Below are 575,341 nucleotides of genomic sequence, written 5' to 3'. Positions count from 1 at the left end.
TATTGGTATGCTAAAATCATTATGGGCACTATATGGAGGTCATCACACAAGGGTCATTTCTGACAGGAAAAAGAAAACAACAGCAACAAAAAAAGAAAACAAAAACAGAGCCGAAACTATCTAATAACATCATAAAACAAGATTTGTTTTGTTTTTATAAGGGTAGTGAAGCACTACAACAGGTAGCCCAGAGAGGTAATGGATGCCCCATCCTTGGAGACAATCGAGGTCAGGCTGGATGGGCTCTGGATGAGGTTACCTTTGAAGTTCCCTTCCTACTCAAATGATTCTATAAACACGAGTGTATTAACAGCCTTCCAGTTAACCCTACAGGCCACAAGCATCAGCTTGTAGAGCTTTGTATGGCTACACAGACGGAAGCAAGAGGCTTTGTCTTACAACTCCATTTCCTTGCATAGTCCCACTTACACGAAATTCCTCCCATCTTGGTGCAATCAGGATCACAGCCAGGCCTCCCTCACTCCTCTACTGACACCATTCTCAGGAAACCAAAAAGGAACAGTTGGCAGCCCAAAAACAGACTGCAGAAGGAGATACTGGAAATATCTCTATAAGCCAGAAGGCACTCACAGAGCACTCACTTCCAGTTACCTCTGGAGCAGCCACCAGCTTGGCAAGTGCAAGAGAGAACAGGAAACACTGAAGGCTATTGAAAGATATAAAACAGCACTTAATTACATTAGAGACACCATAACTGTGGCTGTTGGAAAACAACTTGTAAAGATGGCCATTACAGGGAGAGTCTGGAGGAAAAATAACTTTTTCTTCCACTTGGTGCTTGCCAGAAATCAAGCTGCCACAAAACTACCTTGAGCTCAATACTTTGGGAAGGCCTTTCAAGATCACTGGTAAGGAGAAAAAAATAATAATTAAAAAAAAATTCTCAGCAGAAAAAGAAACATCTAAAGACGTCAGTAATTATCTCTAATCTACAGTCTGACATGGGAAAGGGTGTGAGCCATCATCACTAGGCCACAGAGAGCTCCCAGACACCAGCATGTAATCACCATTTTCCATTTCAGAACAGAGTTCAGCTTGATCACAACTATTTCTGTAACTATTCTCCTTTTTGAGCTAATACCTGAACTGATGTGGTTACAAAAATAGAGGGAAAATGTCTAATCTGTATAACAAAGTGTGTCAGCACCAGCTGAATCATACAAAACTACGAGTCCAGGCTCAGTGTCACTTATGACAGTCTCTCTTCCCATTCAAATAAGTAAAATTCATATCCACAAACTATAATCAAGTAATTTACACATCAGCTAATTCTTTATGCTTTGTGCTATAAAAAGAAAGAAAGCAAACCTATTTTATCCCACACGTTACTTATTTTGGTTAAGCGACACAAAAAAACCAAACATACCTACAATTTAAAATGTCAGCAAGGAAAATATTTTAAGCATAATATTTTATCATATAGCATTACATGGGCTGTTGACCTTGGTGCAAATGATTAACGGTATTCTGCATGTACAAAATAAGGAATTTCAGGGAGAGATCTGTTTACCAGCTGTTCTTCTTTGTCAACAACAACAAAAAGAGACCATACCATTTCTAGGATAGCGTTAATGGCAGTGGATGGGAAGAAGTCAGACCATCCTTAAAGACCTTAACCCAACTAAAGCATCTTCCCTATTAAAAAAAGAAAAAAAAAGGAATGTACTAAGAGAGAGGAGCTGATGTCGATTTTGCCAGCGAGATGAGATGTGCTGCTTGTGAAAAAAGAAAGTATAGAAACATAAAAATGGCAGCCAAAGACGGAACAGATGGTAAAAGGAAGGAGAATGATTTGTACAAACCATGTCTCATCAAAGGGGTTGTAGGAAGGAACCTCGAGTGTGTAGAGCTGAACAAGTTAAAGAGAAACTACAGATTGCTGCAGATGCTGCAGTAACGTGGTCAAACAGCAGCAGAGCTGCTCTTCTGCTGCAGAAGCAGCTGTGGCTTCACAGTGTTTGTACCACAAGTTGCCTTTCTGCATTACTATCAAGCTGCCATCAAATCAAACCTGGTAAATTGGTATCTTCTGTACAGTAATAATTTGTCTCATACTTCAACACAAATCTAGGACAGTTTCATGAGATAATTATTTACAGTCTATTGGCTCCTAAACAATGCAATTAATTAACTGAGAGTTCAACTTTTCCTTAATAACCTGAAGTTGCAGAATGAAGAGCCCCATACTTACAGTAAGTGAGCAAAATGTCCTACACTAAAAGGCACAAAAACAGCAACAGAGGACAAAGGCCATTAACAATCACTTATTTGTCCTGATTCAAGGACTGCTCCGTCATGTTTGTTCTGCTGCCTGGTCCAGCATACACAGCTTTGCTGACCAAAAAATGCCTTTTCTTACCAAAGGTTTGCAAATACTCACATTAGAATTTAATAGCAAGGCCACTTTTGTGGGGCTTTTTTCTGCCACTATCAGTTTATCAGTAACAGAGAATTTACCAAAATAAGGTATTATTAAAAATCCAGCTCTTTCAGCAGAACATTTCCAGGCTAGGTGGCATTCTTTGTTCAGTCCCAGACTCGATTGTACTAAGGCTGCCTAAATCAGAAATGTCAAGAATGTAAAAAAATACAATAAAATACTGGAAAATCTTCTATTGTGGAAGAAGTTATTCCATTTCATTTATGCTCTCAAGTGGCAGAAATCATGCAGTTGCAAGTGCATTAGTATCAGAATTGCTGCAGTTTTATAGGGCTTTTCCCTAGCTGTGTCAGTAAGGAATTATGAGTGTAAGAACAGACCGTTGCAATGCTAACACAAGAGGCAAACCCTACATATCAGCTCCATAACACACATCAGCACCTTTCAGCAGAGGATCATGGACAGCAGAGGTTTGCAGACTACTTTGATACAGTATGAATTCTTGCACCAGTGCCGAGCTGAAGAGACCCAACAAGCTAAACTGAAGTCAGAAAGCTTAGTCTGTGTTGCCTTCAGCAGATGTTCTATCAGCTACCATTGAGACTAAATCAGGTCTATATTACAGCATCTGTTAACAGAGGCCTTAACTGGTTTTAGAAGAAGCAGGACTGCAGTAATAAATCTGATCTCTTGAAGCCTGTGTTGGAAGTTGTACCCTTCTGTCAGCAGGTTCACTGTATGATGTATTGTGGAGATTTGGCTGCAAAGACACTGTAGCCTGCAGTTAATGAGCTGTTCAAAGGAGCTGTGAAATTGTCAACTTAATTAAGCCAAGTTTAGTTAACAGTCATCTTTCACATACTTTGTCTGAAGAAGCGGGCTTTCAAAGCGCCCGGCTATGCGCTGCTGTGAAGTGCTGCATACTTTTCTGAACTGAGAAATTAAAAGCTCATATGATGAGAGAGAGTGCTATTTAAGAAAGCATCTTAAGAAAGCCCCCCGGTCATTCCAGCATGTCTAGGAGCTACATCTTTTTTTTTTTCTTTTTTTCTATTTTTAGAGAATTAAGATGCATAATCACTTGAGAACAGTCTGCAATGGTGTCTTAAGATAGATCTGACCTTTAGAAAGACACTTATGATTTGGAAAGAGGAAGAAGATCCTCCTGAGGAAACCCTGCGAAGATCTGAGCTTTCAGCACTGTGTGCTGCAGATGGATGTGCTGATGTGACAGCCATGGTCCCACAGGTCCATCCTACCGATATGAAGGCAGAAAATCTCAGAGGGCATCGGGAAAGGCACCCGTACACCCTAAAACTACCTCCTTGCTATTGTTCATGGCTTTGGGCAAAGTACTTAAGGATGTGTCACTATCTTTCCTGCACCTTAACCAGGTTACCACATGCTAAATGCTCTGTCCAAACTGGTTTTGAAAACAAGACCTAAGGATATATGAATTTAGGCTTTTGCTTTCTATTTAAACCAACTGCAAACTAATTGGCAAACATCTCGTATGCACATATTCCCCCAGACAGTCTGCTGACATCTGTTCTAGGACAAAAATATCTGTAGTAACCAAACAGAGTTATAGCAATCAATTAATCAGAGTTTAAGAACTTGTGTTTAAACAAACCATTAGCACTGGCCTCAGCTTATTCCTCTGTCAGAGGTCAAGGTTTCCCAAACATTATTCAGACTCCGAAGGATATAAGAACATTTTGCAGCTCCCAGCAACAGCAGAGGTGCAGTGCTGGCAGCCATGAGCCCTTTCTCACCCTGTCAATCTTCTGCCATGTTTTTCTTTCTCCATGATTTGTTTTGTTGGTTTACATTCAAATCACTAAACTATTTCAGTGCAAACTGTGGAGAACCCTCTACTAGAAGCATCTCATAGGGATTCCACCTGCTAGACTGGGACCTCTCTGCTGATGAAAAACACCAAGCCCTTCACCCACACCCACCTCCCTGCAAAAGGATGGGGGCTGAAAAAAAAGGTCAGAGATACATTAGATCTCTTTGTGACCATCACAAAACGGCATGAAGCTCACAGTAGTCAAGCATTTAAAGATCCCCAGCTAATATCTCACATGCATATTTACTCTTATTGGTACGGAGCTACAGAAAAGGAAGAACCTAAAGTAGTCGAGCTGTTTGTCCATAGCCAGGGAAGCACCGCTTTGTTTTCAGATACAATCAACAGAATGCACCTCCTTGGTACATTTCTCTTGAAATGGAATAGCACTGGCATGGGGAATCCTAACAAGTGGATGCAACTGGGCACTTCTGTGATCAGTCAGCCAGAATGCCAGCCAGCTGGGGAAAAATGCAAGGGGCCACTGACCACAAGTGTCAAGTTTCCTGAGAGGAATGATAGCTCTTCTTTGCAGGTCATCCATGAGGAAAGGGCAAGAGACCACATGCACTCATTGCAGCCTTAAGTCCGACAGCCTTAGCAGAAGAGAGTTTGTATTACCCAAAAGGCACAAGACAGCCTTGTAAGAGCTCTTTAGGAATCGGAACAGCCAAGATTAAGTTAGGAGAAAACTTCAGTGCTGTTTAATCTCTGATAATAAGCTTCTTTCAGTTTAATTGGCAAAATAAGAGAGAGTATTTTCAGCACTCTCTTTTGACAGCCCAGCTATGAACCTCAGTGCTCACACTGACTCAGGCTAACTGTGGGATCAGAAGAGCTGTTTGATCCCTACATCAACCACCAGCACAGCTTGGTCCCTCTCCCACTCTAGCTTTGAGGTTTTGCACTAATTAAAAAATAAAATAATCAAACACTGTAACATATAAACACTGACAGCAAAACTCTGTTTTTCAGTAAAATGCGATTATCTGATCCATCGCTGTTTAGCTCTGGGAACCAAAATGTCCACCCAGATTCAACAACCTGTCCTTCAGAAGCAAGCATTGCCTTTTCCCCTCCCAGCAAAGCCCAGTGTAAGGGGGATAGGTCAGCTTCCTCACTGAGCAGCTGCATTCATTTCATGAGTTTTTATTATTGTTATCAAGGATCACAAAAATCTAAGCTTTCCCAATCACCTAGAAGCTGGTTCTTGCAGCTCCTGGGGGCTTCTGCAGGGCACTGTGTAAAGGTTATCGAGCTGCTCTTTGGAGGAGGGGCTGCAACCAACAGCACTACCACTGAACTTGACTCAATTGTTGTCATAACAGACGTCACAGAGTGGCATTAAACAGCAAGGAAGGATCCCAACATTTCCAGCGCTGAGGACACACGATAACACAGCTGAGTGGCAGCATACGCAGAACAGCCCTTTTGTCTGAAATTCTGCAGAGAGCCGATCAAAAAAAGGCAAAAGGCAAAAAGAAAACAAACAATAAACAAATTTAAAGTTTCAGGGAAATCAATGGCAGCATTGATTCTGAGTTCCCAGGACTTATTTTTCCTCCCAGTATAATTGTTAACAAAACAAAAGCTGTTTGGGTTTGCAAAGCCCTCTTTGCCTGAGTTTGTAAATGTTTCATCCCTCTAAAATACCAATGCAACCCCCCCATTTTTCTTTTTACCATCTGCAGGAGACTCTGCTTTATGCACAACAAGCACCTTGCCTTTCTGGTCCTGAAGGTTCTCTTCAAAAGGCAATCTCATATTTTGGTTACAGTTCATTCCATTTGCTTTCTTTTAAATGCTTCCATCTGCTCTTGGTCCCTGCAACAGTATTTGCAGATTTGCAAATACACAGGAGTTCCACACTGGCAGTGTATCAGTGGTAAGCATGCACTGCCATGGCACAATGGCCTCTGGAAGTCATTCTGCCATTTAAAACTTCCACTCAAGAGTACACATTTTTAATTGCATTTATCAGCTTAGCAACAAAGTCTTAAGGAGATAAAACTAAAATACAAGTGCCATGCAACATGCCAGAGTTGTTAGAAAGGAGAAGTAAACCAGCACATCCAGGCTCAGTTCAGAAGAGGAACATCAAAAACTCTTCTCGTTTTTGTAACTTTAAATAGGTTCTTGCATCTTTCCCCAGAGCACATTCTGCTGACTGTGGGCAGAGCAAAGCACTGCATTACATGGACGTGGTTTGATCTGAGAGCAGCTCCTCTGTTCCTGGGTACATGGTGGCCTTGATCCTGCGTGACACGCAATTAAGATCAAGCATGCAAGCAGAAACATACAACAACTCGTCCACAGAGACACACGACAACCGCCGGCAGCCTACTTCTGCCTTCAGCTCCGTATCTCTAGCCTTGGCTGCAGCAGAGTTCCCAGAGCAACCATCTGCAACCAGAAAACACCCTGCAAACAACACGTCCCAGCATACTTCAGACAGAACTGGATAATGACAGCTACAAACATACAGAAAAATACATCTTTCTGAACACCTAGAAATCCCATTTTAACTTTGACAGCCAGCACTCTGAAGATCAGCAATAGACTCACAGACTTGCTTTATGACCTGGAACCACAGCAATTTATATTCTTTACATCACTACTGCATGATAACAGCCCTCACTGCTACACAAAGCTGTGAGAAAAAAAATGTTTCACTTCTATCCTATTACTCCCATCATTAAGCAGTTAATAGTATCTGTTATTGGTAGCTTTTCTGCATTACTGCCAGATGAAGCAATCATAAAACATGGTACCCAACCATAAGGGCACATACCCTGGTTGCACTTCAGAATCCAGTTTTATTTATGGACCAGAGACCAAATTCTGGTTGTTCTAAAGCTGTAACTTTCCCATTAGCCTCAGTACAGGCAAGAAATTGCCTAGCAGAGCTATACCAACACCCTTCTGGAATGACAGAAAACAACTCTGCCCTTAATGCAAGTATTATTGCCACTATTTTTATTTCCAAATCTCATACCCAACATGGAGCTATTTTCTACAACAGTGGAAGATGAACAGAGCTGTCCAAGCCCTGCCGCAGGTTACACCTCCTGAGCCCACAGAGCTTAATGGGGCTGAAGGACTGTAATTTCAGCCTGAATTGCACCCACCAATAAACCTCTTTGCTATGTGAAAATAATTCTGCTCTTTATTTTGACAAACAAAGCACACATATCTCACCAGCAGTCCTGATACCATCCACATTTGACATGGCAGAGCTTCTTTAAATGCTGCTACCTAGGGACCCCTGGATCCTCCTCCTGGCCCTGGGACATTTATTACTAAATCACAGCAAGTGAGACAGAGTGACTTTATCAGTCTGTAAATCTGCAGGAGTACACAGGGTAAGTCACTTCTGCTTCAACATAGCAGAGTAAAAGGTGCGGTTGTTCTCAACCATTTGAGGAATTTCTCACCAAACTTTTATTAAAAAAAAAAAAAGAAAGAAAGAAAGAAGGAAAAAAATCTTAAAAACTGAACCAGCAGACAGAGTACCCCAAAGATAAAGGAATAGACAGCTGCAAACTCAGCCTGCTCAGCTGGACACAGATCCTGACCCACCTGCCTATTGCACAGCACACACGCAGTTCAAAGCTTGGGACTAAAACTGCTGCTGCAAAGGCAGAGTTCTACGCTCCTCTTCAAAGCAGCTGTGATATCAGCACGAGTGTCTGATGGAGCAAATCACAGAATACAGAACGATCGTGGTCAGTGCAGATCAAAGGGCTTTTGCTGTGCTTTAAGTAAACTATACGCACACCTCTTCAAGCTTGATCTGTGTAAAGAAGGTTTACTTACTGAAGCTATTTGTCTGGCCAGTTTGTATCAGACATAACAGAACCTCAAGCTTAAAGACAAAAAAAAAAAAGCCTGATGGTAAATGTGTAACTTGTGTTTCAGTGGCAAGTAACGTGGGGCCTCAAAGTTTCCACTGCATCCCAGTAGGAAGCTAAAGGTCGCTCTGAGAGTTAAAAACAATGGGAAGCAGAGGATGTCATTCTTTCATATTAGCCCAGTGATTCTGTGTTTTCTTTGTATGGATTTACTTAGGAAACAGGAGATCTAACAAGGATTTCGAGGCTACCATTTTTCCCTGCACAAAGCTGCAGTCAGAAACCTGTTTGTGGAGCTATGCGGGTTTGCTTCACATAGAAAAACACTTCTTGCTTGAAAAGGTCTGATCTTTCCAAGTACATACAACACCCAGAGTTTTCTGTGCAACTTCCAAAGCTTAAACTAATTCTGCTTCCGGAAAAAGGAGTGAATCCTCATTTCTAATACAGAAACAACTCAAATCTGCTCGACATTACTTAGCAAATGGATTCATTTCTATTCTGACCAAAAAAGTAAAACCAATAATGCATTTCAACACATTTCCACGTCAGAAAAGTAGGTTTCAGCCCTCATCCTTTCCATTGAAAGAAAACCACACACGCAGGTACTGCTTTATAGAATGTGAAGCTTTTTACATTATGTACAGTGACACACATATAGATTTTACAAGGAAGAGGAGAAAAGGGCCTGGGAGTTTGATCTGAGGCCAACAATTCAGCCCAGAGTAAAGGGGGATGGTCTGGAAGAAATTACAAGTTAAATCCTGCACTATTTAGTCCCACAGTGCATTTGTCAGCGTTGTTTATTCCATTCTGACCTTAACAGAGATTTTAAGAAGGATGGTAAAAGCAGCTGGATGCCAAAATCTCCAACAAATGGGGGCTTTGACATCCCTTTCTCCATGTCCTTGAAAGCTTAAAATCTGACTTTGAGCAATCAAGCTATTTAGCACGACATGCACGTTAAAGCTATTCAATTTGCATGTTGTCATCCCATGCCCATTTAAATTATGGTTAAGTGAAGATACCCAATTATTTCACCCGATGGGCTGACAGCAATGAGTACAATGTCACAGGGCCGAGCAAGCTCGTACTGAAACGCTGGTGAATTAATGAGCCTAACACCTACACCACTGAATGCAATTCACACCAAGCACTGCACTATGGACGTAAAATCACATTTCATGTGTAATCTTGAAAACACCTCTACAAGGATTTAACTCCAGCGGCTGGTAAAGCTGTTTGCAATGTGGTACACTGTATCTATACTCACAACCCAAGTGGAACACAGTGCTAAATTGTTCTCCTAGGTGTGCAGGTGCGTGTAGGGTCCCCTGACACTGACACAACCCTGTCTTGTGCAAAGCTTCCATTGAAACAGCTTCACCCTGAGGGCAAGCTGCTCATTATCAGATTTGCTTTTCTTTCACTTTTTTGTTGCAAGCTAATAAGAGCTTTAATTGTCCATATCCCTAAATACGTATTTCCTCTTTGAGGACTTATCTGAAAGTCAGTCAGCATTTTAGCTGCTCAAAAAAGTGGAATGACTTCAGTGCCTGGCTGGCATGTTAAATGTAAAGCGATGCTGGTCCCTTGCAGAGCACATTTCACACCACATCTAATACTGGGTATGTGGGAAGGGATGGAGAACTGCTAATTGCACCACCTCCCGCTCTTCTGCCTGTCTTACAAGTACATCCAACATGCTCATTTCTCACTGTGGATGAACTTTGCTTTCATGTCAGCTCTACAAAAGGTGCAAGACAGCAAGACAAATATTTAGAACCATAGAAATAAAGATGTGTTTTTAATACTTCATCTACCAACACATTTGGGTGGCAGACAACTTAAAGCTGTTAAAGCCAGGTAAGGGATGTACCAAGGGCAGAGAAAAGGCAGTGCTTTGTGACTAGCAAGGATTTATAGCCGAAGGGAGACTCAGCAGAGCTTCCACCATCAGTAAGCACTGCAAAAACACAGGCTCATCTCAGTCACACAGGAAAGGACCCTCAGATGCAGCAGCAGGCTTTGCTGCTGGTTTGCATGACCAAGAGATGTGGTAAAAATGGTTTAAAAATCAAAAGCACATCTTTGGTTACTTTCACAGAGGTGAGATACACGCTGTGAGTGATTTCCAGTTCTTTTCCAGTTGACATTACAAACAACAGGAAATTAAAAGGTGAAGATTAAAAAAATAATAATAACCCAGTCATGACTATGGAAAGTTCACATCGCTCCATCACTTCACATCATTTACAAATTCAACCTCCCCATTCCCTGGAAAAAAGAAGGGTTCATGCCTTGCAATAAAAGCACTGTGACCATCGGCCTGGGAGCGCGGAGCCGTGGGGCTGAGCACAGCCAGTGTATGGCAGCGTGGGAAGGATCCTCACGGCGGAGCAAGGATCTCTGCATGGGAGGGCTGACGTCAGTGGAAGTGGGAGGGAGACGGCGCTGGGAGGTTTGTCGGGGAAATGGTTGAGGACAGCTTGAGTGGGAACAGGGAGGGATCGGGAGGGTCGGATGGCCTCGCTGAGAGCAGGGACGGAGCGTGTGGGAGTTTCAAAGGAGGGAGAGCTGATAGGCTGCAAGGGGAAGGAATCTCCAGACAGGCAGGAAAAGAACAGACGGCTGAACAGACAAAATAGCGCGCTGTTAAACGCTGGAGTGAGATCCATTTCAGCATTGAAAGTACAAGTCAGCATTCGTCCTCCTGAGCGCAGAATTACACAACCACTGCTTTGCGGTGACCCTGAAACTCACAGACAGTTCCACAGGTTTGGAATTAAGAAAACTTGGTGCTGTGGCACCGTGGGTGTAACCGGGTGCCCCACATCAGCTGAGCAATCTAAAGGCCATGGCAGATCTAGTCCTGCTGGCTGACAGCAACTGTTAACTTACAGTAAAGGAAGTACGGATTTACTCTCTGACCCCCCTGCACTCAAACACATGCAGTTCTGTGTTAAATATACGTGACAGGGAGAGTTAGACAGGACAAGAAGAAGGAAATCACATACTCAAAAGAATGGGGAGCAAAATAAATGTGCTGCATGCACTGCAGCGTGCATCCCTGCACTATGGAAGAGTGACACTGACACGTGTTGTTGGGACAGCACAGGCTTACAGACAGCCAAGCCAGTGTTAAACACATGCCCATGAGGTTCTTACACCGTGCCAGCCCTTACCTGCGCTATATGTCAACAGAGCTATTGCTTGGAAAGCATTTAAGCAGATTTGTGTCCAGCTAAGCACCCTTAATACAAACTCAGCTTCACAGAAGTCTGAAGAAGCAAATCATAGTGATAACTACAAAAAGGCTGTCACAATTTTGAAACCGCAATCTAGAGCTTGGAAAAATAAAAATTAAATTAAAAATTAAATAAAAATAGTCAGTCAGTCAACCTCTCCTCTGCAACAGTGCAGTTACTGTGTAAGTCCTGCTCATCTTCCACTGGGGAAAGCACAGAGTTCAAGCTGTGCAGTCTGCATTGAAAACTGAGGGAAGGGTTTCAGGGCTGGTTCACCATTCAGATACAGGAGCTGCTTCCAAGCTGCTCATAAATTTTCAAATGAAAGCCACATACGAAATTACTAATTAAAGAGGGACGTGCAGGCACCAGGACCAAGCATTTTATTACAAGGGCTTCTCCATGCATCACACACTATTGCCACATTCATCTACACGGGGAGTAGCTATTGCAGCATTGATCTCCGCTCACGGCGCGACCAGGAGTTTACTGCACGTTTACTACAGATAAATTTAGGCTTCTCCTTATTAGAAAACAGCAGGCAAGTTTTGAGCCACAGGTTGTAAATCAATGCAAATCACACAACACTCACAACACACACCCTGACAAACAATCTGCCGCTATCTGAACAGCGCAAAGATTTAATAAGACATAACCATAATGCCAGAATAAGGCTGGGGGTTAATTAGTGATATAAATAAGGCCATTTTACAATCAGTGTGGGTTATTTCTTCTTTTGACACTGCCTGACTAGAAAATACGTGCACTGTTGCTACCAAACCAATGCAGTAGAAGTCACTGTATTATCTATTACTCTTATTGAAATAAAATTAACGCTGTTGTCAGCTGAAGTGACAACAAGAGATTCACACACTGACCAAGTTTTGTTCATGTAGCACTTCCTTGGCTTTAATTTGAGCATAGCAATACACGAGCAAGAAAGAAATCAATTGAAGTGCCCTGAAACAACGGGAGAAAGCATTCAGGCAGGTTAGTGGCCATTCACACAAATGCTGATTACACCCCCAAGGCACAAAAGGAATTCAGCATCTGCTGTTGGGATGAGGGTACCCCAGGTGCCATTACACACTATGTGCTCTGTGCAGCAGCGCCCAGATTCCCTCAGTTCCTTCTCAAACCAAAAATTCCTTTAACTCCAGAAGTGCCCAGCGCTGCCCTATGACCCTCCTGGCTTCAAACAACAGCACTGCATTGTGAAAGCCGCTGTCAAACGTAGCTCTCTGCAGCACGACTTCTGCAATAACATGGTTATACTCTGGCACAGCGCACACACACACGGCAAACCCATTAATCCAATTGTGATATACACACTTAGTGATAGAAGCAGCAGATGAAGTACGGTGCTGCCTTGTATCTCCAAAGAGAAGGCTTTGACACGTAAAAACCACGCAGAGAGGAGGTTTCAATCAGATTTTGTACTCGACCGACCACAAACAGAATTCCATTCTCACTTCTCTAAACCCAAGCAACGTGCTCAGAGCGATGACAAGGGCAGAAAACCACCGAGTAATGAAAATCAGAATAGCTGCACAAGGAGTCCCAGTTGAACACACAGCACCTGGCTGGGGTATCTAAACCAAGTAACAAGAGTTGTTACAAAGTGCCTGCAATCAAACAACAAGATTCCTACACAACTAAGACCTCTTCCCATGCGCAGGCTTCCACAAGATGATCTTGGAGTCATTCACTCCCCCTCCCCCCAGCGAGCATGAAAACAAATTCAAGCAATACAAAGTTTAAGAACAACCACGATGAAAACTAAAGCTGGCAAAGCGGTGGTCAGGGCTCTGAGTAGAGCTGCCCCGCTGTGTGCCATATAAGCACAAGCACTGTGTGTGAGCAGAGCCGTCCCGCTCCGCTTCCTGCACGGCCATACACAAAACCTGAGGTTCCTCTGACACGGCCGACCTTCGTGTTGAGGCTGAGGCACCATTCATCCCTCCTGTAACTCACTGCACACAACGCCTTCCCATTTCCCACAGCACTTTTAAAACTTCTATGAACCAAACTTAGGAAATCTGAAGGAAAATGACTGAAGAAAATCAGCCACAACACAGAGGAAAACTGCTTCTGGTCAGTACTCCTCCTGAGCATGTAAAAGTCCTGAGAAAGCTACAAATCATTGGTCTTTGTGTGTGCAAAGCACTTGACATTGTGTGAGCTCCTGCTGCACCTCCAGCCCCTATCTCCTATTGACAGTGTGCGTATCTCGGTGCTTATCACAGCAGCCCAGGGCAGATCAGCCATGTTATACAACATCCCTGGGGTGCTACGCTTTCCTTTGACGTCTGCAACAACTTACTTTGGAGAAACAGAGACGGCTCCCTCCAAGAAGAGAAAATATGGAATATTCATAACAGGCAGCATTAGGAATGAAAGTACAACACATAAAGCAACGGTGCACCAATGGAACAGAGGCAGGCGAGCAAGCACCGCACACACTAAAACAGAGCCATGAAATCAAAATGCAATTATTTCCTTTTCAGTAAGCGCCTGCTGATTTCTTACAGGGCTGATGTTGCATCTCTACAGGAACACGCTAAGTACACGCACTAAAAGGTTTGCTAAATAAAGAGATAAATCAGAATTAAGAGAAACACGCTATTCGCAGCAACAGACAAGGTCAACAAGTTGTCGGTGTAAAGAGCACCCGGCACACAACCTGAACACCCCCCCCCCGCCCAGCAGCCCACCCCAGCATCGAGGTGAGCCCCAGGCCTGGTGGCTGCACCCACAGCATCCACCCCACGGCCCAGAACAGCACTAGAGCCGTTCTGTGGGGCTGATGAGTTTTAAGCAAATGCTGACAGCTCCAGCAGGACGAGCTGCCCCGCAATGCGTGACTTCAGTGGGAGAAACTGGCGCTCGTGGTCCGCACCCCTTTACCTTAACACTGGATCTGCTGGTCTGGGTCTCTGCCTCCATGCTCTGGCTGTTCTCCCTCTTGTCTTTCTTAGAGGAATTAGTCCTCACTTTATAAGTGGATGTGTTGGAGGATTTAATGAATAATCCCGGGACGGGGTTGCCTTGCTGCTGCTGAGACATGGTGGTGTTGGTCTGGTGAGGGGAATGGCACTCCTCAGACTCTTTGCTACTGTGATAGACCACTCTGCTGTCAGAGATGTGGATGCTTGGAGCACAGCCCATGCTTTGTGGCCACCTGGGGAACACTTCTCAATTGTATATATACGAGATATATATATACGCGTATCTCTCTCTCTCTCTCCTTCCCGTTGGTACGTTCCCCCCGCCTGGCTTTGCTAACGGGCCGAGTCCCTCGGCTCGGTTCCCCGCCGGGGCGCTGCCATCGGTCCCTCCGCACCGCCGGGCTCGGCTCTGCGCTCCTCGGCCCCGGGCGCGGCTCCGCGGTGACGGCGGCCCGGCAGCGGGCGGGGGGGGCGGTCAGCAGCGGGCCGTCATGGTGTCACAGGTTGTTAGGGATTTTCCTGAGCCATCTGAAAGCTCGGCTGCACTTTCCTTCTGGGGATGAGGAAAAAAATAAAAACAACAAAAAAAAAAAGGGGGGGAAAAAAAAAGAAAAAGAAGGAAGGGGGTCGATGAGGGAGGTCACAAAAACGCGAGCCCCAACCGCACGCACAGCCCGGCGTCTCGTCGGCACCGCACCGTTCCTCCCTGTCAGTCCGGAGCTCGGCGCATTTTCCAGCTGGGTTCGCACGGCGTTACCGATTAACCCGGAGGGGGGTTGGGGGGGTAAAGCCGCTCCCCACCGCGTCTTCAGAGCCGACAGCGCCGCGTCCGCAGGGTCCCGCTGGGCGACCGGAACGATCACCGAGAGCACGGCACGGGGACACGGCGCACACAGCGCACACAGCAGCCGCAGCCACAGCCGCCCCGGCGCCCCGCGCGCCCCTCACGTTGCGCCGGTGACATTCGCGGTGTCCGCGGGCAAAGCGCCGCTTCCCACCCGCCGCGGCGGCATCCGGAGCTCAGCGCCCTGCGGCCGGGCCGGGGCGGCGGGGGCGGCATCAAAGGGCTTCCTCCATGTTGGGGAGAAGGCGTGGGGCGGCGGGAGGCGAGAAACGATTCAAAATGAAATAACGAAAAAAAAAAAAAAAAAATCAAGAAAAAAAAAATAGCGCTAAGTAGCACGGAGCGATCCTAGCGTCCCATCGTCACGGCAAACGCTGCGGCGGCGACAGCCCTAATTCCCGTGGCCGCGGTGCCGGTCCCTCGCAGCGGGCACTGCCTGCTCCGGCTCCGCGCCCGCCCTCGGTTGTAGCGATGCGGCGCTGCCCCCCGACACCCGCCCGTCCCTCCCCACCCCTCCCCGCTGCTGACAGCGGCGGAGCCAATAACAGCAGCCGGCAGCTCTGACCTCCGGCCCGCGCTGGCGTCAATGCAAACGAGCCGCTCCCCGCCAATGGAGCCCCGCGCTGCGGCCCCGCCCGAGGGAGCGAACTTTAAACCGCCGCGTGCGGGAGCCACGCACGGCCCGCAGCGATGGGGCCATGGGCACCGCCATTCAAACACCGATAAACCCCTATTGGGGCCATCAGCCACCAGCGTGAGCTCCTGTCCTCAGCCCTAAAGCATCTGGCTGCAGAACTGCGCTGCGCTTTATTCCTGGTGGCACTGGGAGCCACAGACAGCGTGACTTTATTCAGTGCTCCGCATTCAGCTCGCAGTGCTGACACCTACAGTTGAGCCTGCTCCTCGTGGAACAGATCGGTCTGATCTGCAGCTACACAAAGAGCTGCAGTTCACATTCAACTACTACCCAGTACTACACAGAGAGCTGCATTTCACATTCAACTGCTACTCAGTTCATCCAAATAACAAACAAATACCGGAGGGAGAAAGCTTTGTTCAACATTCCATAGCAGCAGCATGGCAAAACAAAGTGCCCATGCAGATACAGTGCACTCAATCTCTCCGTTCTCTTCCACTCTTCCTACTCTCACCACAGGCAGGTTATTGCTGATTGCACTGATTAAGCCTAACTTCAAAGAGCTAAAACTAAATATACATTTGCAAGTTTGTCTAAGGAGAATTCAAGCAGCTTCAGATGAGAGGATGAGATGAGCACAGAACGCCTGGAGCTGTGAAACAGACAGAAGAGATGGAAATATCCGAACCATCACCAGCAGTGGCCATTTCTCACCGCACTACAGAAGTGCTGTGTGCAGGTACAGGGCCTGGCACAAGGTTATTTACCGAAGGGCAGCTCAGGAAATGGTGGGCCCAGCTAATTCAGCAAATTAAATAGTATAAAAGAGTAGAGGAAAAACAGGAGCGTAGACGCTGGCAGATTAGGGCCATGGGGGGGAAGTGCAAGGTCAGATCAGTCAGTGAGTGAGAGGTCAGAAGAAGAGTAGCCCTAGGAGGCAGCTGGGAGACGAGAAAGGTTATTTATGGAGAATACAGTTGAATTTCATTCCAGATTGCAGAATGAGAACGAAGGCTAAGAAAGAGCTTGCAATGATTGTTATCAGCTGGGTCTGGACAAGTGGGAGCTGGGGAAGATCAAAGTATTTGGAAAGCAAATGCAGAAGCTTAAAATTCAAAAGGGATTGAAAATTACAGTATTCAGCCACTTCCTTGTACATCTTAAAGACAAATTAGATTGGATCTTGCATTTCTCGACAGAACACCACGCTGCCTTCTAGACCTGGGAGAGACGCTGCACCCCACGTCTGATATCCCTGCTGATGTCTGAACAGAAGCACTTTCCCTTGATGCATTAGCAGCAGGCACCCATTTCACATAGTCCTTGACCATTCCAAGTTACACATTTGCAAGAGCTTGTGCACAAGCACTACAGCAATTCACCCCTGTCCAGTTACACAAAAACCACATGTGATGGCTCAGAGAACAGGTTTGGTACCAAAATGCAGCGCTGAAAATAACTCAATGCCAAAGACCCTGGCAGGCAAAATTATGCAGAAGAAACAATGGACTAATACCTGCATGAACAACAAGGATGGTGTGCTTTGGAAAACAAAAGCAAAAAAGAAATAAATGTGGTGGTAGAGCAAGCGTGTCTATGAGCACAAGGGAACAATCTCGACACAGGATTGCTCCATGTTGTTTCAATTCCTCTCCCCAAGTCAGCTGTATGTTCCAAGTGTGTCTCCTGGCCTTCTCCAAATGAGGCAATCCTGTCTGTCCCTGGGCCAGCAAAGGAGGAGGAGAAACTGGGGAAAAATGTGCCAGGCCACAAAATAACTGAGTGGTCCCTACATTTACTACTGACATGCAAACTGCAGCAGAGCTCATCTCTTCATTCTAGACATCCCAAGTCATTCTAGAAGACAAAACAGGGTCCCTGCTCTGTCTTAGCCACAGGTAGCATTATATCCCTTGAGAAAGGCAGAGTACTTGAGCTTGCTTGTGAATAAGGAACAAACATCCCCAAGCTGGGCATTTTCAGGTGATGGGAGACAAGTGTAAAATTCATCCTGAGCTGGGTCATCCTCAGCTCCTAGCAAATACAGAAATGCATACAGTGGGTTTGTTTCCCTCACCACTTCCCTGGTGTCCCGGCATTGTTGCAAAATAAAGATTGCAGAATACAGACAATTGTCTGTAGCATTTGGAAATCAGAGTCCTCAGGAAATTCTAGGTCAGCAACTTTTTAAACTCTAACACATTTGAATCCACAGCTCACATACACAAAGCAGCTACAAACTTCATCTGCCGTCCTTTCACAAAACTCTGTCTGCTATTGCAGCTATAACACCTACATCCCACTGCTCAGGGATCTGCAGGACAGACAGTGTATTGGAGAGGAAAAAAATGTACCCCCCTTTTTCTATCTTCATACCTAGTCTCCTCCAGCACAACTTTATGTTGTCTTTTGAAAGCTGTCTTCAGATCACCCAAGAGCAGCATCATAAAGACAGGGCACAGGGCTTCCATTGCTGGCTGATTCTCAGCAGGTTTATTTGTAGCCTAGCTTCAGCAGGGCAGGACATATGCAGGGAAAATGGTGAGAGCACAGTCTCTGAATCTCCACTGCCCCCAGGGAAGAAGAACATGGATCTGGGTGCAGCTGAGGCTGATGCCACAGCACCGTTGATTTCCCTAGGCACTGCAGGTATATAGATCCTTCAGCTGATAAGGCCTAAAAGCCTCAGTTTTCCTCTCCCACCCAATCCCCTCCTCCCAGATATCCAGGTCTTCACCACCTAAACCTTCTCTTTCTGGTTCCTCAGCCCAGGCAGCACATCCCTGTGGGATTCAGGGTGCCCCGCTATAACACCAGCCCCAGAGCTCAGTGGCAGAGAGCTGCTCCACCAGCTGCTGCTCAGGTGGCCTCCAACAGTTCCCACTGCCTGGCAGTGCTTTGTCAGCCAAAAATCTGTGGGGAAGGGAGGAACAAAGCACTGCTATACCCACCCACTCCCCTATAATTATCCTGTGCCTCACAAATGGGATTATCTATCTGGATACACAGCACCATGATGCCAGTTGTGACCATAGAGAAAGCTGTTCCTTTCTTGGAGAATTTTGCCTTTTCTCTTCCTAAACATTTTTAAGTTAACTCTCATTTGTTTAGTATGCATCCCTTGCAGATTATGATTTACTAAGCTAGGGATGAGAACTGGTCTTTCTCCTAGAAAACTGTCCCCAATTCTTCTATTCTGCAGGCCTGTCTGCCTGTTACCCCTCTGCTTTCCCAGAGTATTGGGCCAATCCCAGTCAGCCAGCATCTGACCAAGCCCAGCAGCGACCCCAGCCTTAGAACTCTTCCAACTTGTAAACCGGGTCCTGATGGTATAAACCACTATAACACACTGTTGCCTGTCTGGATCCAGCAAGTGGCAGTAAATCAGGAAAGGAAACAAGTAACATGGTGTAATGCCTTAACATGATAGAAAACTCAGCAGTAATAGAGGAGTAGTAAAGTTTCGGGCTACAGCAAATGAGGATAAGCCCAAATGCAGTAGCCATGAACACAAAAACTGAGGAAAAAGAAATCTGTTTACCCTTGGAAAACCTCAGGTAAGCAGGGAACTCCAGACAGAAATCCTCATCTCCCCTGCCAACCCTTAAAGGAGGTCTGGGAAGGGGTGGATCCTGTCTGCACCCCTTCCAGTCACTCAGATGCATTACATTGCATGTACCTAAGCTCCCCTGGTTTGGCTATGCCTTCCCACCAGGTGCTCAATCACTGCTTCAGGCTGTGGCTTAGCATTTCTTCTATACATGCAGCAGTGCACCAGTTTTATTTGGTCACCAAAGCCATGAGAACCAGCTGTTAGCATCAGCAAGCCCATCTCAGCAGCAAACCAGGCCCAATTCCTGCAGGAAGAGGTGCTCAAGAAAGGCTTTCAAAGCCAGACAGAAGCCTTTCTTCCTTCCCCCATACACAGTTGTAATTATATAAACATATACAGTTGTAATCATACAAAGGTAAAGTAGATGGATAGCCAGAGGTTATATAGGAAAGACTCACCGATGTTGAGGCTCATGGTCAAGATGCTCACCAATGTTAAGGCTCACTGTAGAAACTCCACACAGGAGCAATCTCCAGAAAGATGCTGCCTTAGTGGTGGTCAGCCCTTAAATGGGATCTAGGAGAGGTGGAGTCAAGGTCCACCCCTTCCAGGAGCACAGCTGAATTACCTTCACCTGTGCTCCTGCAGCTGACCTGTCATTTGCCTCAGATGGTTGATCAGAGGTTCAGGCTGCGATCAACAGTTTCCCATACACTCCACATCCCCTCTGCAGCAGACATCAAGAGTCTGGATCCCAGGACAGGTGTTCCTTCCTATCCAGCAGCTCCTTTCTTACTTGCTTTTCATTAACCAAGAGGTGCTAAGGATCAGTAGTGCCTCCCACCCCCAACTCCCTTGCTGTGCCAGCATCCTTCCCAGAGACACATGGGGTACAAATGTCAGAGAGAACAACAAAACACAGAGGTAGAAACATATCCCTGCATCGTGGCAGCAGCAGGAGCTGAAAAACTCTCTTTAAAAGAAAAATAATAATCACTCTAAGACAGGCTGTACACCTGCAAAGTAGATGGCTTTCTTTGATTGCTGAATTTATTATTTAAGGAACAGATCCATTACCTGTGGTTATATTAAGCAGTAATTTATTACACATTCCACCACAAAAAATAAAAATGAAAAGAAAAATCCCACATAGTGGCAGTGACACGATGCTAGATCATTCAAACATCTGAAAAATTCATTCCATAGGACAGAGGACTGGATCTAATCTGAATATTTAACTATTGTTAGCTGCATTCTCAAGTATATTTCCTTTCCTTGGGCCAAACCAGTACCTTTAAACATGCTCAGCTCTATCTATCTGCACAGTCCATCTCCCTTGATCCTGGGTCTCTCTGTGTAGCAAGGCAGTATAATTTACTTGTGAGAAGCTGAGCCCTCAGTTAACAACAAGACACATACCGTACCATCAGATAGATAACCCAGATGAGTTGTGCAATTTATTATTCTCGTCAAATGTACCCTCCTTCTTCCAGGAATGTCTGACATCCAGTTCCTACGCTGCAATCAGACTCTGTGAGTAGTTTCATTCATGATTCATACAGTTTTTTCCAACTGTATTTGTGTTTTTCTAAGCTCTCATCAGGAAAGTTACGCTCCGTGCGGCTTTTCTGCATGCGGCTCTGCGTGCAGACAGCTGTAAGGAGGAATGCACAAGAACCTGACCTCTGCGGTGCCAGGGCACACTGCTCGTAGATCATGAGCCTTGTAAACTCCGTTTTACAGCTGTCTGCACATGCGGCAGAGCAGCGGGAAGAGCAACACCACAAGAATTGCAAGAGGAGATGACAACTTAAAGGAGAGATAAGGCGAAACCACACTGAGAGCAGGTGGAGAAACCAGACAGCGCAAGTTTTCTGGGGATAGCTATTAAAAATGGAAAAAGCAAAGAGAAACCCAACTCGCTCAAGATGTGTGGGGGGAGATAAATCTTCTGAGTTTTTGAAGAAGGGAAGGCAGCCTTTGTAGGTTCACTCACCACAGCCCTAACAAACAAATCTTACCACACAGACACCATCCCTCCTCACACTTCCCCCAGGGCTGGCCGCAGTGCTGCTGTCACGGAAGGATCTGTCACATTAAGCAGAGCAGCCTTTGGCAGTTTGCATGAGTTACGGTCAGAGCCGCACAGCTGGGTGCTGCAGAGCACAGCAGGCTCTGGAACACAGTCACAATCATGAGCACTATAAAAAAAATCACCAAAATGGGTTGAAAGCAGAAGAATGGCTTTAAGACGTGTCCTTTACCCTCATGAGAGGATTCCAGATTGCTGGGGAGGGCGTTATCTGACAAATTCATTGCCGATGAGGAAGGCACATCTCACGGTTTCTGTTCACCTTGGCAATCCCTCCTTGGTATGTACTCACACTGTCCATGTGAGTAGGTTCCTCATGCTCAGTCTAGAGGCTTTTAATCTCCCCTCGTTGTTGAGGGGAGATTCCTATCCCAGGATGCCTCCAGGGCATGGTTTTCTACTCCCTATCCCCTTGTAGGAAAAATGCTCACACCACAGCCACAGATATCTCCATACCTCTCACCCCAAGTGTTAACCAAACCTTTCCTCAGACCGGAGCTGGTTTACACTTCTGGATTCAGAGGAAACTAGTGGGCTTATCAGCTTCACAAATAATTGAAATGAACCAGTCATTACCACAAGCATAGCACTCTGGACAAAACAATGGAAGACTGACACATCTCTGTACACTTTTAAGTTCATTAGACAAGCATCAGAGTAATTCGAGTGAATACACAAGGAGCTTCCCTCTTACCCAGCCAGTATAAACACCTACAAATCACATCTTCCTTTTGAAAAGCGCTAAAGGAACAACCAGGTCTTATAAAAAAAAAAAAATAGAAGAGAGCTCTAAGCCTGATCTAAAACAGCAACCCTATAAAAACAAAGTTAGTAACTGCCCATGTCACAGAGTGGCACAGGAACAGTTATCTGGCCTTATGGGAGAGGGGTAAAGCAAAGGCATACATACTACAGATGTTGTTTACTAAAACACTGGAAATAACCTCACTACAAAAACTTTTTTTCAAGCACAGCCATGCTTGATTTCAGCAAGAACAGCAAATCCCAGCAAAGTCTGTTTTCCAGAGAGATACAGTTATTCAAGAAAAATATTACTTGAATTGGCAGTTCAGCTTATCCACAGTAGGTGAGCATACATACAGTCTTGGGGGCAAACCTCAACAATTCATCTCTCTTTTATTTAGGGGTGATTTCTAGGAACCTCTGGGAGAGGGACACCAGGAAACACTGGCCTTCACTTGCAGGTATTCCCCTAAAACATCATAATTCTACAGCAAATTAGCCCTGACTCATTCCTGCCACTGAGCAAGCAAGATACCATTCACCTCTCCTCCAAATGCCACCTGGGGAGACACGGGAGACCTCTTAAAGCCACATAAAGTATATTTAGCATGGAGGCAGGAGCCCTGTCCCCATTTTACTCCTACCTTGAACCACCAGCAGAGAGAAAACACAGGACCAAACCCTCAGTTTCTAAGCAATGTTTCTCTTTTGATTTTTTAAACCACTTGCTCATTTACCAAAAACAGCTGGAGGCATCTCACAGCTGAAGCTGTGCTTCCAGCTGGGAGGTATTGCACTGATTATGTAACAGATGATCAAAAAGAAAAATAAATTAAATTAGAAAAAGGAATACGGCAAATTCCATTCCTCATAGCATTCCCATTCAAGTTTTATTAACATCATAAGTTAAAAAAAAAAAAAACAGGAAAAAGCATACAGGGAATATTTTGAAGCATTATCATAGGAGAATGTAGGTGTACATGTTAAGTTTAATGCATCGACTGCTTTCATGGGGATGCTGTTTTTACAAAACAAACCAGAAAAATGCAAACTTCTCCCAACTGGTCGTGCAAGTTGTTGCACTTTTAAGAATAGAAAAAAAGAGGTGCTAACCTATAGCTCTATTTAGGGATAGGCATCTCTACACAAATTACCTGCAACATTAGACACTCAGATAAAAATCACTGACACACAGGTTTAGATAAGTGGGAGCAGATCCCTTGTTTGCATTTGCTTTCTAAAACACACTGTTTATTTTTTCTTTGCTGGCGAGCTGCGCTGGCTGTTCCTTAAGGTGTGGGAGACACAAACACAGCCCCACCAGAAGGTGATTCTGGGGTACGAGGGAGAATTTGCATGGCTGCTGACTTCCTGCTGGTGATGAAGTTCAGTTTTAGTACCCAGAACCTCGCTTACAGGTCACCTTCACAGCAATGACGTGGCACTTTGGCAACCAAATGATTTTAAACCAGACTTGCTTTCCCTTCTTTGGCTGTTCACTGAAGTTCTGTGTTTTCATTAGTAAAGACAATCCCATTACAACAGCCACCGTCACTTTTGCTCAATGGCTTTAGCTTCAGTTACTTGTACATTAACACAATGCGGCAACTATCACTAGTTCTAAAGATCTTTATTTGAAGAAGTGTCTGAAACTTGCTCCATTTTCAGAGGTATTTGCATTAATGTTTTCACAGTGTCAGAATATTGAGGAAAAGCAGACTGAAAAGTTGAAAGTTGCCCTACATAATTACTCCCAGACCCTTTTTCTTGTGGAGAAGCTGCTTGGGTGGTGGCTGAAGCAGCAGAGGGGGATGCTTTGCTCCCTCTCACTGTGCACCCTTTTCTTGCATCCAAAGCTTCTCCTCCTTGCCCCTATATGGCCTTCAAACTCAGTAACTAAATACTGACCTAGTTGAGGAATATATATAATTTCCCAAATGATGAGGGTTACAGTTTTTGTCTCTTTTTAGGGTTTCTACATTTTATCCTTTTCTTTCCCCTCCAACTTTTCTCACCATTTCCTCGCACGGCAACAATTTATATTATTTTAATACAGTAGCCTATTGGTAACACCAGCACATTAATAAGCACACTTTGCCATCTGAGGGTCCCTGTGCTCACACAGGGTTGTGCTGGCCACACCTGGGCTCCCCCAGGCTGCCCTGAGACTCTGGGCTTGAAGCACATCAGCCTTCCCTGCTTCCAGCTGGATTTTCTCAATTTGCTCTGCTTGCTCCCACGCAATGAACATAACGTGCAAAGAACTGAAGCAGAGATGAAGACTGTAAAAAATTGTAAGAGGAAGAGAAAGCAAATTACACACGGACCTTGCTAGACAGAGGCTGAGGCAGGGATACAAATCCTTTATAGCGCTGCAAGCTTCAGACAAAACCTGAAGCCCCAGGCCAGTGCTCTACCAGCCTACAAACTACAGACGCTTTTCACCGTATTCTCGTCAGTTTAAAGACATCCCACATTTACCTTTTACATACACATTTTGAGAAAAGAAACAATGTCATCACACTAAATTCACCCTGGTGGTCATTAAATAAGGTACTCAGTGGCCCCTGCGTTGTGGAAATAAGAGCTAGCTGCCACTTTACACCCTTCTTAGAGCAGCCTGGAATTACCCAACTCATCCTTCACTTGAGGAGAATGTGAACTTATGATAAAAAGTTTGCTTTTGTTGCTCTGCCAAGTGCTAGGCCCAGAACTGGGAGGATTAACAACAGGAACGGGATTTAGCCAGCCTTGTTTGCAGTTCGGCTCCCTCGCAAGGTACAGCCTGACCTGAGGTGACTGTGGCTAAAAGGAACAATTATGGAGCTCAGCAATGGAAAAAGGAAAAAAAAAAAAAAAAAAAAAAAAGTAAAACAAAAACAGACAGACAGGAGCCATATAACTAAAAGAATTTAAAGTGCTCAACTCAATTATGCACATTAGAATACACTACATCCAAGCTTTATTAACCGCTTCAGTGAAAAAAGAGCCTCAGAAGAGATTACAGAAACCTTGGATTTCTTCTACAAGTGCTGCCGCGTTGCTTTCTTTTCTCTCTTGAGCTGCAAATGAAAATAAACTCTTGTTGATCTCTAGTTCTACAGCTGTATCACAGGCAAACTTGAATACATCAGAAATATTGGCTGATCTACGACTCTAATTCCTTACAGAAGGGAAAACACAAATTGAGTCACTTGCCCCAAATCACCCAGGAAGTATCTGCCATGGCCTGGAAGAAAGGCTGTAATCTGACTTCCTTCATGACAGAATCCCTCTCTTGAAATTTCAGTTTTCTGGGCAATTGCATATTCAAAATAGTTAATATAGTCAAGTAAAAAAAAAAAAAAATCTATGTTTTTAAAGCACTTTTGGCACAACCCACAGCATAACGCTGCCTCTCCTGCAGTCAGCACACCTCAGTCAAGACCAGCAAGAGATTGCTCAGTGTCAACCACAAGCTCAAACTGTCCAGTGCTCATCTAAGAGGCTTTTAAAACACAACTTGCTGATATTTAAGACTGTGCTTCTCTGATGCTCAGTATATAATGAAAGTTCTAGCCAGGTTCAATGAAGTGAGATGGCACTTAGCATAGCAGGTTTACCCCTGGAAAGGAAAGTCTCCTGGCTTTGTTATAGATAGGAGCTCCTGCAGGAAGTTTGTGAGTTGGACAGACAAGTGCAGTGGGCTCTCTCAGCATCTGACTTGAATATGGGCAATGACAGGTCACCTGATACCTGCAGCTGTTCAAGGAAACACTTCTCATCTTCCATTTTCTCAACTCTGCTGGTTTTAAGGACTTCTAAGTTCTTGTTTGAGCATGGATCCGTTGGCATTTTCTGCATTTGCAGTTGTCCTGCTCAGGAAGAACTTAAAGAGGAACACTAGCAAGATGAGCAGAAGGCCCAGAAGTGTGCTGGCATGCTTGATCTGAGCCTGTTTAATGACAAAGCTGCCAAATGACAGCTGGGGTGCTGCTTCCCCTTCCCAGAGCCCAGCAGATCTGCAGGGCGCAGTCCAGCACTCAGTCATTGTGGGATGGCGGTGGGTGGCACCCACAGCCACAAAGCCCTCCAGTCCTACCCAGTTCCAGCTATTTAGGCCTCCTTTAAGGTGTGTTTCCTGAGTGCTTATTTGCATGGGTGTAAAATCGAGCTCAGCTACCCAGAGTGAAGGGACCCTGACAGGGAGCTGTCAGCCCTGCCCTGTCTGAGCACCCAGTGTTTTAGGGGAATGTGTTGGAACATGAAAACTGCTCCTTGCACTGGTATAACAGGTTACTGAGTGAAATTCTCAGCAGAGACAATAGATTCATGTAACCACAAAGTTTAACACATTTCTTAGAAGATTTAGTGTTGCCTAACACACCAGGCCACAGCGCACAGCAGCCATGGCTGGGAGCGGCCTTCAGCCACACGTTGCCCAGCACAGCTCATCCTCCTGCCTGCACCCTCCATCAGGCTGTGAATACTGAGACCCAGTCCAGCTCTGACGCCAGCAGGAGACACAAAGCTCCCACATAAAGTGAGGAAAGAGTCGGGATTAAAAAGAAGGAACAAAAGAGTTTGTAAAAAGACTCAACTGGTAACAACGCAGCCTGCACCGTGCCACCTCTGGCCCTTTACCACGTAGAAGAAGTACAAAGCTGGATCCAAATTCACAATTAAAAGGAAACCACGCTATCTGGACAGGGCATCTCTTCTGTAGAGCACTTACAGTTAACCTTTGGAAACCACAATAGTGTATCACTGAAGCAAAAAGTACAGTGAAGTCCTACAGAGCATTCTCAAGAGCCAGCCATGCCCTCCGGCAGTACACTGGCTACAGGGAAGGGTTCAGGCCTCAGGCAGTGAGTGGGCATTGGTCAGACATTGTACTGGCTGTTTTATTAAATGTAAATTGTACCTTAAGCAAAAAAGGAAATCTTGTGAGATGACGTCAGGATGTCCATTGGGAAGCAAGCAGTGATGGAGTGACCAATGATAGTGCAGTTTTAGGGCGTTAGTGAACAGGAGAGGCAATGGAACAGTCTGTGAGCTCAGGATGTCTCTGCAAAAAGTTCAAGTTCTTTTTTACTGGCAATAGTCTGATGCTTGTCTGAGCAGTGCTTACTCCAGAGCACGTCTCATTAGGTCAGCTCTGGCCATAACATGTAGTTGCCACTTGCATGGAAATCAAAACAGAAGTCAACGAACAAATTAATTCACTCAGAGTTTAAAAATCCCTTCTTCCCATCCATCCCTCTGCCCATGGCTCCTAAATAAACAGTAGGAAGGTGTTCAGTTCCTCCTCATCTCTGACTTCAAGCACATACATAGTGTTCCCTCTCCAGATGGTTATCTTTGATGTAAAGCCACTGCGTGCTGGCTACAGACTCTATCTCAATCCATTATAAACACTCCTTGTATAACATGCACCTTGCTTTAGCATGTAAAACATTTGGTTCCCAAAAACATGATAGGATGGCTAGAGTAACCACTAACCAGACATGCTGGAATGCCTGGAAGTGTCCAAGATTAGTCATTTGGCAGCGATCCTGGGGAAATGCAGTTTTACATATCCCACTCTGGACAGTAAGGTTTAGTGCTTGGGGCCTGCATGCAGACCTGACCCCACTCCTCTGTGGAGCACAGCTATATATATATGTATATATAATATACATGTGTGACATGAACACTGATCAGAATTCTGGTGGGTGTTTGGCCATTATACAAGAGATCTTGTATAATGTTGGAGAAATTTCATTCTAATTTGAGGGCAACAAACCAAGGTTACTTAAGAGCAGCAGACATGCTTGCCAGCCACACATCAATGCAGAGCAAAGCTGTATTTGGGTGTTACAGAGCTGGCAGGACCAAGAAGTGGCAACACTCAGTCACATTTGATGCAGAACTTGCATGGATGCATTTTATAAGGCTTTTATTCCGTGCTTTTAACTAGAAGTCAGGAAGTGGCACACTAACCAGACCACGGACATGGGCATCATGCTGTGCCGAGCTGCTGTGGCCTCAGCACTTCTGCTCAGAGCTGCAGAAAGTAAAGCAGCAAAAACATGCAGAAACTGGCAGCTGTCTTCATGTTTTTCGCTTATTAAGCCGCAGAAATGAAGCCAAGTAACTCGGCACTCAGGACTGCACAGATGATACTGCTCCTTCAGTATATGACATTCATGTAGCATTCCAATCAGAAAAGAAACCAGCACAAGCAAGTGGATGAATGGAAAAAGGAATTACTTCAAGTTGATTAAAAGAAGGTATTTAGTTATGCATAGAAACAATAAAAATTTTTTAAAAAGAGGAAAATAGGTGAACAAAATAGGTTGAAGCAATTGGAAACAGCTGATATCTGATGAAAAGAAAGATAATTTCTGAGGTAAGAAATGTAAAAGCCTTATATATTTTAGAAGGCCAAATTATGCATGACTTCTTAATGCTTTAAATGGTGCCAGGTTATCCAGAATCCACTCCAGAATGGTTTTTGGAATGGTTGATTCTATAACTAAGCCAAAACCTTCAGCCAACTCTGGAAAATCTTTAGAGTCAGACTAACATTTTGTGAGCTCATGTCCATGTTGGAAAATTACTCCAGCTGTAAGCATGAGGGAACGGTTTTGCAAAGGAACCCCTGAGCCTGAGTCTGGTTTTATGATTTGCAATAAGAAAAGGCAGAACAGGAAACTAAAATAAACCTTGATAGAAAAAAAAAAAAAAAAAGAAGTGCTGACTTGCATTTGCTGACAGAACCATTACTGTCCTTCCATTTCACAAAGAGCGAGCACGTTTCATGCAGCGCTGGAAGCAAGAGCAGGGCTGTGCTTTATTTGAGCTGTACATTAGCAGTCAGCATAGGACAGTTCCTCATTCATGCACACCGCTCCTTATGACAACGTGCGTGACAAGACCTATTTTACCGCTCCAGTCGGTGTCCAAACCACACCAATCATAATTAAAAATCCTTACCAAAGCTCACAGAACACGGGACAGGGACAGTCATGGGCACCAGATAATTATTTTCCTAATTCTGAGGGCTTTTTTTTAGGCTTTAATGAAACTTCTGGGCACATCCAAGGCTGAAAGCAGAGTCATCCTAGTCATTCATTCATGTTTCTGGTCACCAGCTGCTCTTTATGTGCTCTGAATGTTGCCCCTTCACCCTTTAATTCTCCCAAAAGAAGTTAATGGATAAATAGCAGATCCTATTTTGTCCCTTTAGTAAATCATTGGCAGACATCAATGAGCATTTTGATTCACATGAGCACAGGTATGAAGCCAACCAGACAGTGTGTGCTTATTTTTCATAACAAGTACAGATGCCTTCCTTCCACAAGTGTCCAACACTTTTTTAAGTTTACTTAAGTTAACTTAAGTTCTTAAGTTTAAGTGTTACAAGAAAGAAGTGCACTATAATAAACAAACACGAGGTCAGACTGTCTTGGCTATATCAAACCAAATGGAAGACGAAAAGAGGGACTATGTGAAATCCATGACATCTGGGAAACACTTTGTATACACAGTCCAAAAATGGTGTACATTGCCAACCTGGCAAAGGGGACACAAATATTCCTAACAGAAGCCTAAAAAACCAGACAAATCAATATGTATTAAATCCACCCCAACATACCATCTGTGGGCTCCAGACCCATTCGGAATTTAAGTCAAATTTGGGAAATGACACAAAGAGAAACTCAAAACAGAACTGTTTATAGCACATTCAAATGCACTTTGAGAAGAGGGGTTGGCATTGGTGATTTCCAGAGGTGCCTTCCAGCATCAACTCTTGTGTGATTCTGTTAAGTGTTTTGCTTTGGTATTTTCTAAATTAAATGGCTTGGGTTTGATTTTTTAATTTTTTTTTTTTTTTTTCCAGAATGAAATGGAACCAAAATGAAGAGCTTATAAAGCAGCATCAGGCGCTTCAGTACTGAGCAAAACATGGTGCATTTTTTTCTTTTCTTCCCAAACCTCTAAATTTTCTCCAAAGAAACTTCTGCTTTTGGTTTCATTTGACCTGTTTATTTTTCATATTCAGGGTGGGGTGTTCAAATAGCAAACCAGAACCACTCCACATTCATCCAGCTCTGGTCCCAACCCCTATTTTCATATTTCATTGGTGGAAAAATTGCAAAGATTATCGACCCTTTCACATGTACCCCAGTTTCTTCAGGGATTAAAGTGCAGAGCAGGCATCTCTACAGCCAACAGTAGCAAACACTAACACGACAACTGCCAACACTGTGAGTTTCCATGGCTTCAGTGCCTCAGAGACCTCCTTTTTAATCCACATGCTCCTCCTCTACAACAGCACCTCGTCATCATCCCTCTGAGGTTGGAGAAAGTGCAACAATTCCCATGCACTCATTTCCCAAAAGATTTTGTTCCAAGGGAAATAAAACAGGCGTTTCTGCACTTTCATTCTCTCCCCACCCCTCTTGTTTCCCCTCATGTATTTACTCTCCCTGTGTGGTCACTTACAGAAGAGAAACAATTTGGTTATGGAGTGGAGACCAGCAGCATAGGGAGCACCGCTTTACAGTCAGCAGCCACCAGGGCCAAGCTGGTGCCCCCAGGGTAAAGCACAGCAGTATTTTCCTATAAACATTGAAGGCACTTGCATTTAAGCTTTGTGCTTGGGCAAGTCTATAAGCAATGGCCTACCAAACATCACATCAGCAAATCACTTATAGCAGAGCCTGACAAGTCTGTGTGGGGTAGGTGATGTTTTGGCCAACTGTGTGTCTGTGGCCAGCAATGACTGGAGAGCTGCTCCCAAAGCAGACACTATCAGTGCCCCTGTGCATGGGCCAATCCCATAACACTCTCCCCCTTGACACACTGCAGGTCTTGGTCCCCATATTTACCTTCTGAGAGGAGGGAAAGGGAATTAGTTGTCCCTTTCAAGCCAAACTGTATCATCCAACTCTCCCCATCTTCCCTTCGCTACAGTTGGGAACAAAAATGAAATGGGATGTGAGCTGCGAGTTTCAGAGTAGGTAACTTTTACCTCTCACTCCAAATGAAAACTGACATGAAATACTCTTTCCTTTGAAAATGTATTACGTACATTTCTATTCAAAAGACAGCCTGAATTTGAATTCGGTAGTAAAAAGGTTGCTAAGTGAGCATCCTCTGAAATGGCCAAAATGTCTTTCAAGGGATGCTATCGCTATCTGCTGTTTCACTGCTTTAACTCAAAAATCTCAGACCTCTGCTGCAAACATGAAGGAGCATCAATACAGCAAGATGGGAGGTTTGGATTGGTAAAAATGGGGGAACATGCAAGGAACAAGAAAAATGCCAGCCTAGGGGAGCAGAAACAATGCTCGCTGTATTAGCATTTGTTTGCTCACAGCAACACTTAAGTGCAAAGAAAACCAAATCTCCATCATAATCTCACATTTTTTTCACTAGGATCCTGCATATTAATTCCTATTGATTGACACACGGAACAGCACATTTTGATCGTCTTGTTAGTCAAGTATTCTTGAGGCAATACATGACGCAGTTAAAATCAGCCACGCTAAGTCCTTGTGTACACAAGGAAGCTATTATTAAGGAAAGCCAATGATGAAACTACTTTTAGCCAGAAGTAACAGGAGATTGAGAGCCATGTACACCTTGGAAAATTTCACTTCATTTGTATCATTTTTCATGACTTTCTGCCTGGCATGACATGGTGCTGTCCCCTGAGCCGTGACCGGTTTGACTTGAAAGTTAAGATTTTGCAAGCAGGACTAGTGAAAGCCCCTGAGGCACTGAGTGTGCAAGGAACTTGATACCTTCCCTTCTGGGGAGCATCTCCTTTATACAGCCTGTCTTGGTCTTTTAAACCTCTCACCATCAGCTAAAGCTCCTGATTTTCAGAAGAGCCAATTGGTCCTGGCTCCTATTGAGCAGGGATACAAACACTGCGATACAGGGAAATCAGAGCAGTATCACCAGCTTGTGTCTCTCCCATTTACAAACATGGCTCAGCCTCATAGGGGCCATAACTAAATCTTTATTAAGCCCTTGGATGAGTTTTACTGCAAAACAAAGCTACAAATGAGCATGCAGAATTACATCAGGACAATAGCCTAAAACTTAACAATCGCTTCCTGTCATTGTCTAAGGCAGCCCGCAGAACAGAGAATCACCTCATGATAAATGCTTGCTGGTCATTTACCATCATTAATCTATACTGTCAGAATAAATTAGCTGTAGAGGAGCTTGTTAATTACAGTGCAGATGACACTCTAGCTTTAATTATCATGACTTCAAAGTAAACAGTCTCAGATTATCTACGTCAGCTGCTCTAAGTTTGCTGGAGGAAAGCGCCAGTAAACTGATAGTGCTGCTGTCCAGTTTGCAGGTCTGCAGTTACAAGGCTGGAATTATATCATTACTTCTCCAAATTGCTCTCTATTTCTATCCATATTAGTCAGGTCTATGGGCCACTTTTTCCATTGCCCATGATATGCCTTAAATTAGGGGGTGACCAATTTTGTCAATGTGTAGCAACCTAGCTTTATTTATAAAACACTTCAGATTAAACAGCAAAAGCACCCAGTGTCCCGTTCTACCTTTTCATTTTGCATTTAACAGCTACTTATTCATTTTACTTACCAACTAGAGCTATGTTTTTATAGCTTGCGGTTCCCAATTCAATATTATTTTATGCCACTTTCTGGAGGGCTGGGATTATGGAATAAACCTAAGCATCCAGAGAGTTTGCAAGGCGCTGGGGAGAGCAGCCAGCAGCATAGCACAGGCTTGCCTAGTCCATCAGATACGTGCAGCCCTTTCAGGCACAGAGCTGTGCCTGGGGACACCTCGCATATGAGGAGTTCCCTAGGGAGCCCCAGGCTCACGTGGCCTCTGGGAGCTGGGCGTCACGCTGCTCTTATCTGCCGCTGCACGTTGCAAAGCAACGCCCTACGTGTTCCTCCAGACCAGTGTGCAAAATGCAATGCCCAGGAAGATACAAGGAGCCTGTGAAATGTCCTGGTTTGCTCTCATGAGGAGAGAGCAAACCAAGGAAATCAGGAATTAGAAAAATAAACCAATAAAGCAAAATTAAGGTGCGGAAGTTAATCACTCAGTAGATGGGAAATTCAAGGCAATGGTACTCATGGCAACTACTATTTGTCCACAGTGTATGGAACATTAACCTTAACTCCATATGCGGAAACAGAAAACAAAAAACATGGGACATGTCCAGTATAAATGCATATTTCATGCAGCAGGTGCACTTCTGTGGAAGCGATAATCACATTTCCTGACTGCAAACCAGGTGAGGTCATACACAAGCAACTCTTCTGAGTTCCAGGCTAACATCACCAGGCAGAGCTCCCAGCTCAGCCTGGGCCTGGCAGCTTCAAGGACTTGTTTGGCCACAGCATCCAGTCTAAGTTCCTGGCTGACATTCAGATTTTGTTTAGAAAGTTGCCATCTGTTGATTTAGGGAATGTTGTGATTTTTCTTTCAGTTCTTTGGGCCAACAAGAATTCAGCATTTATTAAATGTTTTCCTTTTAAGCAACTAAAGCAACATCCACAGTCCAACAAGGCAGAGGTCCAAGCCATGCTGGGTGATCAGACTTGCCCGGGGGTCAGCACTGTGTCCTCTGGGCTACCTGCAGCTCAGACACGTGGCCGTGTTCTGCCTGTGCCACTCCTCACTGATGCCTCAGAAAACCTCAAAGTCAGCTCCAAAGTGGACACTGATGGCCCTGCACCAGGCTAGGTCATCACAAGCTATATAAATTCTTCCAAATACCCACCAAGGGCTACATGTAAGTGCCAGAGCCAGATTGTGTTGTTATATGAGCACCCTTTGTATGAAATCCTGCTGCATAAACAGAGAAGATGTCCAACAGCTGCACCGCTCATCCCTCTGAGACACAGGGACTGTCCTCTCGGGGGTTTGTCATTGCTAGTGCAAACCCCAAGCCAGATCCAGGCAAGCTGGGTTGAAATCACTGACCTAATTACATAGGGCTGTTAGTAACCTTGGGCTCTTACAATCATAGAATCATAGAATTATAGAATGACTTGTGTTCCAGCTCCCTGCAGTAGGTAGGGTCGCCAACCACCAGTTCACTTCTCAGTGTGTTCATCTTAAATGAGCTGTTCCTCACAGGGAATAAATCAATACTTGATATTGCACAGCAAGAAACAGCTGAACAGGACAAATCTTGGAAGAGGGCTGCATATATTTTCACAGAATTTATGGTACAAAATACGTCAATGATCAGGAATTAAACTGGACAGACAGCACTGGAATGTCTGTGTACCAACATGAGTTAAAGATGGTCTGATCGCTAATAACAAATCCACCTCCGAAGGATTTCCATTTCTGAATCTCTGACTTGCAGTTAATGGAAAGGAAATAAATGAGTTCATGAAAGCGTTACTGTCACCTTTCTACTCTAACAGCTTACAGTGATGACTTTCCCACCCATACTTATTGCTAATCAAGATCAGAACTACGAGAGGAGAAAGAATCATTTCTGCCAAAGCTCGCACTAAGTCAAAACGATTTTTCCTAATTCAGTGAAAACAACAGCCCAGGCAGACTTATTTGCAGCCTGTTAATGGCTTCAGGCCTCCTTTTTCCAGGAGTTAGCTCCTATTTTTTACAGCTGCTCAGGTTTCCCAAGCACCTCTTCCTCACAGCAGCATGTACAGCCTGAGCTGCAACAGAGCAGCGAAGCCGAAGCGCGCAGCAAGCGCTGCTGAGTTTGTGTTTGAGGAGTTTCCTCAAAAGCAGCACAAGGTGTTTTGCCAGCTAATCTTTCCAGCCTGCAGCTACAGAGCAAAGCACGGCTGTGGACCTGTGTCAAAGGTACATTTGTTAACACATTTTCCCTGGAGTGCTAATTAACATTTACATCAAGTACTAGGAGAGCGAAAAAGCTTCAGCACAAACACACTGCAGGGAAATGCAAGGGGAAAATTCTCTCTCTCCCCCCAGACGCAGTGTGCTGTTTGCCCTTCAAGAGCTGGTGAAAATCCAGTTTGTTTTGTAATCTTCTGTTCTCTAAAATCAGATATTCTTGCAAGTTAATAACTAACCAGCTTCTTTTTATTTAAGAACCCCACAAGCGCATTTAAAATTCTATGAAAGCAGGGCCCTGTTGGCACTGGTGCGAGCCAGCCTGCATGCACGTCTCCTCCTGAGTCACAGCATAGCCATTGTCCCTCCTAATTATGGAAAATAACGATATTTTATGTTTTTATAGTAAACAAATCAACGAACATCAACACACTTTCACTTGCATCTTGAAATGAGACCGAATCCTCTTGAGCTGAACACGAAGGCAGGGAACACGAGCAAATGTTTGTAGCTGGATCCTCAATTACACATTTAGCGATGCCGACAAAGAGGCTCTAATGAGTAACATTTGTACCAACAATAACATACACACCAAGTTATTTGCAAACGCAGATTTGCACTTAGGAAAAAAGAAGTGAAGGCAGTTGCTGAACAGCTGGTTAGTGAGCTGTTCTCAATATTATTTCTTGGTAATTGTTGGGAAGAATGTGCTGTCACATTGCTGCAGTTTTGTTTTGTTAGTTATGTATCTTAAGACCACAATAAAGATTGAAAAAATAAGATTGAATTGAATTAGATTGAAAAAAAAATCCTACTGTTTTTTTTCCCAGAGAAAAAAATAAATAAATAAAAATAAAAATAATTTTCAGTTTTTAAAGCAAAACTAGAAAATTCCAGATCAGCAGAGGGAAAATCCCATTGTATGAGCCATGGTACCATAATATGTAAAACTTAACAAGTTGTTTGAATATTTAGGCCATGAGAGAGTGCAAATGATTATATGGCATATTCTATCATTCCACAGCCGTGCATCCTGCCCAGGCTCCCCTGAACTCGATCTAGAGCTCTGCCAATTATTGAAGCAATGCATGCCTGCAGATAGGTAGAAATATGACTGAGCAAGGGGCACAGCTGCACAGTACTTCCACAAATCATTTTAACTCTCCACCTCCACAAGAGTCAGGATCTGAGATGGGTAACACCACCAAAGCGCAGCCATTTTGGTTGCAAGCTGCTCTGGAGCTTTGTGAACGTATTTTGTTATCATTGTCCACTTGCCAAATACTCAAGGGGAACAATTTTCACCCTCAGTGTTCAAAAACTTCTGTTGTTTCATCTCTTTTTGGTTTGGTTGGTTGGATGCTTTTTTGGAGCATTACTTGCTTGTGCCCATTAGCTGGATGTTTGTCTTTTAAATCAGAAAATAAAAATAACAGAGGATGCAACAGCAATGGATATTTTTGTTGGAGATACTCAGGTGAAGGGTGCTGAGCACTGGTACCAACAGCAGTCAGGAGAATGATGCCCAGCGGGACGAGGTGATTGTTTCAATCAGCTCTTGCAACCAAACGTACTGTCATTAGATACACACATTTCTGTATTCACTGAGAATATTTTTAACGAGTAGCAAAAAAAGGTATTTTGCAGGTTCCCAGTTCTCTCTTAATTTCCAGTAACTCCAATCAAGAAAAAGCAGTTTTGAGCTAAAATCTGAACTGGCACATTCCTGACACGATCCCAAAGAAGCTTTCTCCAAAGCAAGAAAGTCTGCGCTGAAATCCTGGCCTCAGCACCAGAAATAGCAAAACTTCAACCAACCCCCTCCAAAACTGGAAAAAATAAGAAAAAAAAATAGTTTTGAGGGGTACAACAAGATGGAGGTCGAATGCCCAGTTCCCAATTCACTAATCTTTTAATCTCATGTAACAGGATGAGATTAATACAAACATGCTAACCTGTCCAAATTGGAAGTCTTTCAGATTTCAGGCACAGGAAACAACAAGGATTTTTCAGGCAGGATGTCAGAGTTGTCCTGTGGTTATATGTGAGCTGAGGACAATGTTGTTACATGAGATCAAATTACAAACACAAGCAAACAGAAAACAATCTCTGAACGTCACTGCCCAAGATTTGACAAGAGGCACAGCTGACCTGTTAGGAAGGGTAAATGATCTCCAGCAAACTCAAGGAGAATATTAGGAGTTTGCTGCTACACACTGCATTCCACACAGTTTAACTGTCCATTTCTTTGCCCAAGTTAACGCCTGTCTTACCTTATGCTTGCTGTGGCTTACTAGATATGTTTGACCTGCAGTTCATAAAGCAGTGGCTTTGCTAGCGTAAGAAGTCACCTATGGATTTTCCAGGAACCTAGAAAACTGTTCTGATACTCTCCACAGCACAGTGGTTGATGACGGTAGCTAACCCAAAACATTACCATTCCAGTTCTATTTCTAATGCTTAGCACAGCCCGGCTGTAAGGAATTTCTGAACTTGTTTACAATGGCTGATGTAGGATTTACAGGCATTCTGGCCCAAAGGCAATCATCTACCAAAGTCACCTGGAAACAGCAGAAAGATATAATACTTTCTGTAACTGGAAAAAAAAAAGAAGCCCTCACCTTGCTCCGAGGACCATTTGAGACAGGTCTGGTTTCCAAAATATCTACTCCTTCGTTTTCTTCCATGTCTGCTTATTTGAAAAACTTTGGTTTCCAAAAGAAAACATTAAATCACCCTCCAGGCAAAACCAAAGCAAGTCAATGAGGCTCTAGCATTCCAGTCTGTCAGATCCCAGCAGTAAACCACACACGAGCTGTGTGGCCATTTGCCTAATCCGAGGTTTCAGATCCTGGTTCCTTGCTGGATGACAGCAGCACAGAGTTTGGCCTTTCTGATAAGCTCTGCAGCTTCTCTACTCAGGTATTGATCTCCCTTGGGTCTTCTTTGTGGATCCAGGTTTTCCACATGACAAATGGCAAAATCAGATTATCAGGTTCTGTCTTTCCAGGTAGTGGAAGAGAGCTGACACTGAAGCTCTGATCATCTCAGGAGAAAGGTGAGAATGGAGTGCAGCGGTTTGGCCACACCTCTGCGCGGCAGAGTTGGCCTAGGCCATAAAATCACAGGCAAGGTCACCCAGCAACCAACGTTCCACGTCACTGCAGCAATAAAGCCAACTTACATTCAACTTATTGCTGGGGTAGATAAATATTGTTATTAGATGAAAGAAATCCAGGGGAGACCGCAGGGAAGCTGGCTGTTCCTAACTCAGCACGAGCAGCCCTGGGGGTCCCACAGCCTGGTGCATTGGCCCAACCATGTGCAGGAGAGACAACACAAGCTCCCACACAGGTGCCTGCCACACACTCAGCTTAAAACAGCTTCCTTCTCAAAAGTCTTCATAAAAGAAGGACACATTTACCAAATAGTCTCAAGTTCTCTGCCAGAGTCGATAAAAATCAGGCTGCTTGATAAGGCTGAGGCAGGTTTTTCTCTTTTGAGGAAGATTCCTCAAGCAAATGGATCATTTATCTCAGGTATCGTGTACCTAAAGGAGCACACTCAATTTAGAAAGACATCCCTCTTCAAATACTTTGTGCACGTCTTAGAGGGGGGCTGCAATAAGTACAAATAAAAGCAGGTAACAGCCCTCTTTGTTCTGTTTGCACTGCGTATCAGGCAGTGCAGTTGCAGATATTTGGTGCCCTACAATTTCGAAACTGACTGTGATCTCTGGCATCTATTCCAAGACGCACGTGGCTTCGAGCTCAGTGCAGCTGCTTGACTTGCTCAGGAAAGGCTGTCCCTGGAATAATCCCCAAAACAGAGGAGTCCAGGGCACTGGACTGGCCACTTTTTCTTCTGTCTAATGCATGACTTTCTTCCTTGCTGAGCAGTTCTTTATGATTGTCTATGTGGTAGCAGTCCATCTATTTATTTTCTAATGGTGACTACAGAGAAAGATTAACTTAAGTTCTGTCAAAGCAGAAAACCTTTTAATCAATTGATCACACTGGCAGTGTGTACCTCTAGTTGTTAGAGGTACTGGGATCAGATGTTTAAAACTGTTTTTGCCATCGAAGCACAAAGTGCAGAAGTGATTTACTCAAGACCACATCCTAGATTCATGCACTCATCTTTTTGCTAATCAAATAATTAAATTTGGCTTCATGAGGCATTTCTCAGCAGTTTAATTAAACTTGGTCTTTAAGGAGGTTTGAGATTACATTTTACAAAATGGTAACTGACTAAAAGCATCTATTGAGGTTAGGGCATGAATAGAAACACTGTAGTGCATGTCTAGCTGCACGCCAGGTGTGTGCATTATTGATTACACGACTGTTTCAGAGAAATGAAGTCAAATATGACAAACAAAATAGGGCAGAAGTGTAAGGACACAGATGTCTCTTGTGGGGCAAGACAGCAAAGGATGAAAGCGTGAATTCTGAAGCCAGTCACCTGGTGTGTGCCCCAGATTCCCCACCTGTGCTGCGAGACTAGCAATACTCACACTCCTATCTCACAGGAACAGCATGCTGTGCACTGAGGATGTTCACTCCTTATCCTACTGTTTGCCCACACATGTCTGAGGAAAGCAAAGCTGACATCTCCCATGGGTGACAAATGTGTAACATCATCCCAGCCTTCTCCCAGTGATCAACACGAGTCTGTGTTCCTCAAGGCGCTGAGTCTCTGACAACAAGTTTTGCCCATTTTAAAATAATTCAAGGGTCGCAGGAACTCACAATCCCCACTAGCAGCGGATCAGCCAAATTACTCCCTGCCCAGCTGGAAGATTCTGCTGCACACAGGTTGGAGTTATGCCAGTCTTTGCCCAATTATTCACAAGGGCTCTTTATGACAGCAGCTTCAAGGACTCTCTGTTTTCTGCCATTCCTTTGAGTCTCTTGGGCAAAAATCTCTGATCACTAATTGCCTGCTGGATTTTGAGGGAGGAGGCAAAAAAACCCGAATGAAAAATAAAATTTCTTTATATTTTGGTTTTATTTTTCTTTCCCTTTTTCTCTTCACAGGTCACCCATTTCATGACATATTAGCTATGTCCCAGAGTAGAGGCAAACTAGGCTTCCAAAACTTGTTTGCATTAACTAACAAGCAAAAGATCTGTATCTAATTATCCACGTAGGTGTCCGTGCTATGCCTCCTGCTTTGATGATATCCCATAGCAGTAATTGTCAGAGTTTTTCTGGTTTTGAATTGGCCATTTCCTAATTTAAAACAGAGCAATTAAAGGAAACACTTTCCCCACGCAGAGTATAACATACAATAAACTTTCCTATGGTTGCTGTGGAGAAACAAACTCAACAAGGTTTTCAGCTTGAACCTTCAGTGTAAACCAGACATCTGTTCCAAGCTGTGTCAGATCACAGGAAGGAGAGCCCACAGCTTGGTTTTCTATGGACTAATTTAGGACATCAGGACTCTCCCCATGGATTAGTCACTAACCTCTTGGGCAACGACAAGCCAGACACATTTGTCTGTGTAGCTCAGTGGTTTTCCCCTGTAAAGCAACAGTGATGTCTCTTCCCTGCATCAGAAGGTGACTTGAGGCTGGAGGAAAAAAGACTTTTCAGGCCATTTGTAACTGTGAAGTCCTGACTGTCAAGTTGAACCAGGAAAGTGAAGAAGGGGAAAAAGAAAATGAGAAATGCAGATGGGTCTAAAGATGGGTCTTGAAGTACAGTGCAGGAGTGGAGATCAGGAAGTGAGAGCTGTAATTGCATCTGGGTATCTGTTTCCTTTTTTATTTCAGGAGAGCCCACGGTATGATGCAGTTTTTCTCTCTGCCTCAGAAAACAGGCAGGAATAACATTTACCTCTGCATGAGAAGAGTTGTTAAATTGAAGGGCTGTAGAGACAAAACAACTCTTTGAGTTTCTAATGTGGAAGCAAGGAGAAATCCTCATGAACACGTCTGAAACATATTTCTTTTGGATCAGCAGCAAAAGCTATAAACTATTTCTCATTTTGTTTCCTAAGGAAATTGCACTGTATTACTTGTGGGCTCTGCCTGAGTTTCTTGGGAAAAGAGCCAAACTCTGCAGAGAGGAGAAGTTGAGTTTGTGAAAATGGGTGGTCTGAGGGGAGGGATCCTGCAAATGCCCTGCTGAACAAGAAGCTCCCAGCCGACATCAAGCCATCAGGAAGGCTAATGTGGGAAACTAAAAGGAAGCTGCCAATGCTACAGAGGTGTATGTGTGACACCAAGCTGCCCCAAACCTGGCAGTGCTGGGCTCTTACTGACAACCCAGCACTGTTCAGATCTCACCAGGCTGGGTGCTGGGCTGAACTCACAGTAGACACGAGCATAAAACTCAGACCACAAGTCTTGCAAACTCTGACCTGAGCCCTGATGAGGCAGACCATTGCAGGGGCTGCCCTGCCTGTGAGTAACAAGCTGCTGTCACAAGAAACATGTCATATTAGGTTAATTGACATCCTACTGTAACTTCAATGCTATCAGTCAACACTAAACAAAGGTCTAAACTTTTTTGCTTCTGAGGCAAGCTGAAAGACAGGGATCAGGGCTGCTGCTGGATTCTTGGTTCAGTGCAATAAACCTGCTCGTTCCAGATTAAAGAGGTTTGTGAGCTGAAATCAGAAGTTGAGTTATCACAGCAATGACTGTATCTTGAAGATTATTGCAAAGGCTTTAGGTTTTGATATTTGCTAGACCTATCTTGAGCATTTGGCTGTTATAAATCTCCTCTCATTTAGGAAAGAAATCTCATTTTGCATCATATTGTGCTCATCTTTCAGCAGAAGCAGGGACAAGATCTGAGTTTGCTGGTGTTTACTGACAGCTGTGGTGCAGTACAGCCCGTCTCCAGCCATCATAATGAGGAAAATAAACTACAATTGTGAAATCATTGCCTAACAACTGATAAGCACAGCCACTGCAGTCCTCTACCCAGCCTCTTCTTAGCTAGTCTCCCAATTACCACATTGCTGGATATATAGAAAAGAGAACAGCAGTACATTAAAGTTCATGCCATGCACATATTAGACCAATTATTTATTGTCTTGCCTGATTTCCACTTTCATGGTGGTCAAGAAATGCAGTCTTTGCAATTCAGGATTTTTGGGATTTTTTGTGATTATATTCACCAGCCTTCTGACAGTCCCTGAGCTTTCCCAAGGACTCTGTAAGTAGGATTACAGGGAAGAAGCTGGAGATCTATTCCTTCAAAACAAAGCCACAACAGGTACATTGAAGTCCCCTTCTCACTCCTGCTTTCAAAAATTCCCTATGGCACCACAAACACCTTGCAACTGGACACGTCAGCTCCTGATGCCAGCCATCCCAGCTCACCACAAGGCCAAAGAAATCTGGTTCAGTCCTTCTTGCCCATAAAGGAAGGCTGAATGCGTATAAATCCTCAGTCTTTAAAATTCCTGAGCTTTGGGAAGCCCACAAACCCAGAACAAGTCACAATTAACAAGTCACAGTTACCACTACTATATTGAGAAATGCAGTGATTATTTGCTCCCACAGTTATTTACCCTGTGGTAAATAACATATGCCTGCGTATGAAGTATTAGATACATACTGTCTTCACAAGTTGTCAAGTAATGGTACCTTTAACGTGAGATAAGGAAAATACTGTATCTTCCCATTCTACAAGGATGTGACAACTTAATGGCTATCAAAGTGCTTACTAGTCAACTGGAGGGAAAGAAAAACTAACAGCTCTGGTATAACTTTTACGTGAACTGTGCTACAGAGCCTGGGTCAATGAACTCCAGCTCCCTTGCACACAGTTCCGTATTACAGCTAGCCAGGGCCAAGCAAGCCACCTAACAGTTATTTCAGGGCTTTGCTGACTCAGAAGTAATACAGAAAGAAGAATAAAGAAGATAGATTGCATTTTAATTTAAATCTGCTGTTCAAAAGGACATTGCTGATGTACTTCTAAAATGAGATTTCAAATCTGCATTAGAAATAATTTGCAATTCCCAACGCAACTGCTGCTTCTGTAGAAAGCTGAATTGTACTTTGTCCTAATGACTTGGTATTTGTTAAGGATCATATCAATAGCTTAACTCCTGGTTCTTCTAAAAACATTATTTGTTTCTAAAAGTGAGCAGTATATTGTGAATAACAGAAGGCAATATTCTGAGTAGTGATCTGAGGGAACAGGAACTCCTGAAATAAACCATGTTGCCACAGAAATCTCACCAGTTCCAGAGCTGAATAGGATACCGACATTTTGTCTTAATTTCCTATAGACAGAGAGGGATAACTGAACCTGAAGGAGATGCCTTAAAGAATAGGTATTGGTCCTATAAATTTATGGCTTTTGGGCCACGTCTTTAAAATCAGTGGTTACGCTGATACCTTTTTGTAGCTCTCAGCACTTGCAAAGGAGCTGCCAGAAGGCAGAATGAACTTTCATTTGTAATTAAATGTAGTTTCTGATGCTCTGCAAAGCTAAACAATTCCGCTGACTCCTAAGGAGACAGCTGACTGCATCCTAGCAATCCTCAGCAATCACTGTCACATATATAGAAACGTTATTTCTGATGCTGACCAATAGTACTTTGTGTGTGGCCAAACAAAGGATACCTCAGAAAGTGTTTTACTTGTAGGTATTTTCACTTACTTTGAGCAAAATATCGACAGGAACGAGAATAAACAAAAAATGTTCTGCACCGTCCCCTAGAGTAGGCTGGAGAAAAGTTATGGGCATCACAGCAGCTCCCTCTACAGTTGTCACTGGCAAGAGCAATACCTAAATCAAACGTGGTGCTTTGTGTCAGGATGTGAGTTTACCTAGGGGTGACCCCCGAGGTTTCCATGCAGGGCACAGGGTGGCATAACGGGCTCTGACTGCTGGCAGCACTGCACTCATCACATCACACCAACTGAGCAGTGGAAGCCTGCATAGATCTACAAGTGGGAATTAATCCCACTATTCTGCGCAAACTACCAAACAGGTTTTCAAGCTTATTGCAGGACTGTGATTTTGGGAAGGGGGTTTAATGCGGCATTCCCTTTCCTGCATCTCCCTTAATTCACTGGAATAAAGTTTACTTTGTAAAAGCTTGCCAGGCCTTCATGTTCTCTCTCACAGTCAATGCCAAAGGTTATCTAATGGTGAGCTCTGTTTAGGCTACATGCCTCAGTGAACATTGCCAACAACACAGAGCTTACCATTAGGGCAGAATATCAACACCATCTTGTGGACAAAAGGAGACATAGGTGACAAATCAATCAGTATTAACAAATGTTTAAGCTGCAATTACTTAATATATCTGTGATGTGTTAAAAGCCATTATAGCACAGTAGGACACCTCTCAAGCAATGGGAATAAAGAGCAGTGCACAGATAGATTATTTTGCGATTGTGCAGTGAAAGAGAAATGAGAATTCTGCCACAAGTTTCAAATAATGTTGAGATGCAACTTGAGAAGTAACTACTGACAGTCGTAGCAAAATAGGCACATAAATCCAGGTCTGTAGACTGGCTAAAAATTCATCTGTCACTGTGATGGACATAAATGAAAAAGACCGAGGCAGAATTTTGTATATAAAACAGAGGTGGTGGGAGGCCTACTTTACTTCAGATGGGTACTACTTAAAAACCACTTACTGCTGTCCCAAAATCACGGAGCAGTTGTAGAGCTGCCAACAGCTGCATAATAGTACCTCCAGCTGAGATCCAAAACTCCATGTAGGCATGCCATGGAACTTCAAATAAAAAGTCCTACTTCAAAATGGGTCTGCTCTAAGGCTGTAAGACAGGTATTTTTCACATCAGAAAGCAGAGTAAATCACATCTCCTGTGCAGGAACACAAAATAGTATCAACAATATAGTTATCACAGAAACACAGGTAAGTCAGTGAGATCCCTAAACTATCATCCGTGTAGATGACAGAAAATCAGGGTAGCTGACTTCTGTCTCTGCCAGTTCTACCTCCTGATTATCCCTGACATGTATAACCACTTTGAAGCTATCTGGTCTGGGTCTCAGTCAAGCAATATTTCCACTTCTGTTGTCATGCAAGACATGAAGTGAACAGGGAGATGGTATAAAGTGTTACAGCACATACATTGGATTTGCTAGACTATTTTTTTTTAGAGATCCCTTACATGTCATACTACCAAGCTTATGAAAATACCACTCTACTAAGAAACCATTTGGAGAATTCTGTTTCTCATTCTACATCTAGCTTCATTAAGACATGAATTATGACCATTTGCTGTAACTAATGAATGAGCCACTAACTTGGGATACCATTCATTATCATAAAGCTATTTCCTGCCTGCTCATTAAAGCTTTGAGAATACTTTAGCAGAAGAAAAGCAGCAGCACACACACTTGAGAAGTGATAAATACCTGAGGCTGAGGGGCATCCTGACAGTTTCAGCAGAGCTAAACACAGTGGGTTCTCAGCCTAGCATGAATGAAGAGCCCCTGCCACTCTGCATGGCTGGAACAGGGAATTCAGTTCTGGCAAGATATTTGACTAGCAGAAGCATTTGTGGATCCAGAAATCTTAATTCCACCAGCACCACATAAAATCAGCATTTATTTTCCCTAGCAGGTCTAATTTCTTATTAAAAGAAAAAAAAAAAAAAAAAAAATATGTAATCAAACAGATATCAGCCTGCACCTCTTAAGCACCAAAATAGCCATTGCAGTGCTGTCCAAGCTTTGCAGTTTTTGCTATTAATCAGATTAGATACCAGATAATAGAACCAAAATATGGTATTTTAAAGTGAACAGCAGAAACAATCAGAAGGAATCAAAAACAAGACACAAGCACATTCTGCTGACACAGACTGAAGAAGCTGACTGGACAGAACCATTCTTTCCCTTCTGTCCACTAAGAAGGGCAAAGAGAGCAGAAAGCACTACTGAAAACTATGTTATCAGCATTTAGCATTCCCAGCCACAAACTATAGATATATGGCAGGAACGTATTTCCACAACCCCTCTGGTTTGGCAATGGTACTTCAAGGATTATATCTTATCTTAAAAAATAAAATTAAATTACAAAGGGAACCTTTATTGCAGCCATTGTCTCAGATACACACAGCTTCTCATAATCAATGAGCCTTTAGCAGCTGTGTTTCAGAAGCAAACCCAGAGCCCCTGCCTAGGGAGTGGTGTGAAAGTCCGTGCAGTTGAGCTGAACCAGTCTGACCTACCCTGGAAATCTCTCTCTGTAGAACAGGCAAATGATTTATTACCTTTCCTTCTAGCTGCCCTCCAGATGTTTTCTGCTTACTCCTTTTCAGAAGAAAAAGGGCAACACAAACAGAGAATGCAAAAACATTTATTAGGATAAAAAGTACATATTCAGTAATCAATACTTGAATTTTTGTACCTGCTAATGTTGAAGGACATTGTTAAGAGTGTTGGAGCTTTGAGCTGGGAGATGTTGTGTCTTTTTGTCTGTTTTCTTTTTGCTTTCATTTTTTTTCTAATTTTTTTTTTCTTTTCCATTTTTAAGTTATGTAAACAATTCACAGTAAAACCCGTAAATGCAGACTAGCTATCATTTATATACTTTAAAAAGTTAAATAAGAGAACCTATTTCAGCAATACAAAAAGTAATATAAAAATGTGTTCAGATGCATGACAAATGCGTTAGAAGAAAATGCAGAAGGACATCACAAGTAAATAAAAATATTGTTTTAAAGTTAGATCATACTAGAAATTCTCTGTATGGTCCAACAAGAAAAGCATTATGAAATCATCTGGTTCTATAAGAAATCTGTACAGTTGTGCCTGTTTTAACTGCATGAAACACTAACATTAGAATAATAAACTGATTAAAAGGAATAAGAAATGTTAATTCAAGTTTAACATTCCAAGCTGCCTACTTCATAGAGTACTAGACAGAGGTAGATGTCCAATGTTGGTGACCAAGCTCATCAAGCAAGAGCCTTTAGCTGTCTTGTCAAGTCTTTACATTGAAAGCCAAGGTGAAAAGGCTTCACAGATAAAAGATGTCTTTCAAAAAGCCAGCCAGAAAGCCTGTATTGCTGATGGAAGTAGTTCCAATTACGTTGCTTAAAGTGAAGAGTACTTAAGAACAAATCATTCCCTAGACCACTGTAAGGACACTACTGATAAAGCACTAGAACAAATTAATTTCACTTCTGTTAAACTGGTTGCATGAACTCATTCCCTATGCTTATACTTGAAGCTAAACCATTGCTTCCTAAATGGTTCATGGCTTGTGACTAGTCAAAATAAGATTGCAGGGTACCACGGCGGCGGATATCACATGTCCAGCAATGGAAACCACCTCCCAGTGAATTGGCATGGCGAATATTCACTTTAATTGTAGAAATGCCTGCAAGAAACATACATTGAATACCTTTAAATGAAAATCTCAAATTCATACAGTAAGCTTTGATCAGGACATCAATTAATACTTTATCAGATCATACGGCTAGATGCAAGTACAGAAGGTATTTCCTACTCATTTGTTAAGAATTTATTTCCCTGAATTCTAGGCAGAGAACAAGCTGGGAACATAGTCTATTCATTAATTCCAGCCATGCCCCTGGGAATATACAGTACCCAGAGCACAGCTGGTATTTGATGTGTTATGACATGTCAGTCATAAAAAGAAAAAATATTTTTTTCAGTATGTGAAAAATTTGCTGAAATCTGCTATGATATACAACCAGGGCATGTTAATCTACATTTCTTTTAAGTGTTTATGGTTCAGTCACTGAAGGTGCTCTTTCAAGTGCCTTTCAAGAAAAGCAGAATTCAAAGTGCAGATCTCCAAGTCCTTCCTTCTCTGAGAGGGAAAAAAGAGGCTGCTGCAGTTAATACCTATGTTAAGGTAAGTTTCCTCCCTCTTCTTTTCAGATCTGATTTTTTTTTCAGCTGTGGCACAGCTTATATGAAGTCCTGACAGATGGACTAGGATCAGAAAACTTTTGCGGTCTGAAGTTTGTCATTTTGCTTCTTGGTATTTTTTGTGAACTCAAGAGAAGCTCAGCAGAATCCACCATCTCAGTTAGGAATATGTTAATTCCCAGCAGACTGATCTCAGTCCTGTGAACTTGCTGACTGCAGGATTTTACATAGAATCCACATGGAGTAAAGTTCAAGTGTGAAGGATGTGTCACAACTGGTGTTAATAGCCTCATTTTCTAAGTGAATTAAAGCACTTGTACATCTTCTGCTCCTTGCTCATTGCATGGTTTGCCCCTGTGAGCACTCTCAGATTTGAGAGAAGCTTCAATGAAGTGCATTCATCTGTGAACACACCAGCCCTCCTTCTAGCTTCGATCTTTCACCTTTAGTTCATTCACTCCCCTTTAAAGGAGTCTTATGCTACTGAGGATTATCATCTCTTACTCTCCAATATAATTTCTCACTCTCCCTAATTTTTCTTATCTAACCAGTCATTCTAACCCATTAACACTTGCATGACCATGAACTTAACATGCAGCAAGTGTCATATGGTTCTAGCATTGAGCAAAAGCAGTTGCTTAGGAGGAAGGCAGTTTATGAGCTGTAAGTATACATCTACGTCCTTCCCTCCAAATGTGATGGGAACAATTAAATTAGCTGCATGAGTGCAACAAACTAGGTTTATTTTATTTGTCTTTCCAAGGAGCTAAGCATAAGACTCAGATTTTATATTCAATTACAGTTCTCCTGCCACTGCATATCATATTTTTCCCTGTAATGAGGTTACGTCTCACAGGAGTGAAAGTCTCCATAAGTGATCAGAAGTATCTGGTTTAAGCAGTCTTAGTTTGAAGTACAAAAAGTTTGGAACTAGAAGAGAAATCTGAAGCATTTTGGCTGCTTCACTCAGCAGTGTGTACATGCAATCTCTCCAGCACAGAATTTGACTTCCAAATCAAACAGACAGTTTTATATTAAAAAAGCTAATTCAAAAGCATGCTACTCATAATTTAAATTAGTATTCATACCTTCATTGCCGCAAGCCATAGGGGACACAAGGTGTAAGAAGCTTGAATTCGTATGACTTAAGTACTCAGGAGATAAAATCACTAAATGATTCTTATTCAGTAATCCAATTGTTTGAATACTTTCTCCAATGCTGTCTGCTTTGCTACTACAAGGCCTCCATTCATCCTGATGCACATAGCTGAACTCAAGATCATTTAACTTTAAAAGTATGCTAGAATAATTAGAATAAATTAAGACATACCCAAATTTTCAAACATCTTCTGAATTGAAATCTCATTGGCATCGACCATCACACGCTTCTCATCAAGCATTAGGACATTCATGGAAAGCCATTTAGAAGACATCCACAGTGGGTGATCTAAAGAAAAGAGAATGAACCTTCTACAGTAACCGTAGAATTTGTTCCATAAGAACACTCTTAAGAATACTCTGCAAATTCTTAAAAAAAATGAAAGTATGAATATACCATCTGGGATGAGTGGCACTGGTGGGCGAACCACTGTCCAGCCTGCTTTCTTGAAGAGCTCAATCTGAAAGACAAATTTAGGCAGATTCTAAACAGGTCTCATAAAGTATCACATTATGTCCTCCACTTCTTTTCATTTTCTAGTATTTTCCTTAATGCAATCTAGATATACAAAGATACATTACAGACAAAGGTGATATGTGCAATTCAGAGCCTGTCAGGTTAAAATGATACTTGTAAGAGTATTATATTAGTATTATGCTTGCTATTGTTAGTACTATTACTTCTTACATGACTACAGGAATCACTGGTATGAGTTGAAGTGCCATTAATAAAGACAGAATCAGCAAAAATATCACTTGAAATTACTTCTGCATTATGCTTCCTAAGACACTTAGTATGCATTTTATTTAACAAAAGAAAAGAAGTACAGGCATTGTATGGAATCATATGATTCTCTAAGGATTAAAAAAATTAGTAAAAATAAGAAGAGGATAATTTGGCTAAAATAGAATTGATTTTTCAACTGCATTGCCTGAATTCTTGGAAGAGCTCCTGGTTATATGGGTATATGATTAACCACGAGAGGGAGCTCTGATTCCAAAAACTCAGTAAGCAACTCAGTTAATGATGGAGAGGCTTCTGAAATGAGAATTAGAACAAGAAGAATAAGTTTTAAATATAAAACACTTGATACCTTCTCTTTTGCTACAATCTTACCTGATGGCAGGGACGGTCTGGGTTGGACAACACAAGACCAGGTCCAATGATATTAAATGTGGCATCAATGTGCATAGGGTTTGGATCCTTAAAGGAAATTATATGCACTCGGTAGTCAGGTGCAAGATGTCTCCTCATCCATTCAATGCCCATATAATTTGTAACCTAAAAACAGAACTAAGTTTCACTAGCTAGAATATGAACAGCATCCAAGCATGGTTTTTGTAAGGTTTTATTTAAATAAATATTCAACACCAAAATATTAATGTGGAAGTTTGGTGGCCCTGCCGGGCAGGGGGGTTGGTGCTTCATGATCCTTGAGGTCCCTTCCAACCCAGGCCATTCTGTGATTCTGCGATCAGAAGTTTGTGCCTCTAGCTAGCTCCTAACAGCTAAGAGGCACTCTATAAAATAACTTACTTTGCCAAAACTACTATTTTAATGTTGGTCAGGAATTTAAAGAATATAAAAATATAAATGCCAGTCATTAAGATAGGCAACAAAACTGCTGGAAGAAACCTTTGTTTACCTGACTCCTTTGTACAAAGATATCTCTTCCAGCTCTAATGAAATCAGCAGCATCAAAACATGGCTCAAATTCAGTAGTTACAAACTTTCCCTGAGCAGCAAGTTTATGTCTGTCTTCAACAGTGCGGATAGGATAATCCTGGTTATAAAAAGAGAACAACTTTAGGCTGATGTTGGTAGGAGAAAGTTTTTTTCTTAATCTATTTGACACTTAAAGAGTATTTTGAAATGAAGAAAATACATTTAGGCCAGTAACTAGCACATTCCTTTAAGTTAGTTTAGTTTTCTTGCTTCTAAATGAGAAGAAAAAAAGACCTTAATTATGGAAGCTTAAATAAGAGGTTTCAAGCACATACAAGAATAGCTGATGATAAATCAGTTATACTAAGAAGTAAGTATTTCCTTAGAGCCTCTGTTTCTACAGTAAACTGGCTTCTGGATTCAAAGTATTCATTACTAGTGGAGTTTAACTATCAGTCCAACAAATCATTGCACAGTGACAAAAATACTGATATGCAAGCTCTTTCCTAACAGAGGAGGACTTTGTACTTTATCCATGTTTTAGAGTGGAGCAGTACTTCAACTTAGAAGGTAGATCTCCAGAAAGTTAAATACATTTTAGAATCATATAATGGAATTAAAAACAAATTAGGTGGAAAAGAGCATTAAAAAGCTACTAGATAAGTAAGAATGCATTGGGATAGGCTTTGGATGTTTCCTAATACTGAACAATTATTCTAAGGTAATTTCATTTAACAAAGACTACCGTGCATCATTGGGAAGTGTCACTGTACCAAAAAAGTTTTAATGATTCCACAAGCAATTTTACTGCATTTACTGTAGATGCTTTTGTCAAGACCCTAAAGTATTTGGGGACCTATAGAAAACTACCAAAATTGTCTGAGTCAAAGTAAACCATTACAGAGGAGAAAAAGCAGTAAAAAACTCACTTAAATATTTAGAAGGTAAATAGCCAGTTTAAATCCTCCACTAGTTCTTCATTTAACTTCCAAAACTTCATGCAAAACAAGACTTATGAGGTCTTTTTGGTGAAAAACATGCACAGTCTGACTTTGCTGATACACTCAGAAAATACAGACACCCTCGGAGAACCTTAATTCTATAAAGCAATCTTCGTAATGACCTTCCAGCAATGCTACATTTCAGTCAGCAATCAAAACAACTCTAAGAAGACCTGAATTAAACAGGCACAGCTTCCTGCTTCCTATTACCCAGGCATACATTCAGTTCCACCTGGAAAGGCCATAATTTGCATACATGGATAAGCTCCCTATTTCTCTCCCATCCCTTCCAATTTTGTGAAACAGACATTGAAACTAACAAGTTCTGAAGCAAAATGAGAATAATACCTGATCATAGAGCTCATCTGCCATTGTGGGTTTGGGGGCAGTTGTCCACTTAGCACCACTGTTGAAGTAATCTTTAATTATTCGTCTGTATGCTCTGTACTCAAAGAAACGAGCACGCCAAGCCATAGGCGCTTCAATGATTTCATTTCCTACCACCAGTAGGATGTCTCTTGGCATGGCAGCATACATACCTAAAAGGAAAAACTCCATTCATTGATGAGACAAATACACCTTCTTCATTTCTTTCAAGTTACTCACTTTTCACACTGATTTTCACCATTACTGCTCTCTGAAGGACTTTAAATAGTACCTTCACAGAACCAGAAAACCAGATCATAAAGAAGACCTTACTGACATTCTTCAGGTTTAATTACTATTTTGTTTTGTTTTCTTAATCAAAATACTTGCTACAAATTCTCACAGTACTTTGCTCCAAGGCCTCACTCATAACAAGTTTATAGATAGAAGGGGGTCATCTACAATCTAACAGGCATCTATGGATTACTCAGTTCAATAAAAAAGAGGTAGCTGGTTTTCCAAGTTGACTGCATTTCTTTATATTGCATCCTTTTTAACAATGATAGCACAGAATAGGAATTTGATGCAATGCAGAAATAGGCCCAACAGAGTTTTTAAATAAGAAAAAACAAATGAAAAACCAAAAAACAAAAGCCAACAACCATCAACAGCTTTGTTATTATATAGTGCAGCATTGTAACATGTCAGCAAAGCGGGTGTCAGAATCTCCAACTACAGAGATTGTCTAAGTCATAGCTACACGGAGGCACTATGACCTTATCTAGCACTGGTTCATACTCCTGCTTGAAACAGGAAATAAGACGAGGTGTCTGAACAGCCTATAACGCCTTCAACAAAGGAATAACATTTACCCGTAGATTCAAAATCAGGAGTTTTGTACTTCACAGACCAGTCAATTGGATCAGGCCTCTTGACAATTACACCTTCCTTTGTCAAAATATTGCACATCTCTTCAATTTCAGCAATAGCTTTTTTCACGTGGTCTTTGGGGAAGCTTTCGCCTCCAAATTTCTGATAGAATCCCCAGTACTTTTCATATGTATTGGCCTAAAGCAAAAGGACAAGTGACAAGGAATAAGCAGCAGTTATTTTTGTAAAAGTGGAATAGATACACAATATACAGATCTTCACATTTAGAGTTACTTGTTATTTCACCAGTGCTAATTGCTTTGTATAAAGTTACCACCATCACATCCCAGTGCATCTTACATTCAGGTCTAGCAATGATTCTAGGAGCTGGTAAGAGTTGTTACTGTCCTGTTGATCCTTCTAGAATATGGCAAGGGTGGTGCAGGGAGAGGAAGGGAGAAGCCTCAAGACTTCAGATAAATGCTACCAATTATTCCTTCTTGAGAATTCCTGCCCTAATAGTACACCACTGTACTTTTGTGCTTACTTCTGCTATTAATAGTTACCACTGGCAAGGTTTTGCTCAGATGCTTTATGATGTGCATGTGTCCAGTTACTAGATAATGTGTAAGTGCAGGTGTCAGACTAGTTGTGAATGGCTGATGTCTTCACAAATACTTACACACAGTGTAACAGAGTTCAGTTTCAGCTGTACATGCTGAGAAGACTCACTCAACTAGCAGACAGTTTTAGCACTGCTGACAGACAGTACATGTGGCACAGTGCCCAAATAAAGTGTCTTTTCATGAACAGCAGAAAACAAAATAAAATAAATCAGTTGAGGAAAGGGAAGAAGTATACATTTCATTCCCGTTTGCAAACGTAGTGCTTTGACTTTGAGATGGGATTTTCAGGGTATTATATTTCCTGGTATTATTGGCTATAGATGGATCAGTAGCTTATGCTCCTTGTTTCTACTGATGGAAATACTATCACAGATAACATAGTAAATTCCTTCTTTACAAGCCTTCTCCCCTCTCCAGTCACAGCCCTACAGACAGTCTCAATATTAGCAAATCACTGACGAAAATCATGACAGACTACAGAAACATCTTCTATTTACACTTCAGTTACTATTTACTAGGTAGTGCTGCCATGTGGCCATGAAGGATCTGGGCCTCATTACACCAGACCTGTACAAACACACCACAGAGAGGTAGCAGAAGTGCACACAGCTACAGTCACCTTGTCACAGCCTCACCCTGCTACTGTCATAGCAGCGCCATCAGGAATTCTAAAGCAGCTCGGATGGTTCTCTGCTAACACTAACTCAGACAGACAGAGGAGCAAGTGCAAACAGAGCCCTTTTGGAATGACAACAGAAAGGATCAGAAGTAGTAAATAAAAGAGCCAGGACCTCCTTCTATCAGTTCTGCTCATTCAGCCAGAGTGAGGGACAGCAACAGGATGCAGGAGGACCTGCCCTCTGTAACACAAGGCATCTCCTGCCACTGCAGCCCCAACTGCCTTCCCAAAAGCAGCAGAGACAAGGCAGAGATGAATCCCCAACCCTGAGTATTGCTGATACAGCAATTCATCTGAAGGTATTTCTAACAATCCAAGCTATGCACCGTGTTCTCTACTACTGGGAATTTACCCTTAAACTAGAGATGTAAGAAAGACCTAAAAAAAGTCAGTCTTATAGATATTCTTAACACTTATATACAGGCAAAAAGCCTCAGTATGGCCATCCTGCTCCTGCATTACTGGAACAACTTCTCATCCTTCTTGTGTGAGTTTATTCCATCCCTATCCAACCCCAGCTGAGGTCTTGGGTAATTTGATCACCACGGGGTTGCCAGCTGTGCATACACCACATGCAGATCACATGAACCCCATAGCATTCCTATGGAATCCTGTTCTGTTAAGGAGATAAGTTTGTCCTGAGGAGTAAAGCGAGATATTTTCAGAGCCACCCATGATGTATTTTAATCTCATTAATTTCTTAGAGGTACAGCTCCTCTTTTTCAAACCTGAAAAAAGACACCTGAGGTACACTAATCCAATGGTGTAATCTTAAAATGAAGGCAGTCAGAGTAACACAGCAGTAACGCCCCTCTTATCCTATACCTTCTGAATAGCTGAGGAAAAAACTATACATCTGGGATGTCTCTTCTGTATTAACTCAGGGTTAAGATTTCAGGCCCCTCGGATCATATACTTGCAACTTCTTTCAGTCTGTCCAAAAAGTACTGCAGACAGGAAACAGGAAAGAGCTTTAAATAATCTCCTCAGTGCACATTATGAGCTATAGCCTGAAAGCATCCAAGAAACTGTAGTAGCCTTTGAGTGGAAAAAACAATAAAAACACAAATTCATTTCCAGAAAGAAATGTAAGAATGGATTATACTTAAGAAATGGGAGAATCACTCCCTATAGTTGATTTACATTTTAAACCCTTATAGTGGGGAAACAATATTACCACTGATCTCTGGACCTACCTTAAGGTAAGCTTTCACTTGAGATATTATGACCCAGCTCTCATATAATAATGCCTCTTCATCAAAAATGCATTATTCACAAAACATACTGATAAAATATTGCAAAGGACAAAGTCATAAGGCTCAACCATTTGGCTTAATATCAACTGCTTCAGAAGAACACAAGTGAATGACAAGACTTCTAATGAATGTGCTAATTCAAACAAGGGCATCTTCCTAATTAATGGTTAGCTTTGTAGTTAAGACTTTCCATGGTTTTCCAATAGTGTATTTACCTCTACATAACCTACATACTCCATTTCAAGCTCCCAAAAGAATACGCAATAAATTAACTGCAAAATTCATTCACATCTCCTCTTTATGCCGAGCATTTCATTTCTACATCACAGCAAAAAGACTCCTCGTACTTTTGATACACACAAGTGAGCTGAATGCAGCTGTAATTCCTTATATTCTGCAAATGTGTATACAATTTTCATACACAACTTAGAAGTACCCCCAAAGAAAGCATTTACCAAAGTGTTTTATAATTTGAGATGTGCTTTTTGAAGTATTTCAGGTACCTTAGTTCTCCTTTTTTAATCTGCCTGTTTTTAATGTTGCTTTTTAAAACCCTCATTCATACTTGGCAGAAGTCGTTTGAACTGCCATCAAAGGAAAGTTGTAGAGAAAAAGATTCTTATTTACCTCCCATTCCTGGCTGTTGTGTTACACTGTAGCAACATGCACAGACCTCCCCTACCATTCAGACAGGTGGCCGAGATTTGAACAACATCTGAATCTATTAATATCTTTCACTACTGGCAAAGTAGGATTATTCAACTATGCCCACAAGGAAGAATTACTGTCTCAGCTTTTACAGTACAATTAAGATTAGAAAACAGAGAAAATTAGAATAACATACATTTCATCAAGCACACTCTATTGCTAATACCTGTTGTGGCCAATGCATTCCTCAGATCTGACATCTTAAATAAAGAACAGCTAAATTAAAGCTTTCTTTAACCTCCCATAGCAGGCCTTCAAATTGCAGAGTTAATTGCATACTCTGGCACTCCTCATTGATCTTTTTGTTGCACATAACAAAAAGTGAAGTTCTGCATTCATTAAAACCTGGCTAACTGTGACATTTCAGCAAGGTAGACAATTGAAAGTATATTTTTTCTGACATTAATGCACTACTTGAGAACAGAATTTCACCCAAATGTGATGTTACTCCACATAACAAAGAGAGACATTAGGGGTTTGGGTCTTTTTGCATACGCTTTCTGTCCATTCACTATGGTATTTTATATAGAAATATATAAATGTACATACATGCATTTTACATTATAATGCCATTATATATAAGCTAAACTCATTAGCTTATTTTTCCGAGGCTGCTAGAATTTCTCTGGGCTGTCTGAAATAGGATTCTGGAGATTGGTAAGCAAGCTTCAGCTTCCAAGGTGTAAATAGAAGCCATAAAGAAGTCAGTAGCAGATTTTCATTGAGCTCACTGGGGCCAATATATCTTCTCAAGTATCCCAGCGTACGTCAGAGGAGCACTCCTCTAACTGGCAATCAGAACCACCGAGCTGCAGTAATTCATTCATATTCCTGCCGACACTTCTGCTCAGAATCATCATTCAGGTTTTAAATGATAATTTACTAAGGGGAAAGAGACTGGAGGATGGCAAGTCTTTTCCACTAGTACATCCAGCACTTCCTCTACATTGCCATTTCCAGGACCTCAAATATCTTTTTAGTATTATCTCATCTTTGCCAAGAAGGTGTGGGTCCTGGCAGGGGACATGGAGGTGAACATTAGAGTCATTGTGTTCCTGCTTCCCTTTTTATACTGAGATCTTCAGCCAATTTTGTAAATACATTCTCAACATTTTATTAAGACCCCTTCAGCAGATGTGTTGTGCCATTTCACTGGGACAGCCATGCACTGTATGTCCTGATTACCCCCAGGAATGCAGGTAAAACCACACATTCAGCACCTTAAAGTCCAGGTAAAGCTCACAAATAAGAGTCTGGAGGAAGCCCAGAATTTGATTGCTCCTTTTAAGCTAGAGAATGAGAGCTTCTGCTCTCATTCATTTAAATTCTACTATTCTGTGTAAAGCTTCTCTCAGACATGCTGAAATGCAACATTGAGAGAACAAAGAAGCATGGATTGAATCATTGCTACAGTTTTATACATGAAAGAAGAATCCGAAGAAAGGGTGAGAATATACTTCTATACAGAACACGGGAGTTCCAGCAAAAGCTATTTAAACAGAACAGTCCTGTTTGCCTGCAGCTACAGACCTGTCGTTCTCGTTAGAATATGACACTCTCCCTCCTCAAGTAGTAATTCTAAATAGTTCCAAGCCCCAGTTCACCAATGGGGTGGCAGGGCTGATGTAGGTTAATCCTGAATATGGCAAGGTGCAGTTTGGCAGCACGAACAAGAACCATATCCCTCAACAATGCAATGATGGTGTATAACCCCACGGATGTAAATCACCACCCTGAGAGGGGAATTCTCCTAAGCAAAAATCACACCTTATGCACTGCAAAGCTTAAGCTGTATATATAGAACATGCATTACTTCCCACTTAAAGCTGCTTTTTTCCTTTTTTACCTTAACTTCCACGGAGAAAGGAGGAACACAGGCGTTTTCAGCTCTTCCCACGATGACCTCTTCCAGGGGGTCCCACTCGTTGTAGGAGCAGACAGGGCACTCCTTGGTTGCGGGGCTGTGGGCCTTGTCCTCAGCAGTACAGCGGTTCTGGGATGCCGCCGCCGCCTGGGTGCTCTGCAAAGATCGCTGCACCCATCCCGTGAAGGCCCTTCCGAGCTTAAAACAGAAACAAAGATCACGTTTTCCTCACAGAAGCCAACATGCAACAGCTCAGTCCGCGCCGAGCTCCTCGCGCTGCGATCCTAAAGCGACGAGCATCGTTCGGAGCATCGGCAGTAACACAGTTTATTAGAAGCGCTCTGATTCATGGCATACTCATTGCTTAAAGGACAACGTGCCTGTTACAGCGCACTCAGGCGAACAGCGCTGACAGCGGTGAGCGGTGCCACCGAGCCCGGCGCTGCCGAACCGGGGGTCTCCGCCCCCCTCCCACTCTCCCTCTATGAGGAGCCCCGGACGCGCTGAGCCCCGACTTTCCCTCCCAGCACCAACCCTTGAGCCGATGAAATGCGCCGCTTCGGCTCCCCGGCTCCCCCCGCGCAAACACCGAACACGCAACATCTCGGCGGACCCCGACAGCCCCGCGCCGCCCGGCCCGAGCCCTTATAGCGGCCGGCCACGCTCCTCCCTCCAGCCCAGCGCTGGGGGGCGAGGCCATTTTCCCCCTCGTGGGGCTGTCCGCGTGAGTCCCCAAACAGCGAGCGCTGCCTGCCCGTACATGGGGCTCGTCGCAGATACTGAGTTATTGAGGGCGGATTTCCGTGAAATCCCGAATAACTGCAAACCCTGGCTTCCTCCAATGCACACTAGTCATCCTAAAGTGGAGACCCACCATTGTTGGCTCCTGGGAGACTCTACATTCTCCTGATGTTGCCTTACAAAGGTTGTGGGGTTTTTTCGTTTTGCTTTTGTTGCTTGAAGTAGATATAGCAAAAATTATTTTATCCTTATTTTATTATTTAAAGTAATAAAAACCTTCCTTCCAACCCGATTACTTTTTGCCTTTCCCACCCATGCAGTGCCATGTGCTCAGCTTTGCTCAACCCCCCTCAGTTCATTGCTCAGTGCTGGGACGCAGGGATGCCCATGAATAGACATGATACTCCACATTACTTCTATATATAAGACCACAAGCAGTGCTAATGATACTGACATGTATATAGATGGCAAAAGGTAAACATCATTAGCACTAATGTATATTAAAATGTAAACTATGATCTTAGAATATAACACATTAACAACAGCTTTTACCAGAAATAAGGTAGATACAGGAGTAAGCAAGTTTTATGCTACCAGGTAATTAACAGACAAATTCTACAGGAGAAATAGGACGGTATAATTCATGAATTTACATACTTCTTGGAGAAAAGTTAGTTATTGTAGCTGCTCCAACATCTGGAATGCTTGTCCCGTTTCATCTGACAGTGGAACTTTTGGATGACTCGCTCATCTTTGTTAGGACTCATTTGTAATATAGTTGTCTCAAACTATATGTCCTTGTATTGAATATTTCCTTGTATAAAAAAGTTCATTCCTCATTGTTTCAGAAGACAGTTTCCTTTTACCATGTATTTAATTTTATTTATTTATTTATTGACAAAAGTTTATTCTAAGTATGCTCAAACGCTTGTTATTTCACTCAGTTAATTTTGCTAAGGTCAGTCTACTCACATTGACCTTCTGAAAGAATTAATGATTGGCTTGAGGCTAAATCCAAAGGTCTCGCTTCTTTTCCTGTCCTTCTCAACTTATCAGCTAGTTTGGGACCTTTGGATCATTCTTTCTCAACTCAGTTTACATAGTTTTTATGTGGTTTTTCTGACTCTGCACAATACTTCTTTTCCAACTTACTATATTTACGTGGGTCGTTCTGAAAGTAATGCCTCCTATTTACATCCATGGAAACTACAACAAATACAAAGAGCACAATAACATTGTTTCGTAGAGCAAATTCTCAGCTACAAAACACTCTTTTTTAACAATCACCACCATGAGCCATGTGTTTTCACCACTGATGAACAAGAACCTGCACGCTGTGCTCATAAAAACCTGCATCAGCAGAGGTGACCCACTGTAATAGGTAGTAGTCTCGTGCGGGTTGGAAGGGACCTTAGAGATCATCGAGTCCAACCCCCAGATCATCGAATCCGACACTGTAACTGTCAGCACTGCTGAAATGCACCATCCACCACCTCACTGTGCTCACATCCACTCTTTGGTCTCCATTAACATTCACCAAGCATCAATGAATGTCAATAGGAGCCATTTTTTTTCTCAATCAGACACCATTCTGTCAGACTGCGCCCCTGCTGCCATCTGTCAGAAAACAACAAAATGTAATGGAATACTGGTGGGAAGGTTCAACCTCTACTGCCATACCACCACCATCTGCCTCTGACATTGTGGGCCAACATCATAAAATAGGAGGCATTTACTTTATAGGGTCCCTAAGATTGTTGCCACTACCATTACAGCAGGTTTGTGCTGAGTACCCCACCATTTCTTTATTTTCCTGCTGGACTGCATTTTTTCTGCTCATAGTGAAAAACATTCTCACATCTCAAAAGTCTGTTCCTTCCTATCTGAGGTGCAGTTCTTCCCGGACATAAGCCAACCTTCATTTAAGTACAATCAAAGCAGAAATCCTTTCCTTCTCCTAACTAGTACATATATATTGTCTGACCTTAGACCCTTTATTCATGCTTCACAGCATTTTCCTTCCAGCCTTCACAGAGGCCAGGCCATTGGACCACCAGTTTGCCCACACAGAGAGCCTTGATATCTGTAATGCTACCTGTGCACCCATCACCTAAAATGCAATTAGTTATCAATAAATCTCACTTGTCTCCTCAAAGTAATCACTCACATTTCTCTGCATACTTTTTTTCTCTAATACAAATAGGAATTCATAAAACTCACGTTTGTGATGTTTGAATCTGTCATTCTTCACTGTCCACACTTTCGCATCAACATGAGAGTCCTCTGATGTTTTGTATGCCAGGAAGTTCTTTATATCTTCTTCCCCTTCTAAAAGGAGGCTTGATCTACCCATTTAAGTTTTCACAGTGATGTAAGTCCTAGAGCACAACAGAAACAATTATTCAAATAATTATTCAAGTAAAGTTGGATAAATTCATTCAAATAGAAGAAAGCTGCTAGAATTTACATTAATTCAAGGATACCGCTTGCTAAATTCCATCAGAACTCACCCATGAGAAGTTGGCACTGCAGATCTTATCTGTTTGCTTGCAGGAGCAACACAGAAGAACCCAACACACTTCTTAGAAAGCAAGTTCCAAAATTCCTGAAATTCAGAAATCTGAAAGAGATGCATGAAAAATAGTAAAATTGCATATTATGCGTTATTGTTTCTCTTTTGAGCTCTTATTTATTTTCTTGTCAACTCTATATGGTCTCACACAACATCCTCTAAATTGGGGAGACATGGATTTGATGGAAGGACTATCCCCTGGGTGAGGCACTGGCTGTGTGGCTGCATGCAGAGAGCTGCTGTGAATGGCTCAGCGTCTAGGCAGAGACTGGTGGTGAGCGGTATCCCTCAGGAAAACCTGGAACAGGTCTAGAGGAGGCCAGAAAGAGGATCAGATATAGGCTGAAAGCTCTAGAGAGACCTCATTGCAGCCTTCCAGTACATAAAGGACACTAAAATAAGAAAGATGTAGTGATAGGACAAGGAGTAGTGGTTTTAAACTGAAAGAGGTTAGATTTAGATTAGATATAAGGAAGAACTTCCTTGCTATAATGATGGTGAGGTACTGAACCAGCTTGTGCAGAGAAGACATGGATGCACCATCCATGGAAGTTGCCTGGGCTTTGCGCAACCTGATCCAGTTTAAGATGTCCTTGCTCATGGTAAAGGGCTTGAACTAGATGGTTTTTGATGTTCCTTCCTACTCAGACCATTCTTAAGTTCTATATATGCACACATCCAATCCATAATCATGAAACCTGTGATCTTAGGAAAGAAGACTGAGATTTCTTTGTCTTAAAGAAATGAAATTTGAAAAATGCTCTCCTACATGAAAATGGGTGAGTTATGTAGATGTGTTATGTAAGAAACGTAAGTAGTAACAAAACAAACTTCTGTAAGATTCCCAGCTCACTGCCATGATTCAGTTAGTGCATTTTTTATTTATGCAAACATACCTCATATCTCTTTCCACTAAAATGTCTATTAAATGATAGTGCAGAATACAACTAAATCAAAACAGTACAGTACATGTAGCAGAGGCACATATATGTGAAGGACAGGACAGGGGCCAACAAGGAGCTAGAAGTTGCAATTAAATAGTAAATAATGACAGAGCTCCAGTGAGATAACCATTAGTCAATTCTTTTGCTTAAAGTTAGTCCAAAAGAAGTTTTGAAATTTAAGCAAATAAAATAGTCCTTGTTCACCAAATCCATCTGAGTTCAGGAAGATAGGACTTTCTACTGTCCTACTGCCAACCTGCAGATCATGCTATACCATAGAAATGCTGGACTTTATAATCAATTTCTTCTCCTAAAAGAGCTTGCAAAACGCATGTTCTGATTAACTACACCGTATGTGCTTATAAACATGAGTACAAACATACATATAAATATCTGTTTTAATTTTAGATGCCATGTTTCTATTATAGAAAGGTGACAGAGCTGAAGAAAGTTCTGTGAATGCAAGGGACTTAGTGATCGTAATCCATGACATTTTACACTGTCCTTTCTAGAGACAGCGCACTGCTGACTACTGTAGAATGCAGAAGGTTCATGCAGCAAAAGGCACATCTCTTGGTTGGATTGATTTCATTCAGACCGGTATTGCCATGCATACAGTAACACGATCTGCCAGCATATTTCAGGATCAGTACTGTGACAATACTTTCTGTCAGGGCTGCCAACTGAACTTCACGGCTCTCCCACATGTGAAATCTCTTGAATCTCAAATAGGAGCCTTTGGCAAACTCTTATTTGCATCAGCATGTAAAATTTGAAGGCTGTTTCACGTTTTTTTTCTTGACGTTAATAACAGAAATTTGCTGTGCACCTAAAATAACAACTGCAGGTGTTCTTTTTTCCCCTTTCACTCCTCCTAGAGTTAAAATTGCAGCAATGACAAATGCACCTGAATGGTACCAAAATTCCAGCTCCTTTAACCACTGCACCAACGGCAATGAAGAAAACTGCTGACCTCCTTCTGCAAAGGAGGTTTGAGTGATTTTTCTGTCGATACTTTATATTTGTTCCATTTGTTTGTTATTTCTTGGAAGAGACAGAAAACATGGGCTTTCCAACAACCTCATCCACTCAAGCTTCAAGGAGAGAAGAGCTCAAAGCACCAAATTTCTTAGACTTCTATATACTTTAGGGAGAACGCTGCAAAAGCAGCTTTCTTTCTCCTTGCCTTTTCCACACACAAGCACAGAATGTCTTGCAGAGACTCCCTGAAAAAAGTAGTAAGTCACAGAACCTCAGCTACTCCATGCAGCTTCTTGAGTTTCTAACATTCCCTTTGACAGATGAGCAATTACTCAAGTATTATTTTACAGTGTATGCATGCAGTTTATTCCTGTGAAAGAGGCTGGAGAACTCTTGAACTACACAAGATCACAGATCTTTTCCATTCAGTTTGCTATAGTTCAGCAAATAAGGTTGTGAGAATAAAGCTGCTTCTTTCCTCATCCCTTTTTCAAAGGGAACAGAGTTGTTTGATAAGCATGTTCTATCACTTGATGCTCTTTTTGGCAGCATCTGTGACTAATGCTTATGTTTTAATTCCTTTTAAAAGTCTGTCTAGTATAAGCTTGTCCTGACGGTAGGATGGTAATAAATTATAAGATAGGATTTGAACAGTTATTTCACAAATTCGCTGCAGTTTTTACACTGAATCTGATTCAAGCCTAAAGTCAGTGGTTCAAAAATAACACTTGCTCTGGATATATGCATGTCATCTACTTTTCCATCATAAATGAAAAGGAAAAAATAGCAAAAGTGAAATTTTATGAGAAAGAGTAACTCGAAATTCTCCTGAGGTTGTGGCTCATCTAAGCTGTATGTTTAATCCTTATCGTTTCATCTCCTCAAAAGAAAACTGAGCAAGATTCCCTCTGGAGTCTCTGTATTAGGAGATATGGGATCAGTCCTGGGTTTTGATGTCTCTCTTCCCTGACCTTGAAAACCACATCTGTTCTGCTGAATTCCAACCATCTCTACCCAAGGAGGATGGGGATGGGCTCAGAGACAAGAATCTAGCTACTAACCAGCACCAGGAATCTCTCCTATGTCATTGCAGAATATTACAGTTTGATTCCTAGAATTTCACACCAGTTGCTTTTAACACCTCTGCAACAGAAAGATGATTTTCACTATGACTCAGAGAACTTCACTTCAAATTCCTTCAGCCTGTTGTGTTTGAACAGAGAGCTACAGCTGAGCTGGCACCTCAATAGAAAGTAGTTTAAGGTTACAACTTTCAAATCTTAGAAGCAAACATGGCATTGTAAGGAGATTTTGCAGGAAATTTCCTTGCAAAACAAGTTTCCAGCTGAAAACACCTATTCCTTTTCAACAAGAAAATTTCATTAAGAGGTTTTAGATCCAATATATGCAGGTAGAACACAAAAAAGGATCTCTTTTCTTTCTACTACTTCTAGCTCCAGTTTTCTATACAGGCCACTGGGAAAGCAGATACTGACTGCCCGCTGTGAGTGCTGCATGTGTACTACAAACCTTCCAGCTTCACAGGAAAATAATTTTAATTTCCAACAAGAGCTGCTGGAAGCTGTTGAAGACCAGGTTCCCTCTCAAGATACTATACATGCTCCTAAGCAATGGGCTGAACAGCAAAGCCATGACAAATAGCAAAGCCATAATATGCAGGATGGAATAGCTGAGATCCATAGTTATCAACTGTATATATAATAATAGCAGTGTCATTTCATACTATTCAACATAGCTCCCATCTCCTTTGGAGTGGAATACACCTCCTGCATATCTGCACAATTAAATATCTGTAAGTATATATAAGTAATATATATATGTCATAAGTACGACATATAAATCTGGACTATCTATCTAGCTTTGTTTAATGAGTTGTGCTATATTTATTCACAGCAAGGTTGCACCTCTTTTACCTTTAAAAGCAATTTCCTCATCAAGAAGGAACATACAAGAACTTGTGATAGAGTGCAGCAAAGTAAAAGCTCCCTGCAACATACAGATTTCTTGTTTTTTTAATTTTTATTTTCCTTCTTTTTTTTATTCCTGGGAAGGTAAAACAGGCAGGGCAACCTAACAGGTTTCTAAGAAATTCCAGTATGACAGGAGAGGTTAACTCACTTCCAAGAGTTTTGTGGAGGTTGCTGATTGCAAAATGTTTCAGTGAACAGAGGTGTCAGATCAGCTGCAGAGCTGGCTGCCCAGTCAGCTCACATAGGTGACTGACCAGAAATCCTGATGAATTACAAATTTGTGAGCATCATCTCTCAGAAGTGGGGAAAGATCTGGAAAAGAATACCAATAAGCTGCTGATGTTAGCACAGTTTAAGTGGTGCCATAGCATTTATTTTACTGACCCTTATCTCATGAATCTCTGCCAGACTGGGAGGCCAAAAATGGAATGGCTTGAACTTTGCCACTAGTAGGTTCACTGATTTAACTCTAGCCTAAAATGAACTTGGTTATGAATACCAAGAAGTGATTTTTCCTGGTTAATAGACATCTTGCAACTCATGCAGAATAGGAAAACAAACAGAGAATTTCAGAGCTCAAGATGCTGCTTATTGTTCCTTACTCCACCCTTTTCATAGTTCCTGCTACTAATAAAACCCTTGATGAGTCAATTCTATCCAATGAGTCAGCGGAGAACTCACTCAGAAAAATATATTCTGCTGGTTTAGTGAGCTGGATTGGTCACTGATGTGCCAAAAGAGCACCAGAGCTGGAGCAAAAGAGGCAGTGGAGCTAAGAGACCTGATAGGGATGAGAGGGAAACAAAATCAGCCCTTTTTCTTGCACCAGTGAATTAGCTCAGGTCAGCTTACCTCTTCAAATTAAAATGACCTTACAGAAACACTGCATTAATACTGCAAATAAATCCTTAATAGCAACTGCATTCACTGTGAACAACAAAATGAGTCAGAAAGGCATTTCAAACTGGAAACTGAAGGTACAAGATTTCAGTTTAGCAATCCTGAAGATTATCCAGTTATGGCTTTCCATAGGAAAAGCCAGATGAAGCAGGCAAGAACAGAAAACATTCTGATTGATCAGTGACACAGATTAATTCAAACCACAAGTCATCCACTCTGAACCCCAATGTTCTGCCCTTGATTAGTGAGTAGATAAGAGGTGTTTTGTGGTTTGGTTCCTGTCGCTTGAGATAGCTAGAATGGACTGTGCTGTCTTGTACTGTTACAGTGAGATCTCCTACCAAACCATTGAGAAATAGAAAACAGAAAAGAGAGGAGGCTGTATGAACAGAAAAGAAAATGCAGCCTGGAGCATTCTGTGGTTAGGGAGTACAAGGATTACTCCGCTTTCCTATGATTCCTGCTCACTTGTTTTCCCCTTCACAAGCAGTACAGTGAGCTCGAATCCCAGTGTAATACGAACTTGCAGTTACTTGTTACCCTCTAGTGACATCTTGTGGATAAAAACAAGCTGCCCTTGTCTACCGCTTGGCAACGCCACGGGTGCCTGCACCTGTGGATAGAAGCCTCTTCCTGAGTCCAAGGAGCTCTGTAGCATCCTATACATTTTAGCTTTTCCTTATTTTTTCTTTCCCTTACTGCTCCATGGCTAGTGCAATCGACTACTACAGCAACAAGCCCTGTGCAAAGAACTGAAAATAAAGGTAAGCATAAAAAAATCAAATGGGAGAGGTGAGCGCAGAAACCTCAAGGAGAAGGGCAGCATGTAAATTCCTTGAACTGCATTTTCTATTAATAAACAGGTACTGTTTTCTAAAGTTTAAAGTAAGCAAGTGTTAAACAGTGGGGGTTTGCCAGCTTAAGTCAAGGGGAACCTACGCATTGCTTGTTATGGTGGTCACAGAAAGCAAATAACAACCACCTAATCACAGCTCACTGTGTCCCACAAGTATTAAACAACTAACCCTCTCAGTATTCCTGCACATCACTGGCAGAGGCTAGAAGCAATAACTTAGCTCAGAATCAAGTTTGGACACTAAGAAAAGTAAAAGGTTACTAACATGTTGTTAAAATATTAACTGATTTTGGAAGCTTAATTTTGGAACCTCCATTTTCAAATACTTAAGCATATTTTATCAGCAACATAAAAATAACTTAAACAGTTTAATAAATATAATATGTCACCTGCCGAGGTTTGATGTATATTAATCTAGCTAGAAAACCTGGTGTGATACTCACTGTTTTCAGTCAATGTGCTCAGTTCCTGCAGCCAACCTAGGAAATACAACATTAGAACTTCTCAAAGGCTCTCCAGACCACAGATTATGATTCCCTGCTAGAGTTGTAGAACCAATGCTAGAGCCCACATACAAAAGCCAAAGGCATAATGGAATGAGAGATCATCGCATAGGAAATCTCATCTTCAGAAAGCCTGCTGCAGCATGACAGCACGGCATTGCTAGAACCTCTTCTGAGGAGGTGGCTCAAATTAGTTACAGTTGTTTTGAGAGAGAAAAAAAACCACCACCCCTTTACTCATAGCAATGGCAGTGTGGTTCTAATGTGAAATTCCACATAATACTGTTTCCACGTAGTTGCTTTACACAAGCGCTCTAGTGCTTGTCCTTCTCAAATGATCTATAGAAACATAACAGAAATAACCATACGGCTACTCACAGGTATGCCACATGCTCAGATCTGATCTACTTGCATTATCTAAATACCCAGGAATTTGTCAGAACACCAAAACATTCCTGTTTTTTTGGTGTCCTCAGCCACTAGAAGGGGAGGGAAGAATCCCTCCTAGTCTGTAGCCAAGTAACAGATCTGAAGTACTGAGCTCTGCAGCATCAAATTAATTGTTCACTTGGCAATAAACTGGGTCTTACTCCTTTCTGCCGTCTTTCTGCATGGATATGTCTTCCAGCAGAACAAATAAGAGCAGATTTTCCACGTTGCACTGTGAAGTAAATCAACATCGACACACAGTTAAGCGCTGCTGCAGGTACTTCTGAATACTGAGACTTGTTTTTCCAAAGTTGTTCTGAAGATTTCCAAAATATCTGCTATCTATTATTCCCATGCTCGACTTTGAAAACTGTTTGGCATCTACAGCGCTGAAGCCTGAAGAAGTAAAATCTCATCACTCAGATGTCTCATTGAAGGTTTGTTTTCTAAAACGACTCGCTTGTTAAAAGCATCACCACCCAAGAAACAGTTTCCTCTTTCCTAAGCTGCCTGCTCTACAGTAAGGGTGCTTCCATGCTCCACTGCACTGCTGCTGTCATCCTCAAAATCTCCAGTCTCCACAGGACTAATTTTGACCTTGACCTGTCCAGTCCTGTTCTTCACTCTAAGTGAGTAGGTACTCCCTTTCCTCAATTAGATTCTCAAATGGAACATGCTGGGACAATTCTGAGTTAGTCAGATGGAGACAGACACATGTACATCATTTTAGGTCAATTCCATTCTTGTTTTCTTGAAACGTGGTTACATAAAGCCTCCTGTGTACTATTAGCTGATTAGTGCAGATATTGCTGCTTTTAAACTCAAGAGTTGAAAAAATTGCACTAATGTACAGTAAATGTCTGGTTACATCATCCTCTTTTCACAATGCAGAAGGGATGCTGGCACTGCCTGCATACACCAAGCCTCACAGCAATCTACAGAGTTGAAGGCAAGGTATTATAAAAGAAAATAAAAAGAATAGAGCAAAGCGAAAGGAATTTTAACACCCTATTAAAGCCAACATATTTTGTCAATATGTTTCTAGTTTACCAATTATCAGTCCTGGCAAAGGGTGGTTTATAAAGCATAAGTTAGCATTTTCTTTACCACAGTCTACAAACCAGAGTTTCATGTTATATGTCTACAAGGTTTATTTGACATTTTAATCTATAAATACACACGGTTTTGCACCAATAAAAGCACAGGAATTTTCTCAGAGGTCATTACCACAACGTACATATTGAAGAAAATTACACGTAGTATTGCATATGAATAAGCAAACTTTGGTTCTCTTTCTACCTAGAGAGCTCTTAAGCACCAAATCTCTTTTACTTGTTAAACAATGGCTTGCAGGGGACAACAAGGCAGCTGAAGACCACACTGAATGCTACACTCTGGAAAGCTTGGGACACTGTAAAACTTAATTAATTTCTTGAAGGCACTTTTTTTGAGCATCATCACCTCTTCGGGCAGCCTGGAAAGAATTCTGGCATTTGCATGAGGCTCCTTCTTGTCAGGGTCTGTTGCTGTAGGATTACATTGCTCAAGAAGATCAGTCATTGGCACGCTGTTGCAGCTAAGTGAACGTGATGTCTTTTTCTTGCCTTGAACAGACAAATAACTGAATAAGAAAGAGGTTAACTTATGTTTGGTAACATCTTGCACATCGTCTGGAAAACAATCATCTAGATCCCCTTGACCTTTCACTTGCTGACTGATCACACATGTACCAGGACTCACTGCTAACTTCTTAGGCTGGCCTACTATTTTTCTGGAAGGTACTTTGTATTTTCCTTCTTCTAGACAGAGCTGAGAAGCATGATTAATAACACTAGAACTAGGTTCAGATACTGTATTAGGGATTTTTGCCTCATCACCAGAGTTGATGTGGTGCAATTCATTATGCTGGCTAACAATTTGGGCTGCAGTGTGTTGAATGATGTTCCAGTCTTGCAGAATATCTTCCCTGGTTGTGAACTGAGATGTTACAGTAAAGCGGATGATGAACTTGTCATGAATGGTTGCTGGAATAAGGAAGAGTTTGCCAGAACTGCTCAGTTCTTTCAGGAGTTTTTCTGTCAGACAGTTGGGACCCTGTTTTAAATATGGATAGGAAAAAAAACAAACAACACACAACTGTTAAAATTTCCAGTGACATCCAAATATCTGCAAGACTGTCAGCATTACAAATCTTACATGAAAGCTTATTCACAGTTCTCAATGTCTATGGAGATACCAGTTGTAGTCAAATTATTCCAAAAGGACACGCAAATGTCCCAGCTTTTACCTTTAAACGAAACACAACCAGTCCAAGATGTCTCTTGGCAGGAATTTCAAACAGTGGATCACTTCTCACCAAAGATTCAAAGAATTTGGCTGTTTCAGTTCCCTGTGGTTGGGGGGGAGGGAGAAGGGAAAAAAGTGCAGTTATACGCTGGTTTATCACAAACCCACTGAAAGACACTACTGCGTTGTTAAAAGAAACTACCATCCTCCCTAAGAGGTACCATTCCATTTACAAGTATGGTAGCAAAGCTGACAACAAAGCTAGGAATGGTTAATGCTGTCTCTACTTGCCCATATCCCTGATAGTGATCAGGAGTACCCGGGCTAGATATAGGAATTCAAAGAAAGTTAGAAATTTGAATGTTTCTTTTATCAGACTAAAATCCTGTTGCAGCAACCATTTAATCACAATAGGATCTCTTGTATTTACGTGCCATCAAAGACTTAATCCCATGAAGTTTCATAGCAATGTGTTCAGTCACCCATTCCATCCTGCCTCCCAAACAGCTACCACTTCAGTTCAAAGAAAGACTCTACAAACTTACTCAGTGTTGTGCATTGGTTTATCAAGTTGCTTCACTGCCTATTGCTTCCAAGAAGGGTACAGGAAATGTTTTGCCAACACAGTCAATCTTTACGTATTACTTAAGGGTAAAATTAGCACACATGGTGAATTTCTGTTACTCATCTGCGTGACTGAATTTAAGAAACTCAGCTACTGGTAAATGAAACATAACACACTTATGCTTGCACAGTCAATGCACATACATGTCGAACATGAGCTTGAAGCTTTTTCACCCCAAATGAACGAATCACAAACCACAGCTTCAAAGAACGAAATCGACGACTCAGTGGAATTTGCCAGTGCTGTGAAAACACAACAGCGTATCAATAAGGGCAAAAGCAACAGAAGGACCATCCCCTTACCAAACATGGTCAGCTGCTTCAGACCTGTGCTCAACTCAGAAATCTTTACTGACAATTAATTTAATGTTACTGAAACACAGGTAAGCCTAGGAATTAGCCATCAGGGAAATCCTATGTCTGCCTTTTTCAATTATTTGCAACAGTAAGATTTTGACTATTCCCTTTCATCTAGAAGTGAGGTGTTAATCTTTGGACATGCTCAGAATTTTTAGTTAATTTCCAGCATGTGGCAATTAACAACTTGTTTGCACTCAAAGAGCATTATTAACTTGAGATGTGATCCGTCTATTTACAATTCAGGATTGAGTGTTCACTTCACTTTCTGTAATTTGCATATTTAAATACAATCTTCCCAAGTCAACAGCAAGAATTCATGCAGGAGAAAATTCCTGCAGAGAAAATATCACCTACTGTATGGAAAAGAGTGACACAAGTGTACTTCTAAGGAGCTACACAATAATGTGCAAGGTCCTGTTTTACCACAAGAGAGACTCATTGACTTATTTTTTCCACTCTCTATACACAACTCCTAGTGAAAAGCACCATTGATTCCAAGAAAACAGTCATCTTTTCAGGACTTGGGTGAGATCACAGCAGAAACAATTGGCAGTAGAGTATCCCTTTGGTTAACTGTACCGAAATCTGCTTTAAGATGGATCTAAAGCAAAATGCCTCAGTTCTCTTATCTCAGTACATTTTAATCAGAGGAGAAATGTAATTCCTTATACAGCTGTTTCAGAGCCTGGTGTTTACATTGCTTACTCCTCTTCCTATTTTGTCACATAGCAGAAATCTAAGAAAACCACTCAAAATGCCATCAGTGGGAATTATGCAAACAATAGAGTGCACCAAAATGATCCTTCTAACTAAAAAGGCTAGGCTAGATCCCCACCTGTGTAAAAAATGTGCACTTCAATCTCTATAAATCTCCAAAAGCTTTATTAATTAATCTACTCATGACCTCCAAATGACTTTTTTAATGTTTTTAAGTAGTAAGACCACCTTAAAAATAACTCCGGAGGAATTTCTCAGTCAGCATTTGACCATTCTATAGGCAATTTAAAACATCAACTCAAATAAAAACTTACCATGAAATCAACAGCAGCTCCTGAATTGGGATGTCTGAGGTAGACGGGGTTAACACTGAAGGTTTGATGTAGCTTGTATTTATCTTTAACCCTATCAATTGCAGAATGAACTATATTTAGCAAAGAAAGAAAGAAAGAAAGGGAAAAAAAATGTGCAGAGAAATACTTTACTTATTATCTTTTTGGTGTTGTTTCTGTTTTGCCTTTACTCACCAAAATCCTGTGCAGTCAAAATGAACCATCATCCATTTAGAAGGGTTAAAAGCGAAGGAATCTGCATACTCAATTCCATCCAAGAACAATCGAAATTCGGGACACAGAAATGCTGTTCCTGCATATGCAGCATCAATATGAAGCCAGAGTCCCTCAGCAACACCTGTTGGAATTGAAATTGCTGTTACACAAGGGATACAATGAATCAAAGTACCTCCTCAATTAAACCACTACTTTCCTCTCTTCAAATCAGGCATACCATTGTGCAGGTGGTGGACAGGTTGACAAGAAAATAAAATGTAAGACAAGAAATTGAAAATCTAATTTTAATTTAAGGCTGTGGAACCAGAACCACAAAACAAAGGAAAACACTGAATTCTGATTCTCATTACATGTACGTCAACTGATGTAGAGTTGGATCTACAACAGAATTCTTAGAAATAAGGGGATAAATGACTCTTACATATTGGTCCCAGCTCTGAGAGATTGTCGAATGCACAGACACCAGTTGTACCCAAAGTTGCACAAACCTGAAATGAAATAAGACTGTTCAGATGGCATTTTTTTAAATAAATGGATGCAGCACTTTGAAACTTGAAAGGCTATCAGTATAGTTAAAAGGAAACCAACATGTTTTGTTTCAGTAAAACGTAAATTCTCCTACACATTTTCACCTTCAATGAAGGCATTTTAACACAGCAAAGTTATACTTAAGATATTTCTTACATTGACATTAAGAATAAAATAGTACATTGATACTCTTAATCAGAAAACAGAACATACAAAGACGGGCACTAGGCCTTTCTTTCTGTCTTCTGCTATGGCTTCCTTCAAAGTTTCACCTCTAAGGGAAAAGTTCTCATCCACAGGCAGAAATTTTATCTTCACAAGTGAAATCAAGCCAGCCTTTTCTACAGAAGAATGAGCCTTAAAAAAAACAACAAAAAACAGAACAGTAAGAAAGCAAATTCTGAGCCTGAACAAATGTAATAAATTATGGAATTATAAAAGAAATTGGTTGCAATGAAGCCATAGATAAGGTAATTGTTGTAATCCAGCAACTAAAAGAAAAACCGCATTGTAATTTCAAGAAACATATATAATTAATTTATTCAGGCACTGGTCTCTAAAATCCAGTAATACCATACTTCTCTTGTAAGGGTCATTTACCAAAACTCAAATCTTAAAGGACTCGCTAGAAATGGATCAGTCTCAGCATTTGCATTCCTCACTGTTGTAAGACAACCTTGAAATATGCCTTGTGCTAGGCTGGCATAGATTTAAACATCTCACAAGAAAAAGCCCTTTTAGTTATATGAAGGGCAAGCCAGCATGAGTGCAACTCCCACTGCTGTCTTCCACAGGGGAATGTGATTGTTCAGATTAGGAGCCAAAGGACAGAACAGGTTTGCAAACAGAATCACATCATTCTGTAGGCATTTCTCCAAGAACAAGCTTGCAGGCCTAGAGTGCAGACAACAACAACATCAGCAACACTGAAGCCTTGAGTGTGCCTGTCTCCAAATGGCAAGAGGCTGAGAAGAAACAAGAGCTTGAAGTAACATGATATCAGCACATAGCTATAGGTATGAAGGAAGGTTTTGCAGGAAACAGGAAAGACATGCAGAAATCAGTCATCTGAGAAAAGTCCTTTTTAGACTTCTGGAATATTGCAAAATCTCATCTCACATCTATTTCATTTCCCCCTCTGAAGAAAAGGGTTTTAGAGTGACTTGTTCATACTCGTATTTTAGTTTCTATACAGTAATGTGAGTTCACATTGTCATCTGATGGTCTGCCTGAGACTGAGGCCAAGTTATTCTCTTTGTAATTTGCAACCTACTTGATCAGATGCGTAAGCAATGAGTCGAGAATTGAGTGAGGACTCATCAGCGTCTGGCTCAGAAAGCTTCATCTCCAGAATTTTGTTTTTCCGTGCTGCCAGGAGTGCAACCAAGGTTGATTCACTCACGGTGCTCTGCAAAGACATTGCTCATTTACTGCAACATTTCCCTACTTCATTACTATTTTGCCAGTGATTTAGCAAAGCCATTCAAGTGCCCAGTTACCGACCCGGTCTCTTGGTTCTCCTACCAATTTTCTCAGACACAGTGGAAAGTCACTAGCTGATGTGCAGCTCTCAGGCCAAGAACACAAAGCAAAGCCTTTTCATTGCCATGTATTTTTCATGTACGGTACTGAGGTGAGCAAATAAATCTGTTCTTCTACAGATTAAATTTAGTATCTACTATAAATAATACAAGCCTAAAGAAAGCTGCTGTAAAGACAGAGCCTTAGCACTGATTCCAGGTAGTACTTGCTGAGAACATTTGAAAGAAGGTGAGGTTCAGGCCTTGGATCTTGGGGCTTTCAGAGACACAGAGTCAATGTGAGATAAAGGAAAAAGAATTTATGTGTATGAGGACTGCTGGGAGGACAGTGGTAAGCCTTCCCCTTTAATTACGTAGCAATAACTTCAGTGAAGCAACAGACAACCAAATCTGATTATCTCATTTATCTTTAGGTCTGTTCACAAGAATACCTGTTCCTAGTCCATAACATATTAAGGGTTAAAAGCAATACTAATTCCTATTCCATTATCATCCAAATATAAATGTACAATCTGGGAAAGAAATGTCAATATTGGACTTGTTTCCATTTAGACTTCATTGATTTTGCCTCAAAGAAAATGATCACTGAGAAGGAAATTACTTGAGTGAAACCAGAAATGTTGATGGGACTAACTCTGATCTCCTTTACCTGCAATACTCCTCCACCCATGCTATCAGGATGGTGATGCAGGAATTTATCTGGAAGGCCCAGCATTTTAGCCAGCCAGTCCATCACATTCATTTCCAGTTCCGTACAGGCAGGACTGGAGGCCTAGAAAAATCAAACAAGAACAAGGCTGTAAACTCACTCAGCAAACACAGTAGGAGTTTAAGCCTTAGAGAGTACACCACATACTGCATTTTAATTCATAGCTGTTAGTATTTAATTGCCTTGGGAGAAATCTCACCTTGATGCAACAAAGACACAGATTACAAGCTTGGTAACATTGGATATATAAATAGCTAACCCTGTAAAACTATGACTCCTACCCAGCAGCGCACAATGCTATTTTAATAAAAATGATGATGTTGTTTGGGGACCTCAGTGTCAAGATTGCAGCAAGCTATTTGAGGCCAAAATGCAGAATTGCAGTTCACCACCACTGCTCACAGTCCCAGAGCAGAAAAAGTCTCTGATCCTTTTTCCAGTTAAGGTGGGTTTCTGAAGAGCAGCAAAAGACTGAAATAGTACTGCAGTATCAAGCCTTCTGCTTATGAAAGAACCAGTTTATGTGAGTTTACACTACAAAGGTAACAAACAAAGAGAATTACAAACTAAATAGAGAACCTGGAAATTGACACTTCTGTGTATGAGACGAGCTAATCTGATACAAGCACACAGAGACTGTAACCCCCCATTTCTTACAGGCTTATGGGTTTCTACTGCTTTCTTATCATGGAGATATATTTAAGTGGGACACCAAATACTCAGACATTAGGGGACAGACCACCAAACATTCTATTTTGGAAGGAAAAGAATAGAAAACGCACTTTCTCAAATGAGCAGAACTGGAATGAAGCCCAGCCTAGCTTGCAGTAAGGGGTGCTGGCTGCAATACTGCCTGCAGTGCTTCTGCAACAGTCTTAGTACTGAGACTAAATCACCAGGGAACAATGCTTAATGTGAGATATGCAAATAATTAGAAAACAGACCTTTCTAGTGGTGTATTTTGTTCATTCAACTCTTAATACTAGGCAATATTTGCTTTTATATATGCTTTATTCCTACAAGAGACATTTTTCAGTCACAGAAATAGCTTACATTGTTCTATGGTAAAAATTTATACTGACTTAAAGAACCATAAGTAATGACTGTGATCTGTATAATATACACAGGAGAAGAATTTCTAAAGTAACAAAACAATAAGAGTAATTTACCCAGGTGAATCCCAAGCAGTTGATTGCATCAGCCAGCATATCTCCAAGGAGTGAGGGCCAAGAAGTAAGAGCTGGGAAGTAGGCATGCATGTGTGGACTTTGCCAATGGACCACCTAGAATGAATTTATCTGGAAGTCAATTCTGAAAACGTGAGAAAATTCTGCACAAGATGTAGTGATTAGTGTCTGTTTTGTGATGGGAAAGCATCATAGCAGCATAATATGTGCAATTACAGAATTGCTAGCAGAAAGCTACAAAGATTGTATCAACAGGAGTGCAGCATTATCAAATGATAAAACTGTGTCGTTATTAGATAAATTCCAAATTATAGCAAAAGTGTTTATCTGGATTTAACAGGCAGACAAAGATTGTGAACAGGAAAGAACTGAACAAAATTGCACAACAGAGTCCGAAAAATTTACCCTGATATGGGGAATCCTCACAACCAGGTTTAGAAACAACCAGAGCTTGTTTTTAGCTATATGCCACAGCTTTATAGCCTTCCTCAGTACTCCTGAAAGAGCTCACACCCTGATCACCAATGTAAGCATGCATCCAAAAACTAATCCTGCAGAACTTGTGCATTCCCAGGTTTTGGGTGTTTACCCCAATTAGTAATGACTTTTTATTTCTTACCCCAGGCATAATGATCTTCTCTATATCTCCAAAGATGTCGTCCCAGCTATCTGGGTCCATTGGGGCAGAATCCGGCAGCTGAGCTCTCATGTAACCTGGCTGTACATCAGGAGTCACTCGTCTCTCTCTCACACTGCTCAGGTACTGGCAAATGTAATCCACCATCTCTTTCCCTGGAAGAAGCAAGCCAGTGCTTTGAGTTTACGATTGTAGGAAAATCAAACTGCAGCATTAGCACATCACGCAATCTGTCAGCAGCATTGGACACAGCCTAGACTGTTGCCAGATAATGGCTAGAGAGAAGTTTGCATTAAAAATTCCATGCTACCCCATCTATTAACAGCTTTAAAATGGATACAGGATTTACACAAAAGGAAAAAAAAAGACATTCTGCTCAACATTTGGTTCAGACCAGTCCTCTGAATCATCACTTCACACCACATGGTCCACTAATGGAAAAAAAATTATTGTCAGCATTCTGACAATAAATTCATTACCTTACCTATCTAAGAACAATAAATTCATTACCTTACCTATCTAAGAAAATAGAGCCATATTCCACAGTATGACTCTCAATTCAATGTATTACGAACTAGTCCCATGAATTAGTGCTCCTGTTTACCAGGGAACATGCACATGGCACCCCACACACAGGAGCTGAATGACCTCTAGAAGGTTTCAGATGATTCAGAGCAAACATTCTTCATTAGGAGAAACAGCAGGTAACAACCAGGAGACCTGAAATAATCTCTGGTTCTGTGACCAGATAATCTAGGGAAAGCTACTCAAACTTTATGCCTTGTCTATATTATTAGTCCCAACTAATAAGGTTGGGACACAGCTTTTGAAACAGACTTCATGGAGACTGAGCAGATTCACAAGGTTGTCATCGCTTAATAGTTTAAATGTCCTTTTAAGATAAGATCACAATGCAAATACAGACTGATTACAGATGGGATAGATTTTCCTCAGATAAAATGAAAACATAGAGAAATGCAGTTCTCTCAACATACCATTCTTCCCTGTTATTATAGCATAATCCCTTTAGCATCCTCTGAAAACAACTACACAGCTCCAGTTATGAGGTAACCTCCCCCAGCGCTGGGACCAAAGATTGCTCCCCATCTCCAGAACTGTTCAGTGTCAGTAAGGGAAGAGCCATTGTGCATAACCCCTTCACACAAGTTTATTTAGAATCATGGCTACGGGGCATTCCCACAGTATTTCAAATGCAAGATCAAAAAGTCCAAGTCTTCCACTGACTAAATCTGTTAATTCAAACTCAGTCCTGGGACACACCATCATCTCCAGATGTAAAGCCCCAAAGACATGGGCAGTTAAACAGTCCACAGCCCACCCTCATTGCTGGGTACTACTCACAGCCCTACAACAGCTCTTTCTCAGAGGCAAATGCTACCCATTTCCATGAGCAGAGGATTACTCACCTCTCCGTCTGTACTCCTCAGGTTCCATGCCGATTCCTCCCAGGAGCACCTCTTCACCTCTTGCTTGGCCTGCAACCTCTCAGGGAGTTGTGGGCAGACTGGTCTGGTGCCCTGCTAGCTGCTCACCCTTTATAGCTCTCTTTATCTCAGACTTGCGTACAAGGTTTAACGCAGGCAGGTTATTGGTGTTTATCAAACTCCTCCCAACGGAGGGCTTTTACAGTCTCTTGTACATCCTCATTTATGGTCTTTTGATGTATAAGTTAGTACATCTGTGAGACCAGCTGCCTCGAATCCATTTCTTTCTTGTTTTGCAAGCACCTTTCAGAAGACATGCAGTAATCCATCGTGGACATAAGACACATTAAAATCAGAATCATGCAAGAGAAGGAGCTTTCAAAAACAAATAAAAGCAGCTGTATTTCTTCTGCAGGGTGAAATCAGCACTAGCAGTAGTCATTGTAACAAAAGTACCAGCACATAAACTAGACACTGCACTTCCGAGCAAGCAAGGATTTAATCAATTAGTTAATTAATTAATCTATAAGTGAGTTCTCCCCAAGAATAGAACATCTCCACAACTCTTCATCTCATCACACTGACCCTGTTGGAAGAAACAGCATTACAAACACTACCAGCTCTAGACCTGTGATACAAAGCAGTGATTCTTCATGGAAATTCTGCCCTTGCAGATCAGATTAGGTTATTCAGTGTAGTTATACTCCTCCACTGATACCACTCTAGAGTGCTAAGCTGGGAAATCACAGCTTTGCACATCGTGCTTGCTTTTCTCACGTTTGGTATGCACAAGCACTGGGACTTGGCCTTGTATTTCCAGAATTCCTTCAAGTCCTCTATCTATATTGTTCTCAGTTTGAACAAATAGCCAGAGTTCCCCTTGCTCCAGTTTCACTTAGGAACTGAAAACACATCCTGACCTGTATTTGGCAGCAGTCTTTGACACTTCGATGTGGAGCACTAACCATCTTCAGCAGAAGCAACTGACTTGCTCTACACTGATATATCAGGCAGCCCTGGGAAAAGAGAGAAGTAGGACTTAAACATCTTAACAGCCTAAAAGACTGAGCTCTAGAAAGAGAAATAATTACACAGGCTAATATACTCATTTTTGCTACTCCCCAGGCTTCCACTTGTGGCTGCCCACTGCTGGGGACAAAGTGCCAGCTGGACAGACCCTTGGTCTGATACACCGCAGCAGTTCCCCCATTCACATCATACAGAAAGGAAGCAGCCCTCAATGCAGCTCAATTCAGCCTGAACTCTTTCATGATTCTAAAAAGCTGCTACATCTTCCTTTCTGTAGAACAGTGTAAAAACCTTCCTGAGTTCATGCTGCGATTAGATATTGGAGAAAGAACTGTTTCAGAGATAAAAACAGATGCTGATACACACATCAGATTAATATACTGAAATTAAAAAAAGAAGATAAAAGCACTGAAAGAAGTGCAAGAAGAGCACACAGAAACATACCGTATGCATCATCACTTGTTTTATCTCTCATTCCTCAGGAAACATCACAAAAAATATTCACAAGGCACTCCCAACACTTCATATGAATTTCAGAACCTCTCTCGTCCGTACTGTAACTGCTTTCATAAAGGAGAACAAAGGCGGTTGGAAAGGGTTGGCAGGATCAAGCCAAAAGAGCCCAGTGATCAAAAACTGTGACTGTAGGTCATCATGAGTAACAAATATGTTATTTTCAACAGGAAGCAAGTCTGATCAAAGAAAGCTGGCAGCCAATTACCATTATGATTTCAATTCGGAACAGCAAATAAGGACCAATACTTTGAACAGTGTTTTCAGAGCTGAACTACACAATAAATACTCTGTGTGACATATATCCTACGTCTTTTGCTCAAGCTGACAGTTTGACCAGGTTGTCTTTTCATTCAATAAGGAAGAGAATAAACAGGACCTGTTTGGAACCATAATAAGACAGGCAATAATGGATCACAGGTAGGGTAAATATTACTGGAGATAAATCTGGTTTTGTTTTAGCTACCCTGCACCTGGAAGGATTTTGTTACAGACCACGAGGAATAGAATATTTGCCCACAGGAAGCAGAACGAATAGAAAAGGTTCATTTCATTGTGTGCTGCAAAGGTCAGTGCTGTCAAAACCGTGGGAAATTCTCCACGCGGACGCAAACATTACCACTATCACCACCATCACCACCCAGGCTGATGCTGAAATTCTTATCATTATTCAGAGTTCAGAGAGATTAAACTGCACTGAAATCTGTGGGATGTGAGGACTCAAACGTTAAATTCATCACGGAATAATTCAGTTGGAGAAACACCTAACCAGCACTTTTAACCTGATTAACTTGTCCCTGCATTCCCTAGTGACGTCAGAGCTAGTTCTTGAGAAAACCCTAAAACACGATTATTTCCAATTAGTCACTGCTTGCATCAAGTCGTAACACCAAACTGAGTACAATCACATTCTTGGAAAGCAATCCTACTAAAAACCACCAGCACAAATTTTCAATCTCTACCATCTCTTGACTATTTTGAGATCAAATTTTCCAAACCAGACCCAATTTTCCAGATTCTTACCCATGTTAGGGTTGTTTGTTTTTTTTCAGAGCTGCCAATTCTACAAACTCAATCCCAAGTGTGAAGGGGGAAGATTCACTTTGTATTCTATAAAGCCATTCTATTCCCACTCTTCCCTCCTATCTCTGAGGATGGATGTTTTAAGACTAACACCAGGATGCAACATACTGGTTTTGACCTTCCAGCACACATACAAAACAACAGAAATAGAATTGATTCCCCACTACACATATGTGGAAAAGATATTTAATTGTAAAATAGAAAAAGTAGGCCAGAGTACAGTTTTAAGGGTAATCGTCCTGTATACAGTATAGGTAAACTAGACTTTTTGCTTAACTTTATATAAACAATTCCATAAAAGCAGTGGAACATGGAACAACAAAGCAAAGCACAAAGAGTTTTATCTTACAAAAAAAAAAAAAAAAAAAAAAAAAAAAAGGAACCTGCACAGTAGTTTAAAATTTAATGTAACACAGCACTGAACAATCTTAAGGCAGCTCAGTCTAAGCATAGGACCAGAAGCCAGGAACTCCTGAGGTCTACCACAGATTCTTGTGGTCTTGGACCAATTGTTTAATACTCCCTGTGTTGCGCTTATACCAGTTATAAAACTGAGACAATAACACTCACTTACCTGCCTCGGGCAGTACAGTAAGGGCTCTTTAAAAGATTTTATGATGCTCTGAAGATGTAATGTGCTATATAAATCCTAAGTGTAACATATCACTGCACAGACACACACAGACACAGTATCACAGTGAAGAACAATGATGCCGGTAAGGAGCAGCATCACTAAAACATAAAAAATTACTTGTCCAATTGCATAATTAAAATGCAAAAGTCTGTCTAGAATAAAAAGGTATCACTGAAATGACTTCAAGGCTATCGGGAGAAAACAGATGAATAAAAATACTCTAAAATAACAAGCTGTGTTCCAGTGGAGACATTCTTTTCTATTCATTTCCAAACTTTAAAACGTTTGTCTCAGAAAACTGCAAGACACACAAATTGATGCTGCAACGCCTCCACCATCAAACTTTAAATCGTCTCTTATGAAAATTAAGATTTTGGTTTTGTTTTGTTTTTTAATTACAAATTACATTCTTCAAGAAACGTATCTTCCACAATAAAACCAGCTGCTAGCTTACTTCCAATGACCTACAGGCTAAACGTTGTTCTCATAATTTGCCCTCATCTCTGCTGAAAAATACCTATGCGAGTTGTACGTGTAGAAATTATAAAAACATGCAGCATATGTACAAACCAAAAAGTTTAAAAAATATTAGCTTCATATACATGTAAATCTACTTGGATATATCTGAAATTAAATATAAAAATTTCACCGCCTAAAAAAAACCCAAACAAACAAACCCAAAAAATGGTTTTCAGAGAATCTGAGACAACTTCTTAAAGCTGTACAAAGATTTCCACCTGGAAATGTCTTATTCAGAGAAGTTGTTACCTCGTAGAAATAACTTTTAATTCCTTTTGTCACATAATTCATTTTCAAGTTGTCAGATGAATCAACATCACCCTTAAAACTGTTCTGTTTTTCAGAAGTTAGATTCATATTAAAATCAAAAATTTCACAAAAACATTGGCTTCGTGCTTCTGGATCCCTTCAAAAAGATTTATCAACTCATTTTGAAACTGTAAAAAAAACAACTATTTACAGTATTTCATTTTAAATACTTTTCACAATTTCTAAATTCAGAGTTTTTATGTTACAAGAAACTCATCAGAGCTCACGGCTTAAGTCCAGTTATCGACTCGTAGCATCTTCTCTATCATGTAATCCTGTGTCTGCACCTATACAGAGAACAGTTCAAGATTGTACTGCAGGTTTTTGAAAGTAACAGGCTATGCAGTAAGTTCTTTTTTATTAAACAGCTTCTTTATTAGTCTGGAGGCGGTTCATTGCCTCTAACTTCTGCCGATAGGCCTCTGCTTCTTGTTCTTTCTTCAGAAGCTGCTGACGGTATTTTTGTGCTTCTCTGTTTGCCTCATCCAGCTGCTTCTGAAGAGTTTCTCTTTCCTATTAGAAACAGAACCAGCAACACTTTGTCAAATATGTATCGAATGCAGGTAAAATGGCAAATACTTGTTCTTTACATGCAGCTCAAGTACTAGGGCCATCATGTAGAAATTGTTTGGGTCTTACCGGGGCAAATCTATACTAATGCTTCTGAGTAAATTAGACAGGAATCACGACAGCAGATAATTCCCCTCAGTAAGGTCTGAAGTCTAAATAAGGCAAACCCAAATCTCTTTCACTGCAAAGACACCAAGCCAGCCTTCATAGAAAAATGATAAAAGTACATAAGTGGACGGACAGCGATAGCAATCAAACATTATTAATGTTTTCCCCATCATTCAATTCCCTGTGACTTTTTTTTTTTTTTTAAGTTAACTTCTAATAGGATTGGGATTCAAACCAATATGCCTCTTCCTGTTAAGCATTCTGTTCTGCATAGGTTTTTCTCGTCAGATAGTTCAAAAAAACTGTTCCCTAACAGCAGTGTGTGCCAGAAAGCAACATCTGCTCACTAACCAGAATTTAAGACCAGGTTTCTAAATGAAGTGATTTGAAGTGACTGATACCACACTACCCAGAGGTATAACAGCAACCCCAAGGACACTACATTATTGCAAATTAAGAGGCAATTAGCTAGATAAACTTTTTGAACACAAGAGTAACTTATTCGAGGATAGCTATAAAATAGTTTCCAATAAAATACACATAAAATAAAACATCACTTCTTATGAGGCTGCCTTAGAAACTAAGGAGAATGTATTTCTGCCTCCTCTGACACACCTATTTTGTTTGATCCTGTACTGAGCCTAATTGAATAAAGCTATTTGCTTGGAAAAATAGTTTTGTTTTGATCTTCAACCACATACTATTTCATTAAAGCGCACCATGTTTTATGAGTAAGGTAGTACTTGATCTCCCTTCCTTCCTTCCACTACAGCTCTCAGTAGCCACAGAGGGGAGGCTGACAGAGAAGCAATCTCCCTCTCAGAAAAACAAAGCTGTAAAAAATTGAGACCAAGTGAAAGTAAGTTGCTTTTTTAACATAGCATCACATTCCCATTGAATACCTGGAATAGTTTTAGTTTTACCCCTCCACCCCCAGAACAGCATCTCTATTCTTCACGTCTTCGATGAACTCACGTATTTTCATGATCAGAGCCTGAAAACAGAAAATACTCTGCCTCCCTTCTACTTGCTACTGCTCTCAGTACTTGTCATAGCCATTTAGCAGTCACATGCAGTGCTGAGTGTGCTTAAATACAATAACACAGGTGATCTGATCACTGCTAGCAGCAGCATCTGTATAGCAAAAACAACAGGTGAAGGACAGATGTTATTAACAGGTTGATAAAGACTAGCTACAATACAGAACAGATGAAACTGTAAATGAAAACTGATTCTACATAAGGCTTTAAGAGCTAAAGGAAGCTAACATTGATGGGTTTGCTTCACTGGGAGCATGCACTAATAAAATGACAGCTAATTTGATCTTGTTGCTTATTTGAAAAGGAATTTCAGTCTCCACCTCTGCAAATCAGGATTCTGCTTTTTAATCGGCATTAGGAATGGGCAACTACTGTAGCAGCCGGACTGACCTGTGCCAAATATTAATGCAAAATTAGTGGTAGAGTCTGCATGTCACAAAGGATCTGAAATACACCAGGGATGTTCCAACACCAGTCTGGCCTGAACATACTGCTATTTCTATAACTTATTGTGTAACTTAAACAGAACCAATATGACTTACATAAAGCAGCCATGTAGGTATCAAGCTGAGGGCAAAGGAGTTCAGACAGCTCTCAGAAGAGCAGCCAGAACAGGTATCCCACTATGCTTGGGAAGCAGGTTTTCCCACTTCAGGGCACCCATGTGCCAACCTGAGCTTTATCTGTCTCACAAATGTCTACACAATTAAATGTCCTACTGTCAAGGAGCAAAGCTGCAGAAAAACGAGAACTAGCAGCAGTTCACCTGCCAAGGCTCTGTGATCCATTACAAAACAAAGGCGCTGCCATTACTATGGAGCACACACAAACTGCAAACACTTGGGGATGGAGACCAAAACCCAGAATAAGTCTTCTGAGTTATCTCCACATAAGAGAGGAACAGAGCCAGGTACTCACAAGGAGTACAGCCACACTAAGCGTGATAGCATGGCCAAGGGCAGGATAAAAATAAATAATATTGGTGGCAGAGGTAAAACCGGTATCTTCCAGGCATATTGGCAACTCACAGCATATTGGCTAGCCCAAGAACTAATAGGTGTAGTTCTTAAACAGGTTTAGTGTTAATATAAATAGAATAAGCTGAGGAACTGGGGCCAAACGTACCAACTGAGCAGTGAAAGAAACCAGTACTTCTGGATGAGCAATGTACACCTGCTGCAGACAGATCAGTGAAAATTAGTTCCTCAACTCTGACATTTAAAACTGGAGGCTATAATTGGGCACTCAACTTCAGCAAATTCAGAAAACGTTCTTTGGGTGCTCTTCAGAACATCCTAAGAAATGTTTTAATTCCCTAAAGTCCGTTACAACTATAGAGAAACCAATTCAGGTTTCTCTGAATTGACTGAAAAGTCAGAGAAGTCTGAGTACTCTTAATGGATCTTCTGTTTTACATGGGAATTTTCTTTACTATGTACAACTTTCCTTAACAGTCCTCATATTGAAGAGGGGGCAGCTGTAATTCAAATACTTAAATAACAAATAATAGCCAAGCTAAGCAAGGAAATGAAGGGATAAGAATTCATTAATACAACTCATCTACAATTATGACTTATTTTAGTCTAATTGTCCTGACTGTTTCTAAAGCATGTCACCTTTCCAACATGCAAAAAGACAGACAGTAAAATTCAAGAATGAAAATAAAATTCACTGTATGTTAATGAATTATGTGTGAAAATGAAAAACAGTATCTGCATGACAGGGATCATTTGTTGCTACCATCACATAGCTTCAAGAGACTGCTATACCTCTTGAAATGAGCTGCAGTGGTTGAATTCAACAGACCCAAATAGTCAGAAATCACCACTATCAGGATGGAATGTTTGTCACCTTGCATGAGTGGGAGGGAGTTCAACTTAAAAGGCTATCAAACTACAATTAACTGTTCATAAATTATCAATGCAAAACATTGGAAGACAGCACTCTTTGCCTTGAATCAAGTCTTTGTAATGAAATAAGAGGAATGAATCACCAACAAGGCAAAGAAGCTAATCTTCATTATAATAGAGGTTTTTCACATCAAAAATCTTTTTCTTATGGGGCAGAGTTCTGCTCTCTCCAAATTCAAGCATACACTTTTATGTTAGCCTGTCAAGCAAACTGATTTCATGTGCACACCTTTAATGCCCCAGTTACCAAAGACAGGACGCACCACAAGTGTGGAGCACACTGAGGCTCCTGAAACCAGCTGGCCTCCAGCAAGAGGCAAAGGTCTGCACATGAATTCAATTGTCCAATCAAGGATTAAATCAGTATTCAAAACTTGCTCTTAAAAGTAACAGATAAAGTTCATCATTTTAACCAACTACTTTTAAGATTCCAGAAATGTTTTCCAAACATGTAATTGAAGCTGGAGTCCTCTTAGGGGATTATTTGTATTGTTTTAGTAACTACCTTTAGCTAGGATCAGGTCAATTGATTATTAATCAATCTGGATTTTTTTTCCTTTAGCTACTGATTATTATTTACTAACTGTAATTTCCTGTAAGAATAATTCAAGCCGATGTTTAAAAACGTGAACAAAAGAAAAGTTTTTATTGTAATAATCATACATTTTTTTAAAAAATGCAGCAAGAAAATGTTAAGTGTTGTGATAATATGTAATGACCACAAAGCTGCAAAAGCCAAAGGTATTTGATATGACAACTTAGGGACAGACAAATTCAGTGATGGAAAGAGGCAATTGCTGTTATTAGACAAGGACAAGGCATAGGGCATACTGAACAATAAACAGTACTCAATTAGGCACAAAGTGTTATTCAATAATACGAACAAAGTCAAAATACAACTTTTGATAAATGGAAATATCATGGAGTTGACAAAATGAGAACTCACAGCCTTATCAAGGCTGACAGTAATGTCCTTAATCTTTTGAGCAAAACTAGCCAGCACAGTTAGAAGTAACAGAAGGAGGAATGAGATGGTTGACTTACTTGGCTTAAAATATATTTAGAAAAAATAAAGCTACAGATTTAAATTAAAAAGGTTCATCTGTCATATAAGAAAAGCTCTTTTAATATCAATTGGTCTTCCGGGTTGTATTTTCAAAAAACTTTATAATGCAGAGACATATAATAGTAACAGCTCCAGAATTGAGAGGGAAAAAAAAAAAAAAAAGAGATAAAAACTGACAAACACAGAATCTCATTGTTTCATATTTCCATTAACAGTTATCTTGAATGGAAAGGAAACATTGCTAAGACTGTGATCTCACAATCAGGACAAACACATGGTCATAAAAGACAGATGAGGGGACACCATTCTCATTCACTGCTATGGAAAGAATTGAGTTATGTGATAACATTATCAGCATCTAGTTTTAAAAACTAGCTAGTGATCTTAGAGAGGGGAATAAAACTAACAAAAACTTAAACAAATAACATTTGTATGCACACAACCAGATGAAGCAAACAGCATGCCTATGTACTTTTTACAACATCTTTGTAACAGATAAATTCCAGTAACAGAGGAAACTGAACAAGTTAATGTATCACACTCTCAATTCTGCTTTAACACAGAAACTTAACTCTAAAACAACACCAGAAAGCCAACCACATATGTAGAGCTGAACACTCTGGTTAACATACATCATGTAATAGAGTCCTTACTTCTATTTCTGCAGACTCCACACGATTTTCAACAATCTCAATGCACTGTCTCTTGACTGGTGGTTCTTCACTTATCACTGTTTCTTCAGCAATATCTGTTGCTGGAACTGTTAATACTAAAAACATATTTATATATTGAAATGCACTCGTCTTCAAGCAGTAGTTACACAAAATAAAACTCATATAGTTACATAACCTTATAAACAGCAGTAAAATGCAGTCTTTCCCTTAAGAAAATACGGCTCTACAAAAGTGGCGTTGCAGAGGCCAGCACAGAGAAAAATTATTAAAGCCTTAGCCATTTGTATAATGCTATCTGACAAGCAGGTGTATTTATTCAACAAGATAGTGGACCAAAACTTTTGTCTTTCAGTGTACAGCTTTTCATGCTCCACAATGGGAATCTTCATGAATAAACCAGAGAGGGAAGTATTTGTATCTAAAAGGCACTGGCAGAGCATCTTGAAAAGAAACCACCAAAAGACACACATCACAGAACAAGACTTAGCATACTAGAAGCTTTCACAAAGTACATGTGGTCCAAAAGGAAGAGACAATCTGTGTAATTCTGGTTTCAGTGCTCTGAGACTACTCTTCCAGAACATCAAACTTTCTGAAGATGAAACCAGTAGTTATCACTTTTCCCTTAGATGCATCATTTCTCACCCATAGTTTAGTAATCCTTCTACTTTATCCTAATGCTGAGTCTCAGCTGACCTGTAGCAGCTCACTGAACTGCCATAGTTCATGTGCCTGAGCCTTTTACAGTTCAAGAATTCAAAAACGTATCTGGATCGGTAGCAATACAATATTTTCCAAGCTACTTGCATTTAACAATTCATTACTGTAACTGAAATGGTTTCTCAAGCTCAAAAGGCACAAGCTTCTACTCACCTTGCTGCCCATCTGGCATGGTCACAATTATTGGCTGCCCTATTCCACTGGTTGGAATTGAATGCAGATTACCAAGCTGAATGCCATCTGTAACTATAGTAATAACTTGCTGACCTCCAGAACTGACAACTTGCTGAATAGCACCATCCACGGATTCTGCAGTCACCACTTCTTCTGTTGCCACAACTATCAACAAAAACACAAGGAATTAAGTTTCATTGTTTCAAATGCATTTTAGCCAAGAAAGAATTCTTCCATGTCTTTATAAATTTGATCTTCCTCAGTTTAATGCAATACAACATATACATATTCTACATATTATGTTAATGAAAAACTTTCACCACATGCATACAATGCACTCATATTTTGCAATATACATGCAATTTTGTCCTGTTTTACCTCGTATAATCAGTTTTCATTTAGAACATTCCTAATAGATTCACCCCACTCAAATGTGACTATTAGGGTTCTGCATTAGCATGGCAGCAAGAGGATGAAAACCACAACCATTCCTCAACAAGTACCTTACCAAGTTTACCTCAGGACTAAGCCCTGACTTATGTGCCTATCACAGTGGTTTTCAAGCCAGTAACATGCTAAGTTACTGTACATGTTCCTCAACCACAAACATGACTTTAATGACAATACAAAGCACAAAACACAACTAAATGCAAAGTTCTGCATAGCTGACACTTTTACACCTTAGAAGGAGAAGGAAAACACTAAGAAAATAAAATAAACATTGTACGTGTACAACTTAATAGGTAAAAGTAAAAAGAAAAAAATCCCAGCTCATTGAATACTCATGATTCGGTAACAAATATATAGTAGTTACTTCTCATTGCTCTTTTATGTTACATGTATAAATCAAATTGAGTTAAGACAATGACTGCATCCAGAACTACAGCATGCACTACACATACTGTAATCAGGGCCCCACACTAGCACTCCTATTTTTTTAAAACAAGATACTGAGACAAAGGGCAAGATGACTGGTACTGCAATCAAAGAATTTCAAACACATAACTCCGTAATTCACTTCCAATTTGTGAGGGTAAAAGCAAAGCCTTTGATTCAAATAACAGACATTAGAGAGCTTCCTATCTACAGAGATCCAATTAAAACCCTACAGACCATATTGCGATGCTCCAGATGAGAGAAGGTAGATAAAATTCTGAAGCTTTCATCTTTTAAATTATAATATAACACACTCAGAAGTCACTGTGTAGTCCAAATGACTGCAGTCATTGCCTTCTGAAGATCATTATGTAAAGAGATTACTGCCCTATAGCCCTGCTTACATATTCACAGAGTGCTTATTCAGTAAATCAAAACAGTAAGCCCTGCATGAATAAGTGGTATTGTATTGAACTTCATTTGGCTTCCAAGTAAGGATGCAGCAGTAAGAGACTACTGTTAAAAAAAATAAAAATAAAAAAGAAACCAAGTTGCAAGAGCCAATACTGCTGGGGCAAAAAGCCCTGATCTTTCAGCTTCAGAATCAACACTGTGCTTTCAATACAGAAGGAAACATTACCAGGACTTCTGTAGGAGACTTAGGAATAAAAACCTTCAAAATTTTGTCTGAAAAATAGTTACTGATGTAAAAGAAAAATAATCCCATAAATACAGTCCTAATGTTTTCCTTGCTCTCTTTCTATATCAACATACCTAGAATCACGATTTGATACTCTTTCATATGATGAAAAATACTGGCATGACCTCCAATGCATGCAGCCAGAAACACACACCTCATCCCAACACCAAATACACATGTTAAAACAGATTTCTCTGAATTCCCCTTCCATCTCAAAGGTCTGTATATAATGAACCATTTATTAGCATGTAACATCCATAACCTTATATGTACTTCACAAGTAGAAGTTAAAACAAGCATTCTACTCAGCTCCAGTCGGAAGCATTCTACTTTCTTTAATTTTATAAAAACCAATGTGTTTTTAAGCCACAAGGAACTAGAGGAAGAGATCAGAGTAAAGTTAACCTGAAAAGGGGAGTAAAGTCTAGAAAGAAACAGAACAGAAGGCAGAGCCCAAGTGCTCCAAATATATACAGTCTCATATAAAGGAGGCTAAATAAAAGGCTAAACGAAAGCCAAGCAAGAATTCTCTCAGCTAATTTTTTTTCATGTTAAGGTCACTAAATATTCCTGTCCCTATCAGAGGAAATGTTAAGAGAAGTGCTGATTAAGTACATAGAAAGAACATCGGGGCTATCTCTCGTAACTTAACAGAAAAAAGCATTCGCAGAAAACATTCTCACATCAAATGCAACTAGACCGCTGCATTCACAAAGATGTGAATTAAGTCTCTTGAATCACACTTGCTTTCAGCAAGAATGAATGCTAGTAACATTAGGCCCACAAACACCCAACACGGTCAGAAATCTCACTAAGAAGTAATTGTTCACATGTATCTACCAACCTTTCAAGTGAAAGAAAAGGAAAGCTTTTGTTCACACTGAACAAAGAAATAAGATTATATTCTCATTTCTGCATGAACTGTATCTCAGAAGACACCAATTATTTACTTCAGTTTTGTTTATTAAATGAAGTTAAACTACACGGCTTTCTCACCTGGCGTTTCTGAAGAATTAGACAGTGGGGCTGACGCTTCTGCTAAAGCCGCTAATGTGGCTAATACTGACGTTGATGAATTCCCAAACTGGACAGCAGACACTCCTGTCTCATCTAGCAGGAGGAAAACAAAAGTTTGTTGAAAAAAAAAAAAGCTATCCACAAAGCACCTTTTATATTTGTATTGTACTGAAGGTATTAATACACACAGCTCTTAGTAACATTCTGCTAAGCCAAAGTGCTATTCTGTAAGCAAGTTTCTCAAGCAAATACAGCTTCTGATAATTTACTGTATGAAGACTTATTTTCAGTACTAAGATGCTTTGAAACACATAAGAAACACTGAAAAAGAATACATTAGTACTCTATTTGTACCATTATTGTTCCTCAAGTCTTTTCACTAAACGTAAAATTCCTTCACTAAATGTAGCTATCCTATAGGCAACTAAATACCCATTCCACCTGATGTATTTGCAGTAGATACCAGACCTGTTAAGTTCACCACCCCTCCAGGTCCAATGATGAATTGTGGCGTTGCTGCATGTATTGTCACAGTATCTGGACTCTCCGGATTCGTATTGATTTGGTTCTGCATTGCAATCTAGGAGACAAGGGTAATAACATCACTCCAGCTGTGGAGATAAGTTATTTACTTTGCAAGAACTAGAACTACTGTGCATGCCACCCATGCAGGGTGGATCTCGCTAGCTATATTTGTTCAATATACACGCAGTGTCACACCTTATGCTCTGTTAAGTGAATAAGAAAGTTTTTTCTGTCTTAAAGCTAAAAAAAGTCCACTGAAGTGAGAAAGAATAATGGCATGCTGCCATCTCTCCTCTTCATTTATCATACACACAGAGGACCATGTAAAGACAAAGGCTTTCTGAAGATGCATAAGGTCAATATCTAAAACAGAGGCCAGAAGAACTAAGACTACAGCAATACCAATATGCCACCAAAACCAAACCAAAACAACAACAAAAGGCTCAGCAGCTTCAAATTGCCAGCAATTGTAGATGGCAAATCATCTTTCCATCTTACTTTGAATTGTTTTGGCTTTTATTTATTATATCCCTTTTGCAACAAAGAGTAAGCTGAAGGGACAGACCAGAAGTATAGGTATACAGTTCAAAATGCAGAGGAGCAACAGATTTATACAGCGGCTTAATAATATCCTTTTTTGCTTTTCTAATATTTTTCTCAATAATTCAGCACTTGATTTGCCTTTGTGACCACTACTGAAAAGTTACAGCTCGTAATTCCAGGCAGTTACCTATCCCAATCCCAAACGTTTCACCAGCAATTCAATCCCAGTTTTCCTAATCCAGGAAAAACTACCATCTCTTCTCTCCACTCTTGATTTCCAGCTCCAACAGGAAATGTTGTAATTTACTCATGAAACCAACTAAATAATAAGGTACAGTGAAACCTTCCTGCTATGGCAATGCATTAAATTTTTCATCTGCGAAGATACCACACACTAAGAAAGTGAAGAAAACTTCTTGACTTTACAGGTGGTAAAATACTCGTCAGCCAACAGTTTATCAACTGCAATCTCATTTCCAACTAAAAACTAGACCAAAGTCCAGCATTATTAGTTAATATAATCGATGCATGCTTGCTATAGAAGCTTAGCTGATCACACATCTGAACAAGTACTTTGCTCTAAGTGCCTTCAGCATCATGAACCAAGAGTTACCTGTAATATTTCTGCAAGGTCTTCATTTCCATTGTCTATTGCAATGTCCAATGCAGTTTTGCAAAATTTACTCTGAGCGTGAACATCTGCTCCATACTTTATTAAGAGTTCTACAACTTCTTGGTGGTTATGTTCAGTAGCCCAGTGAAGTGCAGTCATCTTGAGCATGTCCTTAGCATTGACATCAGCACCATGCTACAAACAAGAATATTGCATGAACTGTGTCATTAGAAGTACATGAATTAAATAACACCGCTTGTGGAATGAAGCCCAAAACCATCTTTCCAGTAGTAATGTCCTGTTACCTTATTCTAATAGATTTCTTAAAAGGACTTCAATCTACGTACCACAGATTATTTATCTCAAAGGATTCCTAAAACATAACACCTCTTGGTTCTAAAAGCTTTTACTTACTCAAAGCCAAATTAGGAAGGAGTCTTTTTTGGAACATCGATAAATAATGTGTCTGAAATCATGCTGATTATAATACCAAAATAAATCACAACTGAGTAGAGAAACAAAGCACCCAACACATATGGTATAAATATTCACATCATTTAGATATTAGGTTCTGTGACTGAAAGAAAACTGTACATATTTTATCATAAGCCATTGTAAAATCCCTAGCTTCAGCAGTCTTTACCTTAAGTAAGACTTCTACTATGCTGGCATGGCCTTCTGAAGCTGCCATATGTAACGGCGTCCTGTCCACTTTTGTTCTGGCATCCCGACTTACACCCGCTCGCAGCAGCACCTCTGTCGTGGAGTAGTGTCCATACTGTGCTGCCAGATGAAGTGGAGATGTTCCCAACTGTAATTTAACGGGAAATAAAAAAAACAAAAAGCAGACCCTGAACAGACAGCAATATGAAGAACCTATTTTTCTGTAGCTAACAAATGTTAGGCCACCATTTCAAATTATTTTCCTTTCCTGACATCAGAAAAGGAAGCTGTTGTGGTTTTCATGAAGTATAAAGAGGAAAAACAAAAATGTTTAAGATAGTTTTCCATAATCAGAACACACTAAAAACAGATCACTGGAAGCAACTTTGAGTTACATGATGGATTTATTTTTATTCCCGTTTTTTTCAGCTGTGAAGTTTCAAGAGACCTAACCCCACTTTTAGTGCTGGTCAACATGTCACACCACACCAAGCCAACACCAGGAGGGACTTCTGGAAGTCATTAACTCCAATCTCCTGTTCAAAACAGGTTAAACTTTACAGTTGGGTGACTAAATAGATTAAGGCTTCCAAGGGATTGCAAATACCCTAAAATTTGAAGTACCTGACTTAGACTCTCTACACAATCTAATCAAAGCAGACACACCTCTAAAACACAACCTAGAGAACATGTTCAAGGTAGCTAGGACTGCTCTCTTAATTCAGTACTCTTACTGCATTAAATATGTAAACACAGTAACTGCTGCCTTCTCCCATTAACCATTCTGAAGTTCACCTGAATAGGCATCAGAAGGAACCCATTCACATACTGTTAAAAAAAATTAGTAGGAGGTTAAATCACAGAAAGAAATTTAACTTTGAATTAGACACCAGACGATGCTACCGCAAAATTTCCCTAAGAGAACTGATGAAACACTGCAAAAGTTTCCATTACCCAATCTGTGGTAAAAGGTGCTCCATTGGCCATCAGAATGCGAACCTCATCATCTTGTCCCGCTCGCGCAGCTTCTAGAAGTTTCTTTCCCAAATCTACTAGTGACATCTAGTTAAGGACATAAAGGAATAGAAAGAAAAAAAAACATACTTAACATTAGGACTATTTTAAGTATGCAGGTACTGCTGTTGTTTTTAACAACTGGATCTTTAAGAAAACTTGAAATTTTAAATATTGGCAACAAGCTTTCTTGACTGCAAGAAGCAGACTGATTTTAGAGTTACTCCTGCCAAACGTAAGTGACACTGGGGGGGAAGATTTCAGGATTACAATCCCGTAACTGCAGCACCTTCCTTGTTACAGCAAACTTAAGTTAAACTGAACTGGGCACACATTTCTAATAGTAAAAAGTGGTTTGGAAGCTCTCACCTGATACTGCAGCCTTCTGCTGCTTTGTCCAGCTTTCAAGTGGTACTGTCAGAGCTGCCGTGCCACATGTCCAAAGACATTACAATCACTTATCCAGAAATACCTGTATATACATTAGAAGTACCACTATGCAAAGACACCTCAATAAATACAAAACACAGCCCCTTTCTGACATCTTGTCCATCATTATCACTTCATTTTGTTCACCATGAAATAACGCCTGGATTCCTATCTAGGGCCTGAAGCCATAGACATGTTTCTGCTCTATCTGCACCAGACGGAAATGTGTGCCTGAAAACCAATGTTACTGCCTTCATCAGCTGCCTACAGTTACTGAAAGAACATTCAAGCACAGTTTCTGAACATGCTCTGAGACATGAGCTGGAAAACCTTTGCATCGTCTTTAGGTCACCTTTTTTAACAACATTCAAGTGAAAGTTCTATATAATGCAGAGCATACAGAAGTATGCATTGACAAGAGACACCTAGCTATGTTCCTATTGCACTGAAGACTTAAATCCACTCCATTTCATGCTTGCTATTAAATATGTTCAGTAAGAAAATTTAGAACTAAATCCTAAGTCATGCTACTAACAAAAATACATTACTAAGTTTGTGGCCTGGTATCTATGTTTTCCACTGCCAGGATGGCAAAAACAGCATCACACACAGCAATTACTTCCCAGTCCCAAGCAAGAGTTAACCCGTGTGACTAACAACAGCAAAGCCGTGCTGCCTATTTCCTATGCAAACTAAGAGTACACAGTTCAGAAAGAAATCTCAATAGGGTCATTTTTTAATCTCTTTCCTTAAACCGATGCTTCTGTCACAAAGCCAATGTGTTAAGAAAGTCATCTGCACCTGGGTCAGCTGGCAGAAGCTGCATGGTATGTTGCTCAATAAGCTGAAAGCTACAGATTTAAAAGAAACTAGAAAGCAGGAAGGGGGGAAACATACAAATGCAGATCCTCAACATGTCAGCACAGCCACAGGGAGAAGCAGAAGTTGCTGCTGGCATCAGAGCATGATAACATCCCATCTGTGCCCGCACACAGAATCCTGTCCAGTCAGACAAGGGTAGAGGAGCAGGAGGGCAGCAAGGACAGCACAAACTCTGACAGTGGGCAGGAAGGCAAGGAGCATGGTCAGATGCAGAGGAAAAAACAGCAGCTTACTCCCCTCCAAGGAAAGAAAAAGCAAAAGAGAAAGAAGAATAAGAGAAAGATTTCCTGTTCCTGTTTCACAGGGATGCTGTGGGGTAACAGTATGAAACAACAGCACAGAAGGCATTTGTCAAGTGCAGCAGTGAAGTCAATGAGCACAGTCCTCCCTTTATCCAGCACCCTTCTTAGGAAAGGGGGCTGCATTTCATAAGGAAAAAGAACACACACACGCACACATTTTCTGGTGACCTAATACCACACAGAAGCTAGCTAGAGCTTAACCCAAAACATTTAAGTTAGGAACTCATTCAGAAACACTATTCTTTTCCTGTACTTAATTTCACTTTTAAAAAACAGCAGGAAAGAAAGAAATAGTGAAGTTTAGGAATTACAGGTGGAGACCAAAGAGACCTCACCCTCGCCCCCCCTCCTTGAACCCAGCAAGCAGAGCACCCACATAGTGCAGGGCTCAGCATGGAGGACAAGCCCCTGCCAGCACTCAGGCCTCATCCATTAACCAGTATGCTCTTTAGTTGCTATAAAGTGTTTGTATCTCAAACAAGCACAAAGCATCACACAAGCTCCTGTATTTTTCAAGATACAGAGCTTTAACTTCAGTTACAAGGACACAAGCACATTTAGCAGGGAAGCTTCACATCTTGCAGGGCCCTTAGAAGCACACGTGGGCCACCTGGTGGATGAGCTACAGAGCCAGCAGCACTGCACTGCTGAACTCGGTACAAATCACCTTTATGCCAACACTGCACTACAACAGGGAATGCTGCTGCCTTTCCAACACAACACCTGCATGTGTTCAGACATTTCCTAACAACATATAGGAGCATTCAGCCCAAAGCTGACTTCTACCCGGCAGACCCCCAGGGATCAGGCAGCAAACCCTCAAGTCAACACACCCCACTCTTTCCCCAGTGCTTTCTCACCGCTGGCATCGTTGCTTACCAAGAAGGATTTGCAGAATCAGAATCCCTTTCTGCCAGAAAAACCCTTCAGCTGCCCAATTGCTGCCCTTCCCTCACCCTGAGATCATTTTGTGACACTGCAATAGCACAGTGACACTATCAAAAGCAAACTTCTCTATACAGTTCATTAAAATACACTAAAAATCGAACTGACACATCTCAACATGAAACGGGTTCTGCAATGCCATCAGACAGGTGCCACCACATTTTAGTACCGTTTTAGATTCAAGTTGTATGTTATCTGAAAGGGAATGGCCTCTCAGAGGGGTACACAGCACCGCCTGCAGGTACAGCACCAATCTGCAGGCGGAGGGATTGGTTTTAAGTTTGACTTAAAGCACCACAGCATCTTTGGGCCTGGTATGCCCAGGAGACCACATCTGGCCCTTACTCTGCTTCTAGCACTGCAGCAGCACACCCACATTTATCAAAGCCAGCGGGCACAAAGCAGAGCTGCTGCAGAACAGCTGTGGACAGGGGGACTGTGCAGCTGCCAGCACAGTGCTACCAAAGCATGTTCCTACAGGAGACGCAGGTGTGCCAGAACAGCATCAACTGCAGCGGTGTGAACTGAGCATGAGATAACCATCTGTAACCGTTTCCAAGAACCCCAGAACAATCAAAGTCCTAGAATACACGAGGAAAGAGGTTCCCCTGCTTCAGTGACAGAGCAGAACTGCAGGGGAAGTCAGTCCAAACGTCCCAGAAAGCCCATCCCCATCAGCACGGCTCTTTTGAAATGGTAGGGGGGAAAAAGACACCCACACCCGCACCCCATCCCCAGGCCCAGCCTTCAGAAATGCTGTTAGCACAGATTTCAATAAAACATGGTGTCACACCAAATTGAGAACAGCAATTTCTAGTTTATTTACCACCCCTACTACAGCAATATTTACTACACCTACCCCACCACAGCAATACACGTATTATGAGTACGGCGTTTAAACAGTCAGTGCTAACTGTTTAAATCCTTAATCAAGAACTTCATTTTGATCACTAATAGAGTTAACAGGACTGATTTATTTTTTCTCCTTTAAATCCAAGCAGAATACTTGAACCCTGAACAACTCTTCAAACACAACTTCTTCTTTCAATTGCAGTTTTGTAACTCCTACGGGAACTGAAAGGCCTGCACTAAACCTACACTCATGTCCATACGGTGACGTCTCTTCACAGGGTCAATAGGATTCTACCTTGTGTGATACCATTTAACTGCGGTTCTGATGACCCTTGTGGGACAAACCCAAATGGTTTTGTAGTGGTTCCTAACAGAATCATACCCCTCCAAATGCATCTGGGCAGAGACTCCACGTCACAGCCCAGATCTCAATATAAATACCACAGGCTTCAAGTGCTCACACTTATAGATAACAAAAGTTATACTGATATAGTAACAGCAAACTGTTGTAATTTTGGCACCTTTAGCTTTTCTCTGGATTGTGCTGCGCTCAGAACCAAATTCTCACTCATTTACTTAAACAGAATGATCACTTTTATGTAGGATGACATAAGCACCAGAGGGAAAAAACAAACAAAGAGCCCATCAGGAAAACTAACACTGGGCTGCATAGCTTATGGGTGAGGCAACCACACCTGCCTTTACACAGGTCAGTATCCCGTTAGGTGCGTGCATTAAGTGTAAGCAGCACCAATCACCAACATAACTGCACAAAATAGCATGAATAGTAAATAAAACTCGCCATTAAAAAAGGAGAGCGGATTTGTCTGCAAAGGTAACATCGAAGAAGTAACATTATGCAACAAGGGCGAACCACTGGCGCACAGCTCGGGTTGGCACTGCAACTGCAGAGCTCACACAGGTTTGGCACCAAGTAACAGAAGGTGTCATGCAGCAGAACTGACTGACATGAGGAACCCCAGGGTTTGTGTGCAGCCTTGGAACAATAACACAAACACAACCTGAGAACCTCTCTCAGATTAAATGAAACTGGAAATATACCCTGGAAATGAGTCACCAGCCTCTTTAATTAAAGTAGCGTTTTATTAGGAGGTATTTCAGCAATTTCTTGCACACGGGCTGAGAAAAGCCCCAGAAAACACTGCTTTCAGGAACGAACTTTGGTCAGGAGGAAGAACACCGTAGCACACACTGGCTGTTAATTCTGCCATGTGTACTGAGCCCTACTCACTGCACGTTTCTGTGTCCTTACAGTATATGCGCCTCGTCCAAAGGGCTTCAGTCTCACCAGTGTTTACAAAACTCAGACAGCTCAAAGGCACGGTGCTAGGGAACCCACAGGGCGCTGCAATCGATACGAGTTACTATATCCAAACGCAGCAGAACTCTGGAGGATTTCAGCAACACCCGACCGGCCTCACAAACCGCCCTGGCTGCGAGTCGGGAAAAACGGCACCGCGTCCCGAGCTGACACCCAGCTCCGTGTCCACACAGCTCCGTGTCTGCGCTCCACCACAGCTGTGACGAGCAGCACAAAGCGAGGGTGACAGACCGCGGGCAGCGCCGAGCGGAGCCGCTCCCCCCCGCCGGGGCCGCTTCCCCTCAAGGCGGCGTTGGCGCCAAGCCGGGCCCGGCGGGGCCCCGCGCTGACAGAACCGCGCCCCGGCCGTGCATGGAGGCCCCACGCGGGGCAGTGGGACGGGCCGGCCCCGCTCTGCTGTCCCGCGGGACAGGCCCCGCCGCGGTCGCCCCGTTCCCCGTCTCCTCTCCTCTCTCCCTCCCGCCGCGCGGCGGCCCCCGACCCCGACGCTGCCCCGGCCCCGCAGGCCGCGCCCGCCGCCCGCCCAGGCCTCCACCGCGGCCCAGGCCCCGCCGCCACGGCCCGCGCCCCTCGCGCGGCGGGGTCCCCGGAAGGCCGGCCAGCACGCCCGCTCTCCCCAACAGGAAATCCTGGCTGGGCTGGGCGCTGCGGAGGGAGCCGAGGCGCCGGGTTCCGGGGGAAGTGGAATTATTTTTTACCAGCGAAGAGATCAACTTCCACATCCGGTAACAGGGCCCTATACAAAGGCGCAGACTGACCTGGAAAAGCTTGGCCGGCCGAGGGGGGTGGGGGAGAGACGGGGCGCGGGGATGAGGCCTTACCGTGCCGCCGGGCCCGGCCGCCGCGACGAGGAGCAGGGGAGCGGGAAGCCGCCGCTCATCGGCGCCCAAAAGCCCCACACAAAAGTCCCCGCTGCGCCCGGCGGATGGACACGGCGGCGGACGGAGGGGAGGGGCGCGGCCCGGCCGCCCCGCCAGAGCGAGCCCCGAGCCCCGGCCTGAAGCGGAGCGGGGCGGCACAGCACGGCGATGGGAGGGACGAGCGGCACTTACCATGGGGAGCGGGATTTCGCTTATTACACTAAAATCCGCGGCCGGAGGGGGCTCGGCGGAGGGATACGGCCTCGCTGCCGCCTGACGCGCATGCGCGGAGGCGCGGGGAAAAGGCGGGGGAAGCGCGGGCTGGAGGGGCCGCCATGTTCCGGCCGCTTCCCGCCCGTAGGGGCTGGGCCCGGCCGGGGCCGCACTGAGGAACCATGACATGGGGGGGGGCGGGGCCACCACACGGAGCTGCTCGGCCCGGGGCTCTACCTGCCCTGAGGCCGAATGGCCTCCGTTCCTTTACCACCATAGGAGTTCCATTATCACCATATGAGTTCCATTATCATGGATGGCCACAACGTAGTGAAGAACAAGGTTATATTTTGGTTAGAGTTCACCAAAATGACATTTAAGCATGGCATTAATATCCGTGCTGGCAGCTCAGAGCACAGCTCACATCTGTGAGGTGCATGATTCGTTCTGCTTGATGTCGCCCAGGTGTATGGCAGAGTAACTTGAGGCGTTTGTCTGAATAGCTGGATATGTTGTATTAAAAAGCATATTGATTCCTATGGCTGAAATGCTATTGTTATTTATTCACTGTTGCTACACAGAAAGATGTGCTGGTAGGAAAGCACCTTTTAACCTCAGGAAGCTCATTATAACGCAATGGAGATAACAGCATATTTTATCGGGTGTTCCAATAGCGTGCACTAACTGTACAGGCACATCCTCCCCTTCCTCTATATGGCCAGGTACCTACATGTTATAGAGGGCTGCTCCTAAAGTAATGCCTCCTATTTTATGATATCCCACAATGGCAGAGGTGGATGTTGGTGGTACAACTAGAGGTTGAACCTTCCCACCAATATTCCATTACACTTTGTTGTCATGCGACAGATGGCAGCAGAGCGGCGTTGTGACAAGGAGCACATCAGCACAGTGAGGCAGTGGTGGTACATTTTGGCCATGGTCACAGTGGGTCATCTCAGCTGGTGCACATTGTTACAAGTGCTGCATGCAGGCTGTTGTTCAGTGCTGGTGATAACACACACACACCTTGTGGTGGTGACTGTCATGAAAAATAGTGTTTTGCAGCTGAGAATTTGCTCTGTGAAACTCTTACTGTGCTCTTTGTTGCAGTTTCCATGGCAATAAATATGAGGCACTTTGTAAAAGAGAAGCAACCAAACGTCCCTTTGGACAAAATGGCCTGAACCCAAAGGACGCTGACAGGACAAGGGGGATGGTTTTAAGCTCAGGGAGGGAAGGTTTAGACTGGACGTCAGGGTGAAGTTCTTCATAGTGGTGAGGTGCTGGGACACACTGCCCAGTGAGGTGGATGCTTCATCCCTGGGGGTGTTCAGGACCAGGCAGGATGGAGCCCTGGGCAGCCCGGCCTGGTACCAGATCTGGAGACATGGCCCTGCCTGTGGGAGAGGTTGATGTGGAACATAACGATCCTTGGGGTCCCTTCTAACCCAAGCCATTCTGTGATTCTATGACAGCAGCCAGTGTGGACTCAGCATCACCTTCCCCATCCTCTCCACCGTCACGGTGGTTTCAGAGCCGCCTGACTTTCCTATAGGAGACGATCTGTCTTCTGCAGGCTTCATTCTGCAGAGGACTGCAGCACAGGACGGTGCTTGGGCCGCCGCTGCTGCTTTTCCCCTGCGAACAAGCCCAGCCTCCAGCCCGCATTGTGCCCTCCCCGCTCCTATTCCACTCGCACAGCGACCCGCCCGTCCGTCCGCCCTCAGCCGCCTCTGGGCGGCCCGTTCTGGCAGCGCGGTTCCAGGCGGGGAGGAAGGGCCGGGGCACCGCGCGCCTCACGGCCCCGATAGGACGGCGGAGAGTGCCCGCCTCCGAGCGGGAGCGAGGCCCGACGGGGAGGGACGGAGAGGAGGAGGGAACATCGCCGCCGAGTTCCGCCTCAGCAGCCATGGACGCGTAGCGTCTCCTCGGCAGCCGCGTTCGGACATGGGCCTGCCCCGGGCCGGCGGGCTGACACGGCGCGTCCCCGCGGCGGTGAGTATGGGGCCGGGCTACGCGCCCTTCTCCGGGAGGGACGGGCGCCCTTGGAGGGGATCGGAGCCCGCCGAGCCGTGCGGAACGGGAGGGCCGGCCTTCAGGGAGCGAAGGGTGCGGGGCCGGGCCGAGCGGACAGCGGCGGGCGGGGAGCGGCGGGGGCCGCAGCGCTCAGCCCCGCCGTGACCTTGGGCGGCCGCAGCCCCCGGCCGAGCCGTGAAGGGCCGGGGCGGCTGGACGGAACGGACGGAGAGGAGCTGCCGGGGCGGGGCGGCGTCACGGGTCGCTGCGGGCCGGGCCGAGGTGCGGGATGAGCCGCTGCGGGCGCCTCCGTCACCGCCCTGGGACCGGCTGCTTGTAGGCCGGAATCCTGTATCTAAGGGCGTAAAGATGCGTCTGTTTTTACTCAGGTTAAAGACCTTTAAAGCTGAATATATAAAACCAAACTTTTTTTGGTTTTTAGTGAACTTCATAGCATCTTCTTCCCCTCCTCTGTCCATTAATGCCACTTAAACACCGAACATACTGAAAAACCCTTTCGATTTCCCAAAAGGAGCTGTTCCTTTGCACTGCTGTGCTGCCAGGCCACAAGCACAGTGTGACACCCTGCTGGGTGGCACAGCCCAGGGACAGCAGTTGTGCTGGGTGTGAGCACCAGGCCCTGTGTCTGCTCTGCACACTACATTGCAGAGCTCCTGTGGGAGCGCAGGAGTCCACATGAAAGTTCAAGACCTCACAGAGAGCACCAGCACTTCTCTCAGACCACAGCGCTGTGCGCTGCCTGCAGTGGAACTGCTCCTGCGCGTCGCTCTTGCTGTTGTCATTCCACTTAAAGCTTACTCACATCCGTAGTAAAGCAGGCATGGTAATTAGAGGTAGAAAAACCTGTTACCAAGAGGTACGCTGCCCCTGCCCATGTAAAAATACTCATTTTAAGTATTTCTCTACATACCCAAACATGATTGCCATTATATTTTTGGGATGTTGGCCTTGATTTTAGCTTTCCTGAGAGTGAGCAAGGGACCCGAACTAGTACTTCAGCTGGGAACAGAAGCACGGAGGTATATGAAGGGTTCACTGATTCTTCAGCACTGCTGTTGTATTGATGCAGTGACTGTAAGTGTGGAGGGCAATGGAAGGCAAAAGCGAGACTAGTCAATATGTGCTAGCTCAGCAGGAGCGTATTCTGATAAAACTAATGCAGTTCAGATAAGTCCTGTTCACTGCAACTCTTGGAGTGGGATCACCTACACCAAGCTCTGGTTCAATCTCCATTTGTTTCACTGCTGTTGACTATTCCTAGACACCTTTCTGTTTGCAGTTATTTTGCTGGACAAACCATAGGGACCAGGTCAGCTGGGAATCTGGTATCTATGAACACCAAGGCTGTGTTTTTGCATAAAGGAGCTGATTAGAATTCTGAAATCCTAAATTCTTTGCAAACATAAAATATCAGGTCAGTGAAAAGTTCTTAAATGGAAGTGGATCATTGGTAAAAAGCAGCAGCGTTTGACTTCAGAACAATAGTTCTTAGGGGGGAATTGATGATAGAATGATAAAAAGATAAGAACTGCAGTGGGTAAAAGGAATAGCTAATAATAGTAAAAGGGAAAACTAATGGAAGGTATGTCTACAATCCTATATATTCTATACAACACAATAAAAGTGCACTCGTGTCCATGTGCAAGAATGTCCACTTTTTGTTTCCTCTTTGCTTCTGTAGCAGAAGAGAGGATGACCAACAAAAGTGTGTTACTCCTTGTCTGCATATATGTGTACTAATCCATGTATTTGTAATGCCTGACCACAGATCAGTTTCCATCCACCATCTACCAGTTGGGTAGCGATGCCTCAAGCCCCCACTGGAATGGAGTCAGGCCAAGGATCAGCTGAATACCCAGCATCATCTCTGAGTTTTACTCATTGTGTTCTAGCAGCACTGTGCCCAAAATGCAGTGGTAAAACAGCAGATAGTTTCTGCTAAAAAGCCGTTAAGAGCTCATCTCCTCCTTTCCTTGGCTTACAGGGAGATACTGCCTGGTTGTTACCGTATGTCATGATTTTAATAGATGTTGCGATTGAAAAGAAGCCTACTGTAATCAGAAATGCTGTTCCACTGGTTGTGTTCATTGTTTTTCTCAGCGTTGAATAATGGAGAAGAGACCCAGATATGCTCCCCAAAACAGCTGGTTGTTATTTTCCTATAGCTACTTTTTTTCTTAAGAATAACACCAGCTTTGGTTTGGATCGGTGGCACTGTAAGTGGTGGCCTTTGTTGGTCGCAAGCACTGTCTGTCTCAGAGGTGTGTTCATTCAGGTTCTATTGTCAGGGTCCTCAGCAACTTGAGCAGAATTGAAAAGTTTATCTTTGTCAATCTCCATCAGCACACAGACTGGTAACTGCTTTGAATAATAATATAACGAGAACATGAAGGTACAAGCACACCTTGAACTGCAGGAGAAGCCTGAGGAGTTTTATGGGTCCTCCTGAACAGCCAGCCCTGATAGCAGTCAGTTAAGGAACTAACTTTTCTTCCACATACAAAAATGAATTAGAAGCTGTAATAAAAAAACCTTATATTAACATCTGATACATGCTGCATGTAATTCCATTAAGTAGGCTGCTGAGAACTTGATTCCCTCCTCCCCCACCCTCCTCAAAAGTATTATTTCTAATCCATCCTAAACTCATTTTACTGCAGCGTGATGTATGGGTTACAGTGCTCTGGGAGGTCAAAGAGTAATAATACCTCATTCATCAGCTGCCACGAGGAGCTGCTCATCTTCTGAAAAAGGTGTAAAAGTTTCTCTAGATAAGGAAATAAAAGTCAATTCAGCATTGTGTTTGGCAATTTAAAAACCTTTAGTTTTAACTCTAGTTAATAAGATTGGGAAAATACGGACAGTCAGTTTTTGTTCTCAGCCAGAGCTCAGGTTTATCTTCTATCCATTCATTCTGTGTTTGTAGGAATGAGGTTCCAGAAGAGCTGCATTATCAACGTGTGTCAGCAATGCTGGCAATTTTGCAGGCACCTTCTGCTTTTCATTAAGTGACTCTCATCTTCCGCATCGTCTTGTTTTTTCCTCATACACAGTAACATTAAGCTCACATCTTTTTCAGATTTATTTAGTTGTGTTCTGACAGAACTCAGCCAAATTTTGCCACTTAAGATTAAGAAAATACCAATTGCATAACAGCAAACGTTGAAGATATATTTAGAAAGGACTTAGAGCTTCAAAGAAAAAGTCTATTTGCAGTTCAAGGTTGACAGTTAAATATGTGTTTTGAAGGTAGGATTAGAAGTGCAGCACTAAGATCTTAGCACAAGTGAAGCCTTTCCTTGTAAGTCTGCTAGATTATTTAAAAAACAAGTACGTCTTTGCTTTAGACAAAAAACGTGTCTAGATTGGGAACGTCCTTTAGTTAGCAGCTGGATGATGGATTGGGCTGCCCAGGGAGGTGGTAGAGTCTCCTTCTACGGAGACATTCAAGCCCTGTTTGGGCACCGACCTGTGTGACCTGTTGCAGGGAACCTGCTTTAATGAGGGGTTGGACTCCATGATCTCTTTAGGTACCTTCCAGTCCATGCAGTTCTGTGATTTCTATAAGAAATTCTGGTTTTAAAGCAGTAATGTAGGTTAAATGCCAAAGACATAGGTGCCAACACTACAGTATTAGAGTAACACGTCACCAGGTTATAGTGGACCAGACCAACCACTGGAGCTGCAAGTGATTACCTATGCCTAATTTACATAACTGTGTGAGTTCCAGTTTGTTTTATATTCCTGTTGATTCATGTAACACGAGCTAGATTAGGCAATAACCACATACAGATCACTGTAGTAACTGTATTAAAATACTGAAGCATAATTGGGCTTTCTTTTTTTTTTCCCCTAGAAAACTACTGGTAGAAGCTTGTAAGAAGTTGTACCATCCTAGAAGGGAAATAAATAACAACATTAACATGCCTGCTGTGGCATCTGTACCTAAGGAGCTGTATCTCTGTACTTCACTGAAAGATCTCAACAAGAAGACAGAAATAAAACCTGAAAAGACCAGTACAAAGAGGTATCTACATTTTAAGTGTTCTGGAATTAACTATACAAAATACATCTCCCAGTAGCACATAGCGAATAGAATTTTGATACCTGCGCAAATTAGATTGTTTCCTTATGTATTAAGCAAAATGCTTTTTAAAAGTACCTCTTCCTGCTCTTTCAGTACGGAAGACTTTAAGTGAAGCGTGTGAACAGATTAGCAAAGAGAAACATCATTTGGAGGAGTACGATTCTAATTCATGTTTAGTGAAGGCTTTGTATTATGGTGGTAAAAACCAAACAATGTGTGGGCAGAGGCTGTGAACACTTAAAATGCTATCTTGCAATTAAATTAGGGACAAGCCAATAATCACGTGCTTTACACCTTTACACCTCTTCTTTGATTTCAGTTATGTGCAGAGCGCCCTTAAGATTTTCAAAGCTGCAGAAGAAAGCAGATTGGACCGGGATGAAGAAAGAGCTTACATCCTGTACATGAAATATGTGGCAGTTTATAACTTTATTAAAAAGAGGCCTGATTTTAAGCAGCAACAGGTATAAAAGCCTTCTGACTAACCTTCTCTGCATTAGTGAAAGTGCTAGAAGTACAGAAAATCACACTAATGCACTTTCAAAGGGTTACACTGATATTAAATAAATTGCTTCACATACACTCTCCTATTCACATTCTCCTTCGTATTTTTGACAAGTTTCTTCTTAATTACTTTTACAGTTTGCTCTTATCAATTACACATAAGATGCATAAATAGATGCGTGAATACTTTTCATGGAAAGCTAATCCTCTCATCTTTTGCATTCCAACATCCTTTGGGACAGTACTAAGGACTTTGGGGGATTGTGGAGTGTTTCTTTTATTCATTTCAAGCCTCCTTCACTGAAAATGCATAAATGTGCATTTTTGCTTTTACTTCTGCAACTAGAGCCTGCTTTTACTGAGCAGAACTGCCTTGTTGGCATTAGTGCTATAGAATTTTAATTACAAACTCATGTTTGAGAGGAAAACATTTGACTCAAAACAGTACTTTTTGTTGGCATTATCATCCTTATAATACAGTATTTCTATAGAGCAGCTGTTCTTGATACACACAGAAGTGGGCATCATTAAGCTGTGCTGTTAATATGTGGGCTGACGCTTGTCATTCTAGGATTATTTCCATTCCATTCTCGGGCCTACAAATTTAAAAAAAGCTATTGAAGAAGCTGAAAGACTCTCAGAAAGCCTTAAACTCAGGTATGTGAATACTGTGGATGATACTTGATAAACCTGAAACCTATGCATGCAGTTTTCCTCCTCCTCCTCCCTCTTTTCATCACAGTCATGTGGGACCAAAAACTGATGAATGTTACTGGTATTTACATATGCTTAAAGCCTTCCTAATATGGTTTGGTTTGTACTAAGAGAACACATTTCTAGTGACATTTTTCCCCTGCAATTCTTTGGCTAGTTGCTACACCTTTTCTTTACCACTTGTGTACATATCTATGGAAACACAGGTTTACCACTATATAAATGAGTGAGTTCTAGGCCTTTGTGCTGTAAGCCATGAAATTCTGACAGTATGTTGTAAGATGGACTCAATCCTACATGGTAGTACAGTTTGTTGTGCTTCCAGCTGTAGTTACTGTTCACATCCTCAGCTGCTGGCTGTCTTTGCCCCTTCTCTGCCTCTTAACCTCTCCCCCATCAGCCACTGCTTCCCCACATCAATGTGAAAGCTTACCCACCCTATGCCTTTTGAAGGGCTTAATTTAAAAGGTCAGTTGAAAAAGAACAATGAAATAAGATTATAGCTATACGGACATAAAGACTTTCCAAAGAAGTCTGATGTTATATTTGAAACAGACTTCAACTGTTCCCTATTTTTCATTGGGCCTTGCAATTCACTGAAAGCACTGACTCTCTGATAAAAGTTATGAAAACCTACACAATAAATCTCTAAATTGTCATTTGGAGCTTTTTTTTTTTTTATGAAATTGAATTTTGAAAGTTGACACAATGAATAACTTCCAATTACTGTAACTTAAATCGTGTTTGTTTAAAGGGAGGATAGGTGAAACAGGAAACCACTTTGCAGCTACACTGAACCGTAGGAATTATTTGTATAATTTCTCTTCCAGGCCATAGGCCAGCAAATAATTGAACTGTTAGTTGTGAACTCAAAGGGGAGCTGCTGACACACTGTATAGTCTTAGAATTACTTCTATGAAGGAGCTGCTGTGTACCTCAGGGTACATGGGAAGCTGATCGGTAAATACACCATATGGACTGAACTCAGCAAAAGCTTTAAATATTCTTTAGTTCCATTAGCTTCCACGGCTAACAAGCTCTGTTCTTGATTTGGCAAAGTCACTGTAAATTAGAAGTCTGTTTAAGAAATAAAATTAGGCTTGCAGCCTGCTTCCTATTAGTGGCCAATTAGCAGAACAGAGTTTGAGGCAGAATTTGATGTCATGATCTAGTTTATTAACGCAGTGTTTAATATGAAATAAAGCTGCATAGTAGTTGTCATTTGAATCCTTATTAGTCATCATCTAATTAGAATGAGCAGTTACTGATATGATTCAGTTCTCAAGCCCTACTGTTTGGCTCAGTCATCAACACTGTTAGTTCCAAACACTTATTGCTTTGTAGAGCACTATTAAGCCTCATCATTTCAATTGTGTTAAATATAATATAATGCCCTTTAACAGCATTGTGAGTGTAACAGCCTGAAGTTGATCTAAAAGCTGTAGTACAGAGGCCACTGGTTTACACTTCTGTGATTGTCCTTACAAAAGCAAGTGGCTGGGAGGTTAACTTTCAAGGCTGAAAGGAACATCTACATGCAGGACTTCGGTCTGCAGAAAAATGTGTATGTGATTCTTGCATAGAAGTAAATGTAGACCTAAAATTTGAACAGCAGGGAAACTGGTGAGGGCACAACAGAACTATAACATCAGCTTACACCCTGAAGATGACCACTGCTGTACAGGTAGTTCTGATCCAACTTCCCAAAAAAAGGAAGTTCAGAGAACTGAGATAACTGTCTAACTATTATCTGCACTGTTGCAAAACCACATAAAATAGCTTGGATGACTGTCACAGTATATGGAAGTTTACTTGCAAGTGACCCATTTGTACTCTTGCTTCCATGAAATAAAGAATCTATTGCAACTAGTGACAGCAGTTTAAAGAAAAAGAATTGTAAGCCTTAAGAGTAATGGCTGTGGAATAGGAGAAGAAAATCATCCCAAAAGCAGGAGAAACAATACAAGCAGTCATGGATGAAAATGGGGGTTTGCTGCAAGGAGTGGGTGCTGGGGAGTATTTCACCCAAGTCCACCCCACACCAGGACTTGCTATTGCTGGTAGTAATTAACTACTGCCAGCTTATTATGTAATATTGGAGGGGGGGCGGGGAAGAAGATACACAACACTTATGTTTCCACAGATATGAGGAAGCTGAAGTACGGAAAAAACTTGAAGAGAGGGACAGACAGGAGCTGCAGAAAAAGCAAGAACCAAAAGACGACGGAAAGAGTTCAGCCAAAACCTCATCAGAAAGTACAGTGGATTGCAAAGGAAAAAGCCAAAGGGTAATTGAAGATATCTGCAAGCTCTCTATTTCAGTTATAGTTTTAATCTACTGTTTGATATTTATTAGCCATCTCCAGCTCAGAATCGTACTGAATCGTGTTTTGGTGTGGGTTGTTTTTGTTTAATTAATTTATACTCCCTACTACCTTTCCAAAGAAAACTCAAAAAGTTGAGTTCTAGTAACCTCAAAGTCTTTAAGACAGTCTTGTAAAGAAGCTTTCTTTTCCTAGACTGCTTCCTGTGGCATAGTTTGGCCAGCTTCCCTCCAGTTGTATGAGAATCAGTGTCTGCTGGCCACCTTGGTTCTCAGGATTAGTTCCTGATTTAACTTACTGTTTTTTCCCTTCTGTACAACACAGATTAATGGTGAAACGAAGCATTCACTGGAAAGAAAGGATCAGGCTGAGAGTTTTAGTGGTAAGAGATAATAACATTTACACAGGTGTGATAAAAGTCTCTACATACCTATGTACCTATTGCTTCTGCTGCTGCAGTTCTTTAAGGTTATTTCACTGTCAGAATATTTGGATAAAATTTTGCTATCCTGTATTTCAGTAATAACAGCTTAGTGACAAAGCTCTGTATTTACATCCTCATGACTTTTCTTGAACTTAGAAAGTGGACCTGAGGTTTGTTTTGTTGTTGTTTTTTAATTTAATAACTAAATTCATAGATAACAAAAATGTCTTTTCAACTGATAAGAAAAAAAAAAATCTAAGCAAGGCTGAGGAGTGACAACTTTTTCAGTTAAATAAGAAATTCCTCCTGCCCATCCCGGTCCTGTAATAAATGTGAAAGTGTTCCTTCTCAGCAGAGAACTCTAGAGAACATCTGCAGTATGTAGCTCATGAGTGCTTACCTATAAGAGTTAAAAGAGTCCATGACAAATTAAACTCATTTATCATCAAGCATCCAGTATTGTCAATTTCAGCAGGTTAGCTGTTAATCACTGCAGTAGCAGGAGCAAAAGAATCAATCTGCTTTGCACTCTCAGCTCCATGGCTTTGTGGGAAGAACGTGTATTAACGTATTGTGTACTTTTCTGTTCTATGTCATCGGTTTGCAGTCTTGATTACTCCAGAATCAATGATACTTTTTTGTAGCTTTTAGTATCTAACAGTTTTTATATTTCTAGGAGCAGTCACAGCCGAGAAACTGTTTGCAATGATGACAGACAAAAGCATTGAATTGATTATAATGGATGCTCGAAGCTTGAAGGACTACCAGGAGTCCTGTATTCCAAGATCTGTCAGCGTCCCAGAAGAAGCTATCAGTGCTGGGTATGGAATAATGTTAAATGATAATGAAACATTTCATTTCCCTGAAATGGTGTTTCTTGCTTTCTCTTAAAACAAAAAAAAACCTAACTCTGCATTAGAAAGATCATAGGCTTTTACAGCTCCGACACTTTAGTTTCAGAGTCCCCAATACATACAAATTGTTGAAATACATCCAGACTGTTCTTGCATGTACCAACTTAAATCCAGAGAGCATGTAATTTATCCAGACTCATAAATGTATATGGTTCTATGTATTGTTGGATGAAGTGTTGCCATCTCCCATTTCAATGCATATTGATACATTTCAGAGTTACTGCTAGCTGGATTGAAGCTAGACTCCCAGAGGATTCTAAAGATCCATGGAAGAAGAGAGGACACTTTGATTATGTTGTACTGCTGGACTGGTTTAGTTCTGCAGAAGACTTAGAGCTAGGAACAACTCTTCGGAGCCTGAAAGATGCACTTTTTAAGGTTGGCAAGTTTCATATTTTGTATTATTTCATCTCATAAATAAGACATTCCAGGTAAACATCTTGGTTCAGTTTTCCAAGACTGCTTATTTTGATAGCAGAAGTATAGACTGAGGCTTTGCTTCCCCCTGCTTCTGCTGTAGTAGTAGAAAGAATTCATTAAACAGACAAAGAGCAGAATGATTCAACTCCCCAACAGTTAGTTAGTAAACTTTAAGTACAAATATCATTCAGACAGTTCTCCCTGCTTACTGCTTTACAGAAGAGAACACAAGCCTGTGTGTCTTGTTCACATTCTAGTATTAAGGACCTCAGGAGGAGGCCATGCTGGAGCCTGAACTCTGAAGGGCTTTTCAGAAAGCAAATGTGTTGTTTACCGGTGCACCTAATCACCGAGCAAGCTGGTTAGATAAAATGCTGAAGTAAATGTTATAATAAATATATTTTTTCTGCACAGAGGATTGTCACTTGAATAAGCCATTAAGTGGGTCTGTGTTGGAAATACTTGGGCCCTGTTATAGGGAGAGAGAGGAACTTCAATGCTGGGAGTTCTCCAGACTCTGTTCCCCAAAGTGGTTATGCAGCCAGCTTAATTCTTATCTAAATATCTCCAAAGCAACTTCTTAATTTAATGACTAGAAATTTCAGTGACATGATTAAGATTGAGAAACTTCCACATTCTGTTTAAATCATTTAATTTCAAGCTTTTTTTTTTTTTTTTTTTTCCCCTTACAGTGGGAAAGCAAAACGGTACTGCAGAATGAACCTTTGGTTCTAGAAGGGGGCTATGAAAACTGGCTCCTTTGCTTTCCCCAGTACACAACAAATGCTAAAGTAACTCCACCACAGCACGGCAGGAATGAAGCAGTAACTGTGTCTTGTAAGTATAAAGATGTCTGTAACATCATTCAGTTGTGTTTGACATGGCCTTGTCTTGGGCTACATCTCTAAATCTAAATTGGAGGGTCTGGTAGAACTTGAGCTCTTATAACAACAAAGTAATCCTAGCTCATATCTTTTTCTCCCTTCTACCCCAGTGGATTTTACGTATCCATCTCTGGAAGAGCCAGCTCCTGCTCCACCTGTTGCCCCTATAAAGCCTTCTCCAGCAGAGATGGTTGAAAATGAAGAGACAGGAGCTAATTTGGAAGAGAGACTAAAATCACTGAACAGACCAAGTGTAGAAGGTGCTGCTGTTCCAAAACCCGACAGCTCTTCTGTAGTTAATCCAGCATCAATTACAAGAAGCATCCCTGAGGTAAGCTGTGCTTCTTTCTTTCACATTTAGTACAAGGTTAATCTATCATGTGCAGAAGCCTAAATCCACAGAGAGATTTTCTTGGTATTTGTTTAAGCCTTGTAAACAAGAACGTGGGTGTAGAGACTATTAGAGGCTGTGAAGCCATAGTAAATAATCCACAAAACCTTATACAGCTGAATATACTTGATGCAACTGCAGTTTTTGCCGAGGATTGCTGTACAAGCACAGCAGAACGTAAAGGTCAGCAGGTACTCATTAATTCAGGAAGTCCATAAGCAAGCTTTTCTAATCAAAACATACAGATGATGAAACAGGAAGGGCAGTTAAACATGTCTTACCTTGGCTACTCCAAAGCTCTCCTTTCCAGGCTCAGTATCTTCCTTCAAACAGCGAAACATTTGGGTGGTTTGTTACTCCTTGTCTAGAGCTGAAAACACAGGGACTTGTTTCTTCCTCTCAGGGGCATGAAACTTTCTAAAGACACCTTTGCAGAATCCTTGCTTTAAAATAATTTGTTTTCTTGGGAAGATAAGGCTAAAAACACCAAACTCTTTGCCTTTTTAGATAATTCCTTTAACATAGATTTCAGTTAACAAAAGCCTTTTGGATTTTCTTCCTTGAACTGGAGCGGTCTTCATTTCTTCAGAACTTCTGGCATTAAGACAACCTGCTCTCCTAGGTCTGAGCAGAAGTCAGTCTTAAATGCCTCTTTCCATCAGGCACACCTGCCCTAATTAGGTGACAGAGCATGTGATTGAGAGAGCCGTGCCCAGGTTGGGCTGCCTGATTGCCCTGAAATGTTCAAAAGCTCAAGAATAAAGAAAGACCTGAGTTGCAGTAACATGTTTAATGCTGTGCTTATGGTTCTTTAGGGCTTGTTGACTCTTACCTCATATCTGGAAGTCAAATGAATACCTGATTTTACTAACAAGCATCTGAATTACCAGATTACTGAAATTGAAGGCTGATTCTCTATCTGGTAGAAATCAACTTTATATGGTCTTTATTCTTTTATACATGTGACTTAGAAGTCCAGCCAAGAGAGCACCAGTAGCTGTAGTGAATTGTTCTCCTGTGCTCTGTTATAGGTTGATCGTTCTAAAAAGCCTTCAATAAAAATACCTGATGATAATAAACCAAAATCTGAAAGTACGCACAGTGACAGCCAACCTGCTGAGAATGGCCGCATGGTTCCGGACCGGTCCACAAAGCCATTACTTGATGCTAAGAATGTTCTGACAGAAGAAGAAAAAAGCCGCGTCCATGCAGAAACTGCTGCCCTGATGGAGAAAAACAGACGAGAAAAAGAACTGCGAGAAAGGCAGAAGGAAGAACAAAAAGAGAGACTCAGGCGAGAAAAGGAAGAACAAGAGCAAAAGGCGAAGGAAGAACAGAGAGAAAAAGAACACAAAGAAAAGCTACAGCAATCCAAGGAGGAGAGGGAACAGAAGGAGAGAGACGAGCAGATAAAAAGAGAACAGGAGGAGAAGGAAAAAGAAAAAGCACGCAAAGAAGCGATAGAAGCAAAAAAGCAAAATAAAAATGAACCAGAAAGCGTTGATGCAAAGAAGGCTGAGAATGACAAAATAACTACAGAAAAAAGAGAAAAGGGAACTCGAACACCAGATACGCAGAGACGGGCAGTGGGTGATGCATCTCCAAGCAAGGTCAGTGAAAAGCGGAGCGTGGGATGTTTGGGGTGATTTCAGGGCCTTCTGAAGTGAGACGATAGCATCAACGTGAATTTTAAATGTATACAGTACTGGAATCTTATTTAGGCCTGCTGTCTTTACATAACCATGTAGGAGAAAGTTGAAACCAAAAATCAAATAGTCGCACAGGAGAGCTTAAACTGGCTCAGTTCTTCCTTGTAGTTGCGCAGCGTGGAGCCCCCGTAGGATCATAACAGTTACATCGTGAAGGTAGAATGGATGCCGTGGCAGCATTTTCTCTCACACCACTCCAGTACCGTGCACTACTGTACAGTAGTTACCAATTCTTAGGACAGAATCACATTACCATAACAAACTCTGTAGTGCCCCCAGCTGCATGAACAGTGATGTAACAGGATTCTGTTGGCTGGCACTGGAAGTGAAGTAAGCACTCATCTGTTACTTTTGCTGAGAATAGCGCAGTTCCAGCTCTCTGGGGGTCACGTTTTCTCTCCAATTCATGAAATATTTGCAGTCTCAGCCCCAAAGTTTTAATGCCACTACACTTAATTTCTGAGCTCTTTTAAGTAGTAAGTCTTACATAACAAAACATCCAGTGACAAAGGCTATTCCAGGAAGTCACTGCATGGGCCAGCAGTACAGTGATGTGCAGATAGCTGCTGTAAGGACTTCCATTAATAGCAATGAGAAAACTGAATTTTGCTTCTTCCCTATTTTACTTCATCAGCTTTCTTCACTGACAGCATAGATGAAAATTGAAAGCCTTCTCTCCAAATCTTTTACAGCAAACTGAGGTTAAAGGACAACCAGACAATGGAGCTCAAAAGCCAGGAGCCCTTAGAGAGGATTCTGAACAAGATACTGAAAGACTTAAAGTAAATACACTGTTTCATGTAGCCAAAAACAATCAAGCACAGATGCTTCGTGATTATTATTTCATGTTAAATTCTACCTCACTTTAATTTTCAAAGTCATTATTGTAAGAAGAGACCATGCTATGCTCATAGCTGTTTGGGTTTCTTTTATTTTGCCACATTCATCTGCAAAAAAATTGTGAGACTTTCACTAGAAATTTCCATGTGCTCCTCATGGCATTAACAATTGTTCCACACTCATTTCTCATCTCACGTGTACTGTTTCGTACTAGTTGGGAAGGGAGATCTTTGCTGTGTGTTTAACAAAAGCACGTATTTCTAACAGAGTGGCTTAACTATGGGAGGAGTGGAGTGGTCAGGCTACTGCAAAGCTGAATTGTCTTTTTCCTGGAGCATGTCAGCATAGGGCTTTTGTCTACCTTGAGTGGTATGAAATAGTGGTACCATGTTACCATTTTCATGTCCTACCATGAGTTGCGTTTTCAGCTGTCACGAAGGAATTCTCATTGAACTGCTTTGCATTCGATCGTGCAGCTATGTAGAGAAGTCACAGGCAGCCCACTGCTCTGTGCAGGTAACTGTACGTGCCTTACATTTCTGTTGTCTTTATTAGTCTCAGCGGGAGCCATTGATCAGAGCGCGAAGTGAAGAAATGGGGAGGATAATACCAGGACTGCCTGAAGGATGGGCCAAGGTAACTTTCTATTCTGATGTCATAATCGAGCTTGTGCAATATCCTAGCGCCTTTCGGCGCCACATTTTAAAGTCACATCTGTATTGTTGTCTCTTTGATTTATTTTCTGACTTTTTTTCTGGATTTCCTGTAATGAAATCAGGGAAGCTCATCTGCTGATTGTAGTATTGAGGAGTTGCTGTTTAGATGCACATTGGACAGTAACTACTGTTAAGGCTTCAGCGTTTAAGAAACTCATGTATTATTCCTACAGTACTTCAGAAATGGGTAGGGTTTGTAATAGATCTTGACCTCGTTTTAAAACTCCTTTTTTTTCCTCCCCAAAGTTTCTGGATCCAATCACTGGAACCTTTCGTTACTATCACTCACCAACGAACACCGTTCAGATGTACCCACCAGAAATGGCTCCTTCATCCACCCCTCCAGCCACCCCGCCAACCCACAAACCCAAACCGCAGGTGGCTGCCGAGCGGGAACGAGAACCCTCCAAATTGAAGCGCTCGTACTCATCCCCAGATATAACGCAAGCCATTCACGAGGAGGAGAAGAAAAGAATTCCTGTAACTCCTGCGGTCAATCGTGAAAATAAGTATGTTTGATAACTTATATCCCAATTTAGGCAATTATAGCTTGTTGTGGGATGACAGTTGCTCGTTAGGTATTTGTGTTAATGTATGAAATACCAGTCTCCTGGCATTTTCAGTCTGTGAAACACAGCATTCTTAATGTTTAAATGGGAAGAATTAGCTGTTAATTACATAATTAACTAAAATAAATAAATAAGTACTGTTTTAGTCCATACCTCAACCTGGCTGTAGGCCAATGTATCTGGATTTGTCGCTGTTTCATTAACTGGTCTTCAGTAAACTGAATGATGTCATTGGGGTGACTTGTTGTGCTCAGATGTTTCGCCGCCTGTGAGGGAATTTGCTTCTGGTGGGTTGTGCGCGTGGTTTTATCAACTCTCAGACTGCTAAAAAATAAATGAATCCTTCTTTTCAGACCAATCTATTACCCTAAAACAGAAATCTCAAGACTCTCTGCATCACAGATTAGGAACCTTAATCCCGTGTTTGGGGGATCGGGACCAGCTCTTACAGGACTTCGTAATCTAGGGAACACTTGCTACATGAACTCCATATTACAGTGTCTGTGCAACGCACCTCATCTAGCTGAGTATTTTAACAGAAACTTGTATCAAGATGATATTAACAGGTAACGATCTCTCATACTCATCCTTTTATTTGCAGTTGTTTTGTTTTATTTGCAAGTGTTTTGTTAATTAACAATTGTAAAGTCAGATGAGTAGAGCTGCAGATTTTTTCCAGGGATTTCTCAGAATTCAGTAGTGGGTCAGAAGAGGCTTTTTTGGGCAGCCTGAACTAAATTCTGCTGAGTGCATTCATACATAAGTGTTGGTTGTGTTTAGTTGACTGTAATGCACTTCCACAGCAGCTGGCATAGCAAGGTGGGAATAGCGATGCCTTCTATCGGACCAATGTTGAATATTCAAATTATAGCATAGATGTAGGCAGAAATTTCAATTCAGACTAACAGCTTTTTTTGTTTTTATTGGATCTGTTTCATTGTATAGGTCCAATTTCTTGGGGCATAAAGGTGAAGTGGCTGAAGAGTTTGGAGTAATAATGAAAGCCTTGTGGACAGGACAGTATAAATATATCAGTCCAAAAGACTTCAAAATTACAATTGGGAAGATTAACGACCAGTTTGCAGGATACAGCCAGCAAGACTCCCAGGAGCTGCTTCTCTTTCTAATGGACGGTTTGCACGAAGACCTCAATAAAGTAAGCCAAATACATTACAAGTTGTACATCTGCTAAATGAGCATGAGAAATAAAACATAAAATGCCTTACGAAGCACTAGCACACAGCTTAAATCCTCCTGTACAAATGGAGTTGCCTTTTGGGTATGGTTGAAAGAGCCAGCACAAATGCATGTTAAGCTCCCCATGGAGCTTTAATGGCACAGAAACGGCTCTTTGGAGACAAAGTCCCAATTCTGTGACATCCCTCTGGCTGGCAAGTCTTACATTACCAACATGGCTTGCTGTTATGGCTGTGTAGCAGGTGACTTTTGGAAGAAAACAGGATCAATCCCAAAGCAGAAGTTTAAAATCTGCATTAGTTTGCAGCGGATACATATTGCTGCTTCTGTTATTGCAATGTCGTATAGAAGGAAATTAAGTATTTGGGATTATAGAATTCAGTTTTGTAAAGCGTAAGATATTGATGGGAACAGTGGAAGAGAGCTCAGGCAAGAAGGCTGTCCTGACACATTTGAATGTCATTTAAATGTTCTTCCTTATTTTTAAAGTACGTTAATATACTGCTAAGGTATTCCAACATCTGTTATACAGGCTGACAACAGGAAAAGATACAAGGAAGAAAACAACGATCATCTCGATGACCTGAGAGCAGCAGAACTGGCCTGGCAGAAGCACAAACAGCTCAACGAATCCATTATTGTGGCACTTTTCCAAGGCCAGTTCAAATCGACAGTGCAGTGTCTCACGTGTCACAAGAAGTCCCGGACCTTTGAGGCTTTCATGTATTTGTCTTTACCACTTGCATCCACCAGTAAATGCACACTGCAGGTAAGGTGACACTAGAGACAAACATTGAAAACATTTCCCTTTGGCTTTGTTATGATGCTTCCCAGGGTGGTTGTGGTTGTCCCTTGTTGGACAGGGATGTGGTCCGGGACAAGCAGCAGGAGGTGGCCCAGTTGGCTCCAGGTGACCCTTCAGTTTTCAGTGCTCCCACTTAATTTGCACCAACCTGAAATGTGAACAGATCTGAGTCTGTTGCTGTTTAATTCTTCTAAATTAACAAAAATAGATCGTATCTTAAGAATTTTAAAACACAAGCGGGATGGAAATGTTGAAACCACGGTGTCAGAGAAGACATCTCATAATTGCTCTTGTTGGTCACAGGATAAGTGTTCTGTGGTTTTCTTCTTTAAATGCTGTGGGCATACAATGAAGATCTGGCAGACAATACAGGCAGTAAAACTTTCACAGATGGATTTAACTCCATTTTCTTCACCTTTGTGAAACGTGGCTTGCAGATAACAAGCAAAGTGCTGCAGGTTAACAAGCAAATAGGAAATGAGCATTTTGACTCCATCATCTTAAACACCCGTCCTTCACAATCCATACCTGTGTGTTCTCTTGTTTTAAGGAATGCCTTAGATTGTTCTCCAAAGAGGAAAAGCTCACCGATAACAACAGATTTTACTGCAGCCATTGCAAAACTCGAAGGGATTCTTTGAAAAAAATAGAAATTTGGAAATTGCCACCCGTGCTTCTTGTGCACCTGAAACGGTAAGTGAAATAATGAGCAGCAGGGATGGATTAGGATGAAGTGTCCAGGGTTTGATGAAGATTGGTTGCTCTGGTGCAGTCACACACCATTTTTAATTAGAGAAAGTTCCAGTTGTATTTCCAGTTGCACTGATAAAGTTCTTGTATTGACACCGGATGTCTCATTTACTGGGCTGTGTTCACAAAGCACTCGTACAGGCAGCTGCTTCTCATTTGTGCTCAGAAGCACAAGTGTGAGCATGAACTGCTTGTGAAACAGTTTAATCTTCAGTTGATATCACACCTGAGTTAAAAACAGGGAAAACTTGCATGTGGCTTAACATTCTGAAATAGCTTCTAACATTCTGAAATAGCTTCTAACATTCTGAAATAGCTTCTCAATGACTTGTAACGATGCTTTTTAATTCTCTAGATTTTCCTATGATGGAAGATGGAAGCAAAAGCTTCAGACCTCTGTAGATTTCCCATTGGAAACTCTTGACCTTTCACAGTACGTTATTGGTCCAAAGAATAACTTGAAGAGATACAATCTGTTCTCAGTATCAGTAAGTAATTCACATTTCAAGTTACGTGATCTTTGTGCTAAGGCTGTTCTTGCAACCACAGAGACCAAAAGAAGTTATGTTCTAAAATGAACGATCAGCATTTAGTTCAGAATCTCGTATTTACTCCATTTTACTTGACAAGGTAAGAAATGGAAGCTTTCAAAGCCGTCCATGTTTTCTTCTCTTTCTCCACATACAGAATCATTATGGTGGGTTGGACGGAGGGCACTATACGGCCTACTGCAAAAATGCCTCCAGACAGCGCTGGTTTAAGTTTGATGACCATGAAGTATCTGAGATTTCAGCATCGTCTGTGAAATCCGCAGCTGCATATATTCTCTTCTACACTTCTTACGAACAACGAGCAGTGGATGTGGCCACATAAAGTAAAGTAGTATGGGTTAAGAAAACTGGTTTTCTTTTTATAAGAACAAAGTAGTCATGGGAGGGCAAATAAACACGCAGAACTATGGCAGATGCAGACATTAAAGTTATGGGGATGGTTGCAGCAGCTTCTCTGCAAGCAAGCTCTTTCTGGTCAGTACTGCTTAAATCAGAGTGATTAATAACGCTTGTGGTAATACTGCCAGCTGTGAAACCATTTAAACGCATACTTTGCATTTCAATTTATTTAAAAAAAACAACCAACAACTATATTTTGAGTCTGCTCCAAAATTAAATCCTAGTTTAGTCATCTGGAGTCTATTAACACGTAGTTGGAAATGTCTACAGTTCCCAAGGCAGATCTTGATTTTTATCTTCATCCTTTCACTGTTATGGCCTTTTCACATTTCTAACCTTAAGCTTGATTCTACTGTGAATACTCTAGAACGATGTAAACAGTTAGGAATGTAAGTGTACATATTGATTGCATACTTGCACATCAGAACTATGTATATAATAAAATGTCGTCCTTTTTGTGAGAAACTCTAAAACTCAGAGGATTGCTTTAATTTGCCAGCTCTTAAGTAACTGCAACACTACTTATTTAAAAGGAACAAAAAGCAGAGCTGTATTTTTTGTTAGCTTTTGTCAATATTTGTGCACTCCAGAGTTACTCTAAACAAACGAGACTTTCCTTTTTAATTTTTTAATATAAATTTTCATGTATACACGCATTAAAAACCTTCAGAAATTATTTAAAAATATATCCTGTTCAACGTATGTTTGGGTTTGTTTTCATTCTCTGCTGGTTTTGTAATGGTCAGGATTCTCCATAAGGACAGTCTGAGTCATTCAGGCAGTTGAAAGGCTCTTCAGACCAACAGATGATTCTTTGTGTAGAACTGGTTCGTTTAGAAACTGTTGGAGTTGAATCCTGTGCATTGTCCTGGTCTGGATTTGGGCTGGTTTTCCTTCTCTAATTAGATTGGCATTCAAAAATCTTAAATCCTACAATCTGAACTTCTCTCTGCCCACGTAACCGACAGAGAAACTGGAACCTTCAGGTGAGCAGGTCGGCACGCTCAGCAGTTCTGCTCTTTTGAGGGGGCTGTGAAGTTTGTGGTGAAAAACAAACATCGGGGCTTGCACAGAGGGAGTGGATGATGTGTGTTCCTTAGCACACTTGGAAGCTTCCAGACTTCTCTCAAGTTATTTCCTGGGAGACCACAGCAGATGATGAGGTAATACGAATCTCCAATTTAATGATGGAACAGAAGGTAGCTAATACTGTGGGAATTGCAATGGCAGACCTCTGTACTCACTGTTGGCTTTTCATGGCTGTTGGCCATTTGTGGGTGCAGAAATGACCTGACAGGTGTATAAGAGGCAGTCGGTTCCATTGGGCTGCACTGAGGAGTTCTGGAGATTTGCAGATGATGAGAGCTGTGTGTTGTTGAACGCCAGAGTGGTTCTGTAACCAACAGCACTGTCTGTTAAAACTCTCCTTATAGACAAAGCTGAGATTTGGCAATCGTTTCTTGTTTGCACTTGGAAGAGGTGAGAGAAGATTCTCCTCTGGGACTGCAGAGAGAAATATTAATTCTAAGAAATGCCTTTAAACAGAGCAAAGAAACACTTTGTAGGTTACTTATGCTTATCTATTTTGCAGCACTAAACATGAAACCCAGCTGTTAGCCCCTGGTACAGGTCATTATGAGCTGAGAGTGACAGAAGAGCCCACTCGGTCCTTATTTATGGGCAGGATCCACACGGGGACGTGGCATGAGAGAAGGGTGTAGAGGTGCTGACCTCTCTCTGGTTACAAACTGCGACTCTTGTATCTCTGGCTGGAGACTGAACTCACATGGATTCCTCTGATGTGCATTTCTCTCAGTGGATGCACAATAGGCTTAATTTAGCTTGACAGTGCTCAGTAACGTAATTCCAAAATCAACTGTATAGAGAGAGCTTTGTGTGTGTGTAACCACGCTACTGGTAGATGATTAGTCAAGCAAAGAGGGACCATTTCACGTGCTCTTTTGTTAGGGTGTGTACCAGCTCCTGCTGAAAAACTTCAGGTAGTGATGGTTTTGTTCAGGAAACACTTTCGTTTACTGGATGTATCTGTAGTCTGAGCTGGGAGGGGTGGGGAGGTGCTGGTGGTTCTGTTGGGGTTTCTGTATGTTTGTGTGCTTTTCAAACCGCTGGATGTTTAAGTGCCTGGATCAGAAGCAGCTTTAAGTCCCACAGAACCCAGGCTTTATCTGTTACACTGGGTGGGGTGTTACACGTAGAAGTAGGAAGGGCAAAGCTCAGCATTAGAGCACACAAGCTGCACTCTGAGTTCTTGCAGAAAAATGGGTAACCATATGGAGAGAGATCCGTATTGCTGAGCAGACAGCAGACGTAGGGAAGAGTTCCCTTTTGTAGCTGCCTTGCCATTCAAACTTGAAATAAAATCTTGAACTATTTTAAGTAACATTCATCTTTTTTTATTGTGTTTTCTTAAACTGTCTTTCCTGGGGGAGGAGGAGACGCCTAACGGCTGCCCTGGGCTTTGAAATGGATCTGTGTTAATGTTGATTACTACCATCAGCTGACAAACACACTGTGTCTGCAAACGATGTCCGGCAAGAAAAGCAAAGATCTTGCTGCCTGAGCCTCCATCTATTAGAAAAGGATGCAGGTATTAAAAGCAACAGCAGTCAAACCTCTGTGCTTTGTCACCTGCCCTTAAATGTTTTGGACTGTGTTGTCAGCTCTCCTTTCTTGCCAGACTCCATCCCTCTTTTCCTCTAACTTTCAGTACACACCTTACTTCCCAACTTTCATACATGGCCAAGAGCTACAGCTGAGGACCAGAAGGTTGTTTTAACATGGCAGGGAAAGCAAATGCTGAACAGGAAATTAAACGCTACTTTATATAACAGTTCTGTGAAGCCCAATTACTGCAGAGTAATTGTTTCTTCATTTCTGTCAATAGGTGAGCAGTTGATAATATCCTTCATATCCCGTAAATCCCAGGTAACTGTATTAGCAGTAGTTATGGTCATAGTGCAGCTACACACACAGGTACACACTTACATACACTTACACTTCTACAAGGTTATGTAATGATGAGGTAGATCTCAAATTTAGTGATGAAAAAGCAATTAGCCCATATGTCTGCATAACTTACCTTCCCTGCCTGTGTCAGCAGCAGCCTCCACGTCAGGAACTTCTGATTTTCTTGGCAAGCTCCTGTTGTACCAACATTCTCATCCCCTGCTCTAAAAAGGCAAATACAGAAAAACAAGTCACAACCCCCCAAAGCTCAGCATGTAAACATACATGGTTTGTGGTAGGGAATCTCAGATATCTAACTAGGAGAAGAACGTAGCTTAACGATTTCCACTAATGGAAGACATTGTTTAAACAGCATAACATGGGAATGCACATCCAGGTTGCTCAGATTTCAAGACACTGGATGTTCTCAGCCATCCCACGTGTTCCTGCAGCTCACCTGTGGAAAATGCAACACAACATGAAGGTTACGATGCCTCTTCAAACCAACACTTCTTTGCCACCACATCTTTCCAGTGCCTTCCTTACATTTACCATTGTTTCCTGTTAGCATGAAAGAGACCATATGTAAAAGTTGCCACTGTTTTCCCCTCGGTTTACACAGAGGTTTCTCACGCAGTTCTGGCTGTAACCTCATATAATCAGCCAGCACTTCATGGCAGCAAGATGTACAAAACCACGTACAGTTCATCACTGGTAACCACTCCAAGTCATCCATACATTCCCTGGCTTTATTTACCCCTTTGTTCTCCAGCAATCCTTCCCAGTTTAAAGAGCAATGCAATGCATTCCCCTGTGATGCACTGTGTGCTGCTTCTACTTGGCTAACAGTTTGCCAACAAAAAGCTGTAATTCCTGCCTCAAACCGTTGCCTACCACCTCACATCAGCAGAAGGGATGAAAGCAGCCACCCAACGATGAGCTCCTAATTTTAAACAAACGCTATAAACAGCTTCAAGACTTTCTATCTCATTTACTCATTAATCCTATCACATATAGACATACACTTCTCACATTTTTTACCCTATTTTCTGCTGTCAGCCAAAGCCCAGATACCTCAAAGAACCAACTGCTGTGTCCCAGCACAGCAAATACATTTCCACACGCAGAGCCATCAGATTCACCCAAATAACCTTTCAGACCAAGACAGACAGCAGGAGTCTGTAAACAAGAATAGATTTATTTTAGATTCTTTGAAGATTTAATGATATACAAAATGTATACAGTATCATATCCTTATAACATTTTACCTTTCCCCGTCAAACATAAAACACCATTTAAACAGCTATTGTGTTCGTGCCTTAAGTCTGTATCTATAAGATACACTACAGAATAAAAAAATTTATAGAGCTATATACTGCCCTTTTAATTAAAAATTACAAATTAGTACCTATGTAACAAAAAAATCGCAGCATGAAACTTCAGTTGGACAACAGATTTTTCTTGCTGAATGCTCAACAATATTTGGGACAGTTAAATTATATTTTATTTGCATGAAGGTGCATTGCAATCTCCCGTACTTTACATAATGCTAATCCAACCCTAGTCTCTCTTAAATAAGTACCACAAATAACATAACATTAAAGATGTCTTCTACACAATTTTAAATACATTTAAAAGTTATGTGTACATTCGGCTTTGATACACTGGTTTGACGAGATCTTTGGAAGGCGTAACTTCTGAAGCAGTCACTATGTACAACAAAAAGCACTTCCAACTTGTGTTCTCACAAGGCAACTTATTTGGACCAGTACGAACTATTTCTTCCATTTAAGATGATTATACCAGTCTATCATGGCTTTGTTTGTTACTATTCGATGGTGACGTGAGAAAACTGAAATGTATAAAACAAGAAATCTCATTCTGCACAATTAGGGCTCTATTCCACAAAAAATAAACAGTTTTACAGCTACGAAGCTGAATCTTGATCCAGAAGACTCTCTCTATTGGAACAGATCAAGTTCCTACCTTCAACCTCAGCCTACTGGCGTCACATACACACCCTCATTTGGCTCTGCCCTCTCCAAAAGGCCAGACTGCAAGTCATCTGGTGAGAAAACAATAGCGGAACACTTCCAAACACGCTCCAAGAATGCTCTGGCATCACAGAGGTAGGTGCTTTCTCCAATCCTTTTCCAAATGACAGTAAGATAGCTGCCAAACAGACAAACGCTTTACCTTAAAACATCAGCTACCAAAATCCTTTTGGTTGAAGGCATATTGCACACCACAGGACTACGGAGAGAAAATCCTCCACTAAACCAATACAAAATTAAAAATAAACCTTCTGCTAAAAAGCCCCTTTTAAAAACATACCATAAATACTCATCATAATTCAACCTCTAAAACAACCAGCTGCCAATCTGATCTCTGAAGATGGTTATCACAAGTTGTTGGGTCCTTAGAATATGGACCAGCCAAAATCTCACTTATAACACAGTAATTCTTGTTTTGATGCATCTTTTAATCAGGGTGAACGAAAGATAAGTGACAGCTTTGTGACATTCCGTGATGTTTGGATGAAGCCACCGATTTGATCACATCATTAGAGCATCAAACGAAGAGAATTAGCTGAATCTGATTCTTTGGTGCAGCTTCCAGGCTGAATTGTTAGTTCAGGGGAATCATCCTGAGGAAATATAACCTTGTCGGGTGTGTAATCGTTCCTCTTCAGATCTGTACAAACAACATAAAGTCATATTGGTCACTGTCGCTTTGTAGAGCAGGATCAATGAAGCATAAAAGTCTTTCAAATAACTGAATACATACGGACTTGTAAGTAAGAATTCCTCAAACACATTCAGTGCTAAGAATGGATGCTTTTTAACATACATGCAATGGGAAGCCTAAAGCTCTGCTTTAAAAAGTAACGGGACCTATTTATAGATACACAGCAAGTATTAAGTCGACTTTTAAGGGAAAAATGGATTCTTCTATTATCTGTTTCAAGTTTACCAGGAGCAATAGCTCAAACAATGTCCAGAAGAGGGTCACAAGGGATGGAACACCTCCCCCACGAGGACAGGCTGAGAGACATGGGGCTGTCCAGCCTGGAGAAGAGAAGGCTCCAGGGAGACCCAAGAGCACCCTTTCACTATATAAAGGGAGGCTGAAAGAAAAGACTCTTAGCAAGGTTTGTTGTGACAGGACAGGAGGAAGTGGTTTCAAACTAAAGAAAGGGAGATGTAGACTGGTTATAAGGAAGAAGATTTTACAATAATGGTGGTTAGGTACTGGCAAAGGTTGTCCAAAGAGGCAGTGAGTGCCTCTCCCTTGGAGAAACTCAAGGTCAGGCTGCACCAGGGTCCCAGTTCAATACAAGGAGTTGGACTAAATGACAATTAAATGGCCCTTTCAAGAAAAATGGTTCTACAATTCTATGAATTTTGTTTTTAAATGACCTTTTCTATTTTACCTTCTGAATTCCAGATCAGTCCAGCCTACCAGCCTCAAATATTGTGCATACAAATACAGAATATACACACACTGTTAAAGTTTGAAATAAATCCTTCATTTCAGACTTTTTTTTTCCTTAAAATAAAGCATCTTTTTAAAAGTAAAAACACAAAACTGATGTTTATTACCTCATCTACTTTCATGGCATGACACAACTGCTAAATTATACGTCACACTGCATGCCATGATACATGAGAGTCTCATAAAAAGCACAGTAGCTGCCCTTACCAGGGAGTTTCAGTTTCCTGCAGCAGGAATTGCAGTGATGCTTCGCTCTGAAGTTTTTTATTGCATCCTCTCCCAGATTGGCCGGACCAAACACCATATCATATGACCTTAGAAATAAAGGGCACAGAAACACAGGCTGTGTTCTCCAGGAAACAAACAAACAAACAAACAAGTATATTGTTCTTTACACTTTCCTTCAATCTCACCTTTTTTCTCCAGCTTTTATCACAGACGGATCTGTCAAATTTTCACCAACACCTTCAGATGCACAGGAGGAAACAGTCAGATTAATATATTACATCAGCACATTAATATTGAAAAGCCTTGGCACTGTCAGCTATGACTTCTCAGCTTTCCCAAGAACGAAGGCAGAAGGAATCAAGCAGTACAGGACACTGTTTATTCTTACACGAATTGCTCTTAAGTAGGTTGTACCTCTCAGGTTTCCTTCACTACTTTTGTGTCTGCAATTCTTAACTGATTTTCACCTGAGAGAAATTTCTTACATAGAACTTCTCACAGACAGAATATGTGGCACACAGTTCAGTATAAGCACAGCTTGCTATATTACTGCTACTCAAATGTGTCTACAGACATACTATTTTTACGGTGCTTATCAGTAGTAAATCTTGTATACACCTATATTCTCTTTAGTGCTCTAGCATCAAGTGCCATGCTCAATAAGCTCACCACCAATTCAGATTAACTAGATCAAAACGCACTAAATACTGCTCATTATTTACTACCAGCATAAGAAGCCTTAATAAAATGCGATTACAAGTGAGCCCAGGACTTGGATTCAATGGTCATTATCAGTTCCTTCCGCCCCAGGATATACTATGATTCTGTGAGAGAGACCCATATACATCATACATCTTTCCTTGGTCCTTTACCCCAGTTTCAAAACAGGGACATTACCTTGCAGATCTAGTACAAGCAATTCCCCTCTTGTATATTCATATGTCCAATGGCTGAAAGCCAGCATAACCTCCTCTAGCATGTTAGTTGGAATTATTTCATCACCATTGTTGTTGTTGTATTTTCTAAACTCTCCTGTCATGCACTCTTCAACTGCAAACCACTGCCCAGCAGAGTGGCAATATAACAGGAAAACTTCCAGGAACCTGGTAAAAAGAATATTATGAGCATATTTCCAAAATAAATTACAAGCATACCATAACTAATGAATAACTATTTGATTTACTTATTTAAAACATTTGAAATTATTTTATCAAATCATGTATATTATCACACAAACCTAGAATTACTGCAAGAAAATATCAATATAAACATTGCCGAGTTGATACTTATTACATTCTTCATAACATTCTGAAACATATAAATCAACATCTTAATATATTTGATTGACATCTTCATAACTCTGTAGACATTCTTCTATATCAAAAACATGCAAAGAATACTCACCGTGGGGAGTGTGGAATGGATTTGGGCTTCATTTGATTGAAAGCAAAGGTGAGCTTCTGTGCTGCCCTCTGCTGCTGTATTTCCTAGAATTCAAAGCCCATATTTTATTGCCGTATTATATAACAGGAAACATTACACAGTTGAAAAGGCAGAGAGAACAGTAACTGCCAAATTGCTTGCTTTTTAAATTACATCTATACTTCAAGATTTTTAGCTTTTTGATTAACTAAACCATAATGGAGCAGGGTTTTTGTCTGTTTGGCTCTTTAGCTCACAGAGAACAGCAAGCCAACTTAAGCACAATGCTCGTCTATGTTCAGTAAATGACAAGAATAAAACTTACTCTCAAGCACAAGTGTAACACAGTATCTTCTTTATAAATGCTTGACCAAGTGTTCACAACTTCAGGAAGGAAAGACTTGATGATATAAAGATGTCCTGATTTCAGGATGTCATATTCTGACCACGTGCATACAACTTTAAGAGCTCGACGTAAACCTCCTCCCATCTCCTCTTTACTTAAAAACTCAATCTTCGCACAGAGCCCCAGTTGTGACCAGGAAGACATGCTGTTGTTCAAGATGTTGGGAGAACTTTCTTCCAGGCGATACACAGTGACTGGTTCACCTATGTTACAATACAAAAAGCGATTAGCACCTTTAACTTTGAGGTATAAAACCGAAGCATTTAATATCTCTGGGATCTTAGATTGCAACATGTGAAATTGTTACTAACACTCTAAATTATTTAAAAAAAAATAAAATTTAGACAAGCTGGCCGGAATTTCTCTCCAATTTCAGTCATATCAGCAACACAGAAGCACAAAGTTTTGATCCCTCTGATTAGAACTACTAATGCCCCTACTAAAACAGCATTCTGTTCAGACTACATTTAGAACACTGAATAAATGCTTACACACACTTTAAACAAGTCAATACAATTCTTAATCTAAAGGAGTCCTTCCAGAATGCCTTTTCATAAAAATGTATCACCATTTCTGAAGACAAGCACAGCCAGATTTAGGCTTCATATAACAGCAAATAACCTGCTGTAGAGAATGTCACACATTTATTTTTTGAGTGTTGCAAGACAGACACTATTTCAGTTCACTATCTACATTAAAGTTGCTACAACTAAGTGTGAAATTGGCTGTACGAGAAATCTGGACAGGGTTTGCTTTGTGTTTTCTTCTCCAAAAGAGCACATTAATCCAGTTGTTTGAACTCTGACCCTCTTCCCTTCACCCACTAACATTAGTTAGAAATTCTTACCCCTTGGAGGCACAGGAGTGAAAGGAATGCTCTGTGATAACCTCATCAAGTTATTTCTTTCTACAGCTGGAAAAAAATAAAAGCATTCATCAGATTTTAAGGACCTAACAAGTGTCATTAAAAATATGAATACTTATGAATAAGAGGCACTGACCTGAGTAGTAATAGTTGATATCCATGATAGGCTTGAAAGGAGAAGCAATGCCTGAGAGAGAACAGAAACTATGAGACAAACTGCCCAACATCTGCATTGTGTATTGAAACAACCGTGCACAAAGACCACCTTTTCACGTGGTCAGAGCTTTGAAAAAGACGCTACACAGAAAATTAAGCACCTCAATACATCAGAAGAGACTGTAGTACCTGGCAGTAGACTATTACTTAAAGTGATCACAGCTATCTGTCCCTTTGCTCCAAAAAATATTCTCAGAGGCTTGTTGATATGAAAAAGCTCCCAGCTTATCTACAGAAGAAATGATCAACGTACCATTCAATGCATCTTCTTCAGAAGCCCTGTGAAATGCCAAAAAAGCAGCTGTCACTGTTTGTTAAGAACTTGCTTTACATTCAGAAATTCTAACACTTCATCCTAGGTCACCTTGTCAAACTGACAGTAGTGCCTTTACCCTATTTTTCAAGGGCAGCGCTACTGCTTAATTACGAAATGGTAATGGGAGGCTGTTAAGTAATCTCACAGCTTTAGAGCAATACTTTAAATACTACCCAGTCACGTACAACATTATGCAAAGTTTGCATCACAAGAGCTCATTCTCACAGAAGTGCTTTAATTACATTGGTTCACAACAGCTAACACTTCTGTTATCAGATTAACAAGGTAATGGTTTTAACAGTTAACTCAGGGGATAATTGTTAACAACAGCAATTATGGCACCATTTCAGAGGTTTACAAGTTGGAAAGGTTGGGTAAAGACCTTCACCAAGAAGTCAGCTCCCAAACAAGCGTCAATACAAACATTTTCATGTGAGAACATTTTGCCCTTTGATGTGACCCCATTAATTTAAATAGAACCGGTCACAGTATTCCAGTGAACACATTCAGTTATTTATTAGGAAAATCCTTAAACCTCGTTTTTTCATTAAACACAACCAAATACCACTACGGACAAAGACAAAAACCAAAAAGAAAAAAGAACATATAGAGAGAAAGAGCAATGGAATTTCTCCACTACTAGAAAAGTTACTTACATTTGACTGCTACTTGAAGGTCTGCCTTGCAACCAATCCTTTAAATCAAAGGGGGAAAAAAAATAATAATTAAAAAAATAAAAAATAAAAAAGTTTTAGTTTTGTAAGGAGAACATATTATATTTAATTGTGAGGGTGAGAGAGTTACACATTTTAAGATCTTGCAGTGCACTCTGTTTATTGGAAAGATCCCATTAGGCCACACTGTAGTTGGGTGGAAATATTCAAATACATGTAAGGAACGGTAAAGACAAAAAAAATAATTTAAAAAAGGCTTTTTTTTTAGCTTTTTTTTTTTCCTTTCTTTTGAAGCATTTTTATTTTTAAACAAAAGGCTCATTTAAACAGGAAGGAACACGTAGTTTCATAGTCAGAATATTCACAGTATGTGAAACAACTTCTCTCAGCAAAAACAGTTTCCTCCTGTTATCTTCTTGAACAAATGAGACTACAAATCAGTGTTATTCTTTTGTTTCTTTTCCTTTTACTCCTTCAGTTCTTGTTCTATTTGACAACATTAGCAACAACAACAGAAGCAACAGCAGCAATGAAGCAGGAAGAGAATACAAACCGTCAGCAAAGCTGCTTTAGAGTCCACCTGCTGAGCGTCTTCATTCGATGCTCTTCCACTCTTGCTGGCTACTACAAATGAAAAGATTCATAATTGAATAAAGAATTTCATTTACTTGCCTATGTGAACATCACAAAATTCCAACAGTTCTGACTAAATTCCTTACCTTTTTACAACTATTTGGCTATTTGTTGTGGCAAGCTCAAGGTAACAGGAATTAAGCTGGCATAACTACATCTATCACAAGGAATACAAATGGCACCCATCATAAAATCAGGCATGTTTAACTTTTTGTGACTCCTTTGTACCCTCCTGGAATATGCACTGTCAATACAACTGAGTGAAAAAAAATAGGTCACCTGAAAAGATGACACACTTACATTGTTCTGAATGGACTGCCAAAGGGTCGGTAAACCCACCACAAGAACTAGACTGTCTGAGACCACAGTCAGTTTGAAGACCCTACAAAAGAAACACACACACATTTATATCAGTTTAAAGCTACTGCTCCTTCAATCTGCCTACTTTTCTTTTTTAGGACGACCTATAACTACAGTAAAAGTACAGATACTTTGTAAACTTCCAGATGTACCTCAAACACCTTTCTGCACAAAAATGCTCAAGTCACACTTACTTCAGCTGGCACTCTTCACAGTAAATATCAACTCTTAACATTTCCAGGGACTTATCAAGACTACTGATCTATTCTGAAGGAATGTTTTTAAAGAGAATGTTAAGATACGATTGCAAGAAATGTACATTATGCTGGATCTCTACAAGTATCACATTCAGCTGTTCTGTCACGTCTTCATTAATTACCTATTCTCATTTGAGAACTTGGCTAAGACAGAAACTAAAGTTCAGTTTAAAGAAGCCACTGAAAATAAAAATAACATTTAAGTTTTGCCACAAAAATCTACATTTTATGAACTGAATCTCCTCACAGACACATTTCTTAGTTACCAACTTTCTGAATATCTACTTGCTATATCTGGCCCAACCACAGTTTTCTAACTCATGAGTGACAGTAAAGCTTTCAGGAAAAAATGACAGTTTCCAAAGAGAAATTAAGGCTCAGACAAAATATCTTTCCTTTACAGATAATTGACCTACAGAAACAGTGTTCCCCATCCTCGCTGTAAAGAATACATTCGCTCTCTGTTGAAAATTGTCTCTAATAAATGGAAACCTTCTTTACTTACTTGCAGCCTGGTAGTCTCTATGCCCTCCAGTATGGCTTTTTTGAAGTCTTCCTGTTGCTCCTTTAGAAAAAGACCAATTGTTAACATCAAATTGTTAACATTATTAATAGGAGCATCAAAATACACACACACAAAGCCTTTTGGTCACATGTTGCACTTATCAGAAAGCATAGAAAGAGCAACTTGGCAATATTGGCATTGCAAATGATCATTAGGCAATTCTTAAGTCAGACTCTTCCCCAAGTGAGGGGTAACTGCAAACAGTTAACCTGTAACCAAGCTGCTCTATGGCTGATTCATTGATTTATTAATTTAACACTGCAGTAAAAAAACTCAGTTTATAAATATATATATATATATATATATATATATACACACACATGCACATGTGTGCATGTACACTACAAGCATCTGGAATACGGATTCATCCTGATTAATAAATTCACAGTAGTTATTTATACTTTTACTTAAGCAAACTATAATTACACATCATTTATCTGAAGACAAGTTTACCAGAAAGGGCTTTTCTTCTTCAAATCATAATAATTTTTGTGTTAATTGCAGTCACTACTTCAGTCACATACCATCTTGCACTGTATAATATCACTATAAATCACTTAAATCTTCCTAAATGCTGATGTTGAAATTTTCACGTCATATGTTTCATTTGAAAGCATCACCCACTAACTACGGGACAGAAAATTTGATCTTAACTTTAATCTACAGTTGTTTCACTTCAGCTTTGTAAGCTCTTCATATTATGAAGCAACAGTATCTGATGCACACTTAAGGCTGCATGAGCTTTCACCCAATTGCTTACAATAAGAGATGCATTCCTTCCAGGTTGCATTTTGCAAAGCTCTTTCACTGTATTTGTTCTTAAGACATTTTCAAATCACAGTGAAGTTAAAATAAAAATGATAAATCAATACAAATTTCCACACTTACCTCAATATCAGCACTTCTTTCTTTAATTTTGCTTGCTGCCTCCTTGAACCGCTGCAATTCCATGCTGTCTCTGTGACCTTTGACACAGTGAATTGAAAAAGTATTTAAAATCAATGGCAATTGGCCACGTCCTGACTATGGCAATAGACTGTATCATAGCAAAGGGCTGCAAACCATCTAATTTCTGTGTGCCTGAACGCACCAGAGAACATTTTCCAAACACAGTAAAATCAATCTGTCAAAATAATAATACAAAACTGCTGCTTTTCCTGCATTGCATGGACTACCACAATTCAAAATGTGAAATTAGCCTTTTCAGATTTTACCTAAATGTACATTCCTCACATGAAAGATACCAGGCAGTCTGCATTCAGTGCTTTTATGCAGCCATGATAAATGAGGGAAAAGCAGGCAGTTTTATGAGGTAGCTTTTAAAACATACCCCTCATCCTCCCAGTTTTAAGAAATACTCTCCATGACTTTACCAAGCACGTGGCCTTGAAATGAATGAAAGCCAACTTGGATTGATAATAGAAAGCTGCTCTGCCCCAGAAGTTTTGTAAAATCTGGATGGTAAGAATGAAGAGTATGTTCAAAATGCTAGATATAAAAAAAAAACCAACATACAGTATAAATTTGGCTCCAGTAAAATAAGTATAGTTAGTATTTAAAGTTATTAGTGGTGAAGTACATTCACAGATTAGATAGATTTATACGATCGCTGAATCCAGTACTTCTGTTTAGTCTTGCTTTCTGAATTAGAAAAAAGGAGGTGGCATTCTTCCTTTAAATCAGGAGGAAATGATAAACAGTTAGTATGCACAAATGCAGAGACACTCTTCCTACAGTAACAGATCTATAAGCGATGTATGTAGGCATCATCTTAGAACTCTCAGTTTCACAGTAGTAAACTCTTGTCTAAAAACTAAAACTTTACATCCTCAGCACATCTTTGAATTAGAGACATTCCTGCGCTGGGGCAAGACAACACTTCAACAGGCAACTTAACAATTCCAGATACACTGAACCTGCTTAAAGCTTTGTCTGTTTCACAGAAATCGGTTAGTAAACCCACACCTGTATTTTGCAATGAATCTGCCACTGTTTTACCATTCAAATATGAAGATGCGACTTTTTAGTGGTAAGCAAAATTTAAGGGTTTATTATTATTATTAAATTTAATAATGCTGTTATTTAATGAAGGGATTTTGGAAGCTTTCTGAAAGGACTGCTAAAAAAATACATAGCAACAGTGGAAGATCCCAATTACAACAGTGTTTAGAAACACAGTATAGGAGGATCCCTCAGTTTGACATAGATACCACAAAGATATTCATCCAGGATTCCATCAGCCTAAGAAGTCTTCTGTAATTAAGCCAAGGAATAGACAATATTTTTAAATTTATGAAGTGAAATGAGCTTTATAATAAGTTGCATAGTTTATCTACAACGGCCGCACCAAGTTGCAGAGCAGCTGATTGCATAAAACTGCTATACTCAACAACTGGTTAATGTTGTCCAGAAAAATATTGTCTATGTGACAGAATTATAAAGAAATAGTAATTTTTAAGTTAAAAATAAATAAATAAATAAAAATGTTCAAGCAACATAGGGAAATTAGAGATGTTAAAAGCAAAAAAAGCAGAGCAAAATGGTAGAATAAAGTCACCTGCAACCGGAATACACCCAAAATACCATACAATTCTTGATAAGTCAAACCTTGTGGTTTAGATTTGGTCCACAGTTTATGAAGCAGTCCCATAAGGATGTTAGAACATAAATCTTGGTTTTGTAGTTCCATTGCATGGACATGCTGACTTTTGGAAAGTTCATCTTTAACATTCAATTTTCCATGTGAGTCGTTGACTGTTGACGTCAAGTCGCCAGTTGACAAAGACAACTTCGTTTGGGGTTTGTTCTTCGATAAGTTGACAGAGGACTGGTGATCACATTTGTCAACTCTGCAGCTGTAGTTATCATTAGTGTCACTCTCATCATGAATAAAACCACAATTAATGTATCCTCCATTTTCAACACAAGGTTGAGTGAAAGCAAGGCAAGCAGAGCCAGAAGCAAGAGGATAAGAGCAGCTAATTATGACTTCAGGACATTCAGAATCTACTTTGTTATACTTACCCACAAATGCACCAAATTCTACATTATTATCTCCTTCTGTAGCCTTAGAACAAACAGTCTCTTCATGCTCTGTTGAAGAATCCAGCTGACTTTTGCAACTGGGGCGAGATGGAGTGCTAACAAAAAATTTAGCTGTTGGGGATGTTACATGTGGCATACTGTTAGATGAATTGCCTAATTTTTTACTTTTACTAGAGGATTTTGAGATCTCTGAAGCCTGTATTCGCTGGCGAAGTTCTGTAGGGGAAGCAACATTGGAAAATAAGGCACTGCCTGAGGAACCTGCCTCTTGAAGGTTTATTTCTTCTCTTCGGGCAGCTTGAGCCAACTCCTGACCAATTGTCCTATGCTGGACTTCTTTGTCATCACGTATCGAAATGTTACAGAGTAAAGCGTTGTTATTCTCAAGGCCTCCTTGAGGAAAAGAACCGAAGACATTTCCAATGCTGTGCTTTTTCCACACAGAAGATCTTAGAGAGCCATCATCAATGAGGTTTTGTGCCAAGTGTTTTGAAATGCTCAATTCCCGTGTAATTTCGTTGTGAACCTTGCTAGCTTCTGAAGCTTTCTGTGCAGTCAGTGTTTTCAGAGTATCCACTGTTAGAGCAGAGAGATCCTGTAGGTGGCCAATCTGTGAATCTAAAGACTGCAGTGACCTTTTTATGTAGTTAACACGATCACCAACTTCCTTTATCTGAATGCACATCTGTTCCACCCTAAGAAAAATCAAATTATGAAGGAGCTATGAAAGGTACTTTTTTCAATAAGCAAACAGAATATCTTTGTAACTTTTTCTGCCTGTCTGAAGAGAAAAAAACAAAACAAAACAAAAAACACTAAGATTTCAGGATTCTATAAACTAGAGCATTGGACTTCTCTCTAATACAATATTCATACGTATTTTTCTATCAGAGTTAGTGTACACATCTACAAAGGGCCTACAGCAAGCTTTCAAATGCTTTGGCTTACAACTGCTTCAGCTTACCAAGTGCTGGCAGTGCTATTCTGCATATCAGGAAACAAGTCACATTATTAACTTTTGTATAGCAACAAAAAGGCACCATCTTAAGTTTGCACAAATACTTGGACTTTTTTATTGAACTGCATGTTATCTCCTCAAAGCAGTTAAAAATCACATAAGTTCTAAGCCTCTCTATTCAGAATTTTATTTGTAAAAAATGTTACCTTTCAAAAGTGACTCGAATTCTCTCCTCGCTTCCAGAATGAAATTTGTCATCCTTCTCATTGAAATACATTTCAACACACAACTCTTCAAAATCATGAAGTTTCTTTTGATCTTCTTCTGTCAGGAAGAGCTCTAAAGAAAAGATTAAACAGTTCAGAAGATGAATATGAAGTAAAGCAGTATAAGGCAATGGAGATTAATAGCCACAACCTTACAAATGGTATTAGAAGAAAAACAAAAAAGTGAAATCTAGAACCCTTCCTTTCCTTGTTAGAGAAAAAGGCAGAAAAAGTCAAGGACTTTGCCTAAAATAAGAACAATGATATTTACACACCTCATACCCACAACACCTTCTTTCTTTAAGGCATGGGCTAGATTCCTTATATTTCTTAGTTGGATTTTATAATTATGATTTTTTTTACTTTTTTTTTTTAATTTTCAAAAGGAAATAAGATCAGTTTTCATGAAAAAATACACACACACAATCTCTATAAATACATATTTTCCCATTAACACAAAAAGAAAATGGGATATCTTGGTGGCTTGTTTGTTTTAGTTATAATTTAGTCTAAATGCAGATATTCTTGGGGCTGCATACTATACTTTGTAAAGACACCGAAACTTTGCACAGAATCAGTCTTACTCAACAACTGACAATTAAAAAATAAAAGTTACTTAGAATCATAGAATATTCCGAGTTAGAAAGGACCCACTAGGATTATCAAAGTCCAGTTTCTCCTTTTTGTTTAGAATACACATTTTAACCAAGAATGCACTTTCCTGCTTTAAACATATAAAAATCATAACTTTTTTTTTTTAGAATAGTAACTGCTCATACTTGGCCCATCTGAAGTCTTGTCTGTCTTTCTTCTTTTGCATATACAACACAACAGGGAAGCCATATGGCTAAGAATAATAAGTGGTGGAGGCAGAACAGGTTTTTCATGGTAGGCCATAATGAAATGATAGCGTTGGTACTTCCATACAATGTTTGAAATTGCCTTTACTTGTAAATATACATTGCTGAAAGGAAAAAAAAAAAGGAAAGCGTTTAACAATTCAAGTTTTGTTGCTTTTTTAGTGCTTGCTGTCAAAGTGTTTAAAAAACTAAACAAAACAATAAAACAATAAAATAAAAATCCTTCAACAATCTTGAGTCCTAAGGCTACTTAGTTAAGAAAGGAAAACACAAACTTGCCTTTCACTGCACAAGTAATAGCAGTGGAAGCTGTAAACATTCAAGAAAAGATCATGCTCCAAAGCAGGGAGAAAATTAGAAATCCCTCATCTGGCATCATCTCAGTACCCCTCCTCGAAAATTGAAGGCATTGAGATCAACTGAAAATTTGTCAAAAAGTATTTGCCACTCAACAGTTTTGAATTTATTTATTTATTTATTTTTAAATCAGTCCACATTATTTCTGCAGCCTATCATCCCTTGGTGTTAGCAAGCTGCTTATTCCCAAACATAAAATACTTGCAGATAATTCCAATAAACTTAAATTACCCTACAACTGAACTCAGTTGAAGGGAGATTTAAATGAATTTAGGAACACGAGTCAATATACTGATCCAGAAACAACCCTATTTCCTTTCAAAGAAAAGAAATTATAAAATACTTTCCAAGTGAGGATAAAAATCTCATTCCCTTCAGTCTCATAGATATGACACATTAGTCACATCACAAATCTCCCTACCTTGTCATGTTGTTTGCAGTGAGAAAGATCAACTTTTGAACGTGAAAATCTTTACACCAAATTGAATTGCCTCAAACTGGTAATAGTTCTTATCTTACCATTATTAAAGTGAAATTAGTATATCAAAGGATTAGCAAAAATAAGTAATTACCCCATATACTTACTTGAAAAATGCAATAAGGAGATTAACCATAATTATGTACTGTACAAAGAGGTAGACAGCTTGAAGAAATGGGGTCAACCATGTTCCTGGCCCACACAGATGAGCAACTTGCGACTCAGAATTATTTGCACAAACTGAGTTGGGGGAAAAAAAAGCATAACAGGTACAACTTTTAGAACTCATAGCAGATATTAAACAGGAAAAAAGATCAAAGACTGTACAATAACCAACATGCACTGTTCTACAATTCAAAATACCCGTATGTAATTAGGAATATAGAAGTAGATACAGGAGACAGTTCTCAGTTACTACCATGGTATACTTAAATTATTGCTTTTAAAATAAATACATATATATAAGAAGAAATACACATACATAAGAAGAAGAAAAAGAAATAGCATAGTATCAAAACAGCCAAAAATTATGGCAAGGTATCTGTGTGGAAAAATGCCAAAATACTGTTAGGAATAGCCTTTTAGAAACCCCACTTAAGTAGAATTCTCAGCTATTTAAGCTTTATAAAGTATAGTGGAAGAGTCAAATCAAGAAGTCACATAGCTGCAAGTGACAATAATCCAATGAATGGAATCTACATCAACAGCACCGGGCACTTAATGTCATAAAATGAAATCTTAAGAAGATATTATCAGAATAAGCCATCTTACTTGCTTCAGAGTCTTACCATCAATTTCGTAGGCATACACTTCACCAAAAATCATCCAGTATGGATGAAATACAATATCTCTAGCAAGAGTCCAAGATGGCGCCTCATTAGGGTACAATATGGCCTTCCTGGGAACACCAAAACTAAGCAGTACGAGTGCCATAATCACCACAATGTAAAACATGTTGGCCACCTACACAAAAGTAATATTATTATATTATTATTATATATACACACACGCATACATGTCAATTAAAACACAGGGTCAAAATTAGGGTTTCACAACTTTAAACATATTTACACTGACAGCATAAGTTTGATGAATTCTTTGTGTTGTTTAAGGACAAGTCTAAGATGCTTGCATTACAGTCAGAAAATTTTGCTAAATAGCAAACCCTGTACAAAACTTCATTTTTTTCCTCTCTTTTCTTATAGAATGTTTACTGTTCTTAGCCAAAAGCTATTTTCTTTTTAACTCAAATACTCATTATGTGGAAGAGCAGCAGCTGATGAAGAAGTATTATTTCCTGAATTCAGCGAACAGCAATACAAAATGTATCTGTAGCTTCTGAGGGACTGAGAAAGGACTGAGAAAACAGAACTTATGCTACTGGCAAGAAATCAAATTGAGAAAACAAGCAGCTTGACACATTTTAAAGAATGACAGCATTTAACTTTGTAGAAACCATTTTAGGGGAAGTGGGAAAACCCCTTCATATATATGGGCTTAAAACACTGTCACATGTTCTTCGTTTCTCCTCTTATGACTTTAATTGATCACTTTTCTCAATCTCATTGTAGAATTCTACCTCTACTCCAGCTGTGTTAATTCTGGTTTGGTAGCCACCATTCATCAACCGCTTGCCTGAAAACATGCTGTCACACAACAAAACACAACTACACTATACGACTGGTGATGAACACAGTTGGCGTAGACCTCAGTGTTGGACATCAGCTAACGTACCAAATAACATTCTACCAGGATGGAAGAAAGAAAATTTAAAGGCTACATTGTCACATGTAGCAGAGTGTGAGCGTACACACAACTGTAAGAGAAGAAGTCTGTGGGGAGTATCTAATTTTAAAAGCAATTGTAGAAAGCAACCCAAAAACATTTAGAACAGCTCACTTAAAGGGAAGTTAAGATACTTATAAAGTTGAATCTTGTAGTAGATAGCACAAAGTCAAGAAAACCCCGAGGAGTACAAATATATTTCAAAGCCAAAAGGGAAGCAATTCTAGATTAACCAAGTAAGGAGTACTGTGATATTCTTTCAAGCCTCAGACATTCAACAGAGTTCAAAAGGAAGATCATCCTCTTTTTATAGATCCATGACAGAGAAAGTTCCATAATAAAGATAACTTCTAACAGGGTTTGTTTTGAAACACATTAAGTTAGATTCCAGTTAGCTAATTCTACACACTGAACTGTTGACGTATACAACAGGATAAACAACATGTTTTGAAATAAAACTGAGAAGTTATAAACAAATGTGGCAAGAAAAAGGAATTTCAGTCAAAAAGACAAAAGTAGAATTTTCCTTACCATTTTTCCAATCATCATAACGTAAGGCCCAGCCTGCTGGTTTACAGCTAAAAAATCCAGTAATCGCACGTACCAAAAGATTATATTGAGACAGTATGTTATTCTTCCAGCAACAAATACGTAATTTTCTCTATAGGTGTTTTCACCAAAATTCCCCTTTGCTCCAAATCTTAAAACAAATCCAATGAAGAAAGTGACAATAGCAACTGTGTCACTAATATTGAAGTAATCGCTGAACCACACTTTAATCTTCTGATTAATTTTCCCAGCTTCTGACATAAAAAAAATCTGCAATATAAAAATAAACAGGTCTGCTCACATTCAGTCCAAATAAAACACCACCGGAACAGATGAATCACATTTGGAAAATTTTATACTTGCAAAAATAAAACACCTATTTGAGTGGACCTAAACACCTATTTGAGTTTTGCACTGAGGAATCCAAAGAATAGCATTTAACTGTGCCAGCTTCATAACTATGACAAGGGAACAGTGCTTCCTTCTGTCTGAACAAGTTTCGAAGGAATTGTTTTATTTGTTATTTTCTTGGGAGGTGTTTTTTTGTTGATTTTATTGTTTTTGTTTTTCCTCCAGGCAATTACTGTGGTGAAAAAAAGCCCTACTTCCTGTCTCTCAGTTGCACCTGAAATGCACAGCTAGCACAGCTTTCCCTCTCCCACTGAAAAATTCTTACAGAACTGCATATATGCACCACATACTCAGATTCTTACAGTTTCTAAGAGTGTCTTGTTTATTACCATAGTTTGAAGCATGCTGTTGTAATTGACACAAAAATAAAATCACAGACTATTAGAGACATACCTCACGAATTTTCTCAATTGCTGATGTGAAAATGTAAGCTATAACAATCCACTCCTGGACAGAGGGTACTTCTTCCATTTTTACAAGGACCACAAATGTGTAGAGCATGAGGAATCCTAAGTATGCCAACTAAAAACAGCAAGGAAAATTATACATACAATTACAGAAGTTAATTTCTTATAAATAAGTGTTTTTGTTTTTTTTTTAAATGTATAAAATAACAGCTTCAAGTAGAGTTACAGAACTATGATTTTAACTCTTTAATCAGAAAAGTTATTATTGATATGGGAACTGTACTTAGAACAGAAGTTTGCAGAATAACTTTCTAAAGTCAGGGCATTAAGACTTTTGATCCTATAAATAAATACAGAATTCCTTCAAATGAATGATGAACTTAATTACTCAGGCCAGAATAAAAATTTTCACACTAATTAATCTTAGCATAAAAAATTACTATTTTTCAAAGCCAACCTCATGAACATTAAAAATGCTAAGCACTGCATGTGTATTTTTTTCAGAATCAAGTACTTCTCAATTCCAGTTTTAAACAAAGCACAAACTGATGCAAGTCACAGAGCTATGTTACAGAAAGAACCCAAATACCCACATATTACACAGTAGAAAACTCACAGTATTAAACCAAAACTTCACAATTGGCGCATGATAAAATGCATAAAACTTCTGTGTAATTGGAAGCCTTTTAGGTTTTGCTGGGGTCTCCATATCATGCTTCTCTGTGGTACTGTCCAAGATCCTCACTTCTTTAAACACCTCCTAAAATGAAAGGATTCTTAGCTTCATGTACAGAAAGGTATGCATTTGGAGATTTAATTGAAAAATACAATTATTTACTCTAAATTAGGGTTTTTTTAATTATTATTATCCATCACCATTACCATTGGTATTTCATCTGCTGCATTCTGGAAGTTGTTTTCACTGTCATCCATTGCCATTTGATGTGCATCTTGAGACTGAGGAATATGTGACATTTCAGCCTTAGTCTTATATTCCAACAGAAGTATAGCGGGAGGGAGTAAAATACTCAATATCACCTGAAAAAGATGAAGATTAAGTTCAAATGGTTCACGGTTAGGTTAAAATATAAGAATACAGCAACACATAAAATATTCTTGCTGAAAATATACTAGCCAGATTGCCCTTGCCTGTTAGTGAGGATAAAGGTGTAGGAACTAATTAGCTATTATTACTTACATACAAACTTAGGAGGCTAAGATGACATACACAGAGTATTCCTTCACTTCTAGAAACGGGAAAGGGAACGAATCAATTCTAGACCTAAAAGCAGCTAGAAAGAACGTACTCTGAGCCTGAGGATCCAGAGAAATTCTGTATCAACTTTTTTCTTTAATCCACTCCCAGAAACTCTAGAGCCACAAACTATCAAGGCATATTTTAAAAGGATGTGAGTGGGAGTCGTCATTCAACTTGTGGTAGAAAAATGAAAGCTACAGTATGTATGACGGGATTACATAAAAGCTATTTATTGCAATTAGCTGGTTACAAAGCAAGCAAGAAAACTGTTAATCAGTTATCAATGAGGATTTTAGTAGGTCACGAGTTAAGTTATGCTCGTAGGTAATTTGTAGGGAAGATGTACTTCACTACACTCCTAGTAGCAGTAAGTTTTTGGTACAGCTCTTCAAAGATATATGCAACTCTCATGTTGGTTCAATTGATCTGTATCAAAAGGCACTGTCAGAAATCCTATCCCCGATTTGCCTACCCTTGTTTCACTCTGTGCCCTTCTTTGCTCAGCTTCTTCCTCCAAAATAGAATATATAGAAAGCTTTTCTACATCAAGTCTGTGTTGCCTGTAAAAATCCAAAATGCACGAAACTATGTTCTTACAGTGGGTTTTCTGTCTGTTATTTTTTAACCACTATATTTTTAGTAAGGGATTAGTATTCACAAGATCTCTTTAAGCCTATGATCAAAGACTACTTGCCTGTTCTTTGCCTTTTGTATTTCTGTACCTTATTTGAAAAGACAACAGTGTCAAAAGAAGAGTTAACAATAAATAATTCCAGTTTTGATTATGTTTTAGGAGACAGTTTCACAGGATTTATTAACACAAGCTACAGTGGTGAAAGCTTTATACTGAAAGCATTTAAGCTCATATTTTTCCTTCCATCTAGATATACATTCTGTTGACCTTTTTTATGCCAATGATAAACAGTGATGACGCTTACCTTATACCATGAATTCTTCCTCATATTCAGCCTTCCCATCCACATATCTGATAACAACATTTGTGTGCAAGTATGAGCAACAAATGGGCGAAGCCTTGATGACACTGCCAGCTTCAGACAAGTTGAATTGCTCCAGTTTTTAAGCTCATATGTTAGTAACTTCATTGCCATAGTTTCATCTTGCCGGAAGGACTGTTCTAACAGTTCAACTGCCAGTTGACCAAACTCACTAGAATGCAAAGAAAAAGCATCAAAACAAACACCACTTGGTATGTATAGATTTTGAGTCGAATTTTCTTGTGTAACCAAGTTCCCAGGAACATAGTTTGACTGGACCTATTGCCTGCCCTTTCTGCTAGATGCATTTGTAACATAAATTTCTGGCTTCTATTAAAAAACATACATGGACTACAAGTAGCTGCTAAAACAGTATATGAGAATGTCAAACTGTTCCAAGCGGCACATTCAGTCCATTTTAATTTAAATATAAAACCAGATTTTAACATCTCTCTAAGCAAGCAATATCTAATAGTTAACTTTTACTAGAGTAACACTGAATCCTTTTTGCAAAAAGGAACTTCCTTTGAATGTGCTAATGGAGTTGTTTTAATCAGTTAGTTATACAGCCCATTGTTTTTATTGGAAATTCCAAGAACAGATTTTAAATATAAACGTAATTTACTTGGAATATTGTTTCAGTTCTTCTGAAGTGTCATCAACAAGGTCACTTTGTTTTGCTTCATATGCCATTGAACGATAAACTTTGCATGCAACTAGGGCTTTTGCCATGGCCTCCTCTCCATGCTGCCAGAAGAAAAGGGCCATCTTCTGCCTCTTCATTAACACTGCCCAAAGTAACAGCTCATTGAGAGGATAAGGAAAACGTCTTGTTTCAGGATCATCAATGTCTACTATTTCATCTTTGGTTCTTTTCTTTTTTCCCTCTTCTGCACCGGTGTCAATCTTTAAAATAAAATCAGGAAGTTAGATTTTTATATCACTAAATTTGATCATTATGTAATCTGAATTAAAATACTGTGTGCTCTAATGTCAAGAGTTCTGAGCAATTCAGAAGCAGATAGAATTTTTGTTCTTCAGCTTCAATCTTCAGTTAAGTACAATTCATTTTTAATAACAGTGAGAATGGACTACCTTGATTTTATAGATCAAATGAAATGCAGTAATTTATCATGCCTACATAGAAAGGAAGAAACTCATGAAAATTCCTCTAAAATACCCTGGCCAAATCCTGCTTCATCTACAAAACCATGTAGGTTCCCCCCAGTGACAGAAATGTTCCATAGATGAGCTTTTTATTCACTCGCACACCAGAGATTATCTGTAAGACTAATACAAACATTACTTATAGAATCCTATAAGTGTTTTTAAGCAATTACAAAAGGCTGAAATTCCAGCTTTACTAAAGTCAGCAAATCTACTGCTATTCACTTCAGTTGCACCTGGATTTCATCCAGATTTTCTACTCTTAACTGCTCAAAAATAAATCTAATAATTTCCCCTTAAAACATCCGTACCTTTGGTTTGTATGGCTGTGCTGTTTTGATGAAGTGGTTATGTCGCATTTTTTCCTTTTTGTCTGCCCTGTTGCCAAAAGGCTCATGGCTTTTACACAGCTGAGGAGTAGTGTTTGAAGGATTTCGCCCAGATCGCTGTAGCAAAGATAGTAAGAGGTTTGGCTTGCTTTCTTCACATCTACTTACTAAACAGTATATAACAAGTTGTTTACAGCTAGATACTAAGTTGAGCAATTAAACAGTGATGAACTTATATAACAGCAACAATTAGTGTTCTCATTGGTTACATAAGAAGGATTATTATTTATTTATTTTAAACTCACAAAATAGTAAAGCAATTAGTGTAACTGCCAAGAAGTTACAGTATCTGCATCCCACGCCCAAGGGAATCTGCGTGTTTGGCACCCATTCTTCCCCTCTAGGAAGAGAGAAAATACCAGAAGAAATTTGGATATGGTGGAGTAAGAAAGAAAATGATAAAATTTTTTTTGTTCTCAATCACAACTAGCTTGCAGCTGCCCTCATATGTTGTATCACAGCCTATAAGAGAACAGTCCCTTGACATAAAGAACAGAATAACATAGCTCCAATTTTTCATAAAAATATCTATTTTTTTTTAATTATGTACAAACAAATCAGCATGTCTTGTAACCCAGTTGCCACATACCCGATTGTTCCCACTGAGACTATTGTATATAGCTCTAAAGCGTTTTCTTGTGTAGGTGCATCTGTAGGTTCCTCCCATCAAATATTCAATAACTAGCCCCACATCAATCAGGTTGATTTTATATCCTGGAGGAAGATTTCCCTAAGAATACAAAAGGCATTTTCAGATTTGCAAATTACAACCTCAATTTAACCTTGTTTTGCTGATTTGGAACATTCTAAGCTTTAAGTATAAACAAATAAAAACAAAATAATTTTTATATTTAAAAGACACAAAGTATCTACATGGTTCAATATTTATCAATTTCAGAAAAAACAAGCCTTTTGCTTTTCTTCTGTACAATTTCCCCTATGAGGTTAGATGCTAGAAGGCAGGGGTCATCATGGATTGGGGCTTTTTTGTCTGTTATCAGCTTCCAAACTCTCACAAAGCTAAGCAATCACAACTAAGATGAAAAAGACAATACTTAAATAACACACATCTGTGTGGCAGCAAGGCACCACCTACTCCACACAACTACAAATACTGGAAACAAAGGAATGATTGTATACATAGTTTATTGCTTCAGCAAAACCTAATTAGTAAAGCCAAGATTAAATAAACAGTCAAACATAAGAAATAATAATAATAAATTCGGTTCTAGTTTGACAGTTTTTTACAATTACAGCATACCTGTTTGACATCCCGAACAAGATGGAAGAGTGTTGGGTTGGTTGGGCCTTGTTTCTTTATAAAAAAGGAAAAAAGAAGAGGAAAAAAAAGAAATTAGAGTGCAGTGACAACAGTAAACACCCAATATTTTTGAATGTTAGCTAAAATAAATAAAAATACAAAAAGAATGACCAAAATTTCACTTACTGTGTTGTAAAGTTCTTCCAGCCTGGGAATTGTAAGAAACTTATGCATGCTTACTCCATTTTCAATCAGAAGTTTCACAAATGCAACTCTATCCATCACAAGGGCATCTAACATAGCCTGTTCCAAAGAGCCAACCTACAAGCACAGAACCACAGAAATACCACAGAAGTATATTTAGATTACAAATTAACCTCATTCTTCTCCAGAGTTGGAACAGGGAAACGCTGTATGTCTAAAAAGCCAAAGGCCACATACAGTTCATAAAATCCCCTGAGCTTCACACAATTAAAAAACAAGAGAATATTATGAGGATTTGACTGTTTTCTCTGATCGTGTACTCTTCCATAGGTATCTCTTACTGACACACTCAATAGTAGTACACTGACCTAAGAAGATAGTTGATTTAATGTAGTTAAGCTTTTCTCACATGTTGATATTGGATGAAACACATGAAGACATCAAATATTTACAACACTGTTTGCTTTGAAGGACAAATGGTCAGAACTATCATTGCATATCACTAACTTCAATTCAGCTTCCAACTTTGGCAGCACCATTTCTTCTCTAGCCCAGAATACTTAACACATTTCTAAAATTTTTGGGCTTTTTTCAACTACAATAATAGCTACAAGACAATACAGCTATAAGACTATGAAATATGAAAAAAATACTGTCCTAAAAATAACTCTGCCCATATTCTACAGCATTTCTCTACAGAAGTCAAAAGATTCTTTCTTTACAGCAAGTCAAGTTTCTCCCTTACAAAATACCATTCCGCTTAATCCAGGCCATTTACATACCAGCCATTGTTGCCCATAAACAAAAACATGATTTTTGGCAATGTCAACTCTATCCCACGCGAGTGTCAGAACAAGTTGGTCAAATGCAGATGCATTTGTGCCTTAAGAAGCAAAAACAATGAAAAAAGATTAATTAAAATGTAATAAACATTCATTCGTCCTGTAAAATAAGTTGTACATCCAAATGTTACACAGTTTATTTCATCAGCTATGAAAAGTTTATGGTACTGAAAAATGAGAAAACAGTGGATAATTATTTTCTCCAAAAGTAAAGATTACTTCAGAATTTTATAATCATGCAACCACTGAGAAACAACAGCTGGCGATTCCAAGAGTCTCCAAGAGATTCCAAGAAACCTATGAGTCTCACCTTTTAACAATGCTGTAAGTATTGCAACATCTATGTCCTGATGTTCATCTGACCCGATATGAAAGACAGTAATCTGTTAAAAACAGTAAAATGGATTAAAAATTTAAAAAATTATTTTCAGACAAAAGTGATTAGCTCCAAATTTTTATGACTTATCTTAAATTGCATTGAAGTCCACACCCCATTTAATTTCACCTTTACTTTGCATTCTGTAGTACAGGACAACACAAGATAATCAGCCAAGAAAAAACAAAGCAGAAATCCCTTGCACTTTTCAACCAATCTGAACTTCTTTTCCCAGTACAATTACAGTACTCCACTGGCTATAAACACTCCATGATCACCTAGTGTTCTATTTACTCCTTCAGTTCACTCTATGAGATTAACCTGTCAACAGACACGTTTAGATGATTATGCCAATTTTAACCCCTAGTACATCATGTTATTGATGTCTCATTTGGATATCATATCTGAATTTATATATATGTAGTTCTATGAGGTGCTCTTGCCCTAATGATAAAGAGATAGGAGTCCTTTTTTAGTATTGTAATAATTAAAAGAGAAAAAATACCACAGGCTCTCAAAAAATCAAGATAAAGCATCCCATATCCCACATACAAAATACATACATTCCATGAACAAAACAGAATCCAGTATGCAGAAAACAAAAAGGCTTGGAAACAATAAACTTGAATTACCAGAAATAATTAAAAGATTTAAATCTCCCTTGATCATGAGATAGTCATTTTTTGTGGGTAATCTAACTTCTATAATTGGTGAGATCCACCAGAAATGATTTTAAATAACACTTGATCATACACAACACTCAGATAGAACTTAATATTATATCCACAAATGCCATACATTTTGCATAACATTTTTCTACACCAAGCTCTACTTACAAGTTCTTTTTTTTTCATGCACTCCAGCAGTGTCTGAAACAGATGAACTGCTTCACTTTGACCAAAGTTAAACGTCTTTTTGATAGTTGAAATGATTTCAGGCTCTGCACCCTCAGGAACATTCCTGAGATTGAACATGAAAACATGTTGTTACACATGAACAGTAGGAATGACAACATATTAATTCATTTCAAGATGTCCATTCAAAGTTGTGTAATCTATAAGCTTATTATTGTTCCTGTGTCTAAACCCTGGCTAACCTTTAGAAGCATAGGTTGCCTATTCTATGACTGTAATTTGTTTCCTAAAAGTAACTGCACTCTCTCCCTTTCCTTCCCATAGCCAAATCTGAGACACAGTTATCTAAAATATTTTGACACAAAATACTGTGCACTCATCCCTCTGAATAAGATCTGCTTTTGACTTTACTCATTATGGATAAAACTCTTTGGTTTAGTGCTACATTTCAGCCCTACATTCTTGGTTCTGAGGCAGTCCCTGCAACTAAGACCCAATTACATTTAAGGATTAATGCAAGTCTGACAACCAACTAGAAACCACTAGGTATTGTGGAACACAAGTGTATTCCTTTTACTTGTTGAACTTAAACAGATAAGTGTTTTCTACACTAAACAGAAGACTCCATTTTAAGAGCTCCATTTTAAGATTACTCAGAAGAAACAGTACAGAAACAAATTTCTTTTCTGAAATGTTACTACTAAACAACAGCTAACTGGATTAAAATATTTCCACTCAGTGTAGACAAGAGATACTTTCAAGCAGTTTGGTTAACATTATTCTGTGTTATTCTCATAACTCTGGAAGGCCTGGGCAGCTCTGACTTTTGTTTAACAAGTCTATTGTGTACACTTAATAATTGTCTTATTTTTCTCACTTGAGCTACTGTGCCTTAATTAAAATCCAGTTGAAGCAGACAGATCATTAAAACAGAGAGCGGGACTTTCTAGTCACAGCAGTCTAACAAAATTGCCACACCTCAGTTACACGAGACATTTTCCTCTTGTTTAGGACGTAGGTGCATATGCTTTTCCTAACCTTTAATAAGTATTGCTAATTGCAGGTACACTCAAGTACGTAGTACAACTGGTACAGGGCATATAGGAGGAACCTAGAACTAGTAAAGAAGTCTTGATCTTCAGCCAAAGCTGTTACTGCAACAAGTCTGGAAAGCTACGTCACATGCAAGGTTACATTCTACACTTACAGCTTTTGCCTTTCCATGGATAAAGCTCCTACACCAATTCATTAAGGAATGCTCTTGAAACCCATTTACACATAACTGCCAGTTTGGCTAGCAGTACTAGAGCTTACCCTCCCTCCTCCGTTTGCTTGTGAACATATGCCAATATGTCTGCAGCTCTGCCTGTTCCTTCACATACCACCACCGGCACAGGAGGACTTTCATGAAGGAAGTCTAAAACTGTAAGTATGACATTGGGGCCCCCTTCGAACACGAGTGCTACCACAGGTACACCTTGGCCAATTCCTATAAAGTTGTACATTTAAAAAAAAAGAAAAAAGTCTTTTAATATTTAAGTCACATTTTTTCACCATTGTCGGCATCAACAAAAAATTAAGCATAAGACTTGAAAGCATTTTTACCAGGTCCAGCAAAAGAAGTTTCAGTGCCAGAGTTAAAGGAGAGACACTAACAGAGATTGTTATATATTCACACAGATGTTAACAAGTTGTCACTTTTATTTACATAAAAGCAGTAACAATGTCTGATATTATGTCTGCACTGCTTCACACATCCATAAGTATGAGTAAAGTAATTACTTTCTAAGTATCATTCCCACGCTTTGAAACAAAAGGAAACAGATTTAAACACACTGACCAGCTACAGGACAACTACTGCTCATCACCTGCACTGACTGCTTTTTCAGCTCTGACCAAAGCAGCAGTTGAAATTTGCAGAACAATCATTCAGAATTGAAACATACAAAACAGACTGATTTTTGTGTTATTTTTTTTTACTCAAATGCTTGAAGAAAGCACCTTATTCATTAAAGCACAACAACACTCAGACCAGAATTACTTACTTGCATGGATCCGCTGCAAATTTATAGTTTTTTCCAGTTCTCTCCGCAATTTAACTTCTGCTCCGTATTTCCCAACTGTTCCATCATCCACCAGAATGAAATGGGAATGGAGATTATTTAACACATTTAGTTTACTTAACGGGTTTAACAAGGTTTGATATGGAGCAACCACCTAAACACAAGCACACGATACATTTTACTTGTAGAGATTCACGTTTGCCTCAGTAAAACTCAACAATATTTCTAGACACAGCAAGAAATGACACATGTAAGCTTGCCACAGGTCAGGATTCACCAAGAGCTGCAGCAGCTTCGTTTCATGCAAGAAAGCGTGCATCTATCACAAAAGAATTCTGTTCTGAAAGAGCACATGGAAAAGATGTGTTTGGGAAAAATTGCTCTCACAAACATTAGCTTTAAAGATATCAAAATTTATCCCCTTCTGTAAACGTGAGCTCTCTGTGATACCTCAGCATTTTTGCTATTTTATCCAGTAATATCAGTAGGGGGGGGGAAATAAGATCCAGTGCTTAAGAACAAGCTCCTCCTCTAGCACATTAGCACTTTGCAACACGTTTACACTAATGAATTTGCAATAAGTCACATACGTCAATGCACTTTAATAGTAAAGCAAACACCTCAAAGATACAAAGCAATGAAAAAAACTTCTTGAGCAGATTTGTCAAAAAAAAATAAAGCAGGTAAAATTAGGTAATTTAATTTATCCTTACATCTCTTCCAACAAGGTCATTTCTGTTTTCAATCACTCCCCATGGAGCAATCCCAATAGTGCAAATCTTTCGAGATGATCTGGAAGCATGTTCTCTTAGAGCATCACCAACATGTTTTGCAACACCTGTTTGTGTTTGTACACAAAAAAGATTTCAATGTATCAAATACCACAACTTGTTAAGAAATACAACTATTTCATTCGCTAATTGGGCCTGTAAGGATCCGGGAATCTATTTTATGCAACAGAAAAGAAAAAGCACCCACAGTACACCTATAAGTATAGGACAAAGTACTGTGTACTAGTAGAAATATGGAGTCTCCAGCACCTTAACCTACTTGTTGAAATTGCATCAAGTTTTTCTTGCAGTTTCTAAAACTAAAACTAACCAACCAACCCAACCAACCCCCACCACCCTTCATGTTGCTTTTCCTGCTACACACATTCAAAATGTATTATTTTAGTTTTTCTTGACCAAATTCCACATTTACTTCAAGACACAGCTATTCATTCATTTAGACTTTTGGCTTTTATAAACTATAATCTTCTTAGCTGCTCACATTCATTGGTACTTTACCTGTGTTCACTCCTCCAGTTATAATCCAGGCTCCTGTTGTTACTGCAGCTTTAATAAGACCCTTGCCAAGCAACTGTTTGATGCGTGGGTGAAGTTCAAATTTCTGCATGCCCCCATGTACAGAGATAACAAGCTTTGGCAACTCCATCTGCCATTCTTTAAGCATAAGTTGCAGAATAGCTTCAGGTTTAGTGTCATATGATAATCGCACATACTGCAGACACAAGAAGAGATTTGAAACGTTCTTAAAGGAAACAATCAGAGAATTAATTAGTAACGAAAAGAACCAGGATGTATTTCAGGACATACTTCCCTATTCAACAATATGGAAAATATAATTTATTTTCCCAAACCACGGTAGATGCAATGAATGAGCACTCTTACTTTATGCCTTTCAAAATTAAGGACAAGACAATGGATAGTTTTGAAGGCAAATTCTAGAAAGGTAATAACTACAGAAAGATTACATTATTCCATCTCATTGGCACAGCCTTCTAGAAAAAAAAAAAGGAAGTACTGGATCATCTCTAGATTTGAAGAAATTCCGAAATATTAATAGTTCTGCTACCTAATAGGGAGAGGCTTGAATTTTCTTGTGAAAAGTCTTGCAGAAAGATATTTGCTAGCTTTTCCATCCCTGTTCCTGATGGGAAGGAAATCTACATTCTTTAATAGGAAATTTCACTAACAGAAGCTTTGTAACTTGCTGTGCTTATCAGCTTAAGATTAGGTAGATTAATAGTCAGTTAAAAATACTTCTGCATCTTTGATTTATACTGTATAAGAGAGGAGGGGGATAGCACACAAATTAAGCCCAATCTGGATAAATGTTCTAACTAAAAAGACTGCTATCCCAACAACTTCATTTTAGCAACCTCATTAGCAGCCAGCAGAAATAACCACAGGCAACTTGCTATTTCTGTGCTCCCAGAAAAGGATTTGTACCAATTTTAAGGTATACTATATGTATGAAGAAACAAATATGCAGCTATTACCAACACAAAATAATTCTGCAAAGAGCCCTTTCTCTCCAGCCATGATCAGATTTAGAGCACCAGACTGCCCGTGGGAGCTCTGCTGGCTTCATAAAGAACACAGCTTCCTCAACAAAGGCTTCAGTTGGACTGCTGGAGCTACACTGTATCACTAGCAAGGATAGAATTGCATGAGCATTAACTAATTTCCATCACAACTAGAAACCTTTCACAAAAAGAACATATGCCAGAATTTCCAGTTTTCCAGCCTTTCTGTTAAACACGCACCTGTGAATTAAGAGCCATTTACCAGAATTTTGAATTACAAGCATCCCTGTTTTTAAATAACCCTTCACCCAAGAAACGTGGCTGTTCTGATAGGTTTGATTTTGCTGCAATAATTTTGACCAAGTCTACTAGAAAAATCACATATTTCACCTGTTCATAATCATAAATGATTTTTCAGGAGGGCTCAGATAGATATTATTTAGCAGACTCCATAAACATTTAACAGCAATGTGTATGCAGCAGCACTGATGAGTAAGCTGTATTTTAATGATGTCTGAAACAATGACACTGAATTATTAATGTAAGATTTTGATGAAATGATTAGGAATTGTCACCATTGGCAACATGAAGGCAAACTCATACATGAATTCAAGTAATTCTGATAGATTTGAGTGATTTTTGTTATTAAATTAAATAAAGGAAATTAGAAAGACTTCAAACCACAATAGAAATGCTATGATAACAAAGGTCATTGTTTTGCCTCAATAAACTTCATTTTCATCCTTCAGCCTCCACTGTCAAAAATTAAACGAAGCATCCACCATCTGTATCAAGTTATTTAAAGTAAGAAGTCCTAGTTTAGAACTAATTGCCATACATACCTTAGCCCTGTAAGAATGAGAGCCACCTTGAAAGTTGATGACACCATAAGCATCAGTAGATGTTTGTTCTGTATGTTTTTCCACTGACCACTCTTCTGTTTCCTGATTACAGTTCTCACCTAGCTTCACATCGGAGTATTTCATAGCGAGACTTGCAGTAAAACAAGCATGTTGTCTGACCAAGCGGCCACAACAGCACCTGCACCCAACCATATCTATCGTTTAGAATACTTTAATAAATATGCCAATACAAGATGAGAGAATAAATCTTTTATCCATAACAGAGATTAGTTAGATTTAGAAAGATGCTAAATATAATGTCTCTCTTCTAGAGCAAGCCTTGTTACCGTATATATTTGAGATAATAATTAATGACAATATACACAATTGCTATACAAAATGTTGAAGATCACTGCAACAGAAAGTAGGAAAACAGAAGTAACTATAAGTAGCCAGGACACTTAGAACTGAAATTGATTCTTCAACCTAAGTACTTTAATAAAGTTACATAAATAGATTATCTACGTTATACAGACAGTTCTTCATCCATTAGTTACATTTATTTTATATCTAACCTTACAGTGCCTTGTGATTGCAGATCAAGACTTTTATAACTGCTATTATAAAAGTGATTATTTAATGGGGAAAAAAACTATTCATAAATACCTTCATTAAAAGGATGCTTACCTGACAAGTTGCTGACAAATCTGACATCCTGGAAGGCATCTATAAGAAGTATTTAAATACATGAGTAAACATCAGCTTAAATTTTAAGGGATGAGTGGGAATGGGTGGAGAAACAAACAAACAAAGATAGATCAAATGCCACTCGTACTACTTCACCTGCTTACAAAAAGATTACTGCACTACAATAAGAGGAAAACAAGCTGCAGAAGTTTGCCCACTTTAAACATGGTAACTTCTCTAATTTATGTGACTGTTGTTGACTTTTTGAGCAAAAAATGCATAAACGTGAAACCTTCAGTTCTGAGCTTTCAAATTGTCTTGTAGTTTTTGGACCATTGGTATCTGAAGCCCAAGAACATTTCAACCTGGATTATGAAACACTCAAATGGAAACAGTTTGCCAGGTGCCAAGAAGTTACTGGCATTTACTTTGACAAATTCTAACAACACATCATTGCCTCTGCACTACCAACACACATTCAAGCTGAGCTGCCTATGTGGGAAGGCTATTCCATCGTTTTCCTGCTGCATCTGCAGAAAAAGACGTGTTTGGACAAATCTCAGAAGTGTCTTTACACAATAAGTTTATTAAACAAAAACAAATCTTTTTTACCCTCTCTCATCTTAAACATTACTTTTGTTTTCCTGAGGATCATTTTATTAAATTTTAACAGTAGCGTAGCTGATATAAAATTCTATCACTTTTACAATTTTTATTTAACCATAACCATGGTTAAGAGCTGGTATGCAAAAGCATACAGCTACATATTTTATATAAGAACCTTAAATAATGTTCACACTTACAGGAGAACCATTTTGTTTTAATTTTGTGCTCTTTAGAAGTTACACTCAGCTACACATCATCTACACTTTCATACTGTACCTTTAGCTTCAGACCTTCTCTAGCAGTTCTGAAAGTATAAATATCTCTGCTAAAACATACGGCTCAGGGATAGCTACAGAATTCTCCCACCTGCATCTCATTCTTTTACACCCAACTCAGGAGCAGCAGCAAAACAACAGTTGAGTCTGAAGGACATCATGATAAGTTGTAAAGTCCCTATACACTGTAAATGAGTTAACCTAAAAGGGCAAGTGTAGGAGATCACTTTGTTCTTTGGGAAATGCTCTGGGAATTTTAACAGCTTCCTAATTACTTTGTTTGCATTTGTAAATTTTCCATGTGCTACAATCACAGTTATAAATTCTAAGTGCTTCTCACACATCACATGGTTTCAAGGAACACAGCAAATTATTTACTTTAACTTCAAAATTCTGAAGCTTTTACTTTGTTAATTTTCTTCCTAAAAACAAATTCTTATGCATAAAATAATACCTTGCTCCCAAAAGAACAAAGCTGATTTATAATTTTTATCCATGGAGAAGACTGACATAGAGGTTTTCTATCGTTTCTCAACTGTTAAAAAGAAAATGCCAATGTGAAATTAAGGGCAATAGTTCATATTTTGAATAGACAAGACTACTTAAAATACCAATTTAGATTCTACTTGACTTTCATCTGCAACGTAGATGTTGTGATTATGCTCATCAAATTCACGTATTGTAGGAGTAAAGAAATCATCACTATAACAACTGGTGAAAGTAAATGTTACGTTTCTGTTGCTTAATTTCTTATCTCTGAATTAGTATACAGCAAAACAGAACCAGAGACACGCAAGACGTCCTTCAGTAATCTCAGCTTCCCCTTTGGAAATATATTTCCCCATTTTTCAAATTCATTTTTTCCTTACAGATCTTAAAGGATGAAAACCAACTAGACATGATATGGAATCTTTTGATACCTGAACTATTTTTCTTTCATTTATATTCTCAGAAATTGGAGCTATCTCCAAAGTCTGTTTTGGAAGGAACTACTCCCACCTTCACCCTTATTATAATCTTCATTTTTCTTTATTCTTTCTACAAATTCTTCATCCCTTCTTATTTCGCTGTCAGGTCTGCTTTTACATTTTACCATACATCACACTGTTGTTCTCAAAATACAGCATTTCTCTGAGACTTTCTCACTTTTCAGAACTATGCCACCAAAAAAGGAACAACAACAAAAAAAAATCCAAACCAACAAACCAACCCATCAGCCCACACCGTAGACACTACAGACACAACTAGAAGGACTGGTAAGAAGCAGCACAGAGAACAGGGGAACACTGATTAGAGATTTTTTGCAAAGCAAAATATATTCAAGAAAAAAATAATAGGCGCACAGAGTGACAAGGCCCAGACAAAAGCGGTGAAGTAAGAAAACAGTACTTAGTAGAAACTGAGTAACTAATAACATCATGCATTCTTCCTACCTGTGGGGGTCTTTTGAACTTGGTATAATATACACACACTCCCTCTTGGTGAAAGTATTTTCTATCCAGGATTTCTGTGACTGAAAAACAAAAAAAAAAAAGTAACACAGAATTAAACCTTATACTGAAAAAGTGCTTTTTGAAGAAACAAGAATTAGAACTCCTTTAATTTTAAGAGGAAGCCATGTAACATCTAATAAAGATGTATGACCCTGTAACAGTTCTAATAGCATCTCACAGTGCCTTGAGATGAGCAGAATCACAAAGTAACACTAACTCATTCTATACACAAACCTTTCTAAATGTTAGCTTTGAAATTGTTATTTATATTTTAATAGCAGAGATTTGCAGTCCACAAATAAAGATGTAAAACACCACAAACAGTTGTTCAAAATATACCTAGTTCACCCAGGTTGCCAAGGAAAATAAATAAATAAAAATAAAAAAATAAACCTCATTAAAAAAATAAAAGGATAATTGCGATAACAGTAGTTTTGTTTATTTGCCTCTTTTAATTGGGTTATTTTTTTCATGTTGAAATTGCAGGTGAGGAATTTTTCTAATTGACTTTCCTGATCGTCGTAATCAGATCATAACCTTTATCTTCATCAAGAAGTTTTTCATTTCAATAGAGAACTAACATCTCTAAGTGGAGTTTTAATCTTAAAGTTGAAATGTGTTCCAAAACGTAGAATTAAGAATATTTTCTTCCTCAAAGGCTTACCTGTCCTAATAGCTGGTCACAGTTGCAATTCAGCTTGTTTAAGAAAGCACATTACACTGTGTATGTTACAACTGTGTTCCGCCATAATCTCCAGATTATATGCTGTCTGCGTCAGGCTTCAGCAGCACATTGAGAAAGGAACTCAGATGGATTTTTAGCCATTCAAAACAAGATAAAGCTTCGGGATGGCAGTTTGCACCTTATGCAATATTACCTTAAACCCTTATTCGGATTACATTAAGATTTCTTCATTGTCAACAGCTTGCTCTGTTTTACATTTACATTTTACTTTCAGAAAACTTTGAGAAACTTCAATATTTGCTTTATTCTATCCAGGGGAGGTATGCGCTATTCACAGGTACCTGTTAGAGTTCTGTGGGAGCTATGAAGAAATCAAGATTTCTTTTTCATTTTTTGCTAACAGTCTCTGTAAAGATATATTTTTCAACCCACTGCAATTACAAAATCAATTTAAGATAATGCAGACAAATTTTTGAAGTAGGACTGTACCAGCTAGTTCGGCCCATGGAAAATTACTCCTCAACTGCCTGCCCTGTTTCGAAACCTCTCCCAAACTCAGCAGAGCTTTCCCACATCGCTCATCGTGACCAACCTCCAATATTTTTTGTTTAACAAAGTTAGACTATGGATTTGTCAAGGCAGCAACAAACTGCTGCCCCAATTTCTGGCCTCACACCAAGACGGGCACCAGTTCCTTGCAAGAGGACTGGAAGCTGCAATGGTACCAGTGCTTCCCAGCAGAGAAAGGAGAAGGGCAGGGGAAGGGTAGAGCTACATCCCTGGGAAACAATCGTGGAAGACAGAGGACTTGCACACAGTAGCAAAGAGAATATGGAAATGTTTTAGTCAGCTGGCTAAAACCATACCTTGAAGCAAGCTTTCACAGACATAACATGCTAGCTATTGAAATCATAAGTACAGAAACCACGTGTAATTGCGTCAACCACTCCAAAGCAATATTGTTTATTGTTAATAAGAAGTCATCAAAGCTGGGGACAAGGAACACATTCATGACACAACAGTGGTTCTCATAATAAGTGGACGTGAAAATTTAAAGTAAAATGCCAGTTAGATTTGGTCTTTTTTTTCTATAAAGAATCATTCTACAAGGATTTCTATTTATTCTTCGGCATTGAAAGGATTCTCAGCAGCACATGGGTACACCTGTACTACTGACATAAAGGGGGATCTATAGTGTTATTAAAACAAACAGTCCTTCTTCAGTAGCATTCCCATGCTCAAATGAATACTTATCACAAGAGATTTTATAAAGAACCTGCTGATTTCAGTCTTGTTACCAATCAAGGAGCAGGGCAAGGGAAGGAAAGAAACAAAAAGAACAGAAAGCAAGAGACGTGTCCCATAGCTGGGTGAGGATCATGTTAAAAAACACAGGGAGAAGTGACACATAGTATTACACTCGCTGTAAATGAGAACTATTACATGATGTTGCTGAGATGGCCAGACGAAGAAGGAAGATGATGTGAGGACACTTAAGGAAGCACTGCTTAGAGGTAATGACTGTAACTAATTTGTCAGCTAAGATTAAGTTAAAATAAGAGGTCAGGTTTGTGTGTGTATCTACACACACACACATATATAAATACATATATATATATATATGACATTAAGTGCTTCGTAAGAGTTCCTTACCCAATGTACTACAAGAAGATGACAGCTAAGCAGTGGCAGAACTACTTTAACACCTCACCAAGCTATTCTGAAATTCACTTTGTTTATCTGAATTTGGTCTGAATTACTTTCTGCATAGTAGTTTCGTGTTTGGTAAGATTACTTAGCAAAACCTCGCGAGGCTTTTGAGGAACACAAATATAGCAGTAGTAAATATACTAGTATGGCTGATAATCACAAACTTCTCCATGTGCAAAAAAAAATCAGTTTATTCTTTCTACTGATTTCTGGTAGTCCATACTGCTAAAGGATTCTAAGTTATAGAATATGTGTTACAAAACTAAGTATAAATTTATCCCAAATACGTAACACTCAAATGTCGCATACAGATCCAACAGCTCTTCTGATAGCCGTTTTTATTGAATTAAACAGCTGAATCAGGAAACTGATCTGGATTAAAAATAAATAAATAAACAGAATATTTCATACCATGACTTCAGTGGAAGTCTGGTAACACAGATATCATAGACCTCAGTTTCAAATTTAGAAGTGGTATCACCTTCTATGCTATCTCATATTCCAGCTTTCAAATCTTTCCTTACACCACAACTGTAGTTTAATACAGGCAACAGATTTTAAAGAAAAAGATCTTCCAATCTTATTTGTCCTTCATTTAGATATAAGTAGTCTGTATATTCTTTCCCCACTGCCTCCAGTTTCCCAAAAAGCTGAGGTTTCCATCTGGGTAAAGAACAATCACAGATGGTTTCAGCAAGCCGGAAAACAGGCAGATACAATGGAAACCATGGCATGTTAGCACTGCCACAGAGCAGCCCTAACTGCCTAGGCCTCCAAAAACCAACAAAATAAACTTTAAAACATTTGTAGAAAGACTTTCTGTACTCAAGAACATACTTTGGCTTGTCTATTCAAGGAATTGTCCACTAATAAGTTACTACTTCTTATGTAAGCATACACACTCTTATCTAAGAAACTCACTCCACTGGTCAAACATGTGCTGTATCATGGGACTGAACTGTGATCTCTGTTCAGCTAACACACAGCCGAGCACCAGGCTCCTGCAGATACAGCTGAAAGGCAGAAATTCCAGACCAACTTTTACCTTACTGCCTCTGTAGTCACGTTGAATAAAACCAAATAAACCCAAACTTAGATGAATATGGGATCAAACTGAGGTAATCCCTATCAAGTAGCTGGGAATTCACAAAACTTCTTGTGTCAAGAGGTGACATAAATAAGATGTAAGCTGGATTTCACTGCAAATATTTCCAGCAGCTTCAAGCAGGCATGGTGCTAAACTTGTTCTCACTACCATCTAACTGAGCAATACTGAAAACATGCAGTACAAGTTAAGTGAGGGATCCAAGCCTTTGTGCATGGGGTGGAGTTACCTGAGAGGCAACAGCTACACATACATACCACAAAGAAAAGTTCTGTATTGAAAAATCCTGAGAGCACAGCCCATTTCCTCAAGAAAACACCTGGAGACTTGCAGAAAGTCCTCAGGACTTCTTTACTAACATTAAGTACATAAGCAGATGGGTGGAGAAATGAGAAAGGCAGCAGATACATGGCACCAAAAGGCCTCGTGTTCATTTTAAACTCTTGGCTCCAGCAGCCTCCAGACTTATAACTCACCTGTTTTCCTTGCAATTTAAAATTACATTCCTCTGTAATTACTGTTTGCTTGTTGGCTACCTATTTGTTAGGTTGTTTTTGTTTCTTAAAGGAGAGAGGAAGAAAACAAAGCATTTAGTCAGACAGCATTACAAACTGTATTTAGAAGATGGCTGAAGAAAAGTAGCACTGGTCGTCCACTGAATACGTAACACACACAAAACAGCCACAAAACTTGTTCTTGAATCAATTAAGGTATCAGTGAACCTGAACACCTTATAAGTAATGTATGTCGTTATGTGCAATGCTGGAAAAATCACATGCCTAAGCATTATAATGCCGAAACATGTTTATGAAGTGTGCTTTCATCTGTCCCAACAGAATACAGGACACGAAATGTCATGCTCAACAATGAAGGATACTGCATTACTGCATTGACTTGTAATCCTTGTTTGATATTTATTTACTGGAAAGGCTATTTAACCTTCGGTCCACATCTGGGTTATTTTATTATTATTCTGAAATGAGTCTCATCTGCAGCAGGAGGTGGTTTCAGTTGTGTTTTCCTCACACACAACACAGCACCTCCTGTCACAGAACCTGCACAGCCCAGACACAGGCAGGTCCCATTGCACCAGGTGTCTTCGCTATGTTGAAGATCCTGTTCTGAGCAGAACAGCTCACCTGACTTAAACTCCACTTGTAGGAAACCAAGCAGCTCTAGTTCTTCGGGTTGAAACGTCTCACCAATGAAAGCAGTACTACAGACCTGAAAACACTGGCCTCAACAGCCAAAAAGTACTATTTTTACTGCAAATAAGAACTGTTGAGGAAGCGGGGAGTGAAAAAAGAGTAGTCAAAGAGTATCTTCTATCAATTCTACTGCACGGCACATTCAGAAACACATCTCAACTGAGTCAGCAAGCACAGATACGCATCTCTGTATCAATGGCTCCCTTAGTGCTGAAAACAAATGTTCAACAATCCTGTTCTTTATGGAACAGTTCAGGAGATTTGCTCTGAACAGTTTTCACAGCAGCCCAGGTCTCTAACAGAGCAGCCATTGTTTTGCCAAGTTCTTCTCTGACGTAACACAGCCACCACTTAACTCACCAAATCTGTCTGCAGTTTTGGATGCAAAGAATACTTGGGATTTGTCAAAGGCGATTTTTACAGTGCTCTCTCAAACTTGACAAAAATGATTCCAACTATTCAGATCCTGGGCAGCTCCTGTGAGAATTTCTCCATCAAACAACTGCAAAGAATGAAACGGAGTTGGTTTTCTTTTGCAGACTTATGTCTGAAGACCACAAGTTCATATACAGAACTTAATGTTCCAAAGCCTTCATTTTTCATCCAGATAAACCAGAATAAAACCCACGTATCTCATAACATAGGAACACCTTTCTAATGATCACACACAATCCACTTCCTCCATTATGAAGGAAGCTGTTTCCTAACTGCAATGTAGTTCATTCAAGGAGAAGCTCAGAACAAACCCTAAGTGGGAGAACAGAGCGGGGGAGGGAACGGCAGACACTGCATTCTGTGCTCCGTTTCCCAGCTCTGAACTATAGAATTGGGAATTTTATTAAGAAAACTGAAGAAGATAAACCAGTTTCGCTGCTGTCAATCAGGGAAGGTAAATTGATTTCAACATTCACAATTCTCCAGACTAATGAAATAACAAGCAAAAAAGAATTTAGCTCTTCTGAAGAACCAAAATGGTTTTCTGTGAGCTCCGAGATCAAACAAATCTCAGTGCATTACACAAAATAGCTCATACACCAAAGCCATGATCTAGAAGTAACAAGCCAGGAATTAATCCATTGAGTTTTCAAAGGAAAGGAATTCTTCAACCCCCAGATTTGAAGCATTTATTTCAGATGGGACAGGTGAAACAAAAAGGACAGAAGAGGAACACACAGGAAACCACAGGAAGAATACAGCTACAACTTTTCAGCCTGCACTTTTAACTTTAATACCCACTTTTCTTTGTTCAAATGAGCGATTCTATATAAAAAACAAAGACAGAATAGAAATGTTTTCAAGCCCATATCATACACTCACTATTTATTTCTTCCAGAGTCCCTCATTCAAAACTCATTTTTTAGGATGTCCAGGCACAAATATAAGCCAATCCCAAACAGCTTACATTTTAAAATACACAATCTACTTTTCCTTCCTCAACTACAGTGATAAAATTGCATCATTTTCACCTCTCTCAGCACTGATCTATCTGCAGTCTACAGCCATTCTTATCTTCTTGTTGTCTGCACATTACAAGCCTACACACCAGCAGGAAGGTAAAGTTAAGTCAGCCCGCTTACCAACACACTAAAGAAACGATGCTGAGCCTTTTTTTTAATTAGGTCACTTAGCTTCTATGAGTATCAAGGATGGCCCCTCTCCCTGGTCCCTCCTGTAGGGCACAATGGGCCATTCTGTGCATATCTGCTATGAGCCCTGCATTTTCTGCCTCACCAGATTTACTGCAGGAGAGAATTAGTTCAGTTCATCCTTCCCATTTCTTGCAAATACAAGGCTCACTTCATGTAGGCCATGCAGGGTGTATGAACAGGCATCCCATTAACTCCTGGTTTATTTTTGGAAGGAATGATGTTTGGAGCAAATTATCAGAGGTAAAACAATCCGCAGAGCCTGGATCCACTGGCTGCCCCTTCCCCATCATGCAGGGAGTACAGTCACAAATGTGACAAACGAATTAGCTCAGGAAACACAGTGGTGAGGAAGGGCTCCTGCCACCACTCAAATAATTATTCCTACCCTCAAATTTTCTTTCAAATCATAAGCTCAGCTCTGGCTGCCATTATTCATAAGCAGCATACAGGCTGCAAGTTAACCTCACGTGACGCAGAAAAGACACATTTCAGTTCTATTAGAGCTTCAGATTTAAAGAAGGTCCCTCCCTTTCTTGTTCATGAAGTACAAGGACATCTGATTAATATAGTTATATGCTAAAGCACATGAGAATGACAAAAGCGAACTGCAACGGCACATGTTGTTGGTCTTGCTCTACCACCTATTAGTCTGTTTTGTTGGCATATCTGACTTATTTTTAATGTCATATGAAGGGACTTCTCTATCATCACAGCTTGGATTCTGGTGCCCGCTGACTCAAGTAGGCTATTATTAACTCACTTAGAGCAAAGGAATTTTGTTATCACTAAGGGATGTTTGACATAGTTGGCCTCAGCCAACCCTGTCGTTACCTTTAAATTAAGAATGTCTTAAAATTAAAAACAAACAAACAAGAAAGGCTTGTACCCATGTTTATTACAGATCTATAATACTTCTCTGAGTAGCATAGGTGAGAAGAAGAGCAGAAAAACATACCAGCACACATGTGGAATAGATGACAGCACCAGATCACTGTTGATGATGATGAAGTTTCATATTGTTTGTCTTTAGACACATTAACAAGGAGAACCAATTTATGATTACAACCAGAATTACCAGCATCAGGACCAAGGCCCATCGGCAAACATGAATTCAAAGAGCTGTTTGAAACAGATCTGGAATTTTGTTCACTTTTACAGTGAGCACTATCAAAAACTCATTTTACATAGTCAACACACATCAACTCAGATCAGAGAAATTATTAATCTTAGGCTAGTTTTAAAGCATGAGACTTGTGGTCTGAGACAGGAATTAGTCATACAATCTCTGAAGTGCTTTTATTTCCTTGCTAAGAGGAACTACTCATGGGCAAGATCATGGAGCTGTGGCAGGGCACTGTCTTCACTCCTGTCCTCTGCATTCTCCCAGCCTGTACATCTGTGCACACAAGTAAGACATTTCTTGGTAGCTACAGTAGGGGAAGCAAACATTCGGGTCAACTCTCTACAGCAGAGCTGTTAGAGATGAAAATAGGATGAAGAAAACAGAATGAGAGGGAAGCAAATTAGGAGAAAACAAGAATTTGCTATGGTACAGCTTACCTGATATAGAACTATGAAAATGTCAGTATTCTGACATTCAGCTCATTAACACATTGCTGCTAGACTCGGTTAGGCTTTCACTGCCTGTCAGCACAGAGAACCAGCTCTCGTAACAGAGCTAGCTAAGCCTGTGCTTGCTCAAGAGTGTACACTGACTCAAACCTAATCTCCAGGCAAAGTAACACAGCAGCATTCTATAGACACCCACTGACCTAAACTATCAGGAGATAAAGTTCTTCGCAAAAAATATGCGGGCAGTTTCTGTTTATTCCAGAAAAGCACAAAGAAAAAAGTTATGCGTGCTTATTTAGGCAAATGTAAAAGCAGCTAATTTTTACCAGAAATGATATATAATCCTCATTTATAGGCATACTTCTAATGATTTCCATCCTGTTTCTGGGATGAACAAATCAGTTGCTTGAGCTACTTAATCTGATTTTGTTGCTTTCCCACAAAGCTAATCTACAGATCCATTCCAAAGGGCTGCTCCCTAACTGAAAGAAGGGAGAAGCAAGGCTGGTAATTCCATAGGATGTACAATTTACAGACTCAGTCTTCTCCCTTGGCTTCTGTTAAATGCACAGTGATCCAGTTATCCTCTGCTGAAGGAGATGGAAAATGCTACAGATTTTCCAGTTCTTCTACCCAATGTTAATGCAGAATTGCAGGTTACCCATAAAAACAAGCTACCTGCAACACATATGTTTTTTAAAACCACAAGCTTAAATAATCACACTCCAGTTAAATGTACGATTTTTGAGTATACTCTGAAGAGCGACCAACTTTTCTTTTTTTTGCAGGGTGTAGGGAAGACTGACCTAGATGATACTGTAAGACCACTGTGCTACTTCAGGAAAATTTGCTGTTTATTTTCATTTTTTTCCAGCTACTCATTTCCAGTTAAATCCACCACCATTGAGTGACACGTAGCACAGAGCCCTGCCTAAGCTGGACTGAACTGCCTTGAGCTCCTCAGCAGCTCACTGAGGGAAAGGAGCGAAGGCAGGCTAGAATTCTAGAATAACAAAGTCAGGAGTATTGAGGCGGTGTTCTGGCAATAGCAAAACAAAGATACATGAGAAATACTTGTTTTAACAGATGCGAGCCTTAAAATCATACAGTGAGGGCACCGTCAGAGAAAACAAGCTGAGCAAGTCACCACTGTGCCCTCCCACCCTCTCCTCAGACACGCTCCTGCCTTCTCTTCCCAGCAGAAGTCCCACAGCAGCCCTCTGGAGGTCACCCAGCTCCCCAAGCCTGCATAACATTATTTCCAGGAAAGCAGATAGCAAGTAGCTTTGACGTCAGAATTAAGTGATTCAGATGCAAAAGCTAAGGCAGCGGAAAGAACCACGTGGTCATGATGAGAGTGGGAACAAGGGAATTAAGACAACCCCACAGCCAGCAGTAAGCTACCAGGCTAGCTCATTGATTTAAGCGTACTGTCAAGATGCATCAAAATCATCCCCCAAAGCACACTTACTCTAGGCATCCAAGAAAAGATCACAGACTGCCATGCAAAAAGGCATTCTCTTTAAGCAACTGCCTCCTGATGTTCAGGAAGGAAGGGAAGCTGAGCTGATGCTGCCTTTTTCTTGGAGAGCTGCCAGCAAAGCAAAAACATATTGCCTAAGGTCACAGATTAGGTGAGCAGATGCCCTGGGTTTAAGAGTAACATTCACACAATCACAGAATCGTAGGGGTTGGAAGGGACCTCTGGAGATCACACAGATCAAACCACTGCTAAAGCAGGTTCCCTACAGCAGGTCACACGGGGAAGTTTCCTAGTGGGTTCTGAATATCTCCATAGGAGACTCCACATCCTCTCTGGCTGGCAGTGCCCTGACATCCTGAAAGTAACGTTTTTCCTCATTTATATATTGCCTTCTTGGCCCCAAGGGTGTATTGCTGGCTCACAACCATCCTCTTGCCCACCAGGACACCACAGGGCAGATTAGCCCCTACCCTGTACAGATACATGTGGCTATTTCTCCCCAAGTGCAGACTCTGCACTTGACCTTGCTGTCTCCACCCAGCTCTCCAGTCTGTCCATATCTCACTGAATGGCAGCAAGGCCTCCTGATGTGTCAGCCACTCCTCCCAGCTTCATGTCAACAACAAACTTGCTGAGGGTGCACTCCATTCCTCCATCCAGGTCATTGATGAAGACGCTGAACAAGACCAGACTGACCGCCAGGGAGCACCGCTGGGTACAGGCCTACAACCAGGCTCTGCACAGCTGATCACAACCCTCTAAGCTCTGCCAGTCAGCCAGTTCTCAACCTGCCTCACTGTCCATTCATCCATCCCACACACTCTAAGCTCACCTACCAGGATGTTACGGGAGACAAGTGTCAAAAGCCTTGCTGAAGTCAAGCTACATGACACCTACTGCTCTCCCCCCATCTACCTCATCTACTTGAAAACATAAAAGTTCAAAACTTCTGCATTTTCTACACACAGCCCTAAATTTATTGTATTATGTTGTCTAGCAAGTGACTGTAATTATTTTCACAGCAAATATTTCTCATGGTCTACGAAATAGCCAATACAACCAAAGTGATGCATTCAAACAATGATTTGTTTGTTAGCAGGACTGTCATCTGTAACACCAGCTTGGAGCCGAAACCAGGACACGCATGATCAGTGCTTTCTGTCTTCTCCCTACATAATCAACCTAACAACACCACGCTGTTCTATTAACGCATTAGAATCAAATACATAGGATTTAGAAGTGAAGAATCTCCGAGTTCTACACAAAGAGGCAGAATTTAAGAATAAAACTGCATGCATACAAACTGATTTTCTTATGGCTTAAAAACTTTCAAAGGATTTTTCTGCATAAGATTTTTATAAAAGAAAGAAGAAGTAAGGTCAATTGCTCAACAAGGCAAAGACTTAAATCCTCATCAAAAGCATTTCTGAAGCTGGAACAAACTAAAGGACAAAGGTTAGTTAAGGGGATATTCCACTTTTCAATGCCTCTGGCTACAGTGCCAGTTTTGGAGGTTAATGTCCACCCCAATCTCTACATCTTTGTTTAGTGCCTCTCTTCCAGGCCAAGGTAAGTGCCCAGCAGGCTGCCCCATGGACTAGCTTGCAGCACAACCCCACAATGTTTCCAGCAGCACAGTTGAGAAGTCAGCAAACAGTAGCTTGTGAAATCGGGAAGAACAAGCCCCTTCCAATGAGCTCTGCATCCACAGGAATTGCAATACGAGACCATACTAAATTCCTAGAAAGTTGTCTAGAATATTTGTCAGCTTTGGTATCAGCAATTCATTACTCTTTCCCTAGAACAAGATTACTTCTATGAGCAACAATTCCTTCCTGATAAACAGCTCTCAAACCTCCTGGTCTGAAGCTCACCCTCAGCCATGCAGTCTCCGAATGCTTTCTGTTCAGTTTTTTATTCTTGCTATTTAACAGAATTCTGAAATCTACTGTTTGGACAACACTGCAGTCAGGGAACAGAAGAAAAACTGGCAATACTTTGTAATTTAAAATATCATCAGCTGCAGCCACTTCTGTAGGTTAACTAATTTTTATAATTGAAGAGAAAGTTGATTAACAGTTCTGCAATTACACAACTGGTATTTTTAGGCTCCAATTACATGTCACTTAGGCACATAACTTAACCTATTTAGGTGATTGAAGTTATGCCCAAAAGTATTTGCATGATCACAGCCACCACTGGGCCAGGCTTTGAAAGGAAGCCGAGCTTTTTCAGACTGGCTCTAGCCACAAACTAGTGTGCTGGATTGAGCTTACTACACAAAGCTAATTAGACATGCAGTTTTAATGATGTGGTACATCAACATGACTGTCTTTGAACTTGGTCACATGGTTACAGTGCTGAGCTTTATTAAACTCATTAGCAGAACACAGCTTCACTCTCTCCTACCCCAAATGAACTGGTTCAGCTTCTTCAGAAATTTAAACAAGGATGGGAATAGCATGAAGAAGCAAATAAGCACGTTAACATCATGGAGGGAAAAAAAAGAAAACAGAAACGATTTGTTTTGTGAGAGCAAATACTTTGTTCTGTTACCTGCAGCGCATCATTTGCCATTATAAATAGCTTGATGGGAGGGATTCAGACCCACCTTTGTGCAGGCTCAGTTCACAACATATTTGGGAAAAAAATGTTAGCTAACCTATACTTAGTAGAGCATATTCAAAAAAGGTCAAGGAAAACATCCTCTCCGAACCATCTTTATTCAAGCACAGGTACTGCATGCCTGCAGCACCATTAGACAAAGTCTGCAGCACAGTTTGGTTTATATCTTGATGAGGCCACAGAACCTGATTCGTGTTGGCGCAGCGCCATCCGTGTCAGCACACAAAGCTGTAAGATTGAGAAAACAATCCTGAAGAGAAGGTGATACGCAGAGCAATCAGAACAGTTACCAGCGTGATGGCACAGATCAACTCCCAGGCATCTCAGAACAAGCGTCCACAGCAAATTCACAGCTAATGTCAAGTTTGGGGTGAAATAATCACATTTTCCTAAGACTCTGCACATGATCCCACCGTATCTCATAGCAGCGCCAGCACTTACACAGTCACGTGGAGGGCAGATTCAGGGAAATGACCAACAAAATGATTAATCCTCAAAAAAAAAAAAAAAGTGACACAATTTTAATTCAATTCAGATCTTGGCAACAGCTGAGTGACTGAGCAGTGCGATGCATAAGAGGAGGAGTGGAAGGGCAACAGGGTTTAGAAGGGTTTGCATTACGGATGTCCAGACTTTGGGCTTGCCTGGCCCACAACAAGGGAAGAGAAATTGTATTGGGCTGAATATAAAATATGCATTACAGTTATAACTAACAATGCTGATCATTTTTCTCAGCCGTCTTGAAACCTATTCGCAAATTCCTTTACCAAAACAGAAAGCAGGACTGCATATTTTTCACTATTCACAGTAGTGTGCTTTCAGCTGATATATCAAAATGCATAAAATTACTTGCCACAGCTTGAGCTAGTACTGCACTGCACCCCATGCCCTGAGTTCAGCCCAGTGTTAACAGCACACCGATGGTTTGGCTGTTGCTGAGTGCTGGGTACGGGCCCAGGGCTGTGCCAGGCCACACGTGGCCCAGAGGTTGTACGTGCCTGGTTTAGACTGACCTACAGCCACACCTGAGCGTTCCAGCAGATCTAGGAGAGGCTACTAAAGATGTTATGGTATTGAACATCAACCTCAACCCTTATCCGAGATTATGACTCTGTCATACATGTACTCACACCTCATGTACTCCAGGACAGTCTTGGGAATTAAACTGTCAAAGGAGCGAGGAATTATTGGAAGATGTGGACTGTTAACTAACACTAGCTCTAAGAGTGCCCTGAGCCTTGATATTTTTAGGCAGTAAGTGCTTTTGAAATACAGCTCTCCCAACAGAGCAACTAAAAATTCATTTATAGAGCTATAAGCTTAAGTTTTAAAAGTCAAGTTTGTCAAGACTGCATTCCACAAAAAGAAATTAACACTTCACAGTATTAATATTAGGAGGAGGAAAACTTTGCAGGTATCAGGATAAAAACTGTCAAACATGGACATCCAAGACAGTGGACTATAAAGCAAGAACAGTTTCTGTTCACCATTTAGCTAAGGTAGCAAGAATCAAGCAGACAAGATTAAGAAAACAAGTACCTGTTGGCAGAGAGAGATGTGGGATCGATGCATGAAACAAAGGCCAGTATTCAGTTGCAGTAACTATTGTGTTAAAACTGACTAAGCTGTAACTGACACTTTCCCAAGGCTTGAAAAATTACTGAGTTATATCGTGGTGAAAGATTCGACTAGATTAATTCATAGTTGTAAATGCAAAAGCGTTCTTGGAATGTATTGGTGCACAAGAGAAAATATACACAAGCAGTAACCAAGGACCAGGCGGCCACAGCCCCTGAAATAGCTCCCATGCTCTCCAATCCAGAAACAGGCTGCACACTCACTCTTGCATTCACATGTGCCACCACATCAAGGGGTTTCTGAACACCCGGAGCTTCCGCAGCCCGCAGCACCGGCATTGCGCCATTAACAGGAACACTCGCAGCTCCAGGGTCTGCAGCTCCAGTACCTGTCAGGCCACGACAAAGCCTCACATCAGAACAGTCACCCCAACATAACAACAGCTCAGCTGCAAAGCACTGTGAAGTATTAAGTCAGCCTGAGAATAAAGAAAGAAAAAAGAAAAGAGAAGATAGAAAAGAGGAGATGGCAATCCATATGATGGAGGATGCATCAAAGTCGTGTATCTGGGAACTCTTCCAGCTGTTGGAAGAGATTAAAAGGAAATTCAGCATCACTCAACGGCTGCACAGAAACTGGGAGATGTTTCACCACTTCCAATGTTATAATTTGAGAATAGTCAATTCTTCTTCCATTGCCCAAAATGTTTTAATCCAGTTCAGAAAAAAAATACACCCAGCGCATGTTAAGAACTGTTAGTCCTGCATCTGGGCATTTCCACACCGCTCTTAAAAGGGAGACGACTTCAAAAGAAGGCAGGCAGCACTGCTGGCTTACAGCTAACAATGGCTCTTGAGGAAAAGCTTCAAACATGATTTCTCAGTTCCCCCCAAACCAAACCTGCCACTGAATAGATCCTTTTTCTGGATCTCTTATTCTATACTTTGCTTTGGAATGTGAAGGCCTAAGCTGCTTTTGTAATTATTAGCAGTAAGTCCAGGCATTGATACGATTCACATCTAATAATTTTCAGATGTAGGTAAAATCTATGCACACAGTTACCCATATTATTTATGACTTTGCAGCTATAGAAACCGGACTAAGACACTGAACTCATCTGCACATGTCACCTACCACCCTCCTTCGACTGAAATAAAGATGCTCTGGGATGCACCAACTCAGCAATCACAGTTCTGCATGAACAAAGTTCAGATATCTCAGATATCTCCTTCAAGTTATTTCATAAGAGGCAATCGGAAAAAAAATATATTGTTCTTAACGTAAAAGTTCAGTAACCCATGACACTGATCTGACTGCACCAGAACAATTTATTGCAGAAATTAGGTAGGTAATCTGATCTCGGGATTTTTAAAAGTTTAAGAATTAAGAACAAAATAGAAGTTTAATCCAGACCTACCACCTCAGTAACATGAATTTTGTATTAGTTAAGGCAAAATAAAGGCGTAACTTGGTTTATAAGTTAACTCAGCTCTAATACAGTGTCAAGTTGCTATTGTACTTGCTGCTCTCCTTAGTGATTAATGGCTGCATTTATCTTACAGACTATCCCTGCATTCCTCTCATCGTAAGGTGTCACATCATTTCTCATGTGTAAACATCCCAGCCCTCTGGTGAGGCAGCTTTTCAAAACTCTCAGCACCACAGTCAGCACCACAGTTCTCTTTCAACCTGTATCTCTCATACATTTGAGATGCTCTTCCCTCAGTTGTTAAGGAAAAGAAAGGATAACTGAGCAGTGTTTACTGCTGAGTTTTCCTCTTGATTTTTTATGTCATTATCCCTTCAGGAGTACAGTGCCCACTCGTTGGAAAGAACAGATGGGCAAGGAACTTCCTCTGCTTGCCTACAGCAGTGACACAATCTGCATCCTCCCTACTTCCGTGCAAGAATTACAGCAGCTGGGGGGAAAAAAAAGCAAAATAAAACCACAAACTTCAGCTGAGCTGCACCATGGCCTTAACAAAGCTGGGAATTAAAGCAAGCGGTTCACACCCGTGCTTCCCAACAGCTTGCCTCCACTTCTATGTGTTACCAAAATATAGGTGTAAAGGAGACTGGAGGAAAAATAAAGGAGGGTGGGGAGGTCAGATCATTTTCAGGAGAGGCTGAAGACAGTCCATTGACACGACACCTCAACCTGTACGTTCTAATCATTGAGATGTGATCGCATCCTTTTTGCTAGTGATGAAACCCATCTTCCCTTTTAACTTTCATTACAGGGAAAGAGGGAAAATGACCTTTAACCAAGAGAGCAACATTTGTTATTACTTTCTGGTGATCAATGAAGCTATTTAAAAAAGCATGCATTTACTTCAACATACACATGAAAAATAAAAGATCAATGCTACTGCAGTTGCCTCCAAACAGAGACAGGTTTAACTGAAGAAACAACCCCAAGATAAAACACCAAGTGCTTCCTCTGATATGCTTGAAATTTACACGCCAGTAAAGAAGACAACTTTCCGAATCCTGTAATGAACAATTACTATCCATCTTTCTCTACACTCCAATAGCTTTAGCAAAAATAATAAAACAAATCCACCTTAACCCAATCAATTCTGTTAGCTGGGGGATGCTGCTAAGTAAACAGGTTTTGCTATTATTGCTCCATCCCTAAATCAATTGAAAGAGCTCAAAAATGTTTCATAAGTGCAACTGAAGAGCACAGCGCAAGTTGTAAGCTCTGTGTAAAAAATCACATTCCTTTAAAGACTGAAAAAGAACTCTATTAGGAAACAAAACACAGTAACAAGACTGTGGGGAATACAGTGGTGAAGAAAGAACATTTGGGGCCAGTGAGGAAAGCAACAAACCTCTTCAGAGCTGGTCCCCAGGTCAGTCAGAGCTACTCACTATTCCTTATGGAAACTGTGGAGCATATTCTCTCTTGTTAAAGGCCACCACTACTCAGGAGTATCAGAGGGAGAAAGGGAAGTTACCTTTAACAACCATAAAACTGCCTTATCCACATACATACAGTGATATCACTCAGCAGTCTATCTAATGGAAAGCCAGCTGACATGATTTCAACCAGGGAAACATGTTGTGAATGCTTAAGGAAAAGAGAAAAAAGAAAGGCAAGAAAGACAAAGCTGCTTGGAATAAACCAAACATGACAATCAGGGGCTGAATCAGATGACAGTGGTTGAATCTCAGCTTTTAAGAGAACTACAGAGATTAATTAATAAAAACACCATTCCAAACAATGACTACCGGAGTTCGATGCCTATTAATGCTGAATAGGTTTAAAGACAACTATCCAAAGAAGACACAGCTTTCCACCTAACATGAAGGAGTTCACGTCTCTTGCTGTGTGTCTCCCTGTGAGACAGAATTATTCAGATCAGAAACAAGAAATACGAACTCAAAGGTAAAACTTCAGCTCTGAAAAACACACGTTATCTTACTGCCTGTTTGCCTTTAAAGAAGGGGAACAAAAAATAGAACCAATGTTACTTCTTTCAGCAAATTAGTATGACACACAACTACTGAGGCCAAAATAGACACAGTTAAAGGAAAAAAGCTTCCAAAAGAAATAAAACTCTCTCTCAAAAAAAAGAAGAAAAAAGAAATGGAGATACATTTTTCAGGTTAAGTATATAATATTATTCTTTTGATTTTGCAGTGCAGAAGCCACTAAGTCTTTAAAGTCTGGATCTTCAAATTTGGGCCTATATCAGACTAGATGCTGACATTACCAGTTTAATAAAAGTGCCACTTACAGCTTCATACCACCAGGTTTTAAACTCTTAATAAGATTAATTGGGGTCTTTCTGGGAAAGAAAATCCAACTTACTATGCAAAATTCTGTCAAGCATATAAATCAAACTATAAAAGCATCTCCCTTCCTTTCACACACACTTTTTAACACGTCTGCTTAGAGAGTACAGGTGTAAAACAGGCGATGTTGAACCCAACCATGCCAGCATGAGTTATGTTGGCTTGTTTAGAAAATACTCAACTGTCACAATGGTCCAGGAGAAGTAAAACCATTAACAGAATGCATCTCATGGAGGGACATCAAAGAGAAGCAGGAAATTTTCTAGCCTTAGTGCAAAACTTCCAGGAAAGGAAACACAGCAAGGGGTAAAGATAACCATGAGAAAGGAGAGGGGTTGGGATGCTGAAGTCTATCACCAGCACAGCAGAGCAAGCAAGGGGGAGGCGATAAGACAAAGAGGTGAATGAGGCAAAACTGGAGCTACAAAGAACATCAAGGAACAAGAAAAACACAAGTTTAAGATGCAATCAAGCACCTCGATCCAAGAGCTGGATCCACGTGGGGGATGACCTGACAAAACTTTTAAATCTAAGTGAGGTATCTGTTGAAGGCTAGGTCACAATTCAAGGTACCTTCAGATGCTTCTATTTGTACAATGAGTGTAAGTTACTCTTCCAAGCAAGCTAAAAAAAAAAAAAAAAAAGAAAAAGAAAAATCAAAGTAAAATATCAGGAAACTGAAATAGAAATAGCACAAGAACTGCCTAAATGCTTCCAAACGCACAAGAGGTTTTTTTTCCCCCCGCACTTTAAATAGCAAAGTCAAGAGTAGCATCGTACCAGAAGGTACGAGGGATGATCCAGCACACACTTATCTCACACACACACTCTCAAAAGAAAAAAAAGCTCAACTCCCAACAGCCTTTTCAGACCAAACCCTGATTTAAGGCTGGACACGGTCCAGAAGTTCTTAAAAGCTGCTACAAAGTGACAGAGCGGCAGAGAAACCTTTAGTAAAATAAACTTGTATGGGATGTCCTCTAACAGGTTGTTTATCTGGGCTGACTGAAGAGTAGTTACAAAATATCATGTAATAGGGATGGCCAGGGAAGCATCGACACGCTGCTAATAGGTTACAAAGAATCAGTTTACAAATCTGTGAAGGCTCAGAGCCATCAGTATGTTTCTAGGTCAAGAGAGCCCCAGCAGAACAACAGAACTGAACTTGAAAAGCCAACACCCCGCAGCTGAGCAGAGCAGGGGATCAGGTGTGGAAGGCACCGAGCTCAGGCTGCACTTCCAGCTTCCTTCTGAAACTGCTTCAGCTTTTCAGACTCTAGAAAAGTCCCCATTTCCATAGAGCTGACAGGTACAGTCAGACTTGTAAGTGGGAGTCCGTGTGGTTTTGTGCAATATACTGCAAAATAAAGCACTAATCATTTAAAATCAACTAAAGCATCTGATGGGAAGCTCCAGCAGTGTCCAAATGCACGGATCCCTCTCCACACTCGGATTCCCATAACAATGTGTGAGCACTCTCCGCACGATGGCTCACTCCGAATTCAGTAGATATCGATTGTGAAATGAGCTAACATAAACGTGAAGGATTGAATTTAATTCCAGTGCCAGAAGCAGCAAAGGAATTAAAGCTGTTTTCTTTGCAGAGGTTCTCGCACCTCTTTGTAAGGGCGTGCGCTCCCCAGGTCACGCGATAAGGCTTAAAAACTTTAAAAATGAATTGGTAGGAAGACGAAAGAAGCGGCGCAGCCCGGGGAACGAAGCACGTGAACCGGAGCAGCAAAAGCCATTATGACGGATGGCGGCCGCTCTCCGGGCCCCGCTTCCAGCAGCGCAGCCCCGGCATTGAGGGCAGCAGGGCGGCGCTGCGGGACCCGCGGGCACCGCACGGAGCGGCTGCGGGAACGGAGGGCGAGGAGCCCAGCGGATCGAGACAGCGCGGGGGAGTTGGGCCGGGCCGGGCGCTGAGGGGGAACGAGGCCGGGGCGCGGTGCCGGCCGATAGAGCCGGGCCTCCCCTTCCGGCACGGAGCTGACAGCCCGCCATCCCCCGCCATGGGTCCCGCTCCGCCGCCCCCCTCACCATTCTCCTCAGGGCCGGGCTGGGTCTCGGCGCCGACTCTGGTTCTCCTCGCGCCGGGCAGCTCCTGCTCGTGGTTCGGCGTCGGCGGTGGCGGGGCCTGTCTCCATCTATCGGGGCTGAGCTCGGCGGCTGCGAAAGGCCGGGTGGGGAGAAGCCGGGCGAGGACGACGCTCCCGGGGCGGAGGGAAGAGCGGGGCGAGGAGGACGGCGTTAACTCGACTCCGCACCGGGACCCAGCGCTGGCGGCGGCCTCGGCCCGGCAGCGCTTTCTCATAATTGTGCGACTCGGCCGGCGGAGAGCAGCGGCGCTGCCGCGTCAGCGCGCACCGCCCCCGAGAGGAGGGAGCCGCCCGCACCGCCCGGCCCTGCCGCCGCTTCCCGCCCGCCGCGTGGCTCCTCACGGCCGCCCTCAGGGCGGGGGCGGGACGAGAGCTGACACTCGGCCGGCACTCGGCCTTCCAGCTGAGATCCGCAGCTCGGACGGCGGCCCAAAGCACCCTGCCACGATAAATGGCCCCGCACCCAGAGAGCTCGTCGCCTTTTTGATCCTTTTTTAACCAAACACGTGAGCTTTAGCAACCAGCTGTAAAACTTAGAAATGCGTTTGATCATTTAGAAGCATCAGCATGAGCGGGCTGTATCTATTCCATCTCTACTGAAGCCCACATGGGCCGGTGTCTGATTGTGAGCAGCCGTGGATCAGCACCCCTAAGCAACAAGCCTTGTACTTCAACTCCCACTGCTCACTTCAACACTTCTCTTTTACATCAAGCTGTGTACTAAAGCAAACCAACAATCAGAACTGCTAAAGGAAGACAAGTGATTATTTGAGCTTGGTTCAAATTGCTTGTGTATGCTAAACATGGAAAATAAAGACTTCCAAGTAAAAAAAAAAATCTCTCCTCTGAACTGGATGCCCAACATCACTGTGAGGCTGCTAACTTCTATTTAAGGCGCTCAGTTAATTCCCTGTTTCTCTTGCAAACACAGCATGGTTCAAAAGCGAGTTAAATCTGGCTCAAAGGCCCTGGCACTGTTTATAAAACACCACAGCCTTACAAGAGTGTTCATTTCGTATGGTTCAAGTTCATTTTAAGTATCACGGTAAGTAGATGTTGCTCATCAGGCCTCGTCATTTGTCTGCCCTGTTCTGAGTTTGTGCTGCATCTGTCACTGACAGCCTAGATTCAGCACACTGCAGATTTACTACATCGATAATCAGAATGAGATCATTAAATCAAGCATTAATAAAAGCAGCAGAATTGGCAGCTAGATGCCAACCACCGTCAGCTTTACACGTGGCCTACAGGATGGATACACCATATTCCAACAATGCAATTCAGCACCAACAATGGAACAACTGCAACAAAAAGGTTGAAGCATACACACATGAAACTAACATTTCAACCTGGCGTTAACTGAGTACTACACAAGATTTAATATAAACAGAATTAAACTGAATTGAAGATATTAAGAGACGAAGTGTCCTTGCATTAACAGGAATGTATCAGGGCAGAGCTGAGCAGTAAACTTAGGCAGAAACACCCATTTGCCATAGACAATAGGTGCAAATCTGATAAAATCCATACAACCCTGGGGCATTCAGCTCCACCTTACTGTGTTGCTGCAAGGGACTTCCTAATGCTTGCTTTCAGCTAACTTCAGTGGAATCTGTGGTATCTTACACAGGTATGAAAATAAGGCTCCTAAGATCAGGTGTTTCCAGAGGACGGACAATTCAGGACACTTCAATTAGTTCTGAGCACAACATTTCACAACAAGTTAAATTCACTCTTGGTGTAGAAGAAAACCTAATTCTGCTGATCTATGGCCACTTGCTCCTGCCCAGATTCCCTTGTGCTGGTGCTCACTCTTGGCTTACTGAGCAGGAACAGAAGGAGCAGTGGAAGCCTACTAAGATTTGCTGGAGATGGTTCAAGAACTTTCCAAAGGGAAACCAGAGAGAATGGGGGATTTCTGAAATTCTTCGGATAACAATATAAAGTACTTCTATCAATGCACCACAATCCAGCTTCCTCCATTCCTAGTTAATTAATCAAGCCTCTTCACATCACCAATGAAGTTTATGAGCAAGTTCTTAAATGATTAGGACCTTCCTTTCATCTCACAGCAATATCTGGACTATAGTAATTTGCTTCTCATAGGCTTCACATTTGTAAATTCAAGATCTAGGAGCAAGGGAGCTCAGAAGTAGTAGCTGGAGGCCAGCCTGGACACGACGGGAGACTTTTCTCTATTGTTTTAGGAGAATGTGCTTCAGGTGAGGAATTTTCCACGCCCTTTTTCCTGTTGATCCCTGCAAAACTGTAAAAAGATTGACATCAAATTGTTTGAGAGTTAAACTGCAATAAGCTCAGATGGAGAGACAGCACATTGTTCCACTGGAACAGCTTGTGAAGAAAACACAGGGAAAATGAGTCATCAACATCCTCTGTGCCTCACTCTGTCTGAGTGTGGGGGGGAGGAGGTCAGCCTTCAGAAAGAGCACTGTGAAAGGGGGCAGGACATAGCACCGCAGTGAAATAAATCCCTGTGACCTGGAACTGATGGCACATGGCATAAGGAAGTCACCTTATATCCTTTTATTACATTGTTCAGTCATACAAAAATGACATGATTAGACCCTAGGCTTGCAGTGTTAGTCATCCGAAAAGAGTGAATTACAATACACTCAGATGTTAAATCTTGTTCCCATCACTGAACTTCAGCAGTGAAGGCCAAAGCAGCAGAATAGATATTGGATAAATAATCACAGAATGCCCTGAATTGAAAACGACCTCAATGATCACCCAGTTTCAACCCTCCCACCACAGGCAGAGCTGCCAGCCATTAGACCAGGCAGCCCAGAACCACATCCATCCTACTTGTTTTACCTTCCAACCACACTGACGGTCAGCTCAAAATTCCTCTAATATCTCTTCTAAATGAATAACTGTCAGCTGTGAATTAGAACAATAAAAACATTATTTAAAATTAATTGCATTTGAAGATCTTTAACCTAAAGCAAGTTTCTGTTATCTAAAATAGAATATAACTGCTTTAAACTCAACTCTTGCTATGTGGTTCTTGTATCTCATTTTTATATCTTCAAAGCAAAGTATTAATCTGTCACTGGCACTTTATTTTGGGTAATTATTTATTATGTAACCATCATCAGAACTAGTAAAATTTGCAATGTCAAACCTACTAAGTTTTATATTGAATTAAACCAGCTGTAATTTGATCTTACCACAATAAGTGCTAAAGCATAAAGATACCACTTTAAGGAAACCCTTATCTCAATACTGCAAGCCAAGTAGCCACGAAGAAGCTGTTTGACTGCTCACTCACTCTCATGCAGATAAGCTACTGAGTCATATATAGAAAGATTCATTCATTTCTACGACAAATAATATGAGTAACCATTAAATAAAAGTAATTGGTTTTGACTCTTCTTGACTCCACTATGAAGTCTCCCAGAGATGAGATTTATTACTCTGCAGGTTCACTTTTAAATAAGCTCTCAAAATGTGTGCTAGAATTCATATAGTTAAATCAGACATAAATGCCAACTGATAGGGAGATCTAGTTAATATCCTACTTGAGGTCAAACAGATTCTCTCATTTTTTGCCCTCTTACTGATGCCAGCTATGGCAGAAAAGAGAGATTATCGATTCACTTTTCTTTTAAAAGTGAATTTCCCAAACTGAAAACTCCCCCAAAGAAGCATATGATGACACTAGATAAGGGGACATCACAAGTCCTCCCTGTTATTTGTGCAGGGGTTTTCTAATGCCAGAGTCACTGACGTTTCTGTGGAAACATTTTGCCTGCTGTCTCTCAGATAACACACCAAATAACATAACACTGCCAACACTCAACTTCTCAAGGATTCAAAATGTTATTTCAAAAGGAGGTAAAGGAGAAACAGTTTATTGCTGTGAACTACAAAACTTAGGAAATATAACAGGAGGCCTGTTCCTGTTGTAGACAGGGAAAATAAAACTCAAGGTTTAGTCATGTTTTTGCTGTGTACCAAGGTTCTTAAAACTCCGTGCTGTAAAAATAATTACTTGAACAGTGTGTTAGTTTTCATACCTGAGAAGACATTCCCTCAAAAGAACAAGAACTTTGCCTTTATACATTCAAGAAATAGGTCATAAAATCTACAGAAATTTCCGAATATATCAGGAAAAAATGACGAGTGCATAAATTAACTTCATAAAACGTCATAAAACAAATAACCCCCTTTAACAACTGATTTTGATTCCAATATCCCAAGCAGTGCACGTATGATTTAACTCACAGTGACAGAGCTGCTCATGTATTAAAACTGATAAAGCAGCATTGAGTTCTGTGCAAATGGAATAATTACAAAAAGGAGCATGGACACAGAGTATCTTTTGAGAATAAGGAGTGCTGATGTGCTATTACCCAAAGGCTAGCTGTGCAGTTCAGCTACCATTCTAAGAGGAGGAATACCATCACAAAAGCATGAGGGCGTTTTTCATGTATTTAGTGCATTAACTTGGAGCTAGAGCATTATTTCACTTACAAAGTCAGCCACCTCATTGCAATGCACATGCAAGCAAAGCTATGTGAGGCTATTTAGTTTTTCAGTGCTTACCCATTTTTCTGGGACAGGCAGATTATTTACAACACTTGGAAAGGGCCGTAGAGTGGGTTTTCTGATGGCAATGCAAAGTGCCCCATGACCTAACACTCCAAGCTCAGGGTGCAGAACCAGTAACTCAAGTTCAGCTATGTGGTATGGCTTGTCACATCCAAATTAGGCAAATGAGGGGGTGGGTTATCCAGTTTAGAAATCAGCATTAAAGATATTCCAAGAGAAGGAAGGGATGTTCAAGCTGATGAGCGAATTAAGGTTGAATACACACAGTAGTTCTGAGCAAGCGGTTTTTCGTTATACAAGTTCCAGAAGTGTACAGAAAGATACATTTCCCAACCTATCATCTGAAGTATAATATAAGCAAACCCTGCATTTGGGAATATGATATCTTACTTATTGCTCAGAATACATAGTTTAACAAACCCAGGCCAAAGTCTTGCACAAAACAGCCCAGGGTGTGCCTCTGAATGTCTCTACTTACATGCATAAAATCAGTAGCTGCCAGGAGCAGTATAGGGACAATTGCACTATAATGACTGACCCTTTGCAAAATTCCATCAGTGCCTGACTTAAAAAAAAAAAAAAAAAAGAAAGAAAGAAAGAAAGCTAAAGCGAGTTTGTCAGTTTTGCTCCTTCTGAACTTCATCTCCCTGTATCTTCTACAGGATTTGCAAAACTTCTCTATGAAAATGTCTCTGCTGCAATCTTCAGACTTACAAGTTCTTGTTTTAACTTGCTGGCAGCTGAGCTGGTGCACAGTGGATACGTGGTGCACAGTGGATACGTGGTGCACAGAGATGCTGCGTTTCCACTTCTTGCACAGCTGGAGCATCTCCTTCCACACCTCTGCTGTCTGACTTGCCAGACCCAACACAAGTCTAGTATTAATCATCCAACTTTGAACTCTTATTTGACAGTGATCTTCTTGTAGTGCCAAAAGCAGACTCCAGAGTTCAGAGTTGCTCAACACACTTCCAACACCCTGAGCTTACATCCTTATTTTACAAAACCTGCATATGCAGAGATCTGTTTTAAAAGTTAGGTGGGCTCCCTTCAGCAGTTCTATAAACACTTCATAAACCTCCCTACTGTTTTTAAGCAAGCCCCATTTGACACGTCAAAGAACATTGGAACAAGCTAAGGCCACAAAATATGGCTGATTTTAAGAAAAATACTTATCTGAAGGACATGTAAATATGACTGGCTGGATTCCTTCCTGTTGTATTGCCACCAACACAGATTCAAGAACTGATTTTTCAAGGCCTGTTTTTCCTCCTGAAGAAAATGACCTAAGTTAATAAAAACTGTTTTCAGCTCTTACACCAGCTGATAGAATTTACTGACCTAAACTTAGCCCTTCTGTAGGCAGGTCTTGAAGACCCTACCATACACCTATTGCACTCACATCTGTAAAGAGGAATTCTGCAGGTGGAGTTCCTGAAAACATGGGCTCCTAAAGAACCCAAATACATCTTTCTAAGCACATTAAATCACACAAAGAACAATGAAGAGCTTTTCCACACCAAGTAAATGAATTATCATTGAATTTAGGAGATTTTTAAACCTGTTTCCACTCTTCCATCAAGCAGTTTCTTAACACATGAACAGAAAAATGCAGTAGAGCTCAGCCTGCACCTGTCTACTTTGGAAAGCAGGAATCAGCAACTGTCTAATAGTAAAATGTTCATATTATGCTTTACAATGTTTAAGTTGGCTTCCATAAAATATAATAAAAATAAATTGATTTATTTAATTCAGCCAAACCTGTTTCTCTAGAGCAAAACTCACTTCTGTGCTTTGTCTGCAGAGGATTGCTGTCCCATTCATTAAGAGAAAAAAGTAGAAATAGGCAAAAGTTTCCTTTTTTCCATTGTTACTATAGTTTTAATTTATTGCTAACACTTATTTTTAAAATCAGCTATCAGAGAAAATTGCCTGTTTCTAGTATATAAATATCCCACTTTTCTTGAAGCCACGATGAGAACACATCACCACAAAACTCAATATTGGATTTCTTTGAGATACTGTTGAACTTTTAAGTGTACCAATACCTGCTGTATTTCCTTCTATTCTTGGGTATTACAATACAGAAGTTGATATATTCTGTAATCTCTCCACAGAAATCATGGAGCCAGCATAAGTTCATTTCAGCTTCTGATAAAAGTGTAGAAAGCTTCATCTTTTTTCTTCAAATCTAAGTCAAGGCTATTGCACCAATGTTAACACAACCCTGGGAGTCAGTGGGACAAGAACATAGATAAGGACGTACAGAAAAGAAGCTATTGTTTTAAATTACTGCTACAGGGTGGAATAAGCTGGTGTGCATGACTGCTGCATTTGTTTTAAGAGAGTCCAAAAGGTTAAGCTTCCTCATAAACACTAGGCTCCACACTGGAACAGAGGCACATGTTATTATCCAAAGCAAAGTAATAAGCAAAAATGCTTCAAAATATGCTGCTATTGCCCTGAATAGAAAAGGGGAGGAAAGAAAGGAGATGAGTATCTTGCACGAGCAAGGAGAGGGAACAGTTAAACCAGACAGCAGAATACCTGTGAGTACACTCCTAAGAAAAAGCTAAAAGGGAGCTCTTCGATCTAAATGCAGCCTTGGTTAAAAGGTCTTTCAGTTGCAAGTAAAAGACTGTTCTCAGCTATTTGATGCCTTCTGTGTTCAGGGAACAGGATCTTGCATTCTTTATAAATAAGAGGAATTCCAGAGATACCTGAGTCTCCATCATCAACCTCTCTCAAGAATGCAACACCTTGAACTTTCATCAGTCACTTCTGACAAAAGTAATGTAGATGTACTTATCACCCATTTGAAAATAAAACAGCTTTCTAATCTCTGAAAGCACTGCAAAGACAACTTTTAAATACAGTTAAATCCAAGACTTACAAGAAGTAAAAAAGCTGAAAGTCAAACTCAAGTTGCAGAGATAAAATTTGTCTATTCTCATAAAGGGAAAAAGACTAGTCACAGATAACACAGGTAGGAAAATGAGCAGAGAAGTACCTTACTAAGCTAGGCTGGAAGGTTCCTTTATGGATTGCCTGGCTCAATTGCTGTGTCCAGAGCTGCCAGGCCTGTGTCCAGCTGGGGTTTGAATATATCCGAGGACAGACTCTTCAACCTCTCTGGGCAACCTGTTCCCAGGTGTCTGACCAACACCACAGTAAAAAAAAAGGTTTTATGATTTTACTATGGAATTTTATCTGTATGTGCACACGCTACTTCTCGTCCTGGTACTGAACGACATCGAGAAGTGTCAAAACAGGCTAACACCCATTAACTAGTCACAGTAACTCACTTTCTTAGAAGAAAATTTACTCCTCCAGCTTTTTTTGTGTATGGTTTTACAGAAATGTCAAACGTGCCAATCCTAACAGCAGAATGCACCAGGAACAGGACAAAAACAGTTTGCTTACTGAATCTTCCTCCTAACTTCAAGCCAAACATTTGGACAGGTACAGCAGAGCTCGACAATAGGTTTCTACACAATAAGATGTAAAAAAGCAATATATATTTTAGCACTTCAGTATCATCTGTATATTCTGCTGGCAAGCAGAACGCTTCCAGAACAGGCAGGGCTGACTAAGGCTGGGCACCAAGATCCAATAGGCTGCAATTCATATTAAACAAATTTTAAAAGTCACGTATGACTTGGGCTGATGTGCAAGTAGGTGAAATTCTAGTCAAAGATACCTCAATATAATTTAATTTCACTTACCATGCAATTTGTTTTCATAGCTCCTAGAATCTGAGCCAACACACACACAACGTATGCAAGTGCAGGACTTTACACAGCAGTTGAGACTGAACTCCACAACAGGAAGGACAATCAGAGCTAGAAGCTGCTTTTCTTCAGAGCAGTCTATGTTGCAGCTGACCTTTAAAACAGGAGATCTGTTCAAGGATTTACCCACATATTCACATTATCCTAAACAAATAATAATAGGAACTGCAACAAGTGCTCTGACATTCACCTAATTCAACTCTTATTCCTGACTGACACGATCTGAGCTTGGGAGTTATTCTGAAATTACTCACACGTGAACAAACTCTTCAGAAGTCTAAGTTTTCTCTCCACCTAACTCAGCGAACACTTCAGTCACCTCACAGTTCAAGCTCTAATGGAGAAAAAGAGTTGCGGAAGAACAAGTTAAGATGCTGTTAATCATGACTGAAATACAACAGCTGAGTTTCTCCTCCACCCTACAGACTTGGTTGAGTGGGAAGAGAGATTTCCTGTACAACTTATGCAAGACAGCCTCCAATGCCAAATGAAAGTACCACAAGGCAACCAGCCTCTCTTGGACTTTAAAGGAAGACAATGTCTCGGAGAGTTTTCTCCTATTTAAATGCTCCACTACTGTGAATCACTGTTACCAGAGGCTCCAGGACATGAGCAGAAGAGGGAGAAGTATTTTAAAATCCATTCAACTCCTAATACAAACAGAATCACAGAGATCTAAGGGTGTGCCAAGGATCACATATCAAATATCCATGTTCAGTGATTTCTTAGCGATCCTGGTATTCAATACTGAAGCTTGGCTTTTTCTTGGCCTTCACATTTCAGATTAAGTGCTCTCCATTGAATGACACTGTTCCAGCACTGTTTCCTAGGCTGCTTTCAAATAAGCTTGTTGCCATCAAGAAGCTTGCATGTGTTACATTTTTAACTTACCACTGTTTGTCAGATATACTTTCACAGAGCCCATGGTTAACAGTTGTGCAATAAGCACACCCTGAGTTAGCCCAGTAAAACCGCTGCTTAACTCACAGACGTCAGTACTCACCCTCTATTCAGACCAACTTCTATACCTAAGGCAGGATGGATAAGAACCACATTTACATTGCTTATAGGGTTAATAAAATGCATTTTAATTAACTTGCTATTAAGAGTCGTAACCATTTTCCCATTTTTTCACAATAAGAAAAAGATGAATCAAAGCAACTGCTCAACTGTGTTGTTTTTTAAACACACGTAACATTTATTAATAACAATCTTAAAGTGATAACTTAAGAGTCACGAGAAAGGGGGTTGTCGTCAGTAAACATACAAAGTAAAGTAGCAAGGTTTTTATATTATTAAAAATGACTTTAACATAGTGTTTAGCCCAACCAAATTTAACATTAGAAACACTCAAAACCACTAGAAGTCTTGCAATGAATTCTATTAAGCTTATAAAAACCTAATTTCAGTAGTCAGAACTAACCAGTTATTTATATAAAATTTAAAATTCCATCATTTTTGTAAACTAAGCTCCTAAGCATTTAAAAGGAAAAGGTTAGTTTACATCCCATCAAACTACAGCACGTGTGTGAAACCTCGGGCATTATCAGGCATGGAGTATAATTAGGCACAGAACACGACAGAGTTTTCACAGCCAGCTGCTGAATGCACACTTCTGTTGACAACAATCATCTTCATTTATACTAGTCTGTTATCAGTACCATTATCAGTTACAGGCAAAAAATACATAAATCCTCTACACAGAAGATTTCACAGAAAAAGAAGTCGTTTCATGAAGGTTTACAAAGGCTCTGATAGCTTTGAGTGCTCTGAGTTGCAGTGAGTTACAATGCCACGTCTTCCAGGAATTTCCAAACACTTCTACACAACCACTTGGCTTTGGCAGACACTGGGCTTGTCAAGGATCATGACAACAGACCAGCACAGTTTTCTGCCTGCTGTCAGAACTCCAAGGAATGCCGTAATTGATTAAGTGTCAGCAAGCCCAGCTGCCTGACTTAAATAAAAATTAAAGATAGTGCATGAGATCGTTTTATTGTGAGGCTGTCAGCTCAGGCTTCGATCAAGAAAGGTATGACAGGCACCTTGTAACCTGAAAACCCTTCCTGTTTTCTTAGCGAAACTGCAAAGCAACAAACAAGGTGGTTATCTTACCCGTATCAACTGGCACCATGGTCAACTTGTGTGAACAGCAACAACTGACATTGAGACTGTAAGTTTGTTTACATCAGGACTCTCGAGAACAAAACATTTTAAACTTTATACTTAGCCCAAGCTAAGTGTATTTGCAGTAAGTACATTTGCAGTAAGCCTTTTTTAACTGACAATATAGTTTTACAGTTGTCTTAATAAGCATACTTCCAAAGCAAATCTAGCTCAACTAGATTTAACCAGTGTGAGTTCTCCTGAGCCAACATGCCCCTAACTATTCGTGTCTAGAGGTGACCTTCAGACCAACACTGAGGCACTTACGTGAGGCACCGCAGGAAGGGCTGCACTGCCATTGCCCAGCATGTGCTTATTTGGTTGTTTTCTGTACGGTTCTTGGACTTGTACTGACTATAGGAATTACATTCAATTAAAAACAGGAAAAATGTTGTCATGACTACCTGATGGTAGCAGTAAGTGAACTCAGTGGCTCCTTGTTGACTTCTCCAATTGTCTTTGGTGTAAATTGTTAGCATTACAGTTTTACCAATTTCTTATGCCTAATCCCCCTCAATTTGCAGTTCCCCCCACAAAAGAACTAAAAAAAAAAAAAAAAAAGAAGCATCATCAAACAAGCACACAAACTCAAACTCTTCTAAAAGCAAATCAGTGATTCAAACTAATTTTCCTTTTCCAAGTCTTTAAGAGTATTTAACTTCAGAGTATTAAAAAGCTACAACAAGTTAGGATTAATCAAGTTAAACAAAGGCACTGAGTGGCCTTAACTAACACAAGCAGTGCTAATACTATTCAAACCTGTTGTTTGCCTACCAACCACAAAGAATTTTCAGAAACAGTTGTTTCTTTCATGTAGAAAAGGAAAAAAAAAAGCTACAGCACAGATACAAAAGCTGGAAAGATCTGCCCTCTCATCCCCCACCTCTTTGAACTGATGCAAAGCCAAACGAAGACCACATATATAGACCAAGTCCCGACAGGTGAGCGAAGAACCAGCCCAGACATAAAATTCTTGGTTTTTTCCCTTCTCAAAGATTTACATCACACTTGTTGAACAAAAACTTCTGGCCTTTAACACCATCTTGTTTGCCAGCTATTCCAGGAGCTGCATCTAAGTTTCCAGTGCCACCCTGTAAGTACCTCCCACACACACTTTTAGTGTTTTTGATGGTTGACAATGCATATAATCCAAAGACGTGCATCAAAGCTTAACAATTTTCATGATCAAGGCATAAACCTGTGAAGCTACAGAGAAAAAGCAAACAAAAAACCCCACCAAGAAAAATAATACAAAAAAAGAAAGCTCACAACTACAAATTAAAATCTGCCCTGTTATCTGCTTTATGGCTTACGATCTACAGAGATTGACACACACAGTTTCTTCAATTACTCGCAGTAACGGAACTACAGTTTCATTCTGCAGTTACTGTGGTTACATTACTCTGTCTGTCTTCACATTCGGAATCTGCAAAGAAATCCTGTGAAGAATTCTGCTATTATTCTTTATTTTTTAAATTGAATTTGACCAGCCTTACTCAAAATTAACAAAACACCTCATGCAAAGTGATATGGGCAAGAAGATGTTATAAAAATACACTGTATAGAAGAACATTTGGAAAGTTGCATAGAAAATATCCATTTATTTAAATCAAAATAAGGCACGATTTTATTAGATATGTTTTGGCTGTAAAAATGCAGACCTATTTTGATTACTCTTATGTTATTAACAATATTTTTCATAAAAATATAGGTGCATGAGTAAAAACCCTTCTACACAGAGTATGAAATACTCCAAAAATTTCACCAAATTTACTGCAACTCATCTGTAAAAAAATCTCAATACTATTTTAAACCAGAATCCTACATGTTATTGTCCTCCAGGCTGCTCACTGGCTGGTGCTGTGCCTTCTTCATTTCCTGGGTAATCCAGATGTTCCATCATCTAGGTACAAAAAGTAATAAAAAAAGAGGATAGTTCTTTATACAGAAATATTGCTTTCCCTCCCCCCCCCCACCGGTACAAGCACTTGTTAGCTAAGAGAAATATAATTAAACGTATGTTAGGAGTGTGTTTTAGCAGCATACAGATAGGAAGTCCTCTATATAGATCAGAAGAGTATTCAAGCCAAGTAATCAAAGCTCTCTTAGTTAATGCTTTCCACTATAAAAGCTTTTGCTGTCCAAAGATTCAAGTATTCTTCCAGAAATTAAGTGTACACATCTTAAGTGTCTCAATTACTGAAATGGAAAACAAAAGAAGAGATTGAGGTTAAGAGAAAACTTCAAAGACACACTTTGGAGAACTGGAAATAAAGCCTATGATCCTGCTTAACATTTAAAGTTACCAAGCAATAGCTTGAATAGAAAAGACTGGCTTTCTGTCTTTTTTCATAACAGCACAAGCGAGCTGTATTGCGAATGTGTTCTTTGTAAACTTTCCTTTTATCTTACAAAGAATTAAAAAAGTGGAACTGTAAAGACGTGCTGCAGAAGACGACATGAGCCAGAATATCACCCAATTGATTTTAACGTCAGATTAATGCCATTGATTAGAAGCCCCCTGAGTAACACAGGACAATTTTGTTCTTCCCTGACTAAAAGGCAGCTTGTCTCCCTATCCACTGCTGTATCACAAGCATTTAAGCGCAGTACGACTCTCCACACAGGGCAAAAAAGAGTAGTTCTGTTAATCTCTCCTTTTCTCTACCTGTGACCCACATTTGTGCCACATCCTTTTATACCAATGTAGCACAGTCACTGCAAGGTATGCAAACATATCTTACTAAAATTAGGTTATTTTAACTAAGCTGCTTTAAATCCAGGTGCACCAGCGTGTCATACAGCAAGATGTGACAACACATCCAAGGCAGAAACAAGGTACTGGGATTCACAGTAAGGATTAGGAGAGTCTGGTGGGCACAATATCAAGGTAACTAAGATCAAAAGAGGTCTTTTCACACCTCTGACCTTCATGCATCGGAATTTAGGAGAATTAAGGCTTGCTGATACACCTAAGAATAGCAATAGCACACAAGAAGTCCAGCAGCGAATACCAAACTCTTGTGCCAATGACAGCCTTACATTCACTTCTGTATATCTAGAACACTGGCCCTGTACTATGACCAAAAACCCACATCAAAAGTCAACCAAAGCAAAACACTCCCTACAATTACAGAAACCAAACAGTCATTTTAAACGAGGATTCAATTATCTGTTTCCAGGAAAAACAAAACACAACAAATAAAGAATTAAAAAAGAAAACCAACCAGTACCACATTACACCAAGTATGGTGAATATGGCTTCCCCTTTACCCTAGGGAGTATCGTCCAACAGCTCCCATAGAGAGGACAGTGTTGGAAAGCATTTTTTGTAAAGTGTTTCCCACATTAAAGTGACAAACTGCTTCCAGAAGGAAGAGCTGACATTATTCACAACAACTCACTGCATCCCAACATGAAAGATTCTCCTCTGAATCAGATAAGCAGCACAAAATGTGGTTATGACACCATATGTATTTAGTTTTTAAAGTCTCTGCTTAATGTAAATTTGAGGTCCCTTTAGAATCAGAATGGCTCATAGAACTGGAGCACCTCTACTGTGAGGAAAGGTTGAGGAAACCAGGGCTTGTTTAGCTTGGAGAAGAGAAGACTCCAGGGAGACCTCACTGTGGCCTTCCAGTACTTGAAAGGAGCGTATAAACAGGAGGGGGAACAGCTGTTCACAAGGGTGGATAGTGATGGGACAAGGGGGAATGGTCTTAAACTGAGACAGGGGAGGTTTAGGTTGGGTATTAGGAGGAAGTTTTTCACACAGAGGGTGGTGATGCACTGGAACAGGTTGCCCAAGGAGGCTGTGGATGCCCCATCCCTGCAGGCATTCAAGGCCAGGATGGATGTGGCTCTGGGCAGCCTGGTCTGGCAGCTGGCGACCCTGCACTTAGCAGGGGGGTTGAAACAAGATGATCATTGTGGTCCTTTTCAACCCAGGCCATTCTATGATGATTCTAAATTTAAAGGTATTTTGGGCTTTCACATAAACATAAATTTCACAAGACCAAAAAACCTGCTATTTCTAATCTCTCCACAATATATGGCAAGGATAGCCCACAGCTTGGAAGTCAAGCACAATAGATGCCTTTCTAAACATGAAGGCTTCTCTTAAGTAGCTTCTTCCATAAGTTCATCTCAGTTGTAGGTTCTCTCAGGATAACTGCATCCTCAAAGCCATTGCTGAAGCAGCAGAAATCTTTATGACAACCAAATGCATGATGAAGGCAAAGTGCTAAAACTATAGACAAAATTGGTGTTTTAAGTCTTAGAAGAGCCACGGGAATCAGACTGTACATTGTGGAGAGCTGACAAACATTTATCAGTGTTCAAAGAAATTCATCAGCCTTTTTCCTACATCCAAATTCCTGACATTTCTGGGGGGCTGCTTGGGGCATCATGACAAAAAAGAGTAAGTAACACTTAAGCACACTAGAAAATAAGATTCACTCCAATAACGTTGCACTCACATAATTCTTAAACCACACCTGTGATTAATTCACAAGCATCTTGAAAGCATAATTTAAACTGACAGTACAAAGCAGCGGATGCTCGCTGTGTAACATGCCAATCTGCTGATTTATTGTTTCAGAGAAAGGTAAGAAACATTTCTAAGCACTTCCCACTGACCAGCTGTATAAATCTGGCACGACTGTTTGCACAACTGGAAGACCAGAAAGTTCTATGACTGCTGGATTTTCCACGGTGTTATGGAAATGATTTCATAGATTGTATGGATCAAATCTAAATAGTATTCTCAAGTTGACAACTAGGAAATAAGCATCAAACATCACCGCACAAACAGGGGTGAGGAGTATAAGCAATCTAAAAGACCCAGAAAAATCCTTACTATAAACCTCACAGCAGCGATACCATCTGACCATCTGATTTTAATGTGTAACCAACTTCTCCACTTCTTAGCTTCCTCTTGGGTTAGTATCTAGTTTCTCTATTATAAAGGCTTTTAAATCAAACCTAACTTGTTAAAGTACACTTTTAGAAGAGAGAAGCTAATGAGAAAAGTACTTTCCAGTTCAGAATTTAAGATACACTCAGCCAAAGTTCGCTATCTGAAATATTCCTTTATCTAAACTTAAAGAGCAAGCAGACAAGTTCTGCTCTTTAAACATACATACACAACTAGTCTGACTGTAATTCAAGCTTATATTTGGATGCTTAAATTCTGCAAAAAGATGAAATTTGAAAACTTGCCTTGCTCTCTACGTTCTGTGCTTCAGACAATGGACAGTGAAAATAAAAACCACGTCTGTGTCAGCAGTCATGAGCTTCAGTCTACCAAGGTGAAACCTCGCTATAGTCTAGAAGCCGTGCAGCAGCGAGACCTCAAAAGCTGGTCTGAATCCTTGCCCCCTACCCTGCTGCAAGCACTGCACAGTAAAGGATGAAGTAAATCGCTGAGCAGCAAGATCACAGAGAGACTGCAGAAGCAGTTACTAAAGACAAATTAAAATTAAAATGCTTAGCATTGTAACAGACAGAAGACAATGAAACTGTTGTTTAGCTCTAGGAAAGTGCAGCAGCACAGAACAATTAGCTGGGGATCTCGCATGTATTCAGTAACAGCACAGATACCACCACTTTTAAACACCTGAAGTTACACTCCTAGGGATTTGGGAAGGTAAAGAATTAAAAAAAGAACACAGAGCCTCCCTTTAGTCTTGGGAATCACGGCTTTGTTCACACTTCATGAAGTTCTTTGTGCTCCTTTAAAGGAAAAAACAACTGAGAATAAAAGCAGGTTTACAGATTGACTTCACTGCTAACTCCTTTCTAATGAATTACTCTGAGAAACTGAAAGGAAAACAGATGAGAAGAAGAACAAAAAGAGGAAGCAGAGGGGGACAAAAAGCAAAAAAATCCCATAATATGATTAATCAAATTGCATTAAAAGAAGGCTATAAGCACACCTTGTAGCAAAGGCGTCCTGGGGGAGTCCGACACCTAAATAAAATTCATTCAATTATTAAAATCATATACAACAATGACAACTTATTTTTAAATTAGAAAAAAAAAAAAAAGCTAACTATTGGATTACAAGAAATAGCAGCGTTCATGAACCTCAGTCACCTGACACCCTGTACATCCTGCTGTGCCCCTATCTGAGCATGTTAAGGCCGGTCAAGTCTGCAAGGTTTCACTGTTCCCATAAGGACAAAGCAAAGCTCCCCAGACGTCTGGTCACCCCTAATCCATGGAGCACTTCTAGTCAAGCCCGAATTACCATTGTTTCAGCAGGCTCAAGGTAGCTAAAGGTAATCCTGTCACCTCCCCGTATCTTTTCTCCTCAGAACAAGCACTGAAAGCTGAAGATTTGGACATTGTGGTTGCATGGATTTTTTGTTTGTTTGTATCAATAAGGGCAGTTCAAATTACAGCCTTATGTTGGGGTGACAACGTATAAGATCAACATGACAGCATTCTGTGAGCATAACTTGAATGACATCCTCAGGAAAAGAGAACAGCATAGAAAAGATCTTTGGAAAATGATAGAAAAGGAAGAGTTTTACTAGAAGTTACACAAAAGCATTCAGTCAGAGACAAGTCTAACTGGGGGTGGAGTAGTGGGGGTGGAAATCAACAGTTTAAATTGTGCCAGAAATGAGATCATCTGACCTCAAAACATGCTAAAGTTCAGAGCAGTCTTAATCCTTCAAGGAACCAGTTTAAAGGATGTGAAGTAACTACTATGGCAACATAATTCTCCCAAGTATGAGATTTGCTATTAGAAGTGCAAGAAATTTTTGTTGCTAGAGATTTGCCAGGTTTGCTTAGGCCGATAGGTTGACCTTACTCAGAATTCAAGCGAGGAAAATAAATAGTGAAGCTCTTTTCCCAACAGAGCCAGAATAACTGTGTTTCGATATGTAACGCATATTTCAGAGTAGCAAACAGCCACCAATTTATATTCAAATGCATGGTAAACCAAACTCATTAGGACCTACAGAGATACATTTCTATTTGCTAGACCCACAAAAGAGAAGACTTTTTGTAGACAAAGATATGTGGTACCTAGTTAAAGTGATGATCTTTCCCTGATCAACTGTAAGTCAGTTAGCCTTAAGCAGGCACAGGTGCAAAACATTAACTGCATCAACAGAAGGCAATGCTAATTGACATTACCTCAGGGGCTGCAGGACCACTAGTTTTACTTTTAGAGGAATTGCCATCACCTGGCTTCCATTGCTCCACTTCAACTTTGCAGTCCAGAAGCTGAGTAAGCAGAAGCTGCTCCTTTGCACCATCAGCTTTCACAATCAACTCTCCCTTCTCTGAGCTGAGTTCAGCACAGCCCAGATACAGCAGATAGTTTCTGAACTCAAACAACGTTGCACTTCAGGTCTCTAGCATTACACTTAGAGCAATACTGAGATCAGTCCCTCTTAGAATAAATGCCAGCTGCCAGGGGCTCCTGACACATACAGTTACACAGCTGCGGCACGATCAGGGCAAGGTGTGCATGTCTACAGGCAGAGGCAGATGGTTGGTGGTACTGAGGTACTGCAGTGCCTGGATAGTGGCAGAGAGTACCTCAGAGGAAATGCAGAATCCCATTGATGTGTACACATGCACTGGGATAGGAAACAGATAACCATCCAATGTCTAAAATTCTTGTTCATCACCAACTCCTCTGAACCATCTCTTAACACAGGACTACTGCTGCAGATTGGAATCTGCAGGCTCATCTCAGTGACTAATATTATACCACATCAAGATGATAGATAGGAACTGTTAAAAAAAAAATAAATCAGCAGAATTGACCTTCTATGAGTACTGAGCCAGCTATTCCATTCTCCTCAAGGTTTCATTCTGTCATACCACATACAAGGCTAAGATTTTCAAAGAATCCAAGCTTCCTGCTCTTCTTTATACAAGATTAACCATTAAGACTAGAAAAAATAAATGGACTGCTGGTATTACCAAGTACTTAGATAAGCATACGTACAAAGGAATTAACAGAACCAAAACATTCAGTGCATCCACCCTACCTGATAACTGCTTCCTTTCCAAAACTTCTTCATCTCTTTGCGTCTCCAAGCAACAAGAGAGCTGGTAATGAGTGTACATGGTACAAGGTAGAGAAGGGCAGGTTGTCCCATCTTCATTAATGCCAGAACAACAAAAGTCAGCACCATACCAATGGCGTAAGCTATAAAACACAATCAAGAGCAAGTATATTTTTAAACAAAGCCAGTAGTGTAGTAAGCCAGGAATACATTTTTTTCTTTAATTAGTATCTACCTTGCTAATATAATGGAAGAGGGACAATAGATTGTTATGTATTTGCATGCTTTATCAAAGCAGATATAAAAATACTCACCTAAAGTATGGGCAGCCACACTAAAAAGATTACGAAAAGATTTGACAACGTTGAACCTTTATTTGGAGAAAACTATGTGGTTCTGCCATTAAAACAAATAGCATGGAGATTACTACTGCTGGAAAAAGAATAAATCTCAATTTACCTATTGTACAGGATACATAGTATACAGAAGAAGAACTTGTTTGAACGTCAAATCTTCGACAATAGGCAACCAGAAGGCCTTGAACAGAGAGGAAAAACAGTTTAATAGTTTAATGAGATGTTTAGCCTTGAATTTCTTTCTCCTCCATTCTCCAAATCAAAGCAGCATAGAAAGGAATTACAATAAGAGTTTCCATTAATGTGTTTTATCTTCTTCCCAATTCTTTTCTAGAAGCCAAGAACCAGTTTCAGAAATCCTACAGTAAATATTGAAAAATCTAAACCATAGCACAAATATGGTCCTGAGGGGGTATTTGGAGGTTTTCTTACTTTTAAGCAAGCTAAGTACTTTGTGTTATATCAGTGCTACTTCAAAGGCACCAAGACAAAAAAGTAACAACCCAGTTTTAACACTTTTTTTCAGTAGAATTTTAATGCTCTTAGCAATCAGCCATTTTGCACCAGTGCAGATCATGGGAAAAGGGAGAGTCATCACGAGATGGTGCTTTGTACCTAAGTAATTTGCCCAGGACTCGAGCTACGGCCAAATTCAGATCTTCTGAGAAAGACAGAAAAATTTGATGATACATTTTCCATTACCTCAACTCTAATTACGCAGCCTATGACACAAAAATGCTATTAAGTCACAGAATCCTTGCTTTCTGCCAGATTTCAGTGAGATTTCATTAATACTGACAACTGGATTTATCTATGGGACTCGCATGGTCAAAAAAATGCAGTGCTAAAGAAAAGTGGGAAAAAAAACAAAACCTGTTCACTATTTAATTATACTGTAACACAACGAGCTCTCTTCTACTCTGACTTTCAACAGCAACACAAACTGCTGCATTTGGTTTAATAATTACTTTGTAGAATAAATCCTAATGTAAGTCAGTTGAGAATCAAAACCAAAGTAAGTTACAATTGCCAAAAATGTCTGCTCACCTGGGACAATAATGTCTCCAAAGCCCAGCAATGAAAAGGGCATGTCACACAGTGTCGCTGCTGAGTATTCAAGTCTAGGCACTCTAATAACCACAGGTAACTGTAAAACAGTATTTTAGAAGCCCACATAAATCTAATTTAAAGCATCTTATTATTTTTAAATGAATGAGCAGTTTTAGTATCATTAATGTATCACTAATGCAGGACTTCAAAATAGGTAGAACCTAAAGTAAAAACCAGGAACCAACAGAGAGCAGATAATGCCTAAGGCAATAGGTAAGCTGGGATTTGAGATTTACAAATAATATGCACGCACCAAAACCAACTTAAGACAGAATTCAATCATATAATGAGAATAGCAAGTTTGGGTTATTATCCTAACTATACAGTATCGATCAATGATTTCCAGGCCCTGAAGAGAAATTTGGATAGTCAGGTTTTCCCCAAAAGAATAGTCTTTTCAGAGGGAATGATTTAAAAATCCAGTATCTGAAATACAATCCTTACTTTCTCATGGGGAGCTGAGCGTTCAGTAGGGACTTCCACCAAGTTTCCATCATTCTAGGATCAAACCCAAGTCAACAGGTATTTAATACTTAAAAGAAAATAGCAAAAGCTGGCTATATTTTGTGAGAAAGTTATGCCGAAAAGCACACTATGAATTAGCTACAAAATGTCAGTATTTGTACGCTGTGAATATTAAAACAAAAATTCATACCTTTTCACTGTTTCCAAAAGGACCTGCTGCAACTTCAACCATTATACTTGCCCCATTCTGAAATTAAGGTTATTTTTCCAAAGTTAGCACTTTATTATTCCAAAGCATTCTAATACTGCATCTACAAAGAAATGCTTGGACTTCAGCCTTCTATTTTTTCCAGAAAATTTCAGGAAAAATCCTGACCATCAGAAGGAAAGCAGTGCTACCTGGTACAAATCCACAATTCATATATAGCTGAAGTTTAGATAAAGAGGTGCCAGCTTTTTCTGCCATGACCTTTCTGCTTCCAAAGAAAGGAAAGTATATTTGCATACAGTTCATAGCACACTGCAAATGAGTGCTGTGGAAAGTACGAATGTGTTCTATAAAAGGGAAAGCAAAAGAAGGAAGAATAAGAAAACTGGAGAACAGTCGTTTCTCATCATCACCTTGTCACACAATTGGGGACAGAGTATTTCTGGGTCTAAGACGGCAGAAGACTTAACTCATTTAAGAAATTCATGGCACCTGAACAAGCACTGTCACCTATGGCCTGTATAAGACAGGAATTTAAAGCACTGCTGTCTTAAATGGGAAGAAAGAAAAGGAAGTCTGCATTTCTGCCTCAAGAATACGAAAATACTAATCTGTCTGACAAAAATACTGCCACAATGGCCAGATGTTATTTTTATTTTGAAGAGAAATTCACAGACATACCTTTGTGATAAATGGAGTAATGAAGACAAAAAACACATCATAGAGGAGAAGAAGGCCTAGGAGTATCACACAGGACTGGCACAAAGAAAAAGCAAAACAAAAGAACTGTTACTATAAATTTTCAATGACTACACAATTACTTTCTGTTAAAATTACTGTACCACAATGTTAAAAATATATATAGAGAGGGAAGGAAGCAGAAAAAAAAGGGGGAAAACCACATCATACCAATGTTTTTATTCTTCATTATTAAAAGCAGTAAATAATTATTGTTTTCCAATGCTTCCTGAGTACAGAAAAGCTATCTCTTGATGTTAAACATATGGATACATGGCATTAGAACACCTTTTTTTAATTTAAAAAAAGAAATTTGTAACTTACAGTACCTTAAAGTTGGGCATTTTCAGTGTTTTAATGAAGTTTAGGCAGAAAGCAATTCCCAAAATGTCTTGCAGCATCCAAGCCCACCTAAACATAAGAACACACCTTTACACCTTGTCCATGTTACTCATGGAATCCACGTATAACACTGATATTTTAGATTTTGCTGGACATACCAAGATTGCAAAAGGGAAAAGAAAGCAAGATGCTATTTTTTATGGACACTGCTAAAAGAACTGCAACAATACATTAGCTTTTATACTGTTCCCTAATCATAAACATGTCAGTATCGTATACAGAGAATGAGTTCAGCACAGGACACTGCAGGCTCATGATATTCACTTGTATGGCTGCCCACTTGCTCAGTGAACAAGTGGACCAGAAGCCCTGCTTGCAGCATGGCTTTAGATGCTACAGAGGATTTTACTACAGAATTTATTTATGGTCTCATGCTTACATTCCTGTTTCTGCACCTTTGTACTCCATGGTGATCAGTAACAACCAAGCTTGTTGATCCTCACCTTCATAATTTTTTTTGCAACTCCAAAATACCACACAGTTCATTTGTGTAGCTTTGTTCTCTATTACTCCCATACTTGGTAAGTTTCATAAATACTTTTATAATTTCTTTGAAATCGGCACTGGAGTGTAGAAGGACACCATGAGCCAGAATGAGTTGCACAATAGGAAATTTGTTGAGCACAATTATTCATCTTTCCCTTTCAAGTCCGAATGCGTCACTCACCTATCTTCATTTCGGAACACAGCCCAAACAGCAGCTGCTGCTATGCAGAACGCAGCAAGGAAAATAAGCCTCACTTCAATATTTCTGTTGCCACACACAATCCTGAAAGAAAAGTAATCAAGTGAAAGGAAAGCCCACAACAGACGAAACACATGCCTGTGCTGTTGCAGTGCCTTAGGCTCACAAAGCATTCTCATCCTCACACCCCCTTTTCTGTTCCTTTGTTTCACCAACACTCAGGAGTTTCTGCAACTGCAGACTTTATCAAGCTGCATTCACATTTTCACACTACCTGGAATAGAAACCAGAAGATACATCATAAAAATAGAGTGGCATACAGTACCTGCACTGTCCAAAAGGGATTTCTCCTATTAATGCAGCAAGACAATTGTACAGGCTCATTGCAGATGCCAAGCAGAAGACCAGTATTATAACATACACTAGATAAAAAGAGTGAGAGATGGGAGTCAGTGACAAAATACAGTAGGGAAAAAAAACATGGCAAACAGGAACGTACACGTGGTACAAGCTGTTAACAGTGGTAGCACTACTCAGTGCACCATGGTTGGAGATCACAGTCAACAGGTTACAAAAAAAGTGCCAAATTCTGAGATGTCTCTGCCGTGATTTGTTCTCCTCAAGACATCTCCAAATAGCAATAAAAAACAAAACAAACAACTGAAAATCAACAAAGCAACATCCACAACCAAAGACCAAAAGCCAACCTTTTTCTTCTCCTTTCTTTGAGAAATGTGACATCTGATACTGCTTTCAGATACATTTCTATGGTTATAGCCACAATTGATGGATTTTTTACAACTACAAGCTTTCTCAATTTCTGTTAATACTCCTCCCACCAAATTTCCCTGCAGTCATTTTGTCTGTTCATCCATAAAAATTTCAGCAACTCCAAGATCAGACAGATGATTTCAGTGGCATTTCAGGATTCTAAACGTTCTGCTCCTTCCAGTGTTTCCATTCAGCTGTGAACTATCTGGTTGGGATGAGTCCTTATATTCTGAGATCCAACTTGTGATATACTGCAAATCCTAACTTACAGTAAGCTCCCTGAGATACAGACAGACAATTGAAACTGTTGTTTGCTTAGGGTTGTTTTTTTTTGACTGCAACACAGGTCTGGACTATAGTTAATTTTCTTCATAGCAGCCTCTATAGAGCTGCACTTTGCATGTGTGACCAATGCAGCCTGGATAACACACTTCTGTCCATCTGCAAGTAGGCTGGAGGACTACAAGAAGTCCCAAGACATTTGAGGCATCTGTGTTTACAAGTAATCATTACACAGGATGAAGGCCTGGAAATAGCTGAATACCTGCCTTTCTAATGGGAAGGAGTGACTGAATTCCTCCTTCCGCTCTCCTTGTGCTCACAGCCTTTCCTTTACTTTTAAACCCCATCTCAACCCACAAGTTTTCTCACTTTTGCTCCCCCACGCTGCTGCAGGGGATCAAACAAGCAGCTTTGTGCTGGAAACACTCCCTGTAGCACTTCAGTTACACAATTACGCCACAGTCTGAGAAGTATATTTAAATAAGCAATTGCTTTTAGCACCTCTAGAAAGGCAACAAAAAAACGCACACATCAGCATTGTTCTGCTTTAAAGACCATGATTATAGCATGGTTCTAACACAAGTTCATGCATACTTTGTGCAATTCTCTTCCGTATATTCAAGATAGTAATGTTGTAACATTAAGTTGTTAATGTATTGTGCCAGTATGAGCCCTTTAAAGATCATCTCCCTTTTAATTCTTTGTGAAGTTGCAAGTGTGCTTAACCTTTTATAACTGAACCAAAGAAAGCAACAGAACCAATAAAAGCCAGAAAACTTGAGGGAGTGTCAGGATTTTTTTTTTCCTAAAGTATTTACTTTTCCTCCACGCCCTTTAGTTTAGTATGAGCAGTACCCTCACCTTTCTAATTTCTTATTAATGCAGACCTGCTCAGAATTAATTCCAGCTACCAGAAAGGCATCACACCAGCAACAACAGAGAAAACTCCATAACCCAAAACTTGAGTCATTATTTAAGTTTAGGTAACAAATATACAAGGACCTTAGAAACCTATAAAAATCTGGAATTTAGTCTACATAGAGAGGCTGGGTAAGGGAAATTGTATAGCTCTACTGGTTACTTGATCCTAATGTCAAGTAATGATGTTAGGATTTACATTCACATGCTGTGGTAATCACATCAGCGTGGTGGGGTTTTATTTGGTTGTTTGTTTTTAATTAAATACAGAATTTTCCCTAGAACAGCATATCATACCATGGTAACAGTTCGTGTCTGATCCAAAGTGCACAGAACTAAGGCTTCTTCGAAAAAGATGTTACATATTTTCTTTGAACTGCTCACATTTTCTTTTCTCCCTGTCCAATTTATTACTCCCTTCCATTTCTCCGCCTTTAAAGGGCCTCACTCTTCACTTCATCCTCCTGTCCCTTTCTCCTTTAAGAGGTCTCTGCCTTCACTTCTTCCTAAAACTCACCTGAAATTGAGTAAAGAAGTGAAATTTTTAAGCTAAAACTATTGATCAAATTAAAAGATCCATCATTCTTCTATTTAGATAAGTTTAGCCAGCATGGCACTGCCCATACGCTCAAGACAACTAAAGCTAAACAGAGTCAGACATGAGCATTGTGAAGATTCTTCTGCAGAAACAGAAGGGTGAACTAGAATAAATTCTAAGAAAGACTGAATTTAGAAGGAATTTGATTTCAGAATGAAAGCTACAGCATTTGTACAAGAAAATGCCATTTAAAACAGTGCGTGTTTTCTGGTTGCATGATCTGAGGGTAGAAGGAAAAAGAAATCAACAGGTCGGAAACAAGACTATAATCAAATTGCACCATTCAAGAAACAACCTTATTGCTACTGTGCCTCAGTGTTTTCTATCAGGGTAGTGCCATTTAGCTTGATACTTTAACGAGGGCACTGGAACCACAAACTCAAGGTCAACTGTGCGTGATACACAAAACAAATCTTTGACTCCAAAGAAAAGTTCTCCTTGTCATCCTCTCAAGACTGTCAGTATTTATCAAGGAGGGTTTCTTTCTTTCTTAAAACTTCCCACCAGTCACCTCTCCTCCACAGAACTTCACTCAGAAGGAGCACTGCACGGGCAGACTATAAGACAGCAGAAGAAAGCTTCCTTCTTTGTTAATTACTAACTACATTTTTTCAATTTTCTCCTTAATGACAGAGCACACAATTAAATAATAATAATCATATCTCAAAATCATAGAATGGCCTGGGTTGAAAAGGACCATAATGATCATCTTGTTTTAACCCCCTGCTATGTGCAGGGTCACCAACCACCAGATCAGGCTGCCCAGAGCCACATCCAGCCTGGCCCTGAATGGCTGCAGGGATGGGGCATCCACAGCCTCCTTGGGCAACCTGTTCCAGTGCATCACCACCGGCTGTGTGAAAAACTTCCTCCTAATACCCAACCTAAACCTTCCCTGTCTTAGTCTTCTTTGCAGTTAGAAATCCAGTTATTCATACTTAGGCACCTAATAAGATCATGCATAAAAAGACATCAGATGAGATTATCCAGTGTTTCTTACCTAGCCACTTGTAGAAGAAATAAAGTAAAATCAGCATGACACAACAGATGACAACAAACAAGACAACTGTTAGAGTGGTGAAAGTAACATTTTCCTCCTTCTTCCGTCTTGTTTCTCTGTCCCCAGGACTTGCTGTTGCTTTCAAATTCTCACTATATTAGGAAAATGACAAACATATTCAGATAAGGGATTATGATTGTTTGTTATAAAGCAATCAGACTGAAAGCATTTAGATCTAAACCTTATTTCTATCTAAGCTGTATGTCTGTCAATTTGGTTTCTCTCCGCTTTGTTGATGAAGATACGTGCTTCTAACTTAACACAGTTTACAAGAAGAAGGTTTTTTAACTGCCCTCCTTTCCAACAATAAAAGAACTGTCAACTTTAATGAGAATTCCCAAACAAAATCCTGATCAGTATGAGGAAAAGCTGCCTAATATCAAAACTTTTAACCTTCTTTTCAGGATGTGTGCTCACAGCTTTATTAGCACATCACCTCTGACTAGAGAATATCTTGGGCTAAACACAGTCAATCTCCATGATAAACTAAAACCATGCACATTGCACAGCCATCTAAAACCTCAATTCTGTAATTTCAGTAAGCTTCTGCAGAACCCCCACAAATAAGATTAACAAAGGCAGTTAGTAACTAATGCTTTTACCTTTAGAACACAGAGTAAATGACATTTTCACCAGAAGTCAAGTTTCTATGCACACATACTCTGTATTTATAGCTCACCATCCAAAATAAGGAGACAAACTGTTGTGTTCTTCTCTGTTCTTTGAGCAGACAGCCCTACTACTCTTTGTACAGACACTAGTGAAACTTGCCCATCAGATAGCATGCTCGTGACGGATCCCAGTGCCTACCTACAACAAAATGCTGAATTCAGCACTGAAACAACTACCTTCAAAAGAAAAAAGCCCATAGGAGCAAGATGAATCACCTTCTTAGAGAATATGCTTTGAATAAATGAAAAAAAAAGCTCAGCCTAGACTTATGAAAGTGCACGTCTAACAAGTTTAATATAATTACATCTAGGGTTTTTTTCCCTCCAATATGGGAGACAGCATCACATTTTGTTATTTTAGCATTCAGTGCAGCCACACCCTAAAGCACTGTGGGGCAAAAAAGAAGTATAATCACATCCAACCTTTAAGAAAGAATCCCCCCTTCTATTTCTTTAATCTCTTTAGAAAACAAAAAATCACTACTATTTGCATAACAACCAGTGGGAAAGAGGAAGTCGTAGTTATCACATGCAATCCACTGAGAGTTCTGGGGAACAAAGTACTAGAACAGAGAGCATGAAGCTGTAAGCAGTAAAGCACGCTGGCCCCTGTAGTGTGTGTAGATATACAAGACCAGCTACATCCAATTTAACTCACGACTAAAACAAATTCTGTGCATACAGCATGCTTCATTTCACTCAGTAAAGCTGCATGGCTCTCCAACACCGTGCAGAAATCTCTCTTAACCACTTGTTTCCTTGCTCTGGCTACACACCATACTTCTTACACGCATCTAATTTCCCCTGCCTTGTCCCAGAGCTGCTCTGCCCCCTGGCTCTGCTGCCATCCACCAAATAACGCACAGAGCTGAGGTAGTTATCCTGGATGGACTTTGGCTGGAGCCACCCAGACACAAGTGAATTGTGTTCCTGAGTGCTCCCAGTGACAGAATTGTAGTGCAGACATCTCAGAAGGTGCCACCCAGCCAGCTGGGGAAAGAAGTTGTACAGGTCTCTGAGCAGACCATATATGTATACATACCTCCTGCGTCACTGGATGTTGAAGGTGTCACTGAAATTCATGATACTTTCTGCCACATATACTGGAGTGTTATGATGTTAGTTATAGGGTATTTGGTAACCCTATATTATCAAAACACTAAGTCTCACTCATCCTGCCAAGAGCTGCATTACCCCTCAGGGACTTGTACAAACTAATGCTTAGGGTTCCTCAAAGACATGCTGAGGGATACAGCAGAGGAAGAGACCAGGAAATTGTACATTATCTTATGCTTTTTTTGCATGCCTGTCAAACCTGCCTTCAGACTCTTCTTATTCCAAAATATTGTCATATTAATCAAATTAAATTGTTTTAAGCAGAAAACTCTAAGCAGCTTAGGTCACAACAATTGTGTTACACATATACAGAAGAAGCTCAAGGGGAAGCACCTAATTGCACCTGGATCTTCTAACTCTTCAACTAGTACCCTAAAAGAACATTTTTTCTTAATAATCACATTTATAGATTTCACAGAATTTGCAGTCCATGTAATTTAATCAGTTCTGTTGTACAGACTTACAGTTCTGCTACTCCACTCCAATAGGCCCCGAGTGCTACAGTGAACACAGCAATTACAAAGATGACAACCATACTGCAATCAAACTCTGGCAAAGGTGGTGAATAGAGAGTCACGTTAATTTCGTTTCCAAGGGTCTGAAAAACAACATACAAGTTGGTTCAGGAGGACTAGAAGGAAACAGTGTTACTTATTTTCCAGCGCAATACGATTTCCTGCTCTTACTGTACACAAGGGCAGCAATCACATTTTTAACATACTGTATAACATAGTCCACATTTTTATTGCTGTAGAGCACCAGTGCCTTTCATGCCACCTTCAGGATGCTCAGATCTGAAAACAGCCTTATTACTATTGCTGTGACAACATATAGACAGAACAAGGTACTTCTTTGCCATCTTACAACACTTCTGGAAGTTATACCTGCAGCCCAAATGCTTTTCATCTCCAAAATACACCAAGTGCTAGCAAAGACCTCATCTCTGCAGGAAAGCATCTCTAAAGTGCATTACCTTGAAAAACACTGAGGTTTGAGCAGAGACCTGCCTCTCAATACTGAAACCACAAAGCTCACAGTTCAGATACAGGCAAGATGCTTCAGACAGGACACGGTGAAAACTCACAGCAACAGAGAGTTTTTAAAGTTTTCACAAACAGGTTTTGAGATGGATTCGAAAAGAAAAGAAAGCAATTTCAAGCAACTCAAAAAATGTAATACTGAAAAAGGTGAGAGGGAGCAGAGACATAACCAGTACCAGTTTGTACAGAAGCCTCGACAGCGAAACCAACATGCTTTAAATAGACTGAAAGGTGAGACTCAAAGAAAGGATGGTAATTTGACAGGTGATGGGCAAAGTTTGCTGTTGTCACTGAAGTAAGCCAGGGCACCTAAAGCAATCCCACAGTGAGAAAAGACTTCAGAGATATGGCAGAAGAACAGATTTGCTAACAGCCTGCATGTGGGATAAAAGCAGAAAATATGAACGTCAGGCAAGTTTGGCTACAGGAAGATCAAACTGGCAGTGGAGAGACTGAATGGGAAGCTGAACAGTGCAGTGGAAAACACCAGCCACTTGTGAAGGAAGTAGGTTCATCTCAGCACCTGAATTAGATAATTACAGAAATTAACCTTTTTGCAGCCTGCAGAAGTCAGAATCATTCCTTTGCCTCAAGTTATGGAAGAAGAGATTATCACACTTTTAGAACATATAGAAGAAAAACTGTTGAAACATTACAGTTGTAGGAAGTGAAACAAATTAGGTAAAGGCAAGAAGTCTTACTCTCATTACTGCAACCTGTAAATAAAAACAAACAAAAAACTAACGACTTACACATCTACAGCAGTGAACTACAAATTAACAGGCAGTATTGGTAAGAGGTGGGAGGCTGCCCTGGATGATCTTTTCTGACCTTCATTTTATGATTCTATGTCTAAACCCAGTTCATCATTTCCTTTTGTTACTATTGTTCTGCTCTTCACTAAGAAATTGTGAAGTCTCAACTGCCACCACAGAGCATTAGAATGAAACACAGCACAGGAGCTGCCCACTTCCCATAAGGTCTGTGATGCTGTGTTGCTACCAGCACTTCTCATGCACCTGATTCAAATGGTGAAAGCTAACAGAAATGAAGTCTTGCATGAAAACACCAATCAGCTCCCCTCAGACTGGGACTGTTACTCTTCTAATGAAAAAGCTGGAAGCCTTGAAAAGCAATAAAACAAACACAGATGAAGTAGGGGAAGAGTATGATGGCTGACAGCACCTGGGCAGCACGTGCCATTCAGAACAGCTACTGCTGGTGATGTGACAGAAGGCTTTAGCAAAAAACACACCAGAACTAGGAAAGAATCACCTGAGGGTTAGGTTGTAATCCTTACTACTGTCATGAAGACAGCTTCCTTCTAAAAAAATAAGGGTATTTTTTCTCCTTGATTCAACAGCTTATCTACTAGCAAAGTTACTTGGTGAATTGTTATAGCTGCATAGAAACAACACGGAACAATGCAAGGCAATCAAGTTGTTCCGAGTCTTGTCTGCGTCAATCAGGGATCTTTCCTTGCCCTACTTTCCCTCCAGATAAGTAAGACATGCATTACAGCCACTCAAATAAGAAAAAAAAACCATCATCTTCTCTTGCTTAAATGAAGACATTTCAAGACAAAGGACAACCTAAACCAAAACTAGTCATCCATGACTACATCATTGCTTTGCAAGAACCAATCCTAATTGGGAAAACAGAGAAAATAACCATAATCCTAGACATCCAGGCACAGTTTCAGTTCACATACTTACCTAGGACAACTTCCCATGGCAGCTCTGAAGGTTAAGAGCAGAAATGGTGAAATGAACTTGCAAATACAATCCAAGGAGCTAAGACTGCACAGGCTGCTGCAAGCCTCTGCTATTTACTGGAAAACGCAGAGTGCAACTTCTGCCTAGCAAAGCTATTTGACACTAAATAAAGTGAGCAAATCAAACAAAAATGAATCCCCCTGAATATACGTGTAGGAGATACCAAACTGCCAGATTCAATGCTACCCATATGGCATCTCACCGTGAATTCATCCACAGAAACTTAAATTATACCAACTAGCTTCTCTGCAACAGATGCTGTCATGCTACAGAAACAGAACATATCATCTTGCAATAATTAAGAAAAAAGTAAAATAATACTAATAATTAAAAAAATAATCATCACACGTGGTTTAAGATCCACCTTGACAAGGGACTGCTTGCCTGCAAGATACCACGCTGTTAGATGTGAGCTCAGATGTTCTTGCTACTGTACAGCTCCTGACGTTTGTCAGGCAGCCACAATTCTGTCCGAGTCTACTGGAAGAATACTTATCTTGTTCAAGATGAAGATTTTATTACCCTCCCTCCAGTATTGTTTCCCATTCTTAGCATTCTAATTAAACGTTTTCTCAAACTAACTTGAAGAAGGAAGCTTACTCATGACTTAATATCCATCCTATCAAAGAGTACCAAGGCACATTCAAATCAGGGAGACATTCACATCTGATTTGAAATTATTTTATCTATTTGTTCAAAAACCTTACACTATACATACCCATTACATGCTGAAATTACATTACTTACCAGCTGCATATCCACTATGTCGTCATATCTTATAAGAGCAACTGGTAGAGATAAATTTTCAAAATCAGTCTTGTTATCTGAAGGAGGAGACTAGAAGAGAAAGAGTCAGCGGTACATACGTTGTGTCTATTTGCTAAGCAGGTTTCTATAAGCAGGCCATCCTTTAATTTTGTCATACTTGTAGGGAAGAAAACAGAGCTAATTCTTCACCTCTGGCAAAAGGTTAACAAAGGCGGATGTACTCAAGTCAAAAATGGGAGCTAAAACCAACACATCTGGATTCATGAAGGTCTTGTGCTTTTGCAGTATATAAGGAATAAACAAAACATGTTTTTAATGTTCTATGCTTTCAAAGCAAAAATCAACTCTCTGTGATGGCACAAATTCTGAAACTGCAAATATTTGTACTTATATTTTGCAGCTGCAATAAAGAACAAAAAAGTAACAGAAGTATCTGCAGAGATGTGCCCGTGCCCTCTATATTTCCAGTTTTGGATGAAGTTTTCCTGATTTATTCTCATGGTGTATGTAAAACAAAATGTTACTTATGATGACAGGGAGCACAGCTCTCTAGTCCCATTAGCAGTAGCACTAGCACTGCACTCAGCAGGGACGGTTAACAACTCACTCTGGAATCCCACACATCCCTGTGGTCCTCTGCTTCTGTGACTTCTCTGAGCAACACTACCTCAGACTTCAGACCAAAAAGACAAGACGTTACTTCAGTACAGAAGAAAATCACATGTTGTAACTTACCAGCCTAGCTTTACTGGCAATCAACAGCATTTTAGCACCCAAACTTTGAGCAATTCTTGCTTTCTCCAAGAAAGTGCAGTTCCCTCTCATCACGACAACGGCTTTGTCCTTCATTACAACAGTGGGAACTTCAGAAGAATCGCAGAGTACTGTAGAAGTCAGGTTCTCCAGAGACCTGAACGTCTGCAGAGAGAAGAGAAGGCAGTTTGATAACACACTTACCTGAAGGACTGATTAATACGCTGCCTAATCTGAGGTTTGCCACAAAAAGGCATAACTAAAAGGAGTCACGCATTTAGCAACATAACATCGGGGCAACAGTTTCTCCAACCCACAATACTGAAGGAGGTTTAGAACAATGTATAGCTGAAACACCTGGCTGCTGGTAGCAAGTTTCACAGCAGTTGTAGCTGTAATTTAAACATATGACATAGGAAACCTTATATTCATATAAATTCCACTGGAATATCATATAACATTGGAAAATCGCTGCCTCTAGCTCTGGAGAACCCAGTGTACATTTTGTAGCGTTTTCAACCTTTATGGGTCAAAAACAAAAACAAAACCCAACTCAACCAGTGCAACAGAGCAACCCTGAGGCACAAGAGTTCAAAAACAGCTGGTGCTTCAAAAAATATTTCTGTTCTTAAAGTTGAACTCAAGACTGACAATGATTTTAAAACAGTTGACTCTTGTTAGCCAAGTCATCCTAGTGGCCAAAGTAGCACAGCAAGGATGCTTGGGAAGACAGGTGATTTTCCTGTCTTACACAGAGTTAACCTGCTAATGAATGACAGAAGGGGAAGGAGAGAAATGAGACGAATAATACTGCCTTCACCACTTCCAAACACAAAGCATTTCCTGTTTATAGGAGGAATGCTGGATGAAGAAGTGTTTTTGCCTTACACCTTGGACTGAAAAACTCTCAAAAATGTGGCAGGATGAATGTTTCAGGCCGTCTCCTCTTCCACCACACAGTTTCAATACAATTGAACAGGAAATCAAACTGACAAATAAAAGAAAACATTTCACAGGTTTACAACGTTTTTATAAACATATAAAAGAAAACATCACTTGCCAACCTAAAACTCAGACACGATGATGGCATTGAAGAAAAAAGATAATGTATTTTACATTGGCTTTAAACAGAGAGAGTACCAACTTCAAGTACACAAATGTTCAATGCAGAAATCCATTGTTTTCAGTGTAGCACCAATTTAACTCAAAGAAATGAAGATCAGTTACAGCTGACCCAAATTCATCTTGTGATCTAATTTTCCTTACAAAGTATGTTTAAAAGCTACTTACAGCATTGTCCAGGCTGCCTGGGAGAGATATCCAGTTAGAATTGTAAGCTATGCAGTAATCCTTTGTTAAGGGAGTTACACCATTTCCAGAAGCGTGCAGGATTCCCTCATCTGCATTTACCTGCAATAAAGCAAGGTGTTCTGAATTAAACTTTAGACCATCACTGTAGAGATGTCCCCCTAAAAATCTGTCGGGAACAGAAAGTGCCTCCAGAATTTTTCAAAAATACATGAAAAGATTGATTCTATGAGAGATGGGAAGCTGGGTAACAGGTCAGAACCCCAAATATCTGGCAGATACATAGCTCTAATCAATAAGAGTGTACTGAAGTCTCCCTCCTCAGGCTGGCTATCATTATTCTACAAGACCTATTGAGAAAATAAAGCCACGTGACAACATTGTTTTAGAGGTTTATGTCTGCCTGGCTTGAATAGCAAAAACCTTCTTCAGAGGAATCCATTCTATGGACCACTGAGCCCAAACATCTGCTGGGAGAACTGTGTCAAAGGGCCCAAGCACATTAACTGTTTAGCACAGAGCAGTTCCTCAGCTGCTGGTGAGACACATTGTTCCTTGATTTATCACTAGTACAGAACTACCAAGATTCCCTCTTAAATGCAGCCACCTGAAATTACAAATTAATGGCAAATTAAAAGCTTAAGGGACTTCAATAGGTGCAAAACCCTGACATTTCCATCCATTAAAGCTCTTTCTACTCCCTGAAAGAGAATAAGAAGTACTTTCTGTGCTCCAGAAAATCAAGTGTTAATGCTACACTAGCACAAGCCTGCCTAAAAGGAGTGATTACTTGCTGATTTGATACGCATGTTGTGTTTGGCAGGATTCCTGCTCCAGGGATGAAGCAGGGAATACAACTCCTGCTCACAAGGCAGGAGAGGGACCCAGAGCTGGATGCTTACCCTGACATATTCATTGCTGAGCTCTAATCTAGAAGTAAAAAACAAAGATAAACATGGCACGCTGTACCTCGCTTGGAACATCCCAACTGAAGTAATTTTGCATCCAACTGAATCTATATTGTTTTGCAATTACTTCAGTTTTCCTCTTTCACAAAAGACAAAGGCCACGAGTTGGGACTGAAGGCCTCAGAAAAATGTTCCCACCTGAGGAGAGGGCCCAGCTGCTGCCCCTGGCTGCAGGCACTTCTCAATGAAGACAATTCTCAATGGCACTCAATTTGTTGCCAGTTTTTGACCAGCGGTTCCCTCCTCATGCCTCCTTTTACCATCTTTAGGCCTTCCATGTATAATTCCTCACCTTTCATAGAGAATAAGCCATCTTTCAATCCTTATTTTTCCTACTATGCACCCCAGGTGCAGCAGGAATATAACCGTGGGCTCAATGTTCTGCTTCTGAACGCACTGGCAACCCCTCCATGTAGAACACCTGTACTGATGGGATTGATTCAGTGGGCATGGAGATCAAGCCACGCCTGAGTTTATAAGGTCCACCATTGTTAGCATCCAGATAGGACATACAAGAAACTCAAACGCGTAGAACATGAGAAAGGTACTTTACAGGCAGCAAGTAAAAACATGAACCTCACAGAAGGGTAAGAAGGCAGGAAAGGCTTGGCATGAACAGAACAAGCAACACTCACAGTTCTCCAATGGCACTGTGATACAAATACTCCCTCCCTCTGGGCACTGTGAGCAGAGAAACAGCTCCTCGTGCCTGGAGAGCAGCAGTGATCCTTCTCTTTGTGTCTGCTGCCTGAGCAGCCCCAGCTCCTCGTGCTGCCAGTCCTGGGGCACTGCTCTTGGGACCAGTGAGCTGACCTAACAGCTCAACTAGAACCAGTCTGCTAGGGACAGGTGGAGCACAGGAAGAGGCAGGACACAGCCTGGAGTTGTACAGGCTGCCAAGGAAACACTTGCCTATGTCAGTGGCAGCAAACCATAGGGTTAAGGCCAGAGTAACATCAGAAAACTGCAATGCAACTGACAGCAGCGTTATGGGGCTCACAGATGGCAAGGCAGCACTCTGCAGAGACGTGAGCTGCTTCACACAAAGCCACGCTCGCAGTGATAAAGAAAACTGCGCCTACTCTTCAGACCATCCAGCAGGTTACTCTGGATTATGGCTTACCAAAGTAAGTTTAAAAAAAAAAAGAGGTGTTTAAAAAAAAGAAGTAAGGAAGAAACCCTCAGCAGGGCAGTACTGAGTGCAGGGGTACCCTCAATACAGCTTCAACAGGTGATATCATCTTTCATTTCCATGTTTCCCGGCTCCACTAGGCAGCAGGTTACCCCGGCATTCCCAATGCACTGTACATCCAGCCGTGACGTGCTGCCCCATGAATTAATCCAAGTGTCATTTATACAACGACTCAAACAAAACAACAGGCCGCGAGCGCCCAGCGCCGGGAGCGGCAGCGCGGCCCGGATCTGCGTGAGCACCCGGAGCCGCCCTGGGCCCGGAGACGGACAGGGGAACCGCGGGGCCCGGCCCAGGGGAAGGCGGCTGGGGAGGCCTAGGACACCTCGGAGCGCACCGAGCCCGCCCCGGAGCTGCGAGCCGGGCTGTAAGAAGGACAGTCCCCGCCGCGTCTGGAGACGGCGAGAGCTCCGGCCCCGCGGGGAGGACACACGGAGCCGCTCGGGGCTGCCCGCACCCGGCCCGGCCCCAACACCGCCCGTGATCGCTCGGTGCGGCCCAGCGCAGCGCCCGGCTCCGGGCCCTCCTCCCTTACCGGCGGGAGCAGCGCTCCGCACAGCGCGGCCCACAGCAGCACGGCGGCCCTCATCGTCCTCGGCCGCCGCCACCCGCTCGGATCCGGGCCGCCCAGCACTCAGCCTCGGTCCCGGCTCCCGGGGAGGCTCCACTTCCTCTTCCGCCGGGGGCTGCCCACGGCCGGGACAGAGCGGCCCCTTCCCTCGGCGCGGCGGGGACGGGCGGCCCCGGGCTCGGCCTGAGGGCGGCGCTGCGCTGCAATGCGGGGTATGGGTGCTCCGTGTCGCCGGGCTGCCCGCCTGCTCAGCAGCGCTTCATCTCGTCCCGTGCCTTCGCTGTGACTCTGTGCAGGCAGTTTCCCACCTGACAGCTCCGAGGCATTGGGCTTCTGTTACCTGATGCTGCCATTGCAAATCAAAGGGAGCAACCACTCTTACCCCATGGCTCCGCAGTGTTTCGCCTCGCTGCACTCTTTCTGGATGATGTGGATGCGAACATGAAGCCATGAGAGAGCAGCACAAGGGCCTGCAACAAGTGTCTGAGGGAACGGGCTCTCAATAAAGAGTGCTTTGGAGAAGGTGGGGTTTTTTGGATCTGAGAGCACTAGGACTGTGATGTGCACACTGTGAGAACCGCTGTGACACACAGGAAGGAGGCACACCAAAGCAGCTCAGTGATTTACCACTGAGGAAGTCATGCAACGTCTTTCAGTGAAGGTTTTTAGGAGCTTCAGGCCCTTCACAAAGGGCCTTTAGGCCACAACATAAGTACTGTGTTGAGTTCTGGGCCCCTCTCTACAAGAAAGTCATTGAGACCCTGGAGAGTGTCCAGAGTTGGGAAGAGGAGGCTCAGGGCTGACCTCATTGCTCTGTTTGACCACCAAAAAGGAGGCTGTAGTGAGCTGCGGGTTGGCCTCTTTTCCCAGGTAATTGGTGATAGGATGAGAGGGAATGCCTTCAAGTTGTACTGGGGTTGTTCAGGTTGGGTGTTAGGAAAATTGTATTCTCAGAAAGAGTGGTGAGGCATTGGGACAGGCTGCTCACAGCAGTGGTGGGAGAAACGTTTAGATGTGAGGCACATGGTTTAGTGGACAGTTGGACTACATGATCTCAGGTTTCTTCCAACCTTAAAGACTCTATGATCCGACAGATGTAGAAGGATGCTGTGCCAACATCTCAAATGTTAAATATGTTCCCTATAGTCCAGCAGGACTGTGCAGGTTGGAAACACGTGCAGGGAAGAGCCCTAATGCTAGTTCATGACCTGGGCATCCATATATCCTCCTTGGAAATCTTTATTGGCAATTTAAACAGTCCCTAAATTTAATGTTAGCTTTAACATTTAACCAGAAATCAAAACAGGTAACATAGTGTCAAAGTTCAGCAGAACGAGAAAAAAAAATGACGGTTATGTCTAACACCAGACAGAAGAAAATTAGGTTGCAAAGACCTTCTGAAGCTGGAGAATGACTTCAAGGCCTATAAGATTCCTTCCCCCTTCCCACACCCCCAGTATTCAATCTGAAATTCCTTATTTTGGATATAGCAAGGAGGGAAACTCCTGCCCACAGCTTCTACCTAAGCAGCATCAGATACCAACAAACCACCCCAAGAACTGCATCCTTCCGGAACTGCCATAATTACATCCATCAAAGAAAATAACAGAAACAACTCTCTCAGAAAAATCCCTTCCCTAAGCCAAACATTAACATGAAATAAATCCTGTAATGACTCAGGCATTCCTGCAGCATTTCAAAGCTTTAGGAACAGACACATCTAAAGCAGGTTTTGAGCACATTCGTTTGAAAGCAGAAACTAAGCTAAATAGCCATTAGCACAGAGAAGAAATTGTTTGAATAATAACATGCATATATTGTAATCCTTTTTGAAGAGATCATGAAATTACCCCTTCCTTCCACCTGCCTGTTTTCCACAACGTGCACACACTTCTGAACACAAATTATTTTGCACATTAGGAAATGCATCCGAAACATTTTCCATTCCAATGCCATTCTCCTGATTCTCCAGTTGCACTGGGAGCCGCTTTATGGGGTATTCTTTTTCATGCATATCAGCTTAGCTTTTAAATAAGCTTATCCCAACCAACTTGTCTTTTCTGCTCCTTTTCCTATATCTCTCCATCCATTTCAATCTGTTCTGCTGTTAAATTCAAGTTACTATCCACTAATTTTGAGTGAAATACTGTAAACAGAAGATTGTTGCCTCGTTAGGTAGGCGACTTACAAGGGTGGCTATCAGCATCAAACACTCAAAAGAAAATACAATGCATGATGTTTAAAGGGCTAACATTGTAATTAAGAGACTAGACTTTTCACATTGAACAGTTATTTCATTAAAAATCAGTAATGCAGGGATTCGGGGTTAATTAACACACAGGCTTCAAAAGGACTGAATTTTTAATGTGTTAATTTCTAAGAACTAAGAGAGAACAGAGACTCAAACACTCAACATAAATATATTCATAGGAAAACTAAGCAAAGGGCAGAGTAATAGGGCAAAATAAAGCAGGTGGCACGAAAAAGGAAGCGGTTCAACCAAAGCAAATTCTACCACCCGAGAAAGTCTTGTCTCTTTCACAGTGAAACCTCTTGATTAAAGTGACACGGGGAACATTGTTTTTGGAAGATGCCATCTCTGAGAGATGTACCCACACGGCAAAAAGGAGAACATACAGAACAGCCTGACATCTTCATCTCCTCTCAATAAAATGATCCAAAACACAGTAATGCTGGCAGTTAAGCATTATTTACTCATACAAACACGCATCTAGCAACTTCTCCCCATGTGCTAACAGCCTTATCTGAGCATCAGTTAATGTTAATCTACACTATCAAGAGGTGCCTTAGTTTGCTGGACATTATACAGCAGAGAAAACAGCCAATTTAAATGGTGTTTTCAAAGGTAATGTTTAAAGTAGTTAAGAGCAACTAGGGAAAGCCTTCCTCACATGCCATTATGCAGCAAGGTCACATTAGCATGCATTAAGGAAGCACTGGAAGCCTTACTTCTGAATTATATTTTCAAGTTTGTGTCATACCCTCAAAGGTATTGAGTCAGGTTTTAATCTTCCCTGATGGTAGAGACTGTGTGGGTAAACACGGATAACTGCATTTAAAAGCACGCTACTTTCTCTACTAATTTGCAGCTTTAGCACTTCCTGAGGCTCAACCTACAAGCTTACAGATATTATTTTTAATAGATTTATATCTACAGAAAGTGGGATTGCTTTGATTGATCTACAAATCCTTAGTTTCAGACAGCTCACTATGAAGAGGTTAATTACTCATTATCTGAATAGTTTCTTTTCACCTCTGGTCAAGCAAGTGATGTGAAAGGTCCACATCTTTCTTAAGGACCAGCAGGATCAGATGCATGTAAATACACCATCACAAAAAATCCTATAATCAAACACTTTTTCTAATTATTTGACGAAGTATCTAAAATTAGTCATCCACTTGTATGGGCCAATGTCAGCTCTATCAGCACACCCAGAAAGTGCAGAAGTGGCCTTGAGTTCAGTTCCTACCCTTCACTAAGCCAGACAAACTTGTTTCAGTGTAAAAGAATGGATTATTTTCTTCCACATTACTTAAGACGCAAGGTCTGTCTACATACACATTTAACCATGTATTATATATGCAATTAAATATTCCATCCAGTATTGGATGGATTGTTCAAAATCTGAGAAAATTAACAATAAAAGATAGAATTCATCTTGAATTTCTTTTTCCTGAATAAAGGTGGACATCTGGAAATAAAAAAAACCTTGGCTTTGTCCACATTGGATTTACATGGAAGTATCTGAGGAAACACATAATGGGAATAAGATTCTTATGACACCAATTTTACCTTGATTTAATAGAATTCAGAACAGGCTGTCTGAGCAGAGTTTCAGAACAGCTTTGTTGCCCTGAACTCACAGTTCAGATGATGAGCTGAATTGTGCCTGGAGCTGAAAATCAGTGTTCTTGTCTGTCTGTGACAAGTCTCTCCTAAACAGCATTAAAACTAGATTAAGAAAACTTCCCATTTCAGCTACATTTCTGTGACAGGGCGCACAAAAACAGAACAAGTTGTTCAGTAGCCATACTGCAATGTTTAATTAGTTCATTAGCACTGAGTAGATGTGATACAGAGCCGTGAGAGTGCCAGCACCCCAGACTCCCTGAAAGGGCACAATTCTTAATTCTAACATGATTTTGCTCAGCTGGAAGCTTCCAGGAGAAGACAGCAGTCCTCGCTCAGTATCAAGCACCTCACGCTGTGTGCTCTTTTGGCACAAGAACACACAGTGGTAATGCCCTCCCCACTCAGAAGTGCCCTCACTGGTTTCTTTCATGCTTCCTTTCTTTGCACAGCATCAGGAGCAGAGGTCTGGCTGAAAGCTGTTGTAGGTACCTCCTGGTATCTCAGCCCACAGTGAGCACAGAACATCACTCAGACCCCCTCAGACAGGAGGAAGTCTCCATCACCTTTCAGCTCCAACCTGTCCACACTTTTCCAATGCCTGGAAACTGAGCACCAGATTGATCCAGTTAATTTCCCTGAGATTCTGGCAGCACTGTAAACTGAAGTCAAATACCCTTTAGCACCACTTATTTTAACTCTAAGTTTTCTTTGCTTGGTATTCATGCAGGCTGTGGTGGGCACAGCAGGCCTCAGCATTCTGCCTCAGCTGTTACAGCAGCTCACATTTGTTAGAAAAAAGAATGCTGTCCTGTCTTCCAAACTCACACATGCCATCAGTCAGCAACTGCTGCACACAGAAAGAGCATTTGGGCTTTCTCCATATGAGCTGAAGACGCTGCAGAAAAGGCACACCAGCGGCCATTGGCATGGCATTGGCAGTCAGCATCACATTAAACAGTGCAAGTAGAAGGGTATAAAGTCCCAGCTTAGTCATGCATTTAAGTGCCCAATTTCCTCCATATACTAATTGTACACACCTTACCAATTTTCCACATTGATATTAAGAAAGCTGTCCTGTGCATGATAGGAAATGAACATTAACTTGCACACAGTCTGCTCTCTGCTCCTTCCTCATATACATATACCACAGTATTTCTCCATGGCTTCTACATCTGCTTCCCTTGTCTATCTCATTTTTTCTGTGGTTCCTGTACTTGCCTCTCCCACTTCCTTCTCTAAAGTATAAGGAACTAAGCAATAAACAAAGAGACTTTATTCTTTCATGTAGCAAAACACAACCCTGGCTCACAGCTGCATGTGGCGATAAATCAAAATCCATACCTTAAGGCTCAGTTGAAGAAACGACTCTCCAACAGGCCAGTTCTTAGAAAGATCGCATTCTGCACAGTACTGGGAAACTTCTTATATATACACACTGTAACCACGTGAATATCAACAGGGAAGCCACTGACAGAAGCAGCCTGGGCCTTACGTGCCATTGCTGTAGTTTGCCTGTAGACACAGAGCACCTCCTTAGGTGCTCAGGAACTTTGGGTATAGACAGAAGCATCTAAAATTGTGAATTTGAATCATTAAATGCCACTCTGAGTCTAAAATCTACTGAGTTAGCCCATATATTAATGCAGAAAGATACATAGTAAGAGTGGTTCTACAATTGCAAAGAGTTAAAATGCAGAGTCTCCCCTTTTTTGAAATGTGGATTATATCTATAAACGATTTATTCCAGGTAGCCTTGCTTTTCTAAAATCATTGTTCTATTTATGGTTTGTCTTCATTTTCTGCCTTGCTGCCAACCTGCAATGATCAACCAGAACAATTTTTATTTCAGGGCTCCACACCTTTGATGTTAACTCTTCCTTATCTGCATTACAGATTTAAGAACTGAAAGCTGACCACCACAACCCCAACTAGAAACACACTCTACTAAACTGTGCAAGTCAGTGTACAGCCAGTATTCCTTTTAACTAGTCCCACTGAAGAGTTTCCTCTCTTGAGAAAAGAAAATACAAAGAAACACAAGGAGGGAAGATCTAGCTTCTACCTCGTATTATCCTAATATGTAATAGTAATATCCTATATAACTGTCTAACTGTATCTGAATGATTTTACAGCATAGTGCTTTAAGAACCACAAACCGTCTGGAAGCCCTACAGGATCCCACTCACAGGAGGACATCTTACTGACACACCTGTAACACAGCACTATTTTTTCCCCTTGTTCACCTCATCTCTACACAGCAGTTTTAAGAGGCAGACAATGCATTCTTATCTTTCACTGTTAAGTTTTTATGGCAGTGTCACAGTGATAATAACAAAGTACATCCAAAGACAATCAAGCAGCCACGCAATCGTCTTCAAGTGGCAGATGTGATTTCTTGTAATGTTACTGTATTTAGTAACAGGTAATAAATTTTGCAACCATGGCTCCATGGAAATTCATATTGTTAAATTTCGCTTCTTGTCTTGTTCTTTGCAATTCTTGTCTATGCAGACTGGAAGCTACTGAACCACCTGGCAGTCCAACATGGCAAAGCCATACAAAGCAATAGCCCTACTGCATGGGTTACAAGCTACCACATCACAGGACAACTTGGAATGTAGAGTAATGCCATGCAATTTCTACAAGGCCACAGCAAGAGATAAGAGGACATGTTCGGTTGTGGAAAAGCAAAATACCTTTTCTAAAAGTTGACTGTAAGCTTAGTCAACAGCATGGAATTGTCAGTAAAGTACAGCAGGGACGTCACGCATTTGAAATCACAGCTGCTCTCCTCCACTCAGATGATATGCAGAGACAGCACTGAGACTCTGACAGACTCCATATGAAAGATTCAATCCTGCTCTGCTCAGAAGTTACTTTATTTCTGAGTATGAAAAAGAAATGATAAAAATGCCATTCACTCACAGCAGCAACTTTCAGCGCCACTCTGCACTGTTGGTGTAACTTAATCACAGCCTACAAGGCAGATGGACAAGTTTGATCCTTTGGTGTCATTCACTCTTTTTTCTTTTTCATTTTAACTTGGCTGAAATAAAATAATCAACAACACTCCATGCTGGCATAACAACTTGTATAGAGCAGTGACAGAACAGACTCGATGGCAAACTGTGCTCTCTAGTGGAGAAATGTGATTCTGCGCAGTAAAGTTGCAAGCCATGTTAATTCATCTACCTGACCAACAGATTTTCAGTGCAGAGAAAAATACCAAGAAATTCACTGTATGAACGGAGTGCAGTGCCTCTGTCAACAGATTTATTATGACCTAGTTTGGTTTATACTGCGTTACATGAGAGACTACAGCTAAATAAGGCTTCTAATTATACAACAAAGAAAAAGCCTGAGACATGCTTTTATGCTTGTTTACATTTAAAAAATAATGGCACCTTTAATGCAACAGCAAAACATTTCCTTTAATAACAGGACTACTAAGTTTACTTATATGTGGTCCTTGTTAATACCGTACAGTGTGATGAAGATGAGCTTTGTACCAGGTAGCACTGCTTGGTTTATAGAATGAAGACCGGGATTTTCCTACAAGTTTAATAACAAGATTATCTGTCTGTGTATTTTTAGCCATGAGAACTGACATGATCCCTGACTTCTTTACTTCTAGTTATGCATACACCACACCCTTATCTTAAAAATACACAGAATGGGTCTTCAGGATGTACTAATTCTTCTCCGGCTTGTTTTCTTATAACATTAAGAAAATACAACCCATTTTCTTCATCACAGCTCTTCTCTCACTGCTCTTTCTGGGTAAGTACAGACTAATGAACACATAAATTCAATTTAATAGCAGATTAGTTAGAATTTATCTTTTACGATAACTTGAGCTTTCTCAACAGTCTATAGAATTTAGCTTCTTTGAACTCTGCATCCTAACTAGGTTGCTGGAATGAGTCTGAGGTTAGAAGACAGAAATATGAAAGTGTTTAAAAAGCTACATTCATGATTAACATGCTGATTTTAAATGGTATTAAAATATCACATGTATTCTAGTTCAAAAGTAAGGATGTAGCAAGACATGGATATTAACATTCTATTTGATGTGGTTGCTGAATGTGACCATCAGCTGTTGAGTATTAAGTAACATTCTCTTCCTCTTTAGTCCTTGAAGATGAAATATGGGAAGGAAGCATGGGGAAAAAGTTTCTTTTGGGAACACACACAGAAACACAGAACTACCTTTCATGTTCTGACCTCCCTAATACACTGTATTACATGCTTTGCAGCACAAAACTATAGCAAAGCCAAGCGTTCAGATTGAAGCAGTATCATAAGCCTCATAAGCCATAAACAGAATCATACTATTAAAAATCTCCCTCGCAAGAAAACCTAGCTGGCAAATATTTTATTTCTAATGACAAAGGGTTGATGGCTGACCTTATGCCTGCAGCAAGAAGGGAAGAGTTCCAGTAACTTACAATATAACTGGTGCAGATTTTTCAGTAATTTAAACACTTGTATTTAGTTAATCCTATGACAGCAAGCAAATTTCCAAAGTCTCTACCCCAATACTCACTCATAATTTTGTCAGAGAGCAGTTGTCAGTGATTGGATAAGAGAGAAATCTAGCTCTATTTCACTAGTTTTAGCATATCACTTAAAAGAAATATTAATAAGAACTAAGTGAAAAACTGTAGTGTGGGTATGCCTAAATATTTGTATTTATGAAGTGCTGAAAGTCTCCGGCAGTTTCCGTTTAATATTCTCCTGTCTCTGTCACTTAAACCATACTTTAAGTAAAAACCACATATAATAAAAACTTCATCTGAGAGAAGAGTGTTGAAATTAAGAAGGCAGAATCTGGAGATATCCCTTCAAATTCTGTAAAGCTATTGCTATAGATAGGTTATAATTGAGTGATATTAAAGTAGGTTTTGTTTAAAATTCAATAGCAGTTGTGCAAAATTAGCATACACTGGGGAGCATATTGTTATTAGCATTGCTGCATTAACACCCATCAGTTACACTTTGAGGAGGGGAGTAGTTAAGAGAAATGCTCGTTTTCCTGAGTTGGTTGGTCTGCAAAACTTGCATTTTTAACTATAAAATCTTTATCACAGAAGGCAGAAGTTCCACTAGTTTTTGCAGACTAAACTAGAGTTTGTTCACTATCAAAAGCCTCGGAGAAATAAAACAATCAAACAAGAAAAAACCCCAAATCACTGCTCAGTTGAATTATGTCTCAGGTTGTAAATGATCCAAGAATTAGGTCAAAAGTTGTATTGTAGACTGAGATACTACCTAGAAATTCAATCTATCCCATGTAAGAAGTGCAAACATCTTGTCTTTCAAATAAAATCAGTCTCTGCATTTTTGAAGAGAAAGACAAACCAAAACCCCAGGCAATTCAAACTGCCTTCCTATCCCATCCTACAAGGCAAATTTGAGGTTTTTGGGACACAGTTAGGAAGTCATCTACAGTGACAAACTACAATTGCTACTACAGCACCGCCAAGACCACTTCCAGGGTAATTTACAGTAACTCCTTCAGAAGCTATTGTGCAAAGAACGCAAAAGCTTGCACTGACCTATTAGAATTTAAGTACTCTCTATACTCCATGATAAAGAGGTTTTAGTGAATCTGAAAGCACAGTCCAGGAGACTTTTGTAAGACAGAGCAGATGTCAGCCTTCTTTCAATTTCCTATAGCTCAGCAGCTGTAGAAGTGCCGTTTGTGTAGCCACCTTTAGATTTCATGTGGTCCTGAATTGATACAGCCTAAGAAAAAAGAAAAAAAGAACATTTAGAATTAAAACATTCATCCTTTAAAAACTGCTCTGACAACCAGGCTTTATAAATATTCATTTATTTAATTAATTTTACTCTGAGCAGCCTGGTCTAGTGGTTGGCTGCCCTGCCCATGGGTCATTATGGTCCTTTTCAACCTAGGCCATTCAATGATAAGGAAGCAGCTGAGCCACTTGTTTACAGTGCTGGGTTCCAACAGTAATGGGGAAAAGTAGCAACTAAACCCAGAACTTTTAAATATTTTAAGTCAGTGCATGAAATGGGTCTCACAGTCCCAAATTCAATTACTCTCACATCCTTCACTCTGACACAGCTTTAACTGGTGATGTGAAACCTGGACCTGTCAAGAGCTTCCACAAAATCATTATCCCAGCAGGTTCCTATCCGATACAATGACACTGGGGAATAGATTCTCTTGCTGAACATGTACAAACCAAGGGACAATTCTGTTTTTTCCTCTCATACTTTTATCTATTATTTTAGGATGTACCAGCTATACAGGCTGCTGAAGTAAGATCTCTGCTTACCCAAGAATGCGCACTTACTGATGAGAAGTCACCACTCATCTCTCTTATCCCCACATGTGCATTGTGAACAAAGTTCATCGGTTCTCCTATCATGTTCCGGTCCAATCGCTGATGCCTCTTCTACGAGAAAGAAGATATCTCATGTCTTTACTCAGAAAATAAGAATTAGCTTTCAGGCAGAAACAAGCAGCCAGTTAAAAAACAACAAAGTCAGCACTGCCACACTTAAGTGACTCATGGCAACATAGCTGAAGTTTCTGGCTGCTCACAGTAGGGGAGGCTCAAACTCACCTTTATTACTGTTATTTGATATTCAGCAAAAGGTTGGGAAAGCCATTCCCCTTCAAGCAGGGGCTGAGACTACAAGCAGTCACATAGACAAAGCTTCTGGATAAAATACATGCAGTTCAAACACAGCATAACACATTTTTAGTATTTACATTACTTATTATCTCATTTAATCAAAAGAACATGACAATGACAGCGTTTCCCATATAAACAAAAGACAACATTATGAATCAGGAAATCAGAAAAGAGATGACAGCTGTGCATCCACCTACCGGCTGGGGCTGCTCACCATTGCACCAGTTAAAGCAAACCAGGAACTCAGTCATTGTATCTTTTCAGCAGGTCGTAAGGTCTCCTTATTGAATTATTTCTCTGAAGTGAGTTTAGGAAGGAATCGCTTCTGTAGATTCACAGGTAAAGATCACAGACAGTATCTGACAGGTATACCTGGAAAAAGTTTATTGTTTAATTTATATGAAAATGCAGAAGTTTTGTAGCACTTATTGAGCTCCAGGCACTGCAACAAGACTAAAGCAAGAGCATAAAACTGGCTTAAACATATCCGCACAGAAGAGTGGGGTCAATTTAAAGATCAGTGTGTTCCTATCAGAAATCAGCCCTTGGAGGTGCACGTTTATTCCCAGACAGACAGTAGAATATATCCTGGTTTCTTTACAGAAGTGTAATTACAGCAACATGACAATTACATTAAGTCCTCTTCAACAGTAGATGGCCCTGCTGCAGGTAGAGCTTGCCAGAGCTTCTCAACTCTTTTAGTGTTTCCAGAGATAATAGCTTGAAGAGACAACAGACTGAATGCTTAAGCTTTATAAACAGTTGCAAGAGAAAGTCTTCTTTCATCTTCTGTAGTAAAGAGAATTCTACAAACCCAAAAAGCCCTTAGACCACAAAAAAAACTTATATCAGCAACAGAAGCTGTTAATCAGACAAAGCCTAGAGCCTCCCAGAACACAGAACTGTTAACACAGCAGTCATAAGCCAGAGGCACAAACAGGAAATCTCCCTGGCTGCAGCACCCTAAAGCTGTGATAAAACCCAACTTTCCAGGTTTAGGGATTCATAAGCTCCTTCAAATAAAATTCAGGGCTCTGGAGGAGCCTTTCATAACAACCTTTTCATATCCCAGATTATTAAAGCAAGATACTACCAGGTTAATCTATTTAAAAGCTTTTTAAAAGGCTTACAGCTTAACAGAATTTGCAACATTACAAATGCAGACATTCTGAATTAACACTGAAATCTCCTCACTGTGTGTGAACTCCCCCTTCGCAGGCATCTCTTGTGCAGCCCTGCAGTGGTGTGATTAGCACTTCTATTTCTTCCACCCCTGGAGCTTTCCCTCACCTCCTCACTTCTCACACTTCAAGCAGGTTTGTTAAATTTCTGCCATTTATCTGTCAGAACTTTTGTTCCATTCGCCTCTTAGCTGTAGGTGCCCGGTATGATGCATTATTGCAGAATGCAAAGCTTCCATTTCATATTGGATGGTTTTAATACAACTCATTCTCTGACTAAATTACCATTTTCCACTCACTTCGTCCTCTTACTCAGACCATTATCACCGCTGTGTGAGCACAGTAAAGGCACCGTGGCCCCATAGGAACATGCAGAAATCAAGGCTGTAGCCTACACTTTGCATTAGTCACAGACTGTTCGGGTTTATTTCATGTTAAGGAGGCCATCAAATCTACAGTCTTCTTTAAAATCATACAGCATGTTTGTACCCCAATAACCTACCCCGCAAGCAGCTTACTGAGAGTCTATCAGCATCAAATCACACGGGGACACCTCCCCAGCCCCCCCTGCCTTCAGCCCCGTGCTCACCGTGTACCTGTGCCTCCACAGGCGTCCCACTGCTCGTCCTTCAAGTGCTGGTGTGCAGCCAGCTCCCGGCTTGGCAGCCCCGGCACATTTGCAGCTCGTGTCCCTGGCCTGCAATGCTGATGGTTAAAAGGGCTTATTCAGCGCAGGTCCATGCCCTCTTCACTTCAGAACTTGCTGCATTAGTCTGTGTTGCAGCGTGCTTCAGACTCACTACAGGTGTCAGAAAAGGAGAACGGGAGCCAGCACAGCACTGTGGTTTGGCACGAGATTGGTGCAGCAGCGCGGCTCCCCCAGCAGCACTGTACAGCCCGTGGCTCAATTCCACGCCTGCGGCAGCTCTGCAGGTGTCATCCCAGTGAACCGCAGCACCGCACTCCTTCCTGTTGTGCCTGACAGCTGAGCTCCTCTTTTCCTCTGCACGGGTCAGGGGATCATCCTCCAGAGCAGGAACGTCCGTGTGCAGCCACGGGGCACCACCTTCCACCCAGGGACTCAAGGTTTCCACAATAACTGCAAGTATTTAAAAACAAATCTCCACGCGTTCAGGCGCAGCCACGAGTAATAAAAGCCAACCAGAATCCCAAAACCACAGAGAAAACAACATTTTGTCACCGTTGGCACAGGGACCAGAAGCGGACAATATCCTGTTGTTCTGCCTCTCTATTTTTCCCCACAGCAGCACTATCGTCAAGAAGAGAGAGACAAAGGGCCGGGGGAACGGCTAGCACGCGTAGACACAGCTGCTGAATGCGAGGGGCAGGGCATGGCTGTGCTGACACACAGTGCCTGAATCCCACACAGCCTTTACTGAGTGTTACAGTCCGACTGCCCTATCGTTGCTCTGCAGTTATCGCTCACAAGGCGTTATCATCCCCCAGTGGCTGCGTGCTCCGTGTCTGAGTGGAGGGGTACGGCAAGAGGCAGAGCTCCTCATGCTGCTATATAAAAAACAGGCTTTGGACGTGATGTGAAACGTGAAGAGTGCAGCAAAATGATTCTGTTTGGTAAAAAGATTTAGAACAAAATAACAGCAAGAAAATACGTTGTGGAAGAACCTTAGAGCCCAACAGGTGTGGATTATTGACACGGTTTGGGCTCAGTGCCTGACTACACAGCACAGCACAGCGGCCTGCTGCCACACGGGCCTTGTGCGACCAACGCCCACAGCGCGGGCACAGCCGAGGCTGCTGAGCGCCACCGCCGGCACGGCCGGGCCGAGCCGAACCGTGTCAGCAAACCAGCACCGGTACCGGCACCGGCACGGCGCTACGGGACGCGCCCGCCTGAGCTCGGCTCGGGCCCGAGGGCGGGACGTGACCTTGACCGCGGATGGAGGATGGAAGAGCGCAGCAGAGCGCAGCACGGCCTGCACGGCAGCGGCCTCACGGCGCAGCTCCGACCGGCCGCGATGCCGGCAACGATGCCTCATATCGGCTGTGCCGGCAGTGCCGGCTGTGCGCTATGTTTGCTATATGCGCTATGTTTGCTCTGTGCGCTGTGCGCTCTGTGTCCGCCGTGCCCGCCCTTTGGCCGCTCATTGCGGCAGCACGGAACCACTTCTCCACCCCCCCCCCCCCCCCGGGCCCTCCCGTCGCGCAGCGCCGCCCTGTGACCACACCCGCCCTCAGCTCCACGGCCAATAAGCGCCACCCAGCGGCCGAGCCGCGGCCCTATCAGGAGCGAGGCGAGCTCTCCCTGCCCAATGGGCGCCGGGCGCACGGCGTCTCGGGCTCACCATTGGCCGCGGCCGGGCGGCAGGCGCCCAATAGGCGCGCGGCAGCTCAGGGAAGCCCCGTGCGGCGGGTGCCGTTGTCCCTTTGCGGAGCGCTGCGCTGCTGTGCCCGCCCTGCTGCTCCTGCTCCCGGCCATGGCGCTGCCCGGCAGTTGACGTTGGGCTTCTCCCCTTCTTCCATCTCCTCTCTCTGTCCCTTCCTTCCTTCCCTCTCCTCCCCGGGTCCCGGCTCAGGCACGTGGGCGGCCGCTACCGGCGACCCCGAGTCCCCGGCCCCGTCCTCCTTCCCTCCCTTCCCCCCCCGGAACAGGCTGTAGCGGTCGGGCCGGGCGGCTGCGGGCCGCGCCATGAACATCATCATCGGCATCGGCGGGTGAGCGGCGGGCGGGGCCGGGTGGTACCGGGTGGTTCTGGTGGTTCCGGGTGGTTCCGGTGGTTCCGGTTGTTCCGGTGGTTCCGCAGTGCGGGGCGCGGCGCGTCGGGGCTGAAGGCGCCGCGTGGATCCGCGCGCACGTGGCCGAGGGGCGCCGCCCCGGGCCGGCAGTGACCGTCTCGCTCCGTCCCAGGGTGACCAACGGCGGTAAGACCACCCTGACCCGCCGGCTGATGCAGGCCCTGCCCAACTGCAGCGTGGTGCACCAGGACGACTTCTTCAAGGTGAGTGTGTTCGCTGCCCGCTGGGCGGCGGCGTTATCGCGCCTCGTTCCCAGCGCCCGTTATCTGCGGGGCTGGGGCAGCTCCAAATCCCGCTCTGTGTAATCCTTCCTGCTTTGTGCCGAGCCTGGCACCAACCAAACGGCTTCTTGTTATTGCTGTTACAGCCTCAAGATGAAATAGAAGTTGAAGATGGCTTTAAGCAGTACGATGGTAAGGTCTCTCTCCAGCATTATTGAACAGCGTAACTCCGATTTAATACTTTGATCCTTCTTGGTGCTGACTGATAGAGCCGGTGCTCTGTCTAACGATAGTGTTTCGTCTCAGTGATCAGTGCATTAGATATGGAGGCGATGATGAGCACCATCAACGCTTGGATAAAGAACCCGGTCAAGTTTGAACGCTCTCATGGGATCAACAACACACTGGATGCCCAGATCTCACCAGACAGACAGGGAGGAGATGAAGCGATCCACATCCTTATTGTTGAGGGCTTCCTGCTTTACACCTACAGGTACACACAGTATGACTTTACCAAGGGTGCCAGTATTGACTGATGTGAGTTCAGGTGTCACAGCATGAAGCACGCACCAGACAGAAGAGACAGGTGTGGTTTTCCCTTCCTGTTCATTGGTACAGACAAGCTGTAACCCAGCACACATCTCTTTCAGGCCCCTGATTGATGTATTCCACCATCGGTACTTTCTTTCCATTCCGTATGAAGAGTGTAAAAGGAGAAGAAGGTGAGTTTCTTTGTAAATTCCTCTGTTAGCCCAGTAACATCTTCAGCAGCTCAAGACTTAGTTTTTCCTTAAAGCTCTTTTTTACTTTGACAGGGTAAACAATAACGTAGTTTAGTTACTATGTTGAAAAACCATATTTCCTCCCAGCAACCAAACCCCACGGTTTTTTATCAGACTATTGTGAACAGATAACTATCTCACCCAAACTTCTGCAGCCTTAGGAGAAGGCTGTTCATGAACACCAACATCAATCATCTAGGAATCATTTCTGCATCTTGCAAACTTCAAACCTTCACATTTCAACTTCTTTTGGCACCTCTCTGCTTGCTGGTGGTAGCACTGTTGATAAGGTTAAAACTACGCTGAATGAAATGCATTCAAAATAGGGTGTAGAAAAACTTGAGTGCACATGATGTAATTTGCCTGAGCTGTAATTAGACTGCTCTTGACTAACACTGTGTTCATTTATAGTTCAAGGAATTACACTGTACCCGATCCACCTGGGTTGTTCGATGGTCACGTTTGGCCTATGTATGTAAAGCACAGGAAGATAATGGAAGATATTGGTGTTGATGTGGGTAAGTCTTTAATAACAGGAGCACTTTAATAAGGCTGTTAAAAAGCTCTTTCTTTAAACCCAGGATATATGTATGTATATGATCTGAAACTGTTGGGTGGAGTATGTTTTTTCCAGTAAGGCAAATGCATGCTCTTCAAATTAGAATCTGACAGGGTTAGATAAGCATAATTCTATTATAGCTCTCATTATATATTCTTACTTTAAGTGCACTTGAATGGAACAAAATCCAAGGAAGAACTGTTTAATGAGGTATATGGACAGATCCAAAATAAGATTGAAGAGCTACTTAACATGCAGGTACGTCTTCATGCTTCTAACTCCAGGGTAACCCTTTTAAAAGCTATGTACAAAAAGCACGAAGCTGTAACTTGAAAAGTATTCATGTCTTTCTGTTTAGAAATAAGCTTCCACTGATTCTTGTGACTGAAGATGACTCCTGTTTGCTCTGCGCTGTCTACCTGACTGCCACTGAAGTTCCAGCTTCTGAAGACTCAACTCCTGAAATTGGCTTCATTGAGTTTTCTCCTAAAACTGAGTTACATATGGTCATTAATTAAAAAGCATTTTCCCCTCAGCTGTCATCTTAATTTGTGCTTGAGCCTAGTAGCTGGCCTCATGCGACTTAAGTCTTGTTACCATCTAGTCTACTGTAAATTCTATTTGCATGTACTTAAATTATAGCAGTAAAGCACCATAACAGAACTGATGGTAGGTGGCACAACTCTGCTAATACGCATACACTACATCATGGTTCACTGTGATTATACATCAAACACAAAACTTTACTCTTAAAAAATAGACGAGGCTTTTGTGAAAAAATTCAAGTGTGAGAAAAGCTGAATAATGCAAATACTAGCATTTAATTATTTTATTAAGTGCACATTTAGATTTTGGAAGTAAGGAAGTTGGGAGACAGTCACAGAAAATTCCTTACATACAAAACTGATTTAAGGACGTTGATTACTGTAGGAAGTTTCAGTAGTGAGTGGCTTGCAGCTGAAGGCAAGCTGACACTTGAGCTGAAACTGCTATCTACATACATTATTAATTTAAGGCCTTGGATCACATACAAGAAAGTAGTAAGGCAGAAAGTTAAAGTTGGGACAAAAACGTGATGATTAAAGAAGTCTGTCAATTGAAGAGATGTCCAAAAGGAAGTATACATACACATCCAGCACAAGGCCAGTCTTATTTCTTCAAGAACTTCAGCTGAGAACCAGCATTTACTTCAAGCCTAGATGCATCAGCTTTCTGATAGGAGCCGGTCCTCCCCAGTATCCCCTGGAAAGGAAGAGTTGTTTCATCAAGTCAAATACATTTATCTGTACATGTTATCACAGCGTGAGGAAGGTTTTTTCTTTCATGTGATACTTCTATTTACTAAGATGAGTGCTAGAGGTACTAAGTGAAATATTGCACAAAACCTACTAGTAGCAAGGTACCCAGAATACTCAACAAGCTGAGGTCTTAGTGATGACTAAGCGTACACTTCAGTTGCTAGATTTCAGGATAAGTTGAACAACTTCTGTTCTTACAAGGAATTGTAAGCCAGAACAGATACCTGGCTTCACCCTGAAAAACAAACAATCATAGCAGCTCTGCCTGCCCTGACTTAAAATACTTACTTGAGTAACGCATTCCAATAGAGAATTGGCATCATATCAGCTTTCATATGGTACATTGTTGTCCTCTGCTTACTTTGGTCAATAGGAAAGGTCTCCAAAGGCTGAGCATTGTAGTCAAATTCTGCTAGAATCACCTTGTTATAGCTTGTTACTAGTGGGCAGGAGGTATATCCATCATACTGCAACAAAGAATACACCCTTCTCATTAATCTGATTAAGGGCTAAACGTTCAAGTACTGCAAGCTTTGTGATAAACATTTTTATTTCAAAATAAGTTTCCAGGTTTCTGAATTTGTAGTGCTAATTAAGTTTTAAAAGTCTGCTAGTTTGGGTCAGTGATCATAACTAACCCATTTTCTTTCAGCTGGAGATAGTAGATTGGCATTGTAACAGACCTCGAATTAGAGTCAACCTAAACAACTACTTAAAGGGCTTTGTATCATTAATTGCTGGCCATGTAACCAACAGAACAGGTGACAAGAGCAGAGAATGAGAGCTAGTGCTGTCTTTTAACAGAATATAAACTATCTCAAATACAACTGTAAGAACTTGCAGGGGATCACAGCAGCACAGACCGATACTCAGGTGAGTATCAGTCCAGGAATATTAACTGAAGACATGCATAAAATGAGAGCTAGGTCTCAAAAAGAAGTCTGAACAAAGTTACAGACTGAAGAGCTTCTGTAGTACTAAAACCTAAATTTAACTCCTTCTTAGAAGATAGCTTTCTGTACAGGAGAGACAAGTTGTGCCTAGCATAGACATGTAAGGTTTGTGAGGGTTTTCTTGGAGTGGGGGTTATAGTAGCATACACTAAATCCATCTTGAAGAACCTAATTTCTTTTAACTCAAATACTTAAATACAAGTTTTTGAAGAACTTGTGGATAATTATGCTATTTTAATTACTACTATAGTAGTACTACAATTACTTACTAAAATTATGATACACAGTAAGAAGCTATTTAGCACTTCCATTGCTGACACGAAGCCCTTTCTATCTTCAGTTCACATAGTTTAACTGCTTGTCTTGGCAGAACCTCCTGTTCTATTAGGGACAATAACATTGTCCCTAAGACATGATCTGTAGGTACCTTTTTAGTTGGTGACTGGTTCTTCATTACCAGGGAAATAGTTTTATCAAGCACTCCAGATTGGGCAGCTACACAAGAATAAACAGAAAAACATATAAAATACTTAATATTTTTAAAATACATCTATATATAAATATAGTAAGACTTTGCTTTAGACAGCAACTAATGTCATTACTGCAGCAAACAATAGTAACAGTGTATGCTGTTGGATAATTCAGCTGTAACTGAACTTGTGTCAAATCAGCTTTTCTTATTTCAAGTCCGAGACTGGGGAGGGAAATCATATTTGAAATAATGCTTTTGCCTCATTGCATGTTGGAGGCAAAAGGCTTGAGAAAACTTGAAATGCATGTTTTTAGCATATGTCTACTCCTGTGCTAAATTACACTTGTTTGGTCTTCCCAAACTTAAGACTGCAGCATGTAAGTTCTGCTTGCTCTCTTTCATTTTTAATGCTGCAAGGGAAGTTCCAGACTAATGCTGCAATAGTTGCCTATTGCAGCATTTTCATTTCATTTCAAAATATCATTTTTCTTGTTAGACTAATAATATATCATAGAGCCTTTTTTTCACCCTCAGATTTCTCTTTTTTATTTTTAGTTATGATATTATATACCTAAGGTGTTTTCATACTGTACCCTGTGGCTACAAGTAAAGAAACGTGACTCTTCAGCTGTAACTTATCAGCTGACACATACATGTGAGCTTCTAAGATAGAGCAGAAAGACTTGCTACTCTTGCATTCTTCCAGAATTCAGTAACAACTCCATTTTACACCATTCTGAGAACACAGAATAGAACTAGTCCAACTGTGAAGTATGTGGAATAAGAAAATGGAGGACTGATGGCATCAGTACAATCACTAGCCAGTTAGTCCAAGGGACTGAAGACTTTTTGAAAGACAGGAAATAACAAAATGGAGTTAAGACCTTAAGAGTAACAAACTAAACGATGTCTGGTTTAAAAGCTTACTGGCACTGCTACACTTTTATCACTACATGAACAGACACACATACACCTTTACCTACAGCCGCAGCAGTTCTTGATGTTGGAAGGTTGGTGCAATCTCCAATACCAAAAACATTAGGATACTTTTTATGTTGTAGAGTTTCCTTATTTACATCTACCCAGCCGTTTTCATCGGAGACAGGGCTGTTGATAAGTACATCAGGCGGCCCCATTGGGGGTGTGACATGAAGCATTTCATACTAGACAGAAAGAAAAAGTACTAAATGGCTAGTTAATAAAAACACATCATCCTATATTGATATATAAGAACATATTGAAAAAAAAAGTTTTAAAAACAAGTATATAGAGTGAAAATCTGCTCTCAAATTTGAGATGCATCTGTTCCAAATTCTTTATTAACAGGAACCTTATTAGTCTGTAAGCTGCCATATATAAACCATGTAAGCTGCCATAACAGCAATTTGCTTTCCTCCATCTATGCCTGAGACAAGTTATATTCACAAGGAACACAGAGCTCCAGGTGCAGTTTGTTACTTCCACCCCACTTTCCCCACCCCTTCTCACCACCTTAGCTTTGAGCTTCTGAATCTTTGAAAACTGAGGATGTGACTAAAAGGATGAAATGGCAGTTTTACAATAAAGCAACAGAGATTATGTTATTATAATACACCAGTTACGTTACCGTATATACAAAGAGAAAGGACCAAAGAGAACTGAAATCTCCTAACCTGATGAACTTCAGTCTCTCCAGGTTTGTCCAGGTTTTCAAACACAGCTTCCTGCTTGTCTGCTCGAACTTCAACAAGGTTGCACTTATAGTTAACAGCAATATTCCTCTCCTTTATTATTTCAAGCAACGCGTCAGCATATTTTTTAACACCAAAAATGACACCAAGTGAAGTGTTGAACATTATGTTTGCTTTGGGTCGTTTTCCTGTCTGCATGGAAAGATCAAATTACTAAGATAAGATAGCAGAAGCAAGAGAATTGTGCCACACTACTGGAGTTGACAGAACTATTAGCGCATTTCAGTGCTTAATGCAGTATTAACACTAGAACTCATCAGAAACAGCTATTTCACAGCACATTACACAAGATACATCCCTGTACTTTGACATTTATGATGCCTCACCCGTTCAGAGTGAGATACTGAAGATGCTTCACACAGATTGCTACTGAAAAGAGGTGGCTGCAATATGCTGAACAACAATGCTGTATGAAGGTTAAATATAATAGCTTACCACTACATAGCACTCCACTCTGAAACCATCAGTTCTATGCATTATTCAGACATTCACTCAGTAGACAGCTCATGAAATGTAAAGCATGCATGAGGTCTGACACTTTCACTTGAAGCTGTCTTCTGTTTCCACTAAATCTGCTTTCCCAGCCCAGCAAAAACCTCTCCTGTCACTGAGACTGTGTGCCAGGACGAGTGAGGATAATCACTTCTCAGATGAGCAGAAAGACAGTCTGCATCAAATATTAAGTACTTACAGCAACAAGTAAAAAACCCAGCCAATATGATTATAGTGTTCCATCTGAAGTTGTAAATTAGGCTGAGAACATCTGTGTTGGTAGCTTTCTCTAGGCAGGTTAAGCAGTTCATCCCTTATAAATTCTGAATTCTGCAAGTTACTCCAGAAATTTCTAAGATGCTTATGCATAATTCAGTTAGCTTCATTTTGTACACATTAATAACAGAAAAAGCCCCTTGGTCATTTTCGTTTAATAATTGTGAGTCATTTCTATCTCATGCAGTTTTTATTTGTCATAAAAGAAATACAACAAACCCCTTAAAACAAACCTTCCTTACAACTGTGGGAAGAGCCATTGTAAGAGTGAACAGAATACTTACTTTCCTCCAGTAAGCCTCAGATAAATACATGATTTTCTGAGGAGCCCCTGCACATTTCACCGGAGTGTTTGGAAAAGTGAAGATTGCATTTCCTTCCTTGAAATCTTGCAAGGCTTTCCAAGTTTTCTCTACTGTATGAACTGAATAATTGGAACCTATTTTAGGGTGATGAAAACCCTCGGGCAAGCCTTTGATCTAAGAAAACAAAATTAAGGTTTAACATATAGACAGCAAGAATTTTGTCTTCATCATCGAGTGTTAAATGGAGACTTGAGATTTCTCAAGACTATTTAAGTGGCCCACAGTTAGAACAGCCCATATGCTAGTTGGTATTTTTGAATATACGTTTCTAGAGCTCTAAGCTCTACTTAGTAGATGACTTAATAGATGCAATATTTACTAAAATGACAGTTCTGCAACATCCATACCATAAGTGTTCAGCATAAAGTGAAGCATCAAATTTGTAGTAAGAACAGGAAAAGTCAGTGCCACATCATCGTAAGTAAAAACCTCACATTAAAAGTGTTACAAAAATTCATAAAGTGAACAAAGATGTTCAGTGCTCACTTTCAGATATCTGAAGTATTTCTTAAAGATATTCTGCTTTGGTTCTGTCTCCAATAATTATTTTCTCACTACTTCTGCTGTGCTCAAGAGATCTGTTTTTGAGAAAGGCAGTTGTCCCTGTTTTGCAGTAATGCTTTGCAGGACTTATAAGAGGAAACTGAGTCATGTAACATACACTGCAATGTGTTTGAGACATTACAGCTTACACCGGGAACTATGTTGATAGTGAAGACAAATAAGAGAAATCAACTTCTTTAAACTGGCCACTTTGGGTTTAATGTCATACTAATCTATTACTGTGAATTTTATTCACTAAGTTCACTATGCAGTAATAGTGACTGACTGTATCACACGGCTTCTGCTGCCAAACTCTGGATTTCCAGATACTGAGTTTATTTCTTTCCAAGCTGTACTGTAGAGATTTACACAGAGACTGAATAAAACTACTAAAACACAACGCAGTTCCTCATTATGCCGAGATCAGCAGCTGAACTTCACTTGGCATGACTTTGGTTAATTAACTCTTGCTTTGTGTGTGCAACTGGGAGCTATTAAAAAAGAAACTCAAATACATTACTACATCACATGCTGGTTACGTTAAAGCCAGTAGTCAAACTCCACAAACATCCTGCCTTTGTATTTTTCCTCTTCCTGTGCACTGCTACAATCATCCTAGCACCAGCAGCACTAATATCTTTCTTTAAGTGCCATTGTAAAAAAAACATACAGGAAAACTAACAGGCACAAAGCTATCTTAAAAGAGCTTTCTAAGGGTAATTTGTTTTTTTGCATATAGATTTATGGACAGACATACTTAAGTCATTAGGCTACCCTCTGGTTCTTTATTTCATATTAGTGTGTTAGATTTGTTATTATCCTGAAATAAGAAAGTGCACTGAAAAACCATTTACTTTAGTGAATCATGAGGGCATGTGATGCCATTAAAACTAGTAAGAACGATTACTGTAAAATAAATACCTTTTCATAATGCAGACTAATCCCAAGGGCAATTATCAAGTATTTGTAAGATATCTGTTGAGAAAATGGAAAAAAATTAGATAAATAAAAAGATTGAACACAACAAAATATTATATCAAAGCAAATTTAAATCATCTGACAGAATAGTTCCATAAAGGCAGACATTAGTTATGTAGGCATCAAGCTTGAATAATAATTTACTGTTAAAATGCTAAACACGCAGGCTTTGCTACGCACAAAACCAGATATTTCAAGCAAGGCATTCCATCTTTTCTGTTCAGTTCTCTATGAAGAGGAAAAAGACCTGTAACAAAAGTGATGTCTTAAGATGTAGTTGTTCTCACACAGTTATCTGCAAAAATTACTAGAAATAGATTTTAGAATCAAGTACTTCTTATAAGACCTAAGCAAATTAGCTAACCTCCTAGATGCTGGGGAAGGCCTTATTCCTTTGGCAGTTCCAAGGGATCTGCAGAGATGAACAGACAGCTCATGACACAGAATAACATTCTTCTAACATTATTACCTTGACATCATTCTCCAGCCTGACACAGTTCTTATCTGGATCCAATGCTGTAACTCGAGATTTAATCCACTCAACACCTTCAGGCATCACACTTTCTGTTGGACGTGCAGAAGCTGACAGCTGCTTTGCACCAGCACCAACCAGGGTCCACAGAGGCTGATAGTAATGAGTCTGAAATAAATGTTTTTACATTTAAGAATAATTTAATTGCTCTTGATTATGAAGGCACATCACTCCAAATAGGAGGCGATATCTATTAACATTCTATTCTTAACAAAAGAATGTACACAAATAACAAAGTTGGATGGATGTATGCATCTCTGTGATGGGCAGGAAAATAAAAATAATCATGCCGAGCTTACTAAAATCAACTTAATTGGCTTCCTCTCCACAGTAAGCAGGGCTGGAAAGGGATGAGAATCAGATCAAACTGATCACATACATCAAATGCTTCTTCTTTCAGCATTAGGAAGACTTACCTTGCTTGGCTCAACAACAGCCACATTCCCTGCCCCCACTTTCCTCTTCATCCGAGCACTCATGGCGATTCCACCAGAGCCTCCACCCAGCACAAGTACTTCATAATAATCCTTAGCAGCACACCTGGCTGCTGTATGCAAACCAAGGGAGCTCTTCTTCTGTATGCCTGGCTTCAGCAGCAGCCATACACCAGGACGGAGACAGGAACAGGACAATGCTGCTCCAACTGGTGACATCTTTCAGTAAGTGGGGAAGCTGCAAGATAAGGAGAAGTACCAGTTAATGATGTAAGGCAGCTTTTATTTATTTATATGGCCAGATATGTCTTCAAGGCAAGAATTCTAACATTAAATTTTTGTTGCAGCTAAAACACTGAACTTCCAAACTGACTGTAAGCAATCTGGAGAGGGTTAAAAAAAAATAAATAAATAAATCATAGACTCTGCCAGAAAACTAAAATTTCATACAAGCAAATGAATCCTAGCAAATGACCCCTTCTCTCAGGTCTCTGGGCTACAAGACATCATGGTAAGCAAGACAGTTTCACGATGCTTTGAGCAAGGACACATGGGCTAGTCTAATTTTGCAGGAGAGATATTTAGCCCTAAACTTGACAGGAAAATAAAGTTCCTTGAAACAACACTTTACACCTTCCTGGATTTTAGATATTTGAGAATGCCCAAATATTACAACAGCAAAACAGTTGCAAACAAAAGGTCAGAAAATCCATACGTATCCTTGCTTACAACTACACTTTTCACTTGACAAACAAGAGTTAAAACCATAAAGTGTAGCACTGGGTAGTGCAATTGTGTTACCTGAAGTCAGTCAAAGTTGATCTCCATGAATGTTTCCCTCCCTCTGCTACAACCAACAAAATCTTTCCCTCTGATGAATGCACATGACAAATACTGCTTTGAAGCTTTTCGGCAATAAAACAGGTATAAACTCATTTCAATTCATTTCCTCATTGCAGCATTGCCAATAAGGTGTTATAACTTGAAAAGGAACTTATGGCAGGATTTTTGTCCACATCCTCTTGTTTAATTCCTTGAATCATCGTTCACTTTAGAAGGGTAGAACTTATTTATGGTACTTACAGAGTGGAGTTTGAAAACTAAATAGAACTCAAATATTTTCCAGAAAAGTTCCAGAGGTCAATTTCAAGAATTCTCTCCAAAACTGGAGACGTAGTTGAGCAACTTGTTCTGCACCTTCATGTGCCATCTAAAACTCCTTCAGTTGAGTACCCCAAATCCTTTAGAAGTGCTGTTATTATCCCCAAAGCATAAACAGCTTGGGAAGGAGAAGAAGAAACGTGGGAAGTATACCCAGTATAAGTTATTTTACCCGCTTTGTTTTAAAGGAAGTTCCCAAAACACAGACATTCTTCTCATCCTCTTCTCCACCAAAGAACATCAACTCTGGGTAAATTAGTTTCACTTTAAAAGGCTGCTTGCTGCTTACCCAGTGCAGGCTGCTGTTTGTAGCAAACAGCCTCACTCAGCCATGGGGAGGGAGCTGGTCAAGCACTAGAAGTAAAATCTACCTAATGCAGATGTTTCATACTCTCTCCAACTAAGGAAGAGGAATTTTAATGACAAGTAATTTCTGCAACTTCCGTCTGTGACAGTTTTAAGGGCAGCCTATTTCTGGAAGTTCATGAACCTGAGGTTTGGGTTGTATTAAGCAAGAGAAACAAGCACAGAGAACAGCTGTTCTGAAGTGCACAGCACGCCCAGACCAAGGGAATAGAACTTTGTTTTTGTAATGCTAAGTAAGGAATAATTATCTTTTCTGACTGAATAGTTTTAAATTAAGCATGCTCATAAACACACGAGATGTGCCTTAACTAACAAACATCTAATGGAATGACTAGAACGCAGCATTTCTTTGCTTTGAAGTTGTTTTAGAGCACGCACAAACAACAACCTGAAACATCATTTGTAGGCAGATGTTCAAAAACAAACAGGAAAATCCTTAGTATTAAACTCTCAAACTAACAGCTGCACTCCCTCAACAGAGCAGTCCTGTGATTTGGACAGAAAGAGACAGAGGAATAGCAGAAATGAAAGAAGAAGTAGAAAATCAGTAATTGGTCTACTGAATTGAGCTGAAATCTTAAGCTTTCAGAAGACCACTGTAACATACAGCACTTTTACCAAGTGTCCTTTGAACTACACACAACAAAACATCCCTTATGTTGCATGAACTCACATGTTGATGTGCCTCAGAGCACTGCCTGGAAAGGCAAAGCCTATCGTAGCACTCCTCCACTCAGTGATGCACTCTTCTTTGCTTAGGGCAGATCTGTGTAAAACTAGTTCTGTCACCATGAGAGGTAAACTTACTCTGAATACTTTCAGGATGTGGTTTGTTACAGTGACAGAATCTTGCGTAATGCTACTGCAGCACAACTCCTATAGCACCACATAAGAATCGGGTCACAATGTGACTCAGAGCAAGTTCACCAAAAATGGCATTTCTGTGAGGAGGGACAGCATTTAAAAGCCTTTTAAAAACAGTTTTAGCTTAAAGATTATATCTGATTCCGCCCATAACTCTCTTGTCTCTTTTACTGTACGGTTATTTGTAGGAAAAGGAGATTCAGAAAAGGAAAAAAAAATGTGTTGATGTGACAATAAATATTGTGTACTGCACGCTTCTGGAATAACTGCCTAATACTGAAGAAAACACATTCAAAAACCACAGTTAGACTGACCAGGAGAGCTCAGTGTTACTTAGTGCCTGAATGCCATTAAAAAGATGAAATCAAGATAAGAATAGTAACTTTCCTGTCAAAAACAAATAGTGGAAATATTTTCCTGGAATTAGGAGCTTACAGACCATTAAGGGTCTGAGAAAACAAAACAATAACTATTCTTGTTAAGCCGCCCTTGAAAAAACAAGCAAACCGCACTTCTAAAAGCATAATAGAGGAAATCATTGCCAACTTTCTATTACATTTTGCTTTAAAGAAAAACCTGTCTGAAAATGGGCTTGTTAGGCAACTCATTACAACATTTTCATGCATTTTAAGCAGTCCCAACCCTCACCCAATAAAACAGCAAACTCAGCAGAACAGAAATGGTGTTTCTAGAGTCCTATCACAGAACAGTTTGTTGGAGGGGACCCTACAGCCCCACTCACTGCTGTGGGCTGTGCATTCCCAGCTCAGCTGCCCAGGGCACCCAGCCCGGCCTTGGGCACCTCCAGGGATGGGCACCCACAGCTCTGGCAGCTCAGAGGCCTCACCGCCCTCTCAGTAAAGAGCTGCTCCCTCACATCTAACCCCAATGTCCCTTCTTTTAGTTTAAAGCCAATCCCTCCTGTCCCACCACTACCACACCGTGCAAAAAGTCGCTCCCTCTCCCGCTTATTAATCACCCTTCAGGCACTGGAAGGCTGCTCTCCCCGGAGCCTTCTCTCCTCCCGGCTGCAGGAGCCCAAACCTCAGCCAGAACGCACGAGGAGAGCGGTCACTGCCAGCGAGCAGTCAGCTCCGGAGCCGTGTAACGCCGGGAGCCGGGATAGAGAACTCAGCGCTGAACGTGAACACCGCGCAGCCCCCCGAGCAGCCGGCGTGTATCGTTAGCGTCCAATGCTCCGACCACGCTCGGCCCGCCGTACTAACATGGCAGCCGGCGGGTTCTCGCCTCGCACCCCACACACACCGCCCACCCCACCATGGTGACCCCCCGCCCCCCTCACCCTTCACCCCACCAGCTCCGCTCGACCCCTCTCCGCCCCGCACTCACCTCCCTGTTCCTCCGCCGGGGCTCCGAGCGCTGCCGGACCGCGCCGCCGCCTCGACGAGCGCCGGGTGCTGCCCCCGGGGGCGCGGCGGGGCGGAGCTGAGCGGTGTGTGCAGCCAGGTGCTGTCCGGCTGCGGGAGGGCAAAGGCCGAGCAGGCAGCGAGCCCCGTCCTGCTGCTGGCCCCGAGCCTGCCCCGCACCTCCGGCTCTGCATAGATTTCGTTATCTACCCGATCCGTCTGCTGGTGCGGTGTAACTTCTTTTTCCCACACCAAAATCAGAAAATAAGCCTCAGAGCGAAACCAGGCTGCAACTCACCTCAATACACGAACAAAGGATCCTGCTGCTGAGCTCAGCCTCTCTGCGTTCTCCCCAAAGGCTTTATAGGGCCTTTGATTTATGGCACGCTGACAGGTGAAGTAGTAACAGTCGTTAATCCACTGAGTCATGTTTGTTGAGCCAAGAAAAGTCATGCAAAGATCAGAGCTGAGAGAAGCGTGCAAAGACAGAACGACTTATGCCAAATCATCGTAGGAACTGAAAGCAAAGAAAGAAAAAAGCAGTGATCCAAACCATGTGTCAAACAGTTCCTTCTTGGGCTTTGGCCTTCCCTTCCTGGCACGTTTTCTGCATAGGTGGAACAGCTGAGCTGATAACAGCCCTTGTAGGAAGCTGTAAAGAATGGGGCAAAGGTGCTGAGGACTGAAACTGGAAAATATCATGAAGCTTTTCCACAGTCCTCGTGCAAGAAGCAGGAGATGGGAACAGGCCACCTGCAGGGTGCTTCCTGCTGCCCAACTGCAGCTGCCTGGCTGGACTCCAAGCACAGCCTTGTGCGCGTTTTTCTTCTAAGAGGTTGATGCTCAGCTCTGAAAAATGTTTTTCCCCACAGAGGGAAGGCACACTGCCTGGCTGTGCAGCTGGGGCTGCTCTACCCCATGGCAGTGACAGGTAGGGCTCTCTGCTCAGCAGCAGCTGAGAGGCCTGGTACATGCCTAAAGTGAATACCTCTAAAGGTATCACTTGGTCTGTTCATTATACTGATGCTCCACAGGACAACTTGGTGAAATCTAATCTAAAAGTAATGACCTTCCACAAACAGCCATCTGCTTCAGTTCAGCTGAGGTGCCCGAGGCAGCTGCTGTCTTTGTGGGTAAGGGATCCCATATCTAGTCAGCGCAGCACTGAATCTGCCCAGCCAAGTACAGTTCAATATCTGCCTACAGCAACAGGTCACTTACCAGCTCTCCTCTTCAAAGAGAACTGTACCTCCTTTTGCTTTTCTAAATGCAATTTACACACATTTTTGTCTAGACTTCAACAATGAGCTCTAGAAAGCAGGTATTATTTTCCATTGGAAAGTGCCTACCTGACAGCAAGTACAGTCTTAAATGAATGCTGGTAACTCCAGATGATGTAGAAGAAATGCAGTAATCCCTTCACATCATCTTTGACATTTTCTTTTTGAGTTATTCCTCTGGCATACCTCTATGTCAGAGCATCTGTGAGGCTACAAAAGATCAGCAGTAGTAAAAGCAAAGCAGAAATAAAAATACATTCTCATGCATAATATACATTCATGACTGCTCCCCAGTTTTAAGAACTGGAAAAATCAGCAACTTGTCTTGAGCTGCTGAAGGGCTGAAATGCTGCTTTCAGGTGGTGGGGCAGCAACAGGTTCCAATCAACTGTACTGTAATTACTCTTGCAGGCTGTATTTGCACAGGATATTACTCTTTATCTGGGACTCCGAGTCCCAGACAACAGGAAAAAAAATAAAATAAAACAAATCAAACCCCACAGATCTTGTTCATCAAGGCAATAAGCCAGACTGGTAATTTACAGGTCTAGTGTTTGCCTGACTGACATATGAACAGACAGTCTTGTTTTCACAGCAGTTCTGGGGCATATATTTATTACAGTATGTCAGACAAAGTAGCTCAGCCTTTTATCTCACAGCTCACTGTTATTGACAGTGCCAAACTAATTACTGTTACTGTTTTAGAGATTAATGCCTTCCAGTGTGTAGATTTTGAAATTATTCTACATCAAGCTTTAATTAAGTTGCTTCATTAAGTTGCAATCCACCTGTTGCAACAGTTCTACAGAATTTTTCCCCCTCCTATTTTCATTCACATCTGCCAGGCAGGATGTTTGATTTGTTTTCCCCATAGACAGAAATGGATGGATGAGAGCACAGACAATGAGAAATGGAAGTACTACTTAGGTCCCAACTGTACAGCTCTTCTCAGCAGTTCTAGTCAGCCCAGATATTCTTCATTTAAACCACGTTACATCATGCATTTGCACAACTAACTGGAGGAGAGAAAAGGGGAACAAAATAATAAATAAATAAATCAGCCAATCAATAATTAAACCACTTAGATTAAAAAGAATTACTCCAGTGGGGTCAGAGCATTGAAAATCCAAGCAGAGAATGAAAAGACCCAGCAGTGTTGCAAAGCAAACGGTAGGTGGCAGAAAGCGTCTACTGAAGCATCACTGGGAATCTACCAGCCAGAGGACACCCAAAGAATCCCAACTGAACAGCTACGTAAGCAACCTGCACAGCGTTATTTATGCCTATTGTCACTGAAGTCATGGCACACTACAGTACTATTTGTGCCTACTGCCACTTAAGTCATGGCACATAGACTAAAACCAGGTAGCATGTTCTATGATTACTTTCCAAAAGGAAAATACAAGACAAACATTTACTATGCTCATAAAGCAAAGTTACCACTGCCAACAAAGAAGTTAAATTTCACTGAATTAAAAGATTGGCTACTGTGAACCTGAACAGTGGTGGGAGTGGGTACCCAAATTAAGCATACAGGTTAAATCTAGTGATAAAAGCACAAGAAGCCAAGATTCCTCAGTCAGCACTTGTAATCCATACATTTGTATAATCTTAGAAAATCAAAATTCAAGGTGGTATTGCATATTTAAGTGAATTAATTCCACTGCAAGTACCTGATAGTTCAAAACCAAGTTGGTACAATCAGTAAGGAAATGTACACAGGAATAAAGTTACTTAGTTTAGCAAAAAGCACCAATTCTTATGCTTAGAATTCTGTATTTTCAGTAGAAGTGACCATGGTACTGGGGGGGAAAAAAAAGGAAAAAGCAAAATGACTCACAAGCCTCCCCCCAAAACAAGCAGACAGAGAACCAACCAACACACAACAGAGCTCAACACGAAACACCGAATTGGATACCAGATGAGATAACAAACGAGAAATATCAAAGGAAATTAATCCTGATTAGGATACTTCACCAAGGCATCTAGTTTCATGTTATGCTTTAATAAGAACTGTTTAAATTCCTAAAAACTAACTTTGAAGTTACATTATAAAATAAAATTAAAAAAACCTTAATATTCAGTAATGTACATTTTGCTCCAAAAACGGACTGTAGAAATTCTTTAACATTTCTTTTCGAAATACACATAAACCACAGCACAGGCCAACAATCCACTGGCAATTAAGACAGAACAAAAGGCAACTTCAGTTTTAACCTATTACTACTTCAGAAAAGGCATTTCAAACTACTCCAGTCGTTTGTTCTCCTTGCTCCAAACACACAAAGTAAACTGCAACAATGTTCTGATGACTACTCATAACAGTAGATCTTTCAAAGAAAAAAAAGATATATATTTTACGAGTAGAAATTAGGACTTCAGAAAGATACAGCACAGCAGAGTCCAGGCAGGTGTACAATGTTTAAACCACCTAAAAATGAAAGTAATGTTGACTGTGCCGCTTGGATATCTTATCATACTTGTTGTATGGAAAGCTTTACAAAGCTTGCCCTTCATCTTACTTCAATATGTGCCACCATATGACTTAAATAATAGGGACAACATGTTGGTGTGTTAGACTGTAGGCACAAACAGCCCAGAGCTCCTTTACCAGTCTAGACAATGTGTACGTTCATTTGAATGGGAGTTCACACCAAGTGCTGCAGGTAATTCAATTCAGAGAAATGGATATCAACACCCATACAATATTTATCATTATGTTCATTAATAATAATCACTTTAAGTAAGGACAGCCTGCAACGCTAGCTCACATAGCCCCTGAATGCACAAGAATAAATGGAACAAAAGCAAATGCAGTAACTTTTCCTACAGATAACTGAATTCCATGTGAAGATGACAATGCTCAGCTCTGGTTATGCCTCAATTAGTCAAACAAAAGGAAAACAACCACCAACTAAATCAAGGCTGAAAAAAAAAAAACACAAAGAAAAATCAATCTATATTTATGACTAATGGCACTGAAAAGAAATTACAACGGCCAGAATCCATGCAGATTCAGTATAACAGGCTCTGAAGTCCAGGTACCACAACTGAACTTTAACAACTACAACCCCATATTTTGTCTGGAAAATATATATGCCAATAACCAAACAGCTCTCAGAATTCTAAGACCCAGAAACACATTAAAAAGTTATAGGTATTTAAATACCCACGATGCCTAGGTTCTCCAATATACATATTTATATTTATATATAAAAATTAACTTATACTGTAGTAGTATCAAACTGCATAGCATTACAAAAGAAGGCAACCTGAATGACCAAAGTGAAAAACTTGAATGTTACCCACTGATTATTATCATTCTGGAAATTACAGCATGAGAGTAGACTGTTGTTAGTAATAACTACAGTCTGGCTTAATCAAAGTTTGCCTTAACTCCAGAGAATGCAGAAGTGATTTATTTGGACAAGTTGTTGCACGCTCTGCTTTCATGTCCTCCTTGCAGGTTTTGCTGTTAGCTGCTTCTCTCTCTCTAGCTCCTTCTCACGTTGCTGCTCTCTTTCCAGTTCTTCTTTCTGCCTCTTTTGTTGTAGTTTGAGTGCTCTTTTCTAAACAGAAAAGGAAAAAAAAAAAGCCAAAAAACAAACAGTAAGTTTTGCAGTGGGATTTGGAACTAATACAAAATCTCTCCCATTCTCTTAACACTCTCTCCTCCAATTCACAGCAGTTATGACTGAATGCTCTGTAAACTACTTCTGTGTTCTTCCTCTCTTTTACTTCCTTTCTTCTTACAAGCAGAAACTCTACCCTACACAGTGTAAAGGATGAGTTAGCGAGGTTGAAGGGAAAACAGTTTATGTTTTCATGCATCAGACAAGGTGTGCACTGTGCAACGTGTTCTTCTAACTGAACATACTGAAAGACTGACTTTGCCAGAACTAACTAGCGACTGCTTACATAGCACGAAGTCAGTGAACCTGTGCCACTTAACAGTACGTTAAACAGGAGAAAGTCTTACATTTATGACAGTCTAGTTCTCATTGTAAGAAGCACAGAAACTGAAACAATGAAGAAAACTAGCTGGAATGGAGCAGATTAAGAGACAGAATGAAATACAGCTCTTGTAATGTACTGCTTAACCATGACAACAATTCTGAGACTTACTAATAGTTAAGATACTGCAGTTGTTTAAACACAGAAAGCAGTAAACAGAAGTTTGAAAAGTGTTTAAGTGCTACTGAAAACACGGAAAAAACAGTCATGGATGGTATTAAACAGAGATTCTATCTTCACCAGAATGTTCAGCATGCATCCAAAATAAAACACAGTAATACATAACTAAATTGCTATGTTAGAAAGTAAGAAAAGTTACTCAACTCACTTTTAACTTAGATGTCTTCTCATGGAGCATCATCATGTCATTCCTAATATTCACTAACTTGCTGTGATAGTGTTTAGCTTCTGAAAACTTTAAAAACATTGCAGTTAAGGCAATGACTGTCAAGTTTAAAAATAAAAACCCACTTTTTTCATAAAACTACGCATCAAAACAATAAGTACAAACACAGCATTGCCAGAGCAGTTTGATAATAGATTAACCTGTTCATGCTTATGTTTAAAGCTTACATATGACATAAATACAAACAACTATCTGTAATGCTATAGTCTGATGGAAGGCGCAGCAGTGAGTAGTGGGGTGGCAAAATCCTATGCTACAGCAGGTGAGGATTAGCCCAAGTGCAGCTGCCATGGACACAGAACCAAAGAAAAAAAAAATCTGCTTACCCTTGGAAGGCCTCAGGTAGGCAGGGATCTCCAGTGAGATCCTCTTGTCTCCACTGCCAACCCTTAAAGGAGGTCTGGGAAGGGGTGGATCCTGGCTGCACCCCTTCCAGTCACTCAGATGCACTGAATTGCATTACATGCACCTGAGCTCCACTGGGTTGGCCCTGCCTTCCCACCATGTGCTCAATCACTGGTTCAGGCCACAACTTAGTATTTCTGCTATGCTATCATATCTCAATGGTTACACTCAGCAGTCTACTGAGTTGAGATTCACCAAAATGGAATACAAGCATTGCCAACTGAAGCACCACGTGTCTTTCAAGCACCTTTCCTGCTAGACTGGACATGTGCACAGAGCTCACCTTGGAACCTTAGTCCTGCTCAACAAATGCATACATTTGCTTTGACTACTGGTTTAGAAAACTAGACTGAGTCTGTTCTTTCCTCCCAGTGCCCTTTCCATTTAAAGGAAATCTGCTGGTTCCGCACCCTCTCCAGGAGGAATTTGTCCCATGTATCTTAACTGGTTGCTAGCCATCCTGCTACTAATACCTCGGTGGGAGAATCCATGCTCGTAGGGATTTATAATAGCATTAATAGTACTTACCAAGGCATTGATATCAAGAATGGAGTTACACTCCTTGAATTTTGTAATTTCTTGTTCTAACGTTTCTAGTAATACCACTTGGTTCTGTCTGAAACAAGAAAAGATCCATAAAACTAGAGTAAAGCAGCACAGATGAAGAAGTTTAAGGATATACTGCAAAAGCTAGGTATGCAGAGTGGATATTTCTCACTCATTAGATCAGGAGCTTCCTAATTGGCAAGTTCTTATAGCGTTATACTTAGAAAGTTTGGGGAGAAAATTTTGCATTCTTTTTTAAACTGGCCCTGTGTAAGGTGGAACGATACAAAGACGGTAACAAAGATGGTAACAAATATTCAAAAGGTTATTTATGGGGAAAAACTCACTGATATGGATGCCTTCACTGGGAAATGCTGAAGCAATCCCCTCCAAACCGATCTCCAAGAGATGCTGCCTTAGTGGTGGTCAGCCCTTAAATGAGGTCTAGAGGAGGTGAAGTCAAGCTCCACCCCTTCCTCTGAGTCACGCTGCAGCACTATGTTATTTCTGCATAGAACCTGTGTGAATCCACGGGGCTTAACAAGAATCTTTCAACCCACACAGATCAGCTAAATTCCTGCCAGACACAGGCTGTCCTTGGCAGCAGTATAACCACATTCCACATAATGAAACTCAAAGCCTACAAAGCTGAGATGGCTCTGTGTAAAGCCTCCTCCAGTTACTTCATATGGTAGACCCAGCCTACATTTGAAACAAACTATTCTCAATTATCAGTAAGATACCAGTGTATAAAAAATTTATATCTGCTTAGCGATGCAAACTGCACAGCAACAATATACTGCAACATATTACAATATACAGGCAGCTTTGAACATGAAGGTTACTGCTACAAAGTACATCTATTGTTTTCAGCAAACTTTGCATTATGGAACAAGTTCGTAAGAAATTTGCCCATCTGTTGTGCCTGGCTTATGGGAATTTAGTGCTCTAGTGCTGGGTGCTCTGCAGACAAAATTCCAACAGGCAACAATGGGACAGTCAAAATATAGAAATGCTACAACAAACTGCCTTCCAGTTAAGCTAGAACATCACGTGGAAAAACAGCATGCACATAAAGGGAGCTGCATTTAAAAACCTGCTTACGTAAGTTCCTGCAGGGCTGATTTGGATCTCTGAAGATCAGGCAAATAGTGAGAGATCAGCCCCTCAGTCAGCTTCTCCACTGCTCTGTCATCTATAATGGGCAGATCCGCTTCGACTCCTTCATCTGGGGAGGCATCACTGGCACCTGCAAGAGAGGAGCAAGGTGAGCGGGGTCGGGCAGCACTTACACCGTATCACCGACAGCAGTGGTACTTTCCAGCTTGAAATTAAAGAGCACTTCAGCACCCAGCTGCACGGTTCTTCACACCGCTCTCCTTCCCTCCCTTTGAGGGAGTTGGGCTTGTTCAGCCTGGAGAAGAGAAGGTTGCGGGGTGACCTCACTGCAGCCTTTCAATACTTGAAGGGAACTTACTCCCAGGAGGGGAGTAAACTCTTGGAAAGGGCTGACAATAGCAGGACACGGGGAAATGGTTTTAAGTTAAAAGAGGGAAGATTTAGGTTGGATGTTAGGGGGAAGTTCTTCACTAGGAGAGTGGTTAGGCCCTGGAACAGGCTGCCCAGGGAGGTTGTGAATGCTCCGTCCTTGGAGGTGTTCAGGGCCAGGTTGGACGGGGCCCTGGGCAACCTGATCTAGTAAATGTGTATGTTTGGTGGCCCTGCCAGGCAGGGGGTTGGAACTACATGATCCTTGAGGTCCCTTCCAACCCGGGTCACTCTGTGATCCTTACCGCTCTGTGAGCTCCGCCCGGCGCGGTCACCTCCCAGCCGGACCGTGACACAACGGGAGGCGGCAGACGGGGCAAAGCAACGACACCCTGAAACCACCAAGTCCCGCAGCACACAAAGCGGGGGGAGAACAATGCTACCAGTCACTGCGACAACGTATCGACAGCTCTTTAAGCTGTGACACAGCCGTGGGCCCAGCGGTGCTACTCGGCCGCCCCTCACGTACCCGACACGCTCCCCGCCGCCTTCTCCTCCTCCTCCGCTCCGCTCATGGCCGCCTCTCCGTCAGGCTCAGACCCGGCCGGCACCGCCCGGCTCCGCACGGCTCCGCAGGCCGCGCCCGACGCTCCGGATGCGGAAGCGACGCTCGGACGGGGGGGGTGGGAGCGCAGCGCTGCCGGGTTCGGCCGGCACGGAAAGGCCGCTCCGTGCTCCGCGCTGCTTCCCGAGGAGCTTACATTAGGAGCCTGTTTCTCCACAGTGGTTGTAACTTCACTATTTATCGAACCCAACGCTCCAAAAATGAGGCTGATAGAAGTCTGCCTTTCTCCCTTTCCTGCCTGCAGTGATCCTGCATCGCTCACTGTCATGGTGACATCCACACTGGGAGCTGTGTTGCAGTGGAAGGTCCGGGCACTGCTGAGCTCATGGACCTGCAGGGGGTTCAGGGAGGATTTCTGCTGACAGTGGAGGTGTTTGAAAAGGGAGTTACATGGAACCTGCAGTAAGGATCGTAAATGTTTGGTTCAGAGGCACACTCACCTGCAGCTCAAGTATTTAAATGTCAAGGAGCTGTGAAAAAGCATTACTAGCATTGCCCCTGTTATCTAATCAGAGCTTGAAGTCGAGCTTTGTGCAGTGTTCTCATCATTACTTGGTAACTTCTTCGGCCAGGACAATAACAGCATGTGCTTTCCCTCACAGCGCTGTTTCCATGCAGGTTTATCAGTCGGGCTCATAGCAGTGACAGCGTTTGGCTGTGGGTGGCTGTAGGCTGGCAGTCAGCCATGGGAGCACGGAGATACTGTTGTGTCAGAACTGGTAGAAGCAGAACTCGCACCCCTGTAATCCCTTATAATCCAGATAAGGATGGCTTACACGGTGCCGGGCCTCACGGCTCGTTTCTCCCGACATCCTTGAAGGCGATGCCGCCCCCTGGGACACAGCACCGCCCCGCAGCTGTTGGGAGCAGTGTGAGGAGGGGGCTTCTACATGGAGAGGAGGCGGCTGTGTGCTGCAGACCTGACACGGCCGGGCCCTCAGCCCACGCCATCAGTCCGTGTGCCGACAGATTCGATCCATCTCCGTGTGCCGACAGATTCGATCCATCTCCGCAGCCGTCTGCGCGCTCCCTCCTCGCCCCGCTGTGCGGGCGGCGGGGCTCGAACCCGCGTCCTTGTCCCGTGCGGCGCAGGCGCAGTGCCGCGGCGGGCGATGCCGTTGTCCGTCCGTTCCGGTCCGTCCGTGTCCGCCCCCATCGCGTTTTTCCCGTGCTCGCGGGTTCGAGGCTCGGTCCGCCCGGTCGCGCTGCCCGTTGCGCGGCGCTGAGCGAGGTGACGCGCATGGCGGCGGTGGCGGCGGTGGCGGCGCTCCCCCTGCGCCGGCGGGGAGGCGGCCCCGCGCCCAGCACCGCCTGCCCGAGCGCTCCGTGACCGGGGGAGCCGCGCCGTGCCCCGCGACGTGGGACCGTGCCGCGGTACGGCCCGGCGGCGTGTGGCGGGGCCATGCCCTGAGGGACGCGGGGAGCCGCGCCACGATCGGCCGCGCCCCGCGGGCTGCCCGCCGCCGCTATGGCCGGGCCCGGCCTGTGGAGCAGCATCAAGTCCGCGCTGCGGAGGAGCGAGCCGCCCCTGTTCCTGAACGACTCCGGTGCCTTCGACTTCTCGGACGAGGCGGGGGACGAGGACTATCCCCGCTTCAACAAGCTGCGGGTCGTGGTGGCGGACGACGCGGCGGAGGCGGCTCCCGAGGCTCCGGCCAACGGGCTGCACCCCGCGCCGCCGTCCGACGACGAGTCCTTGGCCGAGCGGGACGTCGCGCTGCGCCGCGGGGCCGAGCCCTGCGGGAGGTGCCGCAGCCGGACGGAGCTGTGCAAGCTGCGGCGCGACAAGAAGCGGCTGCTGGCCGCCGCCGTCCTCTATCTGCTCTTCATGACGGGGGAGCTCGTAGGTGAGTCGGGCGCCGCTCCGGCCTCGGTGCTCCGTGTTTGCAGACATCGGAGCGGTTGGTGATGTGATAATGTGATAATGTGATAATGTGATAAGCCCCGGGGGGAGCGGGAGCGAAGTCCGGCCGTGCTTCCCGTGCAAGGAGAGAAAGGGGAACTTGCGGCTTCCTTACCTGGAGCTCATCGCCTCCCCACAATGGCACAACGTGGGCGTTTGGTTGGCTCGCAGCTTTTTGTTGCTCCTGTTCTGTAAGTTTCTAAGGTGTGATTGGTAAGGGTGGTCTGCATGGTGTCACACGGCTATACAAGAACGATGGGTAGTGTCATCTCCAGTGTTTTTTAATTACTGACATGCAATCTTGCTTTGTTTGCAAGGACAGCGGGCAAATAGTTAACAAGGGTGACACTGATATAACAACAAAACCAATATTGGGATGTATTTATCTTTAGCCATCAGATCCAGCAGTAAAAAACTCTGCTTTTTGCACCCAAGAAGATGAAGTGCCATGCAGTGCAGTGCAGTGCAGTGCAGTGCACACTGCTCTATTGACAACTTGCTGACGTCCCGCCAGGACCACTCATGGAACTGGACCAGTGCATGCTCCAGCCAGACGTAAAGCATATAAGAGTTAAAACAAGCAGCTTTTTAATGCTTCCTAGTGCAGCAGTTCACGGTGCAAGTTCCTTGGTTAAATCACGTTCTTTGTGGTTTTTGTTTGTTAGTACTTGGAAAAGATCTGCTGGTTTTACCTCGAAAAGTGAGTCTGGTGCTCAAGTTCAGCTTTTATTACTCTCTCGTAAAGTCATGCTGTCATTCACTATGAAGGTTGAGTAGAACCCGTGCATAATAGAGCAGACTGAAGCCACTAAATACAGTTGTGCTTCAGCAGTGTGGGCTTGACATCAAATTTAAAGCTGGAAGTGCTCTGGATGGGTAGCTAAGCTCTTAAATGTTATTCCTGTGCCATTCTCTACCCATTTCCACAAGGCGTACCATTTATGTTTTGTTCACTCACCAATGCAATAGCAGTGCCCCGTTACCGCCTGGTTCTGGATGTGCCCATGATGTTCAGTGTAAGTGCTTGGGGCTGCTCGGCCACCTGCAGAATGCTGAAACTCTGCTTCGCTTTGGCTGTTTGAAGCAGCAGGGAGCAATGCACGGTGCCTGCACGTGGACGCACAGCACCCAGCAGTCATGAACAGCCTGTTAAGTTGAGCCCGATCTTTCTAGCAGCAGACAATGACTGACAACTAATTTCATTTTAATTGCTTGCATTTAACATACAGGTCCAGATAATAGAAAACTGAGTGAATTTAGCAGCTCGGGTACTGTAGCACAGAATGATGCCATTCGTCCCACATTCATAGAACAAAATAAAAAGCCATAAGAGAAATGGGCTTTTTTTTCAGAGAGAGTAAATAACCGACTGTGTCTGCACCATAGTTTTGTTTGGGAATGTGGGTTAAGAGAAAACAGTGGCTTTGTCTCTCAACACCTCGCTTTCAGTGTGCAGTTAGTCATTAGTAGCACTGCCACAACACATCAGCTCATCGCAGATCAGCACTCAGCTTACAGGGATCTGGTTGAATGCCTTCATTTGCCCTCTGGCTCTGTTTTTTCTCTGTCTGAGATTGTGGCGCAGTGTGAGCTCAGGTAAATTTGATGAGGGGTTAGTGTTAGTGCGGAGTTGCATCTCGGCTGTGGTCATTATTAGTGGTAAGCGTGACTTATTATTATTATCATTATTATTCATTTGATTGTACTCATATTGGCATTTTGATACACACTGAATTTAGTCCATCTGAAGGGCATGGTGCTGAGAAATGTTCCCGAGCTGTTGGCAGCTTGATACTGAAGTCACAGAGAGTCAATGTGTTCACACTGTTGTAGACATCTCCATATCTAATGCATGGTCAGCTCCAGGAATTATAGGTGTTGAGAGGAAAAATATTCTCATTGCTGTCACTTTATCCACTGTTTCTCCCTCACAACCAGGACTTTTGCAGGCTCAGGTCAGAGTGACTGATTTCTCCTTATGAAGCATTGCTACTGTAGTGTGGACTCGTCATTCTCAGGTTCCTGTATGTGGTTTCCAGAAGTGGTGCAGTGTTTGGGCACTGCGGCAGACAGTGCTAAGGCCCAGACCTATAAAATATTCAGGCATCCAACTTCCAGAGAGAACAAGTAGGACTTGAGTATCTGTGCACTTCTGTGGGCCTTGATGTGAGTACCTTGTCATAGGGCAGGCAATCAGCAGCAGAATAAGTGAAGAAGCCTGCAAGCGCTGGGTCACACTGTATGTACGCTCAATGTATTTCATTCTGGCCCAGCACTGAGTTCTGTCTCCTTTGGTTTGGAATTTTGGCACTTTTTGGTTGGACAGTTACTTTGCTTGGTAGGAAACTTTCTGTCAAGATGAAGGAAATTGTGTTCCAGCAGCTGCCATGAGAAATCTCAGTTGGCATCTGTTTTGTTCCAATTACTGCCAGGCTCATTAATCCAGCCCACATCGGTGTTGGTTGCTTAATTTGATCACCAGTCATTGTAGAAGTCAGATCACTTTATGGGAACCTTTTAGTATGAAGAAATGGAAAACAATGCAAATCCAGTCACCTTTCCTGACAGCTTTTTGATACATTCAGTTATGTTCAAAGAGTTCTAATTGATCATTCACAGAGGACTGCTGTCCTTCACATGGTGAAAACAGTGGGTGAGCCTTCAGGGCTTCTATTCACAAAGGTTGTAGATGTCTGTTTTCCTGTTTTCTCCCCTTGGAGTTGATTGTGTTTCAGCAGCCCCTGGGCAGTGCTTCACCAAGCAAGGAACCAATACAGTTGGAAACAGGGCCTTCAAATTCAGAATTTCATTCTTCTCAATGATATTTTCTTAATCCTACGCTACATTAAGACTACTTTCAATATCCGAATTCTGTGTTTATGTGGTCTCTAGGGAGACTAGCTGAAATAAAGTTGGCTTCTCTTGGGCTGAAGCACTTCTCAATTTAATATTCACAGATTAACGTATGTACTGTAAATGATCGTATACAGAAAGCATTGAAGTGAATGTTGTTAGACATAAATCATTTTCTCTGTGCTGACAATAAAACACGCTGAGCTGCACATTCCTGGGACATATTTTCTGAAATTACGTGAGAAAGCAAATTATCTTTGAACTATGATGGCCTGTGGAGAATTCCAACCTCTAAAGAATTTCACTCTGAGACTTACAGACATCTAAATAAAGGGGCTGGTGGGCAGGAACAGGTGGAACAGAGGTCAGTCAGTAGTTATGGGCAGAACAAGCAACTTGTGCAGTGTCAGCCCTGCTGCTTGTGTGTGTGGGAAGAAGGGTGTAGCTCTGCCTGCAGGTCTGCACTCACAGATGGATGCACACAAGTTTTTCACCCATGTTGAAAGCAGTCAGCCTGTTGTGAATTTCCCTTTGCTCTTTCCTCGTGGTCAGCCTCTTCACTAAGAGGCTTTTAATTGTGTACAGAGATACCTTTACTCGAGATACGTTGGCTGGAGCCTAAGCCTGCCAAATGGCACACCAGCTGCTTGCTCTGCTTGCTAGAATCTACAGTTTGAATGATCTCAAGGTAAAATGAGAAATGAAATAATAGCTGAGCTGACACTGAAGATGTGATCTTTTCTCAATAAATGGGCTTATCTTCATGCAGATGGAAGACGATGCTGGCTGTCCTTGATCCCCATTTGGATAAGGGATGCTTGAGAGTGAGGCGCATTGTTTAAATCTCTCTCACCCATCTACCTACTAGTAGCATTTAGCAATTGAATCAGAACAATGATATTGACCTTCGATCTGAGGTCGTTCATCTCCATACAGCTCGTAATTATGAAAAAAAATATGATAAGAAATAAGAAAGGAAAATGCTGTGAAAGTTATTATCGGCAATATACATTAGCAGAATTTGTACACCTCTGCCAGGACAGGAGATGGTGAAGGTTAAAAGAAGATGCAATAAAAATAAAAAGAGGGTGGGGTGAATTACTTTGCCAGTGAGTCACTGGATTTCTGTCCTTGTTCCATAGTGCAAAAATATTTAACAGCTGTAGTTGAAATAAAAAGCATTAGCCAATTAAGCATATGCAATAGCATACACAGGAAAGATACTAAAGTAGTTTGCAAATATTATCAAGCAGGTAGTTTCAGTGAGAATAACAGGACTAACTCCTTTCTATGCTGCTGTCACTGAGAGCACGCTTCACTGCATTTCTAATGATGGTAGCCTTAAATTACAGCATGGCACGTTGATTATAATGGCAAAAAAAACAGTCCTGCTCAGTGATAAGAGGTGCTCTCATGCACTTAGTGCAGTGTTCTGAAAATAAATAACTGAAAATTATGCCAAGAGGACGGGATCCAGAATTGCTCTTGACTCTTCCAATTTTGTTTTCAGGTGGATATGTTGCTAACAGCCTAGCAATTATGACAGATGCACTGCACATGTTAACTGACCTTAGTGGTATTATTTTGACCCTACTTGCTCTCTGGCTGTCTGCAAAGTCTCCCACAAAGAGGTTCACTTTCGGATTTCATCGCCTAGGTACGTAGATTTCAGCTTTTGCTAGTAACAGTATTTTAAACAATAATGCTAAAAGTATGTAATTCAAGAAGAAGAGATAACTGGAAGGAAATCAGTAATAAACCTAAAAGTAACTTTAGGTTTAACAGTCTGTATTTTGTGTATCCACAACATGGGGTGTATTGCCACAGGGGAATAAACCTCCTGATCAAAACAGTACAAATGCTACATCTGGAAACAAAGTCCTACGAAACGTGATTAATGATTAATCCTGTGCTGACTCCCAGAAGTAAGAAGTTCCATAGAGCACAGGATCAGATATCAGCTCTGCAAGAAGTCTCATAAATCACTGTTCTTGCACAAAGAAGAAATGAAGATGTCCCTTCATGTCCAGTACAGAAGGTTACTTAACTTGCACCTATTTTAGGTTTTTGTAAAAACAAGTATTAGCAGAAATATGTACTGAGTGTTGGAAGTGTAATTTCAGGACTCATTACTTCACATTTGGAAGTGTAATGATGATAAAGGGTGCTTTCCTGTGTTTGCCATCTGTACTGGATATTAATAATCTACAATGTACAGATGAAGGTCTTGACTTGTGGGCATTGTCCCAAAAATTTGAATGAAATAGATCCTTCTGGATGTTACAGCTTGCTACCTCTGTGCTTTCTATAGGATGTATTTTTTCATGGAATCTAAAGCTCTTGTGCTGCTATTACTTTAAATTCTTATGATGGCTGCCAGAACAGCAGTGGAATTCAACAGCTCCATCACTCCTAGTCATTTGTCATCAGGTAGTCACTAATGCATGAATGCATAACTGTACACCAGCAAAGATCTTTGGGCTTTAGCAAGAAAGCACTAACAGTGCCAGCATTTCCCATTACAAACTTTTCTTTCAAGAAGTTTTAATTCTGTGCTGAGAGTTCCCCCTAATAAACCTGACCTTGCAGGTATGCCCCGGCATTTGTTCCTGCTTTCCACAAGGATGTTTGCTGGTGTGTAGACATACCCTAACCTCATTTTAAAACAGTTTGAGCTGTTTTTGTATTTGTAACTCTTCAAAAACCAGAAAGTACAAAGAAGGATCATGACGTGGCCTTATGACAGAAATAGTTCTTAAGGAAAAAGTTTTATCACATATTACTGAGTTTTATAAATTTTTACTTATCAATTCAGGATCTCCATAAGTACTCTGCAAACAGGAATCCTTTTGGATTTCTGCCACCTCACTTTAAAAAACAAACAAGCAACAAAATCCACAACTTTTTTCCTCATTTTACTGCCAAAGAAAGTACTGACCAGATTGATCCAGTGGTGGTCCATATCTGTTATCACCCACCATTTTCTCCCTGGAGAATAGAGGGGGTGACTTCTCACTCGTGCAGCAATTCCTCCTCTCTTTCTGCTGCCCAGGGTCAGGATGTTGTCAGACACCAGATGAGGCTGCCCAGACAGGTCATGGAGTCTCTCTTGCTGGAAAAACTTCTAACTCAACAGCCCGGAGCAGTCTGCTCTCGTTGATCCTGCTTTCAGCTGGACACTGGACAGGGCTAACTCCAGAGGCCCCTTCTCTTCTCATCCATTCTGTGTTAGCAGCAGCAGCATAGTGATCTGTGTAGGAAGCAAAGGACTAGAGCCTGTGAGAGGGGGAAGAGAGCTTCTGTGGCTGCAGTGGGGAAGGAGAGATTGATAAGGAACCTACAAGAAACCCTCAAAACCCTGAGCTAGGCCCTGTGAACACTGGTTCACTGTTTTTTTGTGAAGCTTATTTGCCTGATTTTAGGCACTCTTTCTGAATGTGGCCTGAACACACAGTTTCACACATCAGTGAACAGTGGCAATGGAACAGTGCCGAGTCTGGGCTACATCCTCGCTGTAATACATTTTTCCAAACATCGTATACAGTAAGAAGCTCGTCAGCAAAATAACATGAACTCATCAATAGCCTGAATTTCATGAGCTATTAAAACATGACAGAATGTTAAAAATAGGGTAGAGATAGAGCATCTGTCACCAAAAAATGTGCATTTGCTTAAAGCTGGGAGCATGTACAAGAAGTGCCTCATAACCAATCTGCTTTGCATTACATTTTAAGATAATTCATACATGCACTAAGCACTAAAATGTTCCAGTGCATGGTTTCCGGTGCTCATTTTCACCTCTGTTTGCAGAACCATGAATTGTCCTACTAGTAGCCATAAACGTCACTTTGTAAAGACAGCAGACCCATTGGTTGCCTATTCAAATTCCAGCAGAAAGCACCATTTTTCATCTTTTTGAATTCTCTTTGAATATATAATACATACGCTCCATCTTTAGTTTCTTCCATTTCCTATGGTGAAAGTGAAGCTGACAGATCCAGGAATGAGCTGGAGAAGTGAAGATAAAAAAAAAAAAAAGAAAATTGCAGTCTTATCTGAGAAGAATTCTATTCTTTAAGCCAAAAATAGTTCTGTTTCACCAAGCAGAGATACCTCCTTCTCAGAAAGGCACTGAGCAGATCTAAACACAGATATGGAACTTGGCATCTTTCCACTGCTGCAGAGACAGCGTCAGTAATGACAGATCCATCAGAACATTGATACAGTGCATATTTCACTTCACAAGTGAAAGATCTTAGCACAGATCTATAATGTCAACATGATAATGACTCTGTGAAAGCTACTGCAAAGAACACGCTGGCTTCCACTGCAGAATATATGCTTTTAGATAGTTCAGCTACAGCATGTTGTTACTCAGGTAAATACCAGGATACTACAGTTTGACAAATTCAACCACCACCAACAAACGTTCTCCTAATGGAAGAAATGCCTTAAAATACATAAAAAAGTAATGGCTGTTACCCTGAATAATCTGCCTGCTTTGTAAAGAAAGCTTCCACTTGTGTGGATCTTTCCAGGATTCCACATTGCTCTGAAATCAGGGATTATGATAGTTGCCTTTCAGAGCCTCATTACTGCCTACTCATCCAGGCACTGACACAGAGCTGAGCAGCTGACTGCATCTGTGTGAGTTTCTTCTCCCATAACTATGTCACCAATTCAGTGTATGGATCAAATTATTCTGATGCTGTGGAACGTGTGTTCTATATTGCAATAATGCCTTTATTTGATGAGTAGAGACAATTCTGTGTTAGAAATGACATTTCAGCACTCGGAGTTGTGCTGCACACTGACAGATTCAAAGCAGAGGGAAAAAGACAGTTCTTAGATCAATATTCTTTCTGCTATGGGGTAACTAATAGCTGATACCTGGGGAATGTATCAGGGCTAAATGTGCAGGAGCAGAGGGGAGAACAACAGTCAGAATTCAGTGCAAATAAATTCCAACCCTGATCTTTGAATTCACATAGAAAGGTTAAGATCCCAGTGATCATCTGGTGAGTGACAGTAAACAAAAGGATATGTATGTCATCTTTAAGTCTAGATTAACTCTGTGGTTTTATGATTAATCTTACTTGTAAATGTTACTTATGGTTTACTAGCTGTTCATTAATACTGTACATGAAAGCTTAAATAATTACGGCCCTGTCCGTAGTACAAATAGGAAACAGAAGTAGACCTGAGACTCACTTTGATGATGTTCTTACCTTTCTGTTTGCAGAAGTATTGTCAGCCATCATTAGTGTGCTGCTGGTCTATATCCTTATGGCATTCCTGTTGTATGAAGCTGTTCAAAGAACCATCCATATGGACTATGAAATTAACGGCGATATCATGCTGATCACAGCAGCTGTTGGTGTTGCAGTTAACTTAATGTAAGATCTCCCTTTCTCTCTATTGACACTCACAAATATATTTCTGAATAAGCTGTTCATTCATTAATGGCCTGTAACTTTCTCACGGGATGTCATTTTGCTGGACCTCTTTCTCCTCATAAAATAATACAGGAAATGATACCGCTTTTTTGTTGTTGTTCTGAATTAAAGAAATTAAAGAAATTAAAATCACAAAAAACACCCACCCAACCCTCTAAGCTGTTTCTTGGAGCACTTTTCTTTTTCCAATTTCAGAATGGGCTTTTTGCTGAATCAATCTGGACACCTTCATTCCCACTCCCATTCACACCCTCACTCCCATGTACCTCAGTCAAACTCTCCTAGTGCAGCCCGCAGCAGTGGCCATGGACACAGCAGCCTTGCAGTGAGAGCAGCATTTGTACATGCCCTTGGGGACCTGGTACAAAGCATTGGTGTGCTTGTAGCTGCATACATCATACGTTTCAAGGTAAGGAACGGCTAATCTTTGAGGCAAAGTGATTTTTCACTTCAACTGTAGTTAATACATTAAAAATGGGCTTATTTTTCTAAGCAATGAAAATGATACACTTTGTTTTCTGTTATAAGCTTCCTGTAGTCATGGAAAATAAGCAGAGACTATTTTGTAGTATGTAATTATTCAAACAATGAAATATTCACAGAAATTGTAGCTCCGAGCAACTGTATTTCTGAGTTCTGTTTTTATTTATAATCTTATTTAATGCATCTTTTAACATTTTGGACCTTCCTTTCCAGCCAGAATACAAGATTGCTGATCCTATTTGTACATACATATTTTCCATACTGGTGGTTTTGACAACAGTCCGAATTCTGTGTGATACAGGAGTTATAATTTTGGAAGGTAAGATCTGCACAGTGTGCAATGTTTCACATGTCAGGTGAAGCTCTGGCACTTGGACATCACAACCACCATCTCCAGCAACACGGGCTGTGTCTGGAATTCCGTTGATCTTGCTTTGGGATTACAGCTCTTGCTGGCTCATCTAAGAGTCTTCAAGAGTCTTTAACCTTTACCAGCATGACACAGGTCCAGGTCTTAGCAATGCTCACAATTTACCATCTTGAGATGGTAGAAATAGAATTTATAAAACTTTCAGCTAAAATAAATATCAGCCCAGACTCAGCTACATGCTTTGTTTGATTACTTGTAAGGTTAATGTGAACACATGTAAAAGGAAAAGACAAATTCAGGCAAAACATCTGGACACGTGGTTCATGTTTGACCTGTTTTTCCCTTTTCCACAAATGCGATAGTATTGCTACACGTCAGCTAAAACTGGAAATCAAAAGCAGCGTGAAAAGGAAGGAGGCAAAGAAAAGCAGCAGCAGAACATAGATAAGCTTATCATTTGTCCTCTTGTGGTGACTTAAAGGGAAAAACATCAGCAACATTCTTTGCATTATTGTAACTAATCTGCCCATGTTACTGCTTAATCTGGTACTTTCACGTAGGGGTGAGAAGAAAAAATCGTGGTTCTTAGCTGCACCATCCCATCTGTTCCATATGAATTACTGCTGACTTCTGCAATCAAAAATCTCAAAACCTTCAATGCCAAGTGCTTTCTTTGTCATTTAGGGAAAGAAAAAAAAAAAAGGACAATGGAATTTCTCTGCAAAGGCAAAAAGTGGTAAAATATACTTAAGAAATCTCATTTAGCTCCAAGGCAACATCTGAGATTTAGCTGAACAGATAAGGTGAACTAATGGTGTGTTGAATTCCAGATGTTTGAGTTGCACCTGTTTGCATAGGTATCCCAGCTGTTATCAAGATATCTGAATTAATGATGTTATTAATGTGATGAAAGATGGTCTTAGCGTGTATTAGGTAATTCTTCCAACTAATACTCAGTAGCTCCAGAGAATGGGCTTGCAAGAAATATATGTATATATATATATATATATATATATATATATATATATATATATATAAATACATAAGACATTCTTAAGGCATCCCTTCTGAGATAACATTTCAGTTTCCTCGCTGTAAACAAGCAAAATCTCAGCTTCTTGAAGACCATAAAAGCAGCAGCAAAAAACCACACAGAAACAAACCCAACTTCGATGTATCTCACCTGAAGATTATTCAAATACTTATTTCGGTGAAAACCTTCAATGATTTGTCTTTCAGTTCTGATTCAGAAATGTAACCGATTCAGAAGGAGAAAATGTATCCTTTTTTTTGTCAAGTTCTGGTAACATAACAAAGATTTTCAGGCTGAAAACCTAATTATGTGCATAATGATTTATACTTTTCTTGAAGTGTTTGAGCTAAGCAGCTATTAGGGACTAGGAGCTATAATACAATTGTATCTATAGAAGAACATTGCTCTGAAGGAAGACTGGATTCTGGAATGGACAAGCTATATTTGAGACAGCAGTGTAATTCCTGTACTGTTTCAGTATCCATACTGGAATCAATATCCCAATCTACATGTTCTTCTGTAACAGTAACTTAAAGTTACTCAATGCTTCCAACAGCGCAGACAATGAACCCCTTTAATGTTTTGAAAGTTGTCGTGACATTTTATTTGGAAGACTACAGACTTTGAGAACGACAGTTAATTTTATCTTATATTTGGTATCACAGGAGTTCCGAGGCATTTAAATGTGGATCGTATTAAAGAAGACTTGATGAAAATTGAAGATGTTTATTCTATAGAAGATTTAAATGTTTGGTCTCTCACTGCAGGAAAAACAGCTGCCATAGTCCACTTGCAATTAGGTAAGCTGCTATATGGCATAATTTTAGGTTCAGTCCAGCCAGGGGTGGGGAAGATGACAAAACTCAAAGCACTTTATCTCTCATCTTTATATTCATACTCACATCCAGGAAATAGCATTCTGGGGGGAAAAATAATCTATTGTTTATGCTCTTGTACAGAGAGATATAGAAACCATTAACCCATAAGGACAAAGTGTAAATGGAAGTTAGGAAAGAAAGAAAATACATTTATACTGAGGCATATTGGTCCCATACTGATCCAGTACAGAATTTTCTTTTTCCTATTTGATGGCGTTAAGTACTTTCCTTCAGAAATTCCCTTATGGAAGGATCTGATTCATGGATAAAACATGCTGATATTGACATCTAACACAACATCAGGTGTATCAGAGGAAAGCTTTCTCTGTAACCCTATTTAATGGGGACAGTTTTACCAAGATACAGTTCTAGATAAGAGATAAAGATGTAAAATAATACATATAATGTATGACAGTCACAGAACAATAGACAATTGATAAGAGGGTTTGAATAAAGACATCAGAGTTGGTGAGATCACGTGGTAAATACGAAGACAGATGGATTGTCCAGTTTTATCAAGGATTGAATGTTATGAAATCTTTTCCTGGTTTTTCCAGTTCCTGGTAGCTCATCTAAATGGGAGGAAGTTCAGTTCAAGGCCAGACAACTGCTGCTGAACACGTTTGGAATGTACAAGTGCTCTGTCCAGCTTCAGAGTTACAAACAGGAATCAAGCAAGACCTGTGCAAGTTGTCAGAGTTCCAGTGCCTAATCTCATGTTTTGGGAACTGCTGCCTTATTCTTTATCTTGTTGTCAAAGACTGAGAGCAATAAATTCAAAGTGAATGATAAAAATAATTAACATGTGGATTTGTACCATTTAACACGCAGCAGGGAGAACTGGTGCTGCAAGAAGCGCAGTGGTTGCCCTACAGAGCATTTCATTCTCTCCCTCGTGCTGGTTTATTAAACTTATTATGGTTTTGAGACAAAGTTGTTTTCAGATTGTTTACAAACTGCAACATGGTTCTGCAGATACCTCACAAATTACAGTTTGAGATTGTCTTTTGTGTACCACAAAGTACCTGCGCTCCAAATGGAGCATCGAGTATTCAGTATTTCAATTAACATCTGTACTATTATTGATCATGCCAGGGTTCCATACATTAAATTCATCAGACAGTATTTTTACAGCAGCCATTTTCATACAGTGTTTTAAATCACGATGCATGCAGTGCTAGCTGAATTCTTTCCTAAATTGTCCTGTCAGAGACATTGGAAAACAGAGGATTTAATGTAACCAGAGCAGAAACTTAGCTTTAATCTGGATGTTCAGAGATCCAGACAGGAAGATCCTTGCCCAAACTTCTGGAGTTTAACTGGAGACCCAGCACTGGACCCAGAGTGTTCTCAGTGGTTGGTTATCTGTGATATATTTTAGAATAGGGTTTATATTTTAGAAGGAGGTTATTTATTTTACAATTTTTTGACTTGTAAGATGAAATTTATTAATAATTTTGAATGTCTAAACCAGCATTTGATGCACATTAGAAGGCCAGTTAATTAGCATGCATTCTAATTATAATTAATACATGTACTATAAAGGAACATTTTCCATGATTGCTTTGTTGAAAAAATAAAATGACAGGAACTATGCTTGACGTGAAGGTACTCTCAGATACAATCTACAGACGTGCAAAATACTTAAATGTACTAGAAGGGAAAGGGAGAGCAGAAGTTTTAGGTGGAGTGTTCCCTCCTTCTTGGATCTCTGACCTGTTCATCTCTGCTGTGAGGACAGGAAGGCAGTATCCCCACAGGACAGCCAATACAACAGCAGTCCCTCACTACTGAGCTCTAGGAGTAAAACGAAATCCGAGCAAGCTCAGCGGCCTCATGCACACTGGACAATGCAATCACAGCAACCTACAGAGACAGAAAGCTCTTTTACTGATTGAGAATCAGAGCAATTTGAGAAGACTTTTCTCATCCTGTCACTTCAAAGTCCACTAAACTGAATTGCTGTGCCTCATAGCTCAATCCTTGTACTTTGAATGTATGCAGGATAATAAAACATAAGCCTCTACCCACCACCAGCCTACCACACATCCAGGCTGATGTTTATGCCTGTTGCTGATGCTAATACTGCATTGAAACCAAGGGCAACAAGAATGACCCGCAGCGTTCAATAGACAGAACTTTGCTTTGAGTATTTTTTGCTTATTCTGCGCTTTGATCTTCACACAAAGCTTCAGCTGACATCAAAAGTATTTCTGCACGTGGAGCAGAAAGTTTTGGACCAGTAACAGATATAGTGATGCTCAGCTGTGAATACTTGAGATGTTGTCTTGAAACTTGATAGGGTTTCACATATTCATCAGGGCGATTTATATCTGCAATTGGTAGCAACAGTCTTGGCTTGTTTTCTCATTAAGACAAGGAGCTCATGATGAATTTGCAGAGGTGAGAACTCACAGCACAGTGTTAATAACACTAGAATACGTTTGGGTTTGTTCTGGCAAGAAGTGGGAACACCTGAGTACAGCACAGGAGTACGCACAGCTCAGACACTAAGGAACACCGTGCTTGAAAGTTAATGCTTCAGTACAAACATTGCCACCAATTAAGCCATATCACAGTTCATGAAAATACATGCACCCTGTTCTTAGAAATTCCCTAAAATCAAGCAAAAACCTCCCACCACAACAGGTATTTTGCACATACTAGTACTCAAGCAGGTTTTAACTAACTTGGGATTTACAGTTGATGTAATTAGAAGTTGAAGTATGGTAGACATGTAATGTATTTGGAGTTTTTTTATTGTAATGATTTACTACACTTTTGTTTAATTGAAGAAAAAGCGGAGATGTGTTGCTTTATTGTGGGTTTTATTAAATCAATTATTAAACTTCACATTCTGTCTTATGAAATATTAATCTTATTTGTATTGAGGTCTCGTGCCCTTTTCTTGGTGAGTCTAACAGCAGTTCTTTCTCAGAGTGCCTGTGAACACAAGCTCCACTCAGCCCTGTGATGCTCTTTAGAATGAACTATGGCTCCCTCTTCAGCCAGAAAAGTGCAGGTCTTGTTTCCCATGAAGTAACAGAAAATGTGAGCATGAGGTGTCCATGAAAGAAGACAAGTTATCTTTACAGATATTGAAGAGTCATTCTGAGTACCACCTAAGAGAAGCATTGCATTAGTAGGAATGAGAATCAGATCTGCTGCCTTCCCAACCAGCTCTGTAGTACATCCAGTTTATTTCTTCTGACCATCACAAGATTATTTGCATGTTCCTGTATTTCTCTATCTCCACAGGAAACCCTCCTGTGGGAAATAAGGACACATTTACTCTTTATGATTAGTCTCTAACCAATAGTTGCCTAAGATTAGAGGTCTCCACAGCAAGCCCCTCTGCTTTCTAGAGCTACGCCAGATTGTTGTAGGTGACCAATCAGCTGAAATCCTGTTAGAATTCTGCCACCTACTGCAATCCATGCAGAAGAAATTTATCCTGAGCTGTGGTTTTTCACATATCCTTTCCTGAACCACGGGTATAGCTTCAATTACAACTGTAACATGATAGAAAGCTCAGCAGTGACAGCAGAGCAGCAAGGGCCCAGGCTGCAGCAAGTGAGAATTTGCTCAACAGCCACAAAAAATAAAGGAAAAAAATCTTCTTACCTCCAGAAATCCTCAGGTAGGCAAGAAACCCCAGCAAGAGCTTCTTATTTCCACTGCTAACCCTTAAATGAGGTGTGGGAAGGGGTTGATCCTGGCTGCAGCCCTTCCAGTCACTCAGATGCATTGCAATGCATTACATGCACCTGAGCTCCACTGGGTTGGCCCTGCCTTCTCACCAGGTGCTCAATCAGTGCTTTAAGCTGTGACAGCATTTCCTCTACAGCCACTTGTAAAAGCCGGGAAGCAGGCTGCGAGCCCTCACATCTCACTCATATTCTGAAACGTTCTTATGCTAAGCGGGTATGAGAAAGCAGGTGAGGCTGCCTGTCCAGAGGGTGTTTCACACTCTGGGCAGTACTGATACATGCAGGGATTTTGGTGCAGCAGCACCAATGAAAGCTCACAGCAACACTTCTTTTGTCTTATGTGCATGGAGAGACCCCAGCTCCTTTCCTTTTCCTATAGCACACACGGAACTTAGCTAAAAAGTCCTCAAGGGAATTGATGAGGTGCAAAAAAAAAATTAGATACTTGATTATAGTAAATGGCCTTTTAAATCCAAATTGAGTTTTTGAGGAAAAATACCATAATTAAACATTTTCACAGCCAAGATACTGGTGAATATTTGAACCTAGATTACAGGTACTCACTATTTTCACAGATTCCTTGTGGCTTCTCTCCAAACCTTGGATAAGAACACGTCTGACACCGAACAGCACAGGCAGGTCTTCCAGGCCTTTCCCCAGCTGCCCAGAAGATGGTGCCCTGCCTGCAGCCAGCAGGGCAGGAGAGCTGTGTAATGGGATGTCACTTGATCAGGGGTGTAATAAGGAAAAGCTGAAGCATAATATTGACTTGCTGTTTGATTACTGGGAAAGATTTAAGACACTTCTTTAAAGTTCTATACAAATAATATCCGTAGAATACAGAGAAGCATTGCCTCCCTCCAGCCCCAGGTGTGCAATAAAACTGTTCTATGACTGGAAACTGACCGTGGGTATGGCTATCAAATGCAATTAGAACAAAGTAGATTCAGTAATGTAAACAACACTACTTATTGTGCAAGCCATCAGTTTCTACAGGGTGCTGAATTTGTATTGCCAGAACAACCTTTTTCAAAGTTTTATGATTAAAATAAGTGATCTGATGACACTTTGAATCAAAGCCATACACAGAGTAGTCATTTTTCTTCAAATAAGGGAGAAACAGAGATAAATACAGAGCACCACTTGCAGTGCTTACACTGCTACAATTGCCACTGTTGTTTAATCTGGCCCAACAAGCTTCATGCAGAGGCTGAACAACTCAGAACCACATCTTCCTTCCTGTAAAGTCTTCTTTCATTTCTTCAGCCTGTTGAGCAATTCTGTATTTTCCAAGCTTCTGCAGAGAACACAACATCAAGTAGAAACTGAAACCGCCCAAATGGTTGCACAGACAGGTTTCTCAGTGCTTTGATATTTGCTTTAAATTTAACTTTGATGGAACAAATTATGATGGTTTTAAGGTATCCTCACTGCTTGGACTTGCCATGGAGCAAAAGTCAAGACATAGCATAGAAAATATAAAAGCAAGCAGCTCATTGTGTATCACATGTTAAAGGGTGCGTACAGCAAGCTGTAAATGAAGACAGGTTTTAGATACGCCCACGTGTTGGTAGCCATATGATATACCTTATTACATTAGATTAATGAGTTGTCTTTGTAAATGAGCAGTGACACCTCAATGTCAGTGTTCCTCACAGATTTATTACACTTGAGGTTTCTCTGGAGGAAGGGGAGTGGTTGCACCTCTATTAGAAGGAAGCCCCTCTACCTCTTACAGAGTTAGCTAGAAAGAAGCAGCCCATGGGGCGAGAGTCCCACACCAAGATGAGAGATGAGATCTCACTGCTCAGCCCACTGACTGCCATGGCTCAGTGGGGATATTCATACTGCAGCAACTTCTTTTTTTAAGTAGTTCGTACTTTGTTGGTGATACGAGGTGTGTTTGTGTACAAAAGGGAGTCAGCAACTAAAAGCCAAACAAAACAGATAAAGCCAGAGCATGGTGCTCCAGACTGCAGCCCAAACACTTTGAACTCCTTTACATCACTGCACAGCCAACCATGGACCAACAAAGAGAATATAATATAATAATAAAGAGAACTGCTGCCCATGTCTCTGTTCTCTGTTGTGTTCCATGCATCCCTTCACCTGTTTAGTGTAGAATAAAAAAAAACCCCAATAGGTAAATAAGTTCCCTTAGCTCATGATTTCAATAAGTGATTACATGTTGCTTCAACAAAATGCTCGTCTCTATCTATGGCATCAGGATACCCTTGTGCTTCAGTATTTCTTACTGAGGGGCAGATACTATGTCAGTGCCAAGGACACAACTGTGAGGAATGGACTGAGGAGTCAAACACAGCTTTTCTTCCTTAATTACATCTATAACTTAGGTGGGAATTTGCTTTTTTGGTGTGCTGCCCCATAAGGGCGTAAACTCCTTGTTCTTTTTGTGTATCAAGAAGTGATACGCTCAGCATGGAGCTCAAACAGAAACATGCACACACCTCCCTGCTTTGCATACAACAAAAGCTTCCTCTTTGAACTAATGAACCCATGAGACGCCCAATCCTTAAATGTACTTCTTTTAAATGTGAGCAGCTTTAATGTGAAAAAAGGAAGGCTGTTTTAGTGCAGCCGAGCAGTGATTCACAACAAGCTGTTTGTGACTTTGCTTTTCTTTGCTCTTTTGGTACTGTTTTCCTGTAACTAGCAGGATTACAAAGAATGTTTTTTTCAGCCCTTACTTCCTTGTCTGCACTGCAGCAGCACCAAGTCTGATCTGGGATGGCACTTACTTACTGCAAATACACTTTGAATAAAATAATAATAATTAAAAAACCACCAAGCAACCAGGAATGGAAGAGCCTCGCTGAAGATGAAAGCTTAAACACATTATTTATAGTTAATAGGTTTTCAAACTGCTGTGGTTTTCTGACCTCTCAGCTAATCTGTTTGCACCTATAGGCGCCCCTTTTGCTCTCTACACATCACGCTGTGCTATAAATGTATTTAAACAAACTGAATTGTATTGATCCTACATTAAATCTGCAATTAAAAACCCACACATTATAAAACGTTGAAATGGGAATACAAGGAACTCCAGCTTATCAGAACCTCAGGCTGTTAATCCACATAACAATCCAGTGGGACAAGGCAGGTGCTCATTGCACCTCACAACAGGCATCAGTCCTTTCAGAAGGCAAAGTGCAGCTCTGCCCAACGAACCAGACAAGTGCTCAATTGCTGGTAACCTACCAGAGAAGACACATACTGAGTGCCATATGAAGCAGTGACATGGCAGGAAGAGGTTTGCAGCTCTGTCTGTGAAGTGGGACGGCCGGCAGCGCTGCCTTGTGACCGCATCACTTCTCAGATGTTCCTTTAGGCAACGCTCTGCTCACCACAGTCTGTCTTTGGTGCTATTGACATTTCACTCTGAGTCTGTAGATGCTCAGTTCAACACCATCTGTATCGTCAGTGTCTGTACAGAACTTCCATTCCCTACAGCAGAGAACACTGCTTTTAAAACATAAGTAAACAAATAAAGAAGAAACTGCTGTTACAGGGTCTCAGATCTAAGAGCCACTGCTTCAGCTTCAGCTTCAGCTTCAACACTTAGAAGAAGAAGTCAGCAAAGCCACCCAGAGTCTGTTTGAATGAATTAGGACATAAAGAAATAACACCTCCCAGTTTATTTAAATAATATAACAGAAAAGAAAACACAAAAAGAAAGAAAGCTGTTTCACAGCCCTTGCTTGGACTGCCAGTACCATGTCCTACAAGGCTGCAGGAATCCAGATGATTCACAGTTTTTGGGAATAAGAAACTGCCTGACCACTTCAAGTTTGGAGTCACAGAACATCAGCAAATTACTTCACCATTTTCTTGTCAGGAAACAGTGAGATCAGTCAGATTTTGGTGTATGAGTAAACAGTACTAGCAATGTAAATAAGTCAGACCAAGGTGCTCTGATGTGTTTGTTTCAGGAGGTTTCAGTAGGTTTCCCTTCAGTAAAGGGATGCAGCGAGAAGAAAGGAGAGAGGAAAAGAGGAGCGTGTGAGGGGCAGAACACAGGTATAACCAGGTTGTGCTACAGCCAGGATTAAACCTTTGAAGTGGAAGAGGCTTTTTCTGCTGCTTGACAGCTCATAAGGCTGGAAACATATTTATCTGAGCTGTAACAGGCCAGCACAAACAATTTCTGAGTGTCACAAAGATGCCTGGTTTACCTTAAAACCTTACACTGCAAAGTCCAACCCATCCACACAAAAAGCTTTCTAAGAAGCGGGCTGATGCCTTCAGCCAGGCCAGGCCATCACCAGCTGCTGTGCAACACGGCTGCCATGCAGCACGGCCACTCACATGGAAGCACGAGGAACGCAGCGCACACAAGGCACATAAGGCAGGGGTCACTGCAACACATCTCGTGTTACAGGATGTAGCTCCAGCAGCACAGAGCTCTGCCACACATGGAGCAAAGGGCAAAGAGAGAGACCGTGCAACCTGCCCACAGCACACGATTTAGAGTTAGCTAAATCTGTTGGGGAAAGTTTTCACTGAGAGGGCAGTGAGGTCCGGGCATGGGCTGCCAGAGCTGTGGGTGCCATCCCTGGAGGTGCCCAAGGCCAGGCTGGGTGGGCCCTGGGCAGCTGAGCTGGGGGACACAGCCCACAGCAGAAACCAGGGCTGTGCAGTCTTGAAGTCCTTTCCAAACCAATCCATTTTATGATTATATGATAACATTATCTGAAAATAACAGATTATTAAACTAAAATCCTTTGATCCTTAGGCCAAGGTACATCATGGGTAGGGCTCATACAGCCTCCATGAAGTGCCCTGCAGAGGTGTCTGATCTTTGAACCGGGTGAGGCCTATTGGTGCCTATTCACATTGAGCTTCCTCTGAAGAGTTTATTTGGTAGCGATGGCTGGTTTATGAGGGGAAAATGCTTTCAGCAAATAATCTACCTGCTCTCTATTCAAATCAGCACCTGAAGGTAAACAGCTTCTGAGCACAATTGCAACACCCTCTGTCCATTTCCTCAGTAATGCTTTTTGATTTTCATTCCTGTTAGGCTTTTATGTGATGGTGTTGTCTCATGCTGCTGCTTGTGTGATAGAGATGTGCAATACATTGAAGACTTCGGACAATGAATTAAAACTGCTTTGAGTAATGCGGCCATGTTTGTTAAATCTGAAAGCTACTGCACAGAGTCAGTAAATCATCCCCATTGCTTCTGTTTTCTACAGATAGTCCTGGGGGCAACAGCCCTCTGTGCTGAGACAGGTGACAACTGGAGGATGAACAATTTCCTTTACTGACTGCACTCTGTTTCTACCACTTACTACAGAAAACACATGCACCAATGAAGTAGCTGGGTAGTAAAATACAGCAGAGAACCATAGAGCATCAGGCAGAGAAATGCTGACATGGGCTATGACACACAAAGAAAACCAAACAAGGAACTCAGCACAGCTCTTGTATCCTGCAAATCTCAGTACTACTGAGTAAGTACTACTATAACAAAGACTTGTAGTTAAAATAAAAGTGCACAGCAAAAAGAATATAAAGTTATTAGTTTTTTTATTGACAAGCTTCACCTTCCTTTTTGAAAGCAAAAATGATTTCGATTTAAGAGAATTTGAAGTTTTGCTTAAAGATCTTGTGAACTTACTGAGTTCATACACAAAATGATGGTCCTGACATCCGGGACACACAGCCTGTTCCACATCATGGCTTCTTTGAGGATATATATATATTCACTGGTACATCAGATAAGCTGGAGAAAGGGGAGAGGCTAAAAGGAGGTTGGCAAATAAGTTTTATCTTTCTCAGGCCATAACTCTCTTATTAACTCAGAAAAAAAGTAGATATGTCAGTGACAGGCTGGGACAGATTAAGAGAAATACAGATAAGGGATTTAAAAAGGACTCACACTTTAAGGGGGAATATTTATTCAGTTTGCATGTAAACTACAGAAAGCAACATTCTGTTCTTTCAGAAGACTATTTACAAACAGGCTTTAACAACTGTCAGCCAGCTGCAGCTAGAAAAGCACAACCATATAAATCACCATGATTTCAAATAGTTGTTAATACAAAATTGAAAAATCTAACAAGCCAGTGAATATTATAATGAAACTCTGTAATTCATGTGAAAGCTGGAAATGTACTAAAGAGTGTGGGTGAAGATACTTGGGTCAGAAGCATCACTGGTATTCAGAGCCCATACCAGAGATTTACTGAAGGACAAACTCATTTAATTCATATATCAACTCAGAGCACAGCACAGGATGTTTTTGGACTGATACAGACAAGCAAAACACGGAAATACACACCAACTTACAGAAAGTACTTTACAATACTTCTGTTTAAATGCATAGAAGTTGTATTTCCCAGAGAACTGGGTTTTTGTGGTTACATACCACCCAATTTATCTCATAGCATCATTCCTTAAAATGAAAGCCAAGCTTGCGCTCTGAAGTCCTGTAATTCCTATCACTCCTAAATGCTGCTGAGTCATACTTACTTGTTCATTTTTTACGCTGCAACTTAGCACAAGTGTGATAAACAACATTGTAATGTTTTCTTCTCAGCATCAAATACACCCCCAAGAGAATATAAATCCCCTGAAGCCGCACTGCTGACTTGTTAGGTATGTGCTGCAGCAGAGTAACCTCCAGCAGGAAGTTCAGTATTACTCACTTGAGGAGGGACTTCTTCAAATTAATTTGTTTCAGTTTTCTTCCTCCTCTCAGCCCTAACATGTATCCTTACCATCCAGAGTAGAAGAAACTTTGTAATGCATGTGATCCTGCACAGAATGGGACACCTACTTGGTGAGGATCTGCCTGTTGCACCATTTCCCCAGCCAATCTATCAGAAAACAGATGTTTAAAGAGGAAGCATCTCTCTAAAGAGTCATTCCTACTTTTAATCTCTTTCATTTTCTCTTTGTCCCTCATCTAAAATGTTAAAAAGCTCCTGCTGGCTATGCAGTAAAATTAACTTTGCATGTGAACCACCTAGCAGAAGATAAAGAAATTAATGCTTAATGTAGTTTTGGGTAATGTAAATTTTCCAATTCTAGTAACTTTTTACAAGTTTAAACAGGAACAATATTTAAATGGACCAAACTTTCTCATTTTTAATTCCTCTTTAGCTGTGCTGAAGTTATGTTTTCACCCTGTGTTCCTAAATGCAGCCTTAACTCACCTATTAGACTCCTTGGTAGCCTAAGCTCAGTGCAGATATAAGTTCTAGTATCAGCAGCAGAACCTTAACTTTGACTTAAATTGTCACTGCCTCTAATACAGGAAATAAATGCAAGTGTATTTTTGGCAACATATGTTGCCATGCATAGACATCTTCTGGCTACGACACTTTGGTCTGTATACAGTGCACATACAACATAAAGGTATAGGATAAAGAGGGAGCAAATAAGGAGTACTAATTCAGAAGAACTTATGGGTAGTCTCCATTTATGGAATTTACAAAGAATGTTGCAAAATGCTGAACAGATTTTATTGTGATAAAACCACAGTATTAATTCTGATGAAACAAACTCCAAAATTCTATTTTAAAAAGCACAAAAACTTTTTCCATATTGAATAAAACCTGGATGTTCAACATCTGGCAGCAAATGTTCAACATCAGGAGCTCTGACACAGACTTTTTGGACTAAGTGGATGCTGTGTGCCAGCTTCTAAGGCAACATGAAACTCCTCAACCAGAGCCCAAAAAATGGAGGGAGACCCTAGAAATGTAGCAGAAGCATTTCCGCACACTGATTTCAGTAGTCAAGTTTGTGCAGAAGTGATTCCACTAGATTCATAGAGTACCATGAGGGGCAACAGAAACTCGTCACTTCGTAAGCTTTTTGACACTTTCCAACTCTTCTATGGGTTTCCATTTCTGATGGATTGTTAATAGCTGGAAGAAATTGAAAGAGAAACATGAAAGAAGTCAGTAAAACCCTGGTGTTCAGGTCTCTCTCAATAAAATGTTATTCTTCTCTCCTGCAATATCATAGATGAATTTACCAGTGAATGATATCCAATAGCTTTACATTAGCCCATTAGAAGTAATCAAAGGTAACAAGGGATATGATATCAACAATTTGTTGAACAGAACACATTGGTATGAAACAAATAACGAACTCAACTATTACCCCCAGATAACCTCATTTTCCTCATCACCCCACGTGCTCCACTGAACTAAGATGTTTTTCTTTATGGCTGCAGTACTAAAAAACATCCTTAGTCAATTCTGTAATTCAGGAACTAAGTGAGTGTAACCAGCATTTCCACTGTTAGCAATGGAACGGGGTAAGAAGCAGCTGTGGGCCAACACCACCAAGCAGGCCCGGAATGAAATACCCAAATTCCCCTCTTTAAATAATGCAATGAGATTCATTACACCATTAGCTCCACTTTTAAATAAGTGTCAGCTTCTTTTTTTTTCCCCTCTTAATATTTTCCTGGTTCTTACAGTTATTTAAGTGCATTCCTTGTGTTGGAAATACACACCATTGGCACTATTATTTGTGTTAATTACCTTCTGAGGCCGGGTAGGGTCAATGGTTTCCCATGGCTCAGGATTGCCACTCTTGTTTATGCTTTAAGAGAAGATAAAGCAAAGAGCAATGTATGAGCAATCTATGATCAGCACAGCTATTCCTGTAGGTAAGCAGTGACCTGAAACACATCTATACAGCTTTAGGATTTTCTCTTTTCAGTGTTGGATAGGAATCCATTATGCTTCCTTTCCTTGTGGCTTCCAGAGCACCAAATACAGCCAACCTGGTTCAAGTATAACGTGCCATCCTAAGGCAAGAAATCTAATAGTCAAAAGTGAATAAAGGCTCAAATAACAACAGGATTTTAATCCTGGTGGCTCAATGTGTCTGATTCTGTCACTTTGAAATAAACAGCCATTTCCCCACAAGCTGTACGAGCACAGTGCTTGGCTGCAGAGCGTGGCTGAGCCACCGGCAGCACTGACTTAAAAAATCAATTGCTGTTCAGGTGCACCTGCCTGCATCCCTGAGCCCTCAGTGTCCCTTCCTGGGAACACCTAAAGCCAACTACGCCTAAAGCATAGAAAGAACCTATTCAAAGCCGAGAAAACATTCGCTTTAGTCTAAACGAACCAACTTCTGCAGCATTTAAAACGTGCAGGTAAGTTTATCGTTCCTGGTGCTCTGGAACTTTGGCTCGGACTTTTGACTCTTCCCGCAGCGCAGGGATCGGGGCAGCTCCCAGCAGCGTTCGCTTACATCACATCGGATTTGCTGACGAGGGAATAGACTGAAAAAGCAGCAGCCCCAACGGCAGCGCAGGACAAGACTCCGATCAGGGGGATGAGCTGAAAGACACCGAGGGGAGAGGTGAGCGCACGGAGCGGTCAGCAGGAGCGCAGAAGCGATACCCGCTGCATTGCCGGGCCCCGCTGTCCCCGCGCTGCGCTGCCCCGAGCGGTGCTGCCGGGCACACTTACTTCTTTCTTCTTTCTCAGCAGCTGGAAGAAGCTCGCGCTCATCCTGCCTGCGGACCGGCAGCAGATGGTCCCGTCAGAGCCCCGCTCCTCGGCACCGCTGGGACCCCGTTACCTGGCGGATGGGACAGGCCGGGCAGCACTCCGCGGTGCGGGCAGTGAGCTCTGCGCCCCTATATACGCGATGGGGCCGGGCGGTGCCGCCCACACGCCCCGCAGCCCGCACCCCATAACCCGCACACATCGGCATCGCAGCTCCAATGGTGCGGGCGGCCCCTGGCGGGCGGTGCGGGCGAAGCACAGAGGGCTGCGGCAGTGCAGCCCTACGGCCTGAAACTGAACGTCTATGGGACAGACAGAGCTGACCCTCAGCCACAGCTATAACGACAAACAGCCTCACTGTATCTCAATCATCCCCTCAGCCTCTGGCGACCCAACCCCAGCAACCACAGATCCATTCATCACTGACACCACAGATTTTCCAAAAGTGAAATTTTACTGTATTTCATACAAATTGAAAATGGCAATAAATACAGCGTGACAGAGCAGAAGACAAGACAGACTGCAAAGCTGTCCCATGATCCATTTACTAACACTCAGGCCACATAATTCCTTTAGGATTCAACAAGTTAATTCCCGACTATACATGTTTTCATAGAATTCCAAGTCTTTCATGCTTAAAGATGGCTTCACAGTCTGCAGTGATTTTACAAAGTGTTCGTGTTTTACAGCGGTCACTTCAAGTCCGTTCTCCTGCAACGCCAGCAGAGCAGCCTTAAAAAAAGAAAGGGAATATTAACAAGTGCTTCCTGGTTTTAAGCTGCACAGAAGTAACTGAACTGTGTTACACAAAATCAGACAACAGCACTGTAGGACTCCTGGTATTTATGAGTGATGAGACCAGTGTATGCCCCACATGCAGAATAAGCCGTACTGCAGATGGCTTAGTAATACATATAAATTAGTTCTTTTTCCCACTGAAAGGCCACATTTTATACTTTATTTCACAGATAACCACAAATATTTCTTACCTCCCTGCATAGATTTTCAATATCAGCCCCAGAGAACAGGTCTGTTAGTGCTGCTAGATCTTGTAGTGACACGTCAGTATCTAATGGAATTTTCTCTGTGCAGACTTTCAGGATGGAAAGCCTTCCCTGTGAGGTGGCACGTATCAATGAGAAAAAGCAAAGCAAACAATTACTCCCACTCCAAAACAGTCCTCAATTTCATGTTAAAATGAAGGAAACAGAGAAAAATACAAAAACAGAATTAGCAAGTTCTTGGTGAAAGAGTAAATGAAGTATTATTAATGGAGATCATATTTACTTTTATGGTTAACTCATATTCACATCTAGTATTCATAGTTACTCATTACTTCATAAAAATGGACTATTTGAGATATATGATTCCATATATCTCCTGCCTTGGGTCATCTCTTACGTTTTAGGGTGGGGAGGGAAGCTCAGGACAAGCATTTATACCACTGAATATTTACAGGGAACAATAAGGGTTTGAAGAAAGGGCAGCCAACTTCACATGATACTTCCTACAGCTTGTTTTCATGAATAGAGAAGTGCTCCAGGTTGTTGTCTGTTTTCTATGAGTAGCGTATCTACATCATCAGTTCAAATCTTTGTGGTACTTAAATTACAAATGTAATCATTCCCTTTTTTGGGTACCTTGAGTTCGGTAACTCATCTCCAGTGAGCTGTCTCTCAGTTCTAAAACACGCTATTAGATTGTTCTTTTTGCATCTCGGCAGTTTTTCTCTCTCCATTTAACACCAGGTATGGATTGTCATACAGCACCTTTAGATCCGGAGGTGGAATATAGATCACTCTGTCTAATCTTCCAGGGCGCAGCAAGGCATCATCCAACACATCTGGTCTATTTGTTGCAGCAACTACCATGATATCTCTGCTCAAAGTCTCCTGAAACTCCAGCTGAGTAAAGAGATGGTATGAAGGGATTAGTGCAACACAGTTAAAACAGAGATGGGTTAAGACATTTGTTAACTATTAGTGACAAAAGTGGGAGGGAGAATAGAAAATGCATCCCTGTATGTAATTATTTTCCTTTCAGTATCAGGACTTTGTTTTCTTGAGATGAAGAAATGAACCTATATAACAGCAAGAATGACGCAGCCTAAAAGAATAATCTATGTCAAGCAAGATGATTTTTGTGACACAAAAAGTACACCAGCTATTTCTGTTCATGAGCCTGTGTGGGTATTTTGTTCAAATAGTTTCATTGAGAAACAGACCTAAAAAACAGCGAGCAGCATTCAAACAGCATTATATAAAAATCAGAAATGATGATAAAGTAGAATAGCACCATCTTATTTTTGAACAGCTGGGCTGCACTTCTCATTTGTATCATATGTACCATACAGAAAAAGGAACATAAATACCTGTCTTTCCTCATCACTTGGTTCTTCACATCTCTCCTCAAGCTGTAGTTTATTTCCTCTTCTTTCCGTGACTTTCAGTCCAACACCATCCAACTCATTGAGAAGAACAGACAGCACCCGCTCTGAGACCCCACGGCCAGTTTTACTGTGCGATCGAGATCCCAGGATAGAATCAATTTCATCCAGGAATATAATTGCTGGAGAATTTGCTCTTGCTTGGCGGAAAACCTGATTTTTAAAATGAAATGTTAATGCACACGTTCTTTCAGATAAGGTGAATCCACCTGTTTACATATAGTCTTACTTAGGGATGAAGACTTAAATTCATTCACACTCAAAAAAGAAACATTCATCCAAGAAGCCTCTCCAGCTTCCATTCACTACAGGCAAATTCTGCCTCTGAATTAAATTCTGAAGTGAAATGAAAACAAGAGGGTAGAAATATTTTCAAAGCTGAAAACTGGCATCATGTTAGGGCTAGACTTCCTGTCCACACATACAGGAAACCTTAAGTTAGTTATCAATCCTAATCAAATAAGAGTTTTAACTACCATTTTTTCAAGAGAAAAATGCAGACCTGACTTACAAAAAAAATCAAGCAAAAAGAATTTTTACACCTTATACAAATTGGAAACTGTACCTGAGATAAAATCTTCTCTGAATCTCCAACATAAGGTGAGAACAGTTCAGCACCACTTACAGAGAGAAAGGAACAGTGACAACTTGTGGCCACAGCCTTCACCAGTGTGGTTTTGGCACAGCCCGATGGCCCGTAGAGAAGAACACCCTTTGGACGAGACAGGCCCATCCTCACAAATGCCTGAGGAAATTTCATGGGCCACTCCACACTCTGTCAACACATAAACAAGGGATGAAATTCTCGGTGACAGAACTGAAGATCAAAGACAACCAACAAAACAGCGGAGCACAATACTCCAACTCTTTAGTGCATATATTAATTTGAAAGCAACGCATAATGCTAATTTGGTCTTCCTTGGTAGAAAAAACACAAAGCCACCCTTCTGGAGCTTCCCTCTCAGTCTCAAACAGAATAAAAGGCAATTGTTGAATGATATGCAAGAGCCACCTCTGGCTATACATTCAGAAATGGACTGCTGCAGGGTTTACCAGCTACTGGGAAGCAGAATAATTATTTCATTGTGTTATGCTTGCTGCTCCTATCTTGAGATGCTAAATTATTACAGTGCTTGTCATTTAATGTAGTAGAAAATAATACTAAAAATTTGCATGATAAAGCACTTCTGCAACATAACACACAGAACAGTTTGAAGAACAGGCCATCAGAAACTCTCTTGACCTAAACGCATTTACACCTTACCTGTTTTAACTTCAACTTCACATCTTCAAGACCACCAATCTGCTCCCAAGTGACGGGTTTACATTCTTTGAGTCCAATTGCACTTCGAAAAGAGGATGGCTGAATTCTTTTAAAAGCTTCTTGGAAATCTGACATGTTAATCAGCACTTCAGCTGAATCCTGAAGGAAAACACAGTGTATTAGCCACATTTTCACATCATAAATTATAAAGCTTTATTAGCACATAAAACGCTTCACAAAAGGCCAAAGACAGCCATAATCACTAAACTTCCCACCCTAACAAGCTCCAACAGTGTATACACAAAGATGTAACAAGACAGAATATACACTCTTTGTGGCAAGATCTTATAAGGAAAGAACAATTTTATCAGACTTGTGTGTTCGACAGAAAATTACTTTTCTCCCTAAATCACAGCTCCAACTAAGTTAAACAGATGCTAATTCAGGGTTACTACACACGAATTCCCATATTCTTTTAAATAATCAAAAAGGTCCAACATTCATAACCCTCAAGCAGACTGCAAGTTCCAATCTTAAATGACAGATGCAATAACAGAAGTATTGTGATATGCTTTACCAAGGAGCTTGCAGTTCTCGTGGCAAACAGCCCATCTACTTGTTGATTATTTTTATTTGCCCATCTCTGTCTTCCCAGGATACCAGGCTCAAATTATTTCACTATTTTCAATTACATTTACAACACTTTAACTTCTGAATTCCTCATCTTGTTCAGATTTTCAAGTAAAACTAAGTGCTAATGGAGAAAGGGTGTTAGATAATAACCATGACTTTCATCTTTATTTACAACCATACCAAGGAGCTGTGGAACACAGCCTGCATGGCAGCTTCTCTGCAGAGCGCTGTAAGGTCAGCTCCAACGTACCCAGTTGTCATCTCTGCCAGTTTAACCAAATCAATGTCTGCAGAAATGGGCATGCTACAGGTGAGCATCTGCAGGATGGATCTCCTCTGCGTAAGCGTCGGGGTCCCAATAATAACCTGATCCAAAGAAGATGAAATTTTCAATAGTTACTTCACCATATTCCTGTCATTTTGTCAACCTGGCCACGCAAATTTGTCTCCACTTTAAACCAACTACTAAGGATTTATACATACTTACATTACAACCAAAGAATTTAGGAGAAGCTTAATAATAGATTACAGATATTTAAAGCATCTTTAATTTATGCCTACTTTCCAAGTGAATAGTTGTATAATCAGTTGTTCATAAGACACTATGAGTTACTGTCCATCGAATCCTGTTTTAAGGTAATAGAAACATCTGACTTAGCAATTAGGTTATTATTTCATTGTTCTCAAAGGCTGAATTAGATAACAGGTTTATTTAATTGAACACGTTCTGTAAAACACAAGCCAAGAGCAAAAGCATCTTCAAGGTTGACTATGTGAACTGCGGGCTTGTCTTTACTAACCAGCCCCATGACACCTCCCTTAAACAGGAAGAAAAGAGGACTGAGCACGGACAGCAATGTCTGCTTACTTCTCTGTCAAACCTGCCTGGTCTTCTCAGTGCGGGATCCAAGGCGTCAGGCCTGTTTGTCGCTGCCACAACGACCATCCTGTCCTTACGACCGACACCATCCAGCAGCGTTAGCAGCTGAGCCACAAGGCGATCCTCAGGAGCGCTGTTGGAACTCCCTCGTTTTGGGCACAAAGCGTCGATCTCATCAATAAACAGAAGCGTGGGCCCTTCCCAGGACATCTCCCTGCCCTTCTCAAAGACACGTCGCAAATTCTCTTCGCTTTCCCCCGGCCTGGAGCCGCACAGCGCCGGGCCGCTGATGCACAGCAGATCCGCACCCACATCTCTCGCCACCGCCTTCACCAGGAGCGTTTTCCCCACGCCTGGAGGGCCCACCAGCAGCACCCCATTGGGGACGGGAAGCCCCAACTTGTTAAACGTCCTTGGGAAGCGGAACGGCAGGTCCACCATTTCTATCAGAGACTCCCTCACATCGTCCAGCCCAGCCACAGGAATTTTTGCTGTCTCTTCCGTTAAGAGCCTGTACCGTTCTAACGCCATCACCTCTTTAATCGTTACATTTGTCTGCGAGGTTATCAGCCCGGCCTCCTCAGTCGCGGGCTCTACAGACAGGATCTCTATGTGCACCACGGGAGTGCGGACATTAGGGCCGACGGTAACAACGTAGTGAGGGGAGACGTAGAGGTTGCTCAGCAGGTCCCGCACCGCCTCCTGCAGCCCCGCAGCCCGCCTGGCTGCCCCGCCCCGCAGCACCACACGCACCGCAGCTCCCCGCAGGCGGCGGGCGGACAGCGGCTGGAAGCAGCCGGGGCTCAGCGACAGCTCGCGCAGCGCTGCCAATGTCAGCCCGGTGCTACAGGCCGGGTCCGCCTGCACGTACCCGTCCGCCAGGTCCGGCCGCGGCCACGCGGTGCACAGACAGCACCCGGATGGCAGCGAGATCCGCAGCGGAGCGCCCAGCACGACCCCGAGGGACGAGAGGGCGGCGGGGCCCAGCCGGCACCGCTGCGTGCCCTCATCCCTCGGGTCCGGAGGGAGCAGCCTGAGGGACACGGGATCCATGGCGGCACGAGCACGCGCCAACAACCGCCACGAAGGGCGCAGCCGCGGCCCCGCCTCCCAGCACACAGAGTCACAGAGTGACCCGGGTTGGAAGGGACCTCAAGGATCATGTAGTTCCAACCCCCTGCCCGGCAGGGCCACCAAACATACACCTTTACTAGATCAGGTTGCCCAGGGCCCCGTCCAACCTGGCCTTGAGCACCTCCAAGGACGGGGCATCCACAACCAACCCTCGCACCTCCCCGCCTCCCCTCACACATCCCCGCCTCCACGGAGCACTTGGGAGCCGCCTCCTTCCCGAGAGCCCTGCCCGGCGTTACCTTCACAGTAGCGTACGAACCTGCTGGGCTGAGAGAGAAAAGCATCATCGCCAGTGAAATCTGCAGTGTGCGTGATTTCAGTCCAGCGAGTAGCTTAATTGTGAGTAAAGTAATACGCACAGACTCCAATTGAGACCCCACACACTGTGATCACACGGGGCAGGGAGGGATGCCCTGCAGGACAGGGCTGTCAAGGTGTGTTCCGAAGGCTCCTGCAGAAAAGCATAAGGAAATCCTTCTGACGGTGTCCTTTACCATGGCCCTGTGTGAGCCAGTACAGAACAGTAACCAGTACAAACAAAAAGAGGCAATCTGAATGTTGTTAGCTCAGCTAGTTCTAAATACTTCATAGGAACTCATTATAAGGAAGCAGAGCCCAGAAATCATTAATACAGCTTTTTGAAAGTGTGAAAAATCGCCTTGTTTTGTTTTGTTCTGGTAGGATGAAAACCTTATTTAAGAATTTTTATGGGATGCACTGCTGAGTGGCTGCCCTGGATTGGAATGTGTACCTTTGAGTAGCCATCGCTCCCAGAACTTTTACACACCCCAAATTCACTCCTGACAAACAGATCTACCACCAAAAATCTAGTTTAAACTGTCAGTCACCCCCCAAAATCAACAAGAAGACCAAAAGCAAAACAAAACCCAACACGATTTTCACGACATTCACTAGATGGCAGCTGATCTTCAAGAATGACTCGTTTCTCCTTGCAGATCCAACAGATCCAAGGGAGCAGTCATCAGCAATTAGAGAAATCGAATGCTGCCCATCATTGTCTTTGCTGTGTTTCAAATATCACACTGAAAATCCAGAACAGTGAGTGTTCAGATCATTTCCATCTTCATTTCCCTGTTTTTCTTTTAATGTTCAGTTTCTTTCTGCTAATTTATGGGGAGGAGTGTTCCCTTATTGTTTGCTTTCATACTTCATGGAGCTTCTCTGGCAAAATGTAAATGCTATATTGTACCTATGCCAGATATTGCACATTTAAAACACCACGTTCCATTATAATAGAACTTCATGGATAAATTGTAAAGATACTCCTAAAGAAGGATGGGAATGAGCTCTTTCATGTCTGCATGTTTTTATGGGAGGGCCACCCTCAATGTGTTTACTTAATTTTCCATTGAGAATCCAGTCTTGTATCTTTATATGGAAGAGATTCCCTTTGCAGTTAGCAGGAATTCTGGACGTGCAAGCCATGTGAGGTTGGGCCCTATATTTTTCAAAGAAGGGTGTGGAAAATCTCTGACTACTGTCAGACAGCTACTGTGAGGCCATTGGAAATGAGGAATCACATGCTGTACTTGCAGACTAGGGCACCGTGCGAAGGCAGAGCATGCAATCAGAAGTTGCACATTGATTATTATTTTAAATAAACCCTAGATGGGATTTGGATAGCCTATTCTGCTAAAGCACTTTATACTTACAGCCACTACAACTTCTGCAACTTTACCATAGGACTTGCTCTTGTATAAATGTTGTTCTTTACTTCTGGACTCTGATTACATGTGGAATTCTACAGATTTATTTCTACTTCTCTTTGAATTATCAGAGAATGTAATAAACTTTAGCAAGGTTAGAACATCTGTTTAACGGTATTAAAATAATTGCTTCTAAATGCCATAGGACAACTTAATTTCTAGCTCCTAATCTCTGAAGTGCCTTTAAAAATGTATTCCAGCATCTGAAGTTCTGATGCAGAAGAATGACACTATATTCTATTACTTAGTACATTTTCAGAGAGCTTTGCTTGTTGATTATGGAGGTTGTCAGGCCTGCTTCTCTGAAGATTAACCTGATGCATCAATGCCTTAAAGGAAAAAAAAAAATAAGATCTTTCACATGAGTATATTATGCACGGAGTAAACAAATGCTGCCTTATGTTTAAATAAGTGGATGGTAGGCAGTTAACTTTATTGCTGTTATGTATTTGCAGTGAACTGGATAAGCTGGTTTCTTTTATAAAACAATAGGCTGGCTGAAAATGCTTATGTAGCTTGTTCAGTTTAATGATCATTGTATCACAGAAATGTACTGCTGGGAAAACTATTCTGTCACTGCTTGGAAATTCAGTTAGTTATAACTTACTTCCCTCATTCTTGTTTTGGTGATTCACATGAAAACATATTAAAATGTTAGAATAGTTCTAAACTGCATGAGATTAAGCGAATTCCTTCACATGCTTTCCTTGTTTTCTCTTGTAAAGAGGATGAGAACTCTAGGAGAGGTAATAGTAGGATTTAGTTTTATATATATTTATATCCATTATACTAATTATACTCAATATACTTGATTAGAGATAGTTTTGTTAATTCCCAACTCTCAGTAGCCTTTTGTTGAGAAGGTTGGAAATGAAAATTTATAAAGCTGGCACTGTAGCCTCACTTCCATAAGGATACATGCTCACTGCAGGAAGAGAATGAAGCATACTGTTTAGGCAGAAATAGAAAACAAACATAAAAACAAACGCAAGTAGCCTAACTGTGGGAGATGGACAAGCACCTTCAACTTCCCTAGGAATCTGAGGGCTTGACACTACCGAAGGAATGCCAGTTATGTTGACAAATCTGACTTCAGTTTATTACCAGTAATTTGATACAGATATACCACATACAGTGGTGAATCTTGATTTCTGTTAGCCTATTGTGTTGTGAACTAAGTACAATGTATTTGGTTTTTCTGCTGTACCAATTGTCTTTCAGGCATCAAGTATACTACAGTATTAATAGAAGTCATCTGTGTTCCTTAAGAAGAACAAATAGCAGCCTAAGTAGAAAGGGACCAAGACAGCAAAGAAAGGTCAGAAATCTGGAACAAAGTTTTTATGAAGTGTAGTATAGAATAGGAAAGACAGTCTGAAGAGAAACCTAGTAGTCTTTTGGACAGAAACCTGTGTTTCTTATGGGAAGGGGTATGAACGCTTCTACAGATTTTATTGGAGTATGAAATATCAGAACTGCTACATATTTTCTTCATGTTTATTCTCAGTTTATACTTAAGCTCAAGAGAAGCTTCTGAAATCCTTGGAGAGACAGTCCATCTGCTGGTAGGAGCGGTTGTCTTTTAGCGGTATTAATTTTTCCTTCTGCCTTTGGGAGGAGTCTTATGCCTTCAGCATTCTTCTTTCCTAAAACAAAGATCTTGGAACACAATCGTGCCCAAATATCAACATTTTTTCCCTTGTCATCATTGCTTAAAATTAGATAAATTATTTTGGGCTTGTATGAATTGTCACTTGTCTGTGTTCTTGCCTTTCTGTTTCAAGGTGCCTTGTTTTCACTTCTTGCTGTTTCCTGCTAATTACCATCCCAACCTTTGATTACTGAGCTTACTGAAGTGAGATGGTTATGATTTACAGGGGAAGTGGGAATGGTTGCGACATGGCCAGAAGAGTTCCATGTCTTCATGTTACTGCACAGAACATTCTCAGAGAATTAAATGCTCTTTTAAAACATACTGACTTTTAAGTGCTAGCAGTTAAGTAATGCATCCCAAGTGCTCAAATGAATAGTAATGAAAGAAGATCATAGCAGGAAATTTCAGTGGGTTACTTCCTTAGCTTATGCTAGGTCTGACTATGGAAGTGAGACTTTTTTCTTTAAAGAAGTCAGTGTTGAAGGGGCGTCCAAATTCAAAGACTAAGTCGTGTTGCTACACTTATGGATGTGAAGCCCAGTGGACAGGACAAGAGTGGTATGTGGATGTGTTACTGCTCACACTGCACCATCTTTGGCTTTGTTTCTGTTTGTGCTTTTAGAACTTTCATTAAGCTCTGTGCACAGGTAAATAATGGAATTCTCCTTGATGTGTTGCTAGTTTAGTTTTTCTTTAATTTAAATTCAGACACCAAGTAGCAATAATTCGAATGTCATCTGTTCCTGTTAATGAAATTAGTGTAATACGTGTGCAGGTTGTTTCCCTACTGTTTCACATGGGTATTATTCCTGTCCTGTTATAAAGTTCAGTTGTTAAAGTTCAGAACAATGAGTATTGCAGTTACCGAAATAATCCTCCTGACTCAACTAATAAGTTATGTTTACTGGTTCATTATCACAGTGATTTTTCAGGTATTCCATCTGACAGAGATCTATTACTGTCCAAGCATCAGAGATTATTTTGAATCTAAGGCCAAACCAACTGAAAACAACACTTCTAGTTTTAGCTTCTTCCAAAGGAAAGATCACTTGAGAAATTCAACTTCGGGTGTTCAAAACTGTGATTTGAGTGCTCTAATGAAGTTATAACATCACTTTCTTGTGTAACAGAATTCCTTCTATTGAAAAATAAACCAGCGGTCTCAATAGTTAACTTTGTTTGGTTTTTATTGTTCTAAAAATCCTTTGTATGGGCTCCAAGGGACTGAATCTCTGGCCGGGATTTATCTAAACAACAAGTTATTAAATGGAAAATTGAAAATGATGTTTTACAACTTTCCTACTGTTTAGTGTAGAACTCTGGGGATGTCCAACGTATCTCGTTGGCTGATATTTCAGAGAACATTTTGTGAAATTTTGTTACTGTTTTTGTTGCTTTGCTAGGGCAGGGCATTGCAGGGAAAATGATGAAGTAGGTAACATAAGTCATGTGTATACACTCAAATCTAAAAGCTGGTTTAAATTGTCAGTCTCTTGATGAAAACTGGGCATGTTTGGCTTCTCAGACTGTAGTACTGTCATAAATGTTTTGCTGTTCTGATGAAAGCATCTGTTGCTTGCTACAGCCCGCTTTTCCTCCTTTATAATTTTTGAGAATGACAGCTGTATTTTTCAAACACCTAACGAATGTCACCAGTATATGTGAGCCTACCTGCACAGAAGCAGGACGTCTTGGCTGACAAGTCTGGTATGAGCTGACTGCCTCCTGGCAGGCAAGAGGGCAAGCCACATTTTGGAGATTGTTAAACCCAGTATGTCCAGCCAGTCAGGTGAGGTGATTCTCCTGCTATTACCTGCTCTAATAATTTAAAGGTTTTGATTACTGTAAGTGATCAATAATGCAATTGCCTCATTTACATCAGCTTTCAGATTCAGGTGACCTCTGTTCTTTTGCAAGTATTGTGGACATACCTTATTTTTAGAAATAATTGTGGTGAGGATTTTTATTTTCCAGTAGAAAATATTGTTCTTTAACTTTTTCTGAATCCTGACTTCATCCTGTGTATGACATAAACTTATTGCAGTAATGCAGATGCCATAATCTGACTATGATCTTAATTAACCTTTTCACTGAAGGGACTGCGTAACATTCTGCTGGGTCTGCTTTGAGATCTTATGTGGTGCTTTAAAAGTGCTTCAGGGAGTTAGCTAACTAAACCTATGCAAGAAATTATTTGATTCAGATACCTGCCTTGTTATTTAGAGATCCCTTCTTAATAATGTATTCAAGTAAGAATCTCTTTTGAAGAGCTATGGAGGCTGGAAGTGTTTGCGAGAGAAATACTTCCCCTTCAAAGTTTAAAGCATCTGTTTAATTTGTGTAATGAGTAATTACTTTGAATTGGAAAGTCAGAATTCTAAGAATATTCTCCCAAACTCATTTGGGGATGACTACTTTACCAGTCACCAACTGTGTAAATACATACATCTTGTATTTTTGTTGTCATACCAAAGTAAACAAAAGCAGACAAGAAAATGGGGACTGATTTTTTTTTCTTTTTTTTTTTTNTTTTTTTTTCTTTTTTCCCATCTATCAAGCTAACCACATTAGCTGATGGGTAATCTGCTACATCACTCAAATTGCTCTGGCAACTTGAAAAATGTCTTGAACTTTTCTAGCCTGAAGGCACTGTTTTATTTCCAGAATCGTTCCCAAAGGAGGTTCCTGTTGAGAGTCGCTTCAACTGTAATTGAATGTAGTACTTAAAGTTTGTGAAAGATTAAAGTGTGTGATTAAAAAAGTAATAAAGTCACTTGTCAAATAGACTCTTGCTAGTGGTAGGCAGCTGTTTGTTACCATTGTGCTGAACTATGGTCTCTAAAGCAATGTTAGGGAAATTTACCTGCTGGGCTTGGTGGAGCTGCATCCAGCCACAGCAGATCCCAATTTGACTTCAGATGTCCTTTTATGTGACAGCAAAATAAGAATATACTGATCTCTGAAGTAAATTGGTTAAAACGTACAGTTCTTATTGCATAAAGATGTAGTCTTAAAAGTAGTACTAACAAAGTTGTTGGTACATCAATATTAAAATTATTGACACATTAATACCAGCTTGTAATCATTGCCATCTTGCTGTGTTTGTTTGAATAAGACAGGTTCTTTAGTTCAGGAAGTTCTTGGCAAAGTTTGTGCACTTCAAAGAAAGAAAAACTGTATGGCATCTCAATTTATCTCAAAGGAAGCCTCTTCTGCGGGGAGTCCTCCAGAACCAGAACTTTCCAGACAAATAGCTTGCAAGTTACATTTAGCTTTTAACTGCACTATAGTTCAGAGTCCGGTTTTGTAATCCAGTGGAGCAGATGTGTAGCTCAGTACACTTACTGTGAAGTTGTTTTAGTGAAAATGTCTAGAAAGTATCCTTAAAGTGTATTAACTTGCATAAATTGTGACTCAGGAGTTCATACTTCTGAGACAAGTGACAATGCTGTCCCATAGATCCAGAGTACTGAAAGTGATGGTTGAAAGAACCTGAAGGTCAGTTCTTTTAGTTTGGGTGATCTAAGTAGATCCCGCTATTGAAACAACAGTCAAAAACATAGTTTCACTTCTTTCCAATCTTTTCTGAATGGGAAGATCTCTGTAGAAACACTTTTCCCCTCACATGTAAAGTGTGTTTTATCCACTTGATTCTTCACTTTTGAAGCTTTTTTTAGTCTTTCAAAGCTGCTGGAGGTTATGTTATTCATATCTTCCCTTAAGAAAACAATCGGACCGTCTGATTCAGTTCAAGGTTTATACCAACTTTACCAAACCCAGCAGGAAGTTGAGATGTAAGGTCAAAATCTTTGGCATTCTATTTGCTCCACTGCCTAGTTACAACTTTTTTTTTGGACAGTAGAAATAGCAGCTCAGTTGGTGATAAAGCCTTAGAGAATTTGTGTGAGAAATCTCTCTGACTTCAGTGAGAGCTGGGCAGAACCCTGACAGCCAATCCAGGAACAACATCTGCATTGCACATAGTAGTACATAACCATTCATATTTGCATGAGGATTGTGAAGTCCCTGTGTAAGTGGCTGTGTTTAGTTCTCAAATTGTTGTCTGCTGATCAAAGTGTTTTTTCAGACTAAGTGCACTGTTTTAAGTACATGCTCTGGTATAAAGTTTGCTCTAGACTTCGAGGTTTGAATGTCTAGCTAGAATACTTGATGTTTGTGAACACAGCTAGCAGTCAAGGTTTTATTTTTCTGTTCCTCTAAATGTATTGTCCTCTATTGGCTGGTTAAATTTTTTTTTGGTCCAAAATGATACTGCCTTCCAAAGAAGAAACTCTTTTTGAGAGTTATTAACAGGGAGATGAAGTGATGGAAGTGTTTCCATGTATTGGCTTTTCAAAAGGAGCTGAGGATCTGCTTTATTAATTATGTGGTTAATGGAAGGAAGTGACTGAACAGGGAGAAGGAGAGTAATTAGCTAAATGGTACAAACGTTGTATGAACACCTACCCAGAGGGTGTCTGTTCTTACTACAACTCAGGTTTGGGGCTGAGTAGGTGCAGAGTCTTCCAGGTTCAGATTCTCCTGTGTCTCTCAACGTTTTACTGGAAAATGTATCTGTGCTACATAAAATTACACACTTCAGAGTAATTTACATACTTTTGCCTCTGTGGTGCATTGCATTATCTGAGACTAATTTAAAACAGACCTTTCTGAAGTCATATTTCAGAAAAATTAACTTAACATGGAAATTAGAAGGCAGGATTAAAAAAAAAAAGCCACCTACAGTTGACTTCTGGAAACATGTCTCCACAGGGGAAGTGTTGTGCAGCTTGAGAAGTGCAGCACCCTTCACCCATATCCTGACTTACATCAGCTGTTGTAGTAAAGTGTTCTTCTGTCAGATTTGTTCTCACTGTCCTTGCAAGGAAACCTTTTTTCTTGTACTTGGTCTGATTATTTTTTTTTTTCCCTTTCTTTTAGCCTTAGTAATCTGCTGGAATAATATTTCAAGTAAGTCATTTAAATTTCCAGTAAGTATTACTCAATAATATAGATGATGATGTTTAGCAAGCAGACAATGTGCAGACCTTTCACTTTAATGAAGTATTCTCCAATCTTTGTTAACAGTAATAAACAAGAACATGCAGTAGAGAGCCAGAGAGGGTGCTCTAGCAATAGGGAAAGGCATGGTGAAAGCTGTCATTGTCACTATCTCCTGCTGCACTGGAGAAAATGCTGGAGGGAGGTGGTTGTTTGGGAACTCCCATCACTTCTTTTGCCAGCTGGCTCCAGGGGGAACATTTCTGTGCTTCCCCTGCCTCTGCCCCCTGTAATGTGTGGCATCAGTTTGGGGATTGAAAATGAAATGCTGTGATGGTTTTGCACGCATAAAATCCTTTGCGCAACAAAATTGGAATAGGAAAATGTTTTAAGGCCTAAGGAGTCTGTCAGGGAAGTCATCCATGAGAATAAAAGTTGACAGGATAACTGTAGTTAGGCATCAGCTCAGAGCCACTGTTTGCTTCTTTTGAGCCAAGAATACAAAGGATGCAGCGTTATCCTCAGATGTATGTGGGTGCCTCACCAAGAAAGCTTAACTTGTCTTGAGCTCCTGTCTCTCACTTCCTTTTCATGACAATAACTTAGCTGGTGTTTTGTATGTTGTAACAGTCACAGCTTTGCAAGAAGTGGAAGAGTGCATGAGATTTTTGCTTCTAACTTTTTTTCTTTTTATTTTTAATGGTCTTGTTAAAAACTAGAAAGGACAAATAGAAAATTCACAGTAGTGAGGGTAGTGTGTAGTAGAATATTAAGATATAGAATGTACACTTCATTAAGGAAATAGTTTTATTTTCAGATTTTTTTTCCTTCTGTACAAGAACTTCCAGCTTTTGCAGTAGTTTAGCTAAAATTATCTTGTGTTGTGTTTTCCTATCAGGCAGGCAGTTGCACTAAATTTAAATGATCTAGGAAGTGTGGCCAAGTGAACCTCTTTGGCATGTTGCTGCATTTTTACAGTTATTTCTACCTCTGTGCCTTCACTGCACCCGCCTTGCAGTGACATCTGCTGGGAGAAGCAGGAAGCCTGTATTGTAAATACAGCACTTTGGAATGAAAGTTAATTGCACTCTACATTTGAGGCTATCTTTTTGTCTTATCAACATTACATATACAGATGGAGCTGTACTAAGGAATAACTACAAAATATAACTACTCATAATGCTAAACTTGTGTCATACTGATGGATGTTCCAAATACACACTTATCCTTCTGGTTTTACATTTGGTATATAAATACTGAAAATAATTGAAAAGTGGGGAAAATACAGATAAGAAATCACTTTTTATTTCTGTAGAGTTGAAGCGGTGATGGTAATATACTGATAATTGGATAAGGAACCTCAAAGTCCATGCCTAGCTTTATAATATAATATGTTGGTTGAAAATCTGAGCAAATTGCAGTGCTCACCTGGAATATCTTAAGTGATACTTAAAAATCACTATTGTATAAGCAGTTCCTGATTAGTTCCTTTTACAAATACATTTTTTTTTCTGAAATTCTGATATTTTTTTTGTTTTCCTTTATGCACGATTATCACTTACTTTCTGACAGTTGTTTTATTTGTGTTTCTTGAGCAAGAATTAAATGCAGCTCACCTGGATCTTTACTCACTGTGGCTTATCCTATATGTTATTTTTTCCTAGACCTTATTTTTCTGCCTTAATAGATCAGTGTTTCTTATTTAGGACAAAGGAATCTTTTCTACACTGATAACTCTTACATGCTAAGAACTTGATTTCTATACAGCAACTGGATTTTATCTTTTTTACTTTGACTTGGAATTCAATTTACATCTTTTTTTTTTTTCTCTGCTTGCCTCTTTTTTTACCCTTTCTTTTTAGATAATCAACTTTTCTGCTTTATATTCTCCTCTCAGTCTCCTGTTTTATCACTTTATACATGTTTTAGATGGAAACACCAAGAAATTGAGTAGATATTTACTGATTTCTATATAATGGAACTATTGCATATTATATAATTGAAGTCATGCCTCCTTTTGGTTGATTCCACCGGAATCCTTCATATCTTGTTTTTGTACTGTTGTGCCTCTAGCCCTAGTATTAGTGATTATTGCAAAAATGCCACAGATAACTCTAATAATGTTTAGTAATTTACTTTTACGGAGCTTTTGGTTATCTGATAGATCTCAGACCATTACCATACAATATTGGTACTTAAACTGTGGGATTTCTGTGTGCTGAGAAGTAGAACTTTCAGAAGTTGCTTAGCGGGTTTCTCAAAGGAGGTAACAGATATCACTAAGAATTAAAGACAGCTGATAAAGGATGACGATAATGTGCAATAACAAATGTTAATGCTCACCTAAAGAGGTCCAGCAAATAAGATGTTAGATGCCAATGTATGCTATAATTATTTATCCATTTTAAATAGAGGAGATGAAAATAAGGAAGATTACAGGCCTAACTATGTACTGTTAGATTCATAGTCAGCAAAATTCCTTACATTAGATAACTTCATAAGTGTCAAAATAAAACAACCCATATTAAATGGTATTTAGGAAGGCTTAACCATGAACTCTCACTCGTGTGTGGCTGTGTTCTAAGTGAGACAATGTATCTGAAGACGATTCACAGGAGTCTTAAATGTGCGTTAGTGAATTAATTTGGAACTGCTTTTTAGATGACCCAATTGCTGAAGCAGACTTAAAGTTGGCCAGTCGGTTACTTGATAGTATCTGTTGTATAGCCAACGCAGATGGACTGTGTGATGCTCAGTAAGTTTTTTCTCATCCCCTCTGATGTCTTGCCCTTAATCTTTCACCACTTGTACACCACATGCCCCAAAGCATCCATCAGTGCAGTTAGTCATAACCAAATAAGTGAGATAAAAATTCCTGATTTTTGGTATCTTCAGCTTTTCTCTTAATTTTTTTTTTTTTTTTTTTTTTTTTTTAATAACCAGATGCTAACAGTTCTTCAACTCTTCTCTCAAAATGCCTTTGCATAGCACACCATGTTAAAATCATGCTGCTATTAGTGACACATGTAAGTCACACAGAGCAGTAATGAAAAGCAGTCCAGTCCTAAGTTTTGGATGCTGTCACAATTACGCTTATGTACTTTGTATTATACAAGGGAAATCTGAATAAACAAGATCCTTGCTGAGAAGGGAATTACAGACAACCTCCATGGATGTACTCTTTCTTTTTTGCATGTTCCTCAAATATCTATTCTAACAGATTTGACAACCCTGACAACACATTCACTTTTTTTTTAATAACAGTTTGTTATTAAATAGTTTGGCATTTTAATAGTACAGAGCTTAGATCCACTGTCCTTTTATAGTAAACCATATGGGTAACTGTCAATCTTCAAAGCCATTCTGTGTTTGGATATGTCCATATGCATACACATTTGCCCAGGCATTTAAGTCAGAATCACTTGTTTCCTTCATAACTGCAGTCATTCTTTCAAAGCACAAAGGATGGTACTATCTCATTCTATTTCTGTTATCTGGTACAGCCGGATTATTCCATTATTCAAATTTTAAAATAAAAGCTGCTTTTCCTGCAATATTTTAGGTGTACAAACTCAGTAAGATTACGTAAAGTCTGAGTTGTGTCATGCTTTTCAGTTCTGCTTTCCTGTTCTCGTTCTGACTGAATTAATACACGATGCCAGGGTGATTTCTCCTCAGCTCTTCCTTCCAAACACAGAAGTGTTAAGGACCTGATGAGTCTCCAGTCAGTCTTTGTAAAATAATCTTGTGCTCCCTGGAACAAGGTACCTTTCCTGTTGTGAACAGTCCGAGTGTATTTCTCACTACTTCTCTTAATTCTGTATTCACAGTTTCTATGTAAACAAGGCCAGAACTCTAATTTCATTTGCCCCAAGTCCTGTAAAAAGTATTGTCATTTTTATTATTGTTCTAAATGCTGTTGGAAACTGCAGGAGAAATTAGTTGTTTTACAATGAAAAATGTCCACATCACAGAGTGACGCTACCACTGGGCTTAATGTACAGCAAAGGTGATATAATATAGAGATCTGAAACTTTCTGTACAGAGATGTACAGACCAAGTGACTACTACTATTGAGAAGGTGAGGCTTAACTTCTTCCCTTCTGGTTATTCATTTAAGGGACTTCATTTTTGCTAAGGATGCCCCTAGCGAGAGATGCACACTATCAATTTCTTTAGATTTTTCCTGAACAGCACCCAGTACTTGTATTCAGTCATTGTGATGATGACTTACGCTTAATTTCTTATTCTTTTTACAATTGCATCTTTTTTTTTTTTTTTTTTTTTTTTTTTCTTTATGACCACAACATAAAAAGTTATCTCTAACTATGACATATTTCATTCTGAAAGCTTTTCTCCAAAAGATAAGTAGATTGGCAGCTCTGGAAACATTTCTGTAATCATCTCTCAGAGCTCTCCTTACATGCTATTTTAGGTTTATTTTGTCTTAAAGCAAATATTCTGAATATGTAGCTAGAACTTCTGTCTATGATATTATTCCCAAAAAAGGAAATCTGAAGTAATGTCCTGCTCGTGGTCTGGCTGCAAAATCTTGCGAAGCGCATATTAGAGAAATGAGGGAAGGTGAGAGGATTCAATCTGGAATGGATTACTGAACTGGCAAAGCCTAGTTTGCATTTTGAAATATTATATTCCACTGGGATTTTGTAATTTGTCTTGGTCATTTTTGTGTCATGGAAAAAGAGATCTATTTGCAGGTTTTTCAGCTGACTCTTAGTGTGCATTGGGTAGATTCTCTCTTACTAATTCCAGATGTCAATATTTTCCTGACTTGTCTGGTTTCATATTGAAAGATCCAAATTTTTCAGTATTTGTGCCTTCTTAATACTAAAGTAAAATGCTAAACGGTTGCTCTTGTGTTACCAGGTCCTGAAAGCCTTGCAACGCCTGTCCTGTTTTGATTGTTGTTTTTATAGAAAGGACTGTGATTTTGGCATGAGACTTTTTGCATAGATTGAGGGTTTATTGCCATAGTTTTCTCTGACTTTGAAAAGATCATCTTTTTCATCTTTTTGGGAAAGACAGAGTCACTCTATGTATCTACTTGGAACGCAGAGTGAAATGTAGGGGGTAGATCTCCAGCTGAGGATCTGCTCATAGGAATCTTAATGATAGACAGACAACTTTTGATTCTTCTGGGTTTTCTTTGATCCAAATTCTTAGCTCATGAGACACCAACAATTACTTTTCATTTTCACATTAACTGTTATGTTTTCATTCATGGGCTGGAACTCCCTGACAGCTTTTGACTGCCTGATCATGCTATAAGGGGAATGAAAAGAACAGCTTTATTATGCGCAGAGCACATCACTAGTATTGTCTCCTACTGCTTTTGCTGTTTCTTTTGGAAGAGAGGACATACTTTAATAGTTTGTAGGAGGCTGATGGGGCCTAGATATCTTTGGGGAATTAATAATGAAATAAAGAAAATAGAATCTGCCCTGGAAACTTAGATGGCTGTTGTTGTTTTTCTTAGGAAAGTTGTGCTTTCTCCTGTAAATTTGGATCCTGTTCTCTTGCTGCATTAGTTTTGTTCAAAGGAAAAGGAGGAATTATATTCATAATGTGAATGAAAATAGACCCATATAAAGTACACAAAGGCTCCTTCTTTTTTTACCATAAAAGGAATAAAAAGCCATTTTGCATCCTAATGATTTCCTGACTGTTTAGGTACAGGGACTTTTCATTTTGTGAGAACTTCTGAAACTTTCTTTAGGTCACTGTTACTTCCTGGTAGAATCTCAGGAAAGTCACTGCTATGAGCAGATGAATGATTTCAAAAGTGGTCTGCTGTATATATTTAATATCTATCAATCTAGCTAAAAGCTATAAATACTGGAACTTACCAAGTGTTTCTTAGGGAAGTCAACATTTTGAGTGTTATTTACAAGTAATGTAGACAACAGAAGTCCTCATGGTCAGTTTTGATTCTACTCCATTTAGAAATGGAGCAATATTACAGTTCAGAAACTCTTGGATATAGTTACTGCCCCTTGGCATTACAGTACTCTAACTGTAAAGCACTTTGAAGTATTATATGGTACCAAAGGTTAACAATGTTTGCTAAACTCATTTAGAAAAATACATGTATATTCCTTTTAGTGTGAACAAGTCTTTAGTGGACACTGGTCCCAGTGCTTAGGCTGACTTTTAAAGGCTTGTTTAGACTTCCTGTATCCATGGCTGCACAGTTGGGTAAGATTAATGCCAGATGAGAGGCTGGAGTGCAGCAGTGTGCAGGTGGATCTAGGGATCCTGGCTGACAGGCTGTGAGAGCCAGCAGTGTGCAGTGTGCTGTGGCAGCTGAGAGGGCATAACATCTGTAGTGTGTTAACCACAGGATAGACAGACAGCTGGAAGAGGTGATTGTCACGCTGTATTTAGTGTTGTCATGCCCTCATCTCGAATACTGTGTGCAGTCTGGGCTCTAAAGTTTCAAAAAAGGGTTAAGACAGTTGAGGGCATCCAGTGGAGGGCAGCAAAGCTGCAAGAAGAGGCAGAGTTTGCTGTGTTTGTGTACTTGGAGAAAAGAAGGTGGTCAAGGGCTGACTGTTGATCTCTACCTCCATCTTAGGAGGGGAAGTGAAGGGGGAAGCGCCTACATTTTTTTTCTCTTTGGGATTGTGGCCGGAGTCGGGGAGGGGAGGTAGCTGTAAGTTGTGTTGAAGCTGTTTGGACTAGATGTGAGGAAAAACCTCTTTTCCAAGAGAGTAGTGAGGAACTGGAACAGGCATTCTGGAGAAGAGATTTGGGCCCTATGCCGGTCCATGTTTAAGAGATGATTTTGTAACACTCTTAATGATATGGTTTACTTTGGGCTAGCCTCGAAGTAGTCAGACAGTCCTTGCTATTCTGTTCTGTGTGTATTTTTGATGATTTAGAGGTACGTAGTTTAAAAGAACACTTACTGAAAACCAATTTACTTAGACTTTTTACAGTCAGGAGGAGCAAATAAGCTTTTGAAGCTTTGAAAATTTCATGCCAACCCATAAGAGGAGGAGCTCTAAATACTTTGTGGAACAGTATAGGTACACAGCATGGTGCTACAGACAGGCTAACTAGCCTGTGTGGATTATTTTAATTTAATTTTACTGCTTCTAAATATGGGTCAGCACATTAGCAGCCAATTAAGGTATCTCTACTTGGCGCTGATGTGTTGTCTCTTACCAAAAGTAATGGGTGATTTATACTGAACTATGAAAGTCTTATTCAAGAGCCTGTTTATTTCGTGTGTGGAAAAACTTGAAGTATTTGGATTTCACATGCATAAATACTCATTTTCTGTTTACTTATCTCTATGTCCAGGTCTGGCTCTATTCTCAGTAAACATGGATGCAATGCTTTCCAGGGACACTGTTTTGTGAAATCTTACATTCTAAGGAGAAAACAAGTTGTTATGAAATGGATTTAATGCTTGGAATTCTATATATGCTGATGCCACATCTTCATAAAAAATTTTATAGGTACCTGAATTTTAATGTATGAATACTTGCTCAGTGCCTACCTTTCAATTCTCCCCACCTGTGCCAAACTTCAGGAAGATATTAATGAGATGACTTCAGGCACGTGTGTGTAGATGGAAAGGAGCATAGTAGTGGTTCAGGGAACTGCTTATTCTGCATGTGGCCAAGTCCCAAGGCTAGGCTTATTCACTTCCAAATAAGAATTCATTGCTTCAAGAAAAGCTTTCTAATAACCTCATTCTTAGCTTTGTCAGCTAGAGAAATCCATAAACACTGTTCTATTTTTTCCTGTGTCACATGTGGCATTATATTCCTTGAAAAAGGTCACTAATTTTTCACATTCTACAAATATTTTGCAGTCTCTTAACCTTGTCAGATACTAATGAGGAGCTCTACTAGATAAAACTGAATAGCTCTTCTAATGATGACTTGGCTAGTCACATAACTATTGATCTCTGTTCTTTACTGTGTAAGGAAAGGTTGACTTTAGAGATTTTTTTTAAATGAGAACCATTTTAAAATGAAATACTTTTTAGAGAAGTCCTGCTTCATGTGTACTTCCAGAGGCTTTGGCATTGCAGCTTAAAACTCAGCATGTAAAGGATTATTTGTAACCTAAGATATTTAACAATGGATAAGCCCCAAGCAATTTTACTGATAGAGATAAAATGAGGTTTGCAGTGAAAAGAACAATATTATGCTGTCATCAGGAGTGTAATATGTGAATGTGATTCTGTTCATCATTATTCTGTTGCTATGGTCTTTAACAAATGAATTTAAACATCTTGTACCAGCTGTCCATATAAACAATGATCATTGCTTTTGCTACCATTAGATCATGCAGACTGACTCTAGGACTGCTTGGTGATGTATTACATTGACTTCATCAGATGGAGAAGATGGGAGAAGCAGAGCTACTCTGTTCAGTTACAATCATATGGTAGTATTTAAATGTGCAAGCTAGCTGAAAAGTGAGGTTAAATGTTACACTGTGATTCAGCTTTATATTGCTGTTTCTAGGATGTCTGTAGCATAAACTGCCATTGTTCCAGTTTCTGTGAAAGCAGTATCAGGCTCCTTTACATATGAATCCTTTATTGCTTTAGTGAATGACATCAGGATGGGGACTTGCATTACTTCTAAGGAAGGCAGTTTGCAGTCTATGTGTCTTCATACTGGCTAGCTGGATCAGGGTTATTTATACTTGATTTTTGTTTTGAACACAACTTAGTAGTTAAGCTCTTGTTGGTATTAATACTCTTTAATTATTGTTTTCGTACTTCACAAAAAAACAGTAGATGGTCTAGGCGACATAATTCAGATGTAAGAATGAACTATGATAAACAGCATTTGTTTGGGGATGTAAAACTCTGAGGACTGTGGATCTAAGATTCCATTTAGATTGCTAGTAAAGATTAAAACTTCCATTTTGATCAACTAGTATCTTGACCTAAGCTTTGTTCTACAAATTATCTGGAGAAATACTGCAGATAATTACATTTCCTACAACTGTGTTCTTTAAAGATTATCCAAATGCATTAGCACACCTGTAAAACTAAATAAAATCAAGTTAAATATGCTGCAACTAATATATGTTTCCCTACTGAAGATAAAGTACAGAAGACAATAGAAATGGAAAACCAGTGCATTCTGGCTTTAGATGAAAATACTGCTGTTGAACTCTTTCCAGAACAACATGTACTTGGATCGGTATTAAAGAGAAGTATTGTGACTGTCTAAGCCAGATGACCTAGCACATTGATAGTGCAGGGCATATTTCACAGTTACACAAATACCTAAACTGCTTTCCGGTCCATAAAACAAATAGGTTAGAATCTTAGCTAAAAGCAAGTAAACCTGTTTTTCCTAAGTGTTTTTCTTCTGAAATTGACTCCAGTAGCTCAAAATTGCTGTATTACTGTCATAGAGAAGCACTCTATTAACTCTTAATAGCTTCAGGAAACAAGATGTGAAATGCTGCTCTGTTCGATGTTTAGAAACCCCTCAAAGCTGCAGTTTTTATAGCCAATATACCTTTAGGTAAAAATGTTAATAGACCTCTACTTTGAGTTGTTAAAGTAATATTTATTGATGACCATAGCCTTTTCCTCTGTTTTTAGTTAATGCTGTATAGAATATTGTTGCAAATGCTTATAATATGAAATATTGTTCAAGGAAGATTGTTTCTTGAAGTCTGCTGTTTAATTTATTCATTTTATCTCTATCTTCCACCTTGCAGAGTCCCTGTTGTCTGAAAAATATTCCTTGAAAAATATTTTCTAGGCCTTCCTACCATTTCCCAACACATTTTCCCTAAAGAGTAAAATGCAAAGGTTAGACCTTTCATTGTTTGATAGTTTCTATGGAGACCCTTTCAAATACTCATTTTAAGTTTCCTGAAAACCTTGGTTATATCTTACTCTTACAGAATACAATAAAAAACTTATTAAAGTAACTCCAGCACCTTCCAGAAGAGTTTTGTCTTATTCTAGGTGGAGCCAGGTTCCAGAAATTTAAAAATAGAGATTTACAAGTCAATTTTATATGATCTTAAATACTCTTAAATACTTCTTAAATAACTATTAATAATATTTAATATTAATATTAATATTAAATAACTCCTAAATACTTCTGCTCATTAGCTGTGGACAAATGAAGAACATTGTTCTGGGAGCTGCCAAGAAAAAGGGCAGGAAATTGCAAGTGAGTTTCTAGGTAGATAAAGATGCCAGTGAAATCACTTAGTTTGACTGTCATCTTGACTAAGTGTGTGAGAATTCTAGAGCTGAAGCTGACTAGATTTTCTCTATCAGATCTTGTACCAATGGGAGAAGATTCTAGAAGCCGTCACAGGAAGGTTTGATATGCTGATTCCTCTGGAGGAGGATGATTTCTATTCAATCAATTCAAATGAATGAACACTCCTAAAGCAATCTATTTGGAGTTACGCCATATGAACTAGAAGCCAATTAGGCTGCAGCATGCCATTTAATCTTCATTTCTTTTTATTCCCTTGTGTATTTTGATAAACAGGAGATTGTTACTTAATAAGCAGTTATGGATGTAGGGGCAGAACAATGTCTTAGGTGAAATTTAAATTTCATTTAAAGAATTACAATAATTCATTATGCATTTGGAGAATCAATTATTATGAATACAAAGACTTCTCATACAGATGAGTCAAATCTAGAAAAAAATAAATTATGAATACATAATAGTAGATATAAAGACTATAATTGCTTTTATAATTGGGGTTGCTTGTAGCTTGAATGAAACATTTGTCTTGCCATACTTTCGTCAAAATTACTTGATGCTGACTGTGATGAATTTCAGAGAAAATTATTTCCTTTCTTGGTATTTGGAAAAGGATTTCTTCGTGCTCTGTTTGGACATTACATAGCATTTATTTCTGAACTCATGCATGACTTCACAAATTAAGTTTTGTGGGATGAATGTTAAATTTAAGCCCCTGTATGTTTTTGAACTTTAGTTTTTAGGACTTACCAAGCACAGAGGCTGTGCTGGGTAGAATAGAGGCTCTTTTTGTAATAGTGCCTTTAAAAGCTTATAAAAGTGAAAATATTAGTTTGATACTTTGAATTAAACTCATTCTTTGCTCTCCTAAACAAAAGAGTAGTTTAGGCAAAACTTACACAGTTGTTAAACTAATATAAATACTTCTAACACTGGAACAAATGTTTATACTGAGGCAGCATTCATTTCTTTAGTGTATTACTAGAACTTTATAGGCATTACAATTTTTCCAAGTCTAAAAATATCAGAAGCTGAGTATATTTCAGTCTTTTTTTCTGAATGAAAGGGCTACATGTGCCACTTTGCATTTAATAGTCTTGCCTAGCAGTCTGATTTTTGACTGCTGTTGTGATCTGTTTTATGTAACTTATGGCAAGTTTACATATTTTTCATGGCTGTTAATACTAAATTCTATACTAGGAAGAGGTTTAGGAGTCCTTTACAAGAAAACATTCAGTACCATGTGGTCATTGTGACAGCTTATCAGGAAATGAAAAAGGATAAAAATAAAACCTGTTTAGTGAAACATCCACATGTTCTAGTACTTTTCTTGATAGCATGAAGTACTAGGAGTGTATTTATGTTTATCTTAAAGTGAAGAAATGAAGAGCTGAAATCAGACTTCAAACATAAAGCCTAGTCGAAGAAATGAAACCATGGGGCAGCTGAATTCAAGTGTAAGTTTAGCAAGAACTTAGTCACAAATCTACCACCCTATTATGATCCCTAGGCTGTTATCATCAATCACTGTGGTATTTTGTTATTTCATGACATATGTAAATATAAATATGCTACTTTGCGTTGGTGTTGGGTTCTGTAACCTTCAAGAATTTGTCGTTGGTTCTTTGCTTTTCTGTCTTAAAAGACTTAGCATTTAATGCTCAGTGTCTTCGAGGCTATGAATTAGTAAAAAACATTTTACAAATGAATGTTGTACAGTTAAAGAAAAACTAGGTTGTCCTTATAATACATAAGAGAAATTGAGTTGTAATTTAGGAGTTCTAGATGTCAATAAGCTTGAAATAGCTTGAAGTAGCTATGAACAGGCCTCATTACATGTATGGTAATACTGTAGAATCTTCAAGTATTGAGGATTTTAAAATTTTGCTTTAAGCTTGTATGAAAAAGAGCCACTGATAAACTTGTTTCTGTACATCTAATGACATTTGCTTACAATTAAGATTTTTCTATACTGTGACAAAATAGGCAACCAAAATCAGCATTACTGAGGAGTGAACCACTTCTTTCCAACACTTCTGCAATTTCTTAGCCTTTGGTTTTCTTTTACTATAATAATCCATTGTAAATTGTAATATCTAAGAGAAATATTGTGATATCTTACAAGGGCAAATACCTATCTGACAGCCAAACAAGTTCATAGGAATATGCCGCTTTTGCTCCATAGATTACTTGTATGTTCAAAAACAAAACAGACTCTTCCAAATGGCTATTTAGAGCATACAAGTTGAGCACCAACTCTGAATATACCAATGTTACTGAAAGTTGTCTCCTCTTTATTTCCATGGAAACTACAACAGGCACAATAACAATGTTAGAATAGGACAAATTCTCAGCTACAGAATGCTGAAATGCACCACCCTCCACCTCACTGTGCTCACATGTCTCTCTTTGGACTCCAGAAACATTCAGCAAGCATCTATGAATATCAGTAGATGCCTGGAGAAATTCAATTCCATCCTTTTGCTTCAGATACTCATCCATGACAGAAGTCATTTTGTCAGACTGCCCCTCTGCTGCCATCTGTCACATGGCAACAGGGTGTAATGGAGCACTGGTAGGAAGGTTCAACCTCTACTGCCATATTGCCAACATCTGCCTATGCCATCATGGGCTGACATAAAATAGGAGGCATCGCCTTTGGAGCTGTGCTCATTCTCTAGGCCAGTCCATCTTTTCTTGTGAAGAGACGGAGATTATAAAGATGGGGACACTACTGCATGTGTCTAAAACCAAATTGTATGAGAATAGAAAATGGTGCAAGATGAAAACAGGAAGCCGTAAGATATGACCTTCTTTTTTGCTGTTTTCACTTGAGCCACCTGAAGTCATGGAGAAAATAGCAAACTGAATTCAGTTCTGGATCAGAGAGGTGGTGGGTGCTCCTCTCCTGGAGAAAGCTGAGGTCAGGCTGCATGGGGCTCTGAGCACCTGATTCGTAGGTGTCCCGTAGTTTGCTGCAGGGTGGTTGAACCAGATGGCCTTTAATGGTCTCTTTCAACTAAAATGATTCTGTGAGTTCTTGTGATTTCATTCCAAGAGATAAATCGAATAATCCAGCTAAAAGTTCTTGGTCATTTTTTTCTTAAATATTTACTTACTAGATTTCATGTGAATTACACATTTGTTATTCTAAGTATCGGCATAGTGGTATAACACAAAATGTATAGCTAATGCTAGAGGGGTTTTTCAAAGTGAAAACAAAAATCTGCAAAGAAGAGAAACATTTTTCTGATGTATTGCAGCCTGACAGGATCCTAGATGATATTTCTATTACAAGTTATAATTTGAAGGAACATTCCTTCTATCAAAGCAAAATGTGTATTTGGCTGAAACCAAACGTGTTTTAGACCACATAATAGATAATTACTGCATGCTGCAGCAGGCTACAGAGTTGAGTAATCTTATGTTGACCAGTGCACTTCAGTTTTGACATTTTATGTTGTGCTTCACTCTTAACCTTCAGGGTATGTGAACTGAGGACAGATGCTTTATTAATTTGGAACTAGTGACCAAGCTTAGGATGCTTGATTTATATCACCTCCGTATATGTGGGTGGCCGCTGATTTCACTCTCAGCTTTCTGTTTCTTCAAGCTGTAGGTTGCAACCTCTGTTGTCACTGTAGAAGAATTGATTCTAATTGGCTGCTACAAGTGTTTGCTTTTTGTCTTGCATCATATGACGTCCAAGGCGTTGCTAATGGAATCTCTTTAGAATATCTTGTTATCTGCTGTACAGTACTGTATGTTTGCTGGTTTTTCCAAATTTGAGCATTGCTTAATTACACCCATGGAAAAAATTAATCAAAATTTTTTTTGGGGGGTGGGTTGGGGTGAAGCAATGGGACAGCTGAAAAGAATCACTGGCATTCCAGTACAGTCCTTAAATAAACACGAGCAGTGTTCTGTGGTTAAAAATGCACTGTGCTTGTCTTGAGCCACAGTTTTCTGTCTGCAGTATGCAGTATTTAACCAGAAGATCATTCCTATTTTTACCAAAACGTTTACAGAAGTAAAGAGTATTCTGTCATAAAGTCACTGAAAATACAGCACAGTTTATGGCACAGCCAGCAGTAAGGAGTTTTATCATAAGCAAAAGACTGGAAATGCAAATTTTTATCTCCTCCCCAAATGTTTTCTTGAAAACCTAGATATTGCATTTTTTTTTTTTTTTTTTTTTTTTTTTTAAGGAAATATAAAGGATGATTATTTCAAAGGATAGGTAGCATGATTTCACTCTTACAGATACACGCTTGATTCTCACTCTAAGAGTAGGTTTGTTTGTTTATTGTGATAGCTTAAGACTGAGTTTTTGCTGAGGGAAGAAAAACAATTCTTATCAGGTGAATCTAGAACCTTAGCTCTAAAGTGTAATGAGTCATGTTCTTCCCTATGTGTAATATTTGTTTAAAGGCAAGATAGGGATCTTATTGGCTAGTTTTCTGTTTTAGCCTATTATCTAAGGATTTAATTAGAGCTCTTTATTTGTAGTGTGAAAGGATGTCTTGTTTCTCTGAGCCAGCTTGTGTAAGCAGCCTTGGAGGTGTTCACGTGATGTGATTAGCTGTGAAGGTTTCCCCCAAAGTCAGTGGAAGTGTAAAGTCCTCTAACAAATGATTCAGAGAAGTCTCACTTATTTGCAGCCTTGCCTCTACTCACTGAGTTGTAGCTTGGACAATCTGTGTGTTCAGTTCAGGTGCTTAAAGTTGAGATTATTTCTGTTTCTCTCCTCTTGTGCACAGGCACTGACAGCTGTTTATGATCCCCTAGCAGTTGAAATAAGATGACTGCCAAATCAGTTCTGCTACAGGATGGTAAATTCACAAAGTGAGATTAACAGAGAAAGAAGTACCAGTGTTAATGATGAGCAATGTAAAGTTTTAATGTAGCTCATACTGGCAGAACTTCCATGACATCCAGCAGTTTCTTCCAGCTCTTACATATATTTACCTACTTCTCACTTGTGTATTTGTGTTGCTGTTTTTTTCATCATGGCTATATAAACCACCTGGCATGCTGTGGCTGATTTCAATTAAGTCTGTCATCATCATCACTGTTGTAATAGTTCTAATGATTATATACGTATCTGCAGAATGACACTTCGTACATTTTAGCATAACTCTATTTTTATGACAAGAAAAGAACTGCTCCTTTTCTGTTTGGTGGGGGTGAATGTTATTCTAGATTCTAATACATGTTTAAAAAAAAGTTTTTGCATCCAGTTCACACTGGATGTTAGTTGTAAGTACTCTTTTTTTCTCTCTGTTTAATTATTTCAGGTAAAGTTCCATGTGAAACTCTGAACAAGAAGTTATGCAAATTCATAGCAGTTGCACATTTTGCATTTTGAGTTTGTAACAGCAGTAAGTTATCAGTTCTGCACCTCTGAGCAGAGGGTGAGTTTGTAGGGTAGCAGTTACCCAGCTTACTGCATATGCAGGCATTTTTCAAAACGCTTTTTAGTGTTTTGAAGTGGTTTTGTGTGGATTATTTTCAGTGTGGTAGCTATTTGTCACAGGTCCTTCATAAATTTGGATCATAAAATTATATTACTCTAAAAAAGAAATGCCTGCTCAGTTTCTAGCTACAACACTCAATGACCAGTTAGGGCAAATAAACCATATTCTCAGGCAAAGCAGTGTATCTTATTCAAAATGTGATATATAAAACCTACATTAATGTCAGAATACATGAAAGTTCATCAGAATGGCTGTTTTATCAGCTGCTTGTGTGTATATTCATGGTGCTGAATTTTACTTGTGTTGTGCTTTTTGACTCTGGTTGCAGTAATTATTCCCTCTTTGAAGTGCACTTTAGTTTGAAAATTAACCCCAAATCATATGTTCATAAAATTGAGTTCTGGCTTTCCATTTCTGATAGTCAACTGCTTTATGGAGATAGAATATGATAGCCTTGGCTAGAAAACAGAAATTAGATATGAAATTATATTTAAACACTAAAACAACAAATGGAAGAACAGTTTTCTATTCTTTTTCACTTACAAATCAGAATGGTCAGATAAAGCTTTATTGTAAGGGAGCAGGTGCTGTCATATTTGAATGGCTTTGTCTGTCCCATTAGGAATTAATCTTTCTGGCATCCAACTGTGGAAGTGCTTACACTTGAGACATTAATTCAGAAATTTCCTTAAATGTATGTTAATATTCAGCATCCAATGAAGAGATATCCAGTTTAGATACTTAACATTTCACAGTACTAATGTTATTAGTGTAGGTAGGTGCTTAAGTGCAGGAACATCATCTGAATCAGGAATGGACTATTTTCCTGCTCTAAAGCTAGCCAAATGGTCCAATTTTTGTGTTCCTGCAGCTGATCAGAAAATTCAAGTAAATAATTTGGTCTCTGAGGTTTTACACTAATATTTGAAACCATTAGAATGTTTACTACGTGCAGGTAACCCGTGTCTTAGAATTCCAGTCCTTAATTAGTTCAAGTTGCTGAATGCGTGTGCAAATAACCCATTTCAATATGCTATTTAAAGAGTGCTCTCTGTGTTGGGGAGTCTCATACAGTGTGAACTTAAAACACTGAATAAAGTTCTCATTTATTTCTTTTTTCAGGGATTTGTGTTCATTTAATCCAAACCACTTAATGATTTTTAAGATGTCTGTGACATTACTAAACCATCATAACATATAGCTAACATTGTTCTCTCTGCAATAGAGCTGTTTGTAACCAAGTTTACTTGACTTTCTTCTAATCCTATCCAGAAGGCGAGCATGGTTTGTGCTTTGGGTTTGTTTTGTTTTTAATGAAAGCAAAGCTGGAATCATTGGCATTTCATTTATTTATTTATTTATTTTAAACATTTGCTTAGATGCTAAAATCTTATGTTTTTCACACTTTATAAGTTTAACAGTTGCATGTATGTTTGTGTGTGGGGTGCAGCTGCCATCTGGAGAAGGCAGCGCCACAGTGGTATGTTTGTAACCGCAGTTTGTGGTGACATCTCTCATTAGATATATGTGGGGAATGGTCAAGCTATGTTGTTGTTTGTGAAGAAGTGCACCGCAGTTTTATACTTAAATCTGAAAGTAGAAAAATATGTATTTTCAAGACATACTCTTCCATTTGTTTGTAATTCACACAACATCATGATATGTTATTACACTACAATACACAGTTTTTACAGAGCTGTTACACTGTATCAATTTTATTGTTTCTTAAGTTATTTGAACTTATTGGGCAAGCAGATAAAAAATAAAGGGTGAAAATCCAGCCTGGATATTAATGATGGAGGTTTATGGCCTGGGGAAACTCGTTGTGAGAATGTGATGGAAACAGTATGAAGTGTAATAGTTGTTTTTTCTTTGTTTTTGTTTTTGTTTTGGTTTTTTCTTGGAATGTGCATAAGAGAAATCCACACAGTTTTATCCACCTTTTTCCTACATAATCTATTTACTCTGTAGAGCTGAATATTAACAAAATGCATTGTTTCTCCAAGTAACACAATGCTGTCTAGCAAATGGAAAGCTGAAAATTATTAATGGCTGGTGCTACCATCAGGTATGTTAATCCACTTGAATAGAGCAGTTGTCTGGTTTTCCTTAAGCATATAAATTAGCCTGATTTGCACTTTCACTCCTTAGAATGAACTTTAAGTAAAATAAAATCCAGTCATTAGTATGGAACTGATCTGAATTAAGAATCCCAGAATTCATACTGCTTATTTCTGAGGCATTATTTAGACAACTTTTGCAGTATATAAACTTTAAAGAAATGTTTAGTATGGTTGGAGCTGTACGAACTCTGATGAAGGCATGGACAAGAGACTTCAGACTTGAATGTTTCTAATTCTCTTCCCCACCTCATTCTGTGTGAAGCATTTAATAATGGTCATCATTCTGTAATTATTTCCACTGCTTTGTGGCTGCCAGAAGGCAGTTCTAACCCAAAACTATCCATCTCAAACTTATTATTAATGAATGCGCATCTTGGATGTGAAATTATGCAAAGAACTGTGATAGTGTTTTCTTAAGCTTGTTCAAATAAGTGAATACTCTTTCAAGTAGTTTCCTCCTTCAGTTAATAGCCCTAATGCTGCATTTTGCAGTAAGGCCTATCTAACCGTTCACCTTCATATGCACAGGTCAGTTTTTGCTTCCCCTATTACACAGTGCCTTTGCTCAGGTGGTTTTTGCACTGGAATGCGCTGTTATCTTGAGTTGCCAGTTCAACCACCAGGTGGCCATCAGCGAGCAGAAGTCGGCCTGTCCTTGGGTGGCGGCTCTATCCCAACTGTAGGGATGCAAAGGGGAAAAGCAGCAGCTCACCTCCACTCATCAGCGCCCATTTTAAAATGTCTTGATTGTTGTTACTATTCTCAGTATTGATGAGCAACAGTAGAAAAGGAAAACATTAAAGAGGATGTGGAAGGATAAAACTGAGAAATAAACTGAGAAACTGTTAATTATATAATAACCACTATAAAATAATTTGCTTGAACAGGGAGTTTCTTAACCTACTGATACTGGAGGGATTGTATAAACACTGAAGGCCAGTGTTAATGAGACCATTCCCTCTTCCATTTCGTGGTTCTTTTGGTCTAGGATAACATTTTCCATTGTCAGGAAATAGATCTGTTGTCTGATGCTGTCTGTGTGATAGCTGAATAAGCTGACAGCTGTTTTTCAGCTATTCAGTAGAAGTACATTTACTCTGCTTTCAGGTGTGCACACAGGATTTGACATCTGTGGACAGCAGGGAATAGAAGCAGTTCTGGCCAATGCCTTTGTTTGCCCAGTGCTTCAGCAGCCCCAGCTTGTTCACAGCAGGCATTCCTATTTAAAAAGGTGCCATTACTTGTGTTATTTCCTCTGTGTAATCTATACTTTCCCATCGGTGGATTTCTAGTTTATCTTTTATGAATCCTCTGCTCAGGTTAGTTTGTATTTTCAAAGTTTATAAATAAAAGAAAGCAGTGATTTTTCCACACAGTGTACCTAAATATTAAAATAATATTAAAATATTTACTTTAAAAAACAACAAACAACTGCAATTCATTAAAAATTACCTTTGAAATCTGAATGTTTGAGAGAGCAGTAGGTGAGAAGTTTAGTAAAACCACTAAAACTTGTTTATTTTGAAAAAAATAAAATGAAAATTGATTATCTACTACACCCAATGATCTTTTTCATTTTTGAAGTTTGTTGAGACATACTGTGGTATCATTTTATACTCCTTTATACCTAGAAGGAAAAGAGCACCATGTGTTCTGATTTAACGGTAAATCCCAGGGCTTCTCTCTGTGGTTTTAAGGTGTGTGTAGATAAGCACTGACAACATGACTGACCCTAAGTAAAGTATATTCACCAAAAAAGCCAGCCAGTAGGCATTTATACCAGGGCAAAATCTGTCTTGGAATTTCTTGCTGTTTTATTATTATTATTATTATTTTTTTTTTATTTTTTTAAGACACAATCTAGATTTCTTATCTTTTTGTAATGCTTGATATATGGGCTTTTTTCTTCAGGAAATGGGTTGGTGATTTAAGAAGCAGTGGAGAGGGCCAAGAGCAGAGTCCTTGCAAACTGAACGTGTTTTAAGTTACTGTGTTGCTAAGGGACACCAGTGGGGAGATGATACGTAGAGCTGTTTAATGCACAGACCCTGAGTTTTGTCTATCGAGTACCTCAGATGTTTTGAGAATGATGACTTAAAGAACTGTGACCTCTAATCTTTTTCATCAGCCTTATTGATGAGCCTTAAGATTCTTCATTTCCAAATTTCTTAGTGAAAAATAAATTTCTGTAGGAAAAAAATTAGCTTTCCAATCTTTGGCTTAACAACGTCTTTGTACAGGCAGGATTCATTTGTGTCTCCTGCAAATTCTTTGCGCAAAATCTTCTACATTCTGCTTGGTAGTTTTTACTAGATCTTAAGAATGGCCATACAAGCCAGACAAATTACCTTGTCTTGTCAAGAGCCTTGTCCCAAGTGTCCAACAACAGACAGCTACAGAGTATATAAAGCTAGGGCAAGTGTGTAATGTTACTTTCCTCACTTTCAAAAGTTTACAGCTGAAGGAATTTCTTAACTAAAGGTTGTGCTTTAATACTTGTCAAAGGATTGTCTTCCCATATTTACAATATCCTGCAGCAAGGAGTTTCACAATTGAAGATTCCTTTCCCTGTTGTGCCTGCTGTCTGCTACTTCCATTTAATGCCCTTTAGCTCTTGTCATTGAATTCATCATGATTTTACAGCGATCTTTCTTCTACGCACACCTCTTGTTCAGCTGAAAAGTGGTATTCTGTTTCTCACTGTTGATGAATTAAAAGCTGATTGCGTTCTCGTCATGCTGAAAAGTAGATGAGAAAGAGGTAGAAGGCTTTGGCTTCTAAGGTGGTTTGATGTAGCAGGCAGAAGGAAGGCAAAGAGATGTCTTCCCTGAATACCTTGAAGCTTTTTCTGTCCACACATAACTCCTGCAACCAGGTAGAGGAATTGAGGGAAAGCCCTGAACTGCAGCTGCAGTGTATATCAAAGTGGTAACTTTAGAAGAGGAAACAGCTCCTAATGCTGCTGGCAGAGCTCCAAAAAAGGGAGAATCAAGGATTGTGTGAAAGCATGAATAATTGTGAAAATATGTTAGTGTTCTGAGCCTTGGGAAATAACCTTTCCATGTCTGTAGAAGGGGATGTTTCTCAGTAATTGCGGCAATTAGACCTTTGATTACAATTTCTAGAATTACATAGTACTGGAAAGCTCCTGGTGAACACTAGAGAAAATAGTATGTTTCACATGGATATTTTTGCTGTTTTGGCTCACCTTAGTAGATGTAGTACATGAATGTGTTGGGGGTTTTTTTGTTGGTTTTTTTGTTTTATCTGAGACTTCAGGTTTGATTCAGATTTGAAGATTTAAAGACCTGCTTGTGTCTTGAAATCTCTTCAAATCTGAAGACTTCATCTTTTATAAATTGATCTTTTGTATTCTTAGTAAGTGATGCTTGGTCTGCTTTTTAAAGGTGTGACATTTGAAAGTGAATGAGCTTTGATTCAGCGTTGAAGATAAATATTTATCTTGTCATTCTCTCAATGCAATTCTTGTTACAACACTGAATTTTCAGTATAAACTTAAATAAAACATTAAATGGTCAGGTGTGCCTTTATTTACATTATAACAGTTGCTTTTTGCTATTATATATCCCACAAAGAAATTAAGTGAAACTTTGTGTAATAATTTGCATGTAGTGCTTCTGTTATATCTTGAAGTATTTCTAAATTTAACATCTGAGTTTCACTTCTATTCTTCCAAAGATCATTAATCATTAACTGTATGGTATCTATTTTTTTGATCTTCTGTAACCCATTTTCTTGATTAACTGGGATATTTTTATTTAGGTGAGCTTTACAATATGAGAACTACAAAAGCATGTGAATCTTAACGTTATCTGGCAATGTTTGAAATCCCCAGCTTATGCTTTGCAACTCATTTTCAGAACCTTATTCATATAATGTAATTTTGAATTTTCTTTCATGATAATATAATTAATACATCTAATATAACCACTCTGTGCTGGTGAACACTGGGTTTTTAATGTTGGATGGAATTAAATTGAAAGTCATCTTTGCAGGCTGGGAGGGACTTTGCTTGGGGGTTGGGAGGAGGGGAGGTATTATAAGTGTAACAGGGATGACAGCAAGCTGTCAGAGTCTAGGAGAAATTTCTTGCCTAAACACAGTGATGGAAACAGTTCAGTAAGTAACAGTTCTGTAGAAAAAGATCTTAGTGCCATAGTGTGTTAAATTTTAATGTTAGGTAAAAGTGAATGAAGTTGTAAGGAAAAGGAGACAACATTCAAGGTGCTTAAAAAGACAGTCCAATATCAAGTAATCTATCTGTTCTTAATAGACTGGGTGCCTTCAACTTTAGTATGATCAGTTTTGTTTGTTACATTTGAGGGTCAGTGCAGATCCTCAACTGAAAAGAGAATACTGAGAAGAACAACAGAATATTCTGAAAGCATGACTTAAAGGAGAGAGAGGTGAAATTGAATGTTCTTCACTGAAGGTTAAACTTTTATATCAGCTCTTGGATATGTAAAAAGCTGTTGAAAACAAAAATTGATTTTTCTTGTCATTTGTGAATAGGGCATGTGAAATTGTAGCTGAATCAAATTAGATGTTTGGTAAATGAAGATAATAGGGAACTGAATATGTTTTCTCAGATGGTGGAACAGTCATTCTTGGCATTGCCAGCAATTTTTTTAGGTAGACATTATACTGTTTTGAGATAGAAGGTAGTCTAGAGGAAGTTGTTAATCCTTTCAAGTCCTAAGATTCCATGGAAAAACTGGTTTATTTACTTACTGATTTTTACTGGTTAACATTTGGTTTCAATCTTGCAAGTGTGATTTTTGTTAGCAAAGCTTTTTCGTATGGAAATATTTGATGGTTCTTATGTATTTCAAGGCAAGAAACACCTTTAGTGATGATTTATATGCAACTTAGCTCACCAGGTCAAAAAAAGTACATTTGAGTTGTAGTGATATACATGCATAACCGTATGATGTATCTTTACACCAGGATAAGATCTGGGATGCCAGCTAAAATGAAATAAAGATGAACTGTGTCAAGTTTGCTTACTACTTCCAGAAAGTAAAATATTTATGTCAATCACCTGAAGTGCAGCAAATAACCTGACAATGAGGAAAAGATTATGTCAGTTGTAGAAACATGGATAGGATGTACAGGTTCTTGAAATGTTTCCATTCTCAGTCCTGTAACCTTGCAGCTTGTACCTTTAGCAGCTTCTGGATGTCCAAATAACAGTTTTACCCAGAAGTCGCTTTTAAATCAGGGTAAAGTACTTTTAAAACAAATATGTAATTTACATCACTTGCACACTGTATGGAATAATGTAGTTAATCTTTGCACTGTTTTTTCATTTTGATTTATATTAAAATTTTCCAGTGAATTTATAGTGGATAAGCAGGTTAATATTTTTGGGTCTGACACACTTTTATCATCACAGTACCCACAGGAAATATTAACTTTACCATTTGCTATGATGACTGTATACTTAAAATATTTTGGAGGGCTGAGTTATTTGTAGGATAAACAAAAAACTTGCTATAATTCACTTTCATAAAATATATGCGCAACATCTCAGAAGTCAGACTGTGCAATAATACACAGGATGTGGTTATGTTGTAGTAATGTATTATTCATTTGTCTTTGGTCAAGGCTTTTCTCAGACTTTCCAATGTAATAATTAGAAAACAAAACAAAACAAAAACCCCAACCACAACCAAGTCTCATACTTTGTAGGTCAAGAGTTTCTCATTCCTGCCACAAACCAGTCTGATTTCAGTTAATATCATTTTTAAGTAGCTGAGTAATGTTCTGTCTTCTGTTGGCTGAGTAATCTATTGTATGTAATGATGAATGCTTAAAATGCCTATTCAGAATCATTGTCCATGTTTATTTTCTGTTAATCCTCAGGAAGAAATGTTCTCTAAAGAAGTTACTTTTACTGTGGGCGTAGTCATAGATTTTTAGAGAAGCAAGATGCATTAGGAGTGTTAAATTAACATTTCAAGAAGTTACTGTATGACATCTTCAGTGTTTGGATGTTTTACTATAACAAATCTTTGTATCCTTATGTTGCTCTTTCAGATCAAGAATGCTCATGGAGTACTCATTCTTTTATTATTTTCAGCATGCTTCCTTTTTTCATAGGCATTAATTACTCCAAAGGGTAGTTGATTGCTTTCTCCTTTCTTTCCTCTCTTCATGTAGCGTATGTTTGTTGGCCACAAAATAGATGAGATCTGGATTAACTAAGTAGCTTTTTTATTAACGTTTTTATACTTACAGGATAGCTGGATCAACAATAAGGGCACTGAAGAGTGTTATTTTGGCTACACTAAACAGGACAGGTGACTTTTACTGCATTGCCTCATCAGTTGCTCAGTGCTTGTTTCAGTGCTAGTGTTGAGATATCACACCCAGAAGCTGGATGGCAATCTATGTGATTTCCAAACCCTGTGAAGTTGTCAGACCAGAAAACATACATTATGTTGATATAACAAAGAATACAAAGGGTTTTCAATAATATTTTGTCTTGGTTTTTAACAGAATGTAAATTCAATGATATATAAATTCAAATGCTATCTGAAGGTCAATTTCTGTATGATAGAAGTGTAGCAGCAATTATTGGCATTTAAAAGCAAAACAGTACTTCACATCAGCACTTGTATACATGTTCATGTGGTTCAGTTTTGCATCTTGTTTGTTAGAACTTACATGTATGTGAAACAACGGAAGAATTGTTAAAACTGAATTATGGGAAGTGATTGCTACACATTAGGATTAATCTTTGGGATTGTTACATCGTTTTTACACTTTGTTACATGGACACTTGCACCGGCTTTGACTGATTCTATTTCAGACTGAAACATGGGTTGTTAGTGTCTGGGTGTTCATTTTTTCAGCTATACTGGGGTGTCTAATAATCTCATTTGATAGACTTCACGCCTTATATTTCTAGATTACCTTGAACATAATGTTGCAACTGTGAGGATAAAGATAAAAGTCTAATGGTAAGAACCCCAAATTAATTCTGTCTTTCTTTTGTCAAAAGATCTTATTAAGATAAGCAGTTATCTGGGAAAAAGGAAAATCCCAATTTGCAAATCTCTGAACAAATTATGTGATAGCTTACTTTATATGCTTAATACAGACAGCATGAATGCATTAGAGATGCACAGAAAGATTGACCTATTTGCCTTTTTAGTAGGGTGCTTCTGACTGTAATTTTCTGACAGTGACGTAACTTTCTAGAAAGCCTGTAAGGTATTTGATTTATAGAGGAAGTTATACTATAAGGAATTTTGATTTCTATTTGAGCAACCAAAACAAATAAAAATCTCAGAAGTTCCTTTGCCAACACCTCTTAAATTCACAGAAAATAAAAATCAGTTATACATAGGTGGCCAGCCAATGTGCATAAAAGTGCCTTTATTTATCTTTTCTGATTATTTTATTTTAATATGAGGAAATGCTAAGGATTTGAATGGTCAAAATTCCTCAATATACTCTTAAAAAGAAAGAAAGAAAGAAACAAACAAAAAACCCCGAACAACTGCCAACAGGTTTCATGTTTTAGGAAACTTTTCCATTTATACATTTACCATCTGTAGCCTTCTTTGAATGTGTCAGTATTGAGATGCTGCCCATATTTCTTGTGTAAGACTTTCTTAGTTCTCCACCATTTTACTGAGAATTTTTCAGGAATTGGTATTCAAATAAAATCTGTCTCCTACACAAGCTGGCAATGCTGACAATTGACCTGGTTCCTTTAGCCCTGCACCATCAATGCCTCTGAAGAATAAATATGAAACTCTTTCTAATCTGTCAGTGTTATTATTAAAATTGACAGTGTATTCATTTACTACACACACAAATAATCCTGTAATCAGCAAAGTAGCAGAATACTTAGAATTCAGAACTACACCTGGGATACTCTGGTATTTAAGTTTTACCTGGCATTTAGGTTACACCTGCCATGTCATGTTTACCAAACCTCTGGACATGTAAAACGTGAAATTTGTTAAGAAAAAGAACTAGAGATGTTCAGTTACAAATTCTGGTAAGAATAAGGTAAGATCATGAACCGTCCTGATAGCTGTGAGTTCATACATGTGATTTGTGGAACACAGATCTACTGGGCTTTTTTCTTGACTAACAAAACTGTCAACTGAATGAATTTAAATGTGTGGTCATTCATACAGTTGTATATTGAACAATGTGGAACATAGCATGGAAATGTTTGTACATATGCATGTAGGTCACTCCAAAAGTATTGCCTCCTACTTACTTGCATGGAAACCAGGACAGATACAAAGAGCATGAAATGCTACTGGTAGAAAGATTCAGTCTCTATTGTCATACCACCAACATCTGCCTCTGTCTTTGTGGGTCAACATAATAAAATAGGAGGCATTACTTTTCAATCAAACCCCATATTTACATAGAAGTATATAAATATATATTTACATGTAGATATCTACTATAGGGAGGAGGCAGAAATTCTACAGTCTGCTTTACAAAATGACCTCATTTTTTTTATTAACGCAACACAGCTTATTCACGCATGAGCCAGGAAAAACAAAGTGTCCTTTCCCCATCGTGCAGTTGTGTTATTGGTTTTCCCACCTCATGTGTGAGTGGAATTGGGGTTGTCACCTCATTGTGGTCAGTTCCACACCTTTTTCAGAGTAAACAGCATGTGAACTTGTATATGCAGCATCTGGGCCAAGGCCTTTTTATAAAACAAACTTTGTTATTGTTTTGGCAGCTATAAATGTGTTTGTGAGACCATGTGGGCTGGCTGTGGAAGACACTATAAAAACTAACAGCGGAACATTCATCTGGAGATGTTCTATGTTACTTATGAAAATGTAGAGCACAATCCTGCCACCTTCTCTCACGCTAACAATCCCACTAAGGTCAGCCAGGGATTATATTTCTGTAAGGATTACTTATGTACATAAAACTTTACTGGATTTGATACGTGAATGGAGTTTTCAAAAACTGTAAGGTGTTGAGATAACTGGGGCTGTTCAGCCTGGAGAAGAGAAGGCTCTGGAGAGACCTGACAGTGGACTTTCAGTACCTAAAGAAGGGCTACAAGAAAGAAGGAGAAAGACTTTTTATCATGGTCTGTTGTGATAGGATGAGGGGAAATGGTCTCAAATTAAATGATAGAAGATTTAGATTATATTAAAGAAAACAATTTTTATACAGTAAGAGTGATGAAGCACTGGAACATTTTGCTCAGAAAGCTTGTAGATTTGTAGATTTGTAGCCCCATTCCTGGTAACAATCAAGGTGAGGATGAACAGATCTTTGAGCAACTAGAATGAGCTATAGGTTTCCCTGTGCACTGCAGGGGAGTTGGATGGGATGACCTTTAAAGCTGCCATTCAACTCAAATGATTCTATGATTCTATAACTCGTATCTATTGAAATCCATTGAAAGTAAAAGCACTATCTGTGCCCTTGGACCTGATAAAAATTAAGTGACTATGAATTAGAGGGAAAAGTCTTTGTATTTATTTATATCATTTATTTTGTATGTGTATGCTGTGAAGACCTGGTTATGGGAGTTACCAGGGAAATGTATGGGAAGAAATTACATTGATGGCATGATAAATGTATTACATTTGTCATAGCTTTAACATATTACTTTTTGTTATTTTTCTGTGATAATCTTACATAAATAGAAGTGTAACATAAGATTGTTTGCAAAGGAAAGTGTGAACTGGCCACAACATGCAGACAGGATTACCTTTGGGATTATGGGTTCCACTCCAAGCTGTCTTTGAAGTTGCTGTGTTTACTTTGAGGGACAGTGTGAACTGAGTAAAAGAATTTGCTACTGCTCTTAGAATTACAGCCTCTGACATCCAAAGGTGCAATATTCTCCCTGTGAGTTTTGAGCTTCAGCTCCCCACTTAGTATGGGTGCATTTTTCACCTCCTGGCAGTAACTATGCTTAAGATAATTTAATTGTGGGAAAAAACAGAAGATAAATAAGTTTGAAGCCCTTCTTTATTATTTAAAAAAGTGAATAAAAGTGAAAATTCTGCTACTGTTTTATTCTACCAGATCCTTTGGACTAGAACTTTAATTATTATTCTTTTTTGTAACACAAAAATTATCTATATTTTTTCTTTGTTGAGAGGATATACAAGGAAGTAGTTAAAAAACAAAACCATGCAGAGGTAAGCAGTTAATTCGTTATGACTGAGTTTAGCGTTTGTCTATCCAAACTGAAATAATCTGAAGTAAATAAGCTCTCCATTAACAGCATGGGGAAAAAAATAAGCTTGCAACCCTGATACTTGCTCAGTGTCAAAGAAAACACAGAATACTTCAGTACTGGTTACTAAAGAAAGGAGAACAATACACATGTGCTGCTACTTGGAGAGCTTTGATGTGACATTTTATTTCCCTGACTGCTTTCAAACCAAACTTCTGTAGTCAGAATAAACTGAATCATATTATGCAAACCAGAAATTATCTTTTTCTCTCTGAATCTGAGAATGAAAAAAGCAAGGTGAGGGAGGTTGGTAAGTAGTGTAGTAGCTTGAAGACAAGCTGTAAGTTAGCTAACAGCAGCTGGGTATTTACACAGTTCTTCGGAGGAAAGTGATGTTAGTTCAGTGCCATCAGAATTGATGGCATTTGTGAGGTGAAAAATATTCTTTAATCGTATCACAACTGGGCTGTATAACTAAGTAAACACTCCAGAGAGCTAGTGAGTGGCTGATGCATCTGTATGCAAATGACCTAAATATCATGTTGTCTTGTGGTTACTATATATATTTGTATAGTTCTAAGTAAACATAATCATAAGCAATATGAATGACACCGATCTCCAGCCATTCTGTGTCTTGCTTTTTCAACACTGCATTTGCTACTCTGTCCTTCCCATATCTCTATGGATGTGAAACAGGACTTCGTTCTGTACTTTCAAAAAGAAGCAAGTGGTCAGTTTTCCTCTTTCCATTTGGTAGTTTTTGGTTTTTTTTTTTGCTTTTTCATCTGACTGTAGTAAAAATTAAATCAGATGATGAAAAATGGATTTAAATGTGGATGAAGGAAGATCTTCCTTACGCTTAAAATTTGGTTCAGTAGTTTTGTACCTTCATTGGTATCTGTGTAAGGCCTACAGTAGGAAACTTTTCCTGCTTACATATTTCCGAAGACAAATTTAGCTCATGGTAAAGACTGTGTGGTGTTTGCCTTTGGAGGACACTGGACCTCGTGACTTAAGATGTACCTTGGAGATGCATTTTCCTACCCTACTAAAAGCAGCTGTTGTTGTTTTTCTTTCAGAAGGAGATGAACTTGCATCAGTTCTTACGTATTCAGCTGCAGTGAACTTAAGGGGGAAAAACTTGCAAGCCATGATAATGTCAGCAGTCAATATTGTTTCTTTTTACAGAACCATAAACAAAATCATGAGCGCAATCTCCAAAAGGTCTCGATGACAACCCTGGTAAATTTCATCAATCTGGCTACAGGGATGAATAGTATTTTCCTGTTATGCATTCTATCTCTCTCGCTTTTTTTTTTTTTTTCCGCCTTGAAACAATTCAAATCTAATTAACCTAGTGTCAAGCTCTCTGATTTCCATCCAGTGGTTCTAACACGGGGCTCTAAACAATGCTGATTTTTATATAAACTTATCTTGAAATATTTGTTTTTAAAATTTATTCTTCATCTGTGGACCAAAATAAATTATTATCTAAGAATCGTATGTCTGCAACTATGAAACAAATGGTACCCGCAGAAGGAAAATAGTTTTTTACTAGTACAGAAATCAATGTTGATTCAGGGCAAGACATGTGCTATGAATAACTAATTTTTCCCAATCTCTTGTTTTCCCCTTTTGGGTAAAAGTTCATTTCAGTGAAGCCAGTACAAATTTTGCCACTAACTTAAATGGGGATGAATTATCATTCTGCATTTGTTTATTTTGTATGGTTTTGTAGGAATTTCCAGAATGACTGCCTATCTTGTCCTGCAGACTTGACAATTGGCCAACCACTCTGCCATCTGTATCTGGACTGTCAAGTGTTGAACTGAGTGCACTTAGCTACGATATTTAGTCCAATGACATGAGTTTGGTTTTATATCTGTTACTCTTTGGTTTGAGAGTTTTACTCCATTCCTGATCTTAGATTTATTCTAAATGTTGAATGAAGAAGGAACTAAACTAAAGGAGGAGAGATTTAGATTAGATGGTAGGAGGAAGTTCTTCACAGTGTGAGAGCTGAGGTGCTGGCACGGGCTGCCCAGAGAGACTGTGGATGTCCCCATCCTTGGAGGTGTTCAAGGCTGGGTTGGGTGGGGTCCCAGGCAATCCGATCTAGTACCTGATCTAGCAGTTATCAATCCTGTCTTTGGCACTGGGGGTTGAAACTTGGTAATTCTTGAGGTTCCTTCCATTCAAAGCTATTCTATAAAAACAGCAGCCCCAACCCCTCTAATTGCAGCACTGCAAAGTAGTCAGGGATTCTTTCCTAAATTCCTCAGTAAGTCAGAAACAATCAAACAAAAAGCCAAGTCAAGTATTAGATGTTGCTGCTGTAGCAAATATATATTCCTTAGTTTTTTTCTACATTATCTTTATTCTAGTGCGGTCGTCATAGTGAAGGCAAAGATGGGGAAAAAATTGAAAGAATATTTTTTGAGCTACCTCCTGTTCTCTGAACAAAAGCCAATAAATTGAAAATATTTTTCTGCAATAGATTATCGGGAGGAATAAGTTACAGAAGAGTGCTCAAAATGCATGTATCCATGGATGGAACTTACACATTTCAAACATTTGCTTCCTTTTGGAGGTAACTGAAAGGTTTACCCTTTTTCTTAGTTCATGTAAAGTTCATATAATCATCAACTGGTTACTTCAGCAATGGAATCTATTCTGTGAATTCCTGGAATAGCTGGGAGCAGCTCTGTGCACTGTCTATGTTCTGTGTGAGTGGGATGACAGTCAACTATAGACATCAGCTGTTCCACAGAATAGAAAATAATTAAGATATTGCAAATTTGGGAAGCACTTTACCCATGTTATGTCCCAACACCTTTGGTAAATGTTCTTTTCCCAGCAGCTGTTCTCCATCAAGTGTTTAATTTCCAAACTACTGGTATAAATTGGAATGGTGCTTCAGTGCATTGTTTCAGGTCTTGCTGCTTTAATCTGTACTTTATAGTTACTGTTTCGAGAGGCTTCTATTAGTTATCTAATTGACTTGGTTTATGCATTTACCTCACGAGGTTTTGGCTCTGCTTCTGTAATTTGTTCTGACATCTGAGCTCTAGAGTTTGTCACATTTTGTGCACACATTTTGGTGCAGTCATTTGAGTGTTCTCTTATATAAGAGTGTCACTCCCTGCTATCTACTGTTTTAAGGTTATAGATAGAAATCAGTAGTATGGTCTGCTGACTATTTTGGCAGGTATTTTACTGATCAGATAATGTTGCCAGGACAAGTTTTGCTTGTGAAGCTATAGTTGCTACAGATTATGTTTACACAGTAGGTTTTTGTGCTGGAAACATGTATTAAGGAACTTCAAACAGTATGTTTTACTTTTTGTTCTGAGACTGAACTCTGCATGCTGGTACCCATTTCAGTGCACCTGTCAGAATTCCTATCTGAGAAGAGCTGTACTAAAGGAGAATCGTGTAGCTGATGAAATCAAGATTAGCATTTCTTGTTATTGAAGTTTCAGAGTTGAAGTCTATATGCTGTGGAATGGGAAAGTGACTCTAGTGCTGCTTTATTTAACTTTATTTTTATTTACATGTGGTGCATTGTATGAATGACCACCTGCTCTTACTGCCTAAAATCAGCTGTTTAAACTATGTTACGCTGTTGAGAAAGGCTTTTTATCAATTTATTTATTTATTTATTTATTTATTTATTGCTTCCCTGAAGCTTGTAGTTGCTGATACTCTCAGATGCTTTCACAGATAAGGCACATCGCAGACTGAGCATATGATGGAATAAGTGTACATAGAATGCACTTTACTGTCTGTTTAATCTCTCTGTGTGAGGTGCAGGGGAAATACAAACAATACCAGTGTTACTGTAAGAATGGAAAAGTTACCTGTGTTATAATAATGAAGACGGTCTTTTCCTTGATGACACTGTATGTCTGTCATTGAATTGTTAACAATGTGCTGTGGAGTCCTAAAGCAGAGTCTTTTCTTTGTTAAGTAACGAAACCACAAATTTGAATGTTATCCAGACACCATTTAATCCTTGAATATTTTATGTGTTGTGACTTTTACAAGCATGGTAACATAATTTTTAACAGTAATACCAAAAATGCCCTTAAATGCATCCATAGATCTTCATTAGCAAGACTTTTGAGTGCTCAAAATCCAAATACAGAAGAAGAGTGAATCCAACTTAGAGATTTGTTTTCAATATTTTTAAAAGATCTCATCCTGTGTTGCTATTTTACAGTAGGTGCAGTAGACTTAAACTCAAGATTATCATTTTCATATGAAGTTTAGATGTGATCTGACAAAGTCATGCACTATATAATGGCAATATAAAGATCCATTTTTATTTTTTTTTTGCTACTGCCAGAAAATATAATGAAATAATATAAATAATACCTAAATAATGCAAGTCCTACAGTTTTTTCTTATCTTCAAAACAATGCAGTCTGAAGTGTGCGACAGTCTTAAAAATACATAAAGGTGTAATCAATCTTCAGCTTACTCTTTCGTGATCCCTTCAGAAGTCACATTTCCAACTTAGTTACAGGGATAGTTTTCTTTTTTAAATTGAAGGCTATTTTTCTGTAATGATCTAATTCTAGAAGCTAAAACATGGTGTCAGTTTTGACAAACACAAGTAGTGAAATCAAGACTGTTCATAAACTTGCAAGTTCAAAGTGATGCTCTTCTTGATGAGCCTTGATTTTTATTCCCTGTTTTTGCATCTCTTGAGCTTTTTCCTAAACTGATTGTTAGGATTATTTTAAAGCAGGAATTTGGGATCTTGATTAAAGATAGCAAAGTTTGTGTAATTTCCAGCTCTACACTATGTGGAAATAATGAGAACTTTGCTATCATTATTTTAATTTAATGAATAAAATGAACAGTTTTGCCTGTTTCCAAGGGAAAGAAATCTTTCTGTTTGTTTTTCTGTTAAAATTTTGAAATACTTGCTTTTCATTTATCTCTTTCCAAACTCAAGTATTCCTTTTACTTTTTGTTCTCATTTGAGTTGTATCTGCCAAAGCTTATCTAGTATAGCATATAATCAGTAGCTTGGATATTGCTTACATCTCTTGCCCATGTGCCTTGCCTAGATTTTCTTCCTATACTTCATGCTCCACATTGCTCTGTATTGGTATTGCAGTGGGTTTTTTAGGCACACACAAGACCTGAGCAGGGCTCAAAGATTTGTTATACGTATTCATTTAAATTGTCAGCTTACAGAATGGGAAAACTTATCAAAGTTGTGAGATTCCTGCAGCATGAAAATAATTCAAATTCTGTTGTACACATTAAGAAAAACCATCTAGGCACCTGTTGTTTTCTGCTATACCCTCATTAGTAATAATTGTAATGCTGTAAACTTCCACTTTTGCAGTACTGTCATTTGTTTTCCTCTGTAAAGAGCCATTATTTGAAGTAATAAAAAACACCAGTAATTCATTAAGTATGTGAAAGTTTTCCTGAGGCAAGGTATCTCATTAGAAAACAACTTGGAAAGATGGTCATAAAGTAATAACAGAATACTTACCGCTTTCATTTTACATTTTCCTCATTAAAGCAGATACATACTCTGTCCTGTTCTGGAAAGCTATATGAAAAGAACCTTCCAACTAAAAGTATGTCAGTTTTACCTTGTTTTGACTTCTGGTGCTGCCATCCTTGACTATTGTGTAACGACATCCTTTAGTATGTGTTGAAGCCAACACACGTGGCTGTGTATGGGATGAACTGATCATTTAGGGCTCAGTATTCAAGATCAGAACTCAATATGATTTGTTTTCAGAGCACAGCATTAGAATTCTCCTGGTGTTTTAGTTGTTGTTGGTGGTGTTTTTTAGTTTTTTTTTTTAATGGTCTGAATTCATAATAATATGAAAGGATGTTAAAGAAACTTGATCTTCCTCCAGACGTACTTGCAAAGAATTTAAGTCTAAACGTATCTATATCTCCTAGTTTGGGATTGACCAGAGTACAGTTAATCTGTGAAACACATTGTACAATGTGATTCTTATCAGACAGTCATGAGGTGTTTTTAAAGTCGAAGTAGTAGTTGATTTCTTATTCTCAAAAATAAGCACCATGTGGTTTTGTAACTGATTCCCTGACTGGCCTCCCTGCTCATTTAGTCTCTGGCTTCCTGACAAAACTGTTGACTTTCTTTGGTCGTGCATTGCAGGAAAGTATTAGTTCTAAACAGAACCCTTAACTTCTGAAACAAAGCTTTACGAACTCACATGTCTACAGTAATATGCAAATTTGATTTACTAGCATGTACAAAACAGGCATCGAATCTGTGAAGAACATGTGAAATGTTTCCAAGACAATACATGAAAGCTTTGACAACTACTTATTTTTCTTTCTCATCAGGGTGTGGTGAACACTGGTTACACAGACCTGCCAAGTAGAATGGCTATTCAAGCCAGTAGCATTTATTCCAATAACATCTTGAAATTATTAAAGCTATTTCTCCTGACAAAGAATATTTTCCCTTTGAACAAAAGGGTGATTTAGATTATGGAACTACTGATCTTGTCACTAGATGAATTTTGGTGATGAAGGTGAGTTTCAACACCAGTTAAACATTTTTTTATGAATAAAATATTGTATGAAAGCAGGGGTTTTCTTAGTGATTTTCACTATTTGATGAAAACCTGTCATTCAGTATCTTCACTGGTAATATGAACAGTTTCTAATGTGTTTCAAGCACTGACAAGCACTGACGTTGATAGGACTAAAATAGGCTTATAAAAATATTGGTAGGGTAAAATCATTGTTGCACATTTAACTCGTGTTTTTTAAAGAATGCATTGGTGAGAACCAGCCCATTTGCTGAGCTACTGAACTGTGCCATAAGAAACTGTGGGCTTGTTTATGGATTCATCAGTATGCACTGAACAAAAGTGCAGTGGAATAGGTGAGCTGCATGTGAGACTCGAAATGATTTTGAATAGTTTAAGTACTAGATATAGAACTTAATAGTTCGCTACTACTGTGTCTTTCAGCCAGTGTCAGGAAAGGTAGAACATTGTTGCTTATAAGGACACAGGCTTTCTATTGAAACATTTTTTGTAACCTCAAAAAATGAAATTTCAACCCCAATATGACAATGTTAGACTACATTCTGCATATTCTCTGTAGTAGCAGTAACCTTCTTCTACCCTTTGACTGCTTATTCTGGGGAAGAGAGAAAGAACCAGATACGCAGTTAAACTGCAAGGCGGCCTTGAAATACATGAAAACTGAGATTGCTTATATGGTGACTGTGACTTTATGCATCAAATTTCTTAAGAGTGCCTTGTTACGTTTATTTTGGATATAGCAGAGATTAACTTCTGTTGCCACAGTGAGTTAAGACTGAGTCCATATCTGCCCACAGGTAGTATTAAACCAAAGTACATTCCTGCTAAACAAACATTAGCAGATTGGAATTACTGTTTGACAAAGAAAGTGTTTGTAAGGAAAAGCTTACTAGATCAGCTAGTAAGGAATCCTTACATTAGTAAAGGATTCGGGATTTTTAGTTTAATCTTGAGGGGTGGGAGTGGTGCTTGTTAGGCCAAATTTGGTGCCACAAGAACACCAAGATGATTGTTACAACCAACTCAATTCAATGAAGTGCTACTTTATGGACAAGGGGTTACCATCATCAGTCCCAGATAAGAGTCAAATCCCATTTTATTTGCTCCTAAATAATCCCACTAATTTCAGAAGAACAGATGACAATCATGACTACTTTCTCTGAAGGATCAGTCTGTCATGACATAAATAAACACAAAATACTTTAGAAATTCATCTTTTCCAGAAACTTCTCAAGCAACATTGCCTTCTATTCCCATTAGAGGAAAACAAAATAATAATCAAGAATAACCACTTTCTTATGATCTAGGAAGATATTTTCTCTAGTGACCAGGAATAGGATCCAAGGGAATGACATGGAGCTGTGTTAGGCTGGGTCTTAGGAAACAGTTCTTCATTGTGAAGAGTGATGAGGCACCAGAACACATTCTCTGAGGCAGCAGTCATAGCACCAAGACTGCTGGATTTCAAGAAGAATTTTGACAACTCTCAGAAATATGGTTAGAATTTTGGGTCCTTTGTAGAGCCAGGAATTGGACTCAAATCCCTATGTGTTCTTCCAGCTCAGGATTTTACATGGTTCTATGACCATTTCTGTATCTTTTTATAGGAGGTACAAGGGAATTCATTATTCCTTTATCTGTAGTAGTCTACATGGCATTTAGATAATGAGCCAGTCAGGAATAATTATGCTTAAAAAAAAAAAAAAAAAGAAAGAAAGAAAAAAAAGCTCCTGAAAGGTAGTATGGCTTTACATTGAGAAGTAGCAGGCAGTGGTAAGCCCTGATTGCTAATATATCATGTTGCTTACCAACTGAATGAAAGGCTTAAAATTCAGCTTTTTAAGATCCTTGGTGAATCGCTGTATACCTTATGTTAAAAAGAAACTTCTGATGTTAATTATACATGCAATAAAGAGCCAATATGATATAGGTTAGGGACCCAATCCAGGGCCAATTGAAATTAACGCAGTCTGTTCTCAAAAGCTTTTGGAACGGGGCCTGTGCACACTGCATAACTCCAGATGTCATTGTCTGTGTTGAAATGTATGTCTGAAATGGAAAATGAATCATATAGCAAGGTTTTGATTATGTTGAATAACATTTTCCTCATAAACAAGATTATGCTTTTCATATTTAACTACCTTTAAAAACACTGATAAAATAGAAATGGAAATGAGCAATGCAAATATTAACAGGCAAAGGATACAGATAGCTCACCTTTTCAAGTGTTCACCACCTTGGAAACTTTTGTACAAAGTAAGTAACAGCAGAAATATCTATTACAATTTTTATTTTTTTTTTCCCCTTTAACACAAGAAGTTGTTCTTAAAGGAATAAAGAAGAGAAAGAAGACTGCTTCAGGGAAAAATTCCATATCTAAATTTTGTGTAGGATCCAAAGGACCTTCCTTACTGTCTCCACCTACAGTCACTGATGTGGAACGTTTCAAAGTGTTCTTTGAATACCCGGGTGCTTTCTTTGATTATCGTTAGGCAATTTGTGGGCAAGTTTTAAAGTTTTTATAAAAGCTTCCTAAAATGATAATAGAACTGAAAATGAATCTCCTGTGAGCTCTAGGAGCCAGAGTCTGATATTCTTTCTGCTTTACGTTTTCTCTTGAGTAGAGAAATTCATGCTGGTACACTGATCTGCTCAGTGCTTACTCGGGTATCTTTTAACAAAACACTGTGCAAGTGATGACAAAATGTGTCTCCAAGTAAAATTTATTTATTAATTTATTTTTGGCTTAATGAAATGATCTAGTCTTTTCCTAAAGTGGGAAAAACATTTCCTTAAACCCCCAACACATATGGTCAGAAGGACTAGTACTGGGAGCAATAATATTGTATCCCAAGGAAGCATTGTTGAACTGTTTGTGTGGTCTGCATCCTTTAATAGTGTTCAGATGCTACACTGTGGTTTGTACTCCTACTAATGTGGTAAAGGTTGTGAGAAGTCACTGGGGAGTTTGACATATTTCAATTTGTTTCTCTTTTAATGAACTGTTTTTCCATATTTGCCCAAGAAAGTTTATTTATTTATTTATAAGAAATGTTTGGTAGTCCCATATGCACTTGCTAGACCCTGGTGTCCCCACTTCATCCCCAGGTTGACAATGATTCTGTTATTCCAAAATTAGTTTTCTGGCAACAATGAGGTACACAAATTCTGCATGTAGAAACAGGGGCAGGAAATGCCTTCTGCTGCCATGAGTGTCAGTTACACAGCTTCAATCAAAGGAGGGCTTGGATTCTATGCCTGGTTTTATTTTATTGTTAACGAAGAAAAGTATTTCTTCTCAATCTCTATTTTTTTTATAGGCTTGGCAGGTATTTTAGGACTGAATTATTGTATTTTTAATTTGATCATATTTGCACTAATACTGCCTCTCCACAGAGGGGGTTTCTAGCTGGAAACCTCTCTAGTTCTGGGTAATCTGAAAGGTTGTTATTATTATTGTTATTGTTATTGTTATTATTATTATTATTATTATTATCATCATCATCATCATCATCATCATCATCATCATCATTGTTATTAAATGATTCTGGCTGAGATATTAATGCTTTAAGCAGTGAGGAACAAAGGACATGTACAGAATTGGACCATCTAGGAAAATTCTTTACTTATATGGGCAAATATTTGTCATCCCTTTTTATTAGATCATGGAATATCTTATCCCTAGTGCCAGGGAGACAATAGTATAGGCTTTTTGTCTTCTACTGTCCTTATTAGAGCACATTCCTTTGTGACTTTGCTATGCTTAATTCAAGAGAAAACAGTTTTGCATTTCCAATTCCCTGGTATTCAGTCAGTTACAGAGTGACAACTAGGTAATTTGCAGAAGTACCAATCTGTATCTAGCATAAGAACATTAGGAAAGAAGTCACCCTGTTTACTTTTACTGGTTATTTTTAAATCTGCCTCTAGATGCATGAATCGCTCAAAAGTTGCTTGAAACTGAGCTATTTCTTATGAGAGGCAGAATTTCATTGGCAATTATGTTCACTAAAGACAGAGAAAGGAAGTATTTGGGGAAGAAAACAATCTGATAATAATCAGAACTGAACTGGTTTACTTACCTGCCCTTAAGGCTTCCTATATTCAGTTGAACCATTCAGTACCAACTCTGCACAAAGTCAGGTGTCACACTTCTTTATTCTTCAATATTTGTTCTTTTTTATTTTTTTAAATTAGAATACAAAATCATCCCTGAAGAAAAATCTAATGTACGCCCTGGGACTTGTAAGAAGGTTACATGGCAGTTGATACTGATAATAACAAAGCTTATCTCCTGAACTGTTCTACTTTTTTTTTTTTTTTTTTGGTATGAAATCTTCATTCTTATAATAAGATTATGTTGACATAGTAGAATAGTTTGTAATGTATATTAAAAAAAAAAAAAAGTAAAATATTTCCCTCTGTGCTGTAACTCACTGAAGTTACTGACCAGTTCAATCTTACATGCAAAAAACGCCTCAAAAAGTCAATACTGAACAGTTGCATATAGTTTCAATTTATATTCTACACACAAATATAGGATTTACTAATTCCTAGACTTTTACCTGAGTAACTGTGAGACTTGGGTTAACAATTAGATGAACACTGGTTAAAAATTATATGCTGTGTTGTTGCTCCCTAAAGATAAAGTGTGAAGTAGCTGCAGCTATTCTCTTTCCCACTTGTAAAAACAAGTAGTTAAGTACTTCTGAGGTGTGTTCTGGGAAGATTGCTGTTTCTTGCTTCCTTCTGTTTCTGCTTTTCCACAGGCAAGACATAGCTATGCAATCATTCAGCTATTGTTTAATACCAAATCTTCTCAGGATGCAGTATCTACCAGTTTGCTTCAACTGAAGTGCTGTTAATATCTTTAGGTGATAGTTTACCTTTTGTCACACCTAAGTCTTTGGACTTAGACATCTGAAAAGCCTGTAAATATTTCTAGAAGATATCAGGCACTGCATGATCTTTGGACTTTCTCGGTGTCTGAAGGATATTGCTGAGTGGCTAAACCTATCAGTTGTATATATACATGTATATATATACATACATGCATATGATTCAAAATAATATAGTAAATATACTTTCAACTCAATCAGCAATGTAGCTTAATAGTCAACTTATTATTTGAAATAAAGTCATCTCATGTCTTTTTACTAGCAGAAGAAAGGCCATGTGTTTATTAAATATGGCCATAGAGGAATTTCAGGATGTTTTGTAACAAAATATTTTAAAATTCAGAATACAAAATGGAAGTTTATATTTAGCTTGGCTCAAATAACCCTTTTCCTACTGATTAAGGTTATTAATAAAATAGTTTTATGTTTGTTCAGAGTAGCACAAATCTACCAAAGGTACAATATCGTTCAACTTGAAGTAATATGACAGGTATTTTTCTATTGACAGTATATGAGGAACTAAGCATGAAAACAATAAAGAAAAAGGCAGTAACTGAGGCATTGTAGACTAATATTAGAAAACAATACATCAATGTTTGTGATAATTAAGAACATATTCAAATGTGTTTCACTGGATCCTGGAACTGAATTGCTGGGATGCTAATTAGTTCCATGGTTTCTATTGGTGTCATAAAGAAATATAGAAACCAGAAAATATTGAAAGAAGCAATGTGCAGAATTCTTATAATCAGAGCAGGATATTCATTTGCATTAACAAGCAAGAAATCTTTCTTATTCTTAAATGTAAAATATTAACTATTATTTATTAGTCTTTCTAGAGATTATTAAAGTTGTTGAGGATCCTTACATACCTTTTCAGGGAATAAATTTGAAGCATACCTACGCTATCTTCACCTGCTTATAGTCATGTTTTTTTTGGCGGGGGTGATGTATTTCAGCTCAGATGTGTGCTGCCAGGGTCATCCAGCCACAGCACTTCTGCTCTGGACTTGGAAATTGTCTTTAGTATTTCTGTTATTGCTGGAGGGTCAGGTGCAAGCAACAGCAGGAGCACCGTGATTGCTTGCAGAGTTATCTATAGCAGTAATCTGTTTCAGTTGATGTGAACTAGAATTTAAAGGAAAATAAATATTTGAAAAACTCAACTTTAATGCTGATTCTCTGAGGAGAATTTTGTATCTGATGCTGTGGGGGCCCATAGAAATCCTCAAAAATTGAGGTTGAAATCTGGTAAAAGAGAAAAGGGAAAGGCACTACTATTTTAGCCACTTTGTCCCTTAGAATTGTGCCACTTTTCTGATGCTTCGAGAGGCATTTTGCATGCTTGATTCCCTGTAGGGAACATGTGTTTGGAAACTGAGATGGATGCGTCCGCAAAACTCTGCCCTACACTGAGATGAAGAACAAGCTGTTGTTTCAAATGCTCAGTTCTGGCTTACTTTCATACAAACTGTCATCCTAAAATGTTCTAGCAATGCATTTTTGGAAAATACTTAATTAGGTTAAAATTTCCTATAACTATTATATTTCTATTTCATTGTAGGAAAGGAAAACAACATTAAAAAGTAAACAGTCCTTTCTTGCTCAACAGTCTGTTTATGCTTTGAGTATGAAACATGACGTAATGCTTTATCTTGGATCTAAATCATTTCATTTTGCAGGTCTTACCACTGTGAAACAAATTTAAATGTCTGATCTTCCTCACTCTGTGGCTACATTTCAGCCTGGTTGGTCTGTCGGTGGGTCTTTATGTGCTGTTGAGTACGTGATCGCATATCCACACCTTGATGTTCACCTTTCAGCCAGTGTTCTCAAAATCTGGGCGCTATGTTGGTGTGTATGTTTCAATGCTTCTGTAGTGACTAATGAAAATCTCGTAGGTACTCGCTCTGTTGTATGAAACTGTGGATGAAGTTCCTTAGATTAACACTCCAGGGGACTGCCCTGGAAAACAAGGAAGAGGAAAAATAGCAATTTTGACTTTAGCATTGATTGGGAAATATATTGATATAGGTCTTAAGTATTCCTTCTGCTGGATTGGTGAGAGTATTTGAGACTCAAATTCCATAGAGAGATTGTGGAGTCTCCCTTCCTGGATACCTTCAAAATCTGCCTGAACATGGTCCTGAGCAGCTTGCTCCAGGTGCCCCTATTTAAGTAGATGAGTTGGACCATATAACTTCCAGATGTCCCTTTCAAACTTGTCTGTGAATTGTGAAGTATGGCAGAAACTGAAGCACTTCTATTTCTGAGAACTTCTTAAAACCATAAAAATCCTACATTTGTCTTTTATCTACTATAAATGTTTTTCTTCCAGCTAAATTACTTTCCATGGAGACCAGTACTTTAGTATTTCTATTCTGTATCTGTAGCTTGTGTTATTTTCCAGTGCATTGACATTAAAAATATTTTTGTGCTAAACTCAGTACAGCAGCCAAACTTGCTTCCAGGTTTGCTGAATTTGACACTGCTTCTACCTGGGCACCACAGGTTTAAGGGTCCCGCAAACCAACACTGCAGAGATCCAAAACTTTTTAGCCAGCAGCACTGCAGTAAAATAAGCTGTGGATATTTAACTGGTCGGATGTATATGCATTCCTAGCCATTGCTGTAACTATGGGCCAGTTTAGGAAAGAAATAAGAGACTGTAAGTTTTATCCTGCGAAGTAACAAATGATTTCAGCTTCTATAATGTCTACGTAATCTTTCAGCAGAAATTCTAAAGGCTTTTAGACAGAGCTCAGAATGTGTGAATAGTGATAATGGTTAACCAGTTTCTGCTGATGGTTAAAATCACCTGGATTGGTTCCTCTGGAGGGAGCTCCTGTCACAGAACGTGTGTGGAAAGGGAACCTTTGTTTGGTGAGAGTCTGGAGTATAGACTTTGAAAACTTAAAAATAAGATGCTTCTGGAGACTGGATGGCTGGTGTGCAGGGTGTGGAGCTGTGCAGAGAGTCTAGCCAACATAAGGATTGCAAGCAGTACCTGTGTACCAGAGCAACACTTGAACTTTTTTACCCTGCTTTTCAGTAATTCCTTTCCTCAAGCACTTGCACATGGCTCTTCACTGTACTGTGTAAACTTGCAAACATTTCCTGCTGGTTACAGGCGTGGTGTAATGGGCATTGACTGATACTCACATGTGGGCAGTGAGATTAAACTACTGCCTGTGAGAGCTGATGCTGTCAGATCATAGCAGAGGTTTTGTGCTATCAGAGCTTGTGTAGCTTTGCAGGAGTTGTAGACATTCTGCATGTAAACTGTTCCTACTGCACTTGAACTTTAGAAACAATTAGTAGAAATAATAGCTATATGATTGACTGGTAAAAGCAACAATATATTTTAATATTAATTAAATAATAATAAAAAAGAGAATGGTCTTTACTTAAGATCTCACCCAGCAACTACCTTTGAGGAAATGAGAAATGTGCTGTTTCATAACAAGCGAGAAGGGAGATGTTATTTAAACAAAGAACATCTTTGTTTTGCCAGGGAAAAGTATTAAGGTAGTTTTGGGAGGAAGATTATTTTTTTAATGGAAGAAAAACAAGATTTTCTCAAAAGCTTCAAAATGTGATTTTTATGCCAAGTGAGATGCTCAAGCTTTGCAAAAATAAAATAAAATAAAAAGCAATACTGAACTGTTGAACCATCTCTGTATTGGTTTCACAGCTTGTTAAAGTAAAGTTTAATGAGCTGAAGAATAATACAGTCTGCTTTCCCAAACAAACTACATGAAAACTATTTATTTTGGTTTTCTTTTAATGGAGTCAAAACTATTGTTTTTGACCCATATGCTCATTTGATAAGTTCACATTTAGGGCATGTCTTTGCCAAATGTCATTTGGGGAAGTGATATGGCCCAGCACCTGCTGCAGGAAGTAAACCTATGGAAATAGTTGGAACTTCAACTTGAACGAGCTCGGTCTTCTCAAATCTCATACCTATAGGACAGCATAGCTGGTGTGTTGAAATGTCAGTTAATCATTCTTCCTTCACTGTAATAAACTACAAAACTTTGTAGTACTTCAAGGACTTCAGTGAACAAAAGTCTACGATTCCACATATGTTGGAGAAAATCCTTTAATAAAACAGTTTTTATGCACTGGATTTTCTGAAACTGCTGAGCATTTGCAATGTAGCCAGTGGATCTGTTTTGTGCCTCAGCTGGAACCCAAGTTCAGGCCTAGGCCTTTTCTCCCTGAAGTTACAGGAGGTAAAAGCTTGGTATGTACCTACATTTGTAACTGAGCAAATTTCCCCAGCTGACCCAAGAATACAGTTGGCTTCTTTCAGATGCAGCTGCATGCAGCCCTTAGCCAAATGGATGGGTCATCATGACAAGGGGCCTCTGAAAGGAGAGGAGATGATAGGGAGAAAATAGAAGGGAACTGCCAAAGTGCCTCCTTCAGCAAAGCAGGATGCTGTGGAGAGTAATGTTAAGTGCTGCTGTTTTCAAATAGCTGGAATTAACGAGTCCAACAGAAAACATTTAAATACGAGAAATGTTATTAGTCAAGGTGCTTATATACTCTTCCCCCAAACATTAAATAAATTGCTTTTAAAAGGCTAAGGATTTATGTGCAATAAAATAGTGAATTCTGAATAAAACACTGCAGTGTTTACCATGGCGGGGTGTGTGTGCGTGTGTGTGAATTAAAATAATCCAACAACAAAAAGCAATGTTCAGGGTGCTAATGATTTGTGGTTTTAATATTCACTTAGTTGTTTTTTTTGGATTTCATTTATTTATTTATTTATCTTGCTGCATAAGTCCCGAGTTTGTAAAGATGGCTAATGTCTCTAAATATATTCCATGATGCACAAGGAAGGGAGGCCATTTCTCTGGAAATGCATGTGATCTATATCGTCAGGAAGAAAGAAAGACAAAATGGCTCTGAGGCTGCTGACTACTAAACCAGAGGTTCCAATGGCCACATAGGCAGCAGCACCTTTGAGTCACCTTGTGCAAGCCATATTTATTTCATGGAAGAGCTGTTTGCTACTGCAATTGTTTTAGAGTTTCTCTTCTTCGCTGGACCCAGCTTAGCGGGTGAGATTGAAACTCATAAATGCTTTTGGTCCAAGCAAAATCAGAGATGATAGTTCATGAATGAGGATTTATAAGCTAAATACAATAAAACTTAGTACTATGGTTTATCTGAGACAGTAAACACAAGTGTTCAAAGTCAAATATCAAATATATCAAAAATACATATAGCTTCACTGCTGAAAATGAAGCTAATCTGCTTGTGTAATTTTACCCAATGCTGTGACTTCGCTGTTGTATTTGCCTGCATTTTAGAATCTCTTAGAAGCACCAGGGACAGACATTTGTGTTTAAGATCATTTTATCAGCCACCAGTTTCTCAAAGCAGACCTATGGTTGTCTTATGACTGAAGGCTGTTCTCCATGTACCAGTACACTAAATTCCTTTGGCTCATGCCTCTCTGTGACTTGGAGGGATCTTGCAGAAGGTATAAAGTTGGTGTGGCCAGAAGATCCTTGCACTCTCTAATTGCCAGGCTCCTGGGAGCTGTAGCCAGCCATGTGTGGAGGTAATAAATGAAATGTGGTTCTCCAGAGAAACTGATTCAAGCCAGTATCTGTAACTTTTTCAGTTCTTTTAAAATAAGGCCAGGAATAATAAACAAGCAACACTAAGCAAACAAACTAACAAAAAACCCCAAACCAAATATAACAGCAATAAAAAAACAACAAAGAACTATCATAGATGCAATATACGTTTTAAGTTTTGAATGAAACTGCCCCTTTGCAATTTAGTTTGCTCATTTGCCCTCTCTCGTCTGAACTGTGTTGATTTTCTTTAGTTGCTAATTCAGTGGAATATGTTTGTTACTGGAGTGCTATGTGGTGTTTCTGGGGAAATGAGCGACTGCTGTTGTGTAATTGTGATGGTTCAGGTGGGCCTTTGGACAGGCAGGGTCAAATATGGCACTGCTGACAAGATAAAAATTCTCTAAATGCTTTTTGTGCTCTGTAATATAATATATATGTCCGATGGTCTCCATGGGTGATCTGTGTAGGGCCTCTATGCTGAACAATTTCCTCAAGTAACTTCTGAGATAACTATTAAAAGATAAGGTAGAGAAATAAGGATGAGGATAAGGTAAAATATTTCAGCCTTTCTTCTCTCTCTGTCTCTGTCTCATTGTAAGAACATCTATTAGGGGTTGTTCAAGATGTACTTTTAATAGTGTTAAATTCCCTCTTTGCTGGTACACAAGCATGCACCTGCACTTGTAGGTTTTTATAAGCTGTAGATCAAATTTGTTAAATGAACAAGCAACAAGGTGCTAGGACTGAACAGTATTTGCCCAGATGTTCTACATGTACTCAAATACGAAACTGCTGAACTGTTACTGATAATGTGATCTGGTGGTTGAAAAGGTTTAGAAGAATAGGAACTAGAATGTGATGCTGATTTAATAAGGGCTCCAGGAGAATGAACAGAACTACAGACCATGCAGCTTGACTTTACTGGGTAAATGTGTAGGACTATTTAAAGAACAAATAAAAGGAATTGGCAGGAGTGTGGGAATGTTTGGCACAGAATCGCTGCTGCTTTTGCAAATGCCAGTTTTCAAAAACCCAGTAAGAGTTTTTGATGGATTCAATGAGCATAAGGGTAATCTAGTTGATATTACTGGCACCGTTGTGCCTTCAAACTAAGCCCCATTTTCTTATTAGTAGAGCTAGTATAGAAACATACTAGCTATACATGAATACCGTGGCTAGAAGCTTTAGGAATTACTAACAAATTTCAGAGCTCTGTTTTACCACTTGAACCCAAAATGTGGAATCTCTTTGATTACTGAAAATGTTAATTCCTGGACCTACAATGGATTGTGTGTGAGTTCAGTGCTTGTCATTTGCAGAGCCATGGAACTGAGGAACTAAACAAAATAGAGATTGTAGATTTGGAGCAAAAGTGAGTATTGAAATAAACTATGTGTTATAACATAATGGATGTCATCCTCAGATTCCACATATGTGCTCTATTTAGCCTTACAAGGGCCTTGTGTTAGACTGCCTCTTAAATCTTAAGAGTATTTATTTTCATACCTTACATAGAGAAGGTACAAAAAAATTTTAATGTTAGCATATGTAACTGCCATGATGTGATTCTAGATGTGAATAGCAACACATGGATGTAATTTTTTTATTTAGATGAAACAACAAACTTCCATAGTTTATTGTATGCTTGATTAATGTACTTCAATGTTGTCTTGATAACTTGAAACAGTGGCTTTTTCTTTAGTAAGTGATACATTTTAATGCACTTATTTTTGTCTCAGATGCATATTTGGCTCTGTTCATTGGTTCAAGTGGCCCGGCAAACTCAGCAGTACTGGAAGTTCCCATTTCTATTACTGCTGATGTGCCAGTACTAGAACTCTGGAAAGTGAAAAAGATGCTAGAAAATAGTGGCAGAACTCACACAGCATTAGTTACATGATGTTTCTTGTTCACAAGAAAAGTGTCAACACGTAGAATGATAGACAAGAAATGTCTTTTCTGAATGGACACCTCACATGCAAGATGAATATATATAAGCACAAGTTTAACTGAAATTGTCCATTCTCTATGAAGAGAAAGCAGAATACTGCAGGGTCCTAAGAAAAGAAATCCCATCCATTTTCATAGGACCATCTGTAGATCACAGAGCTGAAATATTGTGTATTGCCTTGAATCTACTGTGTTAAGCTTTCATGGACTTGAAAAGATTCAAGATGATCTTATTTCTTTCTCTATTTTTTTTTGGTGCGCTCTTTTTATAACGAGCAAAGTCACTGTTAGTTAGGCATTATTGTGCATTTAAGAACTCAGCAATATAATTTTACTGTCAAATACCCTGGCAGCTGCTCCAGTCATTAAGTTTGAACCAGTTCCCCAGATAGAATAAGCCATATTCAAGGAAAAGAAGAAGCTTTTGGCAACGCAAAGATTTCTATTCTATGTTTTTTTTGCCAATGCAATTTTGACTGAAAAGAATGCAAGCATTTTTGTACTCTTAACTGACATAGATATCCTAACTGAAGCCAACAACTGTAAACAGACTTTTGTAAGATTGAGAGGAAGTATCGCAATACATCTGCTTGAATATGTAGACTGAGGTGCTTTACATGAACTTTCTGAAAATTGAAGCTTGCTTGTCTGCTGTAAATAATAATAATAATAAACTGCAGCATTGCTTTTGTCCTAAAGCCTATCAACAGAAAATACTAGAATGTTTCAGTTGCACTGTGATCACTGGCAAACACAGCTTCAGGTCAGCCAAAATTCATGCTGTGTTTGGCAATTTAGTCACAAAAATGAAGCTTAAAATATTTTTTATGTTTTTGAAATACAGTATTTTTATTTAGCATTAGCAACAACATTTGAAGTGTGTAGTTTTAGCTTGAGCAAATTTTTGCTGTAACTCAGAGCAGTGTTCCTCTGCAGAAAAGACGCTGCACAGTTAGACAAAGAGTTCCATTTTCAGTGAGGTGAAAATGCAAAGTCTTTTTGCATTGGAGAATCAGTTTCCACCTCTTGCTGTGAGGCTTAAGGAATATTTCATGTTGTCCTCTGGCAGTTAGTGGTGAAGAAACCACGCGGTTATGGGTGTTTTTCAATTTTAATATCTCACATGGTTTTCAAAATTCTACTGCATCTGATTTATCTTCAGGGCTTTTAACCATGGCAGTAATACGTGATCAAGGGAACAGGAAGACGACTGTATTTTCTTCACATAAACACTTTGAATCTGGGTATTACGAATTGTCACCAACCAAAATCAGTATTCATGTTTAAGTATTGGGATTAAACTGAAATTCTGCCTCTTAAAACAAGGGATAACCCTTTAGGGATTATGTTGACAGTCCCTCAGTACCTTAATGGTAACCTTCTATTCTGGTATCAATAGATTAGCATCTTAATGGCATGTAGTCTTTTCATTCTAGCATGAAAACTTTCCCGTTTTTACATTGCAGTGTTCACCATTTTGCTGCAAAACAATCTGGACGATCTCTGCTGGCAGAAGTCAATGGAACCTGAGGGTGATGGAAAAATTATCATAGAGGTAGGTGGACTGGATTTTTGCATCAACTTCTGTTTTGTATAAATATGCTTCATTTGCTAAGAAACATTTTTAAAGCAAACCATTGAGACAAAAACCAGAGAGTAAATACTGAAACTCAGTGCAAAAGGAAAGTACAAATGGCTTATTATGCAACGGGGGCTGCAGAAGCCTAAGTGAAACCTGAAAACCAGAGAGACTTGAGCTGAAAAAAAATTGCCAGAAGCAGTGGCAAAGAGCTTAAATCAGGTAGGATTACAAGTACTTTGGAAGGTTTCTGCTGTAGATTCGAAGTTGTCATCTCTTTTCAATCTCAATATATCTTTACCCCACTCACTGACGTGACCTTTTATTCAACCTAAGGTTGGATGACTTTGTGCTACCTTCCAGGAAAGGAACTGTTTTTTTGCAGCTCCTTCTTACTCATTTTGAGAAAAGGATTAAATCTTTCCTCTGACCAAGCATACAGGCATGCTAAAGTGAAGCCACTTCATGCTCCTGGCCAAACAAAGAACAATAATACCCACAATAAGCAAAAGCAGATGGCTTCAGTGGCAGGAAATGAATGAGCCAGACTGCAGGTAAAATGGCTTTCTGAACACATCTCAGAGGTTTGTAATGACAGGTTCTTTGTTATCTGGGGCCTCCCCACAGGAGGCCAGATGTCTTCTGTTGTGAAGGGAGATAGATAGAGATGCTCTTCCTTTTCCTCCCCCTTTAAGTTATGGCTGTTTAAGTTACTGCTAATGGAAGTAGAAGCCTGTTTTTCCCTCTTGCTCTCTGATGTTTTTGGAAAGAGAAGAGATAGTTAGTGAAGGGGTATTCTGATATGAAAGGAAAGGCCCAGAACTGGCCTTTACCTCCCAGTGACCCTCATTTTAAAGAACAGGGAGGTCAGTGCTGCTAATTGCACTTGAAAGGATTAACCACTTGATTGCTTTCATTTGGTGGAAAAAAACCACTATTCATTAATCTAAAAGTTGAAAAAATGCATCAGAGGTATCACGATGTTTTCAGCGTGAGGTTGATGACCTGGATGGTTTGGCTTATACCAATTTTGAAATTAAATAGAGGATTAAAATCTTTTTGTAGAGGGGAGAGCAGGAGGTGGGGAAGTACATCTGGTGCTCAGAACAGATTTGCAGCAAGAGTGATAATAAACTCCTTTTTCTGTCCTTATAAAAAGTTTTTGCAGGAATATCAACATGTTAATTATGGATATTAGATGTTCTATATGTAAGTTCTATCACTTGGTATAAGAAGAAGCTCAGTGTAATGCAAGAGTCACAGCAGATGAAAACGAACCTGAACCAATTCCTGGATTTAAAATCTTGTTTTCACTTGGGAATTAAAATTACTTTTGAAACAGATCCTTAATTCCCACTGTTCAAATAAAGTGAGGTACAGAAAACTTAAATTTGGAAGCCATTTTTAACCCTATGAAACTATGTTCTGAAAGTAACAAAGAGCAGCTTATATATGCTTCAATCTGACCTCCATTTCTTAAATAAAAAAACATGTTTTCAGGGAAATGTGTCTTGGAATTACCTTCCCCTCCCCCCAAGATTTTTCTCCCTGGTTCTTGTAAAACACCAGGTTAGTGGGTGCATTTTATTTTTGTTTGATGAAAGTTTCCATCTCGAATTTGTGTGATTTAAAATCCCTTCTAAGATTTAAAAAAACATTACAGCAATCTTCAAAAAATAAAAACAGATGAAAGTGTCAATAAGCCATCAAAATTCAAACCAAAGGAGATAGCATTAATCATTGTAAAAAAACCCAATAACATCTCAGTAGCAGTAAAAATGAATAAGAAACGTGTTGCTTCAATAGCATTGAGACATAACTGATTTTTCTAACTGCTTGGTACACAAGAACGCACCATGTTATTTACAGCTTTGCCATATATGAACGTATGTATCTATGTACTTGTACATACACACGCACATTTAAAAATGCATTTTATTTTTCTGACTTCATACCCATGCTTCCTTCAGCACTGTCATAATTCACACTCCTCATATGGAGTCATATAACTTAACTGGCATTTCTTCTTGCAAATGGAGATATGCTTTGGTTGTCCATTGAGATGGGGTTTTATGTGCATTCACTTATGCAGATGAGATTACAAATCTGAAGGTAAGTGCAACCTACAGGGAGTGTATCTGTAGCTTGTTTAAGACAATATTTAGTTGGATTTCATAAGTATCTTGATCCATAAATATATATACATATATACAGCAAATTATTTGAGTCTGCATGGATTCCTGTGTAATAGTAAAAAATTATGTTCTTGAAGTTTTTTCAATGTAACATTTCTATGCTAATTAGGATACGAGGGCACTCTTCTGGAGAGTATGGTAGATGATAATTCAGCCAGATTTCTACAGGAAAATATACAACAGAAACTTTGGAACTTCTGTTTAAAAAATTATCTATTACAGCTCTTCAATCTGTGTCACTTTGACAAGATTTCGTTCTTTGTCAGTAACACTTATGAAAACACTCAGAAATGTATATCCACACTATATTCTACCTGTCATCAAACATTTTTAAATATCTCAAGACTGTAATTTTTACCAACATAATTTTATTTGGCAAAACAACTAGATTAAAAAAATACATATTTGTATAGTTTTGCTTGTAAAATAACAGATAAGGGACCTCTGCCAGCACTGCCTTCACTAATAGAGCTAGGCAAAGGCGCACACACAACTACACTCACATGTGATGACTCTGCCAGCAGTCCTACATATACCAGCAAAAATTAAATTAGAAAAGAGCCTTATTTATGCTGTGCAAATTTGCACAATGCTGCAAAAGAAAACACAGTAGATTCACGGCCTGTCTAATTTAAGGAAGTGCTGTTGCGAACACTGAGGTCAGAACCACAATCTATCATATTTCTTGTCTGTTTATTTAGCTTCAGTCCTGAAAAAAGATCTACGTTTTCAGATAACTCCAAGTGCGCAATCAGCCCTTTCTGCTGCTTACGATATAAGAAGATGACATGTAAAAAAAAATTACCCATAATAATATAAGTTGGTGTTCCCCAAAATAATAATATACTTATATAAATACCTCAATTCTGTTTGAAGGAGCCTGCAGTTATCCAGGAAATTGAGAATAATTTTAATACAACAGTACGTGAATGGGACTATAGAAATCAAGCACTGTACAATGACATTTAAAGAGACCTCTTTTCTATTACAAGGACAATTTGCTGGATTCAATCATCAGGTATGTAATTTATACTCCATTTACTCAATGTGGCTTTTCATTTACTTTTTTCTCCAGTCCTCTATTAAATACCGTCCTAATAACTTCAGGAAGCTTTTGAAGTCACATAGCTGAAATCAACTGTACTGGATAAAACATATGAAACATCCAAAACATAAATAATAAAACAAGCAAAATGCAAAATCCTTTTTTTAGAGTTAGATCCATATGGGACAAGGGCCAACTTCTCCAATCCCCACCTGAAGAAATTCACAGTGATTAGCAGACCAGGTTCAAACACTACAGTACAGTATTCAGTAAACCATTAATTCTATTCAAATCAATAATTTAAATCAGACTGCTCATCTGAATAGCTCTACAGCCTCATGCGTGCATGTCATGCACACACGGTTCACTTAACCGATTCATGTCATGCACACATAAGGTTACTTTTAGAGGAAAACCCTTAGCCATGACTAAAAGTACCATCTGTTTCCAGACTTCGGTCAGGTTAAAATTACGACAGATCATCATTACAAAAGAAACAGAATAAAAGGTTGTTACCTATAGACAGACAGTTTATTCTTTTCCTGCGCCACACTTGGCATTTTTAATCAATGTGTACATAAATGAAAAGAAAAAAAGCAGATTATCATATTGTCCTTTGTAGTTCTCTTTCAAAATCTCCTGGTGATAATCCACAAAGAAATAATAAATTGCTTCTATTGTGGAAAGGTACGTATCTGGCTTTCCTTTCTGATGACGCCAAAAGCAAGTTTTCCTTGTTTTCAACTCAATTTGTAGTAACCCTGTCAAGAACAAAAAATTGACATGGATTAGAGAAGGTGGATTGGGGGATAGGATGCCAAACAAGCCCTCAGTTGCTCTGCTTTTGGCTTTGCTGCTAGCCTGCTAGCTGCCTGCACGCATTTCCCTCCCTGACCTTCATTTTTCAGCTGCAAAATAGCAACAATATCTTCTTTGTGATTCACTGTGAAATTTGATGGAACAAATCAAGAAATTCCAGCGCTGAAAATTTTAAGTAATGAGTAACTATGGCTTGTGCCCACGGTAGTTAGTAATTCCATGGTTTTACTGCCACGCATAGTTATTATAACTATACTGTTAATTTTCTGAAGAGGTCTTAGTAAACGACTGAAAATACTGTTTGAGGCAGAAATTCTACTCCTTCCCTAATCTTCTGTGTTCCCAGGTTTGTTTGGAAGCTGTGTGACTGTATGTCACACAGTTTGGCATCCAAATGGGTCTTGATTATCACCATAGAAGGAGACCCTGCCATCTTTCTAGGCAGTTTGTTTCATCGTTCTGTCACCAGAACCGTAATATTCATCTGTGTATTTGTGTGGAACTTCCTGTCTTCCAGTTTTTGGTCATTGTTCCTCATCTTATCACTACACATTACTGAAGAGAGTCTGGCTTTGTCCAATTGTGTCCCACGCTTTCAATATTTATAAACATCAATCAGATCCCCTCAGTCTTCTGTACCCTGAACAGATACAGGTCTCTCAGCTTTTCCTCATATGGGAGATGCTCCAAGACCTTTATCATCTTTGAGGCTGAGGCAGAAAGGATTGACATACCCTGGATTTTCCTTGTCTCTCCTGTAGAGCCCTGAATGATAAATCAACTTATATTATTTTAAAAAGGATGTAAAAACTTGTGACAGAATTCCTACTTATTTGTATAGCACTCTCCACCTTTGATTTTGAGGGAAGAAGGGAGATGAAAAGGACAAGAGATTTGTCAGTAGAAGAGGACGTAGGGAACTTTAATACAATTTTGTATATCAGCATTTTACCTAACCGATTCTGTAGCAATAACAACCTTTTTCTTTTTACCTTGAAGTCTTTCATCAGTTATTATTTTATTAGTTTGATTCCAGGTACTGTCAATAAATATTACTTTCTTCAGTTTAGTGCTTTCATTCATGTTGCTTGAGATGCATTCATTTAAATCTTTTTCTTCTGTAGGTTCTACTCTTGCTTTCTTAAGAAACGGCTCTTTGGAACAGCCATTGTCAGAGTCACCAACACCTTTCCTGGAGTATTTTTGGAGATGAAAAGCAATGTCTTTTACTGAAACTGAATCGGGGCCGGGAAAGATAAGTGCCACCTGAATGAAGAAAATTAATGAGATCTGAGAAATATGCTAATGAAGCAGTACAAATTGTTTCATTAAAGAACAGAAACTTTTGAGCCCCACCCACAAACATTTAAGTCAGTAGAGAGCAAGAATTTCTCTTTAAAGATTAATATTTTATATATATTATTTTCTAAAAGGCTAAAGGATTGCATTAAAATAATGAATGATGCTTAATTTTAAGGGTGTTTAAATCTGGCAGATGCTGTCTAGGATGAGCAAAATACCTATTTGACTATTTTTGAATGCCTGGGTATACTACTTATGGTACAAAGTATCACATATTATCTACCATCTAAGGTGCTGGAAACAGAAATTCAAGATGCTTAGATGGTGCTGTGGTATCTTCAAGGTTTGTGGGAGAGACCATAACCATTATACATTTGTTGGCCCATCCTTTGAGAAGCTCAAGATGGAATGGACTGGATTAACAGAATAGTGCTTTCTCCTCTCTCTGGGAGAGCCCAGAGGACAGCAGTATCAGCTGCAGGAGGTATGGATGATAACTCCGTTTTTCCCCAGCACAAAGCCCTGTTATTTATCCGGAATTTCTTACTTCATGTCTTCTTTCTTTGTATTCTGGAATGCAGGGGTACTTGTAAATTGTAACATCATCAGGTGCCAGGAGCTTAGCATGCACAGCAGTGCTCTTGCCATCAGTTTCATTTGGGTGTTTAATGATGTCAATCTTCAAAGGTAACTAAAGCAGTAAAGAAAGAAAGAAGTATTTATTATTATGTACAAAAGATACACAAAAGCTTATAAAAAATTCAGGGTAAATCCTTATTGGCATGTAATTAAGACATACTTCCTTTAAATAGTTTGCAATTTTTTTTTATGTTTAGATCTAAACCAGAGACAAGTGACAAGAAGCACCTGTCACATTCTCTGAGTTCATGTAAATACTTAAGTATGCAATGAATGCAATTTGGAATGCTGTAGCACTGGTGTGGTTAAAATCTCTAGAAACAGTATCAGAGTATAGATAAGATATGGGCTTAATTTAAGCAATATAATGAAAGTGTGAATACTCATCTGTATTACACATTCACACTTGGTTACAGACAAATCATACCTTATTCAGAGTACATATTGTAGGCCAGAGCTGTTATAAGCTGAAGAATGAAGGTAACGAAACTGTTAAAAACAAAGAGAACTAACGCTCCTGAGTGACTTCAGCTTATCTTCCCAACAATTAGGCACACAAACATTCGAGCTGTCAGTGCCTGTGCATGAAACTTCTCAAATCAGAACAATAGTTTTATCTAAATGGCATTTACTCAAACATTATCACAACCATGTTAAAAATTACCGTTTGTAAAGAGTGAATTAGAAAAGAAATGATGGTAGACCATCTGTTCTATGTCCCTAGTAACTAAAAGGCACCAGAATATTATAAAATATTCTTAAGAAATATTAACCTTCACTGTTGGGATTTCTGTGGTAGGGACAGTTTCAACAGGAACAAAGCAGGTGTAACAATAAAACATCCTTGAGCCGCTGCATCGTGGGCATTTTGATCTCCCACTTTTTTTTGCCTTTTCAAGTACTTTCTGTGATGCCAACTGTAAGTTTTGAAGCGGGTCATCTTGAAATGATGGTGGAGTCTGCAGTTCTAGACTTTCCAAACATGCAACATTTCTTTTTGGTCCTTGAGAGTTTTCTTCATTTAGAATTGTAGATGAATTTAAAGACATGGTTAGCTGAAACAGACAGTATGATTTACCTGTTAAATAAAGATCTGCTATACTAGAAAGAGATTATTCTATACAATCCTGTGATTCCATATGATCCTATCTGACCCACTTATTGTAGTACCAAGAGCCCCAAACAGATTTCAGGAGCATGTGAACAGCCAGAGAGAACTTGAGATCCGTATTCTTAATGCACAGACACTCATCATTTTACCCTGATAGCTCAGCCTACTAACTTTGCTGCTTGGTTTTGTTTTTTTTTCTTTCCTATGGGCAGGATCTGTGTCCACAAGCTTGTGAAGCACTGCCTGGCAGTTCATTCCTGCAGGAGCAGCCCCATCAGTTTTTGGCATAAGCACTGATAAAGAATTCAACGTCTACAGGTCAGAAAGCTTAAGGTCTAACTATATGTAGACTTGGATCTGTGCTGAAATGTATCGTGTGCAGGCAGGCAAAGAAACTAAACGAAATTCTTGTTCATAGAGCTTTGTGAGAGAAAGAAAACCATCCAGGAATGAAGCTTGAGGCTAAATTAACACTTCTGAAGAGCTACAATAGCTCAGTGATACTCCATATACTCGACACTAAGCACTGACAGTCTAAACTCATTCTGCAGGTGCACGTTTGTTCAGTAACACTGACGGAACAGCCTTTTATTCAGCCGTAATTCCCGTGTTTACTTCTAGCGAACCGAGGCTGCCTTTTATGTCAGGGATCGCACTTGAAAAATGATGGAACCCAACAGCTCCGCGTAACGAAAACAAACAAACAGCGATTCCCCAGCTGTGGTCCAAAGGGAACTGTTTAGATAAAGCCAAGCGTCATCTAATTGAAAAAACAACAAAGATAAAACGCTCTGCAGACTTTACAACAGGAACGTAAAATTAATCCCAGATAAATTAAATACTCGTGCACGCTTTGATACCTCTCCCTCCCGCAGCGCCCAGCTTTAACGTTTTAAAGGTCAGCAGAACCCAGTTAAGGGAGCGGAGCGGAGGTGGGCCCGTTCCGCCCTGCAGTGCGGCGGCCGCTACTTCCGCGCCGCGCTCCGCCGCTCCCCGCCCGCCCCCCGTGCTCCCGTTCCCGCTGTGCCTTGTCGTGTCTCGCGCAGCTCCCGCCGCTCCTCCCGCCCGGCTCCAGCGCGGCCCCGGAACGACAAGGAACGGAGCGGAAGGACGTGGCGGCGCCGCTGGTTGGAGGGAAACGGTCGCTAGGGGCCCTTAGCGACGGCACGCGTCCGGCCTGCAGCACGTGGCCGCCCGCACTCAGCTCCTGCGAGCTTTAGGCCTTTCTGCCCCGTCATTTCTAGTCTATTCTACTTATTTATTTCCCTCCCCACCGGATGTACGTGACTGCGTGTTTACAGCTGACAACGAGGGCTGCAGAGTTTTGACACGGTATTTTTTTTGTTGTTGTTGTTATTTTTCATCTCTCTCCACAGGACTGCAGGCTGTTCGGTGGAGCTCAGGCTGAACGAGGGCACTGCCCTGCTCTCACAGCCTGCGGTCACAGGCTGCATTTTGAGGCTGATGTGCCTGTTCAAAAGCAGTAATTTTGGTATAGGGAATGTTTATCTGGACCCAGCCAAGGGCAGGCTGTGGGATCTTAGTTGCAGGAGCCCTAGGGGAAGGATTAACATCCTGGGTACAGTTTGTGCCCGGTTTTGATCTGTTACAGCCCGCAGACCTCTCTGCGTTGGGTGGTGCTGCGGCCTGCAGTGCACAGCGCTCTGACCGTGTGCTCCATCCTGCGCTGCACTCCATGAGCTGTGCATCTGCTTTGCTCCAGTGATTGCTTTGGGTGCGTTACCCAACTCTTGGGAACAGCAGAGCTCAGCATTCAGCAGCCGTGTCTTGAACTAGGATCACTCCTTGCTATTTCATCCTGTGCAGCACTGAAAGCTGCCATCTTAACCATTCCTAGGAACCAGTGCTGCACCATTATCTTGTTCTGAGTTCCTAATTTAATGGGCGTTTCTTATGTTCTTACATTTCTTACATGTGGTTTGTGCTTGGAAGTAACAGTGTAAATTGAGTTTTTAATTATACTGAACCTGGGATATGCGAGTCGACTGATTTCAGTAAGATTTCTGCTCATCTGCAATCCTTGCATTGCTTCCAATTTATAAACAAAACTGGAGCATGTAGAAGCAGAGCAGACATACTTGGTGATGCAACTTATTATTATGTAAATAATATAAATATCTTGCTACTTTGCATGGATATTTCTAGAAGAAAATGGAAGTTCTGTTTATGATTGTGTCTTCTTTAGCATCTTTCTCAACATGTACGAATGTGAAGTGATTCTTCTGTTTTTTTTGCAGAAATGACTATGAATGAGCTGTATATAAGCAACAGTGATTGCCTTAATTGTAACTTTCAATAATACAAAGTTTAAATATATGTTCATGTGTGTTGTCTTATGATTTTCAGGGCATTCTGGTGAGAACAATTCTTACTGTACATCAGTTGAAAATGGAAAAGCCTCCTTTGACTTTTGAAGAATTCCTACGTTCTCAAGACTTGGTGAGTCCAACTGCTTGCTGTTTTAACTTCCCATGTGTACAATGGAGTGAACATGCAGAAGTGGGGTCGCGAGCAAAGCCATGTGAATGTAAATATCGAGAACTGAGTTTGTACATGGATTGTATTTCCTAAACCCTCAGGCATTGGAAACTAAGAGGTTTGCAGCAATGGCAGCCCATCAAGAGAGTAGCCTGTCTGTTAACTTCCCTTTTCCAGAAAGGTAAACCACGGAGGAAGTTTTTTTCTGCTGTGCAGCACTTTTGTATTGTTGGAAGCATGCTTGAGTGATGACACTGACCCAAGCTTTGTTTAAAATATTGGATCAGGCCACAGCATTACTAACATAACACAAAGTGCTGAACCCTAAGGCAAAATGTGCTGATGAGTATGACTGGGTGAACAGTGAGCTAGTTTTGTTTTTTAATGAGCTTGCTTTCTTTTCTTGTACTGGGAAGCGTGTTAAGGGAAATCTTTCAATGTGCTTTTATATTCTGGTAAATAATTTGATATAATGCGAACACCAGTGATTCTTCAAAATTACATTATTTTTGAAGGAAACAGAAAATTCCTTTTGACCTGCCTACATAATATGCAAGTATTATTCACTCAGAGCGTTGAACTACAGAGCTATGAGGAAAATTGTTCTACTGCATTGAACCAAAACTCGTTATCTCATGTAAACAGTGAAAGAAAATTGTTTAAAAATGTTTTTTTCAAGTGGAACATTTCATTATAAGAATTTAATTTTTACTTAAGGACAAATTATTTGCAGGAACAATCTGATATAAAAATTGAAACGTTGTCATTTTGGATAATGTGCAAACGAATTATTAATGTATTTTAGTTTTCCAGTTGGTTTTATTTGCCTTTTCCTTTTTTATCCTAAAATGCCTGCGTGAATTACTAGTTTGCTCTTCATTTGATTTGGCAGGGAGGAGAGAGAGAATGATTTGTTTCTCTGTCCAGCTATAATTGTAGAACATGTCATTGTTTTTCAGCTATATAAGGGGTTTTGAAAACAAATTGATCGTTCCATATTAACACTTAACTAAGTAATTTCATGGAAGTAACCAATTTGATGATTGACATCAAATGACTACCATTGGTTTCAACAGGTATTTCAAATGTTTAAGCTACTAGTTTTAATTCTTCCCTGACCAAGGAGCAATTTCTTCTTGTGCTTCCAAGGCTGTTCTCAACAGATGGAAGACATTACCGTCCTTTCAGAGAACTTAAATTGCACATGATTTTATTTGTCTCTTTAGAAACATAACAACCCTTTTTTTTCCCCCAAGTTATCTCTTTTTCTAACTAAAAAGTTATAGTCCTTTTAATTGCTCTGTGTATGCCGTAATGGGCCTCCTTGGCCTATTTCTGTTTTTCCCTCTTTTTGAGATGATATAATCATCTCTGAATGCGGCACATGGAGCAGCAGGAAATTGCAGTCTATGTTAGCAACATTGCCAAGATCTGACGTTCTTAAAATGTGTAAGTAAAATGTGTTTATACTGGTATTGCAACTCTGTATCCAGAATAAATTTCACGGGTTACCAAATTTAATCTTTCCATTTGTACCATATTCAGAAATAATTATTTTTGATATGGACTGATTGCAGAAGGACTGGCCAAGATACGTCTGTTTGGAGGAGCCTTATTCTTTGGTGGAGAACCTAAGAAAAGACTGTTCCTTCAGCGCTGTCTCTAAGAGTCTGTATGAACACGCTTCATTGACCGTCAGTTCACTCTCAGATTTGGAGAAGAGAATGAACACATGCCTTACTGAACTAGAGAAACACGCTGAAAGAATACTTTCATTACAGTGTGGACCAGCGTCTCTAGAAGAACAGCTGATTGCCCCTGAACAGAGTAGTAATCAGTTCATATTTTTAAAGTAGAAACTGTAGTTACAAAATGAGAAAACAAATCCTAATGCCTTTAAAAGATGTACATAACTATGTACATTGCCTAATACTTGGTAACAGTGTAAGCAATAGGAAAAAAAAAAAGAAAAAGAATGTAAGTGTAGGCAGAATTTATAGGTTTAGAGTCTGCAGAATTCCAGAAATTTAAGTAAAGTTAACAGTGCACGTTGGAAGTTTTCTAGGTACTATTTAAAACAAAGATATTGTTCCAGAGAAGTGTTTGCAGCTTTTCCTCATTTGCAAGTATGAAGTGTCAATTTTATAACTTAAAAAATCTGATAAACTGAAGTCCCAGTTCTGTCTGGAATGTTTTAATCCAGACTTAACCAAAGAGTCTATGAAAACATGTTCTCCACACATCTTGGTGTTATAAAGGAAGGATGAGATGAGTAGGAGGACAAAAATGTTGATTTTCAAGTCTTTTGATCCTTGCAGTAGTGCAGTAGGATGATGCAGCATCTTGTTTTGTGCATGCATGTATTTAGACATAGCTATAGATAAATCAGTAGTCTTTGTCCTATCAGAGCTTTTAATCCATAAAGTCCAGATTCTATTTCTAGATAAAATTTGCTATTTTTTTTTAAAGAGATTCCTACTGAGAAAATTGATTCAGAACTTCGGACTCAGAAAAGTGAGATGAGGAAAACAAAGGTATATTACATAATTATGTATTTTTAGTTCTCTTTGTGGGTTAGATGAGGAAGATAAAATTTGCAAGTCTTCTCCTTGGATCTAGAAGATAGATTACATTTACCTCTGTATATTTTTGGGGTGGGGAAAAACCAAAGGAAAACAAACAGCCACTTGTCATGTTGCGAGTCAGTGTATCTGCTGTATGGCCAATCAGAAGTCTGTACTTGTCTGGAAATTGGTACAGGAGCAAATATGCCAAATATATCCAGGATGGCCAAGAAACAGTATCATCTCAAATTGAGAAAAATAATATATATAGGCTGAAAGAAGCAAAAAGCTTGTCAAGAATGAAAAACTGGAAAGGGTTTACTAAATCTCTCTAATAGAAACTATTTTATTTTTTTTTGAGAAATCTCACAAGAAACAAAGTTGAGTCAAAGATGGACGCCATAATTTCATGTACTTTGACAGACTTATGATAAAAAAAAGAAAAAGTATTCTTATAAAATAGAGTCACCAGCTCTGCTGAAGGTTCCTTTGTAGGTTTTAATTTAGAAAAATAACTGCTTATAAGTTTGAAGCTCTTTTTTCTCAGTGAAGCTTCACAAAGGGAGTTATTGAGGATTTTTCTTTTCTTTTTATAGCAGTAGTGACCCTGGTTTCGAAAACCAACTTTTAGAATTATCAAGACATTTGGAAGCTTCAAAACTTTGAGACTTAGTTCTAAGAGGTCGATATTGCCAAGTATGTTCTCTTTTCTTCAACATCCTAATCACAAGCTGCCAATAAAAAGTATTGCAAAACATTTTGACTCAGTCATCTTTGTGTGTTCCACTTTCATACAGGTTTTAATATCACTCTTAGCATTTATTGACGTTACAAAACTGCCTTATCTGGGAGCTGTTTAATTTGAACTCATTTTTGTTGAAGAATTCTTCTAGCTGCTCTGTCCCGTATCCTGCTGTTGGCCAGTAATTAAAGTAGTGAAACAAATAATGTAAGATTCATATTAAAAAGAATTTCAAAAACAAGGTAAACCCAGAGGTACAATATAGAACATAATTTTTTTTTACAGTCTCCTTGGCATATGTGTTACACATCATGTTAAATTGCGTGGGTTTTTTTGTTTGCTTTTTTACTGTATCATTGACTGCTCGTATCTCACAGCACTCAGGGAATGATTGGACATTATGCACGAATAGAAATGATTGTCTGTGACACCTCAGTCTAATTACTGCAGCAATTGTAATCTTGTTTGAGTGTGAATTTGCAGCAAGTATGTTAAATACTTGAATGCTATTATGCAAATGAATTCCAAATGAATTTCTTCTGTCTGTGATAATACGCTCATACTCTATAGCTGGTGGGTATGAACCTCATGGCTGTGAAACTGATTTTGCATTAGCATATCAAACAGGGCCTCTCCACATATGCTGTGATTATATGCTCACATCTCCCACCTGCAGACTTAAAAAGTGAAAGTATCCCTTATTTCTTTCTTATGACCACAGAAGAAAAATGAAGACAGTGTCCAAGACCTTCTCGGTGTCCTGTCAATTAATGCTAGATAATGACTCTTCTTCATTAGGTGATGAAAGATTTATTTGATGATATAGTAATTCCTTCAGTATGTGTGCACCCATCTTTTACTACTGATGAGGGATCCTAATTCTGTCTAAAGTTAAAGCTGTCACACCTGCATCTGGACTAAATTAGCCAGGAAAATTGCAGTTGACAGTTTGGAGTACTAATGTAATTGTAACCTTTCTATTCCAATTTTCTACTCCTTTCAGTGGGGATTAGCAGTGTCTTCAAGTTCTTTGGTTACTTTATTAGCAGACAAATGAAAAGGCATAGGTTTTTCTTGTGTGGTCAGTACTTTAATTAACGGTTGAAAAGATAGGGATAACTTAGAGCTATGTCTCTGCTGTCTTTGTAATCAGCCTTAGATGGTGATTTCTGTTTTTGTAAGCTGTTAGTTGACCCAGGGTAACATTTTCCTTGGGGAAGCCCGTTTGTGGAGGTGACCCACTGTCACTGCCACCATTGCTGAGATGTACCTCTCACTGCCTTACTGCGCTCACATCCACTGTTGGGGCTCCACAAATGTTCAGCAAGTGTTGGTAAATCTTGATGGGTTTAAACATTTTGGCTATTTTTGCTTAAATATATGCAAACATACCGAGATATCCAAGTTACACATAGTATCAAAATCCTTTTAGCACTTCTGCACTGGTTCTGGAGCAACTTCAAATCAGTGCTTGCCTCCAGATGTCAATGGAAGTTTATCTGGTGCCTGTATCTGCTTTGTTGTTAGGATTAGTTACAGTATTTGTGCTCTTGCATATTTTTAATTATGTTAAAATTTAAATGCAACAAGTGTGATTTGCTGCCTTACTAATTCTGTGTGACTTAGTTTTCGTGGTTTTAACTCTATATATTTAAACATTTCTGTTGTAAGTTTAGTGAAAGTTAATTTTAAAAGCCCCAAACAAAATAAAAGCAACACGGAAGAGCTGAGAGAGTTTTTGGTAACCAGCTAATGCAGATGTGTCCCCATTTAGGGTGATGTGATGGTGAGGTGCCCAAAGAATCTGCTGAACATTTCTCTGCAAGCTTTTTTTCCTTCAGTATTTCCTCAATCTGAAAGAAGGTTCTCATTTGCTTCTGGACCGTGTTCCAGATGAGCACCCTTGCACTTCCTATCCTTGTCTAGCTTCAGTTTGTTCTGTGGTTTTAAGATTTTAGAATTGCAGCATTCAGTGTCATAAATGTTTTATTGCTGGTTTGACAGAAGGAAGATTTTGAAGTCTGGAGAAGCTTCTTTCTCAAAATCATCTACTGCAGCATTTTGGGATTTTTATTGTGCTGGTTTCTCCAAAAGTTTAAGGTATAAATGAATTTGATGCATTCCTAGACCCGGCATCAAAGAAATAAGCTGCAGATTCTGCAAGGTGGTTATAGGTGAGGACCGAGTACATCAACTACAGACCCAAGACTAACTGACACATATAACTTTAAACAGCAGTAGGTAGACACATGAACAGCTGATTTAGTTGGCGCGTTTATACCACAATGCCTATGATAAGCATTTTGGTCAAAATTGTTCGTTTTACTTTGCTTACTTTGTGTATTGATGCTAGGACCTACATGAGGTATGATTTTCCAGTATTTAGGTTAGGAATATAAATTAAAAACGTATACATTCTATTACCTCAGGTGATCACTGTGTTCTTTATTAAGAAGAGAAGGAAAATATTCAAATAGTAGGAGACGGTGGTTATGTAAAATGGCTTCAATTCAGTACAGCACTTAGATTCCATCTTAATTATTGGCTGGCACACCACATATGCTTCAAATAATAGACATTCTTAAGTATGATTGTGAATCAGGAGCTACTGCGGTATACTTAAAAATCTGTCAATATGCTTAGAATAAAATGTTAGAGTGAGAGTTGGAATTATTTTAAAACTATATTTCAGTATTGTTTCTTTGTGTTGTCAGCAGCTCCCATAATAGGATGCATAAACATGAGCTCTAATAATCTCATGGATCAGTGTATGAGCTCACAACAGTATATGACTTCATGCTGATGCTGCTTTCTTGGGTTCATGTTTCACCCTTTGAAGTGCAATCAGGAAGATCAGGACCACTTTTCTGACTGAATTGCAGAAAGCTTTGTGGTGCTTTAAAATCTCGATCGCAGGGATAGTAAGGATGGGGTTTTTTTCCAGGTAAATAAACACTTAGTAATTCCACTGATACACAGAAAGGTGCCGTATTTTGTCTCATAAAGATACAACGTGTCACACTGAGCAGTGAGTTTAGCTGGGTGTGACCTTGCAATGTTCAATAATGATGAAGTCTAGCTGCGAATATGAGAAATTTCAGACAACCACATTACCTTTCTATCTATTGTGATACAATTCAGCTACAGTATTGCAACTAGCTCTGTATAAAATGATTGAGAATTAAATATATTTCCCCAGTAAATTAAGCTATTTCAGGGGCAAAATCGCCATATACACATTGTATCAGAGCTATGAGTATAGTGAGAGCTCTGATGTCACAGTGTTTGAAAGCTTGTGTGTCTGAGAGTCAAAGTGGGTGGCGACTGACAGTCTCTTTAGAGCTGGTGGTTATCAGGGTAATGCTGAAAAGAAAGTATAGTATTTTGAAGATTATACATATGCTCTAATCCAGTCCTATTATTGCTTTACAGCAGTGACTCTGTTCTGGCACAGCTCTTGTAGCTGTAAAAGTACTTAAATATTATAGAATTAGCCATCAAGGGGGTAATCATACCTGGAGACAGAATTGAGCTGATGAATGCTGATTGTTTCAGTGCTTTCTTTGTGATACATTACAGAAGAGTTATTGTTAAGAATCTAAGAGTAAGCATGCAATTGCAGTCAGGATAGAAGTAATAAAATTCAAATGAAGTACAAGAAAAAATGTATTAATTTCTGAGAAAGCTGCTGAACATGGTAAGCATGGGTTGCTTTTTAGTTAAACAGAAGACTAGGAGGTCTTCCCCATTGATTGTTTGTAGGTGGCCTTGAGGTTATTTCTCTATTAAAAATCCCAAACTAGAAGAAAGGTATAAATATACTTACAGGATTCTTGACTGTACCTGTCCTAGAAGGTTCCCTTGGGAGTGGTATTACCATTAAATACCTCCATGTCTTAACAGTGTTTATGATTCTTAGATTGTACATGTTACTTAATATCCATTTCAAAACTTAGATTTAGAGCAGATTTCTAACTTTAGTTCAAGTTTATTTGGATTTCATGACAATGTGGAACTCATTATCTTCTATGTTGAAGCTGATTGACAAATGCAATAGAAATGTGTTTTTGAAGTAGGGAGAAAATGCAAAAATATTTGCTCAAAACCTTTCTTTATGTCACTCAGTGTTTCTTGAGCAGAATTTTCTTTTTAGTTACAGGCAGAGAAAATTATGTATAGAAATAAAAATACCCTGAAAAATCTAATTTGGAGAAGGTTTACATATTTCAAGGTTATATGTACCAAACCTCAACCGGGTCTTTAACTTGAAAGAGTTGCATAAACCCGCAGTAAAGTCTGTAATGTGTAAAAATAGATAATGGATGAAATTAACTGAAATTTAGTCAGACCGAGAAAAGAAATCCTGAGAAACAAGGATATCGCTGCTATGGCAGAGATTCTATATCTGCATGAAATTTATAGTGTGGGAGCTGTGCAAAATTCTACTGGGATGAATACTGAAAACCACCGACTAAAGTAAATTAAGTATCGCTGCCAGAATCATTCACAACCTCACAAAAAATATGCAAATGTATTAAATTACTGGAATTGGAACAACCACAAAATAAGGATATTTATTCGTGTACAAAGTCAAGCAGAGGTAGAAGGGAGATAGCAAAAAATCTCTGGTTGAGTTTAAAAATGTGAATATAGTTATTTCAGTTATTGGGGTTTTTTCCTTAGCTTAGGGTTGAGCACAAGCATAACATTGTTTACATTTGTTTCCACTGGATATAAGAAAGAAAGTAATTTTAATTTAAATTGGGATGAATCACGGGGCACGTTTCAGAGTAACATCAGCATTTTTCTAAATTTTATTTTATTTATTTATTTCTCAGATCTAAAACCAAGGAAACATGTATGGAATAAATGGAATCTTGAAAGATGTAAGGTTACCACTGCAAATCATAACAGTAAAGGTGCTGCTGCTGACAAACCAACGAGTGAATCTTCTCAGATCCACAGCAGATCGTAAGTCTTGTGAATATTTTTGAACTCATAATGCACGTTGTGTTTATGCATATTGTGATGTAAATTACAGTACGTTGCAAAATCTAATTGTCAACATAAATTACTAGTAATATTTTCACTTTATTTTTGCCCAGAATCAAAATGTCATAGCAATTAAAAATAAATTGATTGGTCATTTCCTCTAATCCTGTTAACAGCTATTTTTTTGCTTCTCCTCTGTCTAGCACGTGGTTCTCATTTTCATTCTTTGTTGCATTCTGTCTTCTACCTCTTTGTCTTCCCTGTCCTGGTGAATCAGATATTTGGCTGTGTTATTCTATGGTGCTAGATGGCTGTTCGTTCTCGTTACTGCTATATTAACATCTTCCTTCACAGTTCTTGTGCTCATGCTGCTTCTCACTTTTTCCCTTTCTGAATGTTTTGTTTCTTCAAATTAGCCAGATTATTCTATCTTGTATCATATCTCCCGCGTCTGAAGTTTCTGTTTTCCTTCCTTCTTTGTTCTCCCACTCTTTTCTTGCTACTCTTAGTTTTCCTTCTGCCCCCAAAGCTTTTCCAATATTTGCCATTTTTTTTTTTTTTTTTCCTATCCTTTTTCTCACATGCTCATGTGATTATGCGCTTTTGTGGATTTAGATCACTCCACCACAACCAAGGTAAGGAAACTTGATTTTTTTTTTGTAAAACAATTCAGAGGAAAACATCTGTGAGAAAACTTATTAATTTGCTGGTCTTAAAGATAAGCTGAAGAAAAAAATCAGAAATTCTTTAGTGATGGAATCAGCCATCACCATGAATGGGGTAAGATGTCTGTGTGCAGATCTCCAGCCTCCACTGTTCTCAATGATACTACTCTGAGAAATGTTGCCAACAGCTGTGTTAAATGGTTAGGAAAAGATAGAGGCTTCTCTCATATTTATTAATGTCAAGGAGAGAATGTTTGGAGCATGCTTGTACTGACAATGTTTGCATGCATGTACTGAGGAAATCCTAAATTAATGAAATGCTGCAGAAATATCAGAGGCAAGGAAATCTAAAAAATTTTCCTTTTTTTCCTGTAGTAGTTCTTTTTGAGTATAATAGAAGGGAGAAAAACAAAGAGAACCACCGTTTCTTTTAAATTGAAAGTCAGTGTAACTCTCTTCATGTTACAGTCTTGGATGGAAATTCTTGTTTTCAAAATTCTTTTTTTTTGTGTGTGTGTGCTGCTTTGTTTGCAGTACAGGTTTTAGAAACAGAAATGCATTATATTGTTGAAAACAATCGTCAGAGGAACATTTGGGTTTAAAATATAATATGCTTTTACAAAACCAAAAGCCAGTGGAAACATTTGCATGATTTTTATAAATTCCAATGGTTTTCTTCTGGTATAATCATGTTCCCTTTGCCTTTTGGACTTTGATCATTGCTGTGTTTTGCTAGTACACAAAAAATAAGAACATGAAGCTCAGTAGAAAGTGATTATTTGCAGAGCAGGTTCAATAAATCACCTCAGTTGTTGGTTATAACAACACTTCTGGCCTGAGTTTGTTTCAATGACAGTACGTCTTTGAAGTCACTGAAGCTATTGTGGTCTTAATGCTTCTTTGCAAAAGAAGATAGAATGACTTCTTTTTTCCTATGAAAATATAATAAAAGGGAGAAGTCTTTCTATTTTAGCTCTTCCTATTATTATCCTATTCTGTGCTCTACCACAGTGCTTTAGGCTCTCAGGGCACTCTCAGTTTTGTTTAATAGTCTCTTGTTCTCATTTATGAACACTGAGAAGCTTGTTGCTTGCCCAGATCCTCTGTGGTGCGTAATGTCCCATGAAATCAATAGGAAAAGGGTGTATAGGCAAGTCAGTGTGTTGTGTCTTACACAAGAATTGAGCATCCATGGTTTCCACATGTTCAATTTCATCTGGAGGTCTCATGTAGCTTTCCCATACTATGCAATAATATTACAGCAACTCAGTTAGACGTAAACAAGCTAACCTTGTTAGCTAGCTTGAACACAGACGGCAGTCTAACCATGACAATATGGTGTCCTGTGTTGTGACCGAAATCACTGTGAATGTAGGCATAAATTCAGCAATATCCCCCCTGCTGACTTGTGACCTGCTGAGATTATTATGGTGATTTAAAACTAGCATGGAAATATGTTTAATGTATTAGCAGCATGCGTCAGGCTTGTACCTCTTTTACTTATATAGGGACTTTGACAGTGTTTTTCTTAAAGTTATGTATGAAATTTATGGCAGAACCAAATTTCAAAGGTCAGTAGATGAATGATGTTAACTCAGCAGTAACTAGCTGATGACTTGGTTTGTGTCTATCAAAACTGATGCTGTCTAAGGTAATAATAAAGTGTGAAAGAGCTGGGACTCTCACCCTAGAGAAGTGGAGAGTTGGAAGGCATCTTATCCATATTTGCAGAAACTTAAAAGGAGGATGCAGAGAAGCTGGAGCTAATCTCTTCAGTGGTACCCAGTGCCAGGACAGGATGTGCAAACTGAAACATACGTTTTGTTTTAACATCAGGAAACCCTGACTGCACTGGTGACTGCGCAATGGAACTCTCCTTGGAGTATCCCTCTTTGGAGATCCTCCAAAGCTGTGTGGATGTGGCTGTGAGCAGCCGGCTTTAGGTGGCCCTGTTGAACAAGAGGTTTTGGACCAGGAGTGCTTCCCAACCTCGATCATTCTGTCCTTTTGTGATTCTGTGTTGGACTTCAGTTTGAAATCATTGTAAACTATGTGCCAAGTATATGAATTATACTTCATTCTCATCAGGAAGTAATTTTCTCTGAGCTGTTCTTTTTTTCTCCACTATGTTATGAGTCAATCTAGTCAAGGGCCAGAACTCTTAGTAAAAGCGTTTCCTAACGAAATAAACCTATTTTAGTAATCTAGCATCTGCCTTCTAAACAGAGTTGGATAAAACCTCCTATTTGTTATGTCTGGAGTGTAAAGCAGGCTTAGAATTGTCTGGAATGCTTGAGATTTACAAGCTAGCTTTCTTCAGCCAGGTATTGCAAAGTTATTTACAGAGCTCAGGTCTTAACACTTGGTGGTTTTTAGTTGCTATATGACCGATTTGCAGATCAGTCAATTTGCAATCAGTTTGGCTTGCAAATTTTTCTGATCAAATTCTGCAGCTCTGTTTTATATAAAACTGTGTAAATGTTCCTGGATTTCTGTGTAGAAGACAGTTTTAAATTAAAGGTAGTCTCAAATTTGATAATCTTGCTTTCTGTTAATCTTTTCCACTCTGTACTGGAAAAGAACAAACTAGGATGTGTTTTAGCCTTTAAGACTGTTAAAGTGCCAAAAAACAAAGAGAAAACATGAGAAAAAAGGAAAAAATTTGTGGTTTTTTTCTTGATTACAACAGCTCTGTTCCTAGGTCAACATAAGGAAGGTACTGCAACACACTAGGGATTTGAGCTTGGGCATCTTTTCCTGAACCATTCACCTGTAGGCTATATGTCAGATAAAACAGTAAAATGTAAACCAGCTTTGGTTTACCTAATTGGGATGGTAGTATGATAACTCACTGTATAAAATATAGAGTAGTATGTGCAGATTACCTTAGGGACTCAATAATTGCTTGACTATATGCTTATATTCTTGACCAACATAATCAAAAGATCTATAGAAGAACCTATCTGTATTTAATTTAAGCAGTATTTTGCATATATTTGCATATGAATATACATACTTGCACACAAGTTTAAACTTCAGTTGAGCTTTAAAACACAACCTTTGGGAGATTTTGCTCTTTCCATTTTCATTTAAAGGCTTCAACTAAGCTAATTTATATCTAGAAACTTTTGCTAGTATTTTAATGGTAATTGTGAATAGGAACTTTATTTCAGTGTTTATATATTCATAGAGAAGTGCAGACAGTTTTCTGCAAAAAGTATTCTTTGATAGTACAGTCTGTTGTTTTCCCTGAACAAGCAGTAGATCAGGCAGCAGAAGCACAGTGAAGGTTTACTGATGGAGTAATGACAAATTTTCTGCATGGTTTGGTTCATATCTACACTTCAGTTTTTGATATAACTAGGTCAAACTCCACAAGTAACTTCCAAATTATTGTATTCATTAAGCAAATAGATATTAAAAACAATATATATGTATATATGTATTTCTTAAAGAGAATTGTTGCAGGCAGTTCTGTGTGAGTGCAGTTTCAAAGAAGATGTCTCAATATGTAAAAAAAAAAGGGATTGTGTCTAGATACCTGTGCTGAAAAGTAGAGCATTTAAGTCCATTGACTCCACCTGACTCCATCCCAAGTCGGTAATGATCATGCAGCAGCTGTTTTAGCTAAATTTTGCTGATCTTTGAGCACAAATCACAGTGCTGAGAAAACTTGTAGGCAAACTGAACAGAATGAAATAACTTTTTGGTCATGTAGGGCTTACTTTTGAACACTTTGATACATAGAAAAATAGTTGTGTCTCTTCTTTATCATGTCACGTGGATCTTGGCTGGTGTTTCAGATTAGTCGTATGGGTTCTTACACTGTTCTCTGAGTCTCGGTTCCACCATCTGAGGATTTATTCTGCAACTTTCTTTTACCTAGTATAACTCGGAGCTGCTATTAAATCAACTTGAGTGTGTGGCAAAGATTTTCTACGTTTTTGCATTGTTTCCTTTGAGATGTCCATTGTGCGATTTGCTGCAGGCTGTCATTTTTGTCTGCCATCCAATGTATGTTGGCAAGAGGGTTGTGTACTAGACTTTGTGTCTGGTCACAGAAAAAAATTCATGCATCTCAGCCAGACCATTTTGTTATTCCTTTAGAATTAAAAGCATATGAAACAGATGCAGCTTAATCAGTTTTTTTTTCTTGATTTTTTCTTTTTTTTCTTTTTTCTTTTATAAATAACATTTAAATAACTTAAAACAATAAGTTCAAATACAACTTAAAATAAAGTTTAATGCTGTAACAACAGAAAAAGCATGTATAAGGTTGGAAGAAAAAAAAAACCAAACAACAAACAACATTATTAAAAGCTGTATGCCCTAGCAGGAATTATACAAAAGATAGGATATGTTACATAAAATACCTTAATATGTCTGAATTTTTTCTTCGTCGTTATATAAATTGTTACTTTGTGAAAAGTGAGATGAAGTATGTTATTTATTCCTATTATTTTACATACACTATTTTGAAACATCTTTTAGAGCAGCATTAAGTATTTGTTTCATTAATAGATAGGAACATTTTTGTAGTAGAGTAAACTTAATTTTTCCAAACTAACTCTTTTATCTGAAATGCAACAATAGACATTTACACGATTATATATTTTTTCTGATCATATAGTTTATGTATAGGTTATCGGTTTCTTGGGGAAGTATTTAAAATACTGCTCAGCCTCCACACTTACTATTGACTTGATAATCTGACAACTCGTTCCAGCAGCCTTAGAGTCTGACATATTTTACACAACATTATCATCTGCTTATTATTATTATAGCAGCCATATTTAAGAAGCAGATTGTTTTCTGTTTTTGTTTTTTTTTGTGTTTTTTTTTTTCTTTTTTCATTTAAATTAAATATTATCAGATAATCAAGTCATGAATTATTCTTCAGGGTAAATTAATTTAAGAAACTACCCAGTTAAAATGACTAAGATAATGATTGTACAACTCTTTAGAATTCTTTACAGCTTTTAGTTAGGAAATCTGGTTTTGCGTATATTTTCAAATCTTTTCCACGTAGTCTCTTAAAAATAAACATAAATGCGCAAGTCCAGCTTGTTCAGTTTCTCAGTAGTATTCCAGCCTCTCTTGATACCTTGTCAAATAATCTTCTTAAAAATAATCTTCCTGCTGGAACTAGTTCTGTACAGATCGTGTATGATTAGGATATTGCCAGAGGAAGAAAGTGGGATGCTCTGTGTTCTTTCTTTGTTTTTTTACCCTTCATTGGAACACCTTTGTGGTTTAATGTAATAAACATCTCTTTTCCTTTGTGTGTCCATTTTGCAGAAGCATATGTATTATAATGGTTTTCTTCAATTAGTTCTATGAAGTTGCAATCCTCATTGCATACTTTCTGTTGAGAATAAATAATTTAGAGTAAAATGAATACAAATGTTTTTAAAAAACAATCAGAGAATACTTAGATGGAGGGAGATGGGAGAAAAAGGTTCATCACAAAAGCTACGTTTTTAATATTATGAATATTAAACAAATTGATATACTAGTGATAAATAATATTATTAACAGTGATAATAAATAAATTACACTTCTGAAACCTGAGTATTGAATACTTCAGCTTTGTATGTTCTAACATCTTGAGTTTTAAAAAAGTGCACAAACTCCAACAACTAAATTTTGAAAGTGTGTATGAAAGTTGTGCACACATGGGATACATTTTAATTTTTTAGGACTTTCTGTCATACAACCTGTTTCACACAAAGTATGACATCTGTTTTTCAGAGAGTTGTGGGGATTGTTAGAGAAGTTAGCAGGGTAGTTGTGTACACAGTTGAGGAGAATTTAGCTTCCATACCTTTCCATAGAGTCTTCCTGACTTGTTCATTGCTAGAAAGTATTCACTTTCCACTCCTTTGATTGCCACTATTCCAACTGCCACTGTTCGGATTTCTAGAATACCTGCAAATGTATACAGGAAAAATTACACCGATGCAAAGTATCTGTTTTCAATTCTACCTTTATGATTTCTTAAACAAATACAATTCTGTGCTTATCGAAAATTCTTATCTGCATTTATTAGAAAAAGTATTTATTTATTCATGTGAAGAAAGGGCTAGATTTTTAAAATCTCTATATGTGATCATCACGGCCACTTACAATCTGTAGGATAAATTTTAAATATCTACTGAAATTGAAATGTTAGAAATTTTTATATTTTCAAAGAATTGATGGATGTTAGGATTTATTGTACTCCGGGTTTCATTTAGAAGAATTACATCCGTAGCCATCAGGGTTCAAGGAATTTGTGTAAAGCCTTTGTTTTGAAGACACGTGTAGCTGTATCACAAATGAACAAGTGTAAACCTTGCAACTTGAAAGTGATAGGAAACAGACCACAGTGTCTTATATAAGATAAGGTATTTGTTTGACCTTTGCATGCTTTTATGACTGATAGGAATGGGCAAAGATACCTGTATTTGAAAATAATTAAAAATTGCACTGAGACCTTATTTATTCAAAACCAGAAAATAATGAGTGTTTTTCTGTATGTTTCTTTAAGTTTTTATCTGGCGGATGTGTATCAGCAACAGTTTTCTATAGTTGCTTTGATAACATTTAAATTACTTGCAACGTAAAAAAAGTATACTTAGGTTAATTTAAGATGTTAAGGAATGCTAGGTTGTTTTCAAGCTTAAACATTACTATTGTTTTAAGTAATGGTTTAGATTTACATTTCTGAGTTTGAGATGTTTTTCTCCATATTGGGTCACATACAGAACTTTGTGCAGGACTGTTTGCCTTGTGACTTGTAGGAAAAAGAGTCCTTCAGGGCCAGTTCAACTATAGGCAGAAACTCAACAGCTAAGCACAGGGAGAGGAGTGAGGGAGGAGGGGAGAACTGCGTCAGCTGGTCTCCTGACCAATGACCTTCCTCTTGAATAAAACCTTTCCTTTCAAATCTGTATTGACTCTTTACAGCTACCTCACGTGATAATATTTTTGTCATTAGTTATTTTTTTAGAAGGCATGAATGCTGCTGCTGTTTCTTTTCCTATACTTTCTCTATATCTTAATATTAATAACATCCATCTTGCTGTCTTCCCTTCCTTGATACTACAATTGTATCAGTCTTGACATTATTACTTACTTTTTTTCACTCCCATTTTCCCCACCAGTAGGTTAGTCACCTCTTCTATTGTTGTGTGCCCTGCTGGGCATTCATTTCTCTGAACAGTTTTACTTCTTAATGCTAAGCCAACTTTAAGTAAAGCTTTCAGAATTCTTTGAGAAGTCTCACTCTGCTGCAGGCCTAACAACAGTTCTTACAAAGGGCAATTTCTAACCGAAACTTGCAAAAATTGTATTAACTTTCATTTAAATTTCACTTGAGAGAAACCACAGCAAGGCTGAAAAACAGATGAACATCTGCATCTAGCCAAACAAAAAATATGAGAGTGGAAGGGATCTCTGGGTCATCAAGTCCAGTGTTCTGCTAGCCTGGGAACTGCATCAGATAATTCTCTTTTCATAAACGTTGCCAATACTAAATTGGAGTTGTTATTTCTTTGCCCCCAGTGTTTCCGCCAAAGGCTGTTCCAGAGCTTGATTTATTTTAATGCCTACAGACTCTGTAGTAATTTGCAATCTGCATTTTTTCAGCGACAGTTTATATCCATTTGCTCTCCTGCCTATGCTTGCCATTATCTGAAGGAGAGGACTTTTTCTTTTTTGAAGTTTATGTTTGAATTTTCTATTTATACAGAACTGAAAAAAATGAAAGATTCAGAATGAGTTCGTAAAACAAGCCATTCTAATAGGAATGTAGGTTTCCTTGAGTAAGCTGCCGTTGGCTGAAGCTACGGGACTAAGAAATACTACTGCTTTTAAAAAGGAAATGCCAAAAGCTTTTGCCTAAGGCAATATTATTATTAGAATTTTTATGTTATTTTAGCCTTTTTTTTTTTTTTTTTTTTTTTTTTGTTAAACGAAGTAGATATTGACATACTAACCTGTAGGAATTACTTTATTTCATTTTTGGGTATTTGTTTTTCTACTGTGTACTCAGTTCAGATAGAAATGTTGTTTATGTGCATGCTTAACATCATCTAAATAAAACTCAGAATAGTTCTTCCGGTTGATGAGTTCAGGATAGAAATAAGAAAAGCAGAAATATTTTAAAATCCTCTTGCAGAGAAAATCTGAATGACAAATGTTACCAATCAAAATGATATTCTATACATTCTTTGAAATGACAGTTTATGTGATAGATGTATTCAGAGATCATTAACGGGCTCTACATTGTATTTGTTACAATTTGTGCATGAAAAGCAATGGATTTGTAATTGAAGACATAAGTTTACATTCATAAATTATTGTGCGTATGTGATACTGTATTATTGTACGCTCCTCAGAATTGTAAGCGATTATGTGCCCCCAGAATTAGGATTAGCTTTACATAAATAACGTTCAACACCCTGACACAGAAGTGATGAGATATCCAAAGATGCCTTTGAATTGCACATTTTTAAAGTATTCTGTCTATCTGTGCATCTTTCCATAAATTTTAGTGACGGAATATGAGATAAATAATTATACAAACTTTATGTCACATTAAAAATGTTGTACTATTGGCAACATTCAAGACAAAGAAGAGAAACCAGATAGAGCTCTCTGGAAACAGCGCTTGTATGTTCATGATTCTCTTCAGAGAATGTTGTGGCCTATCACAGACTGCGTGTACTCATTTTTCTGCTCCTACTTCTAGATCGTTGCTATTCTATTATGTCTTAACCAATCCCCAAACAAGAAATTTTCCCTTTCTAGCAAAGCATTTATTAGATTTAGGTCTCCGAGGCAGCATCTTGTGCACTTCTTTACTCGAATCATCACTAAGCTTCTCACTCTATTTTAAGATGTATGATGCAAATTCCTTAGCAAGATGACAGCATATGGTAAACTTACTTTCCTTCTCCAGTCTCTGCCTCAGTAACTCTTCTATTTATTTCAGAAATGTAGCATTACTACAATTAATCAAAATTTTAAATTAAATCATATAGGAAAGGGAAACATTTCTAGTAAACTTTTGGAAAACTGAGACATTACAAATAATCTTTTGTATGGAACTTACTTGTTCTGTTCGTTACAAAGTGTCATGGACGTTTAAGAAAGTAAAGTTTTCCTTTATACAGAAACCATGCAAAGAAGCTGCTGAGGTTGAGAAGTCATATGCAGAAGGTTTATTAATTTATCTATACCAGCACCACAGTTATGTCACATGGTTAAATTTAATGTCCAATATCAGGGGCCTTCCACAGACAATGAAGAATGATTTTTGAGTAATATTAAATCTAACATGGACAGACTTTTCATTACTTTTTTAACTGCTTTACAAGTTGCTTCTGAGCACACAAGACATAAGTTGACCAACTTTTCCCTCCACACCTATTAAATAATTAAAGGAATCTTTATGCTTATAAGTAATGCCATATGACTGTGAAAACATCAAATCTACTTTTCTGTTTATTTATTTTTTTATACTTAGCCTGATTTAAACCCAAACTTTGAGGTTAAAGAGATGTGCATAATGAAATCACTGTCTCTTCAGATTATAATTTTATAATGATAAAACAAAAGTGAATTTCTCTAATATAGCACCAGAGTAGGAAATTGATAGAGGATATAAAAAAATAAAATAACAGCCATAAGATTGAGGAAGTGCATTTTAGTTGTCCTTCCTTATTTAATTTCCATTCAGAATGTGTGTTAAGATACCAAGATACCAAGATTATAGAATATTTATAGAACATTATAGAATATGGCATTATAATCATATTAGCATGTCTTTCTTTTTTGTGTGTTCCTGATAACTCCATTACTACAAGAGAAATGATGGTAAATAGATACTAAGGTTTTTTGTTATGAATAGGAAACAGATCTACCAGTAGGTGTCATGAGGTAAGAAATCTGTTCAACCAGAATTTTGTCAACCACAGATATTTTCTGTTTCTTCTGTCAGTTCTGTTCTGGTGATTTTTGCCAAGAGGATGCTGAGGAAAAATAAATCAGCATTTGAGCCGATATGGTTATGCTTATGTTCTTAACGTTTATGGTTTGTAGTACAGTTTTCATTGTTACATTTAGACAAGTCTGTGAATGAAATCTTTTCTGCTTTGAAATTCAGTACCACTATTAAGTCTTTGATAGGACAAACCAGGAAGAACATTTGGCTTACTGGAAAGTAACTCAGTAATCTCATTCATAAATGCTGGAAGGCCTTTGATTTTGAGTAACTGGTGTTATTAAAATCAGTGACAGTACAGCAGTTTACTCTAAAGATTAGTTTTATTGGCTTTATGTGGATAGTGATGTCAGCCAAGCAATTCTTACCATTCTGATGAACCATTTTTAACAGCACTTAAGACATGAATTTACCATGAAAGAAAATGTGTTAGTTTCATTGATCCCCCACTGTGAACCCAAGTCTTTGTGCTTAGTTCTTATTAGCTGAATCAGTGCAAGTAGGTAAATCTCAGTAACTGCAGAAAAATGATAGTAGAAGAAATGTTGTGCTGTTTTTTGTAGGCAATTTTATACCTAAAGTGTATAAACCATAATATCTATAGAACAAAACGGTGAGCTGTTTTATATGTGGGATCTATTGTTGTCTGTTCCCAAATGTTGGTTTAGCACCTGATACTTCAGAGAAATGATGAAGAACTAAATTGGACAGTCAGAAATTCTGCTAAGGATAACCTCTACCTCTTCTCCACAGTTTAATAGTACAACTTTCATTGTCTTATTTCAGCAAGTCCATTCTTTGAGGCTTCCTTGTGAAGTAAAAAGTTCTAATCCTTTCAGTGTCTATTCACAAAAAAAGAAAAATTCACCAAGACAGAAGAGGAAAGAGAAAAGGTTTTGAGAATTGTTTCATTCAAGTACCCTTCTAAAATTCTAATAATTTCAACATTTCTTAAAGACAATCTTAAATGATTAAGATGATGATGATGGTTAAGTTCACAAGGCCAAAAACCAATCAAGTTTTATAGAGGATTGAGTTAACAATGAAAATGTAAACTGTGTTTTCCAGTTGCTTTGTCTGAAGAATCCATGTAAAAATTTAGGAAAGGTTTAAAAGAACTTGAATATACAACAAATTAGCTGGGAAAGAAATCAAATTAAAGCCAGAAAGAGAGAGAAAAAAACTGAAAATGGGCATGTAAAACTGAAAACAACTGTCATTTCTATTAAATCAGCATGAAATTCCAAACAATTTTATATGGTTGTACGGTCAGCATATCAAATATAGCTCAGAGTTGCCAGAGTGAATGAAGATTCCTGCAGACCTGAAAATCTGTCTGGTGTACTTAAAGGTCACCCATCTGAGATAGCCTATGATTTCTCTTTAGAAAATGATGTCTATGGATGTTGGCAGCAGTATTTTTAACCACTTGAGGCAAATTAAATATCAGACAGTTGATACAAAATCCAGTAGAAAAAAAAAATACGGAAAGTAACCCAGTAAGTTAACACAGCAGTTTTCGTGTGTGGAATATACTTCTGTTTTTGGAGACAAATGCTTTGTGGTCTAGAATGGCAGCTACTCAGTGCTTTATACATATACTTGTGTACCTGGGGACTTATTTCATGACTGTGACTTGGAGAACAGGACAGTACCTTGGGCTGGAAATTTAAGTAGAAAAATTGGCATTTCGCTAAATCAGTAGCACAAAACTGAGCTTTCTCCTGTGCAATTTTTTTTTCCTTTGCTGGTGTTACTTGATAGTTTTGTTTTGAATCGCCTTTGGTTTCTGTGCTAAAGGACAGAGAACAAAAATACTCAGCAAGCCATCTTTTCACATGGCAGGGAGCTGCTCCAGTATGTTGGGTGATAAGATTGTGGGAGGTTTAAGAAGAGCTTTTCAAGAACACTGCCATCTCTTTTCCCAAATGTGTGATATGTTGTTGGTATCCACTGAATGTTCCATTGTATTTCTGGTCACTACTACTGTTATTAGTTAGTATCAGAATGTCTTTAGGCATTAATACAAAGAGAAATGTTTACATCCAGTAGATTCTTCAGCAAAGCCAGCAGTAATTTCATCCCAGTATTCTTCTGTTCTGCTGGGTATATATGTTTAAGGGTAAGATGGAATTTTGCCTACTGCTGCAAAGAATGCTGTAGTCTTCTAAATGCTCAAAAAAAGGGAAGAAGAAATGGCAAAGTAGGTTTTGAATGAAAGAAAAGCAAAATAAAATGTCCGTATATTCTTTTATACTTCTGCTATTTTCTTTCAGAATACTGACAATATATCGAAAACTTTTAAAAATATACTAAATGCTTTAAAATACTCTCTATAATAAATATATATTTGTGGTTCTTAACTGTCACCTCTCTGAGTACTGCAGTTGATAAAGCATTCTATTGATGAATTTTTGAGGAAAGGAGGCTGGCACTGACAACTAAACACTTGTGACTTAATGTCTTCGTGCATCCTTTCCTAGTCAGGATCATCTTGATATAAAACATGAAATTTCAAATGGGGAAACAGAAGGTAGAAAAAACTTGGAAGGAGAATAAGTCAAAACAAAGTGGAACTTCTAAGATACGTCTGACTTGTGTTTCTAATTAAATTTAGAGTACATATTTATGAATTCAAGTGACTTTTAGAAAAATGATTCAAGGCCAAGAAAAATGCACTCATTGCTTACAAGACGGTGCCTTATGGTTGTTAATGCAATTTGTTCTTTTGATCCAGGTTTTACTGATTTAGTGTTTGTTTGTACCCCTTAAAACAAGGAAATACAAATCACTACAGTCAGTTACACAAGAGTTTCCTAAAGCTTTCTCAGTGTTACTTGTGCATGTGTGCACTGAGAGAGGCAGCACGATAAATTTGTTCATCAGCTGCAATACTGCATCTGAAATGCTTCTCCAGAGGAATCTGTCAGTGTTGGATTTCTGAAAGTAAATGGGTAGTTTCTTTAAGAAGTTTTGTAAGTCAGTGGTTTAAAAAAGTAGTAACCCATAGGAGTATATATGTGAAGTATTAGTTTGTGCTTAAGTTATTTTATTTCCTGATCCTATTTTAAAACTTATGCATTTAAAAGTTTGTATTTTGGTTTGTATTTGTGTTCTCATTCTCTCTCAAATCTAATGGTAACAAATAATGTTACTGATTTAAGAGATAGGGTAATATTTAGTTATTTTTCTATAATCCCCCCATTGTTAAATTGTAACTGACAGAATGTCAAATTTGCTTTTCTATGTTACATACTCTTTAGCAAGAGAGCGGAAGTGTTTAGCAGGTGGTACCTTGTAGAACATATGATCATATTCTCTGTAAGTAGAAATAGGTCTAAAATTACACATCATAATAGTTTTCATAGCAGAGATTAGGTTGTCCCCCTTCTCAGGAATTTTCTGTCTGTAGATATATTCTGAATAAGCCATTATTTGTGGTAACAGAAAACAAGGTGCCAGACCTGTCTCATAAGTATGTATATTCAATATTCACTGTCACTTCCCACTTTTCACTGCAATTTGCTTACTTCTCCCTGTGACACTCAGAAGATGGATTTTATGGCAGAAAGACATAGCATATTTTGCTATTATGGCAGAGACCAATATGAAAGACTGAAAAAGTTTTCGTTTAGAGGCTTTGTGTCGTATCCATGCACACATTTACTGTGTATGCATAGACTATCAGAACCATTCTAGATATGCAGATGGCTATAAAAATGACCTGCACATAAGCAATGTACAAGTCTGTCAAGGATTTTCAGCAGAGCAGCTGAAGGCACTGCCTCAGTGAGGTCCCAGACATCTGGATACCATCGACAAATACCCAAAGCACTTAAAACTCCTGGTTTCCTCCTGTATGTGGTTTCCAGGCAGGAAAACTGTAGTTGTATAAGGAATTGTAGTTATTGATAGAGAAGTATTCCTAGAGGACGCAGTTCAGCATCTTTTTTGGCCGAGCATCCTCAAGAATTTGCTTATAAGATTCTGCATGCAGAACAACTGTTTAGTTAAGCATCAGTGGCTGATATTTAATAAGTTTATTTTTGCAGTTCATTGGGCACGAGAACAGTAGGTGTAATATATAAAAATTATGAACTGCTAAACAAAAGTTCATCAAAATATTGTTGTACTTTGTTGGATTTTCATATACATATGGTTTAAAGATTACTTCGTTGACATTTGAAGGTTCGTAAATGTATCCACTGTTTCTTAAGACTAAAAATTGATTAAAACATGGATTACTAGATAGAACAGCTTTCTAATAAGGACATCGTTCTGGTGGTGTTCAACAGCTGACTGGTTTCAGTGTTGGCAGCGTGTCAAGGATTCTTTAAGAAGCTGCTAACTTAATAATTCCATGAAGGCAGAAAAGTAAAAGATCAGAACCAAAAAGAGGAAAGAAGGCTCAGGAAGAAGCTAAAATAACTGTTTACAAACATCATTATTTTACTTACAAGATGTGTACTTGGATTTGTGTTTACCATTATGTCAGAAAAGGAAGGAGTAAGCTAAGTTCCTCTCCTAAGTCTGCACTGTGCAAAGTATTTGGAGTTTCACATGCATCACCAAAGGTATAATCTGTCCATCTGAATATGTATTACTGGTATCACAGCACAAGAAGTCTGGTTTGAATAGCAGCCTTTTTACTCACAAACTTATCATATTTGATCTGCAGTAAGAAATATTAAAAGCAAAAATATGTTTTCTAGTTACTTTTCAAAGTGAATGATAAATGTGAAGCAGTGCTCATTGTTTTACAACACTCAGTAAATCTTACCTCCACTAAGTACTGCAGTGGAGTAGTGTGGATTTCAGTAACTGAATTGCAGTGAATTATTGCTGAAGAGAAATAGCTTCGGATTTCTGAAAGTATTTTCCCTTGTACTGTATCATTTGGCTTTGTTTTTATGTTGACTTTCTGCTAATGTTGGTGGGTTAGATAGATTTGCAAATCAAATGCATCCTTCTTCATTTGGAATGACAGCGTGTTAAGAATTGAGCTAAGCTTAAAATCACCTCTCCTTTGAATGTCTCTTGGGAACACTGGTGCTTGCGACCACTTTCTTTGCAGTTTTTCTGTTGAGTTGATCTTCAGAATCAAAAGGGTGTGACATTTTTCTCTAAAGTAGATTGAAAAACTGTGGAACTTTTCAGCTGAAACGTCTCACTTGTGAACAGCAAGTGAGTGGAGTAACCTGCTGTCCCAGTCAGTCATTCACTTTATCATTAAACTAATTTAGAACCCTTCAGTTTTGCTCAGCTCCACGGTGCATATAAATATTTTCTTGCTCAGCTTCTTATATAATGTTGTTGTTTCTCGTTTCTGTTGGAAAGTAAATTTCCCTCCAATAAAAACTGCCTTGCAGCTAAACATATGGTTCAGTGAAAAATAATAGTATATCTTCTCAAATTAATGGTATCCTATAAAATCCTATTCTTAACCCCCAGACTGAAAAAGCACTCTCTTATTATAGCATTAATAATTTACTGGTATTAAAAATGGAAAAAAGGATGATGGAATGCCTGTTTACAGAATAGTTACAAGTGTTTAAAAGCACTATGAAGATTAATAATTTAGTGCTGAACAACAAATCACGGTCATATCACAGATATCTCTAGCATTTAAATCTCCCGTGGTAATTTCACTGGAATGAACTGTCTCTTTTAGTGCTGCAGATGTTTAGGATCCAGCTTCAGAACAGCGAAACTCTGTGAAACTGCCGATTAGCCTTTTCACAGCAAAATGAGATGTGTTCATTTAGTGATACATAAATTCTCAAATTCAGAGCTTCAGTCCCTACAGCTCTTTTGCTAATTTAAAACATGGAAAACTGCACATTAGACCAGAGTGTCCTATAAATAAATCAACTTTTTCTTCAGTATTTGTCACTATCCTGTTTCATGTTTTCATGTAAGAAAGAGCTGTTGTCTTGGAAATATTCCCCAGTGTCACCGTGGGTTAAATTTCCTTCCCCTTTCCCGTGCAGAATTAGCAATCATTGCTGATGTAAAATTAGTTGTGTCTTTTCATTGGGAGACTTTTTCATCTGTTTTTCTAAGAAGAATAATCCATATTCAGATATTTTCTGTTGGTATAAGAAATGGATTACTTGTCAGTTTTGTGCTCTGAAGAATTTCATTTCCTGGTGCATTTTACGTGATATAACAGCTGGGTAAGGTGGCTGCAGGCAGTAGGAAAGATGGCATAAATGTATCATGGCACTGCTGGGCTCATCCAGTTAAAGGAGGCAAAAATGCATCAAAACCAGAACTTGCTCTTTTTCGTATGCAGTATCCCCTCACTCACAAGGACTGGCTGTTTTGCTCTGCATAGTGCAGTGTCTCCAGCCATTCCTGTGCCAGCTTTTCTGATCCCTGACAGGGGCTTGGGAAACAAACAGTGTAGCTGCATGCTGGGGACAAAAAGAGTCTAAAAATTTCCCTCCTATTCTCTCAGGATTATTTAGAACTGTACATTGTTGACAAACATTACCGAGATCTATTTTTAAACGCTCAGGGAATGATCATAATGACATTCTTAGGGCTGAAATCTATATTATTATTTTAAATATACAATGAAATGCATTTTTTTCATAGTGAAAATGTTCCCCTATGCAGCTAGTAACTGAATTATTTAAAGTCAGTAAAATTCAAAAAGTGAACACATAAAGAAGCTGGCCGCAGTATTCCAGAGCTTAATTTTATACTGAAGAGCCACTGGCATAGGGATGAATAATTTTAAGTTGTTTTTATTTTTGGACTGAATGATTTTGTTTCACACAGTTCAGAAAATTTAATTCTTAACTACTGCAATCTCTGCTGGGATAGATACTCAGCTTTTCCTACTCTAAGTACTTAAGTCAAATGTAGGGCCAATGCTACCCAACTGAATGCATTTCAGTTAGATTTCCAAATCAGATCTGCTACCTGGGGTAGGACCAGCTGAAGACAGACATCTAAATACATCAATTACATTACCCACAACACATCAAGCAGTGCATAATTCCTTTCAAGGTACAAAATGTAAGAAGCTGCTAAGAAAACCACACTAACCCCTTCCTGCACCAGAGTGGGGAGTGATAGAAACCACCTGGCTCATTCTTTTTGCCTTCAAAACATTGCTGGACGTATATTTATATGACATGGTCTCTCAAATTGTTCTGTTTGCTTCCAACAAATAATTTAGATTTTAGTTGAATTTGAAAAATATGTATTAGACCAAACACTGAAATGAAAGCTAATGGAAAGAGAAAATGGGAAAAAAAAACCACAACCTCAAAACTTGAATTTAAAAAAAAAAAACAAAAAACCAAACAAATGATCTAACCTAATTCCTATAAATAAATAAGGATTTTTATACCTGATATTTCTTTTGTCATACTCACAATAGGGATCAAAAAGTGTGCTAATTATCCAACAGTCTTTTTGTCTTGATTATTTGTATGTTTTTTGTAAATAGCTTAATAGATCTTTACCTTTATTTCATCTGATATCATTAATTTACTTCTAGTTAATGAACACTTCTCAACAAATTCTGTCCAATGTATCATCCTGATTATGAAAATCAATATGGTATTTGCCATTTACATGCACACAGGCAGGTTTTTAAAACCTCTCTTTCTATTTACATGACCAGATATTGATGAATGTGTTACTTTCCTCATGTTAATCTCTAGGACTTTATTATCTTTATGATTCCACAGCAAAACTGAGTAAAACAGCAGCAGCGGTGGAGAAAACTGTTTCTCTGACTCAGGACCAATTAGTGTTGCCAGAGCAAATATACTGTGGGAGCTATAGCTAAATATCTCTTTAATTTTATATTTATTTTAAACGCAACTCCAATTATCCCGTTTCAAAATCATTCCTAAGTTTTTTTCAGTCCTGACTACGAATGTTGGGATGTAGTGAAAAGCAGGTGTTCACCATTTTGAATTTGCTGACAGAAGAAGTTATGCATACACTTAGTTTTGCCCACACGTGTAATTATCGTAAAGTAAGTGAGAAAACTATTGCAGCTGATGTCATGTAAGTGTTTCCCGAAGTGAATTCCTTATAATGCCATCTGTGGCTATTTGCAGCAGATTCTGAAATGTGATGGCTTTGTACACACATGCCTGGGGTGTATAGCTAATTATTTTCATTTTCATAGTATGTGCTGACAGATCTTCTTTTCCAGAAAGATTCTGTCATAACAGCACTTGTGGTGGCCATGAAACCCAATTCCAGTAGCAACTGGGACCGTTCATCACGTTGCACATAGTAATAAGCACCTTGCACCATCTGTCACTGGTGCACAGCCTTTCTGTGCTCTGCTTTTCTGAAGTGTAACATGGAAATAATGTTCCAGCATTTTAGTTGAAGTTATTCATTCACTTAGAAGAAGAAAGACGGGCTCTAGAACTACTTCCAGTGATGTGGTAATGTAACGTTATTTTCTGAAGAGAAGTTATCAGTCCCAGCTAAACTGTGGAATGTCACAGAGTTAAGACAGCAGACTAAACAGTTAACAGAGCAAAGCCTTAGCCACATTACACGAAGAGTTTCTTTAAAGCACATTTTTGTTATGCCTTATTGGTTTGCGTACTCAATGCTGTTTCTCTAGCTCTTATTCTGATTGTTACACCCCCAAGTGTAAATCAGTGCAGTTCTGTTTATTTCAGTTACATTATAATCATTTAAGTCAGCAAAGGGTACACAGAGGGAACATATAAAAGGGAAATTATGAAGCTGGAAAGCTGCTGTGCCTTATCAGCCATTTGTTCATGTTACCCCAATAGCCACCTTACAGGGTAGTTTAGAATGGGATCTTCTGTGTGTACTGCTGCCTCATTCTGCCTTTCTTAAGCACCTGGCTCAGAGTGAACAAGTCCCTTAGAAAGATTAAAGAGTCCTTTTGATAGAAATTAACACAACATGATTCAGTTCAATTTTAAAACATTACCAAATTGGTCTGCTTTAACACTTGGCTCTCAAGTAGCTGTAGGAAACTATTTAAAATGTGAAAGAAACGTTTTACTTTCCTTACCAACTAAGGAATATGTTGTATGGCCCTGAACTGCAGAAGGGAAGATGTGAGCCTTTCTGTACCTGTGAGTTGCAGTAGTTAGTTGTCTTGTCTCTCAGCACACAGGTACTACGTTATCACTGCATTGTGGCTGTTTATAATGAAGTTGTCTGTGACCATTCTGTTAAAATATTAAATACCTTAAATTCAGATCCATCCAAGCAGCCATATTGTTATATTGGCTGAAATCCAAATTTCCATCTCTGACAATAATCAAACAGCCTGTTTGATAGACTACAGTGCAGTGCACTGGCATAAGCATAAAGACAGACTTTTCTCTTGATCTTTAGACAAATGGAAGATCTCATACCACTCAAGCATTTGATAACAGCTTCAGACAGGGGCCTTTGGGAATGCTTCACTTTTTATTTTCTCTATGACAATTCATATAATTCTTATTTTGCTTTTTTATGCATCAATGTCATGAAGTTTTGATGGGCTCCACAGAAGGGATATATGAACAATCTGTAGCAGACTATATGGACTCCTTTAAAATCTGGAAAGCAGCTGGTCTATGATGTTTGAAAATGCCCATATTGATACTTTTTAAAATATACACAAAAAACTTGTTCTTGGTAAAGAATTTGATACGGTTTTGCTCTAACTAAAGCAATTATGGGTATTCCAAGCAGTTAATGTGATGAATAAATCTCTTTCTTAAAATATCTGTGACCAGCTGTATTGCAACAGGACATTGGTGGAGAAAAACTACCAAAACTGACTGAGAAGGTCTGTGTGTGCTCTTTTTTTCATCCTCTTTTTGTGAGATGTGAATTCCCCCCTGACTATCAATGTATTCTCGGTTCATAGAGGAATGCAAATATTACGCTGTAGAACAATTTCCACAAAAATAGGTTTTTATCATTCTACTATTAAATATATATACTTAAATGTAAGAGTAAATAAGGCAAATACTTTCTACTCAGTATCCTAAATTGAGTATATCATGATGTATTGTGTCCCTAAGCCTGTATCTTCTGTAGAATTAATAGGAATTGGAATTTTACTACAAGATAGATGTCAGTAAGATACAGATAACTAATTCTGACTTGTAAGTCAGGAAGAGATTAATGGTGGAATAAGAATTTCATTTTTCTTTATTCCCAATCTGTACCGCCGATGTTACAAAACAGTATCTTAAAGTGAAAGAATGCGGAATTGCAGAAGCAAGAGTTTCTATTTGGCATCCTTTAAATTAACTCCCCAGCCCCCTGGTAGGCATCAGTAACAAAACTCAGACTGATTTCAGGAGAGCCAGGCTTTTACACACTGTCTGTATTTTTCTCTCTCCTAATATGGGTCTTTCAACTCCTGAGCAAACTTTTCCTGATGAATCACAGCGTTAGATAGCTTTTCCACTAGTCAGTAACTTAACTCCTCCACAGCTGTACAATACTCTTTTTTCACTTTCAGAACTGGCTATTTAGGCTATTAATGATAGTTCTTTATGGTTAGTCAGTAAGTCAATGGGAATAGAACACCCGAGTCTTGAATATATGTTGAAATGAAAGTTTATGCTGTACTTCCCAATGATTACTTTCTCATGTTGATTACATCTCTGTGTTTTTGAGTTTTCAATCAAATACTGTGCATTAATGAGGGAATATTTTTTCATGCTGAAACCTATATTAATGAAATAAACATGGCACAGTCTGGCACAGCTCAAATCAGGCACTTTTTGTACAATACCACTGTGATAAATTGCACCACATGTGATTACCATAGATGGTATATACAAATAATTCTCTAGTGCTGCCTAAAAGAGGCTAAGAAGAAAACAAAGAAAGACCCACTGGGATGGGCATGGAGCTGGAAGAGAGCAAACTTTTCTAGGAGCTGTAGCCAGCTCCTAGATGCAAAACAGGAGCTGTAACTGGTAGTTCCACGTACTGACATCATCTGAAAGTATCCATAGCTGTGTTACAAATGAGAAGGCATTATAATAATCTGTGATCCGAAACTATCAGAAGAAAAATGGGATTAAATTCAGTTCTCTTTTGACAAAGATAGGTATTTATTACATTCCAAATGAGAAACGATTTTGAATATTTCTCCTCAGCAATTACAGTGAACTTCTCTCACAAGATCATTTTCTGCTTATATGATGTAGGCCTTGGAATTCTCATCGCATTCTCCTAAATAATCTGGTTGGATCAGAGCTAGGCTGTACAGCACCTTACTAAGCATGTTACAAATCATATGAAAAAATCTGCCTTTGTTCTAAGTGGTGCTGGTTTTATCACTGCTGTATAGACTAGTTTTGCTTCCAGTATTCCATCTGGATGAAAGTTCTATTTCACAAATTGTCATTGAATCATTGAGAACATGCCCTAGAACAACTTGATTAAAATAGATCAATTCAAATTCAAAACACTTGATTACTTAGTTAAAAAAATTAGCAGAGCATGATTTCTTTGAAAGATGTGGTAATAGTTTCCTAGAAAAATGTGGCAATCTTTTTTTTTTTTTCCTTTAATTTTGTTGCATGACAGTTATTTGCATTTCTGAATTTCTCAAGTCACACAAAGAAGCAGACAGAATTGAAGTCATACGAACTCATTTAGTTTGATATTTACAATCAAGTGGTCTGGGCACCAGTTTACTTGTTTGAACATTCTGATTGAAGTGGGTGCGTAATAATCCCCAAGAATGGTTTTACTAATGGTCGTATTATTTTTGTTGCTCAACTTATGAGGCATTTAAAGGGACAAGTGTAAGTGGCCTAGGATTCCTGCCATTTAGTTTTATAATTTATGCAGACTCTCCTTAGTTTACACTCAAAATCTGTGTATCGTTTGGTTTTATTTCCATTGAACTAACAGATATTAACTACAAACTCCAGCACTTGTTCACCCAAACACATGGCTGTTACATTGGTAGAAAGGTGGAATAATAAGCCAGAGCACTTGTCTTTTACAGCCCTGGTAAGAAAACTTCCTCACAGCTGCTGGAGCACACGATCAGGCTGAATAGCAAAGCCCTGAAACAGAGCATTGGTGCTGTAGGGGTAGCAGGATGTGAATGAGCAGAAGTCTTAGAACACCTGTTTATTGATTAGCTCAGCAGGATAGCACAGCTGGCACAATTTAGTTAGTCGATGCTGAATAAGGAGAGTTCCTTACAGAGTAAAGGCTCTCTCTTTGTTTCCTGTTATGATTTTCTTCACGTTTCTTGTATTCTTACCTGGTAAGGTGAGTGCTAGTATTTATTTCCTGAGTGTTTTTTGGGGGTATTGCAATTTAGAGATGAAGTATACTTCATTAATTTTGATCTGACTTACATGTGGTGTTTTAGAGTGTTCTAAGGAAGTGCTTGCTTGCCCTAGAATGTAATCCACCTTCTGTTTGGTTTTGGCTTTAAAACTGTCATGGAAATGCTGGCCGGGATCTCCATGCTCATTAAAGATGCAGAAGGTTCAGTTAGAAGAGTGGAGCTACTGGAAATAGGCTTTTTTTTCACCTGTAGTTTGAATGTAGCCTTTTGAAGTTGTATTTAGTTTGGCCTTTGCTTAATGACATTACCTTTTCCGCAAATATTATTTAATTATTTTTCATGCTTGCAGCTCAAACATTGACAACAAGTGTTTAGTATGTTTTGGGGGCTTTCTTTTTTTTTTGTACTAAATTGATGTTATTGAATGTAATTGAATAATAAGATGTGCTCAATTAATAGAAGCAACAGCATTGGGTGGGGATAACATAATTTCACTGTGGACACAAGACTTTGCCCTTGTCCTTATAGCATAGTAGCATTACAGTTTTTCTTGTTGTAGTGTTGGGAAGTTCCGTGTCCATGGTGATTTCAGGGCTTCTCAGGTGCAGTTTCCCTGTATAAGCAAGCATGAAGGACTGCTAATTAGGAGGATCTTGTAGCATCCTTCCTCATTGTGAAAACCTATGGGTTTTTTTGCAAGGTGGCCCTCACTAGCATGTCTCGCTGCTTGAATTGTCATTTGTTGGATTTACAGACCTGTTTTACTAAATTCTTGTAAAATCTCACCAATATGTAGTCAACTGCTTGGATGTCTGTGCCCCTAAGCTGCATTGGCTATCCAATGGAAATACATTAGCATAGTAGAATTTTGTTGTTGAAAGCTGCATTTTTCAATTGCATTGGTCATGGCTGCAGCCTTTGGGATTCAGTTACCTTTTCTATTTTTCTTGCAAGTTTCTATCAGGTAGTACTTCTGTTTTCAGAAGGTCTTTGCTGCAAAAACTATATTAGTAGCAAACGTAATTGATTCCTTTCCTGCTCTGCGTTGCCTTCTTTACTTCTTAGCTACACCCACATTTTCTCCCAAAATTAGCTGCTCAGTGGCTAGCTGAAAAGCCTCAACGTTGTCCCTGCTAGAGTTCATGTAGACAGCTCAAATGCAAATCTAACATCATCGTGCAGCATTTTGTGTTATTCAAGAAGCCAGAAAGCTCCCCTAGTGGGTATTCATGCATTCCTGACAAGCATATAGAACCTCACATTCACCACCATATTGCCTACAGCTGTGCATACAAACAATCCACAGGACTGTGGCACCTGTGCAGCCCAGGGATTGCAGCCCAGCACAGATGCACATGCAACCTTTTCAAAATTCCCTTTTTACTGTAGGTATCCTAGTATCTTCAGCTGTAGATTATGTGTTCACCCATCAACGTTTCTGTCCTTAATGGAGATGTATCTGTGTATTTACTCTGAGTAGCCACTTCTGATTGAAATATGAAAACACACTTGACATTTAAAGGTCACAATAAAGACTTACAAAATTAGCACAGGTTTTTAAGGAACATATGGTCTTCTTAGTATGGTTGGTTTCGTTTGAAAAGACTTTCTACTTAAGAAAATATCAAATTTTCTGGTAACAAAATAACTGAGGACAAGTCTGATCAACTTCTTTTTATAGTCTATAGCACCTCCCAGTGTCTATTAACACATTCAGATGAAAGCAAGCCATCTTACCAAAAACAGAAGTAGAATATGACATACGTGCTAGTAAACTTCAGAAATAGCAATGCTAAGAATGCGAAGAGACTCCTCCAGAAACCACAAAACGCCTCATAGGTAATAGGGCTTTTTACAGAATATTGTAATTGAAGTGGTGGAGTCGAGTGGTGTTTATTTTTCTGCCTGTCTCAGAAGTTATTTTGGTAGTATTTCTTTGAAATAGATCTCTGTGTTTTCATTTAGTTTTGTATTCATCTATCAGCATTCTGTCTGTAGGTAAATTTGAAGGATTGCATTTTACATAAATGTTGGTTTTTAGAAGGAATACCAGGATTCTTTTATATTTCAGCCTGTTGTGTTTAGTTTGAGTTGTCAGATTTCTACTATATAATCAAAAAAGCAGGTGCTCGCTTGGGAACAAATTGACGTAGCTCTGCTGTTGTTAACTGGGATATACTTGTCTGTTTGACTAATCCAGCTATCTTAGGAGATCTTAGTTTTCTGTTGTTGAAGTATTCAGGTACTGGTTTCGTGACAGAGGCAGCGTGCGAATGCTGTAAACAGAATATGTTATGATTTAATCCTCATCTCATTTGTTGTTTCCAAAGCCAAATAATAGCTAAGAAAGTGTATTGATTTGCATTGGTATTTTTATTGCCTTTTTGTGTGTTTGCATGAAGTTGTGGGCCACATCTGTGAATATCCATTTCCAACTTTTCAACACCAATTGTTACCAAAAAAAAATTTTCCATTTGTATGAATGATGTCATGTGTTATGAAAGTCTTGAAGTATGACAGTCCAGCGCTATGATTGTTAACCTTTGTTACTGGCACAGGAATTTTCACTGTTAACTTTTTCTTAATAACGTTTCTAAATTATGTACACCAGGAGGGTAACTTGACCTTTCCATCAGCTCATATCCAGAATTAAAAATTAAAAATAAAGTCAAAGGTCAAAAAAAACAATTGAAATACTGTTGCCAAATATAGTCATAGACCGTCAATTATGCAATGAAACCATTGTGCCACCCAAGGAGAGTAACAGCCTTCAGTGGCCTGAACTTACTCAGTTTTAATGAAGAAAGTGTTCCAAAATATATGACTAGCTGGTACATCTTGCAGTGTGGAGAACTGTGATTGCCTGCTTTAGGATGTCGTGATCTTTCTGAGGTTTAAGGCAAATATGGGGGAAGAAACAGCCTTGCACAGTATTCCAGGATTCCCAAAATGTAAAAAAAAATCACATTCAAATACTTAAACAATACAGAAGACTGAAAACTGTGAAGGAAGAAGTCTGGATTTTTGTTCTGTGTTTCAAATGTGGCATAACAAATAACCTGTGTTATATGTGCCAAAATCTATTTACCGATATGTAAAATGGCTTTATTAAGATTTGAGTTCTGTTTCTCTGTCAAGCTGCTGAGTTCGATTATTCTTGTTACTATTCTATGAATCCGTATTTTATTATAAAAGTATTTATTGTCTATAATGTTAATACAAATATTTTTGAAGATTTGGAAGTTGTTTCACTATTTTATTTTATTTTTAAGCTTGTGAATTATTATTAGTAGTATTATTACTATTGTGTGTGTGTAGAGGCCTGGAGAGTTGGAAGAATTTTCCCAGAGTCTGTAAGCAAGTTGCTTAAAAACTTGGATTAGCCTCAAGTTTCTTGAGTTTCAGGTCAGGGTCACTTTAGCAAATTTTCTACAGGACAGATAATTAACATGCTTAGTGATACAGCACTGATTAATTCATTTTTTTTTTTTTTTCTTTCTTTCTATTGAGAAATTGTGAATAATGGAGGAAAAGATGTGGGCCAGAAGGAATGTATTTTATCATTTTCAATTTATCTGTCAACTACTGCAGTAAGTTGCTGGGTTTGATTGATGGTTCCTTTAAAATGGGACATTGCAAAGAAGATTCTGAGAAGTTCTGAGAAGTTTCACTTTTGAGTGATTCAGAAAAACTCTGCAGTCACAGCTGAATTATAAAGATATCAAGTCAGATTAATCAGTTCAAGCACAGCAGATGTAGGCTCAGTCTGTTTTCCACTGTTACATTTCTCTTAGCTCATCCCCCAGCTCTGAAGCACACGGGTAGGCACAGCCTTGTTGGTATATGTGAGCTCCTGAGGTTGTTGACTGCACCTGAGCCCACGGCTCCTTACACAGCTGAGGCAATCACCTTGTGCTCAGAGTGGGAAGAACACCGAGTATAAACTGCTTCTGTTTTGTTTTTTTCTGTGGTAAATGCTACAGAATGGACAAGATGAAGAAGATTCAAGAGGTGAATTCGGAAGTAATAAAGACTTTTTTAATTGTATTGTTTGGAACCCCTGTCATAGTGTTTCAGTTGAACTTAGATCTGAAAACTGATAGGTGAGCTCTTAAGAATCTCGCTGCAGTGATTCAAGACTTTACTCCTTCCTTTTTACTCCATACTTCTCCCAGAGGGCACTGTTAGCAAGAAGTCAGTAGAAGCTGGAGGACAGTCATATCTCAGGTATTTGTTACCTTCATCTTTGCTAAAAGACATAATCAGTGACAGCTGATGGTGAAAAGTTGGGACTTTTAATACGGAATGGATAAAGGTATAATCAGACTATCACAGGTTCAAACTTCAGGGTCAGTAACTATCACTAGTGCTGGGAAAAGAGCAAGAGGTTGGGGAGATCTAGAGAAATCTTTTGTATTTTGATTAATTAATATTTCGTTAGAGAGAAAGTCATAATTGCACTGTAGGCTATTTCTAGAGGAGATACATAAATTGCTATTTGAATGAAATTTCTTCCTGTGAAAGTAATTGAAAAGATTAGCAGTGTACTAACACGAAGCAAAATCACTTTCACATGAGTGAGGGTTTGTTTTCTACTTAAGCCAACAGATTGGTTGAATCAACAGACTCTAGAAAAATCAAGAATGCAGTTGCAAAGACAGGGATTCTGCCTGGCTGGAGCACAATAACCCTCAAATAAATGTGCTACATTAATATCTGCTTTCAAGGATTCAATTTTCAAATATCGAATCTTCTCCATTCTTTAATGTGCATATAAAGAACAGAAGTAAAATTTGATGTGAAAGCACACTATGCATACCAATACCTGTTTTTGCCCAAGAAGCATATATAAAATACTATTGGAAATACTTCTGGTTTCTAGGCAAATTTGAATGTTTAATCATTGAGATGCAGATGATTCTGTCAACAGATTACATTTGCACAAAACCAAGTTAGGCTTTTAATTTTGCTGAACATTATGAAAAATATTGGATTCTGACCAAAATAGTTTTCCAACAGAAGTTTATTTAGGATAAAATTTTGAGTCAGAATTGCAGCCATTTCATGCCTAGATATCACTAGGCTATCTTTTTTTTTTTTTTTCTTACGTTTTTGGTCCTCTTTACCCACTGAGAAGAGGAGGAAACAGACACTTTCTGGGTTTAGAGTGCACATGGAATATGATAGGATCAGACATGTTAGGATTCAGGTTCCGGGAAGGCTTTTCTTGTAACTAAGAGGCCCTTTGAAGTCTTTAAAATGAGATTCCAAAGGCAACAGAGCGTGGAAAGTCCTAAAGCATCATCCAGTTGTAGTTTTAAATCCTCTTGGATAGAGTCAGTATGAAGTCTGATTTTTGCTTTCCTTTTTTCTGAACAAAAATAAAATCTTATGAAATTCATAGTCACAAACTTAAAAGCGAAGCAGTGTTTAGGAGAGAGTTATTTTCTGTCAGAGATGAAGAGTTAACAAAATGCTGTTATCTCCATGATCTGCTCCATCACTCACTTCTTCCAGTTATTAATTCTGAAGGTCTGTTTTGTGTGCCCACTTAGATTGTTTTATGTGAACAAGGTACCAAATTTACTTTTGAATGTAAAGCCAATGGTTTATGCTTGGGCAAAGTATAATTAGTGATTATCAGAGAGAAATAATGACAGATTTTTCTGGATGGTTTCATCTTTTGGCTGCTTTCTAATTCTTGCTTTAGTTTTGTTAATGTCTGACACTTCTCACTCAGTGTTTTAGTCTTCAGTGTGAAAGCAGAGCTGTTTCTGTGAAGTGCAAAGTGATTTCCTCCACTTAGTGAAAATTTATTTAGTTTACTCTTGTGTTACTTATTTATTTTACTTTTGTGTTACCCGTTTTGTGTCCACCAGAAGGCTCCTCTGCTTTCTGAAACACAGAATGATTTTCTTTGCATATGTAACAAGGTCATCACTGTTACAAGCAGGGATTCATCAGTTTGCTTTCACTGATACAGTACACACCTTTCTTGAACTAAGCAATTAACTTACGATGTAGTTTGAAACAAGTGAATGATGAAGTCAGGTTAATTACAATTAGTGAGTCTAGATTTGAGCCGTTGTTATGTAATGGAAGTTCAATCCATGCACACTTAATGCAATAGATATGAAATAAACATCTTAAGAATTTTTTTTTTCAGCTGTTACTTTTATGCATTGTGTATATATGGTGCACAATTATTCTGTTACTTGAGAAACTTGAAACTTTAGTCCCTCACCATCTATGCATTCTTATGTTTGTAGTCTTGGCTGAGAAAAGCTGCATGTACTTTGGCACTTGCCCAAGTTATCATGTAGAATGATGAAGTTATCATTCTACAGACTATTCTAGTTGTGAAGATTGCTCTTCACAGTGTTCATGCTTCACAGTTCATGGGCTGAAAACAAATCATTGACTCTGCAAGGCTGTCAATGCAGTTTCTTTAATGTTGGTTGAAAAATGTTTTTTTAATTTTCAGTTTAGCAGCCCATGTTAGTGATGATTCAGTGGGGAGAGAATATGTTAGTGGCAAATTAGGATAAAGTTTGAAGACGCTTCTCAGAGCAGTTCTTCATACCTATTGATTAATTTTGCTGTAACTGTTCTGGGATTCCATCCTAAGAAACAGGATTGATTTACATTTTACTAATTTAAAACTTCCAGAACTGGAGTTCACAGAGCAGCAATGTTTGAACCCACGGAACAATCCATCTTAGCAATGGATACAACTTTTAAATGATGCTTTTCAGAAATCCTGGTTAAAAATAGCCAGTTGTCTGCTGATGTTCACCAAACAAAACAATTGCTTAGGGAAAGCAGATTAGTTCAGGTCGCTTTATTTCTCCCCCTCCCTCTCTCATCACTTTCTCTAAGTGTATTTTAGTGTAGAGCCATAAACACATCCTCAGAAAGGCTTCTTACTGTTGATTTGCGTGTTTGGCAAAATAAACAAACAAGGCTAAATTTTTGAGTTTCTCAGGAATTCAGTGCTCATATTTTTCTGTTTCCCTTTGTTTGTATTTCCCTCTTCTGCTTATCTAACAGAAACATTCAGGTATTATTTCCTACTGGACAACAGCTGAATTATGGAGAGGGACCCAAGTTTAAGATGGTGAGAAATTTCCCATATACTTTAGATAAGTTTACTGATGACATTTCATCACAATGCATCTCATTTACCAGATAAACCTTTCTAGTGTTGATTGTTTTTCTTCTGATGCTCATTAGATTTGCCAGAAAGAGTTTTGTGTTTTTAGGTAAGGGTATAATAACTCAAGTTTGTGTTTCTGTAATTTGTAGCTGTTTATTACCATCAGTAAATCTTCATAAAGTACTCGGGAAACTCTACAGGAGAATGGTTTGCCTTTAACACATGATGATCTGGTATCCTCTGCTGGTTTTACTGCAAAACAATTCAGGATGTCACTAGTGTGCTTCAGCAGCATGGAGTCCTGCAGATAATTGAGGAACCTTACTTGAGTTTGAAATAATGCTAAATTACTAACACAGTTCTTAGTTAAGCAGTGTGAAAGCACAAAAAACAAATTTATATAACTGCCGAGCTCTATTTGCTGCCATAGTATTTTAAGTACTTGTTTGTAAATAAACAGGGGAAAAATGGATACAGCCGATATTTGCTTCTCTGCAAAAATCAGAAGAAACTGTTTCAACTGCCAGCAATAGTTCTTCCAGTTATTTTTATGGGAGCTACATTCCACTTCCAAACTAGCACTATGGATCTCTATTGTAACAGTGTCCTCCTGGAACTCAATGGGAGACTTCTTGAATATGGACCAAATAATTTATTTGGCTGCTGGCCATGTGTTGTCTTTCAGAGCAATATGACTGCTCACTACATAATAGAACAGGAAGAAAAGAGGCATATGGAAACAGAATTTAAAAGAAATGGTACCATTACTCAACGGAGCTTTAGGTGCTCAAGGTGACAGTAATTAATGCAGTCATGAAATGAAGAAATCAATTATGAAGCCTGCTATGTAGGTGCTTAGCATTGAAAAGTGCTGTTTTTATAGTAAATAAGCTGTAAACTTCTGTTGAAAGATGAATCACACTAACAGTTCTTACATTTGATGATTTAATTAGTTGTTTGCTTGTTTTTGCTCCTGCTATTATACAAACTACGAAGGCATGAGCATCCTATATTAAAACTGTATTTAATAGCATCATTGGAAAGAAATTTGATCTTTCAGATGACTATAAACTCTAGACCAGCATGTATCTGTCTTCTACTTTTATTTTGAAGTGTGCAGTATAATCCTATGTGTTTTATTGTTGTGTTTTAAGACATTACTTCTTTAAGTAGATGTCATGCTTAAGTATGCCATCTATATAACATGAAAGCCAAGCAATGAAAAATAGTGATTGTAAAATTGATGTCGTCAGTAGTTGCTAATGGGAGATATATAGGATATGTGTGAAAAATATAGGTTAGCACAGCAATTCTTTTGCCAGTTCAAAAGTTGCATTTGCTACAGCTTTGCAAAATATTATATGTCCATTCTTTCTAGATGAGTCATCTTTTTGGAAGAAAGAGGAGAGAATATTTTTTCATCATCATGATCATTGTAATAATGAACTGCAGAAACTATAATAGATTTGATCCCTGGCTTGGCAAGCTCTCTGAAAGATTTTGCAAGACAGTTTACATAATTCTTTCCATTGAACTTTCTAGTATTGCATATATTTTAATTGTTAACTCAAACATACCAAACTTTTAAGTAGTTTCTATAAGCGTAGGTTAATGTTTCGTAAGTATTTTATGAGCAGAGTTTGTGGTTATACATTTTCATACTTACAACCTTAAGTCACTTGTTAAAATAGGCTCTCTGTTTGCTAATAGTTACCAGCTGTAACTAATACATTAGCAGATCTACCATGTAGTATTTAAAATGACGCATTTCAAAATCAATAACAAATGTCCTGCTGTAGGATTAATTGGCAAACTTGTATTATACAATGGTCAGTATGCTATACACAATTCTTTTGAAATTACTATAAATCAACAATAAGGAAACAATGGTGTGTAAATTCTTAAAAACTTAGAAGTCAAATAGGAAAAGCAAAGATATTACTTACTGTAGTTGTTGTTTGCTTCTCTTGTCCCTTTTACTTTGCCTCGCTTATCAATCCTCATATACCACTGAGTTCGACAGAAAAGTCTTCTCACTCTTACATCCCCCCCTTCCATATAATCATAGCTTCTGGTATGTCGCTCAGGGCTGGAACAGTTCACATTTGTAGCCATTTGCTCTGGAGTCATGTCATTGCAAGCTAAAGATATAGTGCCCATTAGAAAGATAATGTAAAAGTATGATCTGTAGAGCAAAATTGGCAGGATCCATGTCAGTATCCATTTGTGCATTATAGTGCAGTGTTCTGGGTGTTCATGAACAACATAATGAAAATTAAATCTCAAGTAGACTGTTGCTCTTAGGTCACCGACCTGCCTTCTGTCTTTATGAGTTACAGATTCATTTAAATGTGATTGTTCCCTCTTCTAGAATCCTGATCGTTATTCCTTATTAGTTAATGGCGAAATAGAAGAGCTTCTTTAATATCTCTTCAGTCAGAATATCCTTTAAAGACACAAGTTATAAAAACCTTTGTTGCTGTAACCTTCTGTACTACTTGAATTTGCTGCTTGCACTGAAAGTAAAAGATCTGTGAGAAAAGGTGCATGTGTAAGTCTTTATGCTCAATTGTTACAGACGTGCAAGGATACATTATGCTACTGAAAAGTACTTTACATAAATGTATGACATGCTAAGTTGACTCTTATAAATATGCAAATGTATATACAGTAGATATCTTTCACATAACTTATTTATTACATAAACAGACATTTAAACTGATTGTAAACATTGTTCTATCTTCACTCTTAAGTCCTTCCAAAAATCCCCTACTGATACAGCAGAAATACTTTCTCATGCATGGTAAAATTCTGCTGATTACTTCATGCATATATCTTTGCTATTAACACGATTATCAGGTAACGTTTCCTTAGTTTGAATTTCAAGACAGACTCGAGTCTAAGCCTGTGTTTTTATTCCTACTTTTTTTTAGTTTATCAGTACATACAGTTTTCTTAATGCTTTTTAGCGTCTAGCATATACAAACGAAGATAAAGCTTGTTAACTGTTAGACACTGTTAAACGTTCTCGTAAAGGACAGATAACTTACTTGTTCCTGTTGATAAGAGCTGGATACCCAAGTATTCCATTTCTGTTGTCTGCTTTTTGCAACATGAGACACAGCACTGCAGCTACAAACTTTCTCAGCTCAGAAAGACTCCACCAAAATAATAATTGTTTCCATAAATCAACACGCTGGAGAGATGTGTGCTTATGCGTGTGCGTGCATGTGTGTGTAGAGCCTGTTGTTCAGTCCTTTTCGATAAATACCTTTGCTGACCTCACTTGGAAGCAATTAGAATTTAACCAGTCAGCTGTCAGTTGAATGCACGAACAAAAATAAAAGGAGGCTTGCATTGTATCGTGTCCAATGGTCATCAGAGGGAGCTATGTACATAGTTTATACTTCAAATCTCCAAGAATCTACTTTCTAAAAACACAGATCCCGTGATGTGTGGATAGGATTGCGTTGCGTGCTAGTTAGTGTTTCTGTGCTTTGGTTTAGGTCAGTATTTTTCTGTCTTAAGAAAAAGTTCTCCTCTCTTTTAGAGACACGCACTTATTTCAGTTTTCTTTCAGATCTTTTCTGCAGCTCAGTGGATTCATATACTCTGCGTACTGCCTTTCTGATGGACATACAAAACGTGTGTTCATTGTGGAGAGAGTATGCTGTGGCTGTTATGGATTGTGCTGCCTGTTTTTATATCGTAGGCTTGATATGAGGGGCCACTGCAAAATAAATAAATCACCGAGCTTTTACTTGATCTTCCACTGGGGGAAAATGAAAATGCATCCTTGGATGTTCAAAACACAACCTTTATCAACGTGAAGGGAAAAGTGCTACCAGGGATCAGCCTTCCTTAGTGTAGGTGGTTATTAGTTCCTGAAATGTGCAATGTGAGAAGGAAAAGTTGTAGCAGTACAAGTAAATCTCTCATGCACCAGCCAGTGGATGGCCAGCAGACTTCCACTCCCTGGAATAGGAGTAATGGGTAAAGGTGCCTGGCTTTCTGCTTATGTTTTTGTATCTGTCTCTAGCATCTGCACTCCATTTCACCTATAAAATGTATCTATTTTTAAAGCTTACAAATCTAGGTTTTAAAATACCTCTTTATTTTGTTTAACTTCCGTGCTGTTAATGAGAATATATCTCAAACACTTTTGTAGATAATAGTAAGAAGGAAAGTTTGGAATTCATTAATCAAGAATTTAGTTGTCTATACTTGATAAAATAATTTAGTTTTTCATTCCATGCTTTGCTTCCCTTGCCATACATGCTGCTCTATAGAAATGGATAACAGTTACTTCTTAGAAAATAATGGAAATGCTGTACAGAGGCAGCTAAACACCATGCAGAGTACATACGTGCCACCTTGTGGTAAGGGGGACACAAATAGCATGGGGGCTTTCACTGGGATGATCCTAAGTAAACATCAAAGGTAGAAGGGACTACTTGACCTTGTATTACACAGCCTTTTCTTTATACAGGGAATGAGTCATTTACTTCCTTGAAGTACCCAGCTTCGCTGTTAGTGCTCCCTTGGATTAATCCCATTTGTCACACATTTCGTTTATTTATAACCATTTTCCACTCAGAATCCAAGGGTGATCAATTTTTTTAGTATCTCCATTTCAGCATATTGAACTGTTCTCTATATTCTGTGACTCAGCCTAGTTTTCCTAGTTCAGCTAGGGCTTGGTACGTACATGACATTATGTGACTTCCAAAGGCTGAATGCCCACAGTAGATACACAAAGAGACTTTCATTAAATTAACCCTTGTAAATTGTGATTACAGTTGTTTCTGCCTTGACTTTGTGTCTTGTCAACCCATATCTACCATTCTGACCAGAAGTGGGGCTGCAGTGATTTATCCCAATTGTGTTTTTGCCAGTACATTTGCTGGATTTATATCAGTGTGTTCTCAGTTCTATTCCACAGTCTGACTACAGAATGATAGCAATGAAAAAAATCTGTGGTATTTAAAAGGCTTATCTGTTGTGTATTAAAAAGAAAGCAACCAAAGGTAGCATGTAAACTGTGTTTTACTCAGCAAAGTAAGATCCAAGTAAAAATGGTTTTGTAAATATTCTGTGTGGATTTCTTTATGAGCAGTAACAGCTTTCACTTTCAGATCCAAACTGGTTTTAATTTTTTAATTCCTTGCTAAGCTATTGTTTTTGAGAGTTAGTTACAGAAGAAGGATCTGTACCTGAGGTGTCAGATCTGGGAAGCTGGAGCTACACGTGGTCTGGGCATCGACGTGTATTTCTCTTGAGTCTGAAAAATAATCATTTTCTGTGTTTTTCTGCTGTGTTTCAGTTCAGATCTTTAAGAAGTTTTGTTTAGAATAAAACAAGTTTAAATAAGGCACGAGCTATAAGCTTAGTTGGTGGCCAACGTAATTAAAGAATAACTGCTGATAGTTTCAACATTCTCACATTTTCTAGTTATGTAACTTTTTAAAAAATCCTTTGACTGTATTTTTATTTAATCACGCACATTTGTCTTGATGCACAAGTACAGCTGCTTAATTTTTATGAAAGGATGCCATCTTCATCTGCATGTGCAAGTCATGATTTTTTGCATGGGTTTAACTCACTCTTAAAACCAGGCACAACTAAAAACCTTCTTAAATTATTTTAATTCTATGGAATATTTAGCTTGACAGGCACGTCTTCCTCTGACTTCTTACAAACTTGCACACTAAGGGCTTTGCAAATTGAATCCCAAGCGAGTCTTTAATGATACAGAGAAATTGACTTGAAATGCTGACAGTTTTGTATTTCTCTAGCAAAGACTGTATTCAATGAAATAAATCTAAGTATAGTGGCCATGTGAAAATTGGCAAAAATGTGCTTTAATATTAAAACCTGCCCCCTCTGCACTAACTCATGCATTTTTCCTGCTCGCTTGCGTTCCCTTGCAGCAGTGCTGTGGGCAGTGCACATACTGGAAAGGAGAAAGTGAAAATAACTTTGCTTTTAGTTAGGAAAGTTGTGTAATATGTGCCATCCAAGTTTTGCATTGGGTCATCAAGGCAGTTTATATAAAAAATAAAAAATCACACCAAGAAAACTCTCCATTTAAATTTGCCTTCAGGGCAACACGTACCTGACATTCTACTGCTCGTTGTTCCCCAATCCATTTCCAATTTGCTTTAGAACATCTGCCAAAAGTCTCAGAATTGGAGACAGTAAGAAGGTAGTCTCAGTGTTAGACTTTAAACTGAAGAAGCTGGATATTAGGATCCTGTGGCAATAGCTAAAATGGGATGGAAATTTCTTATGAAATTCACCTGCAATTATAAATTTTATATTATTAGCAATAAATGTGAAATGATCTCTTCAAACTTTGCTTTTAACTTGGAGCATAGCTGTGCACAGATATTCAAGGATGAAATATGCACACAGTGTGTTTGTGTTTGTTTTTTTAAGTACTCAGACAAGCCAGAAACTTCTAACCCTTCACCTAGCTCCACATAGCTTAATTCTTGTGATTTACTTGATAGTTAAACACTTTATTGACCATAACAAAAATGTAATTCGTGTATGAAGTCTAAGACAAGAATGAAACTTCATTACCACAATAATACTGATTATTAGCCTATCTGCATGTCTTTTTATCTTAGAAAACAATGTTAGTTCCTTTTAATTGGACCTTCCATCTGAAGGCAGATTTGGAGGACAGTTTTCCACCTATTTTTTTCCTAGTTCTTCGACTGTGTCTTCATTCATCTTCTAACACTGCATATATACCTCACTGAACAAAGGTTGATTGAGAATGGAAAATTATCTTCTTACTCAAATATTTCATTATATCTCTAATTAGTATCTCATCATGGAAAAGAACTAGAATGACGTGTGACTTAACATCATGTATAGATAAATGCTTGTATTTAATGGAAAGGATTGCAATGTCACTTAGTAGTGGGTAATCTAATAGGTATGTATCTATACTATTTAAGTGATCTGAAAGCTGGCTGTCTGGAGCAGAGATAGCAAGTGGTCTGAATTTGTGATAGAATGTTTTGAGTGAGAGAGCACTAGGATTTAATTAGGGGAGTGGGACTGAACACTGCCAGGAACACGCAGGGGAAGGAGGAGCTGGCACCGAAGAAAGGAAGATGATTCAGAAGGGCTACTGCAGAAAGCTGAGCAAGGGATGGGGACCAAAATACAGAGACAGTCAGTAGGCAAGGAAAATATAACAGGAATATTTCCAAAACTTGAAGTGAAACCAGGGTTTACACAGAAGCAGTTTTTTGTTTGATCACGAACCTACAGTAAAATCTTTGGCATGGCCCAGAATATGTGGGACCTGAATTTGCTTACAGCCTGCTAGAGCTGGCAGTTTCAGTAATCAAAGAGCGGTGATAGATCTGAAGTGTACTACTTCCAGTTGAGTACTCTGGATGCAACAGCGCTCCTGGGATGGAATTTTAAAAACTTAATCACACACACATACGTGCCCCATGTTGAAAAATTACTGGTGCTTTGGGGTAATGTACTCCTAGGGCACAAAACACCAGTTATTTATCTTGTGCATTAACTTAGGGAGGAAACTTGTGAGGAAAAGAATGATGACACAGATTAAAGTCTGTATCATACTGCATACTCACAGAGACTGCCAAACTAATGTTATCAAAGTAAACTCTTGTCATCTCCTGACTAATAGTTACATTTTAAAAGAACATTAAAGATATAAAATTATGGGTAATATATTCGTACATAGATTAGAATGATTTATGAGTCAGATTTCTATCATATTGCAGTGATTTACACAGCTAAACATCTGGCTTTCAATCACATTAATGTATTCTGAGTAGGTAGTATGGGTTTTCTGGAGGCTTGTTCCTAGCCTTTGCTCCTGCAAAGTGCATGTTTCATTCTTTTTTCTTTGCTTTTTCTTCTTTTTTTCTTTCTCCCAAGCATATTTCCTTTCTTCAAATACTTGATATTCCCATGCAGATGCTGAAAGGACAATGTTTTCACTGAGACTCACTCACCTAACATCAAGATCTTTAGCTGATGTATATACAAATGAACAACAAAAGGAATAGAAAATATCTATATGGGTAATCACATAATTTGTAAATTCAGAAAATTGTGAGTAAATTCAGAGAAAGAGCAATTCTCTGTAATAGTTGTATGTTATTAAACACCTGTCTGAGACAGGGACACCATTTAGTCACAGCTGTAGTACTTTCCAGTTGTTTATCATTTGGATGACAAATAAGCATTTTCAGAACTGAGTGAACTTAATAAGTGGGCCTTTAATAGAGAAACTGTGTTAATAATTGATTTACAGTGTGTACTCCACCACTTTCTTCACTTTTCTCCATTCCCTGTCTGATAATGAAGTCCATGATATTGTACTAAATCTGTGTGACTTCAGGCCAGAGTCATCATTTGATAGGAGTGTGAAAGGAGGATGTAAGGATGCTGTGATCTGTAGTCAGATGCCAGGCACAGGTGCAGGGTTATAACAGGTGTGTCAGCATGGTTCCTGAGGCGTCTGGCATGGACCAGTGGACCAGATTTTCTGTGGCTTGAATATAATGAGCAAAGTTTCAAAATGCCTTTGCATTCAAAGCACATGGAAAATGGAGAATGTGTCAGAATTGCAAGGCTCCTTTCAGAGTTCCAGAGAGAGAGTTTAGGCAAGATGTGACATTTTGTTGCCTAGAACAAAGGTAGTTTTTATTCCAAGGTACCGTCCTGCTTCTCTATACATGTAGTTCTTTTGTAGATTCAAGGACTGATCTGTTCTGTTGGTGAACAGCTGTACTTTCTTGAGTTTAAATGTCTCCCACTGCAGCTGTTACACTGTTAAGTAGTTATTTGCTGGGCTTACAGCATTAGCAAGGATAGAATTTTGTTGGCAGCTGATGAAGGTCAGGCTTTAAAACAGATCTGAATCAGAACTGATACAGGTCTAATCTGCCTCTTCACTCCTGGCTTGCTTTGCTTATCATAATTATTACATGGCTCAGATAATTTCTATGCTTTAAAAGCATTTCAGTTGCAATTTTTTTTATTCTTTTTTTTTTTTTTTTTTGCACTTACTTTTGACAAAGACAGTCCATTGTAGCTAAATTTTATCCATTCATACCTAAAAACTACTGCTAAGTGTAATTGGAATGCAGAATGTTTGGGAGGTGATAAAGAGACAGAGGAAAAACCAAGGCCTAAGTCATCTGAATTTCGTTTTCTCCCATAGCAGGCAACATTTTAAATTTCAGTACTAAAGAGGAAAGAAAACTTGATGCCTTGATAGCAATTTGTGTAGAGCAGTGGTAGCTTTTCAACCTAGGATACTGGATTGACTGAATCTGCAGCATCTGACTAGTTTTTCTACATGTTGCATGGCTATGCCATGCGTGACCACATGTTACTGCAGCAAATCTTTTTCTGTATTAAAAGAACATTTTTCTGAACTGACTTTGTGTGACTACAAAGAATGTATGACTACCAACCTTTTACTTCAATGGCTTCAATGTTTAAATCTCCTCCGTTGCAGATGAAAAACTGTGGCATATGTTTAAAAAAATCTGCATCATGTTTGAGAAGATGATGTTCATAAGAATGCCCATTATTCACGTAGGAATTATGTGATTTTGGAGACTGCTAAGCATAAAAAATAAGTGCATGTGACATCTTATAAATATTCTGTACCTTGGAAATAGATTTTAAAACATTCTCGTGTGTATATATACCACATTTTGGTTTTCCTGATACATATGAAAAAAAGAAATGGTTTATAAACACAGAAGGTGGTGTATCAGCTCCAGCAATAACGTTACTTTTCTGAGCATGGGAGCCAACTGAGTGTGTTTTTTATTTTTAGATCCAGTTCTTACAAAAAAAAAAAAAAACAACAAAACAAAACACAAAACACAGACTAAGAAGATAAAATCACTCTTTTCTCAAATATTTATTTATTTCTTTACTTGAAAGAATTTGAACAGTCAATTTTTTGCTAGTTAACCGCATTGCAATAAAATCCTTCTCCGAAGATCATGCCTTTGTTTATTTGTTTGTTTCATAGCATTGTTAGGAATGAACAATACGTTGGCAGCATCTGGTATAAATTCTTGGTTTCTAAGATGTCTCTGGTGAATAGTTTATCAAATTTAACATGTATTCTATAATCTTTAGTTACAGAACAGTTTTTCTATGCAAGTAAATGGTCTGTGCCCTTTCTGACAAATCCTGTCGGTGTCTAAAATGTTTATCTTTTCTTGACTGTGAAGCCTGTGGAAGAATAGATGGTTATCTTAAAGTATGCTAAAACCTTGTTACAGCCCTTAGATGAGGACTGTGAGATTTTGTCAGTAATGCCCTTTCCTCTACTTTATTCCATGGCCTTGCAACCAATGTGACTTTAATGGACATTATATCAGCATTGAGAAGAAAACAACCTTGATCTTATCGATGCTCAGAAATACCTCAGTGGGCGAGGGACAAGTGCTTGGGGCCAGGCACTTTTCAGTGAGATGCCCAGAAACAGAATAAGGGGCACTGGGTACACACTGGAACACAGGAAGTTCTGTACCAAGGGAGAACTCATTTACTTGGAGGGTTATGGAGTACTGGAGAAAATTGCCCAGAGAACCTGTGGAGTTTCCGTCTTTGGAGATATTCAAAACCCGCTTGCACAACCCGCTGTAGAGAACCTACTTTAGCAGGAGGTGGATAAACAGTTTCCAGAAATCCCTTCCAACTCCGATGATTCGGTGAGATTCTGTGATGGATGTATCTCTCTTTGTACTGCTGTGGAATAAGCACTTGATTATGTCCACAAAAATGAAGCAAGTTTGCATGGATGGATTTACCAGGTTCAGAGTTTTTGGTTTTGCAGTCTTAATATCAACTGCTCCAACATCAGAAGAAAATTTATACTTGCTGATTTCCACAATTTTTAGTGCAAATCAATAGGAAGAGTAGAATCACTAAACATTTAAAAATAAGCAAAAGCTGACATTTATTCCTTTAGAAATATTTTGCACTGTCAAAGTATTCTTATGCCTTCAGAGGGATGTTTGCAGTATTGAGTCAAGGTGCTTCTGCTTCTTTCTACAATGTGAGGATCAAATAATTTTACTTTAGACTCTTCTAACCAAACAATTTCTGTGATAGTTACAGGCACTGTTATCACAAACACAGCAAATGTATCAAAAAATTCTTTGATCAAATATCAGTCTTTTCAATATCCACATTCTTCTTGTGTAGCTTATTGTCTGAGTTGGCAGGATTGGTCAGCCTTTGCACAAGGAGATAGTTGAGCATCTTCAGGCATCCAAAGGGGTCTGTTAATGTACCAACAGGTGCTAGCACATGGAAGAGAACAGAGAGTCTGCTATGGGTTGAAGGAAACTAAATTGCATTACAATCACTGAAAGAGAAGAAATAATAGAAAAATCCTGGCAAATGCCATAAGAAGTGAGAGAGAGATGTGAAGCCTGAGAAAGAAGAAAGTAAGGAGCTCCTAACATGTAAAGAAAGTCAGAAGAAACAAGAGCTACAAAATTGGGAATACTGTGTAGGTAAAAAATAGCTCAAATAGCCTGAGGTCATTTTACCAAAGTGCAGGGAAGGATCAAGGAATTTCTCATACAAATCCCCTCTCCTCCTGTCTACTGTTTTCTTTCAAAACTTAGGAAAGAAATAACATAATCTGACAAATCAAATATGTATGAAGCTCTGCTGTGTGGAATCACTTCTAGGTTTAGTGTGAATATATTGAATATTCAATGTATTTTGACTCAACTCATGTGCAATAAAAGATTTCTAGAGACAGTTGTACCACGCAGGGAAAAAGCTTTGTTCACACAATAATTGTTTGTCATAAAAGCCAGAAATAAGTTCTCTGTTTTGCTTTTATAAACTGTACTGTTTCAAGGCAAGTTTAGCAGATCCAATTGCGAGACCTGTGCTTTTCCCAAGGTTCCTTTCATCTGAGGTAACCAGGATAGTAGCAATTAGAGTTGGTGCTGAGCAAGGTCAACCTGGGACTCTTCTAGTTCTCATGAAAGTTAGGTAGATAAGGGACAAAGACACTGATGTGATTGATGGTTTAGTCACCATTCCTCTCTGTGTTTAAAAACTGTTTGGATGTGGTGCTCAAGGACATGACTTAGCAGTGGGTTGTTAGAGTTGGGTTGTATGGTTAGATTATGGTTGGACTCGATGATCTTTAAGGTCTTTTCCAACTTGAATGACTCTGTGAGTCTATGATTTGTTTTGTGTTGTCGTTTGTTGGTTGTTTTGTTTTGTTTTCCTGCTCAAGAAACCCATTCAATTGCACGCTTACTGAAGAAAGTAGAGAAGCTCCCTTTTGCATGGTCTTTGGTGCCTATCCTGGATGCTGAAATGTAGAAAGGAAAAGTATCTGGCTTCAGTATGGCCACACAGAAATTTGTTGTAGAAACTGAGACATTGAGGATTGATCCCGAAATTCCTTTTGCGGCATGTGATCCCTGTTCCTTTGTGAATGGAAATCTTGATCTTTTCCAATGCATGTGGAGAAAACAGCTGGTCTATTCTGCAAAACAGTCCCATTATGTCTTAGTCACAGTTTTCAAGATTCCAGATACTAGCTTGCATTTAGCACAAAAAGAGCTCCCATCAGGATTGGCAAGAAGATAAGGCCTCCATTTAGTGGCTCTCTGGAGCTGAAGATTATTTTTGGAACTCTCATATCGTATTTACAGGCTTGTAAACCAAAGCAGTATTCCTGTAAAATATAGAGATCCAGATATAAAACAGTCACTTTTTTTTTTTTCCTATGAGCTTTATTTCTTGCTCATTTGTAAGCAAACCTGAAAATACTGATTTTTGGGTTTTTTTTTTTGTTGTTTTTTTTTTTTTTCCTTCACAGGGTTTTAAGATAATGGTGCATTGTAGTGTAACCAAATTAGGTGTCTGAAGGACCAGATTGTTCCATGTTTCTTAGTTCTTTTTGTAAAAGAGGAGAGATCTGGTTTTGAGGTTTTTCTCAGTTCCTGCCCCACCTTTCTGAAGATACATATGCTCTCCCTCTTCAGTTTTGAGAAACACCCTCAGGGCATCCTTTTTATTTGAATTTATTTTCAGGATGTTTATCTTTTTCGATCTGGTCATGAAAAAGCACATCTGGTTCCTATTTTAATCTGTATTCCAGGGGGAGCAACATCATATTATAGAAGACTAACAATGCTAAAATAATAATCCATAATGATGCAACTTCTGGTAATTTAAAACTGTTTTATCCACTGTTTGTAGAAGTGTGTTAATGATGTAGGCCAACTGATCTCTTTGTAGATTAAATGCACCCTGGGTCCTGATAACAGAGAAACGTCTGACATCCACATAGACAAACCCTTCGAACCGTCAGGAATTCCTGGTGTTTTTTAAATGTCTAAATGTTTTAGTATTTACAGACAGTGCCAAACCAAAGGTTGTGGAAACTGAAGCAGTCTGTTGAAAAAGAAAATCAGTAAAGCAGCCCCTGTGTTTGTTTATGGGTGAAATTGTGCTTTTAGAGGTGGTAGGGTTGGAGGTCTTAGTCATGTTTTTCTTTACTTTGTTAGTTGATTTAGTACTTGGCCTACACACTGAGCCTGCTAGAAAGTGACAGTGATTATTTTATTACAAGGCTGTGTGCTAGCAGCTCACCTAGGGTGCCAAACAACCTTCATGTGGCAGTATTTTTTTCTGTGTTTCTTGGTTCGAGTCAGCAACAAAGAAGAGAGACTGGACTGCGTGCATACTTTAAGCAACTATGTTCAAATACAGTATCTATGAAATGAGTGCGTAACAGTCAGGAAAACAGCAGGCTCCAATACCTAATGTGAAGTGATAAGGTTTGTTGTAGCCTTGACCTTCCTCGGTTATATTTCATATATGTCCTTGCATCATCAGTTCCATTAAAGTATGACCACAGGTGCCATCTCCACGCTGGGCTTTCTCATTATTTCAGAATAACCCGCAGAAGTTTTCCTTTAGAAATTGCTTTGGCAAGTGGAGAGAATATGGAAGCTCTAATTTCAGAGTATCAAACCCTTTCATTCAGCCTTCAAAATATTTAATGGAATTGTCACTTTAATATATTCCCACTTCTCTCATCACTCTGGTTCAGCAAAGTTCCTACTGAAGCAGGATGTGGTATATTTTAAAAGTGAAGGTCCAATTTAATCTCAGTGTGATTGAATCAGGAGTGACATTCTCGGCAGGATGACAGTGTTGTGCGTTAATTATTTTAGAGACTAAAATACCATGAGGAAGTTGTGGTTCATGGTTTGCAGTCCTTTCTGCTCTGACCTGGTTTTCAGAAAAGCTAAGAAATACAGCTCATAATTTATTTTGTAAGTGCAAGCCTTAATATAGCAACAAATGTCTCAATGCTTCCACGATATCCTTCCTGAGAGCAAAATAAGCTGTTTTTTCTCTCACAGGTTTAAAAGAGCAAATTATATAAAACAGGAAAGCAATGGATTCTTTAGAACTTGCAGAACAGAAAACTTTTTAGAATTTTATCTGAGCTTCTGTAAACAATCTATATACATAGATTATATGTACATAGATACATAGATGTATCTCAAGTCAGAATATTGGGTGAGGGATATCGACTGTCTTCATTAAATTGGAAAGGCCACAATACATCTCATTGCTTCATGCTTTTGTTTTGCATTTTTAATAGTCTAGAAACAAGTGCATGAATGATATTGCAACTTTGTTGGCCAAAGAAATGCTTTGAATAGCTTTATTCCGTCATCCTGAAACAGTCAGTTATGCTGATGAAATGTTAGATTTTTTACTTCCCATTGACATGAGAGTGAGTGTAAAAGGCTGTTCCTTGGTGTTATGCATCAAGGAGTGACTTGCTAGAATGATGTGGTTCTTTCTGTTGGTTGAGTCCAATTTTTATGAAATCTTTGAGGCAAAATATACTTCACTCTTATACTGAACTGATTATTTCTGCTGCACACATCTGAAGTGGTATTACATTGCTGCCAGATATAGATGTGTTTCAGTGGTAGATAAAAGGAAATATTACTAGCCACTATTTACAGACCTACTTTAGGACCATCATATTTTGTAGCTATTACATTTCTTTGACAGTTATTTATCTAAAAACAAAGAACTTTAAAAGATACTTTCTTGTGAAGTGGGGAGGGGGAGTGGAATTACAGAATTGCAAATAATGGAAAGATGGAAGATTTTCTGATTTGTTACCTCAGTGAATTGGATTTGGTTTGACCTTTATTCCTCTTTTTTGAGCAATTTCAGCTGTATTTCAGAAACTCTTCCCATCCTTAGCACTCTAATTTGGAAGTATTTTTGTGAGTCAAAACTACTTTTGCTTCTACTGAAGGAATGGGGTGGAGGATCCAATTTTACTTTCTCTTTGGCACTCTTAGATTTCCCAAGTAGCCAACTTCAATCTATGGGTACTAAACCAAGTTTCCAACCTGGGAATTTCTTCAGCTCACTGATGATTTGCACTGCATCTAGTGTTGAAATTTTACACTGAATATGAACCAGATCTGTCTTTCAGTGCTTTTGGTTTAATTTCTATATTCTTTTGATTGACTTCAAGTTCTTTCCTCTAGAATGTTTCCTGTACGTATTATGATTTAACTTCTATGTGAGCTGTGTAATTGCTTTCAAAATATGGCATAACTGTGTAGATAACAGTCACAAGTTCACCTTCCACTTTGCAAGATGCTGCTGTCTTGTTTAGAGAAGGCCGTTCAGTTTTGCACTCTGTCTGAACTATAACACCTTTGGCTGGCCAGAGGACTCACAAACGTAGTGATCTGGTACTTTCCAGGTAAAAATCTGGAGTTTTCCAGCATGGATGGGTAAATAAGATGCATGGGGGTGAGAGAGAGGCTGAAAGAAATCTTTGGTGTGAATCTCCAGTAGTTCATCAAACAAGGTTGATGTTACCAAATCTGTAATAGAATGAAACTTACTTCATTCACTAAAGCTAAATTTATGATTTCTCACTTTTATTAATAAGTGTATTACTTAAAAATCTGGTTTAATGCAGCCTTTATTTCTCCATCCATCTCTTATACGGATAAAAATCATTAGTTTTATTTTCTCACTGCAACAAAGATGGTGATGATACTGGATCATATGATTCCTCCATTCTGGAATAGAAAACCCAGCTGACTTCAATGATTTTCTTAAAAACTGATGATATGATAAAGTCACTCTGTTTAGCAATCAATATTAGAAGATAAGAATATTAAGAGCAGCTTTATTGTACAAAATGAAAGCAGGGAAATGATCTCTGCTTTATCAAAACTTTACACATTTTAGAAACAGATGCCCTTTCAAATCAATATAGAAAAATTCCTGAATATTAAATTTTCAAACAGTAACAGCTGTCAGAAATCAATCTGTCTTGATTAACTGCTCTTGGAATAAACCAGATTTACCTCAAAATTAAACACTGTTATAGAATGTGTTCCTAAAATCAATGTATCATTTTATACTTAGTCCAAGGAATTCAAGTGGATAGAGAATTCATTGTATGTTTATTGCATAGTTCATAATATGGGAAGCCTTTTGTAACTGAAGCTAAATTCCACCTTTGCGTATGCTCACAAAGTAAGAAATGTTTATCCCAGGTTATCTATTCCTTTGTGGTTATTTTTCTTTGTTTTTATTAAAAAGGTAGATGTAAACATGAAAATTGAATGTTTAGAGATGGAGTTTCAAACCAATACAGAAAATGCCTGGGATGTTAGAGCTGGGCTCTTTCTAGATCCTTCACCACATGCCTACAATTCACACACAATTCCCTGCCTGCCTGCACCTGTTCAAGCTTTTTGCTATTCTGAGAATACATCTGTGTGTGGCACCCAGTCAGTTCTTTAAATGGAGATGCATTTCTAGTGCCTTCTGGGCATCAGGAACCAATTTATTCAGAGACAAGGATAGCACCGTGATACTTCAAACTGTGATTTAAAGCAGTCAAAAGCTCAAATGATTTCTTGTTTGTTATTCTAATTTTAACCATTCATTTTTATTAATTAAAAACATATGGCTAACATGTATTTTACGTAACTGAAAGTAAGATGCAGGTTTGCATACTGAATTGCTGTGAAAAGTCATTTAGAAGAAACTTGGAGAAATGAAAAGTACCTGCAGCTCAATATAACAAAACTTGTATGAATATACTCATAGTCTTATTGTGATAGATTTTAACCCAACTTATTTTCTCTGTACTGATGCTGGCATTTGGTAAAAGCATTTTCTAATGCTGCTGTTCTGAAATGTGTGTCGAAGTCAAAGCAGAGATCAAAGGGAGCAGTCCTGTTTTCTCTCTAGGGTATCGTGTTGTCCCTGCACTAATTAATCTGCTAATTGCCACAGCTATAGGCACTGTCTTTTACAAGTCTGTAAATGTTTGCTGGTTAATTTCATCACAATGCTTTTCCTTTACTTAGACACTGAACAAAAATATGACCAGTGTTTTATTTAAATGTGTAACACTTTATTATTTAAGATGAAAACAACAACAGAGTGAAAACTTAGGTAACTCAATTTGTGCATGATACCAGAGCAGGCCCAGAGATTGATAAAGTTCCTGCATACTAAGCTTCTATTAAAATGTGAAGAGGTGCTGCAGAGCCCATTCACAGCTTAAAGATTACTATGTGTCAAAATCTGACTTTATTTTAATTGAGGAAAAAATAGGACTTTAAGTTTGGGACAAAATTGTACCCGGATTTCCATATGACTTTGTTAGATATCAGTTTACTTCCGATTGTGTCCTACGTAACCAGATGAGGTAATCATCTGGAGCAATGTACTCATGTGGCTGTTCCTCTACATGCTGTTGATTTATAAGGCTGTTTTCTGATTTGGCTCTACCAGATCTGAGCTATTTTCAACAAAGTCTTCTGAAAATTTATTACAGCTAATGTGATATTGTTTCCAGCTGTTTCTGTGCAGTACTGTTATTAAATACTGGAAGATAAGGCAACCAGATCACTTTCTCTATCAGACTTTGACACTAGGTCATGGGAATTAATAACGTTCAAAATGTATCTCAGTTGGAAAAGCCTGTTGGAGATCTCAACCAGCAGCAGATGTTAAAGCCAAACTGATCAAATTATTACCTTGCACTGTGAAAGAGGAGAAATATTCTGGAGGCCAGTCATGACATTTGGTCTTTCTGGGTGGCCTGCTTGTCTCAACCGATATATTCTAAATCCTGCTCAAGACACTTTCAGGTCATTGAGTTAGCGGCAGCAGATGTCATTCCTTCCCACCACACATTAAGATATTGGTGAGGTAAGATGTTAGCAAGATATTGAGAATGATTGTATCTGAGCTGATACAATCAGACTTTTATAACTCTTGTTACTGCTCTGTTTTGTAAGGACATAATATAGCTATCCAGAAAATGTCCATGCTCCCTCCTGATTGTAATTTTTAATCACCTTCAAGCTAACACTGAAGGTGATATACAAGAAATAATACTGAAAGACCAGGAACTCCCCAAACCATTGCTTGTTGTCCAGAAGCAGCTGATTCAAAGCACTCTGTGCTAACTGCAAACTATGTGCACTTTTAGTTATTACTGATATTGCCAGTGTGATCAAGGGATAAATAGCCATTATGTGTCTGCTTAAACATGCATTTGTGAGGTGAGGCTTATGTACTGTTCATGTGAGTCAGTAACTAAACAGTTTGCTGTTTATAGATTGTGGTGTCTGATGGCTTCAGGCTTCTTGAAGAACCACATCCCTATTCTTAAAACCACTCTCCACTTGGGAGCATGCCTGGCACACCGCATGAAGTGCCAGTGGTGACAGTACAAATTGCAGTCACAGCTGAACATTTTAATAATATATATTGTTAATTTAATCAATGCAAAAAAATTTAAAGCAAAAAAAAAAAAAATCTGCTGGACAGTTTGGCTGGTATGTTAATGCTGTCAGGAGCAGAATGCTTTAAGTAATCTAAGGAAGAGAAAAATGAACGACTATAGTAATAGTTTGCACATGTAAGAAAATAACAACAACAAAACAAACCCTAAACATATCATTAATTATGTTACTTTTTTTATGCCATGATGTTCTGTTATGTGCAGGCACACAAGAGGGTAACAATGAGGTCTGATTTTTTTTTTTTGCATATACTTGTACAAGTTGGTGGATGATGGTGCCCTGCAATCAGCAGAAAGGTGCTCTCTGAATGTACTTCTGAAGATGCTTATCATGGAAACTAAACTTCTTACGTGCTGAAATAGCATTCAAGAACTGTTCGGTGTTAAAATGTTGCTCCGCTATTCTGGTAGAATTTGTTTTTTCTGCATCTTCCTCCCACTAGGGCAGAATTCCACTGAGAGTAGAGTTTCAATAGCTGAATACATCGCAACTGAGAAAAGTTGTTTACTTTAACCTTTAAGATATCTGTTTTGCTTAAGGACTGAGTTAAGTGAGGTGCATTTGTTCTATTTAAGGTTTGAGATGTGAAGTAGTGCTCTCTATTGAACATCTCGGTCTGCAAAGATGCTCATTTTTCCAATGATTTAAAAAAAAAAAATAGAAAAAAGAGGGAGAACAGCTGATCTTCATCTGGTTAAACTGTGTTGTAAAATCATCTCTCAGTGCATTATAGCGTAATATAAAATGTTTTACAGAATTTATATTAGAAGTTTTGGTTATAGTATATGAACTTGAAAATACTGAACCCAGAGAACAGGAATTGTTATGCAGTGGTTTGGGAATATTAAATGAGCAGAACTGGGAAAAGGAACCTCTGCTCCTTCTCCCATAATGTCATATGAGCTTTCTGCTTGCAAGATGTTTCAATATACAAAAGCCTTCAGCTATCTATTGCAAGATGTTATGTGTTATAAGTTCTCTGATTACTTTCTAATTGTAAAACAAATGAGACCAGCAGAACATCAGGTTAAACTTTTTTAAAAAGGAAAACAAACTAGAAATGGCTCTTCATACAATTTTCATAAGCACCAAAGGATGCTGTTAAATACCAACTGTGTAAAACTTCAGGGATTCCAGAGTTGGTTAGTAGAAAACACCAAAGAGAACTCTGAAATGCAGTCACCACCTCTGTGCTTCCTGAGCCACAGAATGCTTGTGGCCAGGAGAGATTTCTGTGGGAACATCACTGTGTTTGCCATGCTCTTACAGGCATCTTCAGGCATCTCATATTGGTCAGAGTTGGAAGTAAAATGCTGCACTGCGTGTACCTTTGGTTTGACTGGCGCTACTTTTACATTCTGTTTTACAAAGAAACAGTCCAGAGAAGTCTTGGTTTGTTTTTGTTGTTTGGTTTTTTTTCCTGTTAAGAGAAGTCAGATTTTAAAGCATTCTGTGTATGTCGGATACAGCAATTATTTCTCTGATATTCTTACCCTTATAAACTCATAATACGTTCGTTTTTTCTTCTAAAATTTTCTCATGAGATCTGAAAGCCTAGTCCATATATATATAAAATATCTAAATGAGGAAGAATCAATAGCAAATCTTGTTTGTTTTTTTCTTAATTCTCTAATTCCATTCTTACTCACAGCCCATGCTTCTTAGCTCCACAGGCTTGCTAGAAAGGCATCTCTTTCTTGTGTTCTCTGCAAGTTTTTGAGTAGTGTCAGTGGAAATAAGTGGTATCTGATTTCTCAAAGCTGTTCTTAATTTTGATGTTAGAATGTCATTTAAATAACAACTTGCAATATCTTTCCATCATTGACTTCTTCAACGTCCAACTTTTCAATCTCCAGTCTCTGTCTGATGCGTTGTTCTGTGCTCTGCTTATCCTGTGCTTAGTCTCTGTAGTACTGAATATCTTTCTTTGAAATCTTCCTTGGGTCTTTCTTCAAAAGAAAGAAAGAAAGATCTTTCTTTCTTCAACAAATCCATTTTCATCCAAGGCTCATAGGACCAGGATGGTAACATTTAAGTTTAGCAAAGCGGATCCCGTTGTGTTTATACCATGCCTGATTTTGAGTTCCTTTTTTAATAAGGGAGGTGATAAGCTGTGCTTCTTTCTTCACTGACAAAATGCAGACTTATGAATCTCAGTGAGATAGAACAGAATCTCCTCTGTAGAAACCCTTCTTCACACCCTTTGGCCACAATGGCAGGAGCACCACTACTCTAAGGATCTTCTCTTTTTAAATTGAAGTCAGGTTTTGAAAAGCATTGTTTGTAATTCATTCAAATCTGGAACAGAAAACTTCAGAAGTTAGAAACCGCCACACTTTATCTGAGCAAAGAGCAGCACTTCTGTCTAATCAGGGGCAGCATTTCTCATTTCAATGACAATGATTGGACTGATTTTTCCCATGTTGCCTTGGCTTTCAAGATCTTGCACAAATCTCAGACACTGGGTTCCTTGCAAGAGTTTGCAGAACAATTAAAAAGCCTACTAATGATACCATCTTCAAATGATTTATTTGGGAAACAGCAAGTGAAAAGACGTGCATCTCTGAGCCTGTTTGGGTGTTAGTGTGTTGCCAGTCATGATGCGGTAAAACAGACTACAGCTTAGTCTGGGAGGTTGTCATGCCAAGTAGGGTAGTTGCTTTTGAGCACCGAAAGGATGCAGGTGCTTCATGGAAAGAGACTAGTTAAGAATCTCCAAACATGCTTTTGAAGATTGTTTTAAGGATTTCTTCCTTAATTTCTTAAGAAGTAACAGCTGGTCTCTTTGCTTATCACCAGGTCTATTAGATAACGGTCTAGTTGTATTAGATATCAGTTGGAGACTTGCTGCACTCTTCAAAGTTGACCTGCTATACTTCTCCACTTGCTTTTCAGAATTAAATTTGTAATCCTCAAGAGAATTCAGTGACATATTTCAGTAAGCAAACCAACATCCATTTACACAAACTTACATGCACAAACGTGACACTCCAGTGGGAACCTTTTTGAAATACAATGTTTGGGTACATTCAGAATCACAAACAAGTATCAAGACCTTCTGAGAGGCATCAGGGTGCTCCACAAACTTCAGAACTTTCATAATTAGCATCAGAGTAATTTCTGTGGCAAGTTTAAATAAAACAACATTAACATCGCTTTATTTTGAAAAGTTAATTTGAAGAGGGATAGTTACAAAGGTGCAGATAGAAAAGCAAAAGGTGGGTATAGTAATGTATTTCTAAAGAGAAGGGATAACTAAGCTATTTCTACACACTGCATTTAAAATACAACTTTATTTGCATCTTGATGACTGAAATGAAGTTCCTTCCAAAAAAGAATGATGTCTGTGCTCAAAAAACCACAAGGGACTGGAAAACTAGAGAGAAGTTCTGCTCTTTTCGCAGCTGCTGATAGCTGTGCTTGTAAGCCTTAATTTAGGCAGTCACTAACAGTTCACTGGCGTTGAAGACAATGGTAAAACAGTTAATTTTTAAGTTGGACAATAGCAGAGATCATTTGCAAAACACCTGAGCACAAATTGTAATAGAACAGCAATGACTCCATCCAGAAAAAAATAGTGTTTGGTGCCGGTGGGAGTTTCAGCTGTGTAAGGTCTTCATTATCCAGACCTCTGGAAGAAGGGCTAAAAGAATTCTCTAAGAAAGAAACTGCAATAATCGTAACAGCGAGATGTTAATGAAAACGGCACGACTTAATGTGTTTCAGCTGATTCAAAATTTAAAATGTGATTCTGGTTTTCCTTTAAACAGATAATGGTTCTGTGTTCTTCACTATTGTGTTAGAGTCACACATCTGTAAATGCAGCGTGGCAGACCAAAAACCTCTTGGGCGTGTTAGATAGTATCTGCCACCATTACTATTATCTCTATGAGCTGTAAAGATTTAGCATATGCAGCAATGAAACAAAACCAGTCACCATGGAGTTACTGTCACGCTAAATGTATCCATCGTGTACAAATGCTGTGCCTAAAGACCTGTCAAAATGAAGAATCAGTGTGAGAATTTTGCAAAGATGTAACTTACTCCTGAATGTCTCATACTTCTTTTCCAACTTCCTTCTCCTTTCACTCCATTTCGTTTTCCTTGCCAGGAACTGGGTCCTGCTGTAGAGAATGCACCAATTCCTTAGCGGTAAGGGAGAAATCAGATAAAACGAATGTCTGTGGGGCTCTTCTCTGTAGGATGACATGTTGTAAAAATACAACTGTATTCTGAAAAGTGACTCTTGAGATGGCATCTTGGGAGTGAGTGGGGGGAGGTTATGTTTATTATCTGTTAATGACTTCCAGATCGAGTTTGCTCAGTTTGCAAGTTAGGGAGAAAAAAAACACAACACACCCCACCAAAAAAGCCAACCCGCCAACAAACAGCCCTTTTTTAACTGCCTTCTCTGCAGTCTCAGTTTGAGATTTAAAAACCACGCTGTGCTAATTCTAACCCAAGTATTACTGTCAGCAATAAAAAGGTGCTTAAGGGTATATTGTCTTTTAGTTATACTGTCCATCAGTGGGCTGTAAATGAATTTTAATTTTGTCGATGTCAAAATCAGAGTCTGTTTAATTATTGGTGATTAATTCCTTCTTACTACCTCTGTTGAAATGGCTTCTGGACCTACCTACTGTGGAGGAATGTTGAAAGAAGAGGAATAACCTGCTGTGCTATTAATTTCACTTTGCTGTTAGGGATCCATGGGTGAGGTGACAGGAGTTACAAAAGCCCCGCTGGCTTTACTGGCCATGGTGTGAGCACAGATTTCTCATAGGTTTGACTATTAAACATTCATGTGTAGCACAAATGAGAAAAGGTTGTGGGAAGAAGCTGTATTTTAATTAAATCAAATGATGTAGTTTAGAATACATCAGCTCTCAGATGTGCAGGTCATTTAGATCCAGCTGTAATAAGATGTTATCAGGAAAAGAGCTAGCAATCCAGCAAACGTTGAGATTAATGTAAGTGTGGCCTCTGACAGTGCTTATAAGATGGTGCTGCTGACCTGGGTCACTGCAGTAAAGGAGGGAGCGTTATCAGCAGCAATGCTTCACTCCTTTCTTTTTCTGCCAGATACACAGTCGTTCAGCATATGCTAAAATCTTGTCAACAAAGACCTCACAGCTGCCATCTCAGGCTGCAGGGCTTGGCCACATTCTGAGATGTGGCTGTTCCGTGGCTGTGTTCCATCTTCTTGCTGGGCTGGCGAGCTGGGATGCACGCCGTCTGTCTCACTTGCACCAGCACAGTGGGATCCTTTAGGGATCAAGGTAGGAAGAGAAAGTCTTTGTGGTGCTTGGCATAATTTTTCTCTTGTTTTTCCTCCTGTCCGGCATTTTGGCATTGTATTTTACATTGGCTATTCTTTTACTCTATGGCAGGAGACCACCAGGATTTGAAATCCCTCCTGATTTTAATAAGTAGTGTATCTTTTGCCCTTGGTACACCCAGTCTTCCCTACTCCCAGTGTGAAGGTGTTTGTTCCTCACAGACACTGCACACCAGTAAGATCTGATTTCAGTGTCAGCTGAATGCTTGAGCTCAGCCTTTCAGGCCCTTGTCCACCTGCTTGTTCCATTAGAGTATTTTGGCTTGTGCTCGTCACTTCTGCAAGCAGTGGGAGGTTTTCTTATGGCACACAGATGTTATTGCCAGATAGCACGTGTCTGCCACCTTTTTGTGAGCAGGGTTTAGATTATGTTCACTTTAAGTATGAAGACTAACTTCTTCATTTTCTTTCCTAAATTCATATGTGAGGGCTAAAATGTTGCTGTGCTTATTGAAAGTCCTAAGCTGTCCGTAAAACCAAGCCTTTTCAGTGTTGTTCTCATTTGATTTTAAAGCTGAGACGTAACGAGTGTGTACATCTCTGCAGAAGGAATGTGGACTTAACTGATGGGCCATAGAGAGACAATTGCCGAGACAATCAAAATGATTTTCTTCACTAATGGTTAGACCTACTCCAGGAAGAGTGCAAGCTAAGCAAGGATGTGGCCAAATAATGGTTCCAAGTCATGTCTCTGCAGTGCAGTTAGCTAAAGCTCCTTGAAGCTCTGCAGTTGGGTACAGTGCCTTGTTCACAGTCCCAGAATCGTGGCTTTGTTACAGCAGCTCAGACATCCTTTGAAGTCATTACTGAGCTTCTGCAGTGGGGATTGCATCTCGAGTGACAGTGCAGAAAAGGACAAGTTAAAATAAATAATACTTTCCAGTAACTGCAGATTTGAGATGTGTTGCCCAAGTGTACACGCTCACTATCCACAGTCCTTTCCCTCATTTTCTGCAAGTCTCCCTTGCAAGCCCTGCTACTTGCAGTAGCATTTAAGAGGTGGATGACTCCATGTAATCTGTGTGTACTGCTAAGGCAGAAAGCTAACTCCTAATATGTGAGCTCCTGACGTGGATGTTTGAGCAGATGCCCGTAAAGCAGCATATCTCAGTGTTGAGTAACCTTTCTTCCTATCATATTGCACTGTCTTTCTCAGAATTCAAATCAGCTGATATGGACGTGCTCGGTGCATCATCCTCCCCTTCTGCTAATTTTCAGGATTTTGGAACCTCATTCTTGCACATCTGCTGGTGAGATGAGTTGTTCTGAAGGCCTGTGGGATAATTGTCATTGCAGGAAAACATTTTTGAATGGCATTTGTCTGCTAACATCAGAACTGGAGGAGATAATTTCCTTCCAGTTCTTGCTTGGCAGTTCTTTGTCTTGCTCTCCATCATCTTTTCTGTGTGCTGAGTAGCTGTGCTCAAAGAGAAATTGGTGGGGTTTTGTTTTGTTTTCGTTCTTAAAGAAAATTCTTCACTTTGTGGTTCTTTTCATTTGGTGATTTTATTTCTCATTTTAGGAGCTTTTGTATTTCTTTAAGGCAAATGAGGCATGTTAGTGGTTATTTGTAATTCTTTTTTTGTTCAGTGGATTTCCTGTTATGCAAAAATGTAAAGCTTTTCTCACTGTTCTTCCAAACTTTTGTTTTCCTGTCTTGATAGTTTCGTACATCTGTGTCTGCTTTATAACCTGTGGCTAAGACGTACTTGCCCAGTTAAGATCTGGCTTTGCCTTCATGGATGCCTGACTATTTACTGTAAAACCACCAGTCGGTTCAGAGACCTTCAAGCAGCCTGTGACTTCTTTTCCTTAGCAGCTTTCCTAAATGGACATGAGGGCACTGAAGATCTATCTAAAAAAATTCAGCGTGTCACTCTTACATACTCAGCTTGTCCAATAATCATCTTATCATTTTCTGTGGCAGAAATGAATAAGGGGAGCACTGCAGGTTTGCACTTGGAAAACATGTGTGCATGTGTGTGCTTTACGTGAAGCGTAATGTTTCTATAGGGTACACAGTCAAAATCCCATTAGCAGTTTCCTGTTCAAGCTGCCCCAAACTGAATACTCACACACCCATGTTTTACAGACTCTTTTTTGACCTCAACAGAAGGTAATCGGTCTGGTGAGACTGGATAGTTGCCCTCCACTTTGAGCCACCTTAGCAATCTAGGATTATTAATAATACTTCTTTAAAACATATGAGATGGAGATAGGGATCCATGTTGTACTGCTAGCAATAGTAAGGTGCTGTCTTGTTCCCAGTGAACTGACAGATCAGTAAGTCTCCAGTAATGTAGTAACTGGATTAAACAGCTGCCTTAGCACCATTTTGTGTTGACTGATTCATTATCTGCAGTGAAATCTCTGGCGTAGCATTTTTTTATGGGGAAAAAAGTATGGAAAATGCATTTTGGTGTCTTAAAGGGACATTGGGTTTACAAAATGTTTCACTGAGTGCAATGTGTATCCTACAGTACCAGAAAGTCCTGCATGTTGAAAAAGGATGTCAGAAGAATAGGAAGACAGCAGTATCTACGTATGGCCAGTAAATGGAACAGTATGTTCTTTCTGTTTTGGTTAGCAGAGGACATAATTTGCAAAGATCTACTTGAAGATAGGAAATATATGGCAGATGAAGAAATAAGTGAGGATTGTGAACATATAAATGATAAGCCAAAGGAATCTGAAACCGTAACAGAGGTTTGCTTTATTTACTTCTGACGTTAAAAGGAGCACACTGAGGGTAGCTCATAACAAGAGCCATGTTTCCGTTCATATTTATGAGCTGCAATATTAAAATAGTCTACACAACAGTGATCTGTGCAGTGGCAACATCAGAACATAGATGATCATAGAGAGGAAACATGCAAAGCTGGAGAAAAGGAGCTGAAATATGAGGATTTTTCTCTGTTCATCTTAGTTGCAGTAATTTTAGCCATGGCTTGTCTTTAAAATAGTCAAAGAGAAATGTAATCTTTAAGTTGTATAGATGATACTATCGATGGCTTTGAATCCTGCAGGTGTTTCTGTCCCATGCAGAAGGCTTGGTCTCGGGCCTGTTGTAGTCTGCAGTTTTCCTGCTTAAAAATTAAGAGGGAAAATCTCTGAGATAAGAACAGCACCAGTTTTTGTCAGAGTCTCCGATCTGTATTTTGATGGGTAGTGCTAATATCATGGTAAACTCCTTTAAACTAGAGTGTCTTTAAACAGTTTCAGCAGAAATATTTGTTCATATATGTGTAGGTTTCTCTTCTCTTCTGCTATTATTTGCAGATAGTTTTATTATAAGATTTTTCTCTCATTTTAGTCTTTTTGTATCAGCATGTGCTCTTCAGACTTCATGGCCGACGTCCTTCGGTCTCCTACTGTCTGAAAAAGCATAAAATAGATAATGCTCGTTCACATTCCGTGACTGGCAGAACTGATTGTACTAAAGCTTGCAAACTACCGAATCCTTTTTGACTCCCAAAATGTTGCATTTTAAGACCTTTCTTCAAAACTTTGTGCCAAATTGGATTAAACCAGCTGGGGCAAGAAGGAGAAGAATGCATTACTAAAATCTCACCCTTTTATTTCATTTCTTTTTCTGGTATGCTCACAACAGCTGAGATGGTTTTCTCTTTTCTAGACTGAGGCAGACCACAGCAATGCAGACGGTCTCGGCAAGTGTTTTGCCTGAAAGAGAGAACCTTAGAAATACAACAAAAAGATTTGATCATCATCTTATTATTCCTTTAACCTAAAATATGGATTAAAGTATCTTCAGTAAGACTGCACTTCAGCTCAGTTACTTTCTTGTTTGTGGGGGAGAACGAGGCTGGATGAGAAACATAAATCAAACCTCACAAAATGTAACAGAGCTCCTATCACAGCTGGATTCTGGGCTTACGTATTGGCTCGGTTCTGTTATCGCTCTGAACTGTCTGCTTTGGGTCTAAACGTGTATAAATCTTGGGGAAGTTTAAAGTCTATTCAGAATCGGGGCATATTTCTGCCTGGCATTTACCTTTCTGAATGTAGAGAGGATTTATCTATTGTATAGTGCAGATATTCAGAGCCTTTCAAAGTCAGAGATTTCCTAATTAATTCTGTTTTTTTTCCTGATGTATGCAAAGTTTTGCATCTAGTTAAAATTTACTGGACTTCCCACCAGGTATTTTCTGTTGCAAATACTCAGGATTTGTGTTCTCTATGTACAGAGGTGTTTGTGCACAATGTGTGTGTGCAGTTTGCCACTGCTTTTGGGTACCAAGTGTTCAGGGCAGGGAAATCGCAGCTTAAAGATCGCTGTCAAACCTCTGTTACAAGAGGACGAGTCCCAGGATTTGCATGAATTTAGGTGTCAGCTTCTCTGTTACTGCAGTTTAACTTTGTGGCCTTTAACAAATCATCGTATGGGAGACTGGGAAAGTTCTTTTCAAGTTCTCAGTGTGTTATTTTTATATTTGTCCCATTCTTTTTACAGACTTTACAAGGAAAAAATTGTAAAACTTGTTATTAGGCTGACTAATGGGCTAAAAAGAGAAGTTTAGACATCTTGTGAAACGTTGTTTTTCTCAGCACATTTTAGGTGACCGTTCACAGCAAAATTATGTCTAAAAATAAGTTGCATCCACTTCTTTATGGGTTGATTGAGAATAGAAATTTCCACACCATTCTCCCTTTAATGTGACCACAATGGGCAGTTATAATTCGTCCATTTATGTAAAAAGGATAAATTAGCAAACCGGCCACCATGAACTGTTAGTATATCCGCATTTGCTGACACGTTTATTGCGATTTGCAGTACGCGTGATGGTGATTTTCAGAAATGCTCCATTTTCTTTGATTGGATGAGTTATAAATTCACGGCTCACGGAAAGCAGGACTGTAACCGAAGTTAAAAGTTGGAAGCACTGCGCAGCACTCATCGGTGTCGCCCTTAAAAGAACAAAACCAACACCAAAAAACACAGGAGGTTGAAATTTCTCACAGTTTGATGATAAGTCTGAAACCTCGTGCTCAATTTGCAGCTAAACAGAAGGTTTCTCAGTGCCTCTATGCATCGAACTGAAGGCAGCTCATGAAGCCGTCATCAAAGTGTCTGGAGAAAACCTAAATATGGACAGATGCTCAGACTACAGCTCAGCTCTCAGAACAGCACACAGGATCACAGGGAAGAGGTCCGGTGTTTTGTCTCAAGATGTATTTGTAACGTTCTGTTGTAGCGGTGTGGATTTCAAAGGAAAGGAGCTTACCTCCAAAAGACACATCTAGGAATTAAAAGTGGCCCCTAATGAACAAACAAAGGAAGTAAAAAAAAGAAAAGAGAAGCCTTGGCAACCATAAAAGTAGAGTTCCAAATATCATTCCTCTTACAACATGTTTCCTGAAAATAGGCTGTGGAGCACAAAAGTCAGTTCTGGAAACATTATAACTATGAAACTAAGTCCAGTAGTCGGCACTTTCAAAAATAAATAAAAACATCAGGCAACAACTGTATGCTAATTGCATTTAAGAAATGAAAGACCACCTACATGGGGGAAAAAAAGATCTCATTAGGGGAGCTAAAGCAGATAGTTGAGATTCAGATTCTGTTAACGCAGCCCCTTAGGCTTGCATGAAAAAGCTTACAAAATCGCTGCCTTTTTGTTAGGATGGGTCAGAAGCACGGGATGTGAACAGGCATCTTGCGTCCACCAACTCGAGTGTGTTGCAGTTACGTTTGTGTGCGTTTCTTGGCATTGGCCCCACAGTTTGAGCTGGCCCTGTTCAGAAGTCGGAGGAGATTTTTCTTGCTGGGTGTACTCGATGAGCATGCGGAGAAAGGAGGCTGCCAAGAGCTGGTTGTGCAAGGCCTCTGGTGCACTAGCTTTGTGTAACACTAATAAATCTCACAAATCATTGTTTTTCTGTCTGTAAAACTGTGTTTAAGCAGCTGACACAGGTCATAGAATTCATCTTCAGACATGAAATCTTAATTTATTATGACTAACTATGCAACAGATTATTTTCATGGTATTGATGGTTCTGTGGTGGAAAATAATCTTGGATGGAGCGCTCAGACAGTCTGTGGGTCAGAGAAGCAGCTTCAGATCTGCTTTTCCAGTAGTGCCCAGGAAGTCCCAGCCCTGCCCGTCCAGCCACATGGAGCTGCTGGGCTTGGTGGTGCTTGTCATGTTTCTCAGCCTTTGGGGCTGAGCTCTGCTGCTTGATCTGCACCTCTAGCAAGGGCTCACCAGAGAGCAGCTTTGGGGGGCAGCGCCCTGAAATCTCATGGTCAAGGAGGTTAAATATTTTATGAATTTCAGGCAAGACAATAAATTGTGGAATTTTTCAGCAACAATAGTGAGGGGCTCGTAAGTCTGACTGCTGAAGCTGCTTGCACTGGCCATCATATTCCCTCTAGAGGAAGTATTGAAAATCAGTTCCAACAGTGCCCCGCTCTCTCCCCATTGGCCATCATCAGATTATAGATCTTCAGAAACAAAAGGCTTCCTCTCGTTCTCTCAAAAGGCCTGAAATGGAAAAAAAATAGGAGAGCTCTTGTGAAAGCTCATCATCTGTTCTGCTGCTGCTGCACTTGGATGTGCTTTACACAGAATTATCCAGGAATGTAGCTGAATATATCTTTACAGGGCCCAGGCCTGCCTATAACAGACTTGAAGCAGCTCCGTAGATATTTCTCCATTGATCGTTAACCCTTTGTCTCCCAGTATTTCCATTCATAGCATTTGGCTCTGATTAAGTTCATGGTTCAACTGTGGGGCCTTAACTTGTTCAGGCAGAAGTTCTGCAGAAGCCTTGCTAGACTCTTTGGGTTCTGACTTCAGCTTCTGTTCCTGTTTGACCTTGTAAATCAGCTATGAAAATTAGAGCTGAGTGTTTCTAATATCATGAAATGAGGTTTAGACCTTCAAAAAATGCATATATATTTGTGCAGTTGCTATTGCTGCTTAAAAGTGGCCCTCTGAGTCCTTCCTCAGGGATAGGGTCTTGTAAGACCTTTGTACAGAGAACTAAGACGGGTGCCTGGACAAGAAGGGAATGGTTACAAGAAAGGGTGGGTGTTCACTGGGAGGAAAACAATGAAAAACTCTTCAACATTTAATGATTTAATTCTATTGCTGTTAAATCAGTGGCAACACGCATGCACAAAATCCCTTTTGAATTCAGAGCAGCATCTCAGCCAACCTTAGATACGTATGTGACATGTAAGGGATGGGTAAGAAGCTGGAAAATGAAAGAAAAAACCACAAACCATAAAAAAAAATTCTCCATTGTATGAAATCTGGCAAAAAGGCGGCCTGCCATAATTATCAGATACTGCAGTAAGGATTTCACACAAACCTGCTTCAGTGTTACTTGAAAAATGAATTTGTATTTATAAAAACAGCCACGTTTGGCTTGGTCGTTTGGTCGTTGGCTAATAGAGCGTATTCTGACTCCCATCCCAAATCACACGCAGCTTGGCTGGAAAGAAGACAGCTGCATGGGCACTAGTGTGCTTCAGTTTGAAGTACATCTAATCTTTATTGAGTTATTTGAGCCTCGTGTGCCAAGTGCAGAAAGGCATGCTTTTGTGGGGAGAGAATTTCTTTCTTCTTTTAATATTAATGTGTGATTTTGGCCAACAAAGTAGAGCTTAGGAGACAATAGCAATTCTCTAAATGCATTGGAGTTAAAATCCAATAAATATACCAAATGCTTTAGTATAAATCCTCATCTCATTTGTTGCTTCTGCAGGAACCACTGCCACTGGAAATGGATCCCAAACGTTTTATTTGTCTGTTAATTCTGAAAGTTTCTTACTGTCTTCTCATTCTTTTTGTTGTTTTTTTTTCCCACTCCTTTGCAGTTTTCCCATCAGTAAGTCTTTCACATACCATAGATTTGGAACATGTTCCTTAGCTGCATGTAGCATTCTGGGCAAGGCAGTGTTACATGTAAGCTCATGCTCCGTGTTACTCTACAGAATGAACTGGTTGCTGGGGCGTGTGGGCTGGGGTTGAGCCCAGGCTGTGCTGGATTCAGCGTTGCAGAGACCGAGGTGGTTCCAGGAAATGTTCCTTTATAGGCCTTCCTGGCAGGAGTGGGCGACCCAAGGGAAAAGATCGGTCCAGAGAGCACCAGTTCCTAAGGTGTCATTTACAGCATGGTCCTCCCGCCTTAGAATGAGCAGGGCAGCCGTGGTGAGGCAGCTCGCAGAGGTGTGAGGTGCTGCTGACAGTGCAGTGGCAGATAAGATAACTTAGTTATCACAGGCTGTGATGCTTTGCCTCGCAGAATCCTGTTAACTACTTTTGATACAAGTCCCAAACCAGAGGGCAAACTATAAGACAGATGATCAAGAATGCCATTCAACTTTTGTCTTCCTTTTATGTGATACTGAATCTCTAGTCATGCAGCAAAAAGTCTGGCAGGGCTGTAAGAGCTGCAGCAGTGCATGTGTGACAGCGGTACTGCTTAGCAGCGCTTCATGGGAGTGATTCTCAGTGAGTTTCACATCCCCTCGTCCTGCTTTCTGAATTAGTGACTTATCCACACCAAGGCTTCCCTCTCAAAATTAGCATTTAATATCTAATATAATGTGCTGAAAGACATTTTAGGGTTTAGTGATGTTAAGCTTTCCTAGTCTGGCTTTCAAGCTGTTGCTGCAGCATTAAGTCCCTTCATAGAGAATTTCCTTCTTGCTGAAGCACAATAGTTCCAAGAATCAGGAAGAACCTCTTCAGTCCTATCCACAACAGGAATGATTTGCGTGGTGTATCTTTTTAGAGCAAGGTCTTGTGAATACTGCTCAGTGTGTGTATGGCTGTGCCTGGTTGGGACTGAGCACACAAACAGCTTCCAAGTGAGCTGAAAACACAAACCTTTCTTTTGACTGTAACTGTAGCACAGCAGTTGCTCTGACCTATCAAGATGTTATGAAAGGGGCACATGGACTCAGGAATTTCAGAAGGATTATACTGAGAAAGTGCACAGCAGTTACTAACATAAAAGCTGACATCCAGATTGTGTTCATTTAGAAATGTTCCTGAAGGTGTTGTGCAAATTACTGTATGTTACGTTTTAAGCACGTAGTTTTATACGTTTGGGTGTAGAGCAAGTCCAAGGGAGCAAATGTCAAATAGACAGTCGTGATCCACTCCCATGAACTGGATGGTAAAGTCACTCTTCTATCTGAGATCATGAGTATATTCCTACATACAAGATAATGGAGTCAGCAAATATTGAGATGGAGAAGTACACGTCAGTGGGATCAAGATAATACAGAGTATCAATATGACACCAGGCGATGTTGCTGCAGTTGGATGTTTGACAGTGTCTCTATTCCAAATTGTTTTTGGAAAGGCTTAGGACCCATTTACTGCACAGTAACATTAAAATCATGATTGAATGAGCCCTCCAGTGATAATGATCATGGCTTGTGCTGGTAGTATGAGTCACCTCCATGTATGATCTCTGACACTGGGTTCAGTTTGTTTCCAAGTGTGTCTGTAAATACTGCTCTGCATTATTTTATTGTTAACTGCAGAAGAGACATAGGTAGAAAAAGTTGTTTAAAGTGCAGGTCTGGAAAGCCTTAACATGCTCAGGTGATGCTGCTTTATGTGCCAAATGCTCATCTGAAATCTTTGTGCTTTGCTCTAAGAAAAGCTACCGAAGTTCTTGCTGCTTACTTGACACATTGGTGGCGTATCATTCTTGTGCTCTTCTTTTCTTGTAAAACAATTATATTAAAAAAAGCCTTCTAAGATTTATAAAGCAAATAACAATAAAACAGACATGGATTCATTCAATTTTTTGTTTAAAAATTATTTTTATTAATTGCAGATTACAGCAAAATTATGGTAAAAACATTGAATCAATTAGAAGAGAAAGGAAAGAAATGAATCAGAAATTTAGAAGGTTTATTTCTTACTCTTTTACATTATGCCAGTTTCCTGCTTCCCTCTGCTGTGTTTATGAGAATATCATTTATGCGACTCACAGAAATGCACTGCAGCCCATAAACTTGCCCACACGTTTTTGGGAAGCTTCCATGACAGTGTGTGACATTCTCAAGACATAACAAAAGAATCTAAAATAACTTCGTTCTTCTCACACAGTGGTGAGAGCTTCCATTAACGCAGCTGAAGCTCAGTTCGGATGCATTACTGAATGAACTGCTACACTCTATACTGTACGCTGTTTCTATGAGAGAAGGGTGCTCTCTATTAAGGCAGGTGGTGGTAAAGCCATGGCTTTATTTTTCCTTGAAATCTCTCGGTTAACTTGGAACTTCTTGAAGATGTAAAGATGATGTAAAGATGTAAAGATGTAAAGAAGATAACCAATAGTTATTTCATTTTTGGAGTCTTATGTTTACAGCTTTGGTTGCAAGCGCAGCACATCTGCTGTACGTTACAACTGGGCTACAAGGTATTACATTTCCATTGATAGTGTTAGTCAATGTTCAGAGAGTAAACCTTTCTGTAATTCTAGCTCCTGTTCTTTACTGTCTCCCTTATCCCTTGCTTCCTCTTCTTAATTGTATCCTTTTAACTGTCTTCCCTCTAAATCCCATCACTTCCCTTGGTGCCCAGAGCCTTTTCTCTCAAGTGCTCGATTTGCTTGATCTACAGCATTCTCTGTTCATCTCTTCCTGGTTGTCAGAATACAAAAATCTTCTTTAGAGATACTAAAGATATGTTCCATGTCCCCTCTGAGGTTCCTGAAAAGATCTGGCGGTCTGTGTTGGCTCTTGTTCATCTGCTGTGCTCAAATTTGGCAGAGTCCTCTCACAGAGTTAGTAGCCTCTAAGAATTCATTTTTGGCCTGACTTAGTGTGGGTAATGTACAGATGATCTCTTCTGAGAGATCTCTAATATGATGCAGACTTCTGGACATTCACATGTGCTTAGCATCATAAAAATATGCACATGTTATGTCTTTTATGGCTGAAAGGGTTACGACATGAGCAGAACTTCTGCATTTTCATTGGAGATGGCAGAGAAGTGCCAGTTATTGCGCTGTGAAACAGGGCACAGGAAGCTGATCTGTTAGGAAGCAGATCTTAATGTACAGTCAGCCATTAGTCAGCCATCTGACATGACAGTCACACCATTATCATTTCTCCTACTGAGATGGGCACTGCAGTGTGGGTGATATGCTTCCAGCGCATTGTGGTTACACCTTGGAGACTGTCAGGAGCTTCTTTAGGCACGACATGAATTGAAATGCAATTTGTGACTATACTTAGTCCTTCATAGCAGTTTTGCCTGAAAATGCAAATTCATCTACCTTGTAAACACGCAGCTGGAACTGACCAATGAGTATATGGTACTTGGACAACTCAAAGCCAAACTTTACTTTGTTCACTCATTTGGTAAGGCGAGCATGCTGTCATGTTCTACAGGTCACAGATAAACATTGTCACTGAAACATTCATAAGTCACTGTTACACCAAGATACTACAGCTAGAAGTTAAGCTTTCCTGCTTAACATAATGTGTTCCCATGTTTTATTTGGCCTGTAGGTTCCCCTCCAATGTTATCATTAGTTGCAACAGTAATAATTGTATCTGAGACTGGCATAAAACATGCCATGTTCAGCAAGGCCCATCCGTTTTTGTTTCTAATTCATCAGGTTGATCTTCCATTTTCATAGGATTCCAGAATTGACATCTGGCCCCTGATGTCAGCACTGAGCAGCCCTGCACACAGCACAAGGCTCCAGCCCTTCAGGAGAATAGTTCAGTGCTCTACTTTGTCTTACTTTTATAGCAGAAAAAGGAAAGATAAAGATCTGTAGTAATGAACAATCATCCCTTTTTCAATTCCAGCATGTCAATAGATTTTGGTGAATTAGCATTTACACTGAAAATAGTTCAATATTGGGAAAAACAGATTTTGTAATCAGTGTTCTGATTAATTCCTTCTTCAGAAATATACTCTGATAATAGCAACTACTCGTAATAAAACCCAGAAAAGGCTTTCATTTATTGTGGCGTGGGAAGTCCTGCCAGTTAGAAATGCTCCACATAGTTTCTTTACAATTTCTATGTTCTTTAGGCCTCAACAAAAACCAAAGCTCCTCTTCCAGGTTTGGTAGCAAAGAGACCATTATTCTCCAGTGCTAACCTTTGGCCATCGTTTTGGTAATAAGCTTTTTTAACATTTTTTAGGAAAGTATTCAGCTTGTCAGTAGGCACCATTGACACAGTGCAGCCGCCCCATCCAGCTCCAGTCAGACGTGACCCGACGGCCCCAAATTGCCTAAAACAAAATAATAGAAAAAAATAATGAAAAATAAACCAGAAGGGAGTAATTTGTCATATATAAAATTCCTGTAGAAAATCAGTGGATACTGAACTCAAAATACACCCGTGTCATCTGACTTGCTGAAGTTCACTTGGTTGCACGTGATAGTCCAGCAATGCATAGTTACCATTATGGACAAAAAAATTCCAACCCTTGAAACTGCAGTGTAGACATTTCTGTCCATTCTGAGTCATCCTCTTTTACAGTGCTTCAACATCAGCTGTTCTAAGGATCACAGCACAGCCCAGATGAAGAAAGCAGGGGAAGAAGAGGGATTTTGTTAGCAACATTCATAAGGCACCAGAAGTGAAAACAGAAATACATGACAAAAATAACAAAAGAGGGTTCATAAGCTAATTGCACAGGATGTAGGCATGCAAGCCATTTTCTAATGTGGCAAAGACAAATAGCTCTATTCTTCCAGGACAGATCTAAAACATGCTGAAGATTCGCAGGCTTCTTCCGCTGGACTACTGAGAGGGCCGGGCAAGAAAAGGAGAGTTCAGAAACTCCTGAACAGTCACACACAGAGTCAAACGTCTGTTAATGCTGGAAGGACTGGGATAGGTATCTATCAGGAATTTAACAGATTTATAGCAGTAAAGGTAAAATAAGAATATATTCTGAAAAGGAAAAGAAAAATGCCCTTAAGGTGAGGGTGAAGAGAGAGAACAATGACAAATAAAACACTGGAAATATAAACCATTCCCAGGCTCAAGATAGGAGCCTGCTAGAAATGTCCTACAGCAAATCCCACGCCACTACTGTGCAACATTCAGATGCCACCTCATTAGAATTTAGATGAATTACTTTCATTAGTTTGCTGACCTGTGTTGCTTATCTTTAGTTAGATTCAAAAATAAGTAGGAAAATGCCACGCGGCAGCCCATGAATTTCTTTGGGGCATTTCTAACACAGTTAGGACAGGATGGTTTAGAAAACACATTTGAAATGTTGATTCTCATGGGAGGTCTAATCTAATTTGCAAACAAGTACTTGTGATATGATTCTAAGATCCTTGCTTTTGTGAGACTTCCTGGCCCTGGAGTTGGTTTTAGGAGAGTGAGCATCATGTGAACAATGCATTAGAAACTGACAGCTCATTCCAAGTAGGCTGTAGTGATTTTTTGTATGTGCATTTTATGTTAAATGAATGTGGTAAACTGCTGGGTTAGTTGAAGTTTAGGTCATATTTCAAGCAAGTACTTACATATGTGTTTCATTCTAAACATGCTTACATATCTTCTTGAATAGAAACACTTTCTTCAGTGTGTCTGTGTGGTGCCACCCTGCATATTGACTCGATTTTATGTTCCTTCTTTATTTCCTGTTGGTGTTTTATTTTACTTATTATTCCTGTAAGCCACTCATTCTCTGATGCAATTTTCTGTAGTTTATGGTCCATGGAGCAACCTCCTAAAATGAGCAGGATCCAATCCAGTCTCAATTGCAATCAATAGGGAAATACCCATTGACTTTGTAAAGCCCAGTCCTCTTTTCAGAGTGGTAAATCAACTGTCTGTATTTGTTCGGTCTGTTACCTCAGTCAGAACATCGTATTTCAGACGGTGTCTGGCTTTTATTTTGGTGGGCAACTGAAATCCCTTCAGAATTGTTCTGAACCTTTCATTGATTTCATAATTCTCTGTGGTCATGCTCATGCCTCATTTTTACTGAGTCATTTTAAAATACTTAGTCGGAATAAAGCATAATGTAGGCAGAAAATAGGCCTGTTTCAGAGCTGAAGTCACTGTGTTTCAAAACACTGTGGCTGCCAGTTCCAAATGTGGTGATGTGATCTGATGCTGAGGGGCCCGGCGCTCTGACACCTGGATGTCGGGCACCTGGGGTGAGCAGAGGTCGGAAACCAGCACCTAATGCTGCACACTCTGGGGAGGCAGCGCATGGGAATTACTGATGCCAAACATGAGAAAGTGAACGCTGGAACAGGTCTGAAACTGCCTTTTCCACTGAGTCTCCCTTGGCTCAGTGCTGTGTTAGACTCTTCTGGTAAAGCAGAATTCATAGCCACACATTCTTTTCTTGTGCACCAGCATTTAAAGTATGCATTTATGAAGAAAGGAGCAGTGAGAGCAAACAGTGACTCTTTCAACAATCATCTTGCGGATGGAGCACTCACCCACACAGAGGATGATGTGGATGTAACATGTGGGAAAGTACCCGGTGCACTGCCTGGGCTATAGGGCCGTCATGAGGACAAGTTACGGGGGGTGAGAAGGAGTATGTAAAGGAAGGCCATGGATGTCAGTCATCCAGCGCTGGGGACACTCAACTGAGTCCTTTGCTTCTTGAGGAGCTCGTCTACCTTGTTCCAGTAATTGCTGGTTAAAGAGAGAACTCTGTGTGTGTGTGTGAGCAAAAACATAAATGCTACAGCAAACGAGAGATGAATAAGAATGGCAGTCGCACAGTTTGGGATATAGCAGTGATAGGCATGACATTGCAGTGCTACATTTTATAAACAGCTCTGCTGGGACAGGTGAAAAACACTGAGCCATATTGTTAATTCACAATGCTCACATTTGTGATCCAGCCATTCAGAAAACATGGAGTTAAGATGATGAGATTTCAATACAAATTAAGGGGTGGTGTGGTGTGTACTTGTTCTGTAGCTCAGGGTGCATTTGAACATCTTTAAGTTTGGTTGGTTGTTTTTTTTCTTTCTCTCTGAAAGTGCTGCAAACTCGTTGGGGTTTTGTTAGTTGATCTTTTAGACTGTGCCATGGCTCCAGGCTTAAGAAGGTAATGCACCTGGATATAACATAACTGTACCATTTCAAAAGCTATCATAGAGGATTCAGCCATCTTCAACTGGAAGAGGTGTGGCAGGCAACAAAAATGATCAGCTTTTATACCTTCAAAAGGTGGAGAGGGGGAATGAAAGTTACTTGCAACATTCAAACAGTCTGCGAGAAAGCACCTAAGGAATTTGAGAGCTCATTTCAACTTTGTGTCCCTTAACTGTTTAGTAAACCACCTACGGTTTAAAAGGCTGACAGGTAAAGCAGCTATTAATAGCTGGGAGAGGTTAGACAAAGTACAAGTCTTCTGCCTTCGTGAAAAATAAAATACTGACCAACTGGTGGTTACGCTTTTCAGCACTACAAACCACAGCAAGTATGGATCCCTTTCCTTCTTGGCAGATGTTGTACAGTAAAACATAAAGATTTAGGCAAAACAGAAAACATCTGGATATGCAGATTATTCTTCACAGTTTAAACCTTGTAAGGAGAGAGCAGCAGTAGACTTGGGCAATGCTGTGGAATGTATTTTTGGAAGGGCTTTTTAAAGTTACAAGGCAGCTGTATATCATTGGAAGTAAAGAATGTAATTTATGTCGTTGCTGGCCATTCCTGTAGTCACATCAGCCAAGGTTTCCTAGAGTGACTGGAGATTTTACATGCCTTCGTTTTTTAATGCACAACTTGAGAAAAATGGAGTTTTTTCCCCAATAGTTTTAAAAATGACGTGCTGGTCAAGCTGTGTGTATCTGCAATAGCTACACACTGTCACGGCTCTAATCAGAAAGTCATTAGTGAGAACTAAGCTTCTAAGAAAGGAGGTATTTCTTAAGAAATATCCGTGATGGGATAAGACTGTAAAGAACAAACAAATAATTTATTTGGTTTTTGCAATGAATATAATAAAAACCAGTTGCAATCTTTTAAAAGATAGCAGTTAGGAATCATTTTTCACACACGGCGCTCTGCTGTGGCACGCAGCGATGCCATCTCAGTAGCCATGGGCACTTCTGTTGGTAAGTCAGAAATCTGATGTAACACGGGCACACACATTACTTTTTTATTCTCTCTTTGTATTTTTGTCCGTGGAACCGAAAGGCTCTGATTAATTTCAGTTGAATTTAGTGAAATCCTGACTGCACGCTCCTTTCCTTTTGGTGGCTATGGCAGTGCTGCTGCCTACAAGCCAGTGGCACGATACCCACATGAGGCTGCCGAGCTGTGGAAGCACAGAGCTCAGCACAAGTGAGAAACAGAATTTCCATCCCTGTAATGGGATTCGTTCTGCTATACGTTACTGCAGGCTTCAGTACTAGCTTACTTGATGCAGCGCAGATAACAGCATGCTGTAGTGTAGAACTTGTTAGTTTATACCTGTTAGAACACCTTAGTGAAGGTACCTGATGTGGCTGGTTACATCTGCAGAGCTCAGCTGTCCAGTGTTACTGACCAAGAAATCAATACTGGGAAGTTACTGTAACTAACAATAACACAGAGGTTAATTCGTAAAGCTTTTCCTCTGTCAGTGGAGTCACAGAATAGGCTGCTTGTCTTCACCTGACTATGGAGACGGCCTCCTTGAGTAGCTGGGACAGCCGTGCTGCAGTCACCTCACTAACCCAGGGACTGTCGGAGCTTTATTCTGTTCTGTGCCCGCTGTGCCATATAACAGACTGAATGTGGCCTGCGCCTTGCATACAGGAATGGCTGCCAAGAGAAGGAACAAAAATTATGTTGTTAAATTACTACCAGACTGTCCAATGGCTATCAGGACTTCTGTGTTTTATCACAAAACAGCATGTGCATCCCACATGCAAAACAATCTGTGAGTGTCCAAAAGTCTTGCATTTGGTTTTTAAGTTTGTGTTCTTTTGGCTTTCCGTCTTGTCTGCCAAATTAATGAGAGTAACCTGGTGTATTAAATAATCATCAGTATCATACTGTATCAATTTACAAACCTGGTAAATGGGTATTACAACTTAATAAATGTGTGCGACTATAAAAGTAAGAATGCATATGGCAGGTTGCCTCTTTGGAAAATGTGTATTTTCGTTACAAGCCAGACTAATGTATTAGTAATATATATATATATATATACATATATACATTTTAAAAATTGATTGCTGCTAAGGAAGTGCTTTTGTAACCTTCATTTTTAAATGGTAAGGTGTTCCTTTTATTAATGATAATCTGAAGCAGATTCTGCTTTCTCAGAGATTTAGAGATTTGGAGTAAAGATACGATGCTTTTATAGTCTCTAATTCTGCACAACAGGGAAACAACATTCCTCGACCTCAGGCTTGCAAACACTTATGGCACACTACATTTCCCTTCTGGAATGGCAGTAACCTCTTAATGCTCTGTCTTATGGCAGCTTCCCAAACTCTGCATGCCCTTCTCTATGGAGAACAGGAACTGTGAAAGGTGAGCAGGAGTACAGAGGTGGCATCTCCAGGATCTGTGATGAAATGAATGAGAGCAGCAGCTGGGAGGTGGCTGTGGCAGTGGCAGGGATAAAGCAGCAGTGAGATGGCTTGACTGGGCAGCTGTTTATTCTCCTATGCCTCTGTTAAAGTGATTACCAACCACTGATTGCTTTTCACGGGCACTGAATTTAGATTAAAGTTAGCATAAGTTGTCTGTCCCATGATTAAACATACCAGAAAAAAAAAAAAAAGAAAAAGGAATTAAGTGAAGTGTGTAAATCCTTTTGTGCTGTTGCTGTGGTGTGGATGAAATACCATATCTAATGTGAGTGCTAAGTATTCATTTTTACTTTCTCTGTTAACACGCGATTATACCAGATTTTATTATCCACTGTAGAAGAGTCATGAAAATAATGGCCTGCTCCTTGGGGAGGAGTAAAGAGAGAAGAGAAGGGGCAAATGGCAGGGAATGTATTTTGGAGTAGAGAGGTCTTGTTTTGCAGCAGGCCAAACCGAGTTTGGGAATGCAGTAAATGAGGCTGGGGCAGGGATGGAGGCTGAATGATGTGAAGGCTCAGCTGAAGCTGTGTCAGCCACTGCATTGACTGCCATCATTTAAATGGCCAGCCACTTTCCAACCTACCTGGTGCCGTAGATAAAATACCAAAATACCTTGTCAAGTAAAAAGGAAAAAATGCAGCAGCATTTAACAATATGCCATTACGATTTCAAAGCAACCTAACAGTTAACTTATGATCTAGAAGTCCCATGGTGGCAGTTCTTAAATGGTTAAGTAACATTTGAAAAGTGAGAGGGTTGAAATAAAGAAACTAAGATGATGCTTAAAGAAAACCAGTTATGACTTCTACAACTTAAAAAAAAATAGCTAACACATTCTAACATAACACTTGTGATGATGAATCAGTCCAAAAGCAAAGTCTGTAATAAAGCCATAAACTGAAGCTTTCATCTGAAAGTATTACACAGATGTCAGTAGGGAAACAATTGACCATGTAATGTCCCTGCAGGAGATTAATTCTGTAATAAGAGACAAGAATACTTTCATTTTAAAATCGCAATAGCCAACAATGTCATCTTTTCTCATCATTTCAAACAATATTCTCAACAAGGGATTACTCTTCCTTGTGGTCAGAACTTACAGGCAGATGTCTACCAGCCGATCCAGTTCGGGACAGCTGCATTCATACATTTCCTTGCAGCTGATATAGCTCTGGTTCATTAATTCTCCCAGCAGCTGGATTGCATTGTCAGGTGTTTCGCTGCATATCTTCTTAAATTCCAGCACTCTGGCAGCTTCGCTGTACACATGCTTTGCACGCTGGTATAACTTGAAGGTGGAAACTAAACAAAATGAAAATATGAAATACCGCAGTTATAAATTTTCACTAGAAAAGGAATAATGAAATATAAAAACACAGTAAAAGAATTATTTCTAGTAATTAATATTTCATATTTGAACACTCTAGGCTGAAACTCTGCCAAAAACTGCTGCCAAAACCTCACCCACATCTTTAAAAGCCCAAATAAAGCGGTATTTAGCTTTCATCCCAATACAACATGCACATTCTTCCAGCTTTATAACTTCATGCACATATCAGAAGGAGCATCATTTAAAAATCTGAGATCCAAACTGTAGAGGTGTTGACCCAGGAGCACTGGAGGGTGCCTGGTGCCCTGCAGGCTGCCTGCACCTGCTGGGCATTGTGAGCAACCGCTCCAGGCCTGACCTGCATCCATTCCTTCAGTGTGCAGATAGATTGATTTTAAACTGAGAGTAATTAAAATGACATTATTCATTCTTCCTGGTGCCAGGGTAAGGAAGTCCTCTCTAATTTCCACAGTGCAGGCTCACCTTGACTGCAAATAATGCTGCCTTCATGGTACACTGAAGGAAGCAGGTGCTTTCAGTTTGATTTTAAGGGTTTATTTTTGGTATGTTACCATCCAGTGTCAGTGCTGCTTGCATAGACATGAAAAGAGAAGCCCAAACAAGTCCCTCTTAGCACTGACCAACTAAGATCAAAGGCTGGTGCACAGACTTGGGCTAACATTTTGTAATCGTGCTGTGAAAATAGAGCAGTTCCTCTGGGACGGGTGGGAAGGAGCTCAAACCTATGTGGCTGTTGGGGCAGGGACCCCTGCCAAGCCTGGACTGTGGAGCGCAGCAAAGGGAATGTCTGTGGTTAAAAGCCCATCGAACTACTGTGACTTACAGGAGGGATAGGCTGTTGTAGGTCATTATTTTTCCTCACCCAGAACATTTCTGTTTGTTTGAATGCCATGGACTTCTATCTGCTATTGAAGAAGTATTACAGAAGCACGTATGACAACTGATGATAAAATCGGTTTACTTGAGCTTTTTATGTTGTAAATAGTAGATAAGTGAACGTGAATCTTTACTTGGAACACCTGCTGTACTCAGAGTATCCCTCAGTTTGGTTCTACATCTCAGTTCTCCTCCAGATCGAGGACCTGTCCCTGCTATCGGCTTCTGGTGCCTCTCACTTTTTAAGATGGCTGATGAAACACCCCAATGGAGATAAAAGGGCAAACACAGACAGACAAGCCCTGGATGTGGAACTTGCCTTCTGACCCAGACACGTGCAGTTCCTGTTGGGCTGCTCTGTGGAGTCAAATTCCAGAACCACTTCAGTGATTCTGGCAGTCAGTGTTTGCAGTTGTACATTCAAGTCTTCCTTGATAGATGGAAAGAAAATTCTGTCCAGTGTGAAGACTCTCATATGTGCTACCCAGATTGCATCCCTTATGAACAGCGTCTGCACCATCTCTTTTTATCTTTCCAGAATAAGTGCGAATCACAAATGTAAATGCTGAAAATACAATGCTGAGAGGGACATAAATAGTCTAAAATGATAGAGAAATATTGAACACAGGAGTTCTCTGCTGCTGGTGGTAATGCTTCCAGTGCTGTGTATGTTGTGATGTAATACAGCCTGAGACGCGCTCTGACGCTGCCTTCCGAGCAGCCCTTCCGCCTGCATTTCACATTAGAAATGACAAAGTTGGGTGCCCCACAGAAACATCTTGTGAGTTTCACAGGGGAAAAGTGTGTTCTCTTTTCCTGCTCAGAGGCGTTTTTCACTCCACTGTTTTGTTACTGCTAGAGTTAACTTGTGCTGTGTTCTGTGGGGCAAAGCTTTGGTGTTTGTTATGTTAGAGAAAGGCTGCTTGGTGTTTTTTAAGGATGGTGCCTCTTTAAATATGCTTTTCTTATAAGCCATTGTTTTAGAGCAAGGAGATTTCTAAATGTGCATTCATTTAGGGAATATCTAAAGTTGCGTGAGAGATTGCCATAGCTCACACTCTCTTGTAAATCACCATTGAACAGTAGTAACCCAAAGAATGAACTGAAAACATGTCTGTTTTCAATTGTAAGGCAAGAGACTTGCCAAAGGCTGTGATTGATTCAGAGACCACCCTTTGGTAGAGCAATGTTCTACTGGCCAGATTACCTTTAAAATCTCTGTGGCTGTGTTGTGCTGGTCGTGTTACGAATGGGAGCCGCAGTGGCACGGTGTGCTGGTGGAGCGCTGGAGCTCTGAGCTGCGCCCTGGGCAGCAGCGCTCACTTGGGGGAGAGTCAGTGAGTGTAGGGGAGAAGTCGCTGCCTCGACGCTGGCTTTCTGTCAGTGTGAATGCAATGCTGGCAGGCGGTTCTCAAAAGAGAAAGAATGGCTGTGTGCTATTTTCAGACTTGTCCTTTGTGGATATTTACAGGATTAGCATTGGGTAGAGTCTGCTATCGTTATGTTAGCGTTGGTTGTTTACAGACAGCGCTTTATTTCAGCAAGGAATGTTTGTGTTTGGAACAGGTCTAGTATCACTTGCTCTTCTCTCTGGAATACTTGCTGTTCAGGTAGAATATTCTTCAGGACAGCAAACACCTCCGTTCTCTGCAAGTCCTATTCTAAAGCAATGAAACGATTCGCATACTTTCAGCTATCAACACCAAATGCTTCTGGTAATAGAGAAACTCTGGATCTCTTCTGTTTGGATGGGCAGTCCAACAAACCATCTCCATATAATAAAAGATAGCACAGCACACATTATTTCCAGAAACTACATCTAAATTCGAACCTTCTTGCTTACATCGCCGCCTGTATATCAGATCCACCTAAGTGAGATCTGAATTGATAGTCTGTGCCAAGGAGCTGTGAAACACAGGATTCTAGAAGGGTGCGGGAGCTGATCAAAATCTGTGTGCTTCATGGGAAAACAACCATATCTTTTACAATTAAAAGAGAGAGATTTCCTAAGCCACATTTTGTCACGGTTAAAAGAAAACTTAAGTGTGCACAACTGGTTAGTTTATATCTGAGCTAGGGCTGCAGGGCTCTGAAAGAATTTAAACTGAAGCCCTCAAAGTAAAGCATGCAGCATTACACAGGGACTGGGTTATAAGCTCTCGTTCTCTTGGGCTCAGAGGACAGCAAAAAAGCAGGGCTTAGGGAACTACTGCCAGATCCTTAGAGGCATTTGGGTCCTTAAATCTAGTATTGTTTATGGAAATCAGGTACTTAACCTAACTGAAAATGCACATATGTTTTCCTAATACAGTAAAGTATAACGGCCTGGGTTCTCCCACTTAATTTCCAAACGAGGTGTGCAGAGATCTTCAGCTCGCTCTCCTAACAGTGGAAGGGCAGCCTGCAGAACTGCATGAGGCCTGAATTGCCCTCTGATACCCATTTCTCTGGTGACTGGAGAGGAATGTAAAATCCCTGCTGCAGTGACATTATGGCACACTGGCACAAGAGCAGTTGTCCAGCACACGCCCAGAGTAGTAATGCTTCTCCCATAAAAGGACCCAATTCTAATGTTCTATTTGTTTAAAATGATGTAGCACCATTTGCACTGATGGAGATTTGTATCAGTTAAGGATCCAGCCTCTGACCAGAACCACCCTGTCAAAAGCTGTTTGTTGAAAATCACCACGTATTTTCTCTGCTGCTTTCTGTGCCACTTACTGCCATGCAAGAGGGAGCTGTTTGATTTTAGACCTGGCCATGCTGGCACGATCAGAATCTTGGGGTCTTTTTTGTCTTTCAGAAGAAAAAATATAGAGATTGTGATTTATTTTGTACGATATCAGATGTGCACTGGTAAAAAAAACTTCTTGTGGACTGAAGTGAAGGTGAGCTGTGTTTTTTATGGATTGCAACACATATAGATCAGGAAAAAGAAACACAAGAAGTCAAAATGAGACCAATTTTGAAGTTTTTAGTACATTTCACCCGCAGTCGGGCTGTCACTAACCCACCTTCAGCTCATCGCTCCACTAACTGCATTTCTGCAGGTCCTCAAGGAATCTCATCCACTGTAACTGCTTCATGTTACCCCTCCACTTCTGCTTCTCAGAGAATGTCAGAACTCTTGCTGACCCTCTGTGCACTCTGTGCACCCTCACTCTGCTCCTCCACAGAGCAGTTGTGCGGTACCACCTATGAGCAGCTCGATCCAGTTCCCTTACAGCCACTAACTGCCCTAGAAAGAAGCAGTAACATTTTCCAGTGCGCTAACGTTTCACACTGCAGCGAGAACCCTGACATTTGTTAAGACCCAACTGACTAACGTTAATGGAAGTTTGTCCAAAATCCATATAAAGTCTGCTAAAACAAACAAAAATCCTGGGCTATTTGTCCCAAACAAATGTTAGTTAAATGTAAGAGAAAAGTTTACTGTGTGTTTGCAACTGCGTCGTCATATTTTTTGTTTCAACTTAATGAAAACTGTGTAAACCTGTACTCTCCTCTTAGATGGAATTTTTGCTTTATAATTAAACACTGTGGCTTCCCAGCAACTCACATTATTTGCTGTAACTTCAACTTCAGCAGATTCCTTTCTTTAGGGGCTTCCTGTACAATTCTGTCTGACCTTTAGCAAAAGACCAGCCTCTTCAGGCTGTGTATTTTTTTCTAGCTGCTTTGGCAGCTTCTTACGATCTGCTTCACTGTAGATTAATGAGCTACACATGGCTGATGGAACTGTTAGAAATTTACAACAGGGAAAATTCACCAATGCAAAATCATGTAGGGGACAGTTTCTACCAGCATTACCCACGTGGAATAGTACCTCTCTCTGTTAGGCATCCTGCTGATTGAACATGAAGAGGGTGAAGGTTTCTGGCTCATAATGTATATAAGAAAATGCTGCCAGATGGCTTTAATTTGAGCCAGATTTGAACCCCCTCCTCAAAGTGGGGAACAGTTATTCTGCTGGGACTGCTCAAATAACTGCTTGTAATCTGGCTCTCTGAAAATAAACCAAGGGACCAGTCATCGCTGGGTTCAGTGACCCACAGAGCAGACACCTGCTCTGAGAGAACAGGAACTACCAGCTTAAGGTAATTCTCCAGGGAAATGTGAGCCTTAGCAAAACTGTTGCAACTAACCTACAACATCCAGTGCCTATACCTGACCTGTGGCCCACCCAAAATGTCTGCTTCTACCTGTACCTGTATGGCAGCTGGAGCAGCCACATGCTGGGGCTCATCCCAAGTAATCCACGTCCTTATGGAAGGAGAACGGTATGTGCTCTATTTCCTCCATGACGTGGATGAGGATGAGGCTGTCACCCCAACCCCCAAGCTAGGAAGTGCTCTGAGGTGCACCAACATGGAGGTAACTTCTGCTATTGTAAGACAAGGACACTCCACCGATGCACACGACAGAGCTTTACGTATCGCTGATCTGTGTCCACCTTCACATAAAGCCGTGTGTTATTTTCTGCACAAAGAGAGTAAAAATTGTTCTTGCACTGAGATCACCATTAATACACATGACTTGGCAGTGGGAATGAAATGCTATTCAAACAGCACTCATTGCAACTACAGAAAAGGTTCAGATCCATTGTCTTCCCAGGGGACAAACAAGAGGGCAGTTACACAGCCAAATCTTGATGGTAAACAGATACCTGTTACTCCGATGATGATTTCATTCCCAGGTCTAAATATCAAAATTAGATTATAATTTTATTTGTGAAAAGGAATAAAATATTTTAAAAATAAGTCATCTAAGAAGGAAAAAACATCTTATAGTTAAGGGAATACATTATTTTACAGGCAACTATTCTCTTGTGGTGAGGCTTATAAATACCCCAATCCCACAATAACCACACACTAAATGTTCTGTGAAGCCTTCGACTCCAAGACAAAATTATGGTATTGCGTACCTTCGAATGTTAAATATATTATTGGTTCTAGAGATGTTCAGAAGCCACAAGTGCAATCCATGTGTAAACATTTGGAAGGGGGATTTAAACTCAGGATTGTGAGTTGGCCATGGAACAGCTGTGTGAGGCTTTATAGAGGCTTTGTGCAGCACCTGTATCTCTCCAAACCTGGGGAACAAGTGGGCTGTGCAGTGAGACACCGCAGGAATCCTTGAGTACCTGCCTATAAAAGAGATTAGAAGTTGTTGTGCATCCAGCCACAGCTCTAGACTTGCCCAAAGCCTGTCCATGTAATTCTTCTTTGGGACCTGGAGTTTTTCTTTGGTCAGCCTTACATACATGCAGAACTACGGGCAAGCACACAGTGTCATCACTGGAGGAGCAAGAGAGGGAAAGCTGACTTCAGGCTAAAATAACAGACGTAGTGCTTTCATATCCTTAAGCAGTAGGTACAGAGTGTGTACAAGATGTTAACTCTGGGCTTTGAATAATACAAACGAATTAAAATTACTGACTGATTTATATTCAGGCACAGACAAAACCTACAATCCAGTAAATGATCTCCCTGGTGTTTCTTATGCAAATATTTTGCACTTCACATTGTAGTATTGTAACAGGAAAGATAATGCAACCTTTACAAAGGAAGGAAGGTACCTTTAACTCTGTTCATGTTGAGCAAAAGTTCAACCATATACTGAAATGCTCTGCAGAAATGACATACTTTATTGGTAGGGTTTCTCACATGAAGAAGTGACACTTTGTTGTTAAGGTATAGTGGGAAAGTGGCAGGGAGGTAAGAAAAGCATTTTTGTCAAACACCCCCTGGTTTTCCAGAGCCAACATAAAGTGCAGTTTGTCTGGTGTGTTAACAAAGAACACAACAGTGGAATTAGATTCTTTCTTTCTGTGTCTGTCTTGTTTCTTTTTTGTATATAGTTTTACAGAAATCTCTAATTTTATACTGTACATGCAAAGAGACTTGCAGCATAACCCATTGTAATTGGCCTTATCAAATGAAATCATGGCCATACAAGTTTAAGAGATTCCATTCAGCAAACATCTGCAAACACTATTCAGAGCTGCAGTATAACATTTCCTTCAGTTTCTTCTGTAGCTTTTCTGTTTCAGCTTTTTCTCCAGACCTTTTTTTTCTGAAGGGGTGTGGAAAAACACAATCTGTAAGAAACAACTCAGTTCAACAGAACTGTAAAATTATGTTTTATAAACCAGGTATATGGATTATAAACATCTTTGTGAGTCTTGTACACCTTCATAAAGGGCAGAGGTAGGGGACAGCACAGTGCACTCAGAACTTTGTAGTTCCCCTTGCAAATGTTCCTGAGTGCACGTACATAGATCGCTCTGTTCTTGTACGTACAGCACAGAGTTAACAGAGCTCCTCCTATGAAGGTAACAAGCTGGGTTAAGACACCATATTCCACGCTGGTACCCCTCTGGCAATGTAATTGGACACTAAGATAATTTTATGCTCTCTGATATCACTGGCTCGCAAAAAAGGTTATAGGTTCAGGACCTGGTCCCTGGTCAATGTATAACATTTACAGTTGTTCCAGATGTGCATATTTTTAAATGTATGCATCAGTATGTATATATATGTTACTGATTTACATGCAACAAATATAAACCTCGCTGAAACCAGTCTGGGTAAGGATATAATTTGGCTGTGGAAAACAGTAGAGGCATTAAAGCCACAGAGTGGAAACAAAGAAATATGGGTTATTTAAAATTCATAAAGCAAGATTCTAATCTCAATTGGAAATGACTGTGAATGTCAATTAATTATTTCATAAGAGCTCTATTATTAAGTACCATTAGCAACCCTACTATATACATCTAAGGCAATTCTTTCCTTTAGAAAGGAGTCCAGAGAGAGCAAACAGGACTTATTTAATTGATGCTGTACCCAGCCAAACTGTCCGGGTTTGTTAGAGATTCGGCTTAAAAAGGAAGCCTAGCTTGAGACTTCTCTTCAATCTATCTAGAGATGACTCTAAACTAGTACAGACTAATCTATAATCTGCTACTTCTTCTACTGTACAGCCATTCTGCTATTTAGATTCTCAAGATTCTGGAGAAGTATTCTGGTGAGTCTTGTGCACCACTTATTAATAAAGAGCTATTTTATATAACACAAGCACTGTAAAGTGAAAAACAGTATTTCATATACGCTTACCATTTTGTGTGTTTTGACTCAGGATCTGAGAGCGGAGCTCCTCCAGGCTAATTCCCAGGCATTTACAAATTTCCTCTGTGCTGTAAGGCTCCGGATGTAATACCTCCTCGACAATGGTCAGCATTTCCTCTAGGCTGACTCCTAGGCTGGCCTGCACATCTTGGAGTCTCAGCATTTTTTTCCAGTCCAAACTTTTTGACTTTGCGAGAAGCTGAAATTTAAAAAATAAGTCATGTTGTGCTTCCCAGGTTAAAACTAACACCAAATTTCTCCATCAGCAGCTTCAAGACCCACGTGCTCTTTTCACTTATTAACTGGGAGTTATCCATAGCCATTTCCTATCCGTGTACAGCAGGTCTGTGAATGAGACATTGTGTGATATCAATTCAGCCATTCCTCCTTTTCTGTGGATCTCATTACTTCAAACAATTATTAATATTTCAAAGCCACATTCAGACTATTGCTTATACAAATGCTACAGCACTGTAACACTGCAGGTCCCCAAAGAGTCTGTTTCTATCCTGGTATAATTTATTCTAGCATTGAAAACTAAGATGCTCCTAGAGTTGAACTCGAGGAAGACACAACAATCTGTTCTCATAATAGCCCTAAAAACATACAATATATATTTGTGCTAGAGAATTAACAATAGTCCTTCCCATACTGCAGTGTTCAAAGTAAATTTAAATAAGTACATTTTTTAAACAAAAATTTTGAGCCCTACAAGAAGGTTATGATGTGTTAGTTGGAACCTGTTCCATTCCTATGTGATTGCCATTGTGCTAACTAGTCATAGGTATGCTTGTTTTTCCCACTCCACATAACGAGGTTATGTATAATGTATCTTTCTGACTTCTTGGCAGTTGAAGGTAGTTACTTTAATGCACTGGAATCCTAAAAGGAAATACGTCAAAGAGGTTTTTCTTTAGAAAGTTGTGGCATGCGATGATGTTCCCCTGTGTCTAATGAAAAAAGCTGAGTAAAACAACTTGCCTCATATTTTCATGAGGTGGAACATTCTTAACATTATTAATGTTCAAATCATGTTAAGTGGTCGCTGTGGGAGCTTGTTGATACAACACCCCAATTTCAACAAATCACTACTGAGATGGATTAGCAGGAAAGTGCCAGTATCATTTGACTGCATTCGCTGCCTCTAATTCTTCACCATTTTAATTGGGATTTAGGCTCTGTGTGTACCAGATCGGGCTGAATGTTTGCAGAGAGTTTAAAGCATTGCAGCAAAATCAGAGAGTGGAATCCTTTTCCCACTCAAATCCATGTTAAAACTCTTCATCAGCAGAGCCCAAACTTCACCCAGTGTGTCTTGTTATTCATTTCAATAAACAGTGGGTTTGAGTAAGATTGGTTTGAAATCATTTAGGTCTCAGTCCAGCAAAGCAATTTAGCATATGTGTAACTTCCTGTATTAAAAATATCAGGGGATTCACATACATGCCTGAAAAGTATCTACATTGCTTTGTCTGAAGTTGGAGCATGAGGTGGTTGTTTAAGCAGATCTACTGCCCAGCTATCTGCTATAGATTCTCACCCTCCTGCTCCCCTCCAGCAGTACTGTTGCAGGAGCTTTTCCAGTTTTGCTTTATTATGGTACATAAAAGTTAACTACTTTTGGTGCCATCTAGTGACTTGCTAAGATTTATGTGAAGCTTAACAGGGCAGGACAAAATCCAATCAAAATCCTACTCATATGACTCTGACGCCATTTAAAACAGTTTTGTGTTCAGTGGTAGAGAAAGAAGCAGCAGTGTGTAGTGACTAATGCAGAAATCAAGGTGGGACAATTTGTTGTGAAAGATTGATTGTTTCTGGCCTACTTTTAAAGACACCGAGCATCTAGAACTCTATAGCCTCAGCATTACAGCATCTTAGCTTACTTATGGATCAGTTACAATAACAATTATTGCTTCAGTTATTTTATTTACATATTTGGTAAATCCTGTGTTGGTGTGTGTTTATGATAAGACTTTAACAGCATTTCAAGGTACTAAATGAATGGATTTTTTCCCCTAATAACCGTAACCCTGACGTTCAGCATCCCCTGAAATTTATTATCAGAAGTTAAACATAAGAATTCAGAAAAAATAATATAACATTCTACAAGGCAACAAAAATCTTTCTACTTGTAAAATAAATAATCCAGTTAGCTGGAGTCTTTGTCCCATGTTCTTTTGCAACTACTGTCATTTCTGTTCTTCATTGGAGATGCTGCAGTTTAGAAGAGCTACCTACACTGAGTTGTACTGGTAAAACTTTCCAAATGGAAGCTGACCCCCTCAGCTCTGTGAGCGGGACCTGCTGGGAGAAGTTGCTTATAACAATGTTTCAACTATAACAGCCTTGGAAAAGATGTTACAGGCAAAGAAATGTTTTTGCTTTGTTTTGTTTTGAACAAATATCGAACTGCAGCAGCTCAAACTGTAATGGACACAGAACAGAGATGGGAATGGTCCCATCTATTATATAGAGAAAAGTAAACCCAGTACCGATCCCACAATTGGATATTTTCTTGCTGATCTCTGACTAGATGGATTAAAGATGTGGACAGCATCCAGCTGGCTCTGAACTGTCAGGATACAGCATCTGTAGTCGTTATTGTCTTTTATTGTTCAACACAGGCACACTGGAGCACTGTACTAACTAAGAGAATGATGGGACAAATATAAATGACTAGAATAAGTACAGGAATGCCTTGCCCTTATATAGCAACATCCCTTTCTTATACTTTACATTTCCGTAATACCATCTGAGTGTTTTTCCACATTTAACAAACATGAGCTGATTAAGTACATGGCATCCTAGTTGCAGAAATTCTTGGCTCCACTCTAGCTGAGACTGAAGTGAACCACACACTGTGAATATGGGGATTGCAGAGCATGCATTAATGCTCAGTCATCCTGCAGTATGTACTGCACAAGTGCTCTGATATACAACGAACAAGTTAATTTCCTGTAGAACTGAGGGTGTTCTGAGGAACAGACATGACTTTAAACATACTGTTTAATGGTGCAAAGGAAAGCAGTGAGAGACTACAACAAAAATAAGAAAAGACAACGTGCCCCAGAACAAATGACGTAAGCAAATGAATAATGGTCTAGAAGGGAAAGGTGCAGAACCTGAGAAGGACAGGTTGGGATGCTCAGGAGCTTACTGTACAACAGGTTGATATCAAAATATTCTGCACTAGTGACAGCAGAAATAGATGGTGTTGGCATCTTTATTTACAGCGAGCTTTCTGCAAACAATTAAGAAATACTAGAATGGCCGATAGTGGAAGAATAAAAAAATGCCCATCCTCAAAAAACCCAATGAGAATTTCTTGTAAAGCACAACTGTGAATGTTATTTCATATTTCCGTTAGCTTAATGGTGCATAAAAGACTTCCCTGCTTCCACTTACATACCTGCCCTCCTTCACCCCACTGTGACCTCTTCCTAAAGACAGTCTTTTCCTGACTCAAAATATTTTTGCAGCATGTGCAACTTTCCATCTGGGCAGCATATGTTTTCAAATAGACAGGTGTATGTTGTTAGTCTACTTAAAATCATGGATCTGCTATAGGTACCTATTTAAAGGCTGCATCATAGCAGTAGTATAAAAAAAATAAAATCCTTCCTTGCCATCATTTTATTAAACAGACTCAATAATTTAAAGCAGTTTAGAAAACTGTGATTTGATTTGCAAAAAGTGGCATAGAGAACAATACCTTAAAAGGTCTTCCAACTTAACGCACTTACTGTTACAGTTTGCCTTTCAAAACATATCATCTCCAAAGGCTCTTTGTGTCTTATGCATAATAATTTCCAAAATAAACTCTTCCTAAAAGATCTAGTCAATCAGCCTAAATCCAGCGTGTTACATCTGTAACATGGAGAGGTCCTTAACTCCATTTTTCTAAAGGCATAGGAATCTTTATATTAACTTCAATGACAACAACTTAAACTGCACTCACTGGTGCTATCATTTCTACCATATCTAACACGCACCTAAAATGTAGCTATTCTTCATACTTGAGTTGAAATCCTATTTTAAAAGCCTCCCATTTTACTTCCCTCCTGTAGAAATATCCCAACCATCATATTTTACATCACATTTTGTCAGTATATTTTAATCTATTCAACAATTTTGTTTTATTATTTAACAGTAACTGCAGTATTTTCTTTCACAGAACGTTGCTAGAAGTACCTGTTTGTTTAGATTGAGTACTGGAGCCAAACCTGTATTTTGGCCAAATGTTTTGTGACAAGGAGTTCCACGCTGTACTTTATAAACTTTATCTGCGCTATATGACCCAGTTTTGTTTCTTTAATGCAGCACTCCATGTGGGTTATAGCTGCAGTGAATCTTTACGCTTACTCCTCATTTAGCTTAATAGAAGATCCACTGTATTTTTCTAAAAGACTCAGACCCTCCATCCTCATATTCCCAAATGGATGGTGTACAAAATCCACAATTAAAGTAGAACTTAGATTTGTCATGTTCAGAATCCATATATTTTAAAGAGAATTGCAAACTGTAAACAGGCAGTTCAACCTAAATGCTGGGTTTTCATTCAGGCCTGTTTTTAAATTTTACACTAACGTGCTGCTGCTATTCAGTATTTCCAATATTACTTCCAGGCCTCCAACTAGTAGCTTTGATGTCTTCCAAATCCTCGAAAATACACATCTATTGCCATATATACAAGTAAACATGTGACCACACTGGTTGCTTTCCATTATTTGTCATTATTCAGCTTTAATTAGAAACAGTCTATCTCATTAACTCGGAGTATTTTTTGCTGAAAAATAGACATATTTCCTCCATTCAAATATAACACAAAATAAATTAAATAGAATTAAAATCACATAATCTTCTATATAAGGGCACAGCCCCTGCACTTCCATTAAACTCGTCGGGAGTTGTTTCTGCAGAGATGGAAGTGTCTGGTGCTGGAAAGAAAAAATGCTACTTAACACAGCACCTAACCAGGTGTTAAAGTAAAGATATGATTGGTCAGAAGTGGAGAAAAGCACATATTTAGATGAAGGTTTCATTAGAGTTTGACATAAGCCATACGTTACCTTTGTAGCCAGACGACACTCCATTACCCTAATATTGTAATGAGAAGTTGCTGCTTTATTCATTTCAACACAACTGTTAGCAATAACAAACGCTGCTCCGCTTGGAAGTCTAACATCAGTTGCCCTCAGAGGACTGAACTCTATCAACTTGGCCTATCGAAAGAAAAATGACTGGTTAGTTTTAATTTACTACTAGCTAACAGTGCACTTAGTTCTATAAATCAAATGCAAATTTGCATGTTTTTTCTCTTGGAAATCCAGGGACAGTTAATGAAGGAAACTGACATGAAACAGCAAGAAAAGAGATTTAACCTCATTGGCTGAGTTGCACATACATTTCAACCCCTTCCCTTGTAGCTGGATTTTAAAATGTTTCCATTAAGTCTTTGGGTTTTCTCAGCAGTTCACAGAACCCCACCCAACCTATTTTTCTTGCCTGTTTAAGACAACAGTTTTCCTTTGATCTACAGAAAAGTACCAGACCTGGCTGAAGCTAATGTGTGTGCTACTAGAAACAAGCAGCTTTACATTCCCTTCCCTCCACCAATATCTGTCTCCCCCTTATTTTTCTATTTTTCCACTAAATCAAGAAGATTTAGTTCACTGAGGTACAGCGCATTACCAAACTCACAGGGTTGACTGGAGATGGTGGTCATGTTACACACCAGCAATCAGAGAAATGAAATAAAACTATATAAAAAAATAGTTACCAACTTCTTTCTTCTAAGATAAGAGACTGTCTTGCCTCACAGATGCTCTACATAGGCCGTGCAAGATGTTCCCAACATTATGTGACCTTTTCATGGAATAAGCTAGGCATTCATTAATTAAATAATTCAGGATGTAATGTAATCAAGAGATTAAATTCACATCTGGTTTCTCATTAGGATAAGTTGTAAATCATGTGCCCTGCTTTCGCTGCTTAGTATGGACTGTAACTCTGCAAGCAAGGATGTCTTTACCGGTTTTGGCATTTTTCACCCCCAGAAAGTTCCTTGAGCAGCTACAGTGCTGAATAAACAATGACAAATCTGCTTGTACATTATGTACAGCATCTGTGTTACTCCCTGCCATTGAGATTCTGGACCACGTCACAAAATTACTGTCAAGGCAGACAAGCTTGCTTACATTTCAGTATAGCCTCGAAGAGCTGCTACGTTCAGAATATACCACTGAGCTGGTCCAGTCTCCTGTGTTTGACAGCAGCCTTAAATGGGTATTTAGAAGGAATATGAAAATACAACACATATAAAGCAATCTCTTTTTTTTTTTTTTTCTTTTCTTTTTTTCTGATGGATTTTTCCAGCTTCCCATAAGGAAAGGTTATGGCAGTTCTACTGGAAGATTCATCACATTTTGTTTAATAGCCACACATAGGCCAATGCTCTATTAGCACATCCATGAAGGTCCTTTTTGAACCCCTTTTAAACTTTTGTCTTCCAGAATGTATGGTATTTCTCAATTTAACAATGAATGCTTTGAAAGAACAACTTCCTTGTTTGTTTTTGAACAAGCTGCTTGTTAATGTCATTGTGTTTCTATTAGTTCTTTGGTTACGAAAAACAATGCATTCTCAATTTACCTTCTCTAGTCCATTCAGTATTTTACAGAGCTTCAAAACACCACCCTGCAAGACACTGTTTTTCCAAGGTGACGTTTTAAATTTTTCAGCCAGTGTTCCAAGTTTTCCAGTTCTAGTATAACTTCTTTGAGATGGGTGGCCAGAACTGCATTCATCTGCAGCTATACTGAAGCAAAATGTTTTCTGTGTGGTTCACAGTTTCTCTTTTAATCTTTGTTTTGTTGACCACCACCAATGTACATCGGGAAAATTGCCCCTTACATGATCCTCTGTGTGAATGCCGGGAAAATATGCAGCTTCCTTCACTTTACTAAGAGCAGTATGAAGTGTGAAAGAAAGGTGTTGAGTAGGCACAGGTAATGTGAAATTGAAAAGAAAGATGTCATGATTGATTGCATCAAAAAAAGCTTATTTTGTGAAAACTCATTCAAGATGCAGCATTAAGGCACAAAATCTGCACAGATAATAAAATTAATTTAAGTCAATTATGAGCAAAGTAAATGTTTCCCATAAAAGGCTACATTAATTTCAGTAAGCATATTTTGGCACATTTTGGATTTGAACACTCGTAATCCTGTTGCCTTCTGCAACGGTGGATGAACACCATTGTGAATTCAACAGCAGGCACTCGTGCATAACTTGGCAGGTCCTGCATATTGTGGCTAGTCCACCTTCTGTCACCACATCTGAGACAGCTAAATACCTTTTACAATAGAATTCAGCCAACCCTGGAATTAGCAGAACTGGGGGAAAAATCTCCATTGTCTTTCTAACTTGACCTGGCAAAACTTCCTAGAAATGTCTGGTTATAAAAAAGTTTCAAGAAAGCATTTTTGTAATAATTATCCCATTTGCACTGAATACAAGGCATACCGACTATTCAGATTTCATTACATGGGAAGTGTTCTAAGTTCAGTGATCAATTAGCTGAATAGTGTGGAACCTGGACCTCATGCATCTTTCCCTACATCTTTCCTCCTTCTCTCCACTTCTAATTTTTACCATCTTAGTCCTTCAAACTTTCATACTCAATTGTACACAAGATTATACATATCATTCCTATTTCATTTGCTGTGGTGCTTATCCGGCTTGCCAAGGTATTCCAGTTTCTTGTCTTTCTGCTAGGTACCTATGAAGACATTGTTGTTTACATTAATTAATGATAAACTGTTGGCTTAGATTACAGTCATTCACATACAGTTCCTTCTTCTGCCAGAAAAGAGATTGACTGGTCCATTCCTCCACCTTCTGTGCCAATGTAACGTTCACTCTTGGTGCAAATTTCTGCAAGTTCCACCTGAAAAAAACCCAAACGTTAAATGTAAACCTTCAGCCAACATTAATGATGATACTTTTGCACTGCTTGCACATAAACTAGAGAGAAAGTGAAGGAGATAATAACAACTCTGAGACCATTCTTACACACTGAGTAGTAGAAGCTGGTGTCAATCAGGATGCCACATGGCCTCTTTTTCCTTTTATTCCAAAGAAAAAGAGAATCAACTATGCAGCCTCCACTGGACCCCCCACAGGCAGCTTTTCATTGTAACTTTATTTAGATTCTTAACACTAGTAGCTGTCCTCACCCACCTTTCTCATTCACTTCACACTCCTCCATCCCAATAACTAATATTTTGTTGATTTATTAGTTGAATCCATATGTGCACTTATCTTGTTAGCTTACAGAATTATGGCAAATTACACTGTTTTAATGCACTGACTCAATAATCAGAAGTTATGGATTGAACCTAACTCAGAATCCCTTTCTCACTGTAAATACTCTAATCAGTGATGCTTGTCATTTCTCTTTGAGATACTGGGCTCCGCTTACATTGTTTATCTGACATAATTTGTAACTATATGTGATTCACATTCTTCTGTGACATTTTAGGCATATCTCTGTGCATTCTGATACCTGCAGTTCAGAGGATACCATGGGAGTGTGGAATATCACTATCATAACTGTCAAAAGTAATAATTTACAGGAAAGCTTTCAGCCATCAGGCCAAGACAAAACAGAACACCAGAGAAGCCGAGGAGAATAGTTGAATAACACAGACTTTTCATAATGAAGAAAGTCAAAAGGAAAGCACACACATCCCCATACCATGACCCCTACCTACCAGTTTGTTTTTCTAAGTGCGAGGTAACCAAAGGAAAGATGAGAAAAGAACTTCAAAATAAAGTTGCAGTCTGTTTCTCAGTCTGGTGGCAAAGTCAGATTCAGATTCCTCACTACAGATGAAGCATCTCACGACTTAAACAAGCTAAGCAGCAAGGCAGGGACATTAGCCAGTACAGAACTGTAAAAGGCAGCAGACAGAGGCAGTAAATCAGCATGCTAAGAGTGAGATACGTGCACCATGTCTTCCTGCTGGCTCATTTAATTTCTGTAATGGCACCACAGACAAAGTTGTAAATGTGGTGCTTAGATCAGTGTAATCAGGCTGAGCTGCTTGCAAATGCAGTAACAACCATTTTACTCAGATCGCAATGCAGTTATGGCCAATAAACCTCAAGCTGATAAGCAAAAGTTATCAAAAGAGCATTTACAAATTACTCTAAAACTATGCAGGCTACAGATCTCTGAATCAAACATCAAGGGAGTTTGAGTCGTCATCAGACTCGTGCTGGTGTCTCTGTTTAAGCAGATCCCTTTATACAGGTGAAAACACCAAAGGGTTTGTTCACCTCATATGGATGCTGTACAGGGGAAAGGACCACTCATAAGAATAAGAACACTAGTGAGAGAACATGGAAGAGCAAAAATGTTCTTCTTTTCTATGCTGCCTTTCTTTTGTGTATTTTTAAATGAGCTGAAATAGAGATAATACTTTTTTTTCCTAACATACAAAAACATTACACATTTTAATTTTGTACTTTTTAGTGAAAATAATTTCCCTGTGCCTTTTATTGAAGATCAGGTTCATCAGCATTTGTTTTTCCTCTTGTCCCACATCCATAGCAAATAGTACCATTTCCAGTTTGAACCTTAGACCTCATAGTTCTCTCACCATCTGTCCCTGCTTCACTACAAGTTGGAAATAATTCTGCAATGGTAATGCATGTAATGCTGCTTTTTTTCTCCACTTAATGCTAAAATTCTCGGCAAGGTTCCACAGAAAGAAAGAACAAACCTTTACACAAAGCAGTCTCTGGATGAATTCCTTCTTACATGTGAAGGAGTGTCTGTTTATGAGCATCTGCTGCTGGGACATGGAAATGCAGGCATGTTTCAGACAGTTCTGCAGAACCTGCCTGAGAACAGAGCATTACCACATCCTTGACTTTTGCAGCCACTGGCAGGAGACATCAGACTGATGAATATTATTCACTGGCAGCACCAGAAACTTCTCCACGGCGGCTGAAAAAGCCCATACCAGCATACTGGCGATGTGCAATTAAACAGGAGGCATGGCTTTGCAAACCTGGCCTGAAGTACATCTCCTAAAGCACCGTCACTGTATATTCCACTGTTGGGCACAGCTGCTTTACCAGAAGTCAGAAATGGAGCATTTCAGCCTTCGCTTAGCCTGGCTGCATGTCATCTCCATATACAAATCCAAATTGGCTACCACTTGATTGCTCAAATCATTTAGAATTTATGAGCCTGGGTTTATTAAATAAATATCAGGAGAAGTCTCACAGAGGAGGAATGTTAACAATTAGGACAGTGCCACTCCCCTCTGTCCCTTTACATGGCCTGGTGAGCTGCGCCTGGTTAAGCGCTGGGCCTTGCTCCGGCTCAGCTCACCAGCCATCCAGCTGTGTACGCTGGGCTAACAGAGCTGTTTGAGCTTGAGCAACTTTTGTTTTGAAACTCAGCAAGGATTGGCAGGACCACCAAGTAGTAACTGGCAAGGGTTGAGAAGAACCCTCTCCACAAGACAGCCCAAGGCATCCCTGAAACATGATTTCGTTTCTAATTTAAACAGGCCCTTACTGACACAGGCAGGCCTTCTAATACTAGGATGAGAAGCATGTGAATGGAGGGGAAAGCGTCATCTGTATATAAAACAGCTTCTACTCACTATTGAAACAAATGGCCAAATGTTTGCCTTTTTGCTAAAATGAATGAGAGGGCAAAGTTCAGAGGAACTGAATTGTAGCACTGGAAGCTAATACGAAGGCTAAATTGGAGAGTCTTGTGTACATACTTGATACTTGGAAAAGGATGGACTGAAATGCTGAACTGAACCTCAGGAAGTCTGGGCTCAATTTCTAGCTCCACATTAAGTTTCCTGCGATTTGGGGAAAGTTCCTTTAATTCATCATGGCTCCATTTCCTCCATAAAATGATGAGTATCTTCCCTTTCTTGGTAATTAGCAATTATTACTTAGGATTTTTATAAATACATTCGATCATTCCTAGAAGCTGGAAAAAAAAAAAAAAAAACTAAAAAAAAAAAGAGCATATCTTGTATTTGGGTATTTGTGATCTCTGACTTAAGGCATCCACACTGAACTGCTCTAAGGAAGAAAAGCGCCATAACCTTGCAGTGAGAGGAACTTGTGCCTGTCTCGGAGCAATGCCTCCTTTCTGTTCAACTCACGACACCCAGACCTTGGGCAGGGGCTGTTTCAATCCTCTGTTATTCATCTCTCACTATAGGTAGGTCTCACCTGTAAGAATGCATTGTTTCTCAGATCCCAAATTTCACTGCACAATTTGACAAGATCCCAAGTGTGTGTCTGAGCAGTAGCTATGCACGCATGGCCTTCTTTCCACTGGCTGCATCACAGTCAACTTGGCATTCTCACAGCCAGGTCTGGGAGAACACCCCCCAGGCTACACCACAGCACCACCAGCCAGGCAGTGCTTCAGAGGAAGCAGCCGCTCCCCAGTAGGGCTAAAAGAACAACTACAACGCATATAAAACAATTCTGTTCCTACTGAATTCTGCAGTGGAGGAATAGATGGTGATCAGGTGTTCTTGTAGAGCCAGGTAAAAGCAGACATTTCTTCTTAATGAGGTACAACAAGGAATACTGTTGAAAGACTAAACCCCATCTGCATGCAGACCATACTGCCATCTCATGTATTCTGATCCGTATGTGAGGTCACTTTCTGCTAACCACAAAATATAAATAGTTCTGTGCACCTAAGACTCAGGAGCATGATCTTCCCATCCCTAAAGCACTATTTCAAAAACACTAATAAATCCTAATTTAAGTCTTCATAGAATTGCACATACTTTACCTTAAAAGCATTCCTATAATTCCTGTTATCTTTGCTTTAGACACAGTACAGATATTTACATGATATATTCAAAGTCACGTGAAGCAGTCACAAAGCTGAAATAAGAATTCAAAAACCTCCCTACTTCCAGTACTGCAGCTTTTTTCTCTAAAGAATATGGTATCCGGGAGATGTCTGCTGGTTGGGCTTAAAATCTTTCTAAGGTGACGGCAGTGAAAAGTGGAACAAAAAGATACTGAAATCAAAGCACAGTTGGGTCTGAATAGCAGCATTTCAACTAAAAACAAATGACTTAATTCATCAAATGAATCAAAAATTCCTTGTCCCAACTGTTCTGTGATCCATATGCTACTGCCCTCTGGATTTATTATTATTCTCCCAGGAAAGTTGTTCTAACAAGACAGGCTAGACCAGAACTTCATTTGTGAATAATATATATCATGTAGACAATAAATCCTAAGCTGTCACCTACACTATTTAACAATCAAAGCAATATATTTAACGTACCCTTCCTCTTTCCCTCCTAACCCCTAACGCTGGCCAACAAGTATAACATAATGCTCCTGAGTTAGTAGCAGGTTTTCAGTTAGCTAAAACCAATTTAAGGCTTGTTTCAGAATAAATATATAGACAAATATATAAAAAACCACAGTGGATCAGACCAAATCCACATCTAGTTCAGTTTTTTGTATCCAAAAGTAGGCTCTTAGTACTGAGCAAAGGCCAAGTGTAGAAGACATTTCCCCAGTGCCCAATTTTTTGATAAACAGCTTCCTGAGCTGAACGTGAGGTCTGTGCTCTTAGTAACCACTGATGGATTCCTTATTTATGAACTTGTCCAGACTCTACTCTAACCCATCCAAAGTTTTCCCATGTGGAACATCCAGTAACAAAGACTTCCACAACTTCTCAGGTAAACAAGCATCTCCTTTTGTCGATGCTGAACACGCTCCTGGCCAGCTTCATTTGAACTCTGGCTCTTACAGCATGAGAGACAATGAACAATTGATTCCTATCCACTGCATCAGTTGCATTATTCATTTTATGGTCTTCTCTCACCTCTTTAAAGCAAAATCTTTCAAAGATTTCTAGCTTACTTTTACTGAGGTCTTTCTGTACCCATAATCATCCATACAGCTTTTCCCTGAACTTTTTTTCAGGTTCATTGCCTTGGTTTTTAAGAAAGAACAGAGGCAGATTTCCAGTTTTCCTAAGACTATCTGAGACAAAATTTCACTGCACCTTTGCAATTTTTATGTGGCAAACGAGCAATACAAAAATGCGTCAATGTGTTTATGCAGACACAGGATAATGCAGGCTCAGCCAGTTCAGTGCTATTATTGCACCTCTTTCACTGAGCTTGTGACCACTACTGTGCAAAGTCCTTTGCCTTTACCTGCTGTGCGCACTTAAATATTGAGCTGTTTTGTACAGTTGGTCTCTTGAGGCTCTGAACACGTGAGAAGGGATGAGCACAACATGGCAGTAGTAGTAGCTGGTAGTGAGTTAAATTTTGCAATCTCCCTGTTCTGTCAGGAAACATGAAACATTGCAACTCTTGAATCCAGACCCAATATGATACACACAAACACAAGCAGTACTTTTACATCTGTTGGCAAGTACATATGCCAGATTGGCTGAGTGTGAGTGGGGAATGTTTAGTATCAGTGAGTTACATGAGATACAAAGCTTAACATTTTTGCTGTTTTATCCAACATAAAAGATACAGTACATTAAATGAGAATACACTAACTAAAACAATAAAAGCAACAACAGTCAGAGTAGAGTCACAGTGCATACTTGTCACTCACTTGTGCTAGAGATAAGCCATAAGCATTAAGATATACTTAAAGCAGTAATCTATTTAAGGAAGCTGCTGACTCTCAAGAGTTCCAAAACAGAACTGTTAGGTTCTAGACAACTTTAGTTGGAGCATTTGGGAAAAGTGAAAACTAACAGTACATAAAACGTATATTTTTCAGGCTATTCTTTTCAGAAGCTTAATTCCAAATTATGCTCAGAATGTATCTTATTGCAGGAGGCAGCACTTACAAGTTTGTCTATCAGGCAACTGGTTCCCATGTGCAGGCCTAGGGCAGCCTTTGATCTAAGAGCCCTACTACCTACCTCTGCTTTTTGTTTAAAACAATCTAAGGTTCTCCCTGATAAGGAGCAAGTCAATCTTGGGTTACAAGGAAAGAAATTACTACCACTTAAACCTGTTTTATCTTTGAGCCACAAGATTTCCTATCCAGCATGCAGAAAGTCTATCTAGGAAATCATATTAGTGGGGATATAATTTAGTCTGACAAAGAAGGGTTGTGATGTTTTATTATCAGTTGCCTTATGTGTAGTTACTCCAGATAGAGAGATTACTTGTAATAAGAGCTCATCAATAGCTCTGCATCATGTTCGTTTCTTTGTTTTTCTAATGGGAAAAGTGGATTGTCAGTAAAATGATACTTTTCACTAGTGTGTATTTTTCTCTGCATGTTTACTTTTCAATATGAAACACCTAACATTCGGGTCTTAATTTTCAACTGAGCATTTCAAAAATGCTGAAGAACTGATAAAGAGAATTGTTCTGACTATTTCCAGGCTTGATCCAACACTGTATTATGTTTGACCATTCAGCTGTGTGATAACTAACAAACCACACAATACAGCTTGCTTGATTCTCTGCTGCCCCGTAATTTTTATTTCAGTTTGATGCTATTAATAATGACCACGAATGCCTAAATGGTGTTCAGGTATAAAATGTGCAATAAAAATTAACAAAATTCACTTACAAACCTTTCCTAAAAATAGAATCCTCCTAAAGAATTATCTGAGTGAGAACAGATAAGGGAGTTTCAACTTTAATAGTCCCCTTGCTCCCAAAGAGGCCAAGGGCCAACTGCCCTGATTTTCACTCAGTGCAATGGGTCTGGACAGTATGTAAACTGTGACAGAATTTGTCCCTATATAACTGTCACTGTCAATATGCTCCGTCCAAGTGATCAATCCCTTTCAATCTCACACGGAACTTTAAAGAAGTAAACTTGTGTAAGATTAAACCCCTTAAAAGAGGAAGACAATTAGTGAGTAGGAGACAGGCAAATATTTGTTAGTAAAACAGAATTAGTGTTGCTTAGTACTTTTTTGGAACAGCTTATCCTACATTACGCAGAAACTTGATATATACAAACCCAGAATGACAGCAACCAAAATAAAGCAGCCTTCTCAATAAAAATGATAGTATTAAATTACATCTACCTCAGTGATTTTTTGTCAGTTCACTCCAGCCACAGTTAAACATGCTGCATTTTCTATATGTAACAAGACAGGAATCGTGATTGCTAATCTTTAAAATGAAAGACCAATTTTCTTCCTGTTTTAAAGTTTACAATTCAAGAAGGGAAGGTCTATGAAAATACATTTGAGAGTTATTTTTAGGCTGACATTTCAGTGATCAAAAAAATCAATTCAGTGAGCAAATTTCACTAATTTGATATTTCAATATCTACTGAGCCAAAATTCCTGTATGTACACTTGGATTCTCTGTGACAATACAGTAATGGCTCTCCAATGCACATTCATTAATATTTTGTCTGGCTTCATCTGAAAAGTCAGACTCATTCTGCTGCTTCCCCTTCCAACTCTGAGTTGGAGGTCATGGGCAAATTTAGGACCGGGTAGATTTTCTATGAAATCCTCCAGGGACTGAGCTGAAAGGTGAGAAGACACCATTTAAATGTAAGAAAACATTCTCTGTCACATAAGGTATATTGAAAGTCAAGTGAGCTTTGATATTTTTTTCAATCATTGCATGTTTTAATTGTATACGTATGCATGAAAATACCTTCTGAAATATATGGTACTGTTTCATTTATTATAGAACGATGTTCCAATTCTGAGGTTATTTCTACTACCAGGAATGTCCTTATTTTTAATATCTGTTCTTGACGATATAGCCTGATGGAAGTTACCATCTGCTTCCAGTTTGCATACAAAATCCCAATTAGCTGAAGTTCGTATACGTTCTGCAAGGTAATTGCGCATACTTTATTTCAGAAATAGGAAAGCATTTGTCAGATAGCATCTGAATGTCCTCATAACCACAGCAATCTTAGCTTGACTTTGCCCTCTAACATGCTCAAATAAAAGATTATCAATTTGGTTGATAAGAGATTACGGCCTTTGATTACCACTGCTGTGAAGTGCTCAGTTTCCCCTTGATTACAAACACATAGAGTCAAATTTAGCAAAGAACCTTGATTTTTAAATCCATAGAGAGAAGGGATCTTTAGCATTTCTCAGCATTACCAGTGCTTTGAAATACAGCAGCTAGGTACAGTCTTCTGTGTAAGCAACTTGAGTTTCTTACGGAAATAACCTCAGTATGGATTTATCAAACATTCTTGGTGCAGCAACATTATAAAATGATCCCAATCAGGATTATCAGCACCCACAGTCACACTCTCAATATGAATATTCACAGATTTTCTTGTTAAATACAAAGATATTAAAGCCCTATTGTGCATCAGAAAAATTAACATATCTTTCCTTTGTTGTATACAGGTCTCAGAAACAAGACAGAGATGATGGCCCCTCTCTTCTCCCACTGAAGTCAATGATATTACCAGGTATTTTAATTAACTGTCTAAGTACAGGTCAGTGTTATTTTGAAAATCCCACACTCCAACTAGTTAACTTCCTATGCTCAACATTTTACATTAAATTAAATGAATTTTATTTAGTTTTGATGTACTTTTTGCAGTAATGTGCACAGCTGCTCAGGCTTGAGCAACAGAAAAGAAATATTAGGGTGCCTGAAGAGAACTCAGGACCACAAGATGTAACACTTGGACAGCAATGCTATCATCACATCTTTCAAGTAAATCTAATTATTCAAAAGTACTAAATGATTTTCTGTACTCATTAGTTCCTACCATGAAACACAAAGCTGGGACAACTTAGAGCATTATTCTGTTTCCTTTACAAAAAGTGTCTTTTCCTGATGAAAAGTTTTACAAAAGATTGATTTTGTAACAGTAAAATAAAAATCACTTTAAAATCAAATGCCAATACTGAGCATTGCCGTTCTTTAAATGATGCCAGCAGTCTCAGGCTGGTATCCTGTTTGAAGAAGGAAAATGGATTCTTTTTAAAGATCACATTCTAAATTTTCCATCTTGCTGTTTGAATGCTGTTGCGCTGCTGCAACTGGTTAGTGCTGCACATCTGGCTGAATTGTCTTAGACCAGTATTTCCCCTCAACTATTGTGTATGTGTGATGGCTTTTTTAAAAAACACTGTATGCAGACTGAACAATGCCCTATTGCAGACTGCTGCACACAGTAATTAGAGAGCATATTTTTTCCTGATTTTGTTTCCAATGTCAAAAAAGCACTATTTTTAAATTAAGCCACCATGAAATTCTAAGTATGTTTTTACAATATTTTTCGTGTTAGGGTTTGGTTTTTTTCAGGCCTCTTAATCTCCTAGGCCCAGACTTCACACTGGAAGTGTTATCTCATAAAATCTCTAAATTTCAACAACTTTTACTCTGCAGCTGCTATTTTAAACTTATATTTATCGGGGAAGAGAGCACATAACTCACATATTCTAATAAAAATAGTTTCATGGAAGCAAAACAGATAAATGTTCCATTCAGTAAAAGGTCAGTTTTTCATAGTTTTGGCTACAGAAGCACTACCATTCAGCCAAATTTGATTCCAAAGCCAGAAGTTCTATGTCCTGCTGCTGTGCACCATAGTATTAAGATTTTGCACAAGTTCATCAGACTAATGGGGGGCAAAAAGCCAATCTTTTCTCATAAAATGACTGAGACAGCACAGCCAATGACCAAATGTTGTTACTTATAAATACTATTATTTACAACCTTTGAAAATATAAGTATCTGAAAATAGAGGTGAGGGGCAGAGGTGAAGTGATTATTTCTTCCATAAAAACAAGCAAACAAATACCCAGAGCCCTAAAAGTGCAAGGTCCTGATTTGGGTTCTGGAATGCCCACAGTTCTGATCAGCTAAGAAGTCCGCTGCCACAGGGCAGCTCCCAGCTGCACAGGTTGCATTCGACACCAGCACAGGATGCAGCAGGAACCACAGAAGTCACCAGAGCACATTTTATGTTTCTGAGGGATGACAGGCCTAGGCTGCTCTAATTTATACTCCCAAAAGCACTGCCTTATACAGTCCAATTCTGAACATAGGAAGTTCCATATAAACATGTGGAAGAACTTCTTTACAGTAAGGGTGATGGAGCACTGGAACAGGCTGCCCAGAGAGGTGGTGGAGTCTCCTTCTATGTCTATCAAAGCACACAAAACCTTGGATATATTATTGATTGCTCCTGTGTCGACTACTGGGAATCCTCATCTGTAGATGAATTGCTCTTTTTCATCACTGGTGCAAAATATTTGGCTGCAGACAGAAGGAGTTCCTGGCAAAAATGTGGGATTGTGTCTCTTGTGTATGTGCAACTATATCTGAGAGAAAACATTAACTTTTAGCACCTTTTTCAACCAGCAGCAAAAGAGATTTTGGGACACACAAGGACAAACAAAGACACTAAGTGTAGTCTCTGTCTTCCTTTTGTTCCTCTGCAAGTTTCTGTAAAAACGCTAAAGAGAGTTTTGCACCTCTTTTTAGAATAAGTCTGACATAATTCTGCTGAGTACTCACAGGCCTTGGGTAAATTCAACTCAAGAAACACACTGTATCGTTTATTCTCTGAAGAAAGCTCTGCGGTATTTCTTGGAATAATGAAACCTGGCTTCTGGTTTTCCAGTTTCAGATCTCTACTACCTAGTAAAAGTTGGGCTTTCTAGCCTCTGTCAGTTTTATGGACTTTGCAGATACCCGGTTTCTCTCTGTACACGTTCTCTAGTGACTTTGATCAGGAGTTCCCAAGCTTTGCTCATTTGGTTACCATCATCAGAAATGCTGCTGACCTGTGATGTGAGCAAAAGCTTCTTGGCAGGCCAGGTACACGTGTCGAAGAAGCACACTGTCACCTCCAACCCTCTTCCTGCAAACCTCTCATCCATCAAATTGGGACCCTCAGTTGCATATTTTCATCTACCATTGCACTGTGTCTCACCTCACAAACTACAGCCTTTGCTAAAGGTCTAATCCCTGACTTACCTTTTGACCACAAACAGCACCAACACAAAGCAACGTGACAGTGACTGTGACTGCATCCTGTTTCTTGGGAAGCCACTCCATCTTATGAACCCTGCTTCCTGCTGCCTTAGCCCTACTTGAAACCTTCCTGAAGCACCCACGTTGAGCTGTGCAGTGTGAATTGGATTACTTTGAGCAGATTATTGGAGCTACAACCACGCAGAGAAGCCAGCCACAACTGACAACAAAAAAACTTTCTGTGTGGAACTGTTTACCTTATGGCTTAGATAAGCGCTTGTATACAAGCACAGTTAAAGGCTGCCATCATCATGTACCACTTTAAGTTGGCTTCGTACCATAATTTCTGACTTACTTAGACAATAGGCAAAAATATGCATAACAGTCATATTTAGATCTGCTCTTTTCTCTTCCTGACAATGTTCTAATTTAAGATCCTAGTTTCACTTAACCAGACATTTTTACTGGAGAGAACTTCATTCCCATACGGCACTTTCAAGGACCATGACTCCTCCAATAATTTTCATGACATGAGCCAAATTCTGCTAGCACTTGTATTGGTAACAGGTCACATACTTGGGGTTTGTTTTTAGACTAATGTTTGTTTAAAAAAGTGAGGAATACATTTTGGATTATATGCATGTTCATTCCAAAAAAACTGTGAAAAGAGTAAGGAGAATCAGATGGAAGAATTTTACCTCTACTTTGTGCTGATTATATAATTTATCAAAAAAAAAAAACAAAAAACTGTTCCACAGGCCTCCAACAGATGCTCTGCTGTTAGAGCCATGAAAAGTCATTCAGGGAGAGGGTAAAGGCCTCGGGGGTGTGGTCCACATCCTTTAGCACATATATCCTCAGTCCTGGCCTGCAGATAGCACATCTGGTCCAGGCATGGACCTGACGGTTGGCCAAAACACAGGCTTACAATAATGCTCCTTTTTCAGCTTTAATGTAAGCCTGTTTTCTTGCCAAATTCAAATCCTGCCAAAATTTGGCCAAAGATGTTTGCTCAATTGTGCAATATCTTAAGTTTATATCCAACAACTCTTTGCAAAAACAATTGCATCGTGTTTTTAATGTTTACAGGCATCAACAATATTTAATTTTAAGTAGAATTTTACTGCTGACACTCTTGTGTTTTACAGTAAATTACCTTAGAGAGGGTTTTTCCATTAGCTTTTAGGGTCACGAGTCCTGCACAGCACACCAAAGCACTGGAGCTAGAAAGACCAGAACTTGGAGGGATGGTTCCATCTAGCAGACAATTCATTCCAGTTGGGTTATTAAGACCAAAATGTTCCTAACAATGAAAAAATAAACAATCTCAGTTTCAAGTACAGACAGGCTCAGGCTTGCAATTATCTGATACTTAGAAAGAGAATCTTTCTGCTAAGTTGCTGGAACCAAAGACCTGCTTCTGGTATCTTCAAAATAAAGCAGAATTTTCATTCTGTTCTTCCAGAACAAAGCCAATGGTAGGGCTTCAGCCAAAGGTATGTTTGCAATTCCTGTACACTAACATAAATGGGCTGACAGAACTGTACCCCAAGCAGAATTCAGGGTGAGCTAAATGCCCAGGAATTTACCAAGCTTCGTGGGTGGGTTTTACAGCACTGGCTCAGCTCTAAGCTGTCATGGTGATGGTACCAGAGGTTACGTCTGTTTTTGTCCTTTTCTCCTCAGCTCCTCACTTTATGCATCCTGAAGTGCACAAAGTCCACTTCACGCCTTACTTTTAATGCAGGCATGTGGTATTGAAGAGCCACATCATGCTGATCAGGAACTAGTAGCCATTTACCCAAGTTCAAAGCCAAATACTGCTATCTCCTGTATTATCCATGGTACTGGCACTGAGAAAACCACAGTGGTACTTGAAAGACGTTATGCTTTGGAAGGAACCAGCACTGATAGTATCTGTCATGCTATCTCTAGAATAAATAATGAAACACTTTACATACATGGCAAACTACCACAGATGATACACTTAGCAGAGAAGTCATAAATCCTTGTGCATATATTTTTTAATTACTCTGCAGTCACTTTTTTTTTTTTTAATTTACCATAACTCTAAAATTTTGCAAAATACATACAAAAATCTTAGAATATATATAGTGGATACATTAATAGCTACATTGTGATACAGATTTATATGTTAACAAACTATGTTATCATAACCAGACAAATACTCTCAATGATCAGAGTGATAGCTGTGTTTTTCCTTACAGAAATGCCCACCTTCAAAAGATTTCTACTTTTCCTGAAATAACTTCAACCATAAATACCAAAGGTGGAGACCAGAAAACACAAAACACCTCCTTTAATGTTTTCTGCTATCGCTTCAGATTAAAATTTCCCTTTCTACAAATAGAAGGGAATTCATATCTGAAATACTACTTCTGCCCTTCATGAAGAACACTAGACAGGCTTGTTCAAAAACAGAAAATGCTTCAGTAACCAGAAACTGATCCACAGTTTCTGGACTGTCTTGAATGTGAATCAGGCTTGCAAACTTATCACGCAATGTTTAAATAGAAAACGTACTTCAGTCTCAAAAATGAAAATGGACTTTGCCAAGTTCTGCAATAGTTCTGTCCCAAAAGGATAGCATGTTCAACTCAATATAAACAGATTATCCCGCCGGACCCTCTAAATACTTGTATTTCAGTGTTTCTTAAGTCTGTAACATTTGTGCTCATTTTCTGCCAGCACCAGAGTCTGAAAACCTGCTTTGCAAATTAACCTTCAAGTATAAAAGTTTGTCTTTAGGAAACAAATCTCAGTAGCAGACTGCAAAACAAGTCAGTTGGTCATGCTAGCCTTAATACAAGAAAAGATATACTGCAAAAAAATTAATCTGTATCTCTACCTCTAGAGTCAATGCAATTTAAATGCATAATACTGAGCTATACAAAATTGAGAACATTCATGTTACCGCAAACATATTTAAGGGTAGCAAGGGCATGCTAAACATGGTGTATGGGGGTCTGTTTAGGAGCTGTGGATAATCATAAAGTGATTTGGTCCAAATATCTTCTTTTGACGATACAAGTGCCAGATCTGATGCGGGCTTTCTTGGCTGTTTGCAGTGCTTATCTATTGGACCATTCTGTGGGGTAACTTAGATGGCCCACCTAGAGGCAAATTTCAAAAGCACATTTTTCCTTAATTTGAGCTGGCTGTAGAGACCTGACCTTGCCATCACTGTTTATCCCATCTGTCCCTTCAGAAAAGTCTCTAGACTGACATTGGGTTGAGAAGTTACTGTGTTTTTTAACTCAAAGGCCATGAATCACCTGCAGATGACAGGTGAGATTTATAAGAAGCCCCAGTTCTGAGTTCAGGCTGCTTCCCAGGACAATACTGACAATCAGCAGTTGGTATCACAAGCAGTTCAGTCTTCAAGCCAGTCCGGAGACAGGCCAGCTCACAGAGGAGAAGATAAAGCTCAAGTGAGCAGACAGGAAAACGTCTGTCTGTTCAGTGTTCCAGCCTTTACCGTACGTGTGCTGTTTCCTGCATAGCTGCACTCTTAACTCACTTAGGAAATTTTGAAATTCCCATTCAAATTCCACACTGTAAGTCTTGAATAAGTAATGATTCTTACTGGATTATTCCTTCTGTATGCAGTTTATTTACTTTAATGATTTCTTTTACCTCCTGCATGAGTCAGCTTCACTCAGTTGCTGGCCATGAGTTGTAGGTTCTCTGCGCTAATGGAAATTAATTGTGTTTTTTAAAATGTTTCCATGGGAGGAAAAGGACTAAAATATAACCTTTGTGTTCTGGCAGACAAGCCTCTGAACCTTTCAAAAGCAAGCTTTAATTACGTGATTCCATTGGGAAACATTCCTCTTTACTCTAAAATATAGAAATGCCATCTTGATTCATGAGTTTGACCATGACTTTACTAAATAAGTAACTGTTTGTTAACATAATGTAAGTAATAAATATGAATATTGCACTCTGCAATATTTTAAAACAAAACCACTCAAATCTCCTCTTCAAATAATTGTATATTAAAAAAGAAAAAAGAGAGAGAGAGAGAGAGAATGCAGGGAAGTATGTAAGTATGTTGAAGGTAAATAGATACGCTTCTCATAATTTACTTCTGCATTAATTTTGTAAGTTAAATGAATTGGCTTACCTGAATGCCCTTCAGTCCACACAAGAAGTAGCTGTGCCACTGAGGCTTGGTTTTGTTAATCTGAATGTTATTGACACTAGTACTGAAATCCCTGCAAAAACAGAAAAACCTTGTGGCTTAAACTTGTCGGTACCTTTAGTGTGAAAAAAACCACATGGCTTATTACTGCCATCTGCTGATGCACAAAAGCATTTCTATGTTAATCATTTATTTCAGTACAACATTTGGTTTTTCATACAGATCTTCATTAGTCAGTTCTAAAGTATATTTTAGATAGAAGTATAAAGTTTTCCTTAATATATAGGGGTATTTTTACATAAATTCAGGAAATAAACTGCCCTTAGCACCCTTTGTCAAGGCAGCATAACTTCCATCACAGTTGTATAAGCTCTCTTGAATCTCTTTGAGAAATATAACTCTAAGTAATCACTTTGTCAAACCTAGAATAGAGATAAATATTCTTCAGGCTTTCTTGTGATCCCTGCTCAGGAATTAATCATCATTTGCCCTGAATGGCAGGTCACTAAAATGGGCATATTGCTGCAAAATTTTGTTATGTATGTTACAGGATACAATTAAAATAACAGTTTATCCACTCTCGGGATTTTTTATCTATCTCCAGGATAATGCTGATAATGGTTTTCCTACTGAATTTTGAAATAATAAAAGTGTTAAAATGGTAAACTTGAATGTTCCTAAAGGAACCAGTGCTACAGATAGGTTCTCTGTAATGTACCCATGTACAGTGATGTGCAGAGGCCTTGGAGATGCATGCATTAATCAACACACAAAGCAGACTGTTTATGAGTCTATATTGTCAAACACCCAATAACTGTATCTGAAGCCAGTACAGCAGATGCCCAACAAAGAAAAAGTAAAGGTGCTCAGAATGTCAGGAAAAGCTAAAAATATTATTAAAACCTGGCAGGCTGCAATTTTTGTGCTCATACAAATATACAGTCTAATGCTAGCTATGTACTGCCAGTATACAACCTACAGATCTCACACTTCAAGTATCAGCTTAGAGTGACCACTTTGCAGCTTATACATTCCATTTCAATATTCAGTACAGTACAAAGCTATCACACTTCGCTATACTGTTTCATAAGTTGCTCTTTTTCAACGTGAATGGTTCTGAATAGTGCCACTTACTGGACTTCATCAGCAGTGCAGCACTGAAGAGTTGTACAAAGGTAAGTGCAAATTATTGGTGACTGCAGAGTAATAAGAAAGATCTGAAAGGGAATGTTAAGATTACAATACAGGGAATGTTCAAGAATAGCAGTAAATTCTTCCAATTTTGGTTCATGTGTCTTTGGAACAGTCTTCCAGATAATAAAACAAAATTGTTTCTCATATGGCTTTTAAACAAAATGAGAACAATAAAGTACAGTAAAATATGATTGTCAAAATTCATGAAGAATAAAATAATGCTATGCTTGCTTCTGCTTGGTTTACACAAAAATGGTTATTTTTAAACAGCAAAAATGATGCAAAACATTGTGTAATTATCAAAGGAAAATGGATTTGAAGTCCTCTTTGAAAAGCAGTTATAAAATATTTTATCTCCATCGTTATTTTTGTACAATCATATGAAGTTAAGCTTAAATGAACAAAAGACTTATACTATGGGATATAGTTGCTGGTTTTCTAGATAAATGAAAGTAACGACTTCTTAAAATGCATTTTGCGTATTTCTTAAGTCTTCTCACACGGAAAAAGAAAGAAAAGTTGGCTTTGAATTTGGCAAGTTTCACATGCACATAATTCATACAAACACAGGATGTGGAACTGGCAAGGTCCCCAGAATGCTTAAGTCTATTTTTTTTTTGTTATCACATTCAATTTGTTATAAAAACTCATTCCTAAATGTCCAAACTTTATCTTAAATCAGTAAATCTTTAGTCTTGCCTTTTGTCCCCATACTGGCAGGTAGGCAGCTTGATATAAGTACTTGGTTAAAGAAACAACAAAAAAGTAAGCAGAATTTACCACTGAGGTAAAAATACTCCAATATTTCTATTCCACACCTGCTATTTGACATGGGGATCCCCTCCTCCGGTACTAAATAGAAACATTTAATTGGTCTGCTTAATTAGAAGAGAGCAGTTTTTTAAATAATGTGAAGGAAACACATGGGTGATGTGTTCTTCTCTCCTTGATTAGTAATTAATCTTTACTTCTGAAGACCAATTTGGCATTTTCTCACAGACCCTCTTAAAGAAAATTTCAGGTTATGCCATTAATTATCATTTTTTGATATTTCTGAAAGCATTTTGTATGTGTGTTTCTCAATTATAAAGTTGCTACGTGAAAGGAAGGTATCCAGAATTTCAAGTCTTTAACTTTTGAAGAGCATCTTAATCTACATAATAATTAACAATGATTTAATCAGTTGGGATGCTTTATGACGAAAAGCAAACACAACAGTGTTTTGTTTTTCCTAAAATTAACACAAGCAATGGGAGTGGATGAGAGCTACAAACTGTTACACATTTTACCAGTTCAAAAACAAGAATGGAATAGATAGCAGTGATTTTACATAGGCTTATGGTTGGTCCTTGTTAGTGGAAGATATTCACCACAGGTTTATGCCAGGGCAACAGTCTGGGGAAAAGATACACTGTCAACAATTTTGTTGTGTGATGTAACATTACAAGTGCTGAAAACTATTTGTTATGAAATTATGGGCATGTTTTCACTTTGTTTTTAAGCAACAGTGTCTCAACAAAAGAGAGAATGTTTAATGCCATGTTCTGAAATCTCTTCTTGGCTTATAGTTTAAAATGTATGATTTCAAAATGAAACCAAAGCAGATATATAAAAATAGTGACTGTGCAGATAATTTGAATACAAAGGCTGTAATTCTAGATGAGGTAGAAACTGTATGTGCCTCAGAAAGCCATTTCAATTGCTCTGTAATGTGCCAAAGCTCAAAGACCACGTGAAAACATTTACCTTTTGGTTACTGCTTTATTTAGTATCCTTTATAACAACTTTCCCAAATCAAAGCTGTTGCAGTTCTGGAGCTTTGTCTTGCAGAATGGTTTTGCAATATAGCAGGTTTCTTCTACTCAGAGGTAAAGGTCCCACTCAGTTTCCTTCCCCCCTGCTCACCACTGCATGTTCCCACTGTTAGCCCTGAGTTGGCTTTTTGTGCTGAGTGCATTACAATTCAACTCACTAAAATGACAGAAAATTAGCCAGACAAAAAAATGGGTGAACAGCACACTTTATCCTAAGGTCAGACAAATACTACACCTGCTAAAAGGCAGAGGGTGTATCGATGTTGGAAATGCAGATTAGGAAACTGCGGATAAAATAAACAAAGCCAGGGCATTCCCACTTGGGAGTGGCAATCTCTTAATTCAGCCCAGTCATATTGTGAAAATATACTCCACAAAGTGAGGGTAAAGTATTTCAATATTTATATGATGTATGGAAGTGAAAATTGGTTTTAACTGCTTAACCTGCAAGCGGCATCTCAGAACATATCATTATAAGATTTGAGCTTTAAGCAGGCATAGATTGCTTGCCACTCCTGGCACTGTGTTCCTGTCCCTGTGCTGCCATATACATAGGAGTTATTTGCTATTGGCTTAAAGCAATGAAGCTGGTGCTGATTTGATTTTTGCAAAATGCCCATGAAATTTCATGTGGATGAGTGACCTGATCTGAACTATCAAGCAACCACACAAATATCAGTTCGTTTACAAAGAAGGAAGTGGAAAAAATGCAGCAGGAACTGAAAAGAATGGCAGGAATATTTCCATATGTTCAGTACTTGTGAGCGCACATCTAGAATACTCTCTTCAGTTTGGGGGCTTCCCAGTAAGAGAAAGAAATTGGCAAACCGTAGGGAGTCCAGCATAAGGCCATCATGATGGTTATAAAGGTACTGGAGCACATCACTTATTAAAAAGAGGAGAGGACAGCTGGTTTTATTCAGTCTGCAAAAGAAGATTATAGTGGACACTCTAATTTGTGTCTTTGACCACTCATCACATGGCTCCACTGAAGATATAACCAAACTCTTCTTATGCATATACGGAGAAATGATGTAACTGACAAACTGCAGCAAGGAAAAGATACAATTAGACATGAAGAAAATACTCTTCACAACAAGGGCATCCAAATTGGAGAAAAAGTTGCTCAAAGAGCTTATGGAGTTTCTAGCTTTGGACATAATCAAAACTTTAATTAACAGTGTCCTGAACAACCTGCTGTAACTTTTCCATCAGCCACAGATTGGACCAGATGATCTCCAAAGGGCCCATAAAATCTAAATTATTCAATGATTCTGTGTGCAAGCAGCTGTGGAGGAAATGGAAGAGGGAATACAGCATCTCTGATCAGGGATCATTGCTAAAGCCCTCGTGTTGTGAAAATACAGCCCCAGGTTCTCCAGCGTGAGGGAGTGTTAGCTTATATATGCAGTAATTGATTACAAAACATTTCACTCCCTTCCCCAGGAGAAACTGAACTGCTGCCAGTAGAGAAGGTTACATCAAGAAAGATGAGCTAACAGAAGAGAGGGTTGCACTTCCAGAGTGACTGAAAATGAGTGGGAGACAGGAGCAGAGAACTTATTGCTCTAAACCAATATGCACAGCGTTGATCAAATTGGATGGATTCCATTTGATTGTATCACTCCATGTACACAATTAAACTCCATACTGCAATCTAAGTTTGTCAGAAGTTAACCTATCATACACTTGCATTAAGAGGTTCATAAAAACTTGTGAATAAACAAAGCAATTACTTACAAGTACGAAGAATTTATATTGGCCAATTGCACAACTTCAGTCTTTACAGGTTCTACTGCAATCAAGATATCTTGTTCTATAGCCATCGGGAGCACGGCATAACCACAGTAGTCTATGTGTTCTCCTACCAAGGAGACAGAGAATTAAAGATATTTTTATATAAGTCTTTCTAGAGTAACAGAAACAAGGCTTGTACAGACCTCAGTGTTGTTTTCTATATTAGACAACTTCTGAGTATAGACTCAATTCTTACTATTTAAAGTACATCTGATAGTTTGGGGTATATTTCCTCCATTTTGTATTTCCACACAAAGACTTCTCTTTAGTGACTTTATCTATTCCATCTATTTGCAAATCTTCATTTTTTAACATTGGGTTATGAAAATTAAAGACCTCTACAAATACTATTGTTCAGAATGAGAACAACTACATTTTTTGTACGCTTTTGTGTCAGCATGAAAAAATAATTCTATTGGTGACATTTAACTGATGACTGGAAGAGATAAAGGCCGTACACGACTTCCATTATGTGGTTTCCTCTGCACGTGTGGCAGATTCATCAGCTGCTGGACAAAGCAAGTGGAGGCCTTTCTTTCCATAAAGATTCTGAACTTTTTTCCAAGAAAATTATAGTTATAGTAATAACTAACACAGATACATACAACACACAAGGTGGCATTCAGACATGAAATGCATGTAGTGAACATCTGCCTTTATGAACAAGACAGCAAACACATGCTGTTTAGGTGTATGCAGAACACCAAGATAAAAGTTATCATTAGTTGCACAATGGATTAATTAACTTTAAAGCTCTGTTTTCTGAAGTTCTTTAACTTACAAAGTCTACATATGCATATGGTTACTTGTTTTAAATACACAAGAAATTGAGCTCTAGGGAAAGCAAAAACCTAACACAGAGAAATTTAAAGATAAAGATAATAAGGCTGTCATAGAAACACAGGTAAGGTTTGGATAAATAATAATAGTGTCTCTCTCACTCCAGGCAGCCAGTGAATCGCAACCAGCTGTTCTGTGGATACATCTCTATTGCTGAGTGAAGAACAGAGCATGGCAGAATCATTTCATGCTTCATCAGATGCATTGCTGTTTGGCCGGTTTATGTGGTAACTGCACTTACTTAAGCAACTTATCTAGGAAAAAAATTTTTTTTAGATTATATGTTTTAAATTACAATACTTTTGTGATGGCAGATAAAATAACAAAAGATTAATATTGCTCTTTTACCTATTAAGTTGACTCGCCCTGGTGCACGAACATAAAACTTGGGAGCTGATCCAAATTTTGCTATAAAACTCTCCTTCAGCTTCAGCAATCTGAAAGGCAAGTTGGAAACCTTCAGAGGGACAATATATGGATAAAAGGCAGGAAGTCTACAGCCTAAAATGTGTTCTGAAGTAAATTTGATTCAACTTCTGAAGTACATGGAGCTTTTTCTGTTATATCAGGAGCAACACTGAGTTCTTTATTCCTGTTGGTTGTGGCAACAAAACATCATGGCCTTCACCTACATTTCCTATGCCCCAGATCTCTAAAACTATTGTACAGCAATCTGGCAGTGTGGATTGATGGCTCGTAGGTGGCATCAGGGCTTGTCACATGAACAAGCAGAGATGTACTCTCTTCAGAGATGGATCTAGTCACACCAGGTCTCAGCAAGATTTTCTTCTATGTATTGACTTTTTCAGACTTCATAAAGACTCGGCACCATTTCAGTACCAATAGCCATACACAAAACTAAAATTCCAACCCCCTGACTGTCCCTGTGACTTATTCAGGCAGTATTTACAATTTTACAACAGAAGCTTCTTCAGATTGACAATCAGATTGTCCATTTAGAAGTTCTGGATGCATCAAAATTCCAGAATAGAGAAAGATTTGACATACTGTTTTCTTTCATGAGACTGTGAAGATATTTAACTTCCACTCAGTGTTTGCAAACTTGGGATGCTTCCATGTGTCATACAGGAATAGTGGGTAAAAAGAGGCAGAGATGGAATTAAGCCATTATCTTACTGAGGCGTAAGTGATTTGATGTTGTGACGCACTTCAAGACTACCTTAATACAATTTAGCATACACACTAACTCATTAACTTTCATTAACATAAGCTAGACACTAAAATGATAAAGCAGTAAGAAGACAAGAAAACTAATCATTAGGACAGGTCTTACCCTAGTGACTTGAAAGCACACAGCATTTATTCAGTTAGGTTTTTCTGTGCAATAACAAGAATCCATTAACAGGAACCTTCTACATTCAGATTAAAACTAGAATTGGGTGCCTGGTCAATGCAAAGCTAAGTAAGAAGACAGCAATGAGAAACAGATGTTACAAAATTTCACAGTCAATTATTTAGTTTGTACTTGTTTGTCAAAGCTGTGTTATTGTCCCAGTATACATATCCAAATGTTTTGTAAGATTCCTCTGGGTGGAAAGCTACAAAACAATATTTGCTGTGAACTTTCAAACAGATCTTTCTGCACTTTTCTGCCTTGGAGCCCCACAGCAAAACTGTGTTCCCTCTTTGGTTTGCCTACAATCTTCCCTAATACTGACTGGTTTATCACTTCCAGTTAGCAGATGCAATTTCTGCCATTTCATTGTACAATCCCTTTTTCTAAATTACACGAATGTTACTGTTGTAGTCCATGGTAAAATCAATCTGTTGGCAGAATTCTGAATGTTAACGTTATTCTGGCAGCGTTGTTTCACAGGTACATTTACAGTGGTGTTAGCACCAAGCAGAGCAGCCATGGGGGCACGTTTATCTGAGTGCAGACTAATCTTGTTTTTTTTTAACGTGGGTTTTACAACCACTCATGAAAGGCCATTCCTGGGCTCCGGCCTTGTTATTGCAACACACACGCTGCAATGTAAGCACCTATATCAGAAGTGTTAAGCAAACGTATCCCTCACAGCTTGACACATTCAACTCTGGAAACGCTGAGCTGCCTTCCACGCGGTTCACACTGAGACAGCGCAACCTGATGCCGAGACAAGCGATGTCTCCACATCCCTAGAAGCGTCAGGGTGATTTCCCTACTGCAGCACGACCGGCCGCGGCGGACAGACAGTTCTACAAGGCCTTCCGTGCCCACGGCCCAGCTGCCCCCGGGCTCGGCCGAGCTGAGGCGGATCCCAGCACCGGCCGCGCCCCGCTCTCCCCTCACGCGGCCCGCCCGCCGCCCGCCCGCGTTATGGATGCGGCCTCGCGCTGCGGCAGGAAGCTGTAGCGGGGCGGCCAGCACCCACCTGGGCTGCTCCACCAGCTGCACCGGGACGGTGCCGGGGGCGTCTGCTGCCATGGCGGCCCCTCCCCGAAGCCCCGGGCGGTGGCTGCGGCGGTCACGAGCCAGGCGGGCACCGTCCTTCCGGGTGGCGGAGCTGCCGGCCCGGCCTCCTCCGCTCTGGGCCGCTGATTGACTGAACGGCCCACAGCCACCTCAGCAGGGTTAAATGCTCGGGCTGAGGGAAAGCACATCGCGATCCGTCACACCACATGGAGCCGGAGGTCAGCACGCCTCGGCCAGGAGGTTTTTTACCTCAGGTTAATACGGGTAACAGAATTGGAAGGGAGGCTTTAAAGGACAAGCGGCCCCGCCAACAAAAACAAACAAAAACATATAAAAAGCCGTTACAACACAGAGCACCCAGCAGATCTCTGGCGACACAATCCAGTGCAAACACCGCCAGGTCTCTGAGACACCACAGACCCTGCGGAGATACGAGAACACAAGGTTCGCATCAGGACGGTAAAAGCCCTACGAGCTCAGCGGCTCCGTGACCTCACAGAATGACCCGGGTTGGAAGGGACCTCAAGGATCATGTAGTTCCAACCCCCTGCCTGGCAGGGCCACCAAACATACACCTTTACTAGATCAGGTTGCCCAGGGCCCCGTCCAACCTGGCCTTGAATACCTCCAAGGACGGGGCATCCACAACCTCCCTGGGCAGCCTGTTCCAGGGCCTGACCACTCTCCTAGTGAAGAACTTCCCCCTAACATCCAACCTACATCTTCCCTCTTTTAACTTAAAACCATTTCCCCGTGTCCTGCTATTGTCAGCCCTTTCTAAGAGTTTACTCCCCTCCTGGGAGTAAGTTCCCTTCAGGTATTGAAAGGCTGCAATGAGGGCAAAAGACCTCTAAGGCTCTTTTTCTCCCTCACTTTAGGCCTTTATAAACCTGGAGCTGTGGTGTCTGCTCGAGCAGCGCCCTGTAGCACAGCGCGGTGCCCGCATTCAGCCCCGCCCGCCGTTGCCATGGCCGGGCCGTAACACACACACACAGCACAGCCCGGTACAGCGCGTCGCTCCTGCGCGGCAGCGGGTTCCGGGCGGAGCGGAGCCGCATTGGGCGGCGCCGCGCGGGGTTGTGGGAGAAGGGGCCGGTTCCTTCCCTCCCCCCGCCCGTCCTCCGGCCAAGATGTCTGACATGGAGGATGATTTCATGTGCGATGATGAGGAGGACTACGACCTGGTAAGGGCGCCACGAGGGGGGCGGAGAACGCGGGCAAGGGGGACGTGCGGCCTCGGGTGTGCGGTGGGTGCGGGCCGCTCCCCGCACCGCTGCCCCGCGCTGCAGGACGGGCTGCGCTCCCCGGGGAGGCCGCGGGCTGCAGGGGCTGCCGGGGTGAGACCGGCGTAAACTTGTGTTTCCTTTGAGCGAGCCGCTCGTTCCGCTGGTTGCGGAGTGCCTGGTTGGTAGTGATGCGTTTAGTGACGTTGTGGCATCAGGTCTCGTTCTAAGCTTTTACAGTTAAAAAAAGAAATAACAGTAGGAGGCCGCTCGCATTTAGCAACAGACAGACCGATTTACCCAGGAAAAAAAAAAAGTGGGGATGTAATGGAGTTGTTTTATTCTAAGGGTTCACCGTTATTAAAAGCACTTTTTTGAAATGAGGAAAGAAAGAAAAGCATTTTGAGATAAGTTAATGAACTAAATAGTTGTGACTCGAAACAAAATACGTTCTGGGTGCTCTGGTCAGTTATAGCTGTTACCACCATCACAAATTGGGGCTCGAGGTTTGGCTCGTTTTCTTCATGTTTTCATTTGGGTTGTTTTGTTTGTTTTGCTTTCCTGAACTTTGCAAAGCTTTTTAGAACTGAGGCACCCTCCAGAACCTCTCTGTAACTTAGTACTGCAATATATGTCATTTATTTCTGTTAAACCTGTACTTACAGCACTGCAGTTTCATTGCAAATCCCACCCTTTGCTTATTGGAAACTTAAAGGTTAAATTTGGTGATTGATTTAAAATACTGCATTTATTTTCCCATGTCATGGTGTTAAATAAGCAGCAGAGTTTGTGTCAAATATACACTAACAAACTGTGACTGGATGCTGTTTTCAGACATGCTTGAGGTTGTAATTGCAGTGTCCAACAGGACTGTTTTGGAAAATGGTTGAATAAACCTCTTATGAAGACAGGGATTCGTTTCTTCTTTTCGTGTTGATATGAATAATTAACACAGGGCTATGAGAGGGTACACGGCTCTCATTTCAGAGTGTGTGCTGCTGCAGGGAGTTTAGAAACAAAGAGCACAGTGCAGGGTAATGCACAGAATAGTACAGAACTGAAAGCAAAAGAGTACAGCTGAGTGATAGCAAGTAGTTTGTTACCGGGAGGAAGAGAGGCAGGAATTGTAGAAAATTATTGATGAGAGGAGCACACAGCTTTGTTGTCAAAATACAATACGTCAAATGTCCGAGGAGGAAAAGAAAAGCCCTGAGATGCTTTGATTTTGTCAGAGGTGGTTATGGCTGTTAAACGTGCTCTGACCAGACTGTAGAAGCAGTCAGTTGTGTTTCCTGCAGTGAGCAAATGTTTTGCACTTGAACTGAAACGTGAACTGATGATGTGAAGGCTGAGCTCTTTCCAACTTCATCCTGAGTTTTCTGTAGACAGAGGAATTGCTGCACTGCCAAACAACTGATGGCTGTTCTATGACATGACAATAACAGCACATTAGGATTATTTCTGCTTAGTTTTCCACCGGATGAAAAGGAAACGTTTTTCCTGTAGGTGACCTCCCGCAGTCATAGAAGTTAACTTTATCTGTTGGTGATCTGTTCATCAGCGGGAAAAAAAAGTCAATTATTTCTGGGTGGATGAAGCTAGATTCAGAATTTGCTAATAATGTACGCTGACAGCTTTGATTATAACACGGATTATTGCACTTTATGCTTCAATAAACAGGGTAATGTTTACTGGTGGTTTGGGAAGCTGCTGCATTTTAATTGCTTCTTTGGGGCCTTACATGATTTCAGCCCAGGTTCCTTTCACTTGTTTCAGCTGAAGGGAGGAGGAGGAAGGATGGACCTTGGTGGCACCATTTCTGTTCTCAGTCCCTGAGAGCAGCTGTGCTTAGAACTGACTTTGACACTGAACTCAGCCTTTCTCTAGAAACCGATAATTCCCGGCACAATGACAACACATTGACAGTCACTGTAATCCTCTTCTTTAATTTTGTTTTGCTTTAAACGCGTAAGGATTTGTCTGTGGTGCTGTTAATGAGACATCTTATTGTGCGCTGCAATTCAATTTAAAAATTAATCAGGGGGGAGGTAGCCAAGTCTGTTTGCTGAGCAACTTTGTGTGTTTATGTTTGTTGTTGCATTATTTCAGTGCCTTCAGCAGAGGAGCTCTGTACAGTTTGCATGAAGGGCTGTTCTCATTCCTGGGAGGTTGCTACAGATTGATGAGGATCAGCGTGGCTCAGATGCCGGGGACATGCAGATTCCTGAGGGTTTCCCTGTTCAGACTGTGGCAGTGTTAACAAGTTTGCAGTTGTACGTTGTATTTTAGGCTGTCGGACAGGCAGCTCTAGGAAGCATAAACCATTTCAGAAGAAATTTCTGTATGCTGTCAAACTTTATAAGCAATATTCTCAGCAGATGGAAAATATTCTGCCTTACTTTGATGCATCTTTGATAGAATTGAAATTTTGCACAGATAGTCACCTCTTCTCAGTCTTTACATTTCAGTATTTCCATCATTTAAAAAACTGTTTATGTGTGTCAGTATATAAAGCAAAGAAGAGGCAGCAAAACCAAACATGCGTAACTTGGCAAATGCCAAATCAGGCAGATTCAGTTTATACTCTTCTGTTTCTTTGTTGTATTTAATGACATTAATAATGTGATTGTAAAGGAGCATTCAGTGCATTTCACAAAGGATGTGGGATTCACTGCTCTTTGAGCTCGTTACCTTTTCATATTTAATATGGATTCAGTGTGTGTCCTGATACTCCATTTTATGCATTCTCTTCAGATTAATTCATAAGTGTAGAATAAATATATTTAGGACTTATTTTCCTCATCACTATGATGTCTCAGGTAGTATTGAGGCAAAGAGGAGGAATATAACTAGTGAGTAAATTCTTTCTTTCTGAACCTCGATAAGCTTCATATAAGTTCTGATTGTCATTACAGTTATTATTTTAGAGAAAGTATTTAGCACTTTGTTGAGAAGTGAGCTCCCCACAGCCTGAGAGGCAGTTCAGTGTGAAACACAAGTTAGCTGCCAGACTCTTAGAAAAGGGTGCCCAGAATTAGAGGAGGGCTGTGTGATAGCAGTAGGAAGAAAAGGCACTTAGTTTGGATACTGTTTACGTGTCACAATGCCATTCTTCTGCCTGTAGTCTCCTGTTCCATTTCTGTGCATCTCTCAAGTTCTGCTTGAAGAAATAACAGAAAGGCAGAAGCAGTCATTCAGTAGAGCTGTGCTGACCCCATTGCAAATGACTGGCTGCACAGCCTAATTATTCCTGGTGTCAGTAACGGGCTGTTACCAGTCGTGGCGTGAGCCAGCAGGCGCTGGATGGCTCACAGAGGTAGTGAGGAGCAGCAGAGAATTTCAGAGACCTGGAATGTAGAAAAGAAAAGCAGGGCCGCCAATGTGTGTTTGAGTAGTTGCAGACACAAATCACTGTTGTTTTTACCTTCATGTTTTATTCTGTTTTTAACTCCTCTTTTTTTTCTTTTTTTTCTTCTTTTCTTTTTTTTTTCTTTTTTTTTTTCCTTTTTTCCCCCGCTCTGATTTCTTTCTTTATATTCAAGTGCCCACTCTGACAAATGCACATAGAAACTGTTCTTTGCCTGCCACACTGGTGCCAGAGACAAATGTGGTTGATCGCTCTTGGGGTGTGCATTGAGCTCTGTGTTCATTCGAGATGAAATGTTCAAGAAATCTTGCTGGCAAGCTGAGAGAATAATGCATTGAGCAGTTATTTTCAAGGCTTTTTTAGTTGGACTCATTTGGGCATTTCTGTGTTTAAGAAAAAAGCCCAAACCAAAACAAAACCAAAGGGCAACAGCAGCAACAAACCGAACCCACATCACTCACAGTGTTGTGAAATATCAGATGCTCGCTCTAAATGAGTTTGTGGACCTCCTAAATGCCATGGTTATGAAACAGGGTCAGTTGAAGTAAAATCCGATTTTTACCAGACTTGTTCTCAGAAACAATTGAACTTCACAAAAAAGAATGTTTTGAATCAGCCCAATGGTTGGAACTTGGTAAAGTTACCAGCAATTGAAAATGACAGCGACGAGGACATTGTTGTTAACAATGCTTAAAAAGGCACATCTCCACAGAAATAGAACTCTTTGTGTTATGGGGGTGTGTGTGTGTGTGTGCATGGAAAGTAATTCTTCACACAGACTTTCCCTTTTTCAAGAACAGATTTGCGAAGTGTGGTCCTAGTGCAGCAAACTGCACAGTGTATGGGAAGAGAAAGTTCCGATTGCTGCTCCACGTGTAAATGCAGAGTTTAGGGGAGAGCCTCGAGCAAGAGAAGAAAATCAGTAACTAATTAAAGGCAGTTTTCAGAAAATGCCAATTTCTTGTGTTTTGTGCACATGTATCTATCAGGTTGGTGTATCATTGCCTGAGTGGGACAAGGAGCTGCTGCAGTCACTGATGTGAAGGTCCCCAGGCTTGTGTGTGTTCTGTCACTGAGGAGCAGGGCTGTGCTACAGCAGCTGGCTGCAGTCTCAGGGCTGTATTCACTGAGGCTCCAGCTGCAACCACAGCTCATTTTCTCACCCTCCCAAGCCACTGAATGTCAGTGGGCCTGTTCTCTGAGCCCATGCAGAGGTGTCATCCAGGACTTGCACAAGAAAGGGAAAAGGAGCGCTGGGACCAGAAATGAAAAGAGGGTAGTGAAGCACTAAACTAATTCCAACCTGCCTTTGCTACTGGAGAAACTGAGAATGAATCCATGCTGTAAATGCTATCGGGTGAATTGTCTTCTGCGTGTGTTCATCTTAGAAGCCAAGGCTTAGTGTTTTAAAAATGTGATGAGATGAGTTTAGTAAAAACTCAGTGCACTGAAGACCTGTAAATTAAATTAGTTCATTGGTGCACTTCTATTAAAACTTCTTATTATATTCACTTCTATTATAACTTCTATTAAAACTAAAGAGCAGAGTGAGATACCAGGGAGGTCTTCTCTACATTACAGATAAACTAACTAGTAATTTTTCTTCTCTAAAAAGCGTCTGATAGGATCAGATTGTCTATAACTGACATTTGTAGTGGAACAATACTTAAGTGATACCACAGCTATTTTTTAGCTGCAGGTCTTTCTAAGCTGTATCAGGGCTTTATAATTCTCACGAGTAATAATTAATAAAGCACTTGTTTGTTTTGTTCCTTACAGGCGGGGATTTCTAAGATCAGTTCTGCATAGTCAGGTTTCATTTGCTTTTATTTGTTGTGGTGATATTGATGCCCATTTAAAAGTATTACCAAGATCTTCATTAAAAAATTCTTAGGCTTATTTTTAACACTGAGCAGAGCTAAAACGTAGCGCACAAGTACTTTCACATCTTGAAGTTACAAAGAAGTTACCTTTACTATGCAAGGCGTTGAACTGGGGAAGTTCAGATAGGATGCAGGGCAGTCAGAGGCTGAGGAAAGGTTGGGTTTTCAGTACCTGAATTTATTGTTTAAAGAATTCAAAGTTTCTGGTTTTGACATTGGGAAGAAAACGCCTTTTTCTTAGTCTGAACTTTGAAGAGAGCTTCACACTTTCGCTTTTGGCAAAAGCTGAATGTTCTTGCATTTGTTCCATACTGCATTAAACCACCTCTACATCAGAAGATAGTGCTGCTCCTTCTGAATTGATCATCAGCGCAACTAACACTGATGTTTAAATTAAGATGTAGCACCTTAGTGGCTGATGTTCTTAGTTCTGATTGTCTGTAGATTCACTTTATCATTTCATACTTAGTTCAGCATGCTTTAAATGTTTTCTTCTCAGACATTAATTCTAAGTAGACCTTTTAAAGTAACTGCCTTAGTTTTTGTTTTGCTTTTACTCTAAGGCTGTTAACAGTCATAAAAGTAATAATGAAACTTGATCATCTTGTTAAGTTCAGCATCCAATAAATACGTTTTATTTCTTGGCTTTATAATAGATATAGGATGCAAAGTGCCGCTAATCGTTACATGGTGATGGCATTTTTCCCATCTTAAAGCGTGGTACTTGATGCCAGCTGCTGACAGCTGTAACAGCTGTTATGTCTGAGCTCTGAAAGCGTTCAGTAAGTTTAAATCACATGAAATAGCAGGCAGGCCTCTAGGTGTACCTGTATAAGCTGAATTGTCCGCAATACCTGTCAAGGTGTATGTAACTCATTGTGTCACCTCCTCCCTAGGGCAGCTTTCACAGATAGATGTGCCCTGCTAATAAACTACTTCAAAACAAGCTAAACCACATTCAGGAGCAAGCACTGCTTCCAGCGTGAACTCCAGTGTGAATTCTCACTTTAGATTGCAAAGGATTCCAATGCAGGGCCTCCACCAGCTGTTTTTAGGAGCGTGTGCTGTTAAGAAGAGCACTTTTCAGGAAGTCAGAAAGCTCTGTCTGCCTTTGAACTTGGAGGCAATATCAAGATCTTAAATTTAATATGAGGCAAAGAGCCATCGAGTGAAGGAAAAATGTAGCGATGAGAGCATAGAACATTTCCTTTGATGCATTTCAAAGTGACTCCATTAGGAGAAGTTAATCTCCAAAATTACCATTTATTAGGATATTAATACATAATAAAGAATGAAAATAGTTTTATGGAATATTTAAGTAGCATTAAGAAAAGTGATCTGAAAAAGGGCTCCGTGCTCGAGCCCACACCCAGAATCACTGTCAGAGCCCGGATGAAAACATCGATGTTTCTGGCTGTAGGCTTATAGAGCATGTAGCTTCCTAAAAGGAATTAATTCAGTTTGCCTTCCTTTTATCTTTATAAATAGATACTTCTGCCAAAAATATTTGTATTTGTTCAGGTTTAGTATAAACAAGGCATCAAGTCATTACACGCATCTTAAATGCTACCTTGTTTAAGCTTTGGCAGTAGGTGCCTTCAGAAGGTGCCACAGCTGGTGGCCTCGTATGTGTGTTCCTGCAGTTGCTCCTTCAGCACTGGATCAATAGGGTGAAGAACTGACAGAAATAAGCAAACCAGAATGTCTCACCAATGAAATAAACTACTTGTTTGCTGTTTTCTTTGGAATAGTGAGTATTAATAAGGGAATTCAGAAAACAGGCTGGCAGAATTTGCTAGCCTGTTCATTCTGTTGATTATTACTGAGTGCTGTGCTTGGGGTAAGTATAAATAAGTGCATATGTGAGCAACTAGTCAGCATATAACAAATGGAAACATTAGGTGTGTGTTCTGAAGTCTGGAGGATTAACTCCTCAAGGACCATGTTTGTTAAAATTTGGGTCAGGGGTGAGTTTCCTTTTCCATTGGAGTTGAAGAAAACTAAAGAACAAACTTAAAGCTTCTATAGTTTTAAAGGAACAGTTAGCAATACATGAATGGATGACAGGATATCTTTAGCGCAGATGAACAAGTACAATAAAAGAAGAAATTGCCTGCTTAAAGAAGGGCACCCAAATACATATGATTTATATTGTTAAAAGGGGAAGATACTCTGATGGCAATAACATTTGTGGCTTAACCGGATTCTCTTAAACACTTCATGTACTGGTAACTGAGCACTCTCCAGAAGGAAGTTGGCTTGAGAACGCCAAGTTGTCAAATACCTTTGATGCATGTAAACCTCGAAATTATTATTTGAGATTCAACTTTGTTAGTGTAAAAAAAGTAACGTTGGAAGTAAGTACTTGCTGCTAGTGTGAGTGGTGGGTAATTATTTGATTAAACTGTTGTGCCTGCACTTCATCCCCACATACACTGGCAGCCCTTTAGCATTTTTCTGCTTCTCAGCAAAGAAACAGCTGGTGTTACCGTTACTGTTTCCTGAAATGAGGATGACTCTTCAGTATGTAGAAAGGCAGTTTGGAGATTCACAGAAGCTTTTTATACCCTCTCTTGCTGAATCATTACTTGAGCAGCAGCTCAGCCAGCGTCTTCACCGCAGATAGCAAAGGTCATGTAATGGGGCACCTCTTGGCAGCCTAGTGGCCAGCAGGTTTGCTTCCCCCGTACAGAAATGGCACATGCTATATCTGTCTTTAAACACCAAAATTAGTTGAATTTGAATAATACAGTCTGTTCTTGTCATAAAGGCAGAGTTGGTGGAGCTGTGAGTTCATCAGTCCAGAAACAAATCTGTTGAGAGGGAAGTGTTGGTGGATGGGAAGCTGGCCTGGTAGTTGGGTGAGAGAACATCATGAGTTCATACTTAGGCTATGGAACTAAAGATGTTAGTATGCAGTCATTCCACGTCTGTTTGAACAGTCCATCTCACTATTATTCTTTTTCAGTGAATGTTCCAAACCTTAATTTTTCTTTTTTCCTTTCTTCTTCTTTTTTTTTTTTTTTTTTTTTTTTTTTTTTTTTTTTTTTTTTACAATGTAGGAATACTCAGAGGACAGTAATTCTGAACCTAAATGTGGATCTGGAGAATCAAATACTACAATTCCAAAGCTTTGAAGGAAGATGATCCAAAAGCAGCACTAAGCAGTTTTCAGAAGGTTTTTTTATTTATTTCATCTCTTTTACATTGATTATTGCAAGTACAGTATTTTAAAATGCTTGCAGTTTGAGTTATTTTCTGGAATTATAAGAGCCGTGTTTATATTTTAACTTTCTAATGTGCTAAGCTTATCATTGGCCTACTTGGATTCCTGGCTCATTCCCTTTCAGGATCGTGCTTAGGGAGCATCCATAGGACAAGCAAGTCCTATTTAATTACAGCACCAATCTTCAGAATTTAGTCAGTTAATTAATCCTAAGTGTTGTTTTGTGTGCCAAGTTTAAAAAACAAATCCTTTTTTTCTTTTTTAAATGACTTGGCATTTTCCCCAGGGTCTTACATAACGTATTGGTTTTGGTTTGCTGTCTGAATCCAAAGCTTTACATGGATAAATTCTGAGTGACGTAGAGTTTTTCCTTGATGCCAGTTTTAAGTTTTTAGTCTGTCACTGGGAAGCAATACATGAGGTGACTTTATGAATAAATAAATACCATTTTTCTAAAATGTTTTTTTGCAAATCCTTCACTTAACTATGCTACATTAAAGATTCCTGCCTAGAAGTCTTCATGATATGTGAAAAATGTATGGCAATTCCAAGTGAACACTTTTTAAGTAATTTTTAAGTAATCTAATTTAAGTAATCTAATTACTTTTTAAGTAATCAAACAGGATATTTTGTGTCAGTTTTGGAGCATGTTTCAACTTTTTCTATATATTTTCATGGAATAGCAATAAAGTTTTGTATTTTATGTCAGACAACAGTAAATAACAATTTGCTATCCATGGCATCAGAGGTGTGAGAATTAATGAGACATGTATCCCTCTCTTGAATTCCTCAGTAATACTGAAAAAGTAGAACTGAAGGAACAGGAACAGAGTAAAACACTACTTTGTGCAGATGACATTGTGGGGGAAATGCTTTAATGGGGTATGTACATTTTGAAAGGGATGCAAGTCTGTTCAAGTTCCAATAAAGTTTTAATAAACACTACTTTAATTTTTTTTCTCTTTCAGGTTTTGGAGCTCGAAGGTGAAAAAGGAGAAATGGGGGTTCAAAGCTCTGAAACAGATGATTAAAATAAACTTTAAATTGGTAGGAATTACTTGCTTGAATAAATAGCATAAATACAAATTTGATCTGGAGGCCTTATAGTCTTATTCAGAATTATGGCTGTGACACAACTTTTCTTTTGCAGTCTTCAGTATATGTGGTGGTTGCAAGTTAAAGGCAAAGTGAATGCAAAATAAGTACTGCTGTTGGCTAAGACTCTCTTGAGAGTCTGAGGCTCAGCCATTGCTATCCTGAGTATTATGTGGTTTCAGACTGCTAATATTGTATCTCAATACTTGTATCTCTGTATGTGTACTTCACCAGAGCAAATAAGTGAAAAATGATTTTATGCTGCATATGCAAGAATTCAAACAGTTGTACAGCCAACCCTATTTTGCCAATTGAGACAAGTATTTTGGATGTATTAGATGTAGATGTATTTGGATGTAATAGACAAGTATTTGGATGGAAAAAGTCCAGAGGAGGGCCACAAAGATGATCAGGGGGCTGGAGCACCTCCCTATGAGGACAGGCTGAGGGAGTTGGTTTGTTCAGCTGGAGAAGAGAAGGTTGCGGGGTGACCTCATTGCCAGCCTTTCAATACCTGAAGGGGAACTTACTCCCAGGAGGGGAGTAACTCTCGAAAGGGCTGATAATAGCGACTAGGGGAAATGGTTTTAAGTTGAAGGAGGGAAGATTTAGGTTGGATGGTAGGGGAAAGTTCTTTACTAGAAGGGTGGTGAGGTCCTGGAACAGGCTGCCCAGTGAGGTTGTGGAATGCCCCGTCCTGGATGGTGGTTTCAGACCAGGTTGGACAGCGGCCCTGGGCAACCTGATCTAGTAAATGTGTATGTTTGGTGGCCCTGCTAGGCAGGGGGGTTGGAACTACATGATCCTTGAGGTCCCTTCCAACCCGGGTAATTCTGTGATTCTGTGATTCTGTGATGTCAATTCTATGGAGCCTTAATCAAGTTATTCCTAATTTTGCCACTTAAGAATAAAGCAGTGATGTAAAAGTTCCTCACAGCAACCACTACTGCATAATCTGTCTGCTAGGCTTTGTTTCCTGTATGTATGTTTGCAAGATTTAACTCAGATTTTAATCATTGAGGCTAAAATGATGCAATTATGTTTTTCTTCATAGACTAACTTTCCTGAAATGATGAACAGATATAAGCAGCTATTGACTTACATACGAAGTGCAGTCACAAGGAATTACTCTGAAAAATCCATCAATTCTATTCTTGATTATATCTCGACTTCAAAACAGGTTAGATCATCAGTTCTTTTGTTTTGGTAGTTTTCCTTCTTGCGTCCTGAACTGCAGACTTCTTTGTATATGGTGCTCTGTTGTTTGGAGTTTTGACTGCATTTGGATGTTGTTGTGGTGTTTGTTTGTTTGTTTTTTAAGCAAATAAGTAGTTTGTGCTGTAGAGCTTTTGGTCACAGTGTTGGTAGTATAGAAAGAAGGCATCTTTGAACGTTTCTCTCTTTAGAAATTCCTTTTTTCATATGTTTTTTTTTTTTTTTCTTTTATGTAGCAGCAATGGCTGTTACTATTTGTCTTCTGCTACACGATGTAAGAATTTATATTGCTTGGTTATATAAGATGTTTTTTTTTAAGTTAGCTTTCGCTTTTATCTAGCACTGAAGATGACTGCCAATTTTGAAATGTGAATACTTTCTCATGATATTTATTTGATATAATGAAAGCAAGTTTACTTAGTTTTGTTATTTAAGAAGCTCCATACGATTCAGTAAGATGCAGATCTTTTTTATTTTGAAGTTCAAGCATGCAGTTTTAGTTTGCTCAGATAAACTTTATTAACAGGTACAAATTTGCTGTTTACAATTATAGAATTCTGATTTTTTATGTCAGATGGATTTGCTTCAGGAATTCTATGAAACAACACTTGAAGCTCTGAAAGATGCTAAGAACGATAGATTGTGGTTTAAGACAAATACAAAGGTAAAATAAGTAACTCATTTCTTCTGCTATTTTTGTGATACCCTCAGCTAAACTTAAACTATAATTATGAAGTCTTAATAGATCTTAGTTGCTTTAACTTTTTTTTTATTACAGCTTGGCAAATTATATTTAGAACGAGAAGAATATGGGAAGTTACAAAAGATTTTACGCCAGCTGCATCAGTCATGCCAGGTACCTTTATACTCTAGTCACTGTAGCTTGGTAAACAGCATTGATTTTTGTGTCTTTTGTTGGCATTTGAGATGTGTTGCTGAGCTTTTTTAGTACAAAGAAAAGAAATACTGTGCTTGCTGTCTGTTTAATAACATTAATAACATTAGCTAAAAGTGAGAAAAATGTTTTATTCTTTGCTTAAGGATGATTTTAAAAAAGTAATTCACAACTACTATTGATTAAATTTCATTTTAGTCAGGTGCAAGAAGAAGTGCATAGGAATCATCTAAAACCATAGATGCTTAGTTTCAAATGTAGTGAAGATTCCAAACAAGCTTCACTGCAGTCTGAAACTACAGCAGTTACTTTCTGATTTGGAAAGGTGGAGGGGGTGGAGGAATAAAGGCAGCCATGCAGCCTGCTCTGCCTGTTTGTCCCCTTTTCTTCCTGTAGCCTGGAGAATAGGTTATAAATATATGTTAAATGGTTTTGTTATAGGCAGTAGGAGAATTTATTTATATCAATCATTATATTTGTATACTGAGTGTTTTTTGAAATTGCTGTTCTCTGAAAACTTCACATTATTTGTTACTTAATCTATCCTAGACTGATGATGGGGAAGATGATCTAAAAAAAGGTACTCAGCTATTGGAAATTTATGCTTTGGAAATTCAAATGTATACAGCACAGAAAAATAACAAAAAACTTAAAGCACTATACGAACAGTCATTGCACATCAAGTCAGCTATTCCTCATCCACTGATCATGGGAGTTATCAGAGGCAAGTGAATCTTTCATTTAACTTGTTGCAGATTAGTGTACTGAAAATCTGACAGTTACTATTTTTTCAGTTTGAACTAGAATGACAAGGGATCCTGTAGGTTCATAGGCAGGCAAACCTGATGGGAATAAAGGACTACAAGTGCTGTGATTAGGGTCTTGTTTAATGTTTGCCTTCTGTAGGATTTTGAGCTTTGCTGCTCTAGTGCCCAAGCACCAGATGCATTGCTCAGTCGCGCAGGACAGTTGGCTACATAGAGGGTAGGAGTGAAGCAATAGAAGAACATTGGGAAGACCTGATCTGTTTGAAATGATGTCATACAACAGAGGACAAACGCATAAGGCTTGGCAGATTGCTATTTCTATAGTCCCCTTTTATAAATTAGTGCAGTGTCTTGCCCCATCAACATTTAAGATGTGTTTGAAAGTGGTATTATCAGTAAGGGTGAATTATAGTGAAATTGTTCTGTGTGTCTTCAAAGAAAGAAAAACTATTTACTCCCCAGTACTGATGTGCCTTCTCCCTTACTGTTGTGCAGGCAGTCTGAAAGTAGTGGGTACTTCAGGAATAACGGGAAATGAAGCGTTTCTCAATTTTTCTGTATACTGTTGCTCAACATGTTGAGAAAATTCCAGAAATACAGGATGTACGTTACTTTTAAAGTTGAAATTGATTCAATTTTTACAGTATTTTAACATAAGGTTAAAATAATTACTGGCTGTGAGGATTAGTGTTCTTTTAAATTGTTAGTGTGGGTTGGTTTTGTATTTTTCCACTTTAGAAGAGGTTTGTTCAAATGGCAAAGCTTTGTGTGAAGGCTCCAGTGTTTGGGTTTTTGGTTTTTTTTCCTAGTGATTTTTTGGAGAATGAAAAGACTCCTGAAAATATTTCAGTAATCTATTTAGAAATAGCGTGGAACTCTTGACTACAATTATTGCAGTCAGCAACAAGCACAGAGCGTTCCTTTCTCTTTTCATCTCTGTTTTCTTTTCAGAATGTGGAGGCAAAATGCACTTAAGAGAAGGAGAGTTTGAAAAGGCACATACTGATTTTTTTGAAGCATTCAAGAATTATGATGAATCAGGGAGCCCCAGAAGAACCACTTGCTTAAAATACTTGGTCTTGGCAAACATGCTGATGAAGTCTGGAATAAATCCGTTTGATTCTCAGGAGGTACTTCAAGAGTTATCATTAAATCATTTAGGTTTACTGCCTCTTTTTTTCTTTTTGTCTTTTTTTTCTTCTTCTTTTCTGACTTTATAGGAATATTACCCAAAAGACAACAGTGGGGAAAAAAATATTTAAAATCTGAACATCCATGTTTTGCTTTCTGTTCTGTGTAGGCTAAACCATACAAAAATGATCCAGAGATTCTAGCAATGACGAATTTAGTAAGGTAAGATTTTAATTTTTCCAGAGAAAAGGAAAAAAACACCCCTATAGCATTCAGACAGCAATGGAGTGATTTTTTAAGTGGTGGTTTTTCTTTGCACAGCTGACACTTTATAATAGTTATTGGGCAAGTACTTGTAGATTGATTGATTGTGGTTGTGATTATTATTATTATTTCTTCTTTAAAGCAACTTTTGTTTGCCATGACATACCTAAATATCTGTACTGTTCCAGGTAGGGATATGGAAACATGCTGTTATCTTCTGCTAAGTTTGCAATGGCAAGTTCCCTTGAAGTTTTGTTGCTTAGTGCTGTGACTTGAATTCCAGGCTTAGTTGACTCTGTGATAAACTGAGGTGACTGACTCTCATGCTAAAGCCAGTAGAATAACTGCATGCCTGGATGTTTCATGATTACTAAAGGAGATTCATAATTTAGGAATATGAGATGAATTTTTCACGTGTTTTCCAGTATCCTTTAAATACACATGGAGATCAAAAGCATGCCTCTTTACCTCTTAGAGACAGCTGCCAGCTGAGAACTTTTAGGGTACTGACAACATCATCGTGGAAAATAAATTGAATTGAGGCAGCCTTTGCATACTCTGCTATATGAAGCTAACTTGTTCCATCCACTCTTTGCTTTATCAAATCATAAAAAAGAAAGCACCACATAGGAAAGCTTCCCACCTTTACTTGTAAAAAGTAATGCTTGTTCACATTTTGCAATACACAGTCTCATATCACCTTGCTGTGATATTGCTGTGGTGCTGCACCATTGTATGCATACAAATCATTTCTGAAAGTAAGGATATTCATCCCTTATTGACATAATGATAAGTAAATGGTTTGGCAGTTCATTAACGGAATGTTTCCATTAATTCCACTTCAGGCATGTCTTTTCTACTTTGCTTTCATAGTTCCTTGTGAATTTGAGACAGAAGGAACTCCAGATGGCCTTACCCAAACTGATTTTATTCATATTCCTAATTTATATCTTTTATCTTGACATTTAACTGCTTTTATAACTTAATAATGCAGTTAAGATAAGAAACGTGCAGAAGATAAAATCATTTCCAAGCACTGCAATCAGGTTTTTAATTCTTGTACTCTACGTTGGTAACTTGAATGTGCTACATATGGTAAAAAGACTTTTGAAATAAGCGATAGAATATGCTTAACTGATATACCATTTAATTTTGTGTGATGCAGTCATCATGTGATACAGTCCCGTCCTCTCATGAGTCTGTTCATAAACTCCTGAAGTTCCACCTTAAATGTCACTGGTCTTTATATTGTCCCTCTTGATGATAATAATTCTTACCATTTCAAAATGTACAGAGACCATAAATTCACATTAGAATTTGTTTCTAAAATGTTTGGTGTTGGTCTTGAGCAGGAATTGAAAGCCTGCATCGATCATTATGTGTTTCAGGCTAAATACTGCTTGCCTGTAGCTTAAATTAAGTTTCATTGGTTTCACTGAGTAATCCCAGTAATGGCTGACTGTTCCCTTAAGAAAAAATGATAGATTTGAATTGTAAGATGATATATTCCAAGAAAAATGTCGTTTCAGTGGTTATAACTCCTACCTTTAAATGTTACTGAGATGCCTCTACTGAACAGTAATTGGTGTCTGAACCCACATTGTTTTTGTAACCTTTACTTGGATAACAAGATTGAGCAATTAAACTAAAAATTCATTACAAGTAAGAATCTAAACTGTATTATGCCAAAAATTAGTGATGGTTAGTCCTGATAAGTCAGGCATTTCTTCTGTCTTTCAGTATTTTAGAATTCAATTTAATGAAGACATTCTAGGAAGAATTCAAACAACAACAACAACAAACCCTGGAGTCTTTTTACTCATCTTTTTGTTGTTGTTTTTACATAACACAAGGATTCATTAAGCCAAATTTCAAATAATTATACTGTCTAAAATTGGCAGGTTTGGGGCTTTAGGGCTTTCTGTTTATTTTGTTTTTAAGTATAATGATCTGGAAAACAGAGTACACTTGCAGAAGAACTAAATGTTCTGAGTGAAGTTTTGTAAATGCTAACAGAAACTGAAAATAGAGAAAGATCATTTCTGAAGCATTTAATCTTGAAATATATTTTCCTTATAAAGATTGTGAACGTCGTTATTTTTCACCAATGCTTAATATATATATATATATAATATATATATATATATATATATATATATATATATATATTTAGAAGAATGAAGCCTTAATGAGTCTGTTTTTAATTTTAAAAATATTAATTTAATCTCTCACTTTTTCTGAAGTGCCTATCAGAATAACGACATTACTGAATTTGAGAAGATTCTGAAAACAAATCACAGCAACATCATGGACGATCCCTTCATAAGGGAACACATTGAAGGTATTTTTACAGACTGTTTCAGTCCTTTTTTTTTTTTTAATTTTTTGGTAAACTTTTATGGTTTACTTTCTCTGACAGAATGAGAATTCTTCGTTATTACTACTCAATAGATCATTCCTTTACTGTTCACTTTTTGTTTGTTAAAAAGGACATGGCAAACAGCAGAGGAAACTAAATATAACATCTCTACTGCTGTTACATACAGGCTACAGGTGAACTTCAGAGTCTTGTGGGGAAACTCAGTGAGATAAGAGAAGTGAATGCCTAAGGAAGTGAGTCTAACAGAAGTGGAAGCCAAAAAAAGAAGGACAGTTGAATTCAAGCACTGTAGGGAATTTGAGTTTAACCCCTTATATGAAGCCCGCTAGTGATACACAGGGAAAAAGACACTCATCTTCTTCAGTCTTTAATGATACGGACTGCATGTTCATAGCTAAGGTGTTTATATACCTTTTGTTATTCTTTAAATATCTTTTGTTTTATTGAGAAGCGTAATCTTGTCTTCAGTAACGCCATATAAAAAGTCCTTGTGTTACCAGTTAGTTAAGGATCCATTTAGCTTTCTCTTTCTGTTAATTTACAGTAATAAGCTTCCATTTTATACAGATTTTCATTAACAGTGGCTGTGGAATTGTACCTATCCACAGTCTGCCACTTCATGCAGGCTATGTTTTATCATTCTTCTGTTCCTCATCATAATTATACCATTAGGCTCTGACTTTTGACTTAAAATATGAAATTTAGAGGGGCAGACAATACAGTTAGTTTAAATAATTCAAGCTTTTACCAAGGAATATATTGCTCCCTGTTTAAAGAATTTTCAGCTTCATCTATCCATCCTAGAGTTACGTATTGCCATGCTGTCCCCTGAGAAAAAAGGATCCTTATTTTGCTGTGCTTTCCTGCTACTTATACATCACAGTATTTAGGCCTTCTTTCTTCATGGAGCTCTATTATATCTTTGTTAAATAAGTACTGTTGTTATACTTCTGTTTTTTTTTTTACAGAGCTTTTGCGAAACATCAGAACACAAGTGCTTATAAAATTAATTAAGCCTTACACAAGAATACATATTCCTTTTATTTCTAAGGTATGTCTTAGTGGAGCCTTGCATGTGCTTAAGTAAATGATAAATTATGAATAAAAACACTTAAATACAGTGTTTCCAGAAATAGAACATCTAAAGTATAATGTAAACTGTACTGTCATACCGATGCATTGCTGGCATCAATATATTATATTATAATGTGCACTGTGATATATTTCAGTAGTACACAATAACTGTATTCTACTTGCTGTAGAAAAGGACATTTTTGAAGAGAAATATAAAATGTTAGATTTGCATAATTATGAATTTTTATAGATATAAAAATCTAGGTTTTAATCTCTGGTTCAAGAGAGAATTTTCAAATATGTGTCGTGAAAGAGAACTGTGGTAACGGTTGTAAGACTGGAACTATTGATTTCATTCTCTAATCTCTAAAGAACAAAATCTAAAACAAACCTATTTATTTTAAATTCAATCAATGAAGGAACTGTTCTGGAGATTCCTGATTTTTTTTCTTTATCCTCTTCAGCCTTTTCTGAGAAGTTACTGATCTTTAGATTGTTGGCCGTGTTTATTTTGGCTGGAGATCTTTTGCTTGATAGATGACTTGTGAATGATATTTTTCAAACAGTAAGAAACAGAAATCTAACCAAGTTATATATGTGCAAATAAACACTGGAAGGATTTAATGTTGTGAAACAGAATACCAATGCAATGGCATTTCTTTTTTTTTTCCCCCCTTTTTTTTAAAGGAATTAAACATAGATGTAGCTGATGTGGAAAGCTTGCTTGTGCAGTGCATATTGGATAAGTATGTATTCTTTTTCTTGTTTACTTATCTGCTGTTACTTTAAAATAATCAAAGTATATAAGAAGCAATAAAACAGTATTTCTGTGCTGAACAACAATACTGTTTGACTCTTAAGCCAAAAGTAATAATGCTGACTTTACTGGTTTGCTTGACTTATAAGCAAAGTATATTTGTAATATGTGAGCCAAGAGAATTATATATAGCAATTGTGTGGCATGTTTTTTTACTTTGATTTTGAATTACATAAAATAAAAATACCTGAATTGTGATTAAAATTTATGATTATTCTTAGTATTTGGTGCTTATACCTACATATATTCTCAAGTTCACAAATTATTTTATTAGTATGATCTGCCTGACTGGAAAAGCTAAACAACAATTTATAAAACATTATTTTGGAGGGCCATCTATTTTATGTATTAGGAAAATGCTTCCCACATCTCCGTATTTCATGATTCCTTGTCTTTAATGAACTGTTTTCCTCATATTACTTCAGACTTTATATGGCTAGGCAGCTTGTCCAACAAATTAATTGCTCAATGGCTTAATTTAATTTGCTTTCTAGCCATAATGACAACTAAATAGTGTCACCCTCTTATGTAATAAGACCTCTTTCTTTACCTCTTGATTGTTAGCTCCTACTGCTATGCACGTTAGTGACTGTAGCTATTTATTTGTTCCCTTCTAGCACTATACATGGCCGAATTGATCAAGTCAACCAGCTCCTAGAACTGGATCATCAGAAGAGAGGAGGTGCACGGTATACTGCGTTAGATAAATGGACCAACCAACTAAATTCTCTCAACCAGGCTGTAGTCAGCAAACTGGCCTAACACAAAACAAGCTTTTACAAACGTACTTAAGGCAAAAGTGCAGTGATGTAAACCTTAAAAAGAACTGGGAATGGCAAAACTACTGTCGGTTGGTGTGCCCTGAAATTATTGGAGTTATGGCAGAAGTGCTTTTTTGATCAGCTGGTTTGTGTTTTGCTGCTGCATTTATCCCAAGAAAAAAACAGCTTTAATCTCCAGAAGAAAACCAAAATGCCACGGGATTTATGCTGTATTGACATCTTGCCCTAAACATACAACATCCTAGTAATTTGTCAAAGGGCAGTTAATGACCAGAGAGAAGATTTTTGTCATGATTTTAAATACACTGACACATTACTGTTGGTTAAATTTAAAACATGTTTTACTTGCAGAAATTCTCACAGAAATAACCTGCAATAACTTGAAATGCATACCCTTTTGAACACTTCCTTTTCTCATGTATAAATTGAAATGTTTGCTGCATTTTGAAAAAATGTCAATTCTCCAAAAATGTGTCCGTATATTTCTGTACCTGCAGTGTAGTAAAGGTTTAGAAGAAACCCCATAATTAGTGGCATACTGTCACTTAGGTTTCAAGCAGCAAAATAAACAGTGCAGTTCAGAGATTGTACAGTTTGTTTCTTGATGTGCTTTCATTATACTTGATTTTACTTCCATTGTTTTTAAAGGAAGACGGATTATTTCATTTTCACCTCACTGACGAAGGATAATATGGAGATTTTAAGTCTGAACTTTGGTATCTGTGCTGTTCATTTTTTTCCGTGAAGTAGCTAAACGTAAATACTGAGAAGTTCGAAAACTGGCATTTAGCAGTCTAAGTTAACTGATTTTGTTGTTGTTGGTTTTTTTTATCTTGCAGTATACCAAACTTATTATTGCTGTCTGGTTGATGTTGGTGAGCATTTATTTGGCACTGACCAAAAATTTGATCCTTTTTTATTTTGGTTTATTTAAGAATACAGGTTTTCCAGGCAGTACCATGGGAATAGAAATGCAGACTCTGATTATAGAATGGTAGAATCACTAAGGTTAGAAAAGATGTCGAAGATCATCTACTCCAACCACCCACCTGCCACCAATATTGCCCATTGAACCATGTCCTGATTACTACATCTGTCATTTCCTTGAACACCTCCAGGAATGGTGGCTCCACTGCTCTCCTGGACAGCTTGTTCCAATGCCTGACCGCTCCTTCAGACTGTTGCCCTTATCAAAGGGTAACAATTTCAAAGAGATTGTCGCCCTCTAAGAGACTCATTAACTCATTTCCTAGTCAGTGATCTTTTTGACCAAATTCAGTATATACAAAAAGACACACTGTGGGGACCCAATACAGTAAACTTGGTAATAATGGAATACATTCTTTTCCAACTATTTGATTTTACTGTAGTCTATTCAAGTCCTGAAGCCCTATAGTGCAGTAGGCATGTGCCTCTTATGTCCTAAGATTTGAGGTTCATCCATTAAAATCAGAGCTGCAGTATCTGCCACATCAACCTGCATTCCTGTGCCAGCTTGTTTAGTGTTGTCTGAGATAACATCAAGTGCTCCAGTTTAAAGCTAAGATTAAGATATAGTCTTTTACAAAGCAGTACCACATGCAGTCATTATTAAAGTAGAAGGAAAAATATGTGAATAGAGCAATTAGCACCAAAAAAAAGCACCTCTAATGACACATCTATCACGTATGTGCGAGACAGCATGGTTAAACTAAAGTAGGACTTAAACGGGTAACAGCATAGTATTAAATGGGACAAAATACCCTTTCATTTGAAGGGTAGTTACTTCCCTTAGAAAATTACTTTGTAGTTGTCAAAGTGAGTGGTTTCTTCTTGTGTTTACACATTAAAACTTAACGTGCTGCATGAATAGCATGGTGCTGGATCTTGGATTTCTCCTTCACTGATGCATTGCTTGAATTTTTTTTATTTTTTAATTTTTTTTTACAAATTTCTGTTTCTAATTTACCCACTCAGGACATGAATATAAATTGAACTTAGGTTTTTAAGCAGAAGCAAAGATTTTTACCTTCATAAAATCCATAGGTAACATTTACTGAAGATTTGTACTGTGCTGCCTTACAGTTCTGTGATCTAGAACAGTTTTTCCTTTGAAAATTCCACTAAGATCTGGCAGTGTCAGATTGAACTTTGCAAAATCAGATGGGTGTATAATGCGTCATGGTAAGTGATACTGGTGGTCAGCATCATCCTCTGAAAGTCCTGGGCCCCAAATCTACAGATCCAGAGACTTTTAGATGGATAGGCAGCCTTGTGAGTTTCTCCTTCCCATTGGGACAGGGAACCTCAACAGCTATTTCAGTGTGACTCCTTTCTCTGCCATTTCCAGCCACCCTTACTGTGGGTGGGAACAGCTACTCTTCTCCAAAGGAGAGAAGAAAAAAAGAACTGTGCTTAGCTTAGTTTTGTTAAAAAACAAAACAAAAAAAACCACTCCCACCTTTGTCTATTTTAAGTGATGTAACTTTTCTCATATCTGTATGTATTGCGGAGGCAGTTAGTTGCCTCTTGTAAGGTTTTGCTTATGAAATACTAATTATAGTAGGACTAGGCTATCTAGTGAAAGACTACTAGCTTGAATAGTGAGAGCTAACTGTGTGTTTTTAAAGTGAAAAATACCAGTCTACCTCTATTGTTATTGGCGCTCAGAGTTTAGCTCTTACTTTGCATATGTGCTCCAGGCATGCAGTGAAGGCTTATATAAGTCAGTATCTTTTTGTGTTCACGTCATTGTTAACCTCACGGATGAAACTTGTCTTTGGGAGAATGGGGGGAGGAGTTGTCTTGTCATGAAACTATCATAGCAAGTGCAAGTAGTTGCCATAGCCCATGTGGTAGATCCATCTCTGATGTGATTTCCACCTCCTTGGGAAAACTGAACAAACAATTGAAAGGTGAGCAACTTTTTTTATTGAGAAAGGTTGCACTGCAGGTTCACTTCCTGGCCTTGCTGCATTCTCCAGTCTCAGTTCCAACCATTAAATTTCTGCAAATGTCATTAATTGCTGTAGCCATGCTTGTGTTTTATATATGTTTTGCTGTTGGTCCAAGATAAACTAGTGCCTTAGCTAGTGCCAATAACTATCTCTTTGCAAAAGAAAATGCTAATGTTCTTTTATAAAAGATTACAATAGTGCTTAAGCTGTGTATATAAACCCCTCATTTGAGTAGCTGGCAACTTATGCATTAAAACTGAATGTCATGCAAATGAAATGCTAGAGGATCTGGGTGCTATATGTGCATGTGTGTTAGATTATTCTTATTAATATTTAGCAAACATACTTTGGAGGAATTCATTCAGTTCTCATCTTAAGATTCTCCTATGATCTGGATCTGAAACCATGATGTGGTGAGGATTTTAATTTCTTTTTACACTGAGTAGGCTTAGAGCTTATTGAACAAAAAAAAAAACACAACAAAAATGGCAGCTGAAATGCACCTGGCAGGATAATATAACAAAGGTATTTGAATTGGAGTCTGTTAATGCTGTCATTCTTGTAATTACTCAGAAATGGTCAGCTATAAATCCTGCTTGAAAGTCATTTTTTCACATTTTTCTTTTTTGGCTTTGTTTGCATGGACTAACAGTGAAATGATACCATTCTGGACAGTACCACAGCCTTATGCAGACATACAGCAATTATCTGAGCTACATTTCCTTATATGTGTGTCAGTACTGACTTCTAAGCGTTTAGCCGTTGCTCCATTTTCAGATTGCTAACGATACCATTTCAGAGCCAGAATATACCTAAATTAGAGAACAAGATTTAAAAAAAACCCTACACTACAGCTAAATAGTTGTGTTAATAGAGATCTTTACAAAAAGGATTATTGCCTCCTTAAATACTTCTAAATCAGCTCAAAGGTAGTTTGCAAACTACAACTGCAGTTGTATATTATTGTATATATTGTATAATAATTGCATATTTAGCGCTGAATTTTAGATGTAATAACTCTAAGCCTTATGGCAAGAGAGAGGGCTAATCCCTGCCTGGCCGTGCTACAAAGAACTGCAAGGCAGGATCCATCCTGGCTGGCTCTGGTGCCACCTTGCAGCTTAGTGGGAGTGCTGGAAGCAATTGCATGTTGCTATCAGAATTGTCATTCTCAGACTGCAGACAAGCTCCCAGCTTTCCTTCCCACTTGGGTTTCGATGCATTCTCTGCTGTTTGCCTTTGGCTGCCTGTGCAGGATGCAACATGTTTTATCTCCACACGTCAGAGGCATATGTTTTGTTTGCCAAGTTATACTTCGTTATTTTGTGCTTGTCTTTTTCAGTAATTTTACTGAAGACTGTAGTTCCAGTCCAGTACAGCGATGTCATTTTGGAGTCAGCTTCATTCCTGCTGCTTCTTCCCCCTTCTTCCAGTGGCATAACTCCCTCCAAACCCACTGTTGGTTGTGGTCAGCATTGAGGCTATGCCATTGCAGAGCTCAGGCTGAGCCTGCTGAGACCACGGAGAAAGGGTGTTATTGAGCAATCTTTGTTTCGTACTTTACCAGTGCAATTAAGTTTGTACATAGGTTCAGCTTTCAATGTAAGAAGTTGCCTTGATTTCACTGAGATGTGCTTAATTGCATCCTAAAACACTGTGCAGGACTTTCTACTCACTGAATGTAAATAAACCCTGTGTAAGTAGGGAGCATGAGTGACCACACAGACGCTTTAGACTTGCATGCAGTTCTGTGATCTTGATTCACACACAGTCATTATCACATGCCTTTCCATACTGTTAAGGTATTCTGGTTTAGACTCCCTTGAATTATTTTTCTGTCTACTGAGATTGTCTTCATTTTGGTTGGTGTCCTCCATTGTATTCGGGAAGGATAAGTTTATCTTGCAGATGTAGCAATAAACCCAATAATTTATTAGCAAACCGCAGTGAGCACCCATTAGATTAAAGCAGCATTTTTGCTTCCCAACTATTTCTTCCGTGTTGCAATAGAAATAGCAATAATTGCTTAGAGACTGACATGTTTGAGAACTAGACCCATAGAACTGAATATTCAAAAGCAGCTACTGCAGTTACCAGTGTGATAAGCAGTGATTTTATTTGGCTGCTAGGTTGGCTGACTTCTTTCTTTCTTTCTTTTTGCTTCTTTCTGTACTGTAATACTGCTGGGTACTCTTACACAACTCTCAATCAAGATGATGTTGGTATAACCAGAGAGCAGCCTGCTGTAGTTGTAATAGCTGCGGACAGCGGATCAAACATAACTGGTTCTAAGCGCTTTCACATGTTTTTCTTCTGGGTGATAATACAGTTAATTTTTACGGGAGACTTGAGTTCAAGTGGCCACTTAGGTCAGCCAGCATAACCTTCTGTTCTATGTATATTGTATAGATTTTGTAGATTTGATGTCTATTTAATCACTGCCCAGTTTAGATCTTAGAACTACTTGTTGTTGTTCAAGTATGCATAACAGCCTTTTCAAGTGTGACCTTTCTGTTGGTATGTATCTTGGGAACAAAAGAAGGATTTCATAAAGAACAGCCTCGCCATAAAGAGTCATTATTTTAAAAAAATACAGCAAGTATCTTAAACAAATGTCATAATATATATTCCGTGGTCAGCACCAATTTGGACAAATTAAGCTGCATTCCAAGCCAAAATGCTGGTCTGCCAATACAAGAAGACAATTGTTATAGTAGTTCCAGTGGGATTTTTTCACTGTTTTCTTTCCAGTCTGGCTCACAGTTGTCCCACATTACTCAGGAGATGAAAAGCGACCAGGTTTTAAATAAGTCGATATAATTTTGCAAAAATAAGCAAAACACACTCAATTATTGGGAATAAAATACACTTCAGTCATTGTTCAGTTTATGGAGATTAAGGATTAGGTGGCTTAGTTGATGTTTCATAATTATTTACTTATACTGTAGATTTACATCTCATATGTAAGTTCATGAGTGACTGATGAAATGATGCTCAATTGCATCAGCTGAAAGATCTTGATATTACCAGCTTAATCCCCAGTTTTACTTTCCTGACTTCTTGTGTTGAAATAACAAATGTCATTGTGTAAAAGGCCCTGGGAGCATAACATCATGACCTCAATCTGTACTGGTACCTTCACATGGCTTCCTAAGGTTAGGAACAAGTGCTCCTGCTGAAGACCATTACATGCTGCTGTCGTGTACAGCTGACCAGCAGGAGCTCTTGTCTGTTGGTGAAGACTTCTATTAATCTCATCAAGGAAAGTGCTGAGATATGGAAATGCAAACCTAGTATACAAGCAGTGCAGTTTCTGTAACAGTTTTAGGTCAGGAGCAGCCATCTTGTTCTCTTCATCTGTGGTAAAACACTGGGCTCGCTGAAGTGAACAGGAACCCTATGGTTACATTGCATTGGTACCACAATTTTACATTTCCTTCGTGATCCACAGGAATGATTATTTTGCTGGCTGCAACCCCATGAAGACTTAATTCACAGAACCTAAGTAATGTTAGAGGCATCCAGGCAAAAGTTACATAGCAATCCTGCTGTTGTGAAATAGCACATAAGGCAGTGATGGTCTCCGTGCAAGTTCTATATTCGTATCATCAGTTTGCAAGATGAAATCTTACCTTGCAATGTAATAGCCATCTTCAGAATTCCATGTCAGAAAGTTCTAATCGAGCAGCACTCTATATACAAAGAGATTACATGGACTAATCCAACAAATAAACTTCTATGAAGTCTGACGAATTGTTACATTGCATGCTGAACATAATTCTGGAAAGGCTGAAGAAGCTGCACCAAGATTGCTCTGCAGAGATAGTGGTGGTTTCAGTTTTATTCTGTCAGATTTAGACACAGACTTGCTTGCTTATCCCCTTGGCTATACGATTTATTTCTCACCAGAACCTAGCTCAGTCAGAAGCCTGTTTCTTGCATCAATATGCTTTGTAAAGGTATTTTAACTGGAAGCATTTAGAATACTCTTTGTGTTTTCTCTTTTATGTAGGTATCGAGTCTATTACTCAGTTCCCTTCTGGATTCAATAAAAACACCAGAAACAAAGCAGTACAGGAACAAACAGCACTTGACTTCCACTGAGCGCCAGGCAGCAGGCACAGCAGCCAGGCCAAGCACACGTGTGTGATGGCACTGTGCAGTCCCTCAGGTGGGAGGCTCAACTTGCTGCCCATCCTCTGTGGGTCAACAGGCAGGTGAACGTGGTCCCATGGCTCAGGATTACTCAGAATCACAGAATCACAGAATGACCCGGGTTGGAAGGGACCTCAAGGATCATGTAGTTCCAACCCCCTGCCTGGCAGGGCCACCAAACATACACCTTTACTAGATCAGGTTGCCCAGGGCCCCGTCCAACCTGGCCTTGAACACCTCCAAGGACGGGGCATCCACAACCTCCCTGGGCAGCCTGTTCCAGGGCCTAACCACTCTCCTAGTGAAGAACTTTCCCCTAACATCCAACCTAAATCTTCCCTCTTTTAACTTAAAAGGCTGATGTCAGGCCAGGCTGAGGTGATCCCAACCCCGGTGTGCTTGTTTCACAGCCCGTCCCTGCGCTCACTAACACTCGTGCCACATCTTCGGCTTTTTATCCTCCAAACAAACGGTAGGTTTTTGTATTATTTCTTTTTTCTCCTTAATCGCTCCAGATAACGTCAAGGACACCGCTGCCGAGCGGCCGTTCGGCGCCGCTTGGGCCCGCCCGGCTTCCGTCCCAGATGATCCCTCCTCCCGCCGCCCTCGCCCCGCCGCCGTCCCCCTCCCGTCCCCGCCCCCGGCCGTGGCGTAGCCGGGTTCGGTTTCCGTGATCGCTGCGCGCGGGGCCAGCGCCGCCCTGGGTGTGTGCGGGAGCGCGGCCATCCCGGTGCGGGCAGCGGGCGCCATGGAGGAGGCAGCTGGGAGCCTCCGTCGCCCTTATTAGAGCCACCGCCCAGCCCAGCTGGAGCCATGGACAAAGCCGACAAGGTGCGGGGGGCGGGCTCGGCGCTGGGGAGCCGTAAACAACCGAGGTGGGAGGCGGTGGCGACGCCCGGCGCCGCGGTGAGGGGGGCAGCGGCGGGTGGTCGGGGCAGGGAGCGGTGGGTGGCGGCTGTGGGGCCCGGCCGGTGTCGTTCTGGGCTGCCGCGATCGGGGACGGGGCGCGGCCCGCGGCCTGCGGACACCGGCGGCGGCTGAGGGGGGTGCGGGTCGAGACGGGGCGGCGTCCCCGCCTGGTGAAGCCCCCGGCCGGGCTCAGCGCTGGGAGCGGCTGCGGCGCGGCCCTTTCCAATGCCGGCCCGGAGCTGAGCGCCGGCCTGCGGGAAGAGTGGGGCTGTCTGTCCCTCCTCAGCCTCCAGAGCCAGGACTGGGTCTGCCCGCATTAACTCCAGGGCTGTGGGACTCGCCCCTTGCTGCTCGTGAAGGGCCCTGCACCCTATTTTGGGCCTCTCCCTCTGGTTCCTATAGATAGATTCAGTTTGAAGGTTGTGGAATAATTGCTGTTGTGAGGCATAGTTTGAGGCCGTGTGGTCACCAGGAGGGACTTCTGCAGGCTTCGTCAGAACTTCATGGTGCACACGACCTGGCGGTTGGAGTAATGGAAATATGTGCAAGGCTTTGGCTGAACTTTTTAGTGCTGGGTGTTGCTGATAGGGAACAATATATCTGATATCTGGGCATAGAGGGCACTAATTCTGGAAATCACCTCTCTTCTTTCTCCTGTAATAGTGAACTTGCTGTTCTCCAAGTGATTGGTCTGCGTTACTCTTAACACTCCTCAACTTATAACTATGGAAAAGGTTACGCTGGAACAAAAGCATCTGTATCATTGTTTATATACACACAATGGGATCTTCCATGGTCAGGAGGCAGATCTGGATGATCCATCTGCAGTGAGGGCTGTCCTCCATTGTGGCCTCATTGTAATTCTAAGCTTCAAGTTCAGCAGAACGTTTTGCAGTTCTTGTGTAGATTTCAGATGTTCCTGGTCACTTTGTGCCTTAGCATGACCAGGATTTTCTGCTAGTAGGGTGAGCCAAGTAAATAACACAGGCTTAGAGTAGAGCACTGTGTAGATACATTGCTTCTCATTTTGTTTGTGCTTTTAAAGAACTATGGTATGGCTCGTTCTGTTTGCAGCATATCTATGCCTGCTGGTGCCTTGCCCACTAGTAAGGCTTCTAGACAGGCAAATTAATAGCTGTGAAGATTCTAAAATGGTTCAGCTGTCATATTGCTTTTGTCTCTTAATTATGCAGTAACAAGTGAAGAGATTCCTAACTGCTTTGAGTTCTTTACCTTTAGTGCAGTGAGATAGCTTGTAATCTCCATTATCAGTGTAACTGTGCGGTCAGGTTGCATCAGTTTTGGGTGCAGTTCTGATTTCTTTGATTTGGTCTGCTTTTGCCACATGCATTGTGTGACGTCTCATAAATGACTATCAAAGCACGATAACAGTTTTTCTAATTCTTCTCTTCCCTTTCCCACGTATTACTCACCCAACCACAATAAAGTAACTGTTCCTGCTGATAGGAATAATTACTGTGGAATTAGAACCTGGGTAGGTAGGAATACCATGCGATGGTAAAATGTAGTATTTCAAGGGTAAGGGAGGATAGCAGGTGCCTTTGGTGGGGAATATGTGCTGAATGAGTAAATCCGGATGAGACATCGGGCACCAAGAACATGTAGGCACCTGTATGAGTAAACAGTGTGGCTGCACGCTGCTCTTGACTTTTGTTACTTTAATTCTTGTGTGACTTTGCTTTTTGTGATGTGCCCAGTGATCTTTTGGCAGCTAACGGAGAGGGAAACATTAAATGAAAACCACCTGTTTAAAAATAATTGTTTTTATACTAGCATTTATTGTGAGCTAAAGCTTCTTCTGCTTAGAAGCAGATGAGTTTCAATGGTTAAGTGTAGGCTTTCTCTATGTGAGAGGCAGTGCAGTATGTGACCTTCAGCAGTCGTTCTATTGAAGCTGGTCGTGGTAGCGAATCCACTTCTCCTCTGCAGGGTACCACTGTGCCTCGTTCCTAAGTGCCAGGCGCTTGTCTAGCCCTGTGATTAAGGCACTTGGTTCTTTAATGCGGTTGAGAAATTAGGTGAAGTTGCAAAATCAAGTACCTGTGTTTGTACTGCTATTGCTTCAGTGCTGCCTGGTGTGCTTGCCTCTGCTATTCTCCACCATTCAACAGTTGGCCTGATAAAGTGCTTGCTGTGGTAGCCAATCTAGATCTGTGTGCTCCTTATTCTATTTAATTTCCTTCTGTTTCCTTCTCATGGCAGACTTTCTGACTGTCAGCAGACTGGAAAAGATCTGTTTCCTAGGTTTTACATATTGCTTTCTCTTGAGCCTTGAAAGTACAAAGGAATTTGGGTTTTGTTAGGGCATTTGTGTTATTACAGGATGTGTTTTTGAATGCGTTAGAAATACTAATGCTATGGTACATGAAGGTCTTCTGAGTGTTCTGATCACAGGTGTTTCCCATTGACTGCTTTGTGGTGGTGAGGAAGCAGACAGGTGAGTGGTTTGCTCTGGCACCTGCAGTGTGCAGACTGCGAGGCACTCGTACTCCTACTTCACACCGATAGGGCACATCAGCCTCTGAATTCACACTATCAGGTGCTGTAAGTACGATAAGTGAAGAGGATCCTGTTTGCAGCTTGTTATCTTTTGGACAAGCTTTGTGACTGTAAACACGGCATTTTAGTTTCTCCTACTTTTTTTCCCTAGAATATTGTTACTGAATGGTACAAAAGCTGACTTGTCCTGTTGTGCCATTAAAATATCAGTTCTTAATAATTTGTTACTTGTTTCTCAATATAAGGCATTTTCTTTTGTGAAAGAACTGTGTATGGGAGCAAGGGAAAAGGGAAAGGCCAACTCAATAGTGTATTTGCTTTAAGTGCTGGATCAAAATTACTGTGTTTAAATAAGGTCGGATGGAATGGTGTGTGCTGTAAAACGGCGCTGCTGGTGTTTCCAGTCCGACTGCATATTTACCATTCCTGAAGCATCTGCCACTTAGAAGCAGCTAATTATAGAAACGGCGACTTCCATATTTGTAAAGTTTATCTAAAATGGATGAAATGTCACCTGTTGTACTATTGGATTTTGAGGTCTAGAATTAAGAAATGGGGGTTTTCAAAAGCAGTTATTTGAGCTATGCTTTTTATCTCATGTATGTGATGAGACTTGTCGCTTCCAGACTTCGTGGCAGTAAAACAGCTGATTTCCTTGTAGCCCACTGAAATGCAGCATCTGTGTCTCTTTTCTCACCCTGTAAATGGTAAGATAGATACGCGAGTGTTCTGCTGTGAGAGAGCAAGCTGACAGTGCTCCCATTTAACGCTGAATGGCATTAAACTACAATGAACAAAAACTTTTCTAAGATTAAACATACAGCGCTATAACTATAGGACAAAGTTTACCAGTCTGTCCCTGCTTGTGTCATCCTCTGTCTTTGCAGCTGTTGATGACTACAGTAGCTTTTATATAGGAAACAAAGGGTCTCTTCAATATATACGCTGTCTTGAATGAGTTGTAATTGTTGGACTGAAATATGTAATGAGGCAGTGCAAAGCATTTTGCAAATTAAAGCTAGGGGGTATCTACAAAAGGGACTTCTGTGCAAGTCCTGGTTTCATTTGATGGAATGTTTCTGTTGATAGGCAAATAGCTGAAAATCTGCAGGTTCTAAATATAAATTGTAGTCATGCTGAAACAAGTTTAGTTATCAAAGGTCAGTTTCGATAAAGCTTTGTTCAACTTCGTGATGTGGAAGGCTGAATAAACACAAGAAAGTTGCGTGCCAGAGTAAAATTAGGTCTCGCAGTGTTTGCCTTTGGGTTGCCTGATCAAAACACTTTTTTTTTTGTATTAACTACACAGGGCCCAGCCCCATGTTTGCTGATGTCAGTGGCAAAGTGCTGATTTCTATTGGCTGCAGGGTAAATGGCCAGAGAGCAATCATAGCATTAAATAGTATCACAAGTGTTCTGTTGTAAAGATTACCAGAAGCTTGTTAGCGTTTGGCGTCTTTCTTGTGGGTGCCTTTTGTTTGCTCACGGCTGTAGATCAGTTCCATGATCAGACCTGCACTGCTCTGTTCGTCTGCACTTGTTGCTCTGTGCAGTGTGACTGCTGCCTTTGGGGAATTGCTGTGGTTCTTATCTCTGTGCTCTCTGGCTTGTCTGCTTAGGATTTGCCTCTGAAACAATGTGCTGCTTCAAAAAGGGGTCTTGTCTTTTATTCTGTGCTTGCAGGATTTTTTTAAACACCTTAATTGAGGCTGAGATTGCTATTCTTGCGTGTAGCTGGTCTGTTTGGATTACTTTAAGTAACGCACTGGAAAAGTTCTGCAGGTGAAAAGTGGTATTAACTTTCAAACACACCCTTACCAGTACATGATTACTACTATAAATAAGTACTTTATAGTTATATTTTCAGTACTTAAAACAACCAATTGCTCTGTCATAGCAATAGACAATCATTACCTGTATAAAAGAGGGGGCAACTGGGGAGGAAACGTTGAAGTTATTCTTCCAGTGCACATATCTAGGTTTTGTGAAATGAGCAAAATAACTTTGTTTTGCTAGATTTGTTCATTTATGAAATACCCAAATCTTTCTTCAGGGGTGGGAGGGAGAAATATGAAGAGAGAGAATCTTGTCTTTACTGGAAAGATATAAAGAAATCAAGTACGTTTTAGCAGTAGTTGGATGGAAAACTAAGGTAACTTTAATTTTGCAGAAGCAGTTTGGGTAATGTATTGTCTTGAAAATATTACAGCTAGAATAATCAAGAGTTCTGCAATCTCAGCATAATTTAAGGCCTCTGATCAAAACTATCGGTCCCTTAACAGGTAGGGTTTATCTTTGCCAATTGGCAAGAAATGCCTTCGCTGGGGCAACGCTGCTGATGGAGTCAGTCAGCTCCTGTGCTGATCACTTATCAGGTATTGTTAAAAGTGAAATGTGAAAGGCTACTCCCTTGTGAGAGTAATAATGATACAATTCGTTATCACAAAGATCGCTTTCCTAAGAGAGCTCTGCAAGTGAATTGTTATTAAATACTAGCCATTTTTCTCATATTTCTACATCAGTCTGCCAAAACAATGTAGGGAAAGAGCAGACTGGGAAACCCCTTAAAATACAGAATCTTGTCCCACCTGCATCACAAATATCAGATGTTTTGACTGTTCTCCTAGTCAGTTCTCAAGTGGTTTATAGTTAGTGTTCAGGCCAAAGTTCAGTCAATGTGTAGCTGGAAGGCACTGACCAGCAGGTTAAGTGTAGTTGTCTGAGAGCTTTCAGTGCTTTAAAGAGTCCTGTATTTCTGCAGAGCTCATCCTACTTATGCTCTCGAATCTTCTGTGGATGAGGCAGCCTTAGCATGTTGCTTTAACACTTACGCAACTTGGTTTTGTAGGCTAGCACACAACTGAGCTCTATTGCAAACAGTTCTGCAGGGCAATCTTTATGTGTTGTGGGAAAAATCTCTTCATTTTTGGGGTGTTGGTATTTCAGTCAATTACAACATGATCACTGTTTGAAAGCAGTTGATTTTCTATGTATGTATATTTTAAAATAAGAGTCCTGTGATTCTGTGTTGAAGCGGATGACTTGATTTCACAGGTGGGTCTGTGATTCACTGGTGAGCTCGGTGATAAGCCCAGGGTCTGAGTGGGAACCTTGGGTAGAGCAGGGCACTTCTGCACCTGGGAGTTGCCTCCTTCTGCTGAGAAGTAAATTGATGCATACAGGAATTAGATAACGATGAAATTTGAGCTGAAACTATATAAAATCTCATGGAAGAACTATAAATGAGCAGGTTTGATGGTGGAAGGATAAAATAAACAGGGAGGTGCTTTTTAATACGCATTTAATACCTGTTGAAAAATTTTGGTTCCATTTCTGCAAGTCGTTACAGTGGCTCTCATAGGCCATCTTTGCAGTTACATCTCGTTGGGTGTCAAATGGAGTTGAACAGAATTTAGTGAGATACTTTTGACGACTTTTGAAGTTAGCAGGGAATTCAGATATCACACATCACAATTAAGTTTTATGTGTACATGTATAGAGAATATTTCAGTATAATAAAAATGCTGCACCAAGCACTGGCAGTTTTGGTGACTTAAGAGTAAGTCACTCTGGAGCATTTACTAACCAAACTTCTTTCCTCTTCTCTTAGTTACAACCAAGTAATTAACTGCTGGTTTTCAGCTCATTTGTTTGGTGAATTACAGTGTGTCGCAGGATCCCAGTCATTTTGTTAGTTATGATTTTCTGCCTTTTGCTGATTAATTAAACTTTCTTCTACTTAAGTGTCTCGACTTCGTCGTTGCTCAAACAAATGTTTAAGCTGGGAGTCTTTCTTGTTCAGTCTGATATATTAAAAGTGCCTATTAATCAAGGAAAAAAATAACTGGCTTACTGGCGTCAGGCAACTGTATTTCAAAATGCTTTTGGACTTTCCCCTTCCTGCTTCTCCCTGCTCCTCACCTCATGCTGATAAAGGAAGTGCGTGATTTGCACGTGTTTTATTTCAAAAGTAAATTTGGGAGGCTAAAGGTATTACGTTTTGATTCTGGGCAGTAACAAAAATGTCAACCCCACAATCCAGCTAAAGACAAAGCGAAGACGTGAACTAAGAATTGCAAGGTAGCTGTGACTACTTGTCATGGTGTTTTCAGAAGTGTTGCTTACCTGATTGGGAGGGTATTGAACCAGTAGTGACAGGGATGTAAGGTTGTCCAGTGCACACTAAACCTTCAGGGTCCACTTCTTTAATACAAGAACATGTCCTCCCACAGGTTGTGTGTGGCTTTTGGGATAGTCTCCTGGACAAAGGAAAGAAACAGCTGTGGAGTCTTTGCCTGCTTTAGAAAGAAATGACTTGGTAACTAGTGTGAGACAAGGGAATTGAAGCCAAAAAGTTTGGAAAATTAGGTCTCTTCTGGCTAAACGTAACTTCTGTTGGAATATGAAATTTCAGGTTATAGTGCATCTGCATCTCAGAGTAGGGCTTCAGACTGACTGAATGGAGTGTTTGTCGTTATTGAAACATAGGATCCAGCTAATCTATTACCAGACCAAAGCTGTGGGTAACAAAGCTATTAAGCTGTTAAGGATGCCTTTGGGGCTGGGGGTAGTCTTTTCCTTTGAGAGCACGGTTTAAAACTTATTTCTAAGCAGTCATTAATTCTCTTATAATCACAAAATTTAATCATATTCTTAACACTTCAAAATATGTTAGTTGTGCAGATGGTGTATCACAGAAGAAAACCCCACACACATTCCGTCTATTTTAGCAGTAAACCTATGGTGGCTAAAAAATCTGTTCTATAATTGCCTGGGAACACGGTCAGTTTGGTAGTGCACACCAGGCATTACTACATCTTCCATATGTTGAATTCAATTATGCAAGCCTACACAACTGTGCTCCGCCTACAGTGCAAGTCTCTTTCTTTCTGTGTTCAGACTAGCATTTCCTCTGCAAGATCAGAACTTCAGTTCTTTTAAATTAATTGGTGTTTGTGCAGCACTTTGTAAAGGTTAATATAAATGCTAGATGTTGATCTGTTACAGCCTATGTTGACTGGAAGGATCTAACGACCACTTACCAACTGTTCTCCATCTCTTTTAGTTTATTGCAGAAGGCCTGTAGCCTTGTCACCCTTTTGTTTGCTGTTTGTGACGATTGCCACACAACATTATGAATCTTTAAGTTTTTCAAATGATTTAATTCTGTGTTTAATTACAACACTTTCTCTTTCCTCAGAATGTCAAGCTGTCAGCTGAGGTAGAACCATTTATTCCTCAAAAGAAGGGTCCAGAAACACTAATGATACCAATGGCGCTTCCTGGTGACAGCGGAGGAATTAATGGTGTGGAACCAGCTCCTATCCCCAGCTACCTGATCACTTGCTATCCATTCGTACAGGAAAATCAATCCAATAGGTAATACAGACGGTTGTGGTCTTAATGGGAGAAAACCTTTGTGAAAGAGTTTGAAATTTTGTTGTTGACAAAACTGCTTGTTTGTTGACAACTGCTTGTATATTCATTGTTTGCTGCATTTAATCTCCCCTCAGTTCATTACTGAGGATGAGATGCTTTTCACTTGTTTGCTTCCTTTTGCTTTCCTCAATTTGTATTCCTTGCTCCTTTCCCTTCCCGTGCTACAGAGGTTTGGCACTAATCTTTTGTCTGCTGCCTTCCAAGGCAAACAGGAGACTTTCTGAACCTCTGCTTATGAAGCAAGGCTCCAGGTGTGCAACTAGTATCCTGCCATGAGGGAACACCTGACACTGTTGCACTCAGTGTAGCTGTATCCAGTTTCCTTGAATAACTGGTTATAATGCATTATCGCTCTAGCCCAAATGTTTGTATTAAATCCACAATTGTAGCGATCATTATTTTGTGCTCATTATGTAAATACATGTGTTTGTTAGTTGATGTTGATAAGTTTACTCAATGTTTGCTTAGGATAGCACTCTATAGTGCTGCTCCATTTGCGTAGGTAAAAACAAAAATAATCCTTTAGCAACTGCCTACAGCAAATCTGTAAAACTATTCTACTGTTACTTTTCATTTACTTTCTGTAATATTTGGGCCTTCTCTGTGAAATGGGTTCCTGAGATGTGAAGAGAGAGAGTAATTGGGCTTATAGTGGTCTTGTGGTATGCTGTACCTCAGATAAACACTGGAAGAAATACCCACACTTCATTTCACTAGTAAGCTTCTCAAACATAAGCTGGCTTTTACAGGTGTTTCCTAAGGCCTGCATTTTCATAGGCGTTTTGAGCAAGGATGAAATGGCTGCCTGCTCTTATTCAGGGCCAAATATTCAGGCATATTAAGCTACCAGACTGTTAGCTCTCTGCTAGCTTACTTGTGGGAACTTGTCTCTAAAGTTGCTTATTCTCTGAGATGCTGAAAAAATTGTTTGTAGTTGGTTCAAATAATTTCTCAAGAGAAGTGCCCACCTCTGATTTCTAAACTTAATACTGGAAATTAAATAAGTTTGTATGTGCTGAGATAAACAAAACTGTATTTTTAATCTTTAATGTGGTTGGAGATCTGAACATTTAATTGTAATCCTTAAGATCAGTTACTAAAAACTAATGGTCTGTAAAGGGGTTTTGGCTTTATCTAAGAGTGATAGTTTTCTGATATCTGGAGTTTTCTTGATGAGGAAAAACTTACTGAGTGATCTTTTTTCTTTCCTTTTGAATTTTTTCAGACAGTTTCCATTATATAACAATGACATCAGATGGCAGCAACCCAACCCAAATCCTGCAGGGCCGTACCTTGCTTATCCTATAATATCTGCACAACCACCTGTTTCTACAGAATACACTTACTATCAGCTGATGCCAGCACCCTGTGCTCAGGTCATGGGCTTCTATCATCCTTTTCCTCCCCCTTATTCAGCACCCTTTCAAACAGCAAATGCTGTAAATACGGTTACTACAGAATGCACTGAGCGTGCCAACCCGTCTGGCCAGGTCTTTCCAATATCCACCCAGCGAAGCAGAAGCAGTAACAGAGGACCAGTCATACCAAAAGTAAGCCTGGCACAGTCTTTTTTTTTTTTTATGGCAAAAGTAAAGCTATAAATAAAAGTACTTGCAGAGAAACAGACTTCTCATTTGAGCAAGAGCAGGTATGGAAGTATATGAATGGAAGAGAAGGTGGGCAGAGAAGGTGTTAACTGGAGAGTTGTATGACTGTGTACAGTGATGTTTTGGGGTTAAAATACTTGGTGAGCTTAAAGTCTGCAAGTGTATTATGGGGAGTTCCCACTGTCTCTGCTAGTTTTGTCTGAGTTGAATTATGTCCTGAGAGAACAAAGTATATTCATGCTTTTTTAACCTTTTGTTAGGATGTGGATGTAGCCAAAAAAAGTTCATACAGAAAATGTTATGAAACGGTTAATTAATCCAATGTACAGCATTATTGCAAGTCCTTAATGAGTATTTCCCTTAGCCACTTGTCTTCAAACATGTGGCTTCTGTAGGGAACATTAGAACTTCCAGTTTATTTAGCTTGATTACAACTACAAAGTCAAATATCATATGGCTTATGTTTGTGCATGGCTCATCTCTTGAAACAGCAGCAGCAGTTACAGATGCACATAAAAAATAAACGTCCTCCAGTGAAAAATGTAGCCACTCAAAAGGAGACGAGTTCATCAGGTCCTGAGAACAGATCAAAGATTGTTTTGTTGGTTGATGCGTCACAGCAAACAGGTAATTCCTTGTTTGTTTTGGGGTGGGAAGGGAGTGCAAAGTATCTAGAACTTTGGCTACCAACTTTCTGAAATGGGTCCATCTTTTAAGAGGTAGCTTCTGAGAGAGATATTTGCAGATCAAGAAGATAATGAAGAAAGGCTGCTGGTATTTGCAGAAACCTTTTCAATCTGTCAGTACAATGCTGCAATAATGTGTTCCTGCAGAGATGTTGCTATTGCCAACAATACCTTTATCTTGTTGAGGGAGATGGATCTAAATGTTTAGTTGCTTTGGGAAGGTGGTTTCATTAATATTAAAGGAAATTTTTTTTGTCACATGCAAGGACTGTGTTTTTTCCTTTTGTTTTTAACATGGAGGCTTTTTGTGTCTTACTGACTAATTACTTTGTTAAATCTGTCTTGCAGACTTTCCTTCAGATATAGCTAATAAGTCACTTTCTGAGAGTGCCTCTACGATGCTTTGGAAGTCAAAAGGCAGACGCAGAAGAGCTTCTCACCCTGCTGCAGAGTCCTCTAGTGAGCAGGGCGCAAGTGAAGCGGACATTGACAGTGATAGCGGCTATTGTAGTCCTAAGCATGGCAATAACCAGGCTGCAGCTGTGGCTTCAAGAAATGCAGATTCTTGTGCAATGAATGTATGTGAGCATAACTGATTAGTTTAACTATATTTATATCCCACAGACCAAAAAAAACTACTAAAACATTTGTGTTTTTCTTTTTTTCTTTTCAGGTTGTTGAGCCATCAATAAATGCAAGTAAGCATTTTTGTAGTGAGCTGTGTTATATTTTATTAGGCTATGTCTTTATTTTGCTTTGTCTTGTTGGGAGTGTTCTGCTTCCTAGATTCTGCTGTAACTCATCAATTACTTCTGAAGATTTATCTTCACTTTGATATCCATCACCCTTATCAATACTGCTTTGTTGATTTGTTGCATGGAAGCATATAAGTAGCTCTTACTAATAATTTATCAAAACCCTTCTCTCCTCAAAGGAGGAAAAAAAATCCAGGGCTTGCAATGGAAGCATCCACACAAGGCTGTGTTTCTGTTGTAATTTATTTTCATACTTCCTTACTCTGTTGGACTTCAGTTTGAGAATGGAATTGTGGTGCTCTTCATTGGGAAGTGAGAAGCACACATACTTTAATGGCATGAATAGATATGATTAGTCCAGTAGTAGTGGATAATGCTAGTGGCTGTTGTTTATGACTGGACTGAAACTGCTGTGGGTGTGCATGCAGTATTTCCTTTATCTGCCTGCTTGCCAATAATGACAATCTGAGTACCTGTTGTGTGATTCTTCCATAAAAATGATTCAGGTAACTTCTGCAAATAGCTACAGAAATAAATGTTCTAAGAAGCGTAGAACTACACAAAGAACTGTATTTGTACTAAGTTTGATTTCCTGATTCTGGTTCCATGTATGTCACTGTGATGTACTGTCATACCAGTTCCTTTTTTTATAGCTGGCACTTTCCTTACAGCTGGTGTAAGTTGGACTAATGTAAATTCCCAGGCAACTCAAAAAAAGCCTTGGATTGAAAAAACACAGACGTTTATTAGAGGTGGAAGACAAGCTGAGCAAAGAAATAGTTCACAGGTATGTTGTTAATGGTTCTAAATTTAAGTATGCTGTTTCTTACAATATGAAAATAAGGAATCTTCTATCTGTAGAATGCTTTTTTAATGTTTAAAATAGTCAGCTTGTTAAGTATAATTCCATATAAACTGTGCTTTCTTCATTGCTAATTAACAAATATGGGTGTCCTACATGCATACGCACATCTTGAAAAGTTGAAATTGCATAATACCAACCCTGTTGGTTATTTTGTAGTCTGGTTTCAGATGCAGAGGCCACAGCACATCCTCAGAAAGAAGACAGAATTTGCAGAAACGACATGAAAAACCTCTAACTACAAGTCAGTCGAGTAGAGCAGAGCAGAGTCCTGAGCCTCTGTATTTTGAGGTAGTGTTGCATGAGAACTGTTAGTGCATTGGTGAGATAAATGTAGAATAAGTGATGTTATCAAAAGGGAAAAGCTGCAAAACTGTGTTCTGGCCTGCAAATAGCAACTACTGTTCTGTGACTCTTTTCCTTCCTAAATACAGCAGAACTTATTTGAAGAGGTAATAAATAATTCTTTTTTTAAAGTTATGCAGACAGAACTTTTTCTGTCATTTTCTCTGGCAGTCTCGAGCACTTCTAGTTTATGTAGATCTTCAGGATTAGATTAAACTTGCTGTTGTCCTTTCAGCTATTTCAATAGGTACTTTCAATGTGACCTTTTGTTCTGTGCTCTTATTTTTTTGTTGTTTAGGATGAGGATGAGTTTCCAGAACTAAATAGTGACAATGGCAACAGCAAAAGTAGTAACATGCAGCAGAAGATTTCACCCAAAGTAGTAAGTAATTGTTCTAAAACGAAAGCAGATTACTTTTAAATTAGCAGAAGTTGTTTTGAAACTAAATATTCCAATATAGATTCATTTAAAAAAGATATAAACTTATGTAATGTCTAAGTTGTGATATTTGCATTGCTGGCTTCAAATGTTTAAAAATGAATTAAATGGAGCGTAGAACCAGTCTTAAAAAGACTACTGCCTTCTTGTCTGTTAATGAGATTGTTAATGAGATGGTGCAATATGTTTGGACACTTAACCATTTCACTGCTTGTTTCTCAGGAGTTTTTTTTTTTGCTTTTCTGAAACTGTACGCTAAATTTTGAGTGAATAGTACATGCAAAAGGATTCCTGAGATTGATTTTTGAAGATTATCTGGCTTTATTTGTATGAATACCTAGATTACATCCTAGTTATTCTTTGACTTGAGGGACTTGCATTTAGACCAGTGCTTTGACGTGGGGTTGTTATGTCTGCAAATACACAGTGTTACAGTTTTCTGAAGTAATTAGTTTGGTTAGGTTGTTCTGAAAGGAAAATAAGCTAAACATCTGCATTAAGACTGTAGAAACAAGTGTTGTGGATGCACTCTTTTATATGTGATCTTCTTAAACATTTTGTGTCAGAACTGTGTAAACTACTTAACCTGTTTGGCTGCTGTTCATGAAAAGCAAGTTCTGCATGAAATGTTTTGAGTGGGGGGAAAAAAAAATCACCCTCATTTAGCAATCTGACTGGAGAGCACCCTGAAGATAATTGGAAAAAATATAATTTTCCAGTTGAAAATAAATACCTAAAATTTATCAGTTTTCTTATCTTACTTGGGTCATCCAGATGTACTTAATTGGTCTTACTGCTGGCTAAAACAATGACTCATTTGGCTTCTAGCATGTTAATGCTTTCTGAGGTCTTTAAGGTCTTTAATTGTGTTGTATGTACTGTTTTAATGCTCCAGTTAGATGACTTACCTGAGAATTCTCCAATCAATATAGTCCAGACTCCAATTCCTATTACAACTTCTGTACCGAAGCGTGCTAAAAGTCAGAAGAAGAAGGCCTTGGCAGCAGCACTTGCAACAGCTCAGGAGTATTCAGAGATAAGCATGGAACAGAAAAAACTCCAGGTATTTAGTTTTCTGCCCTTCTCTCCCACTGTGCAGTTGATAGGAGTATCTTTTAGCAGCTGCCTTCTTTTGTAAAATCAAGAAGCTCTTTTCAAAGACAGTTTTGCAGGTGCTGTTTATTTGACAGCATGTGATGTTCATCCTACAGGAGGCTTTATCAAAAGCTGCTGGAAAGAAGAGCAAGACTCCTGTTCAGTTGGATTTAGGGGACATGTTAGCAGCTCTTGAAAAGCAGCAGCAAGCAATGAAAGCTCGTCAGATCACCAACACCAGACCTCTTTCATACACAGGTATTTCAGTCACTATATGCATTTTTGTGACGATGTAAGTTTGAAATGTAATTGTTCTCTTAAGTATGCTTTTCATGTCAATACTTAGTGCAAGAATAGCTTTTTGTATGCTTGCTGCTGAGCACAGAACTGATACTTTTCATAGTCATCTATTGTAACCCCCAAATCTCATTCCTGAGCAGTGGTATATATCCTAGAGTCCATTGTTGCGCAGCTTACCATGTGTGTTGCTTCAATTACCTGCTTTGAGTTTCATCTGTGTTCAAACATTAATTAAAGTTGGTAAAGTTATATTGAACAGCTCACCAAAGAATGGCTGACATTTTCATTTGAGGCTATATTTATTTTATTCTGTGAGAAACAGAAGTTACCTAATTACATGCTGCGCTCTCATCTGTTCCATCCTTCAGCTAACTAAGTCTTTGACAGCAGAATTAAAACCAACTGTTTGGATAAATAGTTGCAATTTATCTTACTACTGTGATGTTACATATTGTCATTTGAGAGATCCATTATCAGTGTTATCAAGTAGTTAATTTCCTGGAATCCATAACTTCCGAAAACACGAGGCTAAATTAAAGAAATCTTAAAACCATCTGGAAGTCACAATATCAGATGATGTAATTTTCCTGTCATTATGAACTGCTTTTTTCCAAGGAAGGAAAATGTACTTTAAGAATTCATTGGTGGAAATTCTGAAAGAAATGTTGAAAGAAAACTGACATGTCTTCTAGTGAAACTAACATCTTTCTCGTATTTAGTTGGCAGTGCTGCTCCCTTTCATACCAAAGAGCCTACCAACAGGAAGTCTTTAACAAAGGGGCAACCATCTATGGGTTGCCTTAATCCTTTGGATTCAACTGCTCCAAAAGTGAAAAGAGGAAAAGAGAGAGAGATTGCAAAACTGAAACGCCCTACAGCACTTAAAAAGGTAAATGATCAGCCATAGTGTGTTCTGATTGGCATTCTCACTTTAAAAGTAAGAACAGTTATTACGGTTACCCAAGAACTAGTGTAGGGTAAGGAATCATGACCTCCTCTCTCTGGTTCTTGTTACACAGATATTTGTCTTAGGCGTATAATGTACTTAAACATCTCAAGGTGTTGTTGGTTCTGTTCATAGATCATTTTGAAAGAGAGAGAAGAGAAGAAAGGCCGACTATCAGTTGATCATAGTCTTTTGGGATCTGATGAGCAGAAAGAAGTTCATATAAGCCTGCCTGCTGATCAGTCTCAGGAGCTGGCCTCTCAAGAAGGTCAGTTTCTCTTCCTTCCCCTCCTGCTTTCCCCCCTTGCACCATGACTAACCTACTTGATGTTTTCTTTTTATGCAACGCAGTCTATTGGTGTTATCTTTTAATTTTTTTTTTCTAGCATTACAAAAACTAGAAACTAGACCTTTTCTTTTCCTGATATGTCTTATTTCTTCCTCGGTTGTGGGAAAACTCAGTGTAGTATTTGTTCTAGGTACGCAACCTCCATACAATACTTGTTCATTTATCTAGAGTGGATATTTGAAACCTGTGGGATTAATTATCATTTTTGATAAATGGATGCTGTTGATTGCATTGTTTTAGTTTTGTTGTTTTTTTTTTTCAAGCCAGAAGTAATCCAGATGCGGAAGTTAAAAAATTATGGTTTTCAGATATAATACTTGTCAATAAATTGGAGTATTTGTGTTTTCAGAGTGTAATTTGGAGGAAGTGAGAGACATGAGAATTGTAATGCTGTTTCTTTTGCATGAAAATGTCTTTGTACTTCATAGTATTTCAAAACTGTCTTTCAGAAACGGGGCTAAGTATGCCCAGTGATACTTCACTTTCACCAGCAAGTCAGAATTCTCCATACTGCATGACCCCAGTGTCCCAAGGCTCGCCTGCTAGCTCTGGAATAGGTAGTCCAATGGCATCTTCTGCAATAACCAAAATTCACAGCAAGAGATTCAGAGAGTAAGAGCTCTGCATTATTGGATTCAAATTTTGTACTTTAGGTCTCTTTCATTTTTAAATGTGGATGGATGTAGTGAATGAACATAAACTAGTTTTAGTCAGTACAAGCCTGTGCAAGTATTTTCTTGCAACTTTGTCTTCCTGTTGATGGGTAGCTACATATGTTTCAGTGCGTGTAAATGTATGTACACTTACACACAGATTTGTGTGTATGTATATTATGTATGTATACATCCACATGGATTTTCTTTGCTGGAACAAAGTAATCTTGAGAATTTTTTTTAAAGGAGGGCTGGGTACGCTTTGTGGATAGAAAAGAGGAATGTTTACAAATGTTGAGAATATTGTAATATTTGCTCTTCCTGTGTTATTTACTAATTTTGTGTTTATTTTTAAGATCATTAAGAGGAAGTGTAATTGTTTGTGGCACTTCCTGGAGTGTTTCTATGCCCTTTTAAATAATCCTTTTGCTCAACATTTTGAGGCAAGGGATTTTACTAGTAAAGTAACTGTTTTTCAAGATACTTCTTAAACTTTGCTTATGCAGTCTGATTTTATTTTTTAAATCCCTTTTAACAACTTCAAATAACTTCTTTTTTTATCTTCAAATATCTTGAAGGTAATACAGTTCTTCCTTTAGTAAGGAAGACTCGGTGGGAATTGAGTATGTGCTTTGCTAATACTTGATGCCTTTTGAATTGACAGATACTGTAACCAAGTTCTGAGTAAAGAAATTGATGAATGTGTGACTCTGTTATTGCAAGAGCTTGTCAGCTTCCAGGAACGAATTTATCAAAAAGATCCCATGAGAGCTAAAGCAAGGAGAAGACTTGTGATGGGATTGCGTGAGGTTACTAAGCATATGAAGCTCAACAAGATCAAGTGTGTAATTATATCTCCCAACTGTGAAAAAATCCAATCAAAAGGTATAAATTATAGAAACAAGTAACGCCTTTAACTCATTTTATTTATGGTTTTCTTGTGCCACTGTGTAGCATTGATTAGCAAGGTTAGTACCACTTTTTAGTTGCTGTGTCATGATGCTCTTTAGAATCAATTGTGCAATTGCCAGTGTATATTTATTTCATTCTCTTAATATCCTGTTTTGGAAGAAACTTCTCCATGAGGAGTGAAATAGCTGAAGATGAGCAGATAATGCCTATAGTAGACTTCAGCTTTATTCCAGTGTCTCTGATATACTTGAAATCTTGATCTCGGAGTCCTCTTAAGGAGGATTACTTAAGAGGAGTGTTATTGCTCAAAAGGAAATATTTTAGTCAACCAACACATTTTTGACCCTACCAGAAATACAAATAGAGTACCCAGTAGTTTTATGGTAGTGTTTCTCAAAGTTTTACTGGCTAATTTCAGTTAAAGATGGGATTTAGGATGTGTCACCATGCTGTGACTTTTGACTAGGTATTTGTTAAATTTCTTTCTTTCTTCAAGGCGGATTGGATGAAGCTCTGTATAACGTAATAGCCATGGCACGGGAACAAGAAATTCCATTTGTCTTTGCTCTTGGACGTAAAGCTCTTGGTCGTTGTGTGAACAAGCTGGTTCCTGTTAGTGTAGTGGGTATCTTCAACTACTCAGGTGCTGAGGTGAGTGGTTCACTTAGTATATGGCTGGAGAGAACAGTTATGTTCCTTATAGTTGAGAATTATTTTAGCATAGAGCAGTACATAAAGTATGTTTGATAATGGTCTTGAACTGATCTCTTTTCAGTTCTGTTTTTTGAAATTCAGCTTTTTTTCCCCTGATATCTCAAAGTCCAGTGTATTGAAACACTTTGCCCACGATACCTCTGTAGCTTTCCTGTAGACTTAAAAGACCACATGAATTTCTCTGGAAGGCTTAAGATTGTAAAGAAAACAGTGTTTTCAAGTAAGAACATCTGAAAGCGTTGTAAATGGGCAATGGTGTTTATATTGAATGCAGAGCTACTTCTTGGTTGAAGTGAAGGTGTTTGGTGTTAGTAGGCATAAGCTTTGTTATGTGCTATACTGTTGATTAAGAGTAGAAATTTACTTTTTTCCCCTCTTTTAAATAAGTCAAACAAAAAAACACCCTGTCTTCATACTTAGGATTTATTTAATAAGCTGGTATCACTGACTGAAGAGGCCAGGAAAGCGTACAGAGATATGGTTGCTGCAATGGAACAAGAACAGGCAGAAGAAGCCCTAAAGAATGTCAAGAAGGCACCTCATCACATGGGTCATTCTCGTAATCCCTCTGCAGCAAGTGCTATCTCGTTCTGTAGTGTTATTTCTGAACCCATATCTGAAGTGAATGAGAAAGAATATGGTAAGTGTTCAAAAAAAATTACTTCTGTAACCAGAAGCTGGAGATTACTGATGCTACTCAGTGGAAAATGTAGCTAAAAATACAGCATTTCTTCATTAGTAGCCTACAGCTGTCTGGGATAATGCTAAAATTGATTCATTTTGTAAGTCACTTTTCCTGATCAATACAAAAAATAACTGTAGGTTCCTCTCTACTGAAGTGTTACAATTACGTAACGTGTTCTGGTGGAGGTAGATTCCCAAGTTTTACTGAATTTGCATAGAAAAACCTAGTAGCAAAGCTGTACCAAATAAACAGTTGATTTTCTAGTTAAGATTTTTATGGAAAATGCGGAATAATATTTAAAATGATTGTTTCTAGGATGTTTGAAAGAAATAATTCTGTATAAAAATTAATCTCTTTCCTGTGCAAATTTCTTCTGAAACTTGTAGAAACAAACTGGAGAAACATGGTAGAGACATCCGATGGGTTAGAAACCTCTGAAAACGAGAGAGAATCCTCATCCAAGACTGCAGTACCAGAAAAAGCTGGCAGTGGTCAAATTGCAAAATCTACCCTTAATAAACAGCCACCACTGGCTACAACCAGCGCTACCTCAGCAACAAATCATGGGAAAGCCACACTAGGTGAGAAAGAAGAGGTAAAACCAGATGACAACTTGGAATGGGCTTCACAGCAGAGCACGGAGACGGGATCACTGGATGGCAGCTGCAGAGATATTCTGAATTCCTCCATGATCAGTACTACCAGCACTCTTGTACCAGGAATGCTTGAAGAGGAGGATGAAGAAGATGAGGAAGATGATGAGGATTACGCCCATGAACCAATTTCTGTAGAGGTTCAGCTTAATAGCAGAATTGAATCTTGGGTTTCAGAGACCCAGAGAACTATGGAGACTCTCCAGCTTGGGAAGACCCTTAGTGGTGCTGAAGAAGACAATGCAGAACAAAGTGAGGAGGAAGAAATAGAGACTTCTGAGCAGGTCGATCCAGCTGTTGATAGTGAGGAATGGACAAACGATAAGCATGCAAGTAACATCCAGCATAAGCCCACCATCTGTGGTTCTCTGAATAAGGAACACACGGATTCCATCTACATGCCATAAAAAATCAGCAGGAACTCAGGAACTTTTTAGAAATTCTATTAAACTAACTGTTGTAAAAGTTGCAGCCATTATTCCCTATGCTTCATCTCAGCATTTTGCACTGTTAAACATTTAATGCTTATTTAATTCACAATATTTTTGTAGCTCTCTGTTACTTGTTTGATTTAAAACGAGCTTAGGTTTTAATCACCATCTATTTCCCAGAGTAGAAACAGTGTGGAAAATCTTTTGGTAAGTAATCACTTGATGTCTCATAAAAGGAAACTTCTTACAACTGACCAATTTTAAGCAGAGCTCTTTTATGTGACCATTTAGCTCATTCTCAAAGAGAGAACGTGCATTTTAAGACTGACAAGTTACCAGTGCTTCTCACTGGTGTTCTGCCAGGCGTGTCAGTGTATTTGGCTGTGATTTCTTTCTAGTTCTGTCTAGAAACAGAAGCAAGATTGAGGCGATTGTTTTCAAGGAAAAAAAAAAAAAAGCTGGAAAAAACCTATTTGTCATCTTCATGAAAAGTAAATAGAGGAATTCTATATGTGCTTCTTATGCTGACGTAAATGCAAGTTCTTTGTTGGCCTTGGTGAAAGCATCATTAAAAAGCTGCTGATCAGATGAAATGATTACAATAAGCTGTACCAGCTTTGGATATCAGAAGAACTTTAAGCTAGAGGGATGTAACTACTGTATTTATTATTTTATTTACAAATTGGCAATATTGCATAAAAACAGGAAAGGAAAATTGCCCATGCTCTCAGCAGGTTGCTGTCTGCCAAACCATAAAGTAGATCACTAACTAATCCCTATCCAGGGCTTTCAGTAAACTGATGACTTCCTTTTTCTCGTCCGACTTACCTCAGGAAAGCTGTTTTTGCATATTGTAATCTATGTAACATTACAAAAAGAGAGAATATTTAACAGAGAGTGCAAATGATGCAGTGGCTCAGTTTACTGATAAGTTCGTCTGCATGCTTTGATCCTGGCCACCTTCTTATTGAGTTCAGGATGGGTTTCGGTTTGTACTCCAAATATGACCTCTTTCTGCCTGTTCTCATTTGTGGCAGCTTTAGGAATTAACTACTTCCTTTCCTACTCTAGAGGTCATCCCAGGAAAGGGGGAAGTGCTCTGCAGTCTGGGGAGGTGTTTCAGTTGCTCTGAGGTTCAAGAAAGAAGCATCCCCACCTTGATCCACATGTCTGTAGAGATTTTCTGTGGAATTTGTTGACTGATGATGACTTCATTTCAAATTGGAGTATGTTCAAACCTTTTACGCAAGGAGTGTTTTCCATCTTTGTCTTTAAATTGGCAAGAGATGTACTGAAACAGCCAGCAGCAGGAGCTTCGCTACAACAGTAGCCAAAGAGTAACTCGCATGAATACACTTTAATTTCACTTCATTTTTCTTTATCACTTCTATCAAAATTCATTTAAAAAAAAAAAACACAAAACCCTCTGGATTAGCTGAAAGAAAAACACAGAAGTAGCGTAGTTGGGTGTTCAGTCCACACTTGTTATTAACGTGGGACCAGCGCTTGTAGTAGTAGTAGTGCTGGCATCTTGAGTTGCACTGGGGAAATAAGACTCTGGGTTTAGTAATGGTCCACCCCTGGGTTTTTGAATGCTAACAAGAATAATGGAATCTGTGTGTCATGTAAATAAACCTTTGATAGATACTGGCATAGCAAATGCTATGTACATAGGCAGTGTAGAGAGCTGCTTGGACTACTGGCTGTTCTGTCTTGTTCTTAGTTCCTTACTGTAATCTTCCTAGATACTAGAACAGGCATTTTGTAAGAAAACAAAGACTGAGGATTGACGCCTCCCGAATGTTAAACTTTTCACTCTCTGTATGGCAGACTTCCGTCTGTGTGTTTGCACAGAGTTCTTGCTTTAGGAAATGATAGGTGTTTGAACTGCTGACAAGCAAAACGTGCCCTTGGATGTGTAAGCACGTCTCAGCGTCAGCTGGGATCGGTGTGTACACTGAGGGCTAAACAGAACATCAGAAGAGGAAAAAAAGATGTTTGTAACTTTTCCATTTGCTTTTTTCAGTGCCAGTGATTCAAATGACTTTTGATCTTGAAGTATTAGCATCAAATGCATCTTTTTGTATATCTTTTTGAACTTGGACTGTCATTTTAAGATTTTTTGACATTTATATATATATATAAAAGAAACTTGTAATATTCAGCCCACTACTTAACTGCAGTTTTGCTACAGGTTTAATAGCTCTTGAAGGTGACATAGCACTTGTAATATCTCTCAACTTGCCAGCAAATAAGGAACTAGTCTCTTTCAGTGGCAGATCACCCTTGGAGGAGCAAACGGAAGGTGCAAAGGAAACTGGTCCCAGTGCTTCCTTTAGGGTAGGCCGGGGATGAGCAATAACAAGGAATGAGATTGCAGGTCCTTTGGGAGTGATCTATTTGCATCTGAGTTTAGGGAAGTTCCTTATCACTTGAAGCACTTGAGAAGAGTATCTCACTGTGGTAACTTTGATTTTTATTATCACCGGAATGGGGGGGAAAAATGTTTTACAGTACCGTGACGTTCTGTTTTGAGTAGCTGAGTTTCTATTTGGTAGACAAGTCCACAGTTTATTATACAGGCTGCTCGGGTTCCCAACAGAAGGTGTTTCTGTAGTTATGGGTGTATAGATATTTTTGTTGTGAAAATGACTATTCAGAAAAGGAGTCTACTTTTCTTAAGACATTCTTTATAGAGATAATTTCACCACTTAATTTATCTGGTAAAATCAAAAGTAATGTATCTGTGGTAGGGGTAGGGATCTTTAAACTGATAGAGACGGGCTATGTATGCAACCTATTTATATAAATACTTCAAGTATCTCCTGACACAAAATGTGGATTGCAAATATGTGAAAGGGAAAAATACTGAAGAGCTTTTGTCCTTAGTTTTGCCGAGTGGAAGATGGCGGAGGTTCAGGACCTGCTGCTGTCAGCACACGCTGCTGCCACAGGCTGCGGTCAGACAGCTCAGGCTGTACGTGGGTATTTGTACAACTGGAGCTAACAGTGACTGGGGGTATTGACCTGTGTTCTAAACATTAATTATAGAAAACGTTCAAAGATGCACTTGTTGGTATTCTTATGGTAAGGGGAAGAGGGGTCCTTAGTGCTCATCTGGGTGGGGGGGAGCTTACACAGTGTGGTTCTGTCCGGTTCTTTAACACGAGCTTACGTTTAGTAGTGTTACCTTACACACATCTGTAAAGAGTATTATTGTTTGAGAAGCTGCTGTTTGCTGAAGCTGTCACTGAGTATTTTCTGTGAAGCTGTGCCGACCAATGGAGCCGTTGGTGTCAGTGTTAGTCGTGTCAAGGTGAGACGTGGCCATGAAACAAAAACCAGCAGATGCAAGCCATAAAAACAGGGCTCTGCCCCACCTGCCTACGTAAGGAAAGGAGAATGTTCAACCCCAAACTTCCACTCCTGTGAATGGTAACAGTGAAAATAGAAACCCAGTTGGCACAGCCCACCTTCTCAGTGTTCATCAATAGTTCCTGTATCTTACTTTTAAATAGACTAATTAGGAAAGCTGTTTAATCTTTAATGTCTTAAAAGATTTCTGGTAATACTTAGGTTAAAGCAGTAGAAAAATTATGAAATACAATATGAAGGGGTTTGTTCCATTTCTTTTTTTTTTTTTTTTTTTTTTTTTTGCTGTATGAAGGATAATTGTTCTGTCTACTTTTTGGAGTAATAACAGCTTTTTTGCACTATGTAAATACTAGTGGGGATTCTTCCATAACTAATAAAAATGATTGTAGAAATTGATGGCTTTGGGTGATGTGTCTGTTTGCTGTTCAGGTTCTCCTGAGGTCAGGTTGGGGCTGGATGGGGTGGCTGGACAGGAGTGCTGGCACCCAGCTCTGTGTGCTCAGGGGAGCTCAATTAGGATTCCTTGCATTCTGAGAATCAGTCTCCTTCCCTTTGCTGCTGCCTCCATGTGCTGCGTTACCTTGGGAAGCAGCCGGGTGTTGGAGCACCTTGCCCCTGTTGTGCAGTGACTCACTGGCACTGCTCACGCTTCCGCTACTAACAGTGTGTCATTAGCTGGTTTTGCAACTCCTACGGGTGAGAATATTTGTAGCAATTCAAAAAGGACACGGCTTCATCCTGTAATTTTCAGTTTTCTATTTCTGAGCCTTCGCCTCCTCTTTCAGTTCTGCTCCTGCACTTGTCCTCTCCTCAAAGTGCTGCTGTGACAAACCTTAGACAGCAAGCAGTGCTGCTCGTGGAATCGCTCCTCAGACCTGAGCTCTGCACGTGTCTCTTCAACCCCAGACAGGTTTGGGAAGCCTGTGTAACTTGTGCTGTGGAAATAACAAGATGATGGAGGCATGGAGGGGGCTGTGCTGCCCATGGTTTGCAGTGTCAGCTCCTGCGTGGCTCTTTCAGGGGTCACTGTCAGTTCACCACGAGGGCACCTGGAGGTGGTGAGGTGAAGCTGTGGGTGGCAAGAACTGGGTGTTGCTGATGGTGGACGGATGGAACATGTTAAGAGGTAAAAGCAATAAAACTTCCCTTCAGATTCACTATGGCAGCACAGTGCCCAGCCTGGGGGCTCTGAGAGGGGCAGTGTGGGGTGGCCCAGTGGTGCGGCTGTTTGGCCCTTTCAAATGTGTGCCAGTGCCTTACCCTGTGGAAAAACACTCCTTAGCTGCCATATCCATGTGACAGGAGCTGATGTTCCCTGTGTGCTGGAGTACAGATACTGAGCCCCCTGATGCTATAAAAGCACGATCATTTCCAACTTCCTTTCGCGCTGGCTGTAGTTCTGTGCTGCTGAAACCTGTTCGTAGGGAGGGGAATTCTGCAGGGATGGAGCTTGCAGCTATTTTGGGCTCAGCTGAGCTTTGCCTTTGCTTCCCTCCTGCAGCAGGGCTGGAGCCAGGCTGTGGCTGCTGCCTTTAGAGCACTATGGGACACAGAGAAGCACACACTGCAGGGGCTGCCTGCAGCTTCCCACACCCAGCTGTAAGCAGTGCTGGGCTCCTTTCTGCCTGCAGCCATGCGTGTCAAGGGGGATGTGTGCAGTGTGAGCTCGGTGCACGTCTGCATGAATTAACACCGCTGCTGCTATTTATGTGGGGTGGGGGGAATCCTCCATTTGCTCCATATGTTCCGAGGGAGGCACAGAGCTCTACTGTGCAGGCCCAGCTCAGAAGTAGCGCTGAGCTGCTGCCTTCAAGCCCCGTGAGAGGGTGCGGGGCAGCTCCCACACGGGGCAGCACCGTGGGAGGGGGTCAGAAAGCAGCAGGCACCTGGAGGCCCTCAGTACTGCGGGCAGCCAGACCAAGCATGAGCAGCACCCACGGCTTCGTGTGGGCCTCACACAAAGCAGAGGCCCGTTTTCTGCAGGCTCGGTTGTGCCGGTGCTTAAAGGCGCTTTGTTCTTGGGGCGGCTGGAGGTTGGATTCCCAGCATCTTCAGCAGAAATCTTGTTTGTAGCCCCGAGAAAAGACTTTTTAATAGACAAAGGCATTTTTCTTTTGCCCTCCACCCCCTCCCTGGCTAATGTTCCTCGGACAATGCCGCTCTTTGCTGGTTCTGTTCTCATGCTTGTATGTGTGTCCTACTGCTGGAAAAGCACGGCCCTCGCTGCAAACCCCTCGCACGCCGCAGTCAGCAGCTGGAGCCCCGAGAGCTGTGCGGTGCAGCGCCCGGGATACGGCTCCGGGGCTATTGGTATCATTCTCTATTCCTTCCAAACGTGCCCAGAAGGGGCGGCCTTCCAACCCCATCACCGGCCTCGGGGCAGCCCCGTCCGGAGGCTCTCGGCCATCAGGTCAGAGCTGCAGGTGCAGCGCCGCTCCGCCACGAGCCCCGCGGCTGCGAACAGCGCAGGGAGCAGCGCAACGCCTCCCTCCGAGCCGTGCACCGCCTCCGTTCGGTACAACGACGCCTCCGTTCCACGCGCCGCGTGAGACGCGGGATCCCGGCGCGCGCTCCCGCCCCGCGCTCCCCCCATTGACTCGCGCGCTGATGGCGCGTGTTTCGGCGGCGGGCTGTGATTGGCTGCCGGGATCACCCCGGGTGCCGCCGGGCCGCGGCCACCCGCCGAGCGCCATTCACGGCTCTGGCCGCCTGCACGCGCACAGCCTCATTCATAAAAAAAATAACTAACTTCATTCATAAAAGCGGCGGCGGCGGCGCCCCGGGCTCGGCGTGGCGGGAGCGGCTCGGGCGGTGCTGACCCGCACGACGAGGGTGGTACGAATGTACCGGGCACCGCACGGACCGCGGAACGGAGCTGAGGGATTCCGGAGCGAGAATTGGCAGCCCCGAGGCTGAGAGCTGCTGCGGGACGGGAGGGCTCGGCTTAACGCGTGTGCGGGCACGAGCGGTGCGGAGCGGGGCTGAGCTGCCGCTGCTTCCCCGTGGGGGCAGCTGAGGATGAAGGCGCCGAGAGCCGCGCACCTGGAGGGAATCGGGATGATCTGGAGGTGCGGCTGAGCGCGGGGCTCGGCTGCTGGGCTCTGCACTGCTGTGTGTGCTCTGCTCTGCTGTGTGTGCTCTGCTCTGCTGTATGTGCTCTGCTCTGCTCTGCTGTGTGTGCTCTGCTGTGCTGGGCTCTGCACGGATCGCTCTCGGTCTGTCGCTGCGGCCAGGAGCGCGGTGCTGACATCCCGGCTGTGAGCGGCCGGTGCGCGGCCCCGAGGGCTGGGGGGGGACACGGTCTCGGGTGGCATTTCTGGGCGTGGGCTGCTGCCGCCCGTGGGTCTGCACGGGGGACGCCGGCCGGCCGTGGGCTGGAAGCCTCCCGCACCGAGGAAAATACGCTGCTCGGGAGGGAATCGGCAGAAATCTCTGTCAGGTTTCTGTTTTTAACGGTGTTTGACTTGCCTGCTTTCCGTCTGATTTATCCACAAAGGCGATTTGTGCCCGAGGCTCCGGTTACCGAACTGCAAGGGCTATGAGAGAGCGCGGCCCGCAGAGCCTCGGTGCACACGTCCTGTACGTGGGGCTGCTCCGACACCCGGGGATGCTGCACAGGGCCAAGTACAGCCGCTTCAGGAACGACTCCGTAACGTCTCTGGACGAAGGGCCGCAAAACATCAAAGGTTCCTCCTCTTCCTCCCACCCTTCAGCTCCCAGCCTGCTGGCCGAGGACGTCCCGCTGGGCCCGCAGGACACCTGCACCACGCTGTGCGCGCTGATCCCGCGCATGGCCAACATTAAACTCGCCAACCCCTCCGCTCTGCCCAGCCTGAAGAGCTTCTGCCTGGGGAGCAAGGAGGTGCCGAGGACCAAACTGACTGAGTGCGTCACCGTCCCTGGCGGTCCCTCCTCACCTGAGCTCGGCTGCCTTTCGGCCTCGTACCCTCAACCCGGCCCAGAAGGAGCACACCTGACTCCAAGGCCCACGGGTGGCTGCACAGGGAGAGGAGCAGCGGAGGTGGTGGGCAGGCTGGGAGGGAGCCTCGTGCCCGGCGGGGAGAGCGCGGAGGAGTCGGGCACAGCCTACAGTGTGCGGGTGAGTAGTGAGCGTGGGGAGCGGGTACCGGCACAGGGGGCTGCAGCCTGTACTGCCACCTCTGCAGCCCCTGGTCACCGACTTACCCTGTGTATCTGCTGTTTAATGACGGATGTAGGGCTGTGTTGGGGGCCCGAGGGAGTTAAAAGGAGCACAGCTATCCTCAGAGGTAGACAACATCAATTGCCACAGAGTCTGTCCTTAGGCTCTTGGAAGAGCACAGCTGAGCTGCACTGCAAATGAGGTCACTCTGAAATGTGTGTTGGAGTGGAAGGACTATGGCAAGGTCCCATTCCTCCTAGCAGCTCTGGTGCCAGGCAGGTGCTGGCTCACACTGTGACGTCTCTCAGTGCTGGGCCCAGCACTGGCCTTGCAGCCCCTTCTGCATAGTGCAGGGTGCTGAGGCTGCCTTCCACTTGTGCTGCTGGGCTGCACCCACTGCTCTGGGCACAGAGAGCACTGTCTGTACCTCCAGAAGACACCCAACCACAGCTTCTCTGGGTGTTTCTCACACTGTGTTGTCACTGTTGGTGCTGGCTGAGGGGTCCGTGCTGCTGGGTGGGTCCCTGGGCTCAGGGCTTTGTTTTTTCCACCCAAATCGTGCTCAGGAGATTTCTTGTTTTCCATTTTTCCTCTCTGGATGTTTTACTTTTGTGCCCAGACCTTGCCAGTTGGAAAGCCAATGGCAATTGCTTCCTTGTCCGTGTGCTGAACCTCTGACCGTGCACATCAGAGGGGAGAAGAACAAAATGGGGCCGTGGCTGTGCCCACCCTTCCCAAGCAGGTTGGCTACTGTGGGTGAGGTCTTTGGCTGTGGGAGCTGTGGGATGGGCATGGAAGTCAGAGTGCAATCATCTGCATTTGTCTTGTAAAAGGCAGCAGTAGGAGGGAGCTGGTACTAGGTGGGTTTCTCTGAGCTACCCTCGTGCCTGTGCTCTTTTGCTTGTCTTCCTGCAAGGCCCAGTGCTGATGTGGGCCCTTGTTACTTTGGCATCAGTGGTGGCTGACCGGGGTGATGGGGATGCAGGTGGTACATAGCATGACAGCACAGTGCCTGCAGGGGCTCCTAGTGCTGGTGTGCGGTGTGCTGGTGTTGTGGTGTCATGGTGCGTGGCCTGTGGCACCTGCCTGTTGTATGGTGCAAGTCACAGCCAAGGCTCTGAGGTCCCTGCAGGGATGTGGACGCCCCCTGATAGGGGAATTTCCCAGGTCCTGTATGGGCCCATGGGCAGAAGCAGCCAAGTGTTACCTGCTGGGAGCCACGCTGACCAGAAAGGAGAAGCAAAACCAAGGCCCAGCGTTACGGGAAGGTCCAGAGAAGTGGTGAAGGGGCTGCCCCCTTCTGCTGCTCCCCAGGTTGATGTTCCAGGGCATTTTCCTGCCATGGAGGTCAGGCTGTTTCACAAGGAAGCGTCTTTGAAGGGGTGACTGGCAGGGGCCTCCCAGCACAACAAGGAGATGTCCTCCTACAGCTCTGCTGCTGTAGGAGCCCCAGGGCGGCTGCAGGAGCACAACCTAATGTGCTGTGTCCAAAGCCGGTGGCTTGTTGACCAGGTATTTCAGAAAGACAGAAATCGCTGAAGTGATAAAAAGCTTTTCATCAAAACTGGTCGCCCATAAGCTGGAAGGAGGCAGAAGTTGTCTTTCTGGTGTAGCTTCATGAGGTGCCAGTGATGGGATTCCTTGTGGTGTGCCCTGTGGTGTGACTGCAGCTGTGCACAGCAGCTGGAGGGGCCACATGTGTCTCATGCCACCTGGGCTGTGCAAGATGCTGAGCCCCCTACCTGTCTACCAGCCTGCCTGTGTGAATACCAGAGAGCACAAATAGCAGTACTGAAGCAGGAGCTGGGACAGAGCTTATCGCTGTACCGCTACCTTTAAGAGCAGAATGGGGGCCTGGCTGTTGGTGCAGTTCTGTGGCAGGAAGGAGATCAGCTCTGGTGGTTCATGGCTGCAGAGCTGCAGCTGTGAGGGGTGAGCAGGGCTCGGGGTGCTGGGCAGCCCTCAGCCCACAGCTGTCACTGCCTCTGCCTTGGGGTAGTGCTTCTCTGTGGGCTGCTCACGTGTGTTACAGCTGCAGGTGCTGTGTCGGGTTCTCTTTGAACCAAACCTGCCACAGCCCTTGTGCTGGTGCAGTGCTGTGGGATGGGCTTTTCAGATCAAAACTGTAAAGTAAGAGAAAGTGTGTGTGTATATGTTTGTGTGTATACACTCATTGAAAATGTGTTTGTATACATATGTCTGGATGTATATACATACATACAGAAACTTAGGAACTTTTCCTGGTTTGGTTTTTTTTTCACATTTGTTTAATCACAGAATGGCCTGGGTTGAAAAGGACCACAGTGATCATCTGGTTTCAACCCCCCTGCTCCATACAGGGTCACCGACCACCAGACCAGGCTGCCCAGAGCCAAATCCAGCCTGGCCTTGAATGCCTGCAGGGATGGGGCATTAAAAACTGAAAACACAAATGAAAGGGTCAGACCCTCCCTGGAAATGTCCTATTTAGCAAAAGCCGGGCTGCTTTCCAGGCTGTTCTGCCTGTGCTCTCAGGCTCTGCCATGCTGTGTGGGTGCCACATGCTCATGGCTGCTGCATGTGTGCACTGCTTCCCCCATCTGGCCCCATCCATCGAGGTGTTATTCACAACAATCAAGAAGAGCTCCCCACTCCCCACCTGGCAGCCCTGGAGGAAAGAGGGGTGGGAGGCTCAGAAATCTTTTCCCTTCACTTCAAAAGCACCTTGTTAAAGCAGGTGCTGGGAAAATAAGGACTTGGATGGGAGGTGGATTCCTGCCACCCTCACTTGCACGCAGTGATTGTTTTATGTTTTTATTTATTTTTTTCCCAGGTAGCTGTAATGTTTTTAGGGAATCTGAGCAGCATCTGACATGCCTTTGGTTAGAGGCAATATAACAGCAGCGGAGCCTCTGCTAGCAAATCCTGCCACCTGGATTCTTTGTTTGGTGGCTGTGGGGTCTGTAGGAGCTGCCCTTGGCATTCCACATGAATTAATGCCTGTTAACTAGTAAGTCAAATCATGAGGCTGCAGCTGTATTGTTCAATTAGGAGCTCCACGAGCTGTACTGCTGCTGCTGGTGAATCACTGGCTGTCATTGAGGCTGGAGCCACTCACTGTGTTGTGGGAAGGAATGCATTGAGACGTGGGGCTGTGTTAGAGGGTGCCTGAAAAGCTTATTCACGCGAGCCCTGCCGGGTGCATTCACATCTCCTCCCACGCAGTCCCTCATCCTGTCTGCAGTCACTCTCCATCATCTCTTGCAGAGAGATGTGAAAAGATGTGCATCTTCAGTAAGCAGCCTTCTCTCCCAGCCCTGGTAGTGTGGGGAGGCAAAATCCATCCACAGATCTTCCTCCCCTTTGGATGCTGTGAGATGGAGCTCCTGCAGGACAGCCATCCCCCATCCCACTGCAGGGAGATGGGGGCATGGTTTGTCATGGGTCACTGCTACAGATGCTGGACAAGGCATGAGTGGGCAAAGCATCCACCCTCATCAGTGAGGTCAGATCCTTTTCAGCTGGTTCTGTTCTGCGTTGGTGTTTTCTTCTATGGAAGGGTTAATCATCCTTGTGCAATTTTCGCTTCTTTTTTTCTTCCTTGGAGATATCTTTTATTTTCTACCAGGCTTCCAGCATCCCATTGTCCCTTATGAGTGTTCCCTGGGCTTCTTCCCAGCTCTGTGACCCCGACATTCTCCTCCCCAGCCCCACCACTTCCCCCTGCCCAGGGGTGTGGGGGTTCAGCCTTACTGACTGCTCTCATTCAGATAAAATAAAGGAGGGATGCAGTGAGGAGCCGTGTTAATGCACTTCCTTACTCAGGCTTTTAAAGAAAGGAAGGAAAAAGAAAGAAAAAAAAAAAGGCCTTTTGTGAATCATTGATAAGTTCAGCTTCACTCAGGGTCACTTATGCAAAAACCTAATATTGATTTTTCATCTTTGCTTAGAGCAGCTTCCCACGCATCTGCTCAGGATGCAGCGGGGACTCGCTTATCAGCGCATGACTCACCTCCTCCTCTAAATCTTGCTGTTCTCAAGGATCGAGGGGCACCCCGCCAGCTCACAGGATGCTTGACCTTATCCTGTAGGGCCGGAGGTCTCTGCCGTGCTATGAGCTGAGGCTTGAGGCGTATCTTCCACATTTGCTTTGTTCCCCTTAAGCAGGAATATCTTTAACAAGGAAGATAGCTCTCAGAGTCCTTTACAAAGTCATTAAATGTTCATTAGGGAAGCAGTTCTGCAAACCCTTCAGATTCTTATTGATGTCCTTCCAGGGCTCTGACCTAATTCTGGAGTTCTCCCAAGGGTTGCGTTGCTATTTGGAAAGAAACCAAAACAGGGATATAATACCATTGTTGTGGAATCCCTGCTTGACTGCGCACACACGTTCTCTTTTTAACACAGTCATTTCTGGAGGCCCCTAAAGCTGGAGCAGACACCTGTGTTCACTGCCTCTGAGCACTGCAGGAGAATCCATTCACAAACAGGCCGGTGCCTTTCTCTGCACACAGTGCTGCTTCTGTCCATGCAAAACAAGAGGACAGGGCATGCAGCCCCTGCCTGGGGCTCCCTGTGATGGATCCCAGAGGCTGTGACTCCATGCAGGAGGGTTCTGTGGGGCCGGGCTGTTGCAGAATGTTTGGTTCCCAGGTGACTATTGCAGAGACAGACAGGGGATGCCAGCTGGGAAACACAGACCTCGAATAGCAGAAGGATGGCTATCAGCAGAAATGATAAAGGAATGAGTAAAATATTTTGGGGAGAGGTAAACTCAGTGGCTAGAGTTACCCTGGTGCACTTCATTGAGATGAAAGTGTTCCATCGGCTTGTACAAAATGTCAGGGGGTTTTATATGGTCACAGATCATCCCAGTCATGATTTTTCCAAAAATGTGTCCTGCTCAAATCCCTAATAAGTATAGAAAAAGCCCTCAGCTGTGCCCCATACAACAGAAAGGTGGGATTTGGCCTCTTAAAACAGTCAGTTTGTGGTGCAGGCTCTTAAAGAGCTGTTGCTAAGAGCATGAATCGCAACTCTGCCTCCTCCATCTTCTGCAGAGGTTGGTTATTTGTCATCAGACCTGCAGCAGCACGGGGCCGGTGTTTTCCTCATGCCTTGTAATGCCTCCCACTGCTCCAAAGGGCCCCTGAGCACAGCGGTCCTGCAGATGTCCTCTGCACATGGGGGAATTTCAATGCAGCATCAATGCGCTCCTCCTGGCTCAGTGGCACAACTTAATCAGTGACAATGAGCAGAATTAGGAAAGAGGAAGGATTGGATTTTGTGTCCCCAGAGTGTTTCATCTCCTTTTTTGTGCTGTGTTGCTGAAGCTGCTGGTACTTTCCTTGCTGTTCTGTACACTTTTCAGTAAACCTGGATCTATTTAGGAAGTTGCTTTAGAACGGCTGATTTGATTTTCCTATAGATTGTAGTTCTGCATAAATTCAGCGGGCTGAAATCACACTTGCTTTCCTCTGTGACCTCCTCTCAGCTGTTCTGCAGGTATTAACATAGCCATCATTTCTCTCTCTCTCTCTTTGTTCTTCACAGTACATGGGCTGTATTGAAGTGCTGCAGTCAATGAGGTCCCTGGACTTTGGCACACGAACACAAGTCACCAGGTAGGCACTGCTGAATGGGAATTCAGCGCAAGAAAGAAAAGCCTGAGCTCTGATTTCTGTATGAAGCCACCACTGTGTGCCAAACTCTCAGACTCTTTTGAATAGGAGTTTGCGTAGTTTGCTTTGCTTCTTCCCAAGCGATGACTTGAATTACGTGGTCATTACAATAGGCTGTTTCCATTGTGAAACCGATTGTTTCAGGCACAGACTGAATTTCTCTCCCAGTTCTAGGTTTTAGATGCAGAGAGAATCCCCCTGCAGTTGCAGCATGGTACAGGCATATTCAGTGCTTGGTTCTGGCAGCTGGGCCATGAGCCTGGGCTCACATGGGGCATAAGGTGAACGTGCAGGTTGTGCCACGGCCATGCTGCTGATGCTGTGGCCGAGGCACAGCCTGGGCACTCCAGGCATCTCTTCTGCTGCCTTCTCCCTTCTTCACACCTGGTGCAGGGTGCTGTGGGTCCTTCCATCTAGTGACGTCATCTCACAATTGGTTGTTGGCACGTGTATGGGAAGTTGGTAATCACAGCCTGAACCTCTGATTAATCAGCTGAGGCAAGTGTCGGGTCATCTGTGAGAACACAGGTGAGAGTAATTCAGCTGCGCTCCCAGAAGGGGTGGAGCTTGACTCCACCTCCTCTAGACCTCATTTAAGGGCTGACCAGCACTAAGGCAGCATCTCTTAGAGATTGCTTCCTGGTGGAGATTGTCTCAGCATTTCCCAGTGAAGGCCTCCATATTGGTGAGTTTTTCTTCATAAATAACTTTTTGAATATCTGTCACCACCTTTGTTACCATCTTTGTATCATTTTACCATACAGCACATCAGGAAGAGAACAACCGCACTTTATTTTTTACCTTCAGTCTCTTCCTATGTGCAGAGTTGCTGTGTCTATGAGAAATCATACTAGTGATTTTCCAAAGGGGCAGTTGGGATGCACCCATGGTCCTGCAGCAGAGCTCCCTGTTCCCTGACCTCAGATGCTCCTTGCAGAGTATTTTTGCCCAGCTGTGTCCCTGTTCCCTCCTCCTCAGCCTTTTTTCTGGCTTGGCTCATGCTGAGGATGCCAGAAGTGTGGTTTAGGCTTCCTGTGGCTGCCCAGCTCTTCCTTCCTGCTGGCAGATGATTTACAGATGCTCTTTTGCTTCTTCAAGTGCTCATGTCAAACAGTCTGAAGGCAGGAAAGGTACACGATGAGATAAGTGTTAAAAATCTACCTGTTGGCTCTCAGACCTGTCAGCTAAAAGGAAGAATCTGCACAACCTAACTCTTTAACTGCTTACATACTACACTCTAAAGCAGAGTGGAAAATACTGAATATGAATTACTACCCAAAGAAAATTTGCCAACTTAAATTTGGCCCAAATGGTCCGGATCTGTTAACCAGGGCTGTGAGAGAGCTTAACAATGGGAATAGATCCACCACTTCAAAAAAAAGCCTTGTGCTACTGCTGACCTTGGGAGACTCTTTTGTGTTTGAGAATTTCAAACCTTAAACTGCTTGCAGGCTGCCTGTTGAAGGGCTGGGTGCATGCTGACTTTAAAGTTCAATTGATTATGACCTGACTGAGTGATGATAACTCTGATTATTCTCCCATTGTTCTCCCAGGCGAGTAACTTTATGGATGCTCTCCACAGCACAACAGTTGAGGAGTTATTTGAAATGATTCTGTTTTAATAATCTCTATTATTTTTACTGGGGATAAAAACATATTTTTACCCTGATGACATTTCACTAAACAAAGGGTCATGCTCTGTTTGAAGGGAACTTTAATTATGACTCTTCCCTGTTCTGCTTTATGTCTACAAGCCAGACTGAGGTCAGTTTAAGAAAGTTCCCTTCTGCACCAGCTGTAGTACACCATGGGTTATTTGCATTCTGATGAATGGAACAGGAGCCCCTGTGCTGTGGAGGTGCCCTCCTGCCCATCCCATGCCTGCACAGAGCCCAGTGTTCCCTCCCCTTGCCCGGCCCTTTGGCTCTTTTTCTCATACCCACCTCCCACTTATGTTAAGTCAAGCTCAGTGATTGCATCTAGGCATGTATGGGAAAAGGGATTCTGCGTCCAGGCAATGGCTCTCCTACTTGGGAATGGCCAGGCAGCATGGCTGGGGCAAGGGGCATTGCAGAAGGCTGGTGGGGTGGCTGCTTGAAGAAAGCTGACTTTGTTTGGAAGATTAATTTCAACTTTGTTGAGACACACAATCCCTTTCTGTTCAGTGGTGTGGGCAGAGCCCTCAATGCTTAAAAGCAGATCTCCAGCAGCATGCTTGCTTGCTTACATCAGCCCCTTGCTCTTCTTTTGCTCTCATTTGGTGAAACAATCAACAAAGTGCCTCTCTGTCAGCCTCTTCTGTGGCAGGACCTACTGCAGAGGTGCAGCCCTAGAGGATGAAATCTGGGTTTGAGTGTACCACCGAGATGATCTAAAGGCTCACAGGTGCCAAAAGGGGGCTGTCTTTGTGACCTCCCATTGCCCACCTCATTGCTGGCTGCTGAGCCACCACAGATTCCTTCTGCCCTCCCTGCAGCACTGTCTGGCTGCATGGGGCTCCATGGCTCAGTCCCACAGGTGTGTAGCTCACCTCAGCACAGGAGCTGACCCAAATCTCTCCCATTCACTATGGAACCGAAAATTGTGTTGGCTACCAGTGGTCAGTGTGTGTAATTGCATGAATGCTGCAGGACTGGCAGGCAGGGACCTCTCTTTAGATGGCTGTAAGTTGCTGAGTTGTTGAGGGGTGAGATTTTCTTTGCCTTAAACTAAACCAATTTAAATTCCTCATGGCTTTCCTCATTCTGGGGCTCCCAGAGTTGAGCGAAGCTGCTGCAGAGTGCACCAGTGGAGTTATCTCAGTCAGTGTGATTTAAAGGAAAACAAACAAACCAAAGTGCTTTGCCTTGGGATGAGTGGCAAGGAGGAGAGAAAGGAGCAGCAGCAACATGACTGGAATAACAAGGCAACATCTACTGCTTCTGATTGGCAAATGGAAAATGGAGAAGCAAATCCCAGAAGCCACAGAGCTGCACATTCATCCATAGGATAACTGTGAGGCCTACAAAGGTTTCAGATCTGGTCCACCTGCCCCATGGAAGTGATTGAAAATTAGAGATGTTCAGTTATATCAGCAAGGTATTATCGAACAACTGCTTTTCACACCTTTAAAGTAATATATGAGAAGGCCTGTTAAGTCATCTGGAACACCATCTGATGATATGAAGCAAGGAGCAGCTGTGAGAAGATGATTTCCCTTAGGAAAGAGAGGAAATAGAAACTTAATTAGAAATGGTTTGCTTATTTTTTTTGTTCCTGTTTGTTGGACAATTGCATGGCAGTGGGGTGAAGTGGGCAGTCACAAGTTGTGCTTGTACCAGGATGGGATCTGCTGTTGACAGCTTTGTCTGCAACTGAGTATTCCATATAGGATGCTTGAAGTATTTGGGAACTCATTTGTCATCAAAATAGAACACTTCCCTGTTTCTTCAGTTTGTTCAGATTCTGGTTTTCTTTCTAGGTAGAACTAGACTTGAAGACTCCAGGTAGCCTTAATGTCTTGGCTCTGATTTTAATTTCCTTTAATATTGAATGAGAAGATGAGCTCTCATTTTCCAAATGGATCACTGGAATCTGCAAGATCATCCTGCAGGATGCCACTCCTGTTATGATTAGTTTTGCCCTTTCTACCACTGAAATAATATCACCAAGCTAAACAAGAGAGATGTCAGGATTTCACTTCATATTTTCAGTTCTGTAGGGGACAGTGCTTTGATTTAAAAAGCTATAAAAAGAGGCTGTGCTTAAAAGGTTGCATTTGTAAACTGAATCTGGTCCATCTAAAGCAGTTCACTATGATGCTGCTCTTCTATGATGCTGGCAGCCCACCTGCTCCAGCCCTCCTGCAGCATGGGGCCTATCTGGCCCACTGCCTGCCAACCTGGCTCAGTGTCTCCAGGACATCCTGCACAGACAGCACATGGAAAACTTGCCCCAGTAACACCTGTGATTGCTGGATTATTGAGATAAGGCTGTCAGGTTGGATCCTGGAATCCATGGCATGCTGCAGCAGAGCTGACCTTCCCTCATCTCCAGGATGTCCAGGAATGTTAAGGAAATCTGCTGAGCACACTCCAACCCTGTTGCTCACCATTTTTCCACTGGCTTCAAAACAATGAATGTAAGTCAGGGAAAAGTCAATGGCTGCCAGTAAAAGATTGTTTCCCAGCTACTGAGCTAACTGCCTCGGGATGCTGCTGTGTTTGTGGAAAGCAGCACCTGGCTGACCATACATCAGAACTTGCTTTGTTGAAGCTCAGAAAAGAGATGCAGCTTGTAACAGTTACCTTCAGTGAGAAATACAGCTGTCTTTGATACAGACCATCAATACATTCTGCCTGATATTTCTGCTTTCCAAAGCAAGAAGCACCTATAGAGGTTACTGAGTGGCTGGGATAGGACACCTGATTTGGGAAATAGCTGCTAGAGGTGACCTGGGACCTCTGGTTTGCAAAAATCTCGAAGCTGAACCTCCAAACCTCCCCTCTGAGCCGTGGCATTACAAAGCACTACGGCAGAACACCTTGCTTAAGAGAAGCAGCTTTGTGATCCAGCTTCAGATGAGCAAACCTTGCACCTTGAAAATGAAGAGGTCTGTGTGGCATTCCCAGGGAAAAGCCTCCTGCACAGAGGGATACAGCACTGCTGGCAGCGACACTGAAAGCATTTGCTTTGCTGTATGCATAGATATCTAACCTGTGGCTTGGCCAGGAATGTCACAGCTCTGCACAGCCTAGGGAACAAATGCTGGAAGAATTGTCACACCTAGCAAGGGCAGCACTAGGAAATGGTCAGTCATAACTCCCAAACAGTGTAGGCTGAGCAGCAAGAATGTTCTTGTGATGTAAAAGTGTGGGAAACTGGCTGAAGTGCAGGTGAAATGTCGCTTCTGTGATTTCTTTCCTTCTTTTCTTGTTTCAAAAAAGAGAAACCCCTGAACACCAGAGAGCCCATAAGGGCACCCAGCTGGGCTCACTCAGCACACCCCTGGTGCTCTAACGAAGATGGATTAAGGCAGGTAGGAAGGCTGCCTGCCAGCCTTACTGAGAGAAGGGACTGGAAGGCACAGGGTCCTTTGGGTTTCATTGTGGTAAGCTGGTTTTATTGATTTATTTAGGAACAAAGAATTGTCATTAGGTGATGCTCGTATATTTTATGAAGAAAAGGAATGACTCCAAAGCAGACTGCTGAATTATTGTGTTTCATTAAATAGGTTTTTCTTTTAAACGCTGGGAGGGAGAAAGAAGGAAAAACAACTGTGAAAGACTTTCCAGAAGATTTAAGTGTTTCTAAGTGGAATTACAGCAATAAATCATGAGGTCGCTGGCCCTGTTACAGCTGATGCATGTTAAATGATCCAACAGTTTGTGCTGTGTTTTTCTGTTTGTAGGGAAGCAATAAGCCGACTGTGTGAAGCTGTATCAGGTACAAATGGAGCGATAAGAAAGCGGAAGGTAAGTACTGCTTCAGCTAAACAATTGCTCTTCTGTATCCACTTCTGATAAGCAGGATACATGATTCCCCAATGAGGTTCAATCTGTGCTGGAGTTAGTGAGTGTTAATTCACCTGAGTGTTAGCACAGTGCTTAGCCTGCTGTGTTCTGGGGGCAGGGCTGTGCAAGACCTTTCTCTCCCCCAGTGTTAAAGCTCTGCTCCTACCAGCCTCTGCAGTGCTCAGTGGTTTCTGAGTTTTAGGTTCTGATCTGTAAAATGTAGGAGGCTTTTTGGATAATGAAAGGGAGCTCATTCATCAGAAGACAACCTGATGGTTATTTGTATTGCAGACAAGGAGAAAGGCAGTGTTGAATGGACCTGTCATTTGTTCAATGGCTGGCGTGCAGAGAGTGGCAGTGGAAGTGGCTGCCTTGGGGTAGTGTCCAGGGGAAGTTATTGGTTTCCTTTGGTATTTGTGGAGATCAGAGTGAGCAAACACACTCCTGAAGAATGAATGAGAAAATTTCCTAATTTACTGAGAAACACTTCATCCTCAAGAAATGAAGCAGAGTTCACTGGGGAAATTAGTTGTTCAGAACTCCTTAGCTATAACATATAACATATATATAACATATATATAACATATAACAAAGTATATAAAACTTTGAGGTTTTGTTTCTTTAACACTTTTCCCCATTATTGACATAAAAAGCATCCATACAGGTGTAATTCAAAGCTGATGCTAGTCAGAATGTGTTTCCCATAATCAGGCTATTATCCTTGTTCCCATTGCATTCTCAATAAGACGCTGTAAAATTTTACTTGACTCTGATGTACTTCTGCTGCTAGCCAAGCCAGCTGACAATGTCTTTCTTTTGTTTCTGTGTTTAAAGCCTCCAGCTAAGTTTCTGTCTTCCGTACTTGGCAAAAGTAACCTCCAGTTTTCTGGTGTGAGCATAAAGTTGACCATTTCAACAAACAGCCTCACACTGATTAACGTTGACACACAGCAGGTAGGCTATGTGTAAACTAGTGTCCTTTTATCATTGCTACCATATTCTCTTTTTGTGACATCTGAAAGATAGGTGGGGTGCTTGAGCAGAAAGCAGCACCCAGTGTCTTCCTATGCATGCCCAGTAAAGCTGATTTTTAACATGAGAGCTCTTGGGGGTAATTCAAGATGTGATACGTGCCCTTTTTGTTTGTGATGGTGTCCTTTGTATCCAGGGATCTCTAAGCACTTGGCAAAGTGTTTCTCTTGCTCTCACTCTCTGTACAGTGTCCAGTAAACAAGGTGTTAATCTTGACTAGAGTTTCTGACTGTCCTAGAGTAAAATAAAATTATATAAATAATGAGTTAGAGCTTAGCTTTGCTATTGTTCAAAGCTACATTAGAGCTGGGTAATAAATGTGCATCATCAGTGATACTGTGCAGATTCCCTGGGCTTCACTTGGGCACAGTCCTGGGAGTCTGGGTCTGCTCTGGGACTGGAGTGCATTCCTTTGGCAGATGAGTTTGGGAGCTCTGTGCTGCCCACCAAATTCCTCTTTCAGCTCCAGCGTGGTCTTTGCCAGGCCAGCAGTGGATTTCCTTACAAGCTGCAGCAGAGAGGTAGTTCCAGCTTGCTGTCTCTGATGACCTGTTGCACTGACTCGATGCTGTCCTGAGCGCTGGGCAGCTCCTGTGGCTTTCCTGGGCTGGGAGGGCCAATGGATTGAGGTCTCCCTTCCTTTCAGCTACAGCGTGCAGCAAAGGGCTTCTCTATACTGGAGGAAGCTCTGGGAGCTGGCAGGTGAAGTCTGGCCCTCTCAGCTCTTCCTTTTTTGATACAGGACTAAAATCTGGACCAACAGATCACTTTTCAAGTGCACTGACATGCCATGTTAGCATGCATGCATGTGTTCAGAGGACTGTCTTGAAATTCTTCCTAGGTCTTTCATTACTAGGCCTTTCCAAGCTGAAAATCCTGTTTGTACCATTCCTGCACTGCCACCACTTTTCATTGTGTTTCCACTTGCACAATCTCTTGCACTTGATTTTATAATAAAAAGCAGCCTGTCTCCAGAGATGAGGTAGTGTTTTAAACAAAGTTTGTGCTTGATCTGCCTAGCAAAATTCCTGCCACATAACAATGTGGTGCTGGTGCTGGGAGACAAGATGGTCCAAGCATCAGTGGGCACTGTTTGTTTGTAAAAATGCCACTGTTATATACAATATACACCATGTATTTAAATAAGATTGTTGGTCATTTTGAACTGAATTAATTTTTCAAGAGTTTGTAAATGCATTTAGTATCTTCCATCATTCTCCTTTGAAACTCTCAAGTAGGCAGCTGTGTACTCACTAGGTCAGAAATGTTGTCTGAACTCATTCTGAAACCCCTTTCAGGATGTAGGTATTACCAAACATGAATGAATAGTCCCCAAAAATATTCTTATTTTTAGCTTCTTCCTTCACAAATGATATGCCCACGTGTTTCTTAATAGATGGGGTTGTCATGAACTGAATTGCTTGCTCTGCTGTTTTCTAAATGCACGTGAGCATGTTTAACTAATTTGTCATGCTTTTCAGATTATTGCCAACCATCACATGCAGTCCATCTCATTTGCTTCTGGAGGTGACCCAGTAAGTATTGATTTATAAGACTTCTGCAGGTATAATGAAATTATTATGAGAACAAAAATACCTGCAAATACTTTACTTCATTCCTTCTTATCCACAAGCACTAACAGAGTATGCCATGCTTCTGCATCATGACCAGGAATCTAAAATAGATAGGGGGCTTGGGAGCGGAGTCTTTGAATGGAGTTTCAGTGGGGATTTGATAACTAGGTAGAGTTACTGTTCCCACTGCCTGCTGGTGAGAATGGGGTAACTCACAAGGCCACAGGCTTGGGGACCTGAAAATAAGAATATATGAAGTTGGGAGTTACATTAGTTCTGAGGTCCCTGTAATCTAATGCCGTGTTACAGAAGAGGTCAGCATCAGCCTCTCTAAGTTTGAGATGAATTTCAAGACAAACAAAGCTCCTATAAGATGGACATGACATTATTTTTCTTGCAGATATGGGGTGTTCTCACAGTGTAATAGTTATGCACTCATTGATGTTATCATGCAAGGAGTTTTCTTTCCTCTTCCAAATCTTTCATTGAAATTATTGTGAGGAATTTGTCATTCATAAACACGTCCTATTCCCTTCTCCAGTGTCAGCAAGTTCCCAGCGTTCTGAATTTCACACTCTGTGTGTTGTGACAACTGTATTTTTTTAATCAGTTTGGAATTTTCTGCCTTTCAGTTTTGATAAATGTCTCCTTGTTCTTGTGTTATGAAACAAAGGAGTGGAAGCCAGATCTAGCTTTGACTGGAAAATGACAAATCTGCCTCTTTGGGTTTAGGACCAGTCAAGGGAAAATAGCTGGGAACCAGCCCTGTGTGATGGATGGGGGGCCATGGGGTGATGTAAGGAGCCCAGCTGCTTGGTGAGGTTTTGCCCAAGCTGCCTGAGAGCAGGAGCTTCCTGGAGCTGGGGAGGGATGGGGATGGAACACGTGTGCAGGCATTGCGCTGCCAGTCCTGCACCCAGCAGGGAAGCACCGCGTGGAGCTGGTGCCAAAGAATTAGATCTGTAAGGATCCCGTTAATGACTGAGGTGTTTTGAGAAGTCTGACTTTCACCACTAGGTGCTTGTGCTATCCTAACGCTCTGCACTGTGCAGTACAGTCCTTTGGCTTTGCAGACCATTTCTGGTAGCTCCAAGTGCTGCTGCGCTGTTGTGCTGAGCATCACAAAGCTTCATTTCAAACTCCAGTTTTCTTGATAGTTAAACAGCTTAATATATACCCTTGAACTGTCCTGTCTCTGAAGTATGTACCATGTCCTAGATGCTGGCTGTCTTAAGTTTCTCTTTATATAACATCTCAGCATAGTTCAGGCAGGGATATATTTCCATCCTTATTTTCCATAGGATGTGTCTCTCCAACTGTCCCTAATTTTGAGGTCTGAGCACAGTTCTGTGTTGCTCTGCACTGTTAAGGAATGCCAGGGTTCAGTTCTAGAGGGGGCTTTATTTCAAAGCAAAGTCATCCATGCAGGCACGTAAGCGTTGCAAAGATATAAAAATAGCAGGTACTGCTCCAGTTGCTTCAGTTTTCTAGTTACAGTCAAGACCTAATTTATTTTAAAAGTAAAATATCATAAAATATTTATGAGCCTTAAGAAAAACCTGGGAGGAAGGGAAAGGAAATTGAGTTTTCTAAGCGCATGAGAAATATTTAGCTTTCTTTGCTTTAATGATATTACCTTGGGAGATTTTAGGGCTTTTTTTTTTTTTTTTTTTGAATGATCTAGGACAAGATCTGCTGACCCTGAGATGTGCCTCCTGTGTCATTCATTGTGAATTATTAAATGGTTGTTCTTGTGCATATTGCAAATGGGGCCTTTGTTTCCTGCCAGCTGATTACATCTTCCCCCAAGAGAGCTGTGCCTTTAAGCTGCCAATTGTTTTTTCCCCATTCAACTTTAAAGATCCAAAATAACAAAATACATCTTTAATAATTAAAAGAATGTTATTCATTTCCCCACTGTTTTTACTATAAAGCTGAATTATCAAGCCATTCTTTGTTTTTGCAATATGACTAGCAATGTTACTCTGTCTATTTTGGATCCCATTTCAGCTTCACAAGAAAAAGTGATTATTATTTCGGCACTAGCTGTGAAGAGAGTCTGAAACAGACAACTGATTATACTGAGATCCGGAGTAATTTAACCTGATGTTAACCAGACTGGCATAGGCAGCAGGGGTTGAGATGGAATCCTTCTTTCCTTCTGTGATATTTTAAATATCACCTTTTCTCTAAGACGCCTTTAAAAGTCCATCTTAATGCCACAAATGGTGAAAATTCTGATTCGGTCTCTGCAGCCATTGCAGACTTTTAAGCGTTCCACATACATCAATGAGGGCTGTCCCAGCTAAAAGATGTAGCTGGAAGTCACATTGTCCTGATGTGTTCAGCACTGTCTTCTAATGAGGCACCTGCTGACTTTCTTCACTCTTACAGAGTAAAACAGCTTACTGCAAACCCAAAGAACGTGAAAGGGTCCCCTGCATTTATCACAAGCATAGCATTGCTAATTACTGCATCAGTATCCACCACTCAGTTCATCACTGATCTTTCCCTTACCCCCTTGTGCAGCACCTTCAGGTTTCCTGAAACCCATTTTTAAAGCTAAGAATATCTCTCAGTGAACTAAGTTGCTTTGTTATGATGATAAGGTTGTTCATAATGATAATTTTAAAAACGTTTGTTTTGTTCTTTCCTGAAGGATACAACAGACTATGTTGCATATGTAGCAAAAGACCCTGTTAATCAGAGAGGTATGGAAGCAATTTTCAAATCATTATGTATGTCTTTACGATTGCTTTATCTTTGCCAAGGACTTGCTTGAGTTTTAAAAGGAGAGTTTCTGAGCAGCTCAAGATTCTTTACAATTTCTAACTTTGCTGTGTGGATGGGGTGACGGTTTGCATGCAGACTGTGGCTCTAAATGTCGTGTTCTTTGTGCCATTAAGTGGGGATCTGTAGGTCAGGCTGAACTTGTGCCAGCTGCTGGCTCTGCCCTGGGACAGGGTCCTTCCCAAGGCAGCCAAAAGGGGGCTCTGCCTTGCCTGGGGAGGGAGATACAGGGCTGTTCTGTGCAGGAACCATAAATGGAGTTTCTTTCATTGAGTTGATATTATGCCTAAAATATATGCAGAACAATATTCATAGCACATAAAAAAAATCTCAGTCCTAACTAATGCCCTAAGGCTACCTAGATAATTTCATGCTCAACTTTTCTGCTTTAAAGAATAGAGATTGATTCTATATTTTTTTTTCTATTTTTTCTGTGTAAAGGACATTTACCTAATTAAAGCAAGGTGTCTCTTTGCAGCATGCCACATACTGGAGTGTCCCAATGGGATGGCACAGGAGGTGATAAACACCATAGGGCAGGCTTTTGAGCTCCGGTTCAAACAGTACCTGAAGAACCCATCCAGCCTGGTGACTTCCAATGAAAGGTCAGCATGTTCCCAGTCACATCTCTGACAGTTTCTTCTCTTCAGTACTTCTCAGAAAACAATGGTACTCCAAAGAATGATCCATAAATAAGATGTTTAGGTTATGCATTCTGGACGTATGCTAACCATAATACATGCTGTATGTACATAGAGCAATAGAGTAACATTAGCTTATTCCAGTAAATGCCGCTGTTTCCAGTGATGTTTGTACAGGTGCTTAGCTAAGACCACTTTATTTCAAGTGATGCAGGGAAATGGAACAAATGTTCTAATCATCTCATCCTTACTTGGGCAGGGTAAATGAAGTGGAGAAGTTTTGCTCTATGAATATGGTGCGCACTGAGCTCAGTCCTGAGCTGTGCCAAGTTTAAGCTTGCTGCAGTTATAGAAAGTCTGTGCTGGGGATGTAAGCAGTTGTAATTCACCTTTCTGCTGCTCTGTTCATGACCCAGCAGTGACCTGCAGTTCCACCTGGTGTGACTTGAGTGAGCCCTGTATATCAAAATCAACCTAGCCACCACTTGGCATTTTAAAGTATAAATTCTTCAGCCTGTTGCACAAACTGTGGGGCCAGTGTGAATTGGTTCCCTATTTCCAGTGCATTGGGCACACAGTTCTTGGTCTGACTTACGGCTCTGTCTAAGGAGCCATATTTTTCTCAGTCTTTCCTTTAGCATGCAGAATTTGATCCCTCGCTACCTCTCAGAAGCAGGTAAAGCTGTAAAGCCGCCTTGCTGCTTCCTGAAAACCAGAATCAGTGTGCAGGCAGTGTCACTGGTACAGTGCCTGAAACAATGCAATAAAACTGGTTCTGCTCCTTGCCAGCAGTACCACCTCCAGGTTATATTTATTTTGTCATATAGTGTTTCTTGGCATTCCACTGCTAATACTATGTTTACCCTGGAGACAATGGCCACAGGAAGAGTCTCTGCTATGAAACTCTGCGGAGTTATGCCAGGAGTAAATCACAGAAAGGAGAAATGGAAGATGCTAATTAAATTCCCTCCTTGAGCTGAAACCGCAGCCAGTCTTGGAGAATGGTCCTCAGACAGAACTCGGATATTGCTGTGTGAATGAGTCACCCACCTCCAACTACTATGAATCACATAATCAAATACTTGCACTGCATATCACATAATCAACTACTTGAACTTTATCTCTTTCCTGCTCGAGGTCTTTTATCCAATTATATTCTTGTTAAACAGAGAAGTAAGGTTTGAGATGAGCTTTTTATTTTGGGACCGGAGACAGTACAGGAAGCACCTAGTTATTTTGCAGTGTATCAGCTGTACATTTAAGCTATCATCGTTCTGTTTTAGCTCAAGAAAAGCATCGGGTACCATCCTTCATGTCATTCACTGTTTTCTTCAGGCTGAAACAGAATAGTCGTATTGTTTCTGATTATTAAAATCAGAGTGCATTCCGTTTAGGATGACTACATTTTTTGTAGCAATGTTTGTTTTTCTGAAACAGATGCAGGCTTTTCTGCCCAAATGCCACATGAGCTTTTAATTTTCTTTTGTAAGTCGTGTCACCCCCCACTCCTGTCCCATCCCTAGATTTATACACTTAAGAATGATTCCTCTGGCTTCTTGTCTCACGGTTGACACTTTGGATACCTTTGTGAACTGCACATTGACATCCCAGGGATCTGGGCTGTTCAGTGCCAAGATGGTCTCCCTGAAGCCTGAACCATGGGGATTCCATTTTTAATTTGGAGAGAATTAAAGTAAACAATTCTGACAGTTGAGGCCCAAACTCTGTTACAACCTTTGTATGGTTAATCTGTTCGCTGTGTGATACACGAACACTTGGGATGTTTGCCTACACTAGAAAGCAGTTGATAACATCGGTTGCTTTTATTTCCACATTTGTTTCAGTGAGGCAGCGAGTGCTGATGGATCAGCTGGGAATTTACAGGAGAGGGAGGATCATGAATATTACAATGAAATTCCAGGGAAAGAGCCTCCCGCTGGTGGAGTATTAGACATGCGAATGAAAGTGCCAACAGACCAAAGGTCTGGCTGTTTTATACAGTGCAAAAAGCAGCACTCCTTGGTAAGTGTACCTTCTGATAGAACTATTCACTGCTTGTTATGGGAATGAATAATAAAGTGTTACTGTGGTGTAAAGCATGGTGTTAACATCAGAACCAGGTTCTGACTATCTTGGGAAAGGGGTTTTTTTTTTTAGGCGAGATTTAATCATGCTTAGTACATAATTGAGTCCCAAAGCACTTTCTGAAGATTAACTGGTTTGTCCTTAGAGTACTTTTAGGAGATGGAGTAATATCCCCTTGTTAACTTGTTAGCTGTGAGAAGGAAATAGATACAGACCTGAATGGCTCATCTAAGAGAACATTTAGAAAACCTGGGACTTCCTGACTCTCAGTTCTGTGATCCAGTAAATATTTCCTCCTGTCCATTATGTTCTACAACCTATACATACATTATTAACTGATTGTAGTGTATATACAGCATTAATTACATCTGAAATGTTTGATGAGACTCCATTAATTCAGCTGCAATAGCTACAAAAAATGGTAGAAAAAAACGGCTTTTGCTCAAGGTACTCAGGAACAGAAAAAAATTAGGGAGTAAAACCAGCAGAGTTCAGTCTTGCTGTACAGACTTCATAGTCTGCTCTGTTTCTTGGAAACACCAGCATTTCCCCATTCAGTGATGCAGGCATTATCTTTGCTTGGAGGGTGCACCTTCAAACATGGCTGGTTGGTGTTGCTCAGGAAGCTGCTGTTCCCAGGTGTGGTTTGTCTCTGGAGGCGACTATTCCCAGGCTCTGTCCTGTGCCCCATCTGTTTTCCAGTGTTATCTTAAATCCCTGCTGTAGGCCTGGTAGTCTCCACAGTCCTGACTTTGTTTCCAACGCTCTCCAGAGTCTAAGGAACTATTGTATGTGACCATTTTTACCATTTCTTTGCAGACAGGCAGCCCGACATTCATCAACATATATGAAAATTGCCCAGAAGAAAACAAAACCGTGGGTATGTGTTCTGTTTCCCTTCATATGCGTATGCATGAAGTAACCAGGGCAGGCTGGCTGGAAGGGATGCCCCTTTTCTTTCAATACAGCGTTGAAAAGTGGTCACTGAGTAGGTCACTTCTGGTTTCCTAGATGAAGGGCAGACAAGAAAGCCTCAAAGATTTTCAAAAGGGCACTAATCCATTGCTGTGTCCGCTGGCAGAATTACTCATTTTACTTGCCATGATACTGTACAGTAGTTCTCTGTTGTTTAATTCTCTTTCATACGCCTTGAAGAAGGAGGATATTTCTTTGCTTTAATAGTCTCTGAAAATATCCCTTCCCCCTACAAATACTGAATTTCTGTTCCAGTGGAGTCTGTGACCTTGATTCCAGTGTCACTGGCTTCTCTCTTTAAGTATGTCTGTTCTTCTCCTTGGGGAGCTTTGTGGCCCATATCAGTCCCACTTTAGAGAAACCTGCTCTCTGGTGCCCCAGGGGATCACCACCCTCTGTCCCTTTCTGGATTTCATTTGCTACAGCTGATGCCCTGAGAGTGCTTCCTCAACTCATCTCTTCCAGTGCATGTTGACATCCTTGAATTCCCTCCTGCACTGCTATAAAGAGACGGGTTACACTGTTGAAGGAGAATGATTCAGTTCCTTGTGTTATTTCTGATTTAAGGAAAGGAGAATCAAAAGTATTTTGCAATGAGAGGGTGAACAAATAAAAGAATGAATGAATAGATCTATGACTAAAATGTTTGCTGAAGAACAAAAATATGCGTGCTATTTGGCTAGCTGAAGGGGCATTATTTTCATATCCTGCAGGGAATATGCTGTTAACTTGATTCTAAGCTGGGATTCTAACCTGACAGATGTGGCTTTGGCTCTCCAGGCAGTGCCACAAAAGCACTGACCTCCTCCTTCTCTCTGCTCCACAAGAATAGCAAGAGAGAATTGTTCAGTTTCCCACAAAGCTTGTGGTACAGAGGGGAAGGAAGGGGCTTTGCAACAAACAATGCATACAGCTTGTGTCTCTGTAGAGTCATATGTATTAATTTCTTTTCAATCAGCAGGGGATTTAGTGCTGGCATTAACTGAAGCAGAACTGAATCAGTGTGGAACATCTTTGAAAATTTCATTCTAACTCTGAATAGCGTACCTTGTGCCATAGGAAAAAACAGTTCATCTGCCAATTTTTGTTTTCCTTCTGAATGACTTTCATGGGATATACAAGAACAGCAACATTCATATTCCATTTTTTTTGCAGTTACTTTAACTTGAGTTTAGAAATGAAAAAGGCATCTGTGCAGATTATACACTAATTGCAGGTCCTTGTGGTGAAAGATCACAGAAGACAAAGAAAGGTGCGACGTTATTGAAGTCTGCCTACAGAACAGATCTTTTTGATGATCCATGTTACATCAACACACAGGCCCTGCAATCTGCTGTCTGTACAGCCCGGGGTACAGCAGCAACGCAGATCCATGGGAGCCCACTGAGTCACACAAGTAGGTTCTAATTGTGATACTGCATCTTTCTAAGCTTTGAAAAGAGGGAACTTGGTGGCCATGTGCAAAGAGAAAGAGTTTGGTTTCCTCATAAGAAATACAGAAAGTGTGTGTGGGGGGGAGGGAGGGGGGGGCAGTCCTTTCTGGTGGGTTTTGTTTGGTTTTTTTGCTTCTTAAATTCAAGACAAAGGGGATTAAAAGTGAAAAGTTCAGACAGCAAGTATATAGAATAATCTTCCATCTTCTGTAATTGATTGGTGACAGCATGTAGTATTAGATTTTCCTCTACTGGTAATGAACAAGTCTCTAAGATGCTATTAAAGATTGGGCCTATACTGTGCCTCAAGGAAGAGGGCTCTCTTGCACACTCATATCTCACCCACTCTAAGCTAGAAATGACCTCAGATGCTTTTCCTTCACAGGCAATAAGCATGCAAGGTCAAAGCAGGAACATGATGTCGGCCTTTTCTCAATTCTTGCACAAGTTATCTGACCACTGAATCTCATCCAATAACATCCAAAGCAGATTGTTTGATCAGTACTATCAGGCTACGTGCTTGCTGCTGATTATCCTCATTATTGGAAATACTTTATTTAATCACATCTTATGGTTTCCTACTGAGTGTTTTCTCTGTCAGTGTTGGCTCCACGCACAAAGAAGGGGGCTGAGGGCTGGATCATATCCGCTGTAAAGGAAATCTGTAACCATTGAGACATTTCTAACCCAGGCATGTGTTATGCTCTAAAAGGAACTAACTGTATCCTGAGGACCCTTGAGTTGCACAATTTCATTGAAGAAGTGGTATCCTTTTTATTTTCCTTACAAAAATGCTGCTTGTGAATCATTTGCAGTCTGACTGGCTGTATCCCAAACCACCCAGTTTTGTTAGTACATTCAGTAATTGTTCGTTTTTTCACAGCAGATGCATCATGCTGTAATCCTTCCCTTCTGGCTACATTGGCTATGTTGTCTTACATTCCAGCACATAGCTGGAGCCACTCAACATGATTCTCCCAATGAGCCATGACAACCTCTTCAGAGCTTGTTAAGGAAGAAGGAAAGACTAGATCTTAAAGGCTAAAAACAACAGATTTTTATTTATTAATTTATTTACTTATTTTAAACAGGGAAGATTTGACTTTAATAGAACCGAAGAAATACAAACCCCAAACAGTAGAGCATCAGAAAAAATGCATGTTTTCCAAACCCTGTTACCTAGCAACCCAGTGTTTATCCATCTAAGGTATGGGAGGAGATCATATGGTCTTTTTACCGGATGCACTTCAGGATTGTGAGCATTCATGTTTGCATACTATTGCAGTCTGCAAGGTTGGTCTGATCCCAGCTTCAAGACTGAATCATTAGAATTATTTAAAAAGCTATAGAAATAGTCTTTCTCTTCCTTTTAGGGTAAAGTTCTAGGAGAAGTGTCCAATATGTTCCCTTTCATCTCATTTCAGAGTTACCAGAAACTGTGCAGCAGAGTGCCACAAGCAACACAGCTGGTCTCTGTGTTCTGCCACAAATAAAACAACAGCTAAGGAATGAAGATTGTTACCATGGCAAATTAAACAGGAAAGCAGCAGAGAGCCTCTTAGTCAACGATGGGGATTTTTTGGTGCGAGAGAGCACGACATCACCTGGTCAGTATGTCCTCAGTGGACTACAGGGAGGGCAAGCAAAGCATCTTCTCTTGGTGGATCCTGAGGGCAAGGTATGAACATTTCTCATATGGAAAACTGAGGGCTGCTCAGCTATTTCAATGCAAAATACTTTCCTGGACATGAAATTGATCTGATTCCCTTCAAGTTAATTTAAATTTGGCCAGTGGGTGACTTCAATAGCTTTTAAAGTTCAATTCAAGAACTTATAAGCACTGAAGCACCGTGGAAATAGAAGTGAGGTACTTAAATATTGTTGTTAGTCCAGGTGTTGATAATTAGTGTGCATACTTAATGTATCCTTAGGGTCGTAACATTAAGTAATGAAGTTGATTAGTAACGTACTTCTGGATGTAGAAAATGTGGAGCTGGTTTGATGTCAGCTGAATTCTACTTGTTTCTGCTCAGGGCTAAAAGAGGACTTTTAAGTGACAATCTTCAAATGTGACATAAATCAGAAAACAAATCCTTAGTAGGAGGTAGGGGAAAAACGCCTCTTTCCTGTGGAGGAAAAAAAGGTTTATTTTACTCCCTAGTTATATACATTCAGTCTCTCGATAAGTCGAAGGGTAGGTCTGAATTGCTGTCTACAACCTAATGATGCTGCTCCATTAAGTTCAGTGGTTTAAATGCATTTTGATTTTAATCAAATAGCCTCAAATCCAACCACTCATAAGCACAATATAACCTTAAATACATTCTTCTCCTTCTTTTATTAGGTGAGAACCAAAGACCATATATTTGACAGCGTGGGTCATCTTATTCAATATCACATGGAAAATAATTTGCCAATCATCTCTTCTGGAAGTGAAGTGAGCTTGAAACAGCCTGTAAGGAAAGAAAATAATATGGGACACTTGCATTATCACAAATAATCCCCTGGATTTCATAAACCCCAAGACAATTTGTATTTGGAACCTTCATTGACTATTATAAAACTTTATATTACGAAGACAATTCAAAAAGCATAGACTGCACTTTCTACTGCTGTTCCAGAAGATATCCTTTTGTGTGTGTGTATATATGAATATATGTATATGTGTATATCTATGTAGATCTGTAGAGATCGATAAGCATAGTTATATGGATATATATAATCTTAACAAAGTTACACCTTCAGAGTGTGAGATTCATTTGTGAGAAAATATTTTAGACATGCACAAATGTCACTTTCAAGGTCATACTGAATCAGTAACTATTTAAAAGCACAATCAAACCTCTACATGTAAAAGCTCACTTGAATGAACTACTGGAACATTAGTATGTGCCTTTTAGGATAGAATTATTGGAAACCAATATTATTTATACTGAATTAGTTTTGGATGGCTAAACAAACATGTCTAGGCTTTTCACTATTTGCCAAAACAAATGCAATTTGATTATTACTAAAATATCATATGCTTTCGATAGACACTAACAATCTCATTTTGCTTGTAACAGCACTTTACTAGCAAGTAATGTTTGAAATGAATGGTGTTCACAATACAAAAAGATTGTATGGTTTCTTGATTATTTTTTATCACTGTCTGACAACTCAAGGATTGAGATTATGCAATATTTACAGATTGATATGTGTAATATAATTTTGGAATAGAACTTACTAAGGGGCAAGCATGCTAGATCCTAATATTTTTGTCTTGCATACAATTTTACTATTACTACCAATTAATACTGGAGTCATCTCTTTTTAAAGGTAGGCTAAATATATTTTCATTGGTTACATAGCTGTTTACAAACTAGAAAAGCTGAACAAAACTAATGATACATTTTGAGAGAAAACTAAACGACTGTTTGAACTTTGCATGTGCCCTTATTCAGTATTCTTTCCAAAACAATATATGATTTTCCCCTTATTCATGTAGAGTCCAGTTGTTCCTAAAGTCTTTTAAAGGAAACGTATCTATTGTTTGGTCACAATAAATAACCTAAATACAAACACTCGTAAATTCCGAGTTCTCAGAGGTTTCTTGGGCTTCCTGATGAAGAAACTGATTTAGTAAATAACTGAAGAAAAGGGAAGAAGGATCTGGGAAGTAGACTGGTAGTCCAGGTAGTAGCCTGGGAAAGTTATGGGTATGGAACACGATATTACATATAACTGAAGAGGTGAGAAGCTTTAAAATATTGATCCTTTAAAATATTATCCTTGATGATACTCTGGCATTAAAAAAAAACACAACAGAAAAACAACAAAGGCCCCAACAGAAGTTCTTGCTAAAGTTTTGTGCCACTGCAAGGTCAGATGGCCAGGAAATCTAAGTTTGGAATAATAAATGCCTGCATAGTTTCCTTGCTATTCTTAGGTCTTACCAAACTTTGTATAGTGTAAAATGCTTGATGTTAGCTCACTGAGCAAACTGAAGCAATACCAATACCACTACTGTGGTATGCCAGGGGGACAGGAAGACCTGCATAAGGTGGCTGTGATGTTTTCATCAAAGGTGAATTTTATGACCCGTCATAGAAAGCAAATGTGCAGAACTCTATTTTATAACACAAATCACAGCTACTGGTGACTAGAATAATAGTGTTTTGAATTGGGAAAGCTTGAGTCCAAAGTTGTATTAATTTGACAGTCAAAATACTGACCTAAGGACTTTTTTACTCCGCCAGTTTTTCACTCTACAGGTAGGCAAAAACATCCAGAGTTTGTATGTGATGTTTGGAACACTGTGTAACAGTCCAAGTGTTGCTCTATGAATATTACAAACTCAAAAGTAAGACCAGAATCTTTATCTTGTTGCTTCTGAATCTTTGGTCTATGAAGCAAAACTATGAAGGAAAAGGGGAAGAAGAGTTCATTAACTGGGTGGTTCACTGAACACTGCTGACAGCTAAGTGCTCCTCCTCAACAGAATGGGAGAGTGAAATATATGGTAGTAAGAGCTTGTGGGTTGAGATAAGGACAGGGAGGTCGCTCACCTATTGCTATAGTGGGCAAAAAAGACTCAGCATAAGGAAGAATGATGTAATCTGCTGTCTATTAATAACAGATTATAGAAGCAAGAACTAAAATCAAGGCAAAAGCACCTTCTACCCTCCTTCCTAAGTGGCACAGAAGAACAGGGGTGGAGATACGCCCATAACACTCTGTATTTGCTAATTCCCCACTCTCTGCACCTGCTGTAGCATGAGGTCACTCCCATGGGATGCAGTCCTTCCCAAACTAACCCCACATGGGCTGCAGCCTCCTTCAGGCCACATTCACTGCTGCACTATTAACCTCTGTGGACTGCCTCTTGTAAGCTACGCTGTCTCCCATGCAATTATGCCATGTTAAAAATTATCATGACTGAGGAAAGCCTTCCAAAATATCCACCTTGAGGAGGTTAACCTGAACTTCTTTTAAAAATAACTTCATTTAGACTTCATTTCAAACTACCAGTGGAAACACTGAGGAAATTGCAAGCATTGGTTAATCTCTGTTGTAATGGTTACCATCACCCCTGGGAAAAACAGCTAATGCTGCCTATAAAGCCTCATTTACAAGGCTTTGCATGTTAATTCCATCTCAAAGTGCCTATAGACATCACTGAAGCACATTAACGCACGTATCTGTTTGCTTCCATCAATACAAGTACTACAAGAACCGTCTGAGCTGCCTCTCCCCAACCCCAGATTCCACTTTCAGCTGTGGGCAGGGTGCTCCTTACAGCTGAGTCTAAGTGTCACCAGATGGAGCTATTACATATTTTCCTCCCCGCTGAACAAAGTGCTCATTGTTCAACACCAAAAAAAAAAAAAAGTTTTTTTTTCCTTTTTGATTTATTTTGGCTGTTTGCTGCAGGCTGTTCTGCGTGTGCGAGCAGTTTGTTAGCTCACCCAAACTTGTTGTTGTTAAGCAGATTGTGGCCAGGCTTGGAGGACACGCAGCTCCTCCTGTACAGCCCCATTGCAGCCATTGCATCCCTATTGCAGCCATTTCTTGGCTGTGCCCCTGCAGGGCTAAAGGTGGCAAGGCCGGACACCTTGTGCCACTGCCGGCACTGCGTGGGGAGGGGATGGGAACTCAGTTCGTGGCAGCTGCGTGAGGATGGGGTGACAGCAGCCCCTCAAAATACACCCTGCAGTGAGAGATGCTCATGTCACATTGTTGCCCGTAGTTAAAGAACACAAAACAACCTGAGTCGTTTTATGCGGTGCTTTATTGAGGGCCCGGGAGCCTGAGGACTAGCGTCCAAAGTCAGAGCCCCAAACTATAAAGAAATCACAAGGTTTATATACATTTTCTTCAGGATTGCTTCGTCCTCTTTTGTTATGTTTCCTTGGTTACAATTAGGTAAGACTATCCCACAAAGACCTAAGGAAATGTGCTGTACATTCTTCTCCTCCTTCGATCTGTGACGTTACTGATGTTCCTGTTAGAGGCCCCCTTTCTGTTTACTATTTCATTTTCTCTAAAACGCTTAACCGCTCTACCATCACACCATAAATCTAAACCTAATTTTTAACATACATTGTGCTTTGTTCCTAAGCAAGATTTATTACTTAGATCCATGCTCGGGTTCATAAGAAACACAACTGCATTCCTAGATCACAGAATCACAGAATCACAGAATGACCCGGGTTGGAAGGGACCTCAAAGGATCATGAAGTTCCAGCCCCTGCCTGGCAGGCCACCAAACACACACCTTTACTAGACTAGGTTGTTGCCTTTCCAGGGCCCGTCCAACCTGGTCTTGAACACCTCCAAGGAGGGCATCCTCAACCTCCCCTGGGCAGCCCTGTTCCAGGCCCAACCACTTCCTAGTGAAGAACTTCCCCCTAACATCCACCTAAAATCTTCCTCTTTAACTAAAACCACTTCCCTAGGTCTCTGCTATTGTCAGCCTATCAGACACAACGTCTATAAGGCCGCTGGGAGGCCGCGTCTGTAAACTCACCACTCGCGAAACGCGCTTTAGCCTTTAGGCCACAGGCGTCCGTACGTTCTTCGCGCGGCTGGCACCCGAAAAAAAAAGCCGCGCAGTCTGTCAATGATCACGTGCAGGCCCTCTTTGAAGAGTTTAACTCCCCTCCTGGGAGTAAGTTCCCTTCAGTATTCGAGAGGCTGGCAATGAGGTCATACCGCAACCTTCTCTTCTCCAGGCTGAACAAACCCAACTCCCTCAGCCTGTCTCATACGGGAGGTAGCTCCACCCCCTGATCATCTTTGTGGCCCTCTCTGGACCCTTCCAAAATCGTCCAATATCTTTTTTGTACTGAGGGGCTCCAACCTGGCACCAGTACAACGACATGGGGCCTCACAAGAGTCCGAGTAGTTGAGGGACAATCACCTCCTATCCATGCTGACCACACCTCTCACCTTGATGGAGCCGCAGCCGAATCCCATTTGCGTTTCCAGGCTGCCCCACGAAGCGTCGACTGCTGACTCATGTTAAGTTTCTCCTATCAGGACCTCCAGGGTCTCTTGCTCTGCTGAAGCTCGCTCTCAAAGGACAACTCCTCCCAGCCTGTACAGGTGCCTGGTGTTCTATCCGGCGCCAAGTGCAAAAACCTTGCACTTTGCCTGTGTTGAGAACCTCATTAGGTTCACCCGAGCTGCCACTTTCCAGCCCTGTCAAGGTCCTCTGAACATGGATCCGGTCCTCACCGGTATTGAACCTGAACCACTCAGCTTGGTGTCATCAGCAAACTTGCTGAGGGTGCACGCCATTCCCTCATCGATGTCATTAATAAAGATGTTAAAGAGCACCGGGATACGTGAGAAACACAGACTAGGCCCAACTACGAGCCTTAGCATGACCACTGCTACTATGATTTAAAGCACACTGTAACAACATTGCGTCACAACGTGCTCCCATCACGATGGGCTGTGACGTCACGAGGACACCGCCGTGATGACGTCAGGAGGGCACAGCCGTGATGACGTCACGAGGGCAACGCCATGATGACGTTACGCACGCTGGCACGCAGCTGCGTGATGACGCCCCGCCCCTCCGCAATGCAGACCAATCAGAGCGCCAGGCGCGTTCCCGCGGCCACGCGCGCCTGCTTTCAAACACTCAGAGCGGCGGGTTCGCGGCGCAGCTGAGCGCGGCCGGGGCGGAGCGGAGTGAGGCGGAGCTGCGGCCTGCTCGGCCCTGCTCGGCCCTGCTCGGCTCATCCTGTGCCCGGAGCCGCCGCTGCTCCGGCTGCTGGTTGGCACGCGCTGCTGTCGGTCAGGGCGGCGGGCGCAGGTTCCGTTGTCATGCGGAAAAGCGGCGGGGCCGCCGTTGTCGCGTTTCAGGGGGAAGCGGGCGGCCGGCTCTGCCCGCCTCTCAGGTGAGTAGAAGCGGCTGGGCCCGCGCTTAGGCCTCGTTTCGCTCTTCCACAGGCCGGGGGGAGGGCATGAGACTATGATACTATGATGATGATACTGATTGTACTGGAAAACAAATTCAAGTGAATTATGTGAGTAATGTGTACCATTACTTTCAAATAGACACTTGTCTGTTTGGCTCCTTGATTTATGAGCTTTTTGGAGTGATTTTCTTTCCTCTCCTTTTGCTCACGTGTGATATTTGCCTGTCTTGTGGTAGGTTTTCCTGGGTGCTGGAAAATACTGTTAGAGCACGATGTCCCTTGACTTTGATAGTGCAGCTCTACAAACTCAACATGAAGATGAAGACTATGACCAAGAGGACTATGCGAGAGAACAAGAGGTGAAAAGAAAGTTAATCTGAAGGCTTATGTATCTAGTATCCCACCATTCCTTGTCCTTTTCATTTTTTAACTTACCAATTATTCTTCTCAAGAGAATGTAGAACAGCGCAGGCTGTTTTACAAGAATGATGTAAAAACTGAAGAGATAAGAGCACTAATGAGCTCTGCAGTGCTGTGTGTACAGGCTGGAAGGCCTTGCTTATTTCTTGCCTAGGCAGTAGGTAGAACGCTAAAAGCTGCTGTCACCTGCCTTGTGCATTGTTCATAGCTTTTTCATGTACAGTAATTACTTAGCAACACCTGTAATCTGACCATCTGAGGAAAAAAAATGAAGAACCACTTCCTCATTCCCTATTCACTGCATCTACATGGTGGCCTTTCACATATCTTTTGTTAGGAAAAGAACTGTACCAGAAGATTTGCTGGAAAGATCACTAGGTTAATAAGTAGTCTGTGAAGCACTGTGGGGTGTAAGTCTGTGAATTTCTGTGCTGTGAACGAGTGACTTCTTTTGAATGAAGGAAGAAAACCAGAATTTTATGCTAGCAGCTTATTTAATATGTCTGCCAGACTTGAGTGGAATGCATGTTGTTTGTTCTGTTTCAGTTGCAACAGCTGTTGACAGACCTTCCCCATGATATGCTGGAGGACAGTGGAGACCAGCTCTCCAACTATTCGGACTCTAGCATTCAGGAGACTGAGGAGCAGTAAGGCCTTTTGTACTATATTAAAATTTATTTCTTAAGTTGTGCTTTTGAGAATAGAACCAAATCTCAACTAATCATAGAATCCTTAGAGCTGGAAATGGCCTTTAAAGATCATTTAGTCCAACTCCTCTACAATTAGTTGGGGTGTGCACAGCTAGATCATGTTGGTCAGGGCTTGATCCAGCCTTGCCTTGAAGGCTTCCAGGGATGGGGCATCCACCTCATCTCTAGGCAACCTATTCCAGTGCCTCACCACGCTCACAGTAAAAGACTTTGTCCTTATATCCAACCTAAATTGATCCTCTTTGAGCTTGAAGCTATTTTCACTTGTTCTGTCAGCACAGACCCTTCTAAAAGAGGTGTATGGAAAGCAATTTAAGTAAAAAGGTTGCTGTACTGCGGTACAGCTGGGGCTTTTTGGGAAGCAAGGTAGGCACCACTTAATTAAGTGAGCTGCTGTTGTTCTGTTGGTGTTTCTTGTTTGTTTTGTTTTTGTAAGTACCATAACTAAGCTTTTTGTCTTTTTCTAGATCACAGGAAACTAGAAAGCCTGATGGCAGGTGGTTGACTGATGCTCAAAATGTAAGCTTGTGTAAACTGAAATAATGAATAGTGACTGCTTGTCTATTATTTTGTCTCTATAGGTTACATATTAAATATTCTTTAAATTCACTAGAGAAGTAGTTTTACCATAGGCAGCATGCTCTGCTATACATTTGAAGTAGTTCTACCTTGAGAGTTGGTAAGAAAAATGTTGAGTTTTCAAAGAGCAAATTCTAACTCTCTTATTCATTCGTAGGGTTATGAGCAAGGACAAAATCTATACCCTGACCAATTCTTGCGTGACCAGCAAAATGACCACGTTGAAAAACATGCCAAGAATTGGAATGGCCTACATAACAGTGAACAGATGAAACATTTATATGATGTGAAAGAAGATTACACTGGCCAGAAGAATCAAGAGGATCCAGATGATATCTATCTTGATAGAGATGAATTTAATGATCCAGGTTGCTACCAACAGAACAATTTATATCATCTTCCTGAGAACTTCAGACCATACACTAATGGCCATAATCCAGAATTTAACAGTCCACAGAATCAAATAATAAACTTTCCTGATGCTCCAAAGGAACATTTTAAGGTATTTTAGAAACTGATGCATTTTTCTGACTTTGTAAAAATTTTCATAGGCTTTAGCTGCTGATAGTAATATTTCCACATACCTTTAATCTGTTATCATTTGAAACAATGATATGAGTAGTCAATTTTGCATGTTAAAACTGGGAAGTATTAAATATCTGAATTTTTATATGACCATGATACAATTTTTTTTCCCTCACATTAGCTGGCCAGAAGTCCATGAGGAGGAATGAATGTGTTGCACTGAAGTGTGTGCTTGCTCTGTTGAAAGTGATGGCTAAAGCAGAAGCCTTTGTTATGGTTTCTATCACAGTTGAATGATATACTGCATAGGATCTTGTAAATGAGAAGAGGAGCTGCTAAAGCTCTTCTTGATGTCAACCTGTAAAACAAAAAGGAAAGATATTTTAATGGAGGAATCTGCAGTTGTAGCTCTCATTTCTTTATTCTTATATATTGTCACAGCAGCCGTTTGTTACGTCTGAAGTTGTTAATGGCCAGTCAGCAGAATCTTACAAAGTAATATATAAACCATACCAAAATGATGGTCATAAAAAAAATCCAGTAACCCAAGAAGGAATGAGAAGAAATGAAGTGTTTGAAGATTTGCAGCATGAATACCCAGGCAGTGATGAAGGTAAGCAATTTCTACATAGACTTGAAATAGAATTGAAGCTTGTGTTAAAAGTCTACTGGAAATCAACAGCAGGTTATACGTATCAGATGCTGATATGTTGCTTTATTTTGGTCTGAGCAGTGGAGTTCAAATCCAACAGAGCAATCTGATCTAAATCAAACGTGAATGGAAAATAATGCGCTTCTCTGAACTGATAGCGAATTTGTCTCTGTGGAAAAGCTATATTGTGTCAAGAATTGCTTTTGATCCCAACTTAATTAATTGACTGCACTAACTTGTTGGTACACTCTGTTTGAACTTCTGGCAGATTCTTCAGAGAATATGCAGATTCTTCAACTTAAAGCTTTAAATAAAGCAAGAGAGAGACGAGTGGAGGAGCTTAATGAAAAGCTAGAAAAGAGTGCACAGCAGATTAGGTATTTGAGTCATCAGCTTTCAATGGTCACAGGTAAAATATTGTACTGATATCTGATTTTTATCCATGTCTAATGACTTGTTTATTCTGGTACCTTGACTTAGGTAGAATCTCTCCAAGAAATGAAGGTCTTCATAATCTTGATTTGGGATTTTACCCTTCTTTTCCATCACTCCTCACCACCCTCTCTGTGGAAAAGTTTTCCAGGGACAACTGATCTCAGTCTTCACTCCTTTAGTTTAAAACCATTCACCCTCATCCTATCACTGTCTACCCATGTAAAAAGTTGATTTCCATCCTGTTTATAATCTCCCTTTAAATATTGGAAGTCTGTAATGAGACCTCCCTGGAGCCTTTTCTTCTCCAGGCTGAACAAGCCCAGCTTCCTCAGGCTATTTTTGTTAGACAGGTACTCCAGCCCTCTGGCTATTGTCGTAACCCTCCTCTGGACTCTCTCCAAAGGCTCCACTCCTTATAGGGAAGGACTTCCAAAGTGATAAAAGCTATATTACAGATGAGTGGTTATTTTGGTCTCAGTTTTCATATAGGACTACACAAAGAAGGATCATTAGCATACAGAATTAATAATGTAATTTCTAGGACATTAAAGGGAGAGAATTTCTGCTGTCAACCGCTTTGATGCCTTGACTATTCCTTCAAAGGAATTGTTTCTCCATTTACAAGTTTTAAGTTTTAAGCACTAATTCCTTATGCTAACAGAATAGGACTCATTTTTGTGAGAGTTCTGAGTGTATAGTATCACTATCTATTCAGCTATCAGTGGAAGAAAGTAGTTGCTGGACAGAGCCTGACTCAGCTTCTCTGCTTATTGCCTACAGTATGAGATGGAAGGCTCATAGACAAGAGTTCTGTAGAGCAGGGATGTTGAACAGTCATGTTCCAGGAAGCTGCTGGGTGTTTGGCTGTGTTTCTCACAATTATTCTTCTCTCTAAAGATGAAAAGGATGGTTTGGCTGTTAGTCTTCATGAATCTCAAAAGCTCTATCAAAATGGAAAAGAACGGGAAGTGTATCTTGAAGGCCAAATAAAGGCACTTGAAACTCAAATTCAGACTCTTACAACCAATGAAGAACAGGTACTGTGCACGTTATTAAGCTGCTTATTGTGAAATATCTTTAGAGTATATTTGTAGTGCATTCACATTAAAAGTAAATGCTAGTGCTGGCATGCACTGCGTGATGATTGTAGGTGAATCAATGGGGCGTATTGGTGGAAAAATAGTTTGTATTAAAATCCAGAGATTATCAAGAACTTTAGCAGCTCTTGCACAAAAAAAACTGAATTGACACATGGAATATTGGAGCAAAGATGAAATAACTGTGAGCTACTCTAATACTATTCCTACAGATATTGAAGCAATCCAGAGTGGCAGAGGTAGCCATGGAAAGCATGCAGAAGCAGCTGTTAGAACTTCAGCGATCAGACACTCTTCAGCGAGCCAGAGAACAACATGATGCTATTGTTACAGCACTCAAACAGAAGCACGAGAAGCAAGTATTATCATTAGAGCAGAAACTTGATACTACAAAATCTGCACTACAGGAGCAGGTGAGAAATAATTATAGGGTACTGAGTGCTCTCCTGAGTGCTCTTGACTTATAATCCAAAGAGCTCCATATGGAAGGTGTTAACTGAAGAGGAATAAAATACTGTGTGAGTCTCAGTGTTAGGAAGGCTGTGTGATAATGTATTAAAAACATCACTAAACAGTTAGCAGTTACAATGGCCTATATAACAGATAAAAAGAAGTTTGTATTACCAGATGAGGCAAGAAATAATTGTCTTGGTGTCTCTCCTGAACATTCATCCTTTGCATAGTCTTTTCTTGAATTGGGTACCTGGGAATCTGGGAAAGAGAAGCACTACTTAGACTTAGTTTTATAATCATGCGACATGTGGTTATCTGATACACAGTAACGGTCTGTTATGCCATGAAATACAGAAGTTGTTCTGAAAGCAATGCCTACTGTTTATTTCCATGGAAACTACAGCACATACAAAGAGCACAATAACTGTTTGATAGAACAAATTCTCAGCTATCAAGTGCTACTTTGCAACATAGCCGCCACCATTAGCTATGTGTTTTTGCAGGTGATGAACTGCATGCAACTATGTCTTTTGCTTGTAAAAATCTGTTTTGGTGGAGGTGACTCACTGTTTTACAGATGCTTTGATGGCATTGCTCTGTTGTGGCAGTTATGACCATCCAGATCATGGCTTGTCTTTCATGTCACTGTTGTTACTGCTGAAATGCACCATTCACTGTGCTCACATCTACTGTTCTCCATAAGTGTTAAGCAAGTGTCAATGAATGTCACTGGGTGTGATTATTTTTTTTTTCTACATGGAGAAATTCAGTGACACACCTTTGCTTTATATGTTCTCCCATATCAGATGCCATTTTGCTCTACTGCCCCTCTTCTGCCATCTGTCACACGGTAACAAGATGTAATAGAATATTGGCAGGGAGGTTCAACCTCAACTGCTGTATCACCAACATCTGCCTCTGCTGTAAGCCCACAAAATAAAATAGATATTACTGTTAGAGCTGCCTTGTGTACTCAAACAGTGTACTCTAGTCAGACTTGCATCCATGTTTGTTCTTCTATGGGTATACTTACTGTTTCATAGTGGAAGCTTTGTTGCTCTGAGAGGTCACTTGTCTATCTTGGATGGTTCAGTGTTTGTTGCATGAGTTAACATATCTTTTTCTTCCTAGAAAGAGCTTTGCCAAAATCTAGGAGAACGTGTTAAGGAGCTTGAGAAAATGCTGGAAGAAACCAAATGTGAAAAAACTGAAATTATAAATCGATTGACAAGAAGTCTTGAGGAAAGCCAAAAACAGTGTGCAAACTTACTGCAAACAGGTAAGTCTTTTGCTCACATGATATCTTTCCTTACAGAAACAACTAAAGCTTGACATTGCAAATCTGTGTTCAACATCAAGCTAAATGTATAATGGACCACTAAACAAATGAGTAATGTTTTCTATGTCTTGTATGCCGCATATATGTAAACTAACTTTTGGACTAAATAACAGCCACTTACTCTCATCTAAGTTTTTATGTATTTGTTGGACTCTGCCAATATGTTATGCTACCATTGATGCTTTCTTCATTTAAGACTAGTTTAAGAAATACTTTAGTGTTATCTGATGTGAATTGGTCGATAATCTGGATCAGCACAGTGCTTCAAGTAGCTGATATATCTGCACGTACATGGCAACTTCAGTCTTTACATGCTTAGTACCTTGTACTATAAGCACATTTAAAACATATCCAATATTAAATCAGTGGAAGCTTGGGTAGCCAATTATCTTGTGTTGTTAAAATCTATTTATTCATTTTTCTTACATGCCTTTTTGTGTTTCCTTTGAAGTAGATGTCTGCTCACAAATTCTGTAATTGAAATAAGTAAAATCTGGTGGAGGAAGATACAGCAGTTGCTTTTAATTTGGGGGAAGTTTAAGTATTGACAACCACAATGTTGTTTTACTAGCTAAGTTTTTGTGAAGCAGAGTTCTACTGTTATTCAATAAAAAAATTCAGTATGAATTGCCATTCCAAATACAAGTGCTTAAGAAACTGCTTTTTGACAATTTATATCTGTAGGAACAGTTTATAGAATTTTCTGCTCATTATGTATATGTCTTTTACCTTCCATTAGTTATGGAAGTATTTTAATAGTCCTTTCCTAGAAAGCAAACAAGTTGCTGAAATGCTTTTCTTTCCAGATCCTGGCTTTAAGTGTATGTTCTGCTAGAGAACTGTGGTAATCTGGAAGAAAAGTCTCTCCAGAGAGAGCATGGTGGTGAGGATGGAAGAAGAGAAAAAACCTATTAGATCTGTATTATGTAGAAACTATATAAATGATTTTTAAGAGTGTAATTGCCAGCTGGAAAATCATCATGACTTTTTCCTCCGTGCTTTATGCATCAAATGCCTTACACCAATAGTAAATTGGCAAACTCATAAAACAAAGAAACACAGAAAGCAAAACTTTGGCACATCTCGCTTCTCATGGTAGTTTTAAAGCTGCAATAAAAATTAAGTCAGCATATTTCCCAGAGCTGAAAACAAATTGTCACTTAAATTGGAGAGCAGTAGAAGCCCAAGTTCACCTGTTTGGTGCAGTGTGTATTCTTGCCTTGTTCTTTGTGGTCTTTCTTGCATGTTTATGCTTTGCTGTTTTTCTTTTTTAATTTCTTCCCTGCAATAGGCTCAATACAGGAGGCAAATCAGTTACGGTTTCAGTTGCAACAAGCTCAGTCTGCGCACATGATAAGCAATAACCTGAACAAGGCTTTGCAGGTTAGTTTCTTTTCTTAAATATTTATCATTTAATTAGATTTGATTTTAGGAGGGGTGAGCATTATAGCTGGTGGTTTCAAATATACATGTATATAGGTACAAGTCTGATATTGTGTGTCTGACCTGCTTATAGAAAAGGAAGAACATAAATTCAAAGTGTTGGGAATGTCATAAGTTGGCCTGTAGGGAAGACTGTGGGTTTTATTTTCTGAAATTTTTTGTTGTGCCATCAAGAAGGAATGTTAAGGAGTCCTCAAATTCCACTGGAAGTCTGTGTTTCCAGTTCAATCAGTGGTTTGTTTAAATCTGTCATCTTAAAGCAAGAAATCCTAGTAGGTACTGGAGTAATGAACTGTATATGTTTTTTGTATGACAAAATGAACGACAGAAATGAACAGACAAAGAAAGATGCAGTAACATTTAATATCATGTATGAACTATAAGATGAACAGAATGTGCTGAGCAACAGAAGATATTCACTGATTTTGTTTGTAGTTGTTGTATGTTGTGCTTTCCTATCAAAATGATTGGTTTTAAAAAGGAAAAAGAAAGTAGATCACTCAAGAAAATTACAACTGGCATATAGAAAGAATAACTGCATGTATCTGTTTTCTTTTTAAGAGTTGTTGTCTTAATACATTTAGTTGGAGTTTCTCTATAATTTTTTTTGTCCCTTCGTTTAAGGAAGAATTAACGGAATTGAAGGAAGAAATAACGTTGTATGAATCTGCTGCCAAGCTTGGAGTGTTTTTGAATGATGCAGGTGGAGAGCTGCATACGAACCTCAGTGATTCCTGTGTAGATTTGGGGATTAAAAGAGCCACCATGAATAACTCAAGGTTCTGCAGGTACTGAGTGATTCTTATTGGGAGGAAAAAAAATAAAATCTAAAGTCTTCCATAATTTACACAAATAATACGTAAATTCAATTTTTTTACTTCCTATTTTTTTTCTTTTGTAATAGTGCTTGTGTCCCCAGGGAACTGGGGAAATAAGAATTTGAACTAAAAGTGTACATCGAATGCCTCGTCTCTGCTTAATGCATACTCAGGTTTCATAAGGACTGTGTCATTGCTCTTGGAGTGCAATTCATTTCTTTTTTTTTTTTTGGTTTTTACCATGAGAGTTCAGTGGAAAGCATTTAACGTGTGCAACAAAGTAAGGAGGTTTTTCACTTGTGATGCCTAAGAAGCAGTCTGTTGCATGGTATAGGAGACTAGTGTTGTGTCCTTCAGGACTTGAACTCTGCTTCATTAAATCTTATAAAATCTGAAATATGTCATAGGGAATGTAGCAATCTACTTGAGTAATTGATCTGCATATGGAGTGCCACTGAATTTCTCAACAATATCTTTACCTGTGGAAAAATTTGATTTTCCTGCTTGCATGGATTATGCTCACCAGTAACTATTTTACCAATTGTATGGATTGTGTGCATGGATTTGCTCAGAGATTCCACGTGACTACTTAATACCCAAGTTGTCTTTATAGCGAGTCATCTTGAAGTACTTTGTGTCATGTGAGAATGGATCTTCTGGGGGTAACAGTGGAATGTGCATGAATGACAGCTTAACGAAAAAGCACTTCACTTTTGTTTTCATGTTCTCTCATTCTTTTTACTCCTGCCTCTTAGAACTCAACTTCTGTGTTTATGGTAGTATCAGTTGCTTTTCTTGTTAAGACTGACTTCTGGATAAAGTGTTTTGTCTTCCAAACTCTGAACTGTTTATTTTTTCCCTAATAGTATAATACAGAACAGAGACACGGATAAAGAACTCTCTAAAGATGAAATTATTGTGGAATTAAAAGCTGAACTGGAACGCTTATTGAGCAGTAATAAAATGAAGAGAAACCAGGTTACTCAATTACAAAATGATCTTAAAGATTGCCAGAAGAACTTAGAGGAATTCAAGCAGTTGTTGAAAGAAGAAAAAGCATCAAAAGTGTCGGAGGTTTGTTCTTTCCCATATTTTTCAAGACTTTGTAATTTGTACTGTGGTTTAGTAAACCAGACCAACATTAAAATTTCTTATGAAAATAGGTGGGGAAAAAAAAAGTGAAAGTTATGTAACAATTCATAACAATTAAATAGATTTGGCTTTCATCCTAAGGGAAATATTAATATTTTGGTGATACCTTGTTTCCTCTCTATGGTAAGAAAGAGAGAAACTGGATTGGGCAGAATATGTCTTTTTAAGTGAGTTCTGATACAGTGACCCACTTGCCTGATAGTGCATAATAGCCACTGTACTTTTTGGATTAAACCTAAATTTCACTGGGGCCAGTAGGTTTCTTTCTCCCAAAGACTTTTTATTTCTCTGAGAGCTGATGGTGTCATTGATGGGATGTAAAACAGATTGCTTTCTCATGGCATTTGCTCTCTAATTTGATCAGTCCTATCATGAGCTGCCTACTGAAGAAGCATGGACAGCTGGCTGAGGAAAGGTGATTGTTCCCCACCTAATCTACCACTGTAAGACCCCAGCTGCAGTGTTGCATCCAGCTATGGTACCTGAAGCACAAGAAAGGCTTAGACCTGTTAGAGTGGGCAACAGAAATGTTCAGAGAGCTTGAGCACCTGTGTCTGGAGCTTTTCTTTGAAGAAAGGCTGAGAGAGCTGGGGTTAAGCCTAGAGAAAGGAAGGCTCCAAGGGGGCCTTATTGCAGCCTTTCAGTACTTAAGTGTTGCTTATAAGAAGGATGGAGAGATTTTTGCAAGGGCATGTAGTGTAGGACAAGAGATAATGTTTTGAGTTGAGAAAATAATATTTAAGTTACGTATAAGGAAAAAAAATTCTTTGCTTTATGATGTTTGCAAGGCACTTGAACAAGTTGCTCAAAAGTTGAGGATGCCTCATCCCTGGAAGTATTCAAGATCAGTTTAGATAGGGCTGATTTAGTGGGAAGTGTCCCTACCTGTGGCAGGGGTTGGACTAGACGATCTTTAAAGGTCCTTTCCAACTCAGACAAATCTGTGGTCCATGAAAAAAAACTCTTTAATGTTGTGTATCTCTTGACCCCGTGATTAATGTGAACTCTACATTACAATTTGCACTTTTGTAATGTGTGTTCTGACCTGGATGTGGGGGACAGAAATACGGTTTGCTTCATGGGTGTAGTCTCTCAGCTGGTTAATAGCAGTCAGCTAACAAATACAGTATCAAGTATATACTTTTTAGAAATAGCATTATGAAACTTTTAAAGAGTAACAGTGATACTGTTACTGCCCTGCAGTACTTCTTTCTTGATTTTGTTTTCTCTAAGTAAGATACAGTTGTAATTCTTTAAGGAATCTGTTTCTAGAGTGTGTGTACCTTGAAAGTTATCATCTTAATTTTATTTTTTAGCCAGTGACAAATCAAAACGACCGGTCACCGAAGCATCCATTAGTTTCTGATGATCTTAAGGAAGAAGTTTTGAGACTCAGAAAGGCAAATGAAACTTTGCTTAGAGAAGTTCAGGTAAGACAAAAATGCTTTGAATTCCTATTAAAAACAAACAAATAAACAAAAAAAACACCTACAATTATAGAAGGTGCCTTAAAACTCACCAGCTACTTGACTCCTTTATGTGCAGAACCACGCTTTGACTATTGAAGAACTGAAAAAAAATGAGGAAAAACTGAAAAGCTCAAACCAGGATCTCTGCTGTCAGATGAGAAAGATGGTTCAAGAATTTGATGAGGATAAACAAGAAGCCATTGACAGGTTAAGTCCATTAACACTGTTTAGTTTCTCTTGTGAACTTTGATCCTGCATGTGATCATGAGGAGAGTCTGCTCTGGAAATCTAGCTTCTTTCTTAAACAAAAGCTGAACCCCATTTTGAAGAGGAAGAAATATAGGCAGTGTTTTCCTTTCTTGAAATCATAGGTGTGAAAGAACGTATCAGCAACACCATGAGGATACAAAAGCCCAGTTTGAGAAAGACATGATGCAGAGGTTTGCTGCAGAAAGACAGCAGCTTATTGAAGGTTATGAAGAGACAGTCTTGCAGCTGAAGTAAGCATTTTCAGTTTTTTTCATTGCTGTGAAATGTTTGTACTTCATGTCAGGCCCTTAGTGCTTTTAAAAATGCTCTTTCAAAGTGGTTAATATCCTGTGAGTTTAAAGATGGATTGCTGATGTCTGATTTGTACCTTAAAGGGCTACTATAGAGGAGCTGAACAGAGAGATGACCACAGTGAAGGAATGTTACATAGCAGTTTGTGGTGAGAAGGACACCTTGGAAACTACTTTAAGACAGTCGTTTGCACGTGAGCAGCAGATAAAAGAAGATAAGGTATTAATGCATCATATCATATTAGAGTGTTTTTAAGGTTAATGCACTCTTGTGTATTACAACTTTGTAATTGTTCAGGGCAGAGAGTTGATTTAAATTACAGTGTTGGTAACTCTTTCTGCAGCTACTCCTTTTCATGTAGTTGTCCTTCCCTAAAATGTTGGCTCCTAAAGATAGGTCATTCACTGGTAAAGGTTTGCTTTAACTGTTTTATTTTATTATTATTATTATTTTAATTACTGGTGTTTTTTGTTCTAGCTCAAGAAACAGCTTTTAGAAGAAAAAGAAGAGTCACTTAAAATTCTGAGAAGTGAGCTTGAGGAGAGATATAATAATTCTATGACTGAAGCAAAGAGGCAGTGGCAGAAAGAGAAAGAAGTGCAGATTGAGAAGGAAATTACAATTGTAAAAGCGTGCTGGGAAAAAGAAGAAAAAGAGGTGTGAAGCTGGGGATTTCAAGTTTTTGTTGATTTAACTGAATGAATTTATTTATTTTTTGGAAAAGGATTATATGTATATGTGGTAGTCTTATATATTGTTCTTCTGGCGTTTGAAGTGGTTGATGAGGGTCTGTTGTTTCAGACTCCTCTGAAGTCTGTAGGTTTTACAGCTGATTGTGATCTTTGGAAAATTAGGCTTTATAAAGTAATACTGCAGAATGTCATCACGGATGTAACATACTGAAGTTCTCTATCCTAATCAGAGGGTGAATAGTTTGGCTTTCTATTCTGTTGGGCTCTGTCCTACTATGGAAGTCCGTTTGCACATCTTTCCCCATGGAGGCTAGGTGGGAGAAGGAAGGAAAATAGACAACTCCTTCTATACCAAATGCATAGTGAAGGTGTAATTTGGAGGGTGCAGGAGGGGGGGTCAAGGGTGGGAATGTGGGGTCCAGCTAAGGGTTTAGGTTTTGATGCTCTTCAGCAATGCTTTGTTTGTTAAATACTATTGAAATTCTATTTCTAATTGAATGCTGCGGAAGAATGTCTTAAATCTATATAGATATATATTTTTTCCTAGAAGAGAGAAGACATCATTGCTAAGAGAGAAAGAGAATGGCAAAGTAGGCTGGAAGAAATTAAAAAAACTGTGTGTGAATGTAAGGACTGCGGCAGCCAAACAGATAGAGTAACGTGTGTGAGTGATGCTTCAACTGAAGAGTTAGCAAAGGTTGTTGAGGATCAGAAGCTGCAGATCCAGAAGGCTTTGAAGGAAAAAAAGGCCTCTGAAGAGGCCTTAAAAGAACTTGAAATAAAACTTGAAAGTAAATACCGTAAACGTCTTGCCAGCCAGGTAACAAATGATTATCCTGTTTGCCTGGATTTCATGTAACTCGTATGTGCTAATATGCTGAATGGGTCTAGTTACATGAACCACTGAGTCACCTTAACTTTTTTTTTTCCTTAGAAAATATGCTTTTCCTCTAATTTTCTTCAAGCTCAGTAGTTGATATTTCATATATTAGATATAAGAATTAGAATCATATAACTTTTTTCATAGCTCTGATTTTTTACTTAGCACTTGACCACAGCTGGTTGAGCTGTTCAGGACTTTTGAACATAACTGAGGAAAGTTACATTTTGTTTATATTGTTTTAATGGAAAGAAAATAGTTTAATCCTCATCATTTTGGAATCTTCTTTTGCATCTGGAAATCCATCAGATGCAGCTAGTCTGATTGTATTGCTTCCTTTAAACATAAGCAGTCCTAACTGAACTCTTGTTTTTAATCTGTTTATAGGTTGAGGCAGCTTTAACCCAAGCACGTGCCAGATCACTGCAGGAATTAACAGACCTCAAAGAGTACAAGGTAAATACAGAGACAGGACAAGAAAAGCAAACAAGGGAACAGAAAGAAACTGCAGCAGAGCTTGTAACAGAAAATAAGTGTCCTTCTGAATGGGATTTCCTGTCCTGTGTCCTGTGTCGAATGGGTGAATGAGTGTGTACAGGGAATCACTAAGGAATGATGTTTCTAATATAGTCTTACACTGATATTTTTTTTCTACTTTTGCATTAATGATGATGTTTTTATTAAAGGCTGTAGGAACTTATCAGTGAGCGGTAATGTTCTGTATATTTGATATAACGACTCTGTTTTACTTGTTAACCAGTTGGCTTTGGCTTTCTCTTCTGATGAAGAAAAAAGGAAGAATGAACGTGAGAATACAGAGAAGTCTGAATTGAGAATTAGAGATCTTGAGGAAAAGGTAGTTTCTCTCAAAAAAGAATTGGAGCTAAAAGAAGAAGAAATCCCTGTGACTATCAAAGCAGCAGTAGCAAAAGCCCGTGCTCAGTGGAACAAAGAAAAGCAAGAAGAAATTGCACAAATACAAGAGCAAAATGAGAGAGACTACCGATCATTCTTAGATGACCACAGAAACAAGATTAAAGAGGTACTTGCAACAACAAAGGAGGATCTTGCAAAGCAGGTGGATGATCTCTCTGCTCAGAAGGAGGCAGAAATGAAGATGTTACTAGACCAAAAGCAGCGAGAGTGGGAGGCTCAGGAAGCAAAGAGACTTCAGGATGAAATTAATCGGTATGAGGAGAAGACTGTGGTTGAGCTTGAGTGTTTGCTGAGAGAAGTCCATGAAGAGTTTGTTAATAGCACCTGTAGTCAACGTTCTTGGGAGGAGAGGTATTCTGATGCTCCTGTTGAATTAAATCATCAGTGCAAAGACAAACTGAAGGCACGTCTACAAAAGGCCTACAGAAGAACAGTTTATAAAATTCTGGCAAAGCATGAACAAGAGTGGAAAGAGGTAATGTTTCAGGGAATTATGAATAATGTGAGAAAACGGATGAATGATTCATACCTTTTTCCTTCTCACTATGTAATATTCGCTTGATCCAAAGAATTATAGAATCCATCAATTGCAGTCATTTGTAATGAGTCCTTTAGAACTGTCTGAGAGGGTGAGATCCATGGCCAGCAGTTTAAAGGATATGGCAAGGTACAGTTGTGAGACTCTGTGTCTGTAGTAGAAGACAACCAGGTTAGGAGTGAGATTTATTTTTTTTAATGCCCACATTGATTGGTTAAGGATGTACATCAATGGTCTTAAGTTAGGAGCATCTTAAAAACTCATAGTGGCTACTTAGGTATGTAGTCCTGTGATTCAGGAATTTCTTTCTGTGTGTCAGAGCAAACAGGCAAATAAATGGAGGTATTCCTCTGTCGTTCAGTGGAACCCAGAACTGTACAGTAGTGATTGGATATCACATTTCTATTGTTAACTCATCTTCAGGGATGCATGGCATACTTTTGGCTGGTCTTTTGACTTTCTGTGGAGGCAGTTAAAGCTAATTTTAAAATAATGCAAATTTAAGCGTGCATCTGATCTGATGCAGGATATTTGAAGCCCTGCCCATACTTTTTAGCTTCCTGGAATGATATCCATTGCTGTGCCTTCTGTAGACTTTTCAGTATTCTGTTCTGACTCAGCTGCTGTCTGTGAGTCAAACTCTGGGTGTTATCAGGTAGTGCTATTTCACAGGATTATGCTTAGTAACCATCCTCTATGCAAGAGTACTCATTTCCATTGCTGTTCAAGCTGCTTTCTTCAGTTCTAGTTCAAGACTAATACCGTTGGAATGCAAGAAACAGAGCCAATAGAGTTGTGTTGCTTGTTCATCTTCATCCTAGCTTTAATAAGTAGTATGCTGCAGAACATGGTGTTTGGCTCTTTGCTGGATTTTCAGACAGTGTTCTTTCAATTGCAGAAAACTGAAGAGCTACTGAATAATGCAAATAAAGAAGTGTGCCCCTGCATGCAGGGTGGCAGTGGAGAAACTGGGGACATGGCAAGATCTCCTTTGTCCAACCTTGGACAGCAAACAGAAACACAAAGAAGGCTGAGAAGGCATAAAAGTGGAACAGGTGGAGGTATGGAGTTTGTTTTCACTCTGTCAGAGCTGTATGTTATCTAACTAACCTTAATAGTAGCACTGAAGCTGCGAACATTTGAATGATAGAGGGAGATGCCGTTGTTCTGACGGTAAGGTTGTAGATGGGGGAACAGTTGCACCTGTGGTGATTGAAGGTTTGTATGCAAGCCAGTGCTGAGCCTGGTGAGCAGGGTGCAGACCAAATGGTGTCTTGGAGCAGGTAAGTATTAAAGCAGAGCTTTGAAGCCCCAAATCTCCTGCTTGCTGCAGCTGTCAGCCAATACAAGGAACCGTGCCTTTGCATCAAGGGCATTGTTATGTCAGGAATGATTCTTCAGCTGGCACAGTAGTTTTTCCAGTTCTTTTGTGGAGGAGTTCAGTTGCTGAGGAAATGTGAATCCCCTAGGCGATGCTTCTCTCCTCCTCCTCCCTGCTCCCATCTCCCTCCCAACCCTTGAAACGTGCTGATAGTTGTGCACTGTAGCTTTTCCCAAAGCAGTCCCATGCACCATAGCAAGAGTGGGGGCTGTGTAGCTCAGGAGGAACTTCATGGGAGGCACTGCAATGTCTCTGGGGCTTTCAGTTTAGTTTGAGTTGTTGTGCAACCAAAAAACATAAAGGGAGAAAGCCCAAGAGAGTCTTTGGCTTTGTGCCTATACCGCGGCTTGAATTTCTTCACCACCAAAATAACAAACCATCTATTAAATGCAAAACAATGCAGGCAGCGCAGCCCTTCTGCCTCTTGAGCTCCCTGTGCTGGCTATAGAAAGCAGCCGTTGCTCCCCTGGAAGTAGCCCAGTCTATGTAAATTTCTTAAGTTAACTCAATGCAGCCGCGTGTGAGTCTTCCCAGCTGGGTGAGTTTCCTTCAGCTGACTCCAGCAGGCCCTGTTTGGCTGTTGGCTTTAAACTGAATAAGTAAGGGGATAGATAAGTGGCAGTTCAACCTCCCAGTGTCGTATTGCTGCCTGTTTTGAGACCTCTGCATGTGACTGTTGATGGGAGCGTGCTGAGGCTGTGACTTGATTGGAGCTGCTGCAGGTTCTGTAAGTGGCATCCAGGCTCTTGTGATTACTTAAATTGGACTCATATACAGTATACTCCCTTAGCATAGGGTGGAAATAGCAAGGTTGGGTTTGATTCATTTGGGACCCTTGATTCATGAGTCACTTCTAGTGCTTGTTGTTTTAGATCAGCAAGGTGCAAAAAAGATCCTTTGGTCTCAGGAAGTTTTGTGTTGTGAACACTGTAGCCAGGAGCTGGAAAAGAAAGAGACTGTGTGCGAGGACTTGAAAAGAGAGTTGGAGACAGCTCGCAGGCGTCTTCATCTCTCAGTGAGGGAGCAGAGGGCAATGTCAGAGCAGGTCCAAGGTAAGGGTGGTGAATCAGAAAGGAAAGCTATGAATGTCTTGGCTGGACTGGCTGTGTTTATCTTCTTTCTTGCTTGATACAGTTTTCTGTGGATGTTATGGTATGTGCGCATGAGTACTTTAGCAAAATGAAATGGAAACCATTGTTTTCCTGGCTGTAAACTGGGTCTTTCCTTTGGGCCCCGCAAGTTTATGGTTTGCTCAGGCTAAGTCCTGTGGGTTCATTTACTTAAGCTTCTGCAAAATGTGCTGTTTGATTCCTTCCTGCTTGTCCCTGCCTTAGCTGATTGTTTACTGGTGTTACTTGTTGACATTAAGGTCTTCTACATTAAAGCAGTGATGTTTTATGTTGAGCTTTGCTTGAATGCTGGGAAGTACATTATTTTATGGTTCATTACTGGCTTTTCTAGAAAACGAGAAGCTTGTGGAATGTCTAATTGCAGAAAACACTGAGATGAAGGCTAAACTGAAAGACGTGGGCACATCACCGAGGTATTTCAAAAAACAGTGTAAACAAGGGCATGATTCTAAGATCTAGGCTGCTCTTATGCCATGTGACTTGTATGATTTTTCAGGTTGCTGTCCAAGGGAAGTGTCTCAAAAGCCTGTTCATCCTGTGGCTCTGTGAAAGGGCTGGAAGAAATGCGTGCTCAGTACATTAAATCTGTAAGCAAGATAAAAAGTAAGTACAGTGGGTGTGTGGCTGTGAGCAGGAGGTTGGCTGATAAATGTGGGCCCTCACTGCCTTGCTGCAGGTCTACTCAGCAGTCCTTTTGGTGGTGTTTCTCTCTCCCCTCTGTGTCAGAGCTGTCCCTAATGAAGGATGTTTCTGTAGGTGACATGCTGTGTTATATCCGTGAAAGTAAGGAGCGAGCTGCTGCGATGATTAAAGCAGAGGTTCTCAGAGAGCGCCAGGAGACGGCACGGAAAATGCGGAAGTACTACTTGACGTGTCTTCAACAGCTTCTTACTGACAATGGGAAACAGGAAGGGTAAGCTCCAGCATGAGTGGATATCTTTGGTTTTGAAAGAGTAATGTCAACTTGAGTATAACATTGTTTGTCCAATAGCACTGTTCATTCTATGTTGGCGCAAGTGTTACTCTGGCCTGATCTGATGAGACCGGTGTGGAGTTGCCGCTGAGCTTGCTGACAGAGGATTGCTGGGCTGTCTGACACCTTGTCCTCAGTATTCTTTGTCTTTTCTTGTTGTTACCTTTATGTAAAATGCCGCGTCTGGAGATCTTTAATTTTTGTTATGTTCTCTGGTTATCGGCAGAGCTGAAAAGAAAATAATGAACGCTGCCAGCAAGCTTGTTACAATGGCTAAAGGGCTGGAAACCCCTCTTCGACACACATTGCATTGCAAAACTACCCACTCAGGTGTGTTGGCTTATTTATCTGCTTCTTTACTGTGTAGATGTATATTGCTCTTAGTAACAAAAATGTAGGTGTCTAGGGAGGTACAAGGTATTTACGAGCTTGTGTATGGATTGGTAAACATAGGCTGCTTATTTTGAGAATGCTGATTGACCTATTTTTTAAATGGTCCATTATCTCTTCCCTCTTCCATTATTAATTTTGCTTTCATTTGGTCTGTTTTCTTCTCTGCTGTTCCAGCTCTGCTCTTAAATTCTGACCTGCCAACTGGAGTAGAATACTCAAAAAGAGATTGCCTGTCTCAGTCTAGGCCAAACCATAAGGAAAGCAAGTCTTGTGGCAAAAATACTACTGAAGAAGCTAATGATAAAGTTGGTCGGAAATACAAACCACGTGACTTGAGACAACAATTTGGTGCAAGACAGACTGAAACACCACACATGCTTCATGAAACAGATACTTCAAATGTTCAGAATAGGAATATTTATAAACATCTAGTTAATGATGGAAGAGATGGTCTGTCAAAGTTTCTTCCAAATGTAGATGGAAGAGAAGGAAAATACAGCCCCATCATAAACCTAGACAAAGAACTCTCATGTGCAACTGGTAATATTGCTCATCTGAATGTCCCTCAGTTTGCTTGTCAAGGACAGTTAGATAATATAGATGCAGCCAGACTTAAAAATGGCTCTGTCATCCCAGGGTCAACTCGTCACGTGCTTAAGAGTAAAAATGAGAGAACAGCCTTGAAAGAAGATGAGTGTATCCTCTCACTTGGGACCTGGCAAACTACATATGAAAGAATTCAGGACTTTGATTTTCAAAGCACTCCTCAGAGGGATGAAGGAAACTGCAGTGAATGGAGTTCTGCAAGTGGAAGCTTGCATCTGGATGGTTCTGATAAGTCTGCAGTGTATTCTGAAGAAAAGCCCAGCACTAATGAACAGAGGCAGAGTGTGTACTGTGAGGAATCATTTTCTGCTGGAGATGAAAATTTTGGTGGTACTTGGAGAGAATTCACTAATGGCAATGTCAAAAATTTTAGTGTAAAAAACAGAGCTGTAGTTTACAGTAGAGACCAACTGAGGTCAAACTCAGATCATATTTCATCTCTTGGGTCTGACAAATCAAAGTCTGCCAACACATGAACTAATATGCTGCCAATCTGAAGTACAGGAAAATGCTGCAACAATACTTGGGAAAGAATGGCATGGGATCCCCAGTCTCTTCAGCAAGGCACTGATTCTGATAGCCCACTTGAAATAAAAAATAAAACAGAAAGCATCTTGAACCAATATTACTGATAACACTTTTTTCCCTTCAAAGTGAATATAAATGGAAGCGTGAAGAAAGGAAATGACCCTGTTTTAATGGGTCCATTTCATGACCTCTGTTACAGTTGGAGACTGTTTCATGAATTCTATGCAATCACTTGAAATATTAATGTAGACTTTTTGTTTACCTCTGTAACAATGCTTTCATAGCTGTTCATAGTGTATTATATGCTTTTATTAAAAATCTATTTTTATATTAAATGAAGTGTATGATGTTTCATAAAACCTTTTGTCCTTGCACAAAAAGTTTGTTCCTTTTGTTCCTTGCGTAAAACCTTTTTGATCTTTTGCACCTATTGTCGTGCGTGGTAACCTTTTGAAACAGTTATGAATACTCCTTCAGAGCTCGATGAGAGGTGTTGTTTGAAATGAGTTTTTCAATTGACTTCTCTATTTTGAGGGACTCTCTCTAGACC

At 39.9% G+C, this 575,341-nt stretch overlaps 21 protein-coding genes and 4 long non-coding RNA genes across 66 annotated transcripts in view; 9 read left to right on the top strand and 16 right to left on the bottom strand.

Moving 5' to 3' along the window:
- PDE8A (phosphodiesterase 8A) overlaps positions 1–15,617 on the bottom strand; it is a 113,014-nt gene extending 97,397 nt beyond the window's left edge. For 2 of the 3 annotated variants that reach the window (XM_032446937.1, XM_032446938.1), the window contains exon 1: positions 14,260–15,617. In XM_032446937.1, the coding sequence (XP_032302828.1) occupies positions 14,260–14,520 (261 nt within the window). In that variant the 5' untranslated portion in view covers positions 14,521–15,617. The remainder of the gene's footprint in view (positions 1–14,259) is intronic. The other variant, XM_032446936.1, reaches the window with a different exon arrangement.
- A 30,654-nt stretch (positions 15,618–46,271) lies between these two features.
- On the bottom strand, positions 46,272–58,669 carry GATM (glycine amidinotransferase). Its single transcript, XM_015872873.1, has 9 exons — positions 58,560–58,669; positions 58,008–58,223; positions 52,895–53,090; positions 52,005–52,195; positions 50,636–50,773; positions 50,107–50,271; positions 49,387–49,450; positions 49,162–49,278; positions 46,272–47,313 (listed from the first exon to the last, which is right to left on the bottom strand). The coding sequence occupies exons 1-9, from the start codon at positions 58,626–58,628 to the stop codon at positions 47,201–47,203; spliced, it is 1,269 nt and encodes a 422-aa protein (XP_015728359.1). The 5' UTR covers positions 58,629–58,669; the 3' UTR covers positions 46,272–47,200.
- A 10,399-nt stretch (positions 58,670–69,068) lies between these two features.
- On the bottom strand, positions 69,069–81,220 carry HDC (histidine decarboxylase). 2 transcript variants are annotated; one of them, XM_015872861.2, is made up of 13 exons: positions 79,466–81,220; positions 78,528–78,848; positions 77,083–77,255; positions 76,446–76,559; positions 75,217–75,339; positions 74,300–74,434; positions 73,240–73,383; positions 72,920–72,986; positions 72,457–72,619; positions 72,244–72,334; positions 70,997–71,095; positions 70,230–70,331; positions 69,069–70,036 (listed from the first exon to the last, which is right to left on the bottom strand). In XM_015872861.2, the coding sequence occupies exons 2-13, from the start codon at positions 78,553–78,555 to the stop codon at positions 69,278–69,280; spliced, it is 1,998 nt and encodes a 665-aa protein (XP_015728347.1). In that variant the 5' UTR covers positions 78,556–78,848; positions 79,466–81,220; the 3' UTR covers positions 69,069–69,277. The 2 variants fall into 2 exon arrangements, with proteins under 2 accessions (XP_015728347.1, XP_015728346.1); XM_015872860.2 differs by having other exon boundaries at positions 78,528–79,561; positions 80,019–81,220.
- A 122-nt stretch (positions 81,221–81,342) lies between these two features.
- On the bottom strand, positions 81,343–100,797 carry GABPB1 (GA binding protein transcription factor subunit beta 1). Of its 5 annotated transcripts, XM_015872868.2 has the most exons (10): positions 100,650–100,797; positions 94,786–94,893; positions 93,812–93,979; positions 93,169–93,363; positions 91,956–92,067; positions 91,467–91,580; positions 88,874–89,059; positions 87,980–88,095; positions 84,030–84,143; positions 83,032–83,145 (listed from the first exon to the last, which is right to left on the bottom strand). In XM_015872868.2, exons 1-9 carry the CDS (start codon positions 100,650–100,652, stop codon positions 84,036–84,038), a joined length of 1,110 nt encoding a protein of 369 aa, XP_015728354.2. In that variant the 5' UTR covers positions 100,653–100,797; the 3' UTR covers positions 83,032–83,145; positions 84,030–84,035. The 5 variants fall into 5 exon arrangements, with proteins under 5 accessions (XP_015728352.2, XP_015728353.2, XP_015728355.1 ...); XM_015872866.2 differs by lacking the exon at positions 84,030–84,143 and having other exon boundaries at positions 81,343–83,145; positions 87,959–88,095; XM_015872867.2 differs by lacking the exon at positions 84,030–84,143 and having other exon boundaries at positions 81,343–83,145; positions 100,650–100,793.
- Positions 100,798–102,420: 1,623 nt separating this feature from the next.
- On the top strand, positions 102,421–121,607 carry USP8 (ubiquitin specific peptidase 8). 2 transcript variants are annotated; one of them, XM_015872858.2, is made up of 20 exons: positions 102,421–102,665; positions 106,564–106,734; positions 107,114–107,258; positions 107,870–107,955; positions 110,156–110,300; positions 110,661–110,718; positions 111,437–111,581; positions 111,890–112,052; positions 112,787–112,931; positions 113,089–113,309; positions 114,401–114,979; positions 115,771–115,860; positions 116,474–116,554; positions 116,881–117,143; positions 117,557–117,769; positions 118,149–118,359; positions 118,933–119,169; positions 119,756–119,898; positions 120,311–120,443; positions 120,643–121,607. In XM_015872858.2, the coding sequence occupies exons 2-20, from the start codon at positions 106,631–106,633 to the stop codon at positions 120,826–120,828; spliced, it is 3,348 nt and encodes a 1,115-aa protein (XP_015728344.1). In that variant the 5' UTR covers positions 102,421–102,665; positions 106,564–106,630; the 3' UTR covers positions 120,829–121,607. The 2 variants fall into 2 exon arrangements, with proteins under 2 accessions (XP_015728344.1, XP_015728345.1); XM_015872859.1 differs by lacking the exon at positions 115,771–115,860 and having other exon boundaries at positions 102,424–102,665.
- Positions 121,608–125,049: 3,442 nt separating this feature from the next.
- TRPM7 (transient receptor potential cation channel subfamily M member 7) lies at positions 125,050–178,418 on the bottom strand. 2 transcript variants are annotated; one of them, XM_015872855.2, is made up of 41 exons: positions 177,505–178,418; positions 171,927–172,051; positions 157,989–158,068; positions 155,675–155,713; positions 154,988–155,186; positions 153,124–153,337; positions 152,548–152,672; positions 151,817–151,988; positions 151,086–151,260; positions 149,754–149,877; positions 148,852–148,924; positions 148,482–148,582; positions 147,682–147,816; positions 147,496–147,549; positions 146,824–146,964; positions 146,157–146,291; positions 145,304–145,584; positions 144,622–144,850; positions 143,308–143,463; positions 143,042–143,185; positions 142,412–142,540; positions 141,590–141,877; positions 140,062–140,236; positions 139,381–139,513; positions 138,358–138,542; positions 137,519–137,651; positions 136,334–137,049; positions 134,198–134,274; positions 133,250–133,309; positions 132,428–132,509; positions 132,048–132,118; positions 131,477–131,514; positions 130,758–130,783; positions 130,425–130,475; positions 130,271–130,336; positions 129,343–129,626; positions 129,000–129,082; positions 128,493–128,698; positions 127,781–127,832; positions 127,575–127,681; positions 125,050–126,566 (listed from the first exon to the last, which is right to left on the bottom strand). In XM_015872855.2, the coding sequence occupies exons 1-41, from the start codon at positions 177,776–177,778 to the stop codon at positions 126,436–126,438; spliced, it is 6,069 nt and encodes a 2,022-aa protein (XP_015728341.1). In that variant the 5' UTR covers positions 177,779–178,418; the 3' UTR covers positions 125,050–126,435. The 2 variants fall into 2 exon arrangements, with proteins under 2 accessions (XP_015728341.1, XP_015728343.1); XM_015872857.1 differs by lacking the exon at positions 171,927–172,051 and having other exon boundaries at positions 177,505–177,760.
- An 8,685-nt stretch (positions 178,419–187,103) lies between these two features.
- On the bottom strand, positions 187,104–214,035 carry SPPL2A (signal peptide peptidase like 2A). 4 transcript variants are annotated; one of them, XM_015872863.2, is made up of 17 exons: positions 213,848–214,035; positions 211,135–211,254; positions 209,827–210,009; positions 209,071–209,160; positions 205,973–206,106; positions 203,662–203,813; positions 200,418–200,514; positions 200,075–200,176; positions 199,335–199,416; positions 198,949–199,023; positions 198,250–198,306; positions 198,039–198,092; positions 197,532–197,631; positions 196,588–196,665; positions 196,111–196,271; positions 194,032–194,065; positions 187,104–189,998 (listed from the first exon to the last, which is right to left on the bottom strand). In XM_015872863.2, exons 1-17 carry the CDS (start codon positions 213,899–213,901, stop codon positions 189,967–189,969), a joined length of 1,605 nt encoding a protein of 534 aa, XP_015728349.1. In that variant the 5' UTR covers positions 213,902–214,035; the 3' UTR covers positions 187,104–189,966. The 4 variants fall into 4 exon arrangements, with proteins under 4 accessions (XP_015728349.1, XP_015728351.1, XP_015728348.1 ...); XM_015872865.2 differs by lacking the exon at positions 198,039–198,092 and having other exon boundaries at positions 213,848–214,034; XM_015872862.2 differs by lacking the exon at positions 194,032–194,065 and having other exon boundaries at positions 213,848–214,033.
- A 1,069-nt stretch (positions 214,036–215,104) lies between these two features.
- On the bottom strand, positions 215,105–227,753 carry LOC107318711. Its single transcript, XR_001557452.2, has 4 exons — positions 226,196–227,753; positions 224,640–224,797; positions 224,063–224,182; positions 215,105–223,505 (listed from the first exon to the last, which is right to left on the bottom strand). It is a non-coding gene; the product is annotated as an uncharacterized LOC107318711 (long non-coding RNA).
- Positions 227,754–227,988: 235 nt separating this feature from the next.
- On the top strand, positions 227,989–230,478 carry LOC107318743 (nicotinamide riboside kinase 2-like). Its single transcript, XM_015872940.2, has 8 exons — positions 227,989–228,300; positions 228,494–228,584; positions 228,749–228,794; positions 228,909–229,095; positions 229,253–229,324; positions 229,796–229,902; positions 230,110–230,201; positions 230,302–230,478. Exons 1-8 carry the CDS (start codon positions 228,275–228,277, stop codon positions 230,305–230,307), a joined length of 627 nt encoding a protein of 208 aa, XP_015728426.1. The 5' UTR covers positions 227,989–228,274; the 3' UTR covers positions 230,308–230,478.
- A 251-nt stretch (positions 230,479–230,729) lies between these two features.
- On the bottom strand, positions 230,730–244,677 carry SQOR (sulfide quinone oxidoreductase). Of its 3 annotated transcripts, none has more exons than XR_001557467.2 (11): positions 243,124–244,677; positions 242,073–242,291; positions 237,999–238,254; positions 237,520–237,690; positions 236,994–237,047; positions 235,449–235,643; positions 234,319–234,528; positions 233,650–233,829; positions 232,622–232,689; positions 231,530–231,708; positions 230,742–231,185 (listed from the first exon to the last, which is right to left on the bottom strand). XR_001557467.2 is itself a non-coding variant. In XM_015872935.2 (11 exons), exons 3-11 carry the CDS (start codon positions 238,233–238,235, stop codon positions 231,128–231,130), a joined length of 1,356 nt encoding a protein of 451 aa, XP_015728421.1. In that variant the 5' UTR covers positions 238,236–238,254; positions 242,073–242,291; positions 243,124–244,677; the 3' UTR covers positions 230,742–231,127. The 3 variants fall into 3 exon arrangements, 2 of the variants coding, with proteins under 2 accessions (XP_015728423.1, XP_015728421.1); XM_015872935.2 differs by having other exon boundaries at positions 233,646–233,829; XM_015872937.2 differs by lacking the exons at positions 242,073–242,291; positions 243,124–244,677 and adding an exon at positions 241,758–242,027 and having other exon boundaries at positions 230,730–231,185; positions 233,646–233,829.
- Positions 244,678–245,040: 363 nt separating this feature from the next.
- On the bottom strand, positions 245,041–251,398 carry BLOC1S6 (biogenesis of lysosomal organelles complex 1 subunit 6). The gene is made up of 5 exons (XM_015872939.2): positions 250,443–251,398; positions 249,530–249,674; positions 248,408–248,495; positions 247,397–247,483; positions 245,041–246,623 (listed from the first exon to the last, which is right to left on the bottom strand). The coding sequence occupies exons 1-5, from the start codon at positions 250,804–250,806 to the stop codon at positions 246,504–246,506; spliced, it is 804 nt and encodes a 267-aa protein (XP_015728425.1). The 5' UTR covers positions 250,807–251,398; the 3' UTR covers positions 245,041–246,503.
- Positions 251,399–251,922: 524 nt separating this feature from the next.
- Positions 251,923–266,367, top strand: SLC30A4 (solute carrier family 30 member 4). The gene is made up of 7 exons (XM_015872938.2): positions 251,923–252,385; positions 256,805–256,951; positions 260,537–260,690; positions 260,946–261,159; positions 261,447–261,552; positions 263,302–263,436; positions 264,072–266,367. The coding sequence occupies exons 1-7, from the start codon at positions 252,007–252,009 to the stop codon at positions 264,224–264,226; spliced, it is 1,290 nt and encodes a 429-aa protein (XP_015728424.1). The 5' UTR covers positions 251,923–252,006; the 3' UTR covers positions 264,227–266,367.
- Positions 256,961–260,629, bottom strand: LOC107318744. The gene is made up of 3 exons (XR_001557468.2): positions 260,523–260,629; positions 259,240–259,302; positions 256,961–258,544 (listed from the first exon to the last, which is right to left on the bottom strand). It is a non-coding gene; the product is annotated as an uncharacterized LOC107318744 (long non-coding RNA).
- C10H15orf48 (chromosome 10 C15orf48 homolog) lies at positions 265,086–276,870 on the bottom strand. Of its 2 annotated transcripts, XR_004308498.1 has the most exons (6): positions 276,686–276,870; positions 276,465–276,553; positions 275,744–275,804; positions 270,444–275,119; positions 267,789–267,930; positions 265,086–266,636 (listed from the first exon to the last, which is right to left on the bottom strand). XR_004308498.1 is itself a non-coding variant. In XM_015872933.2 (4 exons), exons 1-4 carry the CDS (start codon positions 276,725–276,727, stop codon positions 275,051–275,053), a joined length of 261 nt encoding a protein of 86 aa, XP_015728419.1. In that variant the 5' UTR covers positions 276,728–276,850; the 3' UTR covers positions 272,755–275,050. The 2 variants fall into 2 exon arrangements, 1 of the variants encoding a protein (XP_015728419.1); XM_015872933.2 differs by lacking the exons at positions 265,086–266,636; positions 267,789–267,930 and having other exon boundaries at positions 272,755–275,119; positions 276,686–276,850.
- Positions 276,871–277,164: 294 nt separating this feature from the next.
- On the bottom strand, positions 277,165–283,049 carry SPATA5L1 (spermatogenesis associated 5 like 1). 2 transcript variants are annotated; one of them, XM_015872919.2, is made up of 8 exons: positions 281,936–283,049; positions 281,248–281,433; positions 280,435–280,593; positions 279,736–279,945; positions 279,096–279,323; positions 278,494–278,628; positions 277,714–277,839; positions 277,165–277,456 (listed from the first exon to the last, which is right to left on the bottom strand). In XM_015872919.2, the coding sequence occupies exons 1-8, from the start codon at positions 282,998–283,000 to the stop codon at positions 277,304–277,306; spliced, it is 2,262 nt and encodes a 753-aa protein (XP_015728405.1). In that variant the 5' UTR covers positions 283,001–283,049; the 3' UTR covers positions 277,165–277,303. The 2 variants fall into 2 exon arrangements, with proteins under 2 accessions (XP_015728405.1, XP_015728406.1); XM_015872920.1 differs by lacking the exon at positions 277,165–277,456 and having other exon boundaries at positions 277,735–277,839; positions 278,365–278,628; positions 281,936–283,000.
- Positions 283,050–283,124: 75 nt separating this feature from the next.
- On the top strand, positions 283,125–342,539 carry LOC107318738. The gene is made up of 3 exons (XR_004308500.1): positions 283,125–283,420; positions 284,038–284,140; positions 339,995–342,539. It is a non-coding gene; the product is annotated as an uncharacterized LOC107318738 (long non-coding RNA).
- A 437-nt stretch (positions 342,540–342,976) lies between these two features.
- Positions 342,977–348,323, bottom strand: DTWD1 (DTW domain containing 1). 2 transcript variants are annotated; one of them, XM_032446779.1, is made up of 5 exons: positions 348,246–348,323; positions 346,881–347,162; positions 346,016–346,159; positions 345,159–345,432; positions 342,977–344,108 (listed from the first exon to the last, which is right to left on the bottom strand). In XM_032446779.1, the coding sequence occupies exons 2-5, from the start codon at positions 347,154–347,156 to the stop codon at positions 343,879–343,881; spliced, it is 924 nt and encodes a 307-aa protein (XP_032302670.1). In that variant the 5' UTR covers positions 347,157–347,162; positions 348,246–348,323; the 3' UTR covers positions 342,977–343,878. The 2 variants fall into 2 exon arrangements, with proteins under 2 accessions (XP_032302670.1, XP_015728411.1); XM_015872925.2 differs by lacking the exon at positions 348,246–348,323 and adding an exon at positions 348,079–348,220.
- LOC107318736 (protein FAM227B-like) lies at positions 345,432–468,584 on the top strand. Of its 11 annotated transcripts, XR_004308497.1 has the most exons (6): positions 348,335–348,550; positions 349,586–349,678; positions 351,295–351,544; positions 352,187–352,251; positions 357,862–357,994; positions 455,651–468,381. XR_004308497.1 is itself a non-coding variant. In XM_015872932.2 (5 exons), the coding sequence occupies exons 2-5, from the start codon at positions 349,628–349,630 to the stop codon at positions 352,881–352,883; spliced, it is 369 nt and encodes a 122-aa protein (XP_015728418.1). In that variant the 5' UTR covers positions 348,335–348,550; positions 349,586–349,627; the 3' UTR covers positions 352,884–353,038. The 11 variants fall into 11 exon arrangements, 2 of the variants coding, with proteins under 2 accessions (XP_015728418.1, XP_015728417.1); XR_001557463.2 differs by lacking the exons at positions 348,335–348,550; positions 351,295–351,544; positions 352,187–352,251 and adding exons at positions 345,432–345,952; positions 347,431–347,536; XR_001557460.2 differs by lacking the exons at positions 351,295–351,544; positions 352,187–352,251 and having other exon boundaries at positions 455,651–455,715; positions 468,154–468,584.
- FGF7 (fibroblast growth factor 7) lies at positions 362,898–391,465 on the bottom strand. Of its 3 annotated transcripts, none has more exons than XM_015872927.2 (4): positions 391,158–391,465; positions 390,054–390,638; positions 364,505–364,608; positions 362,898–364,045 (listed from the first exon to the last, which is right to left on the bottom strand). In XM_015872927.2, the coding sequence occupies exons 2-4, from the start codon at positions 390,337–390,339 to the stop codon at positions 363,851–363,853; spliced, it is 585 nt and encodes a 194-aa protein (XP_015728413.1). In that variant the 5' UTR covers positions 390,340–390,638; positions 391,158–391,465; the 3' UTR covers positions 362,898–363,850. The 3 variants fall into 3 exon arrangements, with proteins under 3 accessions (XP_015728413.1, XP_032302671.1, XP_015728415.1); XM_032446780.1 differs by having other exon boundaries at positions 390,054–390,623; XM_015872929.2 differs by having other exon boundaries at positions 390,054–390,248; positions 391,158–391,449.
- GALK2 (galactokinase 2) lies at positions 422,130–471,424 on the bottom strand. Of its 4 annotated transcripts, XR_004308493.1 has the most exons (11): positions 471,354–471,424; positions 468,396–468,484; positions 467,151–467,274; positions 462,385–462,475; positions 459,394–459,540; positions 447,089–447,187; positions 444,309–444,461; positions 439,225–439,435; positions 430,980–431,181; positions 428,951–429,100; positions 424,487–424,586 (listed from the first exon to the last, which is right to left on the bottom strand). XR_004308493.1 is itself a non-coding variant. In XM_032446777.1 (10 exons), the coding sequence occupies exons 1-10, from the start codon at positions 471,407–471,409 to the stop codon at positions 424,379–424,381; spliced, it is 1,380 nt and encodes a 459-aa protein (XP_032302668.1). In that variant the 5' UTR covers positions 471,410–471,424; the 3' UTR covers positions 422,130–424,378. The 4 variants fall into 4 exon arrangements, 2 of the variants coding, with proteins under 2 accessions (XP_032302668.1, XP_015728407.1); XM_032446777.1 differs by lacking the exon at positions 428,951–429,100 and having other exon boundaries at positions 422,130–424,586; XM_015872921.2 differs by lacking the exons at positions 428,951–429,100; positions 471,354–471,424 and adding an exon at positions 470,423–470,935 and having other exon boundaries at positions 422,130–424,586.
- Positions 471,425–471,593: 169 nt separating this feature from the next.
- On the top strand, positions 471,594–491,172 carry COPS2 (COP9 signalosome subunit 2). Its single transcript, XM_015873001.1, is given in 16 exon segments — positions 471,594–471,647; positions 479,999–480,028; positions 480,030–480,050; positions 480,052–480,114; positions 481,131–481,160; positions 481,162–481,209; positions 482,312–482,437; positions 483,047–483,136; positions 483,251–483,328; positions 483,917–484,091; positions 485,086–485,264; positions 485,435–485,487; positions 487,773–487,870; positions 488,878–488,960; positions 489,671–489,729; positions 490,418–491,172. Coding segments are annotated over 16 exon segments (1,332 nt in total). The 3' UTR covers positions 490,563–491,172.
- LOC116653896 lies at positions 490,928–496,135 on the bottom strand. Its single transcript, XR_004308499.1, has 2 exons — positions 492,060–496,135; positions 490,928–492,004 (listed from the first exon to the last, which is right to left on the bottom strand). It is a non-coding gene; the product is annotated as an uncharacterized LOC116653896 (long non-coding RNA).
- A 2,129-nt stretch (positions 496,136–498,264) lies between these two features.
- SECISBP2L (SECIS binding protein 2 like) lies at positions 498,265–521,744 on the top strand. Of its 5 annotated transcripts, none has more exons than XM_015872968.2 (18): positions 498,265–498,579; positions 506,303–506,481; positions 507,767–508,091; positions 508,640–508,775; positions 509,183–509,412; positions 509,508–509,532; positions 510,243–510,376; positions 510,611–510,742; positions 511,095–511,178; positions 512,131–512,298; positions 512,447–512,588; positions 513,350–513,519; positions 513,712–513,844; positions 514,375–514,537; positions 515,243–515,463; positions 515,987–516,141; positions 516,625–516,844; positions 517,276–521,744. In XM_015872968.2, exons 1-18 carry the CDS (start codon positions 498,487–498,489, stop codon positions 517,947–517,949), a joined length of 3,384 nt encoding a protein of 1,127 aa, XP_015728454.1. In that variant the 5' UTR covers positions 498,265–498,486; the 3' UTR covers positions 517,950–521,744. The 5 variants fall into 5 exon arrangements, with proteins under 5 accessions (XP_015728454.1, XP_015728457.1, XP_015728456.1 ...); XM_015872971.2 differs by having other exon boundaries at positions 498,299–498,504; positions 510,261–510,376; XM_015872970.2 differs by having other exon boundaries at positions 498,299–498,504.
- A 2,259-nt stretch (positions 521,745–524,003) lies between these two features.
- Positions 524,004–550,746, top strand: SHC4 (SHC adaptor protein 4). 2 transcript variants are annotated; one of them, XM_015873022.2, is made up of 13 exons: positions 524,009–524,416; positions 524,845–525,447; positions 531,022–531,092; positions 536,539–536,602; positions 537,476–537,595; positions 539,155–539,208; positions 541,907–541,958; positions 542,516–542,642; positions 544,523–544,700; positions 545,583–545,643; positions 546,955–547,134; positions 548,596–548,849; positions 549,516–550,746. In XM_015873022.2, exons 2-13 carry the CDS (start codon positions 524,887–524,889, stop codon positions 549,669–549,671), a joined length of 1,878 nt encoding a protein of 625 aa, XP_015728508.1. In that variant the 5' UTR covers positions 524,009–524,416; positions 524,845–524,886; the 3' UTR covers positions 549,672–550,746. The 2 variants fall into 2 exon arrangements, with proteins under 2 accessions (XP_015728510.1, XP_015728508.1); XM_015873024.2 differs by lacking the exons at positions 546,955–547,134; positions 548,596–548,849; positions 549,516–550,746 and adding an exon at positions 546,894–546,939 and having other exon boundaries at positions 524,004–524,416.
- Positions 550,747–554,826: 4,080 nt separating this feature from the next.
- On the top strand, positions 554,827–575,126 carry CEP152 (centrosomal protein 152). Of its 5 annotated transcripts, none has more exons than XM_015873019.2 (28): positions 554,827–555,060; positions 555,318–555,440; positions 556,048–556,148; positions 556,679–556,730; positions 556,948–557,292; positions 557,760–557,928; positions 558,236–558,376; positions 559,300–559,439; positions 559,712–559,912; positions 561,084–561,231; positions 562,583–562,674; positions 563,359–563,522; positions 564,419–564,626; positions 566,021–566,134; positions 566,250–566,380; positions 566,545–566,673; positions 566,818–566,953; positions 567,212–567,391; positions 567,974–568,246; positions 568,694–568,762; positions 569,067–569,717; positions 570,679–570,841; positions 572,034–572,213; positions 572,623–572,704; positions 572,788–572,894; positions 573,048–573,204; positions 573,491–573,594; positions 573,832–575,126. In XM_015873019.2, the coding sequence occupies exons 2-28, from the start codon at positions 555,354–555,356 to the stop codon at positions 574,737–574,739; spliced, it is 5,232 nt and encodes a 1,743-aa protein (XP_015728505.1). In that variant the 5' UTR covers positions 554,827–555,060; positions 555,318–555,353; the 3' UTR covers positions 574,740–575,126. The 5 variants fall into 5 exon arrangements, with proteins under 5 accessions (XP_015728505.1, XP_015728504.1, XP_015728503.1 ...); XM_015873018.2 differs by having other exon boundaries at positions 557,757–557,928; positions 567,977–568,246; XM_015873017.2 differs by having other exon boundaries at positions 557,757–557,928.
- Positions 575,127–575,341: the final 215 nt, after the last annotated feature.

The sequence above is a fragment of the Coturnix japonica genome, chromosome 10 (assembly GCF_001577835.2).
Source record: "Coturnix japonica isolate 7356 chromosome 10, Coturnix japonica 2.1, whole genome shotgun sequence".
NCBI lineage: Eukaryota > Metazoa > Chordata > Aves > Galliformes > Phasianidae > Coturnix > Coturnix japonica.
The sequence above is the reverse complement of the archived record's forward strand: the minus strand, read 5'-3'. Positions and strand labels throughout refer to the sequence as shown.

Coding starts and splice junctions, on each gene's coding strand:
- SHC4 (XM_015873022.2), top strand. CDS start 524,887: ATGAGAGAGCGCGGCCCGCAGAGCCTCGGTGCACACGTCCTGTACGTG. Junction 536,603..537,475: donor GAGCGATAAGAAAGCGGAAG/GTAAGTACTGCT, acceptor CTGTGTTTAAAG/CCTCCAGCTAAGTTTCTGTC. Junction 544,701..545,582: donor GCAAAAAGCAGCACTCCTTG/GTAAGTGTACCT, acceptor ATTTCTTTGCAG/ACAGGCAGCCCGACATTCAT.
- SQOR (XM_015872935.2), bottom strand. CDS start 238,235: ATGTCACCAGTTGGAGCAGCATTGTCCTGTTCCTGTCTCCGTCCTGGT. Junction 232,690..233,645: donor AAGAACTGCTGCGGCTGTAG/GTAAAGGTGTAT, acceptor ATTCTTGTGTAG/CTGCCCAATCTGGAGTGCTT. Junction 231,709..232,621: donor ACCAGTCACCAACTAAAAAG/GTACCTACAGAT, acceptor TCTTTGTTGCAG/TATGATGGATATACCTCCTG.
- SPATA5L1 (XM_015872919.2), bottom strand. CDS start 283,000: ATGGATCCCGTGTCCCTCAGGCTGCTCCCTCCGGACCCGAGGGATGAG. Junction 279,946..280,434: donor TGAAGTTGAAGTTAAAACAG/GTAAGGTGTAAA, acceptor ATGTGTTGACAG/AGTGTGGAGTGGCCCATGAA. Junction 277,457..277,713: donor TTGAAAATCTATGCAGGGAG/GTAAGAAATATT, acceptor TCTTTTTTTAAG/GCTGCTCTGCTGGCGTTGCA.
- LOC107318743 (XM_015872940.2), top strand. CDS start 228,275: ATGAACATCATCATCGGCATCGGCGG. Junction 229,096..229,252: donor TTCCTGCTTTACACCTACAG/GTACACACAGTA, acceptor CATCTCTTTCAG/GCCCCTGATTGATGTATTCC. Junction 229,325..229,795: donor GAGTGTAAAAGGAGAAGAAG/GTGAGTTTCTTT, acceptor GTTCATTTATAG/TTCAAGGAATTACACTGTAC.
- CEP152 (XM_015873017.2), top strand. CDS start 555,354: ATGTCCCTTGACTTTGATAGTGCAGCTCTACAAACTCAACATGAAGAT. Junction 566,954..567,211: donor AGCAGATAAAAGAAGATAAG/GTATTAATGCAT, acceptor TTTTTGTTCTAG/CTCAAGAAACAGCTTTTAGA. Junction 572,705..572,787: donor GACGTGGGCACATCACCGAG/GTATTTCAAAAA, acceptor ATGATTTTTCAG/GTTGCTGTCCAAGGGAAGTG.
- SECISBP2L (XM_015872968.2), top strand. CDS start 498,487: ATGGACAAAGCCGACAAGGTGCGGGGGGCGGGCTCGGCGCTGGGGAGC. Junction 511,179..512,130: donor AGAAGATTTCACCCAAAGTA/GTAAGTAATTGT, acceptor TTAATGCTCCAG/TTAGATGACTTACCTGAGAA. Junction 514,538..515,242: donor CACAGCAAGAGATTCAGAGA/GTAAGAGCTCTG, acceptor TTGAATTGACAG/ATACTGTAACCAAGTTCTGA.
- FGF7 (XM_015872927.2), bottom strand. CDS start 390,339: ATGCACAAATGGATACTGACATGGATCCTGCCAATTTTGCTCTACAGA. Junction 364,609..390,053: donor AGAAGCAAACAACAACTACA/GTAAGTAATATC, acceptor ATACATTTGCAG/GTATTCTAGAAATCCGAACA. Junction 364,046..364,504: donor CAGGAAGACTCTATGGAAAG/GTATGGAAGCTA, acceptor TATTCTCAACAG/AAAGTATGCAATGAGGATTG.
- LOC107318736 (XM_015872931.2), top strand. CDS start 349,628: ATGGAAAAGCCTCCTTTGACTTTTGAAGAATTCCTACGTTCTCAAGAC. Junction 349,679..351,294: donor TCCTACGTTCTCAAGACTTG/GTGAGTCCAACT, acceptor GACTGATTGCAG/AAGGACTGGCCAAGATACGT. Junction 351,545..352,186: donor GCTGATTGCCCCTGAACAGA/GTAGTAATCAGT, acceptor TTTTTTTTAAAG/AGATTCCTACTGAGAAAATT.
- DTWD1 (XM_032446779.1), bottom strand. CDS start 347,156: ATGTCTTTAAATTCATCTACAATTCTAAATGAAGAAAACTCTCAAGGA. Junction 346,160..346,880: donor CAGAAATCCCAACAGTGAAG/GTTAATATTTCT, acceptor TTACTGCTTTAG/TTACCTTTGAAGATTGACAT. Junction 345,433..346,015: donor ACAAAGAAAGAAGACATGAA/GTAAGAAATTCC, acceptor TTCTTCATTCAG/GTGGCACTTATCTTTCCCGG.
- HDC (XM_015872861.2), bottom strand. CDS start 78,555: ATGGAACCTGAGGAGTACAGACGGAGAG. Junction 72,987..73,239: donor AAGGCCTAGTGCCCGTCTTT/GTATGTTCTGTT, acceptor ATTTCATTTCAG/GTTTGTGCAACTTTGGGTAC. Junction 70,332..70,996: donor TTCAAGCTCATGTTCGACAT/GTATGTGCATTG, acceptor CCCCAACCACAG/GGAACTGAAACAGCCAAATT.
- USP8 (XM_015872858.2), top strand. CDS start 106,631: ATGCCTGCTGTGGCATCTGTACCTAAGGAGCTGTATCTCTGTACTTCA. Junction 110,719..111,436: donor TCAGGCTGAGAGTTTTAGTG/GTAAGAGATAAT, acceptor TTATATTTCTAG/GAGCAGTCACAGCCGAGAAA. Junction 119,170..119,755: donor CCAGTAAATGCACACTGCAG/GTAAGGTGACAC, acceptor TCTTGTTTTAAG/GAATGCCTTAGATTGTTCTC.
- SPPL2A (XM_015872862.2), bottom strand. CDS start 213,901: ATGAGGGCCGCCGTGCTGCTGTGGGCCGCGCTGTGCGGAGCGCTGCTC. Junction 209,161..209,826: donor TTGCCAGTAAAGCTAGGCTG/GTAAGTTACAAC, acceptor TTTCTCTTCTAG/TCTCCTCCTTCAGATAACAA. Junction 203,814..205,972: donor TGGAGTGGAGTAGCAGAACT/GTAAGTCTGTAC, acceptor TTCCTAATATAG/TGAGAATTTGAAAGCAACAG.
- TRPM7 (XM_015872855.2), bottom strand. CDS start 177,778: ATGAGAAAGCGCTGCCGGGCCGAGGCCGCCGCCAGCGCTGGGTCCCGG. Junction 145,585..146,156: donor CACAGCCATACAAACCAAAG/GTACGGATGTTT, acceptor TTTATTTTAAAG/ATTGACACCGGTGCAGAAGA. Junction 141,878..142,411: donor CAATTGAGAAAATTCGTGAG/GTATGTCTCTAA, acceptor TTTATATTGCAG/ATTTTTTTTATGTCAGAAGC.
- GABPB1 (XM_015872866.2), bottom strand. Junction 91,581..91,955: donor AGGGGTGGTGAACTTAACAG/GTCTGGTATCTA, acceptor TCCTCCTGCTAG/ATGAGACAGGAGTGTCTGCT. Junction 89,060..91,466: donor TAATTCTTCAGAAACGCCAG/GTGAGAAAGCCG, acceptor TTTTGTTGATAG/TTGTGGCAACAGAAGAAGTG.
- BLOC1S6 (XM_015872939.2), bottom strand. CDS start 250,806: ATGACAGTGAGCGATGCAGGATCACTGCAGGCAGGAAAGGGAGAAAGG. Junction 248,496..249,529: donor TCAGCCCTGCAGGAACTTAC/GTAAGCAGGTTT, acceptor TTCTTGTTTCAG/ACAGAACCAAGTGGTATTAC. Junction 246,624..247,396: donor AGAAGACATCTAAGTTAAAA/GTGAGTTGAGTA, acceptor TTTTCTGTTTAG/AAAAGAGCACTCAAACTACA.
- GALK2 (XM_032446777.1), bottom strand. CDS start 471,409: ATGCGGGCACCGCGCTGTGCTACAGGGCGCTGCTCGAGCAGACACCAC. Junction 467,275..468,395: donor AGGGCGAGTCAACTTAATAG/GTAAAAGAGCAA, acceptor TCTCCTTGGTAG/GAGAACACATAGACTACTGT. Junction 424,587..430,979: donor CGGCTGGTAGACATCTGCCT/GTAAGTTCTGAC, acceptor ATTTTGTTTTAG/GCAATTTGGGGCCGTCGGGT.
- SLC30A4 (XM_015872938.2), top strand. CDS start 252,007: ATGGCCGGGCCCGGCCTGTGGAGCAGCATCAAGTCCGCGCTGCGGAGG. Junction 252,386..256,804: donor CATGACGGGGGAGCTCGTAG/GTGAGTCGGGCG, acceptor TTTTGTTTTCAG/GTGGATATGTTGCTAACAGC. Junction 261,160..261,446: donor CATACATCATACGTTTCAAG/GTAAGGAACGGC, acceptor CTTCCTTTCCAG/CCAGAATACAAGATTGCTGA.
- GATM (XM_015872873.1), bottom strand. CDS start 58,628: ATGTTGCGTGTTCGGTGTTTGCGCGGGGGGAGCCGGGGAGCCGAAGCG. Junction 50,774..52,004: donor CAGATGAGCTCTATGATCAG/GTATTATTCTCA, acceptor TTTTATAACCAG/GATTATCCTATCCGCACTGT. Junction 50,272..50,635: donor TCTTTGTACAAAGGAGTCAG/GTAAACAAAGGT, acceptor TTCTGTTTTTAG/GTTACAAATTATATGGGCAT.
- C10H15orf48 (XM_015872933.2), bottom strand. CDS start 276,727: ATGAGCGCGAGCTTCTTCCAGCTGCTGAGAAAGAAGAAAGAA. Junction 275,805..276,464: donor GTCAGCAAATCCGATGTGAT/GTAAGCGAACGC, acceptor CTTCTCTTAAAG/CATAAACAAGAGTGGCAATC. Junction 275,120..275,743: donor ACCCTACCCGGCCTCAGAAG/GTAATTAACACA, acceptor AATTTCTTCCAG/CTATTAACAATCCATCAGAA.